The 576,716-nt window shown below is 38.7% G+C and overlaps 7 protein-coding genes and 2 long non-coding RNA genes across 21 annotated transcripts; 4 read left to right on the forward strand and 5 right to left on the reverse strand.

Moving 5' to 3' along the window:
• Nucleotides 1-17,850: 17,850 nt before the first annotated feature.
• LOC113420585 (protein BTG1-like) lies at nt 17,851-20,477 on the reverse strand. Its single transcript, XM_026680566.2, has 2 exons — nt 20,135-20,477; nt 17,851-19,574 (listed from the first exon to the last, which is right to left on the reverse strand). The coding sequence occupies exons 1-2, from the start codon at nt 20,250-20,252 to the stop codon at nt 19,222-19,224; spliced, it is 471 nt and encodes a 156-aa protein (XP_026536351.1). The 5' UTR covers nt 20,253-20,477; the 3' UTR covers nt 17,851-19,221.
• Nucleotides 20,478-24,810: 4,333 nt separating this feature from the next.
• Nucleotides 24,811-42,988, forward strand: ATRIP (ATR interacting protein). Of its 10 annotated transcripts, XM_087954886.1 has the most exons (16): nt 25,025-25,286; nt 25,574-25,641; nt 26,116-26,248; nt 26,546-26,965; nt 27,536-27,618; nt 28,716-28,886; nt 30,271-30,383; nt 30,808-30,965; nt 32,481-32,552; nt 34,252-34,381; nt 35,289-35,999; nt 36,530-36,678; nt 37,330-37,421; nt 37,937-38,020; nt 38,293-38,545; nt 42,698-42,988. In XM_087954886.1, the coding sequence occupies exons 4-16, from the start codon at nt 26,563-26,565 to the stop codon at nt 42,763-42,765; spliced, it is 2,487 nt and encodes an 828-aa protein (XP_087811012.1). In that variant the 5' UTR covers nt 25,025-25,286; nt 25,574-25,641; nt 26,116-26,248; nt 26,546-26,562; the 3' UTR covers nt 42,766-42,988. The 10 variants fall into 10 exon arrangements, with proteins under 10 accessions (XP_026536316.1, XP_026536315.1, XP_087811013.1 ...); XM_026680531.2 differs by lacking the exon at nt 25,574-25,641 and having other exon boundaries at nt 24,811-25,286; XM_026680530.2 differs by having other exon boundaries at nt 24,922-25,641.
• A 2,389-nt stretch (nt 42,989-45,377) lies between these two features.
• Nucleotides 45,378-51,054, reverse strand: LOC148132036 (uncharacterized). The gene is made up of 3 exons (XR_015747529.1): nt 50,935-51,054; nt 48,432-48,536; nt 45,378-45,478 (listed from the first exon to the last, which is right to left on the reverse strand). It is a non-coding gene; the product is annotated as an uncharacterized LOC148132036 (long non-coding RNA).
• Nucleotides 51,055-51,423: 369 nt separating this feature from the next.
• Nucleotides 51,424-92,829, reverse strand: SHISA5 (shisa family member 5). Its single transcript, XM_026680529.2, has 6 exons — nt 92,469-92,829; nt 70,045-70,198; nt 68,158-68,232; nt 56,987-57,102; nt 55,731-55,943; nt 51,424-54,342 (listed from the first exon to the last, which is right to left on the reverse strand). Exons 1-6 carry the CDS (start codon nt 92,533-92,535, stop codon nt 54,269-54,271), a joined length of 699 nt encoding a protein of 232 aa, XP_026536314.1. The 5' UTR covers nt 92,536-92,829; the 3' UTR covers nt 51,424-54,268.
• LOC148132037 (uncharacterized) lies at nt 65,623-113,872 on the forward strand. Its single transcript, XM_087954894.1, has 7 exons — nt 65,623-65,720; nt 102,844-103,024; nt 103,225-103,267; nt 103,957-104,101; nt 106,826-107,037; nt 107,452-107,542; nt 113,723-113,872. The coding sequence occupies exons 2-7, from the start codon at nt 102,876-102,878 to the stop codon at nt 113,773-113,775; spliced, it is 693 nt and encodes a 230-aa protein (XP_087811020.1). The 5' UTR covers nt 65,623-65,720; nt 102,844-102,875; the 3' UTR covers nt 113,776-113,872.
• A 3,613-nt stretch (nt 113,873-117,485) lies between these two features.
• Nucleotides 117,486-215,859, forward strand: PFKFB4 (6-phosphofructo-2-kinase/fructose-2,6-biphosphatase 4). 4 transcript variants are annotated; one of them, XM_026680528.2, is made up of 15 exons: nt 117,486-117,836; nt 193,898-194,014; nt 196,078-196,174; nt 196,537-196,603; nt 197,742-197,816; nt 198,856-198,912; nt 199,791-199,912; nt 201,348-201,555; nt 202,379-202,525; nt 203,495-203,599; nt 205,769-205,898; nt 206,442-206,504; nt 208,356-208,420; nt 212,744-212,835; nt 215,074-215,859. In XM_026680528.2, exons 1-14 carry the CDS (start codon nt 117,758-117,760, stop codon nt 212,801-212,803), a joined length of 1,392 nt encoding a protein of 463 aa, XP_026536313.1. In that variant the 5' UTR covers nt 117,486-117,757; the 3' UTR covers nt 212,804-212,835; nt 215,074-215,859. The 4 variants fall into 4 exon arrangements, with proteins under 4 accessions (XP_026536313.1, XP_087811023.1, XP_026536310.1 ...); XM_026680525.2 differs by lacking the exon at nt 117,486-117,836 and adding an exon at nt 172,098-172,361; XM_087954897.1 differs by lacking the exon at nt 212,744-212,835 and having other exon boundaries at nt 117,492-117,836.
• LOC148132038 (uncharacterized) lies at nt 120,573-172,077 on the reverse strand. The gene is made up of 4 exons (XR_015747530.1): nt 171,816-172,077; nt 136,572-136,653; nt 130,159-130,267; nt 120,573-122,243 (listed from the first exon to the last, which is right to left on the reverse strand). It is a non-coding gene; the product is annotated as an uncharacterized LOC148132038 (long non-coding RNA).
• Nucleotides 215,860-223,877: 8,018 nt separating the features above from the next.
• On the reverse strand, nt 223,878-293,980 carry PRKCD (protein kinase C delta). Its single transcript, XM_026680523.2, has 18 exons — nt 293,652-293,980; nt 261,400-261,536; nt 255,565-255,764; nt 254,257-254,317; nt 248,868-249,024; nt 247,797-247,828; nt 247,277-247,362; nt 245,559-245,688; nt 245,059-245,159; nt 243,567-243,663; nt 241,412-241,533; nt 239,836-240,009; nt 238,985-239,076; nt 231,039-231,101; nt 229,554-229,692; nt 228,650-228,838; nt 226,285-226,413; nt 223,878-225,338 (listed from the first exon to the last, which is right to left on the reverse strand). The coding sequence occupies exons 2-18, from the start codon at nt 261,419-261,421 to the stop codon at nt 225,180-225,182; spliced, it is 1,953 nt and encodes a 650-aa protein (XP_026536308.2). The 5' UTR covers nt 261,422-261,536; nt 293,652-293,980; the 3' UTR covers nt 223,878-225,179.
• Nucleotides 293,981-370,565: 76,585 nt separating this feature from the next.
• On the forward strand, nt 370,566-400,881 carry RFT1 (RFT1 glycolipid translocator homolog). Its single transcript, XM_026680570.2, has 13 exons — nt 370,566-370,737; nt 375,201-375,286; nt 377,007-377,123; nt 378,098-378,287; nt 379,640-379,741; nt 380,343-380,477; nt 381,936-382,014; nt 384,767-384,817; nt 386,366-386,496; nt 389,751-389,895; nt 391,253-391,358; nt 396,406-396,655; nt 397,828-400,881. Exons 1-13 carry the CDS (start codon nt 370,639-370,641, stop codon nt 397,993-397,995), a joined length of 1,659 nt encoding a protein of 552 aa, XP_026536355.2. The 5' UTR covers nt 370,566-370,638; the 3' UTR covers nt 397,996-400,881.
• Nucleotides 400,882-576,716: the final 175,835 nt, after the last annotated feature.

Here is a 576,716-nt window from a genome sequence, read left to right on the forward strand (position 1 = left end):
AATATATCCACTTTCTAATGACTGCTTTATGTAAGGACTGACTGTTTTCTTAAAATAATACAAGTAAAACTAAAACAATAGGGCTCTTGGATTATTCTACATTCATATGACAACCTTTTTATTGAGGTATCTCAATTTAATTGACTTCCTGGCAAAATCTACCTAACTGTACCTGAAAGTAGCCCTTCATCAGAACATTATGCTGTCTTCAACCACTTAACGGGGTTGGACAGATTTATAAAACTGGTTACTTTACAGTGACAATATTATTACATTGATAACAAATGTGTGATTGTTGTATCAATGAAAATATATGCTCTAGACATACAAGTTAGCCACTAATAGGAATGTAAAGTGCTACTTGGCAATTTACCCTAAAAAGAACAGCTCCAGGAAATGACAAAATTTACAGTTTACATGATATGTTGAAAAGGAGTGCAGTGAGATATCTTGAATATGAGAGGAAGTAAATAATTAGGAATTAAGGATAGATCCTCAATCTAAAGTCATATGTGGGAGTTTATATGAAATACATAAGAACATTATGTTTTAGAGTTGGAGAAATCCTTAATATTTTCCATGCTTTCAGCTTTGTTGTTGTTAATCAATCAGGTTCCAGAAATTTTCTCTGTTACTTATTCCTCCTTGAGCAACCAAAAAAAAAACAACTCAAAGCAATTTCATAGGAATAGTTCCATGCAAAAATAAAGACAGAGGATGCAGATGGGTTGTTCTACTAGAATCTTTGTTTTATATTAGTAGGAAAAATGGGAATGACTGAAACATCCTGGCAGTCAGTACTAATTCTAAATTGGACCGGATGTATAAAATTCTAGTTGCTTTTTTTGTGGTTCCAACAGCAGATAAGCAAAGCCCTAACTGGGATTAGTCCCATTTTGTATGTATCTTTACTGCTTAGAAATGAATGATTGCCTTACAGCCCAAAATCATTTCTACTTAGTACCCAGTAAACAGGTTTGATCAAAATATTGTATTTAAAGCTTGTAGAACTCTGTAAACAATTCATCTTGGATTTGCTAAATTATAAATCGCCACAACTCTTGAAATCTCAGTTGATTTGATCACAACTTTTTTAAACATAATTTTGCCTTGCTCCCAGGATTGTCACATTCAATCAATATTTACATCAGAATGTCAGGTTTCTCAGGTTTTACTAAATATTTTCATCATAGAATAGAATAAGAATTAGAATAGAATTCTTTATTGGCCAGGTGTGATTGGACACAAAAGGAATTTGTCTTTGGTGCATATGCTCTCATGTACATAAAGAAAAAATATAGCACATTGTACATTCATATAAAATATTAAAAATTAGAAAACAAAAGACTGCATCAAAATGGAATATCATATAAGGTTAACTGAATGCATCAGCAACATACATTACATGAAGAATATAAGTAGGTTGCTTCTTGTAGGTTGTTTGATCTTTTTATTTGTAGTTTTCCAACTTAGCAAGAAAAGGTGAAACACTCCTTTTCTGTAATGCTTTTCTGAGCAGAATTGTGCCTTCTAGCATTTGTTGCCATTATTAAAAATCTTTATGAATAAACTGTTAAGAATTCCTTGTGTCTTTACTCCTTACTGTTATTTGTGAAAAAAGGGAATAATCAAACTTCACTACATTTCTTAAGTTCATATTAATAGTTTAAATTTCATATAACTGGGTAATAAAACAAATTAGAATTTTAATTCAAATTAAAGGAAACTATCTTTGGTTTTTGTGGATTCAGAGATTTGGAAAGTTAACGGCAGGGTCTTCCAACTGAAAAGTTGTATTTTTATTAGTTCTATAAGACTGTGCTCAGTTTCATGATCTGTGATGAAGTAATGGCAGTCCAGTATTTTAAATGTCACTTCTGAGGATAGATAACATACATATAGTGCCACACAGCAGTCCAAAGGTTCAAGTCTCAGCAGACAAAAAGGAAGTTTATTCACTCCTATCTAGATACCTTATGTTATGACTCTCAGTGATAGATCAGACTTTTAAGCAACAATTGCAACTCCAAACTACTGACCAGGAAGGAGGAAGGACAAAGGAAAGAGATCTGATACAATGGAAGAACTGTTCCTAAACCATTCATGGGTCTCTGTGGTTTTGTATAACAGTTAGGCAGCTAGGAGTTTGACCTGTTTGTTATCAAAACTATTGAAAGTATTTAATACTGCTTTTTCTTTAAGATTTCTTAGATGTGTTTATTCAAGATTGGATTTCAAGAAATCACACATATTATATTTGAAATTACTCAGGATTTAGCTTTTCTAAAAAAAGGATTCTTAGGTGGGAAGAATTGAAAAATAAACCTGTGATAAAATTTCCAATGATTCCCAAAAATTCTGTAATGCAACTATAATGGAAAAAGTGTGTACAATCCAAGTTAGTGCATTTCAGAAAAGATACTATAGAAAAATATATATTGAAGATGGTAATTGAGATGATTGAGAAATTGAAAACAATTCATGTGAGGAAAGTTTGCAGTGTTTGAAAGGCTAGTAAAAGAGGTTATATTTTATTCACATTTTATGTTTGGATCTGACATGAAGACACTAGATAGATATTTTTCTCTCTAAAATACTAAGCCCAGTTTACCTGATTGAACTGAATGAGAAAGGATATTCAACATGAAGTATTTTTTTTCAAACAATGAATTGCTAAACTTAGGCATTCCCTATTGGAAAATGTAAAGATTGGCATCAATTTGAATAGTTTTAAAAGGAAGGTTGGTGATAAATAAATCTTTAGAGTATACAATTATCAGTGGCTACAAGACAAATTAACTGGATATTTCTTTCATTATATTCTAACCTTTTACTACCAGTTGCTGGAAAACAGGCATTCCCATCAAGCAACTTTCCACAGACATTCTATTTTCTGTTGTAAAAACAAAATGGCGGGTCTAAGATATCCAGCAGTTCTTTTTATGTAATTAAATTTACCTGATTTTGCACAGTTTAACTTCAATATCATTTGAAATGATTGTACAGAGTATTGTGGGCAATATAAGGGAGAAATGGAACTAAGGAAATTGCAATTTTGTGACCCAGGAAAATATATTGTTTAAGATACATAAACTTCAGGGGGTTTATTATTATGCAATTAATGACTACATGCATTAGATACATTTTCTTCAGGTTTTTAGAAGCACAAAATATTTTGTGCATTCTTGTCCATAAGTTAGATATTTGTTTTAAACTTATGTATTTATATAATTTTATAGAATAGTCTTACCACAATGTTTCTTTATAATAGATTCCATTAAGGAGACTAAACAGAAACTTTAAATTGCTTAGGATAAATAATCCCATACAAGGTCTTTGTGTCTCTTTTGTACTATGACCATTAAACCTTAAGGCAATTAAAGGGCTCACTTTGATAAGCTTAAATCTTCACTTTAGCTAATCAGCAACTGAGAACAATGTATTATTAAGTCTGCAGTTGCATATCTGTAAGAATTTCATAATATAGCAATAAACATCCCTGGAGAATTAAGTTGTATAGAAACATCACAAATCTTAAGTCTACAAATGCATTATTTGTTTCCAGGAAGAACACCATTATGGATTTCCATAGTAAAAGTAATAACCAGAAAGTCCTTGTCCTTGTATTTGCAATGCTTACCAAGAGTGATATATTACTTTACCATATTTGCTTCTTACATGATTACATATTTGACTTATTAAATAGGCCTCAAAAATAAGCAAGACAAATCAATATTGAACATTGATTTATGTTTTAGCATATACATAGTATATGCTCACTGAGTACTTTCAGAAGACAATGTGTTACCATGGCCCTTGTGATTCTCCTCCAACTCCATAGTCTACCTTGCTAAATAACTCTATCACTTCTCCCAAACTGAATGTGATCAGAGAAAGCTCATCTGAAACATGTTCAGCATGAAATACTTGCAGGAAATACAGGTAAATGTTCTTAACTGATGAAAGAAAATGTTTGGAAGTTGGGGGACGGGGTTGCCAAAGGAGATGTTACAGTATATTGACTATTGTAGACTATTTGACTCCAAATTTCTATACCTAATACATTTGCAGTTCCCTCATTTTGAATCTAAACAAATCCCCATAAAATATATATATACGTTCAAAATGCCCTGCTTAGCTTTGTATAGTGTAGGGATTGAGCCAGCTTTCTGCTCACATCATTGACGTGTAATTTGTCCAGGGGTATTTCAATGTTTGTATGAGATTGTGTATGAACAGTGGAGTTAAATGCTGCCAGTAAACTTTTCCTTCTTTAATTCTTCCCCTCTTCTCTGGCATTTTTCTTTTAGCCTGATTTCAGGAGAGGAACTACAAGATTGAAAGGTTATAACATCCAACAACTCTGCATCTCTTCTGTGAAATAGATCCCATTGTCACACTGTAGCTTTGCTTTAAGATAGCTCTGAGGTAGACCTACAATTAAAAATTAGCCTACCCTTTACATGTTTTTGAGCTGGGTATTGTCTTTCTAATCCGTTGTGCAAATATTTTAATCTTGGAAGCTACAGCCTTCTCTCTTTCCACTATATAATTAAGTTGAGATGGGTTGGTATAAATAAGATATTTACCTGTCATATCATCTTTCCTATAGCCTGTTCATAACTGTTTACATTATTTTAAATTGAGAATTGTGCAACATGTATGGATAAAGTCTCTTCTACAATTTCCTCTACCTCTCCTTAGAAATAATATGATTCTTTTCCTGTATCCATCAAAATCATGTTGAGGTGCTTCCATTTTCTTGAGTTTCTGACTAAATTAAAATCTACATTTTGTCTTTATTGTTTTTTTGTTTCTCACAACTTTCTCCCTTCCAAAGTAGCTTTCCTTTAATTAGCAAAAGCAACCTTTATGCATGTTTCTACACAATTTTTTTCATACATTCCAGCAAAGGAGATATATTTAAGATTACTTCTAGACTTCAATCTTAATTACTGCCTGCTCACTTTCAATCTGATCATTATTCTTTCCCATGAGCTCTTGCTTCAGGAAAACTATGTCTGTAGAGTTTAATATTTCAAGGTATCTTATAATGTTATACACTACAGTATAGAATGATCAAAGAGCAATCTCTCAATAGGTACCACTATATATTTTGTCTAAAAAGATAACTATAGCTGTATTGGTCTTAGGGAAGGGACAGGAAATTCCAACAATTTGTAGCTAAGTAATACTTTTATAAAAACCAACTACACTAATCAACAATATGCAAATTTACCATAATTCTTGCACCTATTAGTTTTATAGGCCATTCAACTCTTGTGATTCCTGCAAGTAAACAAATGAAATATTTGATGATTTACCATTGTCTTTCAAAATGCTATTAACAAAAAAAATTCCATTGACTTGGCAGTCAAAAATATTACAAAAAGACCAGTATGTTTAAATGTCTGCTCTTCTTTCTGTTAAATACTTCTCATTGCCTGAATATTACTGTTCATTTTACCAATATTTTCTTTAATTAGAGTTAATTTCTGTTTATCGATAGACTAACATCTTTCATGTTTCTTTATTTGGGTATTTTCCTCATCAAACTACTGTACAAACCTTTAGGGCTATTTGCAACAATATTTTTCAAGCATTTAAATTTTGGCATATGATGATATTTTTATGCCTGGCAATAAAGTTTAGGATATATTGCACCAGCTCATGTTACTATGTAAGATTCCTGTGGAATAAGATAGAATCAACAAGCACCACTGTTCAGTGAAAAGTAGGTAAGCTTTCTCATTGACAGCCTATTTTTTTGGAACAGCAGACCTCTGAAATTGGACTGTTCCCTGCCCTTTCTGTTTTAAGAAAGCCTTTAAAAGAGGCTTTCCCAGAGGCCCCTGAAATAGCTTTGAGAAGTGGACTCCTCTAGTATGAGTGTTCCTTGAGCATCAGAATGACTGAATTTGTAATTTAATTGTATCATGCTGTTTTGTTTCTAGGCTTCTTACTGTGAGAAAGACTGTATGTGCTCAGAGTCTTTTAGAACAGTGTGACACATAAGCCCCAGGAAATAAAAAAGGTAAAAATCTAATAAATACTCAGTTCCCTTTTGCAAAATCCATTTTTGTTCTAAACTCCTATGGTTCTGAGTTCTGGCATGAGAACAATGCTATTCAGTGTACAAGTCTCATATAATTATACAGATATGACTGAAAACATACAGTTCTCCCATGAGCTGTTCAGAGCATCCAGAAGTGGGGAGGTGCTTCAGTCTCTTCTGGAAAGGCTGGGCTTAAAACTCCGGGACGCTCCTCCTCCTCCACGGGACACCTCCTCAGCGTCCCCCATTTTTAGCTCAGCCTTCGTGGTAAGAGGTTATGCACTCCCTGACTGGAACGGTTTTCTGATTCAGGTTTGCTCTCCCGTTATTTCAGCTTTTAAAATTCTTCACCATTTAATTTGGCTTTTTCAGGCTTGTCCCTCTATTAGGTTAGCTCTATTAGCTCAAAACAAAAAACAAAAAAAGTTTCTTTGTAAATAGCGGAGCCTGCCACTCCGCAGGAAGCTTGAGGCTACCGCCTCAGGCAATTATCTTATCTAATTTTCCGATTGCTTTCTCTGCGATCAGAGCGGAGCGCTCGCAGCCGTGGCTCACTTCGCCTTGCCGTTTCGTCTGACAGCAGCATGTAACTCGCAAGTTAGAGCCTCAACAGCAGGGGCTCATTAGACGGCTCAGACATTAGCAACGGTGATTCTGCTTCCCGCCCTTTTCAACGGCTGGCTCAACTTCGCGCCTAATTATCACAGGCGCCATTCCTCACTGGTTTCCCTTGCTGGGGACCGAGGCAGTACCTTTCCACTTTGTTCTCCCTGGGCTTAGCTCTCCCTTGTCTGGCTAACGTTGGAAAAGCAGGCTAGTCATTAAACAGGCATTTCTTTGCAATTGCCTTTGGATCATTTCTTCGGACTGAAACTGCAAGTGTCATTTAAATTGTGGGACATCCTGTAATTCACTGCTATCCCACCTGGGACCTCAACAAGGTGTTAACTGCACTTACAACTGGGTCGTTCGAGCCTTTAAGAAACGATAGTCTTAAATTCCTGACATATAAGGTGGCCTTCCTAATTGCAATCACATCAGCAAGGAGGATTTCCGAATTGGCGGCATTGTCAATGAGAAAGGACCTGTGCGTGTGTCATGCGGACAGAGTGATTCTCCGATTGGATCCACTGTTCACTCCTAAAGTAAATTCAGCCCTCCACAGAGCGCAACAGTTGGTGCTTCCAAAAAAGTTTGTCCGAAACCATCTCATAGACTGGAGCATCAATGGCATCAACTTGACGTTCGAAGGGCCTTAAGCATCTATCTAGACCTCACGGCGGCATTTCGAAAATCTGAGGCTCTATCCTATCCTTCAACCCATCCACTTTAGAGCAAAAGGTGTCGGCGACAACCATCGGTAGATGGTCGAGAGCCACCATAGCTAAAAGTTACGAATGCCAGTCCATCTCAGTTCCTAAGGGCACTGCAGCCCACTCAACAAGGAGTGCGGCAACATCAGCTGCATGGGCCACACGGGCCTCCATAGACGAAATTTGCAGAGCGGCAACTTGGGCTTCACCATCTCTCTTTGTCAGAAATTATAAAATTGATATCTATGCCTCAGCGGATGCTTCATTTGGCAGAAGAGCCCTGCAGAAAGTTTAGGAGTGGATTTCGATCCAGATGGAGTCCCTCCCTAAGGACAGGCCAAGCTTTGGCATGTCCCACTTCTGGATGCTCTGAACAGCTCATGGGAGAAAGGGCGTTGGTACTTACCTGATACGCCTGTTCTCTGTGAGCTGTGAAGAGCATCCAGCCCCACCCATTTCTTTCCGTCTGGTGGGGTTCTGTTCCAGTCAGGGATCTAGATTAGGTGATGAGTCCCGGACTTTGGCACTCAGTCTTCGCAAAACTGGGGGACGCTGAGGAGGTGTCCCGTGGAGGAGGAGGAGCGTCCCGGAGTTTTAAGCCCAGCCTTTCCAGAAGAGACTGAAGCACCTCCCCACTTCTGGATGCTCTTCACAGCTCACAGAGAATGGGCGTATCAGGTAAGTACCAACGCCCGCTTTAATGTTAAGAGTGATACTAGCCTGTTCCCATTCCTCATTCTCAGTATCACTTGACAGTTAAGTTAAATAAAGGAAAATAGTAATTCCTTCTTTATGTAAAAATGGAACAATACATACAAATGAGATGTCATATAATCTAAACCCTTCATGATTGTTTCTCGCTTATGAAACTAAAGAAGGAAATCTTCTGTTTCATTCTTCTGAGAAGGTAAGTGGTGATATTTCTCAAATAAACTACTACCGTATGTTGGATAACGCTTCAGACCAGATTTGAGACTGCAGGAGTTTGCAGAGATGGTCCGGAAAGTTCTGTTATGAGTAGGAATTTGTTGACATAAGGATGAATATCACAATTTTCCAGACGCTGTAACCCTAAAATAGAAATAAATGAAATAAAGCTGTCACTTATATAAGCACTTTTATTAAGATCACTGGGCTACTGAAGTGTAAAGTTCTTCAAATATATCTAGCAAAGCACAAAGTGGAAGGAGTCCTATTCAATAGAACAATCATTCAACACAACAGCTGTGGAACATAAATGGGCTCCATGCTGTTTTCAGTAATATTTCATCAGTCCGTGAAGAGATGCACTGAATTAAAAACAAACACAGAGTAACAAAACAGAAAGATGCAAATTGCAAGAGGCTTTGAACTAATGTTCCTGAAATTTGCAAGTTATTCAAAAAATTATGCCAACCTTATTTAGTCACAATAATTTTGTTGCACATATATATCTCCAAAATTCTGTTCTGCCTTTCTTAATGATAAATTACTCAGTTTATACTCTTGAATTTTTAGGTTGGATGCAACTTTATCTTGCTGTTTCTTTCGCTTTTTTTAATATATGTTATAGAGTAACCATATGGGAGTTTCCACATCAGTCTGTTTGGAAACAGCATCAGATTATTTTCTTAATGTTTGTTTAGGCCCCAAAACTAAAAATGGAGGCTTCTGGAAGATTTTCAACCATTCAGTTGCACAGGAGGGAAAAAGTAGCCATAAAATCAGTCACAGGAGGAAGAAATTCACCAGGAACTACTGTAGTTGTCCAAAGCATTCATATTAGGATTCTCTAGTCCACCTTCTCCCTCCCTCCCTCCCTCCCTCTCTTTTTTATAGAACTTTCCCCCCCTCTGTCCTCCCATTTCACCAATTTGTGGGAAAATAGTGGTAGAGGCATGAACAAAAAGAAGTGAGGGCTATCTGATTTTAATATCCCCAAATAATATTTTTGCATGTTAATTTGCATATCAAATTTAATCACTTAGTCCCAAGAATTTCAATTCATATCTTTTGTTGGTTTTGTTATTTTTTTAATCAAGTATAACACATTAATTTAAAAACAAAAATTCTTTATTATTGCAAAGTATTTAACTTAAAACAAGTACATCTCCTAAGTGACCACCTAAAATGTTCTAAGAAGTCCAAAACCAGAGGACAAAACTGAACAGAGCAAGTAGAAACATATTGTAATTTCTGATGCAGATGAAGTGATATGCAAATATACATAAATAATTAAAATTTAAGAAACAGTCCATTTGTTTCTTCCTGTTATACCCATTCTATTTCTCCTTAGAGAAATCTGTTTTAGTAGAGTTGTATTATGAGAGCCAAATCTCTAAATCTTTAGTACTTCACTTCAAGGTAGATGGGCTGTTCTTACAGCAAAATTAGAACTGCAATCATAATGGCACTATAAGCATACTGTTTTAAGGATGTGATCCACAATATTTTTTTAAATTTCAGGGAAGATTATGTGGTTTATGCAGAAGGAAGGGAGGGAGGAAGGGAGAGAGGGAGGAAATTCCAGCCATACTTTTAGCAGAAGGATTAATTCTGAAAAGTTATTTTGATCTGCTAAGAACTAAAAAAAAGTAGCTTAAAAGTAACTGAAACTCATAAAACTATCCTTTTAAGTTTTCAGTGTTTTTCCCTGGTTAAGATATGTTAAATGAAGCAAGTACTGGCAAATGCTTTTTCCCCCTTGGTGCAAATGAGTACTTATGCACTTGGCATAAACTTAAGTATTTAGTTTGCCAAAACTTCCCAAATCTTAATACTGCACTTGTTCACTGCAGATGGGGCTTATGCCAGAAACATTTTTCTCACTTCTCGCTCTCAGGTTTTTCGTTTTCTTTTGGTTAGAAAAAAAGGAATACACAAAATATTATTTACTATATGTCTCTGCCTTTGATTCAGTAAACACAATGTTGCTCTCAATGAGAAATGACTGAAGCCAATGGCACTTTTCTCATTAACACAGACTCTCCTCCTCTTCTATTTTCTGGAGATATTGGAAAATGACTCGTATCATTCCTCACAAACATGGATATACATGATTAGTTAATGAATATGTTACAAACAAAGAAACTAGGGGAACTTGGTAAATAACTTTCTGAAAGTTAAGGGAGACATTCTTTCTTAATTTCAGCCTCTACATCAGGAGTCCCTGTTGAGGTAATTCCCCGTTAGGAGAATGAGCGCATACAGGGAGACGTATAGAGAGTAGTGTTGGAATAATGCACACAGAGCACACAGATACACTACAGTAAATGTAGGTTTTTACTTCCAGAAACGTTAAGCAAAGTCCAAACAAGCAATCCAAAGTCATTCACAAGTTAAATCAGTCAGTTTTCAATCCAGGGATAATTCAGTAATAAATTCCAGTGTCAAAAACAGTTCAGTATCAGACTTACATCAAATCCATGAATAAGAGTCAATTAGGAAAAATGGAGGAAGGGCAATATTTTCCAACAGAAGGAAACAGAGATGAGACTCAGACTAAACAACCCAGGTTTCTGGCTCCATCTTATGGCCATTTGAGAAACCACGCCTAATCACAGTTTTGCATTTTCTTAAAGATACAGTTTTAAAATGTTTAACCTGGTTTATATATTTCTAACCCAAATAGCTGTTAGGTGACTTATATTCCTAGCAGTCCCCAACCCCCAGTCCGTGGACTGGCACCGATCCTCAGAATGCCAGCAAACAAGTGAAGCCCCATCCATGGGTTGCAGGCAGCACATGAAACCAAGCCCCATCTGATCCATGGAAAAACTTCATGGAACTGGTCCCTGGTGCCCAAAAGGTGTGGGGGGGTCTACTGCTCTACATAACTTAATAGTAAATGGGTGTTAGACAAAAACTGAGCCATCCTCTCCAAATCAGCACTTCAGACTCAAAATTCTCCTGTGTAGTAAGCTTAACATCAGGAAAATATCCAAGTAATAGAATGTGATGGAATGAAGAGGAGGGAATAGACAAAAAGACCAATAACAAAAATCTATTCTAAAAGTTCTTTCCACTGATGCCAACAAGTTGCAAGAGGACCTCAGAGGAAGCTTCATATAAGGAAAATTTCCACACGCTGCTACAGTACAGTACAGTATCACTTACATACTTCCCTTAAATGAGTCAGATGTAAACATTTACAAAGCCTTATCTTTTGAAAGACCGATACTGGCCCTTCAAAAAAAACAACAGTTTTAAGTGTTTGGGGTATATCTACAAACTTTCTGATGCAATGTGAAGTGACAACATAAATTATATAAATGATATAAATTTAAAAATAGAGACTATATAAATAAATGAGATGAAATTATGAAGTTAGATATAGTGTGTGTGTGTGCGTGTGTGTGTGTGTGTGTAAAAACGAGAGGTGGCTGTTAGGGCTACAGAAAAACCGGTTGAACTCTAGATGGCAACAAGGACGCACAGAAATATGTAATGTGTGCTACTCAGTGATTGAACAACTTTTTGCAATTCAGGTCTGATCTTTCTGATCTTACCAAGTATGTGATATGTAGTTTTGCTGTCATTTATTTCAAATGCAATACAAATCAGATCCAACAAGACCCTTAAGATTTTATCTTCACGTACATTTGAAGAATTGCCTCAAACTGCCATTTTCATGCTAAGAAAATTCTCAGTTCTCGTACTTAAGGATTCTTTTGACTACCCTTTCTATAGATGACACGGTACTCTGCACTTGTTTTGATATAAGCATCTCCCAGAATTCCTATTCATACAATCCTAATACAAATGGAGAATGCCAAATTAGGTTAGGCTCATGGAAACATTGGCTGGATATTTATTGAGTGCACATTTAAGTTCTTTTTCAGGCCAACAAACAGAACTTGCCCTCAGTGACAACATAATATTAAATAGAACAGTATAAGAGACAGACTTTACATGACAGCTAATTAGAATTTATTTATCACATTTTTAAACCACCCTCTCCCTCATAGATGAAACCAGAGTGGAGGGGAAACTGAAGATATAATGGAAGGAACAGCTCTTAATATTTTATTATTAATATGGACCCAATTGGGCTGCCTCCTGATACCATCAACGGAAAAACACTGATCTGTATTCCAAACAATGAAACCTCCAACCTCAGTGGACCATGGAGTCTAATGATGACCCCCTACAGACCTCTTAGGAAAGGGGTGAGGTCAATAGTAGACAGTCTAAAGTTTTTGGGGTTTGGGGAAGAAACTACAGAGTCGGGTAGAGTATTCCAGACATTGACCACCCTGTTGCTGAAGTCATATTTCCTGCAATCAAGTTTGGTGTGGTTTACCTTGAGTTTGTATCCATTGTGTGCTCTTGTGTAGTTATGTTTGAAGCTGAAGTATTCATTGACAGGTAAGTCATTGCAATGTATGATTTTATATACTATACTTAGATCAGATCGAAGACGGCGTAATTCGAGGTTTTCTAGGTCTAGAATTTCAAGTCTGGTGGCATAAGGTATTCTACAACGAGTAGAGGAGTGGAGAACTCTTCTTGTGAAATATTTCTGGACTTTCTCAACTGTGCTAATATCAGATACGAAATGAGCTGTATTCGAGCATTGGTCTAGAAAATGATTTGTATGTTCTAGTTAGTAGTGTGATATTACCAGAGAAAAAGCTACGTAGGATTAGGTTAACAACTCTTAATGCCTTTTTGGCTATGTAGTTACAGTGGGCTCTAGCACTTAGGTCATTAGAGATGAGTATTCCAAGATCCTTTACAGAGCTTGGATCATCAACAAGGTCTTGACTATTCAGCCTGTATTTTATTTTCTGATTTTTTTTGCCAATATGTAAGACAGAGCATTTATTTGTTGAGATTTGAAGTTGCCATTTGTTTGACCATTCTGATACATAGTCAAGATCTTTTTGAATGGTAGCAGTATTGTCTGTGGTATTGAACAGCTTTACATCATCAGCGAAGAGGACGCAGTTGCGCTTAATATGATTACAGAGGTCATTTATGTAGAGTATGAAGAGAGTTGGTCCTAGAACACTGCCTTGGGGGACACCACTATTGACAGGTACAGAATTTGATAGGACACTCCCAATTTTGACCATTTGTTGTCTGTTTGACAGGAATGCTTCTATCCAGTTATGCAGGTGTCCAGAGATACCGTAAGATTTTAGTTTTAGGAGTAGTTTGTCGTGTACCACTGAATCAAAGGCTTTACAGAAGTCTATGTAGATTGCGTCTATTGTTTTGCCCTGATCGAGTTGTGTAGTCCATATGTTTTTGCAGTGTAAGAGTTGTAGATTACAGGATAGTTTTTTTTCTGAAACCAAATTGTTTATTAGAGAGTAGGTTGTATGTCTCTAAGTGGAGACAATGCAGTCTCTCTCTCTCTCTCACACACACACACACACACACACAAACACACACACACGCACACCACCAGGGATGGGATCCGACCAGTATAACTACCAGTTCTATTGCTCTGCATTGCACGCATATGTGCAATTTACAACCTGCTGAGCTGCCCGGACAGTGAGCAGTGCTGTGTGCGGGTGCGCAGTGGCTGGAAAGCCCTTTTTTCCTGCTTTTTCAACCGCAGCCGTGCTGCACAAAGCAGCTGAGGTTGAAAAAGCAGGAAATAAAGGACAGGTAAGAGCCCCGGCGGGTAGGTGGCCCAAAACAGCAGCAGACATAGAACTGGTTCTATGTCTGCTGCTCTTCAGAACAACCAGTTCTACAGAGGTGGACAGAACCGGTAGAATCCCACCCCTGCACATCACACACCACACACACACACACACACACACACACACACATGGGGAGAGGGGAACTGGGCCATGTATGTGTGGACCAGCACATGCAAGTGCCCACCCTGACCCATCACTCACAGAAGTTGTGTTGTGTGCATGTACATGTGCTCCAGCTCGCCAGTCACGCAACCCAATTACGAATACGCCACATGGTAGGCCGCAGCCTAGGGATTGGGGACCCCTGTCTTAGTTGTTCCTAGCACTGTACTTGTCTGGACAAAGAGATCTGATCAGGCATGATATTCCGCTCTGAAAAAAAATCGGGCCGGCCAAAAGAGACCCCCCGCCGCGCGCTTGGGGAGCGCCCGCTGCCTTCCCTTGCCAGGGCCGGGCGGCGGCGTGTTGCACGGAGGCTGGTCTGTGGCTGGCCCAGCTCCCTTTTCCTGCCGCTCAGCGGCCTCCGCTCACACCGCCCGGGCTCCGCTCAGGTATCCGGCTGGGGCTGTCAGGAGTTGCTACCGCCGGCACAGCTCCACGCGGCTCCAGTCCCGCGTTGCCTCGGGAAGGGAAAGGCAAAACCAGAAGCCGCTGCTGCTGTTGCAAAGCACCGCCGCGGCTCTTTCTTTTTTGCCTTTCCTTCCTGAGGCAACGCGGGACTGGAGCCAGCACGGAGCCGCGCCAGCAACTCCTGACTCGGGGCCTCCGAGGGGAGGGGAAGGAGGAGAAGAAGGGGTGGGGGGAAAGGAGGGGGCGATTCCCCAAAAAATCGGAATTCCGATTTTAATCGGAAGAATATCATGCCTGGATCTGATGTTGTTCTTGGGATTTGTTGGACCCACTCTTCCAGCATAGAAGTCACAGTCCCAAGTGCTCCTACAAGAATTGGGACCATTTTGACATTTACTTTCCATATCCTCTCTAGTTCCTCCTTCAGTATTCTTCAGCTTTTCATATTCCTTCCTGATGTTGCTGTCATTTGACACTGTTATGTCTATCATCACTCCTCTCTTCTGGTCCTTGTCTACTATTGTGAAGTCTGGTTCATGGGCCAGTATCTGCTTGTCTGTCTGGATCTGGAAGTCCCACAAGATCTTAGCAAGAAAGTTATTCTCTACAACTTTCTATGGAATCTCCCATGTGGACTTAACAGGGTCAAGTCCATACACGGTTTTTCTGTATATAATGCCAGCTACTTGATTATACCATTCAATATATGCTGTTCCTGTCTGCCTTTTACACTCTTCCATTATGTGTTGGACTCCTCTGAGGCCTCTCTGCATAGTCTACCTCAGGTCCTATCCATTGTGGTAGACCTCCTTCTTCTATGGCATGCTTAGTGTCTGTTCTTCTGCTAATATGATCAGTACCTCAGCTCTCTCTTTTAGTCCAGCCACTGGTAGGATTTCCCAATGTCAATTGTCTCAGCTGTCTCTCAATCCAAGGTCTTGACTTGCCATGACACTTCCTTTGCCTGACTTTCCTTCCATGTCTGCTGCTGTCTCAGGCTTTCTCTCAACAGCTCATATTTGGGTCCCATCTTACTGAGGTACTCCTGGATTCCAGCAGGTGAATTCTGGGAATTAAAGTCCACACACCCTAAACTTGCCAGGGTTGAAAAAGGCCCTTCTTTGGGGCCCTACTGTATCTGCCTCTTTGTCAAGGAAGGGTCATTCATTGCCTCACATACACATCTTGCCATGTCACTCTCCCCCCTCCCCCCTCCCAGGTGAAGCATGCCATTTTTCTACCACCAATACAAAACCTTTTATTCTTCCAGACCTTTTTAATATTATATGGTTTTCTTTTACTAAATTTGCTAAATGATTAGTTTTACTGTTTGTATACTGCATTTTTAATTATAGCTTTCATATGAATAATATTTATGTTATTGTAACTTGTTATCTGTAAGCCTTGGAAGCCATTTTTCTTGGAAGCTTCCATTATTATCATTCAAGTACAGTATCATTCAAGTGACTGACATTATAATTCAAGTACACCTGGGTATACCTGTTATGGAAGAATACAAAATAATCAAGCATGTTTTTTTCAATATGAAAACATTTTGCTTCCAGGTACACCTTTTTTTTTCCCTTTGGACTTAACATTGCATCACTCCCTATTATGTGTGGAGGTTTTTTCTTTTTCTCATACTTTCAAAAGACCTATTAAAGTGAAAGTAACCTCCTATTTTAAATATGGTTTTTTACACTGCAGAAAGCAGCCTTTTATGTTTCTTTTCTTGCTTACTCTGACATCTGGGGCAGGTAGAGCAAGACAGACAAAAGAGGGAAGTTGGACCCCAAGCAAATATTTAGAACAGTTTGGGCTCCAATGTACAGTAGCATTTCCTTTTTCTCACAATGTTTATCATTCTACATGCATTAGGTGTAAACATGGTTATTAGACTGTGCTGCGTGTCTCTTATTGAATACACTTTCTAAATTACATTTTAGTAATAATGCATTATTTAAATCCATGTTTCCAAATAACCAAAAGTATTTGAGTGCAGTTACATGTGAAATTATAGTGGCAAAATAATTTTGGCACCATGAAATTGGTAATAGACGTTTTTACACCCAAGTTTGTTCAGAAGTAGATGTCATGGGTCAAGAGGGGCTACTGAGAGGTAGGTCAGCAAACAAGCCACAGGACAGGTAAGTTCCAGTCTTGTATTACATATCTAAGGAGTCAAATAGCGTTTGAAATATGAAGAATTATGTATTAGTATGAATAATACACTGTGGCTCAGAAATTACATGTTAGAAACCAAGTAAAATAACCTTTGACTTAAGTTAGCAAAAGAAAATCAAGACTAAAAATCCCTAGTATATATGTATACTGTATATATGATTGATATAAAATCTCTATACACTTATATTAAACTTCACACCTGGTAGCTTATGGGTGACTAGGAAATACACTCCACTATATGAACTGTTCAAGTGTCCTCCATTACTAGCAGGAAAACCAAGCTGACTGAGCTATGCAGAAAGCCATTTTTCCCTAAGTAGACTGCTAAGAAAATGCTAGCCTGAATTTTCCAGCCTGACATCAGAAAATAGGGGTTCTTTTTCTCCATGGCAAGCACAATAATATTGCTAGCCCCTTGGCAGGCTAATTTTCAGAAATATTTCAATGATTTATTTAGAGCATTTTGGCATGCATGTTACTGGCATACTATGAACAAACACCAATACATTCAAACTAATGTTCTTGATATATTAATCTTTTATCTTCCAAAAATCTTTGTGAATGATTTTAATAGCTAATACATGTTCTGTAAAGTTCAAGTTTTGGAACAATATACAGTAACTGCAGGGTGGGATGAAAGAGGAAAGAAAAAAGCAGTATTCTTCCAAGCACAAATATATAATGCTGACAATTTAGATTTATCTCTACCCACCTGGTTTACAATACTTTGTAGATTTCCCTTTTATTTATTTATATATATATATATAATCCTTTCTCTGGAGTTTTAATTCTGGGATTTTATGTTGTTCTGGGTTCCTACCACAAAACTTTGGGAGAATATATTTTCATTTATGCTGTATAATGTAGGTTGATAAGATTCAATTATAGCAATCATGGGTGTCCTATTGAGGGCATGAAGGGTGAGAAATAAATAAAGCCAACTAGGTGACCTTGGGCTTTCTCTCAGCCCTAGAAAGGTGAAAATGGCACACCACTTCTGAAAACAATTCACCAAGCAAACTGCAAAGACTTGTCCAGGCAGTGTCTGAGAACTTATCACAACTGAATGGGAAAAAAATCTCAATATATCTTTAAGTTAAAATGATTTTAATATATTCATAATATATTTCAAATCGGTACGCAGTTTAATAAACTGTTTTCATTAGAAATCTTCATTTTAAACAGAGTTTCTATTTACTGAATTATAAAACAATTGAGATTCCACTCTTTCAATTCATTATACGTGTCACTTTGAATCTGCCCAGACTTGTTCCTTAACTGCACCTTTTGCCTTGGTAATGTGACATATTAAGATAGCTTAGAGTGTTTAACAACCTACAATGCTTGTATTCATTACATACAAAACCAAACTCTACTTGGAATGACAAAGGCCTTAGGAGAGTTTTTTAAAATAGCTTTTGGGATTCTAAAAACACGTGAGGTTCTTTTTAAATTTCATTTTGAGTAGATCAGTAGCAAACATTTTTAAATATCACAGAAACAGAGAGTAGGTAAATAGATTTAAATACTGGATTAAAATGTGCTATCAAATCGACCTATTTGAAGTGAAATCACAACTGCTTTGAGAATCCTTTTAATTGACATGAATGGAGCATAATTCCATTTATGTAAGCTTCTAAGTGTCATCAGGATTGGAAAGGAGATTGATATTTCATAAATAATTCTAAATTAGACTTTTGGATCAAAACAAACTTTTAGACAATTTAATCCCAAGAAAGCATTCACAATTATATTTTGAAGGCTTGAATAATCGTTAAATTTAATATATATTGGATATATTAAAACATTAAAACGTTTAATAGATTTTTGACCAAAGTGGCAAGAATAAACCATTCAGCAAATTTGTACAATACTCAAATTCCATGCTTGATAACTTTGGGAGAACTTTAAAAAAGTATTCTGGATATTTAATCATAGTATACTTGTTTTGTACAGCAATGTTTATATCCCCAAATACAATGGTTTGTGCAGCCAAATTACTGGTTAAGTTTTAAAAATCCCTCTTATTAAAGTGTATAATGCCCAACTACATCCCACTCTCTCTTTTTTTCTTATGTCCACCCCCATGTTATTGCTCAAGAAGTGCAATGATGATGAAGGAACGCTATTGTAAAGTAAAAGGCATTATAAAAATAAAAAATAAATGAAATTAATTTCATTTTTATTACAAATAGCCAAGGATTTTTTTTCCAAAATATAAATCTGTAAAACAATTGCATTGACTGTACAATTTCATTTACAGTATACAATCCAGAAAACATGTAAAAGAACTGTTTTTTATACATTAGCCCTTGGCCACAAAACAAAGAGTTTGGCAGTAGTACGACAACTTTAATGACTATGGGGTGAAAATCAACATATCAATTACATCATCTAACATCATTATCAAAGTGGGATACATACATACATCATTGTACAGGGAATGTTTTTGTTTTTTGTTTTAACTGGAAACTGTCATCATGTTGTAGTTCTTGGAAGGGCTGGCTCTGCCAATTCTCCACTCCTCTTTACAGCTGCTTCTGCTCTCCAGAGCTTTGGCATTCTTCATGGCTGGTTTAGGGCCTTCATAGAGGACGCAGATAGACCCATCTTCTCCTATACGATAGGACACTTCAAACGGGTCTACCCAGAGAGTTAGTTCGCTGGGCAGGAGCTGGAAGAGTCTCTCGTGGCTTAGTCCAATCATGCCTGCTGCCTTGCCTATCAAGGGGTCCATCTTGTGATTGATCCTAATGCAGCGATACCCAGAGCCTTTGGAGGGCATCAAGGGGAACCAGTGGTGCTTATAATGATCTGCCAAGAGAGGGAGGGAGAACAAAACGGGAGAAGAGTTACAACTCGCACAGCCGGCCCTGGGATACTCCGAAATCAGCCCAACCAGACCATCGCCCACCCCGGCAGGGGATCGCAAACAGGGATGGGACGGAGGGTTGCAAGAACCGATCCCGTCGATCAGAAGAAGCCGTTTGGCAAAGCTCCGATGCCGAGGAGGGTCTCGCCAACGATAGGAGGGCTTGAGGGGGGGGGGAGGTAGTCCAGCGCGGACGGAACCCGAAGCTGCTTAAGAGCTGCAGGGACGCCGACCGCGAAAGGGCAAGAGACCCGAGGGCCGCAAAGGTGGCGGGATACGGGGAACTTGCGTCCCCGGTAGAGGCGCCTCGAGGAGGTTGCTGTCGCGCCGCGGACGGGACGGACGGACGTCATTTTGGGGTTCAGTGCAGCAGTGCCAGCGGCTGAGGGGCGCCGGGCTCCGTCTCGCTCGTCCCGGCGGCGGGGGCGGTGCTGAGGCAAGAGACGGAAATTGGGGAGGTGGGGGGGGGGGGAACGGCCGTCTCTCGCCGCCGCCGCCTCACCTCGGAGTGCCTCCTGGAGGGACTCGCTGAAGCAACGCAGCTCCTCGTCGTCGATGCCGCTGGGGGTCCTGAGGAGGCGGGTGATGAAGCCCGCGGCCGTGGAAATCTCCGTCTTCATGGCTCTCCCGGGGCAACTCTCGTTCGCTCTGCGTCGGAAGGGCGAAGGCGGCAGATGTTGTGGGGAAGGGAGGGGTGACCCAGCTGCCGATCGGCGCCGCCGGTTCAGCTGCTGCAGCCGCCGCCACCCACTCAGCCGCCGCTGGGGAGCCGAGCGCGCGAGGAGTAAACAGATCGGGAGACACAGACGATGAGCGGCCGTCCCCTCCGCCTCCACACACGGGGGGAGGGCGTGACCAGCATCAACCAATGAAGGCGAAGGCAAGCGGCGACATCACAGAAACTGGCGTTCCGTCTGGCGGACGCCAAAGCACCGCTCCCGATTGGGTGAGAAATGACACGCCGCCTTGCGATTGGTCGGCCCGTGCAAAAGGAAGCCGCTATCTCCAATTCTCCCCGCGGAGAAAGTTGAGAGAGGGGCGGGGCTCGAGGCCCCGCTGATTGTTTGTTCTCTGCGTCAGCGCGGGAGGGAGGTGTTGGAACAGTGGACGGGCTCTTTCATCAGCGCGGGAAGTGGGAGAGTTCGGAGACGGGAATGTTTACAGTCCGCTGAGCGGAGAAGGGGGGTGTTTGTGTGTGTTTTTGTGTGTGTGGTTTTTTTTTTGTGTGTGTGTGTATGTATTATATATATATATATATATATATATATATATATATATATATATATATATATATATATATATGTATGTATGTATGTATGTATATGTATGTATGTATGTATGTATGTATGTATGTATATGGAGAGAGAGAGAAAGAGAGAGAGTAATGCAAAATATAGTTGAAAATATGCGGCGAAAGCTGGATATGTCATAGGACTACTACGCCAGATAAGCCATCCTGGGACATCTAACAGAGTAATAATCTAATAGAGTGCGATGCAGGGGTTAAATTGTTGATTCTAGAAGAAAAGAGACCTAGGTTTTACTTCACCTTCAGCCTTGGAAGCTCCCTGGGTGACTTTGGACTAAGTATTCTGAATTCATATCTCCCAGGGTTGTTGTTTGGGGAAATAAAATAGAAGCACTCTATCCATGTTCTCTGGAGCTCCTATACAAAAGGCAGCATATATGTATGTCTACAGTGAATCTTGAAAATCCAAGGAAGTAGTAACAAAAAGATTATTGCTCATATAAACTTTTGAATTAAAAGTTCAGAGGTGTTCCGGCAAGGCAATCCTATCCTCAGTATCTTGGCATAAAAATAAAAGATCCATAATTTTTCCAAAGTTTGTTGACACATTGATCACTCAGGAAATATACTGAGTATTTTTAAGGGAACATTGTTTTGCAATCCCTTGGTTTCTAGTATTGAGTGGTATAAGGAAACCAGATGTACACATGCTTTTATCAGGAAAGCAACTTTATTTGGACTGTTTAACGCTTTCCCCTCTTCCAAGGGGGATCAAAGGAGCTGTAATTCAAAAATATGCCTCGCATTAGTTATCAGTCTAGCACTTCTTTGGGGTGCTAATTCTGATGTTGCGTGAGAACTTTGCACAATTTTATGCAAGTCTGGCATTTCAAAGAACAAAGCTTTTTAACACATATAAATTAATGATAAAATATCAAGGGAATGAGAAAGGAAAGAAATATTATCAAGGAAACTTCACTTCTGTATGGTCCTATATGTTGTGCACAGCTGAGATTGGAATGAAATAAGAGATGAAATGAGACTTTACTAAAAGTCTCAAAAAGCTTTTTGCAAACTATCATTATTACATGTGTTTAATAAAAGCCTTTTCTGATATCTCTGAATATAAGACGTACCTTGTTGCTTAAAATAAAAACTACTTCATTCAGAAAGATGTAATAGTGGGAAAGATCAGAAATTGTCCAAGAGCTTTAAGTATCCTTCCTCTAAAAATCAAAGCATCTCATCCTTTCAAGAGTTGTGAATTCTGATCAGTGCCAGTTTTGAGCTGGTTTATAATTCAGCAGTGTCTAGAAGGTCATGGACTCCTCACTTTTGTGGTATTTGATGTACTGTCTGGTTGAGCAGTTTTTCCACATTTTGTTTAGATGCTTGAACAGCAGCATAGCAGTACATTCATGGCCTAAGAAGTATGAGTCTTTTCTTTGTTTGCTAGAGAGTTAATAATTTGTTATCATTTCTTACTGCACACTGACACCTGATCTAGACAGTTATCTGTTGTCTTTGATTAAGGTACAGGGCTATAGAGAGAGTTCAGTAATTCTCTTTTAGGCACTTAACTACAAGAAATTAAGTGGGTTTTTTGCTAATGTTTGTGAGGAATATATTTCAAAGACTATAAAGTTTGTCCATATTAGTCAAGTTTTCCAAATAAATGTTTTTGGTCATGTCTGGGAAAGCAATCTTTTTACAACAGGGGCTATATTTGGAAAACTTAAAACACGAACCCTCTTGCAAAATGACTGCCATAGACAGTCACATTTTTTGCACAATGGCTGCCATAGTGGTGATGGCTAATTTATAAAACATCAGTTTACCCGAAGACAAAGTGATGACAACGCTCACCGCCTCCACCACTCCTCATTTCCCTTCCCCCCCCCTTTTTTATATTTTTTTTTTTAGATCTTTCTGGTGGCTTTGACCTGTTCTTGAAAATAAACAGGATGTTTGAGACTGATGGCCAGGTAGATGGCACCATCTAGACAACTTCACTTGATCTCACAAAATTAAGTAGATTTTTAGCTATGGTACTTAATGGAAAAAGGCCAAATATCCTGTAGTGTTGCCAAGAAAATTATAAGAATGTGTCTACGAAGTCACAGTAGAGCTTAACAGCTAAGATTTTAACTTTACCTAGAGATTAATTCTTTGTGTGTAGTATACTATTTCTCCATTGTTCATCTTTTCTAATATTTTTTTTAAAAGCAGGTGAGGTATACCAAGCTTAGTGGACACTATGGGCTCATTAGTATCAGAGATATCATGTTATCTACTTCGCATAGGCCAAAATATATTTTGAAAAACAGCCATTTAGAGTAGCAAGAAAATAGAAGAGAATGCTATCCTTAAATAACTTTCTCCTCTAATTTCAGATAATCTGAAAGTTACATACAGTAATCCATAGTTATGCTGGCTATCCAGTAATAAATCTTGGATGCTCCAAATGGAGGATTGTCTTGAAAATGACTACACTACAGTTTTTGGACTGACTATATTTGCCTAATACACTGAATCACAATCTATCCAATCATCTTGAATAAGTTGTGCAATATCTCATTTTACAGTTAGATTATGGTTCTGAGTGTTGTGTGCATTCAGAAAGCTTGGTTAAATAAAACAAGATTCAGTGGACAGATGTTATTTGAACCATAACTTCACCATACCTGTTTGTCTTATGCAAATAAGAAAAGCATATGGATGTTCTCATGGATCCTGAGAGAGCGAAGGATTTAATATCTTTGTTTCTCAGTGGGATAGCACTTCCCAGGTGAAAGGTAGTACCCAAAATGGGGATGCTCCTAGTCTTTCAGTTATTGTTTGAGGAGCATCTATGAATAGGAGGCCTTATCTTACATGCCAATTCCTAGATAGGTAGGCTCTACTTATTCTCATCCATGCTTCAGTCACTCCCATCTGATTTTTTGCAATGTGCTTTATATAGGCTGGCCTTGAAGACAATTTAGAAGTTGTAGTGGTGTGAGTAGTTACAAATGTGTACTGGTATACCCATTTTATTTGTGAGCTCCTCTCGCTCCCAGTGGTCTTTTAAGTGCTATTCAAGGTGCTAATTGTCACCTAAAAACTCTCTGTGGCATAGAGGTTATCTAAGTTTGCCTGTCTGCAGCCATTTCTGTTTATCCTACAAGATCTGGTAGGCTCCAGGTTCTCTCTATTAAACAAGATCTTCTAATGGGAACCAGCCTTCTCTGTCACCAGGCTTGCCCTAGATTCAAGACAGCCCTCACCCTGCTGGTTTTTCATAATACATTGAGGACTTTGTTCTTGCCTCAGCATTGAGACTAGGCTATTGGATAAATCTTGCTGTTTATGGTTGTATGTTTTTGAAGGCATGCTCTGAGTGTGGAATGTTGTCTCAAATTTTTAAAAAGTATGTTATTGACTTTTAAATTGACCATTACAGTAGTTACTTACAATCCTATTGAGTGAGGCCAAAGCAAATTAAATAATATATGCTGCTCTTTTTAACAGATTGGAAAAAATAAAAAATAAAACAACCCAAAACCCTCGGAATTTCTGACCCCAGCTAGTTTATCATTTATTTTCTTCATTAATTGTACATCTTTTGCAGTGCTGTGCTGTGATTTTATTGCAATATTAGTTTAGATCGGAAGCTTCTATGTAAACACAGACCTTACATAGCAATCAAATTGCATTTCCACTTTAATGCCCTTTTCAGATCCCGGAGAACCATTGGCTCTGAGGGCTGCTCCTTTTCACTTGATTTGTGAGGCGGAAAGTCCTGGATTTCGACATTCGCCCTTAGGGGTGGATTTGTCATTGTTACCGCGCTGGCCAGAAAGTGATGAAGTAATTCATGAATAATAAGGAAGGCAGCCTGTTTGGAAATAATCACACACACACAAAACCCCTGGCCCAACACCCCCCCTCCCTTTCTTCCTTTTCTATTTTGCCGCTGCCGCGTTTCTGTAGTGTGTCTCTGTAACGTTACTTTTCCGAAAAGCCGTCATTGGTGGGAAGTCAGCTACCGATTGGTCGGCGGGGGGGTTGGGGGCGTGCCGCTATATCACCCACCATGTTCGGGAGGACGCTCGGAGGGTCTATCCCCCCTCCCATACTCTTTCTTTCTTTCTTTCTTTCTTTCTTTCTTTCTTTCTTTTCCTAGCAGTGCTGTTCGACGGCGTTTGGCTGCCTGGCTTTCTTAAGACCATATTGCGGAATTGCTGAGGAGGAGACGAGACGAGACGGAAGGAAGGAAGGACGGACACGGGCGAAGAGGATGCGAAGAACCGGAAGCCGTCGCCACGCTGGGGCCGGGAGCGTGACCCTCGGCGTGCCTTCTCTGAGGCATGAGGGGAAGTTCCCGGTTGCTCCCTGCTTTTAATGCCTTTGGACAGTGGAGGAGGTAACCCCCCTTTTCTCTCCAAGCCGCTTCCACCTTATCTCGTTTCTCTGCGATAAGAAAAACCGAGTTCGATACCCGAAGTTATGAAGTAAAGAAAAGGGGTAGATGTCCGTGTTGATAAACACACCAATAACCATTGGTGGATCTGCGATTTTTCGCCGCTGTGGGTCTTTTATGATTCAGTCTGGCATAAGAGCCCGGAAAATTAGGTGATAAATCGGGCTTAAGTTAACGATCAAGTTACTTGTAAATATATTTTGCAGGCAATTTTTTTTTTTTTTTGGTAGTTTGGGGTGGCATTTACATTGGTAAAACCTTCAGAGATGTAAACCTAAGGTAGAAGAAATATGACAAGGTGAGTTTTTAGTATAAATGTTAAGTTTTGATAACCGGAAGGCTAAAGCCAACATAACAATCGAGCAACAGAAAGCCTGGGATTGGCATCTGATTAAGTAACATGTTACTTGGGGAAATAATGCTTCTGTAGCTCATCTTTTAAAAGCATTCTTACTTTACACCGAATACTGTTGAACTTGGTGGAATTGTTTCTCAACAAAAATATGTAGGATTGAGTTATGTCTTTTTGGATCTTGCCTATTTACTAGACCAGCCTTTCTCAAACTTTTTACTCTGAATAATATTCAAGTCTCAGAGAAGCCCCCGCATAAAAATTATACTCAGAGTTCAAAAGTATTTTTAAAATCACGATTGCTCATGAAACATCTAGAAACTTCTCATGAAGTGCTAGGGTTTCACAGAACCCCCAGTTGAGAAAAGCTGCACTAAACTATTGTAATACATATTATTAAATCCAAATTCTTTATTTTAGGAACCACTCCTCTAAGACGCTTATGTAATCAATTTTTACAGCTTGTCTCTGGAATGCAAATGGCTTAAAGTGCAATCCTGTGCATATCTATTCCAAAATAAGCTCTCCTGAATTCAGTTGGATTTATTCCCAGGTAAACATGTATAGGATTGTTGCCTGGATATAATTATGTTTAAATTCTTGATTTTTTTTTTCTTCCATTGTTTTTATGGGTTGGACAAATCATTGGGCCTTCCAGTAAACCTCCTGAAGTTTTTCTTTGGTTGCATGTGGTAAAGATGCATGCATTTGGTTTTCAAGTAATCAGATCCAAGGAAATGGGTGAATGAGACCCTAATATAGTTTGTTTATGTTGCTCTGCTGATCTCTTACGTTTCTTCATTATTAACATTTGGTTGAACTCTTAACTACTTATTTTTCTATTTGCCAGGCTTATGTTAATAGAAAATGTCAGTGAATAACTTCTTTGGAAATAAGAAGAGAAACAGCTCCATATTGTATGATGTTGATCAGACAAAAATTACTTCACCTCTCCAGAGATCTATGAGCCATAATAATATTGGAAATAATGGTGAAGGCTTCCCACCGAACAAGCGTTACAAAAGTGTTGTTTCATCCAAGTGTAAAGAAACAGAAGATCCATTTGGGGATAATGATGATTTTTCAGTAGATGACTTGAAGGAGATAGACATTATTGCTTCCCAGGCACTGGCACCAGATGTTTCTTCAGAAACAAATTTGTTGAAAACGGAGCAAAATGCTCAGTTGTCCATTTTCCCGAATAGCACCAATCAGTTCAAAACACCTGATCAATGGAATATTACTCTAACGACTGAGACAAACCCATTTGGTATGTTCACGATGAATACAGAAATCAATAAGAAACTGGATTGATATGAATCAAATATGTAGGTATATGGAAAGAAATTGCAACAAATGGCTATTAGCCATATGTAACTTCGATATAGTCTCACCACTCTGAGGCCATATTGCAGAATTATGATAGTAAAATTACTAGAATTTGGCACTGATTTTTTTATTCAAGCTTAATTTTGGGGATCATAGTGGAAACCTTTAACTGCTCTGATTCCCATTCCAAATCAGATTGGAATTACGTTTTTTCAGTCCGATTGCAGAGTTAATAGGGGTTATAAGATTGGGATGGGAGTAGGAAGTTCTTGAGAAACAAACTGTTTCCAGGCCCTTTTAACTCCTGAAAAAACATCTGAAATTGAACCTAAAACAGCACTTCTGGGATTTGGGAGAATTTTTTAAAGATTCAGTTGCAAGTAGTTTGTAAGCCTTCCATTCCTTTTTCCACCCTTAAGAAAAGAAACAAAAGTAAAAAATGGACTAAAATTTTATCTATGTAGCTCTTTGCTAAAATCACATTACTTGATTAATGTCTATCTATCTACAGAAAATAGCATGGAAGAAATGAAACTTAAAGGAAGATTTAAACTTGAAACACTCCAAGCACAATACAAGGAGGCCATGAAAAAGGTGAGATACAATTCGTCATGCTTTTTGGAATGTAACCAGGAATTGTTCTAGTCTTGAAACTTTTTGATGCAGCTTCTCTGGTGTTCTTGATCATGTAATGGAAATGCTATTCAGAAGAAAGCTTTACAGCATTCAGTGGAACTTATTCTTGATCTAACTGTATATAGAATTGTAACCTAAACATAGAAGAAACTGAACCATGCATAGTTTTAAAAGGAAGATTACATAGTTAAAAAAGGAAAATTAGGTAAGAAAATTGTGTGTATTTACAAATATTCAAACACATATGTGTAAATTATGGGTGGTTGAAGAAAACATGTTGATTTAATGTTAACAGCAGAGGGTCCATGTGCTCATACAAAGTCCAAATAATTTTGATGATATGCACAACTATACTATATATCTCTGTGACGTAAAATAGATTTTTAAAATCCTTATTGGTTCATTTTGCCTAAAATAATTCAAATGGAAGTAAATTTATTAGGACAAATACAGTTAATTTAAGGAAGAAATTAAGACCAGATTTTATGCCAACATTTGCCAACTTTCTGGGCTTGAAAGCTAATCACGATTGGGTCTGGTTAATATTTGGATAGCAGAACTCCAACGAATTTCAGGGCTATTGTCTAGAGTTATAGTTTTATAAATGAAAAAAGCTGGTTGCCATTTATGAAATAAAGTAGCATAACTTTGTATGAAAAAGGGAAGTTTTAGAAAGAATAATCTTTTTAATGCTGTTACTCACCTAAACATTGATAATTAAAATTATTGTTTTTCTATTTTAATCTTATGCTTAAAGAAGTAATGATGGTATTTCTTGAATTGATCTCAAGCTTTTATAATAATGATTTGCAAATACCCAAATTCATCTGAATTGATATGAAATCTGGTAATTTCTTGAAGCTATCTATATAATATCTTTGTCAGAATTTATTAATGTATAATACATTAATCAGAGCTAATGTATAAGTTACTATTGCAGGAAAAACAATTCAATTCACAATTAAGTCATTTTTCTATTAGGATTTTGAATAAAAAATAACGTCATCTGCAAATAGATTAATTACATTAATTTTTAAATTATTGTGAATTTGCAGTTGAAGGAAATGCAGGATGAAATCCTTATTAAAAATGGAGAAATAAAAGTTTTGCGGGATTCAATGCAGCAGATGGAATCTACTGTGGAGGATCAGCGGAAATCATACATATTACTGGAAAGAGAAAAAGCTCAGTGTTTAAATGAAAAAGAAAAGGAATTCTCCAGAAAGGTACTATTTAACAAATGACCAATATAAACTGCATTAAAACTTCTGAGCTCTGAGAAGCCCTTTGTTGAAACATCTTTTTTTCCTTTTTGGAATGACTTATTCATAGATACTTGTTGAAAATAATCAGTCAAAATAATCTCACCAGCCTATTTGCAGATGAGCAATGGCATGCAAACTGTTTTTTCCAATGGTAAAAGGACAAATGAAAACCAGTGTAGAGGATTAAAAACATTAGGCCAGAATTGTTGTGATCCTGAATGGTGGCCTTGAGCCAATCACCCTCTCTCATCCCTAAGAAGAAGGCACAGGTAAACCACCTTTGAAGTCTTGTCAAGAAAACTGCAGGGACTTCTCCAGACAGTTTGCAGAAGTCAAGAGTATCAAGGGCACATTTGAAAAAAAAAATGTGTGCAAGTGATGAACTGTTTGATGTTCTGTTTCCACTTTGGCTGATCTTGTTTTTTCATTTATTTATTTATTGAAAGCAACCCTTCAGTTGAAACCAAGGGAGGGAAATTATTCTGCTGAAACACTAGGGCCTGGCATTGATTACCAGCCAAAGTGGAAGCCTTATCACATGTCTAGAAGGAATTTGGATCCATGTCCCTTTCTGGATGCCTCTCATCCATTCCAGACTGGCTCCTTTTGGCTTTGATGACATTAATGGTATTCCAAAGCTCTGCAAGGGGGATTTCAAAAGTTAGATTTGCTTCTCTGATGTCAGCACTGCTGTTCAGTCTCAGACCTCTCCAGAGGGAAATGTCCTAAAGCCAACAGTGCTCTGGGAGACTTCCAGCAGTCACAGGAATGCAGGCTGATTACATGTGTTTGGTTTTGTTTTTTTCATAGTTTTTAAAAAGTTAATTGCCCTGTATGGGATTTTAATGGTAATGAAAGGTTTTTACATATGGATTCTACATATGGAAATAAGCCAGGTGTCTTACCATACTTGTGAAGCTTTTCATACATCTTATTTCAAGCATCCTTGTTCCTCTTGGAATTTAAAACAAGATTATTGTACAAACACTCTGCATTATTACGTTGAAAATGAATAATTTCCACAATATTTTAGCTAAATTGCCATAATAATTGCTTCTGCACTTTTTTTGTGCATGTATGTGGAAAGCACAAAATAGTCATGATTTTAAGAGACAAGCTTTTTATTATGTTTGTAAATACTGTGTAGTATTTACCTGGGAATACTAGCACTTTCTCAGAGTGGCAAAACTTGTCTTTTCTCTGTTTTTATGAATAAGCTATTAGTATTGATTTTGGTGTGACTGAATGGAGCAAAATAAGTGAAAGTGAGGAAAGATTTGCGGGCTTGTTTCATAGTGTTTTCTGTGCTCAGTGGAATTTGAAATGTCTAATTCTTTGCTCTTAGTTACAGTCACTGCAATCTGAACTGCAATTCAGGGATGCTGAAATGAATGAGTTGAGGACAAAGATTTTGAATTGTGAAAGGATTAAACCTGTGGCCCTTGTTTCATATACCAGGTACAAAATAAGATGAAATTTATTTCAGGAGTTTGGTTACTGAAGAATTTTCTTACCTCCCATTTATAGCTGAATATAATGAATTGCAGAACAGTTCTTTTACAAACGATAATTGAACACATAGAATAAACCCGTAAGAATTTATTTTTAGAGTTTGAATGTACAGGTTGTTCTTCTTATGCTTGGAGGATATGCCAGAATGAAGAGATTGCCTTTTATTTACTCCATTGTGAATGTCTAAAATTGTTATTCAGATTCTTTCATTAGGAAATATAATTCACCATAAATGTTTAACTATATATATATATATATATATTTGGGGGATATATATATATATATATATATATAAATATATATATATATATGGGGGAACTTTCAAAATGAAATGCCCCTGTGCGGTTAATTCAGACTTTTTACTTTTTAGTCCTAAGAAAAGTCCCTCTAACCCTATGAAAATGGAAAGAAGCACTCATACTGAAAATAAAAGTTATCCCACAGAAGAGTCTTTTGGATCTCAGATATTACCAATACCATCTTGCTCCAGGACCCAATCCCATGTCCAAGCTCCTCAGCAAAATAATGGTAGGTAGAGTTTTGGTGAACTATATTTGACTTGGGTGGTGAGGGTAGAACAGTAAATCTTAATTTAGTACTCTGGGGGGGAGGGGGCGGTTGTAAGAATGTTGAGAAAGAAATTGGAGAGAGAGAAAGAGGAAGCAAGGGGGAGAGAACACACAGAAATCACCAAGAGAAAATGAGCAAGAGTTTACACTTATAAATAACAATTTAGCCAGAGGAAGAAATAGAAGAATAAATGTTTCAAATCATTCAAAGAGAATTTGCCATAACTAACTGATGAGGTTGGGGAATTCATCTTATAGGGAAATTCCAAGGTTCTCTATTTAGCTAAGGCTACCATCAGTAATATCTCACTGAAATCTATATAGTTCTTGCTCCTTTGTTCTTGCCCAGCTGTGCAGAGCTTGATAGCTCTAATGCAGGGAACAAAAGTCCTGTGGGTTTTCACACCATTTTATGTTAATTGTATAGTGGTTCGTTGTACAATTGATATAACTTGTGTAACAACAGCATTGTGGATGATATTGTAGCAGTCCGAGGAACCATTGTATTTCAAACAGCTTAGTGACATACTTTGATTTCTCCTGCAGATTAAGAACGTTCTAGAAGTTTAGAACTCATTCGGATGAACCTGCTTTTTCTTCATTCTTACTTGCTGAATAAAGAAAAATGGGAGTGGGGGAGGGATCTTCAGACAACTGCAAAGCTTTCCTTATCTGGAAAGTTCATCATACGTTCATTCCCATCCTACGCAGGCACCCACTCCCACACACACATACTGAGTCAACTCTTATGTCTTGCTGTCTCATGACCATGGAAGCAGGATCATGAAGTCTTGGAGCTAGATTTTAATTAAAAATCCATTAAAACTCTTGAGTACAGGTTTGAGTGCTCAGCATGGGTACCCAGGGTCTTGGGATATCTCCGCTGCTTGAGGTGAGCAGCTGAAGGGAGAATATTTTGTTTGGTAGGTTATGCTTTCTTGAGTCTCTGATTTACTTGCCTACTACAGTTAAAGAATAAAGTTTGTTGTCTCTGGGTCCTCAGAGAACCAATTTTCTACCTGGCCACTGCTGGACCCTTGGCAAGACAGATGTACCCTCTGATTTAATGGACAGTTAGGAATAGCAGACATTCTTTCCCAAGTTGGTCTATTAAATTGATATTTTACTGCATATAACTTTGCTAGACTTCAGTGAATAGGGTCAAGCTTAGTCTGCATAGGCATTAAGGAAAGTTGTGAAGCAAATACTGGTCTTCCTCTAAAATGATCTCTGATGATAGCTTCTGGGATTCCGTTACTGAATATGCAACTGGATTCTCTTAGTTGCGGCCATTATATGGATCTGAAATGTAGTAGTTGCAGTATTTTGTCCTGTTTATTTTCTGAAGTTGAAAATCTATTTCAAACCTGTGTCAGTTAAGTCAATCCCAAAAACTGATTGCATTGTGATAGAAGGGCAACATAGAACAGGCTAAAAACAAATACTATTTGGTTTATTGAATTTTTCTATCCAGACAGCAAGACGAATGCCCTTGAAACTGAGCCAGTGAAGCAAGAAACAAGTTTCAGCTGTCCGCAGAGACCAGGTAAATTCAACTAAGAGATCTTGTGATTATTTATTAGAATTAGAAACAGGTGGGATTCTACTGGTTCTATCTGGCTCTGTAGAACCAGTAGCTCTGAAGAGCAGCAGACACAGAACCGGTTCTGTGTCTGCTGCTGTTTGGCCTGCCCGCCCGGGCTCTTACCTGTCCTTTATTTCCTGCTTTTTCAACCTCAGCTGCTTTGCACAGCACAGCTGCGGTTGAAAAAGCAGGAGAATAGTGCTTTTTCAAATGCTGTGCACACGCGCGCAGTGCTTATTAGTTGTCTGGGCAGCACAGCTCATGATGTTTCACACGCGTGCATAGCGTGCGTCAGGCGCCTGTGCGCACGAAGCGCTCATGCGAGCGCAAATCGTAAATCACTGCGGTCGGATCCCACCCCTGATTAGAAACGTGCATGAATTAAAATCATAGGCTATTTTGATATTGATTTCAACTATGGGAGAGGGGGTTTAGGCAAATAAAGTAAAAAAAATCATGGTGGGTCTGCAAATCACCCTTTCATTTACTAATAAATGTGTTATTGTATTTTTGTTCTGCTGCAGAAATGAAATATTTCCAAAGTCACTGGAAGTGGAAACCTATACAAATTCTTTACTTTCATATTCTAGATTCTTGAATGCATTCTTTCCTAGAATGATTTCTGCTTACCACCTTGAGTTATAAATTAAAGTATATAAAAAATAAGAAAAATCAAGTCACCTTAACTTTAAATGTTAACAGTTTTAGCTTAATATTAGCATCTGACTATGTTAACATATTTCTATTGATGTACATTTTGAACGAAGTTGTTCAAGGTTTCCTGGTTACCATATATGTAGGTTTTAGGATATACCTTGGCATAATCATTCATTAGGGTTGGTTAATAAATATTTGGTTGACTAATCTCTAATCAGTCTTCTAAAGGATGAAATCAGAAATTGAAAAAAATTGAGGGGGGAAAGTGTTTTTTTTTAATAACTTTAAATTTTCAGTTGGAACTAAATGGCTCTGATTACATTCATGAATTAGAGAAGTATTGTTGCCATAACTTTAGCATTTTTCCAAAAATCGTTATTAAAATTAACTAATTGAGTTTTTTCTCTCTCAATATAATAGTCTTGCTTATGTTCTGTGAGGTAATGCTAAGCTAGGATTTTTCTTTCTTTTTTTTAATTATTTTTATTGAACTTTTTCAACAGCTAGGATTTTTCACTTGGCACCTTGTAAATGTTTCACCTAACATCCAGAAAATAGATGTGGACAATGTCTGAATCTGCTTTTTATTAGCACTGTGTTCTCTTCTGAATGCAAGCTAAATGTATTTATTCTCACACGCACCAAACCATATGCCACAACTTTAAAGCATGTGGTATTTCTTCACTCATAGGATAGTGAGAATCATTGTAAAATGCAAAAGAAGAAAATCCATTAACTTGGGCATACGTTGGGGAGGGAGGCGTTATTTTGCTATAAGAATTTAAATAAAGCTATTAAATATATAATTATGTTTACTTACTACTCGAAGTCAGGATTTTCATCAGCATTTCTTGCATAAGACGTAGCAGCAATGGTTCTCGTGTAATGCCTAGTAACAATGCGCCAAGGTAAAATTAAGCAAAATATATTATTGTTCAGCTGTTAAACACACTATGTATCTTGCTTCAGTGTGTGTCCTCAGCCTTGGATTTATCTGTTGTAGGTTCGCTTTTGCTAAGTGCACTGATGAAGCAGCCACTTGTCCCAGGATCCCCATTAGGAATCTACAACCTTCTTAGCAGCAGCCCTGAAGCTTGGTCTGGATCTGCTACACAGTCTGCTTCTTTCAGTGTGTAGGTTTGCCATTTTCACATTTTCTGAAACAGGAAGAAATCAGATCACCGAAACAGATGGGTGGATATTTTGGGACCGAATTTTCTCAGATGGAGGCGGGTATACTTACTTTATCCCATTGTTTTTAGATAGTTTGATTGGGTGAATCTAGGATCTAAGCCTGATCTCGCTCTACGAAGAATGTTAATTTTTTTTCTGCCTGGTGGAATTTTATTCTAGCATAGTAGTCAGGTACAGAAGTTGAGGGATTTAATTACTCAAAGTAACTCTGAGGGCTTTTTTATTTAAAAAATATCAATTCATTTTTGATCTCCCTGCTGATTAAACTGTGCCACTAGTGGCATAACATTTTATATATATTTTATATCTTTGCCCTATTGATGCTAACCAGAACGTATTTACCAGACCTGTTTTTCCAGATGAATTGTAAGAAATCCTAATCCTAGTTAATGTTAATGGAAGGTATAATTGTATCCTTGATGTATCTTACAAATTAAAGACACATATTCTCTTTCCCTCTACCATAGGCAGCGACAACCATAATGGTTAGGTGGAGACTAATTTACATTACAATTTCTGTCTGAGAAAGAACATTAAATTAAGACAAACTCTCCTTATGAACAGTATGTTCTTAATTCCCTTTGCAAAAAGTGGCAGTAATGCCCTTGAGCCCATTTGCCTATAGCAGGGGTGTCCAACCTTGGCAACTTTAAGACTTGTGGACTTCAACTCCCAGAGTTCCTCAGCCAGCTTTGCTGGCTGAGGAACTCTGGGAGTTGAAGTCCACAAGTCTTAAAGTTGCCAAGGTTGGACACCCCTGCCTATAGCATAATATGTGTTCTAGTTTCAGAAGATGCACAGAACATCACAACCGGTACTTATTTCCCCCCCTTCTTGTTTTCTTAGAGGACCTACACAAAAATTCAGTAACAAGATTGAAAGCTCTCAGGAAGGTGAGACTTCATTGAGAACTAGTCAAAAACTTGCCTTAACTGGATTGAATTTGATTGCTGTAGATGGAGGCTCACAGGAAGGTCAACAAAACAAGAGAGACGTGCCCCACCTTAAGTGCTTTAAAATTCCTGGAGCAGTACATCTTCTCCCCCTCCTGGAACTTCATATTGGTGCATATAATAACCAAGCCCTCTTGTCAGTGACGAAGACTGGAAGCATTTCTTCTGGAAATCAGTCTGCTTGCTCCTCTAGGACATCTTCAGGTGCAGCTTCAAGTGTAGAGGAAGCTTTATCCACTCTTGAAGAGCACGCACTCGTGTCACTGGGCATTCTTTACTATTTGGTGTTTTATAGCTGGGAAGTTATTAATACACTTCTGTCCCGTGATACGAAAGCAGATTGTAATCCAGAAGCTATCGATGTTTCTGAGAAGAATGAGACTGTGGCTTGCAGTAGACGGGATACAGCTAATCTTCAGGAAACCCTCCCAGGATTAGAGGTTGCCAGTTTGGACAAATGCCAGCATCCTTTGTTTAAAAAGCTACTACAAATCTTAAGCTTGTGTGTAACATCAGCAGGATGCCAGGGGTGCCACATCGCAAATCAATGCCTCAAGGTTTTGGTGAAATTAGCTGAAAAGTCAACAGTTGACTTATTAATAAGGTAAAAGTACAGCTTGAATTTATACCCACATTTATTTTTAAATACATTTGTTTCATGGCATTCTTACATGACGTAGCTCATTTTATTAAAAATAAGCAGGTTGATTGTTTTGTTCAGAGTTCTAAAACAGCCTTTCCCAATCTGGAACCCTCCAGATGTGTGGCTTCAACTTGACAAATTGGCAGCTAGTGCTATCCATTGCTGAAAACTTGGGGAATCAAAGCCATCACATCTGGAGGCCACTCACTGTTCTGTATCTTCTAAGCATTAATTGTGAAATATTTGGAGCAAAGTTATGCTGACAGCGCATCCAGGCTGAAGCACCTTGTGTGAGCCCAGGAAAAAAAACCACAGCTGTTTTAAAACAGGTATGGTGTGTGACCTGCATCTCCTTATGAAGCATCTTTGGACTTGAAGTGCTTCATTTCCTGTTCTGTTCTCTGCATGGATAATTTTGATTGATTTTTTTCAGCAGTTGATTCATATTGAGCAGACTCTAAATGGCATTTTTCTTCTGTTTTCCTATAAAGCTTTCAGTGCTTGTTCGATAGCCAGTCCCAGATCCTGCTTCGCTGCATATCTTCAGAAACTCCCTTGTTTGCTGTCCTTCTCACTGTTAGGATGTTAAGTTTGCTTGCTGAGCATCAGGATCTGGCTGCTCGGTTCTGTTCACGTTCGGGTAAGAAAGAGAACATCTTCGCCACCCTACTCCATTAGCAAAACACTGAATTCATAAGGCAAGCAAGGGCATTTTAAAATATGGTTCCAAAGCTTGGGTATTGTTTGCTTGAAGATTTCTGTATTTCCCTGTTCATTTTAAAATCTTTTGACACTTCTTAAAAATTTGGGTCTCTGTGGTTGTTTATCATTCTATGAAATACCCAGCTCCTGGGTATTTCATAGAATACTGGGATATTATTTTTGAACAAATGGCACATTCAAGTGGAATGAGGAAGAAGATGGGACAGATACAGTCAGCTAGATGAAATTATGGGAATCATGGCCGAAATGCTTATCTCAAAAGTGCTCTATGTTAGGAGTAGGCAGCCTAACCCTCAGGCATGGCTGCCAATGGTAAGGATTAAGGAAGTTGTTTCCAAACACCAAGAGGGCTCCCTTTTGAATGTATTATTTTAATGTTTCCCTCTTCTGAGGGAAACACCTGTCCTGTCTGAGCATCCACTCTGAAACCACTTTGAAACCATGGTATTTAATTTTTGTCATATAGAAAATGGGGAGCACACTGTATTCAAAAGAGCGTTATAGTTTTTAAGACATTGCAGTCACATGAATGATAATGTTGACATGTTATGTTTAATTATTTTCACAGAAACCTGCCTGCTTTTGGCATTATACATGTATATCACATCACGCCCTGATAAATTAGCATCTGAAAGGCTTTGGCTGCAGTTGGAACAAGAGGTAAAAGTATATTGCATGTTTAAAGGTAAAAACATGGCATTTCTTTGAACGGGAGAAATTAAATGCAGGATTTGAGCTTTTGAGTAATCATGTTATAAAAATACAGGCTTATCTTTATCCTGCCTTCCAACTGAAAACCATGCATTTGTATCAGTTTCTAAGCCTCCAAAGCTATCTGAGCTATAGTTCAGCTTTTGGGGGTGGGATGGAGTTAAAGGACTGGGTATGATGCAGTCTTGACTTTTTTTTCTGAACATGGCTGGAACCAAGTTTATGTAATAGAGAAATGTAATCAAAATACATTACTTATGCTAGCACGAGGGATGAAACTGAGCTTAAAAACCTGATGCTTGGGACATTAACTTGAAAGTCCTCCCTCCTTTTTCCCTATATTTCAAGTACATTTAAGTATGTTTGGGACTGGAGAGATGCAGAGTTTTCCTTTATTTTGATACTGCATGTTTTATCTTTTAAAATTACATTTTAAAAAGTATTTTTGTGTTAATTTTTCTTAGACTGTTCGTTTTCTGACCAAGTGTATGCAGTGTTGTAGATCTTCTGTTTTACTTGTGGGAACAGATTGTCAGTGCACTTCTGAGGTAAGCCATTAAAAATTGCATTTATGATAATAGTTTAATACTATATGCTTTTTTTCACCTGAAAAATCAACCGGATTCTTGTGTTACCTGCTCAGTCTTACAGTCAGGATATATTGCTTAAGTATACCTTGTGAACTCCAAACCTTGGTCCTCTTCATAAGAATCTCATATGTCCGGATTACAATGGTACTATTCCCAAAAGAGAGCAATTATAAATGTAACAGTACACTCTGTGCCAATCTCTAAGAGAACTGTATTCTGTTTTCTTGCAGGTAGTGAAAGCTCTGATAGTAATGTTACATAGGCAATGGCTTTTGATCAGAAAAATGGAAGGAATCGTGTTCAATGGATATGAAAAGCAAATTGTACAGTTTTTGCGGGATGCTGTTTTGCTTCTGCATGGTCTCTCCCAGAAAGATAAACTTTTTCATGAACATTGCTTGGAAGTGCTCCACCAATATGATGGTGTCTTGTCTGGGGTTACAGCAGTCCTGAGAAAAGGGCGGCATTTAAAAGCTTGTGAAGGTGAGACTTTTTGCCTTAAACATATGACTATTAACGTAGACAGTCATCTGCCACTTGCAAGTGCATGCAAATGCATTCTAACATCATTCATTTTTTCTGTCATAATATAGCATAGAAAGGCAACAGATGCAGAACTACGTAAACGAAACCTGTGGTATTTGGGTCCATTGTCATTGCTGCTTCTACAGTTTGTAACTGCATGGTTTGCCATGCTGTGAGCGTACATTACACTTATTTTTCATTGATTCACAGATTTGTATAAGAGCTGCTTTTAATTAATCAGCTCCTGTCAATAGTGACAGGCATCAAATTAGCAGAAACACTTTTCAAGGCCATATTCGTTCCCAGGACTAGTACTTCAAATATTGAATGGGATATTATAAAGCAGGGTAAAGACCAAGAATGATAAAGGGTGTTTCATCGAACTTTTATTTTTCCTAAATTCCTGTGGAACACATTTTGTTTCCTACTGGTATGCTTGTGGCTTTTTAAAAAGTTCTGGCACCACTGTGATTGAGCCATTAGATGTTTAGCACTCTCCTGGCACTCTGCCCTCTTTTTCAAAATATAGATGGGAAGTTTGACACCATCTTCATTTTCAAGAATGCTTTCTTGGTAAGGGACATTTTGCTTTTTGCCTCATGCTTTGTGACCCTGGCAGCCATTTTGGGAGTGCGCCCACAACACCCTCTATAAATTCTTGCAATCCTCCCATGTAAAACAAGACAGGAAACACAACCAGATGAGCTAATTATACTTTATTGTAAGGCTATATTAAACCAGGCAGGAAATGTGACCGGATGAGGAAATTCTGCCTTATTGTATAGCTACCCAAACAGAATGTTGCAAGTCTGAAAGTAGGTATTTATTTATTTATTTATTTATTTATTTATTTATTTATTTATTTATTTATTTATTTATTTATTTTTGTCAATTGCTTACAAGATAGTAGGTGTAAGTAAAAGCATAGTTATGAATACATGGATACATATAAGAAAAATTAAAAAAATAAACAATGGGACAGGGACGGTAGGCACGTTGGTGCGCTTATGCACGCCCCCTATAGACACTTTTTACTTCCTGATGCATTAGGGCAGGACCTTCCTAAGTTTCCTTCCTTTACTGTGAAGCCACTAGGGACTCCCCCCCATGCCTGATCGTTACCTAGGAAGAATGTCTTCTTGTTCCTCAGGATCATTCTCACATTCTATTACAATTTCATAAGTGTGCACTGGCCTCCAAAGCAATGGGAATAGTTTAAAGACTATCCTAAAGGTACATGTGTCAAACCGTTACTTGTTAATACTGATTTGTATCTATTTTGAAGGAAATACCTTTAATTTGTGGCTGATAAAAGTCCCTCTTATAGAGTATTGTTCAGTTGTATGCGTTCCCTGTTTGTAGACACAGAAGTTTGCCTTCTTCCAAATAAGATGATTGAATGATTCAGCTCGGGAACGGCATTCTTAAACTCTTTTAATTGTAGCCCTTTTCTCTAGGCCTCAAGTGCCAATTGCTGAAAATTGGTGACATTGTTTCCTCCCATTTTGAAGTGAAAATTGTAAAATGCCATAGCCCAAGTCTTAAGCAAGCTTGCTATAATTAAAAAGCAACTTTCCCAAACTTTCTATTGCAATCTTAAGGTTCAGATTTTTTAAAAAAATCTTTTTAGTCAAACTCTTCCCTCAGTAGTGTTTTTAATCTAAGAACAATTGTGTTCTTCTCACTGCCGAAGCCTACCTCGGCTCCATGGAACTTCTTTGCAGAATAGATCCTTATTTTCATTGGTAGTAAAGGAAATAGATGAGAGCATATTAATGAGAATCCTGTAAGGCAGTGGCCCCCAACCTTTTTTGTGCCACGGCCCGGTACCGGCATCACAAAATGATCCGCGGCCCGGTACCGGCATCAGCACGCATGACAAGGCATTTCCTCTCTCCCCCCCACCTCCCCTCCAGGTCTTCCCCAGCGACCCCTCCCTGCACGGAAGCCTCAGCTGGTGCTTTCGGGCTCTTCCTCGCCCCCCCGCATGAGATCCGAGCTGCGGGCTAAAGGCAGCAGGGCTCCTCCGGGCTGATCGCACAGGCATCTGACAGCTGGGGGGGAGGGGGGGAGAAGAGACCCGGGGTGTGACGTGGGTCCACTTTCCTCCCCACTGAGAACTTTTTTGCGTCTGGCGTGGGTAGTTCGGCGAGAGGCGGCGGCTCTATAACCCCAAAGGCAGCTATCGCCCGGCATCAGTGTGCGCGCACGTCCACACACAGAACACCCACTCAAATACCCACTCACTATCCCCACAGCGTGAGAATAACAGGGATAATAGTCTTCTTCCCCCCGCACTCCGCCCGCCACTAGCCTTGAGGTTGCGACTTGTGTCCCCGCTCCTTGGCTTGGTTTTTCCTGCAACTGACTCCCGCCTCACACTTTTGAAAGAGCGAGAGCGGCCTGAGGAGTCGTTGAAGCGCGCCCCGTTGGGGGGATGGGGGGAGAGAGAAAGGCGTATTATTACATGAGCCTTTTAAACTCATGAGAATGGGCTTCCCGGGCAAAAACCGTTTATTTACATCTGGGCAGCCAGGAATCGTTTGCAAAACCGCTTCGCCTTCGCCAGTCCTCTTTGCAAAGCACCGCCGCGGCTCTTCCTTTTTGCCTTTCCCTTCCCAAGGCAACGCGGGACTGGAGCCGTGTGGAGCCGCGCCGGGCAGTAGCAACTCCTGACTCAGGGGGCCTCCGAGGGGAGGGGAAGGAGGAGAAGAAAGGGGGGGAGGGGGGGCGGGGCTGATTCCCCCCAAAAATCGGAATTCCAAAGAATATCATGTCTGTCGAAACAAGATGGTGGCGCCCAGCAAACCGGCGGCCCGGTAGAAAATGATTCACGGACCGGTACCAGTCCGGGGCCCGGTGGTTGGGGACCCCTGCTGTAAGGGTTTCTAAAACAAGCAGATTTTATTGAACATCATAGAGATCCAGACAACAAGATGATATTCATAACTTCAGTCTTTTTTTAAAAAAAGTAAACAAGATTAGTAGGTCTTTTTTAGTTATTCTCATGAATTAGAGGTTTTTTTTAATGGAATAGTTTAATCCCCAGGTCTCTGTTGTTGTAAAATTTACCTTTGTTCTTGAGTTAGATTTTGTATCCCACCAATCTTTGTTTCCAAGATTACACCAGCTATTTTATAAGGTTTTTTTTTGGGGGGGGAGAATAACTCATTTTTTTTCTGTCTTAGGAAAACTACTTTTGTTAACTTTATAGAGAAAACTCAACCATTCTTGGAGAAGAAACTTACACTTTCAAACCATATTTGTACCTATTCAAAACATTATTTCCTCTTTTTATTAGCTACTTCATTCAACTTTTCCTTGTCTACAGTGGCAAAAGTGTGTTTCCGACATGTTATCTTTAAATCCCGTTCCAGTATTCACATATGTCAGGTTTATTAATTTCCTGAGTAGAAACTCCTGGATCCACTCAATTTTGCATCTTCATGACACACACTGCAAACCTCTGTCTTCAAAAGTGTCGAATGCAATCCCTGAATTGTCATATGTTGCCTGCTTTTGATCTAATATAGTGTTACCTTGAGGCTGACTGTATGTCTCTTGGGGCTTAGACTGCTATGGACTGAACTTGGAGCCTACTTTTTATAAGCAATATATGCTCTTCTGCTAAGCTATACATTTTCCTATCATTTGAATAATGGCTAAGCCAATTAGGAATTAGTTTTTGGAGATGATTCTCATATCTTCACTTTGTAAATGAAAGTGTCACAGATTGAATACAGCATCGTCTCTGCAACTTATAAATGATGAAATGTGTTTTTGGTGCACTAGTATTTTCAGTGTGCAAAGATGCACATTTTTTGGCCCAATCTTTTTCACAAGTATATATAATCAGGAGGGAGTATGCAGCCTGTTAGGTTCCCATCAAGCTAGCCTGCATGCCAATTGCAAAGAATTGAGGGAGTGGTACTTCCAACATCTTGAGGTCACCAAGTTGCCTACCTCAGCTTTACTAACCCTTCAGTTATTACTCTGCATGATGGACAGGAATTTGACTTTGTATTAAAATACTGTTACATTTAGACAATGGCAGTGTTGAATAAATATTTTTTTAAAAAAATCTTAGACGTTCTATGTTTGTTCTTTCAGAACTTGCACTGGATGAACTATATCCTTTGGAGCCTGAAGTCAGTGACCAGGAAATGGATTGCAGATAATCGTCTTTCAATAATGTATTTGTTTACTTTCCAGAAAAGGTTACTATTGAAATTTGATTCAATGTGCTTTTTAAAATTTACAATGTAATGCATAAAACATTTCAAATATTAATTACCAGAAACAATCACAACCCAAGCAATATATTACTTTTGTATTGAATAAATTCTCATAATGAAATATATGTTCCCAAAGAATATATTAAAAATTATGTCTATAAACTTTCATCTTTGTGCCTGAAGAGTTATTTACAGTTGGGGTTAGAGGTAGGTGAGCTCCAGGAATATTATTCTCATTAAATCCCCAAGTGGAACTTAATGAATCTCATTTCCTTAAAAGTTGGTAATGCTTTATGAATTAGTAGAGATTGTCTTTTTTAATCAACAAGGACATTTTAACGAGCATTTCACTGGTCCAATTACAAAAAAATGCTCATGTTTTTGAAAATACATTTTCATATCTGAAATTCTATATGATATACCAATTGGTAAAACTGAAATAATTTGTGCTTATTTCTGAATAAATCTCTAAACACTATAAATGAAAGGCTAGAAGACCAGGATAATAAGTATTTGTAATCTATTGTTTACTATGAAAGAAATGGTAAAAGAAATAAATTCGGATATTTTTTTATGTGACTAGAAATTACAGTTAACATCCTGTGTTTTCTGGTTTCCATCCTTTTAGAGAATTGCAGTTCGTTTCTATTCTTCACAGGAAATTTTTAATCCTTAATTTAAATGGGATTTGGATTCTGTATATCAAATACCATACACAATGATATTAAATGTGCTATAGTAGCTTTACTCTGGAAGAATGTCTTATGTATCACAGTAATAACAATCCCAGAATTTTAGCATCCACGTTAAATGAGAAATGCACAGCTTAATAATCAAAAGTTTATTTTTATCCTAAAATCAGTAACCAACATTTTTCATCAGTCTTCTGTTATATATTTAGTCTCAATGTGAGGAAATATGCCCTATAATATTAATTTTCAGAATCTACTTTGTATGGCTATAATTTATTGTAGGAATTACATACTGTAGTTGAACAATACCGCTTAACAATTTTTGACTGATATTGAAAAATTAAGCAGTATTAGACTGGATTAATATTTGGGGGAAGTCATGAGACACTTTTAGGACTAAAGATTAGGCAAGGAAGTTTTTAAAGAAAAAATATAGGAAAAGGCAATGACAAACCACTTCTGAGTTGTTGCCAAGAAAACAAAATTGATGCTTCCAGGAAGTCACCAGGGTATTTTATTTTGCAAGTTGTCCCAAAGGTGCTTTTTCAAGAGGCAACTGGCGACTACTCTGCAAGTTATCTGTTTCAAGTCTGATGGTATTACTACAGCTCCAGGCATCCACAACCAAGCTGTCATAATGCTAGTGCTAAATTAATAGAATAGAATAGAAAATAGAACAGAACAGAATAGAATTATTCTAATTTAGCACAAGCATTACGACAGCTTGGCTGTGGATGCCTGGAGTTGGAAGGGACCTTGGAGGTCTTCTAGTCCAACCCCCTGCTCACACAGAAAATCCTATACCATTTCAGACAAATGGTTGTCCAATATCTTCTTAAAAGTTTCTAGTGTTGGAGCATTTACAACTTCTGGAGGCAAGTCGTTATTAGTGTCACTCCTTTCAACTATATCTTAAGATATTGAATGATCTACCCATGATTCCCACTCTGCACTCCACCAACGTTCCTCTCCTTTTTAAAAACTTGCAACCATTTTCATTCCTTGAGGGTTAGGGAGAAAAAATCAACTGAACCTCCTTTTTTTCCCTTGCAGTAGTGAGTGTCAGTATTTTAAATCAACATTATCTTAGACAATAGTATTTCTAAGAAGACATTCCACAGCAGAGATCCATTTGACTATATATAAAGATCATTCAAAGTTTGAGCTTTCTCATGTTGTGCAGTTTTCAGTGAAACTGGAGGATATGATTTACCTTAAGAATTCACTTTAATTATGCAGCAGCAGAATCCAATAAATCATTGACCAGTGACTCACTAACATTACAATTGTGCCATTGTGAATATAATATCAACATCTCTGCTACATAAACCAGTGCAATAAACAGAGCCAAAGGTTCAGTGTGGTAAGAAAAGAAAAATTATTTTGAATGTCATGTTTGTTCAAAGTTCAGTATCATGTTGCATATGGATTTTAGTGACCTGATTTAGAAGCTGGTATGATTCAGCAGAAGTAGAACTGGAGAAGAAGCTCAGATAGGGCCTTGGAGCACAGAAAGGAAGGCTGATGAGCTGACTTGGTTGATAGCCAGTGAAGTCTGGATGTAGACAGCATTTCTATCAGTCAAGCCTTGTTTGTGGGAGGGAACCTACCACTTCAGTTGCTGGGGACATACTACCTGTCTAACCTGTGAAAGAGACCCGATAGCCCCGTTTTAGCAAATGTTGCAAAACATGCTACTTGGAGACTGCTAGTTTTGGAGAGAAGCATGATAATCATACCATAGAGTCTGTGTGGTTGCAATTACCTGGTGCTAAAAGGTGAAGATGACAATGGGAGGTTTCCCCTGGCAGAAGAGAAGCAAAATCTCAGGAAGACAAACTACCTCCAACATGGCAGACATATGCTTGGAGTTTTTGAAGTACGTCAGACCAGGAAAGGCTGGGAAGAAGGCCCAGAGGGAGGTGCCTCACACAAGGTTTATGCAGAGACCAGCTGCCAAAGATCTAAGCAGAAAAGACATGCTGAGTACTTTCCACAGCACTACAACCAATTCCCCTCCTATCTCTCACTTGGGAAATGGACTAGAACAGGTGCGTCAAACTTGCAGCATCACAGCAGCGTCATGTGACATATCGGGACTTTCCCCCCTTCCCTAAACCGGGTGTGGCTGTGACCAGCGCATGACTAGAAAAAAGGTGGGGAAGCCGGTAGCTTAGCAATGGAACAAGGATTTGTTAACTGAATAGCCCTGAGAAAGAGGCTGGGAGAAAGCGACATACTTGTAAGTGGAAGTTCCTAATTGCTGTAAGTAGTACTTAGTAAAAAAAACCATAGACGTCTTTACCATCTCTGTCATTGTGAAGCAGTTGTTCTTAGTTAAAAACACATCCAGCAGCCAAAGGACCCATGGCCATACTGTGACACATTAAGGCTGATGTAATGTTATGTCTGGGAAAAGATAGTAATTTTAGACCCTCTCATCAAACTGGAAAGAACTTCTCCAAAACAACTACCCTGGAAACTGGGATTCAACCATAGCAAAACACAATCATGTTAAATCCAGCTTCCATCTAGGTGTTCGTGTCTGGAAAGAATTTTCAAATGCCCAGATTTCCATAAATGGAAAAACAAATGCTAATTCCTCAAATTTTGAACTTCAAGACCAGAACCATCGTTTCACTTCTGCAGCTGGACATCCAAAAACAAACTTCTAAAAGGGAATCAAGGGAGAAGGGCATAATTATACCTTTAGAGATTGGTTTATTTTTGATTTGATAGGCCATCTTAAAGCTAACAAGCATGGATAGTGTGATGTGTCAATCCATTAATTATATGCTTTCCAGACCCCGCTCAGCTGCATTATGAGATCTCACAAGTACCTCCAGCCTCTCTTTTTAATAGGAGAAAATTATGATATTAATTTCACAGCTCTATTTTATTCAGCACTTGTGTTAGTATCTGAAGAGACACAAGATAAATGTGTTTGCAGTATGTGTTTCAGATTCTGTTTGTCAATAAGACAAGATTGTGGGCCAGGAGGACTATAACTGGGGGAAGCATTCATTCTTTTGATTTTAGAACATCTGAATATAACTTTGAGAGTACTCAAAGATTTGGGAGTCAATTCAATAGTTTGGTCATGGACTAACATAAAAACAAGAACAAAACCCAAGCAAAACTGAAATGATCTATCAACAGCACCATACAGAAAATATCAATTTCAAAGTATTTGTCATGTATGGATATAGTTTACTATTGTTCATAGTAAACTATATGGACCCAGAAACAGATGAGAATGGCCAAAAGACTGAATAAAATAATGCTATTGTTTAAAACTATGTGGAACGTTGTTCCCAATCAAAGCTAAATGGCAGGAGTCTGGAAAATGATTTTTTTTTGAAAGATGTCAGCCCGCATCTAATTTTAATATGGCAGAATTCAGCAACATGCAAGGAAGTGCCATCTGAATGATCTGAAAGGAGAGCTTGCATGTAATAAGGAGCTACGTGTCCAGGATATTTTTCTGTATGAAAGCAAATGAAATGAGCTGCCTGAAATATAATAAAAGATGAACACAATAGATCATATCGTGTTTGTGCACAAGGCCGTAATTGGGCAGCACAGAGTATTTTATTTTATTTCTACCTGCCTTCTAATACAATCTCAGGATGCTTTTTTTCAGGAGGCAACTGGACTTTCTGGTTTTTCTTCGAAGACATTTCACTTCTCATCCAAGAAGCTTCTTCAGCTCTGACTGGATGGTGGGGAATGGAAGGATTTAATGTCTTCAAAGAAAAAGTTGCCTCTTGAAAAAAGCACTTTGGGACAACCATGTCCTGAGAATCTCCATAGACTTCTAGTACAATAGTTGGCAGAGCATAAAGCCGATATCAAAGCTCTTATCAGCTGGAAACTGAGATAGAATTTAAATATCTCACAAGTCTGAATGAAGACGAACTATTTAAGGCAACATCTTAGAAAAAATAATATAGGATGCTTACACCTTGGTGATTCCCTCCCTCCCCCACAGCATTTGGCAATACATACAGCACTGACCAGGTTAAGGAGATAACTGTAGTCACAACAAACAAGCTGAAAACTGCAATCAGGAATACCTTGTCATAATAATCCACTTGGGAGTGCCTTTTATTGTGTAAACTCTTTGGTAATTTGCTTTGTCCCTGAGGTCCTGCGCTTGGATTAAATGCAGAAAAATGAAGTACTCATGAGGAAACTTCCAAGTGGCCTTTTCAGACCAGAACTGAGGAGCATCAAAGGAAAGGAAAGATGTATAGCAGGAAACAAGGTCAATGAACACATTCTAAAGCACTCTGATAAATGAGCCAAGTATCAGGAACTCAGATGATTAATTGTAGGACATATTTAGATTTATTTATTTCAGCTAAACTATTTTTCACTGAAAACTTTTCAGCTTTAAATAAGCACAACACAAAACTCATGAGTTTTAAGTAATTAAGTAATTAAAGTAATTAAGTAATTACTCTAATTCTAAAGAACAGAGATTATTGTTACAGCTTTAGAAGCTTCTGGATTTCTTTAAATTAACTTTCAGTGAAATAGTTCTGAATGAAATATTTGGAAAGCAGTTATGAATTAATGAGTCATTGTTTCCATTCTAGCCATTATTTGCATACCATGGTCAGTGAATACCAAAAACTGTACAGATGTAATGGCATGTCCTAGTGTTCAAAATATGTGTTTATGCGAACTGTTTGGCTAAGAGTTAAACAAATATGACTAAATTATAGCATAGCTTCTACAACTGCTATATTTAGAACAGCATAAGGAATTCTCACTATTCACACGAGTTTAAGGGGAAATCAGAATGAGCATTTTTTTTGTCACCCACATAAGGTTTTAGCCAGTCTCTGTCTCCTAACTCCTCTTTTTTTTCTTTCATAACTCTAGTCATTTTCATTAAATAACAGAACTTACCCCAGTTTGGAAGATGTGCTGAAGACTGCTCCATCAAAATAGCATTAGTGGGAAAATTTGTAGTCAACTTAGTATGATAGACTTGTGGAGCAACAAGGTCACACGCTTTGTGCAACAAGGTCACATAGTGTAATAAGATTAGGACTGGGTTAGAGACTTCTGTCCTCACTGTGAGATGTGTTTTGGGTGGGGTGCACGAAGGGAGCCTCAGCAAATCTCATTGTACACCTTGTACTCTGACAATAAAGGTAATAAATAAATAAACTTTGATCACATCCTATCCAGGACTTAGAAAGCTCTTAAAGGTACAGAACTCTGCAGAGCCACAAGGAAATCCACCGCAAATGAGGAAAACAGGAATAATTGCCTATACGATCATTTTAGCTAGTGGAATAAACACATTCTAAACATTATTGTGGGAGTTCATATTTTTGTAGTAAAATATTGGCAACTGAAGAAATTTATGGAGCTCTTGGTGTTCTCTGAGATTTATCTCTTGACAGAGATCAATTAAGTTTCTGACCCTGCAATTTTGGAATGTTTAATCAAAGTGAGGCCTATCTGGAGTTATTGCTACAAATAGAAACCCCACTCCCCATTCGCCAGCAATGCCTTTAAGTAGAAAAGTAGAAAGCAGGGGATACAGTTGAAACTGGAAGCATCTCTCCACAAATAGGGGACTAGTAATATTTCACATGACGCAGGGGCACATCTGCAATTTCTTCTGCTAATTTTCCTTGGACTTTCAGAGACTAATTCATTCCATTATATATTTTAATCCACTCGTGCAAGAAAACTGATGACATATGTATCTCTTTTGCTGAGAGCTACACTGTTAGAAGTTCCATTGGAGAATAATATGTATTCTATCAGCAAGCACTGTTCAGAAATTAATCAGATGGCAAGCGATTATGGACAGATCATGAAATTGCTAGGTTTCTGCCTGCACAATTACACAGTAGGTGGAATTTGGGGGAAGTACATATAAGGCTAAATTTATCAGGGGCATATCTATCAACTGACTGGGGAAATTGCTGCTCTTGAATTTCTGTCTGGAAATGAAATTCCTCCAGCACAAATTGACCTGAAGGATTAAAAGGAACAGGGTATAAAGCCTTAGTAAGACCACACCTAGAGTACTGCATCTAGTTTTGGTCACATTATAAAAAAGGTGTTGAGACTCTAGAAGAAGTGCAGAGAAGAGCAACCAGGATGATTAGGGGTCTGGAGACTAAAACATATGAAGAACGGTTACAGGAACTGGGCTTGGCTAGTCTAGTGAAGAGAAGGACCAGGGGAGACATGATAGCGGTCTTCCAATATTTGAGAGGCTGCCACAGAGAGGAAGGAGTCAATCTAAAGCACACGAAGGCCAGACAAGGTACAATGGATGGAAACTGAACAAGGAGAGATTTAACCTGGAAATAAGGAGAAATTTTCTGACAGTGAGAACTATCAACCAATGGAACCACTTGCTCTCGGAAATTGTGGGAGCACCATCACTTGAGACTTTCAAGAGATTGGACTGCCATTTGTCAGAAATGGTGTAGGGTCTCCCGCTTGGGCTAGAATTGGAAAGGACCTATAAGGTCCTTTCCAATTCTGATTATCTGTTAAATCTGTTAAAAGGGTGTAAGAATCATGAGCTGTAAATCCCTCAGGGAGTACAAAACTGAACAAAACCTTCATAGCTTACTTACATTGAACAGAATTTGAGAATTTAATTATGTATTTCAGTTTCCTGGATTGGTTTATTTTTTGAAGCATGTCTGGCATGCTCACAGCTTAACCTATGTGCTTTTTAAAAAATGAATGGCTTGGCATGCCTTTTGTTGTAAGAAACTTTTATTAGCACTATTCTGTTTGCCATTTTAGTTGGAAGGTAGATTCATGCATGTAAGAAGGCAAAGAATTTAGCATGAGTTCATTTTAAATTATAGAGCTTCAATGAATCTACTAGAGCAATTAAGAGCAGTTTTCCAAAATCTTTCTCATTTTCTGAAACCCCTCATTTAACAAAACATAACTCAAGAAATTATGACTGCTTTATGTATGGAGCTTCAGATGCAAGATGGTGGGATACTGAATTAAAGACTTTTGGAAGGTGAACAGCCAGGAGAAAATGCAGACAACTCAGTGTCAATACCCAAGATAAGAATCAGGAGAGGCCACGGGTAAGGAAATTACAAACAGAAAGTAAAGAGACTAAAGGGAGGGAAGTTAAGTAGATTAAAGCTTAATTTCTTATATTTTTTTCTCCTATTCTGGAAACAATATTCTACTTTTATATGTTAGAACTTCATACTACTTCATTAGTACGGAAATCAGTGCCAGAATAAAATTCCTCATTTGAGGGATCCTTGGTGCTCTCTGAGCTGGCTAATTCTAGTTTGGGTAATGAAATGTCTGCAAGAAAATAAGCAAGCTCAGGGAGCACCATGGACCCTTCATATCAACCTTGAGCTACACATATTCTCCTTTATTAATGCCTCATTTGTTTAACTACTTATTCTCTCTGTATATCTGTATCAGCTCCTATCCCGAGTCACCCTCCAACATACTGAAACACAATAGAATATTCAATAAAGAACTATTTTAGAGGCACGGAAAGAGCTGGAAGTTGGGCTTTGTTGCAAACCTCCCCTCCCCCCCCTCCAATGGAGGAATTGGATCTTCCTATTGTAAGACTGCTAGCAATTAGAGGTCACATGAAAAAAGTGCCAACACCAGAAGCAAAACATCTTAGTCCCATTGACATGTGTGGGATGCTTAATTAAAATGAATGTAAGATTAAGTGAATGTAAAAACAGCTCCATGCAATTTTGAGCTAGGACCAGTGATGTTCAATTCAAGGATGTGAACACTTTTAATCTAAGCCAAATTAAAGTCATTTAAAAGCAATGTGTATTTTAAGTGGTCTGATTTATTACAAATAGCCACAAATATGCTAGCTTTTTTTCTAATTGTGTTTTCTTTACCAGAAGCAACAACGTGTAAAGATTTTTTTTATTAAAAACAAAATCAAGATTTTGAACAAAAATATCACAGTACGTTAATATTGTACAATAGTTATGGTGACAGAGTTACAAAAATTTGAAAAGGCACTTTAAAAGTTCACAATAAAAAAGGATAAACTAAAAAAAAATATTCGTCAAAGAATGCAGCATTTTAATTGAGACACTACACGTGCCACTTGTTACAATCCTTCAGACTTCATACAAGTACAGTAAATTGTAACAGGACCCACTTCTAGCAGTAGAAGTGCCATTAAAGAAATACCTTTTATAAATTTTTCATAAGCAAATACTTTTGGAAAAATTCAGTTATCAGTTGTCAATTACTGAAATCTTGCGAACTTTAACTGTGATTTCACACATTACAAGGATTAGAAACTACTCTCAGCATATATAGCCTGAATAAGGAAACAGAGGCAGCGCTTAAGACAAGCAGGCAAAACAGCCTTCAACAAAATAATACTGATTCCATAATTACAGCATAGTGATAGAGAGATGTATTCTTTGTAAGACATATATGGAAGTAAAAACATAGACTGAGACATGCTGTCATAAAATCCAAAGCTTGCTAAAATAAGGTACTATATTTCTAATGGGTAGGAATAAGGGGGCAAACTCTTTCAGCCTTACAGGTAATCCTTGTCTTACAACTGGTCATGTCATAAAATCACATGACGCCCTGCTTTATAACCATCATGACTTATGACCATAAATGGCAGGCTTCATTATGGTTGTAAATTGAGGACTGTCTGTATTTACAAAGAGTACAATAGCAGAGTTTAAGACAAACTGCAGAAATCAATCATTTTCTCTTCCTAGGCACAAAGAAGTATTCCATTATCCACATATATACTTTTTAATTTTCTGATACCCTTTCATTTTTCTGTAACATAATGCAGTCCACTTCTCTCAGATGAGCGCACTTTATCATGTTAAGATTGTAATTTACAGTATCTCCAGCAAGTGTGGGCATAAATCAACATCTCTCAAGATCAGTGGTATGGAAAAGACCGATACAAGCCATTTATGCAGAGGAGATACATTTTTCTGAAGAGAAATGTTCAGTGGTGTGATTTGATTTTTTTTACTACCGGTTCTGTGGGCGTGGCAGGGGAAGGATACTGTAAAATCTCCAGTCAGAGGTGGTATTTGCCAGGTCTCTGAACTACTCAAAATTTCTGCTACTGGTTCTGCAGAACTGGTCAGAACCTGCTGAATGCTACCTCTGGAAATGTTCCTGTGTTAAGCTCACTCTAAAATCCCTGCACAATAAGGGAAAGCCCTACAGAATTCACTCTTAATTATTCTGCAAGTATCTTAAATAGATAATGGAACTGAAATTGGGAGAGTTAGAAGACACAAAGGTGACAGAAATATTAATCAAACACCAAGACTACAATTCTGTAGGCATGGAAAACTATTAACAATAGGAAAAAAGCTCCCAAAACATGTATCTCTTGGCTGGGTATTTCTGAACAGGGACTACAGTTCTCCGAATTTATCTAATCTCATAGCGTTGGCTGGTTTTATGAACTGCGCTGATTTATTTTGGGTTTTGTGTCACTTTATGTGGAGCAAAGTTGTTTTCTTTTGGATTGCTTTAGCTATGCAAAGATTGGGAGCCATCTCTTTTTTTTCCTGGGGTGTTATCCCAGGATTTAGGCTTTCTTCCTTACCAAATTACTTCCATACCACTATATAAAGAGTTTTGAAATGTTTCCACTTTCATTCAAGTTTCTAGGATGCCAAACGTATTACAGATGTTTATTTCAAGACAGAAATTCATCTCTCTCTCTCTGTCCTTAAGTAGTTGAAAAATTACTTTTAATTGAGAAATGGATTGATTCAGAAATGGCAGCAAAGCACCCATTTAAAATGAAACATTACTGTGATATTTCCTCTTTCTAATAGTATACTCAGGCTGGTGAGACTCTAATCAAAATACCACCTTGATCAAAACTATATGGGTCTATAAGAAACTGATTGTCAGTTAGATAAGAAAAATGGTTAATGTGGGGAGGAATGAAATGCCCCATTTAAATAGCCTAGAGCAGGGCTATGTAATTTAATGTCTCTCCAGCTGGATTTAAATTCCCAGCAGCCTCTGGATGCTAAGGGCAAGAGAGTCTGGGAACTACAGATAAAAATAGAGGAGGTCACCACATTATTTATCTTTGCTTGGTCCGAGTTCTGGTCTGAGTTCTTTTTTAAGAGCGTGACATGCTGTAATATTTTGGTGCAGAACACAGAAAGCTGATAAATGATCCCATTCAACAATCTCCATGCAACAGAGAATACAAAATATATATTTTTTGTATAGTGACAAAATTCCAATGAAATTCAAATATTTGCACTGTGATACTGAAAGACTATGCAACTGCTGCATAATGGACAAAAACAAGGGGATTATTGAACAAGGTGGCCCATTTCCTGCTAAAGAGCTATTTCCCTATTACTTGGAAAACATATTTTGTTTCAAAACAGATGTTACTTTTCTGTACTAAGCTGGAAAAAGATTAGCCCATTTTAAATTGATTTTGATGAAATTATGGCCAAATAATCCCTCAAACGATTGTCCCTATTTAGTTCAATTGTATTCCTGATGCTTACTTTTTTAAGTTCTTTCTTAGATTCACCCCTACTTTTTCTTTACAAAAAGGTCATCTTTGAATTGCTTGAATTTCTTGCACTTCTCAAAGTGCTGTAAATAAACTGTGACCCACCCCTCCAAACAGATATATCAGAATAATATCTTCAGAAAGAACTCCACGTGAAAAAGGCAATCTGAAGAGGCTTCCAGAGACACACACAGTAAAAGTCCATTTAATAGGAAGCCTTTGGAGGATCCATATATGCTGGATTATAAGGGGGTTGAGCTGGAGGAGCTGAGGCACCAACTGTAAAAGAAACAAACAGACAAGAACAAGCAGGTTAGCAGCTTACTTTATCATGTTTATTTCTGCATAATTCTTAGATTTTCATCACGTGCTAGTGTCCATATAAAGTAGTCATGAAATCAGTTGCAGAATGAAGCATATTAAAGTGAATTAATGTCCATGGGGAACTATCCTAGGAAAAGAAGCCTTCCTTGTTGGGCCAAAATGTCTCCTTAATCCCCATCTAGATCTCCTTCTCTATTGCTAATTGAGTTGATTACCTGCTGCTGTAGAACAACACTCCTTCTTAGAGAGGTAGTCCTCAAAGTACATTTGTTTAGCAACTATTTGAACTATTTTTTCACTGAAAAAAAGTGACTTACAACCAGCCCTAGAATTTACGACTATCACAGAGTACCCATGTTCACATGATCAAAATTCAGACATTTGGCAACTGGCATGTATGTATGTATGATGGTTGCAGCATCCTGAGGTCATACAATCACCATTTGTGACCTTCCCAGCCAGCTTTCAACAAGAAAATCAATTGGAGTGTGTGTGTGTGAAACATTCACTTAACAACTGTAGTGATTCACTTTAACAACTGTGGCAAAAAGGTCATAAATTTGGATTGACTCACTTAATCACCTTGCTTAGTAATGGAAATTATGGCCCCAGTTGTGGTCGTAAATTAAAGACAAGTTGTATCTGAAAAGTTAAATTGTTGCTTCTTTCTTCTCTATAACAATGACACTGCTAGCCTTTTCAAATCCCTGAAAGAGTGCTTCACTTTGATGAAGTACAAACAAAGATTTTGGAAGATCTTTTATGAAGCAAAGTTTGTCTATGGGAAAAGACTAAGAGAAGCCATCCTCTACAGTGCTGGTCAAAGTCCTTCTAGATTGGGATGTCTCTGCAAACACTGTAGGAAGACTATGGAGTGCACTGAACCAATAATGTAGCATGAGTCAAAGCAATCTGCCCTAAAGCCCCTGTCTCATAAACCAAAGCTCTTCCAGGCAGAGAGGCTTCAGTGTCTGCTGAATTCTGCATCCTGTGTTGAATTCATCCAACCTGGAAGCATTTGGGCCAGTACTAAAGCAGATGTTTAAAAGAAAATTTCTAGCACAGTGTGGCTCACTGCTCAGCTCTGTTCTTTAGGAAAGGTGACCACAGTGGAATAAAACCATCAGTAAAAAAGGGGGGATTTCAACCAGATAGCTTCAGAAGAATTTACACAGAAGTGATGGTTTATTTGTATTAAAGAAGCTGAGTTACCCAAGACAGCAAACATGAATTTATATTTTGAGGCTGGACATATTTTGAAAAGAAAGCGAGAGAAAAACTTGCCATTACCACACATTTGTTTCCTTTTTCTTTCCAGCATCTTTCCCCGCTTCTTTCCTTACCTGCCACGGTTTCCTGGTATGGCGGTGGCCTTATAGGTTGCGTAGGATAGGGCGGAGGGTACTGGGTTGGGTAGGATGCTGGTGGCATTCCAGGCTGGGGCTGTACCGGTAGTGGATTGTATCCTTGGTATGCTCCTCCAGCATAAGCAACTGGTACCCCAGGATGCTGAGGGTAAGGCACCTGTATCACACTTGTGGATGTAGTCACAACAGCTGTAAAACACAAGAAGGGTATTTAGGGAGGAATAAGCAGAGGAATGTGGTTGTTAGGAATCAGGGCATCTATGTGGTTACTAGCAGTAGAAAATGACTTGACGGCACATAATCAATTGATCAATCAATCGCAATGTAATGGGTATGTGGGAAAAATCTTTGGAGAGGGAGTAAAGCGATAATACGTAGGGAATGATCAGATACGAGGCAGCACAACCTGCAGCTGGACAGTGGGCAGAGCAAGAAGCTCAGAAGGGGCTGTCCAAACTTTTTCAAGCTGTCAAGACGACAGCAGAATTGTACTTTCAGACTTTCAGATTCTGTTGATGTTTCTTTACAATAAAGTAGAATTAGTTTCTCTGGTTATGTTTTCCTGTCTGGTTTACCTGGTAAGGCTGACACAGGACAGGAAGGAAAGTCAACATTTCCCCTCTTCCCCTGTCGTGCTGGTTTTATAACTTGTTTTTTCAAATAAGTTTTGAGACTTCCTCCATGGACATGAGGTAGAAAAAGAAACTTATCATTCCTCCCACCAGAAAGGTTACTTCTACTGAAAAGGCACACCAAGAAAAGATGTCTGATCTTCTGGTATCTTACGTCCCATGTCCGCTAATATCAACCAGATACTTAGAAGCTGTAAGCCGACCTTTCCATCTTTATTCAGGCATGTCAAGACTACAAGGCCCAGAATTCCCTTCAGGTATGCTCACTGGAATCTCTCAGCTCCTGGAGATTTCTGAGAATTATAGTCCTAGATTAAGCAAAGACACCTGACACAATAAGGCTGAACTCCCTTAAGTCTGTCACACGTGCAGAGAGCCAAAGGAAACAGCATCTCTGATGACTGAGGTAAATGTTCATACCTTGTTCGTTCCTTGATCTAAGGCTAGTTACATTTTAAACAAGTGACTTTTCACCTATTTTAAAAGAAGTGTTTCGGAGAGACGTTCTGCTGTGTCTGCTATTCCTCCCCAGTGCGCTCAGCAACATCACTCATAATTTTCCTCAAACAGAGCAACAATTCAGTCAGGGAGGATACTTACGCTGTGGCCTCCTTCGGCAGGCTTTATACAGGCAGCAACATGAGCAGGTGAAGCAGAGAATGATGCCTACTACAAACACGACGAAAATTGAAATACCAATTGCTATAAATGTCCCACTGAAAAACATTGAGAATGCAAGTTAGGAATGAGTTAAAGGCGTCAGAAAATAACACATTTCCCCCAAGAGCATTTTGCTATTGTAAATGCAAACAAAAATGGAAGCCATGTCAGGATAGGATCGAAATGCAAGATTTATGCATGGTTAATCTCCATCTTTCAGATAACTTTCTTGGAAGATAACTCATCTTTCATAACTTTCAGAGGGGTAATTTTGTTAGTTTACTGCCATGGAGAAGAAAAAAAAAATCAAGGAGGCATGCACAAAAAGGAGTTTCCCTTCTTTTAAAAGTATACCACCATAGACGTAAAGCATGTAAAAAAGTGAAAAAGAGGTGAGGCTCATTTGCATAAATGCCATTCTGACTTCTTTTTACACCACTTTTTTACTTCTTATCTACTGCTACATCAATCAACAACTTTGATGCACCCAGAAGTTGCAGACTACAAATCTGATCAGCCCCAGCCACTGCACGGGGATTATAAGACATGCTGCCCTAAACAACTGGACAGAACAAGGTTGCCATCTCGGCTATGAGCTTCCCTAGAGTAAGCCTTACTAAATGTGTCTACATAGTCACATTTATTACATTAAATCTAGACAATCTCTTTTTTTCAGGAGACCACCAAACACTTCATTAGTTTAAGTCCGTGAAGTTAACTTTAAAGAAAACAATAAAGAATTTCACTTCAAGGACTTTACCCACATGATGGAGTAAAAAAAAAAGTTAACAGAAATTTAAGATTATGATTCAGAAATGCTTATTCATAAGGCAATATTTATGACTTCCCTTTACAAAGGAAAACTGCATTCCAGTGAACTGTAAACTGCATATGCAAATAAACTATTTAATGAGTTTATCCTGGTATTAATCTTTAATTTACTATTTTATTTATTAATTAGATTTTATCCCTTTATTACTTTATTAGAAATTCAAGGCAGTGAACATTCCTAATATTCCTCCTTCCTCCTATTTTCTCCACAACAAGGCGAGTTGAGGCAAGGGTGAGTGAGGAGCCCAAAATCAAAAGCAGGCAGGATTTCGGCCTAATATTCAAGGTACCAGGCTAGAAAACAGGTAACTAAAATCACAGTTATCTGGTTTCTAGCCTAGTACCTTAAACACTAGACTAAACTGCTGCCTGCTTTTATTTTGAGCCTTTGCTTTCTGCACGTAAATGAAACTCTCTCATCTCTTCCCTTGGGGGAGCCAGTGGTTGCTCAGACTTCATGCACTTTACACTCAGACCAAATTGTTCCCATCGTCCTTTTAACAGGCTGACTGCTCCTATGCTGACTTGGCTCACGTTCATTTGACCTCTTAACTCCTGGTGTGGTTACCTGTGGTAATATACTCTGAGTCTATCCAAATGCCAGCCTTTCAAAGAAAGCAAAGTCAAGGAACAGACATGGCAGGGATCCCAGAAATTCTCCTTCACTGTTGGGGTGTACATTAACTAAATCTGGGAAGCTTGTCCAAAACTTTCATTGCCCCCTTTTTAAGGACAAGTCTGTTAAGGGAGGGCTACTCCCAAGAGACTCTTTGTCACACTTTCTACTTTCCTAGGGCTAAGCAACCATTGTCTATTTTCCTCGTCCTCGTCCTCAAGACCAGAGCTAAATTTTTATATATAGCAACTGAATGTGCAAAATATTTGCTTATGGTTTTTGCAATGCTGACAAATCCTTCAGCAAGGACATCTCATAAAAGCACAGCCAGTGGTGAAAAGTAAGATCAGAGTCTTGACTTGGATTTTTATCCCATAATAAGTTTACTATAAATTTTAAATAAATATAGATATGAATGGCTTTTGAAGTGTGCATTAGTTTATAAATACAGAAAACATTTTTGGGGGATAATGATTCTCCAAGCCTCATTTCCCCATGTTCTATTCTACAACGGAAATAATACTCCTATAATGTTATTTTTTAAGAATCCAGATGTAACTGGTTATTTCACAATAAATAATAATTGCATGTAGTCCTCAGTCTATGTCTGACGCATGTTTGATATTTTTTTCTCCTGAAGGAACAATATTTATCCTGCCAACTCTAGATGATTCTGGTATATGGAATGCAAACTAGTTCCAAATGATTTGTGTGATCAGGAGAGATCTTTATGGCTATTACTCCCCACCCTTTTCCTAAGTTAACCAATAATTTAATATTTAACATTTTCAATCAATTCTAAACTCAGGACTAGTGATTGTAAACACCTTTATCCATGCAATGCAGACACAAAGGAGAACATATTGTGACGGTCAATTTTATGGTAAATCAGACTAAAATGGTAAAGACTGACCTAAGTCAATTAGAGGAGTTAATGATTAATTTTATATGGAATGGGCAAATAGCAAAGAGATCTCCTTTAAAGCTACAGCTTGATATTTTGGTGGTAATTTCAATTTTCCAGATTTTAATCTTGATTATATGATATACTTATTCAGATCAGTACCAAGTAATGGCCTGACAATGTTAACAACAATAACACTATCAGAATCTTCTAACAAAATGAAATTCAATGTAGACACAAAAGTCATACACTTAGGCAAGAAAAACCAAAAGTACACATATAGATGGGTGAAAACAGGCTTAATAGCAGTAACTGTGAGAGGGATCTTGGAGTCTTAGTGGACAACCAGCTAAATATGAGCCAGCAGTGTGCAACAGCAGCTCTAAAAGCTAATGCAATCCTAAATTGCATTAACAGAGGGATGCAATCAATATCAAGTGAGGTACTAATACCACTCTGTAAAGCCTTAGTAAGACCACACCTACTGCATCCAGTTTTGTTCACCACATTATAAAAAAGATGTTGAGACTCTGGAAAAAGTACAGAGAAGAGCAACCAGGATAATTAGGGGACTGGAGACTAAAACATACGAAGAACGGTTACAGGCACTGGGCATGGCTAGTCTAGTGAAGAACCAAGGGAGACATGACAGCAGTCTTCCAATATTTGAGGGGCTGCCACAGGGAGGAAGGGGTCAAGCTATTTTCTAAAGCACCCATAGGCTAGACAAAGAACAATGGATGGAAACTGAACAAGGGGAGATTTAACCTGGAAATAAGGAGAACCTTTCTGACAGTGAGAAAAATCAACAAATGGAACAGCTTGCCCTCAGAAGTTGTAGGAGCATCATCACTTGAGACCTTCAAGAAGAGATTGGACTGCAATTTGTCAGATATGATATAGAGTCTCCCGCCTGGGCAGGGGGTTGGACTAGATGACCTACAAGGTCCCTTCCAACTCTGATTGTCTGTTATCTCAATGAAAATCAAAGTTACTCTTTTGTGCCTTACTGGATAGTTAGTATACTTCATCCTTTGAAATTCGAGCAAATTCTTGGTTCCAATTAGAGAGGGAATTCAGTACTACTGCCAACCTTTAAGGTAATTAGACATACAGTATTTGGACAGTATTGGGCTAGAAACTAAATGTGAGACTATGATCTAGAACAAGCCTATTTAAAATGGCAGGAAAATTATTTGTGGTGGTGGTGCAGAGTAAGTGGGGACTGTTATACTTAAATGCCTCGAAATTTTCCAAAAGAAATATGATTTACCTAAAGCCAGTTTGGTATGGTGAAGTCATTAGACTACAAACCAGAAGAAACCAGGAAATTGTGATTCTAGTCCTGCCTTTGACATGAAGCCAGATAGGATACTTTTTTTTAGTTCTAATTAAGGTTTGGCTGTGACAAACCTTTTCCAAAACTCTTGCCAAGAAAATGGCATGAACTTGTCTAGGCATCCACTAGGAATGAAGACTAACTTGAAGATATACACACATGTAAAAGCTGATAGTTGATATATAGTACCAAATATATACTACCTGGTCAATGGTGTGCTATATTATGATACCAAATATATAAATGGGGGGCTGTGAGATGGTTGTTTTGTATGTAGGGCACTGGTTTTTCTCCTGAAGTTTTATTTTTATTCGTAATCATGTTGGTTTTAGCTGTTTAATTGTTTTAACTGTCACCCAACTTCATATTTGTGAGATGGATGATTATATAGCTATGATCATAAATAAATAATGACCGGCATACATACAACCATTATGATCTGGATGCAGCTAATAAACCTCCATCTAGTTTAAATATATATATTTTTAAAGAGGGTAAGCTAGGAATCCCACACTGTCACACTTTACAAAAATAAATGTAGAGTTGGCCATATTAACAAATGAATGCTTTTAATGAATATTGAATGTTCTTATGGCCTATTATTGGACTCCTCAACCAAATTTTTTAATCTGATTATGATCCATATTTAGATCTAATACAACCTTAAAGCTAAGGTGGACCAAATTCTTGGAAGAAACTGAAGTTTTAAAGATGTTAATATATTGTTAAATTATATCCCCAAAAGGTTGATTTTTTAAAAAAATATTTACAATAAGCTTTGGTTATATATTCCTTGGGCACAGAGAAGTACCAGAGAACCAAAAAACAAAGACATGTAGAAATCTGTCCTTAAAAAAAATATCTTATCATTAATTCTTAAAATCTAAACTTTTCACTTGGCTTCCCTTCTGGCCTACTGATGTGGCTGTTAAATGCCTTTGTTAGAAGCAGGTTCCATACATACTCAGTCATGGATAAGGAGGCTTAACTTTTGTGAGATCTCCTACCCAAGTTCTAATCATGCCTAGGCCAAACCAATTCAGACGAGAAATACCTCATGCTGTTAGGATTAACATTTCTTTTCTTCTTCCAGAATGACAACATTAGTAAAGAATCATTTGAAAATGTTCATTGAGCTAGCTTACATTGTACTAAACAGCTATATATAATGTTGAGTTTCCACAGTGAAACCTCTACAGAAGAGATAATTTGAAACACTTAGCACGAAGTCTCTATTCCTATAGCTTCCACTTTCTTTGTTTTTCTTCTAGGTGCTTAATAATAACTTTTATTGTCTCTGTACATATATGCAGTGAAATTGATTAAGGTTTGCCTAGAATTATATAGGGGGGGAAAAAAACAGTTGGAGATGAAGAAGACACAAGGTCAGGATTAAAAATGATCTCATCACGCATACTGCTTCATTGAGCAAAACGGTGTTTGCCCAGAAGAGGTGGTGTCATTTTGATACAAGCAGGGGCATGTCACATAAAGTGCTCAGCTGGAGTGTCTTCTAGCAAATAGTATCATCTAGCCAGGTAAAGAAAAAGGAACAAGGAAGAGGAGAAACAAATCCTTCCCAGCTTGCACTTTCTTTAAATTAAAATCTCAACAGATCGGATCACAAAGAAAAAGTAATGTGATCTATGCTGCCCAGATTGGCTTCTTTACCTATGTTAAAGCAGCATTATATTTCTTTTACTATAGATGCCCCATATCAGCTTCTTTAATGTACAATACACAAAGTTATTTTAATTTTCAGATCTGGACAAAAAGTCATCATTTGTATTAGCTTGATTCTGGAAACGGATCCAAAATTCACTGTTAAAAAAATACTGTAGACACAGTATTTTCTGTTGTACAGAACCCTATACAACACAACTCACCACACAGTATCTATCAAGAAAAACAAGACATTCCCTCTCTTAACTTTATGAAAACAGGTTACATAGCCAAGGACAAAGAATGATTTACTTCTATGCTAGTGTACGCCAAGTACTATCATGGCAAATTATTTTATTGGGAATGCAAGCACGACATGTTGTTACTTTATGACTGACTCTTTCTAGTTTGTGTAGTTAATTGCCAACACATTAAAAGGATAAGAATTATTTTTATACTTTGGTAATGGCTTTCCTCTTTGGCTCGAGCAAGGAAATTTGACATTTTAAAAAAATCTTCTTCAATGTTCTGTTGTTGTGTTTTCTGGGCTTTGCAAAGTGAAAAAAGATTACCGTATTTGCCGGCGTATAAGACGACTTTTTTGCCCCGAAAAACATGCCTCCAAGTGGGGGGGTCGTCTTATACGCCGGTATATCCACTGCCGGCTTTGGATGCTTGTTGGACGCAGCGAAGGCGCCTCTAGCTTCCTGGATCCCCTGCGCCGCTTCGCTTCATCCCGCCGCCTCGCTCCGCCCGAGGCTGCAGCCTTCCCGCTCTTCCCACGGACCCTGGCACTCTGCCCTGCCGCTGCAGCCCCGGGGATTTCTGGAGGGCGTTTCCGGTGGTGGTGGGGGGTCGTCTTATACGCCGGGTCGTCTTATACGCCGGCAAATACGGTAAATGACTGCTATTAATGGAATAGGTATTTCTTCTCAATAAACAATACCCCAAAGTTACAGAGAAAAGCTCCAAGGTTCATGGTTAATGAATGAAAGGAAAGATTCCTGCCAACAAAAGGCACAAAGCTTACCTCATTTTGGCTTCCAGGGGAGGGGGGGAGAAACCCCTTATATTTTCTTTTCAAAACTTCCTTTGTCGATTCTGTCCCTTAGAACTCTTAAGCTTTCCTTCACTGAGAAACGAAACTACAGAAGCTACATTTCTGGATAAAACCGGAAGACATGTGATTTGTCACACATCTCAACAGGAAACGTAGCTTCTTTGATCACATCCTGCTCCCTACTCAGAGTTTTCTGAAAGATACAGAGCACTGCTGGGCTACAGATATTCCAAGCGCAGCAGGCACAGCAGAAACAATTGCTCAAGAAAACCTAAACTGCTTAATAGAACTAGCAGAGTCTTCCCAACCCTTTTACCAGAAATCAAAATATCCCAAGTGACATTTCTGTGCACAAAATATTTGGAGGCAGCTTGAACAAGAGCAAAATGATTAATTAAGGACCGTCTCTTTAAATCCTAAAAATCACATGAGGCATCTTTGCTTGACTGATTTTATCCTTAAATATATTGCTGGACTATTTCCCATCACTGAACATTTGCTATGGTCTCTGAAAAACAAACAAACCAGCTGACAGGATTGGACAAGCACATCTCATCAGTAGCTTGAGAAAGCACATCAGAGAACTGTGCAGAGAGGAGATGGAGAAATGTAGGTGAATCAGATGGTGAGATCTGCCCACGTGGTTGCTAATCACACAAGCAGAAATCAGGGATTTGAATTCTCAACCCAGATCTGGGGAGCTCCTGGGGGTTTCTTTAATCCCTCCTATCTAATCAAAAGTAACTTAGCACTTGTCATTTCTAGTTTCACCCTGCGTGTGGGCACATCTAATGATTCGAAAGATCCACTGGTGGCTTATGTTCCTGTCTGTTTGACAATATGGTAGGGCAGACTCATTTGGTTTTCCTGGCCGCCAAAATTACAAGCATCTTTCCACCAGTTCCAAGCACTTGGAAAAGAGTCCAGCAGGACTACATATGGATCATTTAACATTAAAAAATGTTTTCAGATTGCTTCTTTTTCATGAGCTCCTACTATCCTTTCAGTTTAGAGATCCCTTACTTCATATTACGACTTTATAATGATGTTACCTAGTTGGGTAATGAAATGTCTCCAAGAAAACAATCAAGCTCAGACAGCACCAAGGAGCCCAATACTATAATTACTTGTAATATACTACTGCTTCAATTGTTCTTTTATTCTGTGTTTGCACTGTGCTTAGCATAATGCATACTTCTGATTACGATTTTGTGGGTGTCAATGCTTCTAGGAGGTTCTATCTCCAACTTGGTCCTTGCTGCTGGTGGTCATCATCTTCTTTTTCTTTCTATCTTTCCCAGATTTATAGGTTTCTCCAGAGAGTTGGGACTTTACATGTCTAAAATACGATAGTTTATGTGCTTTGAGTGAGAATTCTGGGTTGATTTGGTTGATGATCCATTTGTCTGTTTTCTTGATTTACCATGGTATTCACAGGTGTCTTCTCTAATATCAAGGCATCAATACTCTTCCTATGCTGCTTCTTCAAAGCCCAATTTTCACTGTTGGGAACAATAGGCTGACACTGTAAACCGCTTAAAGCAGGGGTATGAAACTCATAGCGTCATGTTGTCATCACATGATGTATTGCGACTTTCCCTCCCTTTGCTAAAATGGAGGTGAGCATGGCCAGCATGTGATGCATCCGGCCCGTGGGCTGCAAGTTTGACACCCCTGGCTGAGAGCTGTAAAGCACTATGGATCAATATATAAGTCTAAATGCTATTGCTATTGCCATTTCATGGAGTGTCACAAGAACTAATGCTTGAATTATTTTTATCTTAGTAGATACAAGTAGTCTTGATAAGCAACCACAACTGGGACCAGGAACTCACTCACTAAGCTGCGCAGTCACTAAGTGGAAATCATATGACCTTATATACGCAGTTTTACTTGTGTTTTCTTCATAACTCTGCTTGTTGTAAGCCAGCTACGAAGGACACAAATAGCTCTCATGTTATTGCAGGACAGTGCAATGATCACAAATTAATACTAGATGGGAAGTGCCCGATTGGTGATCACATAACCTTAAGGTGCTCTAATGGCTGAATTGGAAACCTTTGGAAACCTTTTTTGCTGCTTCTCTGACTCCCTTTAGGACCCAGTTTCTGCCATAGCCATTTGGTGCACGTTTGTGCTTAAGCAGCTTTTTGTTTTCAGTTGAACTTTTTTCTTCAACTCTTCAAGGCAAACAACCTGCAGAAATATTTTCTTTGCTTGCTTCCTTTCTTCTGTTCTTCAGCCTGGCAATCATTCATCAAGGTAAGTAATTAATAAATTTTGTCACCCTTTTTCTAGGCAGGCAGTAAATTTAGCAAATTAAGTTGTTAAAAGGAATTGAGATGGGAGGACAGGGGTGGACAGTTTAGTTTCAGCATCTAAGGGGTGTGCCTGTGTGTGTGTGTGTGTGTGTGTGTGTGTGTAAAGATCAACAAGTCTGTCCCTCCCAGATTTTTTGTTTTTGTTTTTTTCATTGAAGAAATGTGAGTTTCTGAGGAAGGGAGGGAGGAGGTTAAGCAAGGAAATGGTTTGGAGAAGCTCATCCAGAAGGTGTAGCATTTGCACACATGCATCTGGCTTCCCCAAAGCCTACGAGCGTCTTCTGATGGCCAGCTTGTTTTGTCTCAGGTCAGACATGCAGGAACTAGAAAGGGGATAATTATTAATTTACATTTAAAATGATAAAAAACTTGAATAAAAACATAGATTTATATAGTTCTAGCCCAATGCTGGGCCATGTTGATGGCAGAGATATTTCTGACTAGAAAGTCATTCTGTGTGCAGCTCAGTCCCAGAGGGCACTGAAAAAGATGGATAGCTGTTTGAATACTGTCACATTCGCAGTACTCTCCTTGTCCTCAAGGAGAAAACCCCATTTTAACTTGTGATCTTTAGTTCCAGCCAAATCAGTGCACAATCTATTTAAACATCTCCAAACCATCCACTCCTCTTCCCAACCTCCAGGCAATTCCTCAAGCAGTTCTATCCAATTATGGAGATATTTAACTTGAAGTTTCCATCTTTTTAGCGGTTCCTTTTGAGGTGTAGTCACAATCTCCTTGGCTCAATCCAAAAAGCTCCTTCTTCATTTCAATCTTTTTGTAGAGGGTACTTGGCCAATAACAGTTGTGTCACATCATGTTACACTGTTCCATATTCCACGTCTTGTGCCATGCTCCTTCTAACATCCGGTGGAGCTATTCCTACCAAAGATACATACTATGTTTCCCTGAAAAATAAGATCCACCCTGAAAATAAGCCCTAGTCTGATTTTTTGGGGTAGGGCCTAATATAAGCCCTACCCCAAAAATAAGTCCGGGGGATGGGCATGGCCAGCACAAGAGACAGCAAGCGTGCAAGAGCAGATGGTGTCCGGCAGCAGCAGCAGCAGCAGCCCTTGACACAGCACAGATAAATCGAGTGCGGAGATAGAGGTTGGGGATCTGGAACAGGCGATCTGGATGTGCTGTGCAGCTGCATGGCTCACAGGCGGCTTGGGGAGGGGGAGGTAGGCGATCCTGACGGCCCAGGCGGGTGCTGCCCAGCACAGCTGCGGGCAATCTGAGAGATAGTGGGACAGAGAGGGTGGTGTGTTGGAATCGCCTGCCTCTGTCTCCCGTGCCTCTGCTGCCACCTGGCTCTGCCACACACTTTTTGCTCAGAGGGAGACAAAGCTTTGCCTGCTTGCAAATGGGGCGCTTTTAAACGGAGCTAATTGCGCCATTTCAAAGGGTCCCATTTGCAAGAAGACGAAGCTTCATCTCCTAGGCGAAAAGTGTGTGATGGAGCCAGGCAGAGGCACCAGAGAGGGAGGCGAGTGATTCCAACGCACTTAGCTCCGTTTCAAAGCATCCCATTTGCAAGCAGACGAAGCTTTGAGTCTCTGTCATTTCTCTGTCTGGGTGGAAAAGTGCATCTGCACCTGGAAGGAAGCCCTGTAAGCCGTTGCGGCTACAGGCAAATAGATGGTGGGAGGGAGCAGGTGGGTGGCCGCAAAATAAGACAGCCCCTGAAAATAAGACCGAATGGGTCTTTTGGTCACACACATACATTTTATAAGCAGCTGTCATTGCCGCAAAGAATTGTTGGAGTGCTGAAAATGATGGCTGCTCCCAGAAGGCATGGGAGCAGGCTCAAGTGCTTCAGGGTCCCTTCACGGTAGAATGGAGATGGAGAAGGGGTTGGGGGCATGGGAGGGATTGCTGCAGCCTGTCAATTGTAAAACTGAATGACTGCGGTGTGCTGCAGCCTCTGTAAGACTAATGAAACACAGTTGTAGGTATCTTTGGGGCAGTTTATCATAACTTCAAATGACCAAGTGACTAGTTGTATTTTGAGGACTAACTGCATACCTCTTAAAATGGCAGAATAGCCAAACTAACTTAGGCAAGGCTTCATAGCTCACTAAGTCTCAAAGTGCAAGTACGCAGCAAGTTGCTGCAGCTGATTCTTTTAGCGCTGTGGCTTTTGGTTTTAGAGCAGAATATAGCTCCCACCTTTTTCATCTGTTAAGTCTATAATCATTATCCTTACAGTGTTAAGACACACATGGCTTTTATGTTAAGAGTGGTTAATTTCACAGTCCCTTACGTTTTTACTTTTGATTGATGAAAGGATTATCGTCAGCATAAAAAGAAGCATATGTAGCTAATACAGAGTATTTCCTTTCTAATTCCACGGGATTTTTATATATGTGTACCTGTAATCAGACCAATATAGATCTTCAAAATCTGGGTCTATCTTGAATGGTTCAGGCTTGAAAGATGGAAGTGTACTGTAGCGACAAGATTAAAAAGAAATTATTTTAAAAGATGTTCACAGATTAAATACAACAATGTTTAAGTTGCCCTTTTCTAATAAAAGATGAGAAATGCTATATATCCAATAGTGTTAACTTATATAATAACATTTACATTCTGATAATGCTCAAGATGACTGACAACAGTCCTTAGAAGCAATTAAAGAAAGAAAAAGACTTAATAGTGTATTGGGAAGAAAAAAGCTTTGGTGAAATCCAGATTAACATCACTTGCATTGATTGACATCACATTTGCAATTGTGTAATTAATGTAAGAAGTGTTGTGTGCTGGTATTAAGCCAGGGGCACTGACATAATTATTTGCAACAACCTTCCTTGATTGCCAATTCTTTTCACATTTTTAAATTTTAAATTGTGCTTCCTGTAAATAATAATACAGTGAAGGGGTCTTATAAAACAATGTTCCAGTTTCCAATAGAATTTCACTTCCAGAAATTTTTGAGCCCCAACTAAGCTTTCTTTTAAAATAAAGTATATCCATATTGTGACTAAGAAAAGTAGGAAGATAGTGGGATGGCAGGTAACATCTACAGTATGATCTGCAGCAGGGTGAGTCTCCTCAATGGTCCCTTTCTGAGAGCACGTGCAACATATTCTCAAAATGTCTTCACCAGCTCAAAAGAAATGGGGACCTTTGTATTTAGGTTTGTATAGGATTGCGTGGGAAGATGCAGTCTGGAAAAGCATTTGGATTCAGTACATACATGCTACTATGGTTGTCATATGCTATAGCAGCTGTGTTATGGGCCAAATGAAAATTTCTCCTCGGCTCCAATTCTCATATAAAGTAAGGGCATGGCATTAAAACCAGAAATAGATGCAATTGGCATAGTAGGTAAATTTAGGTCTGTGTTTCTCTACTTTGGCAACTTTTAGTTGAATGGACTTCAGCTCCCAGAGTTCCCCATACAGCCTTATTTAGGCAAAGCCCACAAGTAGACCTGGCTATAACCTGTGCGACAGGGCCAAACCCAGGAGGGCTTCCCTGTTTAACACTTGTAGTTCAAACAGGAAGTACTTTAAGGAAGGGTCCAACACTGTTTTCCAATCAATTGCCTGACTGATTTTTGGATTACAATATCTACCCACCCCTGCAGGGAGCATATTGGAGGGTTTTTTCCCTGGAATGTGTTTTCTCTATAACCATGGTTTATCTTTCAAAGCAATTTTTTTTTTAATATTTTTGGGCCAGGTTCTCATCTCCTGCCAAATATGGCCCAGTTTGTTATGTTTTCGGAGACCCAAATGTGCTTTTTCAAAAGTCAACTGGACTTTCTTTGTTTTTCCTTTAAGGAAAAACAAAGAAAGCCCAACTGACTTCTGAAAAAGCACCTTTGGAACAACCGTGACCTGGATGACTGAGAATCTCCACAGACATTTAGCTGTTTTTGGAGAGTTATCTTTGATAGGACAGGGGAGTATTTTCCAACTTAGTAAACTTTAAGATATGTAAATTTCCACTCCCAGAATTCTTCAGCCACTAAAGCCAGGCTGGGGTTGCCGAGTGGGGAATTCTGGGAACTGAAATCCACACATCTAGAAGTTGCCAGGGTTGAAAAATACTGAGATAGAGAGAGGAGAGATAGCAGTGCCAAGCCCTCTTTTATTGTGCTCTTGGGCTGGAAATATGAACAAGATAAACAAGCAGCAAAGGCAGAACATGGAATTATGTTCTAACTTCAGTATCCTCTCCAGAATTGGTATGTACAACACCTCTTAAACAACCTCACAACCCCCTAACCCTTGCACAGTAATTTCCAATCATACCTTTCCAGGGGACAGAGAAACTGGTAATTTTTGTTAAAGGCATATGAGCAACAATAACGATTGTTGCAGGTCCCACAACAATAATTTGAACAAGTCTGCTGTGGATGCCAACGTCCATACAGATCATTGTAAGCCTCACAGTATTCAATGGAATCTGAAAATTAATCAAAGAGGTTATTTTACCATATATTAATACTTAGCTTTGGAAAAAATGACAGCTGAGAGGAATATGGCTGCATTCTTCATATATTTGAAGTATCATGGCACAGCAGAAAATCAAAACTAATTTTGACACCTCAGATGGTAAGGTACAAAAAAATGGTCTGAGTTTACAGGAAAACAGATTTCCGAGTTGAGCATTAGAAAGAAATTCTTAATGGAATAAGAGCAATTTTCTGAGGGAGCTGTGTTTATTTATTGATTAAATTTAAGTAGTTGCCCATCTCATCAGGAGTGACTGTGGGTGATGCCCAGAATATTACTATTGATGAATATGTTCAGGCAGAAGTTAGAAAACCATCTGTTTGAGATGTTTTTACTTGGATTTGTATATTCCACAGGGTTGGGCTTCATTACCAACCAATTGTATCAGTTACACAGCAAATGCTGAATATTTTCTAAGTGGATATGCTGATGGCCTGTGGCCTGATCCTGCAGATAGAGTGAAGCACTGCTCCAGGTGGAACTGCGTGTTTCCTGCTTATTACTTGTCTGCAATCAGATAATGAAAGAGGAGTTCTGGGCAAATGTTTTGAAGCTTCAACAAGAGAATATTTGCTAGTACAAAAAATATTTGAACCTAGCATTTAAAGAAATTGCTACCTTGAATTCTTAAATAAAATAAATAAATAAAATTAAAATTAAATAAAAAACAGTAGAGAAATCGAACCAAAACATAAATAAGCAGTTAATTATTTATGAATAATTTAATACATTCCACTTGAAAGAAATGAAAGGAGCTCAGAGAATGACAAGGAAAATGTGAAAAAGTTATAAGATGCAATCCATTTCACAATGTTTTCAACTATTACAGAAAATGAATCTTAAAAACCTGAAAAAGAAACCAAGAAAGCTTTCCTACCATAGAAAAAAAGGAAAAACCTTCTTTTACAAGATGGCAGATTCACTATATGCAATACAGGAATATTTTTTGCATTAGCACAATTTCACTTGGGAATGGAGAAAGAAAAAAGTAGACAGATGGAAAGGTAATTACCTTTCCATACAACTTGTATACAGACTTTTGATCTTTGAAGGATACAGTGTAGTATGGCTGTTGAGGTAATTCCCCGTTAGGAGAATGAGCGCATACAGGGAGACGTATAGAGAGTAGTGTTGGAATAATACATACAGAGCACACAGATACACTGTACAGTAAATGTAGGTTTTTACTTCCAGAAAGGTTTAAGCAAAGTCCAAAATAAGCAGTCCAAAAGTCATTCACAGGTAAATCAGTCAGTTTTTCAATCCAGGGATAATTCAATAACAAAGTCCAGTGTCAAAAACAGTTCAGTAACAGACTTACATTAAATCCAGTAATATCAGTCAATTAGAAAAAATGGAGGAACGGCAATACTTTCCAACAGAAGGAAACAGAGATACTCACTCAGACACACTCTCTTCTGAGACTAAGACTAAGACAAAAACAACCCAGGTTTCTGGCTCCATCTTATGGCCATTTGAGTAACCACACCCAATTGCAGTTTTTAGCATGCTCTTAAAGAGACAGTATTAAAATGTCTATCCTGGTTTATATATTTCTAATCCAAATACCTGTAGGTGACTTATATTCCTAACAATGGATCCTCCAAAGTTGGAGTGGAAGGAAGATGTGAGACCAATAGATTCTTCAGTGACCTTTGGCTGAGTACATTTGAAGTACTCCTGAATTAGAGACACATAAAATTCGAATAGTATGTAAACACTTCTTTGTCTGATTTGGGATCCACCTGATCGGGTGAAGCTAGATGATTCTTCCAGGCTATGAAGCCCAACTTAGGAGGGATGTTTCAAAAATACAAGAAGATTGTGTTTCCAAAGTCTAACAAGTCAACATATTGGAGGTTCTGTGATTGTACTACAAATCCAACACAGTAGACGTCCCTGGAGAGCCGGTTTGCTATAATGGTTAAGATATCAGGCTAGAAAACAGGAGACTGTGAGTTTTATTTTTATTTATTTATTTGATTTGTCAATTGCTTGCAAGATAATAGGTATAAATCTAAACATAATTATGAATACATGAAATGGATACATATAAGAAAAATAAAAAGAAACAATAGGACAGGGACAGTAGGCACAATTGGTGCGCTTATGCACGCCCCCTACAGACCTCTTAGGAAAGGGGTGAGGTCAATCATAGACAGTCTAAGGTTAAAGTTTTTGGGGTTTGGGGAAGAAACCACAGAGTCAGGTAGAGTATTCCAGACATTGACCACTCTGTTGCTGAAGTCGTATTTCCTGCAATCAAGTTTGGTGCGGTTTACCTTGAGTTTTTATCTATTGTGTGCTCTTGTATTGTTGTGGTTGAAGCTGAAGTATTCATTGACAGGTAGGGCATTGCAGTGTATGATTTTATATACTATACTTAGATCGGACCGAAGGCGGTGGGTGTAGTTCTAGGTTTTCTAGGTCTAGAATTTCAAGTCTGGTGGCATAAGGTATTCTGCAACGAGTAGAGTTCTAATCCTGCCCTAAGCACAAAGCCAAGGTCAAGAGCAGAAGTCTCCAAACTTGGCAACTTTAAGACTCATGGACTTAAAGCATAACTGGATGAGGAATTCTGGGAGTTGAAGTCCACAAGTCTGGAAGTTGCCACGTTTGGGGACTCCCAGTCAAAAGTAACAAAAGATAGTGAGAGACAAAAGATAGTCAGAAATAACCTCAACCGGATGAGGTGTCTGGTTTGGCTTAATCAGTTTCTTCCTTAGCCTGAACAAAAGTGTTGTGATAAGATTGATAGCTTTGAAAAGATTTTTCAGACTCATTGATTACCAAGCTAAGTTCCAAGGAAACCCAAAGAATCACTGAAAAGTGTAAGGCCTATGCCTTTGATTAGGAATGACCCAGGAATTGTCCATGGATCTGAAAACATTGCCTTTGTAAATGTGCCACTGTTTTACCAACAAAACTTAGCAATGAGCCATGCAAATGGAAAGTTGTCTGCTGTTCTCAATCTCAGTTTGGAAACGTCATCTTTGGGTCTTTTTTAAACACAATTTTTGTTTCCTTTTGTTACAGAAGTGCTGCATGTAGAACTTGTAGAGCTCTGCTTAGTAAAGGTTACCCCACTTTTCCAAATTAGAAATATCTGCCAAGCACTTTGTACATAAGGTTGTTGATCTGACTGGGGAATGGAATTTGCGTGTTTAGCCTATTGGTTTTACTATATAGTTATAATGGATGGCATAATTTAAAGGGGAAAGAAGAACTTTCCATTTGAACCTTGCCTTTTTTGCATTTCAACACAGAAAAGACGGAACTGCTTTATTCTATTTTGCATCTATCTTTTTTTTTTTTTTAATGAAAAAAGTGGTCCAACCTGTCAAATGCCATGGTTTGGAGGTTGAGGGAGTGGGCAGAAGAGAAATGCAGGTTAAAATAGGCAAGCAAGAGTTCTACCTTATGCTGTGCTAGTAATAATCCTACTTGGAATACTGTGCTCAGTTCTGGTCCCCACAATAAAAGAAAAATTGCTAACGAACTGGAAAGAGTGCAGAGAAGAGCAACAAAGATGGTGAAGGGAACTGGAAGGATATTTTGGAGATAGATAAACCAAGGGTTAGTAAAATTAGGAAGTATCTATGGTTCAATAAGCTGTAAACTTATTATTTGTAACTCGATCAGGGCAAAGCAATAGACGCAATCTACATAGACTTCTGTAAAGCCTGTGATTCAGTGGTACACGACAAACTACTACTAAAACTAAAAACTTATGGTATTTCTGGACACCTACATAGCTGGACAGAAGCACTCTGTCAAACAGGTAACAAATGGTCAAAATTGGGAGCGTCCTATCAAATTCTGTACCTGTCAACAGTGGAGTCCCCCAAGGCAGTGTTATAGGACCAACTCTCTTCATACTCTACATAAATGACCTCTGTGATCATATTAAGAGCAACTACGTTCTCTTCGCTGATGATGTAAAGCTATTCAATACCACAGACAATACTACTACCCTCCAAAAAGACCTTGACAATGTATCAGAATGGTCAATCAAATGGCAACTTCAAATCTCAACAAATAAATGCTCTGTCTTACATATTGGCAAAGAAAAAAAAAATCAGAAAATAAAATACAAGCTAAATAATCAAGGATCCAAACTTTGTCAAGGACCTTGGAGTACTTATCTCTAATGATCTAAGTGCTAGAGCCCACTGTAACTACATAACCAAAAAGGCATTAAGAGTTGTTAATCTAATCCTACATAGCTTCTTCTCTGGTAATATCACACTACTAACCAGAGCATACAAAACATTTGCTAGACCTATACTTGAATACAGCTTATCAGTCTGGAACCCATATCATGTATCTGATATTAACACAATTGAAAAAGTCCAGAAATATTTCACAAGAAGAGTTCTCCGCTCCTCTACTCATTGCAGAATACCTTATGCCACCAGACTTGAAACTCTAGACCTAGAAAACCTAGAACTATGCCGCCTCCGGTCCGATCTAAATATAGTATATAAAATCATACATTGCAATGTCCTACCTGTCAATGAATACTTCAACTTCAACCATAACAATACAAGAGCAAACAATAGATACAAACTCAAGGTTAATCGCACCAAACTTGATTGCAGGAAATACGACTTCAGCAACAGAGTGATCAATGTCTGGAATACTCTGACTCTGTGGTTTCTTCCCCAAACCCCAAAAACTTTAACCTTAGATTTTCTACTATTGACTTCATCCCCTTCCTAAGAGGCCTGTATAAGCGCACCAATTGTGCATAAGCGCACCAATTGTGCCTACTGTCCCTGTCCCATTGTTTCTTTTTATTTTTCTTATAAGTATCTATCTCATGTATTCAAAACTATGTTTATTCTCATACCTGTATCTTGTAAGCGATTGACAAGTCAAACAAATTCTAAAAAAATAAAATACTAAAAAATTGCAAACTTGCTCAGCAAATGACCTTTTCTAATCAATTTGTCAGATACTGAACCTAATGAACTATACTAAGTCTAATGAGGTACATATAGTCCAGCTGAATGCATAGGTCATGTGGAAATTCAATATTATAAGGTGGACAAAAACAATGATATACCAAAGTCGAGGAGATCAAAGCATGACTGATAGATAAAAATACCAACAGCCAGACATGAACTTCCATGATCAGGAACAGCTCAAAAAGATCTAGATCTCTCCCAAAATTGTAATGTAACAATAGTTTGTGACAAGATTGATGAAAATCAGCTAATCAGAGTCTGATACTTTTAAGTGAGAAAGTAGAATTTAGCAAAGTTAACTGTGTTTATATGCATGTGCAGTATATGAGGGTGTGAATATTTTGCTTATTATTTTTAGCTTGCTATTTCTCTCACTATCTTTTGTAGCCTGGGTCATTTTTTGGGACCACACAAGGCTCCAATTCTGAGCAAACCAATGATACTAGGATTAGTCATTAAAGCAATTCCTCTTTTTTCATGTGTATGCACTACCCTAAAATGGGGAGCTGCTTTAAGGAGTTGAAATGCTACTCTTAAAGTAATCCGAACTTGTTTTTAGATTCACATACAGGCCTGCAAAAAGAAGGGATACTTTAATGATCAACAGAGAGGTACTATGTTCATGTTGATGTTTGAAGTAATTCTTCTGAGTTATTACAGAAGCATGTACAGCTCTAGAATATCCAAAAGATGCATTATAAATCTTTACTGACAGTTAAACATATGCTCTACTGATTGCCTGAAGGATTTAATAATAGCATCAACAAGAGCAAATTTTCTGGATAAAGAAGTTTGGAGACCTATAAGGGTTTTCCCATTTAGACTGTCACTTCTCAGCATCTATTTGAGAAGAACAGCCCTGAGGACTGAATATGGGAGAAAGCCCATGTTACCCTCGTCTGGAATTACGATATTGATGAACGATTACCAGATTGTACATTTTTGAAACTGACTGGTTGCCAAGTTGATTAGGCAACTGAAACGTATAAAAAACCTCAGGAGTGGATTTGATCCCTTCCAAACGGATACAAAACCATTCTGACTGATTCTCGCTTCTTCACTTATATTAATAAATCAACTCTTGAATTCTAAGTGAAAGGCTTGGCCAAAATTACACCTATTTTTAAGAAGATAAGCGAATTAACCACCACTGTCTGATTAATACACTTTTATTAGCAAGGTCTAAAATAGGCTTTTCCCTTTAGTCTTTAAGCAGCTTTTGACTTAATATCTAGGGAAATCATCTGGCACAAATATAATGCATTTATATACAGTATGTTGCCTGCTTATCAATCTTTAAAGTTTTAATGTTTCTATATTCTTGTTTTTACAATGCTGTAACATGCCCAGCTTTATTAAATTTATATGCCACCCACCTCACTGTCAAACAAACAGTGAGATTGGTGGCATATACACTGCTCAAAAAAATAAAGGGAATGGGCGTTGGTAGAAGTTACCCTGAACGCCCTTTCTATCTATGCTGCGAGAGAGCCCAGGATTGGTTGACTCCTTCCTATGACGTCATTTAGCTGAGTCTGTACTAAGATATAAAAGCCAGCCCCTGGAAGAGACCCCAGCTTTGGCGAAGATACTTGACAGACTGAAAGGTGTCTCTGAAAGCACAAATGAATACAGAAATATGACTTACCCTCTCCAGACGAATCAAGGGAGGGGCTGGGCTCTCTCGCAGCATAGATAGAAAGGGCGTTCAGGGTAACTTCTACCAACGCCCATTCTCCTCCATGCTGCATCGAGAGCCCAGGATGGGACATACCAAAGCTTGCATGTCCACCGGTGGGTCCTCGTCCGGCTCATCACACCGACTGTTGAACCACTTGTTGAAGCACCCATCTGCCGAAGGCTGCAGTTGCCGAGGCAAAGACATCCAGATGGTAGTATCTGATGAAAGGAGACGGAGATGTCCACGTAGCCGCACGACAGATCTCCTCCAAGGATGCTTGGGTTGCCCAGGCAGCCGAAGTGGCCGCGGTTCTGGTAGAGTGCGCCGTCAGACCTCAAGGAACCGGAAGGGCTGCAGCTTTGTAGGCCTGCTCAATGCAAGATCTGACCCACCTGCTAATAGTAGGAGAAGAGGCCTTGTGCCCCAAGTGAGAAGGGGAAAGGAAACAAAATGGCTCCAGACTTCCTGAAGGAGGAAGTGCGCTTAATGTATATTCTAAGAGCCCTACCTACGTCTAGCGAGTGCTACTGCTGCTCTAAGTCATGGTGCGGGAGGGGGCAGAAGCCAGGCAACATAATGTCCTGGGACCTGTGAAACAGGTGTTAACCCTTGGAATAAATGAGGGGTCCAGACTGAGGACACCCCTATCATCGTGAAAGGAACAAAGGTCCTGTCTGATGGAAAGAGCAGCGAGCTCGGATACCCGCCTGGCTGAAGTGATGGAAACACTACCTTCAGAGTCAGGAAACAGAGAGACAATGTTCTAAGGGGTGCAAAAGGGGGCTTTGTAAGGGCATAAAGGACCACATGAAGATCCCAGGAAGGATACCTGTGAACCACCGGAGGGTGCAGGTTGGAAGCCCCTTTCGAAAACCTCCTGACTGAAGGGTGATGGGATAAGGAAGGAAGTGAACCCCATGAAAGAACCGAGGAGAGGGCCTCAACCTGCCTGCGTAAGGTGTTGGGGGCCCAACCTTTCTCCAGATCATGCTGAAGGAATCTAAGAACCTCTGCCAACTGGGCAAAAGCAGGAGAGAGAGACCCTCCCTAAGGCACCATCGGGAAGGGCCTTCCAGGTGGCATCATAGATGCGCCTTGTGGGAGGTTTGCGAGATGCCAGGATAGTGATGATGACCCTTTCAGGAAGATCAGCCACCTCTAGCCACTGCCGCTCAAGTGCCACATGGTCAGCTTGAGCCACTGGGCCTCCGGGTGGAACAGAATCCCCTGATGAAGGGAGATTAGATGGGCTGGGATCCTCCAAGGAGAAGCCACCAACAGGTTGACCAGGTCCGCAAACCAGGGCCTCCTTGGCCAATAGGGTGCCAGGAGGAGCTCCGCTCATTCCTCCAACATCTTCCGAATTACTGCCGGAATGATGGGAGCGGGGGGAAGGCATAGAGGAGACTTTTGGGCCATCTGCACTGAAGGGCATTGGTCCCCTCCGCTCCCTGGCAAGGACACCTGGTGAAGAATCTGGTGAAGAATCTGGTGACCTGGGCAATTTGAGGAGTGGAGAAGATCCACCTCCGGCGTTCCGAATCTGAGGGAAAGGTCCCTGAATAGAGAAGGAGGAATAGACCATTCTGCCTGGTCGACTAGCCTCCTGCTGAGCCAGTCGGCCTGGGAGTTGTTGATCCCGGAGAAGTGGTCCGCCGAGATCGACAATAGGTGTTGCTCTGCCCATAACCCCAACCACAGAGCCTCTCCCATGAGGGCTCTGGACCTCGTCCCCCCCGCCGGTTGACATGAGTCATGGCGGCCATGTTGTCCATAAGGACTAGAACATGAGAACCAGTCACTGAGTGCCTGAAATGCTTGAGAGTTAGAAAAATGGCTCTGAGCTCTAGCCAATTTATGGGAAGGGCCTGCTCTGACCTGGACCAAGGTCCTGAGCTATCTGGCCCTGCATATGGGAACCCCAACCCAGGAGGCTGTCATTGGTAGTTATCACTAGCCTGTCTGGGACCCTGAAAAGGAGTCCCTTCCAGATTAACGGGGAACACCACCAATTGATAGATCTCCGGATTTGTGGCGGGAGTGGGACCTTGATGGATGAGTGGCTGGTTCCTGCTCGTTGGTAGGGAAGCAGAAACCATTAGAGTGGACAGGAGTGGAAAAATCCGTGGCTCTGGAGATATGACAGGGTAATTTGCAGATCCCGATGAGCTGCATGGATGAAGGAGGACAGAATCAAAATGTTGTCCAAGTAGCATTGGATCCTTACTGGAACAGAAAGCAGAGATGCCATAAATGCTGCCAGAACCTTCGTGAAGACCCTTGAAGCTGATGAGAGCCGAAGGAAAGTGCTCGATACTGGTAATGGGTATTCTGATAACAGAAATGGAAAAACTGGCGATGATGAGACCAAAAGGGGATGTGGAGGAAGGCTCCATGAGATCGGTGGAAGAGAGGAGATCGCCCTCCCGAACGCTCTCTAAAATAGAATGCAGAGTCTGCATTTTAAATAGCTTGTATTTTACAAATTGGTTGAGAAATTTTAGATCCAGGATGGTTCGCTAACCCCCCTGAGGCTTTGGGAATGATGAAAGGCAAGAATAAAGCCCAGGTCCCCATTGAGAGGGGGGAACAGGTTTGAATAACTCGGATTTCAAGAAGGAGTTGAATGGCCTGATTCATGAGGTCTTGCCTTGAAATGTCCCGAGACAGGACAGATCAATTTGGGGGGTGCATTAGGAAGTCCTATTGTAATCCTGACCAAATAGTGCTGAGCATGCAGGCATCCGCCGTTGACTCCTCCCATTTGGAGGCAAAGAAGGCTAGGCGACCTCCGATGGGTGGGGAGAACAAGGGATTACTTAGAGCGATGGAAGGAACGACCCCCACCCTCCCAAAAGGGCTGTTTACCAGTATAAGGAGTTGGGCGATAGTCGGCTCTCTTCCCAGAGGAAGAGAGAATTTTACATTTACCTCTGGTTTCGATGAGATAAGGTTCCAGAGCATCGCCAAAAAGCTTATTGCCCGTGAACAGAACTGAAACCAGCTTCCATTTACAGTGTGACTCCACCTGCCAATTTCTGAGCCAAAACAGTCTTCTTGCTGTTACTGAAGATGCCTTGGCCCTAGATGCAAATTTGGCGGAATTGAGAGTGGCATCTGCAGTGAATTCCACCGCTGCGATAATCTTATTAAGGCCTTGGTGAGACCGAAGGTCAGATGTAGGCAATCTAATCTGGAGTTGGTGCAGCCACTGTATGGATGCCCACGTGAGAGTGCCAGAAAATGGGAACAAGGCCAGAACCAGAATGTCAACAGAAGGCACTGCCAGGGAATTTTCCAGGGCTGTGCTGACATTGTAGAAATGCTTATCCAGAGAAGATGGGCGAGGACCTGCCGAAGGGGAAGCGCACTGTTCCTTGACCATGTCCAGGAACAAAGTGGGAGAAGGCAAAACCCCTGCATGCACTGCAGGCTTGGAGAAGAATGAGTCTCCCTGGCTAGAGGGAATTCCTTGTGGCTTGGGAGCCACTTCCTCTGGCGACAGCTTGGCAGTGACCAAGGCCATGCTGAGTAATGGCCTGAAGAGAGAAGGATTGAAGACCAATGCAGAGGATGTCTGCTCTGGGCGAGAGTCCTCTTCCTCTGAAAGATTTTGGTCAAAGGTCTCGCCCTCTTCACATTCTGAACAAGAAGGGTAACTGTGTTCAGATGGTGAAGCCCTTCCCTCCTCATCAACCTCCTCCCATTCTGGTAGAGAAGAATGGACCCTGAGGTCCTGGGGCCTGTGTAAATCAGGGTGATGAGGCAACTTATAGATTGAGAAGGGAGAAGGGCCTGAACCCTTTCCAGAGGTCGAAGGATTTGCTTGAAGCCTTCAGCCAATCCCTGCCTAATGGCCAAAGAGACAACATCTTGTATATCCCCTGGTCTATGCTCAAAGATAGGGGCAGAAGGCTGAAGGCCCCCGCTGCTGAGGGAGTGAAGGTGGCTTCAGGCCTAGATTGAGAAGAGGTTCGAGGCCTGGAGGGAGGGGGAGGAGCATAGGGCCCAGAAGCCTGTTGGAAATAAGGCCCAGATCTGCTTAGATCCTGAGGATCATTGTACTACAAAAGCCTCAGGAGACCAGGATGGAGGATGGAAAGGCTCAAGATAACTTCTCCTCCCCTGGGAGGGCTTGGCTGGGGCCCACGAGTATCACCTGAAACCTGCTGTAATTGCACTCCCTTCTGTTGAATAGTTCTGTTGAACTGCCTCTCTAGGGCTGCATGTCTGCGCTTTTCTGCCCTCAACTCAGCCTGAGTTGCCTTCTTAGGGGCTAGAGCCTTAGCTCTGATTTTAGCAGCCACCTCCCTCTGGACTGATTGGGTGCATTGCCTACAACTTTTTCTCTTATTGGGTTAAGAGACTGTTCCACGGGGGGGGGGGGATTCTGCCTGACCCTTATCTTGCTCCATTTGAAGAATAAAGGCTCTTACGATGGAAAGAAACTGTTTGTAAATTTTTTGTATTAAGCCCCTTAGGGTATAAATTGGCCCTCAGGCTTACAAAATGGCCGCTCACCTCATGGTGGAAGGCTTCAATCCAAGATGGCCGCTGACTATGGGAAACAGGCTCTGAGATCAAAGAATTTCTCCTTAGGCTATAAAGAGCCCCGAGTGAAGTCAGCAAAGGAAAGGGCAGCCTCTGGCCATACGATCAGCTGGCTGACGCTGGTATCGGTTTGCCGATCGCTTTTTACGACCGCTCAAACTGCAGCCATGGGGGAGGTCTACAGACGCTGCCCAACTTGCCTGAACAGCACTCTGGCAACGCTGCTCCCAACGTTGCAGGAGACAGAGAGCCCTGCTCTCCTGGAAGAGCAGCTGTCCAGATCCTGGGAGCTGCTGAAGCAAGAAAAAAAGGTACTGAAGATCGCTGGTGAGTGCTATCTACAGAACCTCAGCTGGCTGAAGCTGTTATCGATTTGCCGATCGCTTTTTATGACTGCTCAAACCGCAGGCATGGGGGAGGTCTACAGACGCTGCCCAACTTGCCTGAACAGCGCTCTGGCAACGCTGCTCCCAACCATGCAGGAGAGAGAGAGAGAGCCCTGCTCTCCTGGAAGAGCAGCTGCCCAGATCCTGGGGGCTGCTTGAAATGAGGAAAAACGGCACTGAAGATCGCTGATGAGTGTTATCTAACAGAACGCTTTCAGAGACACAGCTACTGACTGAAAGGAGCTGAGTCAAAAGCTGGGGTCTCTTCCGGGGGCTGGCTTTTATATCTTAGTACAGACTCAGCTAAATGATGTCATAGGAAGGAGTCAACCCATCCTGGGCTCTCGATGTAGCATGGAGAACACAAAAATAAGACATCCTAGATCAGAATGAATGAAATATTCTTATTAAATACTTTGTTCATTACATAGTTGAATCTGCTGACAACAAAATCACACAAAAATTATCAATGGAAATCAAAATTAGCAACCCATGGAGGTCTGGATTTGGAGTTACACTCAAAATTAAAGTGGAAAAAAACACTACAGGCTGATCCAACTTTGATGTAATGTCCTGAAAACAAGTCAAAATGAGGCTCAGTAGTGTGTGTGGCTTCCACATGCCTGTATGACCTCCCTACAACACCTGGGCATGCTCTTGATGAGGTGGCGGATGGGCTGCTGAGGGATCTCCTCCCACACCTGGACTAAAGCTTCCTCCAACTCCTGGCCAGTTTGTGGTGCAGCATGGCGTTGGTGAATGGAGCCAGACATGATGTCCCAGATGTGCTCAATTGGATTCAGGTCTGGGGAACGGGCGGGCCAGTCCATAGCATCAATGCCTTCGTCTTGTAGAAACTGCTGACACACTCCAGCCACATGAGGTCTAGCATTGTTGTGCATTAGGAGGAACCCAGACCAACCGCACTAGCATATGGTCTCACAAGGGGTCTGAGGATCTCATCTCGGTACCTACCTCTGGCGAGCACATGGAGGACTGTGCGGCCCCCTAAAGAAATGCCACCCCACACCATTACTGACCCACTGCCAAACTGGTCATGCTGGAGGATGTGGCAGGCAGCAGAACATTCTCCATGGCATCTCTAGACCCTGTCACGTCGGTCACATGTTCTCAGTGTGAACCTGCTTTTATCTGTGAAGAGCACAGGGCACTAGTGCGAATTTGCCAATCTTGGTGTTCTCTGGCAAATGCCAAACATCCTGCATGGTGTTAGGCTGTAAGCACAACCCCCACTTGTGGACGTCAGGCCCTCATACCATCCTCATGGAGCCTGTTTCTGACCGCTTGAGCAGCCACATGCACATTTGTGGCCCGCTGGAGGTCATTTTGCAGGGCTCTGGCAGTTCTCCTCCTGTCCCTCCTTGCACAAAGGCGGAGGTAGCGGTCCTGATGCTGGGTTGTTGCCCTCCTACGGCCTCCTCCATGTCTCCTGATGTACTGGCCTGTCTCCTGGTAGCGCCTCCATGCTCTGGACATTACACTGACAGACACAGCAAACCTTCTTGCCACAGCTCGCATTGATGTGCCATCCTGGATGAGCTGCACTACCTGAGCCATTTGTATGGGTTGTAGACTCCGTCTCATGCTACCACTAGAGTGAAAGCACCGCCAGCATTCAAAAGTGACCAAACCATCAGCCAGAAAGCATAGGAACTGAGAACTGGTCCGTGGTCACCACCTGCAGAACCACTCCTTTATTGGGAATGTCATGCTAACTGCCTATACTTTCTACCTGTTGTCTATTCCATTTGCACAACAGCATGTGAACTTGATTGTCAATCAGTGTTGCTACCTAAGTGGACAGTTTGATTTCACAGAAGTGTGATTGACTTGGAGTTACATTGTGTTGTTTAAGTGTTCCCTTTATTTTTTTGAGCAGTGTAAATTTAATAAAAACAAACACAAGGTAATACCAACCTGAGTGTAAATGCAGTGCAGCAGAACCTATTCCAGAAATAGTCCCTAGAAACGGAGTTAAATAAGAAAGCATCCTTGTCCCACTATTCAAGTTTGTATCAAGTCAACAGTTAGGAATTTAATTCAAGAACACTGTCTTCCAAAATTAATAACTTGCAGCAAAATTGCTACATGCAGTTCACACTGTAGCTCTTATGTAGTTCTAAGAAGAGAAATGAAAGTTTTGACCCTTTTATATAGTATTCATTCCTTAAAGTCTAACTTTTAGGTAAGCACTTTGTAAAATAAAAATACTAGTCCATCAAGCCATGTGGCACTCAATAAGTGGAATGCTCCAAATATTTAGGTTCTATTTCAATTGACAGGAAGTGAAATGCCCAAACATACACTCTTCTAAAACACACCCCATTCTTTTTAAGTACATCAAACAGCTAATCCTTTATCATTTCCTTTTTATTTTTCCATATTTACAGAACATCTTTCAGCAACTCTAAAATCCGATACCATGGCACTGGAATAATCTGTAGGATTCAGCTAGATCCCTATCTTATATTTTTAATTTTCCTATAAATTCAAATTTTCTGAGAAAACTGCTTGATGTTGCTTGGTTTTTCTGTAATGCAGCACTCCACACAGAAGAGAAAATGAATTGATATGGAGAAACGGCAGTGCTGTGAACATTCTCTTGCTGGCTGGGGAATCCTGGGAGTTGAAGCCCACAAGTTTTAAAGTTGGCAGGTTTAGAGAGCTCTAGCCTAGAATTATGAATTAGCCACAACAAAGCTTTAATAAAGAATTCTGGGTGTGGAATCCCATACTGAACTCAGCAATTTTTCTACAATGGTTGGCCGAGAAATTACAAGAAAACATTTTAAATTAGCTATATAATTAGGGAGCTTCATTATATGCTGTCAAGTCAAAGGCCCTTCAGATCTTTCAATACTACTTCCACTGCTGCTATAATCAAGTCCATCCACCTTGCTGGGTGTTGCCCTTTCTTTTCCTTTCCATCTTTCTCAGCATTATAAAGACCTTAAGAAAGATAGGACTTGCATAAATTGTCCACAAAATGGTAATTTAATCCTAGTTATTTGTGCCTTATTTCTTTTTTTCCATCTTTAATAACTTGCCTTTTGTATCAGTTTTCTGAAAGTTTTTTATTAAGTTTCTTTCTGAGATCTGCCCTTCTGGGTTTTAGAGTCTTGGTGATTTATTTATTCTATAAATTTATTTATAAGTTTCCACTGTTTGTTCTGACCTCCAGCTTGCTTTCTTCTGCTTCTTGGTCTTTGGCAGGCTCTTTTCTCATTTATCCTGTAACTTATTTGATTCCATTCCATCAGTCCTTTGATTCCCTATCCATGGGGAACAAGACTTCAAAATATTCTCCATGCTCTCCATGAAATCAGAAGGAGTATGGTGGCACCTTTCCAGACACATTTTATTAAAAGGCATAAGTTTTCATGAACTTCAGCTTTGTATATGTGATGAAACCCATGAAATGTGAATCCTTTTTCATAAAATCTGTTGGACCAAGAAGATGCTATCACATACCTCCTGATTTTTTTACCACCATTGATTAGCCAACCTCTTCTACAGTGCCTTGAAAAATGGTATGTGCTCAAAATCATCGTGTGGAAAATGGCTGAGTTGTTCTTTAGCTTGGAACTTGCGCAAAAGCAGTTCATGACCTTTATCACTGTCAGCCTTGCCCACACCCTATGTTGGTGTAACTGAGCTCCACTTCCTGTTACCAACAATATAATTCTTCTGATCTCTGTGTATTCCATCTGGCAACTTCCATATATCCAGGTGCTATTTGCTTATTTGAAAACAGCCTTAGCAATAAAGAAATAATTAGATTGGCAGAACTGTTAAATCATTCTCTTGCTGCATTTTTGTTTACCAGATTGTGCAATTTAACCACACATTTCTCTTTAATATTTCCATCATACTCTCCAACCACTAGCAGCATATCCCGTTTGTACATTGTCAATTTCAGATTGGCTTTAATCATAAAACACATCAACTTCTGGACTGAGCATGAACTGGGGTAACTATCATATTAAAGAGTTTCCCCCAAAGTCTAATTGATATTATTTGTTCATTGACTACATTATAATATATGACTATATTACTTGTTAAAAAGTGTATGACTATATTATTTGTTCACTGACTGCCAAAAAAACTAGACATGAAGACAGTTTTTTTCCTCATGCCATCCCTCGGCTAAATACATAATTCGCACAGCATTGTCTTATTCCTAAGGATATCTAATCACGTGGTAAGACTGTATTACTATTATCCTTCTCATCTTTCCTATTACCTGCTCCTATTGGTATCTTATAACTATTATTTTATTGGTTGCATCTTATGATTTATCACTTTTTTGCTTATATTTATACAGAGACCTTATCCACTTGTTGTGTGTCCAATCACATGGCTAATAAAGAACATTCTATTCTATTTTAATATTCTATAGCAGAGGTCTTCAAACTTGACAGCTTTAAGACTTGTGGACTTCAACTCCCAGAATTCCTCCTCCAGTCATGTTAGCTCAGGAATTCTGGGAGTTGACGTCCAAAAGGCTTAAACTTGCCAAGTTTGAAGATCCTTGTTCTACAGGTATTGTTTTCAAAGCCCTAAGAGGAAAACCTTCTATGCACCAATTCCATCCACGCTTTCTACAATTTTGCAAACAACAAACTAAAAGACTCAAGGTCCATCCCACCCCTAAAAGGACCCAATGGTAAAGACTGCAACAATGACACCATTAAAGCCAACCTCTTTAACACATTCTTTGGCTCAGTATTTGTAAATAGCAATGGATCATGCCCAGTATTTCCTAGTCGAACCACAGACAACTACAATGATCGATTTTACAGAAGACAATGTTGAAAAAGCACTACGCAATCTAAAACCATCTCTATCTACTGGACCGGACGGAATATGTGCCTACTTCTTAAAAAAGCTATCCACTGCCATAGCCGAACTTCTAAGCATAATCTTTGGAAAATCTTTCAGGAGCAGCTCCTTGTCAAACCTATGGTCACAAGCCACAGTCATCCCCATCTTCAAAAAGGGAGACCCCAGTCTAGCTGAAAATTACAGACCAATCTCTTTATACTGCATCACCTGTAAAGTCATGAAATCAATTATTAACCAATCCATTATCCCCATTTAGAGACATATAACCTACTCTCTAATAAACAATTTGGTTTCAGAAAAAAACTATCCTGTAATCTGCAACTCTTACACTGCAAAAACATATGGACTACACAACTCAATCAGGGCAAAGTAATAGACGCAATCTACATAGACTTCTGTAAAGCCTTCGATTCAGTGGTACATGACAAGCTACTACTAAAACTAAAATCTTATGGTATCTCTGGACACCTGCATAACTGGATAGAAGCATTCCTGTCAAACAGACAACAAATGGTCAAAATTGGGAGCGTCTTATCAAATTCTGTACCTGTCAACAGTGGAGTCCCCCAAGGCAGTGTTCTAGGACCAACTCTCTTCCTACTCTACATAAATGACCTCTGCGATCATATTAAGAGCAACTGCGTTCTCTTCACTGATGATGTAAAGCTATTCAACACCACAGACAATACTACTACCCTTCAAATGACCTTGACTATGTATCAGAATGGTCAAACAAATGGCAACTTCAAATCTCAACAAATAAATGCTCTGTCTTACATATTGGCAAAAAAAAAAATCAGAAAATAAAATACAAGCTGAATAGTCAAGACCTTGTTGAGGATCCAAACTCTGTCAAGGATCTTGGAATACTCATCTCTAATGAGTATTAAGTGCTAGAGCCCACTGTAACTACATAGCAAAAAAGGCATTAACAGTTGTTAACCTAATCCTACGTAGCTTTTTCTCTGGTAATATCACACTACTAACTAGGGATACAAAACATTTGCCAGACCAATACTCGAATACAGCTCATCAATCTGGAACCCCACATTACGTATCTGATATTAGCACAGTTGAGAAAGTCCAGAAATATTTCACAAGAAGAGTTCTCCGCTCCTCTATTCATTGCAGAATACCTTATGCTACCAGACTCTAAATTCTAGACCTAGAAAACCTAGAACTACACTGGCTTCAGTCCGATCTAAGTATAGTATATAAAATCATACATTGCAATGTGCTATACCGGTCAACGAATACTTTAACTTCAACCATAACAATACAAGAGCAAACAATAGATACAAACTCAAGGTAAACCGCACCAAACTTGATTGCAGGAAATACGACTTGAACAACAGAGTGGTCAATGTCTGGAATACTCTACCTGACTCTGTGGTTTCTTCCCCAAACCCCAAAAATTTTAACCTTAGACTTTCTACTATTGACTTCACCCTTTTCCTAAGAGGTCTGTAGGGGGCGTGCATAAGTGCACCACCGTGCCTACCGTCCCTGTCCTATTGTTTCTTTTATTTTTCTTATATGTACTCATTTCTTGTATTCATAACTATGTTTATCCTTATACCTATTATCTTGTAAGCGATTGACAAATCAAATAAATAAATAAGTAAGTAAGTAATAAACATTAGAACTTCTGAGAGTATCTAATTCCAGTCCACTTCAATTTGTTGATGTCTAAGAGAAAAATGTATAGTTGATTCAGTTCATTTTTTGCTATGCTGTTTTCCCATGCTCCTGCTTCTTACATTTCTTGCCCCCGCTGTGACTCTGTCTTTGCAGCTTTAGATTTTCTTTTCCCTATATGGCAACATTAGCAACTGGATGTCCCAAACAAAGGCTTTAATCTAGTCTCCACACAAACAGCATTAATAAGTAAAATCATCTGATACTATATCGACTATACTGTCCACAAATTGGTAAAAGATCCCTTAGACTTGGAGGGTCCAAGAGGGATATGCAACTCTGAGGGTGATTGGTGACATGAGAGTTTTCCCTCCCACTATTTAATTTTTTAATAGCTCACTTTTAACTTTGTTCGTAATTCTGTTTTAACAGTTTTTATTTATTTAAAAAAGGTGAGATGGGTGGTGTAGAAAAGCAATAAATAAATAAAACCCAAGAGCAATTTACCACATCCCTTTCCAAGGTATGAAATTATGCCTTTGTTATTGGCCCCAGAGCGTCTTCTGATTTGCTGCTGTCCAATATAAATGTCTGTTTGTTTTAGCTGGGATTACTTCCACACACGTTGGGTGGCCCTCTTGGGAGTACACTCCTGGCACTCATCCCTCCCAGGAACAACCCCAGACTCACTGTGAGGCAGCATAGGAGAATTTGAGAATTTACTGTTCACAATTATAGCAGGGCTTTTATCTAATAAAGTGTAGCATCTAATTCACAGCAGTTTTCTTCTACTATATTGTCAAATTTAAAAAGGTGCTTTTTCAGAAAGAGTAGGCACTTGTAGAGTGGGGACTCTTGGGAACCACTTATTTGCATCCAATTATAGTATATTGTGACTTACACAGACTATACTATTCTCTGAGGGCCTCTTCCTCCATAGATGTGTTCTTGGTGGGTCAATTTTTGTCCATAATTTTGTAATAACATTTTGTGTATCCACATTCTCATTAATAGCCTGCAGGTTTTGATAATTTAGAGTAGAATATTTATTGAGGTGGTCTAGTTTGTATAAGGTTCACTAGATATATGGCAGCTTGTCTTACTGTTATCTTTTCCCATGTATATACAGAAGCATTCTAATTATTCTATTTTGCTTCATTATTTTAATTTTGGTCTACAACAGGGGTGTCAAACTCAATTTAATTGAGGGCCATATCAGGGTTGTGTTTCACCTTGGGAGGCTGGGGGGGCGTGGCCAGGGTGGGCATGGCCAACTTGATGCCCGTTTTTGGCCGTGACGGCATCCTGCATCCCTCTGCCAGCGAAAATGGAGCTACTGAACTCCATTTTTGTTGGCAGAGGCACCACGGGCGGTCCTTCGCTATATCCAGGGTCGCTCCACAGGCCAATCTAAGCACCCTGAGAGCCGGATTCAGCCTATGGGCCTTGAATTCCATACCTCTGGTCTACAACAATAGTAAAAGGTATTTTATTTGATTTTTTTTTTTTTTGCTGTATATTCTCAACATAATTTTTTAAATTAAGTTTATCCATTTTTTATTATGGTAAAAGATACATAAAGTCTTTTGGAAAAGTTCCCACAAATTCCAATCTCTAAACAGCTGCTTTCTCACCTCTGGATGGGATTACAGAAGATTAAGAACTGTAGCTCTAATGCACCTAGAAAGCACATTTTGGAGAAGAGAAACGTGTCAGAAAAAATAATCATGTTCCTTTTGGTACAGAGCCCCTGAATTAACTGGAAGTTAATCCTCAGGTATACTTCAAAACCTAGCAACATGTTTTAATCACTGGTTGGCTAGAAAGTTGTATGGGGGTGAAGGTGAGAAGGATGTTTATAATGAAATGGAGCACACAATGAATAATAGCAAAATCTGTCCCTTGCCCTATTTTCTTATGCTTTTTCCACCCTCTGTGATAGCTGATTTCTCCTGGTTGGCTTTGACTTCACTCCCATCCTCTGTTTTTCATTCTGTTATCAAAACAGCCACCCACGCAACTTGTTAATGAAATCATCAAACAAACATGTTATTCTGAAACAGGAGTGTTAGGTTTGTTCCATCCTGCCTGCTTTTTTCCTGGATGAACCTACTTTAGGATGTCTATCTAGCAAGGCCATGTGCATAGTGCATTGGATCAGAGCAGCCAGCTATCACAAAGGACACACAGACACACTAATAGAAATGGTATGAATACGAACCAACTGAAACGTACCAGGAAGAGAAAGGCTGTTTTAGAAATGCTAGAACAGTAAAAGGATGAGACAGAATTTGAAGTGTGCAACCAATAGTCTCTTTTATTTTTTTCTGCATATGAAATTTAAAACGAAGAATACTGCTAAAGCAGCAGCAAACACTCGGCAACAGTATCTGTGGGGGGAGCAGGATGGACAAAGCAGGGTTGCATCATAATGACAAACCCCACCCCACTCCGTCTCTTCTGCAAATGCACTGAGACCTTACACGAAAGCATGGCAGGAGTGGAGGTTGCAGTATGATGGCACATCAGAACCATTATTTTGACAAAAAGTTGCTGTTGACACCCATAAATGCAAGCTTATAAAAGTCTGCAAAGCCTATAAAGCCCATAGATCTAATATTAAAAGCTAAAGGCAATCAATATAGTAACTGAGCGGATCTTCATTTTTCTTCCCTTATTGATCATCCTCAATATCTTGGCCTGATAGATGTTCATGGTTCATATTTCATACCATTTCTGGTTTATTTGTTTTTTGCCTTCTCAATTTTGTAAGTCAAGGAAAAAGAATTTCCAACCCTCAGTGTCCTCCATATCTGTGACTGGATGGGACAGGAACCATGGTTTCGCCATACAGTATGCTTAACAAAGGTTCACTGAATGGCAATTCTCTCAGTTTACACATGCCAAACCACAAATAATGATTAAAATCACAATGGTTTGGTTCACTGGGTCCCCAAATGAAACCACAGTGATGTCAAAATGATAAGAACTGCAAAATACAATCACACCAAAGGCCACCCCTCCAAACTTGTGTCCTGACAAGGGATGCTAATTACATCATGCACAACATTATCATACCCTCCTCAGATACCATGTCACACAATAAACTAAATCTATACCAAGAAACTATTAAGATCCTAGTCTAAAAAAAAATTAGCTGTAATCCAGAGCCTGGGGCAAAGTGGTGGTGTTTAATTGGCTCAACTTTAATGCCTAATGCTGTAAATACTGTTTCCGGTAATGCCTACAGGAAACAAAATTAACATCCAAGTTGTTAATTGTTTATTATCAGAATAAATCTCACACTTCCTAATTGGAAACAAATGCCAGCTTTGTAGAATCTAATTCCAGAAAAGTCTGGAAATTTTCAGATAGTTTCATTTAGGGAACAAATGTGAGAAAGAACTGAATATGACAGAAAAAAATGAATTTCTCCCTGAAAGAGAGAGTTAGAATTCAAAAAAACAGAAGTTCATACAGAGGCAAATAACAAAGAAGTCATTGCACAGACCACAGCAGTGAGTCAGTCTGGTTTTGATATCATGGAAATTCCACTTTGGAGACTTTAGGACACACAGGCAGACAAGTGCTGTAAAATGAATTAGATGGGGCTTTTGGTAAGACCAAATTGCATGTCCCTTGCTTCTCTTCAAGACAAACCTGGGAAACTGTGACGAAGCCACTCACAGACGATGCTTAGGTAAACAATCTGCCCCTAGCAAATTGGATCTTATTCAGCAATAAGAATAATCGCCAATTTAACCCTATTGTGATCATCGCAACTGAAAAACACATTGCGTGCCTGGGGCCTTCCGGTTCAGGTAATGAAAGGTAATTTCTGCCACCCCTCCAACGGTGTCTTGATCACAACGACTACCTGCCCAAACCTGGCGCCCATTCGCTGTGTTGAACTACAACCCATTATTCCAAACAGTCCTGACTGCAAGCTAAGCGGGACTGATGAGAGCTGTAACGTCACCCAGCCGTGATTCAAACGAGACACAGGATCGCCGGTCCTTCGTCCCTGCCTTTAGCGGCAGCCTCGAGTACGTCAGCCGGTTCCACAGAAGAGGGCTGCTCACCCCACCGGCGCCCAACCAGCTCTTCCCTCCAACGTCTGTCACTCACCGCCGGGCGGCAGCAGGAAACCCAGAAGGACGAAAAGGCTCCAGAGGGGGCTCCAGGCGAAGGCCATCGTTCTCCTCCTTCTCCTCTTAGGCGAGGGAGCAGCTGCGCCGCAGTGACGACGACGACGACCCTTTCTGCCGTCTCTCCCTGCGCCGGCGTCTTGCAACGGGGCGTTCCTTTTGCCCGTCAAAGAGCTCCGCCCGCCACTCTGGAGAAGGGTGGACCTGCACGGATTTCTACTTAGGTTTCGCTTTCCGTTTTAGGGCAGCGGTGGCAGCACCCAGCGCCGCGTGTCCCGGGAGGCTGCGAAGCAACAGGGTCAAGTTTACCCGTCCGGGAGGTGAAGCCACCGGGGTGCTATTGTGGTGCCAAACACGCGCGAGGCGATTGGTGCAAGTGACGTAGTTCACCTCGTGGCGCACACCTGTAGTCGTGACTTGGGCCTCACCTTTTTAGGCCAAACTTTCTTACAATGCTGAACTGGCTTTTCCCTTTGCATTGCCGTTGTGGCAATGTGATTTATATAGCATGGCCTTCGGACTTTATCGTATGTACTAAGGCGATGGTGCTTTTCCTCTAAAAACAGTGATTAAATCACTCGTTAAGCAAATTAGGAGCTAGTTAATGTGTAGATCCAATCTCTGATGGTCTGCATCAAGCCCTTGTCCGTAATTAATTTACTTAAGCCTTTGTCTGGTTCTCACAGCACACTGTACTCCAAATTAACAATATGGAGTGGTATCATATAACTAGATTAAGGTAATTTCTAATTGACTACCTCCTAGTTAGGGGTCTCCAACCTTGGCAATTTTAAACCTTGTGGACTTCAACTCCCAGAGTTCCTCAGCCAGCCGAGTTGAAGTCCACAAGGCTTAAAGTTGCCAAGGTTGGAGACCCCTGTCCTAGTTCACTGCTGTTTGAACCACAACCACTCAGTGACCTCACACTGCACTATGCCAAAAAAAAAAAAAAAATGTCGTTTAGTTTTTGGCTTACATGTACAGTAGTGGGGAATCCAGCCAAATTCAAGTTTAATTATGTCTTGGTTGCCTTGTGTGGCCCCAGCAAATTAGATTCCAAAGGTGTAGCAGCAAAGTCATGCTTTTGGCATGCAAAGCTATTTAAGTTATTAGACACTTAGTTACTACCCACCTTAGCGTCTCTATATTTTTCCTTATTTCTGAGCACCATGGATATGAAAATAGAAGCAAATGTTTCACATACCTATGTCTAAATGTATACATAAAGATTCCAGATTTTCTAGCATTCATATCATGATAAATATTTCTGTCATAATCTTTTTTTGTGGGGTTGTAAACAATATCAAAACTTTTGGTAGTTTGCAATCTTTAATATAAAAGAAATAACATCTAAAGGAATTGTCCTCAGTGGACATTGCTTCCTTCAATTTTTCCCTGCTCAAATTCCTTCACTCTTCATTTCTCAAAATCAAGGCTGGCATAAAGGCAAAAAGATATAACATTCGAGCCTACTTACTTTGAATGTAGGAGAATCTTCTTTCTAGTCTCAATGTGAAAGGTGTCAGAATAGTTAGAGCAAGATGATGAGCTAATAAAAACAAGGAAGGAGCAGAAATTCTTATGTAAACAATATAGTGAAAAAATGCAAATGGGTTCAGGAAAAATTGCCTGCATTCTCATAAGTAGGGTATTTGGGGAAGATATGGTTCGATAAATAGGCTAATATATAATCACTAACATCAAACTCACTCAAACCTGGCCGGTAAAGTGATAAAAAAAAAAACCATATTTGGAGGTTTGTTCTCTGATGAGGACCAGGGGTGGGTTTCAAATTTCTTAACCGGTTCTGTGGGTGTGGCTTGGTCATGTGACTGGGTGGGCATGGCTTGTATGTAAATATTATAACTATTTATGTATATATTGAATTTTTTATAATAAAAAAGAGCAACTTTTACCCAAAAGCAGGCAGGCAGATTGAGTTGCTCACAGAATCACAGATTCACTTAGAGATCTATTTATCTGCAATCGCCTACCTGAGTCTGCACTGAAAAGTTCAGTCCTAAGGAAGGTTTGGCTCTGCTTTTAGATTAGCTAGAAAGCAAGAAATCCAAGGGTTTCCTGCTTTCTAGCTACCTAAATCTGGCAGAGCAGAACTGCTGATGGTGGTGGTGGTGGTGGGGGAGGAAAAATAGCAACTTACCAAACCAGGCAAGTTGGATGGCTCACATGCCAGGTAAGGAGTGAGTGGGTGGGAAGGGGAGGGGCCAGCCAGTGGAGCAATTTGCCGATTCTCCGAACTGGGGACAATCGTGTGTGCAGTGTTTGCAAGAAATCATCAGCTGTGCTGCCTGGACAGCTGCCAAGCGCTGCGCTCGGGTGCGCAACATTTGAAAATCCTCTTGTTTCCTGCTTTTTCAACTTCAGCTATGCCGCACAAAGCATCTGAGGAGGGAAACGCAGGGAATAAAGGACAGCCTAGAGCCCGGACAGGCAGGCGGGCCAAACACCGAACCGGTTTGGTGTCAACTGCTCTTCGCAGCTGCAGGTTCTATAGAACCGGGCTGAACTGGTAGCATCCCACCTCTGATGAGGACTGAACTACAACAATTGAAATACATGACAGTCTGAATTCTAAAATAAAAATACAGCTGAATTATTCAACTAGGCCATGTTACAAAGTCGCATGTGAAACTAAAGGAAGAGGGGAAAAAGGCCGCAAACGATCTTGATTACATATATACTTGGCTTATATTTGTGGGGTCCTTGTTCCCTGAGCTTTGTTGTTTTCTTGCAGATATTGCATGAAATATCTGCAAGAAGACAATCCAGCTCAAAGAGCACCAGGGACCCCACAATTTATTCAATCCTGAGGTACAAATATTCCCTTCTATCAGTCTTGTGTTTCTATTACATGAAGGCTGCAGAGGTCCTTCATCACACTGACTGGCAACTGCTCTGTTTCAATGCTCTCAGCCTGTGAAGGGAGGCAGAAACACCCAGGGAGGAAACAGAAAGGGAAGTGAGAAATTCAGAGTGCCTCTGGAACTTGGACATTTTCACTGAGACAATGCAAAAAACAATGGAAAGAAATTCCACAGGTGCTTTTCCTAATCAGGAAAAATCACAATGAAAAATCACATAACGAACCAGTAGCCTTTTAATCTTCTAAAAATGCTTCTAGCTTTGCAAGTACCTTGTTGAAAGGTGTGCTACTGATATGTTTTCTTATAATCATGATAACTTCATTGAACAAAAAATAAAACGTTGAATCAATTAATTAAAACCAGATGAGGTATGGAAACCCAACAGTAGCTACAAACATAAGCATAGGAGTTTCCCGTCTGAGACGGGAATAATCAGGGAAACAAGATAAACATTGAACTAAGGAGCTACTTACAAAAGAGTCCAGTGGACTGACATGATTTGTGCCTTCAAGGCAGTTTTTGACTCCTGGCGACTGCCTGAAGTAATGCCTACAGTTTTCATGGCAAGGTTTTTCAGAAGTGATTTGCCATTGCCTGTATCACAGGGCTGAGCAAGAGTGAATGGCCCAAAGTCATATGCTGGCTTTATGCCTAAGTGGAACTAGAACTCCCAATCTTGTAGCCTGGTGCATTACACCAAACTTATAGAGCAGGGGTGTCAAACTCACATCATGGCATCATGTGATGTATCAGGACTTTACACCTTCGCTAAGATGGCTGTGGGCCAGTGGTGGGATTCAAATTTTTTTACTACCGGTTCTGTGGGCGTGGCAGGGGAAAGATACTGTTAAATTTCCATTCCCAGCCCGCTCCAGGGGAAGGATACTGTAAAATCCTCATTCTCTCCCCACCCCACTAACCTGCTTTCCAGCTCCGTTCTCCTCTGCAGGGCAACAAAAGAAGACCCAACTGATCAGCTGGAACTCAGGAGGCAGAGAATAGATGGGGATGGGGCCAGCCAGAGGTAGTATTCCGAATTACTCAAAATTTCTGCTACCAATTCTCCGAACTACTCAAAATTTCTGCTACCGATTCTCCGAACTACTCAAAATTTCCGCTACCGATTCTCCGAACTACTCAAAATTTCCGCTACCGGTTCTGCAGAACTGGTCAGAATCTGCTGAATACCACCTCTGGTGTGGGTGTGGCCAGCATGCAACGCATCCAGCTCGCGGGCTGGGAGTTTGACAGCCCTGTTATAGAGGGTAAAATATGATCACAACTACACCTTCTGTTTCCCCCTCCTCCATCCCACACACACTATGTAAGACTTACTTCCTGGAGAAGACTCTACTGATTCCTCCTAAAAGAATACTACACCTTCTGATTTGTTTTAAAAGAGAAGCAAACTGATAGTCCTGCCCATAACATTTGATATACTACAATATCCCTTTCGCCATTGATTTTTGTATATGACGGTCGATTATTTATGTCGTAATATTTCTAGTTCACTCAGTAATTGAAGTTGTTTCACTGAAATTCATATAACCATATAATGTAAACAGAGATGGGATTTAGCTGGTTCGGACCGGTTCTGGCGTACCTGTAGCGGAAATTTTGACCAGTTTGGAGAACTGGCAAATACCATCTCTGACTGAAGTGCATAGAACTGGTAGGAAAAAATTTGGAAACCCACCACTGAATATAAACACGACTCCATTTTCTCCTTTTTTTCATGGTTTTAATTTTGATTTCATTGTCATTGGAAAGCATTGCCCTCTAGTGTTAAAAATGGGGAGTAAAGTCTGAAAAAGAGAAAAGTTCTTGAAATCAAGGGGAAAGTATGTCTGAACTACTTGAAGCATTTATGAGACACTCCTATTATTTTCTTTTTCCCTTACCAGCATATCCCAGAATTATGCTGGACAGTTCGACTTGAGTAATACTGAGAATACAGACACTAATATAAGCTGACAATATCTAATATCTTTGTGTTAGAGCTGTCCTTTTAATTTGGTATTAATAGCTACACACAAGGGAGAGGAAGTGATAGAAAAAAGATGCCCCTATTGAATGTCTGCTTGACAAGCAATTATTGAAGATATACAATAATTGAGAACAGAAGAATTCAAAAATATCTTGCCCATATTCCTAAAATGTCCTTTACATTGTGTTTTATTTATAGCAGGCATAAAAACAAAGAAACCAAAGGGGTAAACCTAGCCTGTAGCTTCTTCTCTTATTCCTCTGATCTTCAAAGTAAAGTTGAAGAAACAGTAAGGTGTTCAGCTAGGAAAGGGGAGACCCAGGCTCTGCTCCCAGTCCTTAAAATAAGAGAGGCAAAATAGTATCACGCACATCTGTTCATTTTATATATTCATCTGTTCCGATCTCTTATTTTATATAACCTTTTCTCCTGTCAGATTTTATCCGGCTGCTCCTGCCCTAGAGAAAATACCAAACAATATCATTAGTCCCTTCTTACCAAAAGAAACAAATATGTCTCCATTGTTAAAAGTAGGTCAAACAACATATTGCAACCAAAAAAGGATGTAGATGTCAACATCAGTGGTGGAAGTGGGATTGGCTGATGTCCAGGCCAGAGCCAGGTGGTTTGAAGTTGACATGAGGCCTTTCACAGTCCCCTATTTCTTCTTGCAGGATCCTTTCTTTTCTTCTTCCCTTTTAGTAAGTAAATAAATAGAAAGGAATTACTTTAGAGCCAGTTTGGTGTAGTGGTTAAGGCAGGGGTGTCAAACTGGCAGCTCACGCAGGCCGCGCCCATCCCAGCTCCGCAAAGGGGAAAATGTCACAATACGTAACGTGACAGCAACATGACGCCATGAGTTTGACACCCGTGGCTTAAGGCAGGGGTCCCCAACCACCGGTCCGCGGAACAACTCCTACCGGGCCGCTGGCTTGCTGAGCGCCGCCATCTTTTTCATGAAAAAGTGCTTCGGTGAGCTTTTCCGGGTAGAAAGCTCACCGGAAGCACGTTTTCAAAAAGATGGTGGTGCCAGCGCTTCCGTGAGCTTTTCCGGGTAGAAAGCCATTTCTGCCGAAAAGCTCACCGAGCGAGCGCCGCCATCTTTTTGATGAAAACGGCTTCGTGAGGTCACCGGAAGCACTTTTTCATCAAAAAGATGGCGGCGCCCAGCTGATGCCGGACCGGCCGCGGCGCCCAGCATATGCCGGTACCGGGCCGCGGCGTCAAAAAGGTTGGGGATCACTGGCTTAAGGCATCAAGTTTGAAGCCAGGGGGGCGAGTTCTAGTCCTGCTTAGACAAAGTCAGCTGGGTGACCTTGGGCCAGTCACTGTCTCTCAGCCCTAGGAAGCAAGCAAGGGCAAGCCATTGCAGGGGCTTGTCTAGGCAATTATGAAGAGTTAACACTGACTTGAATCTATAAATAAAACAGGGCAGCAAATTGGCCAGGTGGATGATTACATATACTTCTGAGTTCCTTCATTTTGTTTTTTGTTTTTACAATGTATCACAGATCTTTGCAGGAAGGAAGGATTAAAAAATGTCAAATAGGTTCAACAACTGTGTGATTGAAGCTACGTTCCTTTGTGTGTCTGCAACCTATGTAAATACAGGTAATCTTCAATTTACAATCACAATTGAGCCCAAAATTTCTGTTGCAAAGTGAGACAGTTGTTAAGTGAATTTTGCCCCATTTTATGACCTTTTGTGACACCGTTGTTAAGTGAATCACTGCAGTTGTTAAGTTAGTAATGTGGTTGTTAAGTGAATCTGGCTTTTCCATTGACTTTGCTTGTCAGAAGGTAACAAAAGGTGATCAAATGACCTCGGGACACTGCAACCTTCATAAATACGAGTCAGTTGCCAAGCATCTGAATTTTGATCACGTCACGTGACCATGGGGGTGCTGCAATGGTCATAAGTGTGAAAAAGGGTCATCAGTTACTTTTTTTCAGTGTCGTTGTAACTTCGAACAATCACTGAGCAAATTGTTGTAAGTCAAGGACTACCTGTAATGAGTTGGAGTTTTCACTGCATGGTCAGGTCCACCATCTTGACTTCTCAATTTCCACAGACCTAAACTAGGATTGGGCAACTATGGTACCTTTATGGTCTGTGGACATCAACTCTCAGAATTCAATACTTAATATGAAATGAATTGTGTAACTCTATATTATAACCCACAAGGAAACTACCCTGTGCTTGTATGCTTCTAGTTTTTTTGTATAAAATTCATGGCTGTGCCTGTTAAAACTACTTATTTAATAAAAATTCAGAATGGAAAAGCAGTTTTTCCCATCCCTAATGTGCCCTAATCTCTAATGTATATTGATCCCTAATGTATCAATTTAGAAGTACATGTAATGACTATGAAAGAGAAATGTTAGCTTTACATCCAAAGTTATAAAAAAATTGCTACCTAATACTTCCCTCATTTCCAGAAAAAAATTATTTAGTAGTAGTGTAATTCAAATGCCACATTTGGGGCATACAACAACCTGAAAAATTCTAAATTAGCGTTTTTCAAACTTGGCAACTTTAAGATGTATGGATTTCAACTCCCAGCCTCTTGGCTGGGGTATTCTGGGAGTTAGAATCCATATATCTTGAAGTTGCCAAGTTTGAAAAGCACTGCTATAAAATAATGATGGCGTGTTTCAGATTACATTGCATACATACCGCCACAAGAGGGCCCTGTACCATTCACAAGGAATAGCAACCAGACATCTTCCAGATCAGTGCTTCCAAGCCTTTTGCTCCCTGGGGAATTCTGGGAGCTGAAGCATATACACCTTAAAAGTTGCTAAGGTTAAAGAGCACCATTCAGAGAATGCTAAATCAAACCAATATAGGCAATGGGAAAAAGAGCTATTTGAAGACTGCAATGTCCTTACTACAAAACATCTAGCACTTGTGTGCTGATGGGATGGGTGGAAAGGAAAACTAAATGACATTTTTAGCTTGTCTTCTTAGATGTGGTGCATTAAGGAAACCATAATCCTGTTTCTGATCCTTACACATTGCTTGGTTACTGTTTATAAGCAGGCCACTCTCCAGAGTGTTATATTGTGTAATTAAGCATTTATACTTTTAATTTTAATTTTGACTACTTAAATAATCAGTTTAATTTCTTCCTAAATGAACAGCAAGAGATGTTTGTGGGACACAGAGGTACTATATGAGTTAGTTTCTCTTTTATTATGCTTCTCACCTGCAATTATGCATAGGAATCTGCTTCACTATCTGAATAAACCCTGAATTGCTTTTCCATGTGTTGATCAGGAAACCAGATTAAATATAATGTAATAAAACAGTGGGTATAAAATGGTGTCTCCATATAGGCCATATGGAATCTGGAAAAATAAGTTGAGCCAGATGAGAGTTGCAGATGAACAAATCTGCACCAGCATTCCATCTGGAATATTTATACCAACATAAGCATTTTGATTTCCCTCTCTTAAAGTGAATATATGACTAGCCCACTTTCTGGCCTGAAAAGCTTTATAATGTTTGAAGGATGATTGGATGCTTGCACTGCAAATATAAGTGTACCTCAAATTCTACAGCGTGGGTGTCAAACTCATGTCACATGTTTTGTGACTTTTCCCCCTTCACAGAGCTGGGGTGGGTGTGGCCTGCATGTAACACATCCGGTCTGTGGGCTGCCAGTTTGACACCCATGGTCTACAGTATTCTCTCCATGCGATGTTTGATGATACGCTAAATCCAAACATCTGGTTGAGTGTGGCATCATTTTACTGTCCATCAGGACTTCTTAACCAGACTCCTATGATTATTGTTCCATTTGAAACACTACAAGCCTTGATTAGAAATACTGTAAATGAAATTGTGGGTCAGTCAAGCCTTTGATTAAAAAGCCCAGTGTGGGTACAATGCAACAAATGTTATATCTGTTAAATTGTTAAATGTTAAATTAACTCAATTTCAACTTTTGGCTTAGTGGATCATGCATGCATGACCTCGGATTGGATTCATGTATTGTGGCTTATTGTATTTTGACTTGAAATGTTGTATGAACTCAGCTGCATCTGGTTGAACTATCAAATTATAGTTAAGTAAACCATGGCTTAATATGCTATATGAATATAGCATTTGGCCATTCATTTGGTACCATTTTTTAAAATTTATATTTCATCTGTATTGTTTTATAAATAACTCAGGGTGGCAAACATATCCAATACCTTCCTTCTATTTCCCCCAGAACAACAACTCTGTGAGGTGAGTTGGGCTGAGAATTAGAGTGACTAGCCCAAAGACACCCAGCCAGTTTTCATGGCTAAGGCAGCACTGGATCTCACAAGCTCCTAATTTTTAGCCTGGTACCTTAACGACTAGACCAAACTGGCTCTATGGATCATTTCTGAAATATACTTGGAATTTCAGCACATTTCTGGTTCATTACAAACAACACAATACAACTTCCAATACATCACTTTCCAATTGTTTTGGGACTGCAGTTCTCCTCATTACTAGTTATGTTGGCTAGTAACCCTAGCAGCTCAGGGTAATGTACTAAAACAACAACTGGAATTTTCATCTTGGGAAACTACTCATAATTCAATGCAGGGTTTGTCTATTAGAATTTCATGCTGATTATCTATCTTCAGTCTACCTTTAGGATTCAAGTCCTCGACCCTGAAATCAATTAGTTGAAATTATGCTGTGGAACGGGAGAAAGCGTCAACTGTTGGGTGGAGTTTATTCACAGCTGCACTTACATTTCCCTTATTATTTAAGTTCACTCGTTAATTGCTCTACTAAGGAGTGTTACTGCTAAAGGCTGCCGAAAAGAGTGTAACCTAACTTGTGATAAAATGGCACTACAAGGAGAAGGAATAACATTTGGTAAATTGGGTATTTTTAAAAGAGGCTATTCTTCTTTTCCCTCCTACTCAGCAGAAAAAATTAAGGAATGGGCGGCTTTAATAGGAGTATTTTATATTTTTCTGTGTTTTTGGTTAGCCAAAATGTTCTATATTTGTGAAATGGTGCAATTACTGTAATAAAGGAGATTTTAGTTTTATATACTCTAGAATATAAATGTAATATATATTATATTCCTTACTGTTGTTTTTTCTTATAACAACAACCTGTGAGGTAGGATGATGGATTTAATCAGATCGAAAAGTTTTAGCAATGCTTTAAAAATATTTTCTAGTCAATTATATCAAGTTCAATTTAAAAGTTATTCATTTGACTTGCATTCTGTCTCTGGGGAGTATTCAAAGTGGTTAATAAAATTTGAAAAAAATACTTTTAAACATTACATGTTATACTGAAATTTATTTAATTTGCTGATTAAAACCCCTTGTGGAAAAAGCTAGCTTGCTTTCCCAAACAAACTTGGAAATAAAAACTACATATATGAGATTGAACAACTTTTTTGCAGCAATTAACTTATGTTTGAAATTGTCTGGCACTCAATAATGTAGGATATATCAGCTGCATCTCTTCTGTCTTTTAGCATCTATATCCAAAGTAGGTAGTCCATTGCCCATGCTTCATTCAAATGCAAGATCACCAAAATGCAAGGACTCACCTTTCTCATTTTATATTATTCAAAAAATGCTTGAGAGAACGAAGAGAGGAAAACTTAAAAGAAAAAGACTGACCAAAACTTACATTGGATCTCCTAATAATTTCAAGTAAGCAAGAACAAATGCGTGCATGTATATTATAAGCATTTTATCTTTGCTATCTTCTTTTGAACAGTTGCATCTTAGAATATGCCTCTATTTTTGCTGGGGGATGGAAAATAAATTTAAAAATCATAGCATGTACCATGGGAGGTAATACATATGTCTGTACATTTTCAGATACTGATTAAAATTTTAATATATTTTAGACATCTGTGTCACATTGGATGGAGCCCCCAAACGGATTTTGTTGTAAGTAGTTGCCAAGGTCTATAACTACTCCTTTGGGATCATATCTTTCCCATTTGTATTTATTTTGAAAGTCTTGATATTAAAACTGGTTTTCTGTTTGTTAAATTTACACTTTCACTTAATGTGTCAGAAAAGTGTGGTCTAAATTAGGGGGTCTCCAACCTTGGCAACTTTAAGGCTTGGGGACTTCAACTCCCAGAGTTCCTCAGCCAGCAAAGCTGGCTGAGGAACTCTGGGAGTTGAAGTCCCCAAGCCTTAAAGTTGCCAAGGTTGGAGACCCCTGGTCTAAATGATTCATGGTGTGCAATGAGATTTTATAGAAGTTTCTCGTAAGCTTGAAGCAAATGGGCATATCTGCAATTGTAAAAAACGTATTTTTATTATTTATTATTCTTTGCTCCTTTTATAGTAAATCTTCATGTTTGCTGTGGCAATGTTTACAACTACTCCCCCAAACAGTATTATAATTTAGCAAGGGAAAGCTTAAAATAACTCCCAACACTTTGATCTCTCATAGCCTGCTAAGCCACAATGAAACAGTTATATTGCATCTTGCAACATCATTTTGGCTGCATTGTATGTATTATTTGATTTTCCCACATAAATCCTAATGACTTTGGTGAACTGGAAGCAAAGAGGCTCATTACCATTCTTCTGATATAAGTTGTTGTCATGGATTTATTTTGCAGACCAATATAGAGCCGGAATTAAAGATGATATTTACTCAAGCCGGTATAACACAAGATCACCTGGAGGACAAGAGAACATCAAAAAAGATTTTTGAAATTATTGAGAATCAAGGAGGAATCCAAACTGTTTTAAAAGAGACAAAAGGTATTCTTGGACAATGATGTATAGCGTACATGTAATGTTGTACATACATGTAATGTTACTACACAAATATTGTAGCTTCCAGTTCATGTTTATAACTTAATGGGTAACATCCTTTAAGTTTGTCCAATGGTTACATAACAATTTAAGACCTGTAATTATAAATGTAAGATCCTGAATATAAAATACATGTTGAATAATTCCCTTTATTAACACTGTATTCCTCTACCAGGAAACAGTCAGAACTGCTATTTATGTCAAAATGTTGGTTTATAGCAATGGTTCCCAAACTTTTTCAATCCACTGCCCACTTGGTGCTACAAAGTCATCCTCAGTGCCCCCCGCCCAGGGGTGGGATTCAAATTTCTTAACAACTGGTTCTGTGGGTGTGGCCTAATTTGTGGGCGTGGCCTGGTGGTCATGTGACTAGGTGGCGTGGCTTGCTGACTGGGTGTGGCTTGGTCGTCACATGATCGGATGGGTGTGGCTTGCTGGTCACATGACCAGATGGGCATGGTTTGGTGGTCATGTGACTGGATGGGCTTGGCCAGGTGACCATGTGACTAGCAAACCAAATATAAGTGGTCCTCGCTTAATGGCCAGTTGCTTAGTAAGTGTTCTAATTTATGACAGACCTGCCCAGAACCACTTGACCTGTTTTTGGAGTTTTGACAGCCATGCACACACACACACACACACACTTCTAACCCTGCTGGAGCAGGTGGTTGGACTAGATATCTCATACACTTTCTCCTCCCTCCCTTTTTTTCTTTCTTTCTTTTTTCTTTCTTTTTCTTTCTTTCCCTTCCTTCCATCCTCCCTCTTTCTTTGTCTATCATTTTTCTTCCTTTCTTTCTCCCTTTTTCTTTCTTTTTTCTTGTCTCTTCCTTCTCTCTCTTTCTCTCTTTCCCTCTCTCTCTCTCCCTCCCTCCAAATGCCATTCACTTTCTCTTCCCTCCCCCTTTCTTTTTTCTCTCATTCCCTCTTTCTCTTTTTTCTTTCTCTCTTTCCCTCTTTCCCTCTCTCTCTTTCTTTCTGTCCCTTCCATCCCCCTTTCTTTGTCTATCCCTTTTTTCCTTTCTCTTCCTTTCTCTCCCCCTTTTTCTTTCTTTTCTTTCTTGTCTGTTCCTTCTCTCTTTCTCTCTCTTTTCCTCTCTCTTTCTCTCTTTCCCTCTTTCTTTTCTCTCTCTCTCTCTCTCTATCCCTTCCTTAACCTATCTACCTATTTTCTGCCCAGGCAGGCATGGCCTAATCTGTCAAAGGCCTGGGCTAATCCTGCATCACCCCGTTTCCCCTTTCATAGGCCCTGGCCCTTAATCTCCCTGTTTCCTCCCCCATGACCGCCTCTTTCATTGTCCCATGGCCATGACTCTACCTTCCTCCCATGGCTGGCTGCCAGGGAAGGCAAGCCAGGGCTGAGCCATTGTTGTCGCTGGGCTCCCCGCCAGCCCACGTCACCCTTGTCACGAATGCCTGCAGCTGCCCCATGGTTTTTTTGGTGCGGCTGGACTGCAGCCACTCCGAAAAAAACATGCGGCAGCTGGAGATTTTTTGCAGTGAAAATTACTGACCTCCAGCTTTGCTCTGCTTCTCCAACGTGCTGCTGTGGCCGCATTCTAGGCGCTGGCCCTGCAGGTCCACCCCATTGAGCCCGCTGCACTGGAGGAACTTGCCCAAGCAAGTCCGAGCAAAATAGTGCAGCAGTCAATGGAGTGAGCCTGCATAGCCGGTGCCTAGAATGCCGTGGCAGTGGTGTGTTGGAGAAGCAGAGCAAAGCCGGAGGACAGTAATTTTCGCAGCAAAAAGCCTCCAGACGCCACAAAAAAACACACGGCGTCTGAAGGCTTTTTGCAGCGAAAATTACTGACCTCTGGCTTTGCTTGTTCCGCTTCTCCAACATGCCGCTATGGCCGTCAACGATTGTTGTGCGTGCGCGCGATGTCATGCATGCGCAATAAGGACTGACTGGGCAGGGAATGGCGGAGCGGACAGAGAGGAGCAGGGCCAGCCAGGGGGCCATTTTACTGGTTCTCCAAACTACCGGGAACGGTACCGAACTGGTAGAATCCCACCCCTGAATTGTGCCCTACGAGGAACTTTGGGAACTACTAGTTTATAGGTTGTCCTTGACTTACAACAGTTTGTTTAGTGATCATTCAAAGTTACAACAGCACTAAGTTACTTACAACCGGTTTTCTCAGTTGCCACCTTTGCAGCATCCCCCATGATCATGTAATCAAAATTAATATGCTTGGCAACTGGTTCGATACTTATGATCGTTGCAACGTCCCAGAGTCACGTGATCACTTTTTGTGACCTTTTGACAAGCCAAGTCAATGGGGAAGCCAGATTCATTTAACAATTGTGTTCCTTAACTGCAGGGATTCACTTGACAATGAAAGGCAATGTGGCAATGAAAGGTGGTAAAATGGGTCAAAATTCAGTTAACAGATGTCTCAACAACAGAAATTTTGGGCTCCATTGCAGTCGTACATCAAGGGCCACCTGTATTTAACTTGGGGTTGTATATCTAATGCATTGAAAATGTGGACTGAAGTGGATTGGGTTAAGTTGACTAGCTAACAAATTAAATAGAAATCAAACCATTAGAATAAACCAGCTGGGTAGCTGCATTCCATTCTCAGTCACTGAAAGGATTACATTGCCAAATACCACAAATGAAAGATATATGCAGTAATACCCTAGCTGTGCTTTCCTCCCTTTCAGAATCACACGGATTAGACTGTAACAAAGACCTTCCTTCCGTAGTCGTAGCTCAATTACCCTGCATGTCTCCTTCCAAAAAGACATCCCACCATAATTTGATCCAAAGCTTGAAGGAGGAGCATCTGAAAAGGGCACAGAGTGACTATCACCTAACTCCGGTCAGTCAAGAAGATTTAATTTGTCAGCTCAAAAAAGGAACAGCGTTAAAACCAGCAAGTATTTTCTTTTTTATTATTATTTTAGGATTAGTCCCAAAAGTAATTTTGTAATTAAATTTGACAGGAACTTTAGATTTTGAAAGTCCTGCAAGAATCTTTCAGGTAGTTGAGGATAACGGAACTGAGTAACTGAATGTTACAGGCTAGAAAATACCGTATAAGCAAAAAATATATATGCAGTAACGAGTTTTAGTGGCCTTAAATGTTATATATTGAGAATAAGATGGGTTGTACATCTCAACAAGAAGCAGAAAAGTATTGAAAAGATGAACAACAAAATGGGTATTTAATACTCCCTCTCCCCCGTATAAGTAATGGATGGTTTAGCATGTATTAATAATTAGTTCCGTTATAGGCTTGAACATCTAAAAATGTTTCAGTATTTATTGTTTTGTTTCTGAGAAACAGGTGGCTCAAAATCAACTTTCCAAAGATGAAGGAATAATAGCTGCACTTGAGGATATAATTCAGAAGAGGCACACAGCAATATCTGCTTCAGGTAGATAAACATTTAATTTGCTCTACCCCACCCCCAGCAAGAAGTAATGAAAGCCACCGTGTATGCTATTTCTTTTAAAGAAGCCCAGACATGTTAACTGGAGGATAGTCAGTTGATCCCCAAGAAATAGTCCAATATTGAAATACTGACTGTATGTTTCCTTTTAATACTGGGACCAGTCAATGAGAAATGTGTGTGGCCTATAATGATTAATTGGATTTGTTCATTTATTATTGATACAAACTTGGAAAACCTCCTACATTTTGACAAACTCACTCTTTTGGATTTTTTAGAGTAAGTAGCTAGGGCAGAAGGCCCAGATTAACTTCCTGGATCTTTAAGGGCTAAAAAAAAAAAAAAAAACCTCCATTAGCACCATTGCATGGCAGTGACTGAAATTATGCATTATGCCAAGTTAGTATTTGCTTTAATTGCAAAGCATTTAATAACATTGGACGGGTGGATACTATACTAAGCCATAAACATGATTGAGGAGTTGTTGAATTCTCTTCCCATAGCAAACTTCAGTGTGAACTAACAAATCGTGATATAGGGCTCTTTTGTAAGGCAGCATAAATGTTTTCTAAATTTGTTTGCTTTTCTCAAAATACTTCACCTTAATTAAATGACTTTGTAAGCCTTACTTACTTCCATTAGACCTAGTTGGTTGCAGATTGTCTGAATCCTTCATTGTATGTCCAGAATTGGATTCTGTTTGTGTCCTGATTCTAATTACATTGTGTTTTAAATTGTTTAACAGTATATCATTTTTTTTTGAATGGCTCTAGTTTTATTCATTTGGTTTGCAAAAACAATTCATGCAATTTCCACTTCTGTTAGTTTAGATCAGGGCTATCAAAGTCTCGGCCAATGGGCCAGATGCATCACACACTGGCCACGCCTACGCCCGATTTAGCAAAGGGGGAAAAAAATGTCTCGATACATCATGTGACACCTCCATGATGATGTGAGTTTGACACCCCTAGTTTAGATAATGAATACTCATCTAACATTCATGTGTAAATTTTATTAATAAGAGAAAAATAGAAACATTCCATTAAAATTGCTAAAGATTTTATATTTCTACGCATGTAACAGTGATGATATTTAATCTACAGTATTTTGGGGCAATTCACCTGTATTTCTTTAGCATGAACAAGTTTATCAAGATTGAGGGAAAAACATATCTCCAACTCCAAGAATCAAAACATCCCCTTCTATAATTTCAATAAATGATTGAAATTATAAAAGGTGAATAGTTTACTGAATATACATTGAATGAGCTGTTGTTATGGTTTTAAACTGAACAAGGGAAAATAAGTTAATTTCCCTACTTTATCTTGATCTGTTTTTCCCAATTTCATAAACTCTTTACAGTCTTCTGGTGAAAAGAAGAAAAGTAGAATATACACCCACAAACACACATTTTTCTTTCCAATAGAAGTTTAAACATTGACCTTGATATTTACATATTTATATTATTTTACAACATACACCTCTTTAAGACCTGCTTTCTCCTTTATTTAAAAAATTTCAGAAAAAAACTTTATTTTCTAAATGTGAATATTTCCTGAGTATATTTTAATTTGATCCATGATGTCAGTTACAATTCAATTTATTCAAAGACCATTTGCTAATCAAATGTTTGATCTTCTGTTTGTTCTGAATAATTTTGGATCTGTTCTGTTAGATTGCGGGAAAGAGACTCGAGACCAGTGTGACTTTTCAGCTCTTTATTTCTTGTTAAGTTCTGTGCTCAACCTCGGAGCCGCGGCAACCCTTCTTATAGGGATTGCTCGCGGCTCGCAGGCAATGACGGCTCTTTCAATCTCCCGCGATCGGCCGGGCCAATCACGGTTGATTCTTAGTGAGCCAATCCCAACAGGTTATTTGGACCAATCACTGTGCAGCGTCTCTGGACCAATCAGAAAAGGGTATTTCGAGTATGTTAATATGGAACATGTTCTATTACAAAGACTCGAGCACTGCCTTAGTGTTCTCTGTTGAATGTACAAAGTCTCCATCATCATTCATAAAGACCTCCAGACAAAATGAAGCAGGCAACCTATGTTTATTTTTCCTTTCTTGGAAACAAATTGTTGAAAATATCATATGTCTCTGTGTTCAGAATATATCTGGAGGGTCATCTGCTAATACTTCTATTATTGTATTCCCAAGCTTTACAGGAAGCCATTTATTATTTTTGTTGAATTAACTGTATTACTTTTAAATTTTAAATTAAGTTTATGTTGTAAAATATGCAATTAGATAGATTGTAGTTTGTGATATAATGTAGAAAGACCATAATCTCTTAACTCTTGCTGGTCTTCAATCATTTTTGTCAAATCAGCTTTATTGCATCTCTTACTATGTTTTGAAAACAAGAAACAGATTTATTCTCAAATGCTTTTTCATGAAACAAGTTAACATAAAAAGATAATATAATATTAAGAACAAAGTACTAACTGAATATATGAAATTCATCAAATATATGCATTTTAATATAAAAATGTAAATGTTTAGCAATGTACCATATTTAAGTAATTACATCTTAACACAGTAAACAGTTCCTTAGGGCACCATTTTAAGATACCAGTTAAAGGTGAATAGTCTTTCAAAATAATCCAATCAGTTAAATGAAAATTTTAAATACAGTAACATCAGTAAAAATGAGATAAACTCAAAAATATAAAATAGGGCCAGGTAAATCTGAGTAGATTCAGTATGAAAATCTGAATAATTTCTCTGTAGAGCAATATTCAACATTTAAGATTATTGAAAGAAATATTTGAATACCATGTACGGGAGCTCCCTCTTCTGGTGCCTAGTATAGTTTCAACAACAATAGACTGTAAATTATAGAATAGGATAAGATAGGATGATAGCCCTTGTAACTAGATTTTCCCCCTTTACTGTGCAGCCTAAAGCTTTCCTGCTTACAAGACATACTTTCAGTTTAGGGCACGTCTACTCCTCTCTCCCATAGCCCCGGCATGTTCTGCTGTACAAGTAGTCCTCGACTTACAACAGTTTGTTTAGTGATCGTTCAAAGTTACAAAGGAACTGAAAAATGTGATTTATGATCATTTTTCAGAGTTATGACCTTTGCTATATCACCATGGTCACATGATCAAAATTCATATACTTATCAACTGATTCATATTGATGATGGTTGCAGTATCCCTGAGTTATGTGACCACCCTTTGCAACCTTCTGACAAGCAACGTCAGCGGAGAAGCCAGATTCACTAACAAGGGGTTATAAACTTATCAGCTGCAGTGATTCACTTAACAAGAAAGGTTGTAAAATGGGCAAAACTCAACTGTCTCACTCAACAACAGAAATTTCAGGTTCAATTGTGGTCATAAGTTGAGGACTATTTATACTTGTGGAGGTGGGAGGTGTGAGTGAAGAATGCTGGGAGTACAGGCCAAGAAAATATATTCCTAGCAGGGTCACCCAAGGCGTGAAGGCCATGCAGCTGTCCAGCTAAAGAAGCAGGCCCCTTTATCAGGCAGCAGTGACACAAGATGTTGGAGGTAGATGATCACTTTAGCAACAATGGCAAAGGAATCTATTCAGTATACTTTATTGCAGGGGTCCCCAACCACCGGTCCGCGGATCGGTACCGCCCGTGGAACAAATCCTACTGGGCCGCTGGTTTGCTGGCGCCATCTTGTTTTGATGAAAGTGCTTCGGTGAGCTTTTCGGGTAGAAAGCTCACCGGAAGCACTTTTCATCAAAACAAGATGGCGGCGCTTCATGCTGGGTGAGCTTTTCCGGTAGAAAGCCATTTCTATCCGGAAAAGCTCACGCTTACGCGCCGCCATCTTGTTTTGATGAAAAAGTTCTTCGGTGAGCTTTCTGCGGAAAAGCTCACCGGAAGCACTTTTTCATCAAAACAAGATGGCGGCGCCCAGCTGATGCTGGTACCGGGCCGCGGCATACCAGCTGATGCCGGTACCGGGCCGCGGCATAAAAAAGGTTGGGGATCACTGCTTTATTGCATAAGGCAATGGTAAACATGTAGTGACAACTAAGAATCTTTCAAAGGTACTAATAGTATTATGACATAGCTATATTAAAGTCTTTGGGATATCTAGTTTCTACTGTTGTCATCCAGGTAAAGAACTTCTGAAGCTGCAAAGACAGAATTAGTGGAAACATGGAATATAAGAATGAACATGGGAAAGCTCAGCTCAAAGAAAGATGAAATGATTACAAATTGGCATCTTAGGCATCAGTGAATTGAGATGGACTTATGATCATGTTCAATTTGGAATTGATAGGAAATGGAGTGGAAACTGGAATGCCAAAGCTGTGTGAGGAGGAAAATGAGGTTGATTGTATGGCTTAGGAAACCAACATGAAGTAGGTGAATGACTTATCAGTTTCTGCTGCTCCCATTATTTCATAGCTAATGCTGTCTTCAAACAATCAATGCCTCTAAACATGGCTATAGAAATCAAATTGATATTATTGCTAAGGGGAGGCGGAAGAGCCGGTTGTGGCATCAAAAACATAGCCAGGTATTGACTGAGGAAAGCCTTTGAGGTCTTCCCCAGGTCTCGCAAGAACAGGCAAGGTATTTGAAGAATTATTTGGAGAACAGTGAAGGTCAGCTGTACGTGCACTATTTGGAGAATGAAGGGCACATGCAAAGTTGGGTGTTTGATTAAAGTTAAAATATATGTTATTTCTGGTAACTATTAATGGATTTTTGCTGATTAGGACAAAATTATGACACTTTAAAATCTATTTATAGATAAAAGATTAGATTTAGGAAGAAAAGATTGTTGTTGTATCAGAGAAAGGGATAACTTACTAAATGTGTATTTGTCATGATGAAGGGGGAAGTAATTTCTTTATATTTTTATTACTTTTTATTTTAAAAAAATTCCCTGGATTTTTTTTTCTTGTCATATTATCCTAGTTTGTATTAGATTTTTTTTATCCTCGTCTCTAAATTTTAATAATTCTTTAACAATTGATCTCCCCCACCCGTGCTTGATGAAGAGTTCTCCTTTGAAATTCATAAGTTTGCAAACTAAATAAGTTTTCCCTCAATGTCACATGGAACAATTCATTCCGTTGATGTTATTTTTAAGTACACTTGATAAATATTCTGAATTTCTAAGTTTTACTATTTAAGTGATCTTGAAATCCTTGAGACTTATGCTAAATGTTTAGGCTACTTTTTATTTTGGGAGAATAAATCATAACCTAGTATATTTTCATTTTAAGAACCAAAGATTTTTGGGACTAATAATGAGAAACTGTTTTTCCCTTTGATCTTGTAGCAGACAAAACAGTAAACTGAGGCCAGATTTGTATGGCTGGTTGCAGGGGTTAAAATAGCTGACGTTCCCTGGTTGTTGTTTTTTTCTGTTCTGAAGATAAAAAGAAAAGTTAGGTAGTGATAAACCTCAGATTGAGTCTTCCTAATCTATATTTCAAGTGAGTAAACTTTTACAAACTGTAATTAAGATACTCTGCCAATCAGTCCCAAAGATTAAATGGCATTAGGTCTAACAACAAACTGGCTGAATACATTGTACAAATACATTTATCACTCCCTAAAAAGGTGGGTCACAACATTTTCTATAGTCAATTTTTTGTCTCTAGTTCTTAAGTGTTGTTTTATATCCCATTAATACTGAAATTGGAATGGGAGTGATAGAAGCAGAGATGAAATTGAAGAACAAGATTAGGGAAGTATCAACAACTGGAAGGGTGAAATATTGACATACCCTAAGAACAGTAACTTTGTAAGTATTGAATTTTGAATGTCAGTTGGAGAAAATATCCCTGAGAGCATCCTATATGTGGGAGGTCATGGCCAACTGCCTAGCTGGAAGCTTATTTGAGAGATTCTATTAGGAGATGAGGACTGCCAGTTTTCATTCAGAGAGACTGCAGTATTGCTGTTTCTAATAATTCCCTACCTGTTGTTTTTGCAGCTCATCTAGTCACTTAAAATTTGTATTCCTTACCTCATAGTCTTTTCACATTTTTGTTTAAGACAAAATTATATACCGAGAATTTACCTTCCAGCCTAAGTATGGATGAGAGTCTAATTCTGTTCTATTCTATTCTTCTCTTTTTAAAAAAATATTTCTAATATTTTAAATAATGGCTTCAGTGAATAAAACTACTTGCATCTTTGATCTTTTCTTGCAGGTAGTGAAGAGTTTCAATCTGACTTGGAGTGTGAAGATGATTGGGATGACTAAAATAGTGCTACCTGCCAGAAGAAGCACTACTTGATCTTTCTATGTTGCATTTATAACTTGACTTTTTAATATGCTAATAAAATGTTTTCTTATTTTTCAAGTACCATAACTGAGTTATTTAAAATACTAATTTAAAATGCCAGAGACTAGAAACAATCTTTTAATATTTTGTCACTTGTATATTTATAGTCCACTTTGATCCCAGGAATCCATTTTGAGCTGGATCTTGTGTAAAATGGAATTGAGTTTTTTGAATTGTGTTTATTACAATATTTCAACTTGTTAAATTTTATAATTGCTTCCATTGTTATCTTTAGATACTATCTTTTAGGTTCTTACATCTTTGGATAAGCCTAACCTGTTCTTCCCTAGTGCCTTGTTCCTATTTTTCATCTCTCTAGGTAAGAGGATAAGGTAGAAATTTGCAAGAGGGCAAAGGGCCTCTAAATCCATGTTCCCCTTTTATAGCAGGTGTTCAGTGATTTTTGGTGGGGATTATAAGAGACTTACCCTATTAGGGTTGGGATCTCAGGACATCTGAAAGATACTAGATTGGTAAAAAGACAAGCTTAACTTAAACTAAATGCTGAAATAATTTGAGTTGGTTTCAGGAAAAGATCATCGCAGCAGTAGCTTCTGGAGATGCATTATAGCAAAGTATGAAATGTAGTGCCACTAATGATATTGTACATGCCTCATTGCTCCATTGCAGCTGCCTAGGCCTATGTCAGCTTCTCCTGCAACTTCTGCTGGCCTTCCAAACTCTCTGCCCCACCCTTATGGTCCTAATATGTTGGGCATGGCTGGATCAGTCATGCTTTGGAAGAACATGTCACTGTGGCAAGAAGTGGAAATTATGGAAGCTTTAATATGGCAAAGAACGCCATTTCATTATTTCTGCCATTGTATCTAGACTTTGAGAATTGTAGAATACATTAAGATGACTTTGTGGCTTGTCAGACTTGTTAATAAATTTATTTCAATGCTATACATATTTATATTAATAGGGAAAGAACATTCCAGTACTTTATTAGAACAGACAAAAAAATGATAAAATGTACAGGTTGTAAACGGGTAATTAGAATCAATTTGGGCAATGAGTTTGAAATGTGCTCTGCAGGAACATCCATCCGCAATTGTTTTGAGCATATTTGGAAAAATACAAATGAAAGAGGTTTGGTCAGAACATAAAACATGCAGGTGGAAGACAAATTGATTTAGCTGAAAATAATTTGTCAAGCCCAAATAATAAATCATGTAGTTGCCCCCCACAAAATGGCTATTTTGTAAAAGGCAAACCAGGGAAGCTCAAAAATGCATAAACAGACAAATCTATACTTTTATTCTCTTCTTTGCCTCTGAAGATACCCTCATTTTCATTCCTACAATGTTCTCTCTCATCCCCCAAGTAGCCATGGTTTTTTTTTCAGAAAAATGGGCACATTTCAGAAAAAAGCATTGTTCCCATCATTTTTATTGTCCAAGAATGCATGCATGCCAATTCAGATATGAAAAACAGTACGTTTGGAGCATCAGGGTTATAAGAAATTCACAGGAAGTTCTAACACACCCAGAACTTGCATTTTTAAAATCATACTCATTCTCTCTCTCTTACACATGCATACACACTTTGGGGCACTGGGCTGAAAATTGAGAGACTTAATTCTAGTTCCATCTAGGCACAAAGAAATCTGGCTGATTTATGGCCACTCACTCTCGGTTCTAGGAAAAAGGCAACGACAAAACGATTTTGAAAATCTTGCCAAGAAAAATGAAATGTTTATTTGATTTGTCAATCGCTTACAAGATAATAGGTATAAGTATAAACATGAGTAAGAATACAGAAAATAGGTAAGATTAAATGGGGACATTAGGACAGGGGCGGGAGGCAGATGGTGCACTTATGCACGCCCCTTACAGACCTCTTAGGAATGGGGTGAGGTCAATAGTGGATAGTTTGAGGTTAAAGGAGTAAGGGTTAGAGGATGTAACAACAGAGTCAGGTAGTGCATTCCAGGCATTGATCACTCTGTTGCTGAAGTCGTACTTTCTGCAATCAAGTTTGGAGCGGTTAACATTGAGTTTGTATCTGTTGTGTGCTCTTGTATTGTTGCGGTTGAAGCTGAAGTAGTCATTGACTGGTAGGACATTGTAGCAGATAATTTTATGTACTACACTTAAGTCCAACCATAGGCTGTGTAGTTCAAGATTGTCCAAGCCCAAAATTTCAAGTCTGGTGATGTAAGGGTATTCTGTTGTGAGCAGAGGAGTGTAGTACTCTTCTCGAAAAATACTTCTGGACTCGCTCAATTGTATTGTTGCCAGGAATACAGATACGTGTTTGTGTGCGTGTACACACATGACCATATGCAAATGGAGAAGTATGTCCTCCATCAGTTGTCAACAACAGGTTAGCAGAAATCTGATCTAAATGGCTTTTTTTGTCATGAACATTAAAACATAATTTGCTGGCAGGCTTAAGAGTTGGACTCTGTCGTTTTGACTTCTCATTACCTATCTCAACATATAAAAATAATTTTATGAAAATCTTATTCAGTTTAAAATAATTCTATATTCTATTACTATAAGAAACCCTTCAAGATAAATATTAACCTTGGAATAGTGTTTTTAATTAACATGCATTTCCCCATTAGCTCAGTGCTCAAATGTTTTTTTAAGCACCTACTTAAGTATGGCTGTATTCCAGATTTCATCTAGTTGGATTTCCACCAAAGAACAACCTGCTCTTGTAATACTTCCTTGCTAATGATTAGGTAAAAACCCATTTTTCTAGTTTGTCTTGGACACTACCTTGTAACTATTGCAGTGACACTTCTGTGATTCAGTGCTGTGCTCCCTACAGTAGGGAAATTTTAACCCCCCCCTCCCCCAGATATGTCGGTTACTCAGAAGGTAATTGATGGTTTCATGTAAGGATTCGAGTTTTATATACCTCCTGCAGAGAAGGGTCCCCTTTAAGAATGTTGCCCTTGACAGAAGTGTGGTGATGGTTTCGTTTCAGCTAGATGTTTTCTTTTAGAAGCCTGAAAAGTCTCCTTATACCGGATCAGATCATTGGTCCATTACCTCAGCATTGTTCACACTGATTGGGAGACTCTCCAGAAAAAAATCAGATTTATGTTTTTCCACCCCCCAGCTTGCCCAAGCATCACTTTGGAATCGGGGTCTTCCAGCATGCAAAGCAGGTTCTTTTATCGTCGGAGCACATGCATTTCCAGTTTGGAACATTCTGATCTAATCTTTGCAGATATATCATAAAAACCTACGCGAGACTCCGCCGGGCTGTGTTGCGTGCGCACATGCGCATCCCTATCACAAGGGGTTCGAAGCTGATACCTCCCCACGCTTGTTTAGCCCACTGTTGGGTTGTAACATGTAGCAAAAAAGCCCACATCGGTTGCCTCGGCTGGGAGGAATGCGGAAACGCTGGAAACGGCCCTTTTAAAGCATTGAATAACACCGACACGCGTATGAAGGAGAGATTCACGTATGAATAGGCTTGTGGTTGCCCCCCACGGGAGGCAAAAGATAAACGAACCCGGGACACCGGCTGCTCTTCCTCCTAGCGACACCCGAGTCGTTTTGAGACGGAAAAAGCCAGCGAGGGTGGCAGCAGTTCTCCCCGCCTGTTTCTCCGCCCCCCTTGCCGTTTCTCGCCAACCCGCTTGCACCAGCGGTTGGAGTGCGCACGCCCCCCTTCTCCGCGGCGAGGAGCGGGAGACCCTCTTGTGGGGCTTTGCGCCCTCAGCAGGAGGCTCCTGCGGCCGCCGCCGATGAGCCTTCCCCGCCAGAGGTCGGCGTTAGCGACCGGGCTGCCTTTTTAGCCGCAGACTTCTATGGGCTCGGGCTGAGCGTGCCTGCGGCGGTCACCTTTTGCTCTGCCGTCTTTCCTCCGGTGGGGCAACCGAGGCTGCCGGCGCAGCGCCGAGGAGCGGGTGGCTACAGCTCAGCCGCGGCACGGATGTCGGTCTCCAGGTGCTGCAGAGGCGGAGGAGACGGCGGTAAACCTGAGCGCCTTTTGCAAGGCCGAGCTTGGAAAGGTAAGGCGGCGGGACGCGGGAATCCGCCGGTGACCTGGCTATGAACGTGTAAAGTACAAGCGCCCCGGAGGGGGCAAGGCAAGCCTCACGTACACGCAAGCCGCCACCGCGGGGCAAGAGTGGCGGATTCCCGCCTCCTTCAGGCTGCGGCGGAGAGTGCCGCTGGTCGTTGCTATTTTTGACTCGCTTTCTTGCTCTCTCTCCGGCTAAAAAGGGTGATTTACAACCTGCGCTCACTGCTTTTTCTTGCTCGGCCTCGCCCAGAGGAAGCCAGGAGAAGGGTGGGGGCTATTTCCCTGTTGTTTTGCTGGTTTTGGCTTTCCCGCGGCCGGACTCAGCGCAGTAACCGCGTTGGCGTTGCTCCCTTCGATGTGGCCAGCTTCGGCTCTTAACTCCTCCTGGGGTGACCGCCGCTCTCCTTAACTCTTCGGCTTTGTAGCTAACAAATCGGCTGCTACCGCCAAAAATTCTTCGTTCTGGAGCTCCAAGGCTTTATTTAGGCTTTGAGAAGCTTCCGGCCCTCTTTCCCTTTACCCCCTTCCTGCTGCTTTTTATTTACGTTGGCCTCTTCTTCTGTTGTATTTACTACACATACCTCTCCAAGAAACCGCTTGGTGGCTTCTTAAGAATCGCCCCTGACCCCTCAAATACACTGTTATTCAAGATGTGGTTAATTTTGTAATGAACACAGGTACATCTGACAGGGAGATGTATTGAGAAGCAGACTACTGTTTTTCCTCTTCCCAGCTTTGTAAGGGCACGTTGTAGATATTGATTGATAACAGAGTGTGCCACTCTGCATATGTTTATGACCCCTTTTATCTTTGTGTCGCCATGCACAGAGTACTTTCAAAGTAGATTCGTGGGGGGAATGCAGGATGAAAGATTCGGTTATTTGCAGCTTTCGAATGGCTTTCACAGAGATGGGTTGGAAAGAGATTGTCAGAGAAGAAAGGGTTAACTCTTGCTCATTGCTCTTTTAGATTACATGAACTGAATTCTTGCTTATGGGAGCTTTTAACATTAAGGACTTGCCTCATTCCTCTAATACTGTTTGGAGACATGGGGGCTCCCACATTAGGAGAGAATGGGAGAGTTTCTGTATTCACAAAGAAGTGAGACCAATTGCGATTAAAGAGCAGTGTTTTTCAAGCTTGGCAATTGGAAGATGGGTGGAGAATTGTGGCTGGGGGATTCTGGGAGATGAAGTCCACCTTCAAGTTGCCAAGCTTGAGAAACACTGCTATAGAGAGTGATAGTGGCCTGTTCCATCCAGGAAATAAATAGCACTGAAGATTGTGAAATTTTGCCTCTGGGGGAAAAAACTGTTTTGTTTTCCAGGTTGATCTTTTTACCAATCCAACAATAAAATTTGTCAAACTAACCAGATTTTTTTTTTTGTACTAGTTGCTATGAGACTGTCAACTATAGATGAGTCCATGCATGTTGTATTTCCTTGGCAGTAATGGGTTATTACTCTGAATTGCGTGTTACAACTGCATTGTTCACTGATGGCTCAACTGTCGGGGTTAATTTATGCTCTTTTTATACATAAAATATTATAAAGAAAATAGAAGAAGGTACCAGACAAAGATACTATTACAGTATAATCGGTATACTCCTTTTATCACTTGTACCAGTATTAATATGCCTCTGCTTGGCATTACAATCCTTTCATACAAACAACTCTCTAATCTCCATGTCAGTTATTTTGGTTTAAGCTAGAAAGCAATTATTAGTTGCGGTTTATAGGAATATACTGAGTGTATAGGAGTATTCATGTTCATATAAATACAGTTGTCATATTTTGTAAGTTATGCACTACATACTCATAGATATCTTATTCAAACTCAAGGACACAGGTTGAAAATAAAAGAGTCAGGCTAACATAGTCGAAAGATGGCACTTGCCTCCGTAAGTTACAGCAGTAGCTGCTAATTTAGCTTCAAAGATAGCATTGCACAAAGTTGAGGAGGATAAGCTACTAATAATTATTAGATGATTCTGTATAGGAATAATATTGGAGCTGGTGTATCTCTATTAGTTACTGGTGAGATTGAGTAAGAAGATGGTATATTCACATATCCTGGTTGCATGTGGAGGCATGTCACTGGTACTTATAAATTTGTTTATAAATGGTGTGATGGGATTAAATACTGCAATCATTGTAAATGTATATAATTAAATTTGGTAGATATTTTGGAGATCAATTGATTTTTCTATGAAGTGGGCCAATCAAGGGCCCCTCAATACAATAAATGAATTTTAAATTAAAGTATATGAAATTATTTGAAATGAGACTTAAGGGAATTCTGGAAGTAATGTTTTAGAAATTTATACAGGAATAATAGTGATGTGTTGAAAAATGGAATTTAAATGAATTGTCTGAGAAGACAGAATGAAAAAACAAAGCCAGATTTTTGCTCTTTAGTAATCATTTTAAAATGTGTGTGTGTGTATGTGTGTATATGTATGTGTCTGCATATATATATGTATATGTATTTATAAACAAACGTCATGATTTAAAGGTAGAAAATGATAAAGTAAATAGGTTTAATTTGTTTATTATAATTATAAATATGCTATTAACATTAAAATGTCTTTGTACTTCTTTAATAATTTGACTCTTAAGTGGCTCACAAGTAAAACTATTGTTAAAATCCAAAAAAAGTTAATCATAATGCAACCACAAACTATTAAATTGTGTCATAATATATTCCTAACAGTAGTAATTCATAGTACTAGTGTCCTTATTCATCCCAATTTTATTTAGCTTTAAATTCATCCCAATTTAACCTATTTTTATTGACCCTTAGTTCCCTAATGCTATTTCAAAATCAGGAAAACAAAGTTTTCTAAATATCAGGAGCAAAGAGGTAGATATTTATATCTGGTGGTAAAATATTCTACACAAGAGACTTGCTGCAAATAATACACACCTCTGACTTATCTCCTTGGTACACACTTTATGTGGATGCTCTGGATAGAATATTCAGACTGATAAACACCCAGGCCCCAATCATATAGGACTTCCGAAAGATTATACAGGTAATCCTCAATTTACAATCATGTTAGTGACTCTTCGAAGTTACAACCGCCCTGAAAAAAGTGGCTCGTGACCAGTTTTCACCCTTATGATTGTTGCAGCATCCCCATGGTCACGTGATCAAAACTTGGACAGTTGTTATTTATGATAATTCACAGCTGGCTTCCGACAAAAGTCAAAGGGGAAGTCAGATTTGCTTAACAACTGCAATGATTCACTTAACAACTGTGGCAAAAATAATTGAATCGCAACTTATTTAACTGCTTTGCTTAACAACTGAAATTTTGGGCTCAGTTGTGATCATAAGTTGACAACTACCTGTAACCAGCTCTCTGAACTGTACCCAGAAATATACTGGCAGCTTGTGCAATTCCCCTAGAGCTTGTTTGTAAGTAGCTCAAATCAATCTCTCTCTGAAAAGGAGGAGATGGGATGTTTTAAATTTGACTGGCTAGCTGTCTGTCTGGTTGGCTAGATAGGCAGGCAGGCAAACAACTTACTCTGGCCAGCGCACAGCTTCTAAGATGTATTTGACATTAAAACAATAGAAATAAAATTAAAAAAAAATCATAATAAAAGAAAACCAGAGTTCATTTGAGGATTGAAACTCATTCATCCTCAGGAGGGATAGTTATAGCCAACTGGCTCCCATGGCTTGATGAAACAACTAGGTTGTCTAAAGACCAGGAAGAAGAGGATATTTGAATATGGGGTGTGTGTGTGTAACAATATGTGGGAATGACCTTGGTGGGCAGGGAAAAGCCACAGCCAGGACAATGGGAGGATAAGAGGCACTTTAGCCCAAAGAAGGAATGTGGGTATGGCAAACAATTCTGAATGGACCCTCCCCTAGTTTCTTGGACTATTAAGGCAATGGGGGACAAATGTTGTTTCAGACTTGCAAGATTTGTTCATGTAATCTTACAAATGAATAGAAATCATTCTTCTGAGTATGCTACTTGTCTGGACTACTTTTTAAATTAATTTATTACTTTCAATTGCTACTGATAAATCATGCTTATGTGCATCTGAAGATGGCAGTTTTCTATCAAGGGGATACTTAAAGAGCCTGATGTATCTTATTGGGCAGGTAGATATTGCTGGAAAAAAGAACGTCCCACAGATACCCAAGCTCTGAGCCTTAAGGGATTTTAAATACAGCAACCAGCATTTTGCATTCTACTTTGAAGCCAATTAGTAACCATTAAAGTTTTCGGAATAGACAGATCACGTGGGTATTTCAAGGTGCGCTCATAATTACTTGAACTGTTGCAGTCTGGATCAGCTGTAGTTCTAAATACTCTTCAAGGAAATGCCCAAGTAGAATTCACAGTCGTTGAATTACCAGGTGAAATTTCCTGCTTCAGAAGAAGAAATTGTACACTAGCCAACGTTAAATAAAGACCCTCATAGCCTCAGAATCTACCTGTTATTTAAGGACAAGTGTGGTCTCTAGGAGAATCCTTAACTTTACACATATAGAATTGAAGGTTGGATATTGATTGTAATAAGAGTAGTGTGAAAACAAATGGAATGCTTAAAGAATGGGTGAACATTAATGATGAAATAGGTAAAGGTTGTGTGAGGTCACTTGACTGTTTGTTTATAGATAGGTATAAGAAATATGTATGATAATATTAAAAGAGTTAGGATGTAAAGATATGTATTTTTCTATGCAGATGAGAGGCTGTGTTATTGACAAAGAACGCAAATGAGTCATAGAGAACGTTAGTCTATGTGATGCAAGAAGGAATGTGATTCTGAAAATGAATGTATCAAAGGCCAAAATAGGTGAGCAGGCTGTGGAAAATGGAGTGGAGTGAATCATTGTTTATAAATGGTGAAATAAGTAGAATGCAAGTAGGTGTATTTATATCCCCTAATAGAATGTTTACTACAAGAAGAAAAACAAAGAAACTTTAACTCATGCAAAGTCTAGTAAAAAGATGGTAGGGAGTAGATCGTCTACTCTATTACATCTTGGTTGTATATATTCAGCAAATGATTTGAAGTTAAGGTGAACAATGAGGGGGGGGGAATTTCTGATGGTTTCAAACAGTTCAGGATTTGCAAGGAGTCTGAAAACAACTAATGATGTTAAATGTAGGAAGTAATGCAAGTAATGCAGTTTGGCATACACCACATTCACATACTCCAAACATCATATACATTACACATCAATAATCAGCTGACAGTGTATCATCTGGAAAAAAGATTTTGGAGTCGCAGAATGCTAGAATAATTAAGATAGGAAAGAACTAATGATTGACTTTCTTAGGAAGTTTCTTATGCTCGAACTTAAATTATACCCACACCTTTTCCTTAGAAGAGAAATGAAAATTAATTCTAAGAAATGGTAAGGTTCAATAGGAAAAAGAAAACATTTAAAAAGAAACAAAATGATTTTAAAAGAGACTGGAGAAATTTATGAAGGATTGGTCTGTTAGTATTTATTTGTCTTAATGTCTCTTTTATTCCTTCTGGAAGCACTGGCAGCCTATCCGAACAGCCAGGTGCTAAGAAGCAGTAATGGAAGAAGGTGGTCATCCTCTGGTCCTGTTTTGAGTTTTCTTAATTTATTTGATTAGCCGTACTGGCAAAATGTTTTGTTTTGGCTGTGAGGCTGATATGGCTAGGCTCTACTTCAGTTCTTAGGATTCTCTTGTTTTGTTTTGTTTTTAATTTACATATAAGTGGTATCTGTGCAGGAATTTACTTATTTTATATAGCCACTCACTTCACTTTGTCCTTGGGATAGATAAAATGCAGCCTTTTTATGGAAACAAACCTAATTAAATCAGTTCCATCCTATTTTTTGTACTGACTCACCAGAGAGAAAGAATTCTATAAATCAAGTGAAGAAGTATATAATTAATATAATCCATGGCTATTGTTTTTCCATTTTTAATCCACTACTAGTAATGTTTTACTATTTGCAAATATAAATATGGAAGGAATAGGTGGTTTATTTTGCCCTCTCTGATTTGCCAATGCATCTTCTAAACTAGCATATCGAGTATTATGATACATTTTTCCCAAAGTGTACAGTATGATTTTCTTTTTTAAATGTAAGATGCTCATCGTGTCTTAGGTATGTTTTGGAAGATTAGGAGCTGCACCCCTTACTGAAGGTTTAATTAACGTAAATTACACTTTCAATATTTTCAGTTTAGAGAATAGTATTTCATAGTTAATTTGGATGATAAGAGTTTAAGAAAGCTATCATCTGCAGTTTAATGGTTCAAACTTGAAGAAACATGTCCAGTTGTTGAGAAAGAAGTGAGATCCATTAAAATGGTATTGAATCTGAATATGTGTGAGATGTAATGATGGCTTTAATTTTTCATATAATATCACTATATTCCTTTCCTATCTATTCCTTTCTAGCTGCTAAATGCTGCTGGCCCTGTTTTTTTCTTCTGTCTTTTGGCAGTGAAGGTTTACTTTTTTTAATTGTTGGAATTTTGATATCGGCATATATGGGTGAGACATTTAGGTAAACAATTAAAAAAAGCAGAAATAGGTGGTCTCCTTTTCCATTCATCTGGGACATGATCTTCATATAGTCTACATCTGCCTAATAATAAGACTAATCTGCCGTTGACAATTCTATCATAGCTGTTATGTTTCCATGAGTTCAATTTCTCAAATTATTTATAGACCTGTTCTGTTGTAAATTATGTAGTACCTTTAGTAATGGAGAAAACTTTCTCTGGGAATGGCTCAGTTTGAGTCAGCATACTGATTGGAAAAAATCCAGAAATATCCAAGATATTCTTAACCATTATTTCTTGCATCTTTTGAAAAGCAATGCTAACATGCTAATATAAGAAGTGTGTTATGCTGAAAACATTTTACTATGGATAATATAAGGCATAACAGATATAACAAATGTTTTTAAATTGCAATTTAAATCAGGGATAGGCTGGTGCATCATGTTTTTGACTTCCCCAAGAAGGAGTATATGTTTCAATCTTAACTATGGTTGAGGATGTGCTTGTCCTAATATTAAGCATATTTAAAGGCTAACAATAAATTGAAGCCAGGTAAGAAAGATTACAGGTAGTTCTCGACTTACAACAGTTCATTTAGTGACAGTTCATAGTTAAAAAGGCTCTGAAAAAAATGAGTTATGGGTTTTCACACTTTTGACCATTGCAGCATCTTCCGCGGTCACGTAATCAAAATTCAGACAGTTGGCGACTCATATGCATGATGGTTGCAGTGTCCTGGGGTCATGTGATTGCCTTTTACAATCTTCCAACAAGCAAAGTCAGTAGAGAAGCCAGATTCACTTAACAACCATGTTACTAACTTAACAACTGCAGTGATTCACTTAATAACTGTAACAAGAATGGTCATAGAATGGGGCAAAATTCACTTAACTGTTTTGCTTAACAACAGAAATTTGGTGCTCAATTGTGGTCACATGATAAGGACAATCTATACTTAAATAAATTGCCTCTATCCATCTATTCCTTACTTTCTAATGAATAGTTTGTGGATTAGTGAAGGGAAGAATGGAGAATCTCTGCATAGGCTGTAGGAAAGTATAAAATATTCCAATTATGAACTGTCTTCACATATGAAGAATCTATTCCAACCTTACCAAAAATAGTCCAATCCTGAAACATCTGTTTCAAATTCAAAACAAGGCTGTTTTGATGTCAGAACACTTCTGGATTATTTGAAAAGTAAGATCTAGTTTCTAGTAAGATAAACAACTGTTTCAAACTCAAAACAGAATATTTTATACATTTTGTGCATCTGTAATGGGCAATATATGATCACAAAGATTCATTGGCCTGTTCCCAATCTTATAACAGTAGTTAAAATTGGCATAGTTAATAAGTATCTTATTCAAGATATATTTCCCCAGTGAGCTGTTCAGAGCATTGAGGCCAGGGTAATGCTTCCGTCTTGCTGTTCAATACGCTGAGCAAAGTTCTGACAACCCGCCTCCTTGACACTTGTACGCAGTTTTTGCTCAGTCTGTTCAATCTAGATGTGTTCTTTGGCTAGGATTCTTGGAATGCTACTGATTTCACCATTTAGACCATCTGTGGTGAGAGTGCAGTCCTCAGGGCATATCACAATTCCCCCTGGCTATTTAAATTTTTTAAAAAAATTAACCAACATTAATTTACCAACTGGCCATCGGTTGCAGCAGGCCCATTAAGAATGGGCCGCAGCGGCGCAATGAGCCAGAACTTGATTTCGCTGCAAAAGCCTCTTTCAGCTGTCAAGAGGCAAGGCTTAAATAACTACCTCAACGAGAAGCGTGTTGGCGCAATTTCGCTAATTGGCGCTGAATTTTTTTCTTTTGAGCTTTTCTTTTGACTTTGCTAGCCCGCACCAAGGCCTCCTTTGACAGCTGGCACCATTTTGGAATTGGATTTTTTGCGCTGAGGCTTTTGACAGCTGGTGCCATTTTGGTATCATGCCAAGCTGTTTTGGACAGAAAAGCCTTCATTTGGAATCTACCTTTACTACTGAGGCCCTTTTGACAGCTGGCATCACCTCGACAGCTCGATAGCTAGTGCTGAGGCTTTTTGGCAGACAGCGTTACTTTGAACCTTGGCAGTTTGCACCGAGGCTTTTTGACAGCCAGTGCCATCTTGGCAACTTGACAGTTTGCACCCAGGTCTTTGACAGCCTGCACTTTTAAAACTGTTTGACAGCTAGGCAACTTATCAGGACGCTCTACTGGCTGAGGGTTAATTTTAAGTCCCTCAGTTGTGGTCAAGACAGCTTCCAGGCCATTTTTCCTTTTTTTGCCCACAGCTGTTATCAGCAGTTTGTTGCCCTCATACAGCAGCCAAGGGCTTGAATAATTATATCAGGAGTCACTGCCCACACTCCGGAGCAGACTCCCCTGCATGCCAACCAGTCTATTAACCACACCCCACTTGGAAACACAGGTGTGCAATGGAAGGAGAGGGCTCCCTTGGTTCCAGTGAGCTAGGATCCAGAGTATCAGCCAGAAGAGCGATGACTAAGACCAAGGCCAAGAGGCCAAGGCCTCTTCTTCCAGAAAGGCCTCCAAGGCAGTGGAGAAGGATGAGAAACGGGGCTAGAAGACACTGGAGAAACAGCTGGAGAAAAGCCTTCGGGAGGCTGAAAAAAACCGGACAACCAGCCTCCCCAGCAGCTGCGGTACCTCCTTCCCGTACCTTTGCAGCCCCTCCTTTGGACCTGTTGGTCTCTAATGGGCAGAGACAATCTGAAAGCCCAACTGTGGTCACCAAGGGGAGCACCTGAGGCCCCCTACCTCAGGCCCCTGTGGCAGTTGTTAGCAGCAAAACTGCTCCAAATTTACTATTTCCTCTCATGCTGACCACAGATCAGGTGGAACAACAATCTAAGAGATCAAGGTTAACGCCTGAGGCTACCTTCACCCCAACTGCAGGGGGGCTCTGCCTAGAGGAATTTCTACCTCCTGACATGCCCATCCTTTGGGAACTGTGATGAGCATCCAGCCCTACCCAGATGACTGGGTCTGGGTCTGGTCCTGGTCAAGAACCAAGAGAGCAATCATGTGAAGGGAGAACAATAGTGTAACCTACCACTTCGACTTTGCCAAAACTGGGGACAAGTGTCAAGGAGGCGGGTCCTCAGAACTTTGCTCAGCCTATCAAATAGCAAGACGGAAGCATTATCATGGCCTGGATGCTTGTCAGAGCTCCTAGAGAATGGGTGTATCAGGTAAGAACCAACACCCCTTCTCAGATTTTTCAGGGGAAGGCGAGACCCAGTTTGGTCTAATGGTTAAGGCACTAAGCTAGAAAACCAGATACCATAGCTATGAAAGTTGGCTAAGTGACTTTGGGCTAGTAACCCCCTGAGCCCACCCCACCTCACAGTGTTGTTGTGGGGAAAATAGGAGGAGGAATATGTTCACTACCTTGAGTTATTTTTAAAAGTAATAAAGGCAGGATATAATAAAAATATAGTCCACTTATTTATACTAGAACCAGTAAATTAGCTACATACCCTACAGTCATGCATGTAATTAGATATTGGCCTATTATTTTTATCTCTCTCTTTAAAATAACTAAACAAAGTAAGTTATTTTACAGAGATTTGAGCCCTAATGATTTCATGATCCAATATATCAAACTGATGGAAGGAAGCATTGCCCTTAGAAGTTATACAATTTTTCCCTTGAGATAATGTACTGTATAAATTTTTAATACTGTAGTTTGATATCTTTGTTGATATCACTATGAAAATTGAAATTCTGCCAATAAATGAACATTTTACATCTATTTTTATATCCTTTGGACTAAAGGTATATACATTTTTCTTTCAGTAGAGCACGGAATCCCAAAATTGTTTGTTTCTCCAGAGTAATATAAAAAAGCAATCTGATCTAATTCAAGGTAAATTTGGAAGCCTACATAAGAAGAAAATAGTTTCCAAAATAACCATTATTAATGGGAGTGTGTATTAGCCATTTCTTAAATATGTAATTTAAAAATTTAGACTGCATTAAATATGATTTCCTTATAGGGTACATAGCTGAGACTCTTTGGAAATTTAAACTTGTAGATATGGCATTTATCTCTATGTTTTTGCCTTACTTTTGCAACTTTTATTATATTTGTTCTTACACTGTTTTTATTTTACTTATATAATTATGAATGACAATTGTGTCAATATGAAATGTATGTATGTATGTATGTATGTATGTATGTTATTTAGGTTTCTTCGGGTATTTTCCCATGTCTTATATTTGTGCTTTTATTATAGCGACGTTTGGCAGAATCTCATCTGCCATCCTCAGGCTTGTGAACCCAATACACAAGTCTGAGGATGGCAGATGAGATTCTGCCAAACGTCGCTATAATAAAAGCACAAATATTAAGACCTGGGAAAATACCGAGAAACCTAAATACCATACATATAAATACCCTCGAAAACATAAGAAAACAAATATATACATATACATATACACACATATATATACATATACATACACACACACACACACACACACACACATATATATATATATGTATATGTATATGTATATGTATATGTATATGTATATGTATATATATATATATATATATATAGAGAGAGAGAGAGAGAGAGAGACAGAGACAGAGACAGACATATACATACACATATTCTAATAAACCAAAACATTTTGTATGTTAAATTATTGCTAGTGTAGCATAGGTATTTTGTGCTATATGTGTATCTAAATATGATGGGATAGGAATAGAAAAAAAATCCACATATTTGCTTCTGTAAATGTTAACTTTTCAAAACCAATTATATAATTTCTGGAATTGTAAGCTCCAGAAAGATATACCGTATTTATCGGCGTATAACACGCACAGGCGTATAACACGCATCTTCATTTTAAGGGGGAAATTTCAGGAAAAAAATTTAAAAAATTCTGCCTGCCTGCCTTAGTTTCTGGTTGTTTGGGAGCAGCTTCGGCTGAGAATAATAACTATTCGCCTCTTTTACTCAGCCGAAGCTGTTCCGATTCAACCATTAACGAAGGCAGGCAGGCAGGCAGAACGGAGCACTGCGGGCGGGCGGGCGGGCGGGCGGGGTGGGGGGTGGGGAGAGGCGACAGGAAAAGCCCCCCGCTTCTTTGAAGCAGTTTCTTCCTGTGCTAGTGGAGGAGCGAGAGAGCGACTGAGAGAGCTGACCCAGAGAGAAGGACAGGCTTCGGTTGCTTCCTCCCTCCCCTTCTTTCATTTGTGTCCTTGATCCCGATCCCAGCAGCATTCACCGAAGGCTTCTTAACATTATATCGGCGTATAACACGCATACATCATTTGCCCCCTATTTTCAGGGGGAAAAAAGTGCGTGTTATACGCCGATAAATACTGTAGATGGCAATTGAAAGATACGTTTTAGCTGCATAAAATAGAAACTGTGGGTGATCATTAAAAAGATATGGATGAAGAGTACAGAACTTTCCACATTTTTTTCAGTTGTACTCTTGATATTTAGAATTATTCTAAATTTGTGTTAAAAAATTTTGAGGGTTCTTTATGTTTCTAAATTCAACAGACTTCTTTCAAAGTAATTGTTTGATTTTTTTGGAGGGAATTTTCATCAGGTTCAATCTGTCTGTCAAATACTACTGGAAAAAAACAATGAATAATTGTTAATCAGTGTAAAACTATTGAGTAAAGAACTAGTTATTTCATGTTTTCTAAACATTGAAAAACAATTGGAGAATGCTTCTTTGTGAATCCTAACCCTGAAAAGTTAAAAATTTGCAAGTATATATTATTAGTGATTACAAACCTGTTTAATTAGCACAATCTTGCAAAGTATTTGTCGTGATCATTTTGTATCTTGATTATTACGAAGTAGGGTCACTTAAGACTCATTCATACGTTAAAGCCTTCTGAGCCTGGTGAAATAAGATGAATCAGTATCCGTGAAGGTTTATGCATCACATGCCATTGTTTTGGTAAAGTATGATTTGTGTTAACCCAGGGCAATTATTTCTTGACATTTTTGAGTTAGGTAATGTGTTTTAAGGCTATTCTCCCTCGAGCCGCTCGGAGCATCCAGACTGTGGGATGTGCTTCTGAGTCCTCTTCTTTCAGGCTGAGCTTTGGGCGAGAAACGCTCCGCCCCTCCCACGTGGCATCGCGCAGCGTCTCCCCCAGTCTTTTGCTCAGCCTCGAAGAATCAGGCTGCGTTTCAAAGAGCTCCTTGGCTGTTTCATTGAATCCTCCGTCCTAATAAGGTTTGCTTCCTTCCTCCTCCTGCGCAAAGGGTCAGGACTCAAGGAAATTTCTTCCCTGTCCTCAGGGCGAGTTGCGGGCTCGCAGCGCCTTCAGCGCGACGCCCCCCCTTATCAGATCGTGTCGCTGCCTGCGCGTTGCCTGTGGCACGCGCTCCTCCGCTGGATTCCCCCCACCCTAAACGCCAACCGGGAGGGCTATCGCCCCTAAGGCTTTAGGAGCGCCGAGCTGACCGGCCAAGCCTTCCTTTTCTTTCCGTCCCGGCGCCCAGGCAGTTCAGCTCGCGGACGCCATTTTGCTCCACCTCGTGGCCGGGCGCTGAAAGTTTCTTTTTATTTAATATTCAGCTGCGGTGAATTAAATCTCCAGGCCTAGGGTTAAAGCCTAGCTGCCCATTGAACTGCCTGGCTAGTCTTGGTTAGTGCTTGTTGGCCTCCCGCAGCCCTTTTCGGGCGAAGTTGCAGCCTCCCCCTCCGGTTTTTTCTTCTGTTGTCTGGAGGCTGGCTGCCAGAGGCCTCCTATTCAACTCTAGGCCTCAGGCGTTATTCGACTGATTCGGCACTGAGAGATATACATCCAAGGAAATAACTATAATAGAATTTATATTTGATCCAAATACAAAAGGAATAATAACAAAAAAGAAATAATTTTTTTGGTACAGCAATTTTTCTCTTAAGATGTTGGATATATCGGAGTACCTGTATATTCAGCTGATATAAAGAATATAAAAAGCACTACAGAAAGGAACAAAACAGGATTACATAGCTATATATATATATATATATATTTCTGTTATCTCTGTACAAGTAAAATTCCAAAAGGGGAGCGGGCCAGCCTCATCCTCACCCGGCCTTATCCAGGCCTGATCTGGGCGAGCCAACCGCCCTTATTAATCTCTATTGTTCAATATGGCAGACGACAATTCCTCTAAACGTCCTTCATTGAAGGCCAAGGCAAAGTCCCACTATTTGCGCAAGCAGAACAAGGAACCTAAGGGCTCTAGAAAGGACAAGGAACCTTCCAAGGCCTCTCAACATGACGCCTTAAGGCGCCACAAGGCGTTAGAAAAAGAGTTCGACAGGCGTTCAAGGGAGTCCCGCTCTGAACCGTCTCTACCTCCTCCTCCACCCCTACCTCTATTCAACCTCCCCCCCAGGCCTTTCTTCCCTACCTAGGCGCAGTTCGCCCCAGGGTCTCCCGACCCCGGTCCTACGATGAGTCTGACACCCGAAGCCACTTTTACACCCACGGCTGCTGGTCTGCGCCAGGACGAACCTTCTACATCTGAGGTGCCACCTCACATCAGGGCTTGGATGGAATCAGCCATCCGCCAGAGTGTTATAGAGGAACTACAGCACATGTCCAGATCAGGCTTCTCTCCTCGAGTCTCCGAGCACGACTCCTTGTCTATCAGATCCCTTCCACAACCGGTCCCCCGGTTGCTCAGGTACTCTCTCAGAGGGACAGCCCTCCTCCGGTTGGGGCCCAGGTTGAGGAGGAAGGGGACTTTAGGGATTTCGAGGAGGAGGATTCCCAGATGGGATCCTCCCGCTACAGTGAACCTCCCTTAGAGACTGACATCATGGAGGGGAGATGTCCGAGGGCGAGGGCACTTGACTGACCAACCCTCCTTTGGGGGCTCTTCAAACCACACATGTTCAAGTCCCTCCTTCTTAAGGCCAAGAATGTCTCGGGCCTTCTTTCCCAGGCCCCTGCTGACCTCCCCCCATCCCAGAGGGCCCAGAAGATTCCATTTTCACCCAACCAGTGGTTGAAGCTGAGGTCATCCCTTCCCCCCATATTCGTAGATCTGGTAGCGAAGCAACTATCCTCCACAGGGACCCCTCCCACACCCTCTAGCCAAGACAAGAGGTTCTTTAATCTCGATTCGGCACTGTCCAGCCTCCTGAACATTCCAGAGGTCGATGACCCTATTGTGGGTCTAGCTTCCTCCTCTACACCTAGTGAGGCCCTAGAGGCCTTGAAACCTGAGGATAAGCGGGTGGAGCTGGCCCTGCGCAGGGCCCACCTATCCGACGCCTGGGCCATTAAGTCAGCTACCGCCGCTCTTTTTTCACTAGGTCCTCTATCCGCTGGCTACGTCAGCTCAGGGAACACGTCCCTGCTTCCAACCTGAGGGCGCACCAGGACATTGCGAAGCTAGTGGCTGCAGCCGAGTTCTCGGCTGACGCCACTTACCAGTCGGTGAAATTCTCTTCCAGGGCCATCACGTCCCACGTCACGGCTCGTCGCCTGCTATGGCTCAAACACTGGCAGGCGGACGTAAAGAATAAGGTCAAGCTGGCCACTGCCCCTATTACAGGAGACAAACTGTTTGGCCCGGCCCTTGAACCCCTGCTGGTCGAGGGTGCAGCAAGAGGAAGTACTTGCCTTCCCTTCTTGAAGATCGGAGACCAGGGGCTCTCAGCCCTTCGGAGGAGCTTTCCCGCCCTTTCTACCAACCCCCTTCCCGCCCAGATTCCCCCGACCCCCTTCCTTCCGATCCCAGGATCGCACGGACTCAGGCGACAGGACCAGGCGAGGGATGGTTATAAGAGACCCTTTCGGGTACGGGAGGAAGGCCCTACCGCAGAAGGTAGAGCCTCCTTCTCCCTCCCCATTGGTGGCCGCCTCCGCCACTTCGCCGCCCAATGGGACAAATCCACTTCCGATGCATGGGTTAGAGACACAATAAGGTTTGGTCTCGCCCTCGAGTTCAAATCCACTCCCCTGATCGTTTCTTCCCATCCCCTCCTCAGGGGATCCCACCAAACGTGCATTAATGGAGGCAGCCATCCATCACCTGCTTGATATTCAGGCCATTCAACCTGTCCCTCCGGCTCAGAGAGGAAAGGGATTTTACTCCCATCTCTTTGTCGTGCCCAAACATTCTGGGGCTGGAGAGCCATCCTAGACCTGAAACGGCTCAACCGTCACCTTATCCAGCGCAAATTCAAAATGCACACCTTGCAATCCATTCTCCTAGGCACCAGGCGGGGAGACTGGCTGTCCTCCATAGATCTCTCTGAGGCATACCTTCATATTCCTATCAGGCCCTCTCATCACAAATTCCTTAGGTTCTGTTATAATGGCCTTCACTATCAATACGTGGCCCTACCCTTTGGGCTGGCCTCGGCCCCAGGACCTTCACCAAGGTCCTGGCGGCCCTGGCGGCCCACCTCAGGACCATTCCTGTCCGCCTCCACTGCTACTTGGACGATATCCTTATCCTGTCCCCGTCCAAGTCCCAGGCAGTCAGGGATACCAGGGTCACCCTTTCCGCCCACGGGCACACGGGTTTCTAGTCAATTGGCAAAAGAGCCAACTTACCCTTCCACCCGAATCAACCACCTGGGTGCCATAATTGATTCGGTCTCAGAGAGAGTTTTTCTCTCCCCAGAGAGGTTTCTTAGCATTCAAACCCTGGTCAAACAAATTAGACGTTCTAGGAGGGTGGCCTTGCTTGACCTCTCTAGATTGTTGGGAAAAATGGTGTCATGCATCTCTATTATTCCCTGGGCCCGCTTACACAGCAGGCCCCTCCAGTGGTTCCTGCTCCCGTTCCAAAGATCCGGAAGAAGCAACTCGAAGATCAGAGTCAAGGTCCCTCCAAAGGTCCTCATGTCTCTTCTCTGGTGGACCAATCCCGCCATCAACAGAGGCCACCTCTTTGCGGAGCCTCAAAGACTCACCGTCACTACCGGCGCAAGTCTATCCGGTTGGGCGCTCATCTCAACTCACTCTCGGCGCAAGGCAAATGGTCGCCGACCGAACAAAGATGCAGCATCAACTGGCTAGAGCTCCATGCCGTCCATCTGGCTCTGCGCTGCTTCCCCAGATCCGCAGTCGCCATGTTCTCGTTCTCACAGACAACGTCACGGCCAAGGCCCATATCAACAGGCAAGGGGCACCCAGTCAATTCAACTGATGAGGGAAGCCTAGCGCCTTTGCCGCTGGGCAGAGGCCAACCTCCTATCACTAAAAGCCGAACACATCTCCGGGATAGACAATACCCAGGCGGACTGGCTGAGCAGGGCCACGGTGGACCAAGCAGAATGGCGACTTCATCCATCCCTGTTCGAGGAAGCGTCCAGGATATTCGGCCTTCCAGTGGTGGATCTGTTCGCTTCCCCATCCAACACACAACTTCCACGGTTTTTCTCCCGGTATCCGTCTCACGGGCGGAGAACCACAATGCTCTGCGCTGCCCATGGCCCCCAGGGCTCCTATATGCCTTCCCTCCGCTCCCGCTAGTGCCCAGAGTCATTCAGAAACTCATTCAGGAGAGGGCAGTCCTTCTCCTGGTGGCTCCCTATTGGCCCAGGCGACCGTGGTTTGCGGACCTCCGCAACCTATCGGTAGCGCCCCCATGGCGGATCCCCGGACAGGGTCTCCCTCTCTCAGGGGCCCCTTCTACATCCGGAGCCTCAATGGCTACAGTTAGCCGTCTGGAAGTTGAGCGAATCCGTCTGACTAGCGAGAACCTATCAAGCCATGTCATCGACACTATTTTGGCCGCCAGGCGACCCTCCACTACACGAATTTATGATGCCACTTGGAAGGGGTTCTGCAAGTGGTGTAGTGGGTCCCAGGTTGACCCTCTCTCTCCCTCCGTGGCTCAGATTCTGGAATTTCTTCAGGAAGGCCTTCGCAAGGGGCTTGCACCTAACACCCTGAGACGACAAGTCTCTGCCCTCTCAACAGTGGTCTCCTGTGATAACTACGGCTCCCTTTCCCATCACCCCGGGTTAGATCCTTCCTTAGGGTGCCACCAACCTGTGCCCTCCCACTGTTCACAGGTTTCCCACATGGGACCTCAACAAGGTCCTAGTTTCTCTTACACGTTCTCCGTTTGAGCCTTTGAGGAGTCATCTCTTCAGTTCCTCACCTTTAAGGTAGTTTTTCTAGTAGCCATCACTTCTGCTCGTCGAGTGTCGGAATTAGCAGCTCTGTCAGTCAGGAGCGATCTATGTGTGTTCCATGCAGACCGGGTCGTCCTGCGGCCTGACCCCATCTTTCCTACCCAAAGTTAACTCGCCCTTCCATAGATCTCAGGAACTGGTTCTACCAAATTTTGCCCTAGACCCTCCGGGAACAGGGAGGTTCTTTGGCACACCCTAGATGTTAGACGGGCTTGCGTATATATATTAAGCGCACTCAGTCCTTACGAAGGTCGAATCTCTTTTCCTGTCCTTTCAACCCAAGACACTAGGGCTCAAGGTTTCTCCTTCCACTATCAGCCGCTGGATCAGGGCGACCATCGCCAGGTGTTACCTTTCCCATTCTCTGCCGGCACCGGTGGAATAACTGCCCATTCCACCAGGAGTGCAGCCACTTCGGCGGCCTGGGCCACACAAGCCCCCATTGCTGACATTTGTAGGGCAGCCACCTGGGCCTCTCCGTCCCCGTTTATCAGGCATTACAAGATCGATACGTATGCCTCAGCTGAGGCCTCCTTTGGCCGGCGGGTCTTACAGAGGGTTGTCAATGATCCGGAGGGGCCTTCGGGCCAGACGGAATCCCACCCATAGGACAGCCAAGCTTTGGTATGTCCCACAGTCTGGATGCTCCGAGCTGCTCGAGGAGAATGGGCCGTTGGTCCTTACCTGATACGTCCCTTCTAGGCGAGCCGCGAGGAGCATCCAGCCCCACCCTAGCATCTCCGTCTGGTGGGGACTCCTGTTTTCAGCCAAGGAGCCAATAGTTGATTAGATAGGATTAATAACTTCTCTTCTCGTTATCGCAAAAACTGGGGAGGCTGCGCGATGCCACGTGGGAGGGGCGGAGCGTTTCCTCGTCTAAAGCTCAGCCTGAAAGAAGAGGACTCAGAAGCACATCCCACAGTCTGGATGCTCCTCGCGGCTCGCCTAGAAGGGCGTATCAGGTAGGACCAACGCCCATTTTATTTTTAAATCTCAGGAATTTAGTGAAAGTATATTCATTTTGTTGACATTAAAAATTTACCTTGATTGTATTGATTTCCAGAATGCCGACTTTAATACTTCACTGCTTTAATTAATGACTATTCAGCATTACATATTATTGTCTAAGAAGAAAGAAGAAAATAAAATCATTTATTTGTTCTTGCTTTTCAGTTTTTCATGCAGATACATATTTATTGTTCCTTACATCAAGGTAGTTCCAGTTCACCATGGATAATTTGCGTATTGATCAATTACCATTAAATTGGCTTTTACATACTTTGTGAGTCCATTGGTGTGTCATTTTAGAAGATTACATTCCTGTTTGCTGTAAGAATTATAGGAATCACTTCAGCTTCCCCAATATCATATAAACTATTATACAGGTGAGAATAACAGTTTGAAAAACATTGAATTTATTGAATTCCTGAATTCCTAAAATGCCTTTAATTGTATAGATTCAGATTAATTTTTTTAACAAAACACAAGTAAAATAATTTGGTCAGACTGTTAACATATTCCCTCTGGTTGGAGCTGTGTAATTGATTTTTAAATAAATTGTAATCGTACTTTTGTCATCCTCTTTCTGCGTGCATGAGTTTAGAACAATGGGAGTTTTAGAATAATTGAAAATTTTTTTTAGTATATTGAATTCTACTTAAATGAAACAAGAAGAAGCCTGTGGCTAATCTTAAAGCAAGAAATTGATTTTGTAAAAATTGGGATCAATTTTATTAATTTTTTGTGTTTTTAAGATTTAAATCCCAGCTTTCAGGCAAACGATTCTCAAGGCATTTCACAAGGAGCAAGTAATAAATAATGTTGTAACCCATGGAGACCTTTCCTCCCTTTCTTTTTGATGGATGGATCCAGAGTGTAGTTATTCTGGACATCATCCCAGGACAGATGGATGCAATTTTCCTTTTTCTCCTTTTGGTAGAAGGGTTCTTGTAGTTCTTGCAGTTGCTGCTCTTCAGCCAATGAATCAGGCCAAACAGAGGTTCCAATTTTTCCCCTGGGAACAGACTACAGAACATACAGAATTGAAAGAGAATTGGAAGAGTTGGAAGGCCTTGGAGGTCTTTTAATCCACCCCCCCTACCCAACTAAGAAACCCTATATTATTCCAGACAAATGGATGACCAATCTCTTCTTAAAAACCTCCAGTGATGGAGGATCCATAACTTCTGAAGGCAAGCCATTTTACTGATTAATTGTTCTCATTGTCAAGAAATTTCTTCTTAGTTCTAAGTTGAATCTCTCTTTGATAAATTTATATAAGTTATATAGACTTCTAGCCCTTGGACCGTTTGTTAGAATGTGCTTCACTTCTGCAGTAAAGCCTCAGGAAGGAGGTAATGATTTTTTTAACACATTGTGGTTTGGAGTTATGAAAACACAACTGTCAGTTTCCAGGTATAAGGAGTAACTACTTCCTTCTTTGAATACTTGGATTTACCTTAAATTTCCCAACATGATTTTGAAACAGTTAACACCCACAGTCTCAAGCATTATGCAAGCTATTTATTGCAAAACAGTAAACTTATTCTTAAATTATTTGTCATAAAAATATTAAGATTGTTTTTCTTTTAAATGAAACTAATGTTTGTCAGTATAAAAATAAAATCAGTCTTGAAGACTGACCATTGTGCAGTATAATACTGGCATAGATTTGAGGACTAAAGAAATAATATCTGCATGCATTTTGACCTTATTAACTTGTAGAATCTAGTTACACCCAGTTTGACCTTGAGACAAAGTTTTATAAATTGGTCACAAAAACATGATGACTGAAACTCATCATATTACATATGTTTTCTCTTCAATAAGAAGATATGTTAATCTATTTTGAAATGTATCATTACAGATTGCTTTCTTTTTTTTTTGTAATTTTTTAAATTAATTTTCAATAAACAAACATACACAAACAAAACACAAAACATGAAAATATAAAACTTCTTTTGGGAAAGCGGCTTAATCCCGGGTTACATCTTTTTATACAGACATAAATTCAAATTCATGCTCACTTTATATACCATTTCATATCTTATTTACCATTCTACATTTTCTGTATAGCTTCTCCTCTCTTTTCACTCTCTTAATTCTGTTTTATTTATTTCATCTCAATTTAAATCATTATGCTTATATCTTTTGTCTGTTCTGTTTCAATTATCTATTATCTTTTCTCATTAACACAAAATTTCTCCTGTAATCACTGATTGAAGTATGACGCCTTTATATCTTTCCCCTAAATTTAACACTTAAAATAATATATAATTTTCATTCGGATTCTGCTTAGTACATTCTAAAGCAACGTACTATATTTTTAAAATAAGAAAAAGTAATAAGTTTATAATATAATTAAAACAATAATCCATAGCAAATTAAACTCTATCGTTAAGTCTTAAACATTTTACACATTCCTTTTAATATTTTATCCCATTTTATAATCATATAATGTTCCAGTTTTCTAACATTATTTCAAATACAAATACAACATTACAATCTTTATGTACTTTTGCAGAATCTCTTTTTTAATTATATTTTTACCCATTATCTCTGAATAAGTCCTGTTTCTTTATATTTGTTTCAAACTTTTGTAACTTCTCTTCCCCTTTTCCCTTCCTTTCTTCTCCAATCTAGCCTCTTTACCCCCTTGTCTCTTAATCTCCACCCTCTTGATCTCCACCCTATTCTATATTCCTCTTTTCTGTTGCTTTCTGACATTGTATCTATTTTTCACCTTATTTTTCCCTTTTTTGGTTGTTTTTTTAAGTCTTAAATTCTCCATTCTCTTTCCCCTCTTCCCCTTTTCTTCCGTTGCTTGTTCGTTAAAGATGGCTTCTTCTTCATCCCAATCTTCTTGTTCTTGTAGTTTCTGATAAGTAGAAATCGCCATTTCTAAGAAGTGAAAAACAGAGCCAGAAGAGCCCTTCCCTACAGATTGCTTTCTACTAAATAGGGTACTTAGACAAACTACATTAATGGCAGGTGAATTAATTGTTAAGTGAACAATGAAACCATAACATTCAGATGTTATTTTTATAATTTTCAATCTGGCCTACTTCAAAATACACAGGTTTGGTTTTAGTTTAAGACTAAATTTAAATCTTAATTTTGCTTTGGAGCTACTCAATTGGAAGCCGCCCAGATTTGACTGAAAGATGGACGACTGTATAAGGCAGTGGTTCCCAAACTTTTTCAGTCCACCACCCCCTTGATGCTACAAACTCATCCTCAGTGCCCCCCACCCAGGGATGGGATTCAAATTTCTTAACCAGTTCTGTGGGCGTGGCCTAATTTGTGGGTGTGGCTTGGTGGTCACATGACCAGATGGGTGTGGTTTGGTGGTCATGTGACTGGGTGGGCGTGGACAGGTGGCCATGTGACTGGCAAACCAAATACAAGTGGTCCTCGCTTAATGGCCGGTTGCTTAGCAAGTTTTCTAATTTATGACTGATCTTCCCAGAGCTACTTGACCTGTTTTTTGAGTTTTGACGACCATGCACACACACACATTCCCTTCTAACCCTGCTGGAGCAGGTGGTTGGACTAGATATCTCATTCACTTTCTCCTCCCTCCCTTTCTTTCTTTCTCTTTCTCTTTCTCTTTGTCCCTTCCTTCCAGCCCCCTCTTTCTTTGTCCTTTCTTTGCCCTTTCTTCCCTTCTCTTCCTTTCTCTCTCCCTTTTTCTTTCTTTCCCTTTTCTTTCTTTACTTTCTTGTCTCTTTCTCTCTCTCTTTCTTTCTCTCTTTCCCTGTCTCTCAATCCCTTCCCTTCCTCCTTCGCTCTCTCCTCCGAAGCTAGGAGACCCACCTGAAACACACACTTTTAAACGAAGTAGTCACCCAGCAGTGTCGCTCGTGACAAGTCTCCCAGAGTCCCAGGGACTGGCCGCGATTGTCTGTTCATGCCTGGTCCCGCGTTGCTTCCAGGTCCAACAAAGGGACCACGGCAGGACTTCCACCCCTCCCTCTTTTGGGGAAAAGGCTGGGAACTTCAAGCGAGGCTGCAGCCTCGCCCACCACAGGAGCTGTGGGAGAAGTGAGCTGCAGAAAAGGTGAACCAGCCAGGGCAGACCCGTCGCTACTCATCAGCTGCTGGGGCTTGTCAGTCGTAGATGCTGAGGGGGAGTGTGGGAGGCAACCAGAAAGCACAAGGCTTATGCTGCTTGCATCGGCCCTCTGCCAGCTGCCCCTCCGAGCATTTTAGCCAAGTGTGGGCTGCCGCTATGCAAGCTCCATGGGTGGAAGATCCGCTCTTGCAAGGCTTGACTCGCATCATTCTCACAGCGGCACCCTGCACCAGCCAAAGCGCGCAGGCTGGTGGGCAGCACAGGGAAGGGGCAGCAAGCAAGGGGCGATGCCAAGGGCATAGCATCATGCTCCCCTCTGCCCCTAGCAGGTAAGGCCCAGCAGCTGCAGAGAATCCAGGTGGGATCCAAGCAGCAACGGGTGAGCCCTGGATTGCCTTCCTATTGGCCACCAGCAAGCCAGGCAAGTGGGGTGGGGAGAAGCTGAGTTGCGCCCTGCGAGGGCCCACCTCCAGCACTCCTCTGCCACCCCCTTGCCTCTTAATGCCTCCCTGCTGCCCCCCTGTCCCTTATCGCCCACTTAAGTCATCCCACCGCCCCCAGGGGGTGGTACCATCCACTTTGGGAACCACTAATATATGGGTTACAAACAAAGAAATGGACACTCTCACTGAGTAAAGGAATTAATTATTTGACAAAATTTCTAAGCATTTGTGGAAGAGAACAAAGGAATTCCTATGTGGATACCTGGCCAAATGAATAACTTCTACAAGCCTATTTTTTATTACATTGGAGTTCTGACATCATAAAAGTATTTTTGCAGCATAATAATTCTGTCTATAAGATTATTTTGAAAGTAGTAGTTTGTCCCAACAAGTGAACTTTGGATTTCAGTATACTATAGTTCCCTGAGCATTTATTCTCTGCTGTAAGGGTGATTTTTTAAAATATTTTTTTTCTCAATCTTGGAGCATATGAAGTAAATTCATTCACTTTATCAAGTCTCTAATTTTCTGGCTGAATATAGAGACAGGTAGCTAAACACTACAAAGGCTTCCATACAAAGTTTCTTTATTGGATTATATCAGGCATCCTCAAGGTATAACTCACAGTTATGCTGAGATTCATCTCATGACCAATCTTTGCATTGTCATCTTCATAGTGTGAAAAGATAGTTATCTTCATCCCATAACGATATAGCAAGGGAAGACTCCAGCATGATGCTGGGTCCAGGCAGGATTGACCAAAACTCACCCCCAGCCCAACCAGAGGTCAATTCAGTGACCAATCAGGATTACAGATGTAACCACATGACATGAACTACTTCTCCCATGAGGCATTACCTACATTTTCCATGAGGCATTCCCTTAAGAGGACAGCTCTCATTCCCAAACTATGAGGGCTATCCACAAAATAGATTACGTTTTCGTCTGTAGCAAGAAGGGGTGGAGCTAGCGCAGCCATCTTTGGTCTGTGCATCCGCCGCTCAGTCTGCATCTAGTCGTGCTAGTGGGAGGTTCATATCGTTGCCCGTTATTTCACAGCAAACATTTGAAATGTGTGCTGCAATTGAAAATCCTGCGAGTTGTGAGGTGCGATCAGTGATAAGGTTTTTGTTGGCAAAAAACCATAAACCGATTGAAATTTTAATTGAAAAATTGAAAAACTAAGAAAAGCAATTCAGAACAAGCGTAGAGGAAAGTTAAGCTCAAAAATTTTGTTTTTGCATGACAATGCCCGACCACACACAGCAAATCGCACTCGAGAAGTCCTGAATGCTTTCAAGTGGGAGATTTTTCCTCATCCGCCCTACAGCCCCGATATTGCACCAAGCGACTACCACTTGTTTCCGAGGATGAAGACCTGGCTTGGAACAAAATTTTTGAGTTTAACTTTCCTCTACGCATCATGTCTCCCATTCTTGCTTCTGTTCTGGCAGAAGCGGCTCATCCCAATCTTTGATGTTTTGGGACAGTGTGTGCAGAAGCAGTCTACCTTGGATTGTCAAAGGTGCTGCAAATCCTAGAGGATCGAACAGGCTGTTCACCGTTGACAGTACTCTTCTCCTTACACTTCCTTAGTGTTATTTTTTTTTTTAAAGAATAGGGTCAATCTCTTTAAATTGTTCATTGTTTAACAGTGGTTTACCCCTTGCAGGGGAGATTAACTTTGCCAGTTCTGTTAACATTTGAGTCGTTAACAATTGAGTTAGGAGAGACAAGTGATGTGTGCTTCCCAGATGCAGCGATGGATTAGATAAAGACCCAGAAATGTAAATTGGGTCCTGAAATTATAGTTGGGAGTTTTTTTGATACGGTATTTGGGAATCTGTTTATGTGTTCACTAAGAGTCACTTGAATAGTAAAGATTGAAATGGTCTGGAAGAGGAATGGAGTGTTCTAAATTTGTTCATAATATTTTCTTAATATTGACTTGGAGTGCCTCTTCTTTCTTACACCGTTCCTCCCATAGTTTATATCTTGAATACAAGTCTTGGCAACAGAAAAAAATTACACTGAAATGCTAGTATAATAGGAGGGCAGCTGGAAACAAAAGAGAGAATGACAAAGGCTCCTGGATATATTAGCAGACCAGAATCATAGGACAAAAATGTCACATCTATATTTATCAGGTAACTGCAAAAAGAGGAATCAGTAGTAAGATGAGCTTGTGACTGGTGTATTGGAAGTCATCAGTGACCACAGAATAATTTCTTCTGGAGTCTTATTGCATTTAACAGGACAGTGCTATGCATGTTTACTCAAAAGGAAATAAATTAAGGAAATAAATTAATAAAGGAAATGACTCTTAAATAAGGATGCATAGAATTGCAATTTAATTAATTTAATTGAGTCATGTTATTACCTTGCATTATATTATTTTAAAAGAGAATTAAATGTAAAAATGGAATAAATAACATACACTATGAGATAACATTTTTCCAGATTGGTTTATGTTCATTTATGCAAGAAACCAAGAGATTTTAATTATTTATTTCAATAGTATTTATTTTTCAATATTTACTTCGTTTCCTTCTTTGTATGTAAGAGAAAAATGCAGTGGATAAATAAAATTTCACTTATAACATGTGAGTATTCTTGCCAGCTAAGAATCTTTTCCTTCAATTTAAATACATGTTTCTTTTTAAATAATTCAAATGCTGCCTCCAATAAAATAGACAAATATTTCTTCTTGCACAGGGTTGCATGTAGATGACTAGAAGAATGATTACATGAATGAGACATCAACTAATAGAAGAATAAATTAGTCTTGGGTGGGAGAAACATCTTTTAAAATATTTAAAATAATTATATTTTTATACCATATTTGTTCTTTTTAGGAAAGCTATAATAATATGCAGCTAGTACTTTCTATGCGGTGAATCTTATTATACTAGTGTTCAGAATAGGAGAAACTATTTGTTTTCACCATTGAATAAGTCCCTCTCCAGTAAATGCTAGAGGTATAGATCCAGTATTGTAACGTGATACAATAGTAATTAAGAAGAGCAAATAAAGCAGGAAATAATAAAATAATGCATGGCAAGATTAATATTCATAAAATATCTAGGTGGCTCATATGTTGTGTGAAAGGTCTTTTTTAAAGTTTCTGAATACAAAGCTGAAAGAAAGCTTATATGCAGATCTGCGGAATACCATTTGTCATTTCTGCCCTGTCTTTCCAAGTGCAATTGCCAAATTCTTGAAAAACAATTCAGCTAGGTTAAAACTAGTGATTACTTGATAAAATGTTTTTCCCCACAACAGAACTGCCTTCTATTTCACTTTTTATACTTAGAGTAAAAGTTTCCTATTCTTATTGCCTGGGACATGAAAGAAAATGGCGGGCCGCCCCCGGGGGGGGGCCCCCCCCGCGCCCCCCCCCGGGGGGGCCCCGGGGGGGGGGGGGGGCCCCCCCCCCCCCCCCCCCCCCCGGCGGGGGGGCGGGGGCGGGGGGCCCCCGCGGGGGGGGGGGGGCCGGGGGGGGGGGGGGATTTCTACAGCGAGAGTTGAGTTTTGATCTTTATAAAAAGATTGTCAGGTTAAGGAGATCTATCAGTCTCCAACTTCTTATTTTTTTTCTGGATAAGATAAAAATAAGCTTAAAGTTTGGTATACACCTACTATATCTGTGGTTTCAATCAGGTCAGGTGAATTAGTGAAACATGGATTTTTATAATGATAACTTATAGGAATTTTTTAAGAAAGTAAACAAAAGAAGAATGATTACTCTAGAATTAGGCTACTGTCAGGCTGTGTTTTGTCTCTAGTTTTTGATACATGAAATGAACAGACAGTATAGCAGAGATGCCATCTACCGGCAGTGAATAAATGTGGTTCATCATGTCCATCATGTGTTTTGCTGCTTATGGACTGTGACCATCTGCGCAATTAAAATATGTTTTGCATTCTTGCTAATTATTTCATGTGCTGTTTTTTCTTAGGAGTGTGTCTTCAGGGTTTTATTAATGGCTTTGGACATAGTTCAATAATGTTTTTAATTAACCTAGGAGGATTTGGAGATATTCCTATTGTAGTGATCTTGGGTATGGTAGATATGCCATTATTTCAGTAATAGATAAGAAGTCAGACATTTTATGTATTTTTTTTTCCTATTCTCTCTTCTGAATCATTCCTCAGATGAAAGATTTGATTGTGGTTAAGGAAGGTGACCTGATACATAGGGCTATAATCTAGGTCAGGGATCCCCAACCCCCATCCATGGACTTGGACCGGGCTGCGGCATGACAGCAACTGAGCCGTGCAAAAAAGCAAAGGCCCATCTGCAGAATGCAGGCAGCATGCAAAAGCACGTCCCCTCCAATCCGTCGAAAAAACTGTATCCATGAAATTGGTCCCTGGTGCCCAAAAGGTTGGGGACTGCTGATCTAGCTAGTGTTACAAAATGAACTATGCTTTCCTGTTAATTGCCAAATCAGTATTCTTTTTTCTGAGTACGTAAAGCATTTCTAACATAAAACTTGAGAGTTAGGTGAAAAGACCTTATTTTCTATTAGAATTTCATCTTTTTCTTGAAGTTTCTTATTTTAGAATGCAATACTGCAGGCTACTTCTACTTATTGCCAGCTGCCTGCAATTTGGCAGTTCAAATCTCATCGGCTCAAGGTTGATTCAGTCTTCCATCCTTCCGAGGTGGGTAAAATGAGGAACCAGATTGTCGGGGGTAATATGCTGACTCTGTAACCACTTAGAAAGGGCTGTAAAGCATTGTGAAGGTGGTATATAAATCTAAGTGCTATTGCTACTTTATTATTATTATCTCATTACATTAGTGTTCAGAATAGCAGCTCTTTGTTTATTCCATCAAATAAGACTCTTCCCAGTAAATCTTCTTGTTCATCTAAGTTGCTATCTTTGAGTCTTGACCATACCAGCTTTTTGTTCATGTTCTCCCATAAACCATTGGATTGTGCTTGAAATATCTAATTTGATATTGAATTTAATATTCAGGACTCTCAAAATTATTTTTCAGTTAGACTTCAAACTCCTGACAGAACTATGAACTTGAATTAACTTTGGATTTCCGGATTGCCTCTTGGAAAACAGTTTTTATTTTCAAGTAAAATGATGATTTGCTTTGTATAATTACTTGTTTACTATTTAGTTGGATTACTGCATTGCCTAACTCCAAAACAACTGAATGACATTATCATATCATTAGACCTCAATCCCTTTTCTGTTGTGAAATACTTATTAAAAATTTTTTCCCTGGCACCAAAACCATAGTGAATTACTGCAATATGATTGTTGATCCACCTACCTGAGTACGAAGAAATCACAGATGATTCACAGGATTGCATCTCCTTTTTGTAGACCATTTAAGATATTTGATATTTATTTGATCATATGGCTCCTTCCTATTTCTACTGTACCTTCATGTGTTGCCCAGCAGATGGAACCTAAGAATGGTTCTCAAGTTTCCAAAGTCTTTTACTTTAAAATCTTGGTAAAAGTGAAGTGGTGATTAACAACACCAACTCATTTAATATGAAGACACAAAGCTCCCCATACAGCATGTAATTAGGGATCTTAAAGGAATGTGATACTATATTGTAGAGAATTTCCTACTAGGGTATTACATTTTTATACAGATTTATGCTTTATATTCTTCTGTGCATTTACATACTATTTAAAATCTGCAACACTGTCGGCCTAATTTTATACATCACAATTGTTGAAACTAATGCTGAATGATTTTGATATGAGGTGGACATAGTTTAATTTCTTTTCAGCTTATCTCCTGCTTTTAATTTATTTTGCTTATAGTCTTGCAATTTGGCCATGAGGGAAAAGAAATTCTACCATAACAAGAGCAATCTTGACAGTTTTTAAGATATGTGGAACATGAAATTGTTCATATTTATCTAGAGATATGAAAACTAAACCCCTCACCCAGAACAATAAAGACAAATATTTTTCCTTAGGTTCTTTTTTTCCCCTTTTCTAAAAAATTAGAAAAAATAGAAGCATAAATTTAAAAAAACAATTGAAATAATTTATTCTGGAATAATAAATGTAGCAACAGGAAGTGCTCTTGTGATGCTATCTTTATACACTAAAATTTTAAATTAACTTTGAAGACCTTTGTATAGGCTATCTTCTATACAGAGCAGAAGCCATGCAGTGCAATTCAAAAATGCAGGAACATGATGTAATTCTGCTCCTGAGGGCAGTATCTATTTTCACTAAAGAAAGGAACATGATTTGCTTGTGGGATTTTTGTTGCTGACTTTTTTTGTACAGGTCAGTGAATTTGCTCCTGACTAGTTCTCAAAAGGCATAAATATTTTATTATTATAATGATGGTTTTTTCTTCCCTTTTCAGTTATTTTTTCCAAGTTGTCAAACTGACAAAACTGAGAGAGCTGAGAACCTATAGTTCTCCAGCTTATATTTCAGTTTCAATTTCAAGAAATTAAAATAATTTCAAAGCAATTCCATTAATAAATATCATTATTGTCTAAATTAAACTTTTACATTTAATAAATACAGAAGTATATTATTTTCTAACAATCTGAACAGTCCTGTAATTGATCTTTATTATTGCAAGTTTGCATTTTGGGTATTTACAATTTCAAAATATTTTTATATTTTAAAATTTAGACTTAGTTTACTATTAATAAGATTGGCTTGGGCCCAGGGAATAAAGAGCTGAAATTTTTAATCACATTCCTTTAAATTATAGATTCAGCAGGTTGCAGTATAGAAATTACAAATTTGGGAGTCCTATTAGATTATTGGGTCATCTTTTCAGAGATACTTCTTTACCTAAACAGAGAAACAAAACGACCACAGGTGGGCAAAAAGCTTCCCCATTGAGCTTCTTGTAGGAATCTGGCAGGGAGCATTTGAAATCTCCTTCCCTTCCCTTCCCTTCCCCGCCCATTCCATGAGAATTAGGGAAAGTGCTGTCTGAGATGGTTTTCTTAAATTACATTTCTACCTCAGATTTCTTTTATCTGACTATCTGCGGTTCTTCCACCATTTCTCAAAGTTCTTCCTTCTGCTCATTACAATATGATTTAATGTTGCCAGAGCTTTCTGCTCCACATGTGGTCAGACTTGCCCATCTGCCAAAACTGAGCAAAGACCAGTTTTGTCATCCACCTCCAAATATGGACCTGGATGATTCCCAAATCATAAACTTACTGCTTTAGGGAAAGTGTCACAGAGTTAAAACTAGATCTGAAATATGTTGGTTCCTGGATTAACAGCGGTTTCCTTAAGAGTTCACTTTCATTTGTTTTGTCCCATCCAAACCTCCAAGGACTAGATGAAGATTTTTACAGCATCTCTGGTTCTTTCTGGACTACAGATGTGCAGCTGGGTATCATCAGATATTGATCACCTTTCCCAGAATTCTCATGTATATGTTAAAGAGTAGGGAAAAGAACTGATATTTCATGGAAGGGAACACTTGCTGGGTTGACTGCTCACTCTCCCATGAGCTGTTCAGAGCATCCAGAAGCGGGAGGTGCTTCAGTCTCTTCTGGAAAGGCTGGGCTTAAAACTCCGGGACGCTCCTCCTCCTCCACGGGACACTTCCTCAGCGTCCCCCAGTTTTAGCTCAGCCTTTGTGGTAAGAGGTTGTGCACTCCCTGACTGGAACGGTTTCTGATTCAGCTAGTCAAGATTCAGGTTTGCTGTTGGGTTAATTCAGCTTGCAAATTTTCCCCCCTATTAATCTGGCGATTTCAAGGCTTGTGGCTCTATTAGGTTATCACCCTGATCAGTTGAGAGCAGCTCTTTGTGACTGGCAGAGCCTGCCACTTCGCAGGCAGTCTGAGACGGCCGCTTCAGGCAATTAGCCTATCTAATTCCCCGATTGTCTTATCTTTGCGATCTTGCCGGAATGCTCGCAGCCGCGGCTCACTTCTCCTTACAGGATCATTTGTCTGACATTTTGGAGAGTCAGCAGCAGCGGCTCATTAAACTGCTCAGGCATTTAACATAGGAGTTTCTGCCTTCCCGCCTTTTTAAACGGCTGGCTTCAAGTTCGCGCCTAAATATTACAGGCGCCATTCCCCGCTGGTTTCCCTTCTTGGGGACCAGGGCAAGTACTTTCCCACTCAACTTTCCTGGGATTATTTCTCTCTTAGCCTGCTGGCGTTGAATAAGCAGGCTAGTCCTTAAACAGGAATTGCTTTTGGATCGTTACATTGGAGCGAAGCCTCAAGTGCCATTTCAAACAGCGGGATGTTTTTGATAGGAAAGGATCCATCCAGGACCTGTATAGCTGGTTTCCCTTGTTGGGGACCAGGGATCCTGAATATTTCTTGCTTGGAGCGCTTGGGGGGTTTCCCTTGCTGGGGACCCTTAGATACTGTTTCCCATATATATGGGCTTACATATAGATATAGGCATATGTGTGTTTGTATATATATATATAGAGAGAGAGACTTACACTCCTGGAGAAGCGCCCTACTTTCAACCACAGGGGTAGGCACCACCCCTAAGTACAAATAATAATAATAATAATAATAATAATAATAATAATAATAATAATAATTATAAAAATTAAAGTTAGAGACATGAGATTCAGTCCTCCACAATGGAAGGTGACAACATCTTCCGCTCCCAGACAAATAAGTCCCGAGATAAGTCAGTGGGCCCCAAAAAGGTCTCTAAGGCAGCGGATAAGGATGCCCATACACGGCATCAAGCCTTGGAAAGGCAGTGGCAGAATCCATCCAGACCAGACACTTTTCAGCTACTTCGGAAGCGGGATCCCTGTCTGCTTGATCCTTTGCGCATATGGGACATCATCAAACTCAGGTATTCCCCAATATCCCTGACATACCAGCCCAGGGTCTTCGAGAGGAGGTGGAATTAGATGACCAGGATGTTCCCATGGAGGTGGGGTCGATCCATCAGATGGACTTGGGGTTGTCAGAGGCTGACCCACTAGAACGAGGAATGTCGGATGACGAAGGCCTCATTCCGGACCAACCTACCTTTTCTGGCCTTTTTTGTCCGCACCTCTTTAATTCTTTACTGTTCAAAGCAAAGAACACCACTAAACTAGGCACATCAAGCCCTCATCCATTGTCAACAGGGTCTCAGGACGAATCCGAGGATCTAATATTCTCACAACCGGCTAATGAGGCAGAAACTATTCCTGTCCCTCGTATGTTTGCTGAATTAGTACAAAATCAGTGGGCATCAGCAGCATCCTACCCAGCCCCAACAGGGTACGATAAAACGATATTATAATTTGGCACCAGAGTTTTCAAATTTTCTCAAAACGCCACAGGTGGATGAGCCCATTGTGGCACTGGCCTCTTCTTCAACCTTTCCCAACGAGGCCGAGGAAGCCCTGAGACCGGAGGAAAAGAGAGCAGAGTTGGCACTCCGTAGGGCACATGTTTCTCCGTAGAAATGCTACGAGCATCCATAGAATGGGAAGTGCTCTAGTCTCGCGTTATACAGGCTGAGCTGTAATTGAGGGAACGCCCTCCTCCACGTGACTCCTCCTTGCGTTCCCCTCCCAGTTTAGCTCAGCCTTCGATCAAACAGGCAGCTAATTGTGTTCCTTGGCCGTTTCAGGGTTCTTTATTGATTCCTTATTGATTGCTTTCAGGTTTGAACTAATTTCCTTAATCCTTGTTTCTTGTGCTTATTTGGGTTGTCTAAATTATTGTTTATATTAATTTTTAAGCGAGTTTTCTCGCTCTCAGGGGAGAGCTAGGGGGAGTTGGAGCTTTGCCCCCCCACCCCCCCTCCTTTCTCTGCCGCTCCGAAGCTGCGCTCCTGGAAGCCAGCCGTTTGTTTCGACGGTGCTTATCTTTCCGATCGCTTCGTCTTCCCCCCCAACGCTATCGGAGGAAGCGTCGCTTCTTCTCCCGGCCCTTCTGAGTTCGTTCTCTTTTTCTAAGGGCTGGTGTGTCTCTGGGCTGCTGGCGCCATTGCGGGCGGCCATTTTAGGCACGCCTCGTGATCGACGCCATTTTAGATAAGCCTGAAGTTGCGTGGTGGATTTTTAGAGGGCCCTTAGCGTGATTACTAGGCCGCGTGGGCTCCGTATCGCAGGGAATACCGTGGCTCCGTGCCCAGTTATTCCCCTTTGCTTGCCTTTCTTTTATTTTGATTAGTGCTGCTGTGTTATTGCCCGCAACTCACCCAGAGACCCTGGCAGAAACCTTCCAAGTTCGCTGGGAGGCTGCCCTTGGAGGCCTTTTCCTCACTTTCTTTTTGAATTTTTCTTGTGCACTGATCCTTCCCTGTGTGTGTAGGAGGATTTAAAATTATTTGTTTTTCTCTGTGCACTGGCCTCAGCGTTGTATTTGGCTTCTCTTGTACAGTTTATAGTTATTTAGTTTTACAATAGGTTTTCTTTCCTTTTTTACTGCCTTGGGGGCCTGCCCCATATATATATATATATATATAAATATTTAAAAAAATATATATTAAAAATTAAAAAAAACTCCAATACTTAAAGGATTAAAAATTAATATAATAAGCTAGGTTAGAATTATAATAAGCTAGGTTAGAATTAATTAAACAATTTTTTTGCTTTATTGCCTTTCTTTAGGGATAGTTATTTAGGAGAAATTCTCCTTTTTTCCTTCCAAAAGGGGGACGTGACCCAATTTAGGAAAACCGGCCTAGGTGATAGGCCGAACTCCTCAGCACAATCAAGCACCTCTCTCTCCCTTTTTTTGCTTTATATTATGGCAGAGTGCAATCCTAGTGGGCCTTCCTTAAAGGCCAAATCCAAAACCCACTATTTACACACAAGGGACAAGGATTCCTCCAGTGCCTCACAGAGGGACGCCTTCCGTCGTCATAAGGCTCTGGAGAAGGAATTCAGCAAACGCTCCAAGGGTTCACCTTCTGTAGCCATTGCCTCTCCCTCTCTTACTGTTCAGCCTTCCCCCGCCGGGGCAGTCTTCCCCATCCAGGTGCAGCTCTACTCGAAGTCTTCAATCGACTCGTGTCCCCGAAGCAACCTTCACGCCCACTGCAGCGGGCCTACGAGTTGAAGACCCGGTCTCGTCTGTCATCCCTGACAGCATCAAGGAGTGGATACAGCTCGCCATCCGGCAGGGGATTGCCGAGGGCATGCAGCAGATGTCAAGACCAGAGGCTCAGAGAATGGAGCCTGCACATACACCCATGCCCGGACCCATCACAGAATCGACATCTCCGCAGGGTCAGGTACCTCTCCAATTGGACGCCCTGCGCCTGGAGGGTGAGGAGGCCCTGGTGGAAGAGGAAGGGGACTTTCAGTCCTTCAGGGATGAAGAAGACTCTGATAGGGGGTCATTTCAGTATTCCGAACCCATATTTGAGGGGGATCCCATGGAGGGGGAAATGTCAGAAGACGAGGGCATTTCCCCCGAACAACCAACCATAGTAGGTCTGTTCAAGCCTCAGTTATTTAAATCTTTGTTATTCAAAGCCAAAAATATCTCAGGTCTTCTTCCCCAATCCACCTCTGAGCCACCTTCTGCTACCCCAGGGGGTCATGAAGATGCTGTTTTCAGTCATCCCATTGTTGAGACTGAAGTAATCCCCACCCCCCCGATATTTGCCGACCTAGTAGCTAGACAGCTGGCGTCGACAGGACCTTCCCCTGCCCCCTCTAATCAGGACAAGAGGTTGTTCAATCTTGACCTGGAATTTTCAGCAATGCTGGCTACTCCGGAGGTTGACGACCCTATCATCAGATTGGCTTCTTCTTCTTCCAATCCCACTGACTCCCTAGAGGCACTTAAACCGGAGGATAAACGAGCAGAGCTGGCGCTTCGGCGGGCGCACCAATCAGACGCATGGGCCATAACATCGGCCACAGCGGCCTCCTTTTTTACCCGCTCCTCTATAAGATGGCTTAAGCAACTCAAGCAACATGTCCGGCCTCTAACACAAGAGCCCAACAGGACATCGCCAAACTTACAGCCGCGGCGGAATTTGCAGCTGACGCCACTTTCCATTCAGTGAAGTTCTCAGCATGGGCCATTTCCTCTCACGTGGCTGCTCGTAGGCTACTCTGGCTCCGGCAATGGCATGCCGATGTGAAAAATAAGTCAAAATTGGCATCAGCACCCATTTCGGGGGGTAAACTTTTTGGCCCTGCCCTAGAACCATTGCTTTTGGAGACACGCAATAAAAAGAAGTTTCTCCCATCCATCTTGCGTAGACCAGATACCAGAGGATCCCATCCCTTTCGGAGGGGCTCCTTTCGCCCCTCCTTCCAGCAGTCCTTCACCCCCAGGTATCAGGCCTCGAAGTCCTTTCGCCCAGCCTATCAGGATAGGGGTGACTCAAGTGACAGAGGCAGGAGAGGGGGAAATTACAGGAGGCCCTTCAGGGGTTCAGGAACCAGGACGTCCCGAAGACCCAGATAGCCTTTTCGGCTCCTTTCCCATTGGCGGTCGCCTTAGGCACTTTGCTAACCAATGGTCGGGTTGGTAGCATCCACCTCGGATTCTTGGGTGAGAGACACTGTTAGATTTGGCCTCTCCCTTCAATTTCATTCTTTTCCTCCGAACCATTTTATGGTTTCTCCCCTATCCAGAGACCCGGTTAAGCGGGCGCTTATGTCCTCAGCTATCCAGCATTTAACTGACATTAGGGCTATCCAGCCCGTACCTGCCTCGGAGCGGGGACAGGGGTTCTATTCCCTTCTCTTTTTAGTCCCTAAGCATTCGGGAGGCTGGAGGCCCATTCTGGATTTGAAAAGACTCAATCGTTTTATTATTAGACACAAATTTAAAATGCACACCCTCCAATCCATCCTGCAGAGTATTAGAAAGGGAGACTGGATGACCTCAATAGACCTGTCCGAGGCCTACCTCCATGTTCCTATCCTTCCAGCACACTCCAAATTCTTGAGGTTTTGTTATAATCATCAGCATTTTCAATATGTAGCTCTCCCCTTTGGGTTGGTTTCGGCCCCAAGGACCTTTACTAAAGTACTAGCAGCTTTAGCGGCTCACCTCAGACACGTCCCAATCCGAATTCATTGCTATCTTGATGATATCTTAGTGGTGTCGCCCAATCAAACCCAGGCCTCACGTGACACTAACACCACCCTTTCGGTGTTGCAGGCCCACGGCTTTCTGGTAAACTGGGAAAAGAGTCAACTTACTCCTTCCACTCGGATAGCCCATTTGGGAACCATCATCGATTCGGTTAGGGAAAAGGTTTTCCTTTCCCAGGATAGGTTCATCAGCATCCAAACCTCCATCAGGGCCATCAGGCAGTCTCCCAGGGTATCTTTGCTTGATTTATCCAAGCTATTGGGTAAACTCGTTTCCTGCATTTCCATTATTCCTTGGGCACGCTTGCATTCTAGGTCGCTGCAGTGGTTCCTTCTGCCGTACCAACGTTCCGGACAAAGCAACTCCAACACCAGGGTGCGAGTCCCTCCACGGGTGCTCACCTCCCTTCTATGGTGGACAAGACCTTCCATCAACAAGGGTCATCTGTTCAAAGATCCTCCAAGAGTCACGCTCACTACGGATGCCAGTCTTTTAGGATGGGGAGCGCACCTTCACTCTCTCTCGGCTCAGGGCGTTTGGTCCGCCACCGAGCAGCGATGCAGCATCAATTGGTTGGAGCTTCACGCGGTGTACTTGGCTCTGAAGGCCTTCCTTCCTCAGGTACAACAAACCCACGTGTTGATTCTCACCGACAACACTACAACCAAGGCGCATATCAATCGTCAAGGGGGCACTCACTCTCTTCGATTGATGAGGGAAGCCGAACGTCTTTGTCGATGGGCAGAAAAACATCTTCTATCCATCAAAGCGGAATACATCTCGGGAGCCTCGAACGTACACGCGGATTGGCTCAGCAGAACCGTGCTGGACCAAGCGGAATGGCGTCTTCATCCTCTTCTGTTCAAGGAGGCAATGACCATCTTCGGCCAGCCTCTAGTAGACCTCTTTGCTTCTCCGTGCAACGCTCAGATGCCAAGGTTTTTCTCCCGCTACCCAACCAACGGACCAGAGAATTTCGATGCCCTCCGTTGCCCCTGGCCTCCCGGCCTTCTCTATGCCTTTCCTCCTCTTCCGCTAATCCCCAAAGTGGTTCGGAAACTGGTTCTGGAAAAGGCGGAGGTTCTTCTAGTAGCGCCATATTGGCCCAGGAGACCGTGGTTCGCGGACCTTCGCGACCTGTCGGTGGCCCCTCCTTGGAAGATTCCGGCGGACAAAGTCTCCCTGTCTCAGGGTCCTCTCCTCCATCCAGATCCACAGTGGCTTCAGCTAGCCATTTGGAGGTTGAGTGGGAAAAGCTAAAGGCAGAGGGTCTTTCGCCTCAAGTTATCGCTACCATCTTGGCAGCTAGGCGTCCTTCCACCACTCGCATTTATAATGCAACCTGGAATGCTTTCTACAAATGGTGCCGCTTATCTGCTATCAATCCGTTCTCTCCTTCCGTGGTGCAAGTTCTGGCCTTCTTGCAAGACGGTCTAGACAAAGGTCTCTCTCCAAACACTCTGAGACACCAAGTCTCGGCTCTTTCAACAGTTATATCTGGTGACTCGTCCGTGCCGCTCTCCCACCATCCTCGTATCAAGGCCTTTCTCAGAGGAGCCTCCAATCTGCGCCCCCCAAATGGTCCACAGATACCCTACCTGGGACCTTAATAAAGTTTTGTTGGCATTAACCAAACCTCCCTTCGAGCCTCTCAGGGAGACCTCGCTTCAGTTCCTCACTTTTAAAATGGTGTTTTTAGTGGCCATTACTTCTGCAAGAAGGATATCTGAAATTGCAGCTCTATCCGTCAGAAAAGACCTGTGTATTTTCCATCCTGATCGGGTGATTCTGAGACCTGACCCTGTATTTATGCCAAAGGTTAATTCGGCTTTTCACAGAGCACAAGAATTGGTCCTGCCTAACTTTTGCCCGAAACCTGTATGGGAGAGGGAACGGCAATGGCACACCCTTGATGTGCGCAGAGCCCTCCGCATATACATCCATCGTACTCAGCCCATTATAAAGTCTGAGTTGCTTTTCATTTCCTTTCAGCCAAAGACGCTGGGTTGCAAAGTCTCCCCGTCTACTGTAGGTCGATGGATCAGGGCTACCATATCTAAGGCCTATTTATCTCAAGCCTTACCGGTCCCTTGTGGAATCACTGCTCACTCTACCAGGAGTGCGGCTACCTCGGTAGCCTGGGCCACTCAGGCTTCCATCCATGACATATGTAGAGCGGCTACCTGGGCTTCCCCATCTCCCTTTATAAGGCATTATAGAATTGACGCTTCCGCTGAGGCATCTTTTGGCCGACGAGTCCTTCAGCAGGTGGCGAGAGAGTCAGAGGAGATTCCGACCCAGACGGACTCCCGCCCATAGGACACACATGCTTTGGTATGTCCCATTCTATGGATGCTCGTAGCATTTCTACGGAGAATGGGCGTTGGTTCTTACCTGATACGCTTCTTCTCGTAGAAATGCGTAGAGCATCCATCCCCACCCTTTTATCTCCGTCTGGTAGGGAATCCTGTTTCGGCCAATGATCCTATTGTTATTACTATTGTTAAGAGTTGTATTTCTTAATTGAGTTAGTGGCTTAGTTTTGTCCTCTCGTTTCGCTAAACTGGGAGGGGAACGCAAGGAGGAGTCACGTGGAGGAGGAGGGCGTTCCCTCAATTACAGCTCAGCCTGTATAACGCGAGACTAGAGCACTTCCCATTCTATGGATGCTCTACGCATTTCTACGAGAAGAAGCGTATCAGGTAAGAACCAACGCCCATTCTGACGCCTGGGCCATTAGGGCAGCTACAACTGCATCCTTTTTTTACACGGTCCTCCCTTCGATGGCTCTTCCACTTGAGGGATATATTGCCGGCGTCAAATGTCCAAGCCCACCAGGACATTGCTATTATTGCAGCAGAAGAATTCTCCGCCAACGCCACATTTAATACAGTCAAATTCTCGTCTAGGGCCATAGCATCTCACGTATCAGCACGGAGACTGCTAAGGCTCAGACATTGGCAGGCGGATACCAAGCATAAATGCAAGCTGGCATCAGCCCCAATATCGGGGGATAAATTATTTGGCAGTGTCTTGGAGCCCCTGCTTATTGAGAATAGAAACAAGAAAAAAGTGCTTCCCCCCTCTTTTTCGGAGGTCTGAAAACAGAACGCCCCAGTCGTTTCGGAGGGGTTCCTTTCGGCCCTACTATCAAGACCCATACGTTCCCAGATCGCAAAGAACATCAGGCTACAGACCCAGTTTTAGACAGCATAGGTTGGAATCTTCCGGCAGAGGTCAGTGGGGAGGCCAAAACAGAAGAAACCCCAGAGGTACTGGAGGCTGATGATAGCCCCAAGTGAGTCTTTGACAACAGCTCCCATTGGAGGGCGGCTAAAATTGTTTGCTGATCAATGGGACAGCTCCACCTCTGATGCGTGGGTCAGGGACTCTGTTAGGTTTGGTTTGGCGCTAGAGTTTCAATCCTCCGAACTTTTTCATTAGGAGCCCTAGGTCCACGGACCCCATTGATGCAGGAGGCTATCAATCATCTTCTGCACATTTGAGCCATTAGAGAGGCCCCATCTGAACAACGAGGTCAAGGCTGTTACTCTATTGTTTGTCGTCCCAAAGAGTTCGGGGGGCTGGAGGGCAATTCAAATGTCTGAACAGATAATTGGTTTATCGAAAATTCAAAATGACTACTCTCCAGTCCATTTTGCTCAGCATCAGAGAGAACGATGTCCTGACCTCTATAGATCTGACAGAGGCTTATCTACATATACCAATTAGACCTGCTCACTACAAATACCTTAGATTTTGCTATTGTGATCAGCACTACGAATATATCGCCCTACCATTCGGTCTGGCTTCGGCCCCTAGGACTTTTAGCAAGGTCCTAGCGGCTTTGGCTACCTCCCTCAGGATCAAATCTATTCATTTAAAATGTTATCTGGATGATATTTTAATTTTGTCATCTTCCAGACATCAAGCAAATTTGGATACCAAGATTACTCTGGAGACCCTTCAAGGTCATGGCTTTTCCATAAATTGGGATAAAAGCCATTTGATCCCTTTAACTAGGTTAGTTCATTTAGGGGCAGTGATAGATACCGTGGAGGGCAAGGTTTTTCTCTCTCAGGACAGGTTGAATAGTATCCAGTCTTTGGCCAGAGAGATCAGAGCCTTAAAGAGGGTTTCCGTGGTAGTTCTGTCTCAACTGTTAGGGAAACTGATTTCTTGTATTTCCATTGTGCCTTGGGCTCGATTCCATTCTAGATTCCATTCTGCAATGGTTCCTGCTACCTTTCCAGCGATCCGGAAGAGCCACTTCCAACGTCCGGATAAAGGTACTGCACAATGTTCTCCGATCGCTCCGCTGGTGGTCGGAAAACACGATAAACAAGGGGTGTCCTTTCAAGGAACCTTGCAGGGCAACGATCACAACCGACGCCAGCCTGGTAGAATGGGGCGCTCACTTCCAATCCCACACTGCACAGGGAATTTGGACTATTTCCGAACAATCACAAAGCATCAACCTGTTGGAGCTGTGAGCAGTTCATCTGGCGTTACGCAGTTTTCTACCCCTTTTCCAATCACGCCACGCTCTGGTCTTGACAGACAATATCACAACCAAGGCCCACGTAAACAGACAGGGGGATACCCACTCCAAACTTCTGATGCTGGAGACGGCCAGGTTGTTCAAGTGAGCCAAGGCCAATTGTTGTCGCTCAAGGCAGAGCACATAGCAGAGGCTTTAAACACACAAGCGGACTGGCTCAACAGGGCCTCGATAGATCAGGCAGAGTGGCGCCTACACCCATCTCTCTTCCAGGAAGCAGTGCGGAGGTTTGGGCAACCAGTGATCGATCTATTTGCCTCTCCCCGTAACGCCCAATTGCCCCGGTATATTTCAAGGTGCCCGACTCAGGGGGCGGAGGCCGTCAATGCTCTGCGATGTCAGTGGCCTCGCGGACTTCTATATGCGTTTCCTCCACTCCCTGTAATACCCAGGTTGATCCAGAAGTTATTGGAGGAATGAGCGGAACTGATATTGGTTGCCCCTTGCTGGCCCAGGCGAACAAGGTTCGCGGACTTACAGGACCTGTAGAGAGAACAACCGTGGAAAATTCCACCGTCGAGGGTTTCCCTCTCGCAAGGGCTGGTACTTCACCCGGACCCACAATGGCTCAGCCTAGCCGTATGGAGGTTGAGCTGAACCGTTTAAGGACCCAACAGATTTCAGAGGATGCCATTGCCACCATACAAGCATCCAGACGTTCCTCTACAAATCGTATTGAAGCAGCTGAAATAGAGCATATAAAGCACTTTTCATATAGAGCATATTTTTCATATAAAGCATATGAAGCACTTTTCATATTTAGCACAGGTCAACAAGTCATATTTAGCAAAGGTCCCTTCCTGTCACTATGCTTAACATAACATTGGGTAAACCCACAGCTTTGCTTAATTCAGGAACTGGAACTAACCACGTTACTGTAAACAACGGTGAACATGGAAAATAACTGGTGGTGCAAGATAGCTGAATGATCAAAAATATACTTGTTATTTCCTCTTTATACTTCCTTTATAAAATTGTATGCAATATTGTCCTTATTTGGTAAAATGTAGTAAGAGTAACGCCCAGGTCTATGCTGAGGTCATAATGGGTATAAAAGTATTGTCTCAGGAAGAGCTGGGGGTTCAGAATTTGCCATGTTAATGCTCTGAACACTTTGCGCAAATAAAACCTGTATTCTCTAACCTTTCGTGGTCTTGTGTCCTGATTTGGAAGCAAGATTTGCTGCAACAGTATATACGAGGCCACGTGGTCCGCTTTCTGTCGCTGGTGCCGGGGGCCTAAGATCGACCCAACTGCCCCATCAATAGGACAATTATTGGACTTTTTACAGGAGGGGTTGACCAAGGGCCTAATACTTCCAAATACTTTACGCAGACAGGTGGCGGCCTTAGCCTCGGTGATATCCTGGGGTGACCTTCGTTCCATAGGGCACCATCCACATATCCGCAGCTTTTTTAAGGGTGCTGCAAACTTACGACCTCCTGTAATTCACCGCTATCCCACTTGGGAGCTCAACAAGGTGTTAACCGCACTTACAACTGGCCCGTTTGAGCCTTTAAGAACCACTAGTCTCAAATTCCTGACGTATAAGATGGTCTTCTTAATTGCGATCACATCAGCAAGGAGGATTTCCGAGTTGGCAGCATTGTCGATGAGAAAGGACCTGTGCGTGTTTCATGCGGTCAGAGTGGTTCTCAGATTGGATCCATTGTTCATCCCTAAAGTAAATTCAGCCTTCCACAGAGCGCAGGAATTGGTGCTTCCAAATTTTTGTCCGAAACCATCTCATAGACTGGAGCATCAATGGCATCGACTTGACATTCGAAGGGCATTAAGCATCCTATCTAGACCGCACAGTGGCATTTCGAAAATCTGAGGCTCTATTCCTATCCTTCAACCCATCCACTTTAGGACACAGGGTGTCGCCGACCATTGGTAGATGGTTGAGAGCCACCATAGCTAAAAGTTATGAATGCCAGTCCATCTCAGTTCCTAAGGGCATTACAGCCCACTCGACAAGGAGTGCGGCAACATCAGCAGCATGGGCCACTTGGGCTTTCATAGACGAAATCTGCAGAGCGGCGACTTGGGCTTCACCATCGCGCTTTGTCAGAAATTATAAAATTGATATCTACGCCTCAGCGGACGCTTCATTTAGCAGAAGAGTCCTGCAGAGGGTCCATAGGGTTTAGGAGTGGATTTCAATCCAGATGGAGTCCCTCCCTAAGGACAGGCCAAGTTTTGGTATGTCCCACTTCTGGATGCTCTGAACAGCTCATGGGAGAAAGGGCGTTGGCACTTTCCTGATACGCCCATTCTCTGTGAGCTGTGAAGAGCATCCAGCCCCACCCATTTCTTTCTGTCTGGTGGGGTTCCGTTCCGTTCAGGGATCTAGATTAGGTGATGAGTCCTGGACTTTGGCACTCAGTCTTCGCAAAACAGGGGGATGCTGAGGAGGTGTCCCGTGGAGGAGGAGAATAAGAATGACCATTCTTATTCCTGTAGTATTGCTTCAGTATGAGATCTTACCAATGCTTGGTCAAAATAACATTTTGTATTTCTCCTTTGCGGACCGATGGGAGGAGATGGTTCTGCCCATGCCCGCCTGCCACTTTCACTGCCCAGTGCCAAAAAGCTCAAGGTCTGATAGTAGGCCATGGCCCCAGGGGTTGGGGACCCCTGCTCTAGATGTTGCTACCATTATTTTATCTCCTCAATCTCCTTAGTAAATCAAGGAGTAAATTTATATAATTTATAGAAAACACGAATTTTTAAAAATTCATTGTATTATATAAGGTAGTATATAGTGGAACAGAAAAGTACAGTTTAAAAATAATAATTTTATGTATTATTGCTCAACCTCTTTTGCCTTGTATTATGTTTCCCTATAAGTCACCTTTGTTTAGTCTCAGCAGTTTTGCCTTCTGGCAAAGAGACGTTTTTTACTAGTCATTCCCACAATTATAGCCATTGTGTAAGAACATCCATAACACTTCCTTACCATGTTCAAAAGAGCAGTAGTTTTAAATACTGTATTAATAAACATCAAAAGAATCAATGAAAGGATTCTGTTATAAGTTTATTTAATTTTATTTATGTAATTTTTTATTAAAATGTTAGCACATTACAACTTTATATCCATTCATATTATAGTGCCTTTCAAAGCTCTATAATATACATGCGCTGGTGAAACCCTTTATATGTTAGTTTAGTAGTTTGCTGTAGATAATTACAGAAATTAGAAGGGCTGTGCACACTTTCCTAATCAAAGTACTGATGATCTTATCCATTCAGTCCTGTCTGAATCCTCTTGGCCAATTCTAAGGGTCAGTTCTCTCCATATCTTCTAATCTTGCACTACTTTGAGTTGTTTTATGCCTTGGCTGGTGTCAGCTTTGATGGTGCCCAGTCAGCCACCATGTCCTTTGGTAGCCTGGTTTTCTTTTACTGCTAACTCTTCAAAACATAATTGCTTTCTCCAGTAAATTCTCCTGCATGACATGGCCAAGTAAGTGAGATGCAGGCTCATCTTTTTATGTAACACTTAAGAGTCAATAAGAGGAATCTGTTTGTATAGTTTTATATTAAAAAATGAAGAAACATTTTGCTACCTTGGTTGACTGTTTTCAGCTGATTAAATTAAAATAGTAATGAAACATTTATGTAGTGATTAAATAATGAGATAAGACTGGCAGCACTTGTTCAGACACTGCATTTATTTTACATTAATTTCTGAAATAATTCCAAATGGGCTCTTTCCTATTGGCAGAGGACTAGATATATAAATCCTGCTCCCCCAATACTAATTTGTCTTCCTATGTTATCAAATTAATAAATTCAGCAGATACCAGGACTGGTTCTCCCACGAGCTGCTCAGAGCATCCAGTAGTAGGGGGAGGTGCTTCAGTCTTTGCTTATCTAGGCTGGGCTTAATTTGCGGAACGCACCTCCTCCTCCACGGGACTCCTCCCCAGCGTTCCCCAGTTTTGACTCAGCCTCATGAGAGAGAGGCAGTGCTTCTTGTTAATCCTTGGCCGAAACAGGAGAATTCTCTTTAAGGTTTGCAGATAGTCAATTGCTCTTTTCTTACCAACGCTGCCCTTGTCATCTGGCCATCGGGGATTGCATTATCAGGAAACGCTCCTTGCGCTCCTAAGCGCAGGGAGGCTTCGATGTCATTTCGCGCCCCCTCAACCACTAGCCCTACCCTTGCCATTACAATCGCTGAGCCACTTTATCATTTAAACGGCGAGGCCTTTTTTCTCTTGCTCTCTCCCGAGTCGTATTGCAGTTTCTTTTTCCCCCCAAGAACGCCGTTTAGGGGTGGAGGTGTAATCGCCTCGTTATTTCACCCCTCCCCGCCGGTTTAGCCCTAAGGGAAGGCTTTTGGAGCTTATCTCTTTTTCTCGGTGGGAGATTGCTGCCGGCGCGCGTGCCACAAATAATGTCCGGTCGCCATTTTTTTACTGTAAAGGGACCGCGTGGCCGCGTTGAGTGCTAATTCAATAGACTGTGTGAAGTAATCCTTATTCCGGATTGAGGGTTTTTTTAACACAAAATACCCCGAGGAATCATTACAACCTCATTTCCAACATATTCAAGGCTTTTGTTAATTCATGTTGTTGGCTCAACCCTCACAGTTTTCCCTATCCAGTGGCACAACAGCGAGCACCTAGGCCAGCATCTGCCTATGCAGGGAAGCTGTTGAAGGCCTGTGAGTGATAATTTGGCCTGCTAGGCGTTCTCAATTTGGCTGATTGGGACATCCAAATTTGATATATATTTGTATACCCATACACTCTGATAATATTAATCATACCAATATAATAATACTTGCAATTTCATAACAATAATAAATTATTTGTTGAGATACCACTCAATTTTGAAGCAGATATCCATATATTTTTTAAAAAGAAAAACAAAGACCAAAAAAATCGGATTTGATTTCAGGGCACCCTGTCCATTCTTGGCCAGATCCCTGGGTGCGCCAGCTGCCTACACAATATAGCATTAAATAACAAGCGTACTGGTCCTTCCACAATCATAATGGCAGGGGGTAGTGGTTCACACTCCTCAACTTCAAGGGGCAAGTCCAAATCTCAACACAATCCTAAGCAAAAAAAAGGGACTTCTAAGGCATCAGAAAAGGATGCCAACAGGTGCCACAAGGCACTGGAAAAACAAATAGATAAGTGCACATGGAAGGCACACTGGACCTCTCAAGCCTTCTCACCCCACAGTCCAGAGCCGTCCTCCTCTTTCCTCCCTCCTACTCCCCTAGATCTCTCCCTCTCATCCAGGCGCAGTGTGGCTCCCCTGTGTCAACAGGCCCAGTCAGCTCAATCACTAACCATGTGAAGAATACCTGAAGCGACGTTCACACTAACGGCTGCTGGTCTTCGACAGGAACAATCTCTTCCAGATGATGTGCCAGGGGGAATGAAGACCTGGATGGAGAGGGCTATCCGTCAGGGAATCGCAGCAGGCCTGCAACATAAGCGGTTCTGACCAGGGATCATCCCGCATCCGCTGAGGATGATTCGCAATCAGTTTGGTCATTGGCCAGGTCGGAGCCACACTATACCCAGGTACAGTGTCAAGGGGGTATGCTCCTACAGGAGCTGGAGGAGCAGGAGCAGGAGGCGGAAGAGGTGGAACACATTGAGCACATGGACCAGAGTGAATCAGAATCAATGCATGATACTGACCCAGCCATGTCGGAAGCAGACCCCTTAGAAAGGGGATGTCTGAGGATGAGGGCCTCGTTCCCGACCAACCTTTATTTGCAGGCTTGTTCCAGCCACAACTTTTCAAATCTCTATTGTTCAAGGCCAAAAACACTGCGCGACTGGACAAGCCGGCCCCTTCTACCATTCCAACTCCGTCAGACGAGGGACCAGAGGATCTCATTTTCATCCAACCTGTAGTTGGGGCAGACGTGGTTCCAGTCCCTCACATGTTTGCAGACCTGGTACAGAAACAGTGGGCTTCTGCAGCAGTGTACCCGGCCCCCACTGGTTACAACAGGAAATTCTTTAATTTGGACCCAGATTTCTTAAAATTGTTGAATACTCCTGAGGTAGACGAACCCATTGTGAGATTAGCGTCCTCGTCCTCCATTCTCAGTGAGGCGCTGGAGGCATTAAAGCCAGAGGACAAACGGGTGGAGCTAGCCCTATGCAGGGCCCATCAGTCTGATGCGTGGGCCATCAGAGCGGCCATGGCCGCTTCCTTTACCCGTTCTTCCCTTAGACGGCTCCGGCTATTACGGGAGCATGTCCCCAATTCCAACACTAGAGCACACCAAGACATTGCAAAGCTTATAGCAGCCACCGAATTCTCAGCTGATGCAACCTTTCATGCAGTTAAGTTTTCAGCCAGAGCCATCACTTCACATGTCACAGCGCGACGCTTGCTATGGTTAAAGAATTGGCAAGCGGATATTAAACATAAATGCAAGCTCGCTTCATCTCCTCTAGCGGAAGACAGACTGACCCTTTCCTCGATCCGCTACTCATCGAGATTCGAAACAAAAAGAAAATTTTACCTTCCCTTTTTTGGGAGTCAGACCCTAGAAACCCTCAGTCCTTTTGGAGGGGATCCTTTTGGCCCTTTTATCAGGGACCATTCTCAATCAGATACCAGAGACCCCCACCTTTCCGACCAGGGCAACAGCCAGAGAGGTCAGACTTTGGGGATAGGAACAGAAGGGGTGGCCAACCCAAGAAATCCTTCCGAGGAGCGGGAAATAGATTTTTCCGGCATCCAAGATAACCCCATGGACCCGGCTCCCATTGGTGGCCACCTTAAATTATTCGCGGACCAATGGGACTCCTCAACGTCTGATTCCTGGGTCAGAGACACGATCAGATTCGGCCTCACGCAGGAGTTTCAATCCGCTCCCCCAGACTTCTTTATGTCATGCTCTCTTTCCAGAGATCCGGTTAAATGAAATCTTATGGAAACAGCTATTCAGCACCTACTGGACATACGAGCCATCCAACCAGTAGCTACCGACCAACGAGGGCGAGGTTTCTATTCACATTTTTTCGTTGTTCCCAAAAGTTCAGAGGGGTGGAGAGCAATCTTGGATTTGAAATGCCTTAATTAATTTTTAGTATATCGCAAATTTAAAATGCACACCCTACAATCTATCTTACTTGGTATCAGAAAAGGTGACGTCCTTACATCTATAGATCTGATGGAGGCGTACTTACATATTCCAATTCGGCCTTCCCACTATAAATTTTTACGATTCTGTTATAATAATCTCCATTTTGAATATGTGGCTCTTCCCTTCGAACTAGCCTCTGCCCCCAAGACCTTCACAAAGGTTCTCGCAACCCTCGCTGCTCATCTCCAGGGTGTCCCCATACGACTGCAGTGTTACCTCGATGATATCTTAATTTTTTCATCTTCTGTTCATCAATCAGTCATAGATACTCAGACCACATTACACTCCCTACAACTACACGAGTTCTCAATCAATTGGGCAAAGAGTCATTTAACACCTTTGACTTGATTAATCCATCTGGGGGCAGTCATAGATACAGTGGAAGGCAAAGTTTTCCTGTCACCAGATAGACAAAACAGCATTCATCAATTAGTTAAGGAGGTCAGGGTTCATAGGAGGGTGTCCCTAGCTGATCTATCAAAATTGTTAGGCAAGATAGATCCCTCCAGTGGTTCCTGTTCCCATACCAGCGATCCGGCTGAAGCAACTCCAAATACAAGGTCAAAGTTCCATCGCAGGTCCTCATAATCTCCTCTGGTGGACCAGACCAGCCATAAACAAAGGTTGCCTATTCAAAGAGCCCCACAGACTTACCATCACGACCGATGCCAGCCTGATTGGATGGGGAGCTCACTTTCAATCGCTCACAGCCCAAGACCGCTGGCCCTCCATAGAACGATCACGCAGCATAAACTGGCTGGAGCTTCGAGCAGTACACCTGGCTCTCCACAGCTTCCTTCTACAGGTACACAACCAACACATATTAAAATTGACCGACAACGTAACCGCGAAAGCTCACATAAATGGGGGGGAACTCAGTCGAAACACCTCATGGGAGAAGCGGAACGTTTGTGTCGTTGGGCAGAGAGCAACCTGATTTCCATCAGAGCAGAACACATTTCAGGACTGGCGAATACACAGGCAGATTGGCTAAGCAGGGCCACGATAGATCCATTGGAGTGGCGCCTCCATCCGGCCCTCTTTCAAGAGGCGGTCAGGACATTTGGGCAGCCAGTAGTAGACTTGTTCGCTTCCCCCCTCAACGCTCAGCTCCCAAGATTTCTTTCCAGATACCACTCGCAAGGAACGGAGAATTTCAATGCGCTCCATTGCCGTTGGCCCCTGGGGCTTCTGTACGCATTCCCACCACTTCCACTGATCCCCAAGGTCATCCAGAAACTGCTCGACGAGAGGGCGGAACTGCTTCTGGTAGCTCCCTACTGGCCCAGACGGTCGTGGTTTGCAGACCTCCGCAGTCTATCTGTATCACCACCATGGAGAATTCCGCCAGACAGGGTCTTGTTAACCCAAGGACCCCTTCAACATCTGGACCCTCAATGATTGCACCTGACCGTCTGGAGGTTGAGCGGAGTTGTCTGAAGAGCGAAAAGTTTTCCAACAGAGTTATCACCACCATCCAAGCTGCCAGACGCCCCTCAACAACTCGCATCTACAATGCCATGTGGTCCAGTTTCTGCAAATGGTGTACCAAGTCTCAAATTGATCCCATTTCTCCATCTGTGGCTCAGATCCTAGAGTTCTAATACGTTGAAAAGACAAGTGGTGGCCTTGGCGTCAGTCGTCACTTATGAAGGTCTCCTATCTCTTTCCCATCATCCACGCATACAGTGTTTCCTTCGAGGAGCCACGAACCTACGCCTGCCAACGGTTCACTGTTATCCCACTTGGGACCTTAAGGTCCTTCTTGCACTCACTAAGTGCCCTTTCGAGCCTTTGCAATTGTCAAGTCTCCAATTTCTGATGTATAAAGTAGTTTTTCTTGTAGCAATCACTTCCGCTCGTCGTATTTCGGAACTGGCAGCCTTGTTGATCAGACAAGATCTTTGCGTCTTCCATTCCGACAGGGTCGTCCTTCATCCTGATCCTATGTTCATACCCAGTTAATTCAGCCTTTCACAGGGCACAAGAACTGCTACTTCCTAATTTTTGTCCTAAGCCATCCCAAGGGCTGGAACGACAATGGCATTGGCTGGACGTGAGGCAAGCGTTACGAATATATATTCACCGCACAGCCTCTTTTAGAAAAACGGAGGCTTTGTGTCTTTTCAGGCGAACAATCAGGGATGCAAGGTCTCATCCTCCACAATAGGCCGTTGGCTACAGGCCGCAATAGCGAAAACGTATCAGACTCAAGCACTTCAGGTGCCCAGGGGCATAACAGCTCATTCAACAAGGAGCGCCGCAACATCGGCAGCATGGGCCACGCAGGCACCAATCACTAACATCTGTCGTGCCGCAACCTGGGCCTTTCCATCGCCTTTCATTAGGCATTATAAAATAGATGTGTTTGCATCAGCCGAGGCCTCCTTTGGCAGAAGGGTTCTGCAACGTGTCCACAGGGACAGACGGAATCTGTCCTGTAGGACAGGCCAAGCTTTGGTATGTCCCACTACTGGATGCTCTGAGCAGCTCGTGGGAGAAAGGACGTTGGTACTTACCTGACGCGCCCGTTCTCCTTGAGCTGTGAAGAGCACCCAGCCCCACCCTCTTCCGTCTGGTGGGATCCTGTTGCGGCCAACAAATTTTTACAGTATTAAGGACGAGGGTGTTTGTTTCTCTCATCTTTGCCAAAACTGGGGAACACTGGGGAGGAGTGCCATGGAGGAGGAGGAGCGTTCCGCAAATTAAGCCCAGCCTAGATAAGCAGAGACTGAAGCACCCACCACCACTACTGGATGCTCTTCGCAGCTCAAGGAGAACGGGCGTGTCAGGTAAGTACCAACACCCTTTCTGTTTCTAGAGAAGGTAAGAGCAGCTGATAAGGAAGAGATCATTAATACCAGATACAAGAAAAATTACTTATTGTATCCAGACTTCTGATTTCTGACATTAATCACAAAATGATGTTTAGCATGTTTCATTTAAAAAGTTCACTTAAAATTACATTATGATAGAATATGATTAATAGAATAAAACAGTGAATGTATACAAAATTATTCATTTAAAACATTTAATAATATTTGACAATATATTTGTTTTAACAAGTTACTGTGCAAATTTGTTATAACTTAATTTTTTAAATTCTGTAAATGCTTAAAATAGGAAGATATACTTCTAAGTAAGCAAGTGATTTTATCACTTAACCACTGTAGGTAATATAAATCCTGTTTTTATCTGTTCATCTTTTGAACGTTTGGTATTATTTTTTGGAAAATTGTGAATTAGTCATCACAACACTAAATTTTTATTTAAAACAGTAAAAAATGTTTAAATGGTCCCCTCTCCAGCTCACAAATTTATTATGAATGGAAAAATAAAATGATGATAACTCAGGATATATGAATGTAATAGATCCATTAATTTTATGAGATGATAAGATCAATGTGTTTGTAGTGAGATTTAATTAATCACTTTGCCTAGTCATTTATCCATATTGTTTATTGTGGGTTTGCATAGGCAATTGGACTTGATGGCCCCTTCCAACTCTGTGATGCTACCAGAAAACATTATTTATTGTATTTCATTGAGTTTTGCAGTATTTGTATCCTGGGCACTAACTCTGGGCAGTTCAGAGCAGTTTTTTACCCAGTTCTTCCCTAGGAGAAAGAGCAGGCAGGAAATAATTAAAAATGCATCCCAAACACTTGCATAATACCTGTGCTCCTCATCTTGTAGACCTAAGAAGCCATACTTCTAAACATGCTAGAGCCAGAAATAATAATATAACAATTATTAAATTGCCTGGTATATAAGTTATTGCATTTATTGATCCCCATCTGGATATATTAACTATTTTGCCACACAAAAACATGTGTTGTATGTTTGCATGTGTCTATGTATCCCATTAGAAAAAAATGAACAAATATACAAAAACTAGGATGGGGAGGGTAAGGAATACTATCCAGGAAAGCACGCAACAAGGAAAGATATTATAAAGGAAAGTAAATAAAGGGAGAGAAACTCCATTTTGGTATTATAAAATGATTGCCGTAAGCTGAACAATTCAAGCAGCAGAGATGCCTTCCCAAATTGGATGGTGACAACTAAAATTATATTCAAAGCTCTCAGTACTATCAATGTTAGCAGTTATAGCTTCCTGTCCATTTGCTCTTTTTCAACATTAAATCCTCCTCTCATTTTCCTGTTTGGGGAAGAATCTGTCTTCCTACTAGCATGGCAAATACTCAGTTTTGTTTATAAAAAAGTTATATTTTAAACTTATTTCTGTTCAATTATATTCATGCAGAGGTGGGAGTGGATAGGGTTAGTATACATTACGGCAGAGAGAAAACTAGTTTGATCTAGTAATTAAAGCACCAGGCTAGAAAGCTTGATACTGTGAGTTCAAGTCTGCCTTAGCCATGAAAGCCACCTGGGTGACTTTGGGCCACTTACTCTTGCTCAACCCAACCCACCTCAAGGGTTGTTGTTGAAAAAATATGAGGAGGAAGATGTGTTGTATATGTTTGCCACCTTGAGTTACTTGTAAAAATAATAATGAAAAAAGTAAAATAAATAAAAATAAATAAATGGTGTACCACTGTAGTTTCTAGCCCGTATTTGCCCTTTGCTGATCCTGAAAATCATTTGCATGGGAATCTACCAAGAACCCTACGGCTAGCCTGGGAAGTTTAAGAAGAAACTCGGAAAGAAGACAATTATATACTATTTCCATGTTGCTGCTAAAATTTACTACAAGTTTAGCTCAACTTGAGGGATTCTTTACTGAGAAGGTGGATGTGCAATCCTTCCTCATCTAAATCAGGATCAGAGCAAACAGCTGGGTTAAAATTCCTCTATCCTGGTATCTCAATCTATCTTGAGAAGAAAAAGGAAAGATGTATGGTTTTCACCCAACCCTCTTCTTCCTTTTCTTCATCCTGAAATTCTTTGCATGTTTTGCAAGTCATGCTGAAAAATTTCAATAGTGTGAATTCTGCCTTGATAGAGATGAAACAAGGATCATCAGATGAGAAAAGGGGGAGTTTTGAAAAAAGCCAAATAGGAATTAAAACAGTCTTACCAGAGTTGCTGAATTACAATCAGTATCATGGATTTTTCTTCTTCCAATATAGTATACATTCTGAACATGAAAAATGTAATTACTTGGTCTGTGGTTACTGGTCTTCTCATGAACTCTGGTTCCATAATTTCTGTATCTCAGAAGAAAAGCTTGATATATCTTTAAAATGTTATTTTATGTTAGAATCTGGTGTTTGAGCATTAATACAAAGGGTGTAAAGCAATCTTTAACATTATGTCATTGAATAATGTGTTATTGGTAGTTTGTGGTTCACTGTGTTGTGCATTATGCATTATGTGTTACGTGTGTTGGCAAGTGGTTTCAGCAAATCATGGAATAGCTAACCTTGGGTTGGCAAATTGTGCTAACAATCTAATAAAAATACTGTATAAGAAACCAACATGAAAGTATCTCTTGCAAGATAAGCTGATAACCTTGGGGACTTTTTGATCATCTGTCATCTAAGTACTAATGAGGACCGATCCTGCTTAGCTTTTTCAAAATGCTGCCTCTTGCTGGGATTATGTATATATTGTATTTTAATGGAATGTCTTGGATTTGAAGTGGTTTAATAATGCTAATAGTGCTAATGGGCTAATGGGTGCTTCTGGTTTGTTGCTAAACCTATCAAATACATTTCTAGGCTTCTCTCAAAACTACAGCTCCCAGAGTTCTTGGGCTAATAAGATGAATTTCTCCATGTTTCATTTTGAATCAGAAATAAACAACTGCATATTACACTAAATGCATCCTGAAACTATGAAAATCTTGTCTTAGAGAATGAAAAAGAAACTACAGGGACCTAATCCATTAGGGCTGCAATCTTAGGCATCTAAAAGGATTTTCAGATGAATCATCAAGGCTGACATTTGCTCGTTTTTTATGAAAAAAATATTTGAATCCCTTTTTTTAAATCTTAAAGGACACTTAGATGGGCTGTAGTTTAGGAAACCACATGACATATTGTTAGTTTTTAAGATGAGAGGTTACTCCTTTTGATCCGCTCTTACCTGCACAATTGAGTTAAAACACCTGGACTTCGGAAGTAAGTCCGCGAAGGTTGTGGATGGCATCTTTGCTTTCATAAAACAGAAACCTGCACCTGAAGCACTTCGTTTGGCTATCCCTGGCGGGGCAAACAAAGCCCGTTTCCCCTGCCTGTCCCGCTCACGCCACTTTCACGGCTCTCCTTTGTCTCCGCGAAGCGCGCAGAGGGCGGGCCGGGCCGAGTCCGCGTCAGCCTCGAGCTCCGCAACCTGTTCTCCGCGTTGGCCTAAGGAGGCGGCGCTTGGCTTCAGGCCCCGCCTCCGCGGTGGCCTCTCCAGCCCCTGCCCGTCGCCGAGGGAGAGCGGGCACAAGCCGGCTGGTTGGCCGTGGCGCGTCTTCTTGGACGTTCGGGCTTTGCTGTCGTAGCAGACGGGGCTGCAGCAGAGCTTCGGCCCCGTAGGCGAGAATGGCGTCTTCGCCTGCTCGAGAGCTCACGCAAAACCCCCTGCAGAAGATCTGGGTGCCCTACAGCAACGGGCTTCCGGCGAAACATAGCGCGCAACGCGGCGGTGAGTGGCGGGTCGAAGACCGACGGGCTGAGGTGCAGAGAGTCAGGGCGCTGGAGTTGCAGCACCCCGGTGCGGGTGTTGGGTGAAGTATGTGGAAGCAGGACTTGGAAGCGGAGGCCTGGCGGTCCTTTCCCTCCAACCCACCCCTTAAGAAAGGCAAGCCGGTTTAGCGTTGGATGCCCCTATTGATTGAGGGAGTTGCTTTCCTCCTTGCTGTCAAAGCCTCTTTGTAAGACACGGAGAGTTCCGGTTGGGTTCGGAAAGGAGACAGCTTCAGAGGAATGAAGTGCCCGTTTTGCTTGGCCTAATGATTTCGCAGCACCTGCTAGTTTTGAGAATAGCTCAGGTATGGCATGGTATGCGTGGCACCTTCAAAATGCCATTGCGCAGTACCAAAGAGTTGCAAAAGCCAATTTGAAAAGAACCACAGGTGGTTTCTTGGCATCGCAACCATCGATTGCAATGATGTTAATGAATTTCCAGCTCTTTCCTTCTGTACTTAGCCACTGCTGCAATACAGTACATGCACGTTTTCTCTCACACCCATTATATCTTCCCAGTGAAATAATAATGATAATAAAAAACCCACGTGGGTAACAAAATGTATGTTGATATGTCAATAATTTCTAACAGTGGTTTTATATCAAAATTACCAGTATAACCACCATTTAGTGATTCATTTGCTAATGCACACAGTTTATTGGATGACAAATTATTTATTTATTTGATTTATATTGCCGCCTATTCGCCCATGGTGAAATGTATTATTAATATTAAATAATAGTGAAACCTTTACCAAACTGAATTTATGAGAGTTCAAGTAAAGATTTTGGGAAACTTACAAAATGAGCTAGTGTGATTCCTGAGGTTGAGAACAATTTACCTGGATTTGTACTTAATACTGCTAACCTTTGCATATTGACCAAGTTTGTAAGTCAGATAGAACTAAGTAGAATGTGGTTTTGAATGTGCATGGAATAGGATAGCATTGGTAAAGATGCTTCTAGAAAATATTGAGCAGAAAGAGAGAAACAGTGCATTTTTAATTATATAAGGTAAAAGGTAGAAGAGAAACAAAGTTGTAGAGAGAGCTGCTTGTTTGTTCAAATAGATTATGAGATTCATTCACTTAAAAACAGGAAAAGATGGACATCTGAAAGATCATCTGAAGATGTGACACTCATTGGATAACCATAATCAACATCTCCATTGGGAAGCCAAAGAATGAATGTGTTTTAGACTGTCTTTTACAAGTGTGATTTGTATTAGCAAGATAAATCTTTTTGATGGCAGAATGAAGGTTCTGCATGCCTAAGAAAGATCATAGAGAAGATATGGGGACCTTATATGGACTATAATCCCAAAGAAGGGAAAGGTTGGCTTTGGGTCTGCTGTTCTATGTCCATGCAGTAGGAAGAGCTGGAAGAAATATACAGAGTTGAGCGGGAACAGTGTCTCAGTTAAGAGCTTTAGCAGCTGAATATGTATACTTTAATATGTAGGAAATATGCCTTTGAATGCTGTATAAAAGGTAGTGTTTCCATTTGCATCTAAGTTGTCAATATAGGATGGAGCTGGTTGAATCAATACCTGAAGGCATATTTCAATGAATTGTGTGCTGATAAAAAGATGTCACCATGTGTCAAAAATAAATGTGGTTGTTTTGTGCAGAGCGAGTTTACATGTGAATGGCTATGCATGCAGCTGCTTGGGTTTTTGAGTTTTGGCTTGGTAGTTCTTCTTTGTAAAAAGAATAAATCCATGAGCAGCTTTCTGCTTTGAATTTTGTACTGTATCAGACCCTGAATATTGAAATATACCCTAAAGAAAAATTAGTATTTTTTCCGTAGACTTGTTTACCAGTAGGAAGATGCCTGTGTTGCCCCATAGTTACCTCATTCAGGATATAAAAGCTACGTGGCATCCAAAGGTGAAATATTATGCATACTGTGTTTGTGTAGCCATGGGAATCTGTAGCGTTGAATTGCCCTCCATTTAGATTAATGTTCTGTTAGCTAGCAATTATAGAGCATCTTTAGTTTCATAATGCCATTCCCCCCCAAAAAAATCACAAATAGAAATTAACATTAATTATTTTTTCATGATTTTTTTACTATGCATTGAGTTAGGAGCAGTGATACTTCTAAATGATTTGAATTAATATTGCCTGGTACTTAGCTATAACTCTGAATGTTATTTGGACTTTAAACTATAGTTTCGTGAAATAGCAACAAACTAGAGTTTATCATTAGAGCATAGGTTCCCAACCTTTTTTATAACCCACACCCTTAGAACACTTCTGATATATTCTTGTACCCCTTACAAAAGTAAATAATTATATGCATATAATTATGCATATACACTATAATTTTGAAACTTCTAAACCCAAGTTTTTGCACCCCCTGGAATATCATCTTGCACCCCCAGGGGTGGGACCACCCCTGGTTGGGAACCCCTACATTAGAGAAATAACCAGTGTAGGCATGAAGTGTAGATAGATGAATAGTAAGTCGACCACATATTTTTGATAGACCTTAACTTAATATTTTATTTGTACAGAATATTTAATCATGATTAAATTTATAATGTTTTATTTGATGTTGTATTGCTTTGAACAAATCATAATGCTAACTTTCCAGTGTGGGACAAAATGATCCAGAATTTATTAATCTGTAAAAAATTTTTTAGAAAATCAATCACTTGACATCCCAAAGGCCATTCAGTTTTGGTTGAATGATGGGGAAAGTTCAGTTGCCTTTTGAAAAGCACCTTTGGGACAACCATGATCTGGATGATTGAGAATCTCCATAGACATTCAATCATTTGGCAGTTGTTAAAAATTAAGGCAGGAATAAAAGTTGAAATTTCCTTCTAGTTGCTCTGGAGGAAGAAGGAGTTTAGATAGATGAGCTGAATGTATCTTGTATGACGACTTGACCTATTTATGTATGCTGCTGTGGCATCTGTTTTACATGCAATAAATGTATATACAATATAAGCGACATAGATGCACATTAATCTTTAAAAGTAATTGAAAATTATTATTTTTTAAAAAAAAACACCTTTATTAAACATTTAAAAACATCAAATACAAAATACAATGCAACTCATTAAAACAAAAACATTTCTATAAAACGCCTATGTCTGTAACCTTTAACTGGGTAAAATGGTGCATCATACAGCAAATTTTTTTCAACCAAGGTTATGGGCTAACTTACAGAATGCATTCAAAATCCAGGATCCATAGTACTTAAAATTGGCAATTTTTATAAAACATTTTATGACATAAAATTACCATAAAGCATTTTATGACATATTATAAAATATCATAAAATGTTTCCTGTAGTTAATTCCTGATGTTTGACTGTGCTATACTGTTCAACATGGGCTACTTTTGCCTGCTGATTGTTCTAACATGTCAAGGTATAAATTCAAAAAGTACCTAAGGCATAACATGAATAAAAATAAACAATATTTATTATAAACAGAGGTACAGATTTTTACAAGAGACACTAGGCACAACAAATCTGTATGGCAGGATAAAAATCCAGATCTTGGCTCAGTTCTAAAAGCCAGGCCTTGAAGAAAAGGGTGTTCTCCGTAGAACTGCTGCGACCATCCAGAGAGTGGGAGGTGCTCCAGTCTCATCTCATACAGGCTGAGCTATAATTGAGGAACGCTCCTCCTCCTCCACGTGACTCCTCCATGCGTTCCCCCAGTTTTAGCTCAGCCTTCGATAGAGACAGGCAGCTTTGATCGTTCCTTGGCCGTTTCAGGTTCTTCTGCTTTAATTCATTTCTCAGGTTTGCCTTTTTCTTTAGTCCTTGTTCCTAGCGTTAGTTGTGTGGTCCCAAATTATTGAATTGGTGAAGATTTCTCGCCCTTAGGGGGGAGATAGGGGGAGTCGGAGCCTTTTTGCCCCCCCCCCCTCCTTCTCCCTCTGCCTTTTCCCAAGCCGCGCTGCTTTTAGAGCCAGCCGCTTGTCTCTACTCGTTTTAACGATCCGTTGCGTCTTCCCCCCACCAACGCAATCAGAGGAAGCTCTGCTTCTTCTCCCAGCCCTCGTTAGTTTCCTTGCTGTTTTTTTCCTGAGATTAAGGGCTGGTGCGTCTCTGGGCTATTCGCGCCGAGATGGGCGGCCATTTTCAGGCGCGCCTCATGGTTGGCGCCATTTTAAGCAATCGATTTGAGTTGCGAGGCTTCTAGAGGCCCATAGCGAGACCGATAGGCCGCGTGGAGCCTGTTTTTTGGGGAGAACTGGTTCCGTGCCCTGTTGTTTCTCTTTTACCTTTTTGCTCTAGTTGGTCCTTTCTTCTCTTGCCCGCAACTCGCTCAGAGGCACAGGCACGTACTTCCCATTTGTGCTGGGAGGCTGCCTTAGGAGGCCTTCCTACTTTTTTCTCTTTCCTGTGTATAGATATTTATATATATAAAAGTTTTTTTCACTGGCCTCAGCGTTGCATTTGGCTTCCCTGTTATAATTGGTAATACTTAGCTAGTTATTTATAAGGTTTTCTTTCAAATTTAAGTACGTTTTTTGGGCCCCGCCCACAATTTAAAAAATAAAATAAAATAAAATAATAAAATAAAAATAAAATAATAATAAAAATAATAAAATATTAAAATTCAATAAAAATAATTTTTTTGTATTTACATAACCTTTAAAATTTTTGGCTTATTGTTAAGCCATTAGTAGTAGATAGATAAGTAAGGAAATTTCCCTTCCTTTTCCAAAAGGGGGACGTGACCCAACCTTAGGAAAACCGGCTTGCGTGATAGGCCGAACTCCTAGGCGCACCAACCGCCTCTTTTTATATCCTTGGTATCATGGCAGAGGGCAATCCTAGCGGGCCTTCCTTAAAGGCCAAGTCAAAGACACACTATCTACGCACAAGGGCTCCTCCAGTGCCTCTCAAAGGGATGCCTTGAGGCTCTGGAGAAGGAATTTAGCAAACGGTCTAAGGACTCACCTTCTGTAACTCTTGCCCCTCCCTCTACTTCTGCCCAACCTCCCCCGCCAGGACAATCTTCTCCCTCCAGGTGTAGTTCAACACGGAGCCACCAGGCCTCTCACGCTCCCGAGGCGACCTTTACGCCAACCGCAGCGGGCCTACGGCATGAAGACCCGGCTTCTTCTATCATTCTGGACAGTATTAAGGAGTGGATGCAACTTGCCATCCGTCAAGGGATTGCTGAAGGCATGCAGCAACTGTCCAGGTCAGAGCCTCGAGGAATGGCGCCCGAGTTCGAATCCTTGTCTACAAGATCTCTCGCCAGGCCGGCATCGCAGCAGGGGCAGGTACCTTCCCAATTGGAAGCTCCATTCCTGGAGGGTGAGGAGGCCCTGGTGGAGGAGGAAGGGGACTTTCAGTCTTTCGGGGAAGAGGAAGGTTCAGATAGAGGGTCATTGCATTACTCTGAGCCCCTGTTCGAGGTGGACCCCATGGAAGGGGAAATGTCAGAAGACGAGGGCATTTCCTCTGAACAACCGGCTATGGTGGGCCTGTTTAAGCCTCAGTTGTTTAAGTCCTTATTATTTAAGGCAAAAAACGTTTCAGGTCTTATTCCTCAGTCCCCCTCTGAGCCGTCTCCAGCTACCCCGGGGGGTCAAGAAGATTCAATATTCAGTCAACCGGTCATTGAAACCGAGGTAATCCCAACCCCCCCAATCTTCTCTGATCTGGTAGCAAGGCAACTGGCGTCTACGGGTCCCTCTCCTGCTCCTCCTAACCAGGACAAGAGATTGTTCAATCTCGACCCGGAATCCTCAGCAATGCTGGATACTCCGGAGGTAGACGACCCGATAGTTAGACTGGCCTCTTCTTCTTCTAATCCCACTGACGCTCTGGAGGCGCTTAAGCCTGAGGATAAGCGTATGGAGATGGTGCTCCGGCGGGCGCATCAATCAGATGCTTGGGCCATACGGTCGGCCACAGCGGCCTCCTTTTTCACCCGTTCTTCCATAAGGTGGCTCAGACAACTGAAACAACATGTCCCCGCTTCAAACACCAGAGCCCATCAGGACATTGCAAAGCTCACGGCCGCGGCGGAATTTGCGGCCGACGCCACTTTTCATTCCGTGAAGTTTTCGTCCCGGGCCATATCCTCACACGTGACTGCCCGTCGGCTACTCTGGCTCTGACAATGGCACGCCGATGTTAAAAATAAGTCCAAGTTAGCCTCAGCTCCCATTTCGGGGGGAAAGCTGTTCGGGCCTGCCTTAGAACCGTTATTAATGGAGAGCCGCTACAAGAAGAAGTTTCTCCCGTCGCTTTTTCGTAAACCAGAAGCCAGAGGGTCCCAGCCCTTTCGGAGGGGCTCCTTTCGCCCCTCCTTCCAACATTCCTTCACTCCTAGATACCAGGGTTTGCCATCCTTTCGGCCAGCCTATCAAGACAGGGGCGACTCAGGAGACAGAGGCAGGAGGGGAGGAAGTTACAGGAGGCCCTTCAGGGGTACAGGGAACAGGACGTCCCGATGACCCAGATAAGATTTCCGTCTCCTATCCCATTGGCGGTCGCCTTAGGCATTTTGCTGACCAGTGGGAAGCATCCACTTCGGATGCATGGGTCAGGGACACTGTTAAGTTCGATCTCTCTCCAGTTTCATTCTCCACCACCGTAACACTTCATGGTTTCTCCCCTTTCCAGAGACCCGGCTAAGCGGGCACTCATGTCATCAGCTATCAAGCATCTCTCTGATATTAGGGCCATCCAGCCCGTGCCTTCCTCACAGCGGGGAGAGGGGTTCTACTCTCTCCTCTTCTTAGTCCCTAAGCATTCTGGGGGTTGGAGGCCCATTTTGGATTTAAAGAGGCTCAATCGATATATTGTCCGACATAGGTTTAAAATGCACACCCTTCAATCAATTTTACAGAGCATCAGAAAGGGAGACTGGCTAACATCTGTTGATCTATCCGAGGCATATCTCCATATTCCTATTCTTCCTTCGCATTCCAAATATTTGAGGTTCTGTTATAACAATCAGCATTTCCAGTATGTGGCCCTTCCCTTTGGCCTTGTTTCAGCCCCAAGAACTTTTACTAAGGTGTTAGCAGCTCTGGCGGCCCATCTCAGACACTTTCCCATCCGCATTCATTGCTACTTTGACGACATTCTAATTGTTTCACCTAACCGAAGTCAGGCCGAACGTGACACTGTCACCACCCCTTCGGTGCTGCAGGCTCACGGTTTCCTTGTGAACTGGGAGAAGAGCCAACTCACTCCTTCCACCCATATAGCCCATTTAGGAGCTGTCATTGATTCGGTTAAGGAGAAGGTTTTCCTTTCCCACGATAGATTCACCAGCATCCAAACCTCTGTCAAGGCCATTAGGCGGTCTGGTAAAGCCTCTCTGCTTGATTTATCCAAGCTGCTGGGAAAGCTTGTTTCCTGCATATCAATTATTCCATGGGCACGCTTGCATTCCAGATCGTTGCAGTGGTTCCTTCTGCCGTATCAACGTTCCGGGCGGAGCAACTCCGGCCTCGTGGTGAAAGTCCCTCCAAGAGTCCTCGCCTCCCTTCTATGGTGGACAAGACCCTCTATCAACAGAGGTCATCTATTCAAGGAGCCCCAAAGGGTCACGCTTACGACAGATGCAAGTCTTTCCGGATGGGGGCCCCACATGCAGTCCCTCTCAGCTCAGGGCGTTTGGTCAGCTACCGAGTGGCGTTGCAGCATCAATTGGCTGGAGCTTCACGCAGTGTACCTAGCCCTGAGGGCCTTCCTCCCACAGGTACGAGGAAATCACATACTGGTCCTAACAGACAACACCACAACCAAAGTGCATATCAACCGCCAAGGGGGCACTCACTCCATTCGCCTCATGAGGGAGGCCGAGCGGCTGTGTCGGTGGGCAGAGGCACACCTTCTATCCATCAGAGCGGAGCACATCTCGGGGGCCTCGAACGTTCACGCAGATTGGCTCAGCAGGGCCACGCTGGACCAAGCGGAATGGCGCCTCCATCCTCTTCTGTTCAAGGAGGCAGCGACAATTTTCGGCCTGTCTCTGGTAGACCTCTTCGCATCTCCGCTCAACGCTCAGACAGCAAGATTTTTCTCCCGATACCCCACCAACGGGGAAGAGAATTACGATGCCCTGCGTTGCCCCTGGCCTTCCGGTCTTCTGTACGCCTTTCCCCCCCTCCCATTGATTCCCAGGGTGATTCAGAAACTGGTACTCGAGAGGGGGGGATTCTCCTGGTGGCACCATATTGGCCCAGGAGACCGTGGTTCGCAGATCCTCGCAACCTGTCGGTGGCCCCACCGTGGAGGATTCCACGGGACAGGATCTCTCTGTCCCAAGGCCCTCTCCTCCATCCGGATCCGCAGTGGCTTCAGTTAGCCGTCTGGAGGTTGAGCGGGAAAGGCTGAGGGCGGAGGGCCTATCGGCCCAGGTCATCAATACCATCATGGTAGCAAGGCGACCTTCAACCACTCGCATTTATAATGCAACCTGGAACAGCTTTTCCAAATGGTGTCGTCAATCTTCTGTCAATCCGCTCTCCCCCTCCATTGCGCAAATTCTGGCTTTCCTACAAGACGGCCTAGACAAGGGTCTTTCCCCTAACACTCTGAGAAGGCAGGTCTCGGCTCTATCAACGGTGGTTCCTGGCGACTCGTCTGGCCCACTCTCCCACCATCCTCACATCAGGGCTTTCCTCAGGGGGGCTTCCAACCTGCGCCCCCCAATGGTTCACAGATACCCAACCTGGGACCTCAATAAGGTCCTGACGGCGCTGACTAAACCTCCTTTCGAGCCTCTCAGGGAGACTTCACTTCAGTTTCTCACCCTTAAAGTGGTGTTTCTCGTGGCAATAACTTCAGCAAGAAGGATATCTGAAATAGCAGCTCTATCCGTGAGAAAGGACTTGTGCGTTTTCCATCCTGATCGGGTGGTTTTACGGCCTGACCCTGCCTTTATGCCAAAGATCAACTCGGCATTTCACAGAGCGCAGGAATTGGTCCTGCCTAATTTTTGTCCAAAGCCTGTTCGAGAGAAGGAACTGCAGTGGCACACCCTTGATGTGCGTAGAGCTCTTCGTATATACATTTATCGAACTCAGTCTGTCAGAAAGTCTGAGTCCCTTTTTCTGTCATTTCAGCCAAAGACGCTGGGTTGCAAAGTCTCCCCGTCTACTGTAGGTCGCAGGATTAGAGTTACCATATCGAAGGCATATTTGGCTCAAGCCCTGCCGGTCCCTAGTGGGATAACCGCTCACTCTACCAGGAGTGCAGCTACTTCGGTAGCCTGGGCTACCCAGGCTTCAATTCATGACATCTGTAGGGCGGCCACCTGGGCCTCCCCATCTCCCTTTATACGACACTATAGAATTGACACTTATGCCTCCGCTGAGGCATCCTTTGGCAGGCGAGTCCTTCAGCAGGTGGCGAGAGAGCCAGAGGAGATTTCGACCCAGACGGAGTCCCTCCCGTAGGACAGACACGCTTTGGTATGTCCCACTCTCTGGATGCTCGCAGCAGTTCTACGGAGAATGGGCGTTGGTTATTACCTGATACGCCTCTTCTCGTTGAACTGCGTAGAGCATCCAGCCCCGCCCTTTTAGTCCGTCTGGTGGGGAATCCTGTTTTGGCCAATGATGTTTGTTGTTGTTGTTGTTGAGAGTTGTTTCAGTTAGAGGATTGTTGCTGTCCTCTCGTCTTCGTAAAACTGGGGGAATGCATGGAGGAGTCACGAGGAGGAGGAGGAGCGTTCCTCAATTATAGCTCAGCCTGTACGAGATGAGACTGGAGCACCTCCCACTCTCTGGATGCTCTACGCAGTTCAACGAGAAGAGGCGTATCAGGTAAGAACCAACGCCCATTTCCAAGTCTGGGGTGACCGTGGCCGCCTACAAGCATATCTCTCAACCTTCACTGCTAAGGAGATCCTGCCTGCAGATCTTAATGTTGAGGAAAATAAATATTAGGAAAGAAGCTCCTTTGAGTTTTAAACATGGCATGGAGGTTAGAATGCAATATTCTGGGCTAGTTCTGCTGACTGCCAGGGGTTTGATTCTCACTGGCTCAAGCAGGGGTGGGATTCAAATTTCTTAACAACCAGTTCTGTTGGGGGTGGCCTAATTTGTCGGTGTGGCTTGGTCATGTGACTGAGGTGGGAGTGGCTTGCTGACGGAGTGGCTAGGTGGTCATGTGATGGGTGGGTGTGGCTAGGTGGTCATGTGATGGGTAGGCGTGGGCAGGTTGCCATGTGACTGGCAAACCAAATGCAAGTAGTCCTTGCTTAATGACCAGGTCCTCACTTAATGGCCAGTTGCTTAGCAAGTGTTTTTGCCAGTTTCCAAGGTCTGGGGAGCCCTGGAGAGGGTAGGCCGAGGCCCGGGCAGCTACGAGGAGCTACGGGGAGAGCAGCAGAGGGCTGGGCGTGGCCAACTCGACAGAGGGCTGGGCGTGGCCAACTCGACATCACTCATGTCAAGGGGCGCTTCTTCTCACCTGACCTCTCATGACAGTGGGGATGCTGCAACGGTCATAAGTGTAAAAAATGGTCTTAAGTCACTTTTTTCAGTGCCATTGTAACTTTGAATGGTCAATAGATGAACTGTTGTAAGTCGATTACCTGTACAAAAATACAAAAAGTTTCTTTGCTTGCAAAAAGCTGCCCTAAATACCAATTATTAGATTAAAAATACCTGCAAGCTGGAGTTACAAATCAGGCAGAGTGCCAGAGCACCTTGACGAATGAAAATATTTAAAATGCAGTGATAACTATCAAGCAGCCAACTCTTGCTCATAAAGTGAAACCCTTTAGCAGAGAGGTCATTTAAGCCTCTCTGAAAGAGCACACCCAGGAGAAGCAATCCTTAGATCCATTTGAACACTTAAAAATACCAGCTGGCCTCGCTCACCTCACAAGATATCCTAAGGAAATCACACAGATTTAAGGAAAGGTCACATGCCCCCCAGAAAGGCAGTAAAAAAAATCAGTGCCAAGCTTGCATCTTGCCTCTTGGAAGTATACCCCAAAAGGACAGTGCCAGATAGTATTAAAGAAGTGAAGGAAGACCCCCTCCCCAAATAGAAAAAGAAACCATGAGGCAAGAAAAAATTGAAACACAATACAAATAATTAAATCACAACAGTAACTGTTGCTTGTTGAAGCTGAATAGGGAAAATTATCCCATCAATAAACATAGCATTAAACTTCACCAAGCGCAGAATTAACCTTCACCAAAAACCAGTTTTAGACCTAAACTCAGAAAGGGTATGAAAACTCACGTTTGAATGTTAATCTTTCTAGCTAGCCAAGAAGCCTTGCTGAATGTCACTCATCTTGGTTCCCTGTCACTAAAAGCTTTGCTTCATTATTCAATTATTTCTTCGAAGTGCTGATTGTCCAGGGAAGTATTTCCTCCCAAAAGCATGTAAAAATCTTAAAACAACCCTTCCCCTTAAAGAAAGCCTCAGAAGCTCCGGAGATAGGAAGTCTAGGCTGTCTGCCAAGAATGTAATCAGGGTGGAAAAAAACAAACTACTGGTTCTCCGAACAACTTAGAAAGTTAACAAGGGGTTCTATAGAACCGGTAGCCCTGGGCTCAAGGTTGACTCAGCCTGCCATCCTTCCATGGTCAGTAAAATAAGGACCCAGATTGTTGACTCTAAACCGCTTAGAGAGGGCTGGAAAGCACTGTGAAGTGGTTTATAAGTCTTAAGTGTTATTGCTGTTATCAAAATGTTCAGGTCATTGTATAAGTTAGCCAGTATTTCTCCAGTGTGCTGACTAGAAAATCCAATAATGGGTCGACATTTGCCTTTCTGCCCAGAGACAGAGTCTGTCAAAGTTCAGACCACGCCTCCTTCGCCTGTCTGAGTCCGAGTTTTTGACTCAGTCTTGGCCCTAGAATGGATTTCTTTAGGATTCGTTTCATGGGTGCAAAATATGTTTGAGGCAGCCTTCTGCAGCAGCCTCAAATGCTGAATCATTCAAGAGTCTGCCCATATAAGATAAAATGCACTGCAGTAGTCAAGCCTGGTAGTTACCAAAGTACAGTGTCTAGGTTATTCCTGTCTAAGAAAAAACACTTATTTGTTGATATTTGCAGAGAACATGAGAGGGAAGCTACAATTACAGATAACAAAAATCACTGGAAACATTTACAAGATACAAAAAAGGTTTCTGCTGAATAAAGCAGATCAGCTCCCCTCTTAAAACAGATCTACAACCCTGCTTTCCACAGATTGAAAGAACCACCATCTGCTTTTCTGAACTATCTTCTCTGTTCACTTTGCGAAGGCTTTCAAATTGGCACTCCCTTTCTTGCTCCATATTCCTGTTATCTCTTTCTCTCCACTTAAAAGCAAGACTTTGATAACAGAAAGGGTGGGGCTAGGGAAGAACCTGTTGGGCGATAAGCCTTGGTCCCTCCTCTTCTTGAGTGAAGGATTCTAAAGCAGACTTTGTTCTCTCTAGTCAGGAGGAATGGGTATGGATCATGCATTATCTCACACCTTTTGTTTGGAAACACAGATATTGATCCTCAGTCTGGAAGATTTTGGTATTGGGTATGTCCAAATATATATGCGTTGGGTGTGTGTTAAGGCAGGAAGCCATGCCTATCTGACTTATGGAAAGCAGATTTCAGAGGGAACAGAGCATTACAAAATTTGTATGAAATAAATTTTGCAACACTTTGGAATACTTGCAAGCATTTTTTTTTAAAGGCAATTCCTTTGTTTTTACTCATCGAATATTAATTTGTCTTAAGTATCATGGTGCTATCATAACTTAGAAACTGAATGATAATAAAAACCATTCAATTGAGCTGAGGTACAAAGGCTACATATGGTATAAAAATAAGAAGTTTGGAAAAGCTGTGTCCTATTTATTTTAAGCACATTGTCAGTGTACAAAACAGAAGGACAAAAAAGCCTTGCCTGGATTAGGTTATAGTCCCATCCGGCCTCATTCTTTGTTACCCACTGACCAACTGTATGTATTTGAGATGCTCACAACCCTAGATAGAGAGCAATAACTGCTCTAGCTTCCCAGCAGCCAGTGTTTAAGCATGCTGCCTATGATTCATCAGGAGAGAGTATTGAAGTCATCAATCAGACAGTGATGGCTTCATGTTTCACACAGCTGTCTCTTTGAAGCTACCCAAATTGTACCTGAATTGTACCTGAAGAAATATTTCCTTTGGCTAAATTTCACTCTCCCTCTATGTAGATTCAGTGGATGACATCAAGTTTTAATATTGTACTATAGAAAACAGTATTTTTTTATGCATGATTTTATATATCATATCTACCTTTATCTTAGGTTTCAGGTTAAAGTGCCCTAATTGCTTTAATCTCGTTTCATAGGAGAGTTGCTCTCCTGATGAATCATAGAAAGCATGCCTTATATACTGGCTGCCTGGAAGCTATAGCAGTCATTGCTCTCTATCCAGGCTTGTGAGACTGCTAATACTGTAATTTGCATTCCTTTGTTTTGTACCTCTTTCAGCAATAAAATATTCTTGTGCAGTTGCAGTTCCCTGAGCATGGTAAACAATACAATACCCTGGGTTAAGAACGCCTAACTTAAGGACAACTTGTAGTTATGAATGGATTGCCGTAAAGCCTATTATATTAAAATTTTGAGTTAAGTACAGTGGTTTGCAATAATGAACACACACATTTTGTGACACTCATGAAAACAGTGTGTGGCTTCAGCAGTTTGCCAGATCAAAGAAGAACATCATCCACCATCTAAAGTTAGATCACATATTTGTTTTCCTCTTATTTACCTTTTACATATGTATTTGTTCTAACTCATCTAGAGATTCAACTTAAAGACAGACTTTAAGTTGAATCTCTAGATGACAGGGTCTCATTTGTAACCCTGGGACTGCCTGTACTTGTACTAGAACATTGCATCAGCAGTTCTATTTTCAATTTCCTTCTTAATTCCGTGTATGGACCTTGCCTTTTTTTACAGCAGCTGCAATTGGCCTAACTTTTTCATTAATAGTCTATGTGATGCCAAGATCATGTTGATATGTAAATGAAGTTTGGATTCTCTCTATATGTTCTACACAGAACAGCATTTTGAAATCCATTTACATAGCCCTTTTTTGCATTTATCAACTTGAACTCTTTGTATCATTAGCAAACACAACTACTACATAACCCCAACTCCAGATCTTCTCCTCCATGCTGCATCGAGAGCCCAGGATGGGTTGACTCCTTCCTATGATGTCATTTAGCTGAGTCTGTACTAAGATATAAAAGCCAGACCCTGGAAGTTACCCCAGCTTTGACTCAGCTCCTTTCAGTCAGTAGCTGTGTCTCTGAAAGCGTTCTGTTAGATAACACTCATCAGCGATCTTCAGTACCTTTTTTCCTTGCTTCAGCAGCTTCCAGGATCTGAACAGCTGCTCTTCCAGGAGAGCAGGGCTCTCTCTCTCCTGCAACGTTGGGGTTGGGAGCAGCGTCGCCAGAGCGCTGTTCAGGCAAGTTGGGCAGCGTCTGTAGACCTCCCCCACGCCTGCGGTTTGAGCGGTCTAAAAAGCGATCGCCAAACCGATAACAGCGTCAGCCAGCTAATCATGTGGCCAGACGCTGCCCTTTCCTTTGCTGACTTCGCTCGGGGCTTTATAGCCTAAGGAGCGATTCTTCGATCTCAGAGCCTGTTTCCCATAATCAGCGGCCATCTTGGATTGAAGCCTTCCACCACGAGGTGAGCAGCCATATTGTAAGCCCGGGGTCCATTTATACCTTAAGGGGCTTAATAGAAAAATTTACAAACAGTTTCTTTCCATCGCAAGAGCCTTTTATTCTACAATGGAGCAAGATAAGGGTCAGGCAGAGTCCCCCCCCCCCGTGGAACAGTCTCTTAACCCAATAAGAGAAAAAGTTGTAGGCAATGCACCCAATCAGTCCAGAGGGAGGTGGCTGCTAATATCAGAGAACTCAGGCTGAGTTGAGGGCAGAAAAGCGCAGACATGCAGCCCTAGAGAGGCAGTTCAACAGAACTATTCAACAGAAGGGAGTGCAATTACAGCAGATTTCAGGTGATACTCGTGGGCCCCAGCCAAGCCCTCCCAGGGGAGGAGAAGTTATCTTGAGCCTTTCCATCCTCCATCCTGGTCTCCTGAGGCTTTTGCAGTACAATATGATCCTCAGGATCTAAGCAGATCTGGGCCTTATTTCCAACAGGCTTCTGGGCCCTATGCTCCTCCCCCTCCCTCCAGGCCTCGAACCTCTTCTCAATCTAGGCCTGAAGCCACGTTCACTCCCACAGCAGCGGGCCTTCGGCCTTCTGCCTCTACCATTGAGCATAGACCAGGGGATATCCAAGAAGTGTTCTCATTGGCCATTAGGCAGGGATTGTCTGAAGGCTTCAAGCAAATTCTTCGACCTCTGGAAAGGGCTCAGGCCCTTCTCCCTTCTCAATCTATAAGTTCCCTGCCTCATCACCCTGATTTAGGGCGAGACCTTTGACCAAGAGGAAGAGGACTCTCACCCAGAGCAGACATCCTCTGCATGTCTTCAATCCTTCTCTCTTCAGGCCATAACTCAGCAAGGCCTTGGTCACTGCCAAGCTGTTGCCAGAGGAAGTGGCTCCTGAGCCACAAGGAAATCCCTCTAGCCAGGGAGATGCACTCTTCTCCAAGCCTGTAGTGCATGCAGGGGTTTTGCCTTCTCCCACTTTGCTCCTGGACATGGTCAGGAACAGTGCACTTCCCCTTCGGCAGGTCCTCGCCCATCTTCTCTGGATAAGCGTTTCTACAACGTCAGCACAGCCCTGGACAATGCCCTGGCAGTGCCTTCTGTTGACTTTCCGGCGCTGCATGGGCTGTTCGGCCTTCAACAGCAGCATCCTTTTTTCACGAGGGCATCCATATGGTGGCTGCACCAACTCCAGATTAGATTGCCTACATCTGACCTTCGGTCTCACCAAGACCTTAATAAGATTATTGCAGCGGCGGAATTCACTGCAGATGCCACTCTCAATTCCACCAAATTTGCATCGAGGACCATGGCATCTTCAGTAGCAGCAAGAAGACTGTTATGGCTCAGAAATTGGCAGGCGGAGTCACGCCGTAAATGGAAGCTGGTTTCAGTTCCATTCGCGGGTGATAAGCTTTTTGGCGATGCTCTTGAACCTTATTGCATCGAAACCAGAGATAAACGTAAGATTCTCTCTTCCTCTGGGAAGAGAGCCGACTATCACCCAGCTCCTTATCGCCCTCCTGCCTTTCGAGTGGAGACCTCATCCTGCTTCCCCCAGTTTCAGAGTCCATACTCCCATCGCCAAGAGCAACGTGCAGAAACATCTGGCAGGCAACAACCTTCTACTGGTAAACAGCCTTTCGGGGGGGGGGTCGTTCCTTCCATCGCTCTAAGTAATCCCTCGTTCTCCCCACCCATCGGAGGTCACCTAGCCTTCTTTGCCTCAAAATGGGAGGAGTCAACAACGGATGCCTGTGTGCTCTGCACTATTAGGTCAGGGTTACAATTGGACTTCCTCATGCCACCCCCAAAAGGGGAAAAAATGTTTTTTTTGAGCTGGCCTGTCTCGGGACATTTCAAGGCAAGACCTCATGAAACAGGCCTTCTTGAAACCCGAGCTATTCAACCTGTTCCCCCCTCTCAACGGGGACGTGGGCTTTACTCTCGCCTTTTCATCGTTCCCAAAGCCTCGGGGGGTGGCGAACCATCCTGGATCTAAAAATTCTCAACCAATTTGTAAAATACAAACAAATTAAAATGCAGACTCTGCATTCTATTTTAGAGAGCGTTCAGGAGGGCGATCTCCTCTCTTCCATTGATCTCATGGAGGCTTACCTCCACATCCCCATTTGGCCTCATTATCGCCAGTTTTTCCGTTTTTGTTATCAGAATACCCATTACCAGTATCGAGCACTTCCCTTCGGCCTCTCATCGGCTTCAAGGGTCTTCACGAAGGTTCTGGCAGCATAGATGGCATCTCTGCTTTCTGTTCCAGTAAGGATCCAATGCTGTCCACCTTCATCCATGCAGCCCATCGGGGTCTGCAAATTACCCTGTCATATCTCCAGAGCCACGGATTTTTCCACTCCCATCCACTCCAATGGTTCCTGCTTCCCTACCAACGAGCAGGAACCAGCCTGTCATCCATCAAGGTCCCGCTCCCGCCACAAATCCGGAGATCTCTCAATTGGTGGCATTCCCCATTATTCTGGAAGGAACTCCCTTTCAGGGTCCCAGACAGGCTAGTGATAACCACCGATGCCAGCCTCCTGGATTGGGGTACCCATATGCAGGGCCAGATAGCTCAGGACCTTGGTCCAGGTCAGAGCTGGCCCTTCCCATAAATTGGCTAAAGCTCAGAGCCATTTTTCTAGCTCTCAAGCATTTCAGGCACTCAGTGACCAGCTCTCATGTGCTAGTCCTTATGGACAACGTGGCTGCCATACCTCATGTCAACCGGCAAGCGGGGACGAGGTCCAGAGCCCTCATGGGAGAGGCGCTACGGTTGGTGTTATGGGCAGAGAAACACCTGTTGTCAATCTTGGACCACATCTCCGGGATCGACAACTCCCAGCCCGACTGGCTCAGCAGGAGCCTAGTTGACCAGGCAGAATGGTCCATTCCCCCGTCTCTATTCAGGGACCTTTCCCTCAGATTCGGAACGCCAGAGGTGGATCTCTTCTCCACTCCTCAAATCGCCCAGGTTACCAGATTCTTCACCAGGTTTCCTTGCCAGGGAGCTAAGGGGACCAATGCTGTTTGGGGCAGATGGCCCAAAAATCTCCTCTATGCCTTTCCCCCGCTTCCCATCATTCCGGCAGTAATTCGGAAGATGTTGGAGGAACGAGCGGAGCTCCTCCTCCTGACACCCTATTGGCCAAGGACGCCCTGGTTTGTGTACCTGGTCAACCTATTGGGGGCTTCTCCTTGGAGGATCCCAGCCCATCTAACCTCCCTTCATCAGGGGATTCTGCTCCACCTGGAGCCCCTGTGGCTCAAGCTGACCATGTGGCACTTGGGTGGCAGCAGCTAGAGGTGGCTGATCTTCCTGAAAGGGTCATCATCACTATCCTGGCATCTCACAAACCTTCTACAAGGCGCATCTATGATGCCACCTGGAAGGCCCTTCCCGAGGGTTTCTTAGGGAGGGTCTCTCTCCTGCTTCAGCCCAGTTGGCAGAGGTTCTCAGAATTTCATTTTTGCATAATTGTTTCTAATTACGGATTGTCCATATTCTGTCTTAATATCAACAACTTAGAAACACTTGGTTCTGGTTGGCAGTCAAAAATGAGAACTATGATTCAAAGCAATGGATTGCATACCCTTAAGTTATTGTTACTGCATTGTGATGTCTACAAATGGAAGTATATTTTTAAAATGAATATTAGCTTGCAACAGGTGCCATTTTTAGTTAATCATTTGAACAAGGAATTCCCAGTTATGCTAGTATATAAGTGGGATCATATGTGTGTTTTTATTTACTTATAAGAAAAAACTTCATAAGCAGCAAACATAAAATATTGCAATGTTCGCTTCCATCAAGTACAGAAAATATTAAACTTCTGTTTGCAAGTTTTGGACAATGGAGTCTTGCAGACTTCAAATATAAATCTTCAGTAGCTGAACTGCAAAAGAGCTGTAAGAGCTTAAATATTAAATATTAGGTATAATAGATCTTTACAGCTTCAAAAAGTTATTTAAACAATTAACTATTGTGTTTTATGCAGTGAACCCTAATTAAAGTTAAGGTTTGCTCATGCACATATATAACTAGAATTGGCTTGTAGCCATTATTTATAAATAAGTAAAGGCATAAGTAGGTTTCAAAAAGTAAGTGATTCGCACATGCATTAATTCACTTTTGGTAGCCGAGAAAGTTTACAATCACAATTCTTTGATGCAGTTGACAGTTTGTTATTTTGTCTTGGAATTGTTTTATAATCTGTTTTGTTTTGCAACATTTAGCTTATTTTTTCTATCATCTCCTTATGTGTATCTGTTATCTGCATCTCAAAATTAGTGCATTTATCAGTGCCTTCCTTGCAATTGTTCTTATTAGTTTTGGTTTTTCTAAATGCATGATTTTATCGCTGCTGGGAAATTACTCAAAAACATTTGTTGCCTAATGATTTGCAGTAGATCCTTTCTTAACTAAGTGGTTAAATATGGCTACCACATGGTGATGCAAAAATTAAAAAATACAGTTACTAAATACCAGAAATATGATAAATCTTTTTGCTGATACCTGATGGCCACACGGATTTTTAGTTCTAAGTTGACACCATTGAAAGAAAGAATGGCACAAAATGTGCTTGGTAATTTTATATTCCATTATAAGTGGAAAGGATTAATTCCTTCTGCTGGTAGACCGGCCATTGGAATCAGGAGGAAGAACTGATTTTCTCAAAATCTGCTTCAGAGGTTTTTAGTGCATCATTTTGAAGGGGATCTGAAGAGAAAGGAGAAAGAAGGGAATCCCACTACATAAAATTTTCATAGTAAAGTTAGCTTCATTTGTAAAGAGTTTGATAAAATATTGATCAGTATTAGTTTGCGTGTGCGGGAAGGGGAAAAAAAGTTCTGAATTGTTATGTAAGATGAGTTTATATAAATGTAAAGAATTGTGTGGTATTCTGGTGTGTTTTAGTGTTTGCAATACATATTTTTCTTGTTTTAGATTAAATAGAAACTTAATTTTTGTCTTTTGGATACTCTTTGGAGGCATCATAATAGTAGGGGGATCTAAGCCAAAAACACGTAGGTTACCTTTTGAGGATGTATTTATCTTCTCCATCTTTTTTTGATAACTTTTTTTTTACTTGTTCCAGGTAGTTGTTTACCAGGGAACATATTTTGATAGAGTCTAAATTGTTGATTAGATCAGGGGCTAAATGTAGCCTCATGGTCATAAGTTGCTGGTCCATATTCTATAGAAATATTACTACTTATTTTTATAGTGTTTATATATTTGAATGTTTTTCTGAAAAATGCAATAGAAGTATCATAGCTTCATTAAAGATAAACCATCTCAGTCTAGTGCTCTAATGGAGGAGCTGTATCTGTTTCAGATATGCATTAGAAAAAACAAAACAGTTCCTTCTATCCCAGTGTCATTAATACATTATTGGTGAATCATGATAGAAAAATAATTTTTTTATTTTTCCATTCTACCCCTTTCATTTCCCCTGTCCATAAGCCATCCTAGAAATGGTGAAAATTAAAGAAACTGAATTCACCAATGAAGTACAAGCTAACTTGTACAAACCAGATAATTCCTGGTTGTAATATGCCCCCAGATTCCTTAAAAAAACCAGAGATTCTAAAGTTTGGACTAATAAAAGTAATGTTTTCCAATTACTTTTTCCTCTTGTTATGAACGTCAGCAAATAGACAACACTGTCTGATTTGCAGTGTTCTTAAATTTTTACATAAGTTTTTGGGGAATAGCTGACTATAGGGGTAATATTACCCTCTTTACAAAGCAAGAGTAGTATTTACTATGGTAACAAATGTAGAATATTTATTATATAAGCATATTATTTTTTATTTATTGAAAAGATTTATATATTTATATACCTATCTTAAGCAACCCTTGAGTGAGTTTTAGTAATTTTGGTTGTTGTTCAGTCGCGAAGTCATGTCTGACTTTTTGTGACAGCATGGCCCATAGCATGCCAGGCCTCCCTGTCCTCCACTCTCAACCAGTTCACTCAAACTCATGTTCACTTCTATCATTACCTCCGCTCTATTGTCTCTGCACTAGCATAGTTTTCTTTTGTTACATTGATGCCTGTAATTGTTTCATGAGATGACAGTTATTGAGTTCTATTTTTTAAAAAACAATTTTAAAATTGTAAATAACATGACTGATGCTTTGTGAGATTTTTCTGGCCTTGCACAACAACTTGAGTATTTTTGACCATTTTAACAATTGCTTGGATATATGGCATATCTTGTCATAGCCAGGACTGAATTACAACATGACTGTTGCTCATTACTGGTCTATATTTTGAAAAAAGATTAGGCATTGTCTTCCAAAGATTTTTTCCAGGTTCAATGCATAAGAGTAATTGGTGGAGATAAATAGTGGTAGGTAGGAAGCAGATTATATACCACAGCTGGCTTGAGTAATTAAAAAAAATGATGGTGAATATACGTGTCCCAACATAATGTTGCAGGATCCAATCTGGCTTGGTCACTGGGACCAGAGGTTTTGTCTTCCGAGATTTCAGATTCATGCTGGAATCTATCTTCAGGGAGTTTCTTGGATTCTGTTAAAAAAAATAATTCAAGGGGATGCAGTACTTCACGAATAGATGAGACGTGTGAATGGGCTTCTAAAGTTGATTTTAGAATAACTATGTAAAATTTATTGCAAGTATTTGTGGAACTAGTGGCTTTGGGGGAACTTCTAATAAAAACAGTACACTCTTTTGAATACTTCATCAAAAAGACAAGGCTCTCCCTTGAGTGCTATTATTCTCACAAAAAGATGCAGCTATTTCCTAATTTAGTCTTCAGAACTATGACTAATGCTCTTGTTTTTCATGAACACTAACTGTACCATTTTTTTAATAGTATGCATGACAAACTGTCCTACTCTGATTGTAATGGTTGGCCTTCCAGCAAGAGGAAAAACTTACATATCAAAAAAATTGACACGCTACTTAAATTGGATTGGAGTGCCTACGAAAGGTGAGTGCTGTCACCACAGAGGTTTAACCAAAATTTAGGTAAGAATAGTTCCCATAGATACTGTTGAGGTAATTCCCGGTTAGGAGAATGAGTGCATACAGGGAGACGTATTTGAGAGTAGTGTTTGAGAGTAGTACACTGTACAGTAAATGTAGGTTTTTACTTCCAGAAACTTTCAAGCAAAGTTCAAAACAAGCAGTCCAAAGTAATTCACAGGTTAAATCAGTCAGTTTTTCAATCCAGGGATAATCCAATAACAAATTCCAGTGTCAAAAACAGTTCAGTATCAGACTTATATCAAATCCAGGTAGGATTTAGGAATTAGGAAAATGGAATTAGGAAAAATGGAACGGCAATACTCTCCAACAGAAGGAAACAGAGACTTACTCACACTCTCTTCTGAGACTAAGACTAAGACAAACCAGGTTTCTGGCTCCATCTTATGGCCGTTTGAGAAACCACACCCAATTACACTTTTTTGCATTTTCTTAAAGATACAGTATTAAAATGTCTATCCTGGCTTATATATTTCCAACCCAAATACCTGTTAGGTGACTTATATTCATAACAGATACAATGTATGCATGTATTCCATACATACAAACAAGATAGATAGTTTTTTGCCACACCTATTCATCTCCGCCCACTGCCTATTATCCCCAGAGCTAGGGTGGGGCCTCGTTAGCAGCAGTGGCTCTTCCTTCCCCAGGATCAGGCCATGGCTTTCCACTGCTCTCCCCTTCTCTGCCTTCTGCGCAGCCACCCGTCGGGCACTGGACCTAGCTGTTCCTTTTCTTCTTCATTAACCACCTTCAAACCTGGGGGCGATTGACTCTTCATCTGCATGCTGACGGATGGCCCAGACTCACTAACTCTCTCTCTCTCTCTCTCTCTCTCTCTCTCTCTCTCTCTCTCTCTCTCTCTCTCTCTCTCTCTCTCTCCCTCTCTCTCTCCTCCCTCCCTCCTCCTCCCTCCCCTCTCTCCCCCTCTCTCTCTCCCTCTCCTCTCTCTCTAACAACACAGTGGATAGTATTAAGTAATCAGTTTAAACAGAAATTTATTTTACACCGAATACTTTGATTATTAAAGTTATAATAATAATACATCCAGTTTGGGATGTAAAAGCTAAATAACCTTATTTATTTATGTACTTTTATTTATTACATTTATATGCAGCCTACCTTTCCAATTAAGCAACTCTTATGCTTATTAAACTGGTATTTTAAATGAGTTAATATTGATATAGTAACTTTTCTATCTTTAAAGGTCTCAGTTATCTAAACTTTAGAATGCTAATAATCTCTAGTCCACACTATTGAAATAATAAATGTAATATATGTTTTATAATAATAAAATAAAACAAAGAAAAAATGTAACAATAAGATTTTTATTGGTTCATCACATAGTCAGCCAGATGTTTAGACTGAATTTGGCATTTTTATCAATCTATCAAGTCCTTTCTCAGGACTCAGGTTAGGTAGATGTTGATGTTATTAGTTAAAGGTATTATTACTGTTATATATTTTTTTGTAAAAATGTCACTATTGTGCATACTGCTTTACCAATGTTTAAAAAGTTGGTAAAGGAAAGGAAAATGGAAGCAAATAGAAAAGGAAGCAAAGATGGTTTGTTTTGTTAGACTTAATCACAGATTTAAGTTGTAAGGCATTGTAAGAGTCAGCTAAAAGCTTCACAGGAAAAATTGGATCTAAGAAGAACTGGAAAAGAAAAGCAGTACCCTTGATAGCTTCCTGTAAACAATATTTAGGATATAATTTAAAGTGACCTGGTTAGGGTTGTTTTTGTTGTAAGATGTTTTGCTTCTCATCCAAGAAGCTTCTTCAGATCTTGAAAAAGCATCTTTGGGACAGCCATGATCTGGATGACTGAGAATCTTCATAGACTTTTAAGACGATAATGTGTAATAAATTTTTTGGCTACTCGAGATAACTTACACCTTATTTAATGGCAGAAATAAGGCATCTTGGTACACCTTATCCTATAAATGTAAATTATAGGTGAAAATAAAAAACTTAATTTTCCTCCTTGATTTTTCTACACAGAGTTTAATGTTGGTCAGTACCGTCGAGATTTGGTGAAAACATACAAGTCCTTTGAATTCTTCTTGCCAGACAATAAAGAAGCCCTGAAAATCCGAAAGTAAGTTTGTCATTATGTTGCTGTTTTGATATAAATAAATGTTGATGTTAGCGAATTAGAAAACAGCTGATGCTGTTGGTTGTTTCTACCAAGTTGGGAAAGTAGGATAGCTGTCTTGAGAGATGCATGGCTCAGTCTTAAGTTTTCTTCCTGTAATCATTATTTTATTGTCCATATTCTGTGAACTGGAGGAAGACACCTAAGTTGCTCCAGCATTTCTGAACTGTGCCTTTTAAGTGCTTTTGTATGTAAGTCTGCGTCTTGTTTTGTGCACAGTCTTTTAATAATGCTAGAAATAGCCCTGTGTATAACTAAGAAGTCTTGTCAAGGGTATAACCAGAGTGTTGTCTCTTCTTTTTAAGAAAGTGTGCCTTAGCAGCACTAAATGATGTTCAACGATATCTTTGTGAAGAAAATGGGCACGTGGCAGTAAGTGTTCTATGGTGCATTGCTAAACAAATGAGTACTAGAACCGTTTTTCCCAGGCTTTTGAGGTGGTGGCTCTCAAATTCCATAAGCTGCTATATAAATATTGTGAGATTGGAAATTAGATCCAGTTTAGCCCGTTTCATAGTTTCTTCTGGTCACTCAATTTATTATTGAAGAAAATTACAATAAATGCTACATAATACTAACCTTCTGCCTGCGTCAGTGGATAATTTTCATATCTGTATCTGCTGACATCAATTTTTATAATACAGAGGTAATTTTAAATCGCTGCATTGCTAAATGCTTTGTAAGTCACATTTGGAAAATTAACACCTTAAAATGATAGCCCCATGAAATAGCTGGAATAATATGTTATTTTATTTCTAACATGTTTCTTAGTCGGGTAGTGTGAAAATCAAATAAATAGACAAACAACATTAGGTATAGGAGGTTAGTATGATATGTGTATTAATTATAGTAGAAAGAAAGGTGAATGAAACAAATATTTGGACAGGCATTTTGCTTTAGAAAGTCTTAGAAATATATGGGGACAACATGACATACAATAGGCAGAACGTCCTATATATTTTATTTGTAGTTTTTGTGCATAATCTTCTAATGTTAGTTTGAGATGGGGCATTTCATGAATTGTAAGAATATATCTGTTAACAATTCTGGAAAATTTTTATTCTTCTGTATTTGTATCTTACAGCACATTCATAGTAAAATTGTGTTATGTAGAATAATAATATAGTTATATAGTTATATTATAATAATATATAGTTATATAGGATATAGTCCTATTGAGTAGATTCATTCTGTCATTTTATTCATGATAACACTTCAAAATATTTGTGTCAGCCATGTTTGGGGGAATTAACATCTCAGCAAATACATATTTAATTGCACTATTTGTTCTGCTTGCCATTACTATGCGTATATATGGAAGATAAATGTACCTACATACTATGAAAAAACATACAGTAGTTGCTAAAATATTTATGATGAAGCTATTACATTTTATTAATGATATATGAAATATTACGGGAATACACACACACACACACACACACACACACACACACACACACACACACATCCAGTGATATACCATTGATTCTTGTATTGTCTCATGTAGGTTTTTGATGCTACAAATACTACAAGGGAACGTAGAGACACCATATATAAGTTTGGGGAAGAAAATGGATTTAAGGTCAGTTGCGTAAAGATGCTAAAATTATTTAGTCCTGGATAAAATGTTTGTTCTAAATATTACACTGACTACAAAGAAACATACTATAACTGCATATGAAAAATATTGACTGTAAGTAGTTCTGTTAAAAAACCCTCAATTTTCTAGTAAATTATACTTATAATTTATTCTGTAATTTTAATTCTATTGTTGACAGTAATGATTAGCAATAGTTTCTGCTGCTAGTTAATATGAAAGAAAGTTCTGTTGTGATTAGAAATGCTGGTAATTTTAATATTGCATCTACCATTAATTGCCTTGTTTATTGTAACTCTCACATATTTTTGCAAGGGAATAAGGAAGAGAGATTGCCATGTTTCTTTGATTTACTCCTTTAGAATAGTACAGTGTATGGAATTTTCTTTAAAATATTTTCTATTACATGACAATTAAAATACCCTTTATACTATTTTAATATTACTCCAGGGGTCAGGAGTAGAAAGAGTAGAGTAGTAGAGAAAAAGACATTCCCTTTCTATGTGGCATGAACTCTAAATCCAGAATGCTTAGATTTCAAAGGACTTCATTAAAGCCATATTATCTGAATTAGTTGAGAAAAAGATCAAAGGAATGTTTAACATACTACAATTGCATTATAGTAATTATATAAGAAAAAAAGTTTGTATGGTTAGGTTTGAACTATTACAGGTAGTAGTCCTCGTTTAATGATTGCCTTGTTTAGCAATTGTTCATAGTTATGGCAGTGATGAAAAAGTAACTTTAAATCAATCCTTCCATTTATGACCATAGGTCTGTTAAGCAATGGAAAGCTGGTCAGATCATAAGCAGAGTTGTGGTTTAATTTAGTGGCTACTTTGCTTTACTTAACAATTAAATAGCTAGTTCCAGTTGTGGTTACTAAACAAGAACTACTATTTGTTTTATTATACAGCACTGTGTTTTGCTTTTGAATAAGTTGAAGCCTGCTTTGCATTTTTTTAAAAAGTGAAAAATATTATGCAAGGGTCCAACATCAATGTTCTTCCTGTTTGGCTTATAGACTTTTTTTGTGGAGTCAGTATGCGTTGATCCTGAGGTTATTGCTGCAAATATTGTGGTGAGTCAAAACTTCCGTTTACGTTAAAATGTTTTGTGCTCAGTTTACTTCCCAGAACCACTCAATCTGGTCTAGCTGCTTCACTCCCTGCCATACTCAAGTAAAAAAAAAAACTTTTAAATGTTATATATACATGCATGCATGCAGATAACATATTTCTGTATTGATTTCCCATTAAGGTTTGTTTTTAAACTGTAGATTACATTACACCCTTTTACTTAATTATAAAAGTTTGTAATCTACAAAACCTAGTCCTAACTGACTGAGCTTTCCAGGTTTTCTTCCCAAGCATTCTTGCATTCACTAGGGATTGAATTTTCAGAAACTGGTTTGCAAAATACATTTTTTACCGGTGAACTCTGCTTCCTTTCAAGAAAGTCAGAAAACAAACTTAACCATAAAATTGCAGAACAAGCCTAGGAGAAGTATGGGAATATTATTTCTCAATCATCAAACCCTGTAAATTTATTTTATTTAGTGTATGGCATCTACAGAGGTCATGCAATCACTGATATACAAATTTAGTTTAAATAAAAGGTCATCAAATGTGTGTGTGTGTGTGTACACACACACACACACATACCCTATACATATGATATGTAGACAATACGCTATAGGACATAATATATTAAATTAAGGCTATAGAAATGAAAATAATGGAAAACGAAAGTGTCAATCTTATGATAACAATTTACTATCCACATTATCTACCGATATATAATTTGTACATTTTCCCTAAATTGTTGAAGTTATAAGTTAGGTTTCTCTTTTAAATTTAGTTTTTTTTCTACTCAAAACACAGAATCTAGGAAAGCATCATACAACTAATTGATTTCTTTTATAATATTTAGAGATTTCTTTATTCTGTGGTTTCTTAGCAAGTGAAATTAGGCAGTCCTGATTATATTGACTGTGCTAGTGATGAAGCTACAGAGGACTTTATGAAAAGAATTGAGTGTTACAAGAATTCATATGAGACGTTGGATGAAAATCTAGACAAGTAAGTGACCATTTCAGTTTTAATTAAAAAACAATAATATGGTACCTTAAAGTTTAATCCATTTAACTATAAGTTTTAGGGGAACACATCCTCTCAGATGAATTATATAAATTAATGTGTGAGAGATAATATAAATACTTTTAATAAGAAAGGGAAAAATGGGATAGTAATGAGAATAAGCAGAAATGCTTTTAGTATTAGAAGATAGAATCGTGAGATAAAGCAGGTCATAAATAAAGCACAGGAATGTGTGCTTATCAGTCAGCAAAATCAACAAAGAACACTGTGGTCTTTTACTGTGAGAATTTGTATTCCTGACAGATTTTATTACTCAATTGTTGATGTTTACACCTTGCTTGTCCTGGAGTGAGGAAAAATGGGAAATGAAAAAGGTTAAAGAAAAAGTGAAATTCCACGATTGCCTAAAAAAATGACCTAATGTGAAATAATCACAGAATTTAACATGGGTATTTTGGACTTTCCAACAATATACCATAATGTAAAAAGAATGTAAATAAAATAAATACATTGCATATTAACAAAATTCCTGTCACTTAAAGTTATTTTTGTTAGACTGTGGAACCACAGGTAGTCCTTGAGTTCTGATGGCAGTCAGGGCTGGAATGTCCATCACTAAATGATGGGGCTGTGAAACACAACCTCACATTACTGAATCTGTTAGCAATGGTAATCCTGGTTGCTGTCATAACCCCAGGACCACTCAGGTCATTAAGTGGAAATAGGCAAGATCTCAGGCAAACAGGTTAGCAGTTGAGGGACAAAGTGGGCTGGGTGAGTGCCCCAGATAAGCGCTGTACAGCAGGGGTCCCCAACCACCGGTCCGCGGACCGGCACCGGTCCGCAGAACAAGTCCTACCGGGCCACTGGTTGCCTGGCACGCCATCTTTTTGATGAAAAAGTGCTTCCGGTGAGCTTTTCCGGGTAGAAAGCTCACCGGAAGCACTTTTTCATCAAAAAGATGGCGCGCCCAGCTGATGCCGGTACCGGGCTGCGGCGCCCAGCTGATGCCGGTACCGGGCCGCGGCATAAAAAAGGTTGGGGATCACGCTGTACAGTACAGGCTGGTGCTGCAGGCAGGAGAGTGGGTGATACAGGTAGGCAATAGGGAATGTGGGAAGTGCCCGGGGCAGTACTGAGTGGTTATAAATGCAGGCTGGCCCATATTTTGATCATTTGACTGGAGAAGGGGCAGATATGGTGGCCAGAACTTCAAGGACTGTTTGTAAGTCCATTTTTTTCAGTGCCATTGTAACTTTGAGTAGTCACTGAACAAATTGACATAATCTGAGGACTACCTGCACCCTTCCTCAAATGAAGGTGAATAAAATTTATTCCTGGTCTCTGTGGCTGATGATGATAAATAAAGCATGAGGCTAAATAGGGCAATAATTAATTATGTGTCCTATTGTTACAGGGATCTTTCTTATATTAAAATCATGGATGTTGGAAGGAGTTACCTTGTAAACCATGTAATGGATCATATTCAGAGTCGGATTGTTTACTACCTCATGAATATCCATGTAACTCCTCGTTCCATCTACCTGTGTCGACATGGTGAAAGTGAACTAAATCTAAAGGGAAGAATAGGAGGAGACACAGGCTTATCCAATAGAGGGAAAGAGGTAGTTACGTTCTATCTATTGTAGCTCTGTATTTTATTACATTTAAAATGTACTTTAAAATTTAAGTAATTTTTAAAAATGTGCATTATCTTGCATTTGTTTGTGTTCTGGGATTTAAGGAGAGATTTGGATCCAGACAGCCAAGGATATGGAACATTCTGAATTTTGCGTTTGAATGATAAACCAGATTACAAAGAAATAAATAGGGTCAGAACAGAAACTACATTGGATTAATTTAAATAAAATGTTAAATTAACTACAAACATACATGACATATTTATTAATTTTCCCTCAGGGACATGTTAAAAATTACAAGTTAATGGCAACTTTTGTGGGGCTGTGAGGTGATCACCAGGTGTTCAGGCTTACAATATGGATTGCTGGGTAGGAAATGTTGGGAATTGAAGTCTACACATCTTAAAAGTTGCTGAGATTGAGAAACAGTGATATCAGAAGATTCTTAAAAACAGTGTGAAACATTTCAAGAAAGACTGCAGTCACATACAGGAACATGGAGATATCACAGGCCTCCATTTATTTTTCCTATTTAAAAACATAAGTCTTTCAGCCTGAAGAAGAAATGTTCTGGAGGTTATACTTCTACAAGTGGAAGTTCCTTACATTCTTGCAACTTTTTATTACATCAAAATTAGAGTACCCTCTCATTTTAGTAAAAGAATATTGTGATTCTTAAGCGCAAGCCAAATGTCTTTGTTGAAGGACTACATGAGCTTTTGAAAGATCGCATTCAAGATTTATTATCTTTTGACATTGAATCTGAGTATCTGTGACAGTATAATGTATTTTTAATGACCTTTTCCAGTTTGCCAAGAGCTTGGGCCAGTTCATTAATGATCAAAACATCAAAGATCTGAAGGTCTGGACAAGTCAGATGAAGAGGACCATTCAGACTGCTGAGGCTCTGAGAGTGCCTTATGAGCAGTGGAAAGTTTTAAATGAAATTGATGCGGTAGGATGCTTTTCTGTTACATATATAACCATCAATGCTTGGAGGTTTTTTTACGATGATGTTGAGCTCCTGCAGCTTCCTGAAGTTTTGTACCTATCAGACAAGTCTTCAGGGCTTATTTCAAATGTATTAGATTGCACTGCACTTATTGCTTCTCTTGTCATAAAACTATAATGTTAGTTATAATATTATGCTTTAAAAAGGTAAATGTTAGTTGGTTTCAGCAATTTTAGAGAGTATTTGTGGAACTTGCCCCATCTTGCTACAGAATTACTTCCTTTATTTCCAAACCGATGTCAGGCAATAAACCATTTTTATTTTTGACAACTATCCCTAATTTGAATGGATGCTTTAAAGTTAAGTTGCAAATCAAAGTTTGTTTTAATCATTGTGTGAAAATAAAATGCTAGTTGTTCTGCCCTGATGTCTTATTGATTGATAGGTAGATAGATAGAATGACTTTTCAACCTGACAGTCACTTAAGTTTTTTTTAATTATCATTTCAAATAATTCATTGAAATTGATAGAAATGTGGGTTAAAATTCAGTAATTAATTGAAATAAATTCATTAAGAATTTAATTAATTGAATTTTGAAAAACATTAGGACTAAATCCCCTGATAATTACTGATTTTTCTGATGTATTTGAAAAAATAATCTGAGAAAGTAGATTTGATTAATTAGATCAAACTGGGAAGTCCCTGTGTTGTGGAGGTTTGGTGAGGGGGAGTAAAACCATTTGTTACCCTAAAGGTTTGCTTAGCTCCAACAAGAAGCTAAAGATATATATTTTTGTACCAGAAGGTATTTGGAGTGGTGGGGTTTTGTTTAGTTTCTTATTGTTATTATTATATATTTTGTTTTAATTTTATTCATGACAAAAGTGGCATTTTAGTTCAGAATCTTTGTGAGCCCAGTCCATGTTTCTTGTTATGCTTCATGTAGTCTCTTATTTTCTTTGTTTCTATAGGGAGTCTGTGAAGAAATGACATATGAAGAAATTCAGGAAAATTATCCCTTAGAATTTGCTTTGAGAGACCAGGACAAATACAGATACAGATATCCTAAGGGCGAGGTTTGTTAAATTTTACTTCTTGCAAGCTTAGAAATGCAGAAGTCTTTTTGTAAGTGTTTCAAAAGAGAAATGTTTTGAAATAAAGTGGGTTTATTGCCTCTTTCTCATGAGAAAGCTTTTTTGCAACTTCTTTGTGTTGTTGCTAAAGTAGAAGCCATTTTCTCATTTGTGTAGGAAATGTTAATTAACAGCAACAGGGCTCTATTGTTTGTAACTTAAAAAGCTATCCTACACAGTGTTCAAATTTTAAGCAGGGCTGAAAGGCTTCTTAAAACTTTTTTGGAAAAGGAGGAAATAAATCTGTTTCCATTTCAGACTTTTGGTTCAGTGTATTGCTGGCCGTCCTGCAGCCACACACTCAGGGCCCCCTGATAGAACATGCATCAGCGTTTTCATGTGCTTTCTCTAAGTAGAGCAACAAATTTTAAAACCACATATTTGAGGCTCAGTTAATTGCTTGTTAGCTTGCCCTTTTACAGACTGCTATTAAAAGTCAAGCATTAATCAAAAGCACCAATAAAAGCAGCTGCTAACAGTATTTGTTAAAAGTGGAACATACCTTAAATCCATGTATCATGTGTTGGCTGAGTGATCATAATGTTCAAAACACTGCAGGAGTACAGATGGCATAGAGGCGGTCAGGTTATAATGGATGTTATGTAAGGTGGAAACATTTTTGGAGCTTGTTTGCTGATTGTACAGAGAAAGGATGTGTGTTTTTCAGTCAATAGCTGTACATCTTCTTAATGACTATCGCTGGCTTAACTGATGGTATATTTTCACGTGTTCCTTAGCAAAGCAAAAATGTATGTTTTGATAAACCATCAGGTGGTTGCTGCCTTCCACTTTATCAGCTGATCTACTTACAGTACTTTTCCAAAACTCCTTTTGTTCCATGTTTGAGTGCACAAAAGATATAGTTTCTTAAAAATTAATTTCTGTAGCAGAATTCCTGTTTTTGAAAACTGTCAGCAACATCACGTTTCATTACTTTTACATAAAAACAAGAGAAATCTCGCTGTATCAATTACTCAGCTATTTACAAAGTTTCTTACATAGGGAAAAATAAACATTAATGTATAAACATTGAAATAGACAAGTGACAGAATCAGTCTGTAATCTTCTGCAATTCAAATTCTGTGGTACGGAAAGCATCAGATATAGAAAAACAGGCACAGATTGCTTAGAAAAGAATGGATGCAGAGAGGAAGGATGGATGTTGAAATCATTTCATGTAAGTCAGTAATTAGTTGGTAATTGCCATTAATCTACCACTTGGATTTTAAAGCACAAGATGATGATTAAAGGTTACAAAGAAGAAATACCTCTGTAGAATTAGATCCAGACAGAACATAAACCTCTCTATTATGCATAGGTGCAGCCCAAAGTAACAATGCAGCTGCTTTAAGAGTTACATTGATTTTAATGAATTGTTTCCTAAAAGCATCTGCATTTTCTTATTTCAGTTTGGCATGTAAGTTTAAAAAAAGATAAACATCCAGTCTTATGCAAGTTCAAAAGCATTTGTACTATTACACAGGTGATACTATTTAACCCATCTTAGAGCAAATCAATCTCTATATATAAAAGTGAAATACCACTCAGCATCATCACAAAATCTCCAGAACCGTAAAGCCCACAAAATTTGCACATACGTTCCTCATGGCTTCTAGGTGCTCACTAAGAAAGGATTTTTTCGAATGACCACCAAAGCATTAGTATTCTGTATATTATTATTAACACGCTCTGATGCTAAGGAGTTCTACTCCCCTTCCCCATCTGAAAAGAAATCTGTTCCAAATGCAAAACACAAGCAGAAGGGTTTCAGTTTCAGTCTCACAACAGCAACCAGCTTTAGAATAGAACAATTGAGCTAAGTCACGCCCAGGCTCCTTGCTGTCTCCTTGCTCACACAGCAAATACTGCTTCAGTTTCCAAAAATCCCTCAACACTCTCACACACTGACAGGATGCTAGCCAGATGAATACCGATGGATGCTGTTAGGCAGAGGCAGAATTTCCCCCCCTTATTTTCCTCCCCAAAAACTAAACCTGATCACATAGTTACATAGCGAAGCACAGGTATCCAGCTAGTTTTATTATAAAATTATGGTCATTTATACATATATCCATATTACAATGGTTGTTTTTTTTGCTATTGTTTTTCCAGTCCTATGAAGATCTTGTTCAAAGGTTAGAGCCAGTAATTATGGAGCTGGAAAGGCAGGAAAACGTGCTTGTAATCTGTCACCAAGCTGTTATGCGTTGTTTGCTTGCTTACTTTTTGGATAAGCCTGCAGGTAGGTACCTTACAAATACCCACAGAGAAAGCTGAAGTTAGTCAGCAATAACTTTCATTTTGACACCAGATAATTGCAGACAAGTGGTACGTGTTTAGGATACCACTGTGTTAGTAGTTATCAACCTGTGGTCTGCACACGAAGCCATTACAGGGGTCTGTGAAGGCTTGAAGAAATGTTATGATTTAAATCTTAAATCTTGGTGATCTGTGGTTATGGTCTGTGGCCACAAAAGGTATTAAAGGGGGTCCATGGTGACGTAAGGTTGAGAACCACTATTTGTTGGTAGGTTAAATATTTTTATTTGTTTAGTTATTTCAATTTACCATTTTTTTATTCTTTTGTTTTGTCTGGCTAAGTCTTAGAATCTTATCTGTGTCTGTTGGTAGCATTGCTTGTGTGCTCTGGTTTCTACAAATGGAAGCTGTTCTGAAAATTTATTTAGTGAAGTGAGATACAAATATTAACTAGGAACCAACTATATAGTCAATAGTCAGAAGTTATTCTTTTTTTATTATATTTTTCTTTATTTATGTATTTCAGAACAACTGCCTTATCTCAAGTGCCCTCTGCATACTGTCTTAAAGCTAACTCCAGTGGCTTACGGTAAGATATTCAAATTTAAGCTAAAGTTAATCAACTTTATTATGAAAAACATTTCATTAGGTTACATCTATCAGAGGTAGACTATTAGTTCCTAATTGTAAGCTTGTATGTCAAAACAAATTACTTGTACTTAGTTACAGTTTCCATTAAACTGTTCAGTTCATTATTAAACCAAAATGTTTTAAAATAGACATTGTTTCTATTCTTCTTGAGGTAAAGCTGGGAATTTGAATAATTAGGTCCTGCCACACAGTGGTGTGGTGTGAATATCTTCAGAAGTATGACCACTCAAAATGCTTTACATAATTAGTGTTGATTTTTCTTTAGAAATATTTTTAGCATTCTTGTAGATACTTGGATTTTAGTAAGCCTGTGCATTTGTCTGTTGTGTGTATTCCATGCCTTCTTGTTTCAAAAGGTGGGATTAATTTTTTTTTACTACCGGTTCTGTGGGCGTGGCTTGGTGAGCGTGGCAGGGGAAGGGTACAGTAAAATCTCCAGTCAGAGGTGGTATTTGCCGGTTCTCAGAACTACTCAAAATTTCTGCTACCGGTTCTCCAGAACTGGTCAGAACCTGCTGAATACCACCTCTGGGTAGAATCCAAAAAAACTAATTGTTGACAGTGTTGGTAAAGCCTTGGGGTGCTTCCAGAGTCTAAGAGTTGTAGCTAAAATGTAACTTTTAATATGATAGAATAGAACATTATTAATTATAGGAAGGAATATGCTACCACAGAGCCTTCTTTTCTATTTTTTTTTCAACTTTTCCATCTAGCTTGCAGTTGTCATGGAATATGTTGGAGTGCCTTTCAGATGCTAACTGGGCCCGACTCTCCTTAAGTTACTTATTAAACCTAATTTTTACTTTGACATATTATTTCAACCAGTGTAAAACAAAGTTGTAATTAAAATAATTTTAAAATGCCACCTAATCTAAATAAAAAGCACCACTATTACTTCTTGTTAAAAGAAGAGGAAAGGGGAATGTGGACATTAAAATTTGGGATAAGAAAACATTTTAAAATAGAGAGAATTCCTGTAACTTAGTTACACTTCAAATAAAAAGAAGCCTGTAGTGACCTCTAGTGTCCAAAATCCTGCAGTTATTGCAGATAAGATCTCCAGCTGGGGTAGGGTGCAAAAATAAAGCCAAGGGCAAGCCACTAGTATATAAAATGAGACCAAACCGCATTCCCTACTAGCATTGATGATGTTACCTAGTTTGGTTAATGAAACATCTGCAACAAAGCTCAGCTAACAATCAAGGAATCTCTGGGCAGAAAGCCACCCAATAAAATTGAAGTACATATTCATTTCAGCGCATGGCTTAGAACAAGAACATATTTTCAATATCAGAATTGAACTTGTTCTTACATCCAAAAAGCCACTCCCAATTTTCTTTCTCCAATTCAACAACCTGACTTGAAGGCATGCATGAAAATCTGATCAATATTTTAGGGAAGATACTCAACATACTCTCAACATACAATCAAATGTTTTATAATACTTAACAACCCTCCCAAAGGTCTGTCAATATGAATGTTGCTACAGCTGCTCAAAACTGCTATCCATGATTCTTAGGAGAAAGCTGGAAGTTGCATTGGAAGGACTACTATGTCTGCCACTCACATGCCAGAGTGTCGTAGGAGGAAACTTTATAAAGCAACCTTACCTCAACAGATGCTAAAGTGTTAACAAATCTTAACCAGAACTATTTTAACCAGTATTTATTTGTGTCAAATTCCATTGTCCATTGGATATAAAAGGAAGAAGTTATTGTTATGGTGTTAATATTATTCTTTTTTAGTGAATAAAATATATTAAATATGAAAATGTTGATTTCACCTACAGGTTGCAAAGTGGAATCTATTTTTCTAAATGTTGACGCTGTAAACACACACAGGGATAAACCACTGGTAGGTCTTCTTACCGAATATGAATGTAAAACTTTACAAGAAGCTTGGAAAAAGTATTAAAGTAGAAAACCTGCCAGTGACAGAAGAATTAAGCACACACTGCCCCCTTTCTTGGCTACATCTTCCAGATTGCTTCTTCCCAAAGTTGATTTTTTTAAATGTACTTTTAAAAAAATAAGGTAGCTGGAGGGAATTGTAAAAAAAACCTGAGCTTAATACCTTCTTTGATTCTTGGAGTAGGGATTCACAACCATCCAGTTTCATATTTGGGAACACTGATAAAACAATTTATCTGATTAGTGTGTGTGTTCTCTTTAATGTACTTCGATGATTTTTAAAAAGAATTCTGCATTAAACTCATGAAAATGTTAAAGATATACAAGATTTCAGGGGTGAAGGGCTTCCATACGTGCCTATATCCCTCAATACAGTGTAGACAACACCTCTGTAGTATTGAGATACTGTATATTACCATTCAATTAGAGATCCCATTCTTTTAATGTAAGGAAAAAAGTTTTCAGATTTGTAGGTACTTTAGTACTTTCTCTGCAAGCATCTTATCCTGGTCCTAATTTCAACAGACTTTGCCTTGTGCTCTACTATAGCAACTCTGACTGTGTCATGTCAAATATCATTGCAGTAGTTCAGTTTCTGGTACCTGTATGTTTTATGTGAAATGTACTATATTATTTTTTTTGGGGGGGGGATTGCTTTGTAGATTTTGAAAGCCATCTCTTGCTCATTCTAGAACAACAGCAAATATTTTTGTGTCCAGTTAGTTTGGAAGTTTATTTTTAATATTAAAATTCTGGAATAACCATAAATTCATAGGTACTCTTTTTAATGCAAAATTATGGTTATTCTGTCTTTCTCATACACATAGACACATCATTGTTTAGTGATTGACTTCGGTTTGTGACTGTTGGATTTATATGAAAAGTCTCATCTATTTTACTCATACTTCCTAACATGAGGATGAAAGGCTTTGCTAACAAAATCACAAATACAATTTTGACTGAGTTAAAATGTCATATAAATGTTTCTGTGTGCAGCATTACTTTTCAGGTTTTGATTCTGAGCCATTTGTATGTCTATGCTACCAGTATTATGATTTATTACTAGGTCCATATAGTCAAACTATGGTTTGTTTAATTTCGGTTTAGTTATTGTGTGAGCAAACACTTGTAGTTTGTACCCCTAGTTCGTGGTTGTTATCTGGTGGTTTGTTCATTAAATCAAAATATAGTTTCATAGGATATATGAACCCAATCAGTAAGACAGGAGACCATGATTGTACTGTTGTCCCATTGGCCTTAGTGGGAATCAGGTATATCAAGCTAAGTTAATAACAGGACAGTAGAGAATGAGAATAAATAAATGTATCCATAATAGTGTGTTCAATATGTATTTTCATGTGTGTTAATTCATAACTGCTTTAAAGTTTAAGAAAAAAGAATGTTCAGAAGCAGAACATTGATGATCATAACTGCTTTGGTTCATATGGCTTGTTGATTGAAAGTTAGTTTAGCTGTTTCAGTCAGTTAAAACAGTTGTTTGTAAAGGAAATTTGTAAGTGATTTTTTCAGGATCAGTAATAGAGTTGCAAGTTGCATGGGAAAGGGTAGGTGGTAGTTAACTCCTCCTTGAAAGAGGGAGTGGTCCCACCAGCTCTTAAAGAGGCAGTGGTGCACTCCCTTCTCAAAGGACCATCCCTGTCCAAGCTGGTTTCCAACCTTCCCTTCTAAGGGAAGGTTGGAAACCAGCTTGGACAGGGATGGTCCTTTGAGGGAAGGTGGTGGAGAGAGTGGGTGCAGGGCATCTGCAGAGGACCTTGGATCAAGCGAATTATCTAGATGCCTTTCAGTCAAGATTCAGGCCAGAGTTTGGGACTGAGATTGCATTGATTGTGCTCATGGATGACCTCTGGCAGAAGTGAGATGGAAGTAATGCATCGATCCTGACTCTTCTTGACCTCTTGGCAGCATTTAATATGATCAATCATGCTGGCTTGGGAGTTGGGGTGAGTGGCACTGTGTTGTGCTGGTTCTCCTTACTCCAGGGTCAGTTTCAGTTGGTGTTGATAGGCGGGGAGAGAATCAGGTTGCAGCCCCTACTTTTTGAGGTGCCTCAGGGCTTGGTTTCTCTTCTCTCCTTTTTAACATCTACATGGGTGAGGTGATCCACCAGTTTGGGGTGAGATATCATCAATATACAGATAACACCCAGCTTTATATCTTCCACTCTAGACCCCTTGACTGATGCTATGGACATCCTATCCCAGTGTCTGTAGGCTGTCCAGGTCTGGATGAAGCAAAACAGGCTCTGATTCAACCATTGCAAGATGGAGAGGCTAAGGGTATTTGGAACTTCTTGAGACAAGGTTGTTCCATCTCTAATTCTGGATGGGATAACACTACCTCAAGCAGACCTGGTGCATAATCTGGGAGTGGTCCTAGACTCAGATTCTGGCTTGAAGAGCAGGTGGCAGCTGTGGCTAGGAGAACTTAGGCACATCTCTGAATGGTGTTCTGGTTGTCCCCATTCCTGCATCTCTATAGGACCAAGGAACTATTCACATGTATATCACCGTGATTCATATTATTGATCCTTATCCGGTCTGTGATCAAGATAATTTTCAGCAGCTCTGGGGACCTTTTGGCCTGTCAGGGAGAGATTTAAGGGTGTGCTTTGAAGCCCGGAAGGAGCCAGGGTGGTGGAGGCAGCACTGAGTTCTGCTTTATCATTCTCTTCACTGTGCTCTGGGCACTTGCCTGCTGGACCTTTCTTCTGGACTCAGCTGGGTTTTCTATTAACTGGAGAGCTATTTGTCATCTTACTACCTACCTGGACAGGAAGGGAGTAGGTATGTGATCTGAAATATACAGAGAGCTTTTCACAGAAACTATGTGCTATTCTAACTCCAAGACCTTGAAGATAGGAACAGCCTGGGGTGTGTGTGTGTGTCTGATGTTTGCTATGAGGGCTGGGGTGATTGGTGGCTGTCCGTATATGTATGGGTGCCTTTGAAAGGAGAGCTAGGGAAGCAGGGACTGGGGGTAGAAAGCAGAAACTTCAAGATTGTGACAGGGATAGGAATGGTTAGAATCTGAGGGACTGCTGGGGTTGCTACTTGGGAGCTTGACCAGAACCCAGTACTCAACCCATAAACCAAGTTATTGTGTGTCCTCATGCCTTGGGCTCTGACTGTTTTGAATGCCAAGTTGGTCTATATAAAATCTGTTCTCATGGATGATTTAATGATGGATGAGGTGATTTATGTTGCATATATAATCATGGGCTTGGAGGTAGGAGTTCCCTGTTGGAGATGTACTTGCCTAGGTTTTAAGTTTGACATAACTTCAGTCTAAAAAAGTCAGTGATATTAGTAGAGACGATAATGCTAAAGTAACAGACTAATGCAGGCAGTCCTTGGGTTAAGAATGTTTCATTTATAAACAACTTGTACTTTTACTAAAAATGGTAGGCAGAGTTCTCCTTCCTTCAGTCAATGAACCACTGAAGCTGCACATTTTTAATGTAGGGCCTGTTTTCAGCAGTTCGACAGCTTGAGAAAAAAAGAACGCCATCCACTGTTTTTAGTAACAGGCAGTCTTGGTGTAAGTATGAGTTAAAATGTGAATTACAAATTCAAGACAAGAATTAAGGAACTGAACTCATTCTTAATCTGGGGACTTCCTGGGGCCAAAGGAAGGCATGACTAAATGACCCTGTAATACTGCATGGCTTTCTGTATACAGACAGGTAGCCCATAAGGTCATTGTGATTTAGTGAGCAGAAGTAACAACTAGTGACATAGTTCTGTACTGCAGAGACCCCAGACTTGCACACGACAAGCCATTGGCCAGATAAATGACAGCACTGCTGGGAAAGGGATGATCTTGTAGGACAACGTTTGCCAATTTAATAGCAACATATTAAAGATGGGTGGAAAAAGAGGTTGTTCCTCCAGAATAGTGATCCTATAAGTTGCTAAGCCTTATTTCCACCAACTGCCCCCACTAACCTGGACAATGTAAGAGAACAAGATTTGCAGGAATTTAGATACAACTATATGAAAGAAATTGAAGTATTTTTAAATTGTAATCTCTCCGTGTATGGGAGAAAGGTTGCCGGCGCTAAGCTGGAACTGCAGAATTATTGTTGTTCTGTAAATCAATAGTCTATGTTTATAAGAAAAGCAGGCACAAATTTTTCTTGGTGAATTGCAGTCATCCATTGATTTAAATTCAGGAGATTACTTGTGGAAACACTGATTGGCAGTCCTGCACGATAAATATTTACTGTATTTTTATTATTATACAGAATGTAGACATTGTCAGACCTCCTGAGGATGCCCTTGTAACTGTCCCTGCTCACCTGTGAATCCTGTTTCCTGATCAGCTATGAAAGATGTGGTGCTGTTTTTTATCATACTTTTATTAATTTTCAATCAATCATTCCGATCAATTTGGAATCAAATGCCAATATAACAGTTTTTGTGTATTGCATGACTTGGAGATCAAATTGTTTTAGACTGTTTGAATTGTTGAAACATTAATAAGCTATTGTTCACTTCTGCTGAAATGCGATTAGTTCCTTTTGCAACATAACTTAATTATTGCTGATTTTTAATTTGATGTATTATGTCCAGTAAAGCTCAGTTCAGTACTTTGAACGCCTAAGTTATTAATAGTTACAATACATCCAATAGTTGTAATAAGTACAATAGAATCAATGAGAAGATAGCTGGATATTTTTCAGGTGATAGTGTGTTTATTCCAATGTCATTGACCAATGTAATTCTGTCATTAGGAATTATAATTCTAATTGATTTTAATGTATCTAAAAAGTTGTTTCCTATTAAGTGGGCAGTATTTTTAAAATGTTGTTGGCCCATCTCCAACTGCCTGTCTCACTTCCTAGACTTCAATGCTTTTTCTAAACCAGCTGAAGAGCATAGGCTTGGTTCCAAATGCTAGTCCACACAAGAGCATTAGTGACTATTGCTCCTTTCTCAGCCGTGTTATGGTTCTGCATCTTTCAGCTCCGGCTCTTGATCCTGCTGCAGTGGATTTTGCAAATGTTCAGGGAAGTCATGATCAGAATGTAGAATTGCATGTTCCCATGACTTCCACATTTGCTCTGTTGAATCCTATCTCTTCTCCCCTTAGGCTCTCATGGCTCATCTTTGTGGCTTTTCACTAGGTCTACCGTATTTGAGATGCAAAAGATGGCAGTAAAAGCACAGTGTTTTAGGCATCTCTTTGCTGCCTTCTTGTGGCTGTCCAAAATTTTGCACGCAGCATCTCTTTTGTATACAGCACCATAATACATATCCCAGCAATATCTTTTTGACATAATATGTCATACTTGACCTTATGTTTAAGATTTGTTAGTCATTGAATGAAAAAGTTGGTTCAAGAGAGAGTCTCATGGGCACTAAACAAAGACCCATTTTGTAACCTTTCACCACATCACTGCTCTGCTCTATCCTGTTTGAAAGTAGGCGTTTCTGTAAAAGGTTATGCTGTTTAATAGTTTGCTTGATTCAGGGTTGTATTTAATGCAAGATAATAAAAATCAAACTATATGTCATGTACCCATTTAATAGGTACCAACCAATCTGCAGTGTTCGGCAGGATGTAGTCAGGTGATGCTACCTGAAAAAACGGCCTATGTGCAGGAAAATCAACATTTATTACCAGCCTTCTCTAGTGAAGGAAAAATTTGGGCAGTATTACTGATAAAACTGCCGTGTGATTTGCTAACATGGGGAGTTATAGTGCTTCATAGATTGTGGCCTAGAAAAAGAGATTTGATTGAAAGAGGAATAGAGGTGGGTGGATTTAGATGAATGATTCCCATAAACTCTGATTCTCCTGTGCTTGGGCATGTATATTGAACATAAAAACTTTGCTGTCTGTTTGAATTATTTGAAGAACTGAAAACATTATGCTGTGCATTAATGTTAGTTAATGGTGAAAACAGTCTTCTGCTATACCTAACGAAGCCAATATGTGGTCCCCAAGAGTTCATATTGAATAAGACTCATCATCTCTTGAATTGGCAGTAATTGGAGCTTGTGAAAAAAATTATTAACTATGTCAACCAGTGGGCAGTTGCTATTATTCAGTGCATACTCTTGAACTAGACATTTTAATAAATTCTTCTTCTCCTCAATTCTAGTGTTGCAGGAGAATAAAAACTGTTGACTCTTTTGATATATTATGTGTGATTTTATGTATCTATAACTTCTGGTAAAGTCCCAAACCCCAAAAGTTGTCATCTTTTCTCATGCTTCATGGTCTGCATATTTTATTCCATGTCTGAAGGTAGCTGCTTTGGGAGCATGTATCTCTAGAATACAATGTGGGTCTGCAACAGTAGTTCATCTTCAGAAATGTAAGGAATTTATTAGATCTGAAGATCTCTAAAGGCAAACTTATCTTCAGATGCAGTTAAGCCAAAATTACTCATTTATTACTGCTTAAGAGGGCATTTTTCTAAGAGGTCAATCTCAGTGCAGGGTTACTGTCTTAATTCCATAAACTTATCAAGAGAATTTTCTTGGTCAGGCCAGCGTTACCTATGCACTTCTCTGGACTGTGAACCACTTAAAGCTTGCTAACTAATTCTTCTTATTTTATTTTCAGAATGTGTGTGTGAGCCGCTCTCGAGAAGAAGCCTTGAGGACTGTACCTAATAATTTGTAGCTCTCTGGTCTCCCAGGCTGCTATCCAATGTCAACATTAAGGACACTTCTCAGGGACACGATGATGAAAGCCTTCAAAGGAGGCAGCCAGCAAGGCAGAAAAAATGCCTGGTCTCTTCTTTTAAAATGAATTTCAAGACCAACTGAGCATTAAAGTAAAACAATGTACCAAGTATTTATGGAACACAGGATGAAATTAGTTTTAATTTAATGTATTTTGTCTTCAGCCTGTCATTTTTGATCTTGAATGTTATATGTATAAATCGTCAGGTGTTATTTTGAGATTCTTCTAGACTTAGAATATTTTCTTAAGTTGGTCTTTCTGTCAAAAACAATCCTCTGCTTGTTTTATTCAAATTTTATGCACACAAAAAGTATTTTAAAGTTTTTCATCTACTAGACAGGATATTTATCATTTCCATCAAACTTCATTCAAGTTTTTTTTTTTAATTTCATAATTGCATTGTTTTGATTGACAACACAAAAAGCTACTTGCTTATAAGCTATTCAATGTTTTAAAGTAGACTTAAAATTTCCAGTTTTAGGGACCAACTTTCCAAATAATTTTATTAAAGGTTCTATTTCTATTTAGCATCTAAAATATTTTCTCTTTTATGCTCCTATTAAAAAGTGCTCCTGGAAAATTTATTCAAATGATTTTTTTTATCGAAAATAATAGCAGATTTCTTTCTACTTCATATACAAAATAATACCATTTTCGAAGCCCCCTTTTTTTTTAAAAAAAAAAAAGTCTAATTCTAGTTAAGAATACGAATGGGTACTCTAATTAGCCAAACTTGGCCTGCATATTATTCATAATTTCCATAAGCACTATTTTATACAGGTGTCCCAATCCCTGATACTGGGCCATGCACCATTTGGAACTGGGCTGCAGAGGTGGTGGGTGAGCGTGCATATCTTCACTTGTGCTAACTGCAGTCTCGCATACTCATGCACAAAAGTGCACCACCCACTGAACCATCTATTCTTGCCTCCAGCCACCAATCCATAAAGCCGGAAAGGTTGGGGACCACTGATTTTATATATTCTTCTTCAAGGAAATTCTGCAAAGCCTATGAAAATTAACATAATCTTACGTGGACAAGAATAAGACAATAAAGTAAGAATGTGGAACATAGTGGTTAGAGGTCCAAAAATCTTAGTGCAATGTACACCGCCAGTTTTGAGAAACACATCTGACTTAAGAAGTTCTAGTGAGTTCATAGTATTGATTCACTTCTTCCTTTTCCTTAAACCAAAGATAAAATGTTAACTTGTTTTGAGTGTTCTTTTGGAGTGGGGGTAGGAAGAGGCAGTCCTATTGAGTCCCACCATTTTTCATTTAAAATGTAGGCATAATTAAGAAATATATATATTTATATATATATATAAAAGTTTTCGCGGGTACTTACATGTATGGCATTCAGCTTTGTTCGGGTATTTTCCCACGTCATTGTAGTTGTGCTTTTAAAGTTGTAGCAACGTTTCGGCAGAATCTCATCTGCCATCATCAGGCTTCTGGTTGTGTCCGTCTGTGACACAACCACAGGCGGCCACAACCAGAAGCCTGATGATGGCAGATGAGATTCTGCCAGCTGCTACAACTTAAAAGCACAACTAAATGACGTGGAAAATACCCAACAAAGCTGAATGCTCATATATATATATATATAAAATCAATCTTTGGTTATTCGGGTTTTCTCCCGCGTAAGATTGGAAGTATCTAGGCAACGTTTCGATGAAGTCTCATTCATCATCTTCAGGCTTGTGTCTTCGGCTCTGTGCTTTTCTAGAGCTTGTGTTTCAAAGTGTTCCATGTAGAGGTTTGCGATGACAGGTGAGAGGGGTGATCCCATGGGTGCTCCTCCTATTTTGTATTTCTGTCCGTTGTAGGTGAAGTATGTATTGGATAGGCAGTGGTTGGTCAGATCTAGGATGTGCTTGGGGGGGTTGTATTTGTTTTGGATGGCTGTCAAGGCTTCTTTTATAGGCACTTGGGTGAAGCTTTGATGTCATATCCCTCTTCACCCAAGTGCCTATAAAAGAAGCCTTGACAGCCATCGAAAACAAATACAACCCCTCCAGCACACCCCCAGCCAATCAGAACACAGCCAACCCCCAACCAATCAGAACACAGCCAAACCCCCAACCAATGAGAACACCCCCCACCCAATCAGAACACAGCCAAGTCGCCACCCAATCAAGTCACACCCCCACTAGCAGTTAAAAGGAAGAAGCAGCTGCAAGCTCACATTACTCCGAGAAGCACAAAGCCGAAGACACAAGCCTGAAGATGATGAATGAGACTTCATCGAAACGTCGCCTAGATACTTCCAATTTTACGTGGGAGAAAACCCGAATAACCAAAGATCCATATATATATGTATATTTATATTTACTGGAGGAGCTAGCAGATGTCATGCACTGAATACCATCAAGTTCAGGTAATGGTGGAAGGCTTCACTCCCAAAGTAAATAACAATGACAATTTTACAAATTGTCTTTTAAGATTTTGCAGAAACCATCAAATCCTACAAGATTTCATTCAGCTTAATCCATTCTTGCCTAAAACCTTCTGAGATATCAGTGTCCTTGTTTGAGATATTCATGCAAGAATTTCAAAATGCTGAAGATTTGGAAAATGGCACATGATTTCTGCCTTTTTAATTTTTTATGTGCTTTTAAAATATTAATTGGGGGTGTGGATTCTGAGATATTTTCAAGAGCTTTGTTGCTAAGACCTGATTTAGCATTCTGGAGTTCTTTCATAAAAGAGAACCAGCATATCCTTCAGCCCTGTCACCATCATCATCATCTTTGGGATTAGCATCTATACTTCTCCTCCTCCTGTATGACTTGAGAGGAAAGCATAAGAGAGATGGGATGACTGCTCATGTAGTTGGATTCTCAAAAATGCACAGAAGAATTCAGGCTAATTTGCAGAATTTTAACATCCTACTTTCGAATGAAATTTGTACAGAAACAATTCCTTTTTGAGTTTGCATGTTAAGTCATGTATATATTTGTATAAAATCATTATATGTCGTTATTTGTGTGATAGAAGTCAAGCAGCATATTAGATACCTGCAAGTTGTTGAAACAAAAAATAGTTTTGTCCTCACGGGTTGGAAGTGTTTTTAAAAATCCCACTATCTATATAGATATCTTATTGAACCATGCTATCTTAGTGGTAAAAGCTCTGTGCAATGTACTGTGTTAGCTTTGCAAAGGAGGGTCAGTTTGTTTCTTTTTATTTTCTTGTCGCTGGTGCTATCATGTATGCTGTGGCCATGCTGTGAACTCCTTGTTTTGCAATGCATTCAGTGTTGTAGAAATAAGCCAGAAAGTCAAACTTATATCAGAAAGATAAACAGTGGTGATAAAATAGAAATTATTTAAATAACATATAAAAAGCACTTGAGCTGTATTTTATCATAACATAATTTTTGCATTGTAAAATATTTGTTCGGGTAGATAATCATTTACTGTGTTTACCTGACTGGAAGAAACACTCCCCACCCCCCACCTCAATATCTCTGAATTCAGTCACTTAGTGGAAAGGTGCTATTGAAAATAACAGAAAGATGAGAGATAACTGCTTTTCTATAACGCCTAAACAAGACTTCTTTCTCTCTCCCCTATCCCCATATATCTCCCACCAGTTGTCTTGTTTTTATTTTCCAGGGAAGCCACCCCATAACTCTTCCATCCACTTTCCCCCTTTTCCCTGCTTTCATTAGAAGGAGAGAGGGAGGGAGGAGATTCTGTGTATGTATTCACACATATTTGTCTGTGTAAGACTGACTTATATGTGAAAGAATGATTGACATGCACACAGGGAATCGGTTAATAATAATGTTTGTTCTGATCCTATCCTATCTTTATCAAGACTTCATTTTTATAAGATACATAAGCACAGCTGCAAAGGATGCCTAACATACACAAGTGAAATCGTACATAAACCTAGGAGAGGTGTGGAAATCTCCAGGATTGGTTTCATTTGGAGTGGAAACCATAGGCTTTCCATAATATGTTTGTATTTTTTTTCCCCTTTGAGGGGGATGGGTTGCCTTCTATTGGATAAATACGAGTAGTCCTTGGCTTACGTTTAGCAATAGTTTGAACCTGTGACAATGTTCAACAAGTGGTTCTTGCAACAGGTCCTCGGATATCCAGCCACTGCACTGCTCCCTCTGTCACAAGATCACAATTTCTGACATTCCCTGCCAGCTTTCCACAAACAGCACAGAAGCTGGCAGGAAGTCGGAAACCACAGTCATGCGGTCCTTGCTTAACAACAGCAACTTGGGACTGCCAGAACTGCCATCACTAAGCGGTCTCAATTGCTGTCGTAAATTAAAGACTGCCTGTACGGTGCTCGAAGGGACCAAGAAAAACACCATTGTATTTTAATAGGTCTCTTTTATTTAGCAGTCGTGTTTTATCGTGATACTTTTTGAACTTCTCTGGATGTGGGGCACTGGACAGGGGGCTTAATTAAATTCTCTAAAAGTTGAAGATTATCCAGAAGAAAAATGTGTAGATGTATAAATCTGTTTTGAATTTTGTAGAAAATATAATTTTACTCATTTCTAAATGAAGGCAGCAGATTAGCCTTCATTGAAAATGTATCATAGCTTCATAGATTCCCTTTATTGGAGATAAATATTTGTTTGAATATCTTCATATTTTTTTAATGTGTACAACTCGGTGGCTAAATATTTAATGTATAGTAGATATTTTTATAGGTTATATCTAAATATACTTTGTTAACTGTGGTTTCTTCTATTCAGAGAAAAGGCCATATAACCGATAAAAATCGTTGTACGCAATACAAATTATAAATTTATGTTGATACTTGAAAAGATGAAGAGAAGTTGTTGATTCTGATTTAACAAGCTGTGATCTTAAATACAAAATTTGGAAGTAAACCTCTTGAAATTAGTTGCACTATCTTCCAAGTAAATAAGTCCAAAAATCATAACTCATAAAAACTGTTTACTCTCAGTTTCAGCTAGATAAACTTGTAACCACCTCCAGAATACCTGCTGAATATTTTATTTCACAGGACTTACTACCTTTTTTAAGAGTAAAAAATGAATTATAGAAACATATGAATCTTAAACAAGAAGCCATTATTGGCCTTTGCTTAATGTGTGAAATAGCTTATAGGAATAATATGGAAATGAGAATGTTATAAATATTATTTCTTTTCTCAATTTGTATGGTGGATTCATATGATTTTGAATTAAATTTTGATTCAGATATTATTGTTCATTTATTTAATGCAGATTTTTCAACTATAGTTGGGCAATTTATTACTTTCCATGTGTTAAATCTTTCTCCAAAACAATAAAATATCAGTTCTAAATTAAAGTGCACTTTAATTTCTTTATTTGTAAGTTGAATTTTGCTACTATATTTAAGATCACCATCTTAAATCATCACATAAATGTTTGTAAAAAGTCTGTCCAAGAAAGCATATTTTGATGATATATAATATAGCTATATTTATATAAAATACCTATCGGCTTACTATAAAGACAAAAGTTTTATGTCATGTATGAACAATTCTTGTGGAATTCAATTTGCAAACTTGCAGAATTTACTGCATTTAATTATATAAATATCAGTGAAGTTACATCTGATTATCAAGAATCCATTTAGTTGTAATAATGCTTCTGCTGACATTAAAGACAATGAAATGATGCATGGAATGTGCTTGAGATTGTAACTTTGCCCTTTCTAACAGTAGTTGTGGTTCTGCTAATGCCTGTTGTATTCAGCAGCTTTGGACCCCACTGACCAGTGTGGTGTTACCGAGACAGCTCTTCGTGATAGGTATATTAAGCAACGTATCCACAGTTGTCTCTGACTTATCAAGCATCACCTTCTGTCAGCTTAATCCCTGGACCTTGAATTTGTTTGGTGATTCTAGCAGGGGACTTAATTGTACATTCTTGAAAGAAGATTGGTAAGGACTCCTTTCTGGAATGGTTGTTCCCTTCCATCAATGCACAGCTTTAGGAGGGAGGGATAGGAAGCTGTAAGGGAAGAAGGGGAACCTGTCTAGCCAGCCAGATTAGCCAGAACAACCCTGCTGAACATGAAATGATAGATATCCCATCCTGATTGCCCTTTCACATCTTGATTCAGTGGAATCTATGCAGTCGGCCCCTGAATTCTTCAGTCCCTGCTTTTAAACATCCAAAGTTGCATCAAAGCACATGTAATGAGTGGCATCAGCATGCTAATATTATGCACACACCATTTTTTCTCTAGATTTCTAATAGTATTAAGCTAGTTTTAGTTTGACCAAGCAGCTTATAGTGATGTTTTATTAATAGAGACAGAGTTTGGTTTTGTTTACACAAAATCACTTTCAATAACTATTCAGCTGCTGATTCAGCTTTTATACAGTATAACTTCAAATAGCATTTGCATTTAGATGATTAGCTATTACTTTGAATCTAAATTTGAAATATATAGTAAAATAGATGCACAAAAGTTGTAGCTGAAGATTGGCAACATTCTACCCTTTACACTCCTGTTTCTGATGCATAGTGCTAATTAGAAAAGGTTTCTATTCCAGTAAGCAATGTATTAATATTTTTGTTTTTAACTGCAGCACCAGCAGTCCAGTTATATACACTGCTCAAAAAAATAAAGGGAACACTTAAACAACACAATGTAACTCCAAGTCAATCACACTTCTGTGAACTCAAACTGTCCACTTAGGTAGCAACACTGATTGACAATCAATTTCACATGCTGTTGTGCAAATGGAATAGACAACAGGTGGAAAGCATAGGCAGTTAGCAAGACATCCCCAATAAAGGAGTGGTTCTGCAGGTGGTGATCACAGACCACTTCTCAGTTCCTATGCTTTCTGGCTGATGGTTTGGTCACTTTTGAATGCTGGCGGTGCTTTCACTCTAGTGGTAGCATGAGACGGAGTCTACAACCCACACAAGTGGCCCAGGATGGCACATCAATACGAGCTGTGGCAAGAAGGTTTGCTGTGTCTGTCAGCATAGTGTCCAGAGCATGGAGGCGCTACCAGGAGACAGGCCAGTACATCAGGAGACATGGAGAAGGCCATAGGAGGGCAACAACCCAGCATCAGGACCGCTACCTCCACCTTTGTGCAAGGAGGGACAGGAGGAGCACTGCCAGAGCCCTGCAAAATGACCTCCAGCGGGCCACAAATGTGCATGTGGCTGCTCAAATGGTCAGAAACAGACTCTATGAGAGTGGTATGAGGGCCTGACACCCACAGGTGGGGGTTGTGCTTACAGCCCAACACCGTGCAGGACGTTTGGCATTTGCCAGAGAACACCAAGATTGGCAAATTAGCCACTGGCGCCCTGTGCTCTTCACAGATGAAAGCAGGTTCATACTGAGCACATGTGACAGATGTGACAGGGTCTGGAGACACCGTGGAGAACGTTCTGCTGCCTGCAACATTCTCCAGCATGAACAGTTTGGCAGTGGGTCAGTAATGGTGTGGGGTGGCATTTCTTTAGGGGGGGCGCACAGCCCTCAATGTGCTTGCCAGAGGTAGCCTGACTGCCATTAGGTACCAAGATGAGATCCTCAGACCCCTTGTGAGACCATATGCTGGTGCGGTTGGCCCTGGATTCCTCCTAATGAACAATGCTAGACCTCATGTGGCTGGAGTGTGTCAGCAGTTCCTGCAAGACGAAGGCATTGATGCTATGGACTGGCCCGCCTGTTCCCCAGACCTGAATCCAATTGAGAACATCTGGGACATCATGTCTCGCTCCATCCACTAATGCCACGTTGCACCACAGACTGTCCAGGAGTTGGGGGATGCTTTAGTCCAGGTGTGGGAGGAGATCCCTAGGGAGACCATCTGCCACCTCATCAGGAGCATGCCCAGGCGTTGTAGGGAGGTCATACAGGCACATGGAGGCCACACACACTATTGAGCCTCATTTTGACTTGTTTTAAGGACATTACATCAAAGGTGGATCAGCCTGTAGTGTTTTTTTCCACTTTAATTTTGAGTGTAACTCCAAATCCAGATCTCCATGGGTTGCTAAATTTGATTTCCATTGATAATTTTTGTGTGATTTTGTTGTCAGCAGATTCAACTATGTCATGAACAAAGTATTTAATAAGAATATTTCATTCATTCAGATCTAGGATGTCTTATTTTTGTGTTCCCTTTATTTTTTGAGCAGTGTATTCAAGTAGCAGTAGCATCATGGACAATAGTCATTTATTTCTGTCAGATTAACTAAGCTATAGTCCCATTGCTTAGTCCCATGTAACACCTTACATAATGGTGTTATCAGCCAACTCTAAAGCTTCTAATTTGTGACTATTAATATTTTGCATTTTATTTACGATTTCAAATTTGATGGTTTACAGTAGCATTTGGGACACTTAGAATTCAGATGGGTTCCTGCTTTAATCTTATTAAAATGTCAAATCCAAAACTTATGAAACTATCCAGATGTTTGTGTCCTTGAAAGAAAAATGGAGCAAGACCTGCTGATTAAACCATTGAAGATGAAAATTTGATGCATCAAAGTGGTTCTATGTTGCATAGTTTTCCACAAAGAAACTATCCTTTTTTATTCCATTGTGTTACCTTTCTAGCTTATTTTATACCATTGTGTTACCTTTCTAGCTTATTACAGAGTTTGGGTGCTATGTATGTTTGAAAAGTTGAGACAGTAATTTCTAATTTTTACAAGATGTAAAAATCAGATGAAGTGGGAGAACAACAGAACACAGTTTATTTACATTTTAAGTGTCATCAAGTCTTTCAAGAATAAGAAAAAACAATTCTGTTTTCAAGTTTCAACTCTGTTCTATACATGTTACCATTGTCTCTACTAAAAACATTTTGTTATAAAGTTAAAAAAAAGCCTTAGTTTGTCATAACGAACTGCATATTTAAATATTCCTACAGAAACCAGATAACAATCTCACCAAGGATTCTTAAATGATGACACAACTTATATTGGCCTTCACTAATGGGCAACCTAATGGACAGTTGACAGGTGCTATTTGTAGGTTATGTCCAATGACATCAAAGTATTCATGAGTCTAAACTTGTTCAGTCTCTGCACATTCCAAGAAATACACATTTTGCCTCACAGAAACTTCATATATTTCCAATTTTTGTTGCTCAAATGCACCTGCAAAACTCAGTTGTGTGCTTTGGGATTGTTCATTTCTTCTCTCCCAAGATCAAAATAATACTTCAATTGTTCTCAAATGAGCTCTAGGTTCATTTGCCAGGCTTTGTTTCTTTGCCCCATTATCTTTCGCCCTGCATCTTTGGAAAAAGGTGCATATATATATAAGCATTAAAATTAGCAAACACATATACTTCGGGGTACTCTATTGTTAAATTTATACACTGCCTGATTCCCAGCAACTGCAGATGGTCTATCCAATGGCAATTGTGTATTTTTAAGGTGCCACCAAACACTTTATTCTCATCAATGAACACAATTAGATATTGTGGAAGAAACTAGGGTATTTTATAAATTCTATTTCATGATTTTTAAAAAACCTTTATCCAGGAATGAAAAGAAAAGAAAATTTTAAGGAAAAATACATGTTACAGGAAGCAGTATTGACCTATGGTGCTTATTAAAAATACCAATATTTGAAGCCTAGATTTCATCGAATAGATTGTCAAGCCATTTTGCTTGATGAGAATTAATGTTAGCTGTCTCACTGTATTTAAAAGATAACTTCATAATCAATATCTCCCCTCTTAAGCAAAATAAAGCGTACCCGCAATACACATTATCCAAAGAAATAACTACATTCAAATAACACACATCTACACTTTCCCAGCTATGGAGAAAATCATATACACATAATTCACAAGGATACTTCAGTCTTACAAGACAAAGTTTCTGCCAATTGCTTAAGAATTAGCAGAAGTAATAACTACACAGTTGGTCACAACGAGGTGAATGTCTTTCAGTCACATTCCGTATGAAGAGAGCTGGAAAGCTTTCATTAGCTCTGTTCCTCAGAGTTCGATTTAATTAATAATTATTTCTCCAGAATTCGGTCAAATTTAGGGTTAATAAATGAAAAGCCAGCAAATGCAGACTGATCCATAGAATCTATTAGGTTTTTGTCGCTGTGCGATAATCGAGGTTTCTCACTCAAAAACTCTCTGTCAAAGTTGTTATAGTCACTTGCTGATTTCTGTAAAGAAGAACAGAAGCAATTGAAATAGCAGGGCCTCCAATCCATGGCGTGTCAATTGCTGATGGTCTTTCTGCCCTCTCAAAACAACTCTGGCCGAATTGCTGAGTGGCCATGAACAATTTTACTCAACCTATTTTATAGACTCTTCTTTGGGGAAGCTGTGACAAGAAAAATGGGTAGGCCAGGAATGTTTGAAGAACTGATTACAAGAATTGTAATTGAACTGATTGCATGAACTGATGACTAATTATGTGACAAATATATAGCTCAGAACTTGGTTATTTACTGGAATTCACATTGTTCATGATTTTTTATATTTTTTTAAATGCTGGACATATTTCAAACTTAAAATTAGCGTTTTTTTTAAAAAAATATGCAAATTAAATACTGATATGCTACAGGTAAATAAAGGTAATTCTCAACTTAGGAGTGGTCTCTTAAAGACCATTCAAAATTACAATGGTTTTGAAAAAGGTCCTTGAATTTATGACTGCCACATTACCCCCACAGTCACATAATTACATTTCAGGCATTTGTATTTATAACCAGTTACAGCATCCCGTGGTCACAAGATCATGTCTGTGCTATTTTCTGTCAAAAAAATGCCTAGTCAATAAACTGAATTTAGATCTATAACCTCATGATTTGCTTAAAAGTTATGGTGAGTTGCTTAACAACCATCATAAAAATGATCATAAAATCAAGTCTAATTATGTGGTGACTCAATTTACAACTGCAATGACTTATGATCAAAATTCCAGGGTCAATTGTGGCCATAAGTCAAGAGTTACCTGTATATGCACAAGTGAGATGGAAACAAAAAAAAATGTACTCGTTCCACTAAAGGGATTCCATGTATTGTGCCTTTAGATCTAGCTTCAATGAGCAGAAAACAAAGGATCCATACTTTTGAGTGTGTGGAATAGATGTTAAGGCTACATACCACTTTTGGTTTGAAAGGAGGTTCCATCTCTCTCTTTTCCAGTGTTGTCCAATTAATTGCTTTGAAGAAATGGTGATCTCTGATGTTTCCAGTTATTCCCAATCGCTTTGTTGGATCTCTTTCAAATAGCTACAAAATATGAAAATGTTCTTCATTTGGTTACTGAGTCAAACTGTACTTTTGAAAAAAATAATATTTTTTTAATAGCTATTTTGACCAAGAGCAGAGAATCTGTGTCCTTCCAGAACTTGCCAAATTCAGCATCCCTCATTATGCTGGCTGCCAGTTCTGGGAATTATAGTTTAGGGATTTCACATGCAACTTGATCCAGGCCTCCCAAGGCCTCATCAGACAAAGTACCCCGTGCTTTGCTTTTCACCTCATTAGGCCCCACAACCTTGGGCCTCCACCCCATGTCATGCCTTGGTCCATAGGGCCACATACAATGGATTCTGTAATACTTTCAATAAAGGGTTTTGTAATACTGGCTATCTAACATGGGTTTTTTTGTATTTTAAAATTGTCTTTTTCAAATGTATTGCGAATAATTTGACATAAGCCTTAATCTTCGAGAAAAGCCTCCCTTTTAGAAACCAAGATGGGCAGGAAAACCCTTGATACATTGTAGATAACATATTTTTATTTTCAGTTGTTGTTCAAGCCTCCATGAACAAAACAATTTTTTAATCCAGCATTGGAAAGTGCTGAGAATGTATTTTAGCCATACCCATCCTGATGTTTTTCTCTTGTGAATGTTTCTTTTACTTTTATTCAGAATACAATGCTTTTTTCAATCCTAATTGATCACATATTATTAATTATTCTGACATAACTGAACTTTTCCTTACCTAATCAAAATGTTCTTTAGTACTTTTTTATTATGCAAAACTATAAAAGGGAAGGTGTGATTTCTCCCTTTGTTCTTTCTCATGAAATCAAACATAGAAACCTTTCAACGTCCATTCAAAACAAGAGAGAAATAAACATTTAATAAAAAAAAAATCTTTTATGGACGGTAGCAATGAACTGGAAAATGGGGAAAAACAAGAAGCCCCGGAAGAGGTAAAGAACTCATCCAATTAAAAGTTGTGTATATCATCATGTGGGCATCTCCAGGTGGTGATGAGGCTTCTGTCCGTTGACCTTGACATAGTTTGATAAAGGGTTGCAGCTGCGCATAGCATAGGATAGAAACCTAAGTAAGAATGTACCCCCCCCAGCTTATACAGTGCTGGTTTGTAACACCTTCAGCTCACTTCCCATAACCATTCCCCCCTCCTCCCCCCGTTACTTATGACAGCCGAAAGATGCAAAGCAAAGGGAGAAAAATCTTGAAGGCTGACACCTTTTTAATAGAAACATTCAAATTAAATCATAAATCAAATGATCTTCCTTGTGTCTGTGTCATAATTGGGGTCTAGAACTTATCTAGAAGCCATATTTAGCCATCAGTCCTCCCTCCAAAATGGCACCCACTTCTGGGGGTGCCATTTTGGAGGGAGGACTGTTCAAGGACAGCTTCCGTATAGGAAGGCCTTGTGGCGGATCAGCCAGTTCTTTCCCAATCTCTGAGATCGCTTTGAAAAAGAGAAGTGGCTGATCTGCCATGCAGTCTTCCTATACAGTGGTTGTGCTGTACTGTCCTGGAAGCTGCTGCAATTCTTACAATTTGAGAATTGCAGCCACTCTCCAAATGCCATCCACTTCAAGGAAGGCTGCATAGTGGATCAGCCACTTTTCCTTCCCAAAGGTAATCTTCTGAAAAGATAAGTGGAGCAAGGTGTGATGGGGTGAAAAGGGGGACAAGGCCCAAGGAAATGGGATCTAGTGGGGTGGGAAGCAGGCCCAAGGCTTTGGGGACTGAGTCAGGTGGAAGATAGCCCCAAAGGACCCAGCAAGGTGAGATGGAGAAGATAAGGTGGGAGCAGCTGCAGTGTTCCTGTGATTGGTTGTCAGCGCCCAAAACTGCGGGGGCAGTCCTAATTTCAGGCACAGGTCATAAGTTCCATCATTCAGTGCTGTTAAATTTCAAACAGCTACTGAACAAATTTTTGCACTATGTGTAAGAATTTACAGACAGAAATAGATTGATCTATGCATCTATCATATGGACATGTCTTGCCAAACAACTTTTGATCGCAGAACTGCATATAATTGTACAATAAGCAGAAGCAACAACCAAGACTTCAATCCTATATTTGACTTTGTTTCATACACATAAATACCATTTGGACAGGAGGAAGGATAATTTTTTTTCTGTAAAATTACCAGCTATTTTAGTATACTAGATTGTTAAATTCTAATACTCCTAATATTTTTCATTTTTCTATATAGGAAGCACATATTACGCTTAGCCAATGTATACCTTTTCCAGAATATCCTTGGATTCCTTGGTAATCCAACGAGGGTAATGAGGAGTATCTACTCGTATTGATTCAAATAATTCATCTTCATCATCACCATGGAAAGGAGATTGTCCAATCAGCATTTCATACAACAAAACTCCAAATGACCACCAGTCTACAGAAAATGTATATTTCAGGCCTTGCAAGATCTGTAGCAAATGTAAGAAAAGACACAAACATGAAATGCAGCCAAAGGCCTCATATATGTATATTTGCGTGTGGTTTCCCCCTCCATAATAGAAGGATCAGCAATAGTAGGACCATCCTGATGTGATAACTGAATTAAAATGTAACCAACATTCTAAAAACACACTACAGCAATATTTGGACTCATTCCCTTCTCTTGAATAAAAAAGTCCTAAGCATTTTGGTTCTCTCTTAATTGAAGTCTATAGTTATACTTAGATTCTGATTAACCGAGGCTAATTGTAGCTGCAACACAGTGAATAAAACTGACTTATTTCAATAAACTGATTTCAAAATAAAATATTATTCGGCTCAAATGTAATGCTCATCATTCAACAACTGATTTCCCTGTCACTTTGCCAAAAACAAATAGGGATAGAAATATGGATCTAAGACTTTATAAAAACAGATCATATTTATTATAACTGAATGCAACTGTAAATATTTTCAAAGCAGATATTGTTTCATGCTCGGTGACCATAAAAATGTAAACACTCTGCAGCTTGCACCTACATCTGGAGTAGAAGTCATATATAACAGGGATCCCCAACCTTTTTGACGCCGCGGCCCGGTAGCGGACCGGTATCAGTCCGCGGACCAGCGGTTGGGGACCCCTGATATATAATACCACATCCATGCAGAGAAAGATTTCTAAATACTAAAATGAGTATGCCTTACTTCAGGGGCTATATAATCTGGAGTACCACAGAATGTTGTTGCCTTGTTTTCTCCAAATACATTTTCTTTACACATCCCAAAGTCAGCTATTTTGATATGGCCTTCTTTATCAAGCATCACATTGTCTAATTTGAGATCCCTGTATGAAAAAAAAAATATCCATCAAAGAATTGAAATAATATTTGCCTAAAATATCCATCTTACATAACCTACCTACTTAATACAACTTCCAGACAACCTATACCTCTGTAGCACCCTCATGCCATCAAAATTTGTCAGAAAAATACCTTAATTTCAGAAATATTCCCTCTCTTAGTATCTTGAAAACAAGCTAATCCTAAAGAACTGAAAAATATTGGCCCTGTCACTTCTGGAGATATTACCAGGGGTGGGATTCTACCAGTTCACACCTATTCACTAGAACCGGCTGTTAACATTCTAAGCAGTCCGGAGAACCGGTTGTTAGAATAAATTACTGGCCTAATCCTGTAAGGAAGGCAGGAAGGAAACATTCTGGTGTTGCTTACAGAAATGCCTCTCCGTTAACCCTTATTACATTCTTGGCAGGACTAGACTTCCTATCTCAGGAACTTCTCTGGAGTTTTTTCCCCTCCTTTGCTGGTACTTTGCTTGTGTGGAGTGACCATTCAAAGTTACAATGGCACTGAAAAAAGTTACTTATGACCGTTTTTCACACTTATGACTGTTGCAGCATCCCCACAGTCATGAGAGGCCAGGCGAGGAGATGCGTGTCTTGATGTGAGTGATATTGAGTTGCCCACGCCCAGCCAATAACATGACCACCAAGCCATGTCCACCCAGTCACATGACCACCAAGCCACGCCCACCACCTAAGCCATGCCCATAGAACCAGTTGTTAAAAAATTTGAATCCCACCCCTGGATATTATCATCTTGTAAAAATCCAAAGGATTTTGGCTCTTCAAATTCCAAATTCTGCCAATCCAGACTTAAAACCTGAACTCAGCAGCCATTTTCCTGATAGAATAACTAGAGGTTCTCAATCTCAAAATCTCAAACCTTGCAGCAAGGTGTCTCTGATTAAGTCAGGTTGAGAGCAAAGCTGCTTTCTAGATTTACAGTATAAACTGAAATCGTGCTTTTGAGAGGTCAGTCCAATTTAATATAAGCTGTAATGTGAACCATCTCCTTTGCCATTCTACAGTCTTGGGGCTAAGTGCCTGGCAATTAAGAATGTGAAACAAAGACTCCTTTATATAATGGAAATAATAGCTTTATCCATCTTGCCAATGATATAAATGTAAGAAAATAATTACAGATTGTTCTCAAGGGTTTCTGAGTTGCCCTTTTTAACACCTCTGGAATAGAATCAAAATTTTAACAGCAAACAATTCCTTATGACATGTATCACATTGTATTAATCACAGATCCCACCAATTCCTCAGTAAGGCATAGTGGTTAAAATATTTTATGAGACTCCTGTTAAGATCAACAAATCACTCACCTATAAATAATGCCTTTACTGTGAAGAAACTCCAAGCCACACACTATTTCAGCACCATAAAACCTGAAATTAAGCAAAAACATTCTCAAACAATGTAAAGTATTAGTATATTGCCTTAATAATTGGCAATATAATTATATTTATATAATATAATATAATTATATTTATATAATATAATTATATAATATAATATAATTATATAATATAATATAATTATATAATATAATTATATAATATAACATATCAATCACTTAATAGTCCAGGAATGCTTCAATCAACCTAAATGTTCTGCCTGTGTCTAAATTAATATGGTAGCAGCCCAGATTTGATTTGGGGTTTTTACTTAGAATCATAATGTATTTAAGTAAACTTCGTTATTAAGTAAAATCTTCCCTATTACTAACTTCTTTGTAAGCTTTACTGGAAGTTTAAAAAGCCCTAATTGTGGACAAGTTTGACAAAAAGAATGGAACAATTTACAAATGTGTTAATGGATTAGATTAGAACTGGCAATGCTGCAGAGAGAGAAACAAAGCCTGCATTATAATGAATAGGTCTGATTAATGCTGTGGGATTCAGGAATGTTAGCCTAGAGACTTTGTGAAAATCTAAAAAGTTTGCTAGAACTGTGGGTAATATTTTAAACCTTTCTTTAAATAATCCTGCTTCTAATAAGTTTCTGAGAGCAAAAGCACTTCCTTCCTCTATTATGCAGAGAACTTAATAGCCAAATTGAAAGATCTCGTAACAATCTTTCCTTTTATTAAATTTTATGTAATCGTTATATGTAAAACCCTACAGCTTATATTAGCAGTGAAGGTGCAAACCTGAGGAAAGTTTCTGCCACATTTTTTTTCTTAGACTTATACGTCCTACACTTTTTCCTTACAACAATAACCCCGGGAAGTAGGTTGGGCTGAGTCATCAGGCAGCTTTCATGGCTAAATGTGGACTTGGCCCGAATCTACCTACTCCTAGCCCAATACCTTAACCCCTACTCCATACTAGTTTTTTCTGCCCAAGTTAATAACTATATCTTCTCTCCTTTGCAGAAGTTCCAGCCCAACATGTCTGGAGGGTAATAGATGGGAATTGCTGTCCTGCTTACTGCGCTTTAAAAATACCACCCTAAAGAAACATTATGAGCAGACAATTCTAACACTTTTGGAGTTCCTTCAAATAAATCCACTGGCCCTTCCAAAGCACATTTGCTTGCATAGCATTTCAGCCTACACTTAGGTGCTTAGCTATGGGGAGAATATCCACATCTCTTATTCTCAGGAAGACTGAAGAAGAGGTGGCTGTGAATGATGCTCTCTTTCAGTCGACCTGAGTGTTAAGTAACCAGGCCATTCGATGAAGAAACAAGTGCTTCTCAGCAGCATGTAAGAATATCTATGAGATGGGTGAAGGGAGTCCTGGGCAGAGAAAATACCAAAGGGGTTTGTCTGGAAGTTGAACCATGGCAACTGGACTTATTTGCTTGTTAGTTCGGGAGTAAGACTAAGTCCTTTTGCCATGACTCAACTTCCAGGCAACTCTACCTGGATGACTGAGAATATTTATCGACATATTTTGGGAGGAAACCCTGAAGTTGGTGTGGGAACACCCCTAAGAATTTTAGGAATTAGTACATTCCAATGACTTTCCTGCGTATTCAGATTCACCTTAACCAACTTGTTCAGATTGAAAAAGCAGATAAGCAGCGAAATGTCTCAAACCAACAAGAAAATAAGTCCAGTTGCCATGATTCCAGACAATTCTACCTGGACAACTGAGAATCTTCATTGACAGCAAAAGGTTTTTGTTCATTCGGGGCACTTACATTTTTTTTTAAAATGAAAAGATTTTACAATTCTGGTTTCTGCCTAATTTAGGTAACTTTCCATTTTATTAGTTTATTATATACATTACTTTGTTCTCAGGATATGAAAAAGATATAAACATTTTAGGTAAATCAATATTCCGCATGCCAAATTCTTTTTGCTATGTGCCACTACCTCACACATATATACAAATATGTCAAAATATGAGAATGCATTGTTGCAACAACTTACACTAAGGGCTTTATTTGTATAAATTATGCTCCAATGACTCGAGATAATGTCCTGTATAGTAAAACTATTTAAATTGACAAAGACTTATAGCAATTATTGTGATCATTTTTTTGAATATTTAAGTTTCTGACAAAGGAAATGTGCTGATTTTGCAAGGATACACAACTTCTCTCAAATTTTCCTTTTTCTTTATCTCAAGTACTTCCCCTTTCACCTTCTACTTTCTCTACAGGAGTTTGCAACTGCACCCAGAGATATCAGATGTTTCCAACCACAGCCCAAACCTAGTGCCTTTAATTTTATGAGTGGGATGGAACCTTTAAAATAGTTTATCCATGTAAAAATCCTTCCTTAAGCCAATCTAGCTTGCCTTTAGTGGCCCTGATGTGAAGCTTTCCAACCCTGCTGGGTCTCTCATTTCCAACATCTCCAGCCTAGCACATCAGGAGGAAACTAGCTGGAAAAAGCTGCCCTGCTTTGTGTGCCTTGAAAATACCTCCTTAAAGAAACCTTGTGGACTGGCAGCCGATATTGGAAATAGTTTTTAGAGGGCTTTAGTTGTCTTCCCCAGCTTCCTCTCCCTTATTGACCTTTCCTGAAAGTAAAGAGGCAAAGGCTCTCATTTTGGCCAGGCATGACTTTGTCTAATGTGGCAATTGCTCTCTCCAAAAGATTATTTGCTGATTCTGTCCCATTAAGCTCACACAATATCATTTCCTGTTGGTACACACTAAGTCTGACATTTTTCTGGGTCACCTGCAAGGGTGAGGAATTTTGCAATAGTTCTGCTATTTCAGGCTATTCCAGTCATTCGTTATGGGGAAGAGAAGTTGAGCCCTCAGGCACCCCAATGGGAGAAGGTATCTGCAGCAGAGAGTCAGATAACATCATTATATTGATGATAATCAGCTTGTCTTTGTAAAGGAAAGACAAGGAAATCTTGATTCTGTGCCAGAAATCTGTCAGCATCCAGATGGGGGAAAAAGAAACTTCCTTGTCCAGCACCTTAACTGCTACACCAATCTGGCTCTCTACCTGACAGACCTGCTTTCCAGGCCTCAAATAAGTAGCTCGGTAATTAATACTCTGCTTAAGGTAAAATAAGTCCACAGCCTCCCAGAATCCATACGTAAGTACAAATGTCCTAATTTTTTAAAAAATTGGGTAATTCAAAGGGTTTGATCTTTCTAATACTATTTCTACAATTCTGGGCTACTCTTCATGATGAGGTATCGCTCTTTCCATCTCTTATATATGCCCTTCTTTCCCTTAGATTTTCACTATTCATTAAAATCAATTGATTTTTTTGTTATCAAAATATTATTTTTTATATTATATATATATATATATATATATATATATATGTTTTTATCTTGCTTTATCTCAATTTTCTGTATTGTGTCCGTCTGTGGGTCAAAGATAAGATAAATTTGGGAGCCTATTGCTGTGCCAGAATATATCCTGATTGGTTGGGAGTCTTGGTCTGTGTTTATTGGTCTCGGAGTTTGCTGTGTTCTGCTTGATGGGTGTTTCTGATATCTTCTGTCTCTTTTTTGGCTCTTTTTGTATCTTGATTGGCTGGCAGCATTGTGTTACTTTAATGGAGGTCTTTAGTGCAGCTTGGCTTCGGGTAAATGGATGGCTATCATTAGTTAGGAAGCTGGGTTTCATCTGGGTGCCTGGTTGGGGTGTGTTTGAGCTGGAGGTATCAGGGGGAATCTGTTTGTGCCCAGGTGTTTGCCTGGCTTGTGGTGTGGAGATTTTTTTGTTTGTGAGTGCAGGCTTCCAAATGATTGACAGCCTGGTGGAATCATCTCTTCTGTTCATGCTTTCTGGTCTTTTTCAATCTCTATGGCTTCTCTGATGACTCTGTGGCTAGGGTTTTCCATAGTGGCCAGGGTTTTGGTGCCATTGAAGTTGATGCTATGACCTGTAGCTTCCATGTGTTGGACTAGTGAGGAAGTGTGTTCCAGCTTTTTGACTGCATTTTTGTGTTCATCCAGGCGGGTACTTATTCTTCTATTGGTCTGTCCAATGTATGTGGCCGGGCATGATGCACAGGGGACTTCGTATGCTCGCCTTGGTTTTCCAGGTCAATTTATCTTTGGGGTTGCTAAGGATGGCTGCTATTTTCTGTCTGTTTTGAAGGCAGTCCTGATGTGATGTCTGTGTAGTACCTTACTAATTTTGTCTGTAGTACCTCTTATGTAGGGCAGGACAGCTGTTCCATAGGTCTGTTCACCTTCTGGGTCTCTATTATGTTTCAGTGTGTTTTTGTGGATCAAGCTGGTGATTTTGCTTTTGTGGAAGCGTTGGCTGTCAGTACCTTAGTCAGGGTGCATAGTTCAGCCTTAATGTGTCTTGTCTGCCAGGCGTTTGGTTCTGGTAATTAGTGTTTTAGCCACGGAGTTTATCTGTGCTGGGTGGTGGTGGGATTGGGCGTTGAGGTAGCGGTTGGTGTGTGTTTTCTTCTGGTATATGGTGTGTCCTAGTGTGCCATCTTTTTAGGAATTAGTACATTCCAATGACTTTCCTGCGTATTCAGATTCACCTTAACCAACTTGTTCAGATTGAAAAAGCAGATAAGCAGCGAAATGTCTCAAACCAACAAGAAAATAAGTCCAGTTGCCATGATTCCAGACAATTCTACCTGGACAACTGAGAATCTTCATTGACAGCAAAAGGTTTTTGTTCATTCGGGGCACTTACATTTTTTTTTAAATGAAAAGATTTTACAATTCTGGTTTCTGCCTAATTTAGGTAACTTTCCATTTTATTAGTTTATTATATACATTACTTTGTTCTCAGGATATGAAAAGATATAAACATTTTAGGTAAATCAATATTCCGCATGCCAAATTCTTTTTGCTATGTGCCACTACCTCACACATATATACAAATATGTCAAAATATGAGAATGCATTGTTGCAACAACTTACACTAAGGGCTTTATTTGTATAAATTATGCTCCAATGACTCGAGATAATGTCCTGTATAGTAAAACTATTTAAATTGACAAAGACTTATAGCAATTATTGTGATCATTTTTTGAATATTTAAGTTTCTGACAAAGGAAATGTGCTGATTTTGCAAGGATACACAACTTCTCTCAAATTTTCCTTTTTCTTTATCTCAAGTACTTCCCTTTCACCTTCTACTTTCTCTACAGGAGTTTGCAACTGCACCCAGAGATATCAGATGTTTCCAACCACAGCCCAAACCTAGTGCCTTTAATTTTATGAGTGGGATGGAACCTTTAAAATAGTTTATCCATGTAAAAATCCTTCCTTAAGCCAATCTAGCTTGCCTTTAGTGGCCCTGATGTGAAGCTTTCCAACCCTGCTGGGTCTCTCATTTCCAACATCTCCAGCCTAGCACATCAGGAGGAAACTAGCTGGAAAAAGCTGCCCTGCTTTGTGTGCCTTGAAAATACCTCCTTAAAGAAACCTTGTGGACTGGCAGCCGATATTGGAAATAGTTTTTAGAGGGCTTTAGTTGTCTTCCCCAGCTTCCTCTCCCTTATTGACCTTTCCTGAAAGTAAAGAGGCAAAGGCTCTCATTTTGGCCAGGCATGACTTTGTCTAATGTGGCAATTGCTCTCTCCAAAAGATTATTTGCTGATTCTGTCCCATTAAGCTCACACAATATCATTTCCTGTTGGTACACACTAAGTCTGACATTTTTCTGGGTCACCTGCAAGGGTGAGGAATTTTGCAATAGTTCTGCTATTTCAGGCTATTCCAGTCATTCGTTATGGGGAAGAGAAGTTGAGCCTCAGGCACCCCAATGGGAGAAGGTATCTGCAGCAGAGAGTCAGATAACATCATTATATTGATGATAATCAGCTTGTCTTTGTAAAGGAAAGACAAGGAAATCTTGATTCTGTGCCAGAAATCTGTCAGCATCCAGATGGGGGAAAAAGAAACTTCCTTGTCCAGCACCTTAACTGCTACACCAATCTGGCTCTCTACCTGACAGACCTGCTTTCCAGGCCTCAAATAAGTAGCTCGGTAATTAATACTCTGCTTAAGGTAAAATAAGTCCACAGCCTCCCAGAATCCATACGTAAGTACAAATGTCCTAATTTTTTAAAAAAATTGGGTAATTCAAAGGGTTTGATCTTTCTAATACTATTTCTACAATTCTGGGCTACTCTTCATGATGAGGTATCGCTCTTTCCATCTCTTATATATGCCCTTCTTTCCCTTAGATTTTCACTATTCATTAAAATCAAAATATTGATTTTTTTGTTAGTTTTTATCTTGCTTTATAATTTTTTTTAGCAAAGATAAGATATAGATATGTAGATATATATATATGTGGGTCTTTGGTTATTCAGGTTTTCTCCTCGCGTAAGATTGGAAGTAACTAGGCAACGTTTGATGAAGTCTCATTCATCATCTTCAGGCTTGTGTCTTCGGCTCTGAGAAGCACAATTCACTCTGAGAAGCACAGAGCGGAAGACACAAGCCTGAAGATGATGAATGAGACTTCCTAGATACAAACTTGCTCAGATACTTCCAATCTTACGCGGAGAAAACCCGAATAACCAAAGATCCACATACAAATACCACGAGAACCTCAGAATTAATATATATATATATATATATATATATATATATATATATATATATATATATATATATATATATATATATATATATATATATATATGTAATTATTTTATTATTTCCCCTCCTGTTACTGTTACAAATTTTTTCATTAATCTTCTAAAGACTATAGTTGTCAACAAGTCAAGACATGAATGTCCTGGAAAGACCAGGCTTGATAGAGCATTAGGTTAATTAACATCTCCCATTACTGTAGTTTACTTCTGGTAAGCATCATGTATAGCTTTTTGATTTAACAGGCAATGACAGAATTTTTTAAAAAGAATTCTCCAGTATTGTAACCAGACACTACAATACCATACTGCCAAAATAATTCATTGGGATTCCTAAGCAGCTGTTGATTTGTTTAACATATTGCTGTAATTTTTCTCCCTTTATATTACTTCTGTATTTTTTAATTTATTATTTTATTACTGGTGTTTCTATGCCACTGAATAAAACTGTGCAGAGTGCATTGAGCATATGAAACTTTTTTCTGCATTTGTCTCCTTTATTTCTGTCACCCATGACCCTAGAGTACAGTTGCAATAGCCATTACTCGCTGTCCTTGCTTCATTTAAGCGACTATTTTAATTATCATAAAATGAAAAAAAAGTAGCTACCTAGATATTTTTATGATAATTATATGTTACTTCTAGGATTAGAAGCAGCATGTCTCTCAACACCAACTTCTGAAGAATATGAGCTTTTCATAATAATGGTATTGTGAAGGATATGTCTATGCCTAGATTATGAAGAACCATCTGATTTGTCACTATGACAGCTGAATGCTAGATCAGTCATTGTTCTGATCCAAAAAGAATCTTTGAGATTAATAGACTATATTATTTTATATAGGTATAAAAAGTTGTTGTTGTTAGTTGTGAAGTTGTGTCTGACCCATCGCGACCCCATGGATAACGTTCCTCCAGGCCTTCCTGTCCTCTACCATTCCCCGGAGTTCATTTAAGCTCATGCCTACTGCTTCAGTCATTCCATCTAGCCACCTCTGCTGTCCCCTTCTTCCTTTGCCCTCAATTGTTCCCAGCATTAGGCTCTTCTCCAATGAGTCCTTCCTTCTCATTAGGTGGCAAAGTATTTGAGTTTCATCTTCAGGATCTGGCCTTCTAAAGTGCAGTCAGGGTATAGGTATAGAAAGTAGCATACTCCTCATCTATTTAATTAATTTTCTCCTTCATACATCTTAAATACTTGAGATTGTATATTTCTTAAAACTGCCTTCAAATCCCAAACTCCATATTATGCTATTAGAACTTACGTAGCTCTGAAAAGATCGAAACGACCTTTGTCCTGTATGTGGAACATTAGATCTCCACCATTGAGGAACTCCATAACAAAGAACAAATGTTCCTATTTACAAATAAGAGAAGAAAATATTAGCCCTCTCACAGAACTGCAGCTGCAGCATGAACATAGTTTTTCAACTGAGTCCAATCAAATATCTTGCTGAAAATCTTTACAGTAGTGACACTAAAACAAAAACAAAGAATGTGAAGGCACGGTCTCCACTAATTTGTGTAACTCAGAACAGTTAACAGCAACTCAAAACAAAAGTTTTGAGACATGGAATTCCAAGCAAAGGAGCTGTAATTCTCACTACCCGAATTCCTTGGAGAGAACACCATTAGTATTCAGATTGAGGGACGTGGCCTGAGAATATTTTGCCCAAAGACACTGAAACCTGGTTTGAGATCTAAGCTATTTATACATGAAGATTATGTGCCACCATTTAGCTTTATATTGTGATTATTCAAAGTTATGAATACTAATAGAATTTCTCCTGAAAATGCATGATTGAGGACAAAAACAAAAATTTAACTTGACATTATCTATTTATAATTATACATAATTAAAACAAATATAAATATGATTCCATCCCAATCATATATTTAATTTTCCCTTTGTGTTATTTTAAAATACACAATTCAACAAAAATATGTGTGAGTCTCTGGATGCCACACTTAAAACCTTTAGAGGGTGCATGTGCTTTCAGGGGGTCTTAAATTCTGCATTTCTGTCTTAACTAAATTCTACTATTCGTCAAATAAGCCTCCAATACATTGTCAGTATCTATCATATCAAAAAGGATAATTGAATGTTGCACTATACCTTAGTCTGAAAAGTGCAATAAAGATGTGTAAGAAACGGATTTTCCCACGCAAGTGCTAAGACCCGCTTTTCCACCATGGTACACTCCACATCATCGTCAATAAGTACCACGTCTTTTTTCAAAGCTTTTACTGCAAAAAATTCATTCTTCCCCTTAAGCTCAGCCAGTAGCACCTGTGAAATGAAAAATAGATAGAATGTAGTTAGATGTTGGAACTTTTCCAAATGTTAAATTCCTGAAATTGTCTTTTTGTTACACTGCTGGGATTATCCAGTCCTTGAGTAATCGGTAATTGTACTTATGTCACTAACTAGGTGGCAACCTCAAAATGATTCTCCCTGATCTCAGAAAGCTAAACAGGATGTACAATTAGAGATTCTCAATAAATCTAGGGCTGTAGAATAGACTGAGAATTAAAAAAAAATTGAGATAAGGCAATTATCATGTGTGTGTGTCTGTATCTGGAGTTAAGCTCCATTGAAATATTCTTTATTTTTATGAAGTCTATTGACTCTGTCTGTCTGGTCCCAACAACTAGGGACAAGTTGTCAAAAATCCTCTGGCCCTGTGAGGCTTATGGACAAGATGACAGGCATTCTAGGTGGTTTCCTGCAATGTTTTAGAATACCTCCCAACCCCAGTAGCAAGCTCAGTTTCTTCTGCCAAATTCTTGCACATCCAAAAATAATAAAACAACGTAACAATAGTATAAGTAGTTTATTTATAGGAGATCTTAAATACTTAAACGAATAAAGACATTTTAGCAAGCCTCAAAATGGCAGAATGTGTGTTTAGGCTTTATTTCTAAGAAAACTACATTTCAAAGCAACGCTACAGAAAAGGACTTCTTGCTAGCTGATATGTTAAAGAAGCAGAATTTTCCCAGATATGTGAAGTGCTATCAAACTGGACAAAAGTAATGAAATGGAAGAGTTTTATACATTTGTAATTTTTCTATGTAGAATAAAATTGCATGAAGTAAAACATCCAGATAACAGATAATCAGAGTTGGAAGGGACCTTGTAGGTCATCTAGTCCAACCCCCTACCCAAGCGAGAGACCCTACGCCATTTCTGACAAATGGCAGTCCAATCTCTTCTTGAAAATCTCAAGTGATGACAACTTCCGAGGGCAAGTTGTTCCACTTCAAGACAAAGCTAGTATCTCATTATATGGTAATTACATACCAAAACTTTGAAAGAAATTTCTTATATCAATTGAACAGAATCATATTTACTAAAATTCTAGTTGAGGAAATTCATACTAGAAACTTTCAATTGAAACTTGCATTGGAAATTAATACATGTTTGTACTGAACGCTGAATGCCGTTTTTTATGTACAAAGGGCTGATCAATTTTGCCACTAATCAGTTTCAAATATGCCACATCATCAGTGCTTTACAGTCTATATGTTCAAAAATATAAAAATAAAGAATTTAAATAGACATGTGCATATGTAATTAAACATATTAAATTAATCCAAAATAACAAAATATTTTGCATTACTAGACAGCTAGTAATTAAATATTCTATATAGAAAATAGATATTTTAACAACAATGTATCTTCAACTTACTTTTCCAAAGCTTCCTTTTCCAAGAACCTTATGGAATGCAAAACTATCTATGTTGAATTTTCTCTTAGTTGATAGTCGTGAGGATGATCTTCCCTCCCACAGCTTATCGTATTCACAATTATCTTCAAAGACAAAATGAATGATTTTTGCTATTTCATTTAAATATTTTGTATAGCACTTAGAGCTCATAAGATATTCTATGTAGCTTCCACTATTACTAGCACAAGTATATGCATGGGCATTATTGCAACTATAATTAAGGAGTGAAAGTATTTCAGAAATATCCTGTGCACTGGTGGTTTGTAAGTATATGGAGTCTAAACCAATTATACGTTTAATGAGTTGTGCATTTTTACCTGAACTACCGAAGTTTTTAGTATTGTCAAAACGTGTGATTTGATCTTCTTTTACTGGAATTAGGACACCTTAACAGATAACAGATAATCAGAGTTGGAAGGGACCTTATAGGTCATCTAGTCCAATCCCCCGCCCAAGCGGGAGACTTTACACCATTTCTGACAAATGGCAGTCCAATCTCTTCTTGAAAGTCTCAAGTGATGGTACTCCCACAACTTCTGAGGGCAAGCTGTTCCATTGGTTGATTGTTCTCACTGACAGAAAGTTTCTCCTTATTTCCAGGTTAAATCTCTCCTTGTTCAGTTTCCATCCATTATTCCTTGCTGGCCTTCGAATGCTTTAGAAAATAGCTTGACCCCCTCCTCCCTGTGGCAGCCCCTCAAATATTGGAAGACCGCTATCATGTCTCCCCTGGTCCTTCTCTTCACTAGACTAGCTATGCCCAGTTCCTGTAACCGTTCTTCATATGTTTTGGTCTCCAGTCCCCTAATAATCCTGGTTGCTCTTCTCTGTACTTTTTCTAGAGTCTCAACATATTTTATAGTGTGGTGACCTAAACTGGATGCAGTACTCTAGGTGTGTTTTTACTAAGGCTTTATTGAGTGGTATTAGTACCTCACTTGATCTTGATTATATCCCTCTGTTAATGCAATTTAGGATTGCATTAGCTTTTTTGGTGGCTGCTGCACACTGCTGGCTCATATTTAGCTGGTTGTCCACTAAGACTCCAAGATCCCTCTCACAGTTACTGCTATTAAGCCAGGTTTCACCCATTCTATATATGTGTACTTTTGGTTTCTCTTGCCTAAGTGTAGAGAGGCAGGAACAACTTTACCTATATTTCATTATGCCATCCTTCTGTTTACATAGCATGTAGCAATTGCAACAGTACCTGCACTCTAGCAAAAGTACTACTCACAAGAAAAAAGTACAAATAAAATCATCAACCCAGTTTATATCAGTTTCCTCTCTTATCCTCTAACCCAGCACTTTTTAGATTCTTCAGTCTTCAGATTCTTAAGCAAAACTGCCTTGCAATTCAAAATAGCATTTGCATAATGCAAACAAGACAGAAGAGTTGGCACCCACTGGCTGCTGCCTGGGACACTTTCCAGACAAGCCCAGGTGAAAGAGAGACAAGATGGGAAAGCCAAAATAATGTTCTAACAAAGAAGATTCTTATCATTCTTTATCCAATCCCACAAGACTCCAATTAAGCTGACTAGCCTTTGGCAGAGATGTTTTACAAAGCCACACTAATTCTTGGATAAAAGTGCAGCACAATCTATCTGTAAAGGCCTTAAACCAAAATCAATTCAAGTCTAAAAACAGCAATTTGAACTGATCTGTTCTAATACCGAATAGTTATGAAAAAGATTATTGGCATATACTTATGAAATTACTTCCAAATGAAGTAACAAAATTATTTTTAAAATAAAAAATATACATATGCTACTATCTCAAAGTGGATTCAAGTTTTTAAAAATTCACGAAATTTGTTATATATCTATTATATCTATTTAAATATTTCTAAACTGTCTGTCATGCTGAGCACCTCCAGGGAGTGAATAACATTAAAATATAAAATCTACAATGTAAAATACAATGTAATATATAAATCAGAAGCCATGACTAGTGAAATTGTATCTTCAGAAGATGTCAATTATCAAGTTGAATTAAAACCAGTACAGGAATTTCACAGAATACATGCCTGAGCAGAAAAGGCCATTCTGGTTGATGTTAAAATAGTATCTACAAGAAGGGGCTTTCAAAATGAAAAGAAACATTTTATTTTTACCTGGCATATCTACACGAAAGCCTTTAGGCTTCCTGTCAAAATCCTGATAAATTCCAACGCTTTCTACTGATCCTGAATCAGATTTTCTAGTAGACTTCTGGAAAGAAATATATACTCCAATTATTTTAGTATCAACGTACATAATTATTTTTCATATAGCTATGGCCAAACATTTAAATAAGTATCAGTACTAACATTAGCAAGCTAAGGGAAGCTTTCCCTTTCATTATAAGTGTGGATTTCTTATCTTTAACAAATAATAATGGAGGATTTTAAAAGTTACTGCATTTATTTTCATAGCTAACAAACTCCACATATTTCTTTATGATAACACTTGTGAAGGCATAGGAGTATTTTCATGAGAAATAACAAATGTCCTGTTCATATAAGCTGTACTTGCATGTAGAGGTGGTTTTTTTAATAGTAATGTGTGAATAAGGGTACTCATATTACATATTATACAAGCAATACAGATTTCAGAAGAGATTCATAGTACAGTATGTAAGGTGGGCAGTTTTTTAACTTCATTACTACCAAAGCCTCAACTGACCTATATATTTTTCATATAGTCTTTACAGATAATCCTCAATTTATGTCCACATTTTGGATCAGAATTTTGGTCCTGTGTTATAAATTGAGGCACCCACAGGTCCAAATCAAATTTTTTACCATTTTTACAGCAGTCATTAAGTTAATCACATGCCATAAGTCCAAATTTTTCTCCTTCTCTTCCTCATTTTCAATTATTCACATCCTATCATTGCCTAAGGCATCAGATTTCTTCCAGTATTTTTATATCCTTTTTCTGCTGCTTTCATGTTCTTACAAAATTCACAATTGAACACAAAACAATTGCACAACATGTGATATTAAGGGTTGCAAAGGAACATCAGTTGGCTCCACCTACATAGACATTTTCTATAAAATTAGCAACATGTTTCCAAATTTAAAGATGGAAATCAAGCTTAGTGAAATTAATTAATTAATTAACTTAGAGAACAGACTCTTGATACTATATTCTAAATCCTCAAGTAATGATCTAAAGATATTAGAATAACTTCAGTTCTTATATGATTCTTTGGTTTTACTTTTATGATTTGAGGGACTAATTTCATAGTTTGCTGCTTTGGATACAATGGCGAATTGGGATTTTATAAAATCATGAAATGTTCTATGAGCTCAGCTGGATAGGGGGCAAAGGAAACGGATTAGAATAAAGCACAATTTCATTCCTATTTCTCATCATGATTATCATTTATCAGGTGACAATTTAGAATAGGAAACAAATGAATAGCTAATACAGATATGAGCAAAGTCTTACCACAATTCTGCAATGTATCTAAAACAAGATTTTTTAAAATCATCATCATCATTATTATTACATGTAAAGCACTAAAGTTAATATATAAGCAACATTTATAATATAGCATTATCATTTGGAATTCAAAATTGGATTTACTTATGTACTTGATTTAAAGGGAACAATACATACCTGACTAACTTGATTTAAAGCTTCTGCCAATAATTTCTGATTGATTCCACATAGATTTGCCACTTTCTTTTGACATTTATGGTGCACATTCATTCCACAATCTAAAGAAAATAGTTTATTATTGATAAAAAGTAACAAACAACTTGTAAGCATATCAACAATCTAGTATTGTTTTTATCAATTATTAAACTGGAAGTGATACCTTGTTATGTTCTTTAACTCAACCCAAACATACATTTTTTATACTTTTGGTATAAAAAGAAAAAAATGCACTTAGTGAAAACCCCATCCCTCAACAAAAAGTGTTGGTTTTGAGATCATTTGTGTATTTTTAGTTGTAAATACTGCTGCAAGTTGTCTAGTCTAATAAAATCATATATATTTCATATTCCTGAAAATGTATTTATTAATCTGATTTGTAGCCTGCCTTTCACAGATCTTTTTGTTGTTGTTGTTGCTTTCTATTTTAAACCTTTAATGTTCAAAAATAAAGACTGTACCTTCACATTTTAATCCTTGTTTTACTAGTCCCCAGAGAAGACTACCGCAATGGTCGCAGAAAGTAGGGCTCATATAGTTATAAACTTTGAACCTGTGAGGCATATCAATATGAAAGCGCTCCTTCTGAAACTGAAGATACATTTATATTAGAATAAAGGATAAACAACAAGCCTTTTTCTCTCATGATAACCAAGTTTCCGATGCCAAATCTAGTTAAACAGTTATGTAACTGCTGAAAAACTGATGTACATATTTATCATAGATGTCTAGAAATCTCATATTTATTTGAAAGAAAAAACAGTTTACAGCCTACACAAAGCAATACATTTATCAAAACATTTCGTGTATTGTTCTGTCCACCATGCTATGCTAACATGTCTGAAATCTCAGAAGGATTCAGACACAAGGATCATCCAGTAATTTACTTCAATTAGCTTTTAGAGTGAGTTGGGCTTCTTTGAAAATACGGGGCATCAATTTAGCATTCTAAAAATCATGTATTTTTCAGGGAGCAGATGTGGGGAAGCAGACAATGTTAGCAAAAAGTAATACATCTGATCAATTCCACAGAGGTTAAAAAATGCAGAATATAGGCTCCATATCAGAGAAACAAAATTTGGCATTCTGAATGTAAAATATGCAAATCTTTCTTTAATAAATAATTTCAAGCATGTTCTATCCACTTGTTGCTGCCTAGATTTCAGTTTGTGGTAAAGATTATTCTAATACCTAAATCCCAGCAGCCACAAGAACATTCTTGAGAATGTGATGGTACCTGAATTCATGCTTATACTAGCAGAATCTTTCAAGCATTTTCTTTTTTGTGCAAGGTGACTTTTTTTTAAAAAAATTCAGCTATTTCATTAACATTTTAATCAATTGTTGTTGTCTATATGATCCCCACCAAATTGGTTTTTATTCTTATGTTTCATTATTAAATCGCTTAGAAGTACTTTAAAATTCTTCTTGCCATGGCATATTGCTAAGTAAACACTCTAGTAAATTTAGTTTAGAAAATTGCATTAAGTACTTTTTTCATGTTTTTGCCTATTTCACACAGAGCCAAAATGAGAGACTTGACAGTCCCTGTTTGCCATTTTTCAGTGTGCTTTTTCTATTCAAGGAGCAATCTTTGTTCAATCCATCCACATAAGGCTGATTCTAAGAAAACTGCACATTCTTTATATGCTACCAAATGATTTAGGGTGTGACTAAACTACAGGAGAAATGAGGTCTTGATCCAAACTAATGGTCAGAGATAATCCATTTTAAAAAGATTTTTTGAAGAGTTGTTTCTGGGTCACAGAGACCAGCTAGTGTTTACAAGATAGAATCCATGCAAGGTCTGTGAACAGAGTGCAGAGTTTCCTGGAATTTCTTTGAGGACTTTTGTATAATCTCTTATGAGCTCTGTTTCATATCCAGTATGTAAAAAAATTCAAAAGGGACATTTCAAGTTATGTTTGTAAATGGTTAGGTTCTTGAAGAAAGGATTTTCTCCAAAACATACGGAAAATATCTACATTGTTTTGTCTCTGCTCTACATAGGCCCTTTTTCTTTTTTTCTTTTTGATAACTTAGCTTGTATGAAAGGGAATGTTAAACAAAAGAAAGCTATAAACAAATTAAACATGTGTAAATATAAATTCAGAGTTTGTTTTAAGATTTTTTTGTCAAAGAATAAACATTACCTAATGTAAGACACTGTATTACTTACCATTGTATCTCTACTGTTTGCTGCAGTTCCAGTACATCTCCCAATGATTTTATCAATGCACTTTTTGTGAATAGCAGCATTACATTCTTCAAAACAACAGAAACAAAAGGTGCAAAAAATTAAATTTCATCTTTTGGGGGAAAAAACAGGGGAATTCAATAACCCCACAAATTATAATCAATTGACACTTAAATCAATATTGCTATGTCACAAAACAGCAAATTAAATTATTTTATTCTTTTTCATTTAGTTTCTGCATTATAATTTTGTTTGTCTTGATGGTAATAATATTTTTATTATTATTACATGATTTTATCATGTACAATAAACTTATTTTTCTGATATAGTTTAATCTTTTATAGTTTGCTTCAGTAAACTATTATAAATATATCTCTCTAGTTTCTAAAATTTCAGTCAGCATATCAGTATTTATTCGTTAGTATATCTTCTGAGCAAAACTGAAATTAATGATTGAAATTATTCACAGACCCCAAAATAAAAACTGATGCAACATACTTACGTCTACATTTATATCCTTGCTTATTTAGCCCCCTATAAAAGAAATAGACAGAAAAGAACCGTGAATAGAAGAAAATCTTCACATCTAAGTAGCAGAGACTACTTGATTAGTCAGGACAATGTTTACAAAGCTTATTTCTTTCTAATTCATATTTCTATATACTCTCTTCTAAAGAAGCAACAGATTTATTTTGAAGTGACATGCCTTCAATATGCTAATAAAAAACACTAATTTCATAACTGTTCTGGATCAGGACAATGATATCAAACAAGAAAGTTCAGTTCAATAGAAAATGGTAAACTAAGTGCACGCTGAAATAAATGGTAAAAAATGAACTTTTAGTTCCAAATGTAGGATGGAAGCACAAAGGATAAGCACAAAGAGTGTTCACTCTGCTCAAGTGCTGTTGCTTCTCTAAAGATATTTTTTATCTGGAAGCTATTACAAAACTAAGAAGACTACTAAATTTTAAACAAGTAGATTATACCAAAAGCAGCTGAAAACTGCCCAAATCAGATTTCATTATTAATGGTGACATTTTAGAGCCATTTTGAAATAGGATTATAGAAAATTTGACACTGATTTTTGATAAAAATAAGAATGTAGTAATCAGAATAGAATCAACTATGCTTTTATTATAGACCCTGGTATTACTGTTGGATGTGGCACTAATTTTAGTATCCTAAGGTGGCCAGGAACATTTCTGCATTGTTGATCTGGCTCCTGGTAGTCATTCACATGGGAGAGGGAGGCAGAGTCATTATCCATGAAATCTGATCAGGTTCTTTTTAAAGGGGAGAAATCTATCAGGGTTATTATGTGTGGTGACCATGAAGTTACATACATCATTAGTTAATTTCCCTGTTAACTAATTCCTATTAACTGTCAGATAAGTTGATTAAACTTTTTAGGGCTTTCTGAAAACAGGGTGAAATTATCTGAGGAAAAATAAGGTTATAATAGACACCTTATATTCAATCTCACGATGAAAGAAAAATGATGGAAATTCTTCAGTGGTAGAACAATATACATTAAAAACAGACATCTAAAAGGTAGCATTATTTTCCTTACCAGACAAAATCTTTGCAGACAGAGCAAAATGTAGGTTGTCCAAAAAAAGTGGCAATGAACTCATGATTTTTAATATAGTGGATCTTTGCTTGTTTGATTGCGCCTCTTCTATTTATAGTCACAGTTCCTTCATCTTCTCTTATTGATTGCGAAGAATCTTCAAGGAAAGAAATAAAACATAAGTGAAGTTATAGAAAGTGTTGGTCTTCATTTGACTGTATGCTCTTAATTTTCACCAACCACTTGTTTAATTAACAGATTGGTATAATAAACTTATATGTAATATAAACATCTAACAAAATCCTATGTGTTTGTTCCTTCACCAGGAAGTGAGTTTTTTCAAACACTGTATGAAAATGTTCAAAAACATTTTCAAATTCATGCCTGCCTTAAAATATACAGTCAGACAATAAATACAACAGCCATAAATACAATGCTGGAGGAAAAGCACTACGCCTAATGGTGGGATTCAACCAGTGTTACTACTGGTTCGGTACTTATATTTTGCGCCAGATGCGTGCTGTGTGTGCGTGTAATATACCAAAAGCTGTGCCTCCCGGACAGCTGATAAGCGCTGCGCCCGGGTGCGCAGCGTTTGAAAAACACCTTTTTTTACTGCTTTTTCAACCTCAGCTGTGCCGCGCAAAGCAGCTGAGGTTGAAAAAGCAGGAAATAAAGGTCAGGTAAGAGCCCGGGCAGGTGGGTGGGCCAAACAGCAGCAGACACAGAACCGGTTCTATGTCTGCTGCTCTTCAGAGCTACCGGTTCTATAGAGCTGGGCAGAACCGGAAGCATCCCACCTCTGACTATGCCTTACTATTTCTGACCATTAAAGATTAATGGCATACAGAATATGGAGAGTGAGTAAGCAGTTATTTAATAAAGGTTTCTTTGCTTAGTGTCCTCTAGATATTTCCAGAATTTTCAACCAGGTAGCAGAGCAGTAATCATTTCTCTCCCCTCTCCTCCTCCATCATGAAGAGGTGGTGGTACAGTTGTGGTGGTAGAATTTAGTACTGCAGGCTAACTCACTGGTCACTCCAGAAGTTCGATTCTGAACGGCTCAAGGTTGACTCAGCCTCCCATCCTTCTGAAGTTGATAAAATGAAGACCCAGATTGTTGGGGGCAATAGGCTGACTTTGTAAACCACTTAGAGAGGGCTGGAAAGCACTGTGAAGCGGTATGTAAGTGCTATTGCTGCTATTATTATTATTATTATTATTATTATTATTATTATTATTATTATTATTATTATTATTATTAATAATCATCATCATCATCATCATCATCATCATCATCATCATCTATCCATCCATCCATTCATAAATTGAATTAATTTCAATTTATATCTCGCTTAACACCAGAAATTTGTGGCTTCATTGTGGTCGTAAGTTGAGGATTACTGTAATTTATTGCAAGACATCTTATGGGGTGTGTGAAATTATAGTTGGGTTTCAGAACAGGAGAACCATATTTTTCCTGAATTATGTATTCTTCCAACAAAAGTGTTATTTTCTTTTGTTTGTGGAAAATATAAAGTTGGAATCAGCTTGATTAGTCTTACACTAAAAAGAGCATCACTACTTCAAAACTATTGTTGGGTATATGCATTATTAATGCTTGCTATCTTTCAAAGTGAATGGAACAGCTGCATTTTCTGGATCTTGCATTCTGAAGCAAGTAAACTAAGCAGCTTATTTTCAGTGTGGAAAAATATTCTAATAGCTCTGATTGTGATCTAAAGAAATACATTTGCCGCTGAATCTAGCAAATATGTTTAAAACTAGGAGGGAAGCCAAGCTGTTACACTATGAAGATGATAAAAAAATGTGCTTTACTCATATATTTTGGAAAAAACACAAGAATAATGAATATAAGGATAGATTTCAAACCAAACTACATAAATCCTATGAAAATCATTGCCTAGTGTCATGATCCCAATCTTGTTCTTGATTTTTGATCACAATAAGCATATTATTGTCAATGCTGTGGCAGATCTAGGAAAGAAAAACTGGGGATCTAAATTATCTTTCAGTGATTGGTCTCACCTATTTGCTATTTAAATTACTACAAAATAATCTTCTGAATTGGTCTGAATTGGTCTAACCTAATTGCTATTTAAATTACTACCCAGTAATCTATTAAATCAAGAGGAATAAAGAATAAATATTAAAAGTCTGCTCATTTCCCTTTGAACTACACTTAAATAAGATTCCTAATTTGATCAGGTCCTCCCGTAATTGTTTTAGAAAAGAAAGGAAATGATGCTTCTGACATCTTACAAGTAATTAATATTAGTCATATGAGACACATTCCATCATAACATAGAATGTACCATGTTTATGAGCTGAATAAGGAGACATAAACTGGGCGCCTCTGGGAAAGCTATTACTGCAGTTCCAAATCACCTTGAGATGTTCTCTATTAGTATGCTAACTAAGTAATGTATTTTGTGGTATTCTGTTCTCTTTCCTCAAGCCAATTATTGTGATAAGAGAATCAAGGGCAAATGTTCCTTCCAAGCACTTAGCTGGAATTCCTAAGATCACAAGACTCCACCACAAAGACTTTTATGAACTTAAAAGTAGTGAAGGAATGATGAAGCAATATCAGAAACTTTGTGTCTGCTTTCCACAAAGTCATGGCCATCGAGAGGGGTTTCTTAGCATGGGAAATAAGTGGTTGAAGCTGAATCTTGAGGCACATAGAAACATCCTCTTTTTGAACAGAGTTTGCTAGAAACAGGGAAGAGCAAGGGCAAGGAATGCATTTTTGCTCTGCTTTAGGACATCAGCATTTTCAATCCAAGTTGGATAATAGGCTGAAGTGAACAAGCTCACATTCTTATAAAAGGACTTAGAGAGGAGAGGAGACCTTGGACTGTTTTGAGGGCTCCAACAATTTGCTCAGGAAAGTATCAAAAAGAAAAAGTGATTCCCAGTACATATCCCCAGTTTTTCTTTCCTAAATAAGAGGAGATCAATATAAAATATAAAATTCATAGGAGCATCATGGAGCATGGAGTAATAAGGAAGATTTTTTCCCCAGTTGTTATTTCAACACATGAAGAATTAATTCTACAGCAGGAACAGGTTCAACAAGGTATAAGAACTTTTCATATGCCAGATTTTTCACATGGAAATGATGAAAGTAGAATATTAAATTTGCCTCTAAAGAACAACCCTTGCTGGGATGGCAAAATATATAAAGTAATATAATTGCCCTGCTTCCATTTGGCATTTTCTATGTGTTTCCTAAAGGTCCAAGATCAGGCTAGTCTTAGTTTGGTATTGGATACCTAAAAATATCTTCTTAGCATAAATATATTATAAAAGACATTTTTAATCATCTATCAAAATATCACATGATTAAAAGCTAGCAAATGATTCTTTCTGACTAGATGATTTCAAGGCCATGATTACGGAGCCATGCAATGCCTAAATCAGCAATATCTAGACTGAATTCTAGTTTCTCTACATGTGTTTTGGCATACTGGAAGATTGGCAAGCAGGTAGTGCAGATATACCTGTGGAGATACAGTTACTGAGCCAGCTTTAGGAAATTTGTAATACTGTATTATCCATTCAATAAAATCCTTTTGGGCATTTCACCCTGGATTGAATCTGTTTTTCCATATCTTAAAAAAATCTATTGGCTCTTAATTAACATATCATCTCCAGTATATCTGCACCAACTCAGAAAGCTCAAAGGAGCTGCTGATACAATTCTACAGATGAATTATTGAGTCTGTCATCTGCACCTCTATAACTGTCTAGTTCTGCAACCCAACAGGACAGACACAGACTTCAGAGAGTAATTAGGACTGTAGAAAAAACAATTACTACCAACCTGCCTTCCATTGAGGACCTGTATACTGCATGAGTCAAAAAGAGGGCTCTGAAAATATTTACAGACCCCTCACATCCTGGACATAAACTGTTCCAACTCCTACCCTCAAAACGACGCTATAGAGCACTGCACACCAGAACAACTAGACACAAGGACAGTTTCTCCCCGAATGCCATCACTCTGCTAAACAAATAATTCCTTCAACATTGTCCAGCTATTTACAAAGTCTGCATTACTATTACTATGAATCCTCCCATCCTTCCTTTCACCCATCTCTTCCCACATATGAATGTATGACTGTTACCTTGTTGCTTGTATCCTAACAATTTTTATTGACTGTTTCCTAATAAGATTTGATTGCTTATTGTTAAGTGTTGTACCTGATGATTCTTGACGAATGTATCTTTTCTTTTATGTACACTGAGAGCATTTGCACCAAGACAAATTCCTTGTGTGTCCAATCACACTTGGTCAATAAAGAATTCTATTCTGTTCTGTTCTGTTCTATTCTAAACCTTTAGCCAATTCCATGGTGCAGATAGGATCACACATTAATTCTCTTTACAGACACAAAAACCTGCAAGTTTTGGAATTCAGCCAAGTCTCTGCAAGTGAAATTACTGATATGTGCAGCAGAATCAATCATGCTATGAGTTCAGAGAACAGGGAATCCAGGGATCTGGATCTTTAAAGGCAAGATCAAGTGTTGACTAGGTGTTATAATTAGAGTTGGGGCTAGAGAGGTTATGGTTGCCTAGTCTTGGAGTTGCTGTCGATCAGATGCAACCTCGTTGGATATGATTTTTTTTCTAGACACGCAGTCACCCAATGTCGTGAGCTCTCACAATATAAACAAGCTCCTTTACTCTTGTATTTAACCTTTTCTTCTGGAGATAACTGAGTCTAGTTCCACCTATTTGCATGGATAGTCCAGGCTGAAGAAATGTGGCTGGAAGTCCCTGCATTTGAAATCTGAAGGATGGTGAGCAGAGATTCCACATAGATTAATTAATTAATTCAATTTCTATTGCCACTTATTTCAAGCAAGTGACTCTGGTTGGCTGTATTGGGCCAGAAAGCTTGTGTCCTGGCCAAGAGTCCCATCCAATTTTTAAGACACTGCTACAGAGCATTTATGATATGATGCCCGAGGCAAGTTGAAAATGTGCTGTTTGCATGATGTACTGCAAAAGCTGTACATGTAATTGTTCATTTTTTGCTTGTAATTACTCCATTTCAATGACTGCATTTAAAGGAATACTCATGTATTGTGTTGAGATGGCAAACAATCTCAAACTCTACATCGGCTGATATAATCTGCAACGGTGTCTCCTTAACTACCCTTTTTACCAGTGCACTCATTTCAGATAATCCCTGTGGTTTAGGTGAGAATCAGTCTGCTCAAGGTGTTTAGACTGGCCCCTAACAACTAATCACTAACTATTCTTTTCAAAATATACAGGAAAATATTGGAACATTATGGGGCATTATACGCCAAATTAATTTTTACTTCCCTATTGGAAGGCTTAGTTTTCTTACCTCCATCTTCTAGAAAATATTGTACAGCCATGAGTACTTTTCCTTGAGGTTGTAAATCAAGCTAAAAAGGAAGAAACATCTGAATTACTTGCCAGTTTTGGTAAACTTCAGTAATGATCTTTCCATGGAGAATTAAAAATGCCCCAAATGATGATTGCCTAGAGCAGTGTTTCTCAACCTCAACAACTTTAAGATGCGTGGACTTCAACTTCAAGAATTCTGAGAGGTGAAGCCCAACGCAAAGTTCTTGAGGTTGAAAACGCCTGCCCTAGAGTGTTAAGACACAGGCAAAGCTGCTTTCCTCGAATCTTCCTTCCTTCTTTCCTTCCTCCCTCCCTTTCTGGAGGCTTGATCTTTAGGGTTTCTTATTAATTAGGAACCGATGAATAATCAGGGTATTTATATAACCCTATAAACTGAACAAAGAGATGCACTGCAGGTTGCATGTGGTTCCTGAATGCCTTGGATGCAACCCCTATAACCCAGTCATAATCCTTCCAATTTCCCGAAGCAAAGGACTTTTGTCTCCCTTTTAATGATAGCTAGCAAAGAAATAGTAGTGGTCTGGTCTAAAGATACTCCACAATGTCCTTTCTGCTGAAGAGCGTCTTTAGTTTTTATGGGTCCAGGAGCATTCTAGAATAGGGGAAAGGATGATGCTTTCAAGCCCGCTGCCAACATCTGATTAAAACATATAATGTATGTACTATTAAAAGTGTTATTTTCAGCGGAAGCACTTCTTTTCTGCTATGTACTCAGAGGGGAATAAATAAATAAAAAACACACAGAAAGTGCTTCTTTAAAAAAGAAAAGGAAAAAAAAGAAGGGGTTTCTGGTTTTTTTCCCCCATAAGAAATAATAAAAGAATAAATTAAATAAATTTGAAATAATTTGTCTATATATTAAACAGATGAGACAGTGGGTGTTAGTGGACATTCATGGGAGTTCTCTAGGAATACAATTATACCCCTGACATTTCTATCATTTTTAGGAACCCTCCAAATTTGGTTGGAGTTTTCTGAGACAGGTATAATAAAATACCATTAAGTTATAAAAGGAAAGGTATTCCACAAAATGTTCTCTAAATCAAAGCCTTAATAGTAACAACTATCAGGTCCAAGAAGGAAATTACCTACAGAAGATCACATCACAAGGAAAGCACTATCTCCAGTTGTCTCTGAAGGCTGTACGAGGCTAAATAAATAAGTTTACTGGAAGCAAGATGTCTGTTGAATGTTCTACTTTTGAACTCTAGTGGTCCAAGGTAAATGATGACCACAATAATTGATCTCATAAATTAATACGCACCCAAAACTCTGCTTTTCCATTGCCTTTTTTACATCTTTCAGCCAAAACAGATACGCCTACAGTCACTTCAGACAATGGCTCTTCCGCAGCCTTCATGAGAACAATCTGAATCACACGTCCTTCATAGATGTGGGCATCAAAGGAAGTTTTCCAATCGGGATACATAGTGGGCTTCTTCTGAATCAAAGTTTTTCCTCTCTCTGTAAATACCCCAAAAATGTATAATGACAAATTGACAAGAAAAGCTTTGTATTTCATCACATATTAAAACTATATATGGTCAATTTATTAATTAAGGAAAGGGAAAAATATTTCAACAACTTTAAAGAAATTATAAATCTTACAATCAATACCTATTCGTATTTATTTTGTATTGGCACCTTCACTGTTGCCAGGTCAAGAATTGAAGAAGTAAGAAATGGTAAGCCAAAGAAATCAAGGCATTAGAAAACAAAATGATATATAACTAAATCTAGTTTACATGAAGTCATTAACTATGACTCTCAGTAGCCCTCTGTCCTTCCAAACCATCCTTCCACTAAATCCACATGTTGTTTCATATGCTGTCTTTGTTCTTTAAACTTCTGTCATCTCTCTTTAGAGCAGGGGTGGGCAAACTACGGCCTGCGGACCACATCCGGCCCGTTGGTCTTTTTCATCCGGCCCGCCGAAGATTGGTACAGAATTAAGGTTTGATGTGAATGATTGAATGATTGCATTCATTTGATTTTGACTTGTCTGTCAAATTTTAAAAGTCAATGAGCCTGCTTTAGAGGATCTTTTCAATTCCAACCATAATTTTCTCATCCTTTCTCTTTCTCACAACCCATTTATTCGCCCTTCTCTCAACTCATTCATTCACCATTCATTTGCAAATGGATTCTCATTCATTTATTACCATGTACCTTCAGTGCACAGTACCACCCTTGTATCCAAAAGTATATATACACAACCAAAGGATTCCAAAGGAATTGTAAGACCTAAACTATCCAGATGAAGATGGGGTTTCCTGTCTCTTTAAAATATGTTCCTTGAATCTATGTTCTATTCCTTTTTCCAAACTATTGACAATTTTTTTTAAAAAAACATGTTTCTCAAGATTCACCAAGTTTTCACTGAATGTCCCCCTTATTTTTTTATAGTGAATAGGTGGTATAATTTTGGCTACATTTATGCAAGAATAATGTGGCTTAAATTAGTACTGGGGTGAAATCTCCTTTCCCAAAAAAACCCAAAAACCTTCAAACAAAAAAACCCTTATTTAATGTCTGAATCACTCCAATGAATTCTCTTTCTAAGGTATGCTTGTTTGTTTCTTTATGTTGGTCAGATTTCCATGACAACACTGGAAAACAATTGCTTTTATTCTTTGCTGACTCTGGTCCAAATACAAGCTACAAAATAATGAGCTAGACTAGTGGGAAAATGCCATGGGTAATATTTAACATATTAGATGTGAAGTCCTATTTTGTTTTCCCTTTTCCATCTATCATTTTACATTGATTTGTTGCTGCTTTTTACTATGTTTATCATGAACTATTTTAAGATCAAATTGAATAAGTGGCATTGATATGGATGAACTAACATTAATCAAAATTATTAGATAAATAAATGGTCTTTCTTTATCATAAATCATGGAATATTCCATGTTCAAATTTGTATTTTCTCACTGCACTGGGACAGCTTAAGATGCACTGATTTGACACAGCATGAAATCATTTATGTTTCTAAAATAAAAAGGAATCACTGAACTCCAAATGCACTTTATATTTCTGAAAGGAGGTCTTAAGTATATTATTTCCCACTTTAGTTTTTAAGATAATATCTGCATCCCCTCTAAACATCGGAGAAATTATTTTATTACATCTGAACACAAGCACAATAAAGCATCAACTATTAATGGCTCAAGTATTAATGCATAAAGAATTAAAGATACCGAATATACTGACATACATTATAGATTTTTCATGATCCTGAATTCATAAAATATTCAAAAATTCAAAAGTATGCATATTGTTGAACAGCTTATGCATGCATTGTTTCAAAATACTTAATGTATCCCTGAACTACAGGTGAAACTCGAAAAATTAGAGTATCGTGCAAAAGTTCATTTATTTCAGTAATGCAACTTAAAAGGTGAAGCTAATATATGAGACAGACTCATTACATGCAAAGCAAGATAGTTCAAGCCATGATTTGTCATAATTGTGATGATTATGGCTTATAGCTCATGAAAACCCCAAATCCACAATATCAGAAAATTAGAATATTGTTAAAAGGTTCAATATTCTAGGCTCAAAGTGTCCCACTCTAATCAGCTAATTAAGCCATAACACCTGCAAAGGGTTCCTGAGCCTTTAAATGGTCTCTCAGTCTGGTTCAGTAGGAATCACAATCATGGGAAAGACTGCTGACCTGACAGTTGTGCAGAAAACCATCATTGACACCCTCCATAAGGAGGGAAAGCCTCAAAAGGCAATTACAAAAGAAGTTGGATGTTCCCAATGTGCTGTATCAAAGCACATTAATAGAAAGTTATGTGGAAGGGGAAAGTGTGGAAGAAAAGGGTGCACAAGCAGCAGGGATGACCGCAGCCTGGAAAGGATTGTTAGGAAAAGGCCTTCAAAAGCGTTGGGGACTTTCACAAGGAGTGGACTGAAGCTGGAGTCAGTGCATCAAGAGCCACCACACACAGACGGATCCTGGACATGGGATTCAAATGTCGTATTCCTCTTGTCAAGCTGTTCCTGAACAACAAACGTCAGAAGCGTCTTACCTGGAATACAGAAAAACAGAACTGGTCTGTTGCTCAGTGGTCCAAAGTCCTCTTTTCTGATGAGAGCAACTTTTGCATCTCATTTGGAAACCAAGGACCCAGAATCTGGAGGAAGAATGGAGAGGCACACACTGCAAGATGCCTGAAGTCCAGTGTGAAGTTTCCACATTCTGTGTTGATTTGGGGAGCCATGTCATCTGCTGGTGTTGGTCCACTGTGCTTCAATAAGCCCAGGGTCAACAGAGCCGTCTACCAGGAGATTTTGGAGCACTTCATGCTTCCTTCCGCAGACGAGCTTTATGGGGATGCTGACTTCATTTTCCAACAGGACTTGGCACCTGCCCACACTGCTAAAAGCACCAAAACCTGGTCCAATGACCGTGGGATTACTGTGCTTGATTGGCCAGCAAACTCGCCTGACCCGAACCTCATAGAGCAGTGGTCCCCAACCTTTTTGTACCAGGACCAGTTTCACGCAGAAACACTTTTTCAAGGAACGGGAGTCGAGTTTCAGGTGGTTTGCTTGCAGACGCCATTACCTGACTAGGTAACATCTGATGTTGTTACCTAGTCGGGTAATAAAATGTCTGCCAGCAAACCACCAAGTTCAGGAGCGCCAATGCCTCCTCATTGCAACCCTGAGCGACAGATATTCTCTTCTATTGGGACATTTAAAACGGAGGGTTTCAGCTGCAGATTCAGGAACTGCGCCGGGCTGAGGAGCGCCTTCAAAACTGAGCGCTGGCGGCGGCGGCCCACGGCTGTCTCCGCGGCTCAGGACAAGTCCCTGCAGGACGGCTGAGAAGCCCGCCTCCGGCCCTGCCTCTCTCAGCCTCATCCCTCAGGTGTCTGCCTCGTTCTCCTCTCTCGCTTCTCGCTCCTTCACCAGCCCAGGAAGAAACTGCTTCAAAGAAGCCGGCAGGGTGGCTTCGTCGGCGCAGCTTTCCGAGCCCCGTTCACCCCACCCGCGCCTCGGTTCAATCCAGTGCTCCAGCCTGCCTTGACAGCCTGCCTGCCTTCGTTTCTGGTTGTTTTGGAGCAGCTTCGGCCGAGTAAAAGAGGCGAATAGTTATTATTCTCAGCCGAAGCTGCTCCGAAACTACCAGAAACGAAGGCAGGCAGGCAGGCAGAACGGAGCACTGGATTGAACCGAGGGCGGCGGGTGGGGGTGAACGGGCGCTGGGAGGAGCTGCGCCGACAGGAAAGCTACTCCTGCCGGCTTCTTTGAAGCAGTTTTCCCTGGGCTGGTGGAGGAGCGAGAGCGACTGAGAGAGAGGAACGAGGCGGAGGAAACCGCCACTGAGCCAGAGAGTAGGACAGGCTTTGGTTGCTTCCTCCCCCCTTCTTTCATTTGTGTCCTTGATCCCTGATCCCAGCAGCATTCACCGAAGGCGAAGAAAGGCGCCATTTTTTTTATTTTATTTTTATTTCTTTGCGGCTCGGTGCAAAGTGATCCACGGACCGTACCGTCCGCGCCCGGTGGTTGGGGACCCCTGTCATAGAGAATCTATAGGGCATTGCCAAGAGAAAGATGAGAGACATGAGACCGAACAATGCAGAAGAGCTGAAGGCCGCTATTGAAGCATCCTGGTCTTCCATAACACCTCAGCAGTGCCACGGGCTGATAGCTTCCATGCCACGCCGCATTGAGGCAGTAATTGCTGCAGAAGGGGCCCAAACCAAGTACTGAGTACATATGCACACTTATACTTTTCAGAGGTCCGATATTGTTCTATGTACAATGTTTTATTGATTGCATGTAATATTCTAATTTTCTGAGATTGTGGATTTGAGGTTTTCATGGGCTGTAAGCCATAATCATCTCAATTATGACAAATCATGGTTTGAACTATCTTGCTTTGCATGTAATGAGTCTATCTCATATATTAGTTTCACCTTTTAAGTTGCATTACTGAAATAAATGAACTTTTGCACGATATTCTAAATTTTTGAGTTTCACCTGTATATTCTAAAATTATAATTTTATAGGTAAATGCTTCTTCCATTTCAGAACAAATACAGAAAAATTCAGTTTGTTATATTCACAACCCTAAAATGTTTAAAGATGGAGGTGGGTTCACACTTCATCCTAAACCAAAACCAAATAAGCCAAATTATGCCTTCATACAGTGTGTGAACCTATTATTTGCTTCCTTGACTTTTTTGGTTGGCAGGAAGAATTTTGATAGGAGACCAAAAAAGATTTTTTTTTCAAGATGTCTCAGCAAGTCATTCCAAAAAGCAACTTTCTTTTCTCACCTGCATGAATTAGATAAGTCATAAAGAACTTAATAGCAGTTTCCCTTTCAATTTAACAAGTAATGAAAATAAGTGGCAAACATAAAATAGATTTGTTTTCTCTAATTTTCTGGGCTTTTAAGAGGAAAGTTGATGCATAAAATATGGCGGTGATGATGATGACAAAAAAAATTAGATTGCCTTTAATAATAATACACTGCTGGCTTAGTTATGAGTTAACCCTTGTTAGCTGCCCAGAGTCACTTGGCATAAACAAACAAACCAATTGGTTTTGAGGGGTACGTGGGTGGGTGCTACAACATTCCTATGCACATAATTGTCCCTTTTCCATAAAAAATAAAATACGAACAATTAACTTGTTTTACTTGCTGGAGAACACTTAAGATATGCAATTTTTGCTGAAGGGAAAATGAAGTTCATTAGTTCAGATAATACAAAATTATCATTGTTCCAAATAATAGCGAAAATTGCATATTTTTACTCTTGAGGGAGATGGGTGGTTTCTAAATTTGACAAATAAATAAATAAAACAGTTTAAACAAACAAACAGATCAACTTCTGATCTAAAGTAGCAGAACCAAATCCAACCCATGCTTGTAACCTAAAAGAAATCCAACCCTTATATTAGAAATGTCTTACGTGTTTTGACCCACCAGCTGTATTTGAAATTTAAATAACATTTTCCTATTAATTTAGAGGCAGTTACTTCTAAGTAAACATGCACAAGATTGAACTGCAATTTTGTCAGACTATTTGAGAAGAGATCCACTTAAAACACGGTCAAAATCATTTTATTTTACCTGTGGTCAATGCCTCTTTCATTTTTTATTGCACAGAAGGGCTGTAATTGCTCTCCTTGATTCTGGACTGGTCCTAGCTCAAAAGAGTTGAATGATATTCGTAAAAAGGGTGCCATGATTCACAGCTCAGCAATCACCTATAGAAGAAAGACCAGACAATGGTATTAAGTCAAAAATTATACTGAGTAAAAATAAGAATTAAGAAAGCATAAATAAATTCTGTTTCAAATCTGCTTACAAATTTCCACTTTTATTATTGGATCTGTCTTTGTTTTCTCATAAATATTCACATTCTTAAATCCCTAAACCAGGGGTGGGATTCTACCAGTTCGCACCTATTCGCTAGAACCGGTTGTTAACATTCTAAGCAGTTCGGAGAACTGGTTGTTAGAAGAAATTACTGGCCTAATCCTGTAAGGAAGGCAGGAAGGAAACATTCTGGTGTTGCTTAGAGAAACTGCCTCTCCGTTAACCCTAATTACATTCTTGGCAGGACTAGACTTCCTGTCTCAGGAACTTCTCTGGAGTTTTTTCCCCGCTCCTTTGCTGGTACTTTTCACACTTATGACTATTGCAGCATCCCCACAGTCACGAGAGGCCAGGCGAGGAGATGCGTGCCTCAATGTGAGTGATGTTGAGTTGGCCACATCCAGCCAGTCACATTACCACCAAGCCATGCCCACCAACTAAGCCACACCCACAGAACCGGTTGTTAAAAAAATTGAATCCCACCCCTGCCCTAAACCATATTTAAATGGAATACAATGGAGCACAAGATATACAACATATAACTACAGAAAATAACTGCCTTTTAAAAGACAGTAGATACATCTGAGTAAATTAATTTGCAATTACTACAGATTTAGCTAATAAAAATACTATCAGATTCACCTGACTTTTAGCAAAGGAAGATTTCTAAATTCTGAGTGTATATTGTATGTCAGAACAAATAGTGGACTATATAAGAGTTCCTAAAAACAGTATATGTAGTATAACTTTGATCCTTGACTTATTAAAAAAGGAATAATTTGAATGTTTAGTATTAGTGACCCACTTAACTATAATTCTTTAAGTTAGGTATATCAGTGATACTATGCAGTTTTTCTCATCCCTCTTGTCTAAAACAAATAAGAACAAATAAGAAATGAGCTTGTCCAATGTTTTTCCCCTCTGTTTATTTTTTAAGTCAGGCAGCTTTGAAATCCAAAAACAAACAAACAGGGATGTATGAATCGAGTCAAACTGACAGACACTTCTGTAATCAAAGCCTGCCTAGAAGTTTTGATTCCATGTTCACACCCACTATCTTGACACATCCTGAAATGTTCCTGTGCATGGAATTGTGTAACTTCTCTTGGAGAAACATTTGTAGGACATGTATACTAGCAAGTCAAATATTTCATTTGATACATGTAACAAATAGCAAGGAGACATCTGAATTTAGTTTGTTCCTGTTTCAAAGCAATTTCATTCCATGTCTTTTTTTTAAAAAAAACAACAGAGTACTAAGCCCCTCTCTTTCCTGTGCAGCATAATCAGTAGCTTCACATGCTTGCATTTGTTCCCTCCCTTGCTCTCTCAGTGATATGCATCTGTGTAAAATAAAATATAGACCGAAATTATAAGGATCAGAGCTAGTGTCTGCTGGTTTAGAATTATGGAACACATGCATATATAGTTTCATCAATTAAATTAAAATATGAATTCAGAGTTATACTTCCTATTCTATTAACATTGCTCCATGAGTCTTCTACTCCTTTCCTTAACATATTCCCATACCTGGAATACTGCAATCCACATCTGGAATACTGCAACCAATTTTGATCACAGTATTACAAAAAAGATGGAAAAAGTTCAGAGAAGAGCAACTAAGATGATCAAAGGCCTGGAGACTAAAACATATGAAGAATGGCTGCAGGATTTGGGCAGTATTCCAGTATTTGAGAGGCTGCCACAAAGAAGAAGAGGTCAAATTATTCTCTAAAGCAGTGGTCTCCAACCTTTTTGTACCAGGGACCAGTTTCACACAGAAACACTTTTTCAAGGGGGGGAGGGGAGGAGTCCGAGTTTGGTGGTTTGCTTGCAGACGTTTCATTACCTGACTAGGTAACATCTGATGTTGTTACCTAGTCGGGTAAAAGCGTCTGCCAGCAAACACCTGTCAGGCGCCAATGCCTCCTCATTGCAACCTGAGCGACAGATATTCTCTTCTATTGGGACATTTAAAACGGAGGGTTTCAGCTGCAGATTCAGGAACTGCGCCGGGCTGAGGAGCGCCTTCAAACTGAGCGCTGGGCGGGCAGCCACGGCTGTCTCCGCGCTCAGGACAAGTCCCTGCAGGACGGCTGAGAAGCCCGCCTCTCGTCCCTGCCTCCCTCAGCCCCATCCCTCAGGTGTCTCCCTCCTCCCTCAGCCTCATCCTCAGGTGTCTGCCTCGTTCTCTCTCAGTCGCTCTCTCGCTCCTCCACAGCCCAGGAAGAACTGCTTCAAAGAAGCCGGCAGGGTGCTTTTCCTGTCGGCCAGCTCTTCTGAAGCTCCCGTTCACCCCCACCCGCCGCCTCGGTTCAATCCAGTGCTCCGTTCTGCCGCCTGCCTGCCTGCCTTCGTTCTGGTTGTTTCGGAGCAGCTTCGGCTGAGTAAAAGAGGCGAATAGTTATTATTCTCAGCCGAAGCTGCTCCGAAACTACCAGAAACGAAGGCAGGCAGACAGGCAGAACGGAGCACTGGACTGAACCGAGGGCGGCGGGTGGGGGTGAACGGGTGCTTCGGAGGAGCTGCGCCGACAGGAAAGCCCCCTGCCGGCTTCTTTGAAGCAGTTTCTTCCTGGGCTGGTGGAGGAGCGAGAGAGCGACTGAGAGAGGAACGAGGCGGGAGGAAACCGAAGAGTAGGACAGGCTTTGGTTGCTTCCTCCCTCCCCTTCTTTCATTTGTGTCCTTGATCCCTGATCCCAGCAGCATTCACCGAAGGCGAAGAAAGCCGCCATTTTTTTTTATTTTTATTTTCTTTGCGGCCCGGTACAAAGTGATCCACGGACCGGTACTGGTCCGCGGCCCGGTGGTTGGGGACCCCTGCTCTAAAGCACATAGAGCAGGACAAGAAACAATGGTTGGAAACTAATAAAAGAGAGAAGCAACCTAGAATTAAGGAGAAACTTCCTAAAAGTAAGGACAATTAGCCAGTGGAACAGCTTGTCTCCAGAAATCATGCGTGCTCCACCACTGGAGGTTTTTAAGAAGAGTATAGAAAACTACTTATAGCATAGGTTCTCCTGCTTGAGTAGGGGGTTGGACTACAAGACCACCAAAGTTTCTTCCAGCTCATTCTATTCTGTTCTGTTCTATTCCATATAACACATTCATTTGTAAGTTTTCTTTTTAAATCATGCAATTGGTCGATATGTTCCATAATTCAGATCAGCAGAAAAAGTCCATTTAGCTTAGGTTTTTTATTCTTACTTATTAGTCAGTAGGTGTCACTCTCTCATACTGTTTTCAAGAAAATGCAGTATTACGCCAAATATATATTAATACTTTTAATATTGCTGTTTCTGTCCAGATCCTAGTTTAGTTCTATTCATATGTGACTCCTTGACATGTGTACTCTTTTCTTTAAATTATCTCAAATTATTTGCAACCATCTGCTATAATGTTGTTATACTGTATGTTACTTAAGTAGTGAAAATATTTTCATTTCAATATTAAGAAATGCATGTATATCCAACCATCTTTTAATAAAAGGAATTTAACAAGGAAACACTGACAGCCAACAGGTTTTAAGGAATGCCTAATTTCAAAATAACTTCCGTTTGCTCAATGATATACGTCAGGTACATAAATTAATCAAGCGATATCAATAGTTAATGCTCTTATCAAGCCAATAATAGATAAAGATGTCACCCTTGTAATTCTTTCACTTCAAGATAAAGGCAATAATCAGCAAAATAAAAATTTAATTTATAAATTTGAAGGCAGGTTTAAAGTTTCTATGGGAGACTGCTTTTTAAGGAAAAGATGCAAAAGAAAAATCCCAACTTTTCTAATGTTCTGATTGGAAGTTTGATTTACGTAACATGGGAAAGCTATTGGAATTATGGTGGAGACTTTAACAAAAATATCCATCTGCCTGCGGCTGCTGTGTAAAAGATAAATTTCTTCTAAAGATGAATTCAAGAAGAAATTGAGAATAACGCCAGAATCTTCATTTATTCAATTTCTTGGTCAACTACTAAGAATACCACACAGTACACAGATAAATCCACCCTAGAAAGAAAAAAAGGATACCAAAATATCCATGCTGGATAAGCCTACCTACCTAGCATGCCTTCATTCTATCCCTAAAAAACAAGGAGGTGTTTAGCATAAATCCACAAGGGACATTGCACAAAAGGATGCTTACAGAAATAATATAGTAGCAGCATTTCCATAATTCTAGAAATGAAAAAAGGCTATAAAGAGCAACCAAAATAATCACACGATAAAGAAATGTTGCTCTTTTAATCTGAGGGAAAGAGATATTTATAGGAAGGCATACTGCACAAAGGTGCTTAAAATTACATGTGTTACGATATCAGAATCTGAATGTAGAAAAATTCCAAAAAGAGAAAATAAAAGTTTTTCATATAATTTATATGTAAGTTACAGTCCACACAGCTATCACTTAAGATAATATTAAAAATAAATACTGTTTTGTTATGTTCGTGTCCCAACACTGAAAACCCTACAGTACAGATAGTCCTCAAATTACAATGATTCATTTAGTGATCATTTGAAGTTACAATAGCACTGAAAAAAGTGGCTTATGACTGTTTTTCACACTTGCGACCATTGGAGCATCCCCATGTCAAGGGATCAAAATTCAAATGCTTGGCAACTGATTCATATTTATTCGGGTTGCAGTGTTCTGGAATCACGTTATCACCTTTTGTGACCTTCTGACAAGCTAAGTCAATGGGGGAAGCCAGATTCACTTAACAACAGTATTACTAACTTAACAACTGCAGTGGTTCATTTAACAACTGTGGCAAGAAAGGTCATAAAATGGGGCAAAATTCACTTAACAAATGTCTCACTTGGCAACAGAAATGTTGGGCTCAATTGTGGTCATAAGTGGAGGACTACCTGTACTCAATTAAGTAACATTAGGGTTTAGTCACTCAGATGGATATTCTGAACTGAGTGATTTCTCCTGCATTATAAAATTACTTCAGCTAGGGCACAAAAACGTGTTTTACCAACATGACGGGAACAATGACATGTTGTTCTCTTTACTTGGAAATAACATTTATCCGTGTTTTAAGAAGTGACATACTAAAATTTCTAAGAAAACTTTTTTTTTACAAGAATAGTTTTATTGAGATTCTTGCATGTCACACTGAGCAGAAAGCTAGAATTTTTGTTTAAGATTCAACAAGAATTGAAATAAACACAGACTAATTGTTCTTGCTTGCTTTCTGCTATGCTGGCTTTTCTACCAGTACAAAACTCCATCGCTAGTTTGCTTACTACTTTATCCAAGCTGGTGTTTCCGACCTGCAATTATCCAACAAACCAGGAACCAAAAGCAAAGAACAAATAATGTCATCAAATTCTGGTTTATTAGGAAACCAGTGAACCTAGAATTCATATATGGGTATACCACTAAACAAACCTGTGCTACAAGTTTCTTGTTTTGTTTAGCCTTTCCTGCTGAGGGAAGGCAAGCATAAGGAATTAAGCAATAGCTTTGTGTTGCCTATTATTAATAAGCCAGGAGTTATAGCAGTTAGATTACTACAAAATAAGAAGTCTATGAAAAGGCTATGGGGATATATATTTTATTTGAATGTTTAACCAACACCAGGAGACAAACATTTTTACATTTATGAAATGTGTTGGCAGAGTGAATAATGAAATGCAGCTTAACACACACAAGGAAATCAGGACACACCCAGTGTTGAACTGACAAGAACTTCATTACCCACAAACATCTGAACTAAGTAGAATGACCTGTGCCCAATAGAGATTTATTGACTTTCAACCATATTGAATAAATTCAAGGCAGTGCTGCTGTTTTGTTTTATTTGTCCTTAGCTCAATGCCTGAAAGCAGCTTAATATCTAGTGATGAATGTGACAACACCAGACAAAATACAGTCTGTTTTTTTTTCTTTTTTCTTGCAGAGGATACTTCTTTAAACATTCCCTTCCTATGTCATTTGAGTTTGCACATGGAAAAGCAATTGCTTAACCATCTTAATTTTAAAAGATCAAATGTGTGCTGTTTCAGTGCAGAAATTAAATCTCAATTTAGTCATACGCGGCTTAATTATGCCAGGAACATACACACAAAAGGAATTATGTACACTGTAGAAGTGAAGTTCTCTTATTTTGTTTTTGTTTTTTTTAAAAAAATGAAATAGACACCATAGTATTGTTAGTACATAGTACAAATATATAGTACTGTTCAGGTAATCAGATTTACATGACTGGACATAGATAATTTGTGTTCTTCAGAATGGACTACAATAAGCACTTGCATGAGCAAAGCAAAGAAAAAAAATTGATCAGTGAACAGAGCCAACATCATCACATTCTCCAACCAATAGCAATAAGATTTGGTATCAAAAGGTAGGCTTCGGAAACATTGGGGTGGGGGTTCTTTACTTTCTCTTTTATCACTTCAGGTGTTGAGGGAGATACAAAGTTTTGGTTGTTGTTCTTCTGCCCTCCCATTGATAAGGCAGTCTTTCATTAGGTTCATACACTGCATATAATTCTAGCATGTTTGGAGGAGGAGTTAATTCAGGATGGATAAAGTTTGCTAGATCGGATGTCACCTCTCGGTTTCCTAATCCAACAGAGATGGTACAAGAAGCCTTCTGGAAATGTTGTATACATTAAAAATTGTGTGAACTAAATCAAGGATAGCTAATTTTTAAAAACACATAATGATGCAAATAGCTCTTTGCAATGTGTAAAACCAGTTTTTCATTTAATAATTATTTCAAAATAAATATATTTTCTCTTTAATTTCGGGCAGGTAGAAGAATTTAGCATTTCCTTTTTCTTCTATATCAGTTATGGTTCATTGTACTTTTCTGTTAAACATCAACTTCATTTATTAGATGAGTATACTATTTGTAACTGAAAGAAGACATATGTTACAGAGAGTCAATATACCATTAAGGAATAAAAATTGCCGAGGGAGAGATTTTTTTTAAAGAGAAACTTTCTAATATCCCCACAATCTTCCAAAGACTAAATAGAAATATAGCAGCTGAATGACCTTCATATCCAATATATTGTTTTGAACAGCTCTTTTCCCACTGAAACATGTCTTAAATAAAGCTCAATATCCACAATGGAAAAAACCCCACCAGTTTCCAGGATTATAGTAGACAGAAAAAATGTTAAGTGTGTAAATAATGACCATCTGGCATATACAATTAATTTGGGGCAAGCTGAAGAAATGGGTCAAGGAGGCACTTATGAAATGGAACTAACTTCTTTTTAGAGTGCTTCTGGAAGAAAATCAAACAATTTGAAGTTGCTTGACAATTATTCCCAGCAGAGTCTGTTTTAATATATATGTTAACATATGTTTTAGGAAAGCATTAGTTGCTTAACAGAATTAATATCGCTATTCAAATGACTTTAAATCAATTTGTAAAAAGCAAAACAAAAAAGGGAGAACTTAAATGTAGCTTGTTAAATAAACACTTATACAGTGATGGCAGAATGAGCAGCTCCGAAAGATAACTCACGTTTTAAAATTAAAGAATAAAATCTAGAAACCATAAGTGAAACAAAAATTAGTAAAACTATTGTTAAATTATACATCACATTAATAGCTTGCATGCAATTAGCATTCTGGATATTGCTTGCCTTTGCAATGGATGACACTATTTTAGCTCTCAGTAGTGAGATTTAATGATACATTTTCAGATGCTTCCTAGCTCTATATGCCCTTTCTAAAAATGGATGTGGTACAAAATACTGAAAAGAGAGGGCTGGTATGGCTCTATTAAAACAGTATTGCCAGGTGTTTGACTAGAAGTGATGCAGGTTTTTTATTTTAATGGCAGCCACTTAAAAGCAAATATGTCCATTTTTAGAAAGATCATTTAGAGAAAGAGTTAAGAATCACTAAAACAGACACATCCTTTGATAATTTCATGGCTACTTCAGAAGCAGTTCAAAGGATGCTCAAATTAGATGCTTGAATTCTGCTAACATGCTTTGCAAAGTTTGAAGGACCTGCATAATCAACTAATATTTAATGCTAGTTTTCTGTTTTTTTATTCCTTGTATTGAATTACTAGTTGATGGTAGTCAGAAATCTCTTCCCAGTCATAACTTCATTGGTTTGGACTATTTATATGTCTAAAAAAGAGCAGCAATAAACATAAGAATTCAATCATATGTAAACCAGAACTATGTAGGAAACACCAATCCCGTACTCTGAAAGAGATCAGATTTTTATAGCTTGCTCTGCAGTTATTTTAATCTGACTCCATGACTAGATCTAGAATGAGCCATGAAAACAGGAAATCACATCTCCTATAGCATAGCTTACAGAAGCAAAGGGGTGAATTATGTTTGCCTATGTGCAATTATATCTTATTCTGCGAAAAATTTACAGATTAGGCCAAGAATTCTTAACAATGATTCTTTAAAATTTGGATTGCTGTAACTTTATTATTTGGGGATGGAATGTAAATATGAAGTGATAGTAGTCTTGTGGGGGTAAATTAAATTTAGTAATTAACTTTTTACCTCTTAAATAATCAAATAAATGATTCATTCTAAAATGCATTGGACAGGGGTTTATATAACAACTATAATACAGACAATGGCAATCACCAAAAATATGTAATCTTCTAGTCGTAGGTAGGCTTGATAGAACAAATAATGACCAAAAACCTGGCCATCTGGAAAGACATGTCAGGGTCCTGGTGAAATAGAAGTGACACAAAAGCATGGTGCATTTTTCCAGAGTAGTTCTTTAAAATGGAATATATATATATTCTGTGGAATCCCTAAGCCTCATGTTCCCTTGCGGGTCTCTTTACCGGGAATCTCAGAAGATATATATTAGTGATATATCTTCCGTAAAGAGATCTACAAAAGAGCATGAGGCAGATGAAGAAATATTTTATACTACCATTGCCAGACTATGGTGGGAAATGTAGTTTGCACCTGGCCAACATGAAGGAAGGCCTGACAAAATTCAGAATTAGAACTGGAGGAAGATAAGTTGGCATATGCCCATTGGAAAAATCTGGGGACTGTGGGATTGGATACTAGGCTTAGATTGGCTTAAAAATCAATATCCCAGCTACATTGCTCATGTCTTTGGTCTTATTGATCATTCTGATTGTGGAATGATTCATGACCTAAGAACATGCCACATTTGCCGTATTCTTCTCTCCCTATAATCTCTGTCTTCATCTGCATCAAGATAGTTTGTTTGCTTCTTTGCAATACCCATCTACTTCCCATCATCAATTGTTGTGCTTAACTGCAGATATTCACAATTACTATATACCACATACAATTAATCAGTGAACTGTATCTGAGTGAATCTGCGAACAATATGTGACTGGAAAGTCAGGAGAAGGCAGGAAAGGGTTGATTTCTAAGATGCCACATATGTGGGGCACCAGAAACTAACCTGCCTTCTCCTGAATGCCAGGAACTTTTAGATTTCAGTAAAGTTACAGACAGGTTTGTTTGTACTGGTGAAAGTTTACAACTCAAAAATCTGTAAATAGAATAAGAGTAATCTGTACCTTACTGTGCAAATCTTTTAAAAACCAAATCCGGGAAAGAACTCTTAATAAAATAGGTAGCAAATGTTTCCCTGTTTTGAAGAACTTTAAACGATGCCCAGTCCTCTGCAGATCTGGGGACTTCATGGCGATTTATAGAGCTTTCTTGTCAACAGTACAGATTGCAACTTCAAATTGCAATTGTTTTCTTATATATGAGCTTTTGACTTTCTTGTCTAGTCTAAACTCTGCTATTCTTTGGAAACCTCAGGTCCTGGGCTTGACCGCGTGTTAGCTTCCAAGGCCAGATAAGGCAGAATAACAGAACAGAAGGAGAGTTGGAAGGGATCTTTTAGTCCAAACTTTTAGCTCTTCTAGTCCAAACTCCTGCTAAAGCAGGAAACCCTACACTATTTCAGACAAATGGTGGCCAATCTCTTCTTTAGAACCTCCAGTGTTGGAGCACTCACAACTTCTGAAGGCAAGTCATTCCACTGAATAATTGTTCTTACTGTTATGAAATTTCTCCTTAGTTTTAGGTTGGTTCTTTCCTTGAATAGTTTGGCGCCATATTTAAATTGGCTTTAACGGGATCCTATTGCTAGATAGTAAAAAAAAAAAAAGATGCCCATGCTTTTAAAGATAGCTTTCAGCACGTGTGTTCAGCACAAGCCTTTGTCAACTTTGGTGACTTAAAAGACTTTATTCATTTTATTTATTTATATGCTGCCCGTCTTACTATGAAGCCACTCTGTCAAGATGTTTACTGGGGGATCCTGGGAGTTGAAGTCCACACATCTTCACATCATTAAGATTGAGAAGGGGCATTGGTACTTACCTGATACGCCCATTCTCAGTGAGCTGCGACGAGCATCCAGAGAGTGGGAGGTGCTTAGTCTCTGCTCGGATAGGCTGGGCTTAATTGTTAGGATGCTCTTACTCCTCCCTGACTCCTCCCTAGCGTCCCCCAGTTTTGGCGAAGACGAGGTGATGCAATCCCCGCCCTCTTCTTTGTTTTGTTTGTTTGTGAATTTCCAGATTTCGTTGGCTGGAACAGGATTAGTTGCTTAATGGATATTGGGTGGTGCTGGATGATCGTCGCAGCTCACTGAGAACGGGCGTATCAGGTAAGTATCAATGCCCCTTCTCCATTGAGCTGCTCTGAGCATCCAGAGTGGGACATACCAAAGCTTGGCTTGTCCTACGGGAGGGTCTCCATCTGGGTTGGAGCCCCCCCCACTGTCCGAGTGGACCCGTTGTAACACCCTCCTACTAAAGGAGGCCTCAGCAGAAGCAAATACATCAATTTTGTAATGCCGAATGAAAGGTGATGGAGAGAGCCATGTTGCCTCTCTACATATTTCTGCTATAGGAGCTTGCGTGGCCCGGGCTGCTGAAGTTGCCATGCTCCTTGTTGAATGCGCCGTGATGCCCCTAGGCACGGGTAATGATTGAATCTCGTACGCCTTGGCTTTCAGCCACCTGCCTATAGTTGAAGGTAAGACCTTATGCCCCTGAGTGGTTGGCTGAAAAGATACGAAAAGGGCTTCAGTCTTCCTGAAAGGAGCCGTTCGATGTAAGTATGAACGGAGAGCTCTGCAGACATCAAGTCAGTGCCATTGATGCTCTAGGCCCTGAGAAGGCCTGAGGCAAAAATTTGGGAGCACAAGTTCTTGAGCCCTGTGGAAGGCCGAATTGACTTTTGGTATGAATGTGGGGTCTGGTCGAAGAACCACTCTGTCAGTATGGATTATACAAAGGTCCTTTCGGGCCGACAGAGCCGCTATTTCCGAGATACATTGTGCGGATGTTATAACTACAAGGAAAACTACCTTGTATGTGAGAAAATGGAGACTAGTAGTTTTCAGTGGTTCAAATGGACCCTTCGTGAGTGCTGTGAATACCTTGTTAAGGTCCCAGGTCAGGTAACGATGTACCACTGGTGGACATAAATTTGTGGTGCCCTGAAGAAAACTCTTTATCTGTGGGTGGTGGGAGATGGATGTTAGATCTTCCCAGGTCACCACCGAGGCAATAGCCGCTACCTGTCATCTTAAAGTGTTTGGAGAGAGCCTTGTCAAGACCATCTTGAAGAAACTCCAAAACTTGTGCCATTGACAGCAAAAATGGGTCCACCTTGGATTTGGTGCACTATTTATAAAAGATAGTCCATGTGGCATTATATATACGGCTCTTAGAAGGGTGCCGAGCTGCTTGAATGGTGTTGATCACCCTCATCGAGAGATTCTCCTTTTTTAGATGTCTCCACTCAACCTCCAAATGGCTAGGTGTAGCCATTGAGGGTCTGGGTGTTGGATTGGTTCCTGGGTGAGCAAAATTTTGTGCAGTGGAATCTTCCACGGTTCTTCTGTGGCCAGACCCCTGATATCTGCAAACCACGGCCTCCTGGGCCAGTATGGTGCCACAAAGATCAGTTTCGCTTTCTCGTGCAGCAGCTTTTGGATCACCTTGGGTATCAGCGGGAGAGGGGGGAAGGCATAGAGGAGTCCCTAGGGCCACCAGCAACGGAGGGTGTTGATGTTCTCCGCCCCCTGGGATGGGTATCTCAAAATGAATCTCAGGAGCTGTGCGTTCAGGGGAGAAGCAAACAGATCTATAACTGGCAGACTGAATCTCTGAACTGCCTCCTGAAACAGATCTGGGTGCAGGTGCCAATCTGACTGGTCGACTGTGGCCCTGCTCAGCCAGTCTGCCTGTGTATTTTTGAGCCCAGAAATATGCTCCACTGTGATGGAGTTCAAGTTCCTTTCCGCCCAAAGGCACAGTCTCTCTGCTTCCCACATGAGTTGTTTTGAGTGGGTATCCCCTTGTCGGTTTATAGGTGCTTTTGTTGTAATGTTGTCTGTTAGTATGAGGATGTTTCTCATTCAAATATGAGGAAGGAAACTGCGAAGGGCCAGGTGGACTGCCCTGAGCTCCAACCAATTTATGCTGTTCGATCGGTCTGCTGCTGACCAACGTCCTTGAGCCAAGAGGGACTGGAAATGTGTCTGTGGGGCTCTTTTAGTGGACAACCCTTGTTGATGGTCGGAGAATGTGGGTATTCACTGAGATTGGCCACAGCCTTACTGATTTTTCCTTAAAATATGGTTCCTCATGGGCTTGGGAACCTATGGAAGGGGGGAAGCTCTGAAATGGCTTTATTGTATGCAATATCTTGAAAGCATCCTCCTGTGGTTATAGCTATATTTCTGTTTTAATTATTTAATCTTTTTTTTTTTACATTTCGTTTCTAATTGTTGTTCTCTTTATTGTTTGATGCCTAGAGACATAGTTGTAATATGGACAACTACCTGCATTTGGTAAATAAATAAATAAATAAATAAATACACAGTAATAGTGAAAAATACACAAATGTCCTGTCCATATGAATAACAAAGATGATTTCCAATTTTATCCCATGGAATGAATATATATATATATATATATATATATTTAAATAATGTACGTTTTTGATATTATTTATGTAACAGGCAATTTAACATAATATTGCATCTATTTAGGCATAACCATATTTTACCATAAATTCACTAGTTATTTAAAACACATAGGTAAAAAGCAAAATCATCTTTACTGTTAGTTTATTCTCAAATTAACAATAAAAATATTACAGGTAGTCCTCAAGTTATGACCATAATAGAACCTGCCCATCATGGCTGTAAATAGTGATGGTGGTAAAGCAGGTAGATCACATGATCAACCTGATTTTATGATTCTTTTTGTGGTGGTCATTAAACAAACCAATGCTGGACTTTTGGGTGATGTCGTGTTGTAGCGGTGCAGGAGAATTTCGCTCTGCTCTCTTGCACTGGGTTTTTTGCTTCTGGACGGCCATTCGTGGCAGCGCTTGATCTTGGAGGGATCGGCAAAGTAAGGAGAAACTCTCAGAGTCAACTTGGGAAATTGTGATCCTGAACCAACAAGGAAGAGAGCCCAAAGTTCGAAGTGGAAGAAGCCTGCTCCTGGTGAGCGGACCCAGAGACGCGACAAGCTATTGAAGAAGGAAGCGGTGAGATGATAGTAAATTGTTTTTTGGCAAGTTACTAATGCTGGGAACTCCCCCAGATTATAACTAAAAGATAACTATAACTAAAAGGAGTAGCATTATATATTAAAGAAGAATTAAATTCAAAACTGACTTACAATGATATGGCAGGGAGAATACTAATTGTAGAAGTGAGTATAAAAAAAAAAATATTCTATTAGTAGGGATATACACCCCTAATAAAAATCAGAATGAGTTTTATAAAATACTATATGAGAAACTAGTGGAATTAGGAAATTTGAATATTTGTATAATTGGTGATTTTAATGCAATTACTGACAACAAACAGGACTATGCCAGTGACCAAAAACAGCAAAAAAAATTGGAATATACTATCCAAAACTATTTTTGATATGGCTGAAGAATTAGACCTAGTAGATGCTTGGAGAAAATTGAACCTGAGGACGACTCAATTCTCCTTTTACTCCAATCCACACAAATCCTGGTCAAGACTGGACATGGCATGGATGAATAGTGATATACTTAGAAATATCCAAAATATAGAGATACTACCTAACCTCTGGGCAGATCACAACCCTCTGCAAATAATTTGGAAAAACCATATTTGTAAGAGAAATAGGTGGATATTTAATCCACTAATATTAAAAGAAAGAGTACATCCAAAAAATTAGGGAAGAATTAGATATATTTTTTAAATTTAACAAGAAACAAGATACCTCATTGCAAACTCTCTGGGACACGATGAAGGCATACCAAAGGGGAATATTGATAGCCTATATGGCTAATAAAAATAAAGAAAAGTGGAAGAAACAGAACAATTTAATAAAAAGAATAAAAAGTTTAGATGATAGATTAACAAAAACCCCGGGAGATGAACAAATTAGAAATGGATTGGCACAATGTAAACATGAAATGAATATTTTAGATCAGGAAGATTTAGTCAAGAAATTACAATATACAAAACAAAATTATTTTGAGTATGCAAATAAACCCAGGAGATGGATAGCTTATAAGCTGAAAAAAAGAAAATCAAAAATTGGAAGACAACAATGGGATACTAGAAACAGACCTGGAAAAAAAGAAAATAATTACCGTATTTGCCGGCGTATAAGACGACTGGGCGTATAAGACGAGCCCCCAACATTTCCACTCAAAATATAGTTTTTGTTATGTACTCGCAGTATAAGACGACCCCCCACTTGGAGGCATGCTTTTCAAGGCAAAAAGTCGCCTCATACGCCGGCAAATACGGTAAGTTGTAACACTTGGGGTATTCTGGATATAATTCTTGATTGACACCCCCAACCCCTTTCCCCCAAACTTACAAAGCCACCAAAATGCTTTAGAGAGGCAGCTTCGCCTTTCTCAGGCTGGCACTCAATTCCTCTCCCTTTCTTTGTGACAGCCCCAGCGTGCGTGCCATCGGGACTCCAAGGGTGGGGGATGGACATCTGCCAACTCTCTCTGTGTGTGTGTGTGTGTGTGTGTGTGTGTGTGTGTGTGGTGTGGAGGGTAATTCCGCTATCTCTGGCCTCCGCTCGGTTTTAAAGTCGCTTGGCCGGTTCCCAAGTCGCAAGCGCGCTGGCCGGGAGACGCGGCGCCGGTGGAAGCTCGGTGCAGGGGAGGCAGATCTTTCTCTCTTAAGCGGGGAGGGGAGGAGGGGACAAGAGGAGGGACGGGACGGGACAGGGGTGGGAGGAGGGCGCCGCCTTCTTCCACCGCCCACCGGACCCTTTTCTTCCCAAGGGGACCCTGGAAAGCAGCTCGGGAGCCGGGTGGCCCTGCCCAGCGGGGTCCCATCAGGAACTTCCTGAGGACACCCCCCCGCCCCAAGCACAGCCCTCCCGGTCTTTCAAAGAGGGAGGGAGAAGCGGGAGGAGCAAATTGCCGCCCCGCCCGCTGCCCAGAAGGAGGGGCGCCACAGTCCACCCCCACCACCTTCTCCCCCCCACTCCCCGGGCCATTACGCTCTCGGGCTGGCTGGGCGGCGCCCCGCCAGAGACCCTCCCGCTCCACCCCACCCCACCTCCAGATTGGCCTCCGCGCGCCCGAGCCGGGCGGAGGGTGGGTGGGTGGGTGGGAGGAGGAGGAAGAGAGACTTCGGCTGGGCTTGAAGGGGCTTCGCAAGTTGCGGAGCTCCGCCCCGTCGCTCTTGCACCGGAGTGACACATGTATTTACCGGCGTATAAGACGACCCCCCACTTGGAGGCATGTTTTTTAGGGCAAAAAAGTCGTCTTATACGCCGGCAAATACGGTATAAGAGAGTATTTTGAAAACCTATATAATCAGGATATAGTAGATCTAAATAAAATAGAAGAATACTTGAAGGAAGGGACATTACATACACTATCGAAAGACAAGGAGATACTAAATAAGGAGATAACCCTAAATGAATTGAAAGAGGCAATTAAAAGGCAAAAACAACAACAACAATAAAACCCCAGGCCCAGATGGTCTCCCAGGAGAAGTATATAAAGATATAGGAGAGCCATTAGAAAACTTGCTCTTAGAGATGTGCAATGAAGTATTATCAAAGGCGAGAATACTGGAATCATGGAAGGAGACCTATAAAGAAACCAATGCTTCACTATGGAAGTAAATTGACAAAACTGTTATAAAATGGATCACATGATCACAGGATGCTGCAGCCATAAATATGGCCCAGCTGCTGAGCTCCCAGCATGCAGTCATGTGATCAGGGAGGCAACAGTTGGAACTATAAATACCCCCCCCCCCAGGTAGCTCCATTTGAATGTAGAACACTAGTCAGTGACTCATTGTCAGTCAAGATATCTGCAGTGGAACATTTCTTAGACTGCTGCCATCTAGATCAGGGGTCTCAAACTCATGGCCTGCAGGCCAGATGCGTCACACACTGGCCACGCCCATGCCTGGTTTAGCAAAGGGGAAAAAAGCCCTGATACATCACGTGACGTTGCTGAGACGGCATGAGTTTGACACCCCTGCTCTAGATGCATTGGATATTCACTGTAATGAAACATCATTCACTATAATGAATAATGAATACAGGTAGTCCTCGACGTACAACAGTTCATTTAGTGACCATTCAAAGTTACAACCTTACTGGAAAAAGTGACTTATGACCATTTTTCACACTTATGACCATTGCAGCACCCCCATGGTCACGTGATCAAAATCCAGACACTTGGCAACTGATTCATATGTATGATCTTTGCAGTTTCCCGGAATCACATTATCTCCTTTTGCGACCTTCTGACAAACAAAGTCAACAGGGAAGCCAGATTCACTTAATGACCATGCTAACTTAACAACTGCACTGATCCATTTAACAACTGTGACAAGAAAGATTGTAAAATGAGGCAAAACTCACTTAACAAATGTCTCACTTAGCAACATAAATTTTGGCCTCAATTGTGGTCATAAGTCAAGGACTACCTGTAAAGTAAACATACATGTTAAATAGGTGGATGCTTGCAGTATTAACTAATTTAAATTTTTCTTTTGGCTCCATCATCCTTCTCTCTCTTTTTAGGCTAAGCTCATAGTTTTCCACATGATGAGGCCTCCATTTTTCCATATATAAGCAAGATTATTAAACATAATTTTAAGGTCTGATTTTGCCATCTTTGGTATACAGGTAGTCCTCAACTTACAACAGTTCATTTAATGACTTTTTGAAGTTACAGCTGTACTGAAAAAAGTGACTTATGACCATTGTTCCCACTTATGACCGTTGCAGCATCCGCATGGTCACATGATTTACATTTGGATGATTTATGACGGTTGCAGTGTCCTGGGGTCATATGACCACCTTTTGCAACTTTCTGAAAAGCAAAGCCAACAAGGGATCCAGATTTACTTAACATCCGTGTTACTAATTTAACAATTGTAGTGATTCACTTTAACAAATGTTAAGAAAAGTTGTAAAATGGGGCAAATTTCACTTAGCAAATTCCTCACATGGCAACATAAATTTTCAGTTCAGTTGTGATCATAAGTTGAGGACTACCAATATTATATATATAAAACATGTCAGCAGCGATTAATACATTAGGCCAATTAAGAAAATTAATTTATTGATCTTAACTTGATGTGTTGTCTGTGTACACATAGAAGGTTGGTGAAACTGTACTTTAATATTCCAAGTAGCCCAATACACTCTGACGCTTTGTTGACGTCTTTCCCTTATAAGTATAAATTACATATATTTTGTTCACAAGCTTCCTTATCTCTTTATTTAAACAAGCTGCTTTCCCATGTCTCAGTTGCCTTTGTTTCAGTTGCCACATACAGGGGCGGGGTGGAGAAAATTGCTCATTGCAATCCACAGTTGTCATAATAGTCATTCATTACCTAGCCACAATTTTAGGTACCACTTTATTTTCCAGAATAATTTTGTTCCAGAAATTTTACTACCTTAATAAATAAATGCTTAAATACTTAAGCAGCACTGGAGGCCATAAGTAGTGAAACTAAAACATTAAATTCAACATAGATCAATAGTAGTTAATAGCAATAAATCATCATTTATTCTTAATGTTCATTAGGAAGATCTTGGGTCACTAATATTTTTAGATAACTTTAATTGTTTTCCTTATCTTTCCCTCCTTTTTAATTTAAAAGTAAATATTAACTGAAATTCAATTTACTGACTATTGATTTCTCCTATCAAGAAAAATATTGTTTTTAAAAAATCCAATTATGCATAGCTATCGCATGGCAAGACACCTAATCTCTCTAAAAAAAAAACCTCCTCTATTTCTATTGTTATTATTGTCACAATATTCTTACATTATCCTGAGAAAAGCTATTGCATAGCTAATATAAATATTTCAAGCAAAAAGAAAACAAAACATTTCCACTGGGGACCAGAGGCAATCCTTCCTTGAGAGAAGTGTGCTACTTCATGTGGATATTTAAAGATTAGATGTTGAACCTGATTTAACAAGAAAGAGACAGAACACAGCTTAGAAATTATTCCTCCTTATGCAGTATCCATACAATCATAACAACACAGAGAGGCAGAGAACTGATAGTGCACTCAGTAATGTATCAAAAAAGATTACCCAACTAACCAGTGCAAGGTGTAGACATATTAGAATTTCAGGATCCAATCTGGGTCATCCTGGGACATGTATATTTGCCTTCATTCATCATGCTAGAATTCTTATGGAATGAGACTTATCACCCCATACTTGTAATACAGCAAAAAGAAAAGAACCGACAGGTTTAATTACCAGGACATTTTCAATATTTGCATTATGCTATCAATTAAAAAAAATGGGGAAGGGAAAAAAAATCTATTAATTTGGACTGCTGTCTTTCTGAGGGCATGCTCTCTTTCTGAGTTTGGGAAAAATCCAGTCATTTAATGCATAAATGGGAAAGCAAACTGCAGGTGGCACCATTAATACTCTTGGCACCAGTATACTATCAGTACACTGGAATATGCATAAATGTTTAAAGGGTTGGTATAATGTGAAAGAAGTTTGCTCTTTGTATATACATGAAATGTAGGTGAGGTTGAGAAATGAATCTTTCATAATTTATTACCAAGACTTTGATTAAGTCTTAAAATTCAACATTAGTCACAGTTAGGCAAACCTATTAAGTGCCACGTTTAATCATTAATATTAGTATAATAGATATAAGGAAGCAACTTTTTGAAAAGAGTGTGCCATTTAATTAAATTATAAATGAAACATTACCCTATATTCCATTAAATAAGTAATTTTAAAAAGTTATTTTAAAACATTTGAATTATTGGAGCCAGAAACACTTCAATGAGTAGACATCCCTTCAACCACAGCCATGTTTGAATAGGACTGGCCTCTTGCACTTAGCAACTGATTCTATCCTATAGAGAAAGTTCTGGAATATTTAGTCATATTTTTCCAAACGTGTTAAGCTTGAAGGAGCTTGTTTATAATGATCATGTCCAAAGGTTTTTTTAACACACAATGATTTACTGTGAAGTTAATAACTATTATTGACATGATCTGGCTGATTTGACAAAAGTTTTTATGTCAGAGACTATATAATATTAATTTGCCAGTTTCATGCATTGTTTTTAGCTGGTAGACTAGTTTCCTCCCTCTGTGATATTTAAAAAATCCCTCATGAAATTAAAACTTGATCATTTTTCAAGCTGGAGGCTTTCTCCTACTCCTGAATTCTATATATAGTATTTCTCTATATTCTTTTAAAAAGGATATTCCATTTGAAATTCTACCACTTAGATATCATTACCAAGCATTCTTTTCCTGCTTCTTTTTATCCTAAGTGAAACAAAGCACTACAGTGGACTTCTGTCTTAAAGCTTCAGAAGTCATAGCAACCACCTAAGAAGCTCTGCAGAATGAATAGATAAAATGGAATAAAAGCAGTTCGGATAATCAGGTTAGATGGTGATGCGTGATTCCTTTAAATTATTTGAAAATCACATGTAAACTGAAGTTATAATTGTAGAGAAAATGAATGTGAACTTGCACTTTAGACAGCGAGACTATGATGCCTTCTGATTTTAAGAATCAGGTGATAAAAAAGAATTTAGCTAATGAAAGGGCATTGCTATCTTGCTTTCATGAAAGTGAAAGCATTCATATCTAATAAATGACCGGTCAAAGGTAAGTTGTACTTCAGCTTGAGTATAACTGGGCAATCCAGGATCCCAATAAAGCAGAGTCTCAGATCATTAAAGTTGCCGTACTTGCATTTGTAGAAACAGGAGTATCGAGTTTCATTTCAGAGCTTCACTTGATTGCTTGAAAGCTGGGCAGAAACAAGCAGGGAACCAGTACAACCCGTTTTCCGCTGGAGTTAGATACAGCTTCAGACCCGTGCTTTGCCTTGATAAAATTTCACACAAAGCATCAAGAACTGCTTTGAGAAACAACACAGCCCCGTTGCTTCTAAAAGCACAATGAAGCAGCTGGATCACCACATTTCAGAAGCCTTTTGATATTTTCATACCAGGAAGATGCCTTTGGCACATGGACAGAAATCTCTTCTGAGGTTTCCAATCAGCTGCTGGAAATAAAGAAAGCAGCTTCTGTGAGTCTGTAGCCTTCTCTGTCTAAAGGAACCGCTGTGAAGGCGTTTTGGCAATGTCAGGCAAAACAAAATGCTTCCTCAACTCACTGAGACAAATCACATTAATGTTGCATACCTCTATTTTTCATCTAATTTGAGACTCTTTATGCATTGAGGTGAATGCCTAAACCCACTTCTAATATTACTGTTGTACTTAAATATACATTCACACATTTTACACTATAAGTCAGCAGTATCATCCTTCATAACATAAACCTTACAGTATTTTTGGCACTTAGTGGCTTGCAAGAAAAAACTTTAAAAAAGAGAAAACTTTTCAATATGTTGAGTTTTACAGTTAGATATTGCTGAAGGAACTTTAAGCAAATTTTATTTTTAAACAACTTTTTAAATTCATATTCTCTTCATATATGTTACAGAAACTTTGGCTAACAGGCATTAATATGCTTAGGAATCTTTTCTTGTATTGTGCAATAGACATCTGCAGAAAATGAACTAGAAATGTACATTATTATAAACAAATGGATAGAAAATGAACTAGAAATGTACACTATTATAAACAAATGGATACATTTTATGGTCTATTATAAAATAGAGTTTGTTTTAAACTTGCTGCTGCTTTTGTGATATTTTAGATAAACAGTCAGAAAAAATGTTAAATTTGGCAGTGGTGCGCTTATTCAATGTGGAAAAGGTATTTGATGTAGTACAGTAGAAAGTTTTGGAGCAAATTTACCCCCATTTTTAGCCTTTTTAACCCAATCAAATGTTAGAAAGAAATTATGCAATGATGTTTTGGAAACTGTCCATCCAGTCATCTGTCAACAGGGTAACTCTCACCAAGCAGAATGGAACAGACCAAATTTGATATGGGAGGAAAGGGGAAGAAACCAACAGAAGAAATTTGGTTAAAAACTGGATCCACAGAAAACTATTCCAGAAAAAAGATAATCATCAATGCATTCTACGGAAGAAGCAACTGGGCAGTGGCTTGAAATATTGCCAGTTGTTGCATTATAAGCCCCTCTTATCCCTGATTTGATGGATCTGCTATTAATGGGTTAGAAAGAATTCCAGCAGTCACACTCTGTACCTCTCCCCTATTTTGATATTAACTGAATTAATGTGGGCCACTCTAATCCTTCAGCCAAGATGTTTATAAATGGAGTTCTCTCTTCAGCTATTAAAATATCCCATGCAAATCTTCAGGGATGCTCTTTGTCTTTTCTTCCATGGAAACAATACAGATAGTCCTCGATTTACAACACTTCGTTTAGTGATGTTCACAGTTACAACGGCACTGAAAAAAGTGACATATGACAGTTTTTCACACTTACAACCGTTGACGTATCCCCATAACCACATGATCAAAATTCAGACACTTGGCAACTGACTCACACTTATGATGTCTGCAGTATCCTGGGTCATGTGATCAGCTTTTGCAAACTTCTGATAAGCAAAATCAATGGAGAAGCCAGATTCACTTAACAACCTATTATCCCTGATTTGGTACAGCTGCTGTTAAGGTGTTGGAAAGAATTTCATAGTCATATTCTGCAACTCTCCTGTATTTTGTTATTACCTGAATTAATGTGGGGCTCTCTAATTAACAACTGTGTCACTAACTTAACAACTGCAGGGATTCTCTTAACAACTGTGACAAGAAAGGTTGTAAAATAGGGAAAAACTCACTTAACAACTTTTTATTTAACAACATACATTTTGGGCTCAATTGTGGGCATAAATCAAGGGCAATCTGTATTGTCTCATTGATATGCTATACATCAAATGCACATATAATACAATAGCTTGGTTAACTGGTTAATCAATTGGTATACTTCCTATAGACACCAATGTAAGTAACAAAATTTATGAAAAATTAGGATTTTACCAATTTCTTTTTACCTCAGCTTAACATTCATATAAGCAGGTGATCAAATTCAGAGGATTTATGGAGATAGATAAATGTTGTAAAAAAAAAAAAAAAGGAATTTTACCCCAAATACATTTAAAATACTAAAGTACATTGATAAATTATTGAGTTTTTTTAATAGAAGGGACAAGCCTATGTATTTTCTTTATCTAATTATAATGATCACAAGGATTTTTAGTTCCCTGATTTTCATTTTTATTCCTGGACATATACTTGGACTTGTATTTCTTCGTGGAATTTAAGTGATCAAGTTAAAAAAATCAACTTAAGTGATCAAGTTAAAAAAAAACTAATTATGAACATAATTAGAAAGTTGTTATCTGATATCTCTGACATCATGGGAAAGGTTTGCACTTTTTAAAGCCACAATTCTTTTATATTTCAAGCATTAAGGATTGTATCTTATCCACACCTATACTGTTGGACAGTTCCTTTTTGAAAATTGTTTAGGGAATGGATCAGATGCAATGCTCTGATAGATCAGACCCCTGCCCCACTTAGTCTGGTCTCACAGTGACCAATCAATTGCACAGAAAACTAATAGTTTCCTAGTGCAGAGCCTTCAGAAGCAGGCATGCTGCCATGAAGACTAATAGTTATTGTCTGTTAGTCTTCTCATAACTTCCATAAAATGGTCCATAAAATGGTTTTTTGAAGTCAGGCAAACGGATAGCATTATATCTCATTATAACAACTCCCAAAGTTTAATTATATGTTTGGGGGGGGGGGGGAATTCTTTTTCTGTCCTGATTTTTCCAACTTCAACTTCATTGGGTGACCTCTGGTTTTGTTGTCTTGGAAGAGAAAATAAGCTTCTCCTTGCTCACTTTATCCACACCATGCATCATTTTTTGCATCTCAGCCATCTCATTTGTGCCCTTTGTAAATTAAAAACATCAAGGTGTACAACCTATTCTTATAGGAAAGGTGATTCATATCTGTGATCATTTTAGTTGCTCTCCTCTGAACCTTCTCTACCTCTACTATATCCTTTTTGAGATGCAGTGACCAGAATTGCACACCACATTTTAGGAGAGGTTGCACCAAAGATATACATATAAGACCATTATGATATATGCAGCTCTATTTGCAATACATTTCTTATTATTTTGGACATGCTTTTGGCCGTTTGTGTATTGGATGCACAATGTGTTGACACCTTCATTAAATTGTTTACCCTTATTCTCTTTTCTCATTAGTCATTGCTCACTTCACCCATTATTTGCATGATTAGTTAGAATTTTTGGTACTAATGTGCATCATTTACACTTGCTCACGTTGAATGACATCTTCCATTTTGATCCCCCACTCACTTAATGTGCAGAAATCACTTCAGAGCTCTTCACTGTCTTTTATTGTTTTTCCACTCTAAACAGATTTGTATTACTTGCAAACATGACTCCACTAGTCACACCCGCTGCCAGATTATTTATAAATATAATGTTGTATGTGTCCCTTTGAATCAGTGTTGATTCCTGCCAACTACCTGGACAAGTACCTGCAATTTTCTTGGCAGGATTTTTCAGAAGTGGTTTGCCATTTGCTCCTATCTAGGACTGAGAGAAAATGACTAGCCAAGATCACCCAGTTGGTTTTATGCTTAAAGCAGAATTAGAACTCACAGTCTTCTGGTTTATAGTTTGATGCCTTAACAATTATATCAGACTGGCTTTCTATAAACATGATATAATATAGTATAAATTGTAGCTAGAAATATTTGGGCAAGATGAGGCTGAAGCCTAGCGAGATTATGTGCTGATTTGCAAGAGAGTTGCCCAGGAACAATCATAAGATTTTATAGTGACTGCTGGGTTTTTTTCTCTTCTTTACCCTTTCCTTTCCCTTCACATTTTGTGAGTCACCCAGGATTATGATGGCTATGCAAGCATTATTTATAATAATAATAAATATGCATTATTTATAAGATGGAAGGAAGGAAGGAAGGAAGGAAGGAAGGAAGGAAGGAAGGAAGGAAGGAAGGAAGGAAGGAAGGAAGGAAGGAAGGAAGGAAGGAAAGGACAAAACCCTGGGAAACCCTACTAATACATCCCTTTAGCCAGTTGCTTGCCTATAAGATGATCTGCCCTTGGTTCTTAAGCTTACTGAGAAGTCTTTGATAAAGAACATTATTAAAGGGCTTTTGGAAAATCTAAGTAGATGGTGCATACTTTGATTAACTTTAGATAACAGTAATATTGCAAATAAGCATTAAAATGATTTTGAAGTATATACCATTGAATTTGTCATTATATGAAGAATTAGGCATTTAGGGTGCAACAAAAAGAATGTTTCTTCTTTGATTGAAAAGCATTACTCTGGATTTTCAGTCTTGGATTGATGATCTGCAGTTTTCTGTATATATGTTTTTGTCTTCTTTTTCTTTTTCTTTGTTTGGTTAAAGTTTGTAGCATCTTTTTTCTTGCAATAAAAATAAGGCTTTTGCTGTGATTCTCCTCTCTCTAGTACTGTGCGGGAATAGCCTATCTTTGCTCTCTCATTAAAGTGATATACTGTATGACACAATTCACATTACATACACAATCTTCTCTGGGCAGGGCTGCTTCTGCTAATATGGCAATCAACTAACTATGAGTGTTGTTTTTATTCTTAAAATAGCAACACTATTTTAGAGAATTACTACCCAAGTAATTAAGCAAAAATGATGGATCTATAAATTTCTGTATCCCTCCCACTTTAAATTGGATTAACTTTAGAAAAAGGAGCACTATTTACTCAACACTTTTCTGCTTTCTTCATGTTTTAGAATTAATCTATACTTTTTAGTTTATTACTGTTGCTGTATATAAACAAACATAGTTGCTACAAAAAAATCACTTCAAAAACATTATTTTGTTGGTTTCTGTTTCTTCTTGCTATTTGAATCAGAATCTCAATATAACTATGGGCCTTAATTCATAAACTCTAGCTGGACTTCTTGGGCCCAAAGAATTGGTATTCAACAGCTTTGAATAGCCCTGCATTTGCACAAAAATAGCAGGTGCAGACTGTGGCTGGTTCCTTGGCAGTAACCTATGACAGAGTTAGCTTATCAGAACCCATCCCACTAGACTACATTTTTATGTACTATCATGTCAATTTAAAAGAATTCTTGCCTGTCTATTCACCCTAATGATTTAAAAACCAAATATAGGAAGGTGCATCTCTTCAAAAATGTGAACTCCAAAATGGAAAAAAAATAGGAAAAAAAACCCCATTTATTCAAAAATATGTGCATATGTAACTTACTATTCCTTTTTTAGTAAGCAACAGTATGTAAGACAGAGAAAAAAAGAGTAAAATGTAAATAAAGAAATAACATTAAAGCCAGAAGTTAAGATTACAGAAAAGAAAATATAATTAAATCTAGTTTATGCCAATACAATTTGTTATACCATTCTATCTTAACAAATTATCCTTGCTTCCACTACATTTACGTACTGGCTCCTGCGTTCAACTTAACCTATAGATTTCTTGTGATATATACATATCTAATTTCATATAACAAAGAGAACAGAAGCATGCTCTTGCAAACCATCATTTTCATATATTCAGAAAAAACATTCTTTTCTTGCAATTGTTTGAACAAAAAACATGCTCTATCATTATGTAAAAATCAGTTAGAACATTCATTTCTGTATAACCTAGATTATGACCTGTATAACACGTTAAAGGACTTACTTGTAGCTAGTTGTTTATAACATTTAATGTATACTTTTAACTTGTATTATGTTGTTATTTTTGTGCTTGTTTACCTAATAAAATTAAAAAATGAAAACAAATCCTTGCAAAAGGCCATATATTATCCAACATCTACCAGCATAACATCATTCATTCTATTTCCCTGTCAAACACATCTATCTTTATTTTTTGATAATTAAATTTTTCAGATCCATATTTCTTGCTGTGTCACACAATTTAACATTCACTGCAAATCAATTTGATTCTCAGTCAACAATATGGCATTGTCTGCAATCAAAAGAACATACACATCCCTGCTTTTGATAAACATTATCTCCAACCTCTTAAGGATGCAATATACACATATTGATAAATACCCTGAACAATTAATGGGAGATTGTATATCCTTGACTTATTTCTTAAAACATTTTTCATCAAGCCTCCTTAGACGTAGTTTTTTCCATATCAATACATACCCATATTTTATGACCTTTTCATGAGTTTTCCTTAGCTTTCTCTCAACTAAAACATAGACTTTTTCAAGACATATAGTACCTACATAGCATTTGTCTCCAGCATCTTTGTACTATATTGATACAGATTAGGAATTCTGAATGCATTGTAGCCACAAATTGATCATCACATTTATCTACTTTATCAGAAAGCACTTTGTGAACTTGCTTTCTATCATCTCTTTTAATTTTCCCATTTTTTCAGGGTAGATAAGCAGATTTATAAAATGAACACTAAGAGTACCTTCAGATGTTATGTGAGTTCATAACTATCCTTGAGGACATGCTTTTTATTAAAAGAACTGAATAATAACATCAACTGCAGGATGGATCTGGTGGACATCAAAGGAAATGTTTGTAAGGGTATTAGCATCCTCAGGTACTGTGTTAAGGATCCAAATATAGATACATTTGCCTCATGGCATCAAGAGCTCAGAATCACTATGTGGAACTGTCTACAATGGCAATAACAACATCAGACAATGCACGGTTATTTTTCCTCAGTGAATAAACTAGCAGTCTAGCAACAGCACTTAGACTTATGTATTGCCCTCTCTAAGCGGTTTACAGAGTCAACATATTGCCCCCAACAATCTGGGCTCTCATTTTATTGACCTCAGAAGGATGGAAGGGCGAGTCAATCTTGAGCCGGTGGGATTTGAACTGCCGAACTGCGGGCAATTGGCAGTCAGCAGAATTAGCCTGCAGTATTGTATTATAACCACTGCGCCACAATAGCTCTTAACTAAATTTTGCTAAATTAACTAAATTAAATAAGGACAATTTATGTACAGTGATACTAGATCATGTTTAATTAGCACTGGTCCATCCCTATCTAGAACTGGTCACAAATGTTTAAATTGATAATGAATCATCAGGGCTGTGTTAATATGTGTCCCAAAGATAGATACGAATCCAGAAATAACCACAAATTATAGACCCAATCCTTCAGGAAGAATGTATCTTATTCTACAGATGTAGAATAATTTTTTTCTAAAAATAAGATTCTCATTTTGCTATGATTTCATTTATTTCACCATAGCACAATCCAGTCTACTGTCTAGTACAGATTCTATTCAAAATATTCCTTACTCAGCCAAGTAAGAGGGACATCTCCCACAATTTCAGAAAGATAGTATGAGAGATAAAACAGAGTCATGTAAGATTTTAAAACAAAATTGCCACAAGTGAATATTTCCAGCAATATCTTGGCAAATTGCTAGCCAAACTCCTGAAAAAAAAAAGCGTTTGCGTCCTAAAACAGACAATTCCGAATGATTCCATGATTGATGGTACTGAAAGATATCAAGCCATACAATTCAAGTACATACCATCTCTGTCTCTGTCCCTGTCTCTGTCTCTCTCTCTCTCTCTGTGAATATCATCCCTCAAGGTTACCAAATCCAGACACAAAGCTAAATTTAGTGTGTGCCTGAATGCCTCAATTAACGTCTTGTTTAAAGAGGAATGACAATTCTTATGAGAGCTCATAGTCTCCTTGGATCTAATTGGCTACCCCTTCCTTATTAGCAATAACAAACCAAGATGAGCAATAATGAAGAAACAAGCTGAAGAAACAAGCGAATGAATTTATTCAGGAATCTCATCAACATCCTCAGCCACAGGAATTCATCCAAATCAATGGATAACATTTACATATATGCTCACTTAATTCACACTCTACCGAAAGTGTATTTATTTTACATAGCAAACAACTTAACACAACTTAATGTGTTAAAACATACTAATATACTTGGAGATATTAAAATTAAATGTTTAATAAACAAAAATCTCATAGTTTCACATTAATATCATTGAGAGTAATTTGATTGCTCCAAAATACAAAAAAAACACTATTCACTAAATAGTACACTGCTATTCAGCATTCTTAAACTTGTAAAATTGATGAATTTTATATCAATGTTTATACAGTAGAATCTCTGGTCATGACCATAATTCATTCCATAACTTTAGTCGCAACCTGATTTGGTCATGACCCAAATCTAATTTTGGAAATTTGGCGCTTACAAAAAAAATGGTGCGGAAAGGGAAATCAGCTGCGGAAAAAAAATTGTGAATTTTTTGGTCGGAACCCAATTTGGTCATGGTCAGAAGTGTTCAAGACCAGAGGTTCTACTGTATAAACATATGAGTTAAATATGACTTTAAAATTCTAATAAAGACAAATAAATACTTATATCTCCAAATCCACTCATCTATATTTTTTCCATGCACACATAAATCCTACCCTTTTATCCTAATGCTCTATAAAACAAATAGATTTGACTAAATGCTAATGAATTGTCCAAGGATCCAAGGTGTGTTTTTATCTTTTTAAGGATAAATTATAGCTCCAAATCCACTCATCTATATTTTTCCATGCACACATAAATCCCACCCTTTTATCTCTATAACACTCTATAAAACAAATAGATTTGACTAAATGCTAATGAGTTGTCCAAGGATCCAGTGTGTTTTTATCTTTTTAAGGAGCATTGAAAATACACTTATCCTACTATGCTGTACAATGAAGACATGAACAATGAAGTACTTATATGTTTACTTAGAAGTAAGATCCCCCGGATGCAATAGAGATTACTATCAGAAAAGTATACATAGGACTGAAGCCAAAGGATAAATAATTCTACTGTTTAACGTAATGGTTTATTCTCCCCTTAGCACTAGCGTTCTGAAGATCTATAATTACATTTAATTTGAGAATAAACAAATGGCACCAATTTACAATATTCTCAGACTCCTATGAATTAAATTATTAGCTTCTCCCTTTATATTCTTTACACATAGCTTGTTATACTTACTGGAATTAATATCTCAATTTTATATCTGAAGACCAGAGGTGGTATTCAGCAGGTTCTGACCAGTTCTGGAGAACCAGTAGCAGAAATTTTGAGTAATTCGGAGAAGCTGCAAATCCCACCTCTGACTGGAGATTTTACAGTATCCTCCCCCTGCCACGGCCACCAAGCCACGCCCACAGAACCGGTAGTGAAAAAAATTGAATCTCACCACTGCTCAAGACCAGATTAAAACTAATAGTCCCTTATATAAAATGTAAACTTTTTGTTCAAAAATGGTTGAATTGTGACTAGGAACAACAAGAAATTATTCGATGCATTTTTTTAAAAAAACTACAAACAATTTAAGGACGTATAATCAATCAATGTAAAAAAAGTCCATCTCTGGAAGACCTGAATAATTATAGTTTGCTACCTATAAGATATAATAGTAGAGTATGTACAATATTGCACACTTTGAAATTTATTTGATATAAACATTCATCCCCAAAATACACAAATTTGCAATGCCAAAGAAATTTCCCACTAATATCAGTAATGCAACCATGTAGAAAAAAAATCAGTCCCTGGTGAGTTAAGTAATAAAACACCTCCAATCAGAGTACATATTTATATAGATTGGAGCTTTCCAACCTTCTTAGGCTAGTGGAATGTTTTAAATTTTAGAAATATAGTTAAGAATTTTAAATTCTCTGACATCATTGGTATTTACTATGTACTTACTAGCATGCCAAATTAGTCATGCTCTGTAGTCACTCACCCGACTGAACATTTTAATTTCTAGGAATATTCCTACACTTACTTACTTTCTTACTTTCTTACTTTCTTTCTTTCTTTCTTTCTTTCTTTCTTTCTTTCTTTCTTTCTTTCTTAACAATTTGCTAGTACCTAGGTAGCAGACACTAGGCCAGAAGTTATATTTTAGGCATATGAAACACTCTAAACAAAAAAAGAAAAAAAGAAATCTAGTGCTCTCAAGTGTTATTGCCAGCAATCCCAGGGGCTAAATTTTTTAAAAAAGTTTTGCTTCAGCATAAGGCAGCTAGCTGCCTATCTTTTAATCACATGAAACACTGAGAAAGTTCCAATTCATTCTCTGTCCACCCACTATTAAAGATTAAGTTTCACAGATAACAGATACAGGACCGAAACATACTTACACAGCAAATACTTTTAGATGACAAATGCAATCAACCTTATCCATTCACTGAACAGGAAAGCAAACATCCCCCTGCCTCAAGCTAAACAATGACTGACCACCTCTGAACCCCACTCCAGTCAGCCTACAGTGGGGAAAATCCCTAACTTCCTAAACACTAAACCACTCAACTTGCTCCTTCTAGATGCAGAAATTAGGGTGTGAGCAGTTGTGAGCCAATTGGTCACTGCACAAAGTAAATGATGATCGCAAGGCATATTTCATAAAACCTGTCAATCACTGTCAACTTTCTGTCAACATAATTTGTCAACCACTGTCAACTTTCCGTCCAGAGCAGCATTGTTAAAAGAGTTAGGCAAACACACACACACTGAATGTTTCTATTGGATAGCAGTATTACAGTTGATCACTTGTTAAAATGTTGCCATGATATTTTCAGCACACTTATCCTTTCAGGTGAGCAGACCACTTGCTAACATCACACTTCTGATTTTGCAGGACAACAGCGTTTGCAAAAAAGTTTTCCGAATGCAGTAGCTTCAGGTTTCCCATTCCAAAGCTCCCTTTGTCCATGGGGTTCTTGGCTTTTGTTTTTCTTCCCAAAGACTCTTTGACAAGGGAGGGAAGAATTTGGAAGGATGGATAAATGGCAACAATAGTTGTGCTACATAGAGCAACTAGCTAAAGATGGTGCCTGATCAACCCTATATCAACCTCCTATTTCTGATTAAGACAGAAGCTCAGAAGTTCAGAAATGTAGTAAAGTATTTCAAGAAAACATGGAGTCTCTTAAAACAAGGAAGTCCCGGCGGAGCTAGTCCTCCAACAGATGTTGCACACAGCAGCTCTGCTCTGACCAGGAGTTATGAAAGCCCGCCAGCCGGTCCTGCTAAACTCAGCCGCGCTTTGCCCCATGCCGGAATCCCTGCGAGCGCAAAGAGAAAAGCAGGAAGGAGGGACAGGGAGCTCCTTTCATAAAAGTCTGCCACCCAACCCAAAGCGAGAGGCGGGTGTCAAAGTTGCTCTTCCGAAGGAGGAACTCGAGTTACTCAGGGGATGGACCGCAGTCGGGGGGAGTAGAGCGGGGTGACTCTACCGCACCTCCGAAGAAAGGCGGAGTGGAGAAAGATGCTCAAGCCGTCCACACGACCCCCTCAGGACCGGAAGCAGGGGGCTGGCGGGAAGAGCCCGTGTCCAAAAGAGGAATGCCTGCGCCCGCTTCCTCCTTCGCGGAGGAGCCAGTCGAAGAGCTCCCAGCCGAAGGGGAATCGGTCCCTTTTTCCACGAGGGAGGAAGTTTTTCCGACCGGCGGAATCTCCCCCTCGCGCCAGCGGATCACTTACCCGTCTTCCTCGGAAGGTCCAGGCTGAGCTGGAAAGGCGCAGGACTGCTCCGAGGGCGCTCCGAAGCCGAAAGTAACGCTCTGAAAAGCGAGAGCCCCGTCGAGTGGGGCTGCCTCCGCGTCGGACCGCCCTCCCATGGCACGCTCGCACCTCCCATCTTTCCTCCTCCTCCCCGCGCGCGCTCCGCCTCAACTCGGGCCGGACGCGCTCACCTGCTGCTGGGGACTGGGGCGCGCGAGGATTTCCCCCTCCCGCTCCACCCCCACGCCCCCAAAGAGCGTCAGGAAAAGCAGAGTCATCCACGCGGGCTTTTGCTTTCTTTCTCTCCCCCCGCCCCTCTCCTCCTCCTCCTTCCCGGGTCCTGTTACTTCTCCGCTTGGGACTCTTTCCCAAGCGAGAACGCCCAAAAGGGAACTAGTTTGTACGAGCCTCGCCCTGTCGCTCGGGGCCCTCAGCGGCTGCCCTTTCTGGGTGAAGGACGAGCGTAGTACCTGACACCCCCCTGGTGCTCGCCATAGGTGTTTCCTGATAGAGGCCATTCGCTTGTCTTCCTGCTGAGCGGCTTCTGTGGGGCGGAGAAGTGGTGGTGGTGGTGTCACCGCGAGGAACTCGGCAAAGAACTGTGTTAGGTTTAGATCTCTCTCTTTCTCTCTCTCTGTGTGTCCCTTGACTCGCGTTTGTGTTCAGAGTGCTGGAAAAAGGTTTGAGTGCTTGGCAAGATGTGCCTGGCCTGTGAAGTGGGTGGTGGTGGGGGGGAGTTTCAGCTTTTTTTCTTTCACCATCCTTGCAGAAATTACAAGTGGTCCTCAACAGTTGAGCCCAAAATGTATGTTGCTAAGTTGAGTTTTGTGAAGTGAGTTTTGCCCCGTTTTGTGAAGTGAATTTTGCCCCCTTTTATGACTTTTTCTTGCCACATTTATTAAGGGAGTCACTGCAGTTGTTAAATTAGGAACCCGGTTGTTAAGTGAATCTGGCTTCCCCATTGACTTTGCTTGACAGAAGTTCGCAAAAGGTTATTGCTTCACCCCGAGACACTGCAATTGTCATAAATGTGAGAGTTGTCAAGCATCCAAATGTAAATCACATGACCATGGGAATACTACAAGGGTCATAAGTGTGGAAAATGGTCATAAGTCACTTTTTTCAGCACTGTTGTAACTTTGAACAGTTCACTAAGTGAACTGTTGTAAGTCGAGAACTATCTGTAGTCTAGTTGGATGGGTTCTGATAAGCTAACTCTGTGGTACTTTACTGCGAATGAACCAGCCACAATCTGCATCTGTTATTTTTGTGCAAAAGCAGGGCTATTCAAAGTTGTTGAATGCCAATTCGTAGGGCTCAAAAACCTGTGTTATTTTCTGGGATATTTCCTAACTTTGACTATATCTACTTTGTAGAGAATATGAGTGTATGTGCCTTTTGATCCCAGTGTTACTGGCACCTTTCAGCTCTGCATCTTTTAACTGGAACTGTACTAGTTTTTATCCTCCACGTTTTTGAGTGGTTTATCCTCACTAGCACTGACTTTCCCCACTTCCATCAAACTTTAGTTTTCACGCTGAATCTTTCTTGACACACTTTGACACATCAGAATTAATAGCCAAGTTAAACTTAAGGGAAAGGGGAAAGAGAGTTCTGATCAAAGCTGATTATGATGCTTAATTTACTGCAGTACTCTGATTTCATATAAGTAGGGTTTGAGAGCCAGTTTGGTGTAATGGTTAAAGGTGTTGGACTAGAATTGAGAAAATTGAATTTTAGTCTTGCCTTAGGTACAGAAACCAGCTGGATGACTTTGGCCCAGTCACTCTTTTAGCCATAGAAAAAGACAATGGCAAACCATTTGTGAAAGCACTGCCAAGAAAGCGGCAGGGATTGGTCATGTAATTGCCAAGAATCAAAACTGACTGGAAGGGGGGAAAAAATGTTCACTCCTTTATCTCCAGATCTGGAACTTCTGCTTTAATTCTAGCTGGTAGAAATAAAGTATGGTCCAAAATTAATAATTTGAATGACATAATAGGTAATAATGGTTACTTTGCTTTACACCTGGATAATTATAGATATTTCTTAAGCTTCTGCAAATATAAAACCATTCCTTTTTTTCTTATCTTTCATCAGGAAAGCACAAAAGTTGCAAGTTTTGTATAGTATAAATCCACCAGTTATTGTCTCCTCAGACTTGACTACAGTTTACACGATCAGTCTAAACTTAAATTCTATGTGGAATTCAATGGACAGTAGTATTTTAGCGTGGTTGTTGCATCAAAATAATTTCAGATTCTTAAAAAAGGCTTGCATATTATTGTGATAATGATTTTACTTTTCTCTGTTTCTAGGCATAACATACCCACTATTCACAACTTGGACAAAACATGCTACATGAAGGCTATGCAGAAGTCTAATATTAGTACCACACATTTGTTTCCAAAATACATTGTTAGGCCTCAGAAACCCAACTCTCTACTGCCCAACACTTCCTATAACTTCTAATGTAGCTTTATCTTTCTCTCCCTCTCACCCAGTTAGATAAACCACAAACACCTGAGCTACTCTACCAGCAGTTGTTATTCTTTAACAATGCCTATTAGTCCTAAGAGACACTGATATGCATTCTTGAAAAAGAGATGAATCTGATATTGTGCTTTGCTAGTTTTCCATTAATCAAACTTCTGCCTCTTTTAAAGTCTAAGAGTAAGGAACGTGGTAGAAGAAGTGGGAAACTGAAGTTATATGAACAAATAATCTGCTGTTATATTGAGAAATTTCTTGTGATCGTTTTATCACATTAAAAGTTCCTGGTGTCCACATTGAAGTAATCTTCAAAAGCATGGTTTTGCTATCTTCATTTAACAGGATTATTGATGAGAAATGGAGAAAGCAACTCACATGTCCTCTGAATAAGCTGAATAAGGGTGATTTTGTATTATCTATATAACCAAGGCCACCTTTATTTATCCACGCAGTAGAGTTATACGTCAGTTAAAAATGATAGTTGGCTTTGAAATGAATGCCCGTGATTATGCTGCTATGTCTTTAATGCTGACTACTGTATGTTTCAGATTCTTACTTCCTCTTTCCTGGCAAAGGAGGGCAAAAGTGTTTGTTAATGTCTTACGTTGTCTGGATGTGATAAGGAAGCACTCTTCTTTGAGCCAATTTGTGTTTTACCCTTTCTGTTTTTGAAATGTGCAATAAATTCCGATGAGTAGTCCTTTGTCCAGTTCTTTCATGCTACCTAGTTTGGCTAATTACAGTATCTGTGTCTCACTCCGTGTTTGATTTTTTTTTTTAACCAGTGACGTTTTTTCTAGTATATGTGATCAGTTAAACAGGAAGCATGCCTGTTTAAACAGTTATCTTAATTAAAAAAAGGGGGGAAACATTGGTATGTGCTTCTTGGAGGTACTATTATAAACATAACCCAAGAGGCTTTGTTTTAGAAATTACAGTAGATGGCAAACGTGTACTGCTTTTTTTATCCACTGCTCTTATAAAACCATAGAATGAGTCCTGGTGTTTGGAGTTTAAACAGAATTATTCCATAAACAGGGGGAGCAGTTTGGCATGCATTGAAAAGGACTGGGCTAAGACCAGAAATATCTGGCTTCTGTGCCCATTCAGCCATTAAGAGTGACCTTGTAGTAGTCATAGAGCTTCCGGGGAGATCAGAGGGGGCTGTGTGTTTCTGGGACACGTATTCTCTCCTGAATAAATAAAAGCAAAGAAGAAATGAAACATAAGTAATAAATTCAGTCTTCAAATTAGATGTTACATAACTATTCATTTTTAGAATAATAAGGCATTTGTTCTGGGCTTCACAATAAAGTCAAATTTAGTAGTGAAGAGTAAAAAGAGGTCACATTGGAAGAATATAGTTTTGTGTTCTCTTTTCTGAGTTCAGGCTATGCCTTTATCCAGAAAAGTTAAATTACCTATAAGAACCTCAAATCTGATGGTCTTGTTCCAATAGAAGAACATGGATTCTTGAATAATTACCTTAAAAACTATTCACAGCTGAACATTATGTGGAGCAACACATGGAAACAAACACATTTAGCAAAAAAAAATAACTATTTTCCTTATCTGTATAGCTAAAACTAAGTTCCATTTATTTTGCTTCCATTTACTGATCTAGTTCTAACCATGTTTGCAAATTTTCCAAGAGAATATAAACCAGCTTTCGCTAACATCATGCCTCCCCCACACACCCCTATGCATTTACAATTGTAATTAGCAATGCCAGTTTGGAAATTTTCGGAACTTGAAGTTTGAGACTTCAATGCAGGACAAAAAGACACTTGAATATACTACCACTGATCACTGTTGCCTGGTCATCTGTCCTATTTTTAATTCTGATGCCTTTATTTTGAAGTGCTTTATTAAAATGTCCTAAATAACATAGAACATATTGGCAATATGAAGATACAATTAACTACTTTCTTTGGGGGGGAAATTCTTATTTTTTTAATTAATTAATTCAATATCACTTATATCCTTTCCACTTTATCTAACTGTAGGGGGTAAAACTATTCAAGAATTGAGGCAGTGGGAAAACTAGTTACTTCTTACCTCAAAACTACCAAGGAAAAGGAGGAATAGTCACTATGGGCTTTCTCCTAATGAGTTGTGTTGCAGGCAGGGGAGAAATCATGTGAGGGAATTAAAGATGTCATAGAGCTGCTGAACTAGGGTTCCTGCAGAGTGAAAAATGTTACATGACAAGCCGCCTGCAGGTCATAAATCCGGCATGATTTTAATTCTAAAATATTCTCAGTAACACAAAAAAGGAAGTAGAAACAGAGTGGCATGAGAGTGACACACAAACTGAAAGTTTCTGTTGAGAAGTTCAGCTCAGTTTCAATTAATGGAAATGACTCTGTCCATTCCTTTTTTATAGGCATGTGAAAGAAGGAAGCAACACAGTCTGTGTTCTTCTCCCACTGATTGGAGGTTAACAGCAGCAAGACACAACAAGATCATTGCATATTTTCATCCTGGCCGAAAGGCTGGGAGGAATAAATGGCATGTTCTTCAAACTTGGCAACTTTATGTGTGGACTTCCATACCCAGAATTCCCCACCCAGCATTCTGGGATTTAAAGTTCTTACATCTGAAAGTTGCCAAGTTTGAGTAAACATTGAATTAGTGCAAGTAAATTTCAAAAGTAGTTGGGGGCAGCAGGAGGCACTCTGTAGCTGACTCCTCCATGGGAACAGAGGATATGGCACAAAGCCAGGCACATTTCCAGACAGAGTTGATTGTCTAGAGTTACCTAAGGGACATAGTTAAACTGTAAAAAAAAAAGTTGCTTTTTTTTTTTAAAATAAGAGAGAGAAAACCCTGTTAAAACATACACATACATTCCATTTCTGTTTCTATAAAATCATTCTTTGCTTTATAGTTTTATGGGTATATTCAAAAGAAGAAATTTATTCTAATTACCATGCATCTCAGTGTTTTTATTTTTAAGCCATCTTTACCCTTAACAGTTTTAAAATGCCTGTGTTATATTTTTTTAAATTAAGAAATGAACATTTCTTTATTAAAATTATATTTAGTAAATTTTATGTACACACAAATTTGTAATATCAAGGATATTTTGGAAAACAGATTATATTTATAAAAGTGGGAACTATTAACTTCAGTACAGGTCAGAACTGCCTGAACGGATTCTTCTGTATTCATGTTTTCTATTTCAATATTTGATCTACAATATATGAACATTTATAGTACACTCAGACATATGGACCCCTGTTTTAATTATAAGCCAAATAACAAACTAGGAATGTTTTAAGAGCCACTTCTTACAATGTTTTGAATTAAAGTGATGTAAAGTGTACTTGTTTTCAAGTATGTTCACAGAGAAAAAATGAACACTGTCTTACACTTCAAAATTATGTATTCATTTGAGTTGTGCTCTTTTTCTCAAGTGGAGAAAAGTAACCAGCATACCATGAATGGAACCACCTATATACAGTACAGGTAGTCCTTGACCTATGACCTGAGCCCAACCTTTCTATTGCTAAGCAAGGCAGTTAAGTGAGTTTTGCCTCGTTTTATGATCTTACCACCATTTTTAAACATATCACCGCAGTTGTTATAATGCATATTTTTTGCATTTCATATTCATATTGGTATTTATTCACACTAATGCAGGGCTGTCAAACTTGCGGTCCACAGGCTGGATGTGTCATGTGCTGGCCATGTCCACTCCTTGTTTAGCAAAGTGGGAAAAGGTCACGATATGTCATGTGACAATGGGAATTTGAAACCCCTGCACTAATGTATGGATAAGCTGTAAGCAACATTTATGTTTCCTCAAGAAACTGAAGCCAATTATGAAGCAAGAGTTTAGATCTGGGCTTATTTCTTATTCAGGCTCAAACTTTGTTTATGAAATAAGCAAAAAATTTAAAGCTATCAACTAAAGACAACTAAAATGCTTGTTGAATACTTTTTAGTTTTGGCTGCAAAATAACAACTGCCTTTAAAGTACTAGTTTTCATTGTAGTTGATACTGGCACACCTGCTCAGCAAACATTGTGCTCAAAGGGCAGTTAGAGACAAATAGTTCTGATAATTTCACTAGATAGTTAGCTTATTAACTTGTATAAGCAAACATGGTATGTGTCTCAACATGACATAGCTATTGAAGAAACATTTTTCTACAATAAGTACTTACAATAATATTATTTCTTATGAGGTGAATGAAATAGTCTGTATCAAAGAGTAAATTTGGAGAGATATAGAGCAGGATGTCAAAGGCCCATGTAAAAATTCTCTGAAACTCATTTAATGGAAAGTCAAAAATCTTGAGTAGATAATATACTTTGCTGCAAATATCAGCAAGCCAAGTTATGGCGCATAGAAGCTTCTACAAAATCTATTTCTCTCTCTCCCTACCCCCAAATGATTGCTTGGGAACCATTTAGAAAATACATACCTAAAAGACATTTGACTGCAAGAATGAACCCAGTTATAATTGGTGACCTCAGTCATGGGGAAAGCTAAGCTCATCTTGTTACTAATTGTCACAGCAATAGAGGTGTACCCTAAAAGAGCATTCATTCTTTCTGTTTTACTCTTGGGTGTTGGTTATTCTGAGAAAAGGAGAATACGTCCAGTAATTGTAAAGGTGTTTCCAGGAACAGGCCATAAATTGTGGACAATCCTAGTTGCTGGAAAAACATGGTGAATAAATTGATGAGCTGTCTCAGGAGCAGAGGGAAGGCCTTGTCAGGAGATAAAACGAATGCCCTTAGACAAAAAGCTAACCACAACCAAATACTATTCAGCCTTTGATATGTGGTAAATGAATATATATGAAATATATATATAGAGAGAGAGCTGACTGTTCTCCCTATTCCCAAGGGCTAAGAGGGATATTCTTGGAAATCATTCATCTTGAGCTTCAGCAAAGGGATTTACATTGTCTCAGTATAGATAATCCTCCTTCCAGTGTCTCTTCAAAGCAAGGTTCGCGGTAGTGTTGAAAAATGTTGAAAAAGCACTACGCAATCTAAAACCATCTCTATCTATTGGACCGGATGGAATATGTGCCTACTTCTTAAAAAAGCTATCCACTGCCATAGCCAAACCTCTAAGCATAATCTTTGAAAAATCTTTCAGGACCAGCTCCTTGCCTAACCTATGGTCACAAGCCACAGTCATCCCCATCTTCAAAAAGGGAGACCCAAGCCTAGTTGAAAATTACAGGCCAATCTCCTTATGCTGCGTCACCTGTAAAGTCATGGAATCAATTATTAACCAATCCATCATCCTCCACTTAGAGACAAATAACCTACTCTCCAATAAACAATTTGGTTTCAGAAAAAAACTATCCTGTAATCTGCAACTCTTACACTGCAAAAACATATGGACGACACAACTTGACCAGGGCAAAGCAATAGACGCAATCTACATAGACTTCTGTAAAGCCTTTGATTCAGTGGTACACGACAAACTACTCCTAAAAATAAAATCCTATGGTATCTCTGGACAACTGAATAACTGGATAGAAGCATTCCTGTCAAACAGACAACAAATGGTCAAAATTGGGAGCGTCCTATCAAATTCAGTACCTGTCAATAGTGGTGTCCCCCAAGGCAGTGTTCTAGGACCAACTCTCTTCATACTCTACATAAATGACCTCTGTGATCATATTAAGAGCAATTGCGTTCTCTTCGCTGATGATGTAAAGCTGTTCAATACCACAGACAATACTGCTACCCTACAAAAAGATCTTGACTATGTATCAGAATGGTCAAACAAATGGCAACTTCAAATCTCAACAAATAAATGCTCTGTCTTACATATTGGCAAAAAAAATCAGAAAATAAAATACAAGCTGAATAGTCAAGATCTTGTTGATGACCCAAGCTCTGTAAAGGACCTTGGAATACTCACCTCTAATGATCTAAGTGCTAGAGCCCACTGCAACTACATAGCCAAAAAGGCATTAAGAGTTGTTAACCTAATTCTACGTAGCTTTTTCTCTGGTAATATCACACTACTAACCAGAGCATACAAAACATTTGCTAGACCAATACCGAATACAGTTCATCAGTCTGGAACCCACATTACGTATCTGATATTAGCACAATTGAGAAAGTCCAGAAATATTTCACAAGAAGAGTTCTCCACTCCTCTACTCGTTGTAGAATACCTTATGCCACCAGACTTGAAATTCTAGAACTAGAAAACCTTGAATTACGCCGTCTTCGGTCTGATTTAAGCATGGTATATAAAATCATACATTGCAATGCCCTACCTTTCAATGAATACTTCAGCTTCAACCATAACAACACAAGAGCACACAATAGATACAAACTCAAAGTTAACCGCACCAAACTTGATTGCAGGAAATACGACTTCAGCAATAGAGTGGTCAATGTCTGGAATACTCTACCCGACTCTGTAGTTTCTTCCCCAAACCCCAAAAACTTTAACCTTAGACTGTCTACTATTGACCTCACCCCTTTCCTAAGAGGTCTGTAGGGGGCGTGCATAAGCGCACCAATGTGCCTACCGTCCCTGTCCTATTGTTTCTCTTATTCTTCTTTTATTTTTCTTATATGTACCCATTTCATGTATTCACAACTATGTATACACTTATACTTATCTTGTAAACAATTGGCAAATCAAATAAATAAATAAATAAATAAATAGTGGGATACAAAATATTTGAGGCACAAATGTAGAGGGGAATGAGGTAGTTAGGTGCAAAGTATTCTGGTTTATGAAACAAAGCTTCTTTAATGAGATAGAAATTTAAGATAGCGGAAAAGAATTGTACCTCCTGGACTTGGCATTGAGGAAGTCTTTGGGAGGCCTGCAATTGTTCTACATTTTGTGTTCAATTGAAATTTCAATGTGGTGCTTCAGAAAACCAACAGCAGGGTAGAAGGGTCATCTTTGTAGCCAATTGATCTTTATCAAAACTTTGTAATTCCTATATATTCACTAGAAAAATCTAACCAAATTCAAGCAAGAATGGTTGCCTTCTATACAAAATATCACACAGCAAGGCAAGCTAAGACATTCAGAATACGATTTTTGAGGAAAAAGAGAATTGGCCTTTAAAAAAAAATTAAAATAGCCAAACTAAAATAAGTAATAATAGCCCAAATACAATATAAAAATATTCAACTCTCCCAATTAGTGGCTGGAGGAAAAAAGAGAGAATGGAAAAAGAGGATACCAGAATACCTTTGTACTGCTTTAAAAAAAATGTAAGCCTTTTTTTTTAAAAAAATCCTTTTATAATGATCATTTATGCATATATCAGTGAATTTTCTCTAGCTTACAAATAAAAGACTTCATTGTGCAGTATTGGAAAGACAAGCATATGGTTCTAACTATGCAGTTTATGTTATTGGAAATTAATGAATCAGTACCTTATCAATACAGATTAGCTGTGGATAATTGTAATGATTTACAGCTTCCATCCATCGAATGTTTATTGTACAACCATATACCTGAATATATGTTCTGTATGTTTTTCCTTTTTATAAGATTGGGTATTTTTTTATTAATAAAATAATGGGAAAATGAAAAACTTCTTAGATCCATTTGGTTCAAATTGCTCCAGATGCTTCAAATAAAAGTACTCTTCCTTGCTGTCTAAGGGTATGTGATTGCATTCACAGGATCTTCTACAGTGTTCTTCTCTATAAAAACTACAAAGGACAACTACTTCAAGATGAGCAGTGACTGTGCAAATTTCAGGATGGATTATGTGATGATGAGTAAAGCTGTTCCCGAGAGAATCATGATGGGCATCACATGGATTTTATTTAGCAATTGCCAAGGCACATGAGCCATGCTGGGATGACTATTTGGTATCCTCACATTTCTTTCTGTTTCTTTGGAGTTGTCCTCTTTCATAAACATTCTTCAAAAACATTCTTGTTTTTGTCTTGTGTCTACTTGTTTGAATTTGGTATGTCGTTCACCTCACCCTAGTATGTATCTGGCCTCAGGATGGGATTTTTCCAGGGGAAGAATGACAGGGAGCATTCTACCACTAGTAGGATCCCTCCTTTAGTTTCTTTACCCTGAAAATCCTGGGCTATGAGGAGATATTAATGGGTTGAAGGCAACTGCCCAGAGAAATCAGTTGGGCCTGTTTAGGCTTAATTGTTTCAGTTGCTGTTCATATTTGGATCCATTTTCATATTTTATAGCAAAACAAATGTAGCTGAACTACACAGCCCTACTATCCCTCCTTATTGGCTGTGCTGGCTGGACCTATTTTAAGGGAAAAGGTTATCAACTCCTGCTATATAATATTGTTAGAATTATTTATTCTTTAGTAAACACTGAACTGAGCTGCTAGGATTGGGCTTGAATAGCTCACTTTTATACAAGCACAACTGCATACTGCATATTAAAGAATTACTGTACAAACTATATTTGTTGTTTCTAAAATGTACATTTACCCCTTTCAGAAAAAAAAGCTCTTATTATTTCAAACTGAAAAACAGTATTTTTGTTCTTTTATTTGTAATTTGTTCAGGTCCATATACGTGCAATCCTGAACTTACAACTATTCATTTAGTGATGGTTGAAAATTACCACAGCACTGAAAAAAGTGACTTATGCCTGTTTTCCACACCTATGACCATTGCAGCATCCCTGTGGTCATGCAATCCAAAGTCGGTTGCTTGGCAATTGGCATGTATTTATGATGATCACAGTGTCCTAGGATCATGGGATCACCTTTTGCAGCCTTCTGACAAGCAAAAGGGGAATCAGGTTCACTTAATAACCATGTTATTAACTTAACAACTGCAGTGATTCACTTAACAGCTGTGGCAAGAAAGGTTGTAAAATGGACATTTAACAAATGTCTTGCTTAGTCACAGAAATTTTGGACTTAATTGTGGTCATTAGCTGAGGATTACCTGTACTCCTATACTGAAATTCACATAATCACTATGGTTTGAAAATTATAAAAGTCATAACATTGCTTATAGATCTATCAATAAATTACAACTTGCCTTCACAGTTTATTGATTTATTTGATTTTTATTCTGCCTTTATTACTTCATAAGTAATTGAAGGTGGTGAACATACACAAAAATACTTTCTCTTCCTATTTTACCTACAACAATCCTTGTGAGGTGGGTTAAGAGAGAATAACTGGCCCAAAGTCACTTAGTCGGCTTTCATTTCTAAAGCAGGACTAGAACGGATGGCTTACTAATTTCTAGCCTGGTGCCTTAACCAATAGATCAAACTGTATCTTAGTTAAAATCTGTAATTCATGAAGCAAAAGAAAACTATTCTGAAAAGAAGAAAAACCAATACACCCATTGTTTTTTGCCACTAACACTCACTAGAATAATAAAATAAAATACAGTATATATTATAATATATACTACACACTGTAATGTACAATACAATATACAATAATATACAATACTGTAATATTCAAAACTGTTTTATACAATAAAACAGATGAAGCAAAGAAGAATTGAAGAACAGATTTAGTGAAATGAACCATGCTTCCTGATATCTGTAGGAATATTGGTGACTGGACAGTAATTGAGGAAAAATGTGGGTTTATTTTTTTATATAGAAGTATTGTATTTGATGAAAGAACCATATTATGGCCACTATTAACATTTTTTAAAAATAAAATTGATCAAGCAAAATGTGATACATCTCACATCTGCAGTGATTCTGTTTTAGACTTTTAAATTGGTAAGTAAAATTGTTCTGATGCAGCAGGAGGCTCAGAATATTGTAATTGTATTTTCATCTTAAAATATAATACTGTAGAGATTTTCTGTTTCAACATGTTGCACCTAAGACACCCCCCAAAATATTTTAGCCACCATTTGAAACACAAATGGTTCATAAGATTATGTAAAGGAATTTCAGTGCAGCACAGGTGGATCTTGAGCAAAAAAAACAACAACCTCATATTCACACAGCATCCCAGGGAATATTAAAGAAGATATTAAGTTTCTTATACTAATCACACTTTATTTATTTATTTATTTATTTATTTATTTATTTATTTGCTTGCTTGCTTGCTTGCTTGCTTGCTTACAAGATAATAGGTATAAGGATAAACATAGTTATGAATACAAGAAATGAGTACATATAAGAAAAATAAGTATATTTGCTAAGTATACATATATACTTGCTAAGTATACATATTTAAAGACTGAAACAGATCCAACTCTTTCTAGGGTTTTATGTTATAATTGGATGCTTGATTTTATTTTAAAGGAAACATGCAAATTAAATATCTTACTTATACATAAAAACAACTCAATATGCAGGCATTAATTCATAACATGGCATTTTTTCTCTCTCTCAGCCATTGACAAAGCCAATTCACCCCAGGGGATAATCTAGCTGTAACATTTATTACCAGGGATGCCTGCAGGTTATGGGAAAAAGCAATCAAGTAGGTACCCTTAATGGTATAATTGAAGGACAGACCTTTTTTTTTATGTGCTTAGCACTTCAATATGTTTCCTTTGCATTGTTGTGGCTGCTGGCTGTGACTTTTTTACTATATCCTGCAGAGAACCTTGTCTATCACTCCAATGAGCAGCAGGGTTGATTTACCTAATCTAGCTGGCTAAGTTGGTCTCCCGTTTCTCTCTCATGGCTCCATGTGTATCCCACTTGAAGTTGTATACTTAGATAATTGCACTACTCTATTTTCAGTCAACGTACACACTTAATGTATATTTTTCAGGGAAAATCACAGTAAGAAATAGAAATCATGATTGCCTGCAATCACCATGAATTCTCATAGTTGTCAATAAAGGAGTATGTTTATGTAATTTGTTATCACAGACCCCTTTTAAGTACCACCATTACTTCAATTACAGCAACCTTCTGTGCATATAATCCAACCAAAATGAACAGCAGCAATTTAATTCAGTGGTACAAATCTGATTAACTCAATGGTGTCTCTGTATCTGTATCACAAATTGGATTGTAGAGTCCTTGAAGCTTAGTTGTTTGTTTGCTGATATTTTATTACCCAAGTATGGTAGGTAACATCACCAGTGCTGGATGTGCTCCCTGTTTATATGCAGTATAGCTTGCGCTCCCAGTATTGGAATGTGTGTGTTCTCCTTGGTAGTTCCTTGACTAGGGCATTGTTTTCTGTCTGAGTCTCTGGTATTAATCCCTGCTTCTCTGGTCTTGGCTACTGGACAGGATACATTTTGGGGTTTTTTGTTCCCTTTGTATATTTTTATTGCTTCTTTTAAATGGTGTATAAATGTGATTTAGGGATGCAGTGGCTCAGTGGCTAAGATGCTGAGCTTGTCGTCAGAAAGGTCGGCAGCTTGGAGGTTCGAATCCCTAGCACCGCATAACAGAGTGAGCTCCTATTACTTGTCCCAGCTTCTGCCAACGTAGCAGTTCAAAAGCATGTAAAAATGCAAGTAGAAAAATAGGGACCACTTTGGTGGGAAAGTAACAGCGTTTCATGCGCCTTTGGCATTTAGTCATGCAGGCCACATGACCAGGGAGGTGTCTTCGGACAGCGCTGGCTCTTCGGCTTTGTAACAGAGGTGAGCACTGCCCCCTAGAACTGGAAACAACTAGCATGTATGTGCGAGGGAAACCTTTACCTTTACTTAAATGTGATTTATGTCAATCTTTTGGGTGGCAGGTATTATTACACAATTTGAAACAATTTGACAGGCATCAAAAATAAAGATGTAATTTTTAAAGAAAATATAGTGATAAGATGTTTATTATTCTTGTCTGAAATTTCCCAAAATATCTATATTTGAAATGTCACGTTATTACATGGAAATCCTGCAAGGGGTATGCAAAGAAACATGAGGAAATTCCCAACTGATTTTGAAAAAAAAATTTGTTAGCTTTTTTCAGTCTACTTTAGTGAGGACTTCCTTATTCCTTGTTCAGCAATGACACAGAAAGAAAGCCTGGTTCTCAAACTACTTACTGGTTCAGCTGCTATTTTTTCAATATTTGCTTTCTTCTACTTTCATCTTCATAAATGGTATTTCTTGCACAGATTTGATCAGTTTTATTGATTAGCCCATCAACCTCATATAATATAAATACAAAAGTATACTTAATGAACAATATCCTGGGCTCATAGTGGTGGGATTCCATTTTTTTTATCACTGGTTCTGTGGGCGTGGCTTGGTGGGCGTGGCAGGGGAAGGATACTGTAAAATCTCCAGTCAGAGGTGGTATTTGTTGGTTCTCTGAACTACTCAAAATTTCTGCTACCGGTTCTCCAGAACTGGTCAGAACCTGCTGAATACCACCTCTGGCTCATATGCATTTACCTCATAAGCATGAACTCTAGCCAGCAATAATCTTTCAAGCCAATACAGTATACCCCTTTGGAGCCTTATTATGCCAAAATATAAAAAGTTACCATGAGTTTCTCCTTCCATTCTTAAGTTGTTTTTATGTGTTCCTTTGGGTCCTCTAATGAAAGAAACATGTAAGCTTTTGGCTGACATACAGCTTATGTGTCTGGCCCTCGACTTTGCTGACAACTTGCATAGAAACCATCTGTTTTGCTTTCTTCCACAGCTTCATTTTCTTCTTTCCATCCTTTTTTATGTAGACAATTAATAAAGGTTGGTAACTGATAATGTTTAAAAAAATTAAACAAGGTGAACTTGTACTATCTACATTTGGTTAAAAACAACTCTTCCTGGCCCAAAAAAGGTTTGTGTTGTCCCAAAAGACCCATTGCAAAGGAAAAGTTGACTATTTAATTCAAGATCACGATTATGGTTGTATGCAATAATTGATGACCAGACTTTCAAGAGCTTTATAGCCAAAGCCTTTTGCCAGCATGGATAAATCTATTAGTTTTCTTTTTTCATGTTCAGTTTTTTTTAGTCTCAATGTTTCTTTTTTAGAAGGAAACACACATTTTCCTGTGTCAAAAGGAACTAGGCCAAATTCTCAACCATTCCTAATTGTTCAAACATTCTACAAATCATTTCAAAGGAATTTAAAAATGAAAGTAGCTCGCTGCAGTCTTTTAAAGCATCATTTCAACCACTGAATGTCAGAAAGCAGTACAACAGCAGGAATACTACAATATAGATGACAATATAGATGACGATGTAAAGCTATTCAACACCACAGACAATACTGCTACCCTTCAAAAAGACCTCGACTATGTATCAGAATGGTCAAACAAATAGCAACTTCAAATCTCAACAAATAAAAGCTCTGCCCTACATATTGGCAAAAAATATATATCAGAAAATAAAATACAGGTTGAATAGTCAAGACCTTGTCTAAACTCTGTCAAGGATCTTGGAGTACTCATCTCTAATGATCTAAGTGCTAGAGCCCACTGTAACTACATAGCCAAAAAGGCATTAAGAGTTGTTAACCTAATCTTACGTAGCTTTTTACACTAATAACTAGAGCATACAAAACATTTGCTAGACCAATACTTGAATACAGCTCATCAGTCTGGAAACCGCATTATGTATCTGATATTAACACAGTTGAGAAAGTCCAGAAATATTTCACAAGCAGAGTTCTCCACTCCTCTACTCGTTGTAGAATACCTTATGCCATCAGACGTGAAATTCTAGACCTAGAAAACCTAGAACTACGTTGCCTTCGGTTCAATCTAAGTATAGTATATAAAATCATACATTGCAATGATTTACCTGTCAATGAATACTTCAGCTTCAACCATAACAATACAAGAGCAAACAATAGATACAAACTCAAGGTTAATCGCACCAAACTTGATTGCAGGAAATATGACTCCAGCAACAGGGTGGTCAATGTCTGGAATACTCTACCTGACTCTGTGGTTTCTTCCCCAACCCCAAAAACTTTAACCTTAGACTTTCTACTATTGACCTCACCCCTTTCCTAAGAGGTCTGTAGGGGGCGTGCATAAGCATGCCTACCGTCCCTGTCCTATTGTTTCTTTTATTTTTCTTATATATATCCATATATTTATAACTATGTTTTTACTTATACCTATTATCTTGTAAGCAATTGACAAACCAAATAAAATAGATAAAATAAAATAAATAGAGGGCACCTGTGTTCTGATAGAGTGTGTATGTGTAGGCATATATGGGAAGAGAGACAACGTTCAAAGAAGGCGATGGCAAACTATTTTACCTATCATTGCTATAACAACTATATCTACAAAATCACAAAGAGTTGAATTTGACTCAAAGGAAACTTTATGTAAGTAGTGTCTCATATTTACTGCATACTCTCACAGTATTCTTCTCCTACAACTTGTCCTTTGGTGTCTGTTAACTAAAAAAAAAAATCCTTCCATACAAATTCAGCTTACCACTTGTTTGCTGGATGTGTGTCAAGGAATCCTCTTACAGCTTATAATTTAAGTGCTAAAACTGGGCCACGTACAAGTGTTTCTAGGGCTGGAATCATATCCTGGTTTTATATAACTTCAGGAAATTTAAGCATGCTACAAATAGAAGGCGGCTCTTATTTAGACTTCATCTGTTTTTGTTGTTTTTAACACACAACAGGCAAGCAGTTAAAGGACTGCTTTTTGGATTGTACCAAATGTCTGGCAGTCATAAATAAATGGTGATTGTTGCAAATCAAATAGAAGAAATAAGATATAATCCTGACTATACTTGAAAGAAAAAGTAGGTTTTTCTCCTGTGTGTATCTGGCTAAGATTAAAGTCCGAAAAAACTTTGATATTGATATTGTAATCATAAATAGGAAGCTGGTGCAAATGCTTATGGCATTTTCAAAGCCTCAAGGCAGAAGGTTTCCACTGAAAAATCCAATAAATGGATTTAACAATAGCTTTCTTAAGCTACATTGATTTAAAGCAGTCTCTAAGACCAAAGGCATTAAAGCTATAGATAAGAAAATTAATTTTAAATTTCAAGATTATTGAGTTTTGTAAGAATGCATATTGGAGTACCATATAGAGGCTGAGAGACAGTCTGGACCAAGAACACCTGATAGTTTGCAGATTATATATGGGTTCCCTTTGGTTCTTGGCCTTTTGACTAAGAATCCATTGTAATATTTGCAATGATGCTAGTCTGAACTGAACCTGGCTCTTATGCCAATCCATTGAAATCTAGCCTGGAATTTCTGAACTTGGCTTAAGAAACATCTGGGAGCAGTATGGGGGACAAGCAGCTTAGGAATTGCCCTTTGAACATAGGAAGAATGACTAGGGTCTGCCTTGGCCACAGAGATTACTTTTTGTCCTTACTTGGTGACTAAGACAAAACCAACTACCTGCTGTGTCTCAAATTTGATGTTTGATTATTTTTCAAGCTATTTCATTCGATCCCCAGGATCAGCTCTAGAAATTAAATTCTACATTGAAGAACATATCAGTTAAAAATGCATTTCCACCTTCCACTGTCCAATGGCCTTCTCAGACATAGGACCTCCTGACCTGAAGGAAATACCTAAGTCATCTGTGCAGAATTTGTGCAAACATGCCAAGAAAGAATTGACTAAATGAAGAAAGCTCTAGTTTGTTAAGCATGGTTTGTTGGAGGGATCACAGCTGAGTAGATTTGCACAATATTTTGAACACTACACTATCATTTATAAACTACTATTGCTATCTCACTAAATATGCTATATCAAAACAAGACATGAATCCAACCAAGGAAAGGAAAAAAATAATGTTTTTTGTTGCTGACCAAATCCTTCTGTCAATTGATTGAAAGGTGATGTTTTTAAGACAGTATTACACAAACTCAAATGGTGGGTAAACCTTATATGAGGTTGTGCAGTGCTGTGTTAAAGGTGGCATGTACATTTAGAGAACGTAATAAACAGTGATGGCATTACCCACCTGGCTATGACATTTTTCAGGATATTTGGTGTAATGGTTAAGGTGCTGATCTAGAAATCTCCTGATCAGAAGACATGAATTCTAGTCCCACCTTAGATATGAAAGCTGATTGGTTGACTTTGGATCAGTCACTCTTTCTTGCCCCAACCCATCTCACAGGGTTATCATTGTGGGGGAAATAGGAGGAAGAAGTATTATGTATGTTCAACACCTTGAATTTAGAAAATAATAAATGTGGGGTAAAAATCTAATAAATAAACATGCACATTTCAACAAGCACACATGGATAATAAATTCAAAATAAAATTTGATATTATATCTCATATCAGCTACTGACATTGTAGGAAGTCCCCTCCCCAGATTAAAATATTCTTTATTCTTAATGTTAAGAAAGGCAAGATAGAATATTTCCCCAAAGGAGAAATGGAGAAACATGCTCTTAAAGGCAGAAAGCAGCCCCAGTATTTCTGATATAGGAAACAGCCTCCAGCAGTTGCCCAAAGTCTTTAGAGATGGATATTTTGTGCCCATTAAGTAATCCAGGCCAGCCTATTCATAAACAAAATGCCTTCAACCCAGCTCCCCCAGAAGGGATTAAAAGTAGAAAAAACAAAGACTGCTAAAATCTGCATTCCCTGCCTAAATTCTAAGGACAGGACAGGACCTCTAGGACATAATAAGATTAATTGACCCCCATTAGAATAGCAAAAGGCACAAGTCTCACTACATTGCACAATCCACTGGAGCATCTCAATCTATAAAGATCTATCCATTCACCCAGCCAAGGGGTCAGTCACCCCAGAAACATTTGTCACAGTCACTGAAGTTTCTGGAAACCAAATAAACCTTTCCTTGCAGCCAGTTAGCCTCCATTTTATTTCCAGAGCCTTTCTCCTGGATTGCAACTGGACTGGATTTTTCTTCCTACAACATAATATACAATATTGACTGCAGGTAAATTTTATGTGAAATTAAAGTGTTCTAATATTCATTTAAATAACTTTTCAATAAATCATTAATAATTTTATACTCAAATAGGTTTCTTACAGGTTAAAGTAAGGACAAATAGAAAGCCAATCTGGCAACACAGCTTATAGATATGACTGATGATTGACATTACCTAGGCATCATGATGAACACTAAGTGCATTACTAAGGGAAAAAAGAAGCAGATGACATAGTTATCTTAGACAAAATCCTGAAAGTCAAGATAACATTTTTAAACATCATAAATATGTCATCAGTTAGTTTAGCAACAGATGACTCTTAAGTATGAAGTCCTCGTTCCATGGGTACTTCCTGTTTGCAAATAAATCAAGTTCATGAACAGGTCTCCAATGTTTCTAGCTGATGTTCTCCTCCACTCACTCTGCCCAATCTGTTTTGCAGAACAACATGATCAAACGAATCTGTTATGGAACTAAATACTTGGAATGTTGTGTACTAATCTTTTATCTTTCTCTGCAGTTAAGTTCCAAGGAACATAAACAGCTTCTAAGATTAGCTGAGCTATGCTTTCATGACCCAACCAATCATCTGCAGCAGTAAATTCTATTACTTTCCCCTGAATATTGTGGGAAGAATTTTAATAATCAGTAGTATCACAGAAGATTCTTTCTCCCACTTTTCAAATAACTGATCAACATTCAAAACTATGCTGCAATTAAATGGGTACATTTTAACAAAGATCTGCTAAGATTCCTTAATCAACTGAAAAATAGTTAAACCAATTACTTGGGCAAGAGTAATTAACCAGGCAAAGAACCCATTCATTTACACATGTCCAAGCTCAGGAATAGGCTGCCAAGACACCATCTACACAACAAAGGCAAACCAACAGATACAAGGAAGGACAATTAAAAGTCACACACTAAAACCAAAAATATACACACACCCATGCCCTTCAAGTGTGATACACTTTACAACTAGCACTTACACACATCTATGGCCTTCAAGTGTGACACACACTACAACTAACACTTATACACATACACACACTTCAAGCCCACACCAAGGACCAGTCCACCCTATCAAACAACCTCTCTGTACCTCATTTTTGTTGTAGGGAATAAATAGATCTCTCTTTCTCATAGCATGTCTGGATTTCATTCTGATTTGTTCTTGTACACAAGCCCAGCTCAAATTCGGACCCCAAATTATTCTCACAAGAAGATGTAGAAGTATGTTAACCATTTTCTTGGTGAGAATGTGTGACTAAGAGAACAGATCTGACAAGCAAAGCATAGCCTTCCCTCCTGCATTGTACGAAAATCAATATGGGCTGGTCTGTTCATGTTCTAACTGCTTGGAAAAAAGACATCAATGTAAAATTGTTTTTAATGCAAAAACAAAGCAAAACAAACAAACAAAAAACCTTCTGGCCTTTGAATCTCTTTTCCTAAGGTTGGAACCTAGCCTCCTACATTCTGAGTTCTCAGTTTTTATACACTGTATCATACAGACTTTGTTTGCATGGTGCAGATACCCTGCATTGGTTTTATTCAATCCAGTGTTCTGGATTTGCATGACATAAATCTGAAGTTAACCACACTGTCCAGCTTTCCAAAATACTGACCCACAATGTGAGGGACTGATCCAGTGGGATTCAATTTTTTTTACTACTGGTTCTGTGGGCGTGGCTTGGTGGGCTTGGTGTGGCTTGGTGGGCGTGGCAGGGGAAGGATACTGTAAAATCGCCATTCCCACCCCACTCCTGGGAGAAGGTTACTGCAAAATCCCATTCCCTCCCCACCCCACTAATCTGCTTTCCAGCTTCGTTCTCCTGTGCAGGGCAACAAGAGAAGACCCAGCCGATCAGCTGGGAATCGGGAGGTAGAGAATAGATGGGGGGGGGCAGTTAGAGGTGGTATTTGTCGGTTCTCCAAACTACTCAAAATTTCCACTACCAGTTCTCCAGAACTGGTCAGAATCTACGGAATACCACCTCTGGACTGATCTATGGAGTAGCATGTTGTGCTGAGAGAATCATTACCAATTTTGTGGTGTTTTTTAGATACCTGGAAATGGAATAACAATTCAAAGCCAAATACACATTTGATGGCAGATCTATGAGTAGATCTGGTTTGTTTCTGACAACAATTCGGGTGGGTGGAGAAGACTTGCAAAAAAGCAGTAAACTTGCACTCCTTTTCCAAACAATCTCCCCCCCACTTTTTTTTTCAACTTCACCAGTGGAATGATGAAAAATTAGCCTTTTTTAAACATATTCATTGATGGAACAATAAAGCAGCAAATCTTCTCTTTCCTCTTCCATAATGTAAGACAATGCAATGCCCTTAAATGTTACTGGTAGTCTTCGAATTATAATTATTTGTTCAAAGCTATGACAGTGCTGAAAAAGTGACTTACAACTGGTCCTCACACTTATGACTGTAGCAACATCCCTGAATTAATGTGATCATGAGCATTTGCCAATTGTGTGCATTTACAATAGTTGTAGCATCTTTCTGTCATGTGATCGCCATTTGTAACCCTTCAAGCAAAGTCAATGGGGAAAGTCACAAGTCATATGATATCTTACTTTACAACCATTCTCTCTCTCTCTCTCTCTCTCTCTCCCTCTCCCGCTCTCTCTCTCTCTCTACACACACACACACACACACACACACACACACACACACACAGTGCAGTCATATGATGTCTCACTTAACAACTGTATCCCCTAATAATGAATTTTCCAGTTCCTATTGTGGTCATAAACTGATGATGATTACTTGTAAGTGTAGTTATGTCCTTAATTCATAGGTAGCAATATTTTCAGTTTATTTTAAATACATAATCATAAAACAAATAATTTTGCATTGGTGATGTCTCACCTTGAGTATTAAAGTGAGTTCTGGACAGTTTATTTTAAGGATTCAAATAAACTGGATCTGGTTTAGAGAAGGTTACTCGACACTAGATCAAAAGACTAGAAAATAACTCCTATCAAGGGAGAGATAGAAGGAAGTGAATGTGTTTAGCCTTGAAGGGATGACTGAGCAGATATTATACCACTTTCCAAAGATGTTGAAAAGATATTCATGTCTTAATAGCAGTGAGGATTATCTATTATCTTCGCACAATATTGGAAAAATGAAGAAACACGCAAGATGAAGAGATAATTAAGGAGATATTAGATTGTGCAGAAATGGATAACTTTGCATTGAAAATTAAACAGAAAAGAAGAACAGAAAGAAGACACAGAATATTATCAAAGATGGAACTTATTTTACCAGTGGTTGGAAAAAAAGGAGTGGAAAGTTAGAATGGAATTTTATTGTTAAGCAAATTAAATATCCAGAGAACACAATCTTTATTAAGCACTAAGAAATGTAATTAATAAAAAATAATAAAATTCGGTTTAACCCCCTTTTACCAGGACGGTGCAGCGGCGGTCCGTAATGGCGCCACAAAGAAGTTGACAGCCGGGCAAGTATGCGCAGGAGGAAGAAGAGAAAGTTATTGAAAGTGAAAGTTCTTCTTGGTTGACCCAGGGCTTTGAGATTTATCTAATTTAATTCCTGGAAAAGATGGTTTTTGATGATTTTTCCACAAGGGAAAAAAAAGCGGCTATTTTGAGGTGCTGAAGGGAAAGTTTACTCTCCCTCCCGACGGAATTAAGCCGGAAGGGAGAGGATAAAGAAAATATATAAATTTGGATTTTGTTGGAGGAGATGCCTTGAAGACTTGAGGACAGAAATATAATCTTAATAAGGCTTTAAAATATAGATTTGGACTCTTTTTTTTTTTTTATTTGTTTGATACCACCCTGGAAGAGGAAGGGGAATTTTGGCTTGCTTGGATTTATTGAGGATTGTGGATTTTGGGATTGTTTTGCCTTTCTCTCGGAATATTTGGTTGGTGTAAGAAGGAAGAGGAATAAAGAAAAGAAAAGATTTATTTATAATGGCTTTCCTTTTGAAGACCTGAGGGATGAATATGAGCAAACAAAAAGCAGCCTGCAAAGATGGCATGGAAAAAGCTTTTCTATTTCTAGAAATGGCGCTGGTCAATTACCAACAGACAATGGAACAGATGGAAACGGAAGAAGAACAACAAGGAAGAGGCGAAGACGCCATCTTCATTGAATCCCAAAACTTATCTAAGGAAGAAGGAAGGAAGAGAGCAAGGAAAATGAAGGACTTAAGATTTAAAAAAACATTTGAGAAAGAGAAAAATATGATGCAAAATAAATATAATGATAACAAACAAGAGAAAAAGGGAACACAACAGAGAAGGGATCCCAGCAAGGCAGAGGTTAGAAGAAGAAGGGGGTAGGAAGATTTGGTGGGGAAGAAAGAAAGGGAAAGGCGGAGAAAAGCCTCAAAGCTTTAAAATTGGATGGGAGAAGAGGGATTTTTTTTAGAGACAAAGGATGAAATATAAATTTCTGTAAGAAAGATTCTGCTAAGGTACAGAAGATGGTATTGTAACATTTATATTTGAAATAGTAAATTAGAATGGTTTAAGATTTAATAAGAAATTAAAATGTTGAAGTTTAAAATTGAAATGTTGAAGTTTTTAATAATGATTGATTTAATAATGATTGATTTTTGAAATGTAATAAAATATCGAAGGAAAGGAGGATACAATGTATTTAAACATTTTTGGTGGATAGAATGTACCAAGCAGAACCAAATTGGGTATTTGTTATGTTGAATTTTAATTTTACTAACTTAGGGGAGGATAGAAAGGCATCATACTCTGATTAGTGATTTCAGGAGAAATTCTTTTTATTATAAGAAGAGATAGAGGGATAATGAATGGGCAAAAGATACAAATTTAATGATTTAATTAAGATGGATTAAATAAGATAGAATTGTGAAGAGTGATATGTGCTATTATATTTAGCCCATGCAAAGAGAGGTAACTGGGGCCAAGGTACTTTACTAAAAGATTTTTTTATGTTTGTTGGTGTTTGTTTGTGTTTTATGAGAATATTGGGGAAATTATTGTAGAAAGACAGGGAAAGATTTAATATGTAATGATTTGTTTGTTGTTGAAACTTTTAATAAAACTTGTTTAAAAAAATAATAATAATAATAAAATTCATTAAAAAAAAGAAAATATATTAATTCAGAAGAAACAACACTTTTGAAATCCTCTCAGAGTACAGGTTAATGGATTTAAGTACAAGAAGACTGATTTTGGTTCAATGTTAGAAGAAATCTCCTAAAAATAAGAGGAGACCATTTTGACTGTGAAATCAATTGTCCATAGAAGTGGTCGGCTCCTCTTCCCTTGGTGTGTTTCATTTGACTGCAATGTTTTAATTGGGATTTCAATACAAGGCAAGGATTGGATTTGAGGCCTCAAGAGCTCCATCCAATTTTGTGATTCTGTATTCCAACATGTTTTATAAACACAGATATAATTCCTATAAAGGGAAAAACAATAAATATTATGCACTTTAGAGATTAACATTTTTGAGGCATATATGGGAATTGGGTTCCACTTTATTTATTTATTTTTATTTTATTTATTTGATTTGCCAATTGTTTACAAGATAATAAGTATAAGTGTATACATAGTTGTGAATACATGAAATGGGTACATATAAGAAAAATAAAAGAAGAATAAGAGAAACAATAGGACAGGGACGGTAGGCACGTTGGTGCGCTTATGCACGCCCCCTACAGACCTCTTAGAAAAGGGGTGAGGTCAATAGTAGACAGTCTAAGGTTAAAGTTTTTGGGGTTTGGGGAAGAAACTACAGAGTCGGGTAGAGTATTCCAGACATTGACCACTCTATTGCTGAAGTCGTATTTCCTGCAATCAAGTTTGGTGCGGTTAACTTTGAGTTTGTATCTATTGTGTGCTCTTGTGTTGTTATGGTTGAAGCTGAAGTATTCATTGACAGGTAGGACATTGCAATGTATGATTTTATATACCATGCTTAAATCAGACCGAAGACGGAGTAATTCAAGGTTTTCTAGTTCTAGAATTTCAAGTCTGGTGGCATAAGGTATTCTACAACGAGTAGAGGAGTGGAGAACTCTTCTTGTGAAATATTTCTGGACTTTCTCAATTGTGCTAATATCAGATACGTAATGTGGGTTCCAGACTGATGAACTGTATTCGAGTATTGGTCTAGCAAATGTTTTGTATGCTCTAGTTAGTAGTGTGATATTACCAGAGAAAAAGCTACGTAGGATTAGGTTAACAACTCTTAATGCCTTTTTGGCTATGTAGTTGCAGTGGGCTCTAGCACTTAGATCATTAGAGGTGAATATTCCAAGGTCCTTTACAGAGCTTGGGTCATCAACAAGATCTTGACTATTCAGCTTGTATTTTATTTTCTGATTTTTTTTTGCCAATATGTAAGACAGACCATTTATTTGTTGAGATTTGAAGTTGCCATTTGTTTGACCATTCTGATACATAGTCGAGATCTTTTTGTAGGGTAGCAGTATTGTCTGTGGTATTGAACAGCTTTACATCATCAGCGAAGAGAACGCAATTGCTCTTAATATGATCACAGAGGTCATTTATGTAGAGTATGAAGAGAGTTGGTCCTAGAACACTGCCTTGGGGACACCACTGTTGACAGGTACAGAATTTGATAGGACGCTCCCAATTTTGACCATTTGTTGTCTGTTTGCCAGGAATGCTTCTATCCAGTTATTCAGTTGTCCAGAGATACCATAGGATTTTATTTTTAGGAGTAGTTTGTCGTGTACCACTGAATCAAAGGCTTTACAGAAGTCTATGTAGATTGCGTCTATTGCTTTGCCCTGGTCGAGTTGTGTCGTCCATATGTTTTTGCAGTGTAAGAGTTGCAGATTACAGGATAGTTTTTTTCTGAAACCAAATTGTTTATTGGAGAGTAGGTTGTTTGTCTCTAAGTGGAGGATGATGGATTGGTTAATAATTGATTCCATGACTTTACAGGTGACGCAGCATAAGGAGATTGGTCTGTAATTTTCAACTAGGCTTGGGTCTCCCTTTTGAAGATGGGGATGACTGTGGCTTGTGACCATAGGTTAGGCAAGGAGCTGGTCCTGGAAAAGATTTTTCAAAGATTATGCTTAGAGGTTTGGCTATGGCAGTGGATAGCTTTTTTAAGAAGTAGGCACATATTCCATCCGGTCCAATAGATAGAGATGGTTTTAGATTGCGTAGTGCTTTTTCAACATTGTCTTCTGTAAAATCGATATGTATTAGATCATTGTTGTTATTTGTGGTACGGCTAGGAAATACTGGGCATGATCCATTGCTGTTTACAAATACTGAGCCGAAGAATGTGTTAAAGATGTTGGCTTTAATGGTGTCGTCAAGCAGTCTTTACCATCAGGTCCTATCAAGGGTGGGATAGACCTTGAGTCTTTTAGTTTGTTGTTTACAAAATTGTAAAAAGCACAGGTGGAATTGGTGCTTAGAAGGTTTTCCTCTTGTTTAATGTGATAATTGGTGCATTCAGTCTTTATCTGGTGGCATAAATTTTTGTATCGGCTTTTGAAATTGGCAACGTGACCAGATTTGTTTTTCCGCCAGAGTGATCTCTTTTTGGATTGAAGTTTCCTTATTGTTATGGGTAATCTGCTTTTTTGTTTTGTTTTGGGAGTTGTTGTTGGTACATATAGTTTGATGACTCTTTTGACTTCAAGTAAAAATATGTTGTAATGGTCTTCAACAGTATTGCATCCAGTGAATAGAGATTGCCAATCAAGGGATGAGAGATCATTGTCTATAAGATCATAGTTGCCTTTTTGAAGTTACAATTGGGGATTACATCATTGTGGTGATTTTTGTGTGGGCGTATGTTGAGACAAAAGTCAATCATATTGTGGTCACTACTGGAAAAGGGTTCTTTAGTTTGTATTCCGTAAATTAAATTCAAACTATTGCAGAAGATGAGATCGAGGCAGTTGTTTAGTCTAGTGTTGTTGGTTACTAGTTGTTCCAGTCCCAGATTTGTAATAGCATTGTAGAAGGTTGTGTGTATGATTTCAGTTGTACAATCATTTAGGGTCCAGTCAATATGAGGTAGATTGAAATCGCCAAGAAAGATAAAAGGGTATTCACAACTGCTTAAACTAATAAATAAACTAGCTGCTCTGGTGCCACAACTTTGAACTGAAGCAGCAGTGGGATTCAACTGGTGTTACTACTGGTTCGGTGACAATATTTATTTTATTTATTTTGATTTGTCAATCGCTTACAAGATAATAGGTATAAGTATATACATAGTTATGAATACATGAAATGGGTACATATAAGAAAAATAAAAGAAACAATAGGACAGGAACGGTAGGCACATTGATGCACTTATGCATGCCCCCTACAGACCTCTTAGGAAAGGGGTGAGGTCAATAGTAGAAAGTCTAAGGTTAAAGTTTTTGGGGTTTGGGGAAGAAACCACAGAGTCAGGTAGAGTATTCCAGACATTGACCACTCTGTTGCTGAAGTTGTATTTCCTGCAATCAAGTTTGGTGCGATTAACCTTGAGTTTGTATCTATTGTGTGCTCTTGTGTTGTTATGGTTGAAGCTGAAGTATTCATTGACAGGTACCGTATTTGCCGGGCGTATAAGACGACTGGGCGTATAAGACGACCCCCAACATTTCCACTCAAAATATGGAGTTTGTTATATACTCGCCGTATAAGACTACCCCCTCTTCCACACACCTTCCACTTTTGCACTTTTTTTTTTTTTTTGACGCACTTTTCTGCTTTGGACAATTTTGAAATGAGCTAATCCAATTTTGAACCAAGAATATGCAAATAGCTATGGAGTTTAGAAATGAGTTTTAAAATATTTTTCATTGCTTACCATTAAGCGTAAAATATGTTGTAAATAAAATGAGAACACAGGAAACGTTCTCTTCTCAATACAGCTGATCTCTCTCTCTCTCTCTCTCTCTCTCTCTCTCTCTCACACACACACACACAAAAACCCGGACACTGAAAAGGCTGCCAAGGAACAGTATATTCAATGCCTTCTCTTAATCAAGAAACAAGGAATTCCTTAGAATCTTTTTTTTTTTCCCCAAGTGGCCCTCTTTAAAAAAAAAAAAAATGGAGGTAACACTTTCATTCAAAAAGTCTTCCAGTATCTGGAGTCGCTCAGACATATTGAAGTGAGGCAGGAGAGTAAGTGAAATTTGAAATGATCCAGCTACCATTTTCCCCCCTCAAGGCCATTATCTCCACGTCAAAACGAACGAGGGGAGGCAAAGAAGGCAAACACGCTAAAAAGGATCTCTTTATTTTCCTACACAAGGTCACACCTACTTTTCCGCATTCAAAGGACAACCTCTCCTCACCACCACCACACACACACACACACCCCTAATACCCGCAAACAATGTTCTGGGCATTAATCACCATTGCTACATTAACCTGGTAAATTTATACCCTGCCTCCCCAGTGTTGCTTTGACGGCAGGATTTCACACACAGCGGGCGCTCGCCGCTCTCTTCTCCGCTCTCCCACCGTTCGCACATGTTGGAAGCACCGTAAAACCTGATAACCCACCCGGGGCTCCCCATCCTTAACCTACAGCCACCCGCATGCAAAACCTGCGTGTAAAAGAAAAAGAAAAGTACGCCGCACGTGAGGATCTTCGAATCCTCTCCTCCCCACACCGCTAAGGAAGGAAGAGGGGGAAAGGTTGCAGTGCGTGGCGAGTGACACCCGCCACACACACACACACACACACACACCGCTCCCCAGCCTCCCTCCCGGCTGCAACTCAAGCTCGAAGTGGGAGTCGAGTCCTCCCGGCGTATAAGACGACCCCCACTTGGAGGCATGTTTTTCAGGGCAAAAAAGTCGTCTTATACGCCGGCAAATACGGTAAGTCATTGGAAGGTATGATTTTATATACCATACTTAGATCAGACTGAAGATGGCATAATTCAAGGTTTTCTAGGTCTAGAACTTCACGTCTGATGGCATAAGGTATTCTACAACGAATAGAGAAGTGGAGAACTCTTCTTGTGAAATATTTCTGGACTTTCTCAACTGTACTAATATCAGATACGTAATGTGGGTTCCAGACTGATGAGCTGTATTCGAGTATTGATCTAGCAAATGTTTTGTATGCTCTAGTTAGTAGTGTGATATTACCAGAGAAAAAGCTACGTAGGATTAGGTTAACAACTCTTAATGCCTTTTTGGCTATGTAGTTACAGTGGGCTCTAGCACTTAGATCATTAGAGATGAGTATTCCAAGGTCCTTTACAGAGCTTGGATCATCAACAAGGTCTTGACTATTCAGTTTGTATTTTATTTTTTGATTTTTTTTGCCAATATGTAAGATAGAGCATTTATTTGTTGAGATTTGAAGTTGCCATTTGTTTGACCATTCTGATACATAGTCAAGATCTCTTTGAAGGGTTGCAGTATTGTCTGTGGTATTAAGCTGAACAATTCTTTAAACAGAGCAGGTGTTATACTGTAAGTAAAGTTGCATTTTTATAATGTTCTTTAGGCATTTGCGGATTGGAAGCATGGCTGAAATTTAGACATTTTAGATGATTGGAAAAATATGTAGTTAAGTCTATTGTTGGCTTAACACAGCTACTTTACTGTTGTATTATTTTGTTTGCAAAAAAACTTCTTACCATAACTGGATAATTTATCACATTCTGGGATTTGATCTGAGTTGAAAAACTATATGTAGACAGTACAAAAACCAAAAAGTACAAAAAAAGGATCCTGTACACGCTTGAAGATACGTTTTATTTGGAGTATGGCAGTATGGCCAAGTCTTCAAGATGTTAATTGGGTAGAACTTGAGAAAGGGTGAGAAAAGGTAAGAGAGAAAGAAAGATGGAGAGAGAGAAATAAAAAAAGAAAAACAGACAGACAGAAAAATAAAACATAGAATTTACCTCTCAAGAATTCCAGCATCAGTTATTGATTTCCTTGTTTTTAAAGTCTGCAGGTCAACTGTGCCATCCTTGTGGTTTCCCAAATGAATTCTCAGGATGGCTGCTAGCAAGGTTCTTAGAATTCTTGAGTAGATGAAGATAGATATATAATTTTGGTGTCACTGGATGCTCTACTTTCTTTCTTGTTACATTTTCTTTTCTGTAATATGCTTTTTATAAGCTGGTTAAGAGTTTGCTGTTGAAAAACTGATGTCAACTTTAAAATAAATCAGGAAAATTTTTATTTATTTGATTTTTATCTCACTTTTATTGTTTATAAATAAGGAAGCAAATGTATCTAATACTCCTTCCTCTTCCTATTTTCCCCACAACAATCCTGTGAGGGTTTGAGCTGAAATAGAATGACTGGCCCAAAGTCACCCATTCATTTTTTTGTGCCTAAAGTGGGACTTATGGTATATACAAATAGTAAAGTGTTGTATATTTATACAGTTATTACTAAAATACTCATTTATCATCAATACTGAACAATAATCTGAGCGTAAACTGTATGGAATTCAGCTGGCCTTACCTCTGATTAGAATTATATAGGATTCTGTGCTAATGTTGCATTTTATTTCTAATACCTGGGAACATATTGCAGGAATGAAAGGGTAACTAATTTCTGAATTGTAAAAATCCAGATTAAATCATAGATGGTGCCAAATTACATGTTTTCTGTATAACTTTGCTGCCACTTGCTGGCATCCTTAATATTGCTGCCCAGATGTGGTAGTCTAACACTCCACAATGTGGTAATTATACAGGAATAATATTTAGCTTTTTAAAAATAAAAATGATACCTAGTTGAGTCCAATACTTATTTATTTAGAATTAAATCTTATTAAATTCAATGGACTTTACTTCCATGTCAGCATATATGAGATTGTAGCCCATGGTTTGTGGCTTAGCATTATAAGTGAATTAGAACCAGAATGCTATGATTAAAGCAACCTATCATTTAGTCCAAGAGATAAATTTAGCCATTGTCTTATTCATACAAGAACCATCTCTTTATCTCTTGAGACATATACTATAATCCTGCTCAAACCTCCAAATAGGCTCTTTGTACATGGGAAAAGGTTTGAAAATGAGAATATGGATTTGTCCTTCATATGTTCATTGTAAGATTGCACATATAAACATGCATGGAAACAGAATGAGGTTAGTATCAGGACCATTATTTTAACCTTCATTTTTTGAGTATATAAGCTTTCCATTAAGACTTATCTGGCAGCTTTAATTTTTCCAGTTCTAGTAGACTTAATTCTTCACAATTTTTAAAAAAGTAATATATTGAACATACTGTTCTGGCACAGTGTAAGAATTGTTAGAAATAATGTTGATCAACACTCCTGGATGAAACAGCTGGTGGCTGTTGCATAACAAAAGGAAGAGTATTCTATTTTTAATCTGCTCAGTAACAGAAATTCTGCAAACAGCACTTGCTTCTGGTGCTGAAGCAGGTGATAGATAAAAATGGCACAGCCAGCACTAAGTAGATAGTAATATATTAGGGAATAGTTATTTATTCAGCATCCATATTCCTATATGGTGCTGCCTCTGGCATCCCATCCCATCCCATCCTATCCCCTACTTACCATTTCTTGGCCTGAGCAAGAAAGACTGGAATCATTTCTTTTCTGTTGCCATACAATGGATGCTGATGGTTTTATATAACAAACATTTTCTCTATGCATTAAGCAGGCTGAAGAAGGATTATTTTATGTATAGGATGGTGTTTTTCAACTTGATGTCCTCCAGGAATATTGATCATGCTGATGGAAGATGATGCAAAATATAGCAAAATTTAATTGTAGGGAAAGAGACATAGGACAACAGATATTTCTTCAGATACCAGTAGTAATATCTTATATTGTGTCTCCTGCTATACTATAACTTTCAAGCCAGTTATGAGCAATTCATCTGAAGCCAAAATAACTACTTTAAAGATATAGTGTAGTTTAAAGCATTGAGATATAATCGGTAAATTATGTTAGGTAAAAATTGGTCATAAAATCTATAGATCATTAATTCTGTGAACTTGAGAGCAGTTCTGAGAACAATTAACCCTGTTGCTTGTAATAATATCAATACTACCAGCTCTTCTTTTATCCAAAATAACCCCTTCTATTTTGGTGAACTAAGACTGCCATTTAATATCTAGGAAATTATTTAGAATGTAGACTGCCTCAGAGGAAGATGTGGCTTAATTGAACGGTTGTTAGCAAGGCTTCAGAGAGACACTTCAGAAGGGTTGAACGTATTTGAAAACAATTTCAAACAAAACAGTTGACAGATGGGTCGAGGGAGATCCCCAGTCCTAGAAGATTGGCCTGAACACTCAGCAAAGTTGAGCATTCCTCTGTTTATTCACTTGCCAGAAAGAACAGCTTAAACATAAACATAACCATGTGGACTTTTTCAGTCTTCCCATTAAATAGCTATGGAATTAATTCTCATAATGAAAGAGAAACAGATGAAGTTTATTTGGCAACTGTAGCCATGAGGCAAATTTAAGCATGACTGAAAACAATACATACACATACTGTACGTAAACTGAGTTACTTAGTTTACAGGCCACATGTTTTTCAACTTCTATTCCATTTTCCTGTTCTGTATGTCAAATTTAAGGAACATGTTATTTTGTTTTCTTCTCAATTTGATCCCACGAAAACTAACTTCTTGAAGCACTTACATAAAGAATGAGTGATATTGTTTAGAACTATGTAGTTTAATAGCAGGAAAACTCATTTGGAGTCACTCTGAACCCGAACTTGTTCTAGGTAACTGCTAGTTCCTTTTTTAGCTGGGTCAGTTTGAGCTTGAATCACCAAGATGACATAAATTGTCCTTGTAAATGTTGAGGTACTGTTCTTCTCAAGGAGAAATTAAAATGTGAACATGGATTTGCATAACATAATACAGTGATGAGCAAGAGATGTAGCACAAGAGAGCTAATAACTTAGATCCTCCCTTTTGCCTGGGCTAGTTAAACTGTTGCTAGTGGGGGCAAGCAACTCATAACATTAGAAAGACTGAGACTTGTAGTAAGTGGTGTAATGGGAAAAGCAGGTGAGACTAATTCACTCATGTGTAGGTCTTGTATTTTCACTGCCAGTTGTAATGCAGGACAGAGCTATTTTCTCTAGGGCAAACCCTATAATACTTCTATCAACATCTTTGTGAATGATTTTGCTGACAAGGGAGTGGACGTTTTTTGCCTTCAGACATGTTGGCATTATTTCCAGAAGTATCTTGTTTGGATGCTATGGGAAGTATGGTGCCATATAAATTCTCTTTTTATGAAGGCTGGATTTACTGATGTGTACATCAGGATAGTTTGTAAGGGTCAGAGCCAGTAGTGGGATTCAAATTTTTTTTACTACCGGTTCTGTGGGTGCGGCTTGGTGGGTGTGACTTGGTGGGTGTGGCTTGGTGAGCATGGTAGGAGAAGGCTACTGAAAAATCCCATTCCCTTCCCACCTCACTAACCTGCTTTCCAGCTCCATTCTCCTGTGCAGGGCAACAAAAGAAGACCTAGCCAATCAGCTGGGACTCAGGAGGCAGATAATAGATGGGATGGGCCCAGTCAGAGGTGGTATTTGCCAGTTATCCGAACTACTCAAAATTTCCGCTACCAGTTCTCCCGAACTGGTCAGAACCTGCTGAATACTACCTCTGGTCATAGCACATTTCAGTCTTCCCAGCAAAGGTATAACTGCCACCTGAAACCTGAAATATTGTCATGATTAATGCCTTTCTTTTCTTGGGTTGCATAACATCACTCTTTAGTGTGCTGCCAATCTAGAGCATCACACAATATGGAGGGGGAAAAAGCCAAGCATGATCTGCATGGGATTCATACTGTAGATTATAGTTTCTGATATTGAATTTTTCATAAGGGCATCTGAACATGATCTACATCTCCATTAATAAGTAAATTTCCCAGGCATTCAGATTAAATCCATCTTCAATATGTACTATAAATCGAGGATACTATAATCTCATTATATATCTCAAAATATTGTCATATTGCCCATAAAATTCATATTGGGTTTATTGCTTCTTAATATTTTTTTAATGTGGCTGCAAATCTATATTGCAGCCTAAACTGCTTGTGCCCCCCACAATGTTCCCAGCTATTTCAGAAATTCCAATCCAGATTGCAATGTGATCTAGCACAGACCCTTTTTTCTCTTTTTCTGCCCCCCCCCCCCATGGTATAATTATACGTGCAAAGCTAAGATAAAGAAATTAATAGGGACAGGTTGTTCTGTTGTTCCTACCTTCTTCTGTAAATCCATGGCAGATTTGTGGCATGAAAGAGTAGGATGCAATTTGCATATGTTTAAAAATGGCAAGGAGAGGACGCTTTACAGTACTTGTAGGCAGAGTGTAGGTGACTGGGGGGGGAACAGAGAAAGAGGAACAGGCATCACCCAGCTTGGGGGAGCCAGTAGCAGATGTAATGGTTGAATGAGCTTGGAGCATTGAGTTAATTCATTGGTGCAGCAGGCTGTTGTAGCATCAGTGAAAGAATATTAAAAAAATCAAAATAAAACCAGCAATGGCTGACTAGCAGAGAACATGGCAACATAGTAGGCCAGGATGATTCACAGCTGCTGGATGGGGAAATGCCTGCCCAGTTCTATAGCTAATTAGAACTGGGCTGTTTCTTGAAAGAAATGAAGTACTGGAGATGATCCTTGTTCTGTATTAGCATACTTGTAATACTGCCTTCTGATTGGTCCCCTGATACTGCTATTGATTGGTCTGTTTGCCCTACTCTGATTGGCCCGTTTGGCTACCTTGTGATTGGTCTGCCTGGATGGTGGGAGATCCAAGGAGCCGTCATTGGCCGCGAGCCGCGAGCAGCCGCTATAAAAGAGGCTGCCGCGGCTCCGCGGTTTGAGCAGATTCTAAGAACTAAATAAAGAGCTGAAAGTCACACTGGTCTTGAGTCTCTCTTTCCCGCGACTTAACACTGGCGACCAGGGTGGGATTCTGAGACAACGGAGACCAGTCGAGCATGTGGCAATGAGTACCGAGCGACCGATGAAATGGCCGGCAACAACTCGCCACCTGCACCATTCGACCCAACGGCAGAGGACTGGGAATCGTACATTGACCGATTCCTCATGTTCCTCGAGAGCAATGATCTATAGGAGATAACCGATCAAAGGAAGAGAGCCGTGTTTCTGACGCACTGTGGGCCCACAGTCTTCAAAATGGCCAAGGCATTGGCCAAACCCCATGACGTTAAGCAGATGGCGTGGCCAGATTTGAACCGGCTACTGAGAGCCCATTATGCGCTGACCATCTCCAACCTTATCCGGAGACACGAGTTCTATAAGCGAGATCAGAAAGAAGGTGAGAGCGTTGGGAATTTCGTAGCGGCTCTAAGGGACATTGGAGGGGCGTGTGAGTTTCTCAACATGGATGAGGCCATGAGAGACCGTGTGGTCCTTGGACTGAGAGATCTCACTTTGCAGAGCCGACTGTTGACCCAACCAAACATCACAGTCACCGAAGCCATCGCTGAAGCCACTGCCGCTGAAGCTGTGAAAAAGTCAGCGGCCGCCATGTGGCAAATGAACACGGCAACCCAAGGAACACCGGCAGAGGTGAGCCAAGCCCAAGAGAAGAAACCAGAGGGCAACCGCAAGACCACCACCACCTCCACGCACCATGAGGACGTCGAATCCTTGTCTGAGACCGACGATGAGGAAGAAGAAATACACAGACTCCAGTCGGAATGAAACAGACGGGAGTGGAGAGAACGTAAGTCGGGGTTCCAGTGCGCCGGGTGCGGAGGAGACCACCCCTGTTCCGAGTGTTGTTTCCTTAACGCTGTTTGCTGGCACTGCGAGCGACGGGGACATATAGCAAGGGTCTGCCGGAACCGAAAAAGCTACAGCCCCAGACGACGAGACAGCACGCCCCCCAGGATGAGAGAAAGACAAGCGGGGAGCTGTTGGAGCCATGAAAACAGAAGCAAGTGGCTCAACGAAACCTACCGGAAGGAAGAGACCCACCAAACGATAACCATTGGGCACTCAAGCGCGACCGATGCCCGAAAGGTACACGTGAAAGTCAACATCAAAGGCCAACAATGCGAGATGGAGGTGGAGTCCGGCTCGTACCTGTCTATGGTATCATGGAACACACTTAAAAACCTGATACCAAGCATACGAAGGAAGGAACTAAAGAGCCAAAGACTGACCTTGAAGGACTACCAGGGGAACAGGATCCCCGTAGTTGGACTCAGACACTTCCAAGTTAGCTTCAGAGAACACATGGAAATCCTCCCATTAACCATTGTAGACCGGGATCGCCCAAGCCTATTGGGGCTGGAATGGTTCGCGCCTCTGGGAATCGGAGTGACCGGAGTCAACAGCATCACCGAGACAGACTGGGAGGAGAGCCTGATGAGGGATTTCCAGGACGTGTTCGACGGCAAACTAGGCAAGTACCGAGGGTCCCCTATTTCATTTAATTTAGACCCGAACATAGCCCCAATCAGGTTAAAGGCAAGGCAAGTCCCTTTCGCTCTAAAACCAAAGATCGATGAGCAATTGGATAAGCTCATCGCACAGGGGGTATTGGAAGAAATAGACCACGCACGATGGGAAACCCCAATTGTGACTCTGATAAAGCCAGATGGGTCAGTGCTTGTCTGCGGAGACTATAAGGCCACCTCAACCACACACTACAACAAAGCGCATACCCCGTTCCGGTGGTACACCTTCTTCATTCGTTGGGGGGAGGAAAAGTCTTTGCGAAGCTCGACCTTGCCCAAGTGTACCAGCAATTGCCAGTCGACCCCGTGACTCACAGGGGGGCATTCAGATGCAAAAGGCTGCAATTTGGAGTCAGCTTGGCCCCAGGAGTGTTCCAAAGCTTGATGGAGCGCCTATTACAGGGGATCAAAGGGATGGTGCCATACTTCGACGATGTGCTGGTATCAGCTAAGGACATAAACCAATTGGAAAGCCGCCTCAGGGACTCAAAGTAAAAAAAGAAAAATGCCAGATAGCCACCGAGAAAGTTGAATTCCTGGGGTACCTAATAGATAAAGAAGGAATCCACCCCACTGAAAAGAAAGTCAAAGCTATCAAAGAAGCCCCCAGACCAAAAAACAAAACAGAGCTACAAGCGTTTTTGGGACTAATTAACTTTTATAATGTCTTTTTGCCACAGAAGGCAACGACGGCGGAACCATTACACAGATTGCTGGATAAGACAGCTACCTGGACCTGGGGGCAATGAGAAGAAGCCACATTCCAGGGAATTAAAGACTTGCTGACATCCGAATCTGTGCTAATGCAATACAGTGACACCCTGCCTCTGACAGTCACATGCGACCGTTCGGCATCGGGGCCATACTAAGCCACACACTACCCGATGGGAGAGAAGCACCGGTCGCCTTCTACTCCAAAACACTGTCCAAGGCAGAGAGAAACTACAGCCAGTTGGACAGAGAGGCGCTGGCAGCGATCACGGGGGTCAAGAGATTTCATGAGTACCTCTACGGTAGGACTTTGTCCCTCATTACAGATCACAAACCACTCTTGGGGATACTCGCAGGGGACAGGGCCACCCCAAACATATTGTCATCATGGATGACAAGGTGGTCCGAGTTCCTTGCTGCCTATAGTTACAAATTAATCCACCGGCCAGGGAAGAGCATATCACACGCTGATGCCTTGAGCCATTCCCCACTACCTGAACTGGAAGACGACCCGGCACCAACCACATCCACACTACAAATTGAGACTCTACCTAACCTACCCATAACCGCGGCGGACATTGTGAAAGAAACCGCAAGAGAAAAAAGGCTGGCGTGGATTTTAAATTGGGTAGGAAAAGGGTGGCCAGAAACCGATATGGACGAGACTTTTAAACTGTTCCGAATCAGACAGACAGAGCTCTCAATGTTAAAAGGTTGCATACTGTGGGGGGACTGGGTAATCATACCGGAAATACTTCAGGAACAAGTACTGAATATATTGCATGAGGGACACCCGGGTATCGTAAGGATGAAAGCCCTGGCCAGGAGTTATGTATGGTGGCCAGGGATGGACAAGGATATTGAGAAATGGGTGGGAACATGCACACAATGCCAAAAAGCCAGACCTACACCCCCTGCCGCACCTGTGCTTGACTGGGAAATGCCAAGGGGGCCCTGGTCGAGAATACACATAGATTTCGCAGGGCCGACAAAAGGACACACATTTTTAACAACAGTGGACGCTTCCTCAAATTGGTTGGAGGTAAGAGCTATGAACTCCACAACAACAGAGGCCGTCATCAGACAGCTGAGGAAGCTATTCGCCACACATGGGTTGCCAGATCTATTGGTTTCAGACAACGGGCCGCAATTCACGGCATTGACATTTGAAAAGTTCCTCGCCGAACAGGGCATAAGGCATGCCCTGACAGCGCCGGGTCAGCCGGCTACGAACGGTCGGGTTGAACGCATGGTTCAGTATACGAAAGAGACCATAGAGAAACTAGACACGGGGGACATCCAAGAAAAAATCTGCAAAATGCTAACCATACAACACATCACACCTAACACCACGACAAATAAAAGCCCAGCAGAACTATTGATGGGCAGAAAATTAAGATCGCACCTAGATAGGTTACACCCCACATACAGCCCTGAAAAACCACCAGACTCCTCCAGTAGGCACCACACATTCGGAACGGGGGACCGCGTCTACGCAAAAAATCTCACGGGGGACCCACTCTGGATACCGGCTAAAATAACACAGGTAACAGGACCCTGATCATATAGACTAGAGACTGAGGATGGAAGAAACTGGAGGAGACACATAGATCAACTGAGATCACGAACACTAGAAAGAAACACTAAACCTAGGAGCAAAGGAGAAGAACACACACGCCAGAACCAGAGCAAACATTAAAAAACACAAATAACCAAACCAGAGAGGGGGGAGACCCCTCAAACGCAAATAAAAGGGGAGGGGGAAACCCTCCACTAGCACAAGAAACAACACAACAAACTCCAACAATAAACTGCCAACCAACGCCACCAGTAGCCCCCAGTAAGAAACCACAACTATTTACCTGGAGATGACTTCGGTAGAAAGGAGCAGGCAGCAGGAAGCCAACACGAAGCCACTCCTGAAGGGAACAGCCAAGCCGACTCAAGCAGCCCGGGTAGACCAGGCGGGAGCGGCATGGCCGACTCAACCAGCCCGGGTAGACCAGGCGGGAGCGGCATGGCTGACTCACCCTTCCAGGAGGTTTCACGGAGAAGGATGGGAGAAACAGTGGTCCTGTCTGAACCGGCCGAAGACAACAACGCAACTGAGCTGCGCAGGTCAAGTAGACACCATAAAAGCCCCGCCTACTTACGTGACTACGTAACATAGGTTGGACTAAACCAAGAGGGGAGGGGTGTCGGCGGGAGATCCAAGGAGCCGTCATTGGCCACGAGCCGCGAGCAGCCGCTATAAAAGAGGGTGCCGCGGCTCCGTGGTTTGAGCAGATTCTAAGAACTAAATAAAGAGCTGAAAGTCACACTGGTCTTGAGTCTCTCTTTCCCGCAACTTAACAATCCTCTCTGCAGAGCTTGTGACAGCTTAGGTTGAATCACAGCAGGGGAACCCAAGTGCTGGGTACATTTTAAATGGGATGGGGGTGTAATGGAAAATGTGGTGACCTTGGGGGACAAGGGGATGAGATGCTGCCTAGACATGAGATAGAGAAGCCCCCATTGGTTTGAGGGTCAGATACAGAAATTTATGAAGGACCTACCCTAATGGATCAAGCAGTTAAAAGTGGTGGTGGGAGGTTTGTACCTTCAGTTTTGCAAGATTTTCTCAATGTAGCCTTACAACAAAGTACAGTTGGCCAATCTAATAATGTTTCCTGTCAGATTTATCTGGGAGGGCTAATGAAGGGTGGACATGATGTCCTGCATTTTTGCACCCAGAAAGCATTGATGGCCTGTATGGGTGATGGATCAACTAGAAAGTGCAGATCTGTACACAGACAGAAAAATAGCAATGTATTTAGGCTAGGTAAATAGCTTGCTCTGTGAACAGATATTTGTACACCAACAAATAGTAAAGCTATCTTCAATTGTAGCAAAAGTGTTTGATTCTCCCTCTCCCAATAATTGAGAACCTGTTGTGTTCTGTGCATATTTTGGACCATTCTAAAACTAAGCCTTAGTATAAGTTTAATTTTTTTAACTAATTGTACAGTAAAGCTGAATAATTCATAAATTATTTGATATCCCATCTAAGTATGAACAGATTCAGCTTGGTTTAACTTCTAAAATTCAGCAAAATTCAACTAGGTGCTATTATCTACTCTATCTGTTCAAATACCTGTAAAAACCAATGTGATAGATTGGTTATGGTGCTGCACTAGAGGCTGTGAGATTATGAGTTGCAGTCCCCTTTAGGCACAGATGACTTTGAGCCAGTAATTCTCTCTCAGCCTAGATTGGAAATGCAAAAAAAAAAAAAAAATCTATCTGCTAACTCATAATAGATTAACAAGGTAGATATGGGCCATTAATTTCTGATGAAAAGGTCTTAATCCTGTTGTGAATTGATTTGGGGTGATAATTAAATAAACTAAAAAATAAAACAATAATAAAGTATAGAAAAAGAAAGCAATAGTATTTCAATATATATCACATACATCTAGTAATAGACAATTACCACAAGCAGCAAAAAGCTTCTAATATGGAATTAATTAGGAAATTCTTGCTGTCTGAGTGGAGCTTTGGAAACAGGAATAAGAATTTAATCAGTGATCTACATCATCCTACTTTCAAAGTCAACAATTAATAAATAATTAGAAAAATTGTTTGTTAGTGATATCTTAATTGAAAGGGTTCAGACTATTCAATAAGTATGTTCGGTAGTTTCAAAAAGGTTAAACTGAAGGAAGTTTTCAGACATTTTGGAGAGGCAGTCTCAGTTTGGTGACCTCTAATTTCATTGGAACTGCAGCTCTCACAATTCCCACTTAGTATGGTCAAAAGGTTGGAGATGTTTTCTGATTTCTTCCTGGAAAGAAGCATATCCTATTCTGTAAGAAGCATTTTTCCCCCAGTTCATTTTTAGTAGCACGAGATAACCCACTTGTTCAACATTTTTAGCTCTTTTCATCTAGATGTTAAAAAGACAAGACCCCTATATATGTGAATATATGAGAGGTTTTCTGGAAATCAGCTGGACTTGAATGAGTAAGTGAACTAGATAGTGTATGTTTTATTTATTTTGTGACAAGGTCAAATATTTTCCCCTCATATCTCAGAGGAATTGCTGTATAATGCTATTTACTCAGTACTTAGTATTTTATTGTGCCTAATGGCTCTTGACATCTTATGCATGAGCACTTGTTCATAAAAATTAGCCAACAATATTGTGTCAAGCAGAACTTACGTGCTTCAATTTAATTAATTTAAAAATGTGAAAGTACCACCACCACATGAAAATGGAGTAGCTGAAGGAACATCAAAGGTCACCTAATCCAACCCCTTTTGATGACCATAAACCACTGTTACTGTTCTGTTATGCACAATCATTCAGCTTTTTAAAATTTAACATGGCAACCTTACTAAGACTTTGGAAATTTTAAATCTAAATTCCTTCTCTTATTACTGCAATTCATTCTAGTTCCAGAAAATGCAATAGCTCCATCACCACCCACTTCTTCAAATGCTTACCATATCATTTTTACAGATTAAATGTAAATTCTTCCTGTTTTTAACTACATGCAACTTCAAACTTTGATGCCTGTTTCTGATCACGTTATCAGTTATTGGTTTCTTTCTTTATATTAATCCACTTATAGCTCATGGGAATTCATACTTCTAACATCAACAATGTTACATTTTTTTTTAACTCAGAGTAAGGAAATATGTCTTGGCTGAGAATCTTGGATTGGAGAAGCATAGAAACTGGAGTAAATCAATATTTATTTACAATACACACTTTATTTCCTCTCATTTTCCTCCTCCAGTGAAGCTGCACAAGTTAGAGTTATCTAATTTTTAAAATATTTCAACACTACATTTCAACTTATTTCAATACTAAAAAGACTTTGTGGTAGAACACAAAGGGATGCTACCACTGAATAGACTTATATGTATTGCCATTATCCCAGAAAATAGTAGGAGTAAGAGTTCTGATGAAGAAGAAGATGTTGTAAAGCTGCATGCTTATTAAAAAAAACTCTTAGCTGGACTTGACCTACATGCTACCTGAACACTAAGCCATATTATGGCTTTTAAATTTTGGCTTTCACCCGAACTTCTCACTCAAAGTACAAACGACAAGGCTCAAATGATCTTACTTTGACACATTGCACGAAGACCCAACTCACTGGAGAATAGAATAGAATAGAATAGAACAGAATAGAATTTTTTATTGGCCAAGTGTGATTGGACACACAAGGAATTTGTCTTGGTGCAAATGCTTTCAGTGTACATAAAAGAAAAGATACATTTGTCAAGAGTCAAGAATCATCAGGTACAACACTTAATAATAGTCCTAGGATACAATAAGCAATCAAATAATATTAGGACACAGTCAACGTAAATCATATGGATACAAGCAACAAAGTCATACAATCATAAGTGGGAAGGGATGGGTGATAAGGATTGATGAGAAAATTAATAGTAATAGTAATGCAGACTTGGTAAATAGTTGGACAGTGTTGAGGGAGTTATTTGTTTAGCAGAGTAATGGCGTTTGGGAAAAACCTGTCCTTATGTCTAGTTGTTCTGGTGTGCAGTGCTCTATAGCGTCGTTTTGATGGTAGACGTTTTAACAATTTATATCCAGGATGCGAAGGGGTCTGTAAATATTTTCACAGCCCTCTTTTTGACTCGTGCAGTATACAGGTCCTCAATGGAAGGCAGGTTGGTAGTAATTGTTTTTTCTGCAGTCCTAATTACTCTCTGGAGTCTGTGTCTGTCTTGTTGGGTTTCAGAAGGCTCTAATGCTGGGAAAGGTGGAAGAAAAGAGGACAAGGACACCAAGGTAGATGGACTCAGTTAACAGTGGTGATAAATCCACTATTGGTAGACTTGAAAGACCAGGGTAGGGACAGATCACCAGGGAGAAAATCCATACGGTTGCTAACATCAACAATGACCTGATAAAACATAATCAATTTTGGCTTATATGAACCTAGCTGTGGCTTGTAAACCATGTTTATATTTTAATGTGCTGCATTTGAACTCAACAATGGTAGCTTAATTATTAGACAATGGTTAAGAAAAACCTGGCTGAGCAAGAGGTGTCATTTCATTGACTTGTTCTTTCCCCTGCCCCCAATGCTCTGACAACAATATGCCCCCTGGTTCTGATTTGGGGCAAAGTGTGTGTTCACAGCACAGATCAATTGTCTTTAGCAGATAGCAAATAGTTTGAATGCAACATTCTTTCACCATAATTGTTTATGACATATTAAATATTCTATATCATCAGCTGAGGCTGCCAGGCAGTAAATAGTATTGCTTAGGTTAGTTGTTGTTTTTGAATAAGTATTTTTTTTTAAATCTAAAATTTCTCCAGGATGAAGCAACTTGACATATTTGAATGCCACTGTTTTCAGAGGAGACTGTTTTTATATTTTATATTAGTTGATTCTGTAAGAATTTCTTTGGGACCGAAACAAATTAATAAAAATTTCATTATTTAGATTCTGTGTATCAAACATCTATATGGAGAGATGATGTGATCCAGAAATGTATGTATGTATGTATGTATGTATGTATGTATGTATGTATGTATGTATATATTGGTTCAACTTCACATATTGCAACAACAATAACAAAAAGCTGTCCCCACTTCTTCCTGAAATAAAAGTTTTCCTGTGGAGATGATTAAACAGGAGACAGCCATCAAGAAAGGAATACTGCAGAAAAAAATGCCTTATTGGGAAAGAAAACGGCTGGGATCTGCAGATATACTGAGGTAATATGCTTTCTTTGGGCATGTGGCTATTTCTGGTTATAGCTCTGGGATTAGACCTTAAGCAGCAGCTCAAACTTAAGATATGTCCCTTTAAGTGAAGCTGCTCTGTGGGTTTCACAATTGTGCTATGAAAGCTAGAACCACAATTTTTAGATCCACAGCAATGTATTATAACCTACTCTAATGTGCTTCCAGTGGATAATATTTAGTGCAAGCAGTGAGCATGAAATACATCTTCAGCAAGCCTTAAAAGTCTGGCATTCATTCCAAAGTGTGCCATTGGTGTTTACTCTACCTCTGCCAGTAATTGAGCTTCTAAGGACAATTCACTGAAGAGGCAAAATCGTTCAGTACTAAAAAAATTTCTCCTCTTCCCCAGTGAAACAATCTTTTTTTTTTCCAGGGTGCTTTAACATTTTTGGTTGGTTATATTTTTCATTGATTTGATTTTAGATACATTGGTGTTGCTTTTCTTTTTTTCAATTATTTCATCCTCCATCATTCTAGACCCTACTTGGGTGATTTTCTTCTTTACCTGAAAAATCTCCATGGAGAAGTACCTGATTACAGGGTTTAATTAAAACACAGAAAGCTAAGAAAAATGTAGATTGCCCCAGGGGTAATTGATCAGTAAAAAAAAAAAAAGATAATCCACACACTTGTTCATTTTATAAATAAAGTTGAAACCATCCTGTTTTTTCATACAAAAAATAAACAAATCAAAAGCAACTTTTGTTTTCTTCAAATCAAGTAAAATGATAGAAGCATCGTGTCTGTTTGCTCCTCAAGGATAACTTTAGGATTTGGCTGCATTTGTGCTGTTCAAGTCCAATGCTACTGTCAGCTTTGGAAGCCCTATTCCACGCTGCCACAAGCTTGAGAAAGTGGGAGGGGTGGGTGGTTTCAATTAGGTAGCTCTAAGTAGACAAAATAAAATTCTTTTGTTAGTTCAAGGTCATTAAGTATGGCACAGGATGAAATAAGAATATTACTTTTGGATGGATCGTGATTGGGCCATGTGATGTGATGACGGCCAAGGGGGGATGGATTTGTAGCTTGGGAAATTGTGGGAAGCCGGAAAACTTTCAGATTCGGGATTCCACAGATGTGCCAGGTGCTATTCTAATAAAGGTACTTTTGAGATATGATTGTCTCGGAGTTACTGATTGGAATGGAGGTTTGCTGGAATGCTGACAGCTACGTGAATGAATTCACACCTAAAAAAGTGCTTGGTCTTCTTTGTTTAAAAAGAAAATGTATGTCCCTTATTTTTTGACAACTATGTTTCCTTTCTGACAAAAGGAATTTTGCTGCCGGGAGTATACAAAATGCAGTCTACCCATTCATTCAAGAGACTGACTGTTATGAACTAAGTAAATGCATTTAATAAAGCTTGACAACCTTACTGGAAAAGCAGGCTCGTAATCCTGCAATTCTGATTGGCCCATAAATAGCGAATCATGATTGGTCTCTTCTGGGCAATCTGATTGGCTAATAGCGGGTCGTCTCCCATTGGGCACAGTTTAAACGCTCCAACGCAATTCATTGGTTAATGGGACAGCAGCCAGCTCTATAAAAGAGCTGCTGCTGCCCAAGGCTTTTGCTCTGTTCCTGATCGTTAATAAAGAGTTGAAGCTCACCGTTCACTGCCTCGTCTCCGTTCCTTGCGCCCATGCTCAGAATACAATACTGACTAGATTTACTTTAGCACTGTCAGAAAAACAGCAGGCCAGCTTCAGAGGTTTATAGGCTGAATTAGGTACAAGTAGCTCTTGACTTACAACCACTATTGAGGCCAGAATTTCCATTGCTAAGGAAGAAGATTGTTAAGTGAGCCACACATTATTTTATAACCTTTTGTCATGGTTGTTAAGTAAATCACTTGTTAAGTTGCTAAGTGAAGCACACAGCCATTAAGTGAATGGCTTCCCCCATGGTCTTTGCTTGTTAGAAGCTGGCTGGGAAAGGCTGCAAATGGCAATCTTGTGACCACAGGATGCTGCAACCAATGTAAATACGTTCTGGTTGCCAAGGAGCTGAATTTCAATCACGTGACCCTAGGGATGGTTGGACATGTGAGGGCCAGTTATAAACCACTTTTTTCAGTGCCATTATAATTTTGAATTGTGGCTAAATGAATGGTTGTAAGTCAAGAACTATCTCTATTAGAAACAGTGTCTCTTTTAACACTTCCCTATCTGCAGCAGGCTCCTTCAATTAACAGGACCAACCACAATAGCCACAATATCTATTATGGGACTTGCCCAGAAAAACCTACTTTAAGAGATTTCCCTCAGTAGACCTATCAGTTTTAGTAAATGGTTTCTTTCTAATACTGTTTTTGTCTCTTGAGTAATTTTCCTCCATCTGCCAGTTGTAGGAAGAAAAATAATAGTGTCTTAAGTTTTATTTGATAAAAAATACATTTGAGAATCCCAGTTGTCTTATAAATGGTTTAATTAATAAATCTGTATTATTTGAATAGAATTCTCTGAACTTGGGAAAGAAAACAGACATTTTCCAAAGTAATGTAGGATAAGAAAGGATAGACATTATTGTGTGATCCAAAAAAGTAAGTAATGTTTTCCCTATAAAGGAGAATATTTGTAGCTCAGGGTTGAAATGAAGGATGGTTTGTGCTCTCTAAGCTTGCTTGTTTTCTTGCAGACATTTCATTACCCTAACTAGATAATATAATTAATGCTAGTAAGGACAAGGCAAGGCACCAGGTAAACTGACAGCAAACAGTATTCCTTACTAGCACTGATGATGTTATCTCATTAGGCTAATGGAACATCTGCAAGAAAACAAGCAAACTCAGAAAGCACCAAGGACCTCTCAATGTTTTCCCTGTTAAACCAAGACTAAAGATGATTAAAGGCAATTGGGAAGGCCCACCTAAAGTACACACTGATAAAATGGCAACCAAGGCACACACATTTCTCATTTCCCGAATTCTGTAACTTCATCCCTTTTCTTGCATGTGAGCTGCTATGGAGGGCTTAACATTATCCTTTGGGGGATAGGGGTATGGGAAGGAGATAACCAGGCTGACATTTCCTTCATTTTCTATATTGTATTCTCCCCTTCAAAACTGCAGAGTCAAATGAAATGATTTACATGTGAATTTTCCATATTGAAATCAAATGTATGAGCATGAGATTTGCTTATTTCTGGGGTCAAAGGGAGGCAGGAGGCAGGAGATCTATAAAAATAAGATTTCCCTACTGAATAGCCTTACAATACTTACAGAAATGTTTTTGTTGTTGTTAACAATTGACATAATAGAGTAAGTCATTCCATTTTTTAGAAACTCACAATATAGTCAGGATTTCATTGCTATGAAGCTACTTTTCAACAACACATATTGTAAGGCACAATTTGGAGATTTCCCCTGAATTGAAAAAGATATATGTGCAATACAAGAGACAAAGAAGTCAAATTAGCCTTATGTAGAGAAATCTGTGAATAATCAAACTTAGAAAAACATATCTTCCAGAATGGAATTCAGCTGAGCAGTTCACCAAGGAAAAAGCAGATCTGACCAAATCCCACTGGCAGAAGTCCAAGCATTCCTTCCATATCTAATGACCAACAATCCACCCATGCCTTTTTTGGGGAAAGCTCTTTTTTGCCTTGTTTGCCTGGATCAGCCCCTTCTCACCATTGTATGTGCCAATGGGTTGTTGTGGCAATTATGCCAGGAATCCAAAGGAATGTTTTTCATGTCACAAAAAAAAAGGGGGGGGCTTAGAAAGAAGTTTTCTTCCCTTCCTTCTTAGACTGAGGGCTAATACAACCACTTACAAGATTATTTTCATGGAAGAAAATATGTATATATTGAACTTACTTAACATAAGAGACACATTATAGTTAGACTGTGGGTTAAAAATGAAACTTGGTTTGAAAAACAAACTGATGTCCACATGACCTATATGCCTCTGTAAGAAGTTAGCACCCAACCCTCTCCTAGAAAATTGAAAATATTCTAGGAAATATTAAAAAGGCAGAATATTTCCCCTAAAAATAGTAGAAACTCAAGAGTAGAAACACCTCAGAAGCAGAACCTCACCCCCACCTTTGTTAATGGGTGGGCCATTAAGGCCTGGGCCAGAATAATTTACATAACAAAGATCTCCAGGCAAAACCATACCAGTTGCTCAAAAGCCCTTTCAGTACATCATCATCCAGCAAGGCTTAACCAAGCCTGGAATTCAGGACAGCCTACAGAGTTGCCCCTGCATGGCCCCATGGGAGTCTGACAACCAATCAGCATACAAGCTTCAATTCAAATCCCAACAAAGGTTATAAAACCCAGGCACCCTCAGCATATCACTCCTTCTTTCTCTTTTTTCTTCACCTTGGAGCATGTGATCATCCTTCTTTGGAACTCCAAGCCATGTGGTCCTGCTGTCCACCTTTAAACCATCTTTCCTACAGCCTCCATGTTTCCAGTGTCTTTTTCCCCACTTGGAACTGAACCCAGAAGGATATTTCTTCCAACACCTCCTTTGTGAACAGATGTGCTAGTTTTAGGTTACTTTCAGAAATACTTTGAGAGAATCTGCTGCAAAATGATAAGATTTATTCACCTTGGGAAACAAGAATCTCCAAAATTACGTCCATCTTTTTGTAACATCTTTATGGACTTGATTCCATGTTTTCCCCCAATGGATACTCAAAAGCAATGTACAACAAATCACAATGAAAAGGCATACAATGAAGGAAAATATTTGTAGCTCAGGGTTGAAATGAGAGGTCCTTGGTATTCTCTGAGCTTGGTTGTTTGCTTGCAGATGTTTCATTACCCAAACTAGGTAACATCATCAGTGCTAGTATACTAGTTCACTAGTCCACTAGCATTCCTCAAAAGGCATACAATTGTACACGATTCAATAAAACATTGTAAGTATTCACTGAAATGATCAAACAACTTCTCTAGTACATCAGTCCTGAATAAGCTGAAAAGTCCAAAATATGTTCATAGTGATTACTTTTGAGTTATAATGGTATTTCTTTGAAGTGAAATATTATTTAGTGCTGTATATCGGTCAGAACCCTGACATATGGTTTTAAAATAAGTAATTTTTTTTCACCCATTAATCCGATCAAGGCAAATTGTAGGTCAAATCAGAGGACTGTACCCCAAATATTCTTTATAATATTTATACTTTTCTTGGGAACGGGGGAAGGGAGAACATTTTAGTCACTAATGATTTCCAAACTCTGGGCTTGGCAGCATTGCTACAATTCATTGCAGAAATTAACTTGGCTTATTTATTATCCAGCTGCTTCAAGCTGGACACTGAACAAAGGGGGGAAAAAACCTCTTCATCTGATATTTCAAGGACCAAATGGTTGGCCTGAAGTCAACTCTCTTGGGGAGAATCTCTTTGCTCCTTCTTGAAATCAGAACTGGCAAAAAGAAACAACCGTTTCCCTATTTGGTCTTTTAAACTTCTTGCCAGGGAAACAGAGCTTTCCTGATCCACCAAGTTTTTGTTTGCTTGTTTCTCATTCTGTTGCAGCAGTTTTATCATTCAAGATACTTTTGCAATAATTATGGCTCCGTACCAGTGGTGGGATTCAAATTTGTTGACTACCAGTTCTGTGGGTGTGGCTTGGTGGGCGTGGCACAGGAAGGATACTGTAAAATCTCCAGTCAGAGGTGGTATTTGCCGGTTCTCCGAACTACTCAAAATTTCCACTACTGGTTCTCCAGAACTGGTCAAAACCTGCTGAATACCACCTCTGCTCCATACAAAATGCATTTGATCAATTTAATTGCAAGTATATAATTTCCTTGATCCGGAGAACTAAATGCTTGACAAATGGTTGTCCAATCTCTTCTTAAAAAGCTCCAGTGTTGGAGCATCCATAACTTCTGGAGGCAAATAATTCCACTGATTAATTGCTCTAACTGTCAGGAAATCTCTCCTAACTTCTAGGTTGGTTCTTTCCTTGATTATTTTCTATCTATTGCTTCTTGTCCTGCCTTCAGGTACTTTGGAGAATAGGCTGACCCCTTCTTCTTTGTGGCAGCACCTTAGATATTGGAACACTGCTAAACAAACAGCAAATAGTCAAGACCTTGTTGATAATCCAAACTCTGTCAAGGACCTTGGAGTACTCATCTCTAATGATCTAAGTCAGTGGTCCCCAACCTTTTTTGTACCAGGGACCGGTTTCAAGCAGAAACATTTTTTCAAGGACCGGTGGGGGAGAGAATCCGAGTTTGGTAGTTTGCTTGCAGACGTTTCATTACCTGACTAGGTAACATCTGATGTTGTTACCTAGTCGGGTAATAAAACTTCTGCCAGCAAACCACCAAGTTCAGGGAGCGCCTCGGCCCTGCCTCCCCAGCCCCATCCCTCAGGTGTCTGCCTCCCTCCCTCCCTCAGGTGTCTGCCTCGTTCCTCTCTCAGTCACTCTATCGCTCCTACAGCAGCCCAGGAAGAAACTGCTTCAAAGAAGCCGGGGGGGGGTGGGGGTGGCTTTTCCTGTCGCCACAGCTTCCCGGCGCCCGTTTCACCCCACCCCGCCCACCCGCCCGCCGCGTTCAATCCCACAGTGCTCCGTTCTACCTGCCTGCCTGCCTGCCTTCTTCGTTTCGGGAGCAGCTTCGGCTGATAAAAAGAGGCGAATAGTTATTATTCTCAGCCAAGCTGCTCCCAAACAAACAGACAGGCAGAACGGAGCACTGTGGATTGAACCGCTGAGCGAGCGGGCGGCGGGTGGGGTGAAACGGGCGCTCGGGGAAGCTGCGGACAGGAAAAGCCACCCCCGGCTTCTTTGAAGCAGTTTCTTCCTGTGCTGGTGGAGGAGCAACAGAGCGACTGAGAGAGCCAGAGATCAGGACAGGCTTCGGTTGCTTCCTCCCTCCCCTTCTTTCATTTGTGTCCTTGATCCCGATCCCAGCAGCATCACCGGCGAAGAAAGCCGCCATTTTTTTTATTTTTTTCTTTGCGGCCGGTAAAGAGTGCTCCACGGCCCCCGTGCCGGTCCGCCCCGGTGGTTGGGGACCCCTGATCTAAGTGCTAGAGCTCACTGTAACTACATAGCCAAAAAGGCATTAAGGGTTGTTAACCTAATCCTGCGTAGCTTTTTCTCTAATATCACATTACTAACTAGAGCATACAAAACATTTGCTGGACCAATACTTGAATAGAGCTCATCAGTCTGGAACCCGCATTACGTATCTGATAATACAATTGAGAAAGTCCAGAAATATTTCACAAGAAGAGTTCTCCACTCCTCTACTCGTTGCAGAATACCTTATGTCACCAGACTCGAAATTCTAGCCCTAGAAAACCTAGAACTTCACCGCCTTCAGTCCGATCTAAGTATAGTATATAAAATCATACATTGCAATGTCCTACCTGTCAATAAATACTTCAGCTTCAACCATAACAACACAAGAGCAAACAATAGATACAAACTCAAGGTAAACCGCATCGAACTTGATTGCAGGAAATAAGACTTCAGCAACAGAGTGGTCAATGTCTGGAATACTCTACCTGACTCTGTGGTTTCTTGCCCAAACCCCAAAAACTTTAACGTTAGACTTTCTACTATTGACCTCACCCCTTTCCTAAGAGGTCTGTAGGGGACATGGATAAGTGCATCAATGTGCCTACTGTCCCTGTCCTATTGTTTCTTTTTATTTTTCTTATATATATATATATATCCATTTCATGTATTCATAACTATGTTTATACTTATACCTGTTATCTGATAATTGCTTGACAAAATAAATAAATAAATAAAAATAAAATAAATAAATCCTCTAGAGTTCTAGTTTTACAAATAAGACGTTTCCACCAATCCCAAATCTGTAATATGTATTGCAGTTGGATGAAAATAATTATCTTGGGAATGTTTTTCACAAGATGCCCTTTGCTTGCCTGCCCGTATGATAAATGTATAATGCTTAGCTTATGTCATTATTCTGCATACCATCACCACAGTTGGACTTTTCCAGCTGCTTTTAGGCTGTTAATATTCATCAATTGTGGTGTTAAAATAATTGTTTTTCACTGCTCTTTTCTTTTTCTTTCTTCTTTCTTTCTTTCTTTCTTTCTTTCTTTCTTTCTTTCTTTCTTTCTTTCTTTCTTTCTTTCTTTCTTTCTTTTTCTTTCTTTCCTTTCCTTTCTTTCTTTCTTTCTTTCTTTTTATAAATCTTCATTTATTTAACAGTTATTTTTTACATTCAAGTCTCTTGTGATTCAAATCTAATTCATTTTCATGATTTTCCTTTGTTTTTATTTTTCACTAAATTCAGCAGAAAGATGACTCAGCTTTTCTTTGATTACTTGTAGTTTTAGTGCTTTCTATCTTTAATTACGATCATTTTAATATGTTTGTAGGAATGAAAGCTGTTCTTTCCAAAGGATTCCCTTTTTATGTTATTTGGCTGCTAAGAGAGACAAATTGGAAAAGTCTGATAGAAGAAAAAGAAGAATTCGTGTATAAAGTTTAAACTGAATTATTATATTTATTTCATAACTTAATTTGAATGCACCAAATAAGACCCATTTGTTTCACTTACAGATTCCTATTATCTTTTCCACAATTTAAAGACTGTGCATTTCTACTGTTCTTCCTCAGTATAACAACTGAAGTCGGTTGTATTTTTCCCAATTCCTCCCTCAGGTATAGGTCCTGAGCCCTTGCTTTGAATTTATGGTTTAGAAGTGCCTGTAAGTCTTGAAAAATTAAGTCACCCTGATGATGCAGAGATGCCCTCAGGATATATTTAATTACCTATTACATATATATGATTTGTGAGATCCAATTTTCATGGCAGCTCTGTTCAATTTAACTCATCATTCACAACTATTTTTCTTGCATTTCTTTTTGAAATAGATTCCATGAAGATTCCATTGTTTTACATAATATAATTATCTTCAGTGATACAAATCTTTAGTTGGGAGCTTTAACTGATTTCCGGGGTTATTCCTACTCATCACCAGTACCCCTTCCTTAGGGGGCTAATGTCAGAAAATCAGATAGGGTTTAGCAATTGCTTTCCCTCTAGACACTCAATCATCATTCAGCATCTATAGAAGAAGAATCAAGACTAGGAGAATTAAAATGCTTTTATTGCAGACATATGGATCATCATCATCATCATCATAAACAATGGGAAGGAATTTAGTATTCCAGACTGCTATATATGAGATTTCCAGAGTTTAAATCATTGTCTTTTTCTTTTCCCCTGATGCAATGATGATCTTATCTATAATTTTTGAGCATGGATTTGGGGGCCATTACAGTTATGGTGACCATATTTTCTTGGAAAAAATATAAAGGACTATCCTGAAAACAGGGCAAATCTGAAATCAATCCATAAGTATAAAATATTTGAATTGTTTACTTTGCTTTACAAAGGAAAATTCAAGAGTAAAACCAAGAAAAACTTTTTTAAAAATGCATATTCTTATAAAATATCTAAAATGAAATAGTATATGTACATTTAATTTAAAAATACAATTCAATTTCCATATTTTTCACATGAATATGAAAGATGGTCCCTTAAGTGGTACTATTTGTACAGTAACAGTTTAAATGTTCAAAATAAATTTAAAAAACGTGAGTTTTGGAAAAACAAATAAACCTAAGCAACAACTTTCTGAAATACTGTAAAGGACTGATCTTTGTAATAAAGGACATATGGTCACTGTAGGCACTGTGTGCTTTTATAATGTTCCTGTTGGATCTCAATCTCTTTGAATTTTATATCTGCAGTGCATACAGCTACAGCTTCCCAGACTGTTCCCCTCCATTTGGTTCACAAGTTCATTTTAATATTCTAAGCCTAGATTATAACATCAAATAATCTTTTTGAAAGTATTTAAATGAGGATGTTTCAAAGCATGCAAGGAAGAGAAAAGGTCTATATGCAGACTGCGGCAGGTTCGAGGTTTCTTATGTTTCTCATTCTCTTAAGACGATTCTACTCTTTAATCGACTTAAGTACAGTAATGTGAACAATCTATATGGGAATTTCTTATTGACTACAGTAGAGTATTCTAATCCTTCTGCATCTTAATAGACTGCATATTAGAATCTAATAGATTCTACAGTAATATGCAGTCTATTATCGAGTAGATTCTACTCCTTAGAATCTTAATGGACTGCATATTAGAAAAAAATCTCTCCCTTATGCTGCAGACTATTACACTACACGAAGCAGCAGCTTCCATTTAATCCAGTTTCCTTCAGTGCTTGCGATTTCAAAATGGATAGGAAATAGCTAACTTTGCAAGAATTTTCCTAGCATGCACAGCTCACCTTAATACTTGTACCATTTATTCCTGATGGAATGTAACTTCTCACATATGTGTTTATTCAGGTGCTTAGACAGTCTTCCACATAGCTGCAGGATCTCCTTCCCTCAGCTCCAAGCCAAGAGGAGGAAAAGAGCTGGAGAGGACAATACATAGTGAATTCACTGTGCTTGAATACCTCTATCCAAAAACAACATTTGTGTCAAGGTTTGGCAACGTGTGGGCATCCCTTGGCCTACACAAGCAGTCTTTGTACTTTAGAGTCAGGAATATCCAGCTGTTGAGAACTTTGAAGAAAGCCCTTTTGGCAATCCACAGTCACTTGTTCTGAATCCTTTGCTTTATTTTTAAATTGGAGCTAGGTGGAAACTGCCGTTTCAGAATAAAAGATGCAGATAATAAAAATACATCCACCCATCAAAAAGCCTCAGATGTGCAATTACAGCCTCCACAGCCTCCGTCAGACCGTATGATGATTATAGAGAAGGGTACTCAGCTCATTGCTTAGGCAAAGGAAGGCACCATGTTCTCCAAACAATCACACACTGGAGTCTAATTACTGGGATAGGCAGGATTTACTTTATTTTCTGAGCTATATTAATCCCAGCATAGAAATAGTTAGCTTTGTAATAATCATCTCAGAATTGCTGAGGTAATGATAGTGAGGGGTCTTGCGATGGTATCTCAAAGACTGACAGATTCTTGTTTTGGGAAACTAAAAGCAACTGCAGCAATAGCACTTAAACTTATATACCGCTTTACAGTGCTTTACAGCTGTCAGGCTCCAGGCGTTCTCTGCCTCTCCCAGAGCATGACACACATGTAGGGTGGTCTAACGGTGCCAGGCATGTCCAGTATCAGTCCAGAAGTAGACGGTGTTGTAGACGGCTTGCATGTCTAGTAGTAGTCCTGGAGCAGACAGCTCAACTGAAGGAGGGCACACACATCGCAATTCAGAGCAGGAACAAACTGTTGTACCATGAACATTGGGACATGGGGCGGGACGTATACACACAAATGGGTGCTGGAATATGGGGAGAATGGGGAACGGGGACAGGCGTGGCATGGGGCAATGGCGTGGGGATGATAGTGATGTCAGGCAGATTTATTTATTTTATTTTATTTGTCAATCGCTTACATTATAATAGGTATAAGTCTAACATGAGTAAGAATACAGGAAATAGTTATGAATAAATGGGGACAATAGGACAGGGACAGTAGGCATAATGGTGCACTTATGCACGCCCCTTACAGACCTCTTAGGAATGGGCTGAGGTCCATAGTGGTTAGTTTGAGGTTAAAGGAGTGGGGGTTAGAGGATGTAACAACAGAGTCGGGTACTGCATTCCAGGCATTGACCAGTCTGTTGCTGAAGTCGTACTTTCTGTAATCAAATTTGAAGCGGTTTACATTGAGTTTGTACTGTTGTGTGCTCTTGTATTGTTGCGGTTGAAGCTGAAATAGTCATTGACTGGTAGGACATTGTAGCAGATAATTTTGTGTCTAACTTAAGTCTAACTGTAGGCAGCATAGTTCAAGGTTGCCCAAGGCCAAAATCTCAAGCCTGGTGATATAGGGTATTCTGTTGAGAGCAGAGGAGTGTAGTACTGTTCAAGTGAAATACTTCTGGACTTGTTCAATTGTTAGATGTTATGGGGAATAAGGCGGAAGTATGGGAACGATGGCATGGCTGGTGGATGCTAGGTGACCGGAATGTTTAGAAGAGGGTGGGGCACCATAAGTATATTTAATCGGATTATCCACAGGAGTGGGATGCTACCACTTCTGCATGGTTCTATAGAGTCAGTAGCTCTGAAGAGCAGCAGACACTGAACCTGTTCTGTGTTTGCTGCTGTTTGGCCCGGCCGCCTGGCTGCCCAAGCTCTTACCTGTCCTTTATTTCCTACTTTTTCAACCTCAGCTGCTTTGCGTGGCACAGCTAAGGTTGAAAAAGCAGGGAAAAAGAGGCTTTTCAAATGCTGTGCACCTGCATGCAGCGCTTTTCAGCTGTCCGGGCGGCACAGCCTAAGGTTATTTTATATGTGCGCATGTCAGGTGCAAAACATAGTCACTGAACCGGTAGTAACACCAGTTGAATCCCACCCCTGGTCATCCGTTCTTGCCGCTCGGGACTGGAATGCTGTGAATAAATCGAGCCTATGAGTGATGTCTCATTTATCAAGCTCAACCACTCCGGTGCCCAGAAGACACTGAGAACAGCCCTTTCTTAGCGGTTTACAGAGTCAGCATATTGATCCCAATCATTTGGATCCTCATATTACTGATCTCGGAAGGATGGAAGGCTGAGTCTACCTTGAGCCTGGTGAGATTTGAACTGCCAAATTGTGGGCCTCTGGCAATCAGCAGAAGTAGCGTACAATACTGAACTCTAACCACTGCGCCACAATGGCAAGATGTATGATGTGTAGCTCTCAGTAGCATAGAATCATACCCAGTAATCATGCTGAATGCTAATTTAACATTTGGAGGGAAAGGAAACTCATTGTAGTCCCAACTAAACCCAAACAAAATAGAATCAATTTGGTTGAAACATTTTAATGCATGTTGGAAGTTTTCCTTTTCAATTTTTCAGTCATCAAGTGCTCAGTTTTCAGGAAACTAAAATGTTCTCTGATAACTACCTTGCCATTTTGTTCTCTTTGTTTCTCTTTCAAAGCTTGGGAATAAGGGCCCCAGTATTCAGAAACAAACTGATTGGCTAATGGCACTTAGAAAAAGTAATTTGGAGACTTATGGTAAATAATTATCATTATTTTTCCTGAGGATTCAGAATTCTTGGGAAAAAAATGAAGTAAAAATCTACTGAAGCTCCTGAGTGTTCTACTGCCATGTCAACAAATACTCACAGTATTAATTACACCTGAAAGTTCCCCTTCTCACCCTTATGGGTGGTCTGCATCTTCCTTAATTTTGGGTTGGTAGTTGGTAGTTTGAGGATTCTGCACAGAACCTTAGCTATTCCTAGCATTCTACTCATCTGGACTGAGAGCTCCAATGTTGTTCCTGGGATCATTTGGAGCTCTATCCCAGTTTAGGAGTCATAGTCCCATGTGTTCTTACCACGAATGGGACCAATTTGGCTTTTGCTTTCCATATATATATATTTCTTCCATTCAATCATTTCTGATTCTTGGAGAGTGCCTGCACAAGTTCCTTCACTTTTTTTCACAAGGTTTTTCAGAAGACTTTGCCATTTCCTTCTTCATATTCTCTAGCTGGTTCAAGGTAGGGCTAGAGCTACCATCTCCCAGGTTCTAGCCTGATGCCTTAACCACTACACCAAACTGGCTCTGATTTCTTATGTAGGCAGAATTATATGAGAAATGTATGAACAGAATCTGAAAGCAGAAATATACCTCTAAAGTGGAAGATGGGATCTTAGGACCTCCAATGTTCATTGGAGTTGAAATTGTATAAGAAAAGAACTGCAATTAGAGAAATGATCTTGATTGAAACATATTGTTTAATAGTATAATCTAGATGTCCTACAACAGTGATCCCCAACCTTTTTTACGCCGCGGCCCGGTATCCCCAACCTTTTTTATGGCATCGGCCCAGTACTGGCATTATGGGTCGCCATCTTTTTGATGAAAAAGTGCTTCTGGTGACCTCACCGAAGCACTTTTCATCAAAAAGATGGCGGCGCTATGCTTTGCTCGATGAGCTTTCCGGGTAGAAATGGCTTTACCCGAAAGCTCACGAGCGCGATGTGCGCCTGCATCTTTTTGATGAAAGTGCTTCCGTGAGCTTTCTACCCGGAAAAGCTCACCGGAAGCACTTTTTCATCAAAAAAGATGGCGGCGCCAGCAAGCCAGCTGCCCGGTAGGACTTGTTCCACGGACCTGTGCCGTCCGCAGACTGGTGGTTGGGGACCCCTGTCCTACAATACCTAAAAGGGCTTAATTCCAGATAAATAAGTAAGAGGACTAAGAATTAAATGTAGGAATAATCCTACATTAAATGTAGGAATAATCTTTCAGAGATCAGGTGGATCCTGAATTCTCCAACTGTTGGAACAGCAGCTTCCAGTGTTCTTCACTTTGTGGCATGCAGATTAAGGCTGTTGAAAGCTGTGTTTCAGCAATATGTGAAGGTTAGAGATTCCATATGTTAATATTTCTAGAGTGTTGATAGAAGTATAGCAAATGTAAACTAAGTTAGGATGGACTTTCCCATAGTTACTTACAATCCATTTTCAATGTTCTGACTCCCCCACCCACAACATCACATGATCACTTGGTCACTTGGCAACCGGCTTGCAATTACAGCTATTTGCAGCAACCCATAGTCACGTGACCAGAGTTTTCAGTGTTTTTTTTAAAAAACCAGTTTGTGACATTTATTTCTGGTTTCTGGCAAAAACAACAACAACCACCCTCCCATTGGGGTAAAAAGGTTTGCTTAAAAACTGCGGCATTCGCTTAATGACCATGGCATTTGCTTAACAACTGCCACAAAACATTCATAAAATTGGAAAAAGTTACGTGGTGAAATGCTTAATGACCAACATGACTTACAACCGTAACTTACAATTATCATAGTAAGTTGAGTACTATCTGTACATCCAGAATGATATGATCTGGAATATAAGCCTTTCTCAGAGTATATCAGCAAAAATGACGTGATCAGAGTTCTTAGGCACTGACTCTCTTTTTACTCTCTTTAGCCCCAATTCCATCCAAACTGTCCAAAGGTATTAAGATTTGGCTTTTCCAGAAGACTGTGAAATGTTGTAAGTTGTCATCTCCTGGCAAATAATCTTTGCATTACTTCTTTCAGTTGTTTCATAACACGTGTACTAATAATTATATTGTTATTATTTGTTTTATCTGAGTGCAAGCCATTCACCATCATTGGTTTGTTGTCGTTGTTGTGTTGCATTCTTCCAATCCTGAATGTGCAACAAGAAAAAGATAAGGTGTGGGCAGAGGAAACAGGGGACTGGGCACTATGGGGTGAGGGATTTGTAGAGGCTTAAATGGACTATAATAATATCACAGGCATTCAATAAATAAATTCTAAATTCTTAGAATTATGGTCAGAATAAGGTATGCCAACAGGAACTTTGAAATGAAAATTTGAGCAAGAAAGAGATGCAGTAATACCCCAATGAAGGTATTTAATGGAGCACATGGTGCAGACATTACAGCTATACCAAGAGAGGAAGAATTGAATTACATACAGTAGATATTAGAAAAATGATGAAATTGAAAGGTAACCATATAGTTACAGGTCAACACTTAACACTAAGCTTATTACACATTTTTGTGGTCGTTTGTAACATTTTTTAAAAAAGTGAGTTGCTTGCAGAACATACGGAAAAGATCTGTTTATGTTAATTGATAAGTAAATCTTTTAAATTTAAAAAGGTTCTCTGTAGATGAGTAGAAGGTCACAATGTTCCACACTAGATGTGATTCATATGTTATTCAAGAAGAATGGGTGCTATTTCTCCATTTCACTCCCACATCATTCCAGGAAGCTTCCATAGCAAAGAACTACATATGTAAGGTACATGGTTGCATGGTTCCTCTCCCTAAATAACAATTTCTGTGAAAAGGAATTATTCATCCTTGCCTATAGAGCTTTCTGACAAAGACTTTGCTGGATCAGCATGAGAATTGATAGAAGAGCAATCCCATCAATTGCTCTGATAATGCATGAGTCAACATTGAATCAACAGGGTGTCTGTTAAACAAAATATCATGAAAAGGCCTGATTTGTGCATGCAACATGTACAAAACAGTATACTCAGTTCCTCACAACAGAGAACATTTTGATACATTCCCTTCACTGTTGTTGGTCAATGAGTTCAATGTGTACTGTTTCGTACAAACTTTTAAGGATAGCATTAAACCCATTTCTGGAGTTTTTTGTAATATCTGGAGATCAATAAGAATTTAGTTTGGTTTTGGCTTTTTTTTTGAGTTCCATAATGTTTTCTGCAGCTTGGGCTATAGATATTGATTTCTTTTGAGGTACATAATTTATTTCATGGCCATTTAAAAATGATTAGGTTTTCCATAGCTTAAAGTTGTTCTTACTGCACTGCAGGATCTGGTGGAAAGCAATTGTATTATTGACATGTAAAAATCTTCTTTCCCAAGCTGGTAACTCTAAATATATTGGAGCTCTAGTTCCTGAAATCCAGAGCTAGAATCTAAATGTTGGGTTTGAATCTTTGGAATGTGCAGTTTCAATGCATCTGGAAGGCATCAGGTTGGAAGTGCATGGACTGGTTGCCAGGAAAGCTGGAGTTATACAGCAATAAATATTTTCAATGAATTACATGTTCCAGAATATTTATTGTGTATGCCAAGCAGTTCTAAGATTGTTTCATACATGCACATATTTCATGTGTTTTCAAGATGCTTCTGAAGTGACTCCATGGATAAGTATGATATTTGATATCAACAGAGATGAAATAACATTTTGATCAATGCTGTGATTGTCCATTCATCAGTATTTACTTATAGCATAATTCTACTTTTCTACTCAGAAGTATGCAATGATGTGGGATTTATTCTCAGATAAACAGAGCAGAATTAGGGAAACAATCAACTATTATGTCAGAAGTGAAGGATGTTGGAACTCATAGTTTAAGAACATTTGAGAACTTTTTTCCAGCAGGTTTTTTATTCTTATGATAGAGGAATATATTATACTGATCCCAAAGTTAGTAGCAAATAGTAGTTTGATCTCTATTAAAAAATTTTCTACTTCCATTTTTAACCATTTAAGTTGATGGCCATAATCTCATCTGATGAATGAATTCCATAGATGAAAGAACGTTGCCATTTATGAAGAAAATGTCAGCTGCCAAACTGTTAATGTACATATTTATTTTTTATTTTTTTAAAATTTATTTTGATTTGTCAATCGCTTACAAGATAATAGGTATAAGTACATACATAGTTATGAATACATGAAATGGGTACATATAAGAAAAATATAAGAAACAATAGGACAGGGACAGTAGGCACGTTGGTGCACTTATGCATGCTCCTTACAGACCTCTTAGGAAAGGGGTGAGGTCAATAGTAGACAGTCTAAGTTTAAAGTTCTTGGGGTTTGGGGAAGAAACCACGGAGTCAGGTAGAGTATTCCAGATATTGACCACTCTGTTGCTGAAGTCGTATTTCCTGCAATCAAGTTTGGTGTGGTTAACCTTGAGTTTGTATCTATTGTGTGCTCTTGTGTTGTTACGGTTGAAACTGAAGTATTCATTGACAGGTAGGACATTGCAATGTATGATTTTATAAACTATACTTAGATCAGACTGAAGACGGCGTAATTCAAAGTTTTCTTGGTCTAGAATTTTAAGTCTGGTGGCATAAGGTATTCTACAACGAGTAGAGGAGTGGAGAACACTTCTTGTGAAACATTTCTGGACTTTCTCAACTGTGCTAATATCAGATATGTAATGTGGGTTCCAGATGGACTGTATTCGAGTATTGATCTAGCAAATGTTTTGTATGCTCTAGTTAGTAGTGTGATATTACCAGAGAAAAAGCTATGTAGGATTAGGTTAACAACTCTTAATGCCTTTTTGGCTATGTAGTTACAGTGGGCTCTAGCACTTAGATCATTAGAGATGAGTATTCCAAGGTCCTTTACAGAGCTTGGGTCATCAACAAGGTCTTGACTATTCAGCCTGTATTTTATTTTCTTATTTTTTTTGCCAATATGTAAGACAGAGCATTTATTTGTTGAGATTTGAAGTTGCCATTTGTTTGACCATTCTGATACATAGTCAAGATCTTTTTGAAGGGTAGCAGCATTGTCTGTGGTATTGAACAGCTTTACATCATCAGCGAAGAGAACACAGTTGCTCTTAATGTGATCACAGAGGTCATTTATGTAGAGTATGAATTGAGTTAGAACACTGTTTTGGGGGACACCACTATGGACAGGTACAGAATTTGATACCGTGTTTCTCACATAATAAGGCCGGGCCTTATTTTTTTTTGAGCCCCGAAAAAACGGCTAGGCCGTCTTTTCGGGGGGTGACTTAATTCCCCCCCTTGCATCCTCGCCAACAGCCGCTCCTAACGGGCGATCATGGCCAAGCACAGAGAGCTCCCTACTCCCACCTTTGCTGCAGACACCTTTGGCACCCGCCGCTGTTGCTTTCCCTTCTGCCCATTACGCCGTCATGTTTGGAGCTGCCGCTTCCGCGTTTGGAGTGCCGTCGCCATTTGGAGCTCCAAACGCGGAAGTGGCAGCTCCAAACATGACGGCGAGCGATCTTTTATTTTGGTCCGCGCGAAGTTCAAAGCGAGCAAGAGAGGGAGACTGCGATGCCTCCATCCGAGATGGCAACCTCATTAGTGGATCACAACGTGGCTGGAAGCCCGAATCGGCGGGATACGATGGCGATCTTTTGGAGCGAGAGGAAAGGGAGAGAAGAGTTGCGAGGCGTAATTTGCAGGAGGAAGTGGGTGTACCCACGGCAGGGAGCCCAAGGAAGAAGGGCTGGTAGGCAACAGAGAGCGTCCCGTAGCTCCGGAAGCAGCCTAGAGACGCGCCCGGGAAGAGACGCAGATGCTGCCTTCTAGTCCCCAAGCCAACTGCGTGCGCCGCCTTTAGTTATGTGCGCTCCACGCTTTGGACATCTCCGTGTGATCGCGACCCTGTCCTTTCCACCTGGCGCCCTTGCTGCTTTCTGGCTCTTTAGCAAGGCATCGCGGTCTCCCTCTCATGCTCGCTCTGAACTTCGCGCAGACCAAAATAAAAAGATCGCCCACCATCATGTTTGGAGCTTCCGCATTTGGAGCTTCCACCGCCGTTTGGAGCTCCAAACAGCGGCAGTGCTCCAAACACGAAGCCGGTTGCTAAAGAGCCAGAAAGCAGCAAGGGCGCCAGGTGGAAAGGACAGGGTCGCGATCACACGGAGATGCCCAAAGCGCGGAGCGCACATAACTAAAGGCGGCGCACGCAGTTGGCTTGGGGACTACAAGGCAGCATCTGCGCCTCTTCCCAGGCGCGTCTCTAGGCTGCTTCCGGAGCTACGGGACGCTCTCCGTTGCCTACCAGCCCTTCTTCCTTGGGCTCCCTGCCGTGGGGTACACCCACTTCCTCCTGCAAATTACGCCTGCAACTCTTCTCTCCCTTTCCTCTCGCTCCAAAAAGATCGCCATCGTATCCTGCCGATTCGGGCTTCCAGCCACGTTGTGATCCACTAGTGAGGTTGCCATCTCGGATGGAGGCATCGCAGTCTCCCTCTCTTGCTTGCTTTGAACTTCGCGGACCAAAATAAAAGATCGCCCGCCGTCATGTTTGGAGCTGCCACTTCCGCGTTTGGAGCTCCAAATGGCGACGGCACTCCAAACACGGAAGCGGCAGCTCCAAACGTGGTGGCGTAATGGGCAGAAGGGAAAGCAACAGCGGCGGGTGCCAAAGGTGTCTGCAGCAAAGGTGGGAGTAGGGAGCTCTCTGTGCTTGGCCATGATCGCCCGTTAGGAGCGGCTGTTGGCGAGGAATTCCGGCCTGCCGGGCGCTCCTAACGGCAAGTCTCCCCGCCCTTCCCCCTTATTTTGCATATTTTAAAATAGGCCTAAATTTGGGGGGAGGGGCTTAATTTGATTTTATGCCCAAAAAACATGCTGGGCCTTCCTATTGGTGGAGGCCGTATTGTTGGAGAAACACGGTAGGACACTCCCAATTTTGACCATTCGTTGTCTGTTTGACAGGAATGCTTCTATCCAGTTATGCAGTTGTCCAGAGATACCACAAAATTTTAGTTTTAGTAGTAGTTTGTCGTGTACTACTGAATCAAAGGCTTTACAGAAGTCTATGTAGATTGCCTCTATTGTTTTGCCCTGATCGAGTTGTGTAGTCCATATGTTTTTGCAGTGTAAGAGTTGCAGATTACAGGATAGTTCTTTTCTGAAACCAAATTGTTTATTAGAGAGTAGGCTGTTTGTCTCTAAGTGGAGGATAATGGATTGGTTAATAATTGATTCCATGACTTTACAGGTGACGCAGCATAAGGAGATTAGTCTGTAATTTTCAACTAGGCAGGGTCTCCCTTTTTGAAGACAGGGATGACCATGGCTTGTGACCATAGGTTAGGCAAGGAGCTGGTCCTGAAAGATTTTTCAAAGGTTCTGCTATGGCAGTGGATAGCTTTTTTAAGACATAGGCACATATTCTATCTGGTCCAATAGATAGAGATGGTTTTAGATTGCATAGTGCTTTTTCAACATTGTCTTCTGTAAAACTGATATGTATTAGATCATTGTAGTTTTCTGTGGTTCGGCTAGGAAATACTGGGCATGATCCATTGCTGTTTACAAATACTGAGCCAAAGAATGTGTTAAAGATGTTGGCTTTAATGGTGTCGTTGTTGCAGTCTTTACCATTAGGTCCTATCAGGGGTGGAATAGACCTTGAGTCTTTTAGTTTGTTGTGTACAAAATTGTAAAAACACCAAAAAAAATTGGTGCGTAGGTGGTTTCGTCTTGTTTAATGTGATAATTGGTGCATTCAGTCTTTATCTGGTGGCATAAATTTTTGTATCGGCTTTTGAAGTTGGCAACATGACCAGATTTGTTTTTCTGCCAGAGTGATCTCTTTTTGGATTGAAGTTTCCTTATTGTTATGGGTAATTTTTTTTGTTTTGTTTTGGGAGTTGTTATTGGTACATATTGTTTGATGACTCTTTTGACTTCAAGTAAAAATATGTTGTAATGGTCTTCAACAGTATTGCATCCAGTGAATAGAAATTGCCAATCAAGGGATGAGAGATCATTGTCTATAAGATCATAGTTGCCTTTTTTGAAGTTATAATTGGGGATTACGTCATTGTGATGATTTTTGTGTGGGCGTATATTGAGACAAAAGTCAATCATATTGTGGTCACTGTTGGAAAAGGGTTCAATTTGTATTCCATAAATTAAATTCAAACTATTGCAGAAGATGAGATTGAGGCAGTTGTTAAGTCTAGTATTGTTGGTTACTAGTTGTTCCAGTCCCAGATTTGTAACAGCATTGTAGAAGGTTGCATGTATGGGTTCAGTTGTCCATTCGTTTAGAGTCCAGTTAATATGAGGTAGATTGAAGTCACCAAGAAAGATAAAAGCGTTTGGGCAGGATGTTGCCCATGTTAGTAGTGAATTTAGTTTGTGTACATGTTTGAAGTCATAATCAGGTGCTCTGTAACATAGTAAGAATCGAAATGTGATATTTAAGGATAGTTCACAGATGATGGTATCAGGAAGAGCAAGGTCCTGGGTAACCTGGATGTTTTTTAGATGTAAGGACTTTTTATAGAAGACAGCAACACCACCTCCTCTACGAATTTCATGATCTGATCGGTAAACATGATAGTCTCTTACTGTGGTAATGGAGTCAGGGAGAGATGCGTTGAGCCATGTTTCACAGACAAATATGATGTCGAATTTAGTCATATTTAGTAAGAGGAGAAATTCAGGTATTTTATTCACAAAGCTTCTTGCATTGAGTCACTTGCATTTAAGGCCAGCTGTAGTTGGAATTGAGGTAGTTAGGGGCGTGCATGCCTAGTCTTGGGTGATGGTGGATTGGTTGGAGTAGGGTTGTGGTTGAAGGTTAAAGCTGAGTTGCAGGTTGTGTGACTTACTTTTGATACAGTCAGCACGGCAGTCAATGTACAGGTCCTTCTCTCCATTGTCTAGACATTTTTTGAGTTCTGTGCGGAGTACACAGGAGCGGGCATGCTACTGTATGGTTAGGTCAGGGTGAGAACAGAGGTTCTTATGGTTGGTGTTGCTTTTGGCAAGTTAATTTATAGTATAAATGAATTTACGTTTGCTTGATTCATTTTTGCAACTGACCCTGCAGAAGTGTGAGGCCACAGAGCCATCTCTATTTTTCAGCTCTCGGCCAATGAGGGAATCTATGTCTCAGTCAGGAAACTCTGCATTTAAATAAGTTCTCTTGTCATAAATCTGAAGCCTACAAGGGTGTTTACACAAGTCTTCCCTGCTGGCTGTGTTCCACAAAGAGACCTAGGTTTCTTAGCCAGACATTCAGTATACACTGTATGATGAACAGTTAAGGAAACTAGGTATGTCTAGCCTAACAAAGAGAAGAATTAGGGGTGACATGATAGCTTTCTTCCAGTACTTGAGAAGGTGTCACAGAGAAGAGGGAATCGACTTATTCTCCAAAGCACCAGAAGGCAGGACAAGAAGCAATGGGTAAAAGCTCCTTATAGAGAGATCCAGCCTAGAAAGAAGAAATTTCCTGACAGTGAGAACAATTAATCAATGGAACTGGTCTCCCAGAATTGTGGCTGTATCATCATTGTAAGTTTTCAAGAAAAGATTTAGATAGCAATTTGTCCTGGATAGTATAAGTTGTTTTGCCTTGGACAGGGGGTTGGAGCAGGAATTCTCCAAGCTCTGTTCTAGCCTTATGATTCTCTGGATTAATTGTTGTGGAGTAGGGGGACTATTATGTACAACTCTTGAGCCCCTGGAGGAAAGTTGAGATATAAATCTAACATTAAAGGAAAATGCACATAAAACCCACCATTTCTGAAATACACTACTGTCTTCCATTCTCTTAGGATATCCTGGGGCAAAGCCTCATTCCCAGGGTACAAATGTTTTGTAAATACAATTAAACTACCAGTATTTTCTGCCAGGAAAATAGAGATGCATATTTTAATAATTTACAGCAATGTTAGCAGGAGGGAAGTGTGTGTGTTTATAATCATGGCTGAATGAAACAGGCTGAACATTTGAAGGAAGAAAAGAGTTACAGAATGAGAAACAAAATGATGGATCCTGAAAATGTAGAAAAATTGCTTTACAAGAAACCTTGAAGAAAAAAAACACGAAGATGCAGGTATAGATAGTCCTCAAATTACAAACATTCATTTAGTGACCCTTCAAAAGTCACTGAAAAAAGTGACTGACCATTTTTCATACTTACAACCACTGCAGCATCTCCATGGTCACGTGATCAAAATTTGGATGCTTGGCAACTGGTTCACACTTTGTGCTAGGTTCATTTACTTCTCTATAGCACCTCCCACCCCTCGTAGCTTAGAAATCATTCTTGAACATACAGAAAATGTGAATCTTTGGGGGTCTGTGTGAACCAGACAAAGTTCAATTTAAATAATCTATTTGATATGCATGATATCAGCCATATTTAATTATGTTTGAACAACTAAAGTCTTGATCCAAAGAACTACAAACAAAAGAATATCCAGACTGTTCCTGAGAAATGCATTGGGTTGGAGTGGAACCAGATGTGTCTTCTTGCAGAAAGGTAAGATATCAGCATAGAATATACAAAATGATGGGTGGGAGAAGATTCTATTTATGTAAATAAGGAAATTGGGATAGGATGCTAGTTCAATGATGATGATGGAGATAATGATAATGGTGGCTTTCAGAGTACATCAAATTGTTCTTGTTTAGGATCTGGAAACTTTGAAAAATATTAGAGGACTAGACATGACAACTTTTTTTTGCTAGCATATAGTTTTAGGGGCAGACAACGGTTATTGCCAGTAATTTTATATGTAGTTGATACTAAATAAGTTGAAATGGATTGCTCTAGATCCAACTCTGTATTAACTACTAAAATAATCCATAGGAAAACAATAAAACACTAATGGAAGGGCAGAAGTGCATTATAATTTCACCTTTGCTAAAACTCATTCTATTCATCTAATGAAATGAATACTTATTAATAATAAATTTGTTAAGTCTTTACAGGACTAATAGAAGCCCCAGGACTCTTTGGCTTCTTTGCTATAGCAACAAACTACAATGTCTACACTTTAGATTTTTAAAAATCTACTTAGCATAATCACTGTTCCTCCTTTCATCTTTTAGATGGTTTTTCTCTCTGGAATGGGAACTATGCAGAGATTTCTAGAATTGTACGGCAGCAATTCTACACCTTTGAATTTAGTCAAACATTAGTTTTTCAGATGTAACAATTATTTAGTCTTTTGATGTTATTAAGGCACTGGTTATTAAAACAGGATTCCACTCTCTGCCTTTCCTGCAGATGTTCTCTATAGATTTCATCTATTTGACGCCCATATGTGTGGTAGCAATAAAGGAAAATATTTGTAGGGTTGAAATGAGGAATCCTTGGTGCTCTCTGAGCATCAATCTTGACTGATGATGTTACCTAGTTTGGATAAGGAAATATCTGCAATAATACAACCAAGCTCGGTGAGCACCAAGGACCCCCAATGTTCATATCTTTATACTCATTCATTAATTTTAGATGGTTCCAGAGCATATAGTATTTGAAGGCAAAGAAAAATGAGATCCACCCACCTGAATTCCAAGGTTTTTTTTTTTGTTCAAATGACATTTATCAAGCATTATATTTTTCTCAGAATGGAAAATAAGAATTCTTATAAATTTTCTACATGCGGATTCAATAATACATATTTATGTATTTAATTAAAATTATGGTTTATTTTCCTTTGGGCTAAACCACTTCATTGTTCAAACAATACTGAGCATTTGTTCTGAAAACACAGCAGGTACACTAAATTAATTCATGGAAGACTAGAAGACATAGAAGACAGGCTACACAATATATCAGAATACACGTTGTGATTCTACAATGGGTTTCTTGAAAAGATCATTTTGGGCAATTGCAAATTTGAAAACCAGGAGCAGGAGGAACAATGCTAGATCCTCTCCCTGTTGCAGGATTTGAAGTAAGTGGTTCTGAAAATAACTTCTACCTTTTTTAAAACCCCATTTAGACTCCTACAGCTCCAAACCAGAGGTGGTATTTAGCAGGTTCTGACCAGTTCTGGAGAACCGGTAGCGGAAATTTTGAGTAGTTCAGAGAACCAGCAAATACCACCTCTGACTGGAGATTTTACAGCATCCTTCCCCTGCCACGCCCACCAAGCCATGCCCACAGAACCGGTGATAAAATTTTTTGAATCCCATCACTGCTCCAAACAGTGGGGCAGTACTGAGACCACGTATCTTAGTTCAGAGCATCATCATCATCACACTGATGGTATTTAACCTGATGCTGATGGATGTTTTCACAGAATGAATTCATATAGATGTTAAACAAAAGTGGGGAGGGAATGTATTTGTGAAATACCTCGCAAAGTAGGGGGTTAGGTCAGGCGGGAAAAAGGAGAAGAGTCACTGCAACATTGATTCCTATTATCAGTCTCCTGGTACCATGGTCGATGGTATTGAAGGCTGTTAACAGATCTGGCAGAGAAAGCCAGGAGTAATGCATAGGTGCCTGGCTACACCTCACTTGATATCCTCGTCCCTGCCAGTAGGCCCTCTCAAACTTTGCCCATTGAGTGCCATAGCAGAGGGACGCTTCTGTTTCACATGTAGCACCCCAGCTTGTACATCAGCCATTATTCAAATATAATCAACTCTACTCCAATTAACTTCACTAAAAGTCACACAATCTTCAGTAGATAACTTAAAGGGTGCCCTCACCCTGCTTCTGTTTTCCACCAAAGTGGGGAGAGCAATCAACAAAATTTCCAGCGCCTTTCCCCCCACAAACTTTCATCCTTCATAACTGCCACCACTTTCCCACTTGTAACCACTTTGGTGGTTCATTTCCTTCCTTTCCTTCTTTTGGAGTGTGCAATTGAAAAAGTCTGGAGTTGGGTGGGAAAAAAACAGACCAGCCTAAAACCATTACCATGCTCCATATGTTGTGAATTGTAGAAGGGCTAAAATGGCATCACTCCACAAGACAAATTCTGCACAGCTGCAGGACAATGGCTTTGTTTATTGTAAGACCCCCAGCAATTCCCACTCCCCAGAGGTGGTATTCAGCAGGTTCTGACCAATTCTGGAGAACCGGTAGCGGAAATTTTGAGTAGTTTGGAGAACCGGCAAATACCACCTCTGACTGGCCCCACCCACAGCTATTCTCTGCCTCCTGAGTCCCAGCTAATCAGCTGGGTCTTCTTTTGTTGCCCTGCACAGGAGAATGGAACTGGAAAGCAGGTTAGTGGGGTGGGGAGGGAATGGAGATTTTACAATAACCTTCCCCTGCCATGCCCACCAAGCCACGCCCACAGAACCAGTAGTAAAAAATTTTGAATCCCACCACTGCCACTCCCATTGATGTCCAGCATGGATGTTGAGTCATCAGGTCCTCCACAATGCTGAGGGCGGGCAAGCCCAGACTACCATTTTGCTTTTATGCTTAAAAAAATAATAATAGGAAGCCTGATAACCACATCATTCTTACTAAGGTTCAGTGCAAACCAACCATCATGTGAAGACATGGTCAGTTCAAAACATTCCAGAATACTTACACAACTTCTAGGGCTAGTCAGGCTGCCACTTTGGCTACCCTGCTTAGTGCATGGCTGTGGAAGTAGTTGACCTACCATCCAAGGAATCGACAACATTCTATGCAACCTCCACAATATAGTGACACTTCCATGAACCAACAATGCATAAAACTCACACTCTCATGGCTCCTCCTCAAACAATTCATCAGTCTCGGCACCATAACAACATTCTTACCCCATATTCAATTTCTGAACCCTTTTAGGAAGTTAAGGGTAAAGTGTTTAATTATTTGAAGCCACTTTCCTTCTGAACAATGATTTGACAAGTATGACTTTAAACACATACGTTTAGTGCTTCAAAAAATTCAAAAGTAGATTAATAACCCTTGTGCAGCAGTTTCATTTGCTTTGTTCTTTGAACCAATGAAACACCACCACCTCAACATCCTTTTCCTGTACCAGACTGTGAAAGCAAAAAAATTCACATAAAAAAGGGCTGGAGGACATTGCTGCCAACTGTACCTTAGTCACAATAGAGCAAAATATCTACTTGATTGAAGGAACTGAAGGAATGGAGTGCAATGTGGCTTGTGCCTTAATTTGTTTGCTGGATTTTGATCAATGCATAAAATAGCTTGCCTGCTTACTTGGAAGGCTAATTCCATAGCTATCCAATTATTTATGTATTCTACTCTATCCTGGCTACAAAGATGAGGGGATCAATCCATTTTCCAAAGCATCAAAAGATAAGACAAGAAACAATGGATGGAAACTAATCAGAGAGAGAAGCAACCTAGAATTAAGGAGAAATTTTTGAACAGTGAGAGCAATCAACCAATAGAATAGCTTGCTTTTAGAAGTTGTGGTTGCTCCATCACTGGAGGCTTTCAAAAAGAGACTGGGCAACCATTTGTCTGAAATGGTGTATAGAGTTTCCTGCTTGAGTAGGGGGTTGGACTAGAAAACCTTCAAGGTCCCTTCCAACTCTATTATTCTATGTTCTAAATGAGGCGAGGTTCATATAAAACTGCAAAGCTATAGAACAGATCTGTACAGCCATTGACATTATAGTAGCTACTTATGGGAATCTGCAGACAATGCAAACCATGGAGGATTAACAGTGAAGATTGGTTTTATATCATGGTTCGATCACCCTTTTAATTTATAGCTGGAATGAAAGTTACTGGAACTAGATCAACAATAAAGAGTATATTTATTTTTTATCCACTTTATTATTTTCATTGCACAATTTCTAATTTTACAATGTATCAAATTTGCTGGAGTTTTATATGTATCATTTATACACAAGATCCTCTTCTGGATGTACCAGAAAAATAAAACCAGACTATACTACACCATTTTTCAGATTATTCTAGTCTACCTTTCCGATTGATTTTCTGGGCCCCTCAGGTACCAAGTATGTTCTTTCCTCATTAAGTTACTTGAGTGGTAGGTTTCACCACAATAAATTATGAAATAGTGTAGATGTGCTATAGTATATGAATGGCAATTAATTCTTATGCACATTTAAATAAAGGAATTCATTTTAATTAAAAAGGAATAGCCAGTTTTGTAACATAAAGTTTTTCCTGTTGACATGTTTAAAATTTGAGGACTGCATACTTGCTGGCAACTCAAGTGGGTTCACCCTTTAGCCCTCTTTCCTTGCATCACACAATCACCTTCATATTGGAGATGAAGTCTTCCCATTTGTTGCAAAAGAGACTAACATATCCTGGATTTAACCATTTTTTATTCATGGACCAGGAAAAGAAAATATCTGCAGTATTGCAGTTGGCATCAATTTTATTGCAGTCAAATGAGAACATCCTTTCTGTTCACCTTGTGACTTTCCCAAGTGACACTGAGAGGAAAAAACCAAAAGTTTAAAGGAGATAAAAATGTTCAGAGAAATCCTGTTTCTATGGCTCCTCCCTTCTCTTTTAGCATCAGGAAGGAAAGATTTAACCAACAAGTTAACTTACATTTGTAGCTTAAACTAATCCCTTTGACACCCAACTGCTGATGGGGTTAGGTATTTCCACATTAATTCCCCTCACCCCAATAGCTCAGTTAAGTGTGTCCTACTAGTATATTCTCACATTGTTTTTTTAATCAGGGTTATCCGCTTTCCCTTTTCAACCCCAATCCAGGAGCCTTCACATACAGTTGCTTTTGCAACAAACTATTTTTGTGTTTAAGTTTTACTGACAAAGAAATAAAGGGAGACTAGTATAGATCTATTTCAAGCTATTTAGCTGATGAAAGCTAAATAGTTTGAAATAGATCCATACTAGTCTCCCTTTATTTCTTTATTTTTTGACAATAAAACATAAATTCAACACAAAAATATATTCTCACATGTATTTTCTTCATAAGCAGGTCTCCCTGAGTTGGAACATCTTCACAGATAACTGTGTTTAGAATTACAGGTTTCCATCAATGACATGGTAAAAATGGATTGAAAAAAATTACCCAGAAGCAAAGATGTTGCTAAGACAAAATCCTTACTCTCATAAATTATCTACTTGTTGCTCTAAGGAAGGCCTGCCATCTAGTGGAACTAATACATATTGTAGATACATGTTATTGAACAAAATGCTTTTGTCGTTGAACTAAGGCTTGTCTTCCTCCTGAATTATAATCTTTTTTTATATAGTGTTCAAGTGTTAAAAAGTAACTTATGTAATGCAATTACATAGCTCATCAAAATGAAAAATAGGCAAACACTGAATGAGAGTTTGATATATGCATTTTAGCTAGCATTATAAGACAACTCTGAAGAAATAAGTACTATTCGTTTTAGAGAAGATAGCAGAAAATTATATAAACATTTGAAATACTAATATATGATTGCACCCAGTCATGAAAATCTTTGTTTTCAGAGTGTTGTATCATTGGATATTTTCAATAACACTATGTATGACTAAAATGTGCTTGGTAAATTTTATTTATCTGAAGGAATTGATCCATTTGGGCTTACTGATTGTAGGCAACTTATGTAAACACGTGTATTGAAAGACAACTGGGGATGTGCTTTTGCTATATAATGCAGGAATGTTTTAGTTTGAAAATGGGCTCAAAGGTTGTATTTAATTGTGCAGTTATAACTATTAGCAGATTACATTAGAACAAGATACAAAAAATGCTTTAATATTCTGTAAAATAATCTCCTGTAAAGATTATTTTAATCCCAACACTTTTTTTTTCAAATAACTGCATTATTTATTTAGCTTTATAAAAGCAATTATTTACAGATACTTGTGTATATTTGACAAATAAAAAGTTAAGATAAAGTTGATTTTGAAATAAAGAAACATCTTATGGCAATTATTTCAGTATGAATAATTGAGTTGACAATTAGTCAAACAATAGGATTTGACATATTGTTCTAGAAGAAAATGTAGAACTATATAAATTAGAAAGTGTTTGCATGATTTTTTTTCATAATTTCTGCTTTAGTTCAAATCTTGCATATTGTAGTTCATATTGACCAGTTCTCTTCTTCCATATTTGTTATTATTGTCATGTTGTCAATAAATGTACATTATATATTCCTGCGACGTGTGCTCCTCCACATAGCCAGCTATGACCTTTAACAGGGTGTGGTATTCCCCCATTGCCAATTCCAGTTTGTTGGAATGATTAAGTAGCAAGGAATTCTCACTGGATTTCAGTTGTGAGTACAACTCATTGTTATATAGGCAGAGTACCCTTCACCCAAAACCTCTATACAGAGAGTTCTATGGAATTCCCACCTATTTTCTTTAGCCTTTTAATTTCAGAGGCCAGATTTTGATGTACAGCTCACAATCACAACTCAAATCACGAGATTTATTTATGTCCCTTCACTTAATACTGGGACACAATTACAAAGAACTGGGGCTTACAATGTGATACTGCAATACACTACATGTTTCATCATTTTTTGCCGATGTCAACCACTTTTACTTGAGGGTCACACAGTATTCTAAACCGCTGTTTAACCATAATGTGTTGAATGGACCACACATATTTTCACAACATACTAAACCATGACTTATGGTTCAAAACCTGTGTCTGGGTTTACATAAGCTAAACCAAATCAAACCATTTTTATGATTTAGTTATAGAGAAAAACAGTTTATAGTTATGACTGCATAGTACATGAGTTCACAATTAAGGGTTAATCAGTGTTCACTATTAGTTTAGTTCCAGCCCAATTGTGTGAATGGCTTAATAATTAACACCGGAAGCTTATTTGTGAGGTAGACAAACCTGGAACATTTACCACTTGTTGAAAAATTAGAAATCAAGGCTTAGCGTAATGGGCATATGGATTAGAAATTAAGTAACAGTTTTCTATTCCATTTTTCATTATCAGCATCTCCCTTTACACAGGGAAGCTAACCATTAAAAGGCCCACTGAGACAGAAGGCAGATGCAGTTCATGCACTGAGCTAAGGTATAATATGATTTATTTAATTTTGGCTTGGCATGAGATAAGGATTCACTCATGCTTCCTTATTTTCTGATGCAGTTGACAGTGCATCAGTTGTATCAGTTATCAAATTCAAAGGGAAAATGGTTCAGTGATGAAAGATTCACTTTTTAATTCATGTTCATAGTAACTATATGGTAGGTGACAAGATTACATTTAGCACACAGTAGATCTGGAGGGACCCGAAAATTGTTTTCCTGTGGAGCTATTCCTAGACAGAAGAACATAGAACTATTCAAAAAAAGATGATTTCCACTTTCCTCAAATGAACTTCCCAAATGCCATGGCTATATTATTTGTAAACCAAAAGTTCTGAAGGACAGAGAATTATCCTGTGTCAGGATCTTGCTATTGAAGTTTTGAGCCAAAATCTGTGTCCTGCATCACTACACCCGAGAGTGGCCTGAATCAAATTAAGAACGCCAAAATATTCTCCACCAGCAGGGAATTTCTTCATCAAAAGATAGGAGATATAGAGTGCTTTAGGGCAGGGGTCCCCAACCACCGGTCCGCGGAACAACTCCTACCGGGCACGACTTGCTGGCGCCGCCATCTTTTTCATGAAAAAGTGCTTCCGGTGAGCTTTTCCGGTAGAAAGCTCACCGGAAGCACGTTTTCATCAAAAAAGATGGCGGCTATGCGCTCCGGTGAGCTTTTCCGGATAGAAAGCTCACCGGAAGCACATTTTCATCAAAAAGATGGCGGCGCCAGCGCTTCGTAGCTTTTCCAGGTAGAAAGCCATTTCTACCCGAAAAGCTCACGAAGCGCTGGCGCCATCTTTTGATGAAAACGCCCCGGTGAGGTCACCGGAAGCACTTTTTCATCAAAAAGATGGCGGCGCCCAGCTGATGCCGGTACCGGGCCACGGCGCCCAGCTGATGCCGGTACCGGGCGCGGCGTCAAAAAGGTTGGGGATCACTGCTTTAGGGGATGTTTTCCTTATGTTTGATTAATTTTCCTGGTGAAAACCAATCAAAGACAGAAGCAACTTAGAACTAAGAAGAAATTGCTTAACAGTGAGAAGTTAACCAGTGGAACAGCTTGCCTTCAGAAGTAGTGGGTGCTTCATCACTGGAGGCTTTTAAGAAGACACTGGACAGCCACTTGTCTGAAACGGTATAGGGTCTCCTGCTTGAGCAGTGGGTTGGACTAGAAGATCTCCAGGGTCCCTTCCAACTCTGTTGTTCTGCATGTTTATATGTCCATGAATACTAGTGTAATAAAATCTGTTTCAGTTTAAGCTGTAGGGGAGTACCATGCATTAACCTTTGCCACGTTTAAGGCCTATAAGACATTTCAAAGAAATGCCCCCAACTAGAAAAACATCAGCAGCAGGCAGTGGTCGCAAACTCAGTGGAGAGGCAACCCATCCCAAGTCCCGATTTTCATTCCCAGTAAGAGATAGGGTTGAGGGAAAGCAGCCTCTCCTCCGCCTAACCACGGTAAACACTCCTGCCCAAGACAACCGGCCAGTTCAGAGAAGGGGCACCTTCCGCGGCACGAGACTTCTCATCTGGATTCCCGGTTTTGCCACGTGTGAATGTGCAGGAGTGAAGAAAGGGGGAAAAAAACAACAGAGGCAAGGGCAGAGCGGCAGCAAATTAGGTGAATCAAGCGTCGGAGCCGCCGCCTTCTCGTCCTCCCTCCGCGGCTGACGGGATCCGAGCGCGACGGGGAGGAGCCACCGGCTGCTTCTCCTCTGACAAGGCAACCAGCGAGGGAAGGGAAAAAGGTCGGAAGGAGCGCACGGAGAATCGTTTTGTATGGGCGCGAAAGATGGCGGGACGGTGCCGGGGAAGATGGGCTCCCAGGACGTGCTCAGGGATACCGCCAAGCTGGCTTCCTCCAACGCCCTCTTGCAGGTACCCGCCCCAGAAGATGGGAAGGCGGGGATGGAGATCAGAGGGCGCTCAAGCAGCAGCCTTTCGCTCCCTTATGCGGCCTTTTCTGCCGGCTGCCGGCTTCTCCTTCCTCGAACTGGCTCTTTCCAAGGAGAGATGGTGAATCTCAAGCTCCCGTTTCAGTGGAGAGAAGCCGAACGTGCCCAGACACGTCAATAAGTTGCTGGCGGAGCCGGGAGGCAAAGTGACTTCAATAGGCAGAAATCAGTGGACTTTCAAACATTAATTGATCATAGCATATGTGACCGAAGTCTTTCCCTCAAGTTCTGTGGTTCGAGAATCATAAAGAGTCCAAATGTTGGAATCGACATTTCAAATTGTTGCAACAGCAGATTGCTGCAACCTGCTCACCACTGCAGGAATCCCCTGCTCCAGCATCCCAGATAGGTGGCTGTCCCAACCTCTGTTTAAACACTGCCAGGGCACTGTTCCATTGTTGAACAGCTCTTCAAGAAATTTTCTTGATGCTCAGCTGAAACCGACTTTTGTAATCTAAACCTAGTGTTTCTTGCATCCTGGAACAACTCTGAACAGTTCTGCCCTGTCTTCTATGGGACAGCCCTTGAGAGACTTGAAAAATAGATATTATGCCTTCCCAGAATATATTATTTTCTTCAGGATAAACATATTCAGCACTCCCTCACTGCTCCAGGACATGATGCCCTGGCCTTCCCATCATAGTTATTCTCCTCTGGATATATGTCTGTCGAGCTTCTCAATCATTCAGGTCACGGTTGTCCCAGAGGTGCTTTTTCCAAAAGGCAACTGAACTCTCTTGGTGGGAAATATTTATTGTTTGCTGTCCATTTTGTGTCTATTGACTCTGGGCATTGCACAATAGTCATTCACCACCAGTTAGATTGAAGAAGCTTCTTTGATGAGAAGCAAAAGAAACCCCTCTACCCCATGAAAGTCCAGTTGCCTTTTGAAAAAAGTGACTTTGGGTCTCCTCTGGATACTTCTAGTTTTCAAAATCATTCCTAAAATGATTCAACAAGACACCAAGTCCTTTTTGTCTATACTGCTGGCCTGTATGGTCTCCCCTGCATCTTTCTCTCTATATAAAAGCAAAATGCCACTTATGCATCATCACAAAATCTCCAGAACTGTAAAGCCTTCAAACTTGAAATTTGGCACGTATGTTCCTCTTTGCTTCTAGGTGCTCTCTAAGAAAGGATTTTTTGAAATGCTCATCAGAGCATTAGTATTCCATATATTATTATTATTATTAAACAGAAGCAGCAGAGAGGAGTTTCAGGTTCAGTTTCACAGCACCAAGCTTTAGTATAGAACAATTGAGCTAAGCCACACCCAGGCTCCTTGCTGTCTCCTTGCTCACACAGAAAATACTGTTTCAGTTTCCAAACAGCCCTCAACTCTCTCACACTGACAGGCTGCTAGCCAGTTGAATACTGATGGATGCTGGTAGGCAGAGGCAGAATTTTCCCCCCTTATTTTCCTCCCCCAAAACTAAGCCTGACCACATAGTTTTGTAGCGAATCATGGGTATCAAGCTAATACGCCATATTTGTACTTTTGAGGGTTTCCCCCCCTTCCTGTTCAGTTATTCTGCATTGTTTTTCTATTGAATTTCATCTTGCTGGTTTTTGCTTGTTCAGCTTGTCATCATTCTCTGAATCTTGATACTATCCACTAAGACAGGGGTCGCCAACCTTTTGGACCTCAGATACCACCAAACATAATTTTAGATCCCAGGGACCACTAACCGGTTCTGTGGGTGGGCCTAATTTGTGGGTATGGCTTGGTGGTCATGTGACTGGCTGGACATGGCTTGTATGTAAATATTATAAATATTTACATAAATATTGAATTTTTTTATAAAAAAGAGCAACTTTTACCCAAAATCAGGCAAAGTAGGCAGACTGAGTTGCTCACAGAATCACAGATTCATTCAGAGATCTATCTATCTGCCATTGGCTAGCTCAGTCTCAAATTTGCTTGCTTTGAGTCTGCACTGAATTTGCTTGCAAGCAAACCTTCAGTCCTAAGGGAGGTTTGGCTGTGCTGAGCCGAAGATCTAAAGACTAGCTAGAAAGCAAGAAATCCAACCATTTTCTGCTTCCTAGCTAATCTAAATCTCCCGGCACAGCAGAACAGATGATGATTGGAAAAAGGAAAAATAGCAATTTAGCAGGCAAATTTACTGGGTAAGGAGTGAGTGGGCGGGGAGGGTTCCCGCGCGTAGCCTTGTGTTTCTGCGCAGCCTGGATTAATTGCTTTGTGGGGGTGCTCTGGGGATGAGATTTCTCTGCAGCCCACCAAAATTTTATCACGGCCCACCTGTGGGCTGTGGCCCACCTGTGAACGATCGCTGCTCTAAGATGCTTTGTTTTCCCTCATCTCTTTGTCATTGCATATTTGACATTTCTAGAAATCACTTGAATTTAATCTGAGAGAGTACCAGTACTTCATAAAAACTATTTGTGGATTAAGTTATTTCAAAACATTTATGGCAAATGGCAGAATATGTAAGGTCTAAGCCTAAATAAGAATATATGCCTAAGAGAAATTTGCTTATCGGCATCACATTTTTAAATAAATGCTATTGGATTTACTTTACTATTGGATCTGTTCCTGTCATATCTCTTCTTATGCTCTTGTTTTCTCTATTTAATTTTCAATTCAGTGCAAAGAGTCAGATGGTTCTAATTTCAGACAATTGGATAAAGTTGTTATGATCTCATGTTACCATTTTATTCAAAATTGACAATGAGATAGGTACCATAAGTGAATTTAGTGATACATGCATCCAAAAGCTAAACATTTCCTCTGGTATTCTTTCTAGTGATTCATTTAATGCCAAGGATGTAGAATATATATATAGTTTTGCTACCTCTACAAGTTTTATCATCTTCATCAGGCCTCCATTGAGGTTATTTCAGAGTCTTTTCATTTTTGTGCATTTAGTAGATTTGCAGATATACATACATACATACGTACACTATCTATCTATCTATCTATCTATCTATCTATCTATCTATCTATCTATCTATCTATCTATCTATCTATCTATCTATCGTGTCTGTGTCTCTGTGTATATTGTATATATATATATATATAGAAGAATATATATTTTATAGAAGAATATTTTAACAAGATAAAAATGCAAATATTAGAAAAGAAATAAAAATAAGGAAGAATAATATGAAAAAAAGAAAAGAATATAAAGATTATCTTATGATCTTTTCACAGTGGTATAAATGCCTTTATATTTTACCCTCTCTAAGATTACATCATAATTTCCTTTTTCTAATAAGCTATCCTTTCTCATTCTCGGTCCCATAAATCACAAGTTCATTTTTCTATTTTTACAACAGAAAGGCCAGAAGGAATTTTCAGTCACTGATAAATGTAGTTATTGATTTTACTTTAATTAAGCAAGTTGTTTTGCCATCTCTGCAAGTTTTATAATCTTCATCAGACATTTTTCCACTGAGGTTATTTCAGAGTCTTTTTTGTGCATTTAGTAGACTTGCAGATATAATATAGTCCTACAGCTACATTGTTGAGGTTCCATGTCTGGTATAATTAAATCGAGCAAAGACACCTGCATTTCCCTAAAACAGATGTTGCCCTTAATCTGTAGGGCTAACTCAGGAAAAAAGGAATCTTGTTATGTATGAGAATTCTTTGATGGGGATCATTCAGAAAAGGCCACAAACATGTCCCACAGATTAGGTTAGGCTCTAATCTAAACAAACAGCATAGTTCAGTAGCTGTATGGCAATTAAGAATCATTTCAGGCAAGCTGTAATTACAATATTGTGTGTACCAGTAATTATTTTCTATTGCTATATATCGCACCTTATATAAAAACTAACAATAATGCTGATACCCTTTTGGAAAAGCTTTTCATTATGCTCAGATTTTTACCATTTTGTTCTACATCCTACAATACAGTAGGACTGTTCTTTTCCATGCTGAAATGTTTATTTGGAAATGCAAGCTAATGTTTTTATTTTGTGATGAATATTAGTAATATTACAAATTAAACCAAGAAAAGTTATATGTGTTCCAAGTGTTTCATATGCTATGAGTGGGATTGAATCTAAAGGTGAGAGAACGTTAATTTATACTTAATCCCTTATAAGGACTTGCTCTCACATGTATAATCAATAAATATAAGTATCTGTAGAGTTATTACTGAGTTTGTAGTAAAAGCTTATAGGCAGAATTTTTGGAGTATCTAACTTCCACTGTTAGAACAAGCAAATAATCCTAGATGTCTTTTGAGTGATGACAAATTGAATTGAACCGTTTATTGTTATTTAGTAGCGATAAGATCATAATGGTGTTAAGATGAAGTCCTGAACAAAAGGCCAAAAAACAAACAAATGTTGAAGTCTGAATTCATTTACAGATTGAAAGTTAATGTCTGATTAATTTCATTTTTCTTTTTGCAGGTGCTATTCCGGCTAATTACGTTTGGCTTAAATGCTTTTACTTTACGTTATGTATCAAAAGAAATAATTGGTCTTGTGAATGTAAGGTAATAAATCATAATCATTTATAAAAACATGAAATATTAATGGTTCCAAGTTATAATAGCTTTGTCTCTAATTTCTTTCAGGAATAAATTTTGATAAATTACTTTACTTTCTGCTGCTTGGCATGATTCTGCAAGGAGATATTTTGAATTGTATGGATGAATCAATGTTGGCACTGATGTAAAAATGCAAATTTGAGTTTGTGATTTAGCTTTTTGAATAAATGCCTTTTCCTCTAAATTATGTAAATATCTAGTGGTTTTGAAAATGCTATGTTTCCAAAGACACTCCTGATTTTAATAGGTATTCAGTATTCTGAGTGATTCTTGAAATGAAATAAATAAGTTTTGCTGCTTCTTCATTATTTCAAAATGTGAAATATACTGGGTTTAATTGTATACTAGGTATTGTCAAATGTACTAGTTTTTCTATTTTCTCTTAATTCACAAACACCTTGTGTGAAAAATAACAGTCACATGTCCAAAATACATTTCTACCTTTAAAAGAGAGCTGTTGTGTAACTTGATGTAGATTTAGTGATACTTTAATGCAGGGGTGTCAAACTGGCAACCCACTGGCCAGATGCATCATGTGCAGGCCACGCCCACCCCAGCTCCGCAAAGGGGGAAAACACGATATGTCATGTGACGGCAATGTGATACAAGTTTGACACCTGGGCTTTAATGTAATATTCTTTACCTATGGTTATTTTATAGCAAAATTACTGCTGAAAGAACACGACATTTAAAATTGTAACATGATTCACCAAAAGCAATAGAACTCTAGAAGAAACCTAAGAAAACCCTGAATAATATTTTCAATGTGCCATTGTTTTATGGTTTTCATTTTGTATATTTCTTGATTTTAATCTTTATTACAAAACCCTCAAGAAACTGATTTTCAGACAGGTGAAAAATAAGCAATGGGAATACATAGATAAATCTGTTGTATAAATTTCCACTTTTCTTGATACTATGTAATATACTCAGTGAGTTACAATTGCATACAAAATGGTAAAATATTGTAAGATCATATTTTTCTGAAATTAATAGTGTTACTAAGAAACTTAGCATAACATTTAAATATAACTTAGGATCCAGAGAAAAGAAACTTACGCTAACATCTGGGGATCATTACCAGGCATGAATATAGTTTCTAACTCTTAAATTCAGCAGAAATGAGATCTTCAATTCACAAAATATACGAAGCAAAGTAAAATAGAAAAACTTCATTGAAATTTTTGGTATCACCTCAGATTTTTAACAGCTAAATTTAAGAATTCTTTAAAAGCTATGTATTTATAAAAGGTTAATTTAAAGGTTGATTTAAAAAAGATTAAAATGTAAGTATTCTGAAGCTTAAGTAATTTGAAAATATATATTGGGGCAATTCATATTTCCTCTGTTAAAAAAGGTGGCAGATGGTAAATGTCTTATGAGCTTATTAAATTTCAAATGCCTGGTTTGTGTCTGGCACAACTTCCATAAAATTTTATGACTCTCCCCGGGTTGCATGTGAACCTGGGTGAGTGCTATTCACAATTGATAACCCCTAAGATAATCAAATCTCCTTTGGTACATATTATTGATAGTTAAAATACTGGTAGTTACATAGTTAATATATAGCTATATTAACAATATAATGAAATTATTGTTAGTTGAAATTACCTTTTAAAAATGAAATTCCCTTCTTTTTTCTTTCCTTTTCTTCCCAAAATATTAGACTGACGCTGCTTTATTCCACAATAGTTTTCTTAGCCAGAGAAGCATTCCGTAAAGCTTGTTTGAGTGGGAGCTCAAGGAGAAACTGGACACAAACATTTAATCTATTATGGCTAACGTAAGTTTAAGTTACTCATTTGAAAATTTTAGTTACTTTCTTCTGCAGTTCTTCTGCAATTTTGCTTGCATTTCTGAAAAGTAGTAGAGGGGCTTGTTTTTGAAGTCATGAGTTCCTCAAGATAGGATATGAAATTGTTAAGGGACTTAATAATTACCTAAATTATATCTTAGTTTATCTGTAATAGTTTCATTCTAATTGCATATATTAATTACCTAATATTTAATTAGGTAATTTAATTTACCTAATTCTAATTTAATTCTAATTGCATATATTAATTACAACATCTCCATAAACCACATTTGAGAAATTGAGAAAAGCTGCTATTTAGCTCTTGCACGAGAATGATTTTCTTTGGAATAATTCTTGTCCTATTGCCTGGGGGGGAAAAAAGCAATCTCCAATTTTCAATACTAATGTTCCAAAGTTGAATAAACTTTGGAAAGTCAATGCTGATGGGAAAGACTGGATCTTTTATATAATACTCTGCTTTAGTCAAAGAAGTGTAAGTGCCTTGGCTTTTTTAGTGAGTAAAGGAGCAAATAAAAGCACGCTCTGTGTGTGTGTTTGTCTGTGTGTATCCACATTCGTGCATATTTGCATGTAACACCTGCAAAATTTGCTGTTTGTGCTTGCTGTTTCTTTTTTGCTTTTTGTATTAGGCTATTAGTTTTCAAAGAGCATTCCTACCCTGAAGCACTGGATGAAAAGTATAGATTTCTCAAATAAATATGTATGCAAAAACCTTATAAGTTATAATGCATTCCAAGAAATATTGTAATTAAACTACAGAAATAATTTATTTCTGCAGATGTAGGAAAAAACAGATGCATGTACTTTTGAAGTTTATTGTATTTACTCTTGTTTGCTAAAACTGGATACAGATTTTTTTCTAAGAATTCACACTGAAGACGGGGAAAAAAAGAGCAAGTTATTAATTTTGGCTTAATGGTTTATCTTCTTAACTTTTGTAGAATTCCTTTGGGCGTATGCTGGTGTGTATTCCTGGGCTGGATCTGGCTAGATATACTTGAAGTTCCTAGTGAAAATGCAGTTCCTTACTATAATTTTGGAGTACTTGCTTTTTGTCTTTCCGCTGTGATTGAACTTCTGGGGGAACCTTTTTGGGTTTTAGCTCAAATACATTTACTTGTCCGGCTAAAGGTTTGTGAAACTATATGAAATTGTATTTCTTGCTTCTTTTAAAATTATAGTAATGAACAGATTTCTGAAGTTAAAAATCTTTCGTCTGACATTTTCTTATAGGTAAAATATTGATTTACTGATTAAGCTAAATACATTAACTTAAATGCATTAGTCATTGATGAAATAAATAAATGAATCTACTACTACTACTACTACTACTACTAATAATAATAATAATAATAATAATAATCTGAATATCTCGCTGACTGAATGAACCCTACATAATACAAAGATACAAAATAATCACAAAGTATCAAGGTCTGAAAGTTGAAGGATTATGGCATAAACTGGCAATGATGGTCCTAGTGATTATTGCACATTGGGTACCATACCCCAAAGCCTTGGACAATACTTAAAAAATCTGCATATTGATAAAATCTCCAAATGTCAGATACAAAAAGCCATACTGCTTTGATCTGCACATATAGATTATGACAGCCTAGGTTTTTGGGAAGAACTTGATGCGAATGAAGGCCAACATCAGCTAAAGAACCGGCATCGTTGATTTCACATTGAATTCACAGTATATAATAATAATACCACCTTTTATTTTTGTACAGTTCAAAGCAATGTACATAATTCTTCTGTTTCTTATTTTCCTCACAACAATAACACTGAAATGTGTTGGACTGAGAAAGTTACACACTAGCCTCATGCTAGAATTCATAGTCTCTTGGTTTCTAGTCAGCATCTTAACCATTACACTAGAGTGGCTAAGCACAAGTGGTGGAAGGGCTGTTGCATTGGCAAAATGAGGTTTACATAGAGGTACTCTTACAAAAGCCACACCTGCATAACCATGAAGTACACTAAGTACCTTTTCAGCTCTGGCAATTGTTTTTATTATTTTTCTTTCCCTTTCAAAGCTGATGGTGGCGTTGTTTACAATAGAGAGCCATCATTGCAGAGCTGGAAACATTTGGGATTATAAGATTTCTTCCATAGTATTGCTTTACCTGTTTATCATTGGGTGATGAACTCAACTACATTGAGTTCATTGAAATCAATAGGATTTTAATCCTGATAACTACCTGATTTTCCTGAAACAAAGCAAGAATAATTTAACTGGGGTTCAATTCATTGTTTTTGGCACAGAGGATATGGACACCCAAACAACTGAAAATGTCATCCTAAAGAAAAATTGTACTTTGAGAAGTTTCTGCTCTTGTAGAAAGTATTCATGGCTTTTCAGAGCTGCATATTTGTAGAAAAGTTTCAATATAAGAATTCTGGATTGCATGCTTCTTGAATCTGACACATAAGTATTAAGAAGTTGTGTTTTTTATAAGATCTTTGTATGTTCTTTACAGGTGATTGCTGAGAGTTTGTCAATCCTTTGCAAATGTGTTTTGACAGTTCTTCTAGTAGTTTTGTATCCACACTGGGGGCTCTATATCTTTTCTTTGGCTCAGGTACAATTTTTTCCCTGCTTTATTACCATTTATTGGATCTATCATATGAATTGGTTGTAGAAACTGGCATGTTTTTCTTAAGTCCCATCACAGTAATGGTGTTCACCAGCAAATATATTTATATCCCTGTGCACGCTGGACACATATAACTTTTAATTTAGCATGATGGATAACTGGTATAGATGGAAAGCTAGCATATGCTTGTGTCTTACGCAGAAGTGCCAGTGTTACTCTGCCAAGGAGGTGAGATGAACATAAGGGGTGGGTTTGTCTTGAAAATAATTCAGCATTAAATTTCCTACTGGTAGCATTCCCCTCATCATCTTAAATTTCTTGGCCCAAGTTAAGGTGAGTGCTCACAAATATATCTGTACAAACTGAAAATTGAGGCTGAAAGATTCCTCCTAAAGAAAAGTCATACTGCTTGCATCCTGTGGCCCTTGGCAGCTGCCTCACCATGTTGATCCTTATGCTGGATCAGAGTGGATGTAATTGCATAACCTTTGAAAGTTGCTGACATTCTCTTTTATTGCTGTTCAAATAAGAATGTTGCATTGTCATGTTGACAATAAAACCAATATGAATTATTTTTCCTTTGCAGCTTTTGTACACTACCATTCTAGTATCATGTTATATAATATATTTCATGAATTTTTTGGGTTCTCCTGAAGCAAACAAAAAATCATTTCCTATTACTAGGATGGTATCTTTTTTACCTGCTTTGGGACAAAATGAGGTAAGTTCAACAACTTTTTAAAAATATCAGATAATTTCTTGGCACAAGATGTTTGTTGTTGTTCATGAGTAACCAAATTGTCCTAATAAATTCTTAAATTAAGTATCATAGATTTATCAGTGAGCTGTTAATCAATTTTAGTTTCACAGTCATTTTTCAGGTTTCAGTTGGTTACATTTTTAATATTTATATTTTATTGTTTGAAAAAAATAAACATATAATACTTTAGATCCCGTGTGCACATTTTTGTTACATAGTAAGATCATTTGGATATTGGGTATTCAATATTAGTAAATAAAAAAAAAATCATACCTGGAATGGGCTGAGACATTTTTGCTCTTAGGCTTTTTGTGAGAGCTAATTAGGATACGTAAACAAAGGATTTCCGAAATAATAATATTGCTATAAAAACAATATTTTATCAAGGAAACCTAACAGAATCTTGTGGTCTGATCAACCTGTATTTCCTCCTCCTTCAGTAATTTAGGGAAGCATTTACCTTATTCATTTCCGAATGTTATTTGCATATTCTGGACATAAAAAAATGTTTTGGCCCATTTGCTTAGGTAACATTTCCTGTAAATTCCTGTCAAGGGCATCTTTCTTATTCTCTGTATCATGTGGCATATATCTGTGCATCAAAGTTTTTCTATACTTTTAAGTATAGAGGTGTAAATTATTGAGCAAAAATATTTTAACCATTTTGATATTAGATTTAAACTTCATCTAATGGATTTTTATTTATGTAAGCAAATCTTTAGATCTAGAGATGATTGTACCTTTTAGAAATAATAAATATGGTATATTGTACAGAAAATGGCTTTTGCTAATACCTGGGCTAGCTCAATGATCCTGTATGGAGATCATTTTTCAGAAAAGTGTTAGAAAACCTCTAGCCTATAGACAGTTTATTTTACTATGAATATATATAGTTAATTCTAATACAAAATCACATGAGTAAGCTAAAATGACTGCATTTTAATTTGGTGAACAGTTTCAGATATAATAAAAGACGTTTCTATGAGCTGCATATTAAAATGTAGCTATAAAAATGAAGAGTCTTCCACATTAACACTTGCAGAAAATATAACAGAAACTAGATCAGGAACAGGGAAATATACGTATGTATTTTTTATTTAATTAAGACCTTGTTTTAATGAAATAGTCTTTGTTTCAGAGGTTGTGTCATGTAATATTTTGACTGGTATATCAAAGTACAGTAAATTGAATCAAGCTTGAACCTCAGTTATTTCCTGGATATGTCCATGGAGTTTTCTTGGAAGTGATATAGAGGTACTTGCCGTTACTTTCTTCCAGGATTTCTTTTTAGCCTTCTTAGCCCTGGTGTTCGAGAGAGGCCTGTAGTCGAAGTATTAACTGGAGCCAAGTCTACTGTTTTTAAACCCAGACAAAATGGTACAGGGTATTTCATTATACCCAATTATTTATATATTTCAGGATATTATTAATTGGAATGAAGCAAGGCTGACTTGGAGCTTCTTTAAGCAGTCATTCCTAAAACAGGTTTTAACAGAGGGTGAGTACGAAATTTTCTTCAATTTCTTGAATTTTTTATTCTCAGTCCCCTTCTGCTAACAAGAGCAATCAGAATTTCATGATTGACATTTCCGCATTTTTACAATTGTTGGAATGGGTTTAGGCTAAAGAGCAATGAGAAGTAACACACTTGTTAGGAATGTAAGTCACCTAACAGCTATTTGGGTTGGAAAATATATAAACCAGGATAGACATTTTAATACTGCCTCTTTAAGGGAATGCTAAAAGTGTAATTGGGTGTGGTTTCTCAAATGGCCATAAGATGGAGCCAGAAACCTGAGTTGTTTAGTCTTAGTCTCAGAAGAGAGTCTCAGTGTGTCCCTCTGTTTTCCTTCTGTTAGAGAGTATTGCCGTTCCTCCATTTTTCCTAATTGACTCTTATTCATGGATTTGATGTAAGTCTGTTACTGAACTGTTTTTTGACACTGGACTTTGTTATTGGATTATCCCTGGATTGAAAACTGACTGATTTACCTGTGAATGACTTTGGGCTGCTTATCTTGAACTTTGCTTAAACCTTTATCGAAAGTAAAAACCTACATTTACTGTACAGTGTATCTGTGTGCTATGTGTGTATTATTCAAACACTGCTCTCAATACATCTCCCTGTATGAGCTCATTCTTCTAACGGGGAATTACCTCAACACTGGTTATGGACCCAGGCCATACAAGGCTCAGATAACTGGGAGTTGGTATGAATACACAGTACTGTATACAGACAGCTGTTTACTGTTTAATTGTGGGTTACTATCCTGGTAAAGATGGCAAAAGACACTTCAACAAGTCTATCACTGATAACTAGGTTGGATGGAATAAACTATGTTTCCTGGTCTATGAAGTGCAATCTACTTCTGCGTAGAGAAGGGTTATGGAATGTAGTTCAAGACCAACCGGATGTAAATGCTTGGGATCCAGAAAATGAGGACGATGCCAAGAAACTTGCTGACTAAGCAGAACAACGAACGAGCTCTTTGTATAATTGGACTAACACTGAGTGACCAGCAGCTAGTCCATATTCGTGGAGAAGAGTCTGCTGCTAGGTGTTGGGAGAATTTGAAGAGTATTTATGTTCGTGACTGTAGGTGCACACATACATCTTACACGTAAACTGTTTAGAGCACGTCTTCTGAAAGGTGGAGATATGTTAGCTCATTTGAACTTCATGAAAAGAACTTTTCAAGAGCTACATGAAAAAGAACTGATATTTTCAGAGCTGCATCAAGTTTATATCATTCTTTCCTCATTGGATGAAAGTTATGATGTTTATGTATTTTCACTGGAAGTCCTGCCCAGAGATAAACTGACATTGACTGACATAACTGGAAGATTGTTAGAAGAGGCAAGAAGACGGCTGGATAGAGATCAACTGAGGAAGGAACAACCACAAGAAGAGGATTTGTGTTCAACTGCCTATACTGTTAGAAAATGTTTTTCTTGTGGGGCTAGGGGACATATAGCTAGATTCTGTAAGAAGGGAAAATGACAGAATACTAGTAATCACCAGAAGGCTAAAAAGAATGTTAGTTTAGCTACGTCTAGCAATTCAACTGTAAACCATGGTTTGTGGGTTGTTGATAGTGGAGCATCGCAGTGCATTACTAAAGATAGAAAAAGGTTTGTAAAGATGTCCACGAGTAAACAACATGTATCATTGGCAAATGGATGGAAGATCAAAGCTTCAGGTGAAGGTACTGCATATTGTTCTTGTATAAACAAACATTTGACTATGTTATATGTACCTAAACTGAAATTTAATTTATTATCAGTAAGGGCTTTAGTTAATCTTGGTTATGTAGTAACCTTTAGGGGAGAGAACTGTATAATAGAGAAAGAGGGTAAAGGTGTTACTGCTAATTTAGAGAATGATTTATATGTGATACATGATGACCAGTTGGAGATGGCTAACTCAGTTTATAACAATGTTAAGCTACATGATTAATGTATACATTTACTACATAGATGTCTGGGGCACATTAATTTCAAAATGCTCAAAGAAACTGTTGAATTGTCAGAGGGAGTAAAATTGAAACCCTGTAGCAAGTATTTAAACTGTAATGCTTGTAGCCAGGAGAAAAGTAAGGTTACTCCTGCAAACAGACTAAATGGGTTTAAGACAAAAGAACCTTTAGAGGTTGTTTTTGCTGACATAATTGGTCCTGAGAAACCTAGTTTAGGAGGTGCCTGCTATATTTTGAGTATTATGGACCATTACTCACGATACGGTTTCTGCTATCTTGTGAAAAACAAGACAGAAACATTCCAACATTTCTTTAATTGGCTAAGGTTTGCTGAGAGAAAAATGAAAAGTAAAGTAATTACTTTAGTTACTGATAATGGGACTGAGTTTGTTAACAAAAGATTCCAAACAATGTTGAGATTGGCTGTTGTTGAGCATAAACGTTCTGCACCTTACAGACCACAACATAACTCATTTGTAGAACGAAGAGGGCAAACATTACAAGCCATGGCTCGCACTATGTTATCTGATTCAGGTTTGCCTGAAACACTGTGGGGTGAAGCCATAATGTGTAGCAATCATGTTTTAAGCAATGTAGTTAATACAACAACTGGTGAATTGCCATTCACCTGTTGGCATGGCAGAAAACCAAATTTAAGTTAACTACACACATTTGGAGTTCCAGCATGGGTGCATATTCCCTCACTGGCTTCTTAAGCCTGAGCAGGATCACTCTTTTAGAAAGAAATACTAATTGGAAATATTAATTCTATAGGTGAAAGATATGTGATGACTTTCCTGAATGTATTAAATTTTGGAGACCAAGGTAGGAAAGACTTTTAAACAAAATTTATATGCATGGAAGAAATATATGTTAACATCTAAAAAAAGTCTAAAAGCATTTTTTGACTTTTGGTGATACATATAATAAAGGTTTGAGGTACATCGTTGGTGTGTTATCTAACATCAGCTAATCTGATTATGAGGCTAAGATTACAAAGAGTCACAGTGATCAGAAGTGTGCAGTAATTCAGTTTTAAAATCAAATGTTTTAGACTGTCCATACGCAAGTGGAGTACCTCTAAAACTCTCCAAAGCAGATGTGGTATTCAGCAGGTTTTGACCAGTTCTGGAGAACCTGCAGTGCAAATTTTGAGTAGTTTGGAGAAACCGGCAAATACCACCTCTGACTGGAGATTTTATAGTATCCTTCCCTTGCCACGCCCACCACGCCACGCCCACAGAACCGGTAGTAAAAATGTTTGAATCCCACCACCGCTCCAAAGTAACTGTATTTTTCTCTCCGTAATGATATTCTAATATTAAAATGTGGAATTTAATTAATCAATTAATTGCTGCCCATTTGTATCCAATGACTCTGGGCAGCTTACAGCATGAAATACATTTAAAAACATCAGTTATAAAACAACAGATAAAACATTATTGTCCAAGCAAAACAAATTTCAATGCAAAATGACTTATTAACAGAGGTGCCTAAGATTTACAGTATCACTTTACCTTTTTGGACCTTGGAATTGAGTTCCCCATTAGAATCCCTCTGGCAGAGGCATTTAGAAATGCCATGCTCATTTGGACAGTCAAAAACCTCACATTGTTATAATGCTTTAGACTACCAGGCTATTGGTATTTCTGTGGAGAAATCAGAATTGTGAGGAGTCATATTCAGTATGAATTTATGAATAGATTGTGGCAGTTTCTAATTGTCTCCTAGTGATGCCATATGTAAACTTCAGTCATGCAGTGAACTGATTCTAAGTGTATACTTTCTTTTAATGATAATGACATATCTGATTCCATGTTAATGAAAGAACGGAATAATACCATATATGTTGCATTGGATAAATTGAGACAGCTGCCTTTCTAACATGGCAATATTCTAACATGCTGGTCTTTATTTGTCAGTGAGTTCGCAGAGCATTGAATTATAAGGATTTAAATTTAACACATCTTGAAAACATGAGATTGAAGATTTCTACTATAGTTCCACGGATGTGAAAAAAAAAAGAAAGTCTTAATGTTTTTTAAATTCTGCGTTTTGAAAAGGGATAGTTATTTTTCTTAGAATTGAAAATGATTTTCCACTTGTATGAAATAAATTTGCCACAGTAATAATTGGTCATTAATGTGAAATACAGTAGATTTTTCTGTTAGGTTGATTGTTGTTATAAAAATAAATTATTATATTATTTTAAAATTGTTGTAGAATTTATAATACTTATAATACTTTTAATCTTAATGTAATACTTATAATATTGTTAATCTTAATAGGAAAATGTTTTCAGATAGTAATTTATATTGTGAGCAGACATTAAGTTAATAATAAACATATTTATTTTTCTCCTTGTTTCCAAAGGTGTATATGATATTATAAACAACCTTGGTTCTTTGACAGCTAGATTTATATTTTTACCAATAGAAGAGAGTTTTTATGTATACTTTGCTAAAGTTCTAGAACGTGGGAAAGATACTAAGTTGCAAAAACAGGTAAGTTTAGTCTTATTCATTCGTTAATTTAACATGCTATAGAAGTAAAAAAGATGAAAGTATTATTGATCAATGTTTTCTAAAGCATTAATGCATGTTTTCACTAGAAAGAGAGAGGAAAACTGATGGATGTATAATTAAGCATAGAATGGAGAATGTGTGTAGGATTTTTTCTTCTTCTCATGATATATAGAACCTCTATATTATGAGAGAAAGCTATTTGGTGAAACTGAATGGTGAGAAAATGAGGACGGGTAAAAGGAAGGAATATATTTGTTGGTGTTTTACAAATTGCTCTCTGAAGTTAATAGAAGGTCTAAAAGGCTGAGGGATAAATGTATGGATGATATGGCCTCAGAGGCAACTTCCTTCACCATTAGTCTCTGGGAACAGCAACTGGAGGATAATGAACTCTTCCCAGAAAAATTTATTTGTCTGATTTCTAAACACAGTGCTGGTCTTCTGTCCTTCCAAGAGGCCTCTTTATATGTTAATTAGTCCTATGGTACTTTAGAAAAAATCTTGATGTATCATGGCTTTCAAAAAATGTTAAGGAAACACATTGTCCTATAAGCGATGTGTGTGTGCAAATAAAGGTATATGTACAGAAAACGCACACACATACACACACACACACACACATTCTAAAATTATATTAGAATTTGTGATTTAAAAGCAGGATGTTATTTTCAATTAATTTCACTATAGTAAATTATTTTCGGCGAAAGAACTCAGGATTGGATTGCTAGCTCTTGAATAAGTATGAATATACATTTCACATAAGAGTTTGTGAGTAAAATGCAAAATATTATGTAGAAGTAATATTACATAATTTACCTACAGACTTCTTTATTGTGGGGGAAAATTGAAGGAGAGTGCTAGGTGTGCTGTTTTGAATCCTGGAGAAAAGATCAAAATCAGTGGTTCCAAAGTGGGCGGTATCGCCCCCTGGGGGGCAGTGGATGCCTTAGGGGGGCGCTGAGAGGCAAGGGGGCTGACAGGGGGCCGCTAAGAAACAGCAGGGGGCCGCTGGAGATGAGTGGCAGGGCACAATTCAGAGGTGAGAAAAATCCCACCGACACTGCATTCGAGGCAAGGCCCCGCAGGATCATCCCATTGACTTGCACACTCTGGTACAAGGAGCTCCGCCCCAAACGCAGCATTGGGAAAGGAGAGCAAAGCCAGAGTGGCTTTTCTCTCCTTTTCAAACATCCCGCCGCCGCCATGTTCCACCCCATTGAGCCCCTTGCACTGGAGTCACCTGCCCAAGCAAGTCCGAACGGAGCGGTGCACGAAGTCAATGGGATGAGCCTGAGAGAGGAAAGAGAGAGAGAAAGAGAGAAGGAAGAAGAGAAAGAGAAAAGGGAAAGAAAGAAAAAGGGACAAAAAAGAGGGGGATGGAAGGAAGGGACAGAAAGAAAAAGAAATAAAGAAGGAGGGAGGGAGGAGAAAGATAATGAGATATCTATTCTAGTCCAATCACCTGCTCCAGCAGGGTTAGAAGGTAAGTGTGCGTGTGTGTGTTCTTCTTGTAATTTACCAGTACATTTTGGTTTTGCCTTCTTCAGAATTGGCACTGTAATACATTGGGGAAAATTATTTTTTAGGGTGGAGATCTGGTCCAATGGATCCTGTTTAAAGCCTCAACAAAATGTGAGAGCTTCCTGATAGTCTTGGTCATGTTTTGTCCACAAAACCTTTAATTAATAGAAGCCAAAGATGTTTCAATGTGCTGGCAAAGATGCTGGCAAAGATGCTTCAATGTGGAAAAGGGCCTCTAAACTAGGCCTCATTTCAATCTGATGCATCAGCTCTCTCTCTCTCTCTCTCTCTCTCCCTCCCTCCCTCCCTCCCTCTATCCCCCTCCCCCCTCCCTCCCTCCATGCCCCCTTTCTTTGTCCCTTTTTCTTTCTTTCCCTTTTCTCTTTCTTTTCTTCCTTCTCTCTTTCTCTCTTTTCTCTCTCTCTCTTTCCCTCTCCCAGGCTCACCCCATTGATTTGGTGCACCGGTCCACTCGGACTTGCTTGGGCAGGTCCCTCCAGTGCAGCGGGCTCAATGGGGTGGACCTGTGGGGCCGGCACCTAGAACGCGGTAGTTGAAAAGTAGAGCAAAGCCAGAGGTCAGTAATTTTTGCTGCAAAGAATCACAAAAGCTTCTGGGTTGTGCACAAGAAGGGACACACATGTCAATGCAATTCAGCAACATAAAATAAAAAAATACAAATAAAAAAATCAACAAGAATCGGCAAAGCATCTCTGATTAGATAATGCTTTGCCAATTCTAGTCCAATGACCTGCTCCAGCAGGGTTGGAAGGGAGTTTGTGTATATGTGTGTGCATGGCTGTCAAAACTCCAAAAACAGGACAAGTAGTTCTGGGGAGGCCAGTCATAAATTAGAACACTTGCTAAGCAACCGGCCATTAAGTGAGAACCACTTGTATTTGGTTTGCCAGTCACCAAACCATGCTCACCCAGTCATGTGACCAGCAAGCCACGCCCAATCACATTACCAGCAAACTACACCCTCAAATTAGGCCACACCCACAGAAATTTGAATCCCGCCCCTGGGTGGGGGGCATTGAGGATGAGTTTGTAGCACCAAGGGGGCAGTGGACTGAAAAAGTTTGGGAACCATTGATCTAAATCTAAAACAAACAAACAGTGCAAGATAATTAAGGCTTGGAAATCTAGGGCGTGGAAATCTGGAATCATTAAATGGCATCAAAGAGAATTTTCACTTGCAGTCATCTGGATTTTTGCAGCCTAGATAGAGTCAGGCCAAGTTAGTATCATGTTTATTTTAAGATCTGACTGATTTGCTGTAAAAGTTAAAAAAAAGTTTGATACAGTTTACAGGAGCGTTGAATGTTCTTGTTTCACCTATACCGCATTTGAAGGTAGCTGTCAAATAATTTTATTTTCCCATAGCAGATTTCCCAGTGAAATTAAGATATTTTTAATGAAGCAATTTCTACAGATCAATTTATGTCAATTAAGTTTCAGCATATTATCTACATTTAAATGTGTCCACTATCAAACATATTATATAAAAATGCTCTTTGCTTGATTGTAATAACTTCACTGTGATTAAAAACTAAACATGGCACATTATAAAGATGCCAAGAGTTTCCTATTGCCCTATGAATTCAGTACAAATAAATAAATCAATAAAATCCAATTATTCTGTGTATACATTTAGCATAATAATCTTGGAACAGTTTTGTTGTTTAAATAAATATATAATTCCTTTTTAGGATGAAATTTCGATGGCAGCTACTGTATTAGAATCACTGTTGAAACTAGTGCTTTTGATTGGCTTAACCATTACAGTATTTGGTTTTGCCTATTCGCAGTTGGCACTGGATCTTTATGGAGGATCAATGCTCAGTTCAGGATCAGGTAATATTTACTTTCTGAAAAGCACTTTCATAAATGTAAAATTATATTTTGAAAGCCTCTTTGGTAGACTTTTATCTCTGGAAAAGGTACGGAAGATTTGGAAGAACTGATGCATAGCAATCATATTATAACTAAATAGTTGTCTAGATTTTTTGCTGCTCAGCCTTAGAATAACTACATGTTGTTAGGACTGTGTAGTGACCTGATTTCAAAGGAGAGAAATGAGTCAGTGTGTGTGTGTGTAGACATACATGTTACACTTATCTGCACTTCTTTAAATCAAGCGCCTGTTTTCAACAAGATCGAAAAAGATGCCCATTCTTTCCCTTCAGATCTGGTTTTTCGAATAGACATGCTTTGTGCATCTGGATTTTTACTGTAGTAATGAGACATTACACATACAGACAAAGAGGTTGCAGTGCTATGAATACTGGGATGGTTTTCTAGGTGCCGCATTCAGAAATGGAATATCTTCCTTTGATTGAAAGATTGGCGATCATTTTGCAACCAAACTCTATATAGAGGAAGTAGGAAGGGAAATTATGCCATGAGAACCAGTGTTATATTGTGAGTGGTTTACTTCTGTACTCAGTTCATCTTTTATAATTGGAGAAGGAAACTTCTACTCTAGCTTCCTTCACCATTGGGCACACTGATTAAAGTTGCACAGGGAACAGTCGCCCAGTAACGTTTGGTGGGCTGCAGGTTCCATTCTCATAATTTAAAATACAGCAGCAACTTTTCCCTGAGACTCGAGAGAGTTGCTAGAATTGAAATATCTTGTCAACTTATCTATTTATTTGGATTGACTTTCTGTGTGGTAGCTTCATACACTCTACATACATTTATCTAGCTTTTAATGGATGATCCCATTTTTAATATAAAATTAATTTTGGAATAAGCAGAATAGATTAATCAATTGTCTTTTGGCATCTGCCGCTTTGGTGAAAAAGATGTATAATTCTGTTAATGGAATGCACATTAGAAGCAGCCATCTGGCTTGCAATAGGCTTTTTGAGCTGGTAAAGCTTTGTTTAACATTGATAGAGACCAAGAAAGCAGCAACCCAGATCTGTCTTATCAGTGAAATGGACAGCATATATTTTAATAACTAAATAAAAATAAAATAAATTGCATCCAGAGTTTAACCCATATTCAAACCTAATTATAGATACTATTTCTTATACAGTACTATGTTTGCTTTGAAACTGAATACTTGAATTAAACTGAAAATTTAAATTGCTAGATTATACTCTAAGATGATTGTGTTTTTATAATTTATTAATATTTTTATTTGCATTTATGTACAAAAATTAAGGTTATGTGTGATTGATTTACTCGTCTCAATGTTAATCAGGTCCAACTCTCCTTCGTTGGTATAGTTTGTATGTCTTGCTGCTTGCTGTTAATGGGATAACAGAATGTTTCACATTTGCTTCAATGTCTAAAGAAGAAGTGGACAGGTAATGTAAAATTGCAACAATTACCAAAAGTTAATTTTAATTCTATCTTCTCTGTAATTTAGAATGAGAAAGAGAATACAGTTTGTAGAACCTCAGAATAAGCAATAGCTTATTAAATTTGATAGCTATTCTCCCATGGATAGGAAAAAAATATTCATTTTCATGAAGAACTATTCATGAACTGAAAGATCTAATCTACTTGGGAAGTTTACTGATTGCTAGATAAGTAGTATATGTATATAACTCACCTAGTCCCTGAAGTCCCTACATGTATAATCAATTGGAGTTGAAAGATTTATTTTAATTAAGCTTCTCAAAGTCAATTTAGGGGTGTCCCCACTGAATGAAATTACACACCTGGGGTATTTTGAGGGTTGAGGGTGAACATGATCCTGGGTATAAATCTTCATTTCTTCCATTTATTCCATTAGTTCTACCACTTAGGCATAGAAGATATACATGAGTACAATTCTCAAAAAGGATAACGATTTTTGAATTATTTATACTATATTGTTTTCTAATAAAGGTAGTCCTTGACTTATGACCACAACTGAGCCAAAAACATCCATTGCTAAGCAAGACAGTTAAGTGAGTTCTACCCCCATTTTAACCACCTTTCTTGCCACAATTGCAAAATGAATCACTGCAGTTGTTAACTTAATAATACGGTTGTTAAGTGAATCTGGCTTCCCCATTGACTTTGCTTGTCAGAAAGTTGCAAAAGGTGATCACATGACTCATGGGACACTGCAACCATCATAAATACATGCCAGTTGCCAATTTTGAGCATGTGACCATGGGGATGCAGCAATGGTTGTATGTATGGAAAAACAGTCATAAGTCATTTTTTTAGTGCCATTGTAACTTCGAACAGCCACTAAATGAATGGTTGTAAGTCGAGAGCTACCTGTATATTAAAGGACTGAATTTCAAGTTTGTAGGATAGAATCCCAAGCTGTATTTGGGCAGAGGTGTTTATTGAATTGGTTTGAATCTTAGCTATGTGAGGTCCTAATAAATAAAATTGAATTCTTGGTGCAGTTCCTAATGCATATATATTTGCCTACAGCATAAAGCAACTCATCTAATTATAACATAATTTATTAACTGATCCTCGTTATATATAACAATATTTGATACTGACCTATTTTTCAAGAAGAGTTGAGAACATTGTAGTTATAAACTTTTAATTAATTTGTATGTGCCTGATCTGTATTTGGAGCAGGGAAAATAGTCAGTGAACAAAGGCTTTCAGAGTTGTTCAGGCCATAGAACCTTAGTTAAAATCTTTGAACCTGAAGGAGCCTGATGACGCAGTGGTTAGAATGCAGTATTGCATTCTACAACTCCCACAGCCAGGAGTTCAATCCTGACCAGTTCAAGGTTGACTCAGCTTTCCATCCTTCTGAGGTCAATAAAATGAGGAGCCAGATTGTGGGGACAAATGCTGACATTTGTTAAGCACTCAGAGAGTGCTGTAAAACACTATGGAGAGATATATAAGTGCTATTGCTAACCTCTGATACCTAATTCTGAAAGTTAGCTGACCCACCCTGCCCTTTTCACTAAATCTTAGAAAAATTGCCATGGGTGCCCCAAACTACATTCAAGTGATTTCCCTCCCCCTTTCCTCTCTATCATGGAACTCCATAAAGTATTCATGGAACTTTAGAAACCCTAAAGCAGCATTCTTCCTGTAACTTCTTATTTTGAACCCATATAGGGTCTTTCTAAGGGGCTTACTAACTGCAAAGTACAGCAAATTCACACTGCTTCTTCTAAGTTTCTGGTCGCTTTCCTTCTTTATTCTTGTCTTCTTTCCAGCAGTCTCTCTGTTGAGTTTAAAGTGACAGAACTTCTTATTTACTGCCTTCACTAAAAATTGGGATAAGTTCAGATATTGAAAATAACCCATGTTGAACTATATAGCACAATGAAACATCACCGTAGGAAATTTTGTTATTATGTCACAAACTGTTTTATGATTATTTTTATGTCATAAAATGTTTCATAAAATGTTTCATAAAATTCCATGAAGGACATGGGCACCAGATTTTGAAGGCATTCTATAAGTTATTCTGTTTGTTTCAAAAAGCTTTACCCTATGTTGTACTGCTTTACCCAGTTAAAGGTTACCGGAAAAAAGAGCTTTAGTGGTATATGGATAGGCTTCTCTGCCATTTCCAGTCACCATTTAGCTGAATATTTTGTACATAGTAATAAACATATGGTTACTACTAGATATGGTCCATTATGTTTATGATATTCTTTTTCAGGGAAGATAAACACATGACTCGCTTTTTAGCAGTAAGTGAACACCTAGCTGATTCATTTGCCTATAAGTTGCCATCCACATAGCTAAAATATTCTGATTTTCAAATATTCCTAGTGATCCCTCACTGAAGGTTTTTTTTAAAAATCTGTATGGTATCTTAAGCAGCCTTTAAGCAGTCATATTATTCTGAGTGGCGCCAGAGATGGTATTCAGCAGGTTCTGACCAATTCTGGAGAACCGGTAGCAGAAATTTTGAGTAGTTCGGAGAACCGGCAAATAACACCTCTGACTGGAGATTTTACAGTATCCTTCCTGCTGTGCCCTCCAAGCCACGCCCACAGAACCGGTAGTAAAAAAATTTGAATCCCACCACTGAGTGGCGCATTATGTAAATTTACAGGGATACAATAAAATGCTAGTCCGCATCAATGGTTCATAAAATATCATCAGGAACTTACTGATAGTCTTTTTAAATCTATAAAGTGCAAAGTCTTAAAACTAAGCATAGCCATTATTATTTACCTCTCCTCCAGTTCACTGGTGACAAAACAAATTAGATGCTATCTTTGGCCTCAGTGAGCAAACTCATTCTCCTTGATCCTGGGTGCCCTGACCTTTATTGATACTGATCTTTAAACCTTGTATTCATTCCACAGACTCTGCTAGAAACAGAACAATTATTCCTGAAATTATAAGTTTCAGTAAAAGGGTTAGCCTTTAAATACAGTGCAGCACCTTCTTGGGAAAATAAACTTCACCATAAAGGTCTGCCTTAGGTCTTTCTATTATGGCTGTGAACTAATTTCAGTACTGTGACTGGCATAATAATAGCTGCCAGCTTTCTGTTAACTTTACTCTGACACCACTATATGTTGTGGAGGTCTTGTACATAAAGAAATCAAACTTTGCTTCTAAACTTTATAAGTAAGTAACACTTGTTCAGTGAACCTATTCTGTTTTTCTTCTGCTGAAAAATTCAGATGTTACATATGCTAACTTTATTGACTAAGGATATGTGTCTTACGTATTTCAGTCAAATTTAACTTCATAGAAAATTTATCCCACTGAAAATAAATGATTAATTAAATGTTTTAACATTTTGAATTACATATTTAAGATAACATAGGCTTCTCTGCAAATTCCTGTCACCGTGCAGTTTCCATAATTTTGTTTTAAATTGACTTTTGATCAAGTAAAATGCATTTCAGAGAGTTGTAAGATATGATTAATTGTAAATTCCCAGTAAAGCTATCCTCTAGTGTGAAAGGCAAAAACCTTGAAGATGTTCATTTTAGCATTCTAGTTCAAGATCAGAATAATCTTGAATTAATCCTCATTTTCATGAATTTATCATTAATTCCCACTTTCCATGCATGGGAGTCTTGCATTAAAGAACCTCCTTAGATAGCATATGAGTGTGAAGAAAGCAGAGACATTGAAATATCAAAAGGATATTTAAGATACTATTTATACTATTTGATCAGTGGCAGAGCAAAACTGTTCTCTATACATAAAGGTATAGAGAGAAAAGATTAAATGTTTCATTTTAAATTGACATAAATAGATGTCACTGTTTATAAGCCCATAGCCATATAACAGAAATATTAATATTGACAGGCAGTCCTTTAAAAACACAATTGCCATTCAATGCATATTTGTGGCTGTGTTTGGACTATCTACCTTTTAGTTCAGTTTTTAGACTTCAGCTTTTCATTAGAGCCTTTGTTTTTTTGAAAATGGTTGCTTGTGTTTTGTTATTTATATCTTCCTTATATCCATCTCATTTTATATCATCTGGTTTGGACATAATGCCAAACTACTCTTTAGTATGACATACACAAACTTTCTCTCTCTGTGGAAGTATGTCAAGAGATCAGACATTTTAAATCTCTTGTTTAATTTACATACTTTTATCATTATAGCTAAGTCCAAAACTAATGTTTATCTTTGTAATAATAGTTAAGGGACTAAGTCAGGATCAGCAGCTGTGGTAGGTAATTGGTTTTCTCTGCCATGGCTATATAGCTCAGTTTGCTATACTTTGGATGTAATGATAAACTGTGCTTAAATTGAATACAGGCCTGAACGCTTTTAATCTTTTTGAGGCTGCAAGAAAAGATAGAAAAGAGAGAAGAAAAAAACATACAAAAGCTCATCATTTAGTACTGAGTCTCAGTGAGGTTTGTACCTATAATAAGACATTTTCTTAATGTTCAAAGAAGTGCATATATTGTATCTCACACCTACTTATAACGTGGATCTAGTCTGTGTCTCCTTCATTATGAAATAATCATTTTAAATGTAATTTTTTCCACAATAGTCCATAGAAAATGTGTTTTTCTTCTTTTTCTTTTAAGTTTTTGGAAGGTGGGATGATAGATGGGAGAAAAATGATAAAACAATGTTTTCTTCTGACCATTTCTGGAATAATGCTGCTCTTAGATTAGATTAATAAATTGTCTGGAATAGGACTGAACTAAAGGATGGTCAATTTACAAAAGTCAGACATTCAGAAAATGAGCGAAACACAAATTCAACACTTGAATAAAATTTCATGGTTTAATTTACTTCCTGGGTTGGTTTCAAAGAAGGGAACTGGAACTCACCTACTCCATATATCTACATTATAAGATATTTCAGCAGTGATCTACTGGTTTTTAAGGTTCCTAGCATATGGAACGAGTTAGAGGTTTACTTAAAGTAGCCTAAAAATAAATTGCTAAGATGCTGAAATGTGTAAAATGTTTTCACTTACTTCATTTTTGTTTTTAGGTATAACTTTGTCATGCTGGCTTTGTCCTTTGCATTTTTGTGCATGTCCTATTTCTTGACCTCTTGGCTAGGGAGCGTAGGATTTGTCCTTGCCAACTGCTTCAATATGGGGATCCGAATTTTACACAGCCTCCACTACATCTATAGATACTTTGGATGCAGCTCCTACAGACCTTTGAAGGGCCTTCTTATTTCACGATTCCTGGTTGTTGTTTATCTCATCAGTGGGATGAGCACTAAGGTTTCAGAGGTGGGTGATATTTTTTTCTTCCAACTTTGTTGTATTTAGACAAAGCAGGTGACTAAACTAGCAGTTCCTTCTATCATTTGGAGAGTTACTTTATGAAGTGCCCCTTTAATCCAACTAGGTCAAAATAGCAGCTTCTGAATTTGTCAACTCGAAGACCTTTTCTGGTTTTTTGAGCCTAAAGAAAAAAAAAGTATTGTTAAAGAGAAAAAAGTTAAATACATTGCATCATAGTTGTAATAAGCACAGTGAAGAAATGACATATTGTTGTTCCGTGTATACAGATCATACTTGCAAATAAATCTGAATGAATGTGGTGTCTGTTTCCATATACTTAGTGTGTCTGCATCTACTTATGAAATAGGTGGCACGTGGTTCGTGGTTTTTATTCCATAAATGGTTCAGAAATAATGCCAATAGGAGATCAATTCCCTTTTTAAAAATGATTTTAAAGGTTTGAGTAAAGCTCTTTATCTGATTATCATGCTGCAGTGTCTCTAGCAGCTTCCATTCTGCTAGAGTTGTGAATGGTGGTTAGAGTGCAGTACTGCAGGTTACTTCTGCTGACTGCCGGCTGATGCAATTTGGCTGTTCAAATCTCACCAGGCTCAAGGTTGACTCAGTCTTCCATCCTTCCAAGCTGGGTAAAATGACGACACAAATTGTTGGGGGAAATTGTTGTAAAAATCGCTTAGAGAGGGCTGTAAATGGGGGGGATTCTGCCAGTTCAGGTGAACTGGTGGTTCCGGTGATCATTTGGCCCACCCATTCGCCCCTGCTCTTTCCTGTGGTTTGTTTCTTTGTTTTGGAGCACAGCTGATTCGCGCGGCAGAGCGGTTTTGCTGCGCCTCAGCTGTTTTCCTCATAATGAGCTTTTTAAAATGGTGTGCATGTGCACAAAGCGTGTGTTTGGCGCGCATGTGCGTGCACCGAACCACTTGTTACATCGGTTGAATAGCACCACTGGCTGTAAAGCACTGTAAAGTAGTATATAAGTTTAAGTATTATTGCTATTGCTATAGGGTAGGGCAATTTTGCAAGACAATGATTAAGAAACAGGTTATAGTCTGTAGGTGATATTATTTTTCCTTTACCTTAGAATCAAAAGCATTAACCTGGTGGTAAATTAGGTTTGCTTTCTTTGTCATAGTAATTTTAGTTTCTTTTCTTTATAGGTGTTTCTTTGCTGCGATAAAGGGTGGATGGCCAGATTAATTCATGTCACAGTTGGAGCACTTTGCCTTACAGCAACTCTCACGACAATATTTTTCACAGAGACAAACCTAATCCATTTTGTTAGAATTCATATTTTATCAAGATATTCCAAAGAACAATTAAAATAATGTTAAGTATGTATTTGAGCCAGTATGTGTGAGGGGAACCTTTACCTTTAAATATGTATTTTATATAGGGATTTGTATTTACATGGAAATTATTATACAAAGATGTATAAAGATGTAATGTTTCTGGTAATTATCTGATTGAAATATTGAAACAGACATACATGGAATCCTCTCTTAATGGCCAGTCATTAAGTGAGGATTCCTGTATGTCTGTTTCAATATTATCACTTAGCAACTGTTCAAAATTACAATGGTCTTCCCCAGAACTATATGCAACCTGATTTTGAAGTTCAGATGACTATACTCTCCTCTGGGTTCACGGAAGAGTGTTTTGGGTTCTTGGCAACCAGCTCACAATTATGGCTGATTACTACATACTTGTTCTGACCAAGGCTTTCTGAGAGTGTAACAATCACATGCTGTTCCCCAAAACCTTTTTTAAAATTTACTCTTGAGTTGCCCCTTTTGTCTTAACTGTTCTTGCCTTCTGGCAGCAAGCGTGCACTGGGAACAGGCTCCCCCTGTTCCTCTGCCTCACTGATGTCAGATTCTGGAGGCTCCTGAGTTAGCACATAACTCTCAGATGGCTCTGGCCCAATTTCTGTATCAGACGGAGATCTTTCGTCCGAGTCCTCCCCAGACTCCAGAACTGGCCCATGTTCCTTCCCCACTGTCCGACTCTACTGCCAGCTCCGCAGGCCGTTGATGGACCACAACAATACTGCAGTCATTTGACTGCAATTTTTGACATTTCTACTCCTGGTTTCCAGCAGGAAAAAAAAAAAAAAGCCCGTTGGGAAAAACACATTCATTTTACAACTGTGGCATTAACTTAATGAATATGGTGTTTCCTTAAAAGTTTCTAAAAACAATCATGGTCACATGGTGATTCTCTAAACAACTACCATGACTTAACTACCATAATTCCAGACTCAATTACATTAGTAAGTTGAGGACTACCTAAAATAAAAAAAATAAAAAAATTAGGTTTTGAGCCTGAAACATTTTAAACTGACAATCTTGCCAGGTGCCAGCAATTTTTGTGAATGGAGTTGTTTTTTAAATGTATTTTATGCTGAAGGTTACTGCTTCAGAGGGTTCTGGTTGTTTGGAATGCCTTATAATGATATACATGGAGGAATTTAAGTGTGAGCCAGTGTGGTGTAGTGGGTAATGTGCTGGACTAGGAATGAAGAGATTCAGATCCTAGTGTCCTCTCTTAGGCATGAAAGCCAGCTGAAAAAAAATCTACTCACACCAGATCAGTGGAGTAAAATATGGTCCATAACCTTCAATGAAGAGGATTTCATTCTGTGAGGGCTGATGAATTGATTTGAGCCGATTATAAAAACATGGGGGAAATATACTTTTTTCTGTCTGATGAAAACTGTTTTTTTTTTAGTGGGAAGGGATAACCAGATATTATTCAGGAGTTAAAATAGTAATTTAACTGCACTGCTAAAGTAAGCATAAAGCAAGCATATGGGATTTTTTTTTCTTAAAAAATCATAATTGACTGTCAGAGATTTTACTTAATTTTTATACCATACTTAAATATTGCAAATGCAAATATTAATACATTTTATAAATATTTGAAATGTAACATCAAATGTTATAGCAATTCTATTTAAAAAATAATAATTCACATGAAACCATGTTATAACATTTAAGGGGAATAAGGAAAATTATCTGCAAATTTAGAACAAAAGCCACATTAATGTGTTAAAAAAAATATGGAAAGACTAATATACTGATATCTATAACTGTAGCATGGAAAGCATTAGTAACATAACATTTAATGTTATGATTATCTAGCATCAGTAAATAAAGCACAAATTTAAGTGTTTCTATAAAACATGCAAGTAATATGTTTCCTTCGATTTTAGATATTACATTTCAGTAGCAAAGCTCAGGTAAAGCATGCTTTGTTAAAGTCACGGGCAATTATGTATCACTAAATCACTTTGTCTAAATATTGTTAATCTTTATCACGTACAAGCTTCAAGAAACCTTGGAAGACACATTTGATTTGTTTTCTTGAGTAACAAGTAAGTGGCATTTTCAGAAGCAATGGGAGTAGCTAATCTTCCCAGGCCATATTCCTCCTGAGAGCCATAAATGCTCTACAATCTCTTGCACAAGCTACTCAGCTATTCCACAGCGTCCTTAGTTCATAGTTGTAACTTTAAGGGGTGCGAGGACTTCTAGGCTCAGAAGGATCTAGTAAGCATAGTTTTCTCTCTGCCCCTCTTTGCTGGCAATGCAGAAGTACTGGATCATAGGAGCCAAGTTTTGTATTTGTTATTTATAAATTTAATTCCAGCGTTCTGAGTTCATAACTGTTACATTAAAATGATGAGCTTTTAATGAACTGAAGGTCTTTTCATTCCTGAAAAATGTTTCCATGTTCCTGTGAAAGATTGGCATGCACAGGATGTATTCAATCAGAGGTTGGTAGAAATATTGGCTTCTGTTTCCTACTATAGAATATATTGCAGCTGCTGCCTGCTAAATTTATGACTGTCCTTTAAACAGCCTCCCAAAGGAGAGGATCTCTCCAACCCTGTTTGATTTTAATGTCCATCATTCAGAATCTCTCTACGTGATACATTTAAGGGTGCATGGGACTGAGATTGAGTTTATAAGGATTAGGACAAAGTATTTCAGATTAGTTCTCTTTTAATTTGATAAAATAATCTGTGTTTGGAATTGCAATATTTTAGTAATATGTTAATAACTCTACTAAAAACATAAATCCTCAACATTCTAGTGAGTAACCTCCTTTGGATGTGGTAGGAATGCCACGGTATTGCTTTTACAATTATGCTTTGTGGTGTGATCTAAGCAAGGCATTTAATGTTATTAAAATGAGATTCCTAATTTCAATAGTTGCGATTATTATAGTGTTGGTGGGACATAAGCACAGACTAATATGGATTAGAAACAAATATTCAAATGTAAAAAAGGCTATAGATTGGACATATGCATTCTTGAAATTGCAGAAGTAAAAGATAAAGGCTTACATAACCAGCAAGCATTTTTGAATATATTGTCAATTAGATGAAACAGTCTTTTATCTGTATGCACAAGTCTGTCTGTCTGACTGACTGACAAATAGGTTTTATATAATTGTTTTACAAAATATATTTTAATAAAGCTAATTAAAGATGAATAATAGCAGAAATATGCTTTGTGAAATTCAGAAGGGAGCCAGTTGCTGATATCAAATTGCATCTTCTCTCATTTACTTAATGGCAATCAGTTCTACTATGTCATTTTAGTTTTCAAATAAAAAGCCATGGAATATCAGGGGAATGCAGCAATATTGAACCAAATTGATCCATTAATGAAATACTATTTTAATAGTATATTAAGAAGCTTGGAGGGTAGACTCCAGGTTAATATCTCAATTGTAGTTATTATTTCCAACTGTTCTTCTATTAACTAAGTTGAATGTCATGGATTGCAGAGAGTAGTTTAGTTCATTTTCTGTAAAGTCATAAAAATTCTGGCAGATTTCAGAAAAAAGAAGAAGAAAGCCTGTTGGAATTTTAATCCACTTTGCACTCACAGCTTGTGTATTCAGCTTGATGCCAAACATTTTCTCTACTGAAAATGTAATTATTCTTTTGAATGTGCTGGTTTTATTCCTCTGGTGGCCTGCATCTAGCAAAGTCTTCTTGAGGAGAGGAGCCCATTAAATTCAACAACCTGTGTAAGGCTGAGTTAGGCCAGGAGCAGAACAGGTGCTCAAGAGCTAATATCTAATTACAAAAACGGGAAGCAGTTATATAGAAAAAAAAAAAAAAGCTAAAAGCATCAGTACAAGAAACAGTGGACTTATTTACCCAGGTGAGAACAGTCAGCTTAATTTGTGGAAAATAATGGCCTCCATTGTAGCTGAAGAAAATAGATACTGAAAACCTGCATTTCAGACACACATTTGCAAATAAATAGGTTTATTTCTCACTGAACTAGTTAAAAGTACCAAGGAACTGAGACGTCAGCAGATCTGTATACAACTATCTGCACTGATCCTGAGTTCACCAAAGACAGAACACAAAGTGGTCCCCGCTTTCTTTTCTTCCTCACACTTACTCTGGAGAGTTGATACTTTGCTCTGGAAAGAAATATTCCTTGTGAACTGACTGATTTTACTTTCCAGGGATTTTCTCATTTTTTCCCCTTCTTGTCAATCACAGCTAAGGCATGTTCATGCAACAACAAAGTCCTATATGAAACAATACACAATTTTCTGTGAACTGTAACAACAAGAACTTTGAAAATTCACCTTAGCCTTTCTCAGATGTCTTAATCGACATCTTTAGATATCTTAAAACTACATTTTTTAAAAGACTCCCCTACCTCCTAGCTGGTTTGCCTCGATGAAGAACGTGAATAAATGTCGTCTTGGTTGTTGTTTGCCACCTTCTCTCATTTCCTCTGCCACTTGCAAAAGCTAGAAACAGCTTCTAACCAGAGTCTACCTGGATGCAGACATATCTTCCTGATGTTGCAAGCACTAGAATTTCTCATGCTGGCTGGGGATTTCAAGGAGTTGAAGTGCAGAAGTCATCACATTGCTGAGGTTGAGAAACTCTGAGGATTCTTGGAGTGCTGGGAGAAAATATTGAAGTCAAACAAAACCAATAAGGCAGCCCATATTGGAAATGAGCAAGATATTAATGGAAGATTTGTACAGCCATAAACAGCAAGTTTTGATTTTTAGAGGTAGAGTGTTATGTAATTCTAATCTTGGTGAAGCTATGGTTAGAATGTAGTATCTTAAAGACCATTTTACTTTAAACCAGCAAGATCATCTGTTTTTCCTGTCTGCATTCACCTGCATGCATAAAGATGGTAAGGAAATTGGGAGATAAGAGTCTTCTTGCATGCTAGTCACTGTGGCCCTGGACCACTGTGGTTTTTAAAACAGTTTTAAAGCTACAATGTCTTCCTCCTAGCAAGCCTGGAATTGACCTTGGTTTCCTGGATCATCTAGTATCAGGTTTTAGGTATCATGGCTCATGGTATATTAGACTCTACATGACAAACATGTTTATAGATTGGGCACTGTTTTTACCTAATCTTGTAGTAAATCTTTGGAAGTTTAAAGTAAATCAGGAAATTAATGTTTGTGAACTGGTGTTACCCTTAAGTGCTGTTTTTCAAGATGAGTGAGCCAACTTGTTTGGAAAAGGGATGAAACCCAACTAAGGCACCTCATTTCTGCAAATATTTATTTAATTCTAGTATATGTTTTTTTTTTTAATTTGACAAGGCAATGTTTCTGTAATGACTGAAACCGAGACCGAGAAAACGATGTGCTGTGAAGTCAAAGAGTGCCAAGCAAATACACTATTCTGATAACAAATTGGTTCAGCCACCAAGATTGAAGTACAATCTTTAAGAATATGTGCCCAGTCATTTTAATCAATTTCATAAATTGCTTCTGTGGATTTGTTTAAGTTTTTCTGTACCTGTGAATTAGGTGTGAAGAAAATGCAGCCACTGAATATAATGTTGCTTTGTCATGAAAGCAGTTGATGCTGTCAGTGAGTTCTGGATGGAACAGGAAAGGGGGAAAAAAATACATAAAATGTCCCATCTGTAATACGGCAATATTTGGCTGGAAAAACTACTCGATTTAATTCTTGATCACAATTGTTGATTTTGGAATATTATCTATTGATCAGATATTTTAGTTTGCTAAGCAAGGGAGGGAGGCAATACAATCTGTGAGTTATAAATAAGTTTACACAGCTGTGTTTGCAATATGTGTAAATTGCCACTAATCGTACATATCATTTTCAGTGTGCATTTATTGTCAATTGCATGCTGCTATCAAATATAAATATCAAGTGTCAAAGTTCAAATTTTGAAATACAACATATGAAAGCTATCAAGTATTTATCTGGTGATAATTTGCAGGAAAAGAAAGGACAGAAAAGATTTTGCTTTAGATTGGTTATTCTGTGTCTTTATCTGGTCCAGCTCTCTTTTAAACAGCATAGCTGCTAAGACTAAAGTCAGCTCGAGAAACACTATCATCAGGAAATTGTTAAACTACACATGGGGAGCTCAACCATCGATATTGTGCACATCAGATTTGGCCTTGAGTGTGTCTGTTCCAGAGTATGCTGCTCCATCTGCACATGCGAAACAAGTTGATATCACCATCAATGAAGCAGTACGCTTAGTGACAGGTTGTCTTAAACCAACACCAATTAAGAAAATATTCACTGGCATTGCCTGATCTAAGATCAGGAGAGAAATAGCAGCAGATGCCAAGAGAACTAAGCAAGAGAATGATTGACATCCTCTGAATGGACGTATGTCCTAAGCCCCACCGACTCAGATCTAGGAACAGCTTTATGGCAAGAACAAACATTCTTGAGGGTACACAAGGACAAAATCAAATTAAAAGATGGAGGAAGAAGACCATTGAGCAAGGAATAACATTAAAGGAGGATATGGCTGGAGGATCTGACCCCCTCCCCCAATACTACTTGGAGGACCCTGAATTGGTTGAAAGTAGGAGTGCTTAAATGTAAAACCAATGGTGTTTTATGTACAACATGATGTGTGAATGTGGAGACACACGGAGCCTGGCCCATTTGCTGGTATGTTGGCTACTACCAGAAAGAGTACAGAAACATGTACCAACATGTACTGATAATGACTTATTTTTGGCCAATGACAAAGCCAAGAAGATGGCTTCATTCTGGCAGTTTTAAATTTGATCTACATTTTGGAGATGTATAATAAAACTTTAAAAAAAATAACGTTTGATCTAGCCACAAAAGAAGAAGAATCTGTCTTATATCTTTTAGAGGCGGCTAAAAATATATCCTAATCTCTGGCCAGCACAAGCCAATTCCAGGGTTGGCTGTGGTATATGGAAGAATAGTCCATACATCCAGAGGCCACCAAGTGAGGAAAGTGTGTGCAGAAAAACAATAGCAAAACAATAGATTTATCTTGAATGGATTGACATGTTTTATTGTTCAGGGGGAAATGCTTTTGCCTTGAATCTGATGTATTTGATACTCTGCCTCTTCTCTACAATTGCTTCCTCTCTACTAAAAGTAATGGCTTTTTGCCATTTTCAGTTCTCTTTTTGGCAGTAGTATAAGTATATATTGATTAAAGTCACATTTTTTCTCTTTAAAGTCAACCTTTGAATAACATTATCTGGAAACTGTAACAAACACGTCCAATAATGATGGAATGTTTGCTGAAGTGAAAGGAGCACTTTATCTAGAAACTTCCAAGAGTAAATGTGGATGAATGCTAGATTTAGGGCTGTACCAGGTTTCTCCGAGTAACCAAGATGGCGAGGGTGGGATTTGGTTTTGATTTATTGGGATTCTAGTCTGGCAGCAGCATGCCAGCAATGCAGGTATTAGATCATGTTGACTGGATTTGCTAATGTGGTCAATTTTTTATTCTTTCCATCCACTTGGTTAATTGCAATGTGAGGTTATTAAAATGACTTCCATTTCAGTGAGTTTAGCTAGAGCAGGGGTGGGCAAACTACGGCCCGCGGGACACATCCGGCCCGTTGGTCTGTCCAATCCGGCCCTTCCTTTAAAAAAATCGCTGCCCTTGGTCTGTCCAAACCGCCCGCCCCTGAAAAAAAATTGCTGGGCGTGGTGTATTGCCCTGTGCCGCGTGGCCCCCAAAGCTGGAAAACAGTGCGGAGCGATAGGAGTAGGAAAGAAAAGAAATTTGCAAAGGCATCGGCTGGGAGTTCAAAATCACCTTTGAGTGCGACCTCTCCAAAGGTGAGTCCCCGCCGATCCCCTTCCAGGGCTTTGCAAAGGCAAAGCTTGCAGGCTGGAGTTTCTTCCCGCGGAGGAGCGGGAGGGGTTCTGCCCGGCAGGCGGGCGGGCTGCTTGGAGCAGGCTGCCGTGCGGCTCGGGGGTGGAGGCGCGAGCGCCGTGAATGAAAACGGCCGAAAGTTGCTGGGAATTGCTCAAGTTTCCCGAGGGCTTTGCAAAGGCAAAGCTTGCAGGCTGCCAAGGAGGGCGAAGGGTTCTGCCCGGCGGGTGGGGCGGGCTGCTTGGAGCAGGCTGCCGTGCGGCTCGGGAGGCGAGCGCTCGTGAATGAAAAAAGCCGAAAGTTGCTGGGAATTGCTCAAGTTTCCCGAGGGCTTTGCAAAGGCAAAGCTTGCAGGCTGCCAAGGAGGGCGAAGGGTTCTGCCCGGCGGGTGGGGCGGGCTGCTTGGAGCAGGCTGCCGTGCGGCTCGGGGAGGCACGAGCGCGTGAATGAAAACGAAGCCGAAAGTTGCTGGGAATTGCTCAAGTTTCCCGAGGGCTTTGCAAAGGCAAAGCTTGCAGGCTGCCAAGGAGGGCGAAGGGTTCTGCCCGGCGGGTGGGGCGGGATGCTTGGAGCAGGCTGCTGTGCGGCTCGGGGAGGCGCGGCGCCGCAGCCCGCCCCACCCGCCGGGCAGAACCCTTCGCCTCCTTGGCAGCCTGCAAGCTTTGCCTTTGCAAAGCCCTCGGGGAAACCTGAGCAATTCCCAACAACTTTCGGCTTCGTTTAACTCAAGAGCGCTCGCGCCGCCCTAAGCCGCGCGGCGGAGAAGCCCGACGGGCGGGCTGCTTGGAGGAGGCTGCCGTGCGGCTGGGGGCGGGGAGGTGCAAGCTCGTGAATGAAAACGGCGAAAGTTGCTGGGAATTGCTCAGGTTTCCCGAGGGCTTTGCAAAGGCAAAGCTTGCAGGCTGCCAAGGAGGGCGAAGGGTTCTGCCCGGCGGGTGGGGCGGGCTGCTTGGAGCAGGCTGCCGTGCGGCTGGGGGGAGGCGCGAGCGCTCGTGAATGAAAACGAAAGTTGCTGGGAATTGCTCAGGTTTCCCCCGAGGGCTTTGCAAAGGCAAAGCTTGCAGGCTGCCAAGGAGGGCGAAGGGTTCTGCCCGGCGGGTGGGGCGGGCTGCTTGTATCGTATCTTGTGCTGACCCGGCCCGTCTGTCAAATTTTAAAAGTCAATGCGGCCCCCCGAGCCAAAAAGTTTGCCCACCCCTGAGCTAGAGGCAAGTGGACTATTCAGAGACAAGTTGTGGCCTTGTTGGGTGGAACATCTGGCAAATAGTTACATGGTGTATTTCCTGTGAAATAGAAGTTATAGGTAGGACATTGTGGACATTTAATGTGTTGACTATGTCAGGAAATCTAACTTCTCAGGCCTGACATTCTTGTTGGCAACATACCAAAATTTAAAGAAATTATTCTCTTTTACTATTCTAGCATTTACTCGAATGTGCATATATTATCATGGAACCTATGCATATAAGCATATTATATAGCATTTTTGAGGAACTGTTGTTTTCCATTTCAGTAGAATGTAATGTTACCGAAGTGATGGTGTTACAATTTCCATTAGCTTAATTTCACTACCTTCCATATAAGAGAGATTTGCTTTCTAGCACAATGTGCGTATTTTGTAAAAAAATGTTATTTGAACATGAGGATGGAGCAGCTTATACACACCTCTCTCTAATACAGAATTTAGCTTGTTATCAAGTTATCAGGTTTATTTTTCCTTCCCTCCAACCTGATGCTTGTGTAATAAATGCTAAAAATGTGTGAAATTGCAGGAAAGAGATCCTGGCTTATACCAGCATGTTCTTTTCACTTCCTCCTGAATGTTTCATATCTCGCTTGAATTGGCTTTTGGTGAAATGGTGATCTAGTCACCAAGATCAGGAAACAAAACTCATTCCAACATCGAGAGTCGATATCAGGGTTGGTTTGGATCAGGAGTTTTCACTTCAGCCACTGCTTAGCCATACAGCTTGATTACTGCCTTTCAGACAGTCACAGGCTTTGAATCCAACCCACATTAAGAATAGGTTGAATATAAGAGGAGGATAATGGATAAATGATACCGTAAAAAGTATTTATTTCCATGACCGTGTATATCTTTCCTGATTCACCACTGTATGTTTCTGTACCTAGGCATGTATATTCATCTTCATTTCTACTTACCCTGTTTCTCCAACAATACGGCCTCCCCCAATAGGAAGTCCCAGCATGTTTTATAGGCATGAAATGAAATTAAGCCCCTCCCCCCCAAATTAAGGCCTATATTAAAACTTGCGAAATGGGAATGGTGGGGGGGCTTGCCGTTAGGAAGTACTTTTGTTGCACACCCGGATATGGTGCTGCCTGCGTTGACCCTGATACAAAGTGCCCCACCAATGCCGAGGTCAACATTCAAGCTGTCGCCGCCCGCCCGAAGATGCAAGGGGGGGAATTAAGTCACCCCCGAAAAGACGGCCTAGCCATTTTTCCGGGGCTCAAAAAAAAAAAAAAGACCCGGCATTATTATATGAGAAACACGGTAGACAAGTAGTATTAATGTTCTGAGCTTTTCTTACAGATCCTTGACAAAGGATGGCATTTCACCTTGATTTTAGTTTGTTTGTTTCATTATGTTTGCCATCCGGTTGGGTTGCATTTGTACAGTGGAAAGTCGATCATTTGAAACACAAAAGGAGCATTCTGTTTCTTCTTACTCATTCCTTTTTTTTTAAAGACAAAGTTCATTTATTTCATTATTATATTCCATAACGTAATTGAATAAATTACCACAATAGGGCTGCAATAAATTGTATTTGCTGAAAATAACTGCAATTAATTTCCGGATGATTTGGCTGCAATGTTTTCCTATATATATATAATAGAATTATTCAAATATCCACAAACATTTTACATGCTATACTAGAGTGAATTAAATCAATCAAAAATTAATTGCTTTCAAAACATCAGAACAGTCTTCTGGGATTTGTTGAATTTCAATAAGTCATAATAAAGTCATACTAACAATACAGCATGGAATGCAACAATTGCCAGTCGCTCATAATGTAAGTTTTATTAACTAAGCAGACTGGGTAGAAAAAATGAAAGAAAGGGGAAGAAAAAGAAGGTAAATATCAGGCAGTAGCCACGGATATTAATTTCATATAATAAGTCATGTTTATTATTTGCTTGTTTAAGATTTTTGTGAGATGGAGATGACTCATAGGGGACTGAAAATATCTATTCATTCTCAGAAGCCTCTGAGTGCAAGTACTGCATTTGCTGATTTTATGCTCAGTGTACCCATCTTCAGAGAGCTCTTTCATTATCTTCAATGCTTCCAATTTGTTTATCCACAACCACTACTATGCATAAAGCCATTGGAGCCCTTGCTAGAAGTTCCCCTGTTTTCCTCCGCTACCGCTTACCTGCTGAAGGATGACTAGAAGTGGCACTAAAGTGGCTCTTTTAGCTATATTGTTATGGCTGTCAGAATGAAAAGATGCTGCAGTAAGACTCATTTACAGGCTTGTATATTCATTTTTAAACATCCCACTCGAATCTATTACACCTATGGAATAATAGCTATCGGAGGTCTATTACTGCAGTGGTTGGACATCTAATTTCTGTTATTGATACATTTATTGTTCCTTGCTGTTGGAAATGCAATTATGTGAAAGCTGTTCCACATCAGACCGATCAAGAAATAATGCTGTAGATCTCTTCTAGGATTGAGCATGAAAGGACCAGCGCTAGCTGATCAATACCTTGAAAGTTGGGGGGTCACTAAGATGTCAGACTGAACTATTGTTTATACCAAACTAAACTTATTGCTTATTTCATACTTGTAGTTTCCCTAGAAAGACCATTTGACATTTGCCCGCGAGTTCCAAGGAACTGAACCGATTGGTGATTAGTGCCTTCTGATGTGTAAGTCCTTTGATGTTTGATATTGTATTATTAATTTGATTATGTAAACAGACATTTGATTATTCGCTTTACTACAGTAGAGAAATTATACAAGGTTTTCTATATACAGGTAGTCTTCAACTAACAACACTACAACAGTTCATTCAGTGATGGTTCAAAATTACAACATCGCTGAAAAAACTAGTTTGTGACCATAAACCATTATGACTAGTTTATGACCATTTTCCACACTTACGACGACTGCAGCATCCCCATGATCACGTGATCAAAATTCACATTCTTGGCAACTGGTTCATATTTATGATGACTTCAGTGTCCCAAGGTCATGTGATCCCTTTTTTGTGATCTTCTGACAAGCAAAGTCAATGAGGAAGCCAGATTTCACTTAACAACCTGTTACTAACTTAACAAATGCAGTAATTCACTTACCAACGGTGGCAAGAAAGGTTGTAAAATGGGGCAAAATTCATTTAACAACTGACTTGCTTAGCAACGGAAATTTTGGGTTCAGTTCTGATCGTAAGTTGAGGACTAATTGTATATGAGTGTGATGACTCAGGGTGGGATACAAAACAAACACAGTCACAGAAAACAAGTGAAGCTCCTTTTATTCGTTCACTTTGCTTCCAAGCTCTGAATATCCTTGACAGAAGACAAAAAACTCCCACGCAAACAATTACAAGAAGGAGGAAAAAAGCAACACAAACCAGGCAAGATAAGACCTGAAGGATGTCCACAGATAACAGAACACACACTGGGAAGAATGCCAAACTCAGAAAGGAACCATAAACGAGAGATATTTTCATGCTTTGTTTCCAGCGTTTGCCCGTATGCAGGTCTGTTTTCTTATTCAGTTGTCACAGCTGCAGCCCACGAAGAGGATCAAAGCCCTCTCCTCCTGAGTAGACCACGTCTCTCCCTTATCCTCTCTTCCCTGCATGCCCTAGGATGGAGAGGGGATGGGCCTGGGTCCTCCTCTGACTGCTCAGCCAGCCTCTGCCCTTCCCCAGCCTCCTCCACAACTCCAGGAGCCACACTTCCACTCCCTGTCGGCTGTTGCTCCTCTCCCTCAGAGACAGTCTCCCCCAGGGGCATAACAATACGTTTTCCATTATTTGAAATGTTGGGATAAAATTTGCATAAAGGTATTTTTTGAAAGGGAAGAACATTGGATGTGGAGTGATCATCCTGACATTCCTGTTTGTTATACATATAGCATAGAATATAAATTTTATATACATTTATACAATACTTTATATTTCTAATTATCTGCTCTGCCAGCCCTGCTTTGTGGATCCTTTCTTTTCCCCCACTATTGATAAAATATATCTCATACTTTATAATATTCTGTCTCATCTTTATTTTTCATTTCCAAAGTTAATTTATCCATCTCAGCACATATCCATATCTTTTTTATTACTTCACTTTCATCAAGAATTTCTTTGTCTTTCCACTTTTGAGCAAAGGCCAACCTTGCTGCTCTGATCACATGTATTATTAAATAAATCACTTCTTTGTTATATCTTTCTGTTATAATTCCGAATAAAAAAAGTTCCAGTTTATACTCTACTTTGTGCCCAACCATCTCTTCTAACCACCTCTGGATCCTGTGCCAAAACTCCTGGGTTTTCTACATGTCCATCATGTGTGATAATATGCTCCATATTCTTGGGTACATTTCCAGCAGTTGGGTGATATATTTTGGTACATTTTAGAAGGGCAGACCACTTATAAAGTCTTGCCAAGAAAACTTCAGGGACTAATCCAGGCAGACACCAGGACTCTACACTGATTCAAAGCCATTAAAAAAATAGCCCTTTTCCAACAGTTGATAATATATTTTGATTAACTAGTTTCTGGAATATTAGGGTTATGTAATTTACAATAACATACATATATTCTAAGTTGGACCTGTGGCTGATTTTGAAAAGCTGAAAGGGCTAGACCAGGGGTGTCAAACTTGTGGCCCAAGGGCTAGCTGCATCATGTGCCAGCCACGCCCACCTCTGGGGGGGGGGGAAAGTTGCGAAGAAGTTGATGATGTGACGACACAAGTTTGACACCCCTGGGCTAGACCTTGTTTTCAAATTCAGATACAGAATCACATTGTTGGACCTTGTTAGTCTCTATAGGAGATCAGCAGAAAGTCCTAGGACTGTAGACTAGGCTGGGAAGTCAAAACCATCCTGGGAGATAGCAGAGGCAAATCATTTCCATATTCACGAGGAAATTACATAGGAATTCTTATAAAATTCCAATAAGCTGAGCTTCACTCAAAGGAATTTTAATATATATGTAAATTATTTAATTAGTTACAGGTCATCCTCGTTTAGCAATTTTACATCTTTACAACTGTGATGAAAAAGTAACTTTACAACCTCTCATTTATGACCTTTGCAGATCTGTAAAGCAAAGAAAAACTGAAGATCATAAGCACCATTGCAGTTTCACTATTGATTGCTTTGTTTAACAACTGAGTTGCCCATACTGGTTGTGATTGCTAAATTAGGATTACTACCCTGTTTCTCCAACAATACGGCCTCCCCCAATAGGAAGTCCCAGCATGTTTTATAGGCATGAAATGAAATTAAGCCCCTCCCCCCAAATTAAGGCCTATATTAAAACATGAGAAATGGGGGGAATGGTGGGGGGGCTTGCCATTAGGAAGTACTTTTGTTGCACACCCGGATATGGTGCTGCCTGCATTGACCCTGATACAACGTGCCCCACCAACGCCGAGGTCAACATCCAAGCCGTCGCCACCCACCCACCCAAAGATGCAAGGGGGGGGAATTAAGTCACCCCCAAAAAGACAGCCTAGCCATTTTTTCGGGGCTCAAAAAAAAATAAGACCCGGCCTTATTATACGAGAAACATGGTAGTACAGTATTTTGTAAATATTTGCTATTTTTTTCAGTTATCTCTTGGATTAACTATTATATTTAATATTAATAATTCAGCTAATGAATACCTGAAACTACATATACTTAATTGCTGAGTCCAAATATTTCATATTTATCTCCTGATTCCCATTAGTTCCTTTGGCCAATTTTTTCTCTTCACATATGCCTTTTTGATAAAGTTGGAAGCAATGGGAAAATTTATCCATTCTACCACTGTCGTCACTGAGCTAAAATGGTTTGGAAACTAATTCTTCTAATATTACATTTACTCAGAGGTCTATGGATGGGTTAAGATTTCTTTATCATGTAACTAGTGCTTCCCCTTCCCTTCCCTTCCCCACCCTGCCCTTAATCACACTGGTGAATGGATAGACTTTTTTGTTGTCAATTCATTAACCACATTTTGTCCATGAAAATGTGTGGATCAGCAGATAAACATTGAGTTGGCATGATCCCCATTGCCTTTGAATCTTACTGACTGGGTTCAGCACTGGACAGCTGCTCCTCCACTCCTGCATCAAATATCTACCAAAAGGATGGAGAGATATTTGTCCTCATTTGCATTATAATGGTTTCTAGTAGAACATATTAGCCACTTATAGAATTCCAGCTTTTTTTTAAAAAAACAAACAAACTCAGCTTTGAGTGCTGGCGGGTTGTTTTTGTGGGACTTCATATGAAAGCAATAGTAGAGAAAGTAGAGAAAGTAGAGAAAGCAGTCTTCCCAGATTGTTGGGAACTGCAGTCCCAATACTTCTAAAACATATCTGATGGAGAAAGTTGAAACATACAATACTGTTCATTTGTTAGAATTAAGTGTTTTAATTTTGCTCAGAGGGGACACTGCCCAGGAACTACACAGAGACATCTGTCTTGCAGGAACATCTGGCTATCTATCTCATAACAAACATCCACATGTATCACTGTTTTGATGCTGTTAAATGTAAAATTCTTCATTTTATTCTTTTACCATAAAATATGAAATGTATCCTGGCATTTAATATTTCATAACTTTATATGGAGATACATTTTCCAGGGGTGAAAAAAGTATAAAAGTGTCTGACTTGCATTAATGTTTAATGGAAGCCAGCCCTTCTAGTAGCACTAGGAAAACGTTTCCCTCAGTCTTGAGTGCATGTTCATACATTTCTGTATCTGTCTGTCTGCCTTTAAATGAATATACTGTAGTCTTTCTGTAGCGCATCAGTTGCCTGCGTGAGACATAATTTACAGGTCAGCCTTGACACTTCTGCTAGCAAAGAAGTGCTTAGGTTAAGCCCTGATCAGTGGTAATGTAAGAAGTAAGCTGCAGAGATATGATTCTCATGTCAGTGCTTCAGAAAAAGGTGCTAGCTAGTTTCCTTGTAGCATAACTGGCCTTGGGTTATCCTCTGGAGGTCTGAGGTTGACATTTCTTATCATGAAACTTGAAGTGGTGATGTTTTCAAACTGGTATTTGAAAGACAAATATTTTGGGGGGGAAAAACTTAAAAGAAAACAATGGATTAGTCCTAGCTGCTTACTTTAGCCAGAAGAATGTAGGTACTGGCATCATGTAGAATTTGAATAAAGTGCTACAACTCTTCCAACTTCATTCCAGTGTATTTTCCCAGCAGGATGTACAGCCAGGCTTAAGGTAAGAGAAAAATGGTGCATTTGTATTGGAGAATAAGCAGAATATTGATGTGATTTCTCATAAGAATTAGGCATTTGAGACTCTAGATTGATTAAAAATTTATTAAACAAACATATTATTATATGTTGCTATAAATAAATAATTTAACACATTTAAATGTATTTATTAAAAATTATATGAAAATAAAAGCAGTTTACAATATGCTGCTGCATTGAGATCCTCTTTGTGAAAATGTTTTTCTAGAGGGAAGAGCATTACTATTGTTTGTTCTAAAAAGAAAAACTATTTGGTGCAACTATAACCATTTGTCTGGTTTTGATGAACTTCTTATTATTTGCATGAATTATCATTCAAGCTGTCAATGCAGATGCCTTTTTAATGGGCATGTGAGACCTTTGAACAGAATGTGTCTGCATCCACTAGAAACTAAAAATAGTTTGGCATATTTGCACTATCTGGGTTTTGACAATATGGGCTTTAGCTGCTGTTCTTTTACAGTTAATGAATTAATTCCCACCACAAAAATGTAAGCATGTAAAAGACTAGCATAACAAGTTATTTACAATATGTCATCCTTTTGTTCCTTCCAGCATAACTAATATTTTATGAGGTTGATCTCTGTTGTTTTACAGAAGCACAGTCCTGAGCAATGAAAAAACTCACCACAATAGAATAGATCATGCTTTCTTTATGCCTCCCAACTGCGCCCAATCTATGCTTGTTTTTTTTGTAGGCAAATTACTTCCTTTTTAAAGATATAGTCCTAAATAGTATTTGGGTAAATAATACTAAGTTATTTATATTTAAAGTCAGACGTTGGCATGAAAGACATCTTGCAATTATAAATCAAAAGCCATTATCTAAAAAAAAAACACCACCCATTATTTCCATCTATTCTAATACCAGCTTTATTTGCCTTATCTTATGTATAAGTCCCAAATAGATATCAACCCTTGGGCTTCATCCAGAAGCTATAAAGTATGGTTGGACAAGTTTCAACTGTTATAATATATAGGAGTTTCTGAAATCACTGTATTGGCTGCTTTAGCAGCTAATCCTCAAGAAACAATTTGAGATCAATTTTTTTGAAAGGTTGCCCTCCAGAATGGGTGCTGTGAGCTAGTGATGATACTAGACCAAGGTTCCCCAGTTATACCACAACCAACTAAATGAGAATAACCTTGGAAGCTGCTGGTACCTACTTATTATAACATGCCCTCCTGAAATTTTGTAAATTCAAGGTATTTTCTGCACACTTTTCCTGCTTTATTTAATTTGGATTACTATTGGGTTGCATGTTTTGGCATTAAAATGTGTTTTTGGGGTGAGGGAAATGTTTATGTTGTGTACTTTTATCTTTTATTGAATTTGCATAAACATTGTTTCCCTTTTATAATAATACATGTTATATTAATAAATGCCTATAAAAATATTGGCTGAACTAAATTTTTTTTAACTAATTTGTCTTTGTATATTAGACTTTTGTATGTGTGTGCACAGTATGTGGAAAAAAATAACAATTGGGATAAATAAACTACTTTGTAAAGTGTGGCATTGCTTCAATCTTGAGTCCAAGTCAAATTGGTTCTACAATGGATAAAAACTAAACAACATTCATGAAGTGCAATACACACCTTAGTTTCATCTGGAAGTGTTATGTTGTTTACCTATCGTAATTTATTTTAATTGATTTATTTATCCTCACTTTCTGATTTACATAAGATAAATAATTTATAATGACAATATACAATTCTGAGGTGGGTTACTTGAATAATTTTGGCTTTTTTCACATTAGCTGGCCTATCAGTAATGGAAACATTCACTTAAAATATTATAAAATTCAAACCATGAGTTTCTGGGTTGAATAAAGTATTCTGTGTATGCTGATACTGTCAGAAAGTGGATAATGGGTTTTAATTATGACTCAGAGAAGAAAAGCAATATAAAATGTTAACAAAATTGATCTCCTCTCTTCTGTCAGCAGGTGGAGCTAGTAATCTATTAAAAAAAACTCTTCTTTTCTACAAAGGAAACCCTTTGTTGTGACTTCAGAAATGTGGTTTTTAAAATTCCTTATGCTATCCTTAGTATAATGAAACAACTCTTTTTAATAAAGTAGCTAAATTGATTGCTGACAAATGGGGTCAGGAGAAGTGTGTAATCTTTAGCTTCATTTGAAATTATTTTGGATGGAGTGCAGGAAAAGTACTTTCAAGAATAGATGTCAAACTACATCACAAGGAAAACACACACTTGTTGCTAAAGAGAATAAAATGATTTTTCTTTGTAACTGAGAATTTAGTGTGTATAAGCGTGCACTTCCTCTGTCTCGCACACAGCAGTTTGCCTTGAGTGGATCAAACCATTTCAGTATAATAAGAGTTTTTGTACGCTTTATTTTTTTTCAGTAAGACATATGGCTTTAAAGCAAACAATTTTAGACCCAACTGCCCCACCATAAATAAGCATGCAAACTGAAATAATGCTAGGTAATTTACAAATTTAAAAGCATGAATCATGCTAGTTGCAGAACCTTAGTATTTAGACAAGCGATTCAGAATCCTGTTTTGTCTGCTGTGGAAATTGGTTTGCATACTGCAAGCCAAGCAAGAGGAAGATAACATAGTCATTTATTTTTATTTCCATAGTAGGTTTTGGCCATTTAGATCTTGGGTAGCAGGCCTGAAAGAAAGCATATATTTTCCTCTATCATCACCTGCTGACATCAGATAACTGGCCCACTCCTTTTACACTGAGAGATGATCTCATTACTATCTGACCTGCTGCATTGTGGACTCTGATATTTACTCTACCTTCCAAAAGATTTGCCATCTCTCTTACTCTGAGACATCCAAATGATCACAAGTTCTATAACTGATATTTCCCCCTTCTAAATCAGAAGTGGGGAACTATGGGCCCTTTATGACTTGTGGACTTCAACTCCCAGAATCCCTGAGCCAGCATGTCAAAAAAGTGCCACAGTTTCGCACCCCTGCTCTAAAATAAAATATTCCCATATAAGAGAAGAGAGAGCACACATAAAACTTTTTTCCATATTAAAGATAATATTTATAGTGTCAAATTTCTAACTCCAGCTGTTTCTTCTTCAAATGGAGGTGTAAATATTTTGAGTTCTACATGTGCTTGTTTGAATCTATTAATTCAAAATCACAGAATTTGGAGGGATAACAGATATTCCTAGACCAATTCCCTGGTCTGTGAAGCATCTGAAATGAAATGAAAACAAGAGGGACACTTATCTTACCTTCCCGGCTTTTATTTATATTCCTTCAGGGAAGGAGAACTCAGCACCCACAAAATAATTTGCCCTGGTATCAAACATTTTTTTGCAATTAGAAAGTATCTTCTAACGTTTAAGTGAAATGAATTCTTCTTACAATTACTCAGTTTGCTTCCGTATTGCCAGCTACTTCCCAGCTCCTTACAAGCAGTTTGCCATGACTCCGATCATATTCACTTTGTTGACCTTGAAATATGACAGCTGACCTGCTCATAAACAACATAAGCCAAGTAGTAATCATCTGTTCTCCCTCCAGTTGACTGATAAGATTCTACAAAGAATATCATTCAATCAGTGCCCTAATCCCCCATCAACCATGGCTGTCTGAAATAGAGTAGTTGCTATTAAAAAAGCTATGTGGTCAAGGAAAATTGACATATTATGGGGCCTAATTATTTAAGGGACCACTTATCTCCAATTATTTCTATCCCTGGTATATTTGGTAGAGTTCTAGGTCCCTTCAATTTAAATGTTGTGGGAGCAAGAAAGGACACCTTCCCTGGATTTGCCCTGCCTTCCAGAGCAGCATGCTCTCAGAGATAGCAATAGCACTTAGACTTACATACTGCTTCACAGTGCTTTACAGCCCTCTCTAAGCAGTTTACAGAGTCAGCATACTGCCCCCAACAATCTGGATCCTCATTTTACTGACCTCAGAAGGATGGAAGGCTGAGTCAACCTTGAATACATAAGGTGTCCACAGTCCACTGTTTGGAAGTTCTGGAAGGCCCTGAAAACAAGCTGTGTTCCTGGTTCCTTGTTTCTATGCGATTCCCTGTCAATTTTTAAAAATTGTTATGGTTATTTATAGTCTGTGCTTCTTCTTCTTTTAATTCTTTCAGCTGTTTTGATTGAATATTTAAAAACTACAATCTGCCCAGAGTCTATTATTATTATTATACACAAAAAATGACAGTGTACACAGCAAATGAGATAACTATGCTGGGTTTCGTATCACAAATCACTAGTCGAACACTTCCCAAGGGTTTAGGACTGCGTGATGTATCGATGGATTATGTGAGTAGATCCCAGTAAGGTGGCCTTCTGCAGCTGACCAATGGTGATTTGTCAGTGCCAATAATTTTTTAGTGCTTGCCTAGGTCTTTAGGTACAGCACGCAGTGTGCTGTGCATCATCATCATCATCAATAATAATAATAGTAATAGTAATAATAGTAATAGTAATAATAATAATAATAATAGTAATAATAATAATAATAGTAATAATAATATAAATAACATTGTAGCACATGTAAATAAATCCACACACATCACCATCACTGAAAAAAAAAATCCCATTCCTGGATTTAAAAATTAAGTAGCGCAATGGCAGTTTTGCAATTTGGTAACCGTGGTTGCAGGTTGCCAGAAATGCTGAATTGGGCAAATGGGTTGAAAAAGTAATATGTTCTTGGCATTGGATGCACTTCACAGCTGAAGCTTTTGGGGGTCAGGGACAAGTAGCTTCATTGCCCCTGCCGCAGAGTGCCTGACCGGAGACTGCAACCCAAAGCGAGAGATGAGATTAAACAAAAATTGTCTCCAAAGGGAGCAGCTCAAGTGTAGCAGGAGCTTTTTCAAAACTTCAAAAGAAAGCAATGTTCAGAACTGGCTTTGCTGCAGTTTTTTCGATAAACTACAACAGAGTCAGAAATAAATCAATTCAGCTGACATCATGAAAACAATTGGGTGAGAAATTGTTACCCTAAAGGTAAAAACTTCCATCTGCTATACTTCATTTGAGTAAATATATGGACTAGAGGTCTCACTACCATACCAGCATGAAATGGTGGAATGGGGAAGATGTCAATGGAAGTAAATCAAAAGATTAGGAATGGTTGGTTTCACTAAATTCAGGTTGTATGGCTTAAAATTCTGTTTCTGTTTCTCCAAATATTCCAATGCAGTTCCCCATAAAGAAATCATATACCAGAATAGTAGCAGAATAATAGAATTAGAGGGGACCTTGGAGGTCTTCTAGTCCAACCCCTAGAAGATCCTATACTATTGAGGATTTAAAAAAAATGTTTATATCAAGGAAGGGTGCAGATAAATTACACATGCATTTTTAAAACTCTGATGCAAATAGGCACTGATGATTGAGCTTAGTTTAGAGACTACTTAGCTTGTCTCTAAACACAATAGATTTTTTTTTAAAAAAATACATGTTCATTCATTTAGCACCTTAAGTAAAATAATAAAACATCCTAGTAAAATAATAAAACACCATATTCAAGATTTTTAAAAAATCTGGAATGGCAAGCTAAGAACAGTCCCTGTGAAAGGAAGCTCTGCCTTACCTACTTCTGAGAATATGAACAGACACAAAGAAAAAAAATGATCTGGTAGACTTCATAACTTTTCAATTGCAACAAGTTGTTGATAAGTCTTTCACCAAAATTCCCGAGACAGCTAAGCAATCATGAGGTAAAAGGACCAAGTCTCTTGTAGCAGGGGTCGCCAACCTTGGACTTCAGAGACCACCAAACTCATAATTTTAAATCCCATGGACCAGAGACCCTGGGAAAATCCCCAAAGAAGTCTGCAGGAAAATTCCCCACCCTGTTTTCCTATCGATTCATCATTCTTTATTTGGGATTGCAGGATATCGTCTCCAGCTCCATTCTCAGGGGGAGAGAGAGAGAGTTTTGGCTTCATGCAAGGAAAGCAGAAAAAGGATCAGAAGTCATTCTTTTTCTCCCCCAAACTCCGCCAGAAATGAGTCTTTGTGAGACTTGTCGCATGGGCACAGCCTCTTGAAGCAGGATGCCTTGCAGGATCCCAAAGACTCATTTCTGGCGGAGTTTGGGGAAGAGAAAGAAAGACTTTTGCTGCTTTCCAAGCATGCAGCCAAAAGCAGAAGAAGAAAGAAGCGGAAAGAAGCAGCCTGCTGGCCAGGCGAGGCACGTGCAGTGAGTGGGGCAAGTTCACCCCCTCTGCCCTTTCTTCCCCTCCCCTCACGGCCTCATGTTGTTTGGAATGCAAGTGATGCAAGCCTTATGTTCCCACGGGCCATGTGGGTGGCGCAGCCTTGTGTTCCCACACAGTCCAGATTAATTGCTTTGGGGGGTGCTTTGGGGGTGACACCAAAATTTTCTTGTGGACCACCAGTGGTCCCCCACCCACTGGTTGGTGACCACTGTCTTAGAGAACTAGCCATTCATGTACAGAATCTATACCTGTATCTCTCACAAAGGATTTTTCTCAATAGCATTACATATCTGATATTAATACAGTTGAGAAAGTCCAGAAATATTTCACAAGAAGAGTTCTCCACTCCTCTACTCGTTGCAGAATACCTTATATCACCAGACTTGAAATTTTATACCTAGAAAACTTAGAACTACGCCGCCTTTGGTCCGATCTAAGTATAATCCATAAAATTATATATTGCAATGTCCTACCTGTCAATGAATACTTCAGCTTCAACCACAACAATACAAGAGCACACAATAGATAAAAACTCAAGGTAAACCGCACCAAACTTGATTGTAGGAAATACGACTTCAGCAACAGAGTGGTCAATGTCTGGAATACTCTACCTGACTCTGTGGTTTCTTCCCCAAATCCCCAAAACTTTAACCTTAGACTGTCTACTATTGACCTCAACCCTTTCCTAAGAGGTCTGTAGGGGGCGTGCATAAGCGCACCAACGTGCCTACCGTCCCTGTCCTATTGTTTTTTTTTCTTATATGTATCCATTTCATGTATTCATAACTATGTTTATACTTATACCTGTTATCTTATAATTACTTGACAAAATAAAATAAAATAGGATCCATCAAGAATTTGAATTTGGAAAAAAATTGGTTTTACCTAAATCAAATAATTCTATGTCTAATTAACAATCTAAATAATTTGGTACTGGGAGTAAGAAATGGGCTGGCCAAATTGTGATGCAATTGTTCAAAATGATAAAACCCAAGAAGACAAAATACAACTGAAATCCAAACAGAAGACTAGAAGTGCAGGGACTTTGAATTGGGGCATGGATGGCAAGGACCGCTAATTGGCCACAAGGGGGGGGCAGTGGTTACATTTTGAATTAGGAGAGCACGTTAGGAGCAATTTAATGAAATGAGCACCATTGGGATGCTTTCCTGTTCATGAATTGACCGCCAGGTCAAAAAAATCTTCCATTTACCTGGACACCTTCCTCTGTGATGATATTTCTTATTCACCCACAAAGGGTGGCCCAGAAGCATCTTTGAAATTGTAATCCAGTGATGCTGATGGGGCCCCTCATGGGGGAACCCTGTGGTGGAAGAAATATGGCTGATAGGAAGCAGCGTCTGTCCTACAAGAGTACAGGGGTTGTATCAGCATCTGAGAGTCCTGCATTTCAGAGCCCTTCTATTTGGCCAAGAATGATTTCTTGCAGTGGTTCTCAACTTTTCTTCACCACGGACCCCCTTTAAATAATTTTTGTGGCCACAGTCCCTGGCCATGGACTGACAAACTTAAGATTTAAATCATAACATTTCTTCAAGCCTTTGCAGACCCTCTATGATGACTTTTCAGCCCCCCAGAAGACACAGACCACAGGTTGAGAACCATTGACTTGTTGTAGGCACTTTACATTTAGAAATTAATCTACACCAGTGTTTCTGAACCTTGGTGAAGATGTGTGGACTACAACTCCGAGAATTCCCCAGCCAGGGATGGGATTCAAAATTTTTAACAACCAGTTCTGTGGGCGTGGCTTAGGTGGTGGGCATGGCTTGGTGGTCATGTAACTGGGTGGACATGGCTTGCTGTCATGTTATTGGCTGGGCGTGGCCAACTCAATATCACTCACATCGAGGCATGCATCTCCTTGCCTGGCCTCTCATGACTGTGGGAATGCTGCAACAGTCGTAAGTGTGAAAAATGGTCATAAGTCACTTTTTTCAGTGCCATTGTAACTTTAAATGGTCACTCCACACAAGCAAAGTACCAGCAAAGGAGGGGAAAAAAACTCCAGAGATGTTCCTGAGACAGGAAATCTAGTCCTGCCAAGAATGTAATAAGGGTTAACGGAGAGGCAGTTTCTGTAAGCAACACCAGAATGTTTCCTTCCTGCCTTCCTTACAGGATTAGGCCAGTAATTTCTTCTAACAACTGGTTCTCCGAACTGCTTAGAATGTTAACAACCAGTTCTAGCAAATTGGTGCGAACCTGTAGAATCCCACCCCTGTCCCCAGCCATACACTTTCAAGATGCCACGGTTGAGAAACATTCTGCTGAAGCCTAAGAATATCCAGGTAATCCTTTTAGGGGGGGCCCTTAGAAAGCTAATTAGTAAGGATCTTCCAGCACACATACAAGTGAATAAGTCACCTGTTAGCTTGGTAGTGATTTTTTAAAAATGTTCTTTTAAGCTGTACCAGTCCATTCTATTGAGCCATTTTTACCAAATATTATTGGTATAGCAGCTATTTTAGTACTTTGTAGAATTTCAAAAAAAAGAAAAAGTCTTTAGGATGCAATTGTCTATTCTGTTTCCAGGGAGTAAACCTCAAAGAACTCAGTGGTATATCTTTTCAATGGATAAGTATAAGACTGCACAGTTTACAATCTAAAAATAGATAAGAGACAAAGAAAAGACAGGTGGCCGGAGAAGGAACAGAAACAGTACACAGCAGTAGGCCATTTTAGATTTTGGAAAATGAAGACATTAATTATATTTATGGGGCATTTACAATTAGTGTAATTGTTGAAAATACTTATCCCTCAAATATGTTGCAAAATGTAAAATGTTGATAGTGGGCTTATCAAAATCTTCATATTTTACAATGAGCTTCCCGAAGCTGTCCCTTAGAAACCTATTAAATGTGAGCAAGAAACTAAATCCAGAATCCCTGGGTAGAATTAAAGAGCTGATCACAATCCTGCTTTTTTTTTTGCTGAATATCGTCATCTCAGACACAAAGCTGTCATATTATCTTATTGGCACCTTCTGGTTCCTAACAGTTCTGGCTATCCTTTTTATTTCGAATAGTGTAACATTTTGTCATTATGGAGGAAAAATGTGGCTAGTATTACTACAACCAACCATGGTTTTAAAGCAGTGCTTTTCAACCTGGGACCTTTTTAGCCGCATTGAGATTATAGGTGCCAAATTCTTTTGCATTTTTCAAGAGGTTCAAGGGAGAGGAGATTGCTTTAAAGTTTAACTTTCATTCTTTTCTTCTTGCTTCTGCACTTTCTTCTAGGACAGTAGATCTAAAAGAACCCTACGCTAAAAATAGCACTTGTATTTCTCTACATGTATATATTTTCCTGCATGATACTGCAATTCTTTGTGAAACTATGCAGGTTTTCAGACTAATTTTATCTTACCTTAGAAGAGGTGTGCACTTGGTTTTAAAGATGAGCACATGCTCATCCCTAGAAAATGCTCAGCTTCTTTTCACACAATTGAGGCTGAAATTTGAAATTTGGGAAATGCTCTAAAGACAATTCAAAGCTGTCAGGTCTGCTCTGATACAACAGCTACAGCAATTCCCAGCATGAAAAGGACCCATATATCTCCTTGTCGTATAGTTGTTAAAAATAGTCATAAAGAAGATGTATCTTTCTTTTTTTAGCATTTCAAACATAGTGAATACCTTTTATGAATTAAGCATTCAGAGCCATCAACCATAGATGAGTGAATCTATTGGCTTTTCCTCACATTTATATTTCTTAAACATTATTCCTGTTCTGCTTAATAAGTCATTTGCATTTTAGTAAGTTCTCATGAAAGGAAGTTCATCCCTAACATAATGAATGGAATTTGCTTGCTTTAAGAAATATTGAAAGTTATTTGAATGGAAGCAATTCAACTTTTTCCTCATTATGGTCAGGAGCAGGCAGCTATACGAGGAGACATTGTGTAAAGAGCCCTGGAAGAGACTTACTTATAGGGAGTTTTGAGCTTTCTTGGAAATCTGAGGGGAAACATAAATATTTTAGGGTATTTGTGCTGTGGATCCAAATTTAATATTCTGCCTTTAGAGAAATCTTATACCAAAATTTAAAGTCTCAAATGACTCCCTTCTAAGAAAGCCAACTCTACATCTTCACTGCTAACTTGCAGTAGAGAAATATAAAAGGGTAACTCCATGGAGATAGCTTCCAATATAAGGAGAAGAAAGAAAACCAATCTCTCTCTCTCTCTCTCTTTCTCTCTCTCTCTCCTCTCTCTCTCTGAAAGAAATAAGTTGGATATTAAGCCATAATAAATAGCCATAATAAAGACCACAGCCTAATACCCAAATATTTTTTCAAACATTCAGAACATAAGTCATGTTTATATAAAAAGGTTCTCAGTGGTTCACTGTTTTTGATGACCTCTTTATCATATACTACTTTATCATACACTACATAAAAACAATATTCCAAATTCTATAAAACTATGTGATAAGCTTTGCTACCTTTAATCAGCTGATGACTATATCATAAGCGTTACTAGCAGCCAAGTGGGCACATTCAAATGATATATAGAAATTCTGCATCAGGTTCAAAAATCTGTTCAGGCATGAAGGTCAATGGATCACCTTGGGACAATCATGTATTCTCATGTAATATACCCTGGAGGCTGATTTTGAGCATAAACTTGGAGAGTGAGTTTTGTCTACATTATCTTGAGTTGCTGGAATAAAAGAAGGAAAGATAGAAGTGACAGACGATATGCTTTTTAGGCATTAACAGTTTTCTTGTGTAAAAGTAGTCTCTAATATGTTTCCAGGGAACCCATGTTTTTAAACAAATACATGGTGATGGCCTTTGATTTAATGTTCTACCTTTATTCATCCATTCAACTGGTTACTGGTTGAAGACTTGTGAATACCATATATATCCAGTTCTGCATTAGAATTAGGTTTAATTGCCAACTGGCTCACTTTAATCTGAAGACTAGTGCTTTATAAGACCTACAAAATGAATACAGAAACCCTGCTTTAACACACACTTTCTGCTTTCTGCTTTCTGCTTTCTTCTGTAATTTGAGTAAGAGCCTTAGGAAGTGACATGAAGAAGGGTGTCAGACTGGGGAGGAGAGTTAGACATTTAGTGCATTATTTTTCTTTTCTTTTCTTTTCTTTTCTTTTACAGTAGGTAAGCACAATGGCATTAATGCAAGAACTATTATAAGAGGGAGGAAATTGTAAGTTATGTTTGTGTCCTAATTCTAGCAGAATCACACATAATGTTAGTGGAGCTGCTGAAAAACTTGGCAGATGGTTCAGTTCCTTATTGCATTGACATTTAGACCTTTTCATGAAAGTCTGTCTTCTTTAGGTGGGTATTTTTTCAGTTGTTGCAGTATTTATAACTTATAATAATTGCTCTATTATTAATCCCCCCCCCATAATTAGTATTGGCCTGGGCAGAAGAATAGCATACATCCTTATGTATGTCTGGTTGGATTTTCAGTCACAGAATGAATTTCCCAAAACTTTGTGGGAACAGAGTCTGATACACAGGAATAAAGTATCTATAAAGTATGAGGGCTCTTCTGTGCAAGAATTATGACTAGTGTCTTGAGGAAAGAAAAACAAAAATATTCCAGTAGAAGAAAATATATATAGATAATGGTTGAAGTGTAGAGTCCTTGGTGTCCTCCAAGCTTGGTTGTTTGCTCAAAGATGTTTCATTACTTAATAAAACATCTGAAAATAAACTACCAAGCTCAGAGAGAAACAAGGACTCCATAAAGAAAAATATTGTGGAGGAGAAGGAGAAGAAAAAATTGTGAATTGCTTTTTGTGAATTAAAAAGCAAGTGACAAAATATGCATCATGATATCACACACTCATTATATTTATGCATGCAGCATCATGATATAAGTACTAGAGAGTGGAAATTGCAATCATGATGCCTATTCATTTTGGCTTTGTGAACAGGTACCCCTACTCAGAACATATCTCTGAGGCTCATTAAGAAGAGGAGGGATTAATTGACACTCTTTATTAAGGGAAAGAAATTTCTAATCGTGATTTGTTTAAAAACTACACATCAACCTAGTTAACAGATCTTGTGGTTTGTTTCTGATTTTGGATGACTATATTGTATGCACCGAATTTATTCAATAAATAATGGCTATGGCTTATATAATAATTATCTAATAATTAAACACTGGTACAACTTTTCCAGATGTCAGTCCAATTGAACATGGGGTGGGGGGTGTCATTCCAATCAATGTTCCTATTGTCTGTACTGTTAAGGCTCTCTTACAATAAATCAGAGTTATTCCTGCATGTAGGCCTAATCAAAATGTTTCACGTAGAATATTTTTCTACTACATTTGCTACAATCTGTTTCTGCACTGTACAAACTATTACACTGTTTGTGCCTAGGAAAACAAATAACAGGTCATGGGAGGTGGTCAGATGTGCAGATATTCTAGGGTTATAATTTCAGTACATTCTGGGTGATAATGTAATTTAATATATCAAAACATAGATCACCTAGCCAGAAGAAGAAGTGCAGAGACCCAGAATCATTGTTTCCATGGGTGTTCCTGAGGTAAAATAAAATGCCCCCAAGTATTCTTGCTTTTAAGTGTCTGTATTACACAGAGATAGTTGCTGTTTATATCTGGTGTACTCTTACATAATTTCTCCATTTTTAGTATGTTGATTTAGACTGTAGTCTCTAGATTAGAGAACCTACCTTATACGGTATAGCATTAGAATTCGGGGGGGATAATTGGGTTTGATTGAATATATATTTTGGCCAAAATGTGCTTAAAATTATCTGTATACTGTCTTTGGCAGTGCTGAACAAAGATATGTGGCATTGCCTTAGGAATTTCTGCAAAATGTATAAGAATTTGCTATGATGAGTTTAGAGGTAGTTGGGGATATGATTGTATGTTATTTTGTATGCATGTGAGAGCAAATTACCAGCTGAAAATCTAATGATTTGTGGTGATGTTAGTGGATTATATAATGCAGTCAGTAGTATAAACCTGAATATTTAGTAAGAGGGTTCTTTGACTGAAAAAATGAAGCAAATCATTTTAAATCATACATAAATGGTGAAGACTTATCTGTTTACCTAGGTAAAGAGTTTTTACTAAAGTTAAGAAAACAGAGTGAGAAATCTTAAAACATGCAAATGCTAATAGAAAGGTAGTATGTAGAATGTGGTCTATTCAGTAAAACTAATGTTCACCAAAAGAAGCAAAATGACTTCATAAAAGAACTGGTTTTTTGATGAGAGTTGGATATGTCAAGAGATACATAAAAATGGATTGAATGAAGTGTGAATGAGGGGCTTTAAGAAGTGTATGTAGTAAGACAGGTACAGAAAAGATAAAAGTGAATGATTGCAGAATGAATGTGGACTGAGGGCAGAAGCGAGTCATCAGTATGGGGGGGAAAACATGCTTGTGATGGTTTCATCTTTAGATAGAAAGAAAGAGCTTGCATTGTAAAACAAATACTTAAAGAAGAGGAAGGAAATGGGTAGAGTGAGAGAAAGTAATAGCTTCACATATTTGATGGGATCCTAAAAAAGAGACGTGAGGAATCTAAAGAACAAAAATGTATGAATGTGATGAAAGCAAGGATAGTTATCTATTAGAAGTGTCATCTTGCAGGACCTAGGAAGATAATCTTTTTATATGATGCTTGCTTTCTGGAACATGATTCTCCCAGAGATTAGACTTATTCTGACTCTGCTGGATTTCTTTAAGTCCTTGAAGATTATGTTGCAGAGCCTGGGGCCCTGGGGATTGGTTGATCCTGTATTATGGTTATGTTAATTGTATTTGCTGATTTTTTAACTTGGTTGCTGTATATGTTATTTATTATTTGTTTTGATCAACATGAGGAAACCAAGATGGGCCAGGGTTGAACATTGGCTCTGCTAGCCTTTTGATAAATGTTTAGAGAGGGCTAATATGGATTGAATTAAGCCCGTCAGGTCATAGACAAACACCATGAGAAGAGACAACCACTACACATGGCATTCCTAGACCTGGAGAAGGCATTTGATTGTGTTCCACACCAATTGATCTGGTATGCCCTCTGGGATCACAGAGTACCTGAACCACTCATTGACTGGGTCAAATGTTATATAAGAACACCAACAGCCAAGTGCGATGTCCGGCCAGCCTCTCCAACAGATTCCCAGTGACGATTGGGGTGCATCAAGGCTCTGCACTATCACCACTTCTGTTTATGTTGGTCATGGACACCATCATGCACGACCTGCAGCAGAATACACCCTGGACTATGCTCTATGCGGGTGATGTTATGCTTGCTTCTACCACCAGAGGCGAAATACAGCAGCACGTTCAAACATGGAATGATCGCTCAACCATTTCTGACTCCACCTCAACATCAAGAAAACCGAATACTTAGAGACTGTTACCACACCTGGAACTCTTCAATAGAGAAAACCTAAAGAAGGTGGACATTTTTCAGTATCTTGTCTCCCATCTCCAAGACAATGGCGACATCAATGGTGAGGTGCGAGCAAAGGTGAATGCAACCTGGATGTGTTGGAGAGAACTCACTGGTGTGTTATATGACAGACAAATGCCAATCCATCTTAAATCTAAGATTTACAAGACAATCATCTACCCTGTTCCATTGTATGGCACTGAATGCTGGACAACAGGGATCAAAAGCTATCTCCGTGCCATGGAAATGCAAATGCTCCATTGGATATCGGGCATCTCCCTTCTTGATCACATCACAAATGACACCATTTGACAGCATTTTGGTGTGGCACCCGTTACAGAGAATATGAGAGAAGGCCGGCTCCGCTGGTATGGACACAGTGGAGCAGCACCTTCTACTGTTGCCAAGACAGCCTACCAACTAAAAGTCAATGGCCAGAGACCTCGTGGGTGTCCAAAATCGAGATGGCGAGATACCATCAAGAAAGACATGAAAGCGGCAGGCCTGCGCCCCGGAGACACAGCTGACTGTGCAAAGTGGCATTCAATGATCCGAAAAGCAGACCCTGCACCTGTGGGAATACGGTAGGAATAATAATAATATGGATTAAATTTAAAACATAGTGGAGTAAGTAAACCTTAGGAAAATGTGGTATATACAGGCCCATGTAAATAATATCCATATCTCAGCACCTGTAATTTGCAGTTTGAGATCTATCTGTAGTCATCCACTATTGCTTCATTATGGTACTGTCTTTACCTGAAAGATAATCCTGAATTTAAACTGATTTTACTCCTTCCCAATTTGGTAGCCCTGGAAAGTGACCAAGCCCTGCAAGATAACTTATACGGTGTGACAATTCCACCCTATTGATACATATACAAAGGGGCTCATGATGGAATGCCTGTTATCTGTCCCACCTGCTGCAAAGTACTGCTGGATCCCCCTGGAAAAATGGAAGATTGGTTTTAAAAAAAAAAGCATCCCATGATGGGATTGTCAGAAGTCTTCAGATATCATTCTCATTTGAAAGGTATTTTTTTTTAAAAAAATACTCCTATATTTTTAAAAAGACTATTGCTAAATGATATGGCCACAATATGAACTGATGGCCCTATTTTGTTTCCATAAATGCCATGTAGGGCAGGAGAATCTCATAATATTTGTGCCAGTAAATCAATGGTTGATCAAGTAATGATATTTTATTATCATTTGATTAGTTCAAATTTTATTTTAGACTTATGTTTGTATTATTGCTGTTCCCTCTTGTTTGAGAACAGTGATTGTGAATCTGAAAATAAAGTATTGCTATTGCAGTCTGTATTGATCCATCTTCTTTTCTCTGTTAAGAGATGCTTTGATTTTTGAAAAAGGACAGTCATTTTGTTTCACAGATTGACAAATGCCAGTCACCGATGATGCATACTTTCGTCATGAGTTAAAATAATATTGGGTTATAGATATTAATGCCTTAGAAACTGAATAGTGATTCATCATGATAGATCAACATTATATATCCCAGGTATAACCTTAACAAACCTCTGTAAGGAAGCAATAAGTACTGGCAACTGGAATGCTTCCAGTAGGTCAAAAAACTTTACCACCACTTTTCAAAGTCCATTTAAAACTGACTTTTTATTTAACAACGTGAAGATAATCTTTTATGTAAAATACCAGTTGCTCTGCGAGCATTTGCAAATATTGGTGAGAGTAATTAACAACAAAGAAATATTTAATTAAATATGTAAAGTATTAATTTTGGCCTTTGTTAACAAACCACAACGAATCAAATGGCACAGATAAAGGATGAACAAAAGTTGCTTAAAGGACCCTCAGTAAAGGGATGAGATACTGGCAAGTAAATGTTCATTTACTAATTTTGACATTAATAGACTTATTTATCATAAAATATTTTGGCAATTACTATCTGAAAAATGGGTGTCATACATGGTTAAGACTATTTTATTGTTTCTCTTATATTTAAACCTTATATATATAAATCTCTGTTTTAATTTGGCCTTCTTAAATTTAATGTCTTATCATGTAGTGATACTTATTTCTCAGTGTGCCATTTTTTTCCTGGGAATTTTAACGATAGAGAAATAAAAGATAATATAAATATTGCAAATGAAATTAAATAGGCAGTGAATTTTCAGTTATTTTAATACAGTAACATACATTAATTTACTGCTGATTTTATTTGATATTCAAAAATTACTAATGCATTTTAAAAGCAAGCTGTGAGTAAGAATCCTGATGCTATCTGTTTTAATGAAACACAAGAGGAAAACAATATTTACTCTGTCACTTTTAATACTGATTCATCTTGAAGTTTTAGTTAATTATTTTTCACAGTAGTACACCCTTGGATGATTGGAGGATTCCCCCCCCCCATTACAGTTTCTGATGGTGAACTCAGGCTGAATTTGACAGAATAAATCAATATGTGTCTCTAGCAGTTAATTAGAGTATATTCTTCAGAGATACATAGAACTTAACACGGCATCTCAACTACAGATTTATTTTAAAGAATCTTAATGTTTTTTGGTGACCCTAGTAATAAAATTTGAGAAAGTAATTAAAATTCCAGATTTATAAAGAGCAGTTCTTCAGAAGAAGCATTTTAATGATAAACTGCCCCCTGCTGCGAAGGGGGGGGAGGGGGCAAATGGAAGTAGCCATCCACCACATCTTGGAAGATGCTGAGTTGAAGGTGGGGGAGAGGTTAAGCGCTTTGGTAACCTTCCTTCATTTGCCATCAACAAGTACCCTTTGGGGAGCAAACTTAAGCAGAATTTGTTTCAAGCTCCTTAAACGCTGAACGGGGCTGGTGTGTGGTCTATCACTAATTGAAATGGATTACTAATTGACATCTTCTGTCTAGTCTTGTACTTTCATCATATGGGAATACTTAAAAAGACATATTGTAAAGGCAATCCTATTTTTGAATTACCAGAAAGATGGAGATAAGCTGTTGCTATATCAGTGGAACAGCTGCTATACATAACATGTGGGAGGAAAATATTTAGATACAAAATATGAAAAGTGCAGAATGCTGGGAAATTCTGATGATGCTCACTGTAGGGATTGTCCTGCCATCCGCATGTGGAGGCAGCTAATGAGGTCACAGTAATGGAACATCCCCCCCATTGCTTGCAGATAACAATGGGACTGAGTTAATTTATCTAGTCATCCCCACCATATTATTCTAGGAAAAGAAGATGGATACTATATCTTGTAACAGCCAGGTGGTACAATGTGTTGCTTTTTCAAATCCAGGTAATACCCAAAGAATGGTGCTGCTGGATTCCCATGCAATTGCCCCTTGATTTACATTCCTCCATGAATCTTCTCTGTAGTAGCCCAGCAGGGCTACCTATGATCTATCGATCCTTGCCATGACTTGGTTTAACAGCTGCAAAATAGCTCCAGTAGTAATAGGCTCTAACAAAGCCTCTTATCATTGCATTGTCTTGCCATATTGGTTGACCTTTCACAACATAGATCTGAATCAACCTATTTACTGGTTTTACCCAATCCATAACCCTGGGCTATAAATGAAAATCTAGCTTTGCAAACCAATCATACCAACTCAAATTAAAGCTAACCAAGCTTGATGTCTTTGGCAATTGCTGCTGCTAAGCCCTTAATTGCCCTGGTTAAGAATGTTTTGTGAACTCAGCTTTTTAGCATCTTTTAGCAATATTGTCCTACTCTTGTCCTTCAAATGCATTGCATTTCAGCTCTCAAAGTGTTAAAAACACTATTCTACTTGCATATACAATTAATGCTATCTTAATTATGAAAGATAATATATTTCTTTATCAAATTTATACCCACCATAATTATGGCTCTTGGTGCTTTACAGTAATTATGAATATGTAATATAATATCTACAATGACTTCAAGAACAAGTGTGTACGCAGACAAAAAAGAAATTTAGTGACTTTATATATCTGCAGCAGGTAAGCAACAAGGAATAAAAATAGGGAGGGGGGTTCAAAATTCAAGGTCCCAGAAGAGAGGGGAAGCAATTAATTTGGACAGGCCCCACAGGTTTTCTCTAGCCCTTTCTTTGTGCTAAGAAAAGACAAGGAGAATTGCTGGGAGATCAAAAGGAATAACAGCCAGAAGGGGGAAAAGTGAGACTACACACAACCAAGATGGAGACTTGAAAAAGCCACCTGGTCTTATAGTGAGCTAGCAGAATATGATAGGTCTGAAACTGAACTACTGTGGGACTAAAAGTAAGGCAGGATGTAACTCAGAGCTAAGACAATCCACAAATCATGAATTCTTTTATTTGGAAAAAACATCTGCTAAACATTTGAAGAATTTGCCTCAGAAGTATATGGTCTTCATGCAAAGTTAATTATTGCATTGTATGTGATGCGACACCCGGAAAAATACAGCATACTTCACTTAATCCCCCAGAGAAAGATTGAAGGCAAACGAGATCCAGGCAGAAGAAGAACATCATGGCTTCAAAATCTAAGGGACTGATTTGGACAAAACTCAGCAGCACTTTTTCATGTGGCTGTTGATAAAAATAGGATCGTCAACATGATCACTGATGTCTGATGATGGATATGGAAGAAGAAGAAGAAGAAGAAGAAGAAGAAGAAGAAGAAGAAGAAGAAGAAGAAGAAGAAGAAGAAAAGAAGAAGAAGAAGAAGAAGAAGAAGAAGAAGAAGAAGAAGAAGAAGAGGAGAGGAGGAGGGGAGGAGGAGGAGGAGGAGGAGGAGGAGGAGGAGGAGGAGGAGGAGGAGGAAGAAGAAGAGGAAAAAGAAAAAGAAGAATTATTGTATGTTTTGATCTACCCTCAATTTTGCACCTCAAATCTCACCCATCTAGATCTGTGACCAGTACCCAAAACAGTCTAACGTTTGAGGCACTGTTGTTTTAGCCAGGGTGTAATTCTTTGGTCAATGGACTAGCCCAGCTAAAAGACTATTTTCTTTTCCCTTTCCTTTTTTAACTTTGTTAACACTGATGCTGTTGTTTTCATCTCTCTTTAAAGCCAAGGTTAAAGAGAAAGAGTGTGGTCAAGACATTTCTCCCTTCAGGAAGGTGCTGTTGGAAACCAAAAAATATCCACCTATAAGTAGATCACGCACTATGGACTTGGGCTGCTGAAGGAAGACAGGGATGAAGAGTATCCTGCAGCTTTGTGGCATGGGAGCTACAAATTGGCTGCCTCCTGGAAGGTAAAGACTAGAGGGTTTTATTTAAAGAGGATTAAAGGAGAAAGTTACTAGATACATAAGACAGTCAAAGCTTACTTTTTCGCTAATATAAGTGGAACTGAAAAGTGCTTCAGGTAGATTTGGCCTTGAACATATTTTTGTACCTTTTATCTGCTGAAGTTAATTGAAGACCAAAGGTATTAAGAATCCAAGAGCTGAAGAAGGAGGGACCCAGGGAAAGAAGGCAGAGCCTCCTCGCTGACGGACCGTAGATCGTGACTCTCTGCGGCTATGGTCCATGCTCTTTTGTTGGAGAGCCCTGATCATTACGATTAGGGGCTGAAGCTGCCTTGGAGGGGTGGCAGAGTAAGGGGAAGCCGCAAGCCAGGTCGAGGGGAGTCGCATCTCCCCTCCTGGGCTTGGTCTTTTTCCCCCCGAAGACGACTGCAGTGGTGGTTTAAAATGGCCACCCCGAAGAGGAGGACTCAGCTGGATTAAGATTTGTGCAGGAGGGAAGAAAGAGGTGGATAACATCTGAACCGGGACAATTGGGCGATACAACTAAACAAAAGTACCCCGGGATTAAGGTCACATGGAATTTTTAAGAAAAGAAAAGTGAGCAGCGAAATTACAAAGGGACAGGAAAAAAAATAAGAAAATATTTTTGACAGCTAAGCGGGGCTTCGAACCAGGAAAGGAAGAATCCAGAACTAAAGATTTAACTAAATTGGACTAAAATATTTGGGCAATAAACAGGCATAAAATAAAGCTGGACTTAAGATTGTCAAAAAATAATAATAATAAAGTTTACAAATTGGAGACTGGACTGTGCTGGAATATTGAGGTTTGAAAAACCCTAAATAAAAAAATAGGGGGAAAAGGTGAAGACTTTGTATAATGGAGAGTGCCACCTTTTGACAAAAACTTGAGCTCAAACAAAAGGGAAAGCATCCTGTTTCTGAATGAACTGGTGTTCATTATAATGACTATAATCATTATAATCATTATAGTCATTATAATGACTATAACATTAAAGAAATATTGAAACAAAGTAAGAATCTTAGAAAGTGAAAGAACCAGAATAAAGAAAAAAGCAAGGAAAGACTGACTGTGGGATTGATTGATGTTTTTGGTATAGACCCTGGGCTGGAATAATTGAAAACTTTAGAAAATTGCAAGAAGAAAGAAAGAAAGAAAGAAAGAAAGAAAGAAAGAAAGAAAGAAAGAAAGAAAGAAAGAAAGAAGAAAGAAGGAAAGTAAAAGTGTTTTTTTGTGGACTTTAATGATCATAAAATACAAGAGTGTAATGATGATATCTCTTCGGGAATTAAAAATGGAACTTAAAAATATGAGAGAATTACTATAGGAAAGAGGTGAATCACTTTGTCTCTGTGAGAAAAAATGGAAATGGCGATTGAAGAACAAGAAGAAAGAGCTTCAGAGGAGGAGGAGTTGACTCAAGGAGAAGACATATTAAAGAGACAATTAACACAAAGAACACTACAAAGAAGTGGGGAAAGAAGGAAGGTTAAAAAGTTGAGACTTAAGAAGGCAATCAAAAGGGGGAATACCTGTGAAGTCGGGAAAGACAGAAAGACCCAGCAGAAAAGGGGAAAGGAAGATATTAAGAAAGAGAGGGATATAAACTGGAATGAGAAAAGATATGGGGAAAAGGGGGAAGAGAAGCAGTAAGTAACAGGTGCATGAAATAAAGAAATACAGAAATAGTAAAATGTTGAAAAGAGATTTTTTTTCCAGAGATAATGGTTGATGAATTAAAAAGGGATTCTGCAGGGCGACAAGGGGTAATAAAAATATTTCTGCAATTAAAAATATTTAGAAAATAGGGTAGTATAGATACTGATAACTCTTATTAAAAATTAAGGGGGGAAAATATGCTGTGGAATCCAAATGAAAAGATGTAATGATTATTATTGTAACTTCTTAAAAATAATGGTTTATTGGGAATCAAGATGAGGGAATAAAGGTATATTTTAACCATTGAGGTGTCACACTCAAAGCAGTAAAAGGGGGGAAACCTATACTTGTTTTTTTTCTTTAGTGTTAAAACTTGTATTAATTTAGAATTCATAAAAAGAATGTGTAATGGAAAGGGAATATGACAGACTAAAGAACCAACTAAATTAATAAGTTAATATAGACTATTAAAAGCAAGGAGAGACATTGGCAACCTTTTTTTAATTATTATTATTATTATTATTAGGCAAATACATATTGTTTATCTTTATTTTGAAAATAAATATTAAAGGATTATATTTGAAATAATTGAAATGAAACAAAAAGACGTTTCAATTGAGATTAATGAAAGAGGCTAGAATTAATGTGTTTGTTTCTCTCCTTACTGAAAATTTGAAATGGAAAAGGTAATAATAGAATTAAGGATGCATATATGAATGTATAATTGCTGTCATATTTGTATGTAAAGGTGATGACCCGGAAATATGTTGTCCACTAAAAAGAGATTTTTTTTGTGCATCCATTTCAACCGACACACTGCTCGTATATTTATGAAAGAAAGTTGGATGTTTTTATGTTTTGTTTGTTTTTGTTTGTCTTTAAAAACCAATAAAACTTGTAAAAAAATAAATAAATAAAGAGATTTTTGTTTTTATGTGAAAAACTGAATAAAATTTGTTAAAAAAAAAGGAGGGACCCAGACCCCGTACTAGCTAAAGAAAAATTCAGATAAGAGAACCAATTAATTTGGTAATTCCTTCTTGTAGAGTTATTTTCCTTAACTACATATGTGAGGTAACTATAGTGTTTCTTCTAATTGTTCATGAGTGAGCAACAACACACTTTCAACCTGGCATTTTGGGATTGTTTAATATAGCAAATAATGGAGCAAGAGATTATAGCTGCACATAAACTGCCAATTATCACTTTTCCTGTGCACGTTGCATTCCTTTACAATTATTTAAAGCTACACCCCGAATTGTTTTCCAACCGCTCTGTAGTTTGGAGCTCTATTTCTGTACTCTATACTTACTAGAGGCAGAAAAATCTATACACTCTGTATTGTGTGAGAAGTTTTGCAATTCCCTTTATTATTTTCTTTTTATTGCATTCTCTTCTGCAAGCCAATTTTTGCTATATAAACTATGTGGGAGAAAAGATGGAAGGTTTTTGGTTCAGGCCTTGTTATGCAGCTTGGGTTACTGCAAATAGAGGGATAGAGGGATGGATGGACAAAAAGAAAGCAGATATAGCAACATGTCATTATGCTATATGCATCTATGCAGTACATAGCTTGTTGATTCACACAGTTTCAAAAGCAGTCTAGATTTGCCACACACACAAAAAAAACAATAGTCCAGAGGCAAATCAACCAGAATAAGACAGATGGAACTGATAAGTCAAACCAGTAACAAGTGTAGGTTGGACAAATTGTATCTTATGAAGAGCCTAAAAAAGCTAGGGGTTTGGATTGTTGTGTAAAGGTGACTGGTCAGAAGTAAGAAGGAACATGCACTCTGGATCCCAAGGAATAAAAGATTTAAATTAGTAGCTGAGAAATTTGGGAGGGTCTTTTTTATTGCTGTGGCTGACTCAAACCACCTTCCCAAAGCACTTTTCTGCTCCTTCTGTAAGTTTTTCTGTGGATATCTAACTGGACTGGACACCCTATTAGGCCTACAATATAGGATATGCTTATTGATTATGATATTAGGACTTGAAGAAACATTTACTGCACTTGTCCCTTATCGCTTTGCTTTTCTGTGTAATTGTTTTGCCTGCTTGTTTAAGTAAAAGAAGTGGAAACTTTCACTTGAGTATCTGGAATTTTCTGTTGTCTGTCATTAAAGTTATCTGCTTCAATGCCTACTGAGGAAATGAGAGTCCAGGCTTAATCTGTACACAAATAAGGAAACAATGTAAAGTGCACCTATTGATAGAAATATTTTTAGGCTAAGGAGAAAAGACTCTGGGGAGAAGAAAGTAGGTTTGCAAAACGAATACTTTGCTTGAGTTAAATCCTCTGTGAATTTATCTAAATTGGGAATGTACGAGATGCCTCTTGCTGCCTCTTAAATTGGTTTTAGGTGCAGACTTGCCAGACTGATTCAGTGCTTTATATGAAGGGTATCTTGTTGACCCCCAAATGTGTTGGCTGGATGATCCATGTGCAGAGGTAGTTTCACAACGAGGCAATGCAAATCATAGGGTAATTCCAGGAAAATATCTGCCAACATCAAGCAGAATATAGAGATTCTCAAATGCAATAGGTCATCCTGGAGTAGTAATAATCAGAGCTTGGACACCTTCCCAGAAATATCTAATAATTTTATTGTTGTTCAAGAAAACACTCAAAAATGTCAGTGCACTGAAAGCAAACACATCTATTTCATACATCCATTCATGCATATTTAATGAATTATGGAACAGAATTATGGAACAAATAGTACTCTGAAAAAGTAAGGTGAGTAATATTTTGTATTTGCATTGTCCTATGAATATTTTCATAATCCTGCCTTGGGGCATTTCTTTGCCTTGAGAGGATAAAAGATGATGACATTTTTAAAAATGATATGTAATCAGGAACAATTTTATATCAAAGCCTACATTTGAAAGGATTTCTGAAATGGTCTTATTAATAATTTTCCTATCTATTGTTAAAGTTGTGCCTGTTTCTAAAACATGCCCAAATTGTTTGCATGGATAAGATATAAGATATAAGCATATATTTTAATCTCTATTACTTCTCTGTGCTGGAGTATCACATGTAGATGTCTGTGACTTTAAAAAATCATATTTAAATCAGCTTTCCATAAGCCTGCTTTTCCTATAAATTTTCTGGAACATCATATCTGTTTTCACTTGAATCCTCTCCCTCCTGGCCCCATCTCCTTTTGTACAGTTTTCATATCTGATGCTGGGCCAAGTCATATTTGGAAATAATGCAAAGAAGAGGTAGAACTTTGCACCATAGCCATACCTAAGGCACAAAGCCAAAATCAGAACAGAGATGGTACATTTGACTTAGAATGTGAATTATTATGCTAGTCAGTAAGCAAACACACTTTATTTGTAGCAAAGAACATTTCCATGGAGGAAAAAAGAAAAAGAGGCATTTCCTTCTAGCTCAACATATAAAGATAAGATGTGATCCATATGGAGAATGAAGAATTCTTAGTAGTCTGCTCTTAAAATAAATGGCAGTGAACTTACTTCTTCAAATTGAAAGGCCTAATTCAGTAAATCTCTTTCTTTTTCCTTATATATATCCTGAGATCTATTCAAAACTGTGCATGCAGCCAATTACATTTTTTTTAGGGGATTGACACTTCCAGAGCTCTGCATTAAGGAGAGAAAAGATTAAAGAGATCTACTTTAGCAGTGCTATGTGAGAAATAGATTATACTCTATCTCTTATTATCTTGAGTCAGCGATTTAATATAGCTTTACTGGAAAAAGGATGAATATGGGTTTAGGCCCCTTAATAGAACCCTAGTATCCAAGGTATAAGAATTTTCTGTCTTTGGAAAAGAGAAGTCTATAGAGAATATGCTAACATTCTTCAAATACACAAAGGATTTTTGTTCAGAAAAGAGCAAATATTTAAGGCCTGCAGTCCAAGGAGGCAGGACCAAAATGTAACAAACATCAGGTTGCTCAGATGCTTTCAGTTATGCAAATATTGAATATTTTATTGCATAGTACCATCCTATTCATATTAATCACAGATATATATTACTTATTAAAAATGCTGTTCAATCCATGAATATAAATGGGACACAACAGGCTTTTGCTGAACCCCAAAAAAGACCGAGTGGCTTTTGTAGGTTTGGACCTTCTGTTGTCATGATTCTTCCACCTTTGGTTCTGGATGGGGTTGCACTTCTTCAGACAGACTTGGGATACAATCTATGGATTCTTCTGGACTGATTGAAAAGCAATTGTGGCTAGGAAAGCCTTTGAGTTGTGCGCTAGTTTTGCCTGTTGCTGGACCTAGAGTCTGCTTTACTGCCATGCCCTTGTGACCTCCCATCTAGACTACTGCAATGTGCTCTACATGGGGTTTCTCTTGGAGCATTCTGAAGCTTCAACTAGTACAGAATGCAGCAGCATGGATATTAAATGTGAATGGTTACAGGGTGTTAGGTATAACATTGATACCAAATATGGTTTGGGTGAATAAATATATAAAACTTAGATATCATGGTTTAAGTGCTTATCACTTTAAGCACAATGCAGCAGGCAATTAGCCGATTAAGGGTGCGGTTAGAAGTTACAATATAAGGAAGCATTAGAAGCTGGAAAGCTACTGGCTGTAACTGTGTGCTGCTGCGACTTACTGTGTGTTGCTGCGACTAACTGAGATTACTGACTGTGAGTGCCTGTGACTGAACTGTTTTTGTTTGCTACTGTTTGCTGAATATCCAGCGTTTGTTTCTCTGGAGAGTGAAACCGGAGGAGGAGAAGATATCTTTATCGGCTGATAAAGATATTGCAAGGACTCTTAACTTGGACTATACTAGTGAGTCTTACTGGATGGAAATACTGTGAATGACTTAATGGACTGAATGATAATGCTTTAAACTCTAACTGGATTAAAAACTATTTAAACTACAAACAGTGTTTGTGTTCAGTGTGTGTATACTCTGGGGCCCTGCCTGGTTTGACTACTGCTGCAATACTCTTCTAGGGGTTAATCCCCAAACCCTAACATTGGTTATGGGCCCAGCAGCATAGTTTAACTAACCAGGATATAGCAGAGAGAGTTGGTGTGAGTTGCACATTACTGTAAAAACAAACTGTTTTAATTAGTTTAAAATAGTCAAAATATCTGAAGAGTAATGGCACAAGTAAATTTGTCACAACTGTCCATGATATCCAGGCTGGATGGAACAAACTATGTTTCATGGTCAATGAAATGTAGTTTACTTCTACGCAGAGAAGGTTTGTGGGACATTATAGCAAACCCACCAGATGTGAGTAGATGGGATCCTGCTAATGATGATGATAACGAAAAGTTACAAGACTTTAAACTGAAAAATGAGCAGGCTTTATGCATCATAGGACTGACTCTCTGTGATCAGCAGCTTGTCCATATTCGTGGAGAAGAAAATGCTGCAAACTGCTGGGAGAACCTCAGGAAGATTTATGTTCGGGACAGTGTAGGAGCACATATAAATCTTACACGGAAGCTTTTTCAACGCATCTTCAGAGGAATGGAGATATGTTAGTTCATTTAAACTGTATGAAGAGCATTTTTCAAGATTTGCAAGAAAAAGAGCTTATATTTAATGAACTGCAACAAGTCTACATAATATTATCTTCATTAGATCAAAGCTATGATGACTATGTGACTTCGTTGGAAGTATTGCCAAAAGAAAGCCTCTCATTAACCGAGATTACAGGCAGGCTACTAGAAGAAGCCAGAAGAAGGCGTGAGCGTGACGAGCTGAGAGAAGATAAGAAAGAAGAGAAATTATCTTCAAAGCTTGAAAGAAACCAGCAAAGCAAAGTAAAGCACCTGGAAGAAGAGAATTTATCTTCAACGGCATACACAATTAAAAAGTGTTTTAATTGTGGAGGCAGAGGACATTTGGCAAGATTCTGCAAAAAGAGAAAAAGCCAGAATGTAAAAAAGCCAAAGAAAGCATTTGAACTAGCCACGTTTAACAACTCTGATGTGAAGAATAATTTATGGGTGGTTGACAGTGGCGCATCCCACTGCATCACAAGAGATAAGACAAAATTTATAAAAATGTCTACAAGCTCTCAACATATATCACTTGCCAATGGCTGGAACCTGAAAGCGAAAGGTCAAGGTTTTGCACGTTGTCCGTACATAAACCAGGATATAAAAATGTTGTATGTACCACAACTAAAGTTTAATTTGCTTTCAGTAAGGGTATTAGATAAATTAGGTTATGTAATTACTTTTAAGGATAATAATTGCATAATTGAAAAAGATAACAAAAGGGTAACTGCAGCTTTAAATGGAACATTATATGTCTTAGATAATAGTAAGAAAGGGGAGGCTCAAACTGTATTTAATAATATAAAGCCTCATGATGAATGTATCCATTTATTGCATAGGCGTTTGGGGCATGTAAATTTTAAAATGCTAAAACGTACAGTTGAGTTATCTGAAGGAATAAGGTTAAAACCTTGTGATAAATATTTGCGTTGTAATGTTTGCTGTGAAGATAAGAGCAAAGTATTGCCTGCAAATAGGCTAAATGGTTTCAAAACAAAAGAACCTTTAGAAGTAGTATTTGCAGACATCATAGGTCCAAAGAAACCCAGTATGGGGGTGCTAGATATATACTGAGCATTATGGACCATTATTCTAGATATGGGTTTTGCTATTTAATGAAAAGCAAAACTGAAACATATCAACATTTTTTCAATTGGCTTAGGTTTGCTGAAAGAAAGTCTAAACGTCAACTGATAACCCTGGTGACAGATAATGGTACGGAATTTATTAATAACAAATTCCAGAACAGACTTAAGATAGCTGGAATAGAGCATAAGAAGTCTGCTCCATACAGGCCAGAACATAACGCTTTTATTGAAAGAAGAGGCCAAACACTACAGGCAATGGTTAGAACAATGTTAAATGATTCTGGGTTACCTGATTCTTTGTGGGGGAGGCTACAATGTGTGCTAATAACATATTGAACAACGTTGTTAATACAACAACAGGTGAAATTCCATTCACCAGGTGGCATGGCAGGAAACCTGACCTAAGTTACCTGCACACATTTGGTGCACCAGCATGGGTGCATATTCCTGCACAACTCAGAAAAAAAGGGCAACATAGAGCTAAAAGATTTTTCTTCGTTGGTTATCAGGCAAACCATAGGGCATATAGATTTTGGGAGAAAGGCACATCTAAAGTGTTATGTAGTGCTAGTGCCCAATTTCTAGAACATGAAGGATGGGAGAAATTAGAACAGGATGCCAATAAAGATGTAATTATTGAATCCTATAGAAATCCCATTAGTTATCCCTGTAACTTTAAAAATAAAGTAAAGAGACAAATACAGGATGAAATAGTGCCCATAAAGGAAGAAACAGATTCAATAGCTGAACAGGATGAGGAAGATGAACAGGTAGTAGTTCAACAAAGTCCTCCTGTAAGCCCTGTAATTCCCAGAAGAACTACATGTGTATCTAGACCGCCTGATAGGTACCAGGCTAACACAGTGTGTCAGATTAATCAAGTTCCTAATTCTGTTGAAGAAATTAAAAAGTATCCTACTAAGGAAAAAGAAAGTTGGTATGCAGCAATGAATAAGGAACTGAATTCATTAAGTGATATGAAGGTGTATGATAATGCCAAATTACCTGTAGGAAAGAAATCCATTGGCTGCAAATGGATATTTAAGGTAAAAATAGATAAAGATGGTAATTTAATCCATAAGGCAAGGTTAGTAGCCCAAGGTTTTAGGCAGAATGCCAATGACTACGATGAGGTGTTTGCACCTAGTCTTAAGGCAGCAACCTTGAGGGCAGCTTTAGTGTGGGCAGCTAGTAAAAACTATATAGTTAACCATTTAGATGTGGAAACTGCTTACTTGCACGCCCCATTAAAACATATTATTTATATGAAAAAACCTGTTGGTATTAAAAGTGAAAATAAGGATAATAATGGTCTTAAACAATCAGGCTATGAATGGAACCAGTATATTGTAAAGGAACTAGACAATATAGGATTTAAAGCTGGTTTAGCCGATCCATGTCTGTTTAAGAGGGAGACAAATGGGAAAGTATCATTATTATTACTATTCACAGATGACATTGCATTGATTACTGAAACTAATGATGAAGCAAATAAAATAATAGCATCATTAGGAAAGAGAATAAAGATCAAGCAATTAGGGGAGATAAAGAAGTATCTCGGTTTGAATATAAAGAAAACACGAAAAGGTTTTAAGATATCTCAGGAAGATAAGATAAGCAAATTACTAAAAGATTACAAGATGGAGTTTTGTAAGCCAGCTAAGACTCCAATGAGTCAGGAGTTTAGCAACACTGATGTACAAAGCCCTGAGTTTGATAAGGTGATTTATCAATCTTTAATTGGTAGTTTGAGTTATATTAGTAATTGGTCTAGACCAGATATATCGTACTGTGTGAATCAATTGGCTAGATTCAATTCTGCACCATGTGAAAGACACTGGATTGCAGCTAAGAGGATATTAAGATATCTTAAAAAGACAATGAATTATTCATTGTATTTAGAACCAAAGGGTGATTTAATTTTGAGTGCTTATGCAGATGCTAGCTTTGCATCAGAAAGAGACACTAGAAAGTCGACTTCAGGAACAGCCATAATGCTGGGTAAGACATTAATAGGCTGGAAGTCAATAAGACAACAGCATATAAGTTTGTCTACTATGGAGGCAGAATTCTCCTGTTTATCATTGTTATGTACAGAATTAATAATGTATAAACAAATGTTAATTGATATAGGTATAACTGTAGATTATCCTATAATTATACATGAAGATAATCAGGCAGCAATTCAAATGGCCACAAATATTGGAGTAAAAACAAGGAGCAAGCATACAGATCTAAGATACCTAAACGTGAGACAATCTGTAAGAAGTAAGATGATTCAGCTAGAGTACTGTATGTCGGAGGACAATTTAGCTGATAATTTTACTAAAGCCCAAGGTGCCAGTAAGCACCAGGAGAGTTGTGAAAAATATGGGATTAGATTGTAAGGTATTATATATTTATTTCACCCAAAAGGGAGTATGTTAGGTATAACATTGATACCAAATATGGTTTGGGTGAATAAATATATAAAACTTAGATATCATGGTTTAAGTGCTTATCACTTTAAGCACAATGCAGCAGGCAATTAGCCGATTAAGGGTGCGGTTAGAAGTTACAATATAAGGAAGCATTAGAAGCTGGAAAGCTACTGGCTGTAACTGTGTGCTGCTGCGACTTACTGTGTGTTGCTGCGACTAACTGAGATTACTGACTGTGAGTGCCTGTGACTGAACTGTTTTTGTTTGCTACTGTTTGCTGAATATCCAGCGTTTGTTTCTCTGGAGAGTGAAACCGGAGGAGGAGAAGATATCTTTATCGGCTGATAAAGATATTGCAAGGACTCTTAACTTGGACTATACTAGTGAGTCTTACTGGATGGAAATACTGTGAATGACTTAATGGACTGAATGATAATGCTTTAAACTCTAACTGGATTAAAAACTATTTAAACTACAAACAGTGTTTGTGTTCAGTGTGTGTATACTCTGGGGCCCTGCCTGGTTTGACTACTGCTGCAATACTCTTCTAGGGGTTAATCCCCAAACCCTAACACAGGGTGCATGTAACACCACTACACTGCAGTGGTTGCTGGTATGCTTTCAAGTGCAATTCAAGGAGTTTAAAACCCTTCATGGTTTGGGACTGGGTTACCTGATGGACCATTTCTCCAAAGTTATTCCCACCTGTCAATCCAATCTGGTAGATTGGGTATGCTCTGGGTCCCATTAGCTAAAATATGCCTATTGGTGGGGCTCAGAAGGCATGTCTTTTCTGCTGTAGTCCTGACCCAACGGCTGGACCTTTCATAAGGCTTTAAAGACCTGGTTGTGTCCCTAGGACTGGGACCCAAGAATGGAAAGGTGTCTGTCTCCTGGCTGTGTTAGCAACTGTTGATTGTAATACCTTCTTGGCTATGTATTTCAATCCTATGCATTTAAATTTCTATGTGATGACCTGGGGCGTGGCACAAAGGCAACGCAGTCAAATAAGCAAGAAATGTCCCTTTAATACCTCCAACTTTTTCCCCAATGTCCAGTTACCTTCGGCTGGAGAAAAAACTCTCCCAAGAACAGTCTTTAAGTGGAGGAAATTCAGTCCGAAAACAAAGTACATATAAACTGTAAATAAAAATCCACACAAACCACACTGCAGCAATTAACTAGACAGGGCAGGATAAGGAATTGCAGACTTCAAAGGCCAACAAAACACACACAGTTGGGAAGACACCAGGAAACCAGATAGGTCTCAACAAAACAAGATAATACATGATTTGTTTCCAACAAGTTGCTGTGCACAAACTCCTTTTTAAAAAACTGTGTTCCCAGCTGCAGCTAATGAAGGGAATCAGGACCCTTTCCTCCTATGTAAGCCACACAACTCACGTTGCTCCCTTCTCCATTCCTCCCTGCATGCCCGAGGATGAAGAGGGGGTGGGCCTGGATCTTCCACTGAATTCCCTCTGCCTTGCTCTACCTCTTCTCTGCTCTGCCCAGCTGGACTATGCCCTTCCCCAGTTTTTTCCACAGCCAGTGGAGCCACACTCCCACTCCCTGTCAGCTGCTTGGCCTCCCCCTCAGAATCAGATTCCGACAGGGGCATGACATTTTATATTCGTGATTGTACACTGTTTTTAATTTAATTTGAAACATTGTTCATTGCCCATTACGTGCTGAGATGGGCAGCTATACAAGGTGATTAAATATTTTTTTAATTTTTCCCTAAACAGCACAAAATAATTAACATCATATTAGAAGACCTAGTATCATATTTCTTTATTTAATTAATGAAGCACCCCATCTGATCCATCAGCATTTGCTTACTGAAGAAGGGCTACTATTTAATTAGTGGTCCAGAAATAAACATTCTCCTTGTTTATTTTTTGCTTGCTGAGCATCAGAGCCCAAAGTGTGTTCCTTGACAATTGATGCTTAGACAAAGGGCACCTCTGTTTCCCTGTATATAAATATCTCACAAAAGGTAGTGCCAGTAAAGAGATTTTCCTCACTCCTGGCTTGCATATGTGGAGCTCATACAAAATAAACAAATTTGTTCTAGGCAACAAAGAAAAAAAATATCCAGAATTGCCTGTAGGCATTCATTTTGCTATAAATTAAATGCAGATTACAAAATCTGCATTAATCCCAGCCTCCCCAAATGTATTCAAAAAGCATCTATAAATGTATTCTGAAAGTATTTCATTTCTGCTCATACAATTTACATTAAAATCCACACCAGCTTTACACATCATAATATTTTATTCTTATCTCCATTTTTCTCTTGCCAATGAATTGCGTATTTTAAGCTTTCTGTGTGCCAACAAGGAGCTGCATGGATCTATGACAACCACCATATTTGCACTTTTGATTTACAAATCAGTAACTAAATTCTCATTAAATATTCCTTAGCAGTCTGCTCGACATATGTTTCTCTGAGTAGCAGTACTTATAAGGGGAAAGCAAATTAGATCAGTAGTTAAATTTCCTTCCGAAAAGCTGCTGATATCCTTGGGACAGAATAATTTCCAAAATTAAGCCTTCCAGGGCTGTCCCAAGCTTTTTGTTTTTCTCCTTAACAGAATACAAATGGGAATAATTATGATCGTGATTAGGATACCTAGATCTGGGTTGAAATATTCAGATGAGTTGGAATATTGTACAGATCAGATCTGGCAGGTCTGTCCAAATTGGATTCCCATTTCCTTCTATAACATTGGTCAGTCATAATAATCAGATGCCCTAAGAGGATTTCTATGGAGATTCTCAGTCATCCAGGTCATGGTTGTCCCAATGGTGCTTTTTCAAGAGACAACTGGACTTTCTGGTTTTTCTCTGACAACGTTTCACTTCTCATTCCAGAAGCTTCTCCAGCTTCTTGTCCAATTCATCAGAACTGAAGAAGCTTCTTGGATGAGAAACAAAATGCCTTCAAAGAAAAAAACAGAAAGTCCAGTTGCTTCTTGAAAAAGCACCTTGGGGACACCTAAGAGGATTTGTTTTTAAAGATCAATTAGGCTTTCTTTTTCAGATCTTTAACATTCCTCACTTATATAAGAGAAATTAATTAGAAATTTGATGCGGTCTACTGTACTTTTGATGCTTACTACTGTTATTGCCAGAAGTAACTTACTTCTGGGGCTTACTTTCTAGCAGGTGCATACAAGAACTGCAATTAGGTTGCTGAATGACAGCAGTGTTAAATCAGCTTAGTAAAGTAGTCAGTAGTTATTGGACTGTAAATTTACCATCTACCAGTGTGCCAGTGAATTTGTTTAGTTTGTGCTTCAGTGGTAACGCTCCCTGTCAGCAGAAAACTTCCAGCAACCACATCCCAATTGCCATTGCATCTGTAACTTGCCCTGATGAGTCCAAACAGACTTGAATAACTTTCTTAGCTGTAGCTTTCTTTCTTTGAATGGTCTACATATGTGAAAGAAAGCTTTTCTCTTTTGTTCACTGGAAAAGCCAGTTCCCCTATTGTTATTAGTCCTTTGCTACAAGAATGCCAGAGATTCTTCTGATACCAAAAAGATTTAAAATATTATAATATAAAACTGTAGTTGCTCCTTCTCATGTCTACCCTTGTGATCTGTTGCTAGCAAGCCCAAAAAGTAGCTCAGTTAAAAACTTTTAATTATGCTTTTATGGGTTGCTGTTGTGCAGATATTTATTTTTCTCTGTGCTTTTGTTTTAATGCTTCCCTAAATTGTCTTTCAATCATTGATAAAAGGGAAGTAGACGTGTTCAAAATAAAAAGGCAAACAAACAAGCAATTGTTGGTTACTTGAATTAAATTGGGTAAGTTCTCCCATAAAATATAGTGAACTATTTTGTGCATGGTAATTCCTGCCAAGTATACTGGATGTTTCCTGTTAGAACGTACAGTTCAATTTCTTCTGCTGAAGGATGACTAACTGAGGTTTAGGAGTACATGTCCGTGTCCAAACTAATATTATGTTTCAAAAATAAATCTTTCCCAGTTTACTTTAACTTGAAAATAAAGTTTCACTTAGAATGCCCTATATGGGCTTGTACCACATCTGAAATTCGGGTTTATCTTAATACATAGTCTTAATATTTTAACTAGATAGACTCTTAACAAATGTATCTTTTCTTTTATGTATACTGAGAGCATTTGCACCAAATTCCTTGTTTGTCCAATCACACTTGGCCAATAAAGAATTCTATTCCATTCTATCTATCTAATATTTTAACTTTCAGAGATCTGTTAAATAAGGGCAGATCTTTGCTTTTTGGACAGAAGTCTTGTAATTCTTTATTGTTTGTGATTTATATTCTGCTAATTATCGATATTTATGTACCTATTGGATTTTAACAATGACTTGAGGTTTTTAAAACAATATGTGATATTTTCATTATGTAAAACAAAAGAATGATTGAAAAATTGTATCTTTTTTAAAAAAATGGCAAGTTCCGTGTCTGCAATTAAACAAAAGCATGGCGATGATGCAGTTTCTTTTCTGCTAGGTGCAAACGAAATGGCTTCCCATCTCATGAAATCAGCATTACCTATAACAGCCAAATCTGCCTTCAGTCAGGCAGAACAAATAAGAAAGATGGATGGGAATTTAACGTGTCAGAAATTATTCTTTTTCTGCAAGAAAAAGGGGAAGTTGCTGGACACAATAACTAAGAGGATCTCGAGAGCAATAGCACATTCAAAGATAACAAAAGCAGTGCTCATCAACCCACCTCTAAAGAAAGGCTGGTGCTTCAGCAGAAACAGTTTGACACATATGATCTAAGGACAGGAAATAAAGTAAGCCATTTCTTTGCTTGAAACTGAACAGTGGTTTGGACAAAGAAGCCTGACCCTAAACATCCACATTCACTTTGAAAACTGCACAGGTTCCTGTCTGACTATGCTCTATGGCAGTGTTTCTCAAACGTATCAAAGTTAAGATGCATGAAAAAAGAAAGAAAGAAAGATAAAAAAGAATATATGTTAGTGTCAAAGGAGGTGATGTGAGGAGTGTTTGTGCAAAGTTTCTCAAACATCTGGAAAAGTACAGAAAAAGTGGAACTAATGAGAGAGCTATCTATAAACTAACTATCTAACTATGAGGCAGCCACTGCTAGACCCATCCAGACAAGAAGCAGCCGGTGAGATGAGAAGGGAGGGGAATGACCATTGGGTCTTGCAATGGTCCTAGTCCACCAGTGGTAGGATTCAAATTCTTTTACTACTGGTTCTGTGGGCGTGGCTTGGTGGGCGTGGCAGGGGAATGATACTGTAAAATCTCCAGTCAGAGGTGCTATTTGCCAGTTCTCTGACTACTCAAAATTTCTGCTACCGGTTGTCCAGAACTGGTCAGAACCTGCTGAATACCCACCTCTGTAGTCCACCCTGAACAACACCTCAGTCCTGTTGCCAGGTCATTGCAATTTTGGTCTGGAGTTTCTGAAGTTGGTTTAAGAAACAGCCAGTTTCTTAATACAGCGAGAGATATGGTATTCCTGGTTGATTTATAAACTTCATTCCTTGCTTGCATCCCCATTGGGGAAGATACCTATGATCTTATAATCTGTGGTGACCTCATCAATTTTTTTTGTAAAAAAAATGGAGCGATACTCAACAATCAGTTAAATTCTTTCAACAAATTACATGTGATTGAAGGTTCCTGATGATCTGGTGGATTAGGGTCATTAATACAGTGGTTTCAATCTACCAACAGTTTTCCCCTGACTCCTTCAACAAAACAAATAACCATAGATAAAAATAATTGTAATTACTACCAGGCAAAATCTTTACTGGATCAAGTGAAGATTTGCTAAATAGAAGTTATCATTCAAGTGTCCAAGAATTCTTAATGGAGCAACAACATTATGAACCAGAAAAGTAGGACTGACGTTTGAACAATATTTAGAGCTTCTTTGGTGCCTTCTGGCATGAAGGCAAATTATATTCTCAGATGGAGTGCGAAAAAAAGTCTCCACAAATGGAAATTGAGCTTTATCCGATGCAGGATTTTAGACTGTAAACAGAAATGTTTCCTAAAATTTAATTCAAAGTTGGATGCTTCAAATTATGAAGTTTAGTGTGAACATTTACAGAGTTTATTTCTGGGAATACTATAAAAGCTCATGTCTTAGGAGAAATCCTCTTTCTTAAAACAAGTTTTGAGTTAAGGGCTAAAAATGATTTTAAAATATTTTGTGTTATTATGAAGACAACAAGCCTTTCACTTTTGTATTTTGCTGCTTGTAGAAATTAGGCAGTTGGAATTTATTCACTTTTAATTGATTCATGCTGGCCTCTTTGTATATTTTTTTTAATGAATGGTGTGATATAAATGTTTTGAGTTAAAGCATCAATAGATTTTTTTTTATTTCATCTGTGTATATGTGCTTGTGTATTTATTAAGAATGGGGCACCATTGCCTCCACAGTCCAATGCTCCCCAGACTCTGGCGTGTGGTACTTACTTTTAGGCAGTGTTTTCTTTCAATTGACATGCTCCTGTGGCCTACCCAAGGCTGTTCCAGGTCACACCAGGCCTTTATTTTTGAACTCACCTTTGGAGAATGCTCTTCCTCAACCTCCTGCAGCCTTTGAAACCTGTGTAAAGCACACTACATTTTACCTAACTCTAACCCTAACCAGAACCCAAACCTGAATCCTAGCCCATTCTTACATGATTTTTGGAGGCTCCAGAAGTGGTGTGAGAACAAGGCCTCTTTTGCAACTTCCAGAGAGTTTGGAGGCTGTGTGAGAGCATATACCCTCTTGCACAGAATGGGGTATACACTTGAAAATGTTGGTTAATGCTGGCATGTCACCCAAAATGTTGCGGTGTGTCACCTTTGACATACATGTTATAGCTATACCATCACTGCAGTAGGCTCACCTGTTGTAACTGACTGATATTCTGAAACATGGAGAGAGCAGTAAATCTAAGGGGAATGTTTTATACAGCAGGGAAACCATTTCTATTTAACTGGAGTGTTGATTACCATTGGGAAGCGCAGATATGTAGATTTCTATGCCTCTAAAGAGAAGACACGTGCAACCCCATTTTCCAAACTGTGCACTAACAAGCAAATCCTAGTCTTAAAGACAATTTCACTACTTTGCTTCTATTTAAGGCTCCACTCTAATTCACTCCTCTTTTGCAAGCTTTAAGTTTTTTGGGGGGGAAATGGGTGAAGAAGTCTTCTGAGCATCTTAACTATCAAGACAGCCTCAAATTCTCAGTATTTCAGAGAATTTCCCAAGAGTTCAGCAAAATTTAGATAATTGTGTAACAAGCCAAAAAATGGGCATGTTATTTGCTCAGTAACATCAATTTCAGATATGTGCAGGCCATGCATAGTGAACTAAGCACTGTTTTATCTTTTCAATATGACCTGCTCACTTTTCATGTAAAAAATGGATAGAAGCAACACACTTAAGGACTGCTATTGATTTGTCACAAGCAAGAAAGATGTTGGCTCTGTCAGTTTTGCTGTCAGAAGATTTTATGATCTGCTGTAAATAAATATTGTCTAGACCAAAAAGTAGAAATTCAGCTTATGTGACCTCTGGTTCCTTCTCCTTTTGTTCTTTGACAGCTGCAGTTATGCAGCTCAGTCACTGTATTTATTTACTTCCCATCAAACAGGCACAGTAGTTTTACTATCTTTTTTTTTTATGTGTTTAAACTGCTCTTCCTATAACTCCAAATTCCCTAGCAATGTGGTCATCCAAGGGAATTTTGGAACTTAATCTCAATGCACCTAGAACAGGGTTCCCCACCCCTGCGCTACAGACTGGTTCCGGTCTGTGGCCTTTTGGGAACCGGGTCATGGAAGCAGCGGATGAGTGTGTGTAGCTTCACTTGTGCATGTGCAGGATCTAGGTTGATGCCCCCTTGCCGGAAGGGAGTAAAAACTTAGAAAATGTGATTATATAATTTGTCAGTTTTAAATGGAGGAAATGGGATAACCCCAACCCAAAAACTGAAAAGGACATGTAGGCTTATGCAAGCTCTAGGGGCAAAAGGATGCATAGACTAAAATCAAAGAATTTTACCTAAAAGGTAACCGCTTTATGAAATTTTTACTTCCCTCTTTCTGGTATTCAAATTGTATAAAATATCATGTTGTTTGAGGTCTCAGCTCCTTTAGCAGCTGGGACCCTTTTGCTGAACCGCTTCAATAAAAGTTTCCAAAAAGACCATTACTCTTGTTTGGCTCTCATTGGCTTCTGTGTCAGGTTCAGTCTGTTTTGGAACAACAGTGTGAAACTATTTCCTCCTCTCCTGCTGCTGCCGCTGTCGCTGTTGCTGGTCCATGGAGCCCAAAAGGTTGGAGACTGCTGACCTAGAGGACACCAAATAAGGAAATATATTATTGATAAATGTTGTTCTACTTTTAAAAGAGTTTCCTGAGCAACATGCTACCAAGAACCTTTTAAGAAAACAATGTGTTTCCAAATAAACGTAGAAGTGTATGTAGATGAAAGGAGAGTTTCCTCTTATTTTTTTGGCATAGCATCCTTTAGGATTAACCCATTTCTTATTTATCAATTCTGTCCTTCTCCTGAGGAATTTTAAAACTTGTATATATTCCTACTAAATCATTTTTTAATGCATTCAGTTTTGTTTTATTGCTCATTCCTTCAGGGATTCTTGAAGGAAACATGCTATGCTTGTTGTGTTTATACATTTTAAATTAAATAAAGATTAAATTTTATGATTGAATGCTAGTAGCTGCAAATGGAAAGGGGACCTATTTCCCATTCACCATGGGCTGAAACTCTGGAGCTGAACTTTGAAAATTAAAAACAGAAAAATACCTTAGTAACAATCACAGCAACTGATATTCATAGCATGTTGTCTCTGGCATTAAGAATAATATAGAAATATGCAAAGCTTTGACCTGAAGATTTGATTCAAAAGCAAATTTATCAATTCTCCCTTCAAACAGAATCTTTCAAATGGATCACCATTTAATTAAATAATCTAATTATGTGCTTTCATAATGATTCCGTCAGTATATTTTTGCATGTGAGCACATGCTATTTAATTGAATTGGTCATTCTAATCTAAGTGATTAGATTATGCTGATTGATTCAATTCATGCCATATTGGATGTTGGATGATTTGCACAACTATAAAACATATAACTGCATGTCAAGTGAGTACCGATATCTTACTTCATCCATTTTACAGCTTTATTTTGAGATACTCTGTTATGAGGTACATTCCATACTTATGTGAAGTAAAGTACATTTTATTTGTTCTGAAACTTGCATCAAGTTTAGATTGAGAGAGAGAGAGGAGGAGAGAGAGAGGGAGGGAGGAAGGAAGGGGGGGAGAGAGGAGGAGGGAGGAAGGGAGAGAGAGAAAAACAGTTTTATTATCTTCTTTTGTATGTGCCATACTATAGGCATTTCTATCATGTCTTTTTATATTTGAATTTTTAAAATCTAATTTTAAAACTTTATTTACAGGATTTGCACCAGCCTTTTGTTGATTTCTAATTCCTCCATCCAGTTCTCCAATATTAGGACCACCAGATTTGGAAGGCAAAAGTCCAGATAATCAGTTGATGGCTGAAAAAAGTTATCAGTTTCCATATTCATCTGGTGGGTTGTCTGGATTTTTACAATCCAGATCTGGCAGCCCTGTCCAATGTCTTTTTAGTATTGTGGTGTATTGATAGTAGTCATACACAAAGCTACATAAAGGATAATATGATGTAGACATTTTAAAAAATATATTCTTGTCCTAATGTTCTCAACATGGAATTTACTCTTTAAAAAAAACACAATGAGTCAGACTTAGTTAAAAGGAATGAAAACTACCCCAAAATACAATGAATGTAAGTTAGACTGGGAACTTGAAACAACATCTTAGAATGGCAAATCACGTCATACTATTGTCAAGAAAACTGTATGGTTCTATCCATTAGCATTAGGAGTTAAACTCAGTTTAAAGGAAACTGAATATTTTTGACTTTTTTGTTAGCCATTGAAGGATCTCATCTTGATCAAATCATAGAATACTTAATTTCCAACTATATATAGGTAAAGTTATGGCTATATTTTTACTCTAATATGCATAATTTTATGGAGAAAATTTGCCTATTGATGGCTAGAAGTCAAAGATGACTTGATATCACAAAATCAATCAATCAATCAACCAATCATCAATAAAAAACACAATTTTATGCTTCTGCATTTGCATTGAACCAGATTTTCCTCAGTTTGATCTTTTTCTGTATTGGTGTTTTAACCAGAATAAGTAATTTGAGGTTGTCAGCAAAGTTGGACACCTGGAGAATTCTTGAAGGAAAAGCTATTTTTAAACCTGAAAATTAATTCTGCTTTGATTGTCCATTAGAAATTGTGGTGGGAGTACTTTTATTAGATTAAAATGAGACAGTCTCCCATTTAAATAAAGTTATCTGAATAAGAAGAACAGCACCAAAGTTAATTAACCTTTACCTGCCCTTGTTAAAGCCAAATTTGTCTCTGGACAGAACATGTTTTTCCGTAAGAAGATAAAAATTTACTTTCTAAATAAACCTTAGAAACCATATTTATTTCTAAATATATCACAAACAGTGAAACTTGAAGAAGAACAGTTGGAGTGATGGGTTTTATGATAAATTTAGACTATTCTATACATCCGGTGGGAGGAGAGAGGGAAATACACTTATTGTATATGTGTATAGAATGTGTAGCTGGCAAATGCACTTCTTTTTAAAATGGCTGGTAGCTGCTCCTGTTTGTTACAACATGCATTTCTATAGTGCTGCTACTTCACTCAGTGGCCTGACAGCTGTCCCCATTCTGGATCCTCAAATGTATTGCATACACAACTAACAGATTTCCCAAGCTTTACATCTGGTAGTCCCAACACATCAGAAAGATACCCATTTTGGGAAGGGTGGCTTAAAAGAGATAGGTAATTACAGTGCATGCAGTAGTGATGGCATATGGACGTCACCACCCCCATCTCTCTTTGTTACTAAGGGTAGAATTTGGGAGAGGGTTAGGAAAGAGTCTTCTCAGCCACAGTCAAATTCGTTCTTTATCACTAGCTGGACAGATTCCCCATCTGTAGCCAAGATGAAGATGCTGTCAAATTCTGCCATGGCTATGTAAGCTATGAAAATGATTTGGATGAACTGCTTCACACTTTTCTCTGATTTGTCAAAGCTGTTAAAACATCAGTGCTGTAAGAAGCTGATTCACAATGCAACTCCCAAGCAAACAACTCTCATAATTCACAGTCATCGCTCAAAAAAGGTAAATCTAGAGTTTATTAGATTGGGAAAGATTAGGCATACAGAACTGCAGGGGTCTCCAAATTTGGCAACTTTAAGACTTGTGGACTTCAACTCCCAGAATTCTCCAGCCAGCATTCTGGAGTTGAAGTCCACAAGTCTTAAAATTGTCAAGTTTGGAGACTTCTGCAGTACTGTATCATGTCTGAGCTGCAAAGATCCAGGTAAGGGTCAGAGGGCAGCAAAGTGTCTCTAAATCTCTGATTCTCTCTGCCATCTAGTGGTTATCTGCATTCCTATGGCCCAAGTATGGAATGCCTAGGAAAGATAGTGTTAGGTACTGTACTTCCAAACCTTATTCAAGGAAGCTAAAGTAATATCAGAAAAAAAAATCACACCTGTTCCAAGAGGACCATTGTAGATTAAAAATGAAATGGATAATCATAAGCATTTTTCATCTGGCAGCTTTCTTTCTATAATTTGATATGGCTTCTGGAAAAAAATCCCCTAGATTTTGTGATCAAACTGGAGCATTTTATTATGGTTTTAGAAGGGTTACCCCTCCTAAATTATCTGTGAGATGTAGGTAGGTTGTGATAGCTTACCTTAATTAATTTTGACAGCAATGAAATTGAGGAAAAATATATTTGCTAGGTAAATCCACATTTAAAATCCATCTCATTCTCTTATCTCAGCTTCTTTTAACTGGTGATTCCAGACTATTCAGGAATGTTTCAGTAGTCGTTTCCATGATTTTCCGTATGTGATAGCAATTTTGGCTGACGCAGAGTAACCACCAACATACAGAGAGGGCCTTTCCCCATTGTTAAGTTAAATTGTTGCTCATCCTTTCTTCAATCTGCCAGGGATCACTAACCTTCTTCCAATTTCTCTCCTCCTCTGATTGATTCTGACATCACCTGACTTGGGTAAATTTCCTTTAAAAGGTAATCTGTAGTAAAAAAAACACACAACACCCCTTGTGTTGCAAACAGCACTTTTGCTTAGGGTTTTAATCCTTCCTTTCTCTTTACAGAGCTAACAAACATCAAATTTCAAATGCTCTGTTTGGAAGCAAAGAAGAAAATTGGGTTGGTAGGATAAGTTTATTAAAATGTAAGGAGGACCCTCAGAAGACCACACTAGGACAATAACACATCTGGAGTAGTGTTAAGAAGCCAAGTGCACAACTGCTCTGTGTGCTCAAGTGAATTCATAGGAGAAGCCAAAATAGTTGAGGGATTCAATAGGTTTGCATTCTGGGCCTCAAGAGCCAAAAGTCTGTAGGTGCAAGTAGGGATCTGGATATGGTCAGAATCAGAACTGATAATTTTTGCTGCCAAAATGTTTGATGAGTCTCCTTAAACAGGTACTAGAGGACATAGAAATAGACTTGGACATCTGCTGGTTGCCTTCTGATACTAGTAGAATCTTAAATCTGTCCTGATTTAAGACTAATTAGGAGACGTATTTAGGATCAGGCGAACAATTATGGGTCTAATGGATTTTTCTTAGAAAATGATTGCAGAAGTAGGAGACCAAAAATACCAAGAAGATCTTATTCTTATGTTAGCAATATCAAGCTATTCTTATTTGTGAGCAAACAAGCTTTATTTGGATGAAGGCTGTACTTCCAGTAACATGGACTTAAAGCATTTGTATGTGCTTTAAACCATTTAAATCTTTAAAACGTTACACCCAAGCAATAAAGTGCTGATTTCCCCTTCATTTTTATATGTTCTAATGGCAAAAAAGATGCTTACCACCACCCATTTTCCTAAAATATTCAGAAAAGCTAATTCTGTTGAAGTTACATCACTGGCTATGCTCCCTTCAACTTTCAGACAACTAAAGTGATTTTTCCTGATCTCAGTGACGTTGCTGACTTATGAGAGTCTTAATCTTTTAGAGGGGTCTAAACTAAGAAAAGCAAAACTAGAACATCAAGTAGGCATAGACAATTATGGGACAGATGTCTTTTTCCAGGAACAGATAAATGCTAAGATTTTGAGATCATAGAATTAGCAAAGTGGTTGAATTTTGATGGCATAACTTTAATTTTGGGGGACAAATAGAAGTGGAAGATTTCTTGGAGGAAATATCCTTCTACTTTCAACTACCTCTCCCAAGTTGCCCTCTCATTTTAGTCTTTTAGGCAGGTTTAAATGTGGTGCTGTCTGTAGGGGCTTGAAATTGATCTGTAAAATGATTCTGGCTGTTCTTTAGAATTTGAAGAGGAAGGCAGAAATGGAAGCTGTTTGCTTGCCATAGCCTTAAATTCTTCTTCCCATGTTTAAAGTCTCACCCTCCCTCCAAGAAACCCCAAAATTCTGGGGACAAAACAGTTTAATTAGTTACTCTACTACACTCTTTTCAAGAGTTAGGATGCTGAATTACAGTCCCTCAAACATTTTCCACCTCTAGATTGACAACTGAAGCAAGGTCTGCCTGACTCTGATAATACCTGAATGTCAGAAAAATCTACACTGAGCCTGTTATTTTGTAATTTAATTTTCTAGTTCCTTGGCAGCCTGGAGAATGAAGAACAATTCTAATTTTCTTGAAATAAATAGATTTATACCGATGGGTATAAAACCATGTGTATTCTTGTCAGTTCTTTCTGCTATGGCAGTGTTTCCTAACCTTGGCAACTTCTAAGATGTGTGGGCTTCAACTCCCAGAATTCCCTAGCCAGTTTGCATCCCTTCCAATATTATGGTTTCTGAGAAACAGTTTTCTTTTCTATGACTGCTTTCTTCTTCCAAGAGCTGCCTTAGGACTTCTTTTCTCACTTGCCTTTGTTGCTCCTGGTAGAGATCAGAAAAATGCATACAGCTTAAGAGCTGTTCCTGCCGAAATGGAGCTGAAAGGGCTTTTCCTGCCGAAATGGAGCTGAAAGACTCCCTCTCTACAGAGGGAAAGACCATCCTCCATACAAAGCCTGCAAACCCCAGAGGAGGCAACAGCGTTTCTTTCCCCAGTCTTCAGGCTTTTCTTTAGGTGGAAGATATAGCAACCTGTTTTTATATAATGGGAAAAGTTCACCAAAATGAAGACAATAGATGCGTCAAGCCCATTTCAGACCTATCTGAAAAAAATGTGAGAGAGGCTGCGGTGTTTTGAACTGACTAACAACACTCCTGTTTCCATTTGGAATAAATGGCAATAAATAAATAAATAAAAACCTTGGAAGCTGCATCCTGACTTCATGAGACCAATTATGTCATTGACATTTGTATAAAGAATGTCATTTGAAACACTTTCATTATGCAGATGAAATACACTCATTGTAATTACCAAATTTGTACTGAGTTGACTTTCAAAGGTTACAGAAACCCATTCCCTTCAAACGATTCCTTACATTGAGGATTTCAGTATATTGTTTCTTCTCATTCTTACTGAAGCCGATCTTAAATACAATGCTATCCAGCATCTTAAATATATTACTCTTTTTCTACTTGACTGATTTCTTGAGGGAAGTTATTGGAATGATTATAATGAATGCAGGTTGATCTATATAATAATACGACCATGATTTTGCATCAGGCTTTCATTACAATACAAAGATTTAAGTGCCATAAACCTATGTCAACAGAAAACTGGAAAAGAGAAGGCTTTTTATTACAAGTATTATTTCAATCGAACGTTGGTAGCATTCATTGTTTTCATTTTGACGAAGTTTTTCCTGCACATGGCAAAGTTGTATGCATCAGTACTGAGTAAAGAGTCTTATACCAATGTGATATTTCAGTTTTTTCTTTTTAATAAATTTACAGTCATTTCTAAAATTCTGTTTTCACTTTGTCATGCGGTACTGAGTGTAGATTAATGAGAAAAAAATGAATATCAACAATTGTAGAATCAGGCTGTAGCAATACAAAATTGACAAAAGTGAAGGGCATCTGAATACTTTCTGAATGCACTGTAAATGTGTATTGATGGTATATGTTAGATATAAAATTATATGTGCCCTTTGCTTTAGGCCTTAAGTTAGTTTGCTTCCATTAGATATTTTAATTAACTAATTAAATATTTCTGTTCTTGAGACTTTGGCATGCATGGATATGAGTGTGAGCTTTTTTTCATTTAGTTTTCACTATCTTGAAACACACCCCATTGTGAGCATCTTCTTGCCAAAAGAAATGGTTCATACACCAATTAACTTCTGGTTAATTTGTCCAGAAACCATCGCCAAGAAATTATGCAGCACTAGCTCTAAATCTTGGCTTTTTTGGGGACAGTTCTGGAGACTTAGAACTTTCTAAGGTACACTCCAAACTTCTAGGGCAACCTTATTTTTTGCTTTTTCAGATTCCTCATTCACTTTTTTTTTCTCTTTAAGAAGGTGAATCCAGAGAGGACCACAGAGATGGAACAATATACTGCAATAATATATTCATGAAGGAACCCACAGAATTTTATATCTTAAGTCTTCCTTTTTCACAGAGATTTCAGTTTCTTTTACAGTAGAGAGCTGTGTTCATGTAACAAAGAGCATGCATATTGCCCATCACTTGCAGGAAGTGATGTAGCTTGATTGGCATGAGCTATATTGCAAGGAAGGATACTCATTCAGGTAAAATAAACCATCTGTCCCCAGGACACTCTGAAATCTGGGGCAACTGCTGAAATGTTAGCTCATATGGAGAAGATAGTTAACACATCAATTTGTCCATGAAGTGCATTCTGCTCAATTCATTCTAGAACTACCTACTGTGTTTCTCCAACAATACGGCCTCCACCAATAGGAAGGCCCAGCATGATTTCTAGGCATGAGGTGAAATTAAGCCCTACCCCCCAAATTTAGGCCTATTTAAAACATGCGTTTCCCCGTCATTTCTCACATCATTCGTTAGAACTACACGAGGTGAAGAGAAATGGGAGGGAAGGGCGGGGGGGGGGGGTAGGGAGAAAACTTGCCTTTAGGAGTGCCCTGCAGGTAGCCTAGGCTAGAATACCCCGATAGCCGATAGAAGCTCCCCGAAGGAAGAGTCCCCAGCTGTTTCAGGGTGTGGCATGGCTGCCCGTGTCCTCTCGCCTTTAGGCAGTCTCTTTCGGGCAATGGAAGCTCCCCAAATGCAGTCACCAGCCACTTCGATCGGCCAGTAGAAGTGGCCTCGGGGTGAGCGCACACACACACTCCCCTCACCGCAAGGCTGCTTCTATCAGCCAACGAAAGCTGCCCGAAGGCAGAGTCTCCAGCCGTTTCAGGGTGTGGCGTGGCTGCCCGTGTCCCCTCGCCTTTAGGCAGTCTCTTTCGGGCGATGGAAGCTCCCCAAGTGCAGTCACCAGCCACTTCGATCGGCCGATAGAAGTGGCCTTGCGGCGAGGGGACTGTGTGTGTGCACTCGCCCCGAAGCTGCTTCTACTGGCTGATCGAAGTGGCTGGTGACTGCACTTGGGGAGCTTCCATCACCCGAAAGAGACTGCCTAATGGCGAGGGGACATGGGCAGCCATGCCACGCCCCCCGAAGCAGCTGGGGACTCTGCCTTCGGGGAGCTTTCATTGGCTGATAGAAGCGGCCTCACGGCGAGGTACGTGCCTATGGGCCGCTCTAGGTGGGGGAGGAAATTAAGTCACCCCCGAAAAGACAGCCTAGCCATTTTTTCAGGGGTCAAAAAAAAAATAAGGCCCGGCCTTATTTTGTGAGAAACACGGTAGCCCAACTGGGTGTATTTGTGTTTCATGCCTTTGTGACTATATCCCCCAGGAATAGCAACATAGAAATTTCTAGAACACTCAGACATCTGATGATTTTGGTCCAACATACCTGGTGGGCAATAGATTTGAGAAGGTGGAGCCAGAAGCTCTGTATCTAGCTTAATAAGGAGAATTATGAGTCTACATTCATTGCATTCATGATGGACACGAATTTTTGCTGGAGGAGAGGTTGTTGATCTTAGAATAAACTATATTACAACTTACATTTTTGTGAGTTATGAAGATTTTTGCCATAAATTCATTTAATAGAGTGTTGTGATATATGAGATAATAAATTGGTATTTTCAGAGGGAATGCTTTTCTGCTTTTGAAGGGATTCTTTGCTCCTGGTGTCATGCTTCATTTAGAAAGCTTTCCTAGCTATGAAGTATTTCCTATCATTGAGGAAACATAAGGAACAAGTGTTTGGATCAAATTTTAAAAAATGCTGAATTGCAGGAGGTGATTTAATAAGGGAGACATAGAGGAATAACAAAAGTGCAAAACAGTAGAAAGTGCAAAAAAAAAGTACAAAAGTACAAAACAGTATAGGAAAAGGGAAGACTCCACCCAGCAAATGAATTATGCTGCTCTTTTTTTCATTAGCAAATTCTAACTTGTCTAACTTATCAGGAAAAGTCTTCAGAATTTGATTAAATGAGGACACTCAACAACTGAGATTTAATATTTGGAATCACCCTTCTAGTGCTTTCAATTGTAAGTCACTTCAGAAAACATTCCTCTCTTGCCCAGGGGTTCTTCATTTTTTTTAGCTATGGACCCCTTTAATGTTTGGTGAAATCTACAAACCCCTTCTGGAATAAAATTCATAAAATAAATAGAATAGAATAGAATTCTTTATTGGCCAAGTGTGATTGGACACACAAGGAATTTGTCTTGGTGCAAATACTCTCAGTATACATAAAAGAAAAGATACATTCATCAAAGAGTCAAGAATCATAAGGTACAACACTTAATAATAGTTATAGGGTACAATAAGCAATCAAATCATACTAGGAAACAGTCAATATAAATCGTAAGGATACAAGTGACAAAATTACATTCATACAGTCACAAGTGGGAGGGGATGGATGATAAGGGGATGATATAGATTGTATTACAAATTATGCTCAAATATGAATAGCTAATAAACAAATACTTTAATAATATTAATAAAGTAAAAGCAAAATATTAAACATATACTTCAATAATTTTAGATACTGAGATGTATTGAAGATACTCACATGTTTTTAGGCTGTAATTACTTTGTTGGATACATACAGTATTGAATGAAAAGCCAAGTTTCAGTTAGAGATGAGCGAAAAAGAGTTCTATTTTTTTCCATCTAATAACTTCTCAGGATGCTGATCTTTGTTCTTGTTCTTTAACGTTCACATTAGAGTAGAATCAGTCTATAAGCACTGTTCTGCTTATAATTTTACTCATGTGAAAGTAGTAGAGATTAAAAAATTAGGACTTCAGTCCAGGATGCATTTGGCTGTTCAAGGCTTCTGGACTCTGGTGCAAATTAACAAGCCTAACTAGATATAGAATTGGAACTGTTGGTGTTTGTTTCTGAATATGTCAAGTGGAATCAAAATGCAGGACCCAAAGCCAATAATCAAGGCTCACTGCAGTGTCAATTAGACAATATGTACTGGAGGAGATCTCTTCCAAAAGAGTAATGGAAGACACATCCCTGCAGACAAAGAGATGCACTAACTATATTTCAGAAAGGAGGGGAAAATGTTGCATGCATACATATTCGTAAAATAATAATATAATAGATCTCAGATTACTCCCAACTTGTTATCTATTGAGAACAATGGCCTTACTTAGAAGAAATATTTACATCTTGAGATTCAATTGGAATGTTCTGACAAAAACTTACAATGGACCATTCTGAGGTAGATGTTGCAAGGCCACATTCTTTTTGTCTGTTTCATTCACCTAAAGGCTGATGTTTCCCAAAGTCAGCAAATCCTCATTTGGCAGGACTCCTTTCTGTGATGTTACAGCCTATATTCAATAAGATACAGCTTCAGGCTAGGACTTTTCTTGCATTCCAGTTAATTATGTCTACTACAAATATAATTTGTTCGCAAATTTTTTGCAAGCCTGGTGAAGAATATATGTCAGTATTTTAAAAGTAGAAGGGAAATATATGTCCTTATATGGCATTTCAGCAGAGATTTAATTGATGGTTGTAATACTTCGTTAATAAAAACAATTTGCCTTAAAGCAGGGGTCTCCAACCTTGGCAACTTTAAGCCTGGCGGACTTCAAGTTGAAGTCCTCTAGGCTTAAAGTTGCCAAGGTTGGAGACCCCTGCCTTAAAGTCAACATAATAAGGATCAGTTTAACACCCCTCCCCAAAATACTGTTCTGGCAAAACACATGGTGATTACTAAAGTGTCTAAGTGCATTTTGACACCAGAGTGATTGAGGTAGATACCTTTCCCTGGGGTTTTAAAACAAAACCAGCAGTACAACTTTCATCCTTTTTCCAATTACTTGAACTACTGGAAAATGAAAATGAAACTTTTCTAATTCAAGTGACTGGTAAAATGATGAAACAGTGCACAAGTGGATTATTTAAAAAAAAAAGCACACAGAAGGAAAAGTTGGCCGTTCAGGGAAAGTAATTTGAAAGACTCCTACTAGGTTTTGAACCTACACTTTTCTGTTTACAAGGGAGGTGTTGTAAACAGTGTTCTGTTATGGTAATTCCTGGAAAAGGAAAAGGAAAGATTAAAGGTTTTAGAGGTGATTGTATCCTTTGTGCCCCAGAGACAGTGAGCTGGTGGGGTTAGCCAGTGAATCACAGATTGAGACAAGATGACACAATTATGGAAAGACGATTGCATTTTGGAAGTGCAAACAAATGAATAAATAATAATAGGCCCTGTGGCAATTTTGATAATGTGCAGAGGAGTGATTGTTCTTTTTAGACCATCCAAAATGGCTGCCGCTAGTTTTGGTGACGGGAAACTGGGGAGTGAGAATAAACCTTTAGAGAGTCATAGATTTCATTTTAGTTTTGAAAAGAAACATATACAGGTAAAGCCCATACTACCCAAAGGGTTATTAAGGAAATCAAATCTCTTAGCATAAAATGCCTATTATTATTTTATAAGCATGTACAGTAGAAAGATAAGCAACTCCCCTGATGGCACGGAGAACTTCAATTTGTCTTACACAACCTTTCTTCTTGAAGATCAGAGATAACTGCTGAATTTTTTGGAGAAAAAAAAACCATTTGAACCAAGAAATTCATCAGTTTGCTTTGGGTAAAATACTAGCCAGCACAAGATAAAGATGAATATACCAATTTATGGATAGGCATAATAATTTTGTAATGTTTGATACATTTGAAAGAGAATATCAATGTTTTGATGCTTGAGCAGTGGCAGGGATTATAAATTTCTGAACACAGTATTACAATTCACTAAGCATATTTTCCTAAAAACTCCCACTGAGCTGAGGACTGCAAACTCAAATATATTTTAGGAAGCAATCCTGTCAAATAGAACTGGCTGACATCCTCATTCAACTATTTATTAAAGCAATTATTTTCACCAAACTCCAAGATGTCTTGTTAACAAGTGAAAAATAATTGCATCTTAGTATTAACTGGTCTACATTGTATGAGGAGCAAACTATTTGCTAGAGCAAAGTTCACACTAGTCAACCCACTGAATTCAATTTGTACAGAACTGACCCAAAATACATTGCATTCTGATCTTTTGGACAAAATCTCCTCTGTTAAAAGCTGTGGCCTTGAAATAGTACTTCTTGTGTTCAGAATGAAATAAACAATTTAGGAATACAGATCACTATCCATGGTAATTAGAAGAATGTCAGTCATGGCCAATCAATGTAACAATAACAATCCTATTTAATCAAGATAATTATCTATTATGATTATCTATGGATTCAGGAAACATGCTGAATTCAAATATGACTCACTGTGAATGGGTGTCTCTTCTATACATGGGAAAGCTGTTTCCAATTGAGGAAAAACCCTGTTCCTCCGGAAAAGTAAACCGGATGGGATACTTTCAGATCATTGGTAGGCAATAGATGGGTAACCCCCACTATACTGGCTGCATCACAAGCATTGTACTATTTAAAACAGCCATGGTGGTGCAGTGGTTAGAATGCAGTATTGTAAGGCTAACTCTGCCCACAGCCTGGAGTTCGATCTTGACTGGTTCGAGATTGACTCATCCTTCCGAGGTTGGTAAAACGAGGACCAGATTGTCGGGGGCAACATGCTGACTCTATAAACTTCTTAGAGAGGGCTGTAAAGCACTATGAAGCAGCATGTAAGTCAAAGGGCTATTTGCTAAAAATATAATATAACCCTGGAATGCTATTTTCATTGCAGGGATAATTTATAATGAACAACAGTATGGCCCCCTCTGGATATTCCTTTTAAAATGATTGTTTTAGTTTGCTTTTTAAATCACATTTTCAGCTAAATAACACAGGTTTGTTTCAATATCATTATAAAATAATTGACAAACAATCAGTAAAATGCTATTGAAGGGAATCTATCCCTGCACATTTCTAATAGTTCTCACTGAGAATTTATTAAAACCAAGCTTTCTGTTCCATCACTCTAGAAAAACATTGGGTTAACATGCTACTGCCGCTGCCTGAATATCATAGAAGATATTCGTTTTTAAACCAAAGTATGATATAATGTCAGTAATCCTGCCACTCTGTTTGTATCCTGAGGCATACATCCTCAGGAAAAGAATTTCAAACACAGAATCCTGAAATCCAAGCTTTGTCAAGAATGCTGAATACTAAGCAGCTCAAACAAAAAACCCCAAAACAACCTAAACAAGAACTTTTAGCAATAATTAAAACATGACAATTTTTAGAAACAGCTATTTGAGCAGCTTACCGTATAAACAATGCCCTCCAAATTGCAAGAAATTCAAAAGAATTGAACATTATACATTCCAGAATACAGACATTAATGCTTGTGTTTTATACCATCTGAAAAGAAACCAGAGTATGTTCTTGTGTTTGTGATATTTTTCTATTCTGCTTACCTTGAAATGGTGAGAGCATCATGGCTAAATCAATTATCCCACTACCTCACCCATAAGAGAGTCGAGGCAGCAATAAGAAAACAGTTGCTGAAGCTTTGGGTGTGGGGAAGGTATAGGGGAAGGCAAGAGGTCCTGCTAAAGTGAGACTAAACTGTCTACAAGGCTTGCCACATTGCATGTAAAAATCCAGCTTTGATCTGGGTTCCATAAATTGGCATAAAGCTAGAAATAAGCTATCTCAGCTCCCCAAAGCAGGAAAATGTGATGAATTGGACTTGTTCAGAACCGTTCCTGAAGTGGCTGCAAATACTCATTGGCTTTGTCAAGATTAGGCAAGAAGGATGACATTACAATGGGAATGGAGATGCCAAACCTTTCCTCTGACAGCAAACCACCTAGATCATGTGAATGTAATCTTGTCAACTTCAGGATATATCAGTTCAGTTTGCTCTGATCTTCTCTACAGATTAACTTGTTGCTTAGACTTAGTTGTTGCCACTTTTGCAGTCAGACCACCGGCTAACCATGATAAGGAGCATAATCAAGTGAAACAAATTCCACTGTTGAACTGTGACAACTCTATGAAAACCAGGTATTGAAGGAAATTCCTCTCTTACTCTCAGTCCAAAAGTGCAACTGGGAATAGCTGAAGAAGAACCTTGGGGAATGGCCAATCAGCCAGAAAAAGAAGCTTTCTCTTGTGTACAGAAGAATACTTACCTGTAGTAGTGTCTTAAAGCTGGCTCATTGGAAAAATGGTGATGAATGAGCAATGAGGTTTTCCAAATTCTTTGCTTGCTTACCTCATGGAGACAACCACACAGAACAATTTTTGAGTGAGCTGCATTTGGTGTAAGGCTATACCTAGTTCAAATTGGCCAATTGGGTATAACTATATGCTTGCTTTCATGAGTAAGGTGAAGGTAAGAATGGCTGTTCTGCTTTGATATATAATATTTATGTTCTTTAAACAAGACAGATTAGAACTCTGGATTTGGGAAGGGACAATGAAATTACCTGTATTTCTAGGCACAGTATTTATTCAGGACAACTGTTCATTACAACCATTGTATCAGTTTGATGGATGACATTTGAAGTTGTAGGCTTTTTGAATGACACCAGTCATATCCAGCCTATTAAAGAAAGTGAGTCTGTTGTAAACACTGACAAATGCTTCCATATTTTTATCTAGTGAAGTTTCCAGAACCTTAAAAATTGCCCTGAAAATTTTGGTGTCAAATACAAACATTTTGTTTTCTGAAGGAAAGCGCATCCTCTAGCATCAGCCTAGTTTTGCTTATGGTTTGATGAGCACATTGCTGATTCTACTTTGAATTACAAGATAAAACTTTCATGTTATATAGTTGGATCCAGAGCTGGTCTTTAATCATCAGAACAACGTGGATGTTCTGGAGTTCTCCTAGAATGTTCCACTGATATAAGAGACCCCATTTTAGCTAAGTTCTCCTCTCTCTGTAAATCCCAGTGGCACCCCTATTTTAAGACTGATAATAATTTTTTAAAGGGGGAAGGAGGACTTAGTGAGAGAAATGGTGCCTTTCCCAGAAATGTAGCTGCAGTTGGTTAGCATTATTATAGTCCAACATATCTGGAGAGCAGGCACCAGATTGGAGGAGATTAACATGGTATCCAAATGAGAATTTCCACAATCTTTTATGTGAACTTCCTGATGTTACAAGCCAACTGACAGTTGTTGGAGAACATTCCTGAGTTCTTTCAGCACTCTTCTTCCTTCTCAATCATCTATGTCAAGGGTGTCAAACTCAAGGCCCATGGGCTGGATCCGGCCCATGGGATGCTTAGATCTGGTCCTCAGGTCCACCCTGAAAAGAGCAAAGGACCAGCCTATGGTGCCTCTGCCAGTAAAAACGGAACTTGGAGAGGCCATGCACAGCCCCCGGCTCCATTTTGGACTGCAACAGCCTCCTGCAATCCTCTGCCAGCAAAAATGGAGCTTGGAGAGGCCGTGTGCAGCTTCCCCCAGCTCTGTTTTGGTTGGCAGAGGGCTGCAGGTGGCCATCGTGGCTGAAAATGGAGCCTCGATTAGTGATGTTGAGCTGGCCACGCCCCAGACCACGCCTCTCCCCCAAAGTCAAACACAACCTGATGAGGACCTCAATGAAATTGAGTTTGACCCCCCCCCCTGATCTAAGTGATGAGGTTCAGGTCCAACACTCTACATAATCAGGACACAATTTGTGAAGTCTCCAATATATTTAAGAAGAGTCTGGTCAAGCATTCAAAGAACACTTTTGGCAACATTTCCTTAGGCAAGACCTCAAGCAAACACATGAGCAAGCTTTTAGAATTCGTTTTCACACAAAGACTTACAGGTGGTATAATCACATTGGCTAATTAGATAAATATCTGGTTATCTTCCAACTAATCTGGATGTTCCCTACTTAAACAATGTCTTGTGCACGTGTAACAAATATCTATTACGGATAACAAAGGAAATTTCCAGCTATCTACAACTTTTGCACAGACTGAGACGTTTTCCTGGAAGAAGGAAATGCTATGCAATGCTATGTGACATATACTGTACTATAAGCTCCTTTGTTCTTTTGTGGTTGCTTTAGTTGCATATTTCAGAACAATTACATTAACCACATCCTTGCACATGTGAAGGGTCAAGTGTAGTAACATCATAGTAGCTGTTTTGTTCCTTTATTTCATACATTCGTTACATGGCACAACTGTGAGCCAAATTCTCATTGGGGAAGAAGGCCCTTTCCTGTCCTTGTTCACTACCTTTACTATGAAATGTACAAATAATCTTTGTTCTCCAGAAAGGAAAAGAAACATAGCTGCTCTGATGCTCAAGGTAGTTCAAACACAATGGTGGCAATGATTATCATTCACTTGCCTTAAGAACAAAAGAACCCAAGGACTCGCTTTGATTTTCCACTTTTCAATAGAAACAAATAAAGTTGGTATATAGCAGGAGCTGTTTTGTAACAAATGTTGAATCTCTGCAGATGCTCCCACCCAAAACTAGCAAGGTAGTTAGTTGAAATACTGTAGATGAATTCATTTAAATTCAAAATAAACATTCTTTTTTTAAAAAAGCCTTTTACAGAGGGACCATTCAACATATATCTGCTAAATGGGCTTTAAAACCCAATACAATATTTGCAAGTTTTGAAGATATGGCTTAAATTTGTTTTATGTTAAGTAGGAAACAGTAACAATGAACAATGCTGTATTTTAACAATCCCTCTGGAGTTTAACTCACAACAATATGTTTTCAGTCACTGCTGTAAGAATGAAAGGCAGCTACAATTCCATAGTTTAGTCTAGCAATTATCCACCTCACCAATCAGAATGGAGGGTGATCTATAGTTAGGAACAGAAGCACAGGAACTGCTGTCTTATGAGATGTTTAAGACAAAGGAATTTTACAGATTTCTACTCCTAGCAGACAGAAAATATCATTTTCAATCAATCTGGAGCTTTACCTCCATTGTATTTGCTATACCCAAGCAAAGTCTTCAAATTCAGAAGGATATTTTTTAAAAAAATAAAACCTGATATCTTATCCTGGCTTTAACTTTATCAAAAAATCTTTTTCAAAAAAAAAATCTGTTAATTACTACAGGAACATTTTGAGAGCTAAGGTAGAGAAATTATGGAAAAGATATCATAGAGAAAACGCCACTGTGTTCTTAAATTGTTGTTCTGTACTGATGGGTTGAGAAAAATACTGTCCAAACAGAGATGATTTGACAGCATCCTTCAAGGGCTACCACAGCCCCCAACCCTGATGTGCTCTCCCAAATTACATTTCAGGAAAGAAATTGCCACTCCCTTTCTGTGGACAGCTGAAACACTTCTACCTCAAGTGATTGGAAAAAATGCTAAAAAGATGGTCAGTGGACTTATTAAAAGAAAAAAAACACAATTCAGTGACAAGGTAGGTATCTCGAGGAAAAAAATAAAAAAAATATTCCTTGTCATGGAGTGCCACTTTGTAAAGATGGCAGGACTTAACCCAAACCCAAAGTATGGGTTTTTTTGAACCCAAACTCTCGTAAAGGCTCTCCTAAGTCAGATAGACCTTAGCAGAGAACTAAACTGGGTACATCCCCATAACCTATTCCAGATGGTAGAAAAGAGAGCACCGGTTCCCATATCAGATGTGCTCTTTTTATTTTTATTATTTAAGATTTAATCTTCAATTCGATTCACAGTCTGGGACTGGTAAAAACTTAACAGTTCAAGTCCTAACTAAGGACCTAAGAGCTATAAAGGTAGTGTCTCAGTATGTAGGCAGTTCTGAGTAGGGTGGTTTTTTTCCCGCCCCGCAAAGTTAGGATATTCAGGTCTAATAAGTTCAAAATTTCCATGTATCTTGGCAGCCCTTTGGGTGTTGCTCCAAGAGCTCCTATTACTATTGGTACAATCATTGATTTCTTCCTCCATAGTCGCTCAACTTCCATTTGCAAATCACAATACTTCTTTATTTTTTCTAGCTGTTTCTCTTCAATTCATGCATCACCTGGTATTGCAATATCAATAAATCAGTCTTTTTTCTTTTCCATAATACAGGTAATTCTTTTCCATAATACAGGTAGCAAAGTACAATGGTGCTGAAAAAAGTGACTTAGGACCATTTTTCATACTTCTGTCCATTGCAGCATCCCCATGGACATGTGATTTACATTTGGATGCTTGATAACTGATTCAGTGGTGGGATTCAAACTGTTTTACCACCGGTTCGGTGGGTGTGGCTTGCTGGGTGTGCTTTGCCTAATGCCGGCACACAGCTTTCCCCACTTGCAGCACCAATCAGCTGAGAGGATAAAGAAGAGAAAAGCAGGAGGGAGAGCCGATCCTGCACTTTTCTCTTCGTTTTCCTCTCAGCTGATTGTCGGCTTTTTTTTTCTCCTCAACTGATTGTCGGCTTTTTTCTTCCTCTCAGCTGATTGTCAGCTTTTTTTTTCCTCTCAGCTGATTGTCGGCTTTTTTCTTCCTCTCAGCTGATTGTCAGCTTTTTTTTCTTCCTCTCAGCTGATTGTCTTTTTTCTTCCTCTCAGCTGATTGTCAGCTTTTTCCCTTCCTCTCAGCTGATTGTCAGCTTTTTTCTTCCTCTCAGCTGATTGTCAGCTTTTTTTTCTCAGCTGATTGTCGGCTTTTTTCTTCCTCTCAGCTGATTGTCAGCTTTTTTCTTCCTCTCAGCTGATTGTCAGCTTTTTTTCTTCCTCTCAGCTGATTGTCGGCTTTTTCCCTTCCTCTCAGCTGATTGTCAGCTTTTTTTTACTACCGGTTCGGCCAAACCGGTCCAAACCATTAGCATAATCACCATTGAACTGACTCACATTTATGACAGTTGCAGTGTCCCAGGGCTGGGTGATCACCTTTTGTAACCTTCGGATAAGCAAAGTCAATGGGGAAACCAGATTCACTTAATAACCATGTTACAAATTTAACAACTGCAGTGATTCACTTAACAAATATGGCAAGACAAGTTGTAAAATGGGGCAAAACTCACTTAACAAGTTTCTCACTTAGCAACATCAATTTTGGGCTCATTTGTGGCCATACATTGAGGACTACCTGTAGTGATGTCAGGAGTGTGTGGGCCAGATATCTGACTGTTTGGATCTGAAATTCCCATAGCATCTTGACTTGCTCATTTTCAAGGACTTTGTTAATTTGATGTTCCCAGTAATTTTTGCTGCATTCGAACCCAAACTTCTGGCAAAGCTTCCATTGTATAATTTTGGCAACTTAATCATGACATTGCAGACCATCAGTCAGTGACATATTGCTGCAGCCATTGATAAGGTGATCCACTGTTTCATCTTTCTCATTGCATAAGCAACATTTGCTGTTGTTGCTGACATTTTGAATTTTTGCTTTCGTGGAATTAGTCTGCAAGGCTTATTCTTGGGCAGCCAAAATGAAGCCTTCAGTTTTTATGATGATGATGATGCCAGAAGACCAGGGGTGGGTTTTTACCGGTTCTGTCCACCTCTGTAGAACTGGTAGCTCTGAAGAGCAGCAGACATAGAACCGGTTCTATGTCTGCTGATGTTTTTGCCCACCTGCCCACCTGGGCTCTTACCTGACTTTTATTTCCTGATTTTTTTCAACTTCAGCTGCCCTGCGAGGCACAGTTAAAAAGCTGCAGTTAAAAAAACAGGAAAAAAGGGCTTTTTGAAAGGCTGCTTCTCTGCACGCAGCATGCTGATGACGATTTACAGGCGTGCGCGGCAGTGTGCAGGGAAGCACATCTTAAATCATCGAACCTCGTAAATGACTGAACTGGTAGCTAACCCTGTCGGATCCCACCCCTGCAGAAGACCACAATGCTATTGCACAGTAGTAATTTGGCTGCCAATTTACCAGTTCTGTTGTAGGACACACTTGAGTGCTTCCCAAGGTGCACCACAGGAGGGTGAGCTGGCTTTGCACCAGAAAGAAAGACAAGTGGCTCTTTTTGTAATGTCACCCAAGGCCCCCTCCCTTCCCCAGAGCTGTCTGTTGCAGTCAGAAAGGTTCGGAGTGAGCAGAAATCTGACTTCCTGATGGAGCACCCACTTGTCTCCCCAATGAAGTTGTACCTATTTATCTACTCGCACAGAATGTGTATTTGAACTGTTAGGTGGACAGAACCCGAGGTGATGGGAGCTCACCAAACCACACACTCATACCACTAGAGCAGAGACCATCTCCAGTGTCATTAAGTCACTGGGTCACCACACCTCTATACTGTATGTGCTGCTATCTGGATCAACAAGAGCTGAACCCAATGCTGTGGTTTCTAGACATTTGGTAAAAGTGGGTCACAAGACTCAATTCTTTTTGATAAGCAATCCAGGTAAAGCTACTGGATAAAAAGTGTCCCAAATGTAGATTAGAAATTATGAAGTACTTTTATGAATCAAGGCGACTCATCATTTTCAGAAGCAAATGTTTGAAATTTGAAAAAAAAAATCAAATCAAATATAAGTGAACAATAACCTAGATGTTTCAGAAATGAAGCCTTCACAAACATTAAACTTAATGAATTGGAGCAGCAGTAAAAATATTGAAAATAAAAGATTTTAAATTGAAAAATAAAAATGTGCTACAAAAGCAATAGAAAACATGTTTAGATACAGACAATGAAGACTTTGAACAATCAGTTCTGGATCTATGTATCCATGTGTTATTAAGAGTTGACCCTGACTTGATGGCGTATAATCAATTCAAAATAAAACAGAATATCAGTTATCTGAAAACAGCAAAATATTTGAGAAAAAGCATGAAAGAAACTGTAGGACAAAGATTACCCCTTTCTTCCTTTTGGAGAAATATGAATGTTTGTCCTTATAATCCTCTGGGATTCTATCTGACTTGAACATCTAAGTGGAAGAAATTCGAAGTAGGCTGTTTTGCAATAATCATCAGTGATTCATAAAACAGAAACTACAAAATTACACTTTCTCATTCAAAGTTGACTGAACCCATACAACTGAACCTTGGCTGACACTTAAATATTTGCATCTTTACTGCATATTCCCTGAGTATCTTATTCAACATTATTGTATTATTGAATACAATATTGTTTTCAACAGTAACTATTATCTCAAGATAAACATCTCAAAGAACTGATCAGCAAATAAAGGCTGGAAATTTGATTGATAATTATTTTGAAGTACACCTTTTGTCACTGAGCAGCTCATGCCTACAAAGTAAAAGAGGTTGTGTTGCTTTCTGTTTTGTTCTTTCCACCCCCCCCTTAAATGTAAGGTACATTTTTAATTATAAAATCATTATATAAAGGGTTTGTATTAGATTAAACCAACAATCAAGAAGAATTTTTATCAATTCAATGACAAACATGTCTGAGATGAGGAACTCATCTAAAGGTATGTGAAGTAAAAGTTCCCCACATCATAAAAACTAAGACTATAAATGCAAGGAAGAATATAACTACAGTTCTATTTCACAATTCCTTATTGCAAGTAAGTAACTTTAAAGAGCCAATCTGGGGGCAAAACCTTGGTGAATATCAAAATGGTTTTGCCAATACCAGTCATTTTACTTACTATTGAAAAAACAGGAAAAAAACCACTTAAGTTGTGAGGTTGAAGAATTACCGTGTTTCTCATATAATAAGGCCGGGTCTTATTTTTTTTTGAGCCCTGAAAAAATGGCTAGGCCGTCTTTTCGGGGGTGACTTAATTCCCCCCCCTTGCATCTTCGGGCAGGCGGGCAGCAATGGTTTGGATGTTGACCTCGGCGTTGGTGGGGCACTTCATATTGGGGTCAACGCAGGCAGCACCATATCTGGGTGTGCAACAAAAGTACTTGGCAAGCCCCCCCACCATTCCCCCCCATTTCGCATGTTTTAATATAGGCCTTAATTTGGGGGGAGGGGCTTAATTTCATTTCATGCCTATAAAACATGCTGGAACTTCCTATTGGGGGAGGCCGTATTGTTGGAGAAACAGGGTACATATCTGAGGATAGCCAGCCTGAGGATAGCCAGGTTAACAGAAGACATCATCTATGCTTTCTGCAACAAAATTCATACAACACTATAAATTAATGATCACTAATACTTAGTCTGTAAAGAAAGCCGTGATGGAGCTCATGAGCATCATTTTCACTATAAGAATGGTTCCATATCTCAAAAATGCCATAATGACTTCATGATCCAGTAAATGCATCTTGGCCAGTTTCCACCAAAGACCCAAGCCGGGCTGCTGCTTCTGCTCCTTGCACCTCTCCTCGCTTGCTTCTGCCGACCCGTCGGTTGCTGGGAACACTTTCTGTCTTGTTCTTATGGCAACAGGGCAGAGGTGGTATTCAGCAGGTTCTGACCAGTTCTGGAGAACCAGTAGCAGAAATTTTTGGGTAGTTCGGAGAACCGGTAGTGGAAATTTTGAGTAGTTCAGAATACCCACCTCTGATTGGCCCTGTCCCCATCTATTCTTTGCCTCCCGAGTCCCAGCTGATTGGCTGGGTCTTCTTTTGTTGCCCTGCACAGGAGAACGAAGCTGGAAAGCAGGTTAGTGGGGTGGGGAAGAAATGGGATTTTGCAGTAACCTTCCACTAGGAGTGGGGTGGGAAGGGATGGAGATTTTACAGTATCCTTCCCCTGCCATGCCCACCAAGCCATGCCATGCCCACCAAGTCATGCCCACAGAACCGGTAGTAAAAAAAAATTGAATCCCGTCATTGCAACAGGGAGTCCAGTATCCAGGGCTAATTTGGATCAAATTTAGATCCATAAAGGGCTTTTCTATGTAGGACTTCTTTCTCTCACCCTACGTGTCTGCAGTAGGCAATGTGCTCCAATTAATTCAGTTTAGGGATCACATCTGTATCTCTTTAAATAATCCCAAAGGTACTTTTTCAGGAGGCAACTAGACTTTCTTGTTTTTTTCTTTGAAGATGTTTCACTTCTCATCCAAGAAACTTCTTCAGCTGTGACAGGGTAGTGGGGAATGGAAGGATTTATATTCCTTGCAGACAGCTGGACATTTGCATCCTTTTAGAGAGTTGCTGAAGCATTTGGAGGTTTATCTGTGTCCTCAGGGTCATTTGAGGAGTGCAAATAGTTCCTATACTCTGCAATTTTTCTCTCTGGAAATCCATTCCTACTCCCTCAATATTGAAAGGGTGTTCATCCCAAATTGTATAGCCTGATGAAAATCACCTGCTGTCTGAAAGGAATATAAATCCTTCCATTCCCCACTATCCTGTCAGAGCTGAGGAAGCTTCTTGGATGAGAAGCAAAATGTCTTCAAAGGAAAAACAAGAAAGGCCAGTTGCCTCCTGGAAAAGCACCTTTGGGACAACCATGAGCTGGATGACTGGGAACCTCTACAGACATATCTTTAAATAATGCGATATCTTCAGTAATTATTTTGACCCCATTCTTACAGTTCTAAAAGTTAGAATAGTGTACAGTACTCTAGAAAAAAAAAGTGTAAAAAGAAAATTAAGACCAAACTTTTGCTTCAGTAAGGTAATTTTTAGATGAATTAAATAATTTTATTTAGATATGAGCAAGCTACTAAACTCTGGTGCAAAAAAACTCATTTTCAAATTTCTTTACCCTGATAGCCATTTCTTCCAGTGCAGCACCTGTTTTATTAAAACAATATCTATTAAAGTATGGCTCTGGGACACTTTACAGCTCCCCAAGACCCTCCTAGGTGGACTCAACATTATTTGCCAGCCTAGGTTGAAAAATAATGCATTATTAAAATCCCATTAAACAATTGTGAGCTCTGGTAGAGGCAGCAAATGCATCCATTTTAATTTTTAATATAGTAAACTTCGATAAATAAAATCCATGCAAAAAGAAATTTGAGATCTTCAATGATTTTTAAAAGTGGGAAAAGGTCCTGACAGAACACAAAATTAAGAAACACTGTACTAAAGCAAGGTCTCTGAATAAAGTTAATTCAATAAAACAAGCAAGTTATTGGGCATTATAAATACTTTCTTTCTCAGCAAGGATGAATTAGACTTTACTAAGACACATACCTCTAAGCATTCTTAGTATATGTTTGTAATTTGTCCCAGTAAACTCATTATAATTATTTCTTGATTATTGAAAGAAATAATTATAATGAATTTACTTGGACAAATTAGCATGAGTAACAATTGGTCTCATTTTTCATGTAAATACTGCTGGTATCATGATGAGCCACTGTGGCTTACACTCCATGGGTATTAAACAAATGTTTGGCTGTGCTGGAAGCAGTTCTCTCTTGTAAAACAATAGTCACTCACTCATTTTGCCAACTCCCGTTGAAAAGAAAAAGCTTTTTCTGTAAACATTGAACTTTTTCCAGTTTTCCCATCAACTACTGGTCCTTACAAATAACTCTTGATAATGTGACTGTGATAAAATCCCATCCTCCTCACCCCAGAACTGAAATTGGGTTGTTGAATATTGATGAGAGACAGTGAGGCAACAGCCTGTAATCAGAGGCATAATCACAGGACCAAGCAGAGAATAAGCAATGTCCCAGGAAAGGTGAAGAGCTGAGAGAGACAAAGATTGCATTTGCACATTGTGCTAAGACAGGGGTGTCAAACTCGGTTTCACTGAGGGCAGCATCTGGGTTGTGTTTGACCTTGGGGGGCTGGGGGTATGTGGCTGGGGTGGTTGTGGTCAGGGTGGGCATGGCCAGCTCAGACCCTGGAGGGGCCACATGTGACCTCCCCGGGCTCAATTTTTGCTGGCAGAGGGTTGCAGGAGGCCATCATGGCTGAAAAGGGAGCCTAGGTGGGCCACAGATGGCTGCCCCAAGCTCCATTTTCACTGGCAGAGGCAGATCTAAGCACCTGCAGGCTGGATTTGACCCGTGGGCCTTGAGTTTGACACCCCTGTACTAAGAGATGCTTTAGTTTGGATAGCTATGGTTGATCAAAACCTCACAACTGGTTGGTTTCTTACAACATGCTAAAACATAAGTAATGGTTTATAAACTATAGTGCCAGAGTTCACAGAACATGTTGGACCAAAACTAGTTACATGCTATTATGAAGCATGATGCACAAATATCTTGGGGAACAGGTCTACACCTATACTTATTTGTTTATACTGAATTAAAATTACATATGATTCTTTATGATCAGGTCTTTAATACAAGCCTTTCTGCCATATTAAAAATTATAATAGGTAATAACTTCTAGAGGACTCTGGCGATTCAGGTTTGGCATATGGCTAATGCAGAAGATGTAGGACAGCACTCTTGCAGATAGAAAGAGCAGCTTCAGCTTACAACTGAATAAAGTTTCCTAGTCTAGAGAAAACAGCTCTATTTTTAACAGAATAATGAGCCTTGGTGGCGCAGTGGTTAGAGTGCAGTACTGCAGGCTACTTCTGCTGACTTGTGGCTGCCTGCAATTTGGCGGTTCAAATCCTACCAGGCTCAAAATTGACTCAGCCTTCTATCCTTCTGAGGTAGGTAAAATGAGGACCCAAAATTGTTGGGGGCAATATGCTGACTCTATAAAACTGCTCAGAAAGGGCTACAAAGCACTATGAAGCAGTATATAAGTCTTAGTGCTATTACTATTGCTATAAACAGAATAATAGGAAGTCTTCTGATTCAACCCCCTGCTCAAACAGGAGACCCTATACTATTTCAGACAAATGGCTGTCCAGTCACTTCTTAAAAGCCTCCAGTGATGGAGCACCTACAACTTCTGAAGGCAAACCATTCCACTGATTAATTGTTCTCACTGTTAGGAAATTTTTCCTTAGTTCTAGGTTGCTTCTCTCCTTGATTAGTTTCCAACCAGTCTTGCCTTCTGGTACTTTGGAAAATAGTGGCAGCCCTTCAAATATTGGAACACTGCTATCATGTCACCTCGAGTCCTCCTTTTCCCTACATACCCAATTCCTGCAATTATTCTTCATATATTTTAGTTTCCCGGCCCCTTTGTTGCTTGTCTGTGCACTCTTTACAGAGTCTCAACATCTTTTTTTATAACATGGTGACCAAAATTGATGCAGTATTCTAAGTATGCTCTTATTAGGGCTTTATAAATACTTCACCTGGTCTTGATTCTATCCCTTTGTTAATGCAGTCTAGGATTGCATTGGCTTTTTTGGCTGTTGCCAACACTGCTGACTCATATTTAATGAATGTCCACTAGGACTCCAAGATCCCTCTGACAGTTACTGCTATTGAGCCAAAGTTTCACCTTATCTGTACCTGTACATTTGGGGTTTTTTGCCTAAGGAAAGAACCTTACTTTTCTCTCCATTGAATTTCATTTTGTTAGATTGGGTCCAATGTTTGAGTCTGTCGAGATCCATATGGATCTTGAGCCTACCTTCTGGGTATTGACTATTCCTGCCAGCTTAGTGTCATCTGCAAATATGATGAGATTCCCATCTATCCCCCCCCCCCCCAATCTAAATCATTGGTGAAGATATTGAAGAGTACTGGGTCTAAAACAAAAACCTTGGTGTATCCCACTACTTACTTACTTGCTTACTTACTTGCTTACTTACTTACTTACTTACTTACTTACTTACTTACTTACTAACTAACTTACTTGAATCATTATGACTTGGATTCTGGATTCCTTCCATGGCTTGAGGGAACTGATCATTTGCTGCCTAATCCTTTAGCCATGGCTTCAAAATAGTTGGAAGCTGTTGGTGTCTGGCATTCCTCTTCCTTCTCCACAAATAATTAAATTGGGAGTGGGAGGCATGACAATGAGTTGCTTTGTTCAAATCCTCGTAGCTGCAACTAACTTGGTCCAAAAGACCCAAACAGCTTCTTTCAAACCAGAACCATTTATCCAAAGATAATTAAAGTCTAATTGGAATACAGCTTTATCTCATTGGCTTTCATCCAATCCATTATTGGTTCCAGGCACATAGTCAGGACTTCCCAAATCTGGCTTGATTCAGCTGGCAAAAAGATGTGGACTAGAGGGTTATCACCACAATCATGACCTCAGCTAATTTCATATAAACATTGAACAATGAAAAAAAATGTTAGAACTTTGCAGGGTCCACTAGCAAAGAGACCAAAAGGTTAAAGAGATCCTGTAGCAGTTTCTTTTTTTCCAGCTAACAAAGCTGTTTGATGTTATTGTGGTCTGACCTCTCTGTTGGTGATAGTGTCATGCTCGATGCTGTGGTTGATGTTTTATATGTTAATATAGAACAAAAAAAACTATGAAATAATAAATGAGTAGAATATATTTAAGGCAGAGAAAACCACCAATCAAACAACCAAATTAAATTATGCCTAAACTTGAAAACACATAGCAATGAAGAATAAATCCGGTTGTCGTTGGGAAAATAGGAAGAGGAAGATATGTTGGATAGGTTCACCACCTTGAGTTATTTGTAAAAACAATAAAGGTGGGATATAAACAAATAAACAAACAAACAAGCCAGATAGATGAAGAAGGATTCAGTGAAAGAATGGAGACAATTATAAGCGGACACAGATTCACTGAAATAACTTTTTAAGGATGTGGACTGAAATCAGCAACAAATATTTTTACGTAGACATTTAGCCTGCAATAGCATTGGCAGTTTCATAATAAAAAAGGAAATGAAAAAAACTCAGAAATATTTAACTGTAATCCATAATAGTTGAAATGGTCTTTTTCTCAACTTGAGAAGCAGCAGTACTTGTCTGATCAAGAGATCTATAAGACAATGCTCTGAGAATTCAGGTGGTGTGCACTGGGAATTCCCCAGACATTCATGTTTCACTTCTAGAAGTTCAAGCAACTGAAAGATTAACAAATAAATTAAGTCCTGAGCAGTGACTATCTTGCTGCAGATCTGTATTACCTTCCTATGGGAAAATGCTAAGCTTATTAGACAGCTGTGAAGAATGTTCCTTCCAAATTCTGATATAAAGCATGTTAACATGAGAACGTTGCCTTGTGAAAATGATTTACCTGGTTCCACAACACCAAATAACTGTATTATATTTGGATAATACAAAAAGAGAATCCCTGGCATCAAAATATCTTATCCCTTCTGATACAATGCTATAAACAAATAATGATTTGATGCATTTCTTAGAAACATTAAAAAGCTATTTTGTTGGCATCTTTTAAAACAAAATCAATAATTTTGCTCATGCAGAGTTTCTCCCCCAGTTGCAGTGCCCAACTACTGGTTGATATTGGCAATGTGGTCAAGTATGCGTGCAAATATCAGGGATACCAATGGTTTGAATCATTATCTTTAATAGTTTAGAAACATCACCTTTAATTCATGATAAAAACTTGAGAAATTGAAAAAGGGTTAGTGCAACAGACAATTATTAAAGAGTATGAAATTATATTAAATATGCTAAGCTCGCAGCCCCCAATCTTTTTGTCTCTGTGGACTGGCAGCAGTAGTGGGGGGAAAGGGAAGGATGGGGTTGCATTGCATGTGCAACCCAATCATACACATGCACAAATAAAACTTCCTGCTGCTTGCGTGGTCAGGTTCCCAAGAGGCCACGGACCAGTACTGGCCCACTGCCTGGGGGTTGAGATGCCTGTACTAAGCTATAGTTTGCTGAAACATGACTGACTGAATAAACTATAAATGACTGGGTTCCTCCAGTAAATTATGCCAGAACCCTCAGTTTAACCTCAAGGTTGCTTAGTTCACACAACATGCCGTGCATAGTAAATGAAGTATATCATGGCTTAGTATGATGTGTGAATTATCAGAATCTACTTTAATGCAATGTAGAGAGCATATTGAAAGATTATAGCATTATTGTGTAAATTTTGAACTTGAGCAATTCCAATCTATAGACCATCAACAATTTTATCATCCCATACAATGCATGTTGTTTTTGCTGTCTCCTCTGACTCTTGATGAACCTTAATGGTCATAATTTCTCCAAAATTGTCTATCAGTAACTTTTTTTTGTATTCTGGTAAGCTTGTGTCATCTGTGATATTTACTGTAGCTGCCTTATCTTCTTCTAACCTCTTTTTCAATTGACTTTGATTAAATGAATCTTCAGAATCATCAGAATGTCATGCAGTATTTATTGACATAATCTTAATTTGTTCTAATACTGATCAACAGACTAAAGTAGCTTTTGAACTTTTCTTTCACCTTCCATTAGAGATTTCTTAAGTCAACCTTGCTTTCAGTTATCAGGGTAATTACTATCAGCATATCTGAGGTAGCCTGGTACAGCCATATTGGTACAGGGCTATTCACAATTTGTTGTGGTCTACAGAAATATATTTTCTATAAAAATTGAAGCAAATATAAGTATCTTTTTGGAATTGTCTTTCTTTTTCCATCATCCATTTTATGTTGGCAATGTGGTTGCATCTTCTTTTGATTCCAATGAATACATCTGGCATTTCTTATTCCATGTATGGTAGAAATTCAGGTTGGAAAATCTTAATCATCATGTACAACATTTCAGTAATTTGAATATTCTTTACCATTGTCTTTTTTAGCACTGCAATATAAATTAATCTTTAGAACCTACTCTTTAAGCCTGATGGTAGAAATCAATATTTTGGGATGAGCTTCTATCAGCCAATTCATAAAGTCTCCTCTTTAATTGAGTGTTCTCAAGGCAATTTACTATACATCAATATATAATAACAGGTAAAGAGACCCCAATCATTTGATCCTGCAGTCCCTAAGCTTTTGAAGAATCTCACTTAATCTTGCTTCAAATAATTAATAACTTTGTTATCTCAAGAAGACATAAGTGGGGGGGGGGGGGAACCCCTCCACCATGAAGCAAATCACCTCATTTTTTATGTCATGGGTAGAAGACTAACAACAGCCAACTCTCCTGAAGCCATATTGTCAACTAATTAGAGCCTAAACTATGATAGCTTTTGAGACCTGTTAATAACATGAACCTAACACTCCAGAATATAATAGCAATCTTACTTTTTGATGATAGACCTCCCCTCCCCCCAAAATAGATTGAGAAATAAAATGACAATGTGAGCAGAAAATGTTGCTTGCCTCTTCTAAATCTATTTTCTAGTATAGGAATTATTATTATATTCAAACAATGTGACATCACAGCTGCCAGTTTTCTAGCTGGTTTTGGCCATCATACACACTGAGTTCTTCCAAAGAACCTAGGATAGTGTAATGTATCTGCACAGTATATTTTAATTATATTTGGTGAAAACTCATTTATTTATTTCTTCTATAATTTATATTTGAACACCTTATTTCATTACTCATGCATCTTATGTATTTCCCCCCAATTTTTTATAATATAATAACCAAAACAAAATGAGGGAATAGACTAATCTTTATAAAGGGAATCAAGATTAATGCATTTTTCTTTTGAACAGGGATACGGTCTGTAAACTAAAGCCTTTCTCAGTTTAAATGTGTATGTATGTATATGTGTGTGTGTGTCTGTGTGTATATCTATATCATGCATGCATACATACATGTATACTTGTGTGTCTGTATAAATGTATGTATGTGTGTGAGAGCAAGGCAATTTTAAAAGCAAACTTCTTATCCTGCCTTACTAGTTTCTCTCAAAATGCAAGTGTTCTGTTCTCCAAGGAGTCAATTATATCTAGGTTCATAGAATTTATACGCTTGTACAGAGAAATGGAAAGAAAGGATATTTATTTGATTGGTGTGATATCTACGCTGCCAGGCAATTAGTCTTGCATTTATTTTCTCACACTGAGTTTCCTAGCGTGTTGATCTAGGGTCTATACGGCCATATGTTTTAACAAGAATGCTTGAAAGGGAATAAAGCAACAGTTTTCTAAGCTGTGGCATATAAAACATAACTTTTTAGTGGCAACAGTGGTTCTAAATAGCAATGTGTTTAGATTTTTCCCTGTATGCCTTCTGGGAAATAGTAAACAAGCACATATATTTTAATATGATTACCTTTTTGATGGACCTGCCCTGGATTCTTTAAAATATACATATAAAAGGATATGGAACAGCACCTGCTGTGAGTGTATGTGGAAAGATCCTCTTTTCTATCTTACCATAAGTTGTGGTGCAGCCTGTTCTGAGCTGCAGAAGTTAGAAGACCACTGCATGGGAACAGAGGAACATGTATTGTTAAGAAATAACTACTATTTAGTAAACATCTTAGCTTTTGCAATTCCATGTGATTGGCCTAGGCTTATCCCCCCACCCCCCAAAAAAACCCACTAGAAGAATCACACCTCCTACAAACTTCTTCCTTTTTCATGTGAACTTTAAGGAATTCATCCATAACCTCAGTACCATTAGGGATACATGACTATAGGCATGTTTGTAAATGTTATATGACATATCTAAATCATAAACACTATTATAACTTTTATTGAAGTTCTCTGTTACTTGTGATAACTACATTTTAAAATATTAGGACTTCTTTCATGTATAAAAAAATGGGCACATACTTAGACCATTTTTATAGGAAATTTAAATAGTAAATTATAATGTTGAGAATCTTTTAATTCTGGCCTAGTGGAAAAAGAATGAATTAATATTTATTTATTATTGAAGTGATATTTTGCATTTATTTTTGGAGCAAAAGGTGGTGTACAATTATTATTTTTCTTATTTATCCTCACAATCATACATCCCATAGTCGATTAAGGACTGACACCTAATATTTCCAGAAACTATCAGCTGACAATGTTGAAATAAAAAAAAAAAATTCTGATAGCCTTATAATCTTAATTTTGAAACTATTTCTAAAACCGATAGAGCAAATATCAAATCTGCAGATATTAAAAGAAAATATATAGATCCTAACAGTCCATTAATGATATTTCTTTTATACATTTTTATTATTCTTTCATATTCTATACCTTTTAATATTTTTTTATCCTACATATTTTTAAAGCATCACCTTGGTCCCCAGAATTGATTTGACATTCCAACTGCATTGAGACATTGAAGCATTTAAGTATACTGTATTCAGTTTGAATGGTATTTTCTATATTATTGAGCCATGGTAGCATAGTGGTTAGAGTGCAGTACTGCAAGCAACTTCTGCTGACTGCCAGCTGACTGCAATTTGGCAGTTCAAATCTCACCAGGCCAAGATTGACTCAGCCTTCCATCCTTCCGAGGTGAATAAAATGAGGACCCAAATTGTTGGGGGCAATATGCTGACTCTGTAAACTGCTTAGAGAGGGCTGTAAAGCACTTTAAAGTGGTATATAAGTCTAAGTGCTGTTGCTATTATCTATCTATCTATCTATCTGTCTATCTATCTATCTATCTATCTATCTATCTATCTATCTATCTATCTATCTATCTATCTATCTATCTATCTATCTATCATCCAAGCCTACCAGTTTTACAGTGATAGATGTTGCTTTGAAAATTCTGTTCCTACCATGCACCCTTATAGATTCACCTAAAAATCCACTTTAAGTCTTAATGTGGGCTATACAGTTTTCCTCAGTTCAAGCACAATTTCCTTTCCACTGAGGTAGCTCTCCTATTGATTGTTTTTGTGGTTCTAGCAAAAACATTTTCACCAGTAAGATTGGACAAGAGCAAATGTAATCTCATCTTCAAAAAGAATATGCTACTGCAAGAAATGTGAGTTTTCCTTCATTAGGAGATCCTCAGGAGATTATACTAGATGATTTCTGCCAACTCTATGATTCTATTGTATATTTTAAGATTTAAACCAATCACTTTTTTTGTACAATAGATACAAATGGAAGTTCATATCATCTACTGTTATAAGCATTTCGTCTAATGAAAATTATATGAAAAAATCCTTAAAAAATTTTTTTTTGCAGAAATTATTTAACAGATTCTGATTTCAAGGGTGTCCTCTTGTTAAATCATTGCTGATTATGTTACGTTTGAATGTAAATTGACAACCTTATCTGTGTGTCTTCAGACTAATCCCATATCACACTCCATGTTTAACTGTTTTAGGAATAATTGTAGATGTTTATTTGGTAAACAGTTTGAACAGAGGCCAAATTGGCAAGAATGACAAAACAGTGGGAAGTAATTTTCCTTAGAGAATGCCCCAGCTTTGAAAGTATGATTCTTTCCCCCCAGTGCAGGTCTCTTAAGGAAGTTTGTTTAAATTAGATACTCCCCATGTACCAAAATTCCTCAGCATTAAAATTGAGGAAATTAGCCAAATTGAGGGAAATAGGGGATTCTACAGAAAGGCAAATGTCTTGGGTGCCTATAAAATCTGGGTGCCTATGGTTCAAAAGTAAGAGAATGGAGAAGCAAGATCAAAGTAAGCAGGAAGAAATATGGGGGGAAATCACAGAATCAGATGAAAAGTTTCTGACGTAGTGAAGTCTGCAAGGAAATCAAAACAGGGCTATATCCAAAGGAAGAAGAAAGGCCAATTGAAAGAGGTTAGAGAAAGAAACAAAGCTTAGAGTTTTGAAAAGGTGCAGAGTTATAGCATGAAAAGACAGACCCAGAGGCACAAAACAAACATGAGCAGATCTGACCCAGAGAGAACCAAAGTAGGAAACAGTGCCTTAAAAAAATCAGAAAAGGATGTGGTTAGCTTAGGGAAGCATCTCAGGATCTAAGGAGGGGGGGAAGAAAGATTTAAAGCTAGAGAGATTATTCAAGAGTTAAGACTTTAAAATGAGAAGACTATAGGTGAGTCAGGTGCTTACTGAGGCATAAGGCAAATAAAGCAGGAAGCTCTTTAATTAGTCAAGCAAGCAGCATGAGTGAAAGGGAGAATGTGTGTGGTTTTTTCCTCATCCTGCCATGTGCTCTGCTTTATGCCAGCCTGCAGCTTGAGTTTGAAGGGTAACTCATCTTGGATTGGCTAGCAAGTTCCACCCAGGAAAGTGTCCACTGTGGGAGAAGGATTGAGGCTAGAGAGCCAGGAGTGTCTGGTATATGATAGTTTGAAGGATGGAATGGGAGAATCCTTTGAAAGCCAACATGGTTTGGGGTCAGGGTCAGTAAGGAGGAAGTCCAAGGACGTTCAATTTGCCAGAGATATTTTTGCAAGGCAACTATGGTTGAATATCTTTGCCAAGACGAGTTGGACGGTGTTGTGTTTAAATTAAGAGGTTGCAAATGAATTCTTCCTTCAGTGCTAAGTATTGGCTTGAGTGAAGGAGACACAGAACAGGCCTTTAAACTCAAAACTTAAAGCCCACTGACTTTAGTAATTATTGCTGTGTAAATTATACTTGTAAACATGTGTGTGATGGAGGAAATAGGGATGCAGTAATAAGAGTTCTCTTCAATGTTTGGTTCTGAATGCCAGTAAAACAAATAAAACCATGTTGTTTGTTCATAACTAGGAGAATGCTTCGGGTCATACTGGATTTGTGGAGGTAGAGATCAGCCTGAATCCGTTAGGAATCTTTCTGTTACGAACTAAGCAAACGCGTTCGTTTAAAATCCTAATAGTTTTTCTTCCACAGCAGGCTCGTAATCCTGCACTTCGGATTGGCCCGCGAATAGCGAATCGTGATTGGTCATTTCTGACTGATCTGATTGGCTGGCAGCGGATCGCCTCCGATTGGATGCTTTTTAGAGCGGTAAACTCAAATCATTGGTTGTTGTGACAGCAGCCAGCTCTATAAAAGAGCTGCTGCTGTCTTAGCTTTTCGCTCTGTTCTGAAGTCACTATTAAAGAGTTGAGTCACTATTGGATGTCTCGTCTCCGTTCCTTGCGCCCACTCTTCCAGAGCTAACACTTTCAGCTGGAAGTTTCTTCTGGAACATGCAGTCTCAAACTCAGTGTGAAGAACAAGACTATTCAGAAGACCCTCTGAGCAGCAGCTTCTTTTCCTTTTTCTTCTGACTTTGGACACTGCCAAACTCCCCATCACTCCTGCATGTGAAAGAGAAGCATGTAAGGAAGCTTCACTGAACTCAGCAAGACATAACTATATATATAAAACAGTCAGAAGGAAGCATTATAATAAACCCTACTTTCTAGCCTCTAGAAAGATGGGGGAATCCAGAGTAAATTAGTTATCTGGGCTGTTGCAGGAAAGCAATGAAATGATTGTAGTTTTAATCTGCCCTGAGAGAGTTAAGGAGAAGAATCTAAATAGATTACAATTTGTTGCAATTACTTTGCAATGTTTTATTCATTTATTTTATCATTACACCTGAGTGTTTCTACTGTTTAGGCACAATATATTACCAATTTATTATCCTTATTTTAAAGCAGTGGGTTCTCAAGCAAAACTGGCAGCAAATTACAAACATATTGTTTTTTTCATGGAGTAAATATGGATATTTGACTTTTAATAAAGCCATGGTTCTGGAACTGCATGGGGACAAGTGTCCAGAATAACAATGCCACATTAGTGACATCAAGTTAGGATGGAGTAAATGTTCTCTCTATTCATTTTTTCCAAATGAGACGTGGTTCTAATGAGGTGAGGGCTAACACCAATGACACATTTTTTAAAGTAGCAAACCCCCACACACATATTTTGATGCAGTTAACTGAAGTAGAACCTGAATCCAAAAGACACTGAGATGCACTGGGAGATATTAAGAGGGAAATAGAAAGAAGAAGGGGTGAATCTACTTACCTCCCTAAAGTTCAGGGAAGCACGTATTTGCTTAATGTATACAATTCTGCCTCACTGAAAACTGTGGAACTATTTTAGGTCCACTTGAAAGCTTGGCAATGGTGATTATGCTTTTTAAAACTGATTACTAGCCATGGCAAAATGGAACCTCTTTAATGCATAGATTCAGTATATTGAAACATACACTCAATAATAGCTTACATTAAGAACAAAATTACTTGCAAGGTCAGACTTGGTATATATGATAGTAAAATAAATTATAATCACTCAGAATGAACACAGGAGGCCTGAATAGCTATCATGAGGGCTGCATCGTAGAGGAACATTTGTAATCAATTGTAATGATCTGGTCTGATTGATGATATAATAGGATGCTCATTCTGATCAATGAAGGGTAGACTGTGAACTGAGAACTCTGGTGAATTGGGAAAAAAGTCATATTTAAGAGGCATGGGAACAGAACTGGATAGAAAAGCATCTTTAGAAAAAGGGAATGATGAGACAGGAAAAGAAGACTACATATGTAAATAGTTTGGTTCTGTGGACAGCTTGCTCTGTGCTAACCATCCCCAGGCTAATATCCTGCAGATCTGTTGGATTAGAATTTTTATCCTCCCACGACAGTATGACCAATGATCATAGCTAGAGGAACCAAACTGGAGAGGAGAGGACAAACGTCTTCTGCTTCAAAATTTGACATGGAGAAGGATATAAATGCTGGTGATTGTTGCTGAATATTCCCAGCAGAATTAATATTACAAGATGAAGAAATCACACAGGCTTTTACAAGCTCTCATAGCCAATTAAAATTTATTTATTTAGAAAATTTATATTGCCACCTACTCATACATGGCGACTCAAGGCAGCTTACAGGACATAAAAACACAATATATAAGAAATTAATAATAAAATAACCACCCATCCCTCCACCCCGATGACAACACACATCCATACCAGCCATTTATTGGGCTCTATCCTTCTCTGGGTTCCCCAGGCCCACTGCCAGAGCCATGTCTTCAGGGCCTTTCGAAAGAGTATTAGAGTGGGACCCAGTCTAATTTCCAGAGGGATGATATTCCAGAGGGAGGGGACACCACGGAGAAGGCCCTACTTCTAGGTCCTGCCAAATACATATCTCCTTAGGGGATGGAACATGCAACATTCCTTGCCTCCCTGCTCTTGAGGGTTGGGCAGATGTGACCAGCAAGAGATGGTTGCTCAGATAACCTGGTCCCAAGCCATGAAGGCTTTAAAGGTGACAACTAGCACCTTGAATTGCACCCAGAAAGCAAAATTGGCAACTAATTCAGCTTCAGCAGGAGAGGTGATACATGTACACATTGAGGACTGCATCAAACCTTGTGGGCAGCTGCATTTTGCACCAACTGGAGCTTCTGGGTGTTTTTCAAGAGCAGCCCCATGTAGAGCTTGTTGCAATAATCAAGATGGGAGGTGACTAAGGCATGAGTGACAGTGAGTAGGGATTGACCATGAGAAAATATACAACAAGAAGATAAAACTTGGATTCTTAGGGAACCAGGATGAAGAAGAATACATAACTGCAGATTCATAATGCAGAATCATATCCACTATTGACCTCACCCCATTCCTAAGAGGTCTGTAAGGGGCGTGCCTCCCATCCCGGTCCTATTGCCCCCATCTATTCTTACCTATTTCCTGTATTCTTACTCAGGTTTTACTTATACCTATTATCTTGTAAGCGATTGACAAATCAAATAAATAAAAATAAAATAAATAATAAAGTGAATATATTTAAGACACCCAAATCTTCTATCCCACAGTCATTTCATCTTATGTGACAAGGCCAGGTGAAAACATTTATAAAAAGAGCACTTCTCATTGCCACTACAGGTAGACCTCACAAGTGACTAGTTTGGGCAGCAACCATTCACGGTTACAATGTTAATTAAAAAATAACTTAGCGACGAATTCTTGTATTTACAAACTTTGCATATCTCTTTCTCAGTCACATGTTAGCCATTACCATCAGTTAGTATGCACCATCCTGAGCCTGAGCCATTTTTTCCTGCCCTGCCCCTTGCAGAGCGAGTAATTGTCTAAACAAGTTATCTCTTTCTAAGATGACTGTACTCCATGGCAGGTCCCTAAAAAGTGCTAACTACAAGTTAACAAGCTTAGCAATGTGGCCTTAATTAGTTTGCTAACACTTGCTTTCTGAAATGGACCAGACACTAAAGGCTTTTGTTTATTTCTTAAGTGTGCTAGGCAAGCAAGCATCCTGGCGCATTCTTTTGATACGTGCATAAGCGCACCAACATGCCTACCGTCCCTGTCCTATTGTTTCTTTTATATATATTTTTATTTTTCTTATATGTATCCATGTATTCATAACTATGTTTTTACTTATACCTATTATCTTGTAAGCAATTGACAAACCAAATAAATAAATAAAAATAAATTGTGTTCTTGCTTACTCTCTTGTAATCCCTTCCTCTCCAGTGAATAAAAAAACAAGCATTAATCCCCTCTTTGCTAATTATCCCTGTGCTGGATTGAGCATTCCAAAGGGAGAGCGAATGGGGGAAAAGGGTTATAGGATTTGCCCATTTATCTGGCTTCCTTGTCAGCTGAGTGAAACTTTTCCTGCTGTTTGGAATCACTTGGCTATTTGGAGTCACATTCTTCTGATGTGATCCTTTTTAAAAAAAAAACTTATTGTGGAATGCTTGCTTTTATTATGCTACAATGTGCAGAATCTTTAATTTTTTATCATTAATTATGGGACTGCTTCTGTAAACTTTGTAAATACATCCAGAATACTGTCATCCAGAATCTGAAATTCCTTTATACAGCATAGTTAGCCCTGATTTGTATATGACTGACCTGAATGTTTTTTTGGGTTTTGTTGTGAGCTACCTAAATTTATTGCATACAAATAGGTAGCCATTTACAATTTAATACATAATTATAATCCCTCCTTTGAAAATAGATCATGGTGCTGCATTAAAACTAAATCCTCACTGGATAATCCTACAGGCACGAGAAATGGATTGAAAAATAAAGGCTTGGAATTGATGTCTTTATTACTATTACTATTATTTCTTGTCTGTCCAATTTGGTTCTGGGGTTGTTTTCTTCAGACTTTGGCTTTCACACTTCTTCTAGTGGAAACTTTAGGGGACCACAGTCTCCTTATTTAATGGAAGAAGAAACTGATTTGCATGAGAAATTATTCCCTATTTCTAATCCTCTGTTTCATGTAGATGTTATCTGAATCTCAGATCTCATAATGACAGAAGTTGCTTCTACTTAAATTAACTGAGGATTAATTATCACAAAATAAAAGAACAGGGAAAAAAATCTGCTACCTTGTAAATATAGTCATTAGGTTTCTTTATAGAGCAGCAAATTTGTTTTTCATTTTGGGGTAAGAAATGGTTTGCTACTGCATTTTTATATATGGTGAAAAACAAAAGATTTATCCGAGATTGTGCAATTGCTCCAGAGAAAGATATAAATACAGCCATTTAACACTCAGAATCTTGGAAACAGAAGGAATCCTCTTGCTGTTGTGTTTAGTCAGAGATGTTAAAAAAACATTAGTTGTGTTTTAAATATATTGTTATCTACCAATTTTGGAACCGCTGCTGTAGATATGATGAAGGAAACAATAAATAACAAACAGCTGTAAATGCAAGCAATTGTAAATAGATGTGAATAGTGTCCTTCTCATTTCTTATTCTTATTATATAAGAGCCGCAGTGGCTCAATGGTTAGAGTGCAGTACAGCAGGCTACTTTTGCTGACTGCCGGCTGACTGCAATATGGCTGTTCAAGTCTCACCAGGCTCAAGGTTGACTCAGCCTTCCCTCCTTCTGAGGTGGGTAAAATGAGGACCCAGATTGTTGGGGGCAACATGCTGACATTGTAAACTGCTTAGAGAGGGCTGTAAAAGCACTGTGAAGTGGTATATAAGTCTAAGTGCTATTGCTACCATGAGAATACACCTTTCCAAAAGCTTTTTAAAGCTAGGCAGGCAACATTTTTTCTAGACTGCATTCCAGGAAGAAGGTAGCATCTTACAACTAGGTATGCATATATATAGATACACCTCTTTGCCTATGAATACTTTGTTAGAGATGTCTTTGCAGTAACAGTGTATTGTCTTAATGGGACTTGCAATAAAAATTATATGAATATATTTAAAAAATGAATTATGCAGCATCCTGCTAATATTCTGTTGACATTCGTAAAATGTTTATGGAAAATCCATTGGGGTACAACTTGCCCACAAGTAAATACTGAATGGTACTATATATTATCTATACATTTATGACAGAAGATTATACAGACAGACTTTCCTTGACTGCATACCACCCTCTTTTTCAAAAATGTCCTGGTGATGGCCCAATGTTTATGCAGTATAAAATATTATGTTATCACCATGACAATGAGCATTGCTGGGATGGCAGTGATGACAGGTTGAACCATTATCTGACCAATGCGGTCACCCTGATACTCATACTTGTCACCATGACAATAGCGCAAAATGATTGAGCCATCACCTTTCTGTTCAGAAAAAGAAAATACATGATTCATCTTATGCATAAGATAGGAAAACATGTCTGTTTATGGAGAACACTGATACTTAAAAAAAATATGTTGAGGAAGGTAAGGTGCAGAGGTGGTATTCAGCAGGTTCTGACCAGTTCTGGAGAACTGATAGCGGAAATTTTGAGTAGTTCGGAGAACCGACAGAAACCACCTCTGACTGGAGATTTTACAGTATCCTTCCCCTGCTACACCCACCAATGCCATGCCCACAGAACCGGTAGTAATGAATTTGAATCCCACCACTGGTAAGGTGGTTTCCCTTACAGCTAGTGTCTTTGGGTCAAAAAATGGCACGGCTTCAGGCCATCAAAACCTGTAGTCAAAAATGTAATATGGCTTCATCCTTAAATAAACACAGTTCAGTTTGGAATCCAGGGCCATTTTTGGGAGGCTACATTGTACCGTCACATTCTCGTACATAAAAATGTTCTTATGGACTATGTTGCATTACTCATATGAGTCAGTATGACACTGCTCTGGTGAGAAATACACCAAGAGAAGCATCCAGCAGGTAGAGCTTCTCAATAACCTGATAAGTATATTCTTGATATGCATCTCTACAAGGCGTAGTGGTCTCCCAAATTCCTCTTAGTAAAGCAAATGTGCATGAAATTGGAAGTAGGATGTTTCTTCTAGTGTTTTAAATGGTAGACTAATACATTGTCTCTTTAAGACTTGTTTTGTCAGTGCCTGTTAATATTAATAACCAGTGGCTATAATCATTGTGAGTCTAGTTTAATTTGTTCTAGAAAATGCTACCATCTCTAGAGACCTCCAAATGATTAATTTGAGCTGTATGATTTGATAAATAGTGTTAGTTCTTTTTTTCTTTAAGCATTCTTTAAGAGCGTCAGTGGTGCAGTGGTTAGAGTGCTGTACTGCAGGCCACTTCTGCTATTGGCTGCCTGCAATTTGGCAGATTGAATCTCACCAGGCTCAAGGTTGACTCAGCCTTCCATCTTTCCAAGGTGGGTCATATGAGAACCCAAATTGTTGGGGGCAATATGCTGACTTTGTAAAACCGCTTAGAGAGGGCTGTAAAGCACTGTAAAGCAGTATATAAGTCTAAGTGCTATTGATACTGCTGCTTGTTATAGAAACACTACTGTGTTGGCAAACCTTTTCATCACCGAAACGCCCGCTCCCGTGCATGAAGGCCAGCTGGCTAGCGCACAGAATTTTAAAGTGTTTTCAATGTTCCTGTTCCCATTATGTTGTAATGAAATAAAAACCAAAGCACATTATTGCATAAACAGAATAGAACATTGAAATACAAACTAATAAAATAATACAGCTATCAATCTATAAAGAAAACATAAGAAAGAAACAAGATTAAAAAAACACACACCTTCCTTCCATTTCAAGCATTTGGCCTCCCTTTGAAACCCCAAGGGCTGGTGATTGATCAGCTGACATAAGATCAATAACAAACAACATAGAATTCCTGCTATCAGGCTTACAAGTTGAAATCTAATTAATGATAGATATAATCCAGTGAGTTGTAAATTTAATTCCAAGCTACCTTGTACAGAAAAGTCTTTAAGATGACAAAAAGGAAGGGAAACCTGCCAAAGGTGTTCACAAGAGTGTCAAAATCTGCAAAATGATGAGCACAACATAACTGGCAACTTGCAGATTTTGACCTTCTGTGACTGTTGCTGACCTGGGGAATGTTCACTGAGAAATTATTTCCATAAAGAAAAGCTTGTCACTTGCCTACTTCCAACACAAACCCTCCTGTACTGTAAAGGTTTGTGCCTTTTGTGTATGATAGTATTGTGTTGGAATTTATGTTTTTCCTGAGGTTCATTATTTCAATTTCTAACAGCAATGGTGTTTGGTTATCAGCTGTCATTGATGCAACACATAGTGGATTAATGGTTAGTAGGATTTAAAATAAATTTAATTATCTCGATTTACAATTGTGTTTCAGTTCAATATAACATTTTAAAATGCTATCTCATTCATTGCTTTGGTTATAAATGTCCTGTCCTTTCTCAAAATAATGAGAAAGAATTTGGCAATTCTAACACCATGCAAAATGAATTAAAATTAAGCTTTGATAAGTGGAAAATCATTATAAATACCTTTGGTCTATTGACTGGATTTATTACTATATTGACTGGATTTGTTACTATTAAAAGACATTGCAGGATTGTTAGAATGATATGTTGAAAAAGTTTGGCCTGTCCTATTGAATGGATTTTAGTACTGCAGAATTCACTTCATTTTTTTTTCTACCTCTCTATATTCTAGAACAGAGTACAGTGAGCTGGAACAGAGGTATGGACTTTTGCTGAAAGATAAGGGGCAAGAATTAAACATTTTTGCTCTGTGACTCTTAGACCCAATAAGAAAATCCAGTTTCAGCAATGAGAGAACAATAAGAAGTAATTTAAAGAAAGCAGAGTAGTAGCAGATTAATAGGCACTGATGAGGTTTAAACATGATCCACGATCCAAATACGTAAAGCATTGACATATTAAGAGGATGAGAGTGAATAAGTTACTTTGGTTTAGTATGGGGGTGACAGCAAAAATCACATACCAGCTTGAGATGCTATTCCTTGATGAATATAGAGAGATTGCTGACTTGCAAACAATCTTAGAAGATGCTAAGAGAAACCATCTTACGCTTAGATTGGTTGGGGATGGTTTGGTGATTCTTTGATTGATGTGAACTGGTGTCAGCTCCCCCCAAGTAAACCAGATAGGAAACACAACTAGATGAGTTAATTCTACTTTATTGTAAGACTACATTAACATAATCTTGCAAGTTTAAGGGTACAAATTTCCTGCCTCCACTTTTAACCACCTAAACAATCAAGGCAGATCATTCCTAAATTTCTTCCTCTGAGGGTTAATCCACCACAGGCTCCTGCCTCTCTTCTCCGATTGTTTCCTCGGCACATCTCTTCCTCTTATCCTCCAAATCCACCCACACAGTCAATGACAACTGGCTTGTTCTTATTTTGTGTGATGTTATCTACTGTTCTAATTTAGGGGAATTGTGATCATAGGATAGCCTGTTTGCTTAATGTTCCCTTAAGCTCAATTTAATATTTTGGGAACAAGACAATGAAGGGGAAAGGATGTTTTATTTTTATATTAATTATGGAAACATTTGACCTGAAATATGTTAATTTACATTGACATTTTACTTTAAACTCCAAGCCTTCTAATGGACCACAAGAGAGGTTTTGAATGATCGGTTCTGTCTTGCTGTTCAGTTGTGGTACCACTAGCAGACAGGTTTTATTACCTGAATCTAATACAGGCATTTTAAGAAAGAGTTTAGATTTAGTGAGATCTGACCTCACTTGGTACTACTAAAAGAAGCTTGATGATATGTACAGTATCAGACTTCCTGGGTAATCCTGAAGGCCTCATAGTCAGCTCTTCTTGGTAGTGTTTCTCTGACTTCTGGATTGAAGAGCGAAGGCTAACTCTTAGCATCTTAAATAACTTGGATTCACATAATTTGATCAACTGATTTCCCCCCCTCATGCTTTTCAACTGATATCCCAATCACATTTATCCCCCCCCCCCCCACCGCAGCTCCCCAGATTGAAGGGCTAAGAGAGGGGGTCTCCTTTACAGAGTCCTCATGTTTGTGATATGAAGTTTGGTTCATTTGGGCTGATTACTACAAGAGTTTGGAATAACCTTAAAGATGCATTATTTTGAATCGCTTCCACAAGAAATATATTTATTCGATTATTTCTAGTTATTGATGGGATCTTTTAAGCAAAAATATCTGTTGTTATTATATCCATGGCAATTTTTATCTTTAAATAAATCCTAAATGTATTTTGTGAACTATAATAATAATCATAAAAAAAGCCTCCATACAAAGCATCTCACTCCCTCTCTCCTCTCTGTGTGGATATAATGGTTTGTAGGAACGAAAAAAGCAAATTGTTTATGACATGCATATATGAAAGCAACAATACAGAACAGAATTAATATTGTGCCACCTGTGGCTTTTTTAAGTGGAGAAATTCAGCTCTTGAAATGGTATTATATAGATTTCTATAACAATCTGTCAGAATATTTCAATCCTGCCATTAATCAAACTGAAGCATGTGTCTTTACCGTATAACTGATTTTTTAAAAAAATACTCCTTTAGCAGTGACTTCTCTCATACTCTGTTTGAAATTGACCATGTCTGCAGTTTATAAATACAATATTTATTGAGAGAAAAATTACTATGCCTCTCTAGTCAGTTCTGACTCACTCCAGCTATCTTCATCAAGCATATTCAGACATGCATATTCCTCGCATTTTCCCCTTATATATGAGCTATGCATATATGTGAAGCATCAATTGTTAATATAGCAAAAATTTCAGGAATTTTTATGCTTTGTTTGTCTTTGCTCTATAGGTTTATATAGTATCTGTCAGTATCTAAACTAGACACAGTGTTATTTAATAATCATATTTATTTAGATGGTTTCTCCTAAGCCAGTGTCAGAACAGCTGTGTATAAGTTTGTTAATTAAAAATAAACCATAAGGTAAAGATAAGGGTTCTCCCGCACATGCACGCTGGTCGTTTCTGGCTCTAGGGGCAGTGCTCATCTCCGTTTCTAAGCTGAAGACGTCTGTCTGAAGACGTCTCTGTAGTCATGTGGCTGGCATGACTAAATGCCGAAGACACACTGAGTGCTGTTTCCTTCCCACCAAAGTGATCCCTTTTTTTTCTACTTGCATTTTTACATACTTTTGAACTACTAAGTGTGGCAGAAGCTGGGACAAGTAATAGGAGAACATTCCGTTACATGGTGCTAAGGATTCGAACCGCTGAACTGCTGACCTTCTAATCAACAAGCTCAGCATCTTAGCCACTGAGCCACAGCGTCCTTTAAAAAAAAAACCCATAACAATTTTCAATGATGATGAGAAAAATAACATATTAAGTAAATTTGGGTTATTACAACTTTTCAAAGAAGAGAATGAAAGTCACTTCCACTTCTAAAGATATGTGTTCTATTATAAGGAAATCAACTAGTGAAACTTATTTCCTGTGAACCTGAGAAGAAAATCTCTCCATCTTTCTGTGGTAAAGATTTTTGATGTCTAGACTGGTTCTTGGTGGGAACAAGAACACTGGGATCTGTTTATGTTATATAGTAGCCCAATTGATGAGAAAAAGACTAAGCACTGATATGGGTGATTAAAAAATATGACAATGACACTTTGAGTGTTAAGATGCTCAATGCGGATAAGCTAGCCATCTCTAGGTAGATGATAGTGTGTAGTCAATCTTGGTTAATCACAAACTATTAAGCAAGGTCAGGCCTGGTAGTTATTTGGGTGAAAATCTACTATAGAATCCTATCTGCAGACTAGTCTAAGAAGTTGAAAGGATTTCCTAAAAGAAAGCCATGAAACTATTTCTGTATTGCTGCCAAGAAAATCAAATGGACCAAAGTCCCCAGGAGATGAACTCAATCAAGAGACACTAATAAACAGCCCTGGTAATTAGTTCTCACTCTGTCTGAAAAGTGTACATGGAATAAAGATAGCACACTGTCAAGGATAACATCTAAAGTTGTCATGGGGCAGCTACATCCTTCTTTTCATTCCCTCTAGGATGCTTCCTAGGAACCAGAAACTTCCTGGCCTTTATAAGCACTCCATTCATTGGAAAGCAGTAGTCAAGACTTAGCTACACTACATTTTAATCTGTCTTTCAGTCAGATCATGGCTGCTTTATGGATTAATTGAAATTCTCTAGTTATTATTATCTATATTTGTTCCCGTTGCTGCTTGAATTTTATATCATTACGTCAGATTGGAGCAAATGGGAGGGAGGAAGAGCCGTCATATGGAGGTAGAGCTGACTCACAAAATGTTCATGACAGATACCAAATGCCTACTGCAGCTCTGGATCTTATTTCATCTCAGGATTGAACCCATATGAGTCTGCTCAGCCAGGCTGAACTGCTAAGGACATCTGTTCTGATACATGCTTATGATAGCTTGATGCACTGTTGGAGACGTGCCAGTTTTGGCTTCCAAATGCTTACATATCTGTTCTGTGCTCATTTTTTTCATGACTGCTCAAGTCTATACCAAATTCTGACAAATAATTGCGGTTTGAAGGGCATGCTTAATGGAGGCCAATAAAAGTGATTCACAGGCAGCTGTAAACTATACACTCACACTAAAGGATAAAAAGCTGTCTTAATGAGCCATACAAGACAGTTATTGATGTATTTATGAAAACATTCCTAAATACATACAAGCAGGGGAATTAAAAGATAAATATTTAAAGATCGAGCAGCACTTCTGCTAGGCTATGGAAATGTTATTTGTAAAGGTTGAAAAACTACCCAGAGCTTAATACAGAATTTTGTGAATACGTACATTTCAATGCATGAATTGGGCTGTTTTTTTTTTTTTTAATGAGGTTTGAACGCTCAAAAGCAAGTCCAAAGCTTTTGAAAAGGGTTAAAATGCATGCAAACACCAGTAAAATGCAGTAACAGAGATGATATTAATAACTCTTAAAAAGCCAGGTTCTCTTAAATGACAAGTAAAGAAAGGCAGCCTTGGTGCTAGGTAGTCCTCTTGAAAGTGGTTCTTCTGTGGATGAGATAGTGTTGCATCTTTCCTCGTTGTAATCTATATTTATATGTCATCTGTACATATAAGAACTTGGGACAAATACCCATTTTTTCTTCTTGGTTTTTTGCTGCTTGTAACTTATAAAAATCCTATGATAAGTAACAGGTCAAGATGGAAAGAAGGAAGCTCACTCCATATTTGAGCTCCCAATGCACAAACTCATCTCATCCCTGGGCAAGCACTATTTAAGTATTGGAGAAATTCTGAAATGCTGGTCCACTTTAAATTCTTTTGTAGCGTTTAAATATTTCTTCTGATAAACACTTCAGAATTTCCAATTCACATTGTTGATCTGATTTAACGTGGAACAAAGGAGAAATAATGTTCTTTCCTCCCTCCCTTTCAAATTATCCAAGAAAGGCTGCTGAGTTTACAAACCCATAGCAACGGGATATTTTTTAATGGTGTACCCATTCAGAGATCTGATATTCCTTGTGAATGCTCTTGTCTGGGATATCAGCTTCAGTTGCTGCATGAATAAAAACTGTCACATCTCAACAAGAACAAATGAAAACTAACAAAAGCCACATAGAGTTTCTTGTCTATTTCTTTATATTAAGTCACAATATCAAACAGTGGTCTATATACAGTAGATGTCTAACCGAAATCTTCTGTCTAATCTAAGTATGGTATATAAAATCATACATTGCAATGATTTACCTTTCAATGAATACTTTAGCTTCAAGCATAACAACACAAGAGCATACAACAGATACAAACTCAAGGTTAACCGCACCAAACTTGATTACAGGAAATACGACTTCAGCAACAGAGTGGTCAATGTCTGGAATACTCTACCTGACTCTGTGGTTTCTTCCCCAAACCCCAAAAACTTTAACCTTAGACTGTCGACTATTGACCTCACCCCTTTCCTAAGAGGTCTGTAGGGGACGTGCATAAGCACACCAACGTGCCTACCGTCCCTGTCCTATTGTTTCTTTTATTTTTCTTATATGTACCCATCTCATGTATTCATAACTATGTATATACTTATACCTATTATCTTGTAAGCGATTGACAAATAAAAATAAATAAAAATAAAAATAAATAAAAACACTCATTTATTAATTATGCAACTCTGGTATATGTGCTGGGCATTTGCATTGCAATAAACAATGAAGAATGACAGGCAGTGTAGTATAAACACTTTACTTTACTACACTTTATTACACATGAACTGTTCTCAGTTCAACTGATTTCACAGGGTAGCTGTTGTAACAATAAAAGGATATGACCTTGGATGAAGCTATTGAGAGCATAGAGAAAAGATAAGAGCAAGATGTGTGTATAAATTTAGTAGTGTAGCATACTAAACTCTTGTTCCCATAATCTTTATCTGGGCAAAATGTGCACCATAGGGTTTTGAACCAAGATACCACAAATGAGTTAACTTGAGCTAAAGAATGTGTCCAAAATCTGGGACTTATGGAATTGAAATTTGGCAAATTTTATAGAACATTTTATGATATAAAATTATAAAAACAGATTATGAACTAGTTCAAAATATCATAAAATATTTCCTGTGCTGATCTTTGACTGCTATACAATTCAACATGGGCTATTTTCAAGACAGATACATCTCTGAATATACATTTCCAGTGAAGGTGGTACATTAGAAGTTCTGACATTGTTGAAGACATTGTGGAATCTAGTAAGGAAAGGAGGACCTAAAGGATTATGGATTGTTTAGTCTATAAATAAAGCCATGTACATTTTAGGACCTGAGTATCTAATGGATCATTGGTATCTGCCTGGACATTATGGATGAGTTCCGTGATTGACTTTTGAAGGTACTTCATTTGCTAGACACTGAAATAACCTGAAAGAGGGCTTTCCAAGTGCCGAGAGATTTCCCTAGGTCTAATAAGTTTTTGGTATTATTGACCCTGATTTTGGGATGAACATATCATATTATGCCATTCAGCACATAGTAGTAGTTTTAACTATTCAGTCTTGGCTACTTTATAGGTAAGTGCTGCCTATGCTACCTTGTCAAGCACAGTTTCTTTCAGTTTTTGGACGTTCATCTTTGTATCATCTTTGATGCTATCAAGCCAGCATGTCTTTTGCTTGCTCTCTTCTTCTTGCTCCACAAACCATTCCTACCATCATTGAATTTGAATGCATGAGTTCATCAAAGTAAATTGGATGTAGTCTTGTGATTTTGGCTTCTAGTGATCTCTCTGGTTTTATACGGTTCAGTACCTCTCTGTTGATTGCTCTGGCTGTCTGTGGTTTACACAATACTTTACATAATGCTGTGGTATATACAATACCAGCACATAGTTCAAAAATATTTGAAAAGTATGTATTTAGTATATAGCTGTTGCAATTGTTCCATTGTCATTTTGTATTCTTAACTTTTTCATTATTTGTGGTTTTATTGGTTTACTTTAATTTAAACAATTAGTCCCTTTTAATAATTTAAACAATATAGGCAAAAGACAAACAGAGGTAGATGCAAGCATTTCACATTGACTCATCAGTACCTACATTACAACAACACGGTTAAAATCAGCCTCAAATATAAGATCTAGCAAGAACATTAAGCCTATCAAATATGCAGGAAGTTTTACATTAATTTCTCCTGTTTGGGAATTGCTTTTAATAAAAGCAGACTTATTTTTTATTTTGCTTTTAGAAATAACATAATAAAATAAAATAATAAATAAAATAAAAAGGGAAGAATATGTTTTGACTTTTGGCAGTAAAAGTATTCTAGGACTGTACTAGTACTAGTAACTTGCATATCAGACATATTTTTTCTAGGATTTAAATAATGTGTTAACCTGTACAGCTTTCTACAAACTACAATAATAATGAACATATATTTTTAATATTCACTTTTTAAAAAGAGAACCAAGCATAGACCACCATACTATATACTTCTGGACCTTAATTTTCATTCAAACATTCTTAAGTTCATTCTGTTGTATGTGTAAGGCATTTTTTTTAAAAAAATGAATGGAATCCTGTATTGTACCATCTTATCTGTTTCAGGAAAAAATATTGGATAATCATTGTGCAGCATTTAAGTATTTTCCTTCTATCCTCACACCTGATTACCCACTTGCTCAAGTGTAATCCATACACTCATATTGCAGTTCATAATCTGGTAGCTTTATTGTAGCCTGGGAGAGAATACCATCGTCCATTGTTATAAATCTGATTTATATACAGGTGAGTGCACTATCTTGTAATTGTGTATTAGACATGCAACACTCCCATTTTCCTAATAGCTATGTTGTTTCCTTATTTACTTGGCTTTAGTGTTATTGTTTTCAGAAGATTTTGTGATTTATTTAATCATAGTAGAATGTGCGTAGCTGACTTTAGTCCCTTCTTCTTTAATAATCAACCATAATCAATCAAGACATTATTTTTATCAGATAATTTCAATCAAGACATTATTTTTATCAGATATTTATGGTATTTTATTTATTTATTTATTTTTATCCCAGGTTTCTCCTCAGACAAGCTCTCAAAATAACCAAAAAATTTAAACAGAAAACTCAACGTTTGTTTTTTTTAAGTTAAAGGTTACTAATTTAAAAATGGAGGGAAATCTTAACTTGACTTCTGGGGTCTATATGGAAAAATATAAAGATCATTCTAAAACCAGTTATGTTCTGGAGAGACAATCTCCATAGACATATGGCACGAAACACAATTACCTGAAAGTAATTCAAATATCTAGAAACTGAGTAAAGATGGGTAGGACTTTATCTTGAACCGTGTATATAAAGAATACTGTAATACAAGATTTTTCTGGTTAATGAGAAGACTTTTAAAAGGGTCCGCCTTAGTCTCAATTTCTGTTTTAAATTAAAATAACAGTACAAGAGTTGCCCGAAGAATTAAGGATATAGATGCACAAACTGATATAGCTATCCTTAGTAAGGTAGGTAACTTGAAATGGCTGAGTAAATACAAATGTACTTTTCAAGTAGATAGCTACTTGAAGTCACAACTCCCAAAACATCTTAGGGAGATATTCACGAGAGCGAGATTTGAACAGCTTGACACAATGGTTAGATATGGGAGATTTCATGCAATACCGTACAATGAATGTCTCTGCATTTGTGGAGCGGCAGAGGTAGAGGACCTGGCTCACATCCTATTTGACTGTTACCTGCATAAGAGGATGAGAGACAGGTATCTTGGTCTATATATCAGACGAATGACCCATTGGGATACCCATATCAAAATAACTTACCTTATGTCCGTCCAAAACTTGAAAATAACATTTAAAGTAGCACAGTATTTAAACAAAATGATTCGGCTGAAATCTGCATGTGTGGGATTGATTGGAGTAGATTACAAGGGCGACTCTGAAATATAATGTTGTTATATTTTATCTATATCTTAAATTATTGTACATTATTACAATTTTATTTTGGATTGTATTTTATTACTATTTCATCTTAAATCATATTTTGTCTAGATTCCATTTTAAATTGTATTTTATCAAGTTCCATTTTAAATTGTATTTTATCAAATTTCATTTTGAATTGCTTTTATTAAATTTTAGCGACAAATTGTTGCTGGAACTTTGTACTTTGATATGGCCCAAGAGCTAATCATTAAAGGCTTATTATTATTATTATTATTACAGTACATGTATCCAAAATGCATCATTTAAAAACAAATTGTGAAATGCATCATTTCTGGGTGTGCTGTAATCTGTGAGTAATATGACTATGCATTTTATTTGCTATTTTCAGGTTACAGTCCATATGAGCAGTCATGCATCATAGGTTTGCTTTTCCATTTGTTGATTAAATAAGATGGGATTCACTTAAACTCTTAATCAAGAATGGCAGTTTATAGATAAGCAGCATTTCTCTAGACAAGATTTAAAAATATGTACATGGTCAAACACTGCTTTGTTAATAGTTTTAATATTTATTTGCTAACACTGAGTTTAAGCTTTTGCTTGGATATATCTTTCTCCCTCATTTGATTACCTAATTACTGTCTCTTGGGTAATTACTGTGTGTTGTGCTTTTCCATTCCTTTTTAACTTTATTTCTACAGCTTGATAGTTATGGTACAGTAGTTTTGTGCAGTAGAATACTTCAGTAATGGCTGTACAATGTGTCACTTCATTAAGCAATTCATTTATGAGAGTTTTCAAAGTAACTGCTGGCTACTTGGCTTGTTTTTTATGAGAAACTTGGAAAGAAGTAGAGAGAAGATAGGAAAATGCTGAAACAATACTGTTTCTTAATAACTTTAAATCCGGAGAGCTTTTCTTTTACAGGTTTATCTTAATACTTACTTTCTGTTCTCTTGAGAGGCATCTAATGCCTAGCTCTCTTTATTCAAATGATGTGTCTCAGGTTGGAATTAGGGTAAAGCCAAGTTACAATTAAGCCTAGTTCCATGTTTTTTCCTTGATGGTGAAATATTTGAAATATCTGAAGAGGATGGAGATATGAAGCATGAAAGTGACAATGAAATTCCTAGAGTTGAGATTCCTAGAGCTTATAAGGACTAGAATCTTAGAGGTACTCAGGGGTGGGATTCTACCAGTTCGCACCTATTCGCTGGAACCGGTTGTTAACATTCTAAGCAGTTAGGAGAACTGGTTGTTAGAAGAAATTACTGGTCTAATCCTGTAAGGAAGGCAGGAAGGAAACATTCTGGTGTTGCTTACAGAAACTGCTTTTCCATTAACCCTTCCTGTCTTAGACTTCCTGTCTCAGGAACTTCTCTGGAGTTTTTTTTCCCTCCTTTGCTGGTACTTTGCTTGTGTGGAGTGACCATTCAAAGTTACAATGGCACTGAAAAAAGTGACTTATGACCATTTTTCACACTTACGACTGTTGCAGCATCCCCACAGTCATGAGAGGCCAGGCGAGTAGATGCATGCCTCGATTTGAGTGATATTGAGTTGGCCACGCCCAGCCAATAACATGACCACCAAGCCACGTCCACCCAGTCACATGACCACCAAGCCATGCCCACCACCTAAGCCACGCCTACAGAACTGGTTGTTAAAAAATTGAATCCCACCCCTGGAGTTGTTGGCATGAATGAGATTGGAGTTGTTGTGCAGTCAGAATTTAAGAGGTATTGAGTAAGATGGAATGTTGAGGCTTCATATCAATCCCTGGGTGGTCTCTTTTTAGTTCTTCCCCCAGACAATTGTCTTTTCTGGTGTTTCCCCTCCCTCAGAGGTGGTATTCAGCAGGTTCTGACCAGTTCTGGAGAACCGATAGCGGAAATTTTGAGTAGTTTGGAGAACCAGCAAATACCACTTCTAAGTGGACATTTTACAGTATCCTTCCCCTGCCACACCCACCAAGCCACGCCCACAGAACCAGTAGTAACAATTTTTGAATCCTGTTACTTCCCTCCCTACCCTTTTCTATACCTGCTCCTCCATAAGTTGTGCTTTTCCATCCTTTGAAGAGAATTTGAATGCAATTTCCCCAAAATCACAGGATGAAGATTTGGGCATCTGGCAAACTGACATGTATTTACAATGGCTGCAGGGTGATATGATTGCTATTTGGGATCTTACCAGACATTTTGCAAGAAGCACAATTCATAGAGAAAACTGGATTCACTTAGCGGCCATGTGATTCGCTTAAAAACCACAGCAAAAAAAGGTTGTAAAATAGGATGTAATATATCCAAAGTTACAACAGAGCCACTTATCATCCATGTTATGAACATAACAGTTACATGATCACATTTTGGACATTTGACATTCTGCTCACCTTTACGACTGTTAGCAGCATCTCACAGTCTTGTGACCACAACTTGTAATGTTTTTTTCCAGCTTCCAGAATTTATTTCTGGTTTCTGTCATAAAACCCCATTAGGAAAAATGGATTTACTTAATGATCATGGCATTCATTTAACAACTGTGATTTTGAGTAGTTTGGAGAACTGGCAAATACCACTTCTAAGTGGACATTTTACAGTATCCTTCCCCTGCCACACCCACCAAGCCACGCCCACAGAACCAGTAGTAAAATTTTTTGAATCCTGCTACTTCCCTCCCTACCCTTTTCTATACCTGCCCCTCCATAAGTTGCGCTTTTCCATTCTTTGAAGAGAATTTGAATGCAGGATAGAACAACACATCGACCATACCCAGCACCTTAATTTTTCCAGAAAATGTTGAGGGAGGAGAGGAGAGGAGAGAAGTCAGTAGAAAAGCTGCTTTTGGGAACTCCATAGGCCACAAAGCCTCCGGATTGTAAGGCACACTAAACCCTAATTGTGCTACAGGAACCAAAGGAGAACTTCCTTCTTCTCCTTATGCTACGTCTCTTGGAGTTCAAAAGAGAAGGTAGTCCTCAACTGAGTATCTGTTGTAACCCAAAGAAAGAAATACTTGATATTGGCAGTAAAAAGGACCATTCAAGTAGCTACAGTTCTTGTTCACCCTCCAGTGTGATGAAAAAGTTCTTTTTTTAAAAAAAAAATCCACTTAGCCTTTATTCCAAAATCCATGTGTAAAGTGGGGAGATTAGTATATGAATGACATACTTCTACCCATGTCTAGTGAACAATTGGAAAGGCCCAAAGACCTAACAAATTTTCATGTAGCAAATTACTGACTCAAGCAGTGTTGTATATCAGAAGCCTCTTCAGATGATCCCAGCATAATTTCAACGATCTGTGCTTCTATAAATTGAATTCAACACAAGCTATGGTCCTGTCTGTGCTTATTGAGCTATGGCACCATTTTGGCTGACCCAACTCTTTCTAGAATGGGGGATCAACATGTATGGTTCAAGGCCATGCGCAGCATCCTTTGGGTGACCTCAAAACAGATTTTTTTCCCCCTCCTACCCAGCAGATAGGCAAAAAAAGAAAGAAAGAAAATTAAAACAGGATCCATTGTGTTTTGGAGTGGTTATAAATTTTTAAAATGCAATATGGTTGCCTTAACTCACCCAGAGTTGACAATGAAATGGGCAGCATATACATTTAACAAACAAACAAAACTCCTGACAAAACTGAAGACACCCATAACCCCTTTAAAACTTCTGAAGCCTTCTCTTCAGGTGGGCCCAACCTCTGTTGCTTTGGGAGGATAGCCTTCAGTATACCATAACATGGCCACTGAGCCAAGTGAAGTTATGCCTCTCTGCTGTAACATGTTAGCAAAACAGTTTCATTTGCTCCTCTTCTGGACCTGGCAAGGGGATTTCAGGGTTCGTAACTGTAGTTTCCCTTTCATAGAAAAAAAGTAAACATTTGAAATGAATTTTGGGGGGGATGATGTAATTTACTGCTCGTCCCAGAGGTGCTTTCCAAAAGGCAACTTTCTCCGTTTGGAAACTTTGCTTTTTTTCCCTTGAAGACGTTTTGCTTCTTATCCACGAAGCTTCTTCAGTTCTCTGCTCATGCTCAATGCCACTTTAGCCAGAAACAATCTATAAAAAGCATTTCATTTATGCTAAATATTAGGGACACAGTCTTAAAGGGCTTGGAGGCAGCATTGTAAGGATCAAACCGATAATTCCAATAGAAATCTGTTTTCTATTTTATTATTTCAAGTACCTATGTTTGGGGGGGGGGGTGAGTCACCCCGCCAAGAAAAAGCTTGTATTGTTATTTTATTGGCTACAAGAATGCTTCATCAACTAGAACAAGTCACAGTAGCTCATCGGTTGCTTTAGCAAATAGATTAGATTAGATTTTTAATAACATCAGAGAGCGATATAGCAAGCATCAAGTCTGGAACTGTATCAGCCTGTTACAGTTCTTTAATTATAGTCAGGTAGTAATTTGTTTTGTGAGACATGGCATGCTCCTGGAACTACATTATAACTAGTTGATTAAATTCAATAGAGTCTATGGAAAAGGCACATGTGGGATGAAAGAACAGTGTGTCTGTCACATTAATTCTCACTGTAACCAATGTCAAACACAGAGGTAGCACAGCTGTTATTGGCTTGCACATCTGGAGGAGCCAGTGCTGGGAAAGTCTAACAATGTATAAAGTTCATAGGGATTTTGAGCAGTATTTGCATCTCATTCTCAAGCTTATCTTTTTCTCCAGCTTGATCCATTCTGAAAACAAAATTTGTTCCTAGATATGGCTGCCTATATCTCATTCAGTGAACAGTGTGACCGCCTATACATTTGTCCAAAATGTTAACTTTGAGATTTTTTTTCCCTTTAACTGTTTACTTAGCTACAATCAATAAGCCTAGGTATATGAGTCTGAGTGGCAGTTGGTTGAAGATTGAAAGGTGGAGGTACATCATTGATCAATACACACTTGATTGATGTCACTCTTGTCAGTAATGGCAATTATTCATTAGATAAAAAAAGTTCATGTTGGGATAAGTTGAATTAATGGTTAATATACAGAAGTTGGCCTTTACACCCCTGCCCTGTCTATGTGTTTGCATAGACATCTTGCTGTTAAATCCATTTTTTCTTAACTGGATGAAAAGAAAAAGGAGAGAGACCTCCCTATTTGAAGGTAAAAGGTAAAGGTTCCCCTCACACATACGTGCAAGTCATTTCCGGCTCTAGGGGGTGGTGCTTATCTCAGTTACAAAGCCGAAGAGCCAGCGCTGTCCGAAGACGTCTCTGTGGTCATGTGGATGGCATAACTAAACTCCGAAGGCGCACAGAATGCTGTTACCTTCCCACCAAAGTGGTCCCTATTTTTCTACTTGCATTTTTACATGCTTTCGAACTGCTAGGGTGGCAGAAGCTGGGACAAGTAATGGGAGCTCATTGCATTACACGGCACCAGGGATTCGAACCACCGAACTGCCAATCTTTCTGATCGACAAGTTCAGCATCTTAGCCACTGAGCCACCACATCCCTTCCCTATTTGAAAAGGCCCTGCAATTTAAGCAACGCATTGCCCTGGTTTACCTATACAGGTAGTATGGTCATAAATCCTTAAATTGTGACTATTCATCTAACGACCATTTGAAGTCATAATGACTAATGGCTGGTCCTCACACTTACAACTGTGGCAATTTCCCCAAAATCACAGGATGAAGATTTGGGCATCTGGCAAACTGACATGTATTTACAATGGCTGCAGAGTGATATGATTGCTATTTGGGATCTTCCCAGGCATTTTGCAAGAAGCAAAATTCATAGAGAAAACTGGATTCACTTAGCGGCCATGTGATTCGCTTAAAAACCACAGCAAAAAAAGGTTGTAAAATAGGATGTAATATATCCAAAGTTACAACAGAGCCACTTATCCATTTTACGAACTTAACAGTTCCATGATCACATTTTGGACATTTGACATTCTGCTCACCATAATCCCACAGTCTTGTGACCACAACTTGTAATATTTTTTGCCAGCTTCCAGAATTTATTTCTGGTTTCTGGCATAAAACCCCATTAGGAAAAATGGATTTACTTAATGATCATGGCATTCATTTAACAACTGTGATGTTCATTTAACAACCAAAAAAATGTCAAAACATTGGGTCTGGTCACGTGATGCCAGGGGTGGGATTCAATTTTTTTAACAACCGGTTCTGTGGGTATGGCTTAAGTGGTGGGCATGGCTTGGTGGTCATGTGACTGGGTGGACATGGCTTGGTGGTCATGTTATTGGCTGTGTGTGGCCAACTCAATATCACTCACATCGAGGCACGCATTTCCTCTCATGGCCTCTCGTGACTGAGGGGATGCTGCAACAGTTGTAAGTGTGAAAAATGGTCATAAGTCACTTTTTTTCAGTGTAACTGTAACTTTTCCACTGTAACTTTGAATGGTCACACAAGCAAAGTACCAGCAAAGCAGGGGGGAAAAAACTCCAGAGAAGTTTTTTTTTTGGCAGGGTCATTTGCAAAAATGAATCAAGCAAACGTAAATTCATTTATACTATAAACTCACTCGCCAAAACCAACACCAACCATAAGAACCTCCGTTGCCGCCCTGACCTAACCATACAGCAACGTGCCCGCTCCCGTGTACTCCGCATCGAACTCAAAAACCGTCCTAGACAATGGAGAGAAGGACCTGTACATTGACTACCATGCTGACTGTATCAAAAGTAAGCCACGCAACCCAATACTCAGCTTTTACCCTCAACCACAACCCTACCTCAACCCATCCACCATCACCCAAGACTAGGCACGCACGCCCCCAACTACCTCAATTCCAACTACTACCGGCCTTAAATGCAAACTACTCAATGCAAGAAGCCTCGTGAATAAAATACCTGAATTTCTCTTCCTCCTAAATATGGCTAACTTCGACATTATATTTGTCTGTGAAACATGGCTCAATGCATCTCTCCCCGACTCCATTACCACAGTAAGAGACTATCATGTTTACAGATCAGATCGTGAAAATCGTCGAGGAGGTGGTGTTGCTATATTCTATAAAAAATCCTTACATCTAAAAAAATATCCAAGTTACCCAGGAGCTTGCCCTTCCTGAAACCATCATCTGTGAACTATCCTCAAATATCACAATTCGATTCTTACTATGTTACAGAGCACCTGATTATGACATCGAACATGTAAACAAGCTAAATACATTACTAACATGGGCTGCATCCTGCCCATACCCTTTTATCCTTCTTGGTGATTTCAATCTACCTCATATTGACTGGACCCTAAATGATTGTACAACTGAAATCATACACACAACCTTCTACAATGCTATTACAAATCTGGGACTGGAACAACTAGTAATCAACAACACTAGACTAAACAACTGCCTCGATCTCATCTTCTGCAACAGTTTGAACCTAATTTACGGAATACAAACTAAAGAACCCTTTTCCAGTAGTGACCACAATATGATCGACTTTTGTCTCAACATACATCCACACAAAAATCACCACAATGATGTAATCCCCTATTGTAACTTCAAAAAAGGCAACTATGATCTTATAGACAACGATCTCTCATCCCTTGATTGGCAATCTCTATTCACTGGATGCAATACCGTTGAAGACCATTATAACATATTTTTACTTGAAGTCAAAAGAGTCATCAAACTATATGTTCCAACAACAACTCCCAAAACAAAACAAAAAAGCAGATTACCCATATCAATAAGGAAACTTCAATCCAAAAAGAGATCACTCTGGCGGAAAAACAAATCTGGTCACGTTGCCAATTTCAAAAACCGATACAAAATTTATGCCACCAGATAAAGACTGAATGCACCAATTATCACATTAAACAAGAGGAAAACCTTCTAAGCACCAATTCCACCCGAGCTTTTTACAATTTTGTAAACAACAAACTAAAAGACTCAAGGTCCATCCCTCCCTTGATAGGACCTGATGGTAGAGACTGCAACGACGACACCATTAAAGCCAACATCTTTAACACATTCTTCGGCTCAGTATTTGTAAACAGCAATGGATCATGCCCAGTATTTCCTAGCCGTACCACAGATAACAACAATGATCTAATACATATCGATTTCACAGAAGACAATGTCGAAAAATCACTACGCAATCTAAAACCATCTCTATCTATTGGACCGGATGGAATATGTGCCTACTTCTTAAGAAAGCTATCCACTGCCATAGCCAAACCTCTAAGCATAATCTTTGAAAAATCTTTCAGGACCAGCTCCTTGCCTAACCTATGGTCATAAGCCACAGTCATCCCCATCTTCAAAAAGGGAGACCCAAGCCTAGTTGAAAATTACAGGCCAATCTCCTTATGCTGCGTCACCTGTAAAGTCATGGAATCAATTATTAACCAATCCATCATCCTCCACTTAGAGACAAACAACCTACTCTCCAATAAACAATTTGGTTTCAGAAAAAAACTATCCTGTAATCTGCAACTCTTACACTGCAAAAACATATGGACGACACAACTCGACCAGGGCAAAGCAATAGACGCAATCTACATAGACTTCTGTAAAGCCTTTGATTCAGTGGTACACGACAAACTACTCCTAAAAATAAAATCCTATGGTATCTCTGGACAACTGAATAACTGGATAGAAGCATTCCTGTCAAACAGACAACAAATGGTCAAAATCGGGAGCGTTCTATCAAATCCAGTACCTGTCAATAGTGGTGTCCCCCAGGGCAGTGTTCTAGGACCAACTCTCTTCATACTCTACATAAACGACCTCTGTGATCATATTAAGAGCAATTGCGTTCTCTTAGCTGATGATGTAAAGCTGTTCAATACCACAGACAATACTGCTACCCTACAAAAAGATCTTGACTATGTATCTGAATGGTCAAACAAATGGCAACTTCAAATCTCAACAAATAAATGCTCTGTCTTACATATTGGCAAAAAAAATCAGAAAATAAAATACAAGCTGAATAGTCAAGATCTTGTTGATGACCCAAGCTCTGTAAAGGACCTTGGAATACTCACCTCTAATGATCTAAGTGCTAGAGCCCACTGCAACTACATAGCCAAAAAGGCATTAAGAGTTGTTAACCTAATCCTACGTAGTTTTTTCTCTGGTAATATCACACTACTAACCAGAGCATACAAAACATTTGCTAGACCAATACTCGAATACAGTTCATCAGTCTGGAACCCTCATTATGTATCTGATATTAGCACAATTGAGAAAGTCCAGAAATATTTCACAAGAAGAGTTCTCCACTCTTCTACTCGTTGTAGAATACCTTATGACACGAGACTTGAAATTCTAAAACTAGAAAACCTTGAATTACGCCGTCTTCGGTCTGACTTAAGCATGGTATATAAAATCATACATTGCAATGTCCTACCTGTCAATGAATACTTCAGCTTCAACCATAACAACACAAGAGCACACAATAGATACAAACTCAAAGTAAACCGCACCAAACTTGATTGCAGGAAATACGACTTCAGCAATAGAGTGGTCAATGTCTGGAATACTCTATCCGACTCTGTAGTTTCTTCCCCAAACCCCAAAAACTTTAACCTTAGACTGTCTACTATTGACCTCACCCCTTTCCTAAGAGGTCTGTAGGGGGCGTGCATAAGCGCACCATCGTGCCTACCGTCCCTGTCCTATTTCATGTATTCACAACTATGTATACACTTATACTTATTATCTTGTAAACAATTGGCAAATCAAATAAATAAAAATAAATAAATAAAGTTCCTGAGACAGGAAGTCTAGTCCTGCCAAGAATGTAATAATGGAGAGACAGTTTCTGTAAGGAACACCAGAATGCTTCCTTCCTGCCTTCCTTACAGGATTAGGCCAGTAATTTCTTCTAACAACCGGTTCTCCGGGCTGCTTAGAATATTAACAACCGGTTCTAGCGAATAGGTGTGAGCTGGTAGAATCCCACCCCTGCGTAATGCCTTGACTTATGACCATAATTCCAAGCTTAATTATGGTCTTAAATTGAGGATTATCTGTATTTGTGCATCTTTACTTCTGTGCCAATAATAGGTTTTATTCTGAGAAAAGAAGCACAAGAATTTCAAAACTAATTTTTATATACAACATAACATTTACACGTTTTCCCTTAAATCAATACCATTTTGTTGTACAAAATTCCTTGGTATTTCATCTCCAATATTTAGTGAAAGACTTTCCATTCTCCTCATTGATTGATTGCCTCAGTAAGGAGTTTTCAATTACGTTAGTATTAATATTTTGTAAAACTGTTAAAAACACATTTGATTAGTTTGCCACATTATTAAACCATCTCCTTGATATATCTTCTGCTAATATACCACATAATATATAAGTGTAGATGGATGTTTCTTCTTGTTTACCCTTTGCCTATCACTTATTGTATGCAGTACCTTACATTTAGACCCAATACCTTGACCTATAAAATTGTAATTTTCCCTAACTTACACTTGATTGGTAGATCTTTATTGCTTAGGGAAGAATTACATTTCTTCAAAGTACATTTATTGTCTCTCTTCTATAGGCATAAAAATGAAGATGCCCACATTACTCATCTCCTCTTGTAGGTGTCTGCATGCAATTTAATTTAAAAGCTGTAGAGGAGAACAAAGATGGGCTTGAAGAAGGAATTCAGGGACCATTATGTAAACATAACCCAGCTAGAGAGGAGTGGATGAAGACAAAACTCAAGATGGACTCTTTCTGATTTTCAAACTTCTGCTATTATTGTTTGTTTATGTACGATCAAACCATTGTTGATTCCTAGCGAGTCTGTAATAAGTAGAGTTCCAGCAATTCATGCAGTATCTGTTTTCTGACTTTGACTACCTCAAACAGCTGATTAAAGTGCTCTATGCTCTATACTGAGATACCGTCAGCACCACCTCTTTTAATTGAATTGACCTTTCCAATACTTTATTTATTTTATTTATTTATTTGATTTGCCAATTGTTTACAAGATAATAAGTATAAATGTATACATAGTTGTGAATACATGAAATGGTTACATACAAGAAAAATAAAAGAATAGGAGAAACAATAGGACAGGGACGGTAGGCACGTTGGTGCGCTTATGCACGCCCCCTACAGACCTCTTAGGAAAGGGGTGAGGTCAATAGTAGACAGTCTAAGGTTAAAGTTTTTGGGGTTTGGGGAAGAAACTACAGAGTCGGGTAGAGTATTCCAGACACTTGTCCAATCCTAGGACAAATTGCTTGTAATTCCTATTGTGGTAAGATCATTGGAGGCTGACATTATGAAGGGATTTTTTTCTGTTAAGCCTCTCGTGTTTTGTGACATCCTCACTTCCCTGGCAAGTTAGATTTATCCTAATCCTTTGGACCTTCTAGGAACATGTCTCTTCTGGAGGATCTTTGACTAGTTTGCCAACACCATACACATTTTTTATATCAGTTTGGGGGATTTGTTTTTATTGTTTTTATTATCAGTATGTGACTTATTTTACTATGTTTTTGGGTACCACTGAGGGTTATATGATTGCACTGAAAAATCTAACCCATCTATCAATCAGTCCAAAAAGTGATGCCTACAATTCCCCTTCATCAACTTTTTGGGTTGTCCCACTGTAATTCAGTGGGAAGGATCATATACTACAGTGCATGTGAGCTGTATTTTAAACAAGAAGCCTTAATTGATTTTTTATTATAACAATTGCCTTGGTAATCCTGCAACCTAAATAAGTTGCTAATTTTACTAGACTTACTAGATGGGGATGTTTATGAGACACTTAAAAAAAAAATAGACCGGTACTATCTCAATCATTAGTCTCTCAAGTGCATTTTGGTAGCTGTGTATAAATTCTTTCTCACAATTACAGTATATTGCTTCTGCATCTGTACAAATTAGCCATTTTAGACAGTCCTAAGCTGCATTTTGCTATAATTGGAGTAACAATTTAAATTAATGGCTTAGTAGCTCATGTAACGCAAACTTAGAAAACTAATTTATTAGTACATCAGATCAATTAACTTTTTCCACAATTGTACTTATAGCTCTTAATTAGAACATGTGATTTTCTCCATTCAATTGAACCTATGTATACTGAATCTTTTTTTTAATTCTCCCCCAAACCCACCCTTCCTAGGAAGAAGATAGGATACAATTAATGAAGTACAGATAGTCCTTGACTTACAACAGTTCCTTTAGTGACCGTTCGAAGTTACAACATCACTGAAAAAAGGGACTTATGACTGTTTTTCACACTTACGATCATTGTAGCTTCCCCATAGTCACATGATTTACATGCAGATGCTTGACAACTGACTCATATTTATGACGGTTGCAGTGTCCGGGAGTCATGTGATTGCCCTTTGTGACTTTCTGATGAGCAAAGTCAATGGGGAAACCAGATTCACTTAACAATTGTGTTACTAATCTAACAGCTGCCGTGATTCACTTAACAAACGAGGCAAGAAAAGTTGTAAAATGGGGCAAAAAACCCTCAAATTTCTCACTTAACAATACAAATGTTGGGCTCAATTGTGATTGTAAGTTGAGGACTACCTGTATAGCTAAGTCACCACTGTATAGTGATCTGCAGAAAGGTTTAGCTTGTTCTACACCTTTAATGAGGACAACCAAACAAGGCATCCAGCTTTGACATCAACATTGCGTCTTTCGTGTAGAAAATCTAGCCTCATCTACTACTTTTCCCATGACTTCACATGTTATTGAACATTTATTTTCTAAGCACATACCAAAAAAACATTGTGAACAGTTCCTTAATGATTTGTAGTCACTGTAAATTTATGTTTTTGTTTATATCTGATTCCAATACATAATATCAGTAACAAAGAAGTAAGGCAACCTTCCCAGTGTTCCTAATGTACCTGAAAATATTTAGCTCAGCCATATGCAACCTTTGAATCACCAATTTTAATTCATCCCTTTAGTCATTTCATGTTATCACCCTGTAAACCTCCATCTCTCCCAAAAATATTTAAGATGAGCAAACTTTAGCAAATTATTACTCATGTTTAATTGTTTTAATTATTTTATTTAGTACCTTTGGCTAAAATCCCACAGGGAAACATTTGTGAGAATATAAGAATGTACTGTGTTCATTTTTAAGAATTGAAGTAACACAGAAAGATTTAACTTGTATTTGAACTTAAGACAGTCTTGGTTACTCCAGTGGATGTTATTATTATGACAATATGAATTGAAAAACGTTATGGGTGGCATTCACCTAGATGTTATTTTGTATCCCTGTGAGAATAGTTGCGAATTTACTTTTAAGTACATCTTCAAGAATGGATTATATGACAAATATGGGAAAACAGCAAATCTAATACCCAGCTGTGTCTTCCTGCAGATCAGGGGTGGGTTTCTACCGGTTCTGTCCACCTCTGTAGAACGGTAGCTCTGAAGAGCAGTAGACATAGAACTGGTTCTATGTCTGCTGATGTTTTTGCCCACCTGCCCACCCGGGCTCTTACCTGATCTTTATTTCCTGATTTTTTCAACTTCAGCTGCCGTGTGAGGCACAGCTGCAGTTAAAAAAGCAGGAAAAGAGGGCTGTTTCAAAGGCTGCTTCTCTGCATGCAGCTGCTGCTGATGATTTACAGGCATGCAGCTCGCAGCATGCAGGGAAGCTCATAAATCCTGAACCGGTAGTTAACCCTGTCGTATCTCACCCCTGCTGCAGATATTCTTTGTATTAGTCAATTTACCAAATCTATTTGATTTCCAATAATATGAACACTCCAAAACTTTGTTGAAGCATAAATGCATTTACAATATTAAGAATATAATTCTCAAGCTGATGATCTCCAGGTGTGCCTTGTGAAAGGGCACTCTCCTCCCTCGTAGCCGGCTCAATCTGTGTTGATCTCGCTGTCTCTGTTCCCTCCTTGCTCTCAGATCAGGAGGAGGTAGTCCTTGCTCTTCTCTCTCTGTCTGCGGTCCATACTATTTCAGAAAAGCCTTGCCTGGATGGACTTCCCCAGTTTCCCCCAAGGCCATCTCTGTCAGTTCTTGTTCCAGCTCAGCTTCCCCTGAAGATTCAGACTCCAAGGGGTGGGGGCATGGCAGTGGTGATCCATGCAATTTATGTTTTTGCGCCATTTTGGGTGTTTCCCATTCACCCGCAAGATGTTCTTCTCAGGACTGATAGAATCTGTTTTGTTTTAAGCCAGTGGTAATATCCAGGTTCTTGAGAAAGATCAGAAGGAAGTTCCAGGGAATCAGATGTGGCTCTGGGGAATCCACATCTGAATTTAGTCCAGCAAATAAAAGCACATTTATGTTTGGAAATATCTCTTATATAAAACATTAAGTGGAAAATGACTTTTCCCTTTAGTGTAAGGGAGAGGAGTGTAATTGTTTGGCCTGCTAACAATTTGCTGCTGGTGCTACATCTGGATGATTTGTTCAATAGAGGAGAGAGAATTAAAGTGTTTTTGTCTATTCAGATTTCAACACCCTTAGCTATAATTTATTCTGCATTTACTGAGGGTTACTCCTATTATCTAATGTGATTTTTTTTTTTCTGCAGCTAGATTTAGCATGCAAAGTACTTCTGTTTTAGAGAATCATTATAGAGAAAACCCACTCTGGAAGAAGACTGGACAAACACTTCTATCATGCCAAGAGCACCGAATGGAAGTGTGCACATAGGAGGGGCAGATTTACTTTTAAGTTTGACCCAAATATCCCTTACACCAAGTCTTGAGATGTTTGGATGGGCAGGAGCTGCAGGAGGAACTCTTGTTTTAGTAAAGCCTGCATTATTTCTTGCCCAACTATTGAATCCCAAAAGGGCCTTAAACATGCTTATGGTATGTACTGGGATGTCAGAGATAGGTACCAACAACAGGTCCTGAAATGATATTACATTAATTTCTTTCCTTCGCTAACACCACCTGGAAAAACAAAATGTGTTTAGTAACAGAACAGGAACAAAAGAAATAGTTCTGCCTCTCATCAGGTCTCAGGAGCAAAAGTCCAGAGAATAAGATAATTTTTGGTTACTTATTTTAAAGTTGTACAAGTCACCCTGTAATTTCCCCCAAGACAACCTACGAAAAACATAGAAGCATGGAATATAATAAAAACAATGAAAACAGAACAATATAATCAAATCAGAAATAAAAATCAGGAAATGGCCATTTAAGTCAATAGTGTAGATAAGATTTTAGGACCCACTTGAAAGCATGTAATAAGTGGGGCTTCGTGTGTATTAACTGGATTAATATTTCACCACTGGGAAGCATTATTAAATTGGCTCCCATTGTTTGTGTCATTTTTCTACTTATTTTGAGAAGGAAGTAAATTGTGCCTCAGATGGTGACTTATGAGAGGGATCAAGTTTATATAGGTGACCTGCATATTGGGTTCTCCAGATATATAATCCCACCTAGACTGCCTGTAAAATTCAAAACCGATTCAACCAAAATATTTCAGATCTTGTGAACAGAGACTACCATGGTATTAATTAAAATACCCTGATTTTTTTTTCAGATTTTCATACGGAAAAAAGATGAAGCTTGCTTTCGGACATCTGCTTATTAAAGAGTTTCTTCTTCTGCTTAGTCTTTCCTTTGCTCCAATTCCCCACCCCCAACCAAGCTTAATTTTGCTCCTAAGCACAAGAAGGAGAGGTGAGAAATTGTTCTGTTAGTTAGTTTTACATCCTACTTTTCCTCTAGGAGCTTGAGGCAGTCCATACAGCTGTTCTGCTTCCAGTTTTATCCGCAGCTTAATGCAGTAAGTAAGGTTGAGAGAGAAGGACTGGAATCCTGTTGTCCCCAGTTCATGTCTGAGCCTGGTGCTGAGGCTAATGAAGGATTTTATTTATTTATTTATTTATTTATTTGATTGGTTTATCAATTGCTTACAAGATAATAGGTATAAGCAAAAACATAGTTATGAATACATGGATACATATAAGAAAAATAAAAAAAATAAAAGAAACAATAGGACAGGGACGGTAGGCACGTTGGTGCCAGACATGAGGTGCAGGTTTTGTTTCCTTTTATTGAAGAGTTCCAGGAAAAGGGGTTCTGGATAAAATGCCAAGAGTTCAGAGCCAAGGATTAAGAAAGCTTTGTACAATTTCACCAAAGGCAGGACAAGACGGAATAATAAGAAATATCATCTAATAAACATGTTGGTAATGATCTAATGATTTGTTCTGTTGGTCTCTAACTGTCTCTCTTTCTAAGCCTTGGTTAATGAATCTAACACACATTCTATTTGCTCCAGGCCATCTCTGTTCCTAACTTTTAGCTCAGCTATGCAGGACGTCTTAACTCTTTGTTGCTGTTATCAGTCCACTAACCACCCAGAATTGCTACAAGTGTTACATGTGCACATTCCCTGTGAATAAGCCTTCTTTGTTCTTGCCAGACAGACTCCACAATTACAGGCTTCGCAGTCTCCTTTCAAGTGTATGCCATAACCTTGCTTTGTTTTAGCAGATTGCCCATCAGTTCCGCAGTGAGGTTCCTTAGCTGAGAGTAGAACTGAATCTGGGTCTTCCAGGCTAACACCTTCTCTCTTACAGCATATTGGTGGTGGTCTTTCCATTTTCATTTATTTATCACATATTTATACTGCCACCTTCCAGATAGCATAAGAAGAAAAGTTTTTTTTCTGAAAACGCCCTCATTCTCAGAAATCCATCTACTGCATAAGACATGTAGAAGAAGGCATCACTTGTTTCTTGTTCATTAGAAAAACTGTTTGCTTTTATTCTCACCAGAACAGTGATATTATTATTATTATTATTATTCATGTTTTAGTATAGTACTTTGGAGATGGGCAGAAATGTCTTTCAGAAGCAACTTTTGGATGCTTCATTTGATTTTTCAGGGAGCTGCTATGGGATGACAAATTTGTGTTTCTGCTTTTTCCCCTCCACATCACAACACTTGGCCAGTTCATTAAGTTTTATTCTGCTTGTTGTAAGATGCACAGTCAAGCTGTTATTTAACCTTTGTTTAAGTACATCCAAGGAGATTAAAATTATATATTTAGAATTCAGGAAATGGAGGAATGAGGCATAGCTGAGAGAGCCAGTTGGAGAGTGAAAGACAGATGCAACCTCTTTTTGCATTTGCTTTTCCAAGGACATGGAGTTAAATTTAAATGTTGTATTTGCAGCTCTATCTATAGAGTTAAGTAGATTAAATTCTAGAAACCCTTTTTGATGATAGGGAAAAATTCCTATTTGGGCCAACCGTTCCCCTCACTTCAATGAGACATATTTAAAACACACACACACACACATATTCAGAGAAAGAATAAATGTTCACAGTAATTTACAAGCATAATGAGATGGAATCAATTTGACAGCCACATTTGTATTTTAGGTGCAATTTAATTGAACAAAAAGCACTGTCAATCAACCAGAGATTGATTATGCAATTCCTTGCTGAAATTGGTCCTGAAAGTTATGCAGTTTGGGCTTTCTTCCCTTCTAAATAATTAGGACTGAGAAATGTACTCATAATATGCTTTGTAGAGCAAGTTTATTCACCTCCACAGCTGTTTCTGAATGGAGGTGAAATTGGCAAGTGAAGTAATCAGAGCTCTTGTTTGAAAGGGAACACCCTGAATTGTCCCTGTAGTCACTTTGAAATGAATGGGCGGTGGCTTCCCTAAAAAACGCAGCATGTGAATGGAAGCTGAGGCAACACAAGGAGCCTCAAATGAATCTGCTCTGCAATCGCCTGGAAGGATTTTGGAAGTCTGCCATGGAATGCTGTAGGCATGAGGAGAGAGTGAAGGCCTGCTGATTAATCCCATTCCTTTTATTAGCACTTTCCTTCCTAAGGTCAGGGTGAAAGATCTGCAGGCTCTTGCTGCAAGCCCCTAGGAGCTCTCTGTCCAGGATAGCTGAAAAATGTCAGCAGAATTTCCTGTTATTTTGAAAAGAGAAGCATGCGAGAACAAAAATAGCATAACCCTAAAATAGGCATGTTGCAGCGACAGAAGCAGTAAAGATTGCCAAACTCCCAGCCAGTCTGGTGTGGTAATTAAGATGTGAGACGAGGAAGTGGGAGATTCAGGTTCAAATTTACCCCCAGCCAAGGAAACTCAGTAAGTGATTTTGTGCTAATTTCTTTCATTCTCTCAACCCAACAGGAGAAAGTGAGGAAGGTGACCTTGATGGACATAAGCAGGTTCTGTTGCCTGGGTAAAATGGACTGAAGCATTTTTTTAAAATCTCCAGAATAGCCAAATAACCTTCAAAAGCAGCTCTGGCAGATGCCTTCCAGATTACTATAAGGAGTACAAGAAGAAGGAGGTACAGCATAATCAGCTTGCAAGTTTTTGTTATTACAGCCAATTTTTAAAAAAAGTAATTTCAGCCTCCCCGTAGAGTTGATTTCCTGGTCAGTTTTACCTAGAGGGATGAGACCAATCTATATGACAGAGAGGTGGTGGGATAAACTGGAGATCGTCGTGGAAATCACCTGGAACTCCTGGAGCAAAGAAGGGACATACAAATAAATAAATAAAAATAGCCCAGCCCCATCCACATGTGTCATCACATTCTGAAGATCCTTAACCTCCCTAAAATGTTCAGCAAGGGCTTTGCCTGGCAAAATGCTCTAATAGAAGTGTCTCATTCTGAGCTCTAAGTATGGAGGAGTTTCTATGAATAATTAAAAAAATAAATTATACCACAGGACTTCCAATTGCATGGAACGCAGTTATTCATGCTGAGTATCGGGACATGATCACCTCAAACAATCTGTATGTTTATATATATATCTTGGCAATTTGAATATATGTGGACTTCAACTCCCAGAATTCCCCAGGCAGAAATCACTGTACAATAAAAATAAAAAACTTCTCTGCCCCTCAACAAAACCAGACACATGTTCACTATAGAAGTAAAAGAAAATACTTTTAAAATGTCGGTGTACTCAGTTTATTTACTGTCTTAAATCACTTTCTTATCAACATATCAACATATAAGTGTGTATATATATATATATATATATATATATATATATATATATACACACACACACACTTATATGTTGATATGTTGATATCAACACTTATATGTTGATATGTTGATAAGAAAGTGATTTAAGACAGTAAATAAACTGAGTACACCGACATTTTAAAAGTATTTTCTTTTACTTCTATAGTGAACATGTGTCTAGTTTTGTTGAGGGGCAGAGAAGTTTTTTATTTTTACTGTACAGTGATTTCTGCCTGGGGAATTCTGGGAGTTGAAGTCCACATATATTCTAATTGCCAAGATTGAGAAACATTGACCAAGGCAAAGGTGGGCAAATCATAGCCCAAAACTACATTCTATCCCATTTATTGAGATGCCCAGAATTCCCCATAGATGGTTGTGGAATTCTGGGAATTGAAGTCCACAAGTGTTAAAGTTGTCGGACCCCTAATTTAAGCAAAATAAGCTTAAAAAAATAATCAGCAGTAAGTCTCTGCTGGGCTAAGTGTGCCTCTTTTTGTTTTTCAAAACAATAGAACATGAAAGGCTGCAATGTTTTGTCTTGCTTCTCCTATAATGTCACTGTGTCATTATCACAAAACAAAACAAAGGGAGGGAAGGAGGACAGTCTATAGCCCAATGCCATAAAAAGTTACCTCAACTTCCTCAAGTAATTGATTTGCTATATATTTTTATCTTCACAAAGAAGAAACAAGACTATTCACTATACTTTGACTTTCCTGATGTAATTAAATCATATGTCCCCCACTGCTTAGTAACTGTGAGATTCTGGCAGCACATGGTGAACAGTTTGTTGAATTCATACATTACAAACTGAGAACGGCAATTACATGTATATTCTTTCTTGAATACATTTACCTGCATATACAAAAACCTTTTTTATAAGAGTATTGTGTTGGATTTCTCTGTCACTGTGAATGAAAGTGGACATTTCAAAAAATTATTACATGGGTAAAGTTAATTTATTCTGCACAAATGGCACAAATTATAGTCAATAGGAACTGACTCTGTGAAATATAGAAAGGAACACAGCAAGGGTGCTCATTTTTACTGTTGTTTGTTCTGGCTCTTGACATTTTGAATAGAGATATTAAGACACGAGAGGATAGCTGGGGTAAAGGTTAAAAAATAAGTATACATATTAAGGGCATTTGCTGATGATTTGATTTTAAATTCAGAAAACTCTATGGAAAGAATTATATTAATGGAAAAATAAAAGGAAGTTGCTCCATTGGCCGGGTTTTCAAGCAAAAAATAAAAAATGTCGACAAAAATATGAGGATGAAAGATAAAATAGAATTAACTGTAGAAACAAGCTTCAAATTGATCAAGTGGTATTTTCAGAAATGATGCATCTTTTAAGCAATGTCAAAAATATACCTGGATTTATATAGCAAGGAAAGAAATCAAGGGTTAAATATAAGATTCTTCAAGATGTAAAATAAAGAGGAGGATTTTCAATTGTATTTTGCAACCCCTTACTTGGCCTGGATTGCTAAGAAATAACAGAATGTTAGAATTGGAAGGAAACAATCTGAGGTTTTTTTATGATACTATAAAATTAATGTAGATTTTTAAAAATCCATGTTAGCAGTGCCATATTAAGATTATGCAACATAATCCAGGTTGTGTCCAGAAGTATGTTTATTATCTTCAACATAAGAAGTGTTTTACAGAAAAGAAAGAGTGGGCAAAGAAAAATGGTTAAATGTATCAATATTTGCTAGCATAGGAAAATGGAGAACTTAAAGACAAAATCGAAAGAACAACTGACTCAGAGGAATTTACTTTTCAGTGGTTTTCATATGCATAATTAAGGGAGAGGTTGTTGTTGTAGGTTTGTTTACCAAGCTTGCTGTTTAGCTTCCAAACATTTAATCATCTGGCTAGGTGACCTCCTCAGCAGGAGTTTGGTTGAAGCATCTTGTTTCAGTTCTTCACTGATTTTATTGATCTCATGTGGCCATGTGGTCTGTGGGTCATGTGACTGGCTGGCCTGCCATGCGACTTGTCATGTGACTGGCTGTGACCACATTATCTGTGAAGGTCATCAAGTGAAGAGGTAGTCGGTGCCATCATTGGTTGGTCGCTTGATTGATAGGGCTCCTTACAGATTTGTAGGCTGGCTTCAAATCAACATGTTTGTTGATAGATCCATGAATTGAATACCAAGCTTTGATGAATTCATGTGCATGGCATGTGGTGGCATGGCCAACAATTTTTGTTCCAACCCAATCAAATTGGTGCTGTTCGATGTCAATGTGGGTCGATATCAGGGATTCGTGGTCATGTCGGTTGACAGCTAGTCAGTGTTCAGGATTCTTGTTTTCAGTTGTTGTCCTGTTTACCCAATATAGAATTGGTCACAGTTGTTGCATCTGAGCTTGTAGATTACATTGCTCTTCTTCACCTTCTGTATTTTGTCCTTGGTATTAGACAGTTCTCATTGGAGCATTGATATAGATTTGTCAGCTACCCATTATTCCCAGTGGTGGTAGAATTCTGGCCATCGTTTCTGACACTCCTCTGACGTATGGTAAAGTTTGTTTCTGTGTTGGCTGCGGTGGGGTTTGGATGATGTGCACTGGAGTGTGAACTTTCTGGGATAGCCGTTGCAGAGAAAGAAGTTGAGAAGGTGTTTTTCTTCTGCTTTTCTTATGGAGCTGCAGTGTATCCTGGCTCTTTTGAAGAGAGCTCTTCTTGTGTGCAGTGGGTGATTGCTAGCAAAATTGAGCAAGGGAGAGGTTTAATATAGATAAGAAGCTAATTAATAGAATAATAGTATAATAGAATAATGGTGGCCTAGAGGCGGAGCTGTCGCCTCACAATCAGGAGGCTGTGAGTTCGATCCTAGGTAAAGGCTAACATTTGGAATAGACTCTCCTGCTTAAGCACGGGGTTGGACTAGATGACCTCCAAGGTCCCTTCCAAGTCTGTTATTCTATAACCAAGAAGAATAGGACAATATATAATGGAATTTGAAATGGATGAACATGTGATTGCTAAAGTGTATACATTTCTGTTGAGATTTGAAATGGAAGAACAAGTTAGAGAGCATGGGATAAAATGGGTTAAGAACTTTCATTAGAATATACAGATGGATTAATTATTAAAAGAGCTGAAATTCACCAGGTCTTACAATTTGAGAGAATTTCTCCCATTGGTATATGTGACCATAATAATAATCTATGTTGCATAACCATTGTTAGAAATGTGAAAAACATGAAAGCACATTTTACCATGCATGGCAGACTTATGAAAAAGCAGAAAAATTATGGACACAAATACAACTGATGATGCAGAGAATTTTAAAAATGAATATTCAGATCAAATACTTTTTTGTATTAGAATTTACAGATAGCCAATTAGAAAAGACTCATAAAAATAGTCTTACATATGATAGTTCTATATGCACAAAGATGGAAAAATAGAGAACAATAACAATGGAAGTGTGGACTGTGAAGATGACAGAATTAGTAGAAAAGGCAAAATTAATCTACTTGATCAAGGTTAAAATAATTACTTTTACAACAGATTGGAAACCCTCTATGGACTTTTTTTTTGCTGAAAATAGACTAAAATGACTTGAATATTTCTAAGTTTGTTGTTGAAAAGGACTGAATATGGAAAGAGCTATATGACATAATTTTGATTGAGGAGACTATTGTAAGGAAGTCATTTCTTCAAATGTTTCTTTCTTTTTCTTTTCTTATTTACTGCACTTTTTCTTTATTTTCTTTCTCTTACTTTGTTTTGTTTTCTGTGTGTTTTTCATGTTTACTTATTTTAAAAAGTTTAATAAAAATGCATTTATACAGAAGTATCCTGTATCTGCAAGAATCTTGCTGCCTTGAATTTGAGCTGTGGTAAGGGGCTTGACAACTATATTTACAGAAGAACATTTCCAAAATCTGCTTGACTCTGTGATAAGGTTCCACCCCCACACCTCTGCTGTTATGACTATATTCCTCTTTTAGGTCTTAACTTTTCATAAATCTAATATATGATTTATTAGATTTATGAAATTTTAAGGACCTATGTGAGAAAGTCAATTGAAAGAGAACCCTAGTGCTAATGAGAGCTCTTATCTGTTCACATTTTTCATAAAAAGATACCAAACATTTTAATCAGTAGCTAAAATCCAACATGAAGCCTATATCTGTCTTCTTTAAGTAGGGACAAATAAAGGACTGTTCCATTATCTCTAAGTGGACAAATCAATTAGAAGACTGTTAATAAATTAGCATGCATATTCTATTCTAAGGGTAGCTACTGACCACTCAGCATTTTTTTAAAATGTAAGGAACAAAGTGCCTTGATATGTACAGAAATGGTAAGGTTTATGTATATAAAGCAAAAGCATAGATTGAATCAATTTCTATATACATACAGTAAATTTCCAGTGAAGAGACTTCGCAAAAAAAAAAAAAAAAGGGCTTCATGGATCTTCATGGATGAATTGAATATGACCTCTATAAGGATAGGATTAGTCTTGAATACTTTTTCACAATGAACAAATCTCCTTGGAACTTACATTTCATGAAGTAAATATCCTTATTTTAATATTTTGAGGGCTATTAAAAAAACTTTAAAAAAGAGAGAAATGTTTCCCCTTTTGCATTTGAGCATGCAAGAAGAGACAGGAAAGGGGAAAGGGAAAGAGGAAAGACAAAGAAAAAGAAGGAAAGATGGGAAGAGAGCAAGGAAGGAAGAATAAGGAAAGAGAGGAAGGAAGAAGAAAGGAGAATGAAGAGGGAAGGAGAAAGAAGAGAAAGAAGGAAGGAGATTATAATGAGAGTGAGTGAGGGTCTCAGGGAAGTCCTGCCTGAGACTTGGCCACCACAGGTGCCCCCAACATGAGTGACATTGAGCTGGCCATGCTCATTATGGCCACACACCCCCAACCATGTCCTCCCAGCCCTCCAAGGTGAAACACAACCCTGGTGTGGCCCTCAATGAAATTAAGTTTGACCACCCCCACCCCCACATAGAGGATTCTGAAAATCTGAACCAGCATCTGATTTCAGTATTGAATTGGATGTGGATTAATAAGCTAAAATGTATTAATGACATGATGGTGATGCTTCTCTTCAGTAGATCAACAAATTAACAGGTGAGGATCCAAACCATTCTGGATGGATAGCCTCTCAGAATCATATCATCCCTGGTGACTGAAATTACATCTCTATTAGTAAAGGATGAATTGATGGAGAAGAAATGAGATCAATTATGCATGAATTGATGACCTGAAAGTGTTTGTTTGCTTTCTCCCAAATGAAAGACCTCTGGGATTCAATCAGATGATCAATTAGTTCCTGAGACAGGGCTTCTAATGGAAGATACTGAGGAGACAGGATTTCCTCTCATGAGTTTATACTTACTAATGTATGTAATGTACTTCTTGTGTTATGCTCTATAAATCAAAAACATGTAGATCAAATATATGATCAAACTACTTGAATTTACTTCTTTCATATTAGTCTCTCTTCTTTCATATTAGTCTCTCTCTCCATTCATTCAGTGGCGATTCATTCTTACGCTATCTTTTCTTGTTTTATCACATGTATTTCTTCAATAATCCATTCTCACTATGTTCAGCTTACTTTTATCACTCCTTGATATATCCAGCTGTCACTCCCGTTGAATAAAATAGACTCTGTAATAACCATTTCCACTCCTTTTAACAAACATTCAATCTCTGCAATAGACTACATACTACCTGCTACCTTTTTACTAGCATTTTATATTTTAACATTTTCCCATTCATTTCTTTAGGAAATGTTCCATCAGGTTTATAGCTATGGCCTCCGAGTCACACTGCATTAAATCAAATTCAGTCTTTCCCTTACACACCTATCTTGATTCAGTCATATAGTATGGATATCTGTCTATCGGTTGTTAATGGAAATAGAAAAAAAAATATTTTCACCTCCAATGTATATTAGATCAATAAATGGCTTTTACATTTCCCTTAAAGCTGTTTAATTCTTATATTATTATTGTTTATTTCCCCCTTCATTTGTAGCTTTTTAAACAGAGGTTGTCTATATAGCATAAAACTATATCATCTTGGGGATATAAGAATTCATCAGACCAATAGGAGAAGATGCAGGCAAATCTGATTCTTGGAACTGAGCCTCCCAGCAGCAGCGACAGGAAGTTCTAACCTCAAATTGAAGTCTCAATTACCTAGGCAGAGAGATGGAAAAGCAACAGATTAGGAAGAGCTTCAGGATAAAATCAAAGGCTAGAAGAACTCAAGCCTGCTTTGCCTTTCATGTCTTGTTTCCAGCCATATCTGCTTTCCCGGAAACCTGAGACCTTTACTTGGATTTCAGAATTTGGACTCAACTGAGTCCAGTGTTTCTTGTAATAGTCCTGAGCATCCCAGACTTTTATTGATGGGAGATTTTAATGTCTCACCCTTGGAACTATTTGCCCTCAGTAGCCACTGTGGACTTATCCTAGATGATCTCAGTCCTGATACTAATGATTGGTTATATATTAAATCTGCTTTCAACTAGAAAGTAGACGTAACATACTCTGAAGATGGTAGACATTGTTATAAGTACTTTGCCATGGGAAGATCACTTTGTAGTAGACAGTAGTTCATTGGCACATGTGACCTCTGAAAGGGTGAGGACTGATCAAAATAGTTCATGTTAGAGTCTGATGGATTCTATAGGTTTTCTGAGGATGCTGGGTGATGTTCCTGATGAACTGACAGGCACTTGTACTATGTACCTCTGGAATATTAAGCTCTGGAATACAAAAATGACAAAGGTATTGAAGGCTCTCAGAAGGCCTCTCTTAAACCCCTCTAGTCCAGACAAGAAACTCTACTAGGAATATCAGCAATGTCTTTATTGTAAGGTTACATTAAACAGAATTTGTACTGTTGCCTGGACTCCTGTCTCCCAAGGCCATTCCCACGTACCATCACAGCCTCTCTTTAATTGCCAAGTATACATTGACATACTCAGAAGCTCCAGAAAAAGGAAGAAAGACACTTAGAGTACTGTTGAGAAAAAATGAAGAAGACCATTCACAGACCATAACTGAGCATACTGTGATGGTAAAAGAGTAAAAGCATCTGTTCTTATTCCAGCGGGAGAACCTCATTCAGAAGTCTTAATTAAGGTTCTGGGTGCTGTCTATATGGCAGACTGATGAATCTATTGATATATAGCATGCATCAAATCTACTTCAATAGATTAACTGGGAATGTGCTATGTAATATAAACCAAATAAATAAATAAATAGATAGATAGATACATAGATAGATAGATAAATACATAAATAAATAAATTTACTTAAACCAGCTTGTTTCTCTGTCACTTGCCAGCACATTTGGCACTGCCAGCCCAGGTGCTTTCAGTTCAGTTCAGTTCATCCTAATGTAAGATGTACCTGAACATAATCTTCATTATTTCACAGCTTAACTATTGGAGTGTATTTTTGATGGGACTGCAAAGACTTTAGGCAGCCCACAGAAAATAAAAATCAACTAACTCAACATACTTAATTAAAATAAAAAAGTCCCAAAACTATGTTCACCATCATTAAAAAACAATACATACATATAGTCTAATGAATCTACCAGCATAGCTCACTTATACTGAATGACTAAAGGAACAGCCAAATCTAGTATTAGATGATTTGCTTTTTACCAAGTCAAGTTTGCTCCCAGACCTTTATCTGGGATTCCCCCATTCCCCACTTTCTAGTATAACCCATCATCCAGAGATATCCTGGTGGCTTCCCATTCAAATAATAATCAGATCTGTCTCTGCTTGGCTTATAAGATCAGGTGAAGTCAGCGAGGAAGTGCCATCTTTTATGACAGTTGTGCTCATTACATGCACATACACACAGCTTATATTTTTATGAGCCACCATGAGCTATTTTTAAAAAGAAAAAATGGCATGTAAATGATTTTAATGAAAATAGCCAGAACATAATTGGTCATAAATTCTTCATTCTCCCTGCCTTACATTTTCTTTCAGATATTCCCATTTTATGCTGAACGTTTTCCTCCCCTATGTGCTATCTCAAAATCCAGTGGCAGCACTGCAGTATAGATGCAGGGGTAGAGAAAATGCTAATCTCTGTCCTGAGCATTGTCACTGAAGGTTACTCTGACACAAGTAGCACCTAAGGCAATGAAATGCAGACATATGTTGCAGAAGCCTAAAATCCCCACATTCCTTTTAAGCAGCACTGTGCGCCACCATGTCCTTTGCACTGTACAACTGCAGAATGAGAGCTTTTATAATTTCATACTGGTAAAATATGATAGCATTTCCCTCTTGCCTCTTCCTCCTCCTCCTCCTCCTCTTCCTCCTCCATCCTCTCCTCCTCCGAATGATCCATTATGGTAAAAGGTTCACTTGGATGACTTCCATCTCCTCCTCATCAGAGTTCCACTCAAAGGGGCAGCAAGCTCATTCATGTTCCTAGGAATCATCAGGATAAGATTACCCAGTTCGCCAATTGTAGGCCAAGAAAGAATTTATGGAATGTTTTCAGAAAAAGCTCAGCCTTTTTAACTTGAGGAAATTATAATAAAATAAGAATGAGAATTATAGAATAGAATAGAATAGAATAGAATAGAATAGAATAGAATAGAATAGAATAAAATAGAATAGAATAGAATAGAAGCTGGAAAGGATCTTGGAGGTCTTCTAGTCCAACCCCATACTCAAGCAGGAGAACCTATACCATTTCAAACAAGTGACTGTCCAGAGTCTTCTTAAAAACCTCCAGAGTTGAAATACTCATGATTTCTGAAGGCAAGTAATTGTCCTCACTGTTAGGAAGTTTCTCCTTAATTCCAGGTTGCTCCTCTCTTTGATTAGTTTCCAACAATTGTTTCTTGTTCTGTCCTTTGGGGCTTTGGAGAATAATTTGACCCCCTCTTCTTTGTGGCAGCTTCTCAAATATTGGAACACTGCTATCGTCATCATTGGCGATGGGCTCTATGTTGCATTTCACTATTACTCATTTTTTTATTCCAAATCTCCCTAGAATGAAGTTAATGCTAAGTTTATACTTATTAAAAGTACATCCATTAGAAATTAAATAAAATTATATCCTTTCCCCCCTCTCTTGAGTTTATGAACACAGCTCTGTTTATCCAGGTAGTTCTTGACATATGACAGTTTGTTTAACAATGGTTCAAAGTTATTAGAGCCTTGGAGAGAGTAATTTATGACCTGTCATCAAACTGATTGTTGCAACATTCCCACAATCATGTGATCACAATTTGGGTGCTTGGCAACTGGCTTGCATTTGTAATGGTTATATTGCCTTGCAATGACACGATCACAATTTGCAACCTTTCTAGCTGGCTTCTGACAAGCAAAGTCAATTGGGGAAAGTGGATTTGCTTAATAACTGCATGATTCCCATATTGAGAATAAGATTCATTTAATGACTGTGGTAAGAATGATAACTAGATAAGGATGGTAAAAATAATATCTTACGGAATGCATCCAAAATCCGGGATCCATGACTGCTGTGGATTTAATTGGAATTGGAATTGAAATTTGGTGAATTTTATAAAACATTTTATGACATAGACATTATCATCAGGCTAGTCTAGTGAAGACAAGGACCAGGGGAGCCATGATAGCAGTGTTCCAATATTTGAGGAGTTGTCACAGAGAGGAGGAGAGTCAGCCTATTTTCCAAAGCACCTGAAGGCCAAACAAGGAATAATGGATGGAAACTGAACAAGGAGAGATTTAACCTGGAAATAAGGAGAAATTTTCTGACAATGAGAGCAATCAACCAATGGAACAGCTTGCCATCATAAGTTGTGGGAGCTTCATAACTAGAAGCTTTCAAGAAGAGATTGGACTGTCACCTGGCAGAAATGGTGTAGGGTCTCCTGCTTGGGCGGTGGGTTGGAATAGATGACCTACAAGGCCCCTTCCAACTCTGTTAATCTCTCTCTCTCTCTCTCTCTCTCTCTCTCTCTCTCTCTCTCTCTCTCTCAATTCATGATATGATACAAATTGTCATAACACTTTTCCTGTGCTGATGTCTTACGGTGCTATACATCTTTGAACGCACACCAACTTTTCCAGTACATTACTCTGTCATTGACTCTAGTAAGGAAATAGTTCTGAAACAATGATCCAAGGAGTCATGGTCTAGTTTTCTCTAAATACCTCAATATCTAGCAATTGTTCTTACATATAGCCTCTCCCTGAGCTGTAATGCTTCTTCCATTATTTAGCTGAGTGTGATATTCAGGCCAGGCTGGTACTGACAGAATCCTTTGCTTGCAGTTGCCAAGCATATTATCCCTGCCTTCCAGCATTGCTCCTGAGATGTGTTTTGCTGCAGTTTCCAAGCCTTTCTCTCATTGCCCTTTCTTTTACCTACTCCTTTACTTGATTAGCCACCTTCCTTCTATGCAAATTCTACAACAATGTGGAGGGGAAATGTTGCAAGAGAGATAAATTCATACCACCAATATGCCAAATACCAAATATCTCATCATTATGGCTAGAGCAACCAATTGCTCAAAAGAGTTGTAGCATGAAGACTGAGATCTGACAGTAAAAGCTGGGAATCTTCCACTCCAGAAGTCTTCTGGATTTGATCCCACCCCTCTTTCCTGTTTCAATATGTTTAGTGTGTATTTTATTTTAAATTTTAGCTTTTAATTATTGCTACAACGTCCCATCTATCAGAGAGATGCCTCTACCTATTTTTCCCCTTTATCCCAGCATGTGAGACTGATAAGGAACACACAGCTCACATGGTCTACATTACTAACAAGGAATTGAGACATAAACAAGATAAAAATGAAATAAATTCTGTATTGCCACCTCCTCTAATAGGAAGCCTGTGCCTAGGGAAATCCATCTCATAAGGCAGGGATCCCCAACCTTTTCGACGCCGCGGCCCGGTTCCGACATCAGCTGGGCGCCGCGGCCCGGTACCGGCGTCAACTGGGCGCCGCCATCTTTTTATGACGAAAAGGCGCTTCGGTGACGTCACGGAGCGCTGTTTCGTCATAAAAGATGGCGCGCAGCGCTTCTGGTGAGCTTTTTCGGGTAGAAATGGCTTTCTACCCGGAAAAGCTCACGAAGGCTGGCGCCGCCATCTTTTATGACGAAACAGCGCTTCCGGTGAGCTTTCTACCGGAAAAGCTCACCAGAAGCGCTTTTTTACCAAAAAAAAGATGGCGGCGCCCAGCAACCAGCGGCCCGGTAAGGCTTGTTCCGCGGCCCGGTACCGGTCCGCGGACCGGCGGTTGGGGACCCCTGTCATAAGGGACAAGTTCAATTACTCTCATTAGAAAAAAAGGGAAAAAAGATACCTTTTGTTGCTTTCAGTAGTGACAGCTAACACATTCAGTGACACAGGGGATGAAAATATAGAGCTATTCAAACACAGAAATATGTTCCAGCATCAAAGGACAAAGGAAAATATAAGGCAGGGGCAGATCATAAGATAGTATAGACCTATTAGTAATATAGAGGATTCTGCTCAGAGATCTCAACATACTTCAAACATAAGGAAACTGAGCTTGTTTAGAGAAAATAAACACCAAGATAATAAAAGATCTCAATTAATGCATGATCGATTTTTTTTAAAAACCCCAAACAATGCTAACTTTATATTTACCTGTCTCTATAAGTCAGAAGTTATTTCCCAATTCAATTTCACTCAGCCCTGCTTTTTATTTTTATGAAAATTCCAAACTTGTGGAAGCCACGCAGGTGTAGCTTTCCTTTTTTTCCTATTATGATTTCATACTAGGGATTTTTGAAAGTTTTATTGATTTGGGTCTCAAGACTGTCTCCTCTCAAGAGGGGCTTATATAGCTTTAGATGTTATATGAACTATTGATCAGTCGGAGGCACCACTTGACTGGTTTCACCTTTATTGGGATTCTTCAGGCATAGGAATCGTCAGGAGGGTTTTATTGTTGTTGTTGCTGTTGTTGTTGTTGTTGTTGTTGTTGTTGTTGTTGTTGTTGTTGTTGTTCAATCTGATACTCAGAAAGTGCCTGGACAAGTTCTTGCAATTTTCTTGGCAAGGCTTTTTTTAGACGTGGTTTCCCATTGCCTCCTTCCTAGGACTGAGGGAAAGTGACTGGCCCAAGGTCACCCAGCTAGCTTTGTTGTCTAAGGCAGGACTAGAACTCACGTTCTCCAGATTAGGATACTTAGATTTCTAAAAGGACATTTATGCCTGAAAAATCCCCATAAGAATGAAACCTGAGTAACCGCCGTCACATCCAGCGCAGGGGACCTTGTATAATCTATAACAAAAACAGCGGCGTCATAAAAGCATTCAGGAATATCCCAGGAAGCAATCTGTTGACACTCACTCCTGGTGGCCACGTTGGGTGTTTCTGCATCTGGACCAAAAGTGCTTTCCGCAAGTTGGATGACCTATATGGCACCTGACATAAGGCCGCCACCCTGAAAAGTAGCTACATTCTGCCAATGCACAAGATGACCAATACTGATCTTGGAAGACTCCTAAAAAGCCAGGAGATCCAGAAGGCCCCACGTCCACCCAAGAAAACGATTCATCGTAGAGCCCTTACGAAGAAACCACTGAAGAACTTGAGAATCGTGGTTAAACTGAATCCATGTGCCAAAACTATGAGGCGTGACACTATTCTGTGCCATGCTAAAAATCACAAACTCAGAGAGGAGCAGGCAGCAAAAGGGAAAGGGAAGATCCAAGTGGCAGGTGCTGAAAAGAGTGAAAGTACAGCATAAAAAGAGAGCTTCTGCACTTTTGTGATTTAATGCTCAAAAAGTCTCAATTTACCCATAATAAAAAATATCCAAAAAAAGGAAAGAAAGAATGAAACCTATCTTCTAGTGCACTGAAAGCTAACCTTTTCCACATTGCGTGCCGAAAATGCACAGGCATGAGTTCCTGCACCCATGATGCAATGTGCACATGATCCCCCTGTCCCCTGCACATTTGCGTACATCTCCCACATGTGTGTCTCCCCCCCCACATGTGCGGCAGATACCCATAATCAGCTGGCTGACAGGGGGCATGCACACATACGCCGTGGAGCTCTTCCGGGTGACCTCTCACGTGCCGGCAGAAATGGCTCTGCGTGCCACTTCCGGCATGCATGCCGTAGGTTCACCATCACAGTTCTAGTGCCTCCTTCTGGTTATTAGTTAATATAACATTTGAAATGGTGGGAAATATTTGTTAATATAACAACTAAATTGTAAACTGTAATCAGGAGCTGAGGGAAAATGTTACAGCCTACACTTTGTCCCCTAGTAACTTCTGTCCTTTGTTTTAAAAAGAAAAACCATTTTTCTTTCAAGAAAAAAGGGAAGGGTTGGAATAATCTTGCACATCTGTTCAGGTAAGTATCCCTCTTCCAGAGGGTATTATTTATGAATCTGTAATTGGCAGCTTGATTTCTGTCTGAGAATTGGTGGGCACTGTCTGAGGAGAGTAGGGATGGCAGCCTGCCCAAATGTTGCAGAAGTGTTTAATGAAAAGGTCAACTTTGCAAACTTTCCAAGTCTTGTTAATGTTGATATTCAGCTTTGCCTGGACTGACTTTCTGCACCTGTAATCTTATCGACTACTAAGGGCAATAGATGTAGAGATAGCTGACAGAGTGATTCTGACTTCTTAATCTCCTTTCCCAGTCTAAAGAACTTAATTAGCTTATCTCTGCATGACATGCATCCTATTGGTTAGGTTGGTCATCTGGGGATTTTATCACTTCCTCCTTCTGCCAGTCCTCATCTCCTCGTCTGACTTTGTCCTGCGCAGTTCAGGTTCTTCATGAATGCCTCCCACTTCATCATGGAGGAAAGGGTGTGACACAGGCACTTACTGTAGTTAGACTTCTCTAACATTTTACAGCTCTTATGTTTTTCTCCCTTGAACTTCCTATCACTGTGTTACTTCCTAAATAAACATTCCTTTATTTTCTTTTACACAAGCACCAGCCTTAAGAATACTTCCTTTTAAAAGTTGTTCTCCTAACTTTGGCCTTTCTACATGCATTCCTCCTGCTGCATAAAATTATCTGCTATCCAACATTTCATGTGAGATGGAAGTTTAAATGAAGAAAGAGTTGAGATTGCAAGAAGGAAAAGTTGCAAAAGTTACAGATGGAGATATATTTATAATCAAGGGGTATCTGTGAATTTTGTTGTTTAAAAAACCTTTTCCCCCCTTTCCAGTAACTGCAAATGAGTGTAGTAGTAACCCCTTGAAGAATTTGTTCCAAAGATTAATGAAATAGATTGGTCATTCACTCTAGCTCACTACAAAATGTGGAATTTGGCATTATCTACCTGTATTCTTTCAAGCAATAAAGTTATGTAATTGCTGCTACTCTGTAAGCAATTAATTGGTACTTCATATCAACACTATGTTGCTTGTGAAGTGATAAGAGACAAGAAGTGGACAATGAAAATTACTCACTTTATTCCTTGCTTATTTCAGGTTCTCTGTGAATGTTGAAATCTCATAGGGATGATCTTTCCAAGCCGCTGTTGAATATTTCATTAAATGTAATTTAAACTAAGCAGGAGAGTGTAAGTAACATTTGCAACAGCACATCATCTTCCCAGCAGCACTTCATTTTGACCCTCATAGGTAGCTTTGGAGTCTAGTCATAAAATATTAAGCAGTTGATAATGTAACTGCTTCCTTATACATCTCTGTAAAAGATAATAGAGCTTGCCAGCATCTCAGTTTCAATAAGTACACAAACTCTTTATTCTTTCTTTGGAGTAGTTATGTAGCGTTGCTGTGAATGATTCAGAAGTTGTGATCTAAACTTTGTACAAAGGCAGAGGCTCACAGTAATATTCCAACTGCAAATGTTTTTCCCTCAGATCTGCTATAAAAAGAACCTGAAATTTAATGAGAGGATACAGAGCTTGAAAAGAGCAGGCTGTTTTAATGACTAGTAGAGAGGTGTTCTGCTTGAGTCTGTATATAATCCAAAGCACTTCCAAATAATTAACTCTGCAGTCGGAATCCAACACTTCCAACTGTAGAGTTAATGACATGGAGCCTGTCATGCAGAAACTCAAGATTTTATTTGGCCAGACAACAGACAGAGCGTACCCAAAGCTTGCGATGTTTGAGAAGCTCAGAGTAGGTAAAGTCTGTTAGAGAAAAGATATCCTCAGATCACAAATGTCATGTTTGTCAATAGCTACTGTAAGTTTTGCACAGTTTCTCCAAAGGTGTTTGATATTCTTTAGGAAGTTGTTTGTAAATGGACATGATTTGATAAATGAATTACCATCTGCGAACATTTCAGAAGCTTATTTTGTGCTATGGTGAAATTAAAATAAATTTGAGTTGTTTTGTGTGGACTATAAAGAGTGGAAATCATATGACCATATTTTCTTCTTTGGGTCTCAGCTCCTTTTCATATCAAGATAACCTGAAGGGTTCCGTTTCGGCTGTTACTATGCAAAAGTGAGGCCTTGCATCATTTTGCTCAGCCTTGACTTGTTACTTGCAGATTGCCATTCTATTCTTCTAGCACGTACATTTTTTAAAAGGAATATCCAGCAGTAGAGTTTCTCTATTGATTGGGACAATATGCAGCATGTAGAGATTTATTCCTTCTATCCAGCTATGATTGAAGTGAAAATTGCGCCCTCTGCAAGTAGTCTTAGAAAATAAGCTCCCATTGACACTTTATATAATAAACTCCATTTCATTCCCACTGAAATTGTCTGGGAAAAGTACAGGCCTATGCCTTATGAAATAAATGACAGTAATCTCTTTTCTGAATATGTCTTTTCCTTGCATAAGTATACTGCCTCTGTTTCTTCAAAGACATATTTCCTAGGAATGATTTCATTGAGAGGAGATGCCAGTAATGGGAAAACTCTTGGTGTGTTTCAGGTGAATTTTTAATGGAGGAAAAAAAAATGAAAGAAGCAATTAGAGAACAGAATGATTTTATGTGGCAGCTATGAGGAAAATATTAGTTATAAGAGTTATAAATGGAAATGATATCAGCTCAACAGAACTGTCTCTAACCTCCACCCCCCTGAATAAAAATCCTTGAATGAGGTAGAGTGATTTCATGAAAAAAAATTATATTGCACTAAAAATAGTAATAAAATCAAAAGCTTACACTAAAGCTTTATAGAAATTGTATGAGAACATTGATCATTAATATCTGTCTCACAAAGATATGTTAAGATGAAACAGAGAAGAAAAAAGACAAGTTGTTATACCACTGAGTATCAAGGAGATAGGCCAGATGGGGATGATCTCTTCATCTTACCCCGTTACTACCTCCAGCGGTGACTGCTTCCCTCGGAAGGCCAAGCCAAACAGCAAAACCAGTATTTGATACTCTTTAGGTAGACCAAAAGGGTGGAAACAGTTCTTACCTGCAATAGTAGCTTATTCCACAGCAGAAAATGTCCTTCTCCTTTGACCCTGTCAATCGAAATTCCTTAATGAATGAGGTCCATAGTAGACCCCTTCTGATGGAGGAAGTGGTGTCTCATTGGGGTGAGATGGCTTCTCAGATATTATATTTAGTGGAAGCATACACAATAGTAACGATATCTGTGCGATGCCAAGTTATTTGAATATTCCTTTTAAAGAAGAAAAATGCATGAAGTTGAGGCACACTAATGTGTAATAAAAGAAGGTCTGTGATTAATCATTTCTAGGGTACATTACATATACTGTATGATAATGTACTATGGGATTTCTAATTCACCCATAGTTAAATCCACTTTCCTACCCAAAAAGTGCTAGAGGGGAATCTAGTGGACTAATTATGGTTGCACTGGTTCCTTACCCAATTTAGTGATCTCCAAGTTTCCCAGACTTCACCTTTCCCTAGATCTTGTTTGGGGAAAGTTGGTCTACAGATCCAGCTGCTTGTCTACAGAGGCCTCCGAAAATAGCAGTTATTGTACCAATCAGTATATTCAAGCAGAAGACAGAAACTCATTCTCCAAAAAGAAATTCTACAGTTTGAGGAACAAAACGTATTTATATAAAGAAAAGAATAAATTAAGTAACTTGTCAGGGCCTTGATAAGATCTGTGTTGAAAGATGTAGCTGTACCGTTCATAATTTTTTCAACACAAAAGCTCAGCATGAATCTATTTCCTGGAATTATTTTGCCTTTCAAGGAGGAAGAAAGAAAAAGATGAAAGAAAACAAGAGCTTCACATATTGAAAAATGAAATATTCTGTGTACTTCCTGAGCTGTACTTTTGCTTTTAAATAATAACAGCATGTGGCATATGGCTTAATTAAAAAATTATAAACTTCATGATGGAGGGATTTCTACCTTAGAATCCAGTTTCAAATTGATCACCTGTGGTGTGTGGTAGTAGGCTGCAAAAGAGGGTGGCACAAAATAGGACCAAGAAGGAACACTTTTAAATCTATTGGGTCTAAAATATTTTGAGATGTCTTAATGCAGGCAGCATTTTCAAGAAACCAGCCATGCATTTTGCTTCTACCCCAGTCTGAAAAGCTTGCTGTTTTTTTTTTGTTTTTTTTGTTACTTGACACTCTTCTCCATTTGCTGCCTCTTGAGTTGTCTCCTTTTATGTACTATTCTATGGTATGTACAATTGATAACAAAGAAATGGAGAAGCCTCTTTCCTCTGTACAATATTTGTTAAACCAATGTCAACTGCATTATTGATGTAAAGACTCAAATATATGACACTGAGATTGAGTCAAAAGTGAGTGTGAAGGATAGAATAATCTAGGATAACAAAGCTGGAAGGGACCTTGAAGGACCTCTACTTCAATCTCCTGCTTGATCAGGAGGCTCTATATCATTTCAGAGGAGCGGCTATCCAGTCTCTTCTTAAAAGCTTCCAATGATGGAGCACCCACAACTTCTGAAGACAAGCTGTCCCACTGGTTTTCTCCGTTAGGAAATTTCTCCTTAGTTCTAGGTTGCTTCTCTCTTTGATTAGTTTCCATCCATTTGTTCTTGTGTAGATTATGATAATGGTCAGTCTTAACCTATTATAACCTTGTAGATTAGCCATCATTCTTTATTTAAAAAAATCAGACGAAGACAGTTTTGAAAAATCATGTTTTATGTAGTGTGGATGGATGTTATAAGAGCTGGTAATAAATGCACCCATGCTCTTTTCCCTCCACTGAAGTCAATATATTTATTAGTCAAGGGTAAATATTTTCATATTGGAGCAAATAGATTCTGCTAATATAAAGTTTTTTGGAAACAGTGCTAATATTTTTGATTTATATATTTATTAGCAGAACTTAAAATCTACTCCAGTCCTGAAGCTCTTTGAGTTGTGTACTGCAAGATAAAAATAGGATTGCAAATCTATGATAAAGCAGTAAATATTTTCCAAATAGCTGGTTTACTTCTGTGGGGAGATGATATCTTGGAATAATTGCGTAAAGATCATTCGAGCACTTTGTATTGTCAAATAAACACTAATGGGTATCTAAAAGACAGATAACCAATGACAGTAATAAATAGTTAGAAGAATAGATACAGGTTGTGTTATAACACAGAGGACATTTAACAACCATCACCTTTGGCATCTAATGAGATTTTCTAGTATTTACCTAAGTCATAAAGCTTTACTACATAATTATGTGTTGGAAAAAATGTCAGACATACAATATCAGAACTGAATTAATAAACCAGAAAATCCTTACAATACACCATACTAACTTGTATAGCTCAGCAACCTACTTTCTTTCTTTCTCTCATATACTTCCATACTCCATAAGAATTGATGGCAATGTACAAGAAAATCCAAATTAATTACAATGATAGTAATACAGATAATCCTTAAAAATCCTTTCATAAATTACTATAATCAGAATTAATAATAATGGCATACTACTATAATGAGAAACTTTCATTAAATGCGTTTCTGCAGAGCTCAGAGCTTCTTAACCTTTAGCCATCCAGATTTCTCTCTCTCTCTTTCTCCCTCCCTCTCCCTCTCTCTCTCTCTCTCTCTCACACACACACACAAGCATACACACTCAAGGTACAAAGAACAAATAAATAGACATGTTCATGGATGGCTATTTTAAACAGTTATTGTGAAACATTGTATGTTTGTGTGTGTGTTGTCTCCTTGTGATTGCCTGAACCATTGGTTCCTTCCTATGGCAGAAAGAGAGTGACTATCATGAGGGTTGGTTCCACATACAAGGTGAGACTAGAACTCATAATCTCTCATTTTTATGTTTGGACCTTAAGCACTATGCTAAACTGGCTCTATTATGGTAGGAACTAGCCTAAGGAGTCACTCTTTTTCCTTTAAGGGTCAGAGAGAATACAATCATGTCTTCTTGTTCAGCAGCAGCAGGTTAGTGTTTGAAGTGCAAAAGGTGACAAAAAAAACTGCATATCACAATGTTCATTCACAGATCATTTGTGGAACAAGAACACATTCGGGCATAAACAGTAAACAGGAGCTTGAGCAATGCTGCAGGTAAACAAAATCAGAAAAACGTGCTTATTGATAGAGGTACTCATTTAATACACTATTATTCAGCAGGTTCTGACCAGTTCTGGAGAATTGGTGGTGGAAATTTTGAGTAATTTGGAGAACCAGCAAATGCCACCTCTGACTGGCCCCACCCCCATCTATTCTCTGTCTCCCGAGTCCCAGCTGATCGGCTGGGTCTTCTTTGGATGCCTTGCACAGGAGAATGGAGCTGGAAAAAAGCTTAGTGGGGTGGGGTGGGGTGGGAATGGAGATTTTGCAGTACCCTTCCCCTGCCATGCTCACCAAACCACACCCACCAAGCCACGCCCACATAACCGGTAGGAAAAAAAATTTGGATCCCACCACTGGTTAGTAGGTAATATTTCTGCCTATGTGTGTGTTACTTCTCAGTTGTCAAGGAACAGGATTTTCTGAAGGACACTGGTCTATGTTCTAATGAAATATGTTTCTTTCATTCTGAGCATAATCACGCAGGAAACAGATTTATATTGAGTCAAATCACGGCTCCATTTAATTCACCCTTTCCTACATTTTCCATGATTTCAGCAGGGGTCTATCCCAGTTGTAACTAGTAGCTTGCTTCTCTGTGTCATAAAAAAAGCAAGGTAAGGAGCAATTACATTTTCATCAGAGCAGCATTTTTATTTTGCATTCATCTTCATTAATAGCTAGTTTAATTCTAAACTGATCAAGATAGCTCTGAGTTGAAAGAGCAGAGGGGCTGCTTGTCTCCAATTATTTTTTGCCCATTCTGTGACTAGCAAGTAGAGTCAGTGTGCTTTGGGTCCCATCAAATGAATAATGTCATCTTATGAGACCCAGGAAGTGTGCTTTCTTTGTGGCAGTGTCTGCCCCCTGCAATGATATTCCCAGAGAGATACATATTGCTTCCACCCTATTGACATTTAGAAAATCATTGGATGATCCCCCGTTCCTTAGGGCAGTGGTGGCAAACCTTTTTCGGCGCCCATGCCAATAATTGCGCTTGCCGCTCACGCTCGAGTGCCAGCACCCAGAAGGCAATGCATGCTGGGGGGCCCTGCGCATGCACGTGTGATTCCCCTGCAACACGCTGCACGCCTGTGCATGTGCACATGATCCATTTGCCTTGCGTCGCGTGTCTGTGCATGCATGTACGATTCCCCCACCGTGCGCCATGCATCTCTACACCTGTGTGCGTGATTCCCCCTCCACATGCTGTGCATCTGCGCATGTGTGCATGATCCCCTTGTGCATGGCGACCTATGCATGTGCGCAGGATCACCCCCTGTTCCATCCATCTGCGCATGCGTGCGTGACCCCCAGTGCACACTGCACATCTCTGTGCATGCGCACGTGTCTCCCGTGCACCCCCGCTCTCTGCACATGCATGCCAGATACCCGACAATCAGCTGTCGTGGCGGCGGCGTGTGCATGCGCAGTGGGGCTCTTCTGGGTGAACTCTCACGTGCCAAGGGAAATGGCTCTGCATGCCACTTCCGGCACACGTGCCATAGGTTCGCCATCACGGCATTAGGGTCAGGTAGAGTGGACTTCCTATACTGTGATTACTGGTATTTTACTGGTATTGAGTTAGTAGTCTAAACTCAGATGAGACTTACTGGAAATCAGATATGATTTTTTTTCCTATATGTGTTGTTTCCTTTTTTTAATTAAGGCCTCTCAGTTGCTAAGGAATCAGATGGCTTCGGATTTGAATTAAATAATTAAGGATATGACATTTTAATATTCTTTAAAATACCTTTGTAGTTTTGTACATCTCGGCTTTCTGCATTTGTTTCCAATTATTATGCCTTGACTATGTTTAAGGAATGTTCAAAGTCTGAACAATCCTTTTATATTCTTTCATTGACAAGATTTACAATTCAGATACTTGATATAATTTTGTATCATATGATTAACTGTCAGAAGAAGATGATGAAAGTAAAACTCATGCCTATTGAAAACTCTTTCTTTCTTTCTTTCTTTCTTTCTTTCTTTCTTTCTTTCTTTCTTTCTTTCTTTCTTTCTTTCTTTCTTTCTTCTTTCTTTCTTTCTTTCTTTCCTCTCTCTCTCTCTCTCTTTCTTTCTTTCTTTCTTTCTTCTTTTCTTTCAATTTAAAATTGAAGTTTGAATTTATTCAATTCAAAAACTGCCCATCTCAAGGAAATGACTCATAATCACATTCTTTTTTCTGGGATGAGGAGGCCTTTTTCTTTTTGGTCCTAGGGAACCTACTTCCCCTGCCACTCATGCCTGCAAGTGACAATGACTTGTGATGTTGTGAAATCACTTCTGTTGTTGTGATATCACTAGCAGGCAGAGCCAAAATGTTGGTACTTATAAAGGGAGAGGTAGTTAAAGGAAAATTTGCTTTGCAGGCTCTAAGTATCCATTTTGCTTCTGAAACCCTCATATGCTCAAATGATAAACTTAAAAAGTCTTGATGGTTAGCTTTATCAATTCAGGAAGAATCATATTTATAGTGTTGTCATATAGTCATCAAGGTTTCTATGTAACAGGAGCAGAAAGAATAATGATTCCCTCAATACTAATCCTTTGCTTGGGCTTCTAGAATACATAATAGAGTCCTAAGATTTGTGATGTCTAAGCAGATTTAGTTGATGTTGTGTCCTAAATTATATTGTTTCTATAGAGTAGTTACAATGAATGAATGAATGAATGAATGAATGAATGTTTGATACATGATGTGATAGATTATTCAAATTTCTGACTGCCAAATATAATTGCCAGTTGCATCTTTCTGTTCATTGTTTGAAGAATTTTTAAAATGTTTACATTCTTCTTCCTTCACTCTCAATCCTCACTGTATTTTTGAAGGCGGTGGGCTCAAAGTTACTAAATCTTTTTTATGTCTGATTGTTGTGAAACTGGAATTTCCCTGAACTTAGTCAGAACCATACAATGTCAATAATGTCTTGAAGTAGTTGTAAAAAATGAAAGATCCATTTATGGAACAGGTATGTAGAAAAAGTGGGAAAAAAAGTTATTTAAATTCTATGTTTTGTGCAGACAGCAGGAGGATGACAAAGGAACCACTTGTCCAGAGTAGATTTAACTATTTTTCAGGTCTTTCATGGTCATTTTCAACTTTCTTCATTTTCACCACTTAACATTCAATGTGTGCTTTCAATATGTATGAAATATAATAAATACTCCTTCCCTAACTCCCAATTCTTTTTATAAAATCTAATTCCATGGATATGCATGTTAGCCTTCTTATTATTGTAAGCTTCTAAATTGCCAACATGTTATTTTTGTTCAGTGGTGCTCTGTGGACACAAATGTTGGAATGCAGAAGAGAAACATTTCCCCCTTTTTTGTACTACAGTGTCAATTTAGTGTTTGTGTGTGTATGTGTGCAGATATAATAAAAATTCCTTAGGTGTGGTAACTGCAGTGTATCACTGAGGCTCAGAAGAACATGAAAGCGAAATGTGGAAGAAAGATGCTCTTTTACATGGATATCCTTTCTATCCAACCCTGTCCAGTTGTGTTTACAAAAAGGTCATTGGGAATATAGCAAGAATAATGTGCTTGACTGTAACAAAACCAAAGTGGCACTTGAGGAAGACCCTCCATTTTTAATTTTTAACTTATCTTGGACCAACTGTTGATGGCAGGGATGTCAAACTCGATTTTATTGAGAGGTGCATCAGGGTAGTGTTTGATTCAGGGGGTCAGAGTGGGTGTGGCCAGGGTGGGCATGGCCAGCATGACATCACTCATGTTGGGGGGCGCCTGTGGTGGCGCAAGCTCTCTACTAGTGGAAACGGGCTCCTGAGCTCCGTTTTCAGTTGTGATGGCCTCCTTCAACCCTCTGCCAGCAAAAACAGAGCTCAGGGTTTTTTTGCTGGCAGAGGCACCACAGGCCAGTCCTTCACTGTTTCCAGGGTGGTCACATGGGCCAGATCTAAGCACCCCATGGGCCAGATCTGACCCCTGGGCCTTGAGTTTGACACCCCTGGTTTATGGCTTGATGTGATGTCCAGAGGAATTTTGGTAGTTGATATCCAAATGTATCTGGCAGATTGGAAAAGTTGTGATATGTAATTCAATGTCCCATCAAGTCACTGCAAAAGCTTACACATAGATGTGTCTGCTTTAAATTGCAGCTGAGCTCCATCAAATAGTATTTAGTATTGAAGCCTAATACCCAGGTGGATTGATCTGTCTGTCTGTCTCCATCTTCTGTTTCTCCAAGTATCAGGCTTCTCCAATGATTCTTGTTTTTGCATTATTTACCATGAATTTTTAAACCTAGGAAGATAACATTTATTACTATTTAATGTCTTCTCCACATATGGTCTCTACATCCCTATACAACATTCTTCCAAATAAATAATCACAATTTTAAAAAAATGCACAGGGAGTGCCTTCAACTACCATTTTTCTTTATCTTGTGCTGGAGAGGCCCAGAAACAGTGAGGGAGAGATAGTCAGGGGGCTTAGTACCAACTTCCCCACTAGCATGATTCAAATTGCTAAGGAAACTGCCCAAGGAGGAACACTGCAATTTTCCAATATTTGCTTTACTCAAAAACATTGATATGCAAAGATATGGAGAGGCATAAATGGAGATTTTTTTAAAAAAGCATTTCAAAAAATACAGGGAGAGATAGGGAAAGAACTTGTACCTCCTTGTGGGGGGGCAAAGAAAATAATAGAAATTATTATACCCAGCCAAATATTAAAATATTTTATCAGAAAATATTATTAAGACATAATAATTATATAGCATTCACATATCAATTTCTTTGTGTCTTTTTCCTTATATTGAATGTCACGGAATACCTACCTAGAATTTCATACTAGTATAGATTTTAAATGTTTTGTTCAAAAACTATTTGTGTGTGGAGTCCTGGATTAATAGAAATAAGATACCGTATTTTGGGTATTACGTTTCCCTTGAAGATAAGCTGGCCTTAATTGCACAGTCTGTGATGTTATATTCTTGTGGCTCTGCTTACATATGATGTCAGATTATGTTATCTGTTCTTTCCATAAAATATGATTTGTGGGAGAAAAGTGGTAACACTCTGTCCCTTCAACTAAATGTCCTTTTAACTAAGGACTCTTTCAGTTTCCCCCTCCCTTTTTATATATCACTCTGGGATCAGTGTTGGATCCCAAAGTTCTCACAAGCTTGCCTCTATTTGAGCTCTGTGACAATTATTGCTCTTTTTCAATTTTTAGAAAAACACAGCAATACTTCAACTCACTTTTGAACTTGTTTGAACTTTGTTTCTCTTGGAACCATAACTTATCCAGCTTTTACAGGGAACCTTCTAATACAATTCTACAATTATTGAAGGTAATCAATTTTCCATTAGAGGATTTTTTTTTTTAATCTCAGCCCATCTTTTGGTCCCTGGGCTCCAGGTAGACATTCTCTCCCTTTCTCCCTCTCCAAGTTCAATATTCTATTCTTGAAGCTTACAAAACTTTACATGTATATACATACTTGACATTTCCCGCATCGACCGAGAGCTCAAAAATAGAGACGGCTCTGTGGCCCCACGCTTGTGCAGGGTCATTTGCAAAAATGAATCAAGCAAACGTAAATTCATTTATACTATAAACTCACTCGCCAAAACCAACACCAACCATAAGAACCTCCGTTGCCGCCTGACCTAACCATACAGCAACGTGCCCGCTCCCGTGTACTCCGCATCGAACTCAAAACCGTCTAGACAATGGAGAGAAGGACCTGTACATTGACTACCATGCTGACTGTATCAAAAGTAAGCCACGCAACCCAATACTCAGCTTTTACCCTCAACCACAACCCTACCTCAACCGATCCACCATCACACAAGACTAGGCACGCACGCCCCAACTACCTCAATTCCAACTACTGCCGGCCTCAAATGCAAACTACTCAATGCAAGAAGCCTCGTGAATAAAATACCTGAATTTCTCATCCTCCTAAATATGGCTAACTTCGACATTATATTTGTCTGTGAAACATGGCTCAATGCATCTCTCCCTGACTCCATTACCACAGTAAGAGACTATCATGTTTACCGATCAGATCATGAAAATCGTCGAGGAGGTGGTGTTGCTATATTCTATAAAAAATCCTTACATCTAAAAAATATCCAAGTTACCCAGGAGCTTGCCCTTCCTGAAACCATCATCTGTGAACTATCCTTAAATATCACAATTCGATTCTTACTATGTTACAGAGCACCTGATTATGACATCGAACATGTAAACAAGCTAAATACATTACTAACATGGGCTGCATCCTGCCCATACCCTTTTATCCTTCTTGGTGATTTCAATCTACCTCATATTGACTGGACCCTAAATGACTGTACAACTGAAATCATACACACAACCTTCTATAATGCTATTACAAATCTGGCACTGGAACAACTAGTAACCAACAACACTAGACTAAACAACTGCCTTGATCTCATCTTCTGCAATAGTTTGAATTTAATTTACGGAATACAAACTAAAGAACCCTTTTCCAGTAGTGACCACAATATGATTGACTTTTGTCTCAACATACGTCCACACAAAAATCACCACAATGATGTAATCCCCAATTGTAACTTCAAAAAAGGCAACTATGATCTTATAGACAATGATCTCTCATCCCTTGATTGGCAATCTCTATTCACTGGATGCAATACTGTTGAAGACCATTACAACATATTTTTACTTGAAGTCAAAAGAGTCATCAAACTATATGTTCCAACAACAACTCCCAAAACAAAACAAAAAAGCAGATTACCCATATCAATAAGGAAACTTCAATCCAAAAAGAGATCACTCTGGCGGAAAAACAAATCTGGTCATGTTGCCAATTTCAAAACCGATACAAAAATTTATGCCACCAGATAAAGACCGAATGCACCAATTATCACATTAAACAAGAGGAAAACCTTCTAAGCACCAATTCCACCCGTGCTTTTTACAATTTTGTAAACAACAAACTAAAAGACTCAAGGTCCATCCCTCCCTTGATAGGACCTGATGGTAAAGACTGCAACGACGACACCATTAAATCCAACATCTTTAACACATTCTTCGGCTCAGTATTTGTAAACAGCAATGGATCATGCCCAGTATTTCCTAGCCGTACCACAGATAACAACAATGATCTAATACATATCGATTTCACAGAAGACAATGTTGAAAAATCACTACGCAATCTAAAACCATCTCTATCTATTGGACCGGATGGAATATGTGCCTACTTCTTAAGAAAGCTATCCACTGCCATAGCCAAACCTCTAAGCATAATCTTTGAACAATCTTTCAGAACCAGCTCCTTGCCTAACCTATGGTCACAAGCCACAGTCATCCCCATCTTCAAAAGGGAGACCCAAGCCTAGTTGAAAATTACAGGCCAATCTCCTTATGCTGCGTCACCTGTAAAGTCATGGAATCAATTATTAACCAATCCATTATCCTCCACTTAGAGACAAACAACCTACTCTCTAATAAACAATTTGGTTTCAGAAAAAAACTATCCTGTAATCTGCAACTCTTACACTGCAAAAACATATGGACGACACAACTCGACCAGGGCAAAGCAATAGACGCAATCTACATAGACTTCTGTAAAGCCTTTGATTCAGTGGTACACGACAAACTACTCCTAAAAATAAAATCCTATGGTATCTCTGGACAACTGAATAACTGGATAGAAGCATTGCTGTCAAACAGACAACAAATGGTCAAAATCGGGAGCGTCCTATCAAATCCAGTACCTGTCAATAGTGGTGTCCCCCAGGGCAGTGTTCTAGGACCAACTCTCTTCATACTCTACATAAATGACCTCTGCGATCATATTAAGAGCAATTGCATTCTTTTCGCTGATGATGTAAAGCTGTTCAATACCACAGACAATACTGCTACCCTTCAAAAAGATCTCGACTATGTATCTGAATGGTCAAACAAATGGCAACTTCAAATCTCAACAAATAAATGCTCTGTCTTACATATTGGCAAAAAAAATCAGAAAATAAAATACAAGCTGAATAGTCAAGAACTTGTTGATGACCCAAGCTCTGTAAAGGACCTTGGAATACTCACCTCTAATGATCTAAGTGCTAGAGCCCACTGCAACTACATAGCCAAAAGGCATTAAGAGTTGTTAACCTAATCCTACGTAGCTTTTTCTCTGGTAATATCACACTACTAACCAGAGCATACAAAACATTTGCTAGACCAATACTCGAATACAGTTCATCAGTCTGGAACCCTCATTACGTATCTGATATTAGCACAATTGAGAAAGTCCAGAAATATTTCACAAGGAGAGTTCTCCACTCTTCTACTCGTTGTAGAATACCTTATGCCACCAGACTTGAAATTCTAGAACTAGAAAACCTTGAATTACGCCGTCTTCGGTCTGACTTAAGCATGGTATATAAAATCATACATTGCAATGTCCTACCTGTCAATGAATACTTCAGCTTCAACCATAACAACACAGAGCACACAATAGATACAAACTCAAAGTAAACCGCACCAAACTTGATTGCAGGAAATACGACTTCAGCAACAGAGTGGTCAACGTCTGGAATACTCTACCCGACTCTGTAGTCTCTTCCCCAAACCCCAAAAACTTTAACCTTAGACTGTCTACTATTGACCTCACCCCCTTCCTAAGAGGTCTGTAGGGGGCGTGCATAAGCGCACCAACGTGCCTACCGTCCCTGTCCTATTGTTTCTCTTATTCTTTTATTTTTCTTATATGTACCCATTTCATGTATTCACAACTATGTATACGCTTATACTTATTATCTTGTAAACAATTGGCAAATCAAATAAATAAAATAAATAAATGTATGTACTGCTTAGAAGTTACATTCCTTCCCACTTAGAATAGTAGCCTGCAGCCTACTATGAAAAAGACTCCGTTACAAAATTATTAACATGTTACCGTGCCAATTATTGTACAAAAGAGACTTGGCATCAAAGTGGATGAAAATTTTTAGTGGATGGGGTTTCAATAATTTTTTTTTCATTGTTAAACTTCCCTAACAAAACTCCTTCTCTTATACATTTTCTTTTGCAAACCATCTGATCAATTTATCTAAATACATGTAGAGAGAAACATGGATTAAAAGACTAATAATTTATTTCAATTCGTTTTGTACTGCAGTACAGATAAGAAGATTTGTAAGATCATTGAAAGATTGGACTATATTCTTTGTCGTGGTTTATTAGCCAGACGCAAAAAGAGAGATAGAGGGGTAGATACTATGTTGGTTTGTGTTGTCTATAATTAAGACTACTCAGAAGTAAATGGCTTTGAACTCAATGAAAATAGTTATTAAATATCAGACTGCAGCCTTGTTTCAGCATTTTCTTTTGAAAAACAGCACTTCCCAGTATTATTTGGGTATTGAATTGCCTGGATCAATCTTTGATGTCAAAGATGCCTCTTTTGTGATTCACAGAGCGATAAGAGATTTTAAAGATCTGCTGGTAGGTATTTCAAACATTTTTAGTACTCTAAAACCTATCCTTTAGTGAAGGAAAGTATAAAGTTCAGAATGAATGAATCTTAAAGACATCCTGAGAGGTAATGTAACAATTATAGTCATTCATAAGAGACATTCAGTAAGTCTTGAGTTCTCACTAATATGTACAGTCCCCCAAACAAAATAATGACTATGACAAGCTAAAAGAAAATCTGAAAGACTAGATTATGAAGTTGCTAAATGTCTTCTATTCTTCTATTTAACTTTCATTATTTTTAACTTGGTTATTCTAAAAGAGGATTGTCAGTACTCTTGGCACTAAAATTAATTGTTACTAATTTGCATGCACATTGCCCTTACACATATCTGCAAAAACTGGCTTGTTTGGCTTAAAATAGTACTTGTCACTTCTCAGGAAAATATAAATCTGATTCCCACACAAATAGAGTGCAACTTGCCATGAAGAATGTGCACATTCTCCTTTGTCACAAAAGCAGTTGAATGTATAAATGCAAATGATTTGATCTTCATTTCATCTTTCAGATCTCACACAATTTATAAAGCAGTCCTTGGTATTGGTTTAATGCTTATTTCTTTCCATTTCAAATACTGGAGATTATTTTACAACCTTAATAGGGTATTCAGTGCAGCCATGATAAACCTACTTTTTACCACATTTGGCCGATTGTCTGATTTTATTTCCACACTTGTCATTTACAGGATCTTCAATGCATCACCCAGCTATTTGCAAAGTGATGTTTTGGAATAATGATGATTGGACAAGTCTATGCTATAAATCACTAGTGCATAAAGTTCCATAAATTCAAAATTCTTTGTTTATATTATTACATCAAGAATCTGTCTCATCTCTCTTTCTCCTATCTCCTATCTTTTTATTTATTGTATCTAAATTTTATAGACTATGTTTAATATATTAGTTATATTGGAACTAAAAGTAGACAAGCATCCAGAATTAGCAAACAGATAATAAAACTGAAACAAATTAGAAATAGAAATTAATAGAATTAAGCCAATAAACTTAATGAAATATGTAAGAAAAAAACCCACAGCAGCAATAATAGTATAATACCATTAAACATTGCATTCATTCCCTGAGATTCTTGTTGATATCTTGCTGATTTAAGGCAGAAAGAAAGAAAGAAAGAAAGAAAGAAAGAAAGAAAGAAAGAAAGAAAGAAAGAAAGAAAGAAAGAAAGAAAGAAAGAAAGAAAGAAAGAAAGAAAGAAAGAAAGATTTTTTTTATCTCATCAGAGATGATATTGCACTACTGTAAAGTTTCCTCAAATAAATTCTGATTCTGATAAACACTCCCAAATTGTATTAATTGTTTTTATTTTTTAATGTTTCCATACTCTATTTGTCTAGTCAGTAACTCATGATAGAGAAAGGAGCACCATTTAAGTCTTGTTATCTAGACCAGACTTTTACAGTGCGGTTCCATGAAACTGGATGGTTTTATTAGAGACTGTGACTGGGCAGGGCGGGGGGGGGATTGCATTTTCTCAGCTGCATGAACTACAGAATAATAGTGCTTTAAATTGGAAAGTTTAGATTGTTTAGGTTAGAAGTGAATTGTTTTGTGAAGTTCTCATACTTTTTGCCATTTTTTATGTAAGAGCTCCCAAAAACTTTTAAAAAGGGTCCTTCCAAGATTAAAAGGTTGAGAAAGGCTGATCTAAACAGATATTGTGGATATATAAAGAGTCACTGATCCATGAGAAAGTTGAACTAGCACCATGGTCAATACCAAATCAAGTGAAGGTAGAACCAAATTGGTGAGAGCCTTAAAAAAAATCACTAAAATGGAGATTTCAAAATTCCCAGCTTTAAAACAAAAGCAAAGTAAAACTCACTTGATAATTTGGATTTACAGATGTTGGAATATCATATAATAAAAACTGGGCCTTTTAGTTTAGAAGCATCTTACTTTATATTAAGATGTAAATGACTGTAGTGAGTTACAGTGATAATTTTTTATGTCTGTATACTTATAAGCCATATGATAAATTGTATTACTAATATAATGCCAAACTACTTCTGAAAAAAGCTTGCCAAGAAAAGTGCAAATACTTGTCCAGGCATTTGCAAGAGTGAACGCTAACTCAAAGGCATATATGTACATACTACAGTCAGAATCAAAATGGACCATAATGTGGACTTCTGCAGAATATTGTCTCCATTGGTATCAACCCATTCCTTTTCTTTCTCTTCTATGCGTATCTATGGGAAACCGAAGAAGAAGCCAACCCAATGGCTAATCCTGAAACATATAGACCAGTGTTTCACAACCTTAGTAACATTAAGATGTGTAGACTTTCCTGGCAAATTCTGGGCGTTGTAGTCCACACATCTTAAAATTGCCAAGGTTGAGAAATATTGGCATAGATAAATCAGGAATATTCCTGTAAGATTATGACCCATTTGATGGCCAGCAAACTATAGTGACCCATAGCTAACAAACAGGAGTGGGTTTGATAGACTAGTTCATTAGAATATATATTGTTATATTTTTATTTTTGTTTTGTGGCAATTTTCTAGACACAAACTTTTGATTCAGTAGTGGCAAAAAAAGAGAAGATTCTATTTAGAGTAATTCTAATGTAATGGCTGATAAGACTACTGAAATCGGTCTAATCAATCCTTCCTTAGTATTTTCATTCCTTGTAATTGTATTTTGTATGATGTGGTGATATAGGTAATAGACTCCAGAAGAGAAACTTAAACTGGAATCCTAGGAAGATTTACTTTGGAGTATACCTCACTAAGTTGGATAAAATGCGTATTTTTAAAAATTTAAAAATATTTTGTAAGAAACTGTACAAATCAGGCAATTGAATGGATTGTAGTTTTAAAATGTTTGCTAAATCTCCCTATGAAATTTTATTCTGAAAATTGACATTAAAAAAAACCAAAGTATTAAAAAGTAATAGGGGGAAATGGCTAATAACTCATTTATTTATAGAAAAAGAATGGCTAATGGTTTGGTGCATAGTTTCTGTGTCTAAACTTATAAAAAAAATATTCGTGAGAAGTTAGCCAAAACACTATTTCTGGTTTCCATTCAGAGGACATGTAAACTATTCTTAATTTTATGAGGACTTTTGATTAATCACAGCTATTTTGAACAATGGAGCTCTAATTATCTTACTAGATATTGTGTGTAGGTCATATGTCTTCATTTTTCATATTTATAGTTTATAAACACTTGTCTGACATTAAATGATAATGGAATAACATTCAGCACAGGTACTATTAGCTCCTGAAATGTTAGTTGATACTTCACATTTGCAGTCTCAGAGCCATTTTAAACTTTTAATAGTTGCCATGCACCTCTGGAAAAAAAAGAACAATGTTAAAGAAATCTATTTCATTTACCTTTACCTTTCTGGTTTAGGAAAAATTACTAAATTATATCTTCACCTAAATAGAATAAAAATTGGTCATGGAACTTCGACAAAGTGGCATTTTAGAAACCTCACCTTCACAAAAGGATAATTATAATTTAATGATAGTATGAACAGATTGCTAACTGCTGTGGAGGGACAGAAAGGAATGGGAAAGAAACATCAGAAATACTATTAAAGGGATTTTAAAAGCTTGACAATCTCAGCAAGTAGCTGGCAAGGATTTTGCTTTGTTTATGCACCAAATGTCCATCTTTTCCTTCTTTTTCTTTTTCTCTCATGGGCTGGTGGTGTTTAACAACAAATCCATGAAAAATGCTTTTTCAACCCAGGGCATGTTTATTTTATTTATTTACCAAAATTTAGAAACCACCCATCTCACTCACAGAGCGATATTGTGTAATGCCTGCATGCTATTCTGTAGAAAGGCAATGTATTTTTAAAAAATGAGGCCAACAACTTTTAAAAAGTGAAGGGAAAGTTGAATTTGAGACACAAAGATCTGTGTAATTAGTAAATTTTGTGATCCAGACTAGGTGATCTGTTAGGGTTAAATATATTTAGTCTATTTCACAGGTTTGAGGCTTGGATTAAATCGCTACCAAAAATAGGACAGGTATTAATACGCTATTTTTTAACTTTTGCAATGGGAATCTCTCATTTCAATTTTCAAGCAATATATTTATATATATATAGAAGCCTGATGATGGCAGATGAGATTCTATACAGAAGCCTGATGATGGCAGATGAGATTCTGCTGACTTTTTGTCTGACTCACAGACGAACACAATACAGAAGCGTGATGATGGCATTTGAGATTCTGCTGAAACGTTGCTACAACTTTAAAAGCACAACTATAATGACGTGGGAAAATACCTGAACAAAGCTGAATACCATACATACATACATACATACATACATACATACATACATATATATATTGTATATATGTCAAGCAATACATTGTGTGTGTGTGTGTATCTGTATCTATCTATCTATCTATCTATCTATCTATCTATCTATCTATCTATCTATCTATCTATCTCTGGGGGGGAATCCCATAGCATGGTGTTAGAAGTGATCACAGGGGACATTTATTTATTTATTTATTTATTTATTTGTCCATCGCTTACAAGATAATAGGTATAAGTATAAACATAGTTATGAATACATGAAATGGATACATATAAGAAAAATAAAAAGAAGCAAAAGGACAGGAATGTTAGGCATGTTGGTGCGCTTATGCACGCCCCCTACAGACCTCTTAGGAAAGGAGTGAGGTCAATAGTAGACAGTCTAAGGTTAAAGTTTTTGGGGTTTGGGGAAGAAACCAGAGTCAGGTAGAGTATTCCAGACATTGACCACTCTGTTGTTGAAGTCGTATTTCCTGCAATCAAGTTTGGTACGGTTAACCTTGAGTTTGTATCTATTGTGTGCTCTTGTATTGTTATGGTTGAAGCTGAAGTATTCATTGACAGGTAGGACATTGCAATGTATGATTTTATATACTATACTTAGATCTACTTCAACTGACTTCAAAGACAGGAAATCTATGTCAACAACAAAGTTTACAGATTTCATGTTCCTTTATATTAAAAAAGTAATTATAAAAACAAAAAGCTAGCACTTGAAAACTTTTTTAAAACATGTAAACCTGAAGGTACAAAGAAAAAACAAACACCAAGCTGTTGACATTCTTTAGTGATTTAATAACACAATCACATTTCTTCAAAGGATTATATGGAAAAAAGAAAAACTAGCTAAATCTCCCGGTATCATGAAAGAAACAACGACCTAACGGTTTAATAATTAAAAGTCACTTTTATACAAATATCTCATAATACCAGTCTTTAGTAGTACATGCTATAAATACATATAAATAACCTGAATAAAACCTCTTTTTTAAAACCATTGAAAGTCTGATGGAAAAGAAATGGCTGTAAACATTTTTTCCAAGACATTTTTGACAAATGGTACAATGTGGGTTTGTTGCACACATATCAAAGTCACAAATGGAAGGAAGTATATTTTAGGAAGATCTTTGTTTCTCCATCCTCTGTGAGATTTCAAACGTTTGTAGGACTCTAAGATTTGGTGATCTTTTGTTATTTTTATTTTAAAAAATAATTTTAATTTAATGTTGAGGTCTCTGGCAACTACCTGGATAACAGGCCCTACTGCTGATCTCTGGCTTAAGAGGTGGCAGTCTGAATGTTTCAGTGATTATTCAGTGATCCCTAGAAAGGCCAAGGTTGGAAAATGTTGTATTTGAATAACCTCCCCAACCTCATGCACTCCATTTGTAAGAATATCTGTCTGGAATTGATGGGATCTGTACTCCTACCCATTCAAGAGCACAGGTAGAAAAGGCTGCTCTTGAGTTAAGCTATTTTCCACTGTTCAAAATATATAAAAAGCAGCTTCAGAATATATAATTAACCCTGGGAAAAGGCTCTTGTTCAGGAAAACGCCGTAGCATATTAATTTTCTCTGCCTAAGAAAGCATCATGGTTTGCATGTTTACTTTTTAACAATACTTTAGCAACATCCTTCAGGGATTTAATTTATATTCCTATAATAGGTGTACAACAACCACATTACACATAGGCTTAGATATAAAAGAGAAATTAAATTTAGGCAAAGGCATTTAAAATAAATGAAATACAGTTAGACATCAATTCCCAAGCCTCCTAATTAAGTGCCAAACCTGCTTTATAATTTTTATTGTGCTAAACAAGGAATGTGCGTATGGATTAAGATGACTAATAGTTGTTATGCTTCCTTTAATTATACTAGTGCCGATGGGCGCTATTACAGTTAAGGGGCTATCGATGTTTCCACTACAAAATCTTATTTTCTGTGGTTTATAGCATTAGCCATAAACATTCATTCCTGGCTGATGCTAGAATTGAAGGCTGACATTCAGTGTAATATCTGCTGGGTTTATTTTGTTTTTATGGGTTATTTGAAAGAATGGTTTGTTCTGTGCCAACAGAACAATGGAAAGAACAGCAATAGCTTGAACAGTTTTGAAATAGTCCTGAACGTTTTTTCTCTTTTTTCTTTTTAATGGTATGAGTATAGAGAAAAACCTCTTGTTTACTTATCTTGAATGATAGAATATAAATATAGAACATTAGAGCTTAACTCTCTTTTGGTATATTTAGATATGGAAGCTTCTGCGAGAGATATTTGCAGAAAGGAATATATCTCAAACAGGACTGACTGCTCCTAAGTGTGGGAGAAATGAGCCTTGAAAAAAATTCTCAGTGATTTAAATCACATTTGAAACAAATATGCCCTTGCCTACAGCCTCTCTCACATTTGACATCTGGGAGACAGATAGTTTGTGACTTCTTCAACATTGCCCAGGACTTGTCTTCCTTTGAAGGGAGAGATCATGGAACACAGACAGGATTATGTCTATAAGCAGGGGACAACAGTTTAAATCTGTGAAGACAGAAAAAAATAATATCTTGCATTTTTCTCTCTTTCAGTTCTCCTTCTATCTGCTTAATAATTTCCCAAGGAGAAGTCATGTCATAGTTAAGGCCTTGCCTTTCATTGTGAAACACTCCATCCAGCAATCCTTAGCTTCCCGGCTTCCCACACGTCAATTAAATTCCAAGGAATGACATCCTGAGAGAAGACTTACCCCTCAGCTCCCACACTTGGGAAGCTGTTGACAATTTTCCCCTTCCCCTTGACAAATTAGTAAAGGACCTTGGAATACTCACCTCTAATGATCTAAGTGCTAGAGCCCACTGCAACTACATAGCCAAAAAGGCATTAAGAGTTGTTAACCTAATCCTACGTAGCTTTTTCTCTGGTAATATCACACTACTAACCAGAGCATACAAAACATTTGCTAGACCAATACTCGAATACAGTTCATCAGTCTGGAACCCACATTACGTATCTGATATTAGCACAATTGAGAAAGTCCAGAAATATTTCACAAGAAGAGTTCTCCACTCCTCTACTTGTTGTAGAATACCTTATGCCACCAGACTTGAAATTCTAGAACTAGAAAACCTTGAATTACGCCGTCTTCGGTCTGATTTAAGCATGGTATATAAAATCATACATTGCAATGTCCTACCTGTCAATGAATACTTCAGCTTCAATCATGACAATACAAGAACACACAATAGATACAAACTCAAGGTAAACCGCACCAAACTTGATTGCAGGAAATACGACTTCAGCAATAGAGTGGTCAATGTCTGGAATACTCTACCCGACTCTGTAGTTTCTTCCCCAAACCCCAAAAACTTTAACCTTAAACTGTCTACTATTGACCTCACCCCTTTCCTAAGAGGTCTGTAGGGGGCGTGCATAAGCGCACCAACGTGCCTACCGTCCCTGTCCTATTGTTTCTCTTATTCTTCTTTTATTTTTCTTATATGTACCCATTTCATGTATTCACAACTATGTATACACTTATACTTATTATCTTGTAAACAATTGGCAAATCAAATAAATAAATAAAAATAAATAAAAATAAATTAGGAGAAATAATCCATCCAATTTCTCACAAACATTCAATGGTTAGCTTTGTAGGTGACTTGGGGCCAGCTGTAGCTTTAATCTCCTGTCTCTTCTGAGATGTCAGTGAGTTGCCCCAGGGTCATACCTCTAAGTCCCCATGGTACTTTGGGGCTTCCAATGATTTTTCCAAGCTGAGCCAATTAACTTTTGGTTTACCTACTGCCTGGAGAAAATGCTGCAATGATAGTTCAGCAGCGTTTTCCCTGGAGCTTCTGGTGAGTGAATTTTCACTGGTAGTGGGATCTCTTCATCCTGGCTCTGGGACTTCAACCCACGTCTTCCTGGATCTCTTCCCTCTCTGCTCCAAAGAGAACCATACACTTTGCTAGCCAGCCAGAATGGCAATGGAAGTCAGAATGACGTATGATTATACTGGCAATTATGCTGATAGAGCAAAAAAATAATTTCCATTATGGCTTATTAGCATGTATGCATGTACACACTAGAATGTCACCACCTCTTCCATTACTCAGGTTTTGTAAAAACAGCGCAATGAAATACATGTGAGAATAACCTTCTCTGGACTTTTAGTTAATTAATTAATTAGCTGCCCATCTCACTGAATGTGACTCTGGGTGTGAATGTACAACCAACAATTAATACCATAGCTGCTAAAAAAAAAACACCTTTAAAATATAAATAAAAGCAAGATTGTTGGAGAAGCATTTTCTTCTAAACACAATACAGCTATGGTACAAGCTGCCCATCTGATCCTCAAGACTTCTGGAAAAGCTCCAGGGGAAGGAGCCACAACATCTGGATTGCATCAGATGTAATTCTTAAGCAGGCAGGACCTACAAAATATTCCTCCTGCTAGACCTGATGGGACAGGTATGTAATTGGGAAGAGACAGTTGTTCTGACCTAGGCTTCCTTAGCAAGCATAAAACACAATCTTAGTTTCGCAAAATCTCTTTTATTTCCATGGCTGTGAATTACGTTCATTCACAGCCTGCAAGGCTTCATAAACAGTCTTTCGGGGGAATGTTTATAAACAACTACCTTATCGCACTTGGAATGCTGCCAGAGAACTAATCGCCAAATGCAGGGCAAGGCCAAACTTGACACAGCGTCAAACAGAACTTTTCAAAGCTTGAATCAACTAGATAAACTAATTGCTTCCTGCAAAAGTTCACGTCCTGTTCACTCCACTTTTATGTCCTATGGGAGGAGCCAATTATCTCTGAGGTGTGGCCTTACTACTGAGTCAACCCTACTTTCTCAATTGTTCTTGTCTTCTGGTAGCCCTGCGCATGCACAGGCTGGGAGCTGGTTCCAGACACTCCCCCGTTTCACTGCTGTCTGAGTCTGAAGGCAGCTGATGACTGCCAGCCTGCCCTGGCCTCATCTCTGCCTCCGATGCAGAGCCCTCCCCAGCCTCCAAGACTGGCCCAGGTTTCTCCTGAACCTCCTCACTATGTCTGACTCTGCTGCCAGCTCCTTCAGCTGCCAGCGGGCCACAACAAAAGTCTCTCAAAGATTCAGTCCCCGTTATGTTCTCCACATGTATGTGGCTGTTCTGACCAAGGCTTCCAAACCATAATTATACACACATGTCTTTTTAAAACAAGACTTATTTTATTGCAATGCTGGGAATTGTTTTCATTCCCAGCCAGAATTAATCTCAAACAGTCCCTGGAGATAAGCACACACTTTTCAGTTCTGTGAAGCGCTGCCATAAGATATAGGGTACCATGCTATCTTTCCCCTTTTGTCTATAAAGATGATAGACTGCAGAGGACAGCTGTTGTGGTAAAATTTAATTTCTACTATTTTCTGACATGCTTCTTTAAAAGTGTGTATTGTAAAGGCAGCTGGTGGTTTTTTTTAAAGCATCCTGCGTCTCATCAGGATGATGGTGACCTCAACAAGTTTACCATGTATTCTAGCCTCACACATCCTGAATTACATTTCTTCTTTTGGTTGCAAGAATAAAAGGAGTCCTGACAATGAAATGAAACTTAGTCTTGACAATGTTATGGACTGTGGAGAACAATAATAAAGCACTAACTGAAGTGAGGCACTGCAGGTGCTCAGAGTTTTGGGAATATGTCCAAAGGTTTAATACCACTCAACCTTTTTGGAAGAAAGGCAGCAAATAAATATAATAAGTAAACAGATAAGGTCTCCAGCAACTAGACCAAGGACCCTAATTTCATAGGTTCTAGGGAACACTGATACAGCAAGTATTTTTTTCCTGAACTCACATTTACCGGGAATCCTGGAAAAGAAACTCTCTACAAAAGAATAAGCAATTTTGAAGAATCAGATATTTGCAAGGATTTAGTTAAAAAAATAGTAAAAATAAGACAAAAACACTTATGTTGAAGAGCAAGAGGGGAGAAGCAATTCTAGAGACAATGTGCTTTCTATAGCTTTGTTAGTTCTGTACTTACAAGTTTGATTGGGCCCTTGAATGATCGAAATAATCTCTTTTAAAGACAGAAAAACCTGTTAATCTTTTATAAATCTTCCTGTGTTAATCCTTTGAAGCCTGAAATATACCATTGACTTGTAATTAAATGTTGAATGCCTAGAAAAAAAATGTGCATTGGAAAGTTTGAATAGAGCCTAGAAATTGATGCATCCTGTGTCAGCAATCAGAGGAAATATTGGTTAAATGGGGGATACACTTTCCTTCCTAAATGAACCCAAAGCTTCAATCAATTCCAGTCTGAGTTCACAAGTTCCAAATTTCATGGACTTCAGTGGAAGAACTAAAACTCTTTCGTTGAGAGTGATGGGATGTCAGCATGCCTATCTTTAATTTGTGGTATCTGTGGGGCTATTAAGAGAGCCACATTTACTAAATAAAAAGGCTATGGCATCCAATTGTGTTATTTTCTCTTCACAAGATAGATTTCTTAAATAAAACTGGATATGAATTAAGTGGAATTTGCTATTCCAGTGTAAACTTCTATTCCACTATATTTTTATTCCCCTTGAATACTTGCGTTTTTGTTTAGTAAGCTATTTTGTTTCTAAAGTGACAGGGGCTGTGAAATTGCATCCTGCAACCTGGGTTAAAGTATTACTGTATTTATTTGCAGACAAGATAGATAGCTGGTACCCAACAGCATACATTACACAGAGCCTGTTGAACACAGCTACTTACATAGTTAAATACTTTGTCAAGATTCAGGATTTTAACAATGCATTATTCATCCAATCATGCAGTACTTTTAATAACGTATGAGACATTATCATACCGGCAAAACCAGTGGAGCGGCAGATAAACAATGTTATTTTATTTCAAAATGTTATTTCATAAAGATTTATGGTGCTTCATTGCAGAGCATCTTGATATACAATCTTTCAGCTGGGAATCTGTTAAAAGTGCTCTATCCTTCTTTCCCCATTGAGGACAAAAGTCTCAGACTTAACTAGCCCTTTGCCTATCTAAACAAATTTATAACATATTTTCAGTCAGCTCTAAGATTTGTTACTAGCTTCAGTTTTATTTGACAAACTGGAATTATAAGGATGCAAAATGAAGTGACCAAATGGAGAAACAAACTAGTGGGAAAGATAATATTTAAGCTGAAATCCCTGATTAAGAATGATTTTGCTGATCCTGCCACATGCCAGCTGAGCCTCAATCAGTCTTTTTTTTTTTTTAAAAAAAATTTTTTTTATTGATTTTACAATTAAAACAAACCAACAACACATACATAAATGAAAGAGAGAAAAAGAAGAAAGGGAGAAGAAAATAGAAATAAAAAAATAGAAAACAATTAAAAACATTCTCATCTTCAACAGTTTGTAAGACCTCTTTTTTATCCTTGTTTTATGCCATATACACATACCTAATCCTTACATATATCTGTGTATCACTACTATGGATTTATCCTATCCTCTTTTGCCTTTTAGTGTGAAGTCTATCTTTGGTCTATCCATTTGTACCAGCAGTTCCAGCTGTTGTAGTATATTGAAGTGTCTTTATTTTTTAATGCCAAAGTTAATTTGTCCATTTCTGCACAATTTGAAATTTTTTGAATGATCATCTCCTCTGATAGAACATGAGGCTGCTTCCAACATTGTGCAAAAGCCAATCTGGCCGCTGTCAAAATGTGTATTATTATATATTTCACTTTTTTTGATATTTGTTTTTCAAAGATCCCTAACAGAAAGGACTCTGGTTTGAATTCGATCTGTTCTCTTATCATTTCTTCCAGCCAATTTCTAATTTTCTGCCAATATTTTTGAGCTTCTGTACAGGACCGCCACATATGGAAAAAAGTTCCCTCTTTTTTTTTTCTTTTGCATTTCCAGCAATTCGGACTCATATTGGGGTGCATCTTCGCTAATCTCGAAGGGGGAAGGTGCCATCTATAAAACATTTTATAGGCATTTTCTTTGTATGCTACCGATTTGGTAATTTTGTTATTTCTACCCCAGACCTATTCCCATTCTGTTATGGTGATGCTACGTCCTATATTCCTACTGCAGGCTATCATGTTCCCTTTTACAATTTCTTCTTCTAATTCTACTTCTAATAAATAATTATAAAATTTTGTTATATTTTTTTGCCTGATCCTAATAAAATTTTATCTAATTGCTGGAGTTTATTGTTAATTCCAAATTCTTTCTTGTCCTGTTTATATTTACTTTGAATTTGAAGATATGCCCACTGATCAATTTTTAGTCCCTGCTCTTGAAGTTCTTGCCACAATTTCAAATTTCCTTGTGTATCCAATAGATCCTTATATTTAATCATTTTAGTGATATCCAGATTATTTGGGTGAATCATCGCCCCCATTGTTGAAATCCAAATTGGTATTTTTAAATAGTGTTTTTTCCATGTTTTCTTCTAATTAGTTAATAATGAGTCTCTGACTAGGTGTCTGTGAAAATATTTCTGGCTAGTTTTCCCTACATCCCATAAAAAAGCATGCCACCCCCTTTGCAAGTCATGGCCTTCTAAGAATAATATTGTCTTATTGGTTAAATTCACCCATTCCTTCAACCATACTAAAGAGGCTGCACTATAATACAACTCCCAATTTGGAAGTGCCAGCCCTCCCCTGCTCTTCATATCCTGCATTGCCTTTAAATTTATTCTAGGTTTTTTCCCTTGCCAGATAAATTTTACAGTTATTTTATTAAGTTCTTCAAAAAAAAATTTGTGTACTTTGATTGGGATCGTCTGAAATATATATAGGAATTTTGGAAGACTATTCATTTTAATAGCCTAATCATGAAAGTTGCAGCTTGCACCATGTTTCTAAATCCTTCTTTACCTGTTGCATCAATTTATCATAATTATTTTCCTTAAGTGTCTTACAATGTGCTGTCAACCATATTCTATTTTTCTATTTTTATTGGGCGGGTATATTCCCCGTTTATTATAATATTAGCCTGTTGTGTATCATAAATGGTTGTTATAATATTTTCAAATTTGGTGCCTAAATTCATATTATAATTTTTTTGGATTAAAAATTGCCAATTTAAATTATCGAAGGCCTTCCCTGCATCTAAAAACATAAGTGCAATTTGTTTTTCGGGGTGGGCTTTGTAAAATTCTAAGACATCTAGTACTATTCTTAAGTTGTTCCTGATTTGTCTGGTCGGGAGAAATCCATTTTGATCTTCATATATATGCTCATTTAACATTCTTTTTAGTCTACTTGCTATAATAGAAGTGAATATTTTGTAATCAGTATTTAACAGTGAAATCGGCCTATAATTATGTATATATCGGGGATCCGAATCCTCCTTTGGGATCAGTGAAATCAATGCCCCCCTCCATGAGTCCGGCATCCTGGCTGCCAATAAGACGTCATTAAAAACTTCCACCATAAGAGGTCCTATTTGTTCTGCTATTGCCTTGTACAGCTCCCCTGGAATCCCATCTGGTCCCGGGGATTTATTGTTTTTCTGGTTCTCTATTGCTGATTTCAATTCAAACCAAGTAATGTCTTTGTTTAATAATTTTTCCATTTCTTCCCCAATTGCTTTATCCTTCACTTCATCTAAATAGTTTCTTATTCTGTCTTCGTTAACTTCTTCCTTTTTATGTAACTCTTCGAAATACTTATGGGCAATTTCTTTTTTCTTTTCTTTTTTCTGTTCTATCTCCTGTTGTATATCCCCCTTTCCATCTATTAGCTGGTATATCAATCTCTTTTCTTTCCTTTTTTTTAGTCTATATGATAGCCATCTCCCTGGCTTATTAGCATGCTCAAAATAAGTTTGTCTAGTTGTATTCAAATTTATGATCATTCTCTCTTGTTCAATTAAATTCAGTTTATGTTTAGTTATTATTATCTGATTTTGCAATTTTGAATCCTTTGGGGTACTTTGTAATTGAGTTTCTAATTCCTTAATTTTTTGTTGTAATTTGTTTTGCTGGGCGTATTTTTTCTTATTCCTCTTGGCGTTATAAGAGATTGTTATACCTCTTATTACTGCCTTCATTGTATCCAAATGTTTTGTTTCATAGTTGCTCCATTATCATTTTCCTTTAAGAAATAATTTAATTCCTCCTTGAGTTTGTTGGTGTATTCTTTTTCTCTTATTAACTGAGTATTTAACGTCCATCTTTTCTTGAGTTTTTCCCTACCCTTCCATATTATCTGAATTGGATTGTGATCTGCCCATTCATTAGGTAAAATTTCAGTCCCTTTTATCTCATTTGCTATTTCCCCATTCATCCATGCCATATCAATTCGTGTCCATATTTGATGAGGATTTGAATAGAATGTAAATTGTTTTTTTCTCAGGATGTGAACTTCTCCATATATCAATCAAATTTAACTCCTTCATCATTTCCATACATATCTTGGGAAGCTCTCTTTTCCCCCCTTTGTTCTTCCCCTCATTACTGTGGTCTTTTTGATAATCAGCAATAGAATTAAAGTCTCCTATGATACAAATATTTCTTTTTTCCAATCCTACTATTTTTCCATAAAGATGCTTAAAAAACTCTCGAAGGCTGAGTTAATATTGAGCCTGGTGAGATTTCAACTGCCAAATTGCAGGCAGCCGGCATTCAGCAGAAGTAGCCTGCAGTACTGCACTCTAACCATTGTGCCACTGTGGCTCTTCACCGTGCCTCTTCAAATATACACACAACCATCATTATTCCCTGCATTTCAACAATAGGATGGGAATAAAGCAACAACTATGCAAATTCAGTTCATAGCAAAGTAAAAGGGATAGTTCCTTCAAGTCAATCTGTCTCTAACCTGGTCTTTTGGATATTCCAATGATCCTCTCACCAGCACTGTAGCTGAGTCCATCCACCTTGTGGCTAGTCATCCTCTTCTACTCTCTCCTTCCACTTTTCCTATCATTAGGCCTTTGCATAATGTTTCTGAAGTAAGATACTTTAAGCTGTCCATGGTATTCTCAAGACCAACCTAAAGAGTACCATTGATACTCTTCCTATCCTGCTTTTTCAAAATCAAACTTTCACTTCCATACGGAGTGATATTGAACACCATGGTTTGCATGATTCTGATCTTTATAGGTATAGACACTTATACCTTGATTTAAATATGTTTTCCAAGAGCTTTATGGATGCTCTATCAAGTGCTAGTTTGAAGCTAATTTCTTGACTTCTTGTTCCTTTACTATTTACCATTTTGATACCTTCAGATATCATTGCCAACTTTAAGGCTGGTTGTTCTACCCATTATCCCTAGTTTGGACTTATTTGTAGTTAATATTAGTCACTGTGTTCCTTGACTTTTAGATCCTTTGTATTTTCAGCTATCAGGGTAGTGTCATCAGCATAATGCAGATTATTTTGATATTTCTTCTTCCAGTTTTAAATCTAGCTTTTCTTTTTCTTTTTCAAAGTAAATTTTTATTAATCATATTTCCACCATAACACCACATTTCCACTCATTACAGCATTCCGGTATCGGTACTCACTCATATTAACATAGTTTATAATTATAAAGGTTACTATTCTATATATTAGGGGTCTTCAAACTTGACAGCTTTAAGACTTCTGGACTGCAACTCCCAGAATTCCTCCTCCAGTCATATTAGCTCAGGAATTCTGGGAGTTTAAGTCCACAAGTCTTAAACTTGCCAAGTTTCAAGACCCTTGCTATATATTGTATAATTATTTCTACATTTAACTTGTAACAGTATTTACAGACATATATACAATATTTCCCCATTTTTAAATCTAGCTTTTCTTAATACACTAGACATGTGTCCCCATTGGGTCATCATTTCAAAGATATTTCCTTACCTAAACAGAGAAACAGAATGACCATGGATGGGGAAAAAAACAGTGAAATGGGAGCAACCTTTGACTTCCTACTAGCCTCTCCATTGAGTCTCCTTGGGGGAAACTGTCGGGGAGCATCATAAATCTTTCTCCCTTGCTTTCCCTTCCTTCCCAGCGGGCAGGTAAATGGTTTGCTGGCATGTTCCATAATACCTACATTTCAGATGCTAAATCCTGATATTGTACAATCTTTTCTAGATACATCTGGACTACTCTGCCATCATTTGATCCTGCACTTCTGTAAGTAAAACTTGCTTTAAAAAACAAAACAAAAACTACTGTTAAATCCAATGTGTTGTGCTCTAAATTTTGGTTTTTCTGAATTCAGAAATCCCACAACATTTGTATGGTCATCCTGGAGCATTATCAGTACTATAGTCATACCAATATTGGGGATATCAAATCCATACATTTTACATCACTTCCAATGTATCATTTTTGTCTTCAATCTGTCTGGACAATTGTGCTACACTCTTGTCTTTCTCTTTACATAATCTACAATTACTTCCACTATGTATTTTTTTTTAAAAAAATGATTATTTGTTTCTAGTGCTTGTTCTTGTGTTGCTAATCTTAACCCTTTTGTTCTTTCTTGATGGATTCAATCTGAAGGTATTGCCAAGTTTTGACACTATTAATCTTGTCTTCAATTTCTTTCAAGTATTGACCCGAAAGTCAGTCAAGAAAACTTCATTTTTTTTCATTTTGTTCAGTTTTATATACCATTTTCATTAGGGGGCTTTCTCAAGCTCAACTTTATCTGTTCTTCAACTTTCCTAAAGGGAAATAGGCTCTGACTGTCTCAGGCACTGGTCTCTTGAATACTTATTTTCCTGTGTCTGTGTCTTTATTTCCTGGCAAAACAACAGATAGCTGTGACAGAAGACATTTCTAGATGTTCCAATTCACTTCCCACTAAGCCAGTGTTCACTACTCTGTACATGGAAGAAATGCCACTATTACATGTCATGAATGAAGGCAAAAATATGAGTCCCAGGATAATGTTGCAGGAGCCAATCTGAGTCAGTCACTGGAAACAGAGATTTAGTCTTCCAAGCTGGTCTCAGTGACTAACTCAGTTTGGATCCTGCACTACGATATGTTTCCAAGTGCAATAGGGTATTTATTAAGTGGATAGGTTCTTTTTCAGTCTTACAGACTGGATGATACCAAAGTAGCCATCCATTCTGCAACAGACACCCAGAGTGTGTCTCAGGAGGACCTTAGACCACCTACTTGTAGTAGGTAAATGGGAGGAAGCATTAATACAGACTAAGTTCCCAGCCATGGAAGCTTTATGGCACCTGGAATTGAGTCTGGAAGTAAATTGGAAGCCACAAAAGATTGACAAAAAAGATTGGTGTAAAATGTTGGTCATATAAAGCAGTCATAACACCAGTCAGTAGTTTTGCTGTAATATTTTATATACTAACTGCAATTTTCAGATTATCTTCAAGGTCATGTCAAAGGCTTGAAGTAATTTAAACATGAAGTTAGAGGGTTAGCTCTATCCAAGTAGTATTAATGCTGACATATTAGCCTAAACTGGTAAAAGGCACTTTCGTGCACATAGAACATTTCTGCCTCTTGTGATAGAGATAGATTTAGAAGCAGTAAAAGTGCATTTGGGTCATCTCTGTAGAATTGAACAGAGATCCTCCAGCACCATCTTCTGGTAACTATGGTTCTACCCACTCCGAATTTAAAGAACCTTTCCAGAAGAATATCATATCTGATAGTATTCAGTGGGGTCACACTCCCCATTTCTGTCCCAGCAAAATTACAACAGAATGATTAAAACATTCTATACCAAAAGGTCTATAAATGGATCTTGAAAACTGTTTCATTCAACTGTATCAGGACAAAAGTTAAGACAGAAGATCTATTCTTGAATTCTACTAAGCATCTTGTCTACATTCTTTCTAAAACTGACCAGAAGGGGCCTTGAATCTCTACAGATCAAAATGCCAAATCTTAGGTATTGATAAGAACAATTATTATTATTTTTAATCTTTGAAGCATCTCACAAATATGTCACAGTGAACTATTAAGAGTTCTGTATAATCTCCCTTGCATTCTGATAATTTCCTAATTTATTTCATCACCCTCTTGTAGGATATTTAGAACTTGGACGATAATAGAAAACACTCGACAGAGGTTGTGTCAACTTTTCTGGTTATCACATTCACCCAAGGTTTTGGCAGAAGCAAACACTGTGATATCCAAGAGGGCAGGGTGTGTCCTTCTTTTCCAGGTCAGCTAACCCTGCAGCAGTAAGAGAAGGAAGCTAGAATAATAAGATGAGAACTAGGTAATCTCAAATGTGATATATAATTCCCAGAGGATCTAATGTTGCTATGATTTGATTTAAGTGGATTTGACTTTTATGATCTCAGGTGGTAGAAGGCATAGATTCCTGAGAACGGTGTGCAGGTGGTCCCCTGGCAATATTTTAAAAGATTTTTTTTTTAAAAAAATCCTGCCTCTATTCTTTTTATACATAAGAAGCTCGAGAATGCCTTTCACTTTCATCCTTTGTTAGATTAAAAGAAAGAAAGAAAGAAAGAAACCGAAAAGGAAAAACAAATACACAAAAAGGTGAAACACAAGCCCTGTTTCTACCCTGCAGCAACCCAAACTTAAGTCATTTTGAAAACAGATGCCTTTCAAGATGGGTGGGTACAATGACTCTTCTGTTCCCTGTGTAAAGCATGTCTCTGGACTTGCACCTCTGCAACATCGGATCTGATCAGACTGTAAATGCCAATGGCAGGTTGTTTGTTCTGAGGTGCAAAGATGACGGTGGAATTGGCCACAAATTCAATCTCCTGAAGGCTTCTGTGAATTGGGAGAGACACAGAGAGGGAGAAAAAGAGAACAGGAAAAAAATAATATTGTTCACAATGGTTTGCTTTATGTGACACAACAATGGTACCCTTCCAGACTTAAAGGGCAATCAAAAGATGTAAACTCATCTGGAAGAAAACTGATAGTAATAATAGCAGGAAAAGTTGAGGACATAATTTTTAGAAAGCAGTTCCTAAACTTGCATCAAAAGTAAATTTTCTGCACAGCAGTTATAAAACACTGTAGCCCACAGATCCAGTTCCTATACCTCAGTGTTTTTCAAACTTGATAAAATTTAAGATACATGGTCTTCGACTCCCAGCATGCCTAAAAGCATAGGAATCTAAGCAAAGAATTGGTAATAAATGCCTTTTTTTCTTTTGTTACCCTAGGAGACTGTGGCATACTATAAGAGTATACAAGTTAAAAAACACTCTGGTTTTTCTTTATGGGAAAATAACATGATTTTTCAGAGGGGCATTCTGTCTAATGGGAGGGTGGAAGAGGGCAATAGTGCCAATATTTCCTTCCATATCTTCCTTATTGCTCAGGTTAGCTTTCCCCACTTGGTATCCTTCAGGTAAGTTGAACCATCTCATATACTCTTGAGACTGCCTTTCAAAGAGGACATGAAAGCATTTAAATCTAGGGTTAGCAGATGACACCAGGAAAGGAGAAAATTGCTTTTGGACTGCCTCTTCCAGCGATATGTCCCATAAGATTGGCCCTTAGGATTCAGATTGGTTATTCCCCAGTTCTGAGAGACATTATATCTTGCTTATGGCCCTGGTCATATGGAACAGCTTTCCTTTATACATTATATTGTCCCTTCTTTGGTAGTATTCCACATGGTGTTAAAGGTGGAACATTACCAGATGATATTTGACGGTTACATTATTCTCCAGTATAATAATAAGAACAATTATTATGCTTGATTATACAGCCAAGCAGATATTTAGATGGGATTTAGCATTTTAATCCATTGATTGAGTCCTTCCCAAGTACCTGGGATAGGCAGAGGTTGTTGTTTGATTATCTTAAAAGTATTGTCAGATGTTCCAAGTGAAGCTGCCTTTTGCAATTGAAAGGTCAATGCCAATGGTGTTCAAATGGTGTTCCAAATGTTTTGGGATTGCACCCAAGGCACCTATTACTATTGGTACTATTTTTGCTTTCTTTTGCCAGAGATGTTATATTTTTATTTGTAGGCCTTTGTATTTTGGGAATTTCTTATTATGCTTTTTTAACCTACTGTACTTTCTATAAATGAGCCCCATATTTCATTATATTTATTGACACAATCTGTCCATAGGCAGTTCATTCATAGGTAGCAAGTATAAACAGGTCTTCAATCCATTGAGTCAATAGGGGCCATACATTTATCTTTCCAATGTTGCAATGTCAATATTTTAGCTATAATTAAGGCATAGAGAATCCATTTATGTTGTTCAGGTATCAAATTCCATGTACTAGGTATATAATTCATATTATCCTCTGAACATCTTTGTTTTTGTCACAAATGAAAATTTATATAGTCTACTACTTTCCCCTAAAAGTCAGTAAGTATAAGACATTGTTAAAGCATGTGTTTCAAAAAAGCATTGTGCCTATTATATCTCCAGAAAAATGCTATCCTAGGCAATCCTTTTCTACACAGGTAGAATGAAGTCAATAAATTCTAAATGTTATTTGTTATATAAATTATATTTTAATGTCCATTGACACTCTAGATACAGGAGTTAAGATATTTTTTCATTGCTTGGCAATATAGGAACCAACCTATAATTCTTTATTCCATTCCTCTCTTAACATCTGCATATCAAATTGATTTATTCATAACAAATATCTATAGAAACTAATAGAAGAAATTTAGGTTAGATTTAACCAGTTGCTCTAATATTTTGAGGATTTCAAAAGCTGAAAATGCTGCTGATCCAAACTATGTAGTTAATAAATGCTGTAGCTATAACTACTGCCACTGAGTTATATCTAATAGATAATATTTGTCTCTTAGCACAGCATGTTACTTTTTTCAGATTTAAGAAAAAAAGGTTACAGAGGAATCTTAATTATGGGCAGTGGTGGGATTCAAATAATTTAACAATTGTTTGGCCAGGGCCAGGTTGGCTGTCGTGGGAGGCATGATCCATCCCCATCCTCCAGCTCTGTTGCACATGCAGGATGAGCCTCCCACTATGGCCAACCTGAACCTGGGTGAACCAGTTGTTAAATTAACCCCCCCCCCGCCCCAATGTGGGTTCTGGGCAGGGGTGGGATTCAAATTTTTAACAACTGGTTCTGTGGGCGTGGCTTAGGTGGTGGGCGTAGCTTGGTAGTCATGTGACTGGGTGGACGTGGCTTGGTGGTCATGTTATTGGCTGGGCGTGGCCAACTCAATATCACTCATATCCAGGCACGCATCTCCTCGCCTGGCCTTTCATGACTGTGGGGATGCTGCAACAGTCGTAAGTGTGAAAAATGGTCATAAGTCACTTTTTTCAGTGCCATTGTAACTTTGAATGGTCACTCCACACAAGCAAAGTACCAGGAGAAACAGAGGGGAGAGGAAGCTGCCTAAGAATGTAATAAGGTTAACAGGGCAGTTCTGCAAGAACACCAGTGTTTCCTTCCGCTTCCTACAGGATTAGACCAATCCTTCTAACAACCCGGTTCTCGAACTGCTTAGAATGTTAACAACTGGTTCTAGTGAATAGGTGCGAACTGGTAGAATCCCACCCCTGGTTCTGGGTCTGCGTGGAATGGAGAAATGCTGCAATGGAGAAATGGCCAATGGAGCGGCCAGCATGAGGGGAGGAGGAGGAGCAGGGAGAAGAAAGAGGGAAACTGGCCTTCTCCTTCCCTCACGCCGGCCACTATGTTGCTTGTTTCTCCATTGCAGCGCAGTATAGCACCCAGGATCCACTTTGATAGCAGGGTTGTGGGAAGGGGGGTAGTTTAACAACTGGTTTACTTGAACTGGTGCAAACCAGCTGAATACCACTACTGTGAAGTATGTTTTTTTTTCTTTTTCACTGCATCCAGTATCCAATGGGTGGTGTGCTAATTAGTTTTGCTTGCATAGCTGATCATTGGAGGAGCATACAATATACTGAAAACCTCAGCTCTAAGCAGGCATCAAAGACCTTGTTTGACATATGGAACTTAAACATTACAGCTTCCCACCCAGCTGGTCTACAACTTCAAAAGCTTCTTTCCTTTCAACTTTATTTGGTTGCAATCCAGTCAAGAAAGGAGTTGCCAGATTCACTGTCATATGGAGCTTTATTGAATGGTGTTTTCAATCTCTAATTGCTATCGATGTCTGTTGACACTGTTATGTTTGGAATGGATACAAACCCACTGAAATCTAGCACTGATGATGTTGCCTAGTTGGGTAATGAAATATCTGCAAGAAACCAACCAAGCTTAGAAAGCACAAAGGACCCACAGTTTAACTCTGAACGATAAATATTCTCTTCTATTGATACACTCATTTGCGTGGATCTTTGGAGAATGGATATTACAATAGCTGCCAGTATTGCTGTACTGTTGCAGTGTGAATGAAGAAATAGAAAAGTAAATTCGTCCCATATAATAATCAAATCAAATCTTTATTGTGGTCATAAGGCCAGCCACTAGAAAAAGGTAAAGGGAGTAAAAATGCAGATGCATAAGTTTAAAAAGAAAGAACATTAACATAATATGTGTAAGCACTAGTAGAAATGGATATTCCATATCGGAGAACCAAACTGGCCAGTCCAAAAGGACACAACTGAGTAATGGTGGAGGAACAAATAGAGTCATGCTTTCTGCCAAGGAATTTCTTCAAGATAGGATAAATAACCATTGTCTAAAGGCCTTGTAAAAAGTAATCAAAGAACATGATCCTCATGGAGTCCACCAGCTCTTCCCCAATTACAGACATTCAGGTAGAAGAATATGTTGTTGCACTCCAACAAAACAGCAGAAGGAAGTGCATCCAGCCTGGGGAACATGGAAACCTTCTGAAAATTTTCAAGATTCTGATAGATGAAAGGTGGCTGGCATACCTCCAACTGAAAAGCCTCCCCATGCTTGCAAAGCTAGGAAACAGACTTAGGTTGATTTGAAAATCCAGTGTCCCAAATATGCCGTTTGAGAATACTGCTCATGTAAAGTTGAATTGAATAGCGTATTTGTCCTATTGTGGATCTGTCATGTCTGGAGTCTTTGATTTAGCTGGAGTATTTTTAATCACTAACAAAAAGATTATATAATCTCAAAGAAACCATTCCTGCAGCACTGTTGCTCCAGCTGTTGTTTGCTTCCAAAGAAAGCAATAACTAATGCATCAGAATAAAAGCATCATTACATTGTGCAGAAACCCTGCAAATTATAACTGCTACTTCCCTGGGGTTGAGTAAGCGCTACAGAGCTTACTCAAATCTTAAAAGATGAGAAAAATATCCTCACAACATGTTTCAATTTTGGGGTCAACCTCTGCATTCCATGATGCTCTAAGAAATTTTTAGTAATCCTTTCTAAAGATTGGAACTTCTGCTTTCTTCTCTTTTTGGCAAGGAGATAAGGAGAAGGACATTATGTCAGCCAAGCATGTTCTTGCTGGTGTCAGGACATTATGCTAGAATGGAGGCGCTAGGCTGTATTTAGTGTCATTCAAATTATAATGTGTTCGTGCTTCAAACAATCAGTGGAGAATGTAAAAATTAAGCCTTTAGCTTCCTAATTGGAATTAAATAAGGAAGCCTTTAATCTTTGAATGATAAAATATTCTCTGTGTACTGAGAACAGACAGACACACAGAGACATACACACACACACTTTTTTCTCCAGAAGATGTACTATTGTTGGAGGAAACCTACAGTCGCTATCTGAGAATGCCCTCCTAGACAGATTAGTTCCATCATGCTTTTAATTAGCTGGAGGCATATTTTCCCTTTCCCATTTATTAAGCCTTCCATAAAACAGTTATGCCCAGCCTTCTAAGCTATTTGTCTTCTGATGTTTCATACAGAATTTCTTCAATTAATTTCCAAAGTGACACTTGGCTTGTTCTTGCCAGTTTATTTTCTTCCCCATTTTTCTTTTCATTTGCAACATGTGCAGAATGACTATGCACACTGAAAGGCACTTTTTATTTCCCTGAACATGCATATGCATGATTAGCTGCATCACCAGACATTCCTCTCTTTTAGATCCAGATGAAATCATTTTTCATAGACATTTTTTTTTGTTCTAGAAAATCATGCAAAGCTAAAGTAAATGTATAAATGTAAATTTATGTTGTCTTAGCATTTTCAAAAAAACACAGTCCAATTTAGCGGCTTCATGATAATCTGTAATAG

This window comes from Notechis scutatus, chromosome 2 (genome assembly GCF_049901735.1).
Source record: "Notechis scutatus isolate UNSWTSFEM ecotype Mainland chromosome 2, rNotScu1.2, whole genome shotgun sequence".
Taxonomy (NCBI): Eukaryota; Metazoa; Chordata; class Lepidosauria; order Squamata; family Elapidae; genus Notechis; species Notechis scutatus.

Excerpts from the sequence above, each read along its gene's own strand:
- LOC113420585 (XM_026680566.2), bottom strand. The coding sequence starts at position 20,252 with ATGAAGACGGAGATTTCCACGGCCGCGGGCTTCATCACCCGCCTCCTC. Across the intron at positions 19,575-20,134 it reads CCTCCAGGAGGCACTCCGAG|ATCATTATAAGCACCACTGG; the intron begins GTGAGGCGGCGG and ends CTCTCTTGGCAG.
- ATRIP (XM_026680531.2), top strand. The coding sequence starts at position 26,563 with ATGTCAGTGAATAACTTCTTTGGAAATAAGAAGAGAAACAGCTCCATA. Across the intron at positions 36,000-36,529 it reads ACAGTTGACTTATTAATAAG|CTTTCAGTGCTTGTTCGATA; the intron begins GTAAAAGTACAG and ends TTTCCTATAAAG. Across the intron at positions 38,021-38,292 it reads ATTGTCAGTGCACTTCTGAG|GTAGTGAAAGCTCTGATAGT; the intron begins GTAAGCCATTAA and ends GTTTTCTTGCAG.
- SHISA5 (XM_026680529.2), bottom strand. The coding sequence starts at position 92,535 with ATGGCCTTCGCCTGGAGCCCCCTCTGGAGCCTTTTCGTCCTTCTGGGT. Across the intron at positions 70,199-92,468 it reads TTTCCTGCTGCCGCCCGGCG|ATTCCATTGAATACTGTGAG; the intron begins GTGAGTGACAGA and ends ATTAATTTTCAG. Across the intron at positions 68,233-70,044 it reads TTTCTCTGTCCCCTGGAAAG|TACACTTCCATCTTTCAAGC; the intron begins GTATGATTGGAA and ends TTGTCGCTACAG.
- LOC148132037 (XM_087954894.1), top strand. The coding sequence starts at position 102,876 with ATGCTTCATTCAAATGCAAGATCACCAAAATGCAAGGACTCACCTTTC. Across the intron at positions 103,025-103,224 it reads GGATCTCCTAATAATTTCAA|ACATCTGTGTCACATTGGAT; the intron begins GTAAGCAAGAAC and ends AATATATTTTAG. Across the intron at positions 107,038-107,451 it reads AAGGAACAGCGTTAAAACCA|GTGGCTCAAAATCAACTTTC; the intron begins GCAAGTATTTTC and ends TCTGAGAAACAG.
- PFKFB4 (XM_026680525.2), top strand. The coding sequence starts at position 172,259 with ATGGCGTCTTCGCCTGCTCGAGAGCTCACGCAAAACCCCCTGCAGAAG. Across the intron at positions 194,015-196,077 it reads GATTGGAGTGCCTACGAAAG|AGTTTAATGTTGGTCAGTAC; the intron begins GTGAGTGCTGTC and ends TTTTCTACACAG. Across the intron at positions 198,913-199,790 it reads TTATTGCTGCAAATATTGTG|CAAGTGAAATTAGGCAGTCC; the intron begins GTGAGTCAAAAC and ends GTGGTTTCTTAG.
- PRKCD (XM_026680523.2), bottom strand. The coding sequence starts at position 261,421 with ATGAAAGAGGCATTGACCACAG. Across the intron at positions 247,363-247,796 it reads GCAAGGATATAAATGTAGAC|AATGTAATGCTGCTATTCAC; the intron begins GTAAGTATGTTG and ends GTTGTTTTGAAG. Across the intron at positions 239,077-239,835 it reads ATTGCACTTTTCAGACTAAG|GAACATTTGTTCTTTGTTAT; the intron begins GTATAGTGCAAC and ends ATTTGTAAATAG.
- RFT1 (XM_026680570.2), top strand. The coding sequence starts at position 370,639 with ATGGGCGCGAAAGATGGCGGGACGGTGCCGGGGAAGATGGGCTCCCAG. Across the intron at positions 377,124-378,097 it reads TTTAATCTATTATGGCTAAC|AATTCCTTTGGGCGTATGCT; the intron begins GTAAGTTTAAGT and ends TAACTTTTGTAG. Across the intron at positions 380,478-381,935 it reads CTGCTTTGGGACAAAATGAG|GATATTATTAATTGGAATGA; the intron begins GTAAGTTCAACA and ends TATATATTTCAG.